General features: G+C 48.9%; 7 protein-coding genes, 2 long non-coding RNA genes and 1 pseudogene across 12 annotated transcripts; 4 read left to right on the top strand and 6 right to left on the bottom strand.

The window, feature by feature from the left end:
- The first annotated feature begins 450 nt into the window (after positions 1-450).
- fancd2 (FA complementation group D2) lies at positions 451-147334 on the top strand. 3 transcript variants are annotated; one of them, XM_072472966.1, is made up of 44 exons: positions 451-592; positions 9583-9723; positions 12462-12529; positions 15091-15194; positions 16175-16235; positions 16333-16385; positions 17298-17376; positions 17868-17992; positions 21230-21317; positions 22555-22659; positions 26252-26352; positions 27689-27797; positions 40368-40403; positions 42295-42441; positions 44000-44134; positions 52133-52264; positions 60538-60645; positions 60859-60968; positions 62334-62394; positions 65787-65906; positions 67753-67826; positions 69314-69460; positions 69577-69677; positions 78050-78165; positions 78429-78537; positions 80197-80298; positions 82954-83072; positions 88608-88748; positions 89272-89388; positions 91565-91693; positions 101308-101426; positions 118642-118752; positions 122499-122626; positions 123433-123532; positions 126044-126166; positions 127543-127636; positions 128886-128957; positions 129602-129640; positions 133504-133578; positions 136005-136079; positions 137358-137504; positions 139541-139627; positions 142756-142848; positions 146975-147334. In XM_072472966.1, the coding sequence occupies exons 1-43, from the start codon at positions 523-525 to the stop codon at positions 142846-142848; spliced, it is 4371 nt and encodes a 1456-aa protein (XP_072329067.1). In that variant the 5' UTR covers positions 451-522; the 3' UTR covers positions 146975-147334. The 3 variants fall into 3 exon arrangements, with proteins under 3 accessions (XP_072329067.1, XP_072329066.1, XP_072329068.1); XM_072472965.1 differs by lacking the exon at positions 146975-147334 and adding an exon at positions 144508-146805; XM_072472967.1 differs by lacking the exons at positions 133504-133578; positions 136005-136079; positions 137358-137504; ... (1 more) ...; positions 142756-142848; positions 146975-147334 and adding an exon at positions 130062-130154.
- On the bottom strand, positions 40588-41047 carry LOC140387758 (10 kDa heat shock protein, mitochondrial pseudogene; annotated as a pseudogene).
- Positions 147335-152123: 4789 nt separating the features above from the next.
- LOC140387759 (FANCD2 opposite strand protein-like) lies at positions 152124-166592 on the bottom strand. The gene is made up of 2 exons (XM_072470901.1): positions 166572-166592; positions 152124-153180 (listed from the first exon to the last, which is right to left on the bottom strand). Exon 2 carries the CDS (start codon positions 153178-153180, stop codon positions 152647-152649), a length of 534 nt encoding a protein of 177 aa, XP_072327002.1. The 5' UTR covers positions 166572-166592; the 3' UTR covers positions 152124-152646.
- A 6729-nt stretch (positions 166593-173321) lies between these two features.
- brk1 (BRICK1 subunit of SCAR/WAVE actin nucleating complex) lies at positions 173322-202397 on the top strand. The gene is made up of 3 exons (XM_072472969.1): positions 173322-173476; positions 198893-198975; positions 201765-202397. Exons 1-3 carry the CDS (start codon positions 173359-173361, stop codon positions 201789-201791), a joined length of 228 nt encoding a protein of 75 aa, XP_072329070.1. The 5' UTR covers positions 173322-173358; the 3' UTR covers positions 201792-202397.
- Positions 202398-212548: 10151 nt separating this feature from the next.
- LOC140388566 (ETS domain-containing protein Elk-1-like) lies at positions 212549-369106 on the top strand. 2 transcript variants are annotated; one of them, XM_072472972.1, is made up of 5 exons: positions 212549-212680; positions 349013-349223; positions 357962-358711; positions 365081-365182; positions 366670-369106. In XM_072472972.1, exons 2-5 carry the CDS (start codon positions 349020-349022, stop codon positions 366766-366768), a joined length of 1155 nt encoding a protein of 384 aa, XP_072329073.1. In that variant the 5' UTR covers positions 212549-212680; positions 349013-349019; the 3' UTR covers positions 366769-369106. The 2 variants fall into 2 exon arrangements, with proteins under 2 accessions (XP_072329073.1, XP_072329071.1); XM_072472970.1 differs by lacking the exon at positions 212549-212680 and adding an exon at positions 250370-250556.
- On the bottom strand, positions 230996-250212 carry LOC140388567 (uncharacterized). The gene is made up of 2 exons (XR_011934221.1): positions 249798-250212; positions 230996-231508 (listed from the first exon to the last, which is right to left on the bottom strand). It is a non-coding gene; the product is annotated as an uncharacterized lncRNA (long non-coding RNA).
- Positions 369107-375566: 6460 nt separating the features above from the next.
- tlr9 (toll-like receptor 9) lies at positions 375567-426603 on the bottom strand. Its single transcript, XM_072470836.1, has 3 exons — positions 426254-426603; positions 424984-425122; positions 375567-380019 (listed from the first exon to the last, which is right to left on the bottom strand). Exons 1-3 carry the CDS (start codon positions 426601-426603, stop codon positions 376873-376875), a joined length of 3636 nt encoding a protein of 1211 aa, XP_072326937.1. The 3' UTR covers positions 375567-376872.
- A 40205-nt stretch (positions 426604-466808) lies between these two features.
- Positions 466809-484000, bottom strand: LOC140388569 (protein rolling stone-like). The gene is made up of 3 exons (XM_072472974.1): positions 483622-484000; positions 474282-474537; positions 466809-470431 (listed from the first exon to the last, which is right to left on the bottom strand). Exons 1-3 carry the CDS (start codon positions 483715-483717, stop codon positions 469893-469895), a joined length of 891 nt encoding a protein of 296 aa, XP_072329075.1. The 5' UTR covers positions 483718-484000; the 3' UTR covers positions 466809-469892.
- A 27770-nt stretch (positions 484001-511770) lies between these two features.
- On the bottom strand, positions 511771-541574 carry LOC140388568 (protein rolling stone-like). The gene is made up of 3 exons (XM_072472973.1): positions 541323-541574; positions 521769-522027; positions 511771-516129 (listed from the first exon to the last, which is right to left on the bottom strand). Exons 1-3 carry the CDS (start codon positions 541416-541418, stop codon positions 515591-515593), a joined length of 894 nt encoding a protein of 297 aa, XP_072329074.1. The 5' UTR covers positions 541419-541574; the 3' UTR covers positions 511771-515590.
- A 13345-nt stretch (positions 541575-554919) lies between these two features.
- LOC140387760 (uncharacterized) lies at positions 554920-559827 on the top strand. The gene is made up of 2 exons (XR_011934005.1): positions 554920-555041; positions 559363-559827. It is a non-coding gene; the product is annotated as an uncharacterized lncRNA (long non-coding RNA).
- The last annotated feature ends 16889 nt before the right edge of the window (positions 559828-576716 follow it).

Raw genomic sequence — 576716 nt, forward strand, 5'->3', positions numbered from 1 at the left:
GAACCACAAAAGCAAATTATTGCAGATGCTGGATTCTGAAACAAAAAGAAAATATATTGGACAATCTCAGTAGGTCTGACAGCATCTGTGGAGAGAGAAGGGAGCTAAGGTTTGGAGTCTGGGTAACTTTTTATCAAAGCAAAGATGCGTTTTGACAACGAGCCATCCAGACTCTAAACGTTAGCTCCCTTTGCTTTCCACATATGCTGTGAGACCGACTGATAGTGTCCAGTTTTTCTATTTTGGAATCACAATAGGAAAGTTCAAATGGGAGAAAGAACTCCAAGTTCCATGATGCTTCCTGTCCTGTCCTCTGCGCAAGCGCGGTTGCCCTGCGACGACGCGTGCGCACTGCACACGCACGGACCGTACGGCCGTGGGGAATGGACCAGATGACGCATGCGTAGCGACCGCACGGCTGGCACGCCAACGCATGCGCAGTACCTGGGCTCCAGTGGCGGGCTGGATGAGTCTGGTTCAGTAACAGTGAGTGGAGGAGGGAGAAGGCCTGAGCTTCTTACAATGGTGGCAAAAAGAAGATTGTCCAAGTCCACCAATGAGCCCGATGAGATCACTACCAAAGACGTTGCAAGTAGCTAAATCCATGAACTTATTTTGAAGTATTTCATTTGTTTGTGTTTTGTTTTCACACAGAAGTAAAACCCTTTTCTCCTGTAGTGTAAATTGTTGTGAGCCTATGAAATTTGACATTTTTACGCTTGGCCTGATGAGTGCAATATGAAAAGCTTTAGCACTGTGCTAATTTTGGATTCTCCCATCATTGGGAACATTGGGTGGAATTCTCCCCCCCCCCCCCCTCGCGCCGGGTGGGAGAATCGCCGGGGCGCAGCGCGAGTCCTGCCACGCCGCCCGCACGCGAATCTCTCACACCTCCCAAACCGGAGTGGCGAGAATCACGGCTGGCCGCTGGGAGAATCGCCGTTTGCAACGGGCGAGCGGTGATTCTCCGGCCCGGATGGACCGAGCGGCCTGCCCAATACGACGGGTTCCCGCCGGTGCCGGCCACACCTGGTCGTTGCCGGTGGGAACAGCGCGGGAACGCTGGGGGAGGGGGGGTTCCTGCACCGGGGGGGGGGGGGGCGCAAATTGGGTCTGGCCCGTGATCGGTGCCCATCGATCGGCGGGCCGGCCTCTCTGAATGAGGACCTCCTTTCTTCCGCCGCCCCGCAAGATCCATCCCACATCTTCTTGCGGGGCGGCCTCGGGGAGGACAGCAACCGCGCATGCACGGGTGACTTTTACGCGGCTCCAAGGCCCGGCGTGCGTAAATGACGCAACGCCACTCCTAGCCTCCCGGGGGCGGGAGAATAGGGGGCTGGGAGCGGGCTCCGACGCCGGAGTGAAACACTCCGGTTTTCACTCCGGTGTCGGCACTTAGACTCCCGATGTGAGAATTGCGCCCATTCCCTTTGAATCTTCTCTGTCTAATTTTGTTAGAATTTTATAAGTCTCTATGAGATCCCACTCACTCTTCTGAACTCCAATGAATATAATCCTAACCGACTTAGTCTCTCCTCATATGACAGTCCTGCCACCCCAGGAATTAACCTGGTAAACCTTTGCTACACTTCCTCCACAGCAACAACATTCTTCCTCAGATAATGACACCAAAACTACATACAATACTCCAGGTGTGGCCTCACCAATGCCCTATAATATTGAAGTAAAACATCTCTATTCCTATACTCAAATCCTCTCGCTATGAAGGTCAACATACCATTTACTCTCTTTACTGCCTGTTGTACCTGCGCACTTAGTTTCAGTCACTGATGCATGAGGACACCAAGATCTCGCTGTGTATCCACCTCTCAATTTACACCCATCAAATAACAATCTGCCTTTCTATTTTTGCTAGCAAAGTGGATAAACTCACATTTACCCATGTTATACTGCATCTGCTATGCATATGCCCACTCACCCAGCTTGTCTAAATCCCGCTGAGGCATCTCTGCATCCTGCTCACATCCCACCCTTCCATCCAACTTTGTATCATCTGCAAATTTGGAAATACTACATTTAGTTCCCTTGTCCGCATCATTCATATATAATGTGAATAGTTGGGGTCCTAGCACAGATCCCTGTGGTACCCCACTAGTCACTGCCTGCCCATTTATTCAAAATTTTTGCTTCCTGTCTGCTAACCGGCTTTCTAGCCATCTGAAGACACTGCCCACAATCCCACACACTTTAACTTTTCATAGCAATCTGCTTTGTAAGACCTTGTTGAAAGCCTTCTGAAGGCCTAAAAAAAGTCACATCTTCCCTGGTCAACTCTACTAGTTACATCTTCAAAGCATTCCAGTAGATTTGTCAAGCATGATTTCCCTTTCATGAATCCAAGCTGACTCTGATTATACCACTACTTTCCAAATGCTATGCTATGAAATCCTTGATAATGGACTCTAGCAATTTCCCTACTACCGATGTTAGGCTCACTGGTCTATAGTTCCCTGTTTTGTCTCTACCTCCCATTTTGAATAGCTGGGCTATATTAGATACCTTCCAATTTGTAAGAACCATTCCAGAGTCGAAAGAATTTTGGAAAATGACCCACAATGGATCTACTATTTCTAGGGTTACTTCCTTAAGTACTCTGCGATGAAGATTATCAGGCCCTCAAGATGTATCCACCTTCAACCCATTAATTATCCTAAAACCATCTCTATACTAATGCTAATTTCCTTCAGTTCCTCACTAAAACTTATGTCTCTCCGAACCTCCGGTACATTATTCATGTTTTCCTTTGTGAAAATGGAAGCAAAGTACGATTTTCGTTCCTCAGCCATTTCTTTGTTCCTCGTTACGAATTCTGCCGTTTCTGATTGTAAGGGGCCTACATTCGTCTTTATCAATCTTTTTCCCTTTGGGTCCTGATGGAAACTTTTACAATCACTTTTACAGTCAGTCAGTTTTTAATGCTCTCCGCTCGTTTACTTTCATGTTGCATTTTCCCCTTCTTAATCAATCCGTTGGTCAGCTTTTGCTGAATTTTAAACTGTTCCCAATCCTCACGTTTATCGCTTTTTCTTGCTAATTTGTATGCCTCTTCTTTGAATCTAATACTATCTCTAATTTCCCTTCTACTCTTACACCAAATAAGAATAAACAACTTTTGGAGTTCACCCATTAGTTCCTTGAATACCTACCATTGCCTGTCCATTGTCCTTCCTTTCAGTAATGTCTCCCAGTCCATTATAGTTACCTTTATTGAGATTCAGGATTTTAGTCTTAGAATCAACTACCTCACTATTGTTGCTGATTTTCTCCTTGGTTCAATTGCTCTGTTTTATTACCTTTGCTCTCGAGTCGCCAGGTATCTTTATGATACCGCCACGAGGTTCAAGTCCGAGTAATGATCAATAACCCAATACACCGATTAGTAAGATTTAAATCAAAGAACATTTATTATACACAGTAATCGCTACTCATGCACAAATTCTACGTTTAAGCTACTTCTACAACTAACAGGCCTACACTTAACTTCGGACTGGCCCACCAGGTCAGGGGAACAAATGGCCTTTCGTTCGGGTTCTGAGTCTGCGGGATTCGAAGTTGGTACAGATTGGTAGCTAGGAGCGCCTATCTCGTAGCGAGCGTTGAATTAAGACTTACGGGCTTTTGGCGATCACTGCACCGGTCACGGTCAATGTTGGTTTGTGTTGCTGGGTGACCCGGGCAGGAAGAAGAGGTGAAGAGAGAGCGATTTGAACTTGGGGCTCAACTCTTATAGTCCCCAGGAGCTTCCTGCCTTTCGGGGCGGACCCTGTACCTGGTCCCAAGCGATTGGACTTTGTCGCAATCACTTGGTTCGATTTTCTCCAATACTGGAGCGGTTCCCTGATCGATGGGCGGTCTTGAGGTGCTCGTTCACCTCCTTTGTGTTGGCTCCTGCTGGCGCCGAGGAGTCTGGCTTTGCTTTGTGTGTCCAAAATGTTACTTATTGTTCTCAGGGATTGCTCATCAGTATGCAGATGGCTGCTACTTTGTTATGCTGATGGTCGCTGGTATCGATGTTGTCTGGCCTTTGCAGAGGTAAATACACAGCAAACCTGCAGCTGCTGGTTTCTGTCTATGTTGGCTAACTTTCCCATCAGCCTTTGCCGTTCGCCATTTTAAATCGGGAGTTGGCCAATTTAGGTGGCTACACTATAAACCATGATAAAGAATTCTAACATGTTATAGTCCCTTATCCCCAAAGGTTCTCTCACAACTAGGTTGCCAACTAATCCTTTCTGATTGCACAACACCCAGTCCAAGATGGCCTGTTCCCTTGTTGGTTCCTCAATGTATTGGTCCAGGAAACCAATCCCGTCCACACTCCAGAAATTCCTCCTCTATTGTACCGTGACTAATTTGACTCACCCAATCTATATGCAGATTAAAGTCACCCATAATCACAGATGTTCCTTTAAAGCATGCGTCGCTGATTTCCTGTCTAATGCTATTCCCAACATTACCACTACAGTTTGGTGGTCCAGGGAATTTTCACAGTAACTTCATTGCAGTGTTAATGTAAGCCTACTTGTGACATAAGAACATAAGAACTACAAGCAGGAGTAGGCCATCTGGCCCCTCGAGCCTGCTCCACCATTCAATGAGATCACGGCTGATCTTTTGTGGACTCAGCTCCACTTTCCGGCCCGAACACCAGAACCCTTAACCCCTTTATTCTTCAAAAACCTATCTACCTTTATCTTAAAAACATTTAATGAAGGAGCCTCTACTGTTTCACTGGGCAAGGAATTCCATAGATTCACAACCCTTTGGGTGAAGAAGTTCCTCCTAAACTCAGTCCTAAATCTACTTCCCCTTATTTTGAGGCTATGCCCCCTAGTTCTGCTTTCACCGTGTTGCTGGGTGACACTAAGAAAGATTATTATGTATGCCACCCCATGAATGTTTTTTGCTTTGTAACACTTAACTCAACCCATACAAATTCCACATCGTCTGTGCTAATATCTTTCCTCAATATTGTATCAATATTTTCTTTGAGAAACAATGCAAATCCGCCACTTTTTCCTTTCTGTCTGTCCTTCCTAAAAACTGAACAGCCCTCGATGTTTAGTTCCCATCCTTATTCAGCTTGGAGCCATGTTTCCGTAATCCCAACTATATCATATCCCTGAACATCGATCTGTGCAACTAACTCATCCATTATATTTTGAATGCTCCGTGCATTAAGGCTAGTCCTTTTAACGTTCCTTGGCCGATCCCTACTATTTTGTACAGTGTTCTTATCTGATAATGGCCCTTGGTTACTCTTGTCTATCACTTTTCTTATTCTCCTTGCTGTGTTTTTCTCTTGTTCTTGATTCTCCCTGCTTGGAAACATTACATAGGTCCCACCCCCCTGACATATGAGTTTAAACTCTCCCCAACCCCTCTAGCAAGTATCCCACCAAGAACATCAGTCCTGGCCTTGCCCAGGTGTAACCTGTCCAATTTGTACAAGTCCCACCTCTCCCAGAACAGATCTCAATCCCGCAGGAATCTTAAACCCTTCCCCTCACACCATCTCTTCAGCCACATATTCATCTGATATATCCTGCTATTTCTACTCTGACTAGCATGTGGCACTGGTAGTAATCCTGAGATTACTACCTGAGAGAAAGGAACTTTCTTCCTAACTCCCTATGTTCTGCTTTCAGGACCTCATCCCTTTTGTACCAATGTAAGGGGTGATCTGATCAAAGTCAGAATACAGGAGGGAGATAGAGAACCTAGTGGAGTGGTGCAGCGACAACAATCTCTCCCTCAATGCCAGCAAAACTAAAGAGCTGGTCATTGACTTCAGGAAGCAAAGTACTGTACACACCCCTGTCAGCATCAACAGGGCCGAGGTGGAGATGGTTAGCAATTTCAAATTCCTAGGGGTGCACATCTCTAAAAATCTGTCATGGTCCATCCACGTCAACGCTACCACCAAGAAAGCACAACGGCGCCTATACTTCCTCAGGAAACTAAGGAAATTTGGCATGCCCACATTAACCCTTACCAACTTTTACGGATGCACCATAGAAAACATCCTATCTGGCTGCATCACAGCCTGGTATGGCAACTGCTCGGCCCAGGACCGCAAGAACACTGCCCAGTCCATCACACGAACCTGCCTCCCATCCATTGACTCCATCTACACCTCCCGCTGCCTTGGTTAAGCGGGCAGCATAATCAAAGACCTCTCCCACCTGGCTTACTCACTGTTCCAACTTCTTCCATCGAGCAGGAGATACAGAAGTCTGAGAACACGCACGAACAGACTCAAAAACAGATTCTTCCCCGCTGTTACCTGACTCCTAAATGACCCTCTTATGGACTGACCTCATTAACACTACACCCTGTATGCTTCACCCGATGCCGGTGCTTATGTAGTTACATTATATACCTTGTGTTGCCCTATTATGTATTTTCTTTTATTCCCTTTTCTTCCCATGTACTTAATAATCTGTTGAGCTGATCGCAGAAAAATACTTTTCACTGTACCTAGGTACACGTGACAATAAACTAATCCAATCCAATCCAGTATTCAAGATATTAACAGGGAAAGGCAGAGTAGATAAAGATTAACTATTTCCACTGGTTGGAGATTCTAAAAATAGGGGGCATAGTTTTAAAAATTAGGGCTTGACCATTCAGGAGCATTCGGCCCATTAAATCATCACCGACCCTCTGAAAGAACGCCCTGTTGGGCGGCAAGATATCACCGTGGGTTGTTTCTTCACCGTGCCAGTGTCCCAGGTTGGATTCCCGGCTTGGGTCACTGTCTTGTGTGGAGTCTGCTCGTTCTCCCTGTGTCTGCGTGGGTTTCCTCCGGGTGCTCCAGTTTCCTCCCACAAGTCCTGAAAGACGGGCTGTCGGGTAATTTGGACATTCTGAATTCTCCCTCAGTGTACCCGAGCAGGTGCCGGAGTGTGGCGACTAGGGGTTTTTCACAGTAACTTCATTGCAGTGTTAATGTAAGCCTACTTGTGACAAAGATTATTATTATTATCCCCGTAACCCCACATAACCTCTACGTCCCTGGGCACAAAGGGGCAATTATATCATGGCCAATCCACTTACCCTGCACATTTTCACTCAAAGGGATGGAGGTTTGAAACCCTCTCCCACAAACAGCAGTAGAAGCTGGGACAGTTGTTAATTTTAAATCTGAGATAGATAAATTTTTGTTAAGCAAAGATATTAAGGGATATGGGCCAAAGGCAGGCATATGGAGTTAGGCCATAGATCAGCCATGATCTCATTAAATGGCAGGACAGGCTCAAGAGGCTGAATGACCTACTCCTGTTTCAGTATTCCTAATTTATTATTAACTGTAATTGTGTGCAAAACGAAGTTGGGACTGATGTCAAAAATGGAAAATTTCACTGGTCCGGTAGTGGATGTGCTTCTGAAGATTATGTTTGCACTGAATAGCCAGGGAAATGGGATGGGAGTTTTCGGAGATGGGAAGGGAGGAGAGGGGAGTTAGGGTATTAAAGGATTTGGTTTTGGGGAGCCGGTTTGCGAGGATGGAGAAGCTGGGGGAGAAAAATGGGTTGGAGCAGGGGGAGATGTTTAGATATATGCAGGTCCGAGATTTCGCTAGGAAGGAGGTACAGAGCTTTCTGGTAGGGCTGGCCCCCACACTGTTGCAAGAGGTACTGACAACAGGGGGACTGTAGAAGGGGGTGGTGTCGGCGATTTATGGGTTGATTATGGAGGAGGATAAGGTATCGCCCGAGGGGACGAAGGTGAAGTGGGGGGAAGAGTTGGGGGGAGGGTATGGAGGAGGGGCTGTGATAAGAGGTGCTCCAGAGGGTGAATGCCTCAACTTTGTGCGCGAGGTTGGGGCTGATACAGTTGAAGGTGGTGTATAGGGAGCACCTTACGAAGGCTAGGATGAGCCGACTCTTTGATGGGGTAGAAGATGTGTGAATGCTTGGGGTGGGGGGGGGGGGGGGGGGGTAAATCACGTTCATTTGGTTTGGTCCTGTCCAAAACTGGAAAGGTATTGGAGGGAGGTCTTCAGGGTAATCTCAAAGGTGGTTCACGTGAGACTCAAACCAGGTCCCCTTGAAGCCATATTCAGGGTGTCGGATCAGCCGGGGTTGGAAGCGGATGCAGACGCAGATGTCTTAGCCTTTGCCTTGCTGATCGCCCGAAGGCGGGTCCTGTTGGGGTGGAGGTCGTCTTCTCCGCCCTGTGCCTCGGCGTGGTGGGACGACCTGCTGGAGTTCATAACGCTAGAAAACGTGGCTTTCGAGCTGAGGGGAAGGATGAAACGATTCTACAACTCATGGATGTTATTTATCATGCATTTTCAAGAATTGGATGACATCGAAAATTGTGTGGGGGGGGGTATAAGTTATTGGTGATTATGTATGTGGATTCCTGATTCTTTTTCTTTTGTGTTTTGTATTTAAAATGTTGGGGCTGTTTTGGGGGTGGGTAGGATGGAAGGGATTGTTGGCCAGGGGATTGCCATTATATTTGTTATTGCTGATTATTCGGTGGTTGTAAATTTGCTGAAAATGTGAAAAAGAAAGAGAATTAAAATATTTTGAAAAAATTATTTGCGTTGGATTCTTAGCTTATTAACTATGAATGGGTGGAGGGCGGCACGGTGGTGCAGTAGTTAGCACTGCTGCCTCAAGGCACTGAGGTCACAGGTTCGATCCCGGGTCACTTCCGTGTGGAGTTTGCACATTCTCCCCGAGTCTGTGTGGGTCTCACTCCCACAACCTAAAGATATGCAGCATAGGTGGATTAGCCACTTAATTGGGAAATAAAAGAATTGGGTACTCTAAATTTATTTTCTTTAAACTATGAATGGATAGAGAAATCTAACTTATTTAAGTTCCAAGAAAGCAATTATATGTAGAGGAACTTGTAAATGTAAAGTCGCCATTGTCCCACATGACCACAGGCTGCTTTCCCCTTTGAGGGGGGAAGAGCTGACTGGTGGTGATTTAACCTGAGGATCACCTCACTTCAGGCAAGGGGCAAGGGTGAGAAGGCTGGCCTTCATTTGTTGGCCTGCTGGCATTGCTCTGCATCACAAACCAGCTGTCTAGCCAAGTGAACTAAACCGCCCCTTTTATACTCTTGCTAATTGATACACAGCAGGTGTACAGTGTTCACGCCAAGATCTTGTAACTTTAAAAATGAGGAATAATCAGATTTCTGACACTTGACCACAATGTCAGCTATTGTAATTTCAATTCGGTAACTATTAATCTTTTCCTACCTTGGTGGCAATAATGTTGCTGTGCTTGCGTGCTTAATGCTAATACTGGACAGCAAAACTGGAGGATACTTCAACCTCTGCAATGGCATTACATGACAAAAGGAATAATTCTAGAGCAGAAATATTGTCCAACCCTCATCTGTGTTTGAAACGTAGAAAACTGAAGCATGTCTGAACTGGACAAGAGCAAAGTTTCTGATGCCAGTGTCTCTGCATTCAGGTTATAAATTGCTGCTGAAGTGTGTTGTGTATATATTTTTTTAAAGTCCATAACTCACAAAGAGAACATAAAACATTAATTAATAAAGGGATTCCTTTTGTGCTGCTTTTCTCAGGAGCAAAGAAGAGGAAGATTGGTGGGAGGAAGCAAACTATATCTGCACAGGAAGGCGAGGTGGACGATGGTACAGTGTTTGTGCAGTCCCTAAAATCAGCTGGAGTGACTCTGAAATATGGAAATCAGCCAAATAAACTAAGTATGTTGTTGAAAAGAGGCTATCCAAAACCCCGTGTTGATGTTTGTTGGAATTTTTGCTGCTTTCCTGTTCGTTTACTGAAATGCCGATTCAGTAGTGGATACCCAGGAATACTACTGTGGCAATAGTCTCAATTGGACTTCAGATGGGATAAAAACAGAAAATGTTGGAAAAACACAGCAGGTGTTGGCAGCATCTGTGCAAAGGGAAACCAAGTTAATGTTTCAAGTCCAATATGACATCTAAAGGAAGATTCCTTGAGTCCTGCCTGTGTTTTTATTTTAGATTTCCAGCATCCGCAGCATTTTGCTTTTATCTTGTGGATGTCAGGTGGTCTATGTGCAGCATAGTTTGTTAGATGTGGGGCATGATTATATCCAAACATTCAGGTGACATCTCAAACTGTGTAACCTCCGTAGTTTAAACTATGAAATTGAAAACGTGGGATTTTAAAATGATTTTTTACAGTCATTAAATGTACTGTGGATATCCACCCTGAAGGCCTGGATTATGACATTTTTACTGGAACTGCATCGGGTGATGTTATACCACTTGATGTTATTACAAATGTTTAATTTTGGTGTGCTCATAAGTTTTCATTGCAAATTGTGGGAGAGGGTTCCAAATTTCCCACTCCACTTTGTGTGGGGAAAAAGTTCCCAGGCGCTGGTCTGAAGCTCTTTCCATGCTCAGCACTTGCCAAGTTAAAGTATCAGCCATCTGCATCTGATGAGCTGTATGGGGTACCAGAAATGTTGGAGAATGGAAGGTTTAGTGAGAGGGAAGGACTGAGGGAGATCAACATTTTAGAGAAATGGTGCTGAGAAAATTGATGGGATTGAAGGTGGATAAATCCACCGGGCTTGAGAATCCGCATCCCAGAGTGCTTACGGAGGTGGCTCTGGAAATAGTGGATGCATTGATGGTCATTTTCTGGGATTCTATAGACTCTGGGACTGTCCCTGCAGATTGAAGTGTAGCTTACGTCACTCTGATATTCAAAAAGGGAGGCAGAGAGAAAGCAGGGAATTATAGACCAGTAAGCCGAACATCGGTAGTGGGGAAAATGCTTGAATCCATTATCAAGGACTTTATAGCGGAACATTTAGAAAGCAGTGGCAGGATCAGTCAGAGTCAGCATGGATTTATGAAGGGAAAATCATGCTTGACAAATCTGTTGGAATTCTTTGAAGATGTAACCAGTACAGTTGACAAGGGGGAGCCAGTCGATGTGGTATACTTGGACTTTCAGAAGGTGTTTGACAAAGTCCCACATCAGAGATTATTGTGCAGAATTAAAATGCATGGGACTGGGGGAAATGTATTGAGGTGGACAAAAAACTTGTGGCAGAGAGGAAACAAAGAGTATGGATTAATCGGTCCTTTTCAAATTGGCAGACAGTAACCAGTGGGGTACCACGGATCGGTACTGCGACCCCAGCTATTCACAATATATATTAATGATTTGGATGAGGGAACAAAATGTAACATCTCAAAGTTTGCAGATGATGCCAAGTTAGGTGGGAGGGTGAATTATGACGAGGATCCAGGGATCCTACAGGATGATCTGGACAGGTTGGACGAGTGGGCAAATCAATGGCAGATGCAGTTTAATTTGGATAAGTGTGAGGTTATTCACTTTGGAAGCAAAAAGGAAGGCACATTACTACCTGAATGTTTGTAAATTGGGAGAGGGGAGTGTGCAGCGGGACCTGGGTGTCCTTGTGCACCATTCGCTGAAGATAAGCTTGCAGGTACAGCAGGTCTCCTTCTCTGAGGAAGGATGTCCTTGATCTCGAGGGAGTGCAGCGAAGATTTACCAGACTGATTCCAGGGATGGCGGGACTGTCGTATGAAGAGCGATTGACTAGGTTGGGATTGTTCTCTTGAGTTCAGAAGAATGATCTCATCGAGACTTATAACAGGACTAGACAGGGTAGATGCAGGGAAGATGTTGCCAATGATGGGTGTGTCCAGAACCAGGGGCACAGTCTGAGGATTCAGGGTAAACCATTTCGGACAGAGATAAGGAGACATTTCTTCACACAAAGATGGGGAGCCTGTGGAATTCATTGCCACAGGAAGTAGGTGATGCTAAAACTTTGAATATATTCAAGAGGCGGCTGGATTAGCACTTGGGGAGAATGGGATCAAAGGCTATGGGGAGAAAGCAGGATTAGGCTATTGAGTTGGATGATCAGCCATGATCGTGATGAATGGCGGAGTAGGCTCGAAGGGCAAAAGGCCTCCTCCTGCTCCTATCTTCTATGTATCTATGTATTACAGCCAACTCCGATTCTGCATTACTTTAAATTTGCTTGTGCATAAGAGGTCATGGTCTGATGGTGTTTTTGACCCTTAATGATGCTTCTTTCTAATTTTGGCACCAGGCTTTGAATCTTGCCCAGTCTGACTAAATAAAAGCCTTTCTTGAAGTATTGTTCGTTTTTATAAAATTAACTTGTGCATGCCCCCGAACCGAGTTTTTAAGTGGACACAAATCAGTTTGTTGTTTTAACATTGCCGCCAACAGCTTGTGTGATGTGTTGCAGTTGTGAAAGCGAGGGGGGAGAGAGAGTATGAGCAAGCATAAAAGGGCAGTAAAAAATATGGGGAATAATTGTTGGATCTAAAACCATAGAAAATACAGGAATTCTTTACTCATATTTGTCATATTCTGTGAGTGTTTAAACCATCCTTCAACTCAACCTTGTCCTGATTTTTTAAAAAAATTGTAGCTTTGGACCAAGCAGTTTTTCAGAAGAAGCTTTATCAAGCTTTACGGAAACATCCGCGTTATCCCAACGTAAGTATCTTTATCCTATTTATCTTGTTATAATTTGTTATTCTATTATAGTTGCTTGAGTTTGTGCTGGAACCTGTCAGTAATATCAGTTGATTGGTGAAATCCTTCTGATGTTACGTTCGCACCAGTCAATAACTTAATTCTAATGCAAGTTTAAATTATCCGGCTGGCTGGCTCCTTGTAGAATCTTTGGGTAAATCCTTTACCTGGTGGCGCACTAAAGCACATTAGCTGGACGATTCCTATTTCGTTCCCTGGTCGATACTGAGTTGTTTGGTCTCAGCTGGCAAATTGCCCCACTTAGACTTAACATTCCTGCACAAAGGAGGAGAAAAGTTGGCTGTGGTGCCTGCTGTTGATTGTAATTCAGTGACCTCTTGGGAGTGTGGATACATGTTGAAGTCACAATTGCACTCAGCTGTGAAAATGTAAATCAGGGGTGGGATCTTCCTGCCTCCCAACCGTGTGTTTCCCAGGAGCCGGGAAGGGGCACGCCGTTCGCTGGCGGCGGGATTCTCTGCTCCCAGCCACTGTCAAAAAAAGCCACCCCCGCTGCCGGGAAACCCGGAGTGGGAGTTGGGGGGGGGGGGGGGGGGGGGAGGAGAGGGAGAGAGTGCGCTGCCAGTGGGACCTGAGAATCCCACCGCCAGCCAGCAAATGGTTGGAGAATTCCGGCCCAGATTGCAGACAATTCACCGTCTGCTCTTATAGGGGAAGAACTGCACTGAAGCTGTACACGGTATCAGCACCTGGAGAAGAGGACAAGGATAGGAAATTGTCTGAAAAAAGCTTTTTGCTGTTCTTGTGCATTTTGTTGTGGTTAACTTTGAAAGCGGCATTCTCAGAAATTGGAGAGAGGTTAGCTCAGTGATGGGCATCTGAGGCAAGTGAGTGGCCCTCATGAGTGGCCCTCCAGCATCTCAGTGGGCTGTTAGATTGAAATCAGGCATGTTCGCTAAGATTGATTACATTTTAATACACGCCGAATATTTCAAAACTATATTTAGAAAATATTAATAGAACGGTCAACAACTTCAAATGGCAAAAACAAAAACAAAGAACAAAGAACAAAGAAATGTACAGCACAGGAACAGGCCCTTCGGCCCTCCAAGCCCGTGCCGACCATACTGCCCGACTAAACTACAATCTTCTACACTTTCTGGGTCCGTATCCTTCTATTCCCATCCTATTCATATATTTGTCAAGATGCCCCTTAAATGTCCCTATCGTCCCTGCTTCCACTACCTCCTCCGGTAGTGAGTTCCAGGCACCCACTACCCTCTGCGTAAAAAACTTGCCTCGTACATCTACTCTAAACTTTGCCCCTCTCACCTTAAACCTATGCCCCCTAGTAATTGACCCCTCTACCCTGGGGAAAAGCCTCTGACTATCCACTCTGTCTATGCCCCTCATAATTTTGTATACCTCTATCAGGTCGCCCCTCAACCTCCTTCGTTCCAGTGAGAACAAACCGAGTTTATTCAATCGCTCCTCATAGCTTATGCCCTCCATACCAGGCAACATTCTGGTAAATCTCTTCTGCACCCTCTCTAAAGCCTCCACATCCTTCTGGTAGTGTGGCGACCAGAATTGAACACTATACTCCAAGTGTGGCCTAACTAAGGTTCTATACAGCTGCAACATGACTTGCCAATTCTTATACTCAATGCCCCGGCCAATGAAGGCAAGCATGCCGTATGCCTTCTTGACTACCTTCTCCACCTGTGTTGCCCCTTTCAATGACCTGTGGACCTGTACTCCTAGATCTCTTTGACTTTCAATACTCTTGAGGGTTCTACCATTCACTGTATATTCCCTACCTGCATTAGCCCTTCCAAAATGCATTACCTCACATTTGTCCGGATTAAACTCCATCTGCCATCTCTCCGCCCAAGTCTCCAGACAATCTAAATCCTGCTGTATCCTCAGACAGTCCTCATCGCTATCCGCAATTCCACCAACCTTTGTGTCGTCTGCAAACTTACTAATCAGACCAGTTACATTTTCCTCCAAATCATTTATATATACTACAAAGAGCAAAGGTCCCAGCACTGATCCCTGTGGAACACCACTGGTCACAGCCCTCCATAGAAAAGCATCCCTCCATTGCTACCCTCTGCCTTCTATGGCCTAGCCAGTTCAGTATCCACCTTGCCAGTTCACCCCTGATCCCGTGTGACTTCAAAAGAAATGTTTACGCTTGATTGGACACCGAAGGAGCGCACGGCTCTCACAGTCAATGTTGTGTGCAATCAGCACGCACCTCACTTCATGTGCCCTTGCTTTACATGCGTATCACTTCAGTCATATTGGCAGGAGGAAAGCTACGTAGATGAAAACTGGAGTGTGGCAGCCCTGCGTGTGGGCAACGGTCAACAAAATGTCTTGTGACCGTACTCAGAACCCTGACGGGCAACATGTGGTCCCCCCGGGCCCCAGGTTGCCCAGCACTGGATTATCTGCTTCTCTTGTGTTTGGTTCTTGGGCACCATGCTACCTTTTGGGCTGCAGGATGATTTAATGCCTTTTGTTAAGATTAATGTGAGCTGTCTTGTTTGCAGGTTATACAAGAGTTTATCAGTGGTTTGGAGTCGCATATCGAGGACAGGGACAAGTTCAGAAACTGTCTCTTTCCCTGTGGGCAGTCCCAAGAAGGTGAATCCAGGTACATCACAATTCTATCAAAAAAAGCTTTGAAAGTGCTGTGCCTGTTGAGTTTAAAATGTTTCCGTATTTTTACAAAAGATCTTTATCTTGAAATGTTCTTTTTTTCTCATTGACCTTTTGGGCATTGCTTACCCTTTGGTATCTCACCCAGCTTGTCATCGTTTTATTGTGCATGTTGGTTGTTTAACTGCAATGCAGCCAAGCTTGTTGCTTGTCCTAAATGCAGCAAGGTTCACTGAAATGTGATTAGAAATGGGAGCTCAAGCTAATTTCCCCTTTGCTAACCCCAGGGATCTGAAAGCAATTGTAGACCAACATGGAAAACGGACATTGGCCTACCCTCTCCTCGAAGGAATCAGTGAGGAGAGATTGAGCACAATGGGCCTGTCTTGTCTCCAGCTCAGATAAATGATAGGTGATCTCATTAAAACACACAAAATTCTGAGAAGGCTTGACAGGGGAGATGATTAGACGCTTTTCCCCCTGGCTAGAGAGTCTAGAACTAGAGGACATCATTTCAGAATAAATACATGCAAGCATACCTACGGATTTGGAGCAGGAATAAGCCATTTAACCATTTCGGACTGAGGTTAGGGAAAATTTCTTCACTCCAATTTTATGAATCTTTGGAATTTTCTACCCAGAGGTCTGAGGGTGCCCAGTCGTTGATTCAGATCAACAGATTCTTGAGCATGAATAGTATCCAGAGATGTGGGGAATGAGTGGGAAAGTAGAGTCGAGTCAGAGGGTCAGCTATGATCTTCCTGAGTGACAGAGAAGGCTTGACGGACCAGTTGGCCTACTTCTGCTTCCGTTCCTTATGGTTTCTTGTCAGCGCTGTGGAGCTAAACGTTAGCAAAAGCTAGACATTTAAGAGAGAAAAAGAAAGAAGTTTTGCATTTCCATCTTCATTTTACAACGTTGCTGGCAATAGTTTCATTCATATTCTATGTGTAAATGTTCATTTATTTATTACAGTAACAGTGTGAGCTATCAGGAAAGTCTCATAAAGCTGCTGCTCGGGATCGAGATTCTGCAGGTAAAAGAATTGCAACATTCGTGTTAGCACAGTGAATAGCAAGTGCATGGTTCCTGTGGTTTACTCATGAATATATTTCTTTTTCTTTTTCTCATAGTCTCCTGTTATGAACACATTATTTGAAAAAATTCCTGAATTTATGTATGATGGGTAAGACTCACTTTTCTTTCTCAGCCTCGTTGACACAGTCTCCATAGCTTATGATGAGTATGCTAATGCAAGTTACCCACTATATAGGTTGGATGCTTTAAAGGGGTAGTGTTATTACTTGACAAGACCGTAGTAAATTACTATTGAAACCACACCTATCACCACACTGCTTAGAGGAAAGTTAATTATGCACGGTACGTCTCTTGTGTTTACCATCAGTCCTTCCACAACCATCAAAGACCACAAAGAGCTTTTCACAGTAACTTCATTGCAGTGTTAATGTAAGCCTGCTTGTGACAATAAAAATGTTTAAAACAAAAGACCAATTGGGCTGTCATTCATCACATTACTGCTGTGGAACCTGGTTCGACTTTTGCCTACATAATGCCAGTAACTGCCGTTCAAAAATAGTAATGAATTGGATGTGAAATCCTTTGGGATGTCTGAATGGTGTAACAATGTTCTGCCTGCAGTTCTCTCTTTATTACAGAGAAGAGGTCGAGATGTGAATAACAAACATCACCTATTAAATTGATGTATATTAAAAGCAAAATACTGCAGATGCTGGAGATCTGAAATAAAAATGGAAAGTGCTGAAAGTACTCCACATCATCTGTGGAGGGAGAGACAGAGTTAATGTTTTGAGTCTATTATGACTCCTCTTTGCAAATCTTTTCACAAAGCTGTTTTACCGTGGTCGCACCATTCGGTTTTCTGAGGGAGGTTGTTAGCCTACAAGGTGTAACCATAGAATAGCTCCTTGTAAATTGATGTTGATTTAGATTAGTGAAGAGCAGTGTGGGCACTGATTAGGTGAGTTATTGAACTACAATTAGAGTCTCAACTCGCTGATAACCAGCCAAGTACTTTTGTGAAAGTAGAATTCCTTCATGTCATTTTCTTCAATTTTAGTGTTCCAGAGGATGGAATTAACATGCCGCGACTCATCATCAATCAGTTTAAATGGTTGGGCAGGATCGTAGATAGTAAGGTAGGGATGTAAGATTTTATTTTTAATGTCTCTGTCTCCTTTTTCTCTCTCTCTCTTTCCCCCCACCCCCACAGCGATGCCCACATCCATGAAAAAATAAAGGGGGAAACAAAAAGGTTACTTCAGGTCGAATGGTCTCCCTCTAAACTGTAAACGTCTGTGATTTGGATGGATGCTTGTTGTGTTACCAGCTATTATTAAAGGACTTAAGTTTGGAATAAAACTATCACCACAAAATGCATAGAATGTTACGGGAATATTGGAAGTTAACATTCTAATTAATTATTGGAATCTCCCAATCTTTTAATCGCTCCCAGTTGTTTATTTTGCCGATTACTGCTGTATCCTTTTATTTAATTTAGTTTGCTTACTTTGGAGTTTGAGGATATATGAAATTCTTCATTGTATTTCTGTGTTGTTTATGGCTTTGAAGTGCTGAACTGTACATGGTGTAATCGTTCCTTAACTTGGCTGCATGGTTTTTGTTCCAGGATTTGACTAGTAAGATCATACAGCTTATTAGTGTTGCCCCTCTTGAAGTCCAGCGGCACATCATCACCAGCTTGCCGGAAATTCTGGAAGACGCTCAACACAGTGAAATTGCCAAAGAGCTAAAGTAAGCTCGATCTGGAATATTTGGTGCATGCTCTTTTAAATATTGCTGAGAGCTAAGCTTCTCTGGTGGCTAAGTATACTTCCCATTTTCGGACTGAAGCACTGGATTGGATTGGATTTGTTTATTGTCGCGTGTGTCATAGAATCATAGAATTTACAGTGCAGAAGGAGGCCATTTGGCCCATCGAGTCTGCTCCGGCCCTTACAAAGAGCACCCTACTGAAGCCCATGTATCTACCCTATCCCCGTAACCCAGCAACCCCCACTTAATATTTTTTGGACACTAAGGGCAACTTAGCATGGCCAATCCACTTAACCTGCACATCTTAACCTGCACATCTTTGGACCGTGGGAGGAAACCGGAGCACCCGGAGGAAACCCACGCAGACACGGGGACAACGTGCAGACTCCGCACAGACAGTGACCCAGCCGGGAATTGAACCTGGGACCCTGGAGCTGTGAAGCAACTGTGCTTAACCACTATGCTACCGTGCTGCCCACGCGTACCGAGGTACAGTGAAAAGTATTGTTCTGCGTATAGCTCAGACTGATCATTCCGTACATGAAAAGAAAATACATAGGGCAAACATAAAATACACATTGTAAATACATCGACACAGGCATCAGGTGAAGCATACAGGGGTGCAGTACTACTCAGTCGTGAAGATGTGTGAAGAGATCAGATCAGTCCGTAAGAGGGTCGTTTAGGAGGCTGGTAACAGCGGGGAAGAAGCTGTTTTTGGACTTGTTAGTGCGTGTTCTCAGACGTGTGTATCTCCTGCCCGATGGAAGACGTTGAAAGAGTGAATAAGCTGGATGGGAGGGATCTTTGATTATGCTGCCTGCTTTCCCAAGGCACAGGCCCAATCCATGATCCTAGTGATCAACCTGATCTCAGCAAGGGTGGAGTCAGGAGTTTTGCAATTGGTTCATTGTCTCGGGGCTAGAGAGTAAAACAAATTAACCTGGCACCCACTCCTGATAACTATCCATTTAACCTTGCTTCAAATTATATGTATGGGCAAGAACTGTGCTTCATTATGATCTCCCCGCCCCACCCCGTTCAGATTGGCTTCGGCTCCCAGAGAGCATCCAGCTCCCATGGAACTATATCCCAACACAGGCCAGCAGGGAACGGAAAATAAAGGTGACAAACAGTTAACAGGATTTTCCTTCTATGCGGTAAAGTAAATTTCATATTCACAGTGCAGGTTTTCTAGTTGTAGAAATTACTGTAATAGATGTGAGCTGAATAGTGACTTGGATCTTATAACAGCTTAACCTGACAAGAGGTTTTAATAATATGCAAAGAGTACAGATTTAAGTATCCATGAGATAATCTAACCTATAAAATAGTGACCAGATAAAACAAATCGAGTCGTACCTTTTGGCCCACCATGTCTATGCTGACCATCAAATACCAATCTATACTAATCCCATTTACCAGAACTTGCCGACTCTGCATTGGCAATTTAAGTGCTCGACCGCTCCTTCTTAAATGTTGCAAGACTACCTGCCTCCACCTCCGTCTCAGGCAGCGCGTTCCATATTTCCATCACCCTCTGGGTGAAGAAATGTTTCCTCAGCTCCCCTCTAAACTGCTTACTCCTCACCTTAAACCTATGCCCTCTGGTCTTAGACTCTTACCATCTCCAGGGAAAACAAACCCAATCTATCCAGTCTCTCCTCAAAGCTGAAACTTTCCATCCCAGGCAACATCCTAGTGCTTCTTCTCTGCATCCCCTAAAGTGCAATCGTGTCCTTCCGATATGGTGACCAGAGCTGCACACAATATTCAATACGAGGTCTAACCAATGCTTTCTGAAGTTGTATCAAGATCTCCCTGCTCCTCTATTCTATGCCCTGGCTAATGAAGTCAGGCATGCTATATACCTTCTTCAACAACCCATCTACCTGTGTTACCACCTTCAGGGATTCATGGACTTGAACACCAAGGTTCCTTTGTTCCTCAGTACTCCCTGGGGACCTACCGTTCATTGTGTATATCATACCTTTATTAAACATCCCAAAATCATCACCTCATACTGAGCAGGATTGAATTCCATCTGCCATTGCTCTGCCCAGTTTACCAGCTGATCAATATCGGTTTATGTAGGCTAAGACTATCAACAACACCACCAATTTTTGTGTCATCTGCAAACTTACTAATTATACTTTCTGCATTCCCATCCAAATTGTTAATGTATATAGACAGCCACGATCCCAGCACCGGTCCCTGTGGTACATCGCTGGTCACAGGCCTCCAATCACAAAAGCAACACTCCACCATCACCCTCTTCCTCCTGTTAACAAGCCTTTTTTGGATCCAATTTGCCAACTTGCCTTGGACCCCATAAGCTCTAACCTTTTGGACCAACCTTCTATGTGGGATCTTGTCAAAGCCCTTACTGAAGCCCATGTAAACCAAATCAATTGTGCTACCCATATCAATATATTTAGTTACCTTTTCAAAAAAACTCAATTAGATCAGTTAGACAGGATTTCCTGCAAATAAATCTGTGCTGACTATCCCTTTTCAATCCCTGCCTTTCCTGGTGTTGATTAATCCTGACCCTCAGAATTTTTGCCAATTATTTCCCTACCTCTGACGTTAGACTCACTGGCCTGTAATTACCTGGCTTATCCCGACTGCCCTTCATGAATAAAGGTACCACATTAGCTATCCTCCAGTCATCTGGCATTTCCCCTGTGGCCAGCGAAAATTTGAATATCTCGGTTTCAGCACCAACAATCTCCTCCCTTGCCTCCTATAGCAGCCTGGGTTACATCTCATCAGGCCATGGGGAAAAATGCACCTCTAAGGGGGGAAATAAATCTCCACACTCTGAGTAAGAGCTTATATGTTTCCTCCTTTTGTTTAGAAGAGCAATGTATTTTTTTTTTCCATCCAGTGTTTTAAATGTAATTGCACTAGTGCACAACCCTCCCCCTCCCTGTATAGTCAGGCCTATATATATATATATATATATATATACACAATATCTCATCATACCCTCTATACTTGCAGTGCACTGTTTTGCCTATCCACCCCACATGCTTTTTAATTGTTTTTCCATATTGTCTCAACATTGAAAGTGAAGTTTATGCTGTTATTCTCAAATGTCTTGAAATACAAATTATATTCAATTTATTATGCAACTGTTCTTCCAGTGTTTGTTTCATTTTTGAGTGAGCTCATACTTTCAGTCAGTCCCACTGTTTTCATTCTTTCTGACAGTTGCTTGTTGCAGCAGAACACTCAGTTGACGGTGCCCATCCTGGATGCTCTCTCTAGCCTCAATCTGTGCACTGAGCTATTGGTAGAGGTGAGGTTCTCTCTCTCTCTCTCTCTCTCTCTCTCTCCCCCTCTCTCTCCCCCACCCCCGATTATAATATAAAGTATGAAATTTTCTCACTCGCTCAGCTATAAAATGTGAAGACTGATAATTGTACTATGTCTTAGTTCTTATGTTCTTACATGTCCGAGGTGACAAAATAATTACATTATCTGGGACCCAGTCTTCTGCCCATACTGCTGTTGCCATTGCCTCCTCAAAGTGTAATGTGATGGAACTTTTTTCTTTAAACCACCTCTTTGGGAGGATGCATTTCTACACGTAGCATTAGTTATCGCAGTTCAATGGTTAGTTTTCATGTGAGAGTCTCAATAGTGGTTATCGCCTGGCACTTTGACTATGGGGAACTGTACTAGTCCCCACGTGGTATTTACACCTGTCCTTCCAGCACGGACAACTGGATCGAAATCTGAAGTCACAATCTTGGACTATTTTGGGCTATAATTATCATGTAACCTGCACCATGAACCAGGGAACTTTATGCAGTGAAGTGCTGGCAAAGGAGAGGATAAGTTTCAGATTTTGAAAGAGAAGTGGTGGGTGAAAAATTCATTTTGAGCTTGAGACCCCAGAGTTAGTTATTAACAGCTGACTCCAAATTCAACGACTGCACTGCTGTAGCTGACCTGTGATGCCACATTAAAAACACGCCGAAAGCCCTTGAGGCTGTCAGCATTCTGGTGCAGTACCTCCCAGGAGTATCCAGTGCTGAGTAAAACAAACATTTTGTTTTTATTGGCCTTTATGATGACCTACATGTACAAGGTTGGATTTTCCGTTTTCATAAAGATGAAGACGGCACAAAAGAACTGGCTGAAGCCTGCACCTAAAATGGGCATTGTCCTCTCCTCCTTTGAACCTGATTCAAGTGAGATCGTGAGGACCAATCGGGTTCCCCTTTTGCATTAAAGCTAAGCAAACGTAGTGTGTGTCGCAAAGGTCGGCCGTTTAGCAAAAGTGGATCCCGGGGAAAAAAGTTTGAAAAGCACTGGCTTAGAGTCACACCATATAGTGCATTTGCTCATTGTGAAATAAGAGATTATAGAAGTTAGTACTTTGAAAATGCTTGAGATTGAAGTATGGATTTAAGACAAGAAATTGACGACATTCTAATTGCATATTCTCAGACAGAAAAACTAGGGGATTTTCACATTAGGAAAATATTACAATTCATAGTTCATTTCTCTTTATTTTCGTTTGCTTGCAGGTACGTCACTCTGTCATGTCAACCTTGTCTGCAGTGAAACTTGACGATCTCCCTGTAGTTGTCAAGTTCATTCTTCATGCCATCACAGCAGCAGATGCTGTAGAGGTAAAACACATAAATATGCTTTTCTCTTCCAATTCCACAGCCAATGATAAACCATCGGCTTTCGTATGAACTGCTCGATGTACCGTGTTCCTGAGGAACATGAATGAGTATACAGTATCTTGGTTTAATATTTCTTCTGAAAGACTACAACACTAACAGTGAAACTCAGTGCACTGCACCGAAGTGCCAGCCTCAAATTGTCGGAGGCGAGTTTGTGGCCAACTAAGCCGAGCTATTGAGATGAGACAATTATGTACTTTCCCAGAATTGTATAGCAAGACTCCATTCATATTAATAATCAGATTGTAATTCTGATAATAGTTCTTGGCTGCATCATTCCTTGGGTTTAAGTGCAATTAGGCTTGTGTTTTTAATTAGTAAGTTACCCTTTGTTATGCTATTTTTGTTATTGTATTGTATGAGTAACTTAAGCAGTAGTCCCTCTCTCTTCAGGTGCCATGCCACTTTGATGTATGTTGGTCTATGATTATTCTTGGCAAAATACTGCTGTGGTTTGCCATTGCCTTCTGCAGTATGGCCGACCTTCGAGACTCTCCCACTCTCACTGCCTGCCATCAGGCATATTGGAAAGATTTATAGGGATAAAAATCAACCTGTTTGGCCACGTTGTGAACTCTCCTTCCGTGGCCCTCGGAACCTCTGGCTCAGAGACGGGGATGCTACCCATTGCGCCATAGAACCTTCCTCAACAGTCGTACAGAAGCAAAATATTGCAGATGCTGGAAATCTGAAATGAAAAGAGAAATGCTCAGCAGGTCGGGCAGCATCCGTGTTGAAAAAAAGAGTTAACGTTTCAGATCAATGACCCTTCATTAATAGTACTTTAGCAGTGGTACATTCCACTCCACTGGACCATATTCAAATAACATTTCCTTCAAGGTGTTCTTGGGACATGACTGGTTCATTGGGTACGTTTATTATCCATCACTCGATACTTGAGGAGCTGATGACAAGATTTCTCCTTGAGCCATTGCAGCCCCTGTGATGATGGTGCTTCCATAACGTTAGCCAGGCAATTCTGAGATAGTAACAATTAAAAGGAACTTGTGATGTATGCCCAAGCAGGCTGATGTGTAATTTGGAGGAAATGATTTCATGGCATTGGTACTCTGGCCTCCTGAATGGGAAGGGGTGGTAGTATGGCCAGCTCTAAGAGGAAGTGCTGTTGAAATAACCTTGGGAGAATTGTTGTTCTGCTTGTTGTCAATAGCACATACTGCAGTATGATGGTGATAAAGAGGAGGATATTAAATTTAGCATTAGGAGCATCGATGAAGTGAACTGCTCTGCCCTGGTGCTGTTTGCCCTCCTGAGTAAATTTGTTCTGTGCCCATCAATCCAAGTGGGAAGTATCCTGTTGACTTGGGCATTGTAGAATGTGGAGAGGTAACCCTGTCTGTAACTTCAGAAGTTGTACCTCATTCTAAGGTGTTCCCGATGCTGCTTCCGCCTTCCTACACTCCCTATTGAATAAAACAGGGTTGGTCCCCCATTTGGTAGTGGTCAAGGAGTAAGAGTTGGACAGGCCCGTGAAGTCACTGATTTTGGTGGTGTTCAGTTCTGCCGCTGATGGTCCATGCTGCGACATGAGTGCTTCTTGATTTTCCTTAGTCCGTCCCATTAGCACATTGATAATGCCACATCGCACGTTGGTGATGTCCGCGCACTGGCGGTGGGGATTTGTCTTGACAAGAATGTGGGGTTGCGCTGTGATCATTTTAGCTGATACCATCATGTATCCTACTGAGCCAATGTTAGCAGTTGACATTGATATCCCCATCAGATAAATTCTGTGCGCTTGCTTACTTTGAAGCTTTTGTCAGTGATATTTAACCTGTAGGAGCATTGATTCATCAGTTGTGCTATAGTGGGAGGGCCGATCCTACTCAATTATATACCACTGTGCCAGTGAGACAAGACATAGCTAGCAATAGTGATTTAGAAAGCTGGGAAGATGGCTGAGCGATATGTTGTGAGTATAACAATTTAAGGCTGTGGGATAATTGCCCCAGCATGTGCACCAGTCCCCAATGTTAGTGAGTGACTTTATACGATTGACTGCCTCGTGGCTTATGGATCGGACCAATTTTTATTTTGATCTTTAGTGATTTTTACCAATTGAATGGCTTGCTATGAAGCCAATTCGTTACAAAAGGCATTCAGAATTAATTTTGTTGTCTCCAACTGGGATTACATTTAATCTGGGTAGAAGCGCAAGCTTCCTTCCCTGAAGGACTTGTGAATCTGTTGAGTTTAATGAGCCTATCCACTTTTGTGGTTATTTTGCAAGATGTATTTGATTTGAACTCGATACCCCATAGTACCTGGGGTTACTTGGTATCGATTCATAGGGGCCAAATAAGAGGAATACAGAAACATGTTGTTTATTTTTAAATGTGCGCAGCCGTGACATCCTCGTTTGGCCTTAACTGTTTGGTCCCAAGGTGACCTGACCACATATCTGCACCATCACTCAGATTGCATACTTCCCGCTCTAATGTCACCCGACTCCACCTCTGTTGCTGAAACCCTCTTCCTGTATTTGTTGCCTCCAGATTTGACATTTCCAGTGCAATCCTCGTTGGCCTCTCACTTTGTACCCTTCGTGAAACTTGGCATCGTCCAAATCTTTGCTCATGTCTTAATTCGCATTGAGTCCCATCACCCATTATCCTTATTCTCGCCGATCTACATTGGTTCCTGGTTGAACAAAGCCTCAATTTTAAAATTCTTATCCTTGTTTACAAACCCCTCCATGGTCACGTCCCTCCCCATTTCTAATCCCCCCCAAAACCTCTTGAGATGTCTGAGCTTCTCTAATTCTGGTCGTCTTGAACATTCCTGAATTTAGTTGCTGAGCTGTGCCTTCAGCTTGCCTGAGCTCTAGGCTCTGGAGTCCGACCCCCCCCCCCCCCCACCAAAATCTCTCTCCGACTCTCTTTTAAACCCCCCCCCCAAATCTCTCTCCGACTCTCTTTTAAAATGTTCCTTAAAACCTACATCATTGACGAGCTTTTGGTCTCTTGCCCCAATATGTAACCAATGTCATATTTTGTTTTATAATGCTCATGTGAAGCGTCCCAGACGTTTTAATGCATTACAGGTTTTTGTACAATGCCAAGTATCGTATCCCCATTTCAATCTGAGAATTTTCCTTGCCAGCTTTGATGCAGTTGATGTCATGCTGTCAGGTGCTTTAAGCCCCATTCCATGTGTTTAGTGGGTCAGAAGTAAATTGCTGAACCTAGCAATGACTCAAAAATATAGGAGCCAATGCAAGTTTGTTTGAAATTATCGATTATGTTCCAGTTACTGTCAGCTGTACTCTTGTAATATAAAATCACCTTCAGCTGCTAAGTTTTTATTTGTGTCTCAGCCTGGCTATGTTGCATTTTGTTGCATAACTGGATTTCACAGTTGGAGATGTAACACAAAGTTGTGTAAGAGAAGTATGCCATTTCGCTCTGTCAGTTTTGAATTTTAATGTCGCTTTCATCAACGCGGCAAGGGCCGTTGTGAAGGAGCCTTCATTTGAATTTTGTTCGATACAAACTGCTGTTTTTCATTCTAGGTGATTACAGAACTGCGCAAGAATCTCGAATTGGAGTCATGTGTGCTTCCTTCGCAAATGCAGGCTAGCCAGGACAAGCGGAAGCAGAAGAGTGTGATGGGGTACAATGCCAAAACCGTAACGTTGAGCATAAATGGTCCAGCTGTAACTTTCAGTTCCTCCTGCAATGTTGTATGGAATTCCCTCGTTTTGTTGAGCAGAAGATAACATTCAAATGGTGGGATCGGGGGGGGGGGGGGGGGGGGGGGGGGGGAAGCCATATTAACATAGGCCCTTTCTCTAGAATAGAAACATCAAAATCTTTTTCTCTCTAAAGAAGAAACTTTAAAAAAAAATTTTTTTAAACCCTGTCTGCAAAAACTACTGGGACAGTTCACAATCAACTGCATGGAAACCTTGTGGAGATACAAACCCCTTGAAGCCATGTTGGGAGGCATGGTGGCACAGTAGTTAGCACTGCTGCCTCACACAGCCCGGGGCCCTGGTTCAATTCCGGCCTAGGGTGACTGTGCAGAGTCTGCACATTCTCCTTGTCTCTGCGTGGGTTTCCTCCAGGAGCTCCAGTTTCCTCCCACAGTCCAAAGATGTGCAGGTTAGGTGGATTGGCCATGCTGAATTGCCCCTTAGTGTCCAAAGGTTGGGTGGGGTTATGCACCGAGGGAGGGTGCTCTTTCAGAAGGCCCGGTGCAGGCTTGATGGGCCGAATGGCCTCCTTCTGCACTGTCGGGATTCTATGTCAACTGAAGCTCAGTTCGTAGCATTTTCGTCTGAGTCATAAGGCTGTGAGTTCAAGTCCAACTCGGGACCTGGACGCTAAGATTGAGGCACTCCTATGTACTACTGACGAGCAGTGGTGCAGCAGTGTTGGGGGTGCTACCTTTCAGATGAGGCCCTGTTGGCCCTCTCGGGTGGACGTTAAAAAACCCATCCCGCTCTCTTTTGAAGAAGTGGAGGAATTATTCCTCGTGTCCTGCCAAATATTTATCCTTCATCACAGAAAAAAAGGGTTATCTGGTCATTACCATATTGTTGTTTGTGGGAGCTTGCTGTGCACAAAATGGTTGCTCAGTTTCCTACATCACAACAGTGGCTATGCTTCACAATCACCTCATTGGCTATAAAGTATTTTAAGATATCAACTGGTTGTGAAAAGTGTTATACAAATGCAAGTCTTTCTTTCTCACTTGTAACCTGCCAATTCCCAGTTTCCAAAATTGTTTAACGGATTGATGATCCAGAACCTTGGTATTGCTCTACTATTAAGGTTGTATTGTTCTATTTTGTTGAAACCCACGAAGCATAAGAGAAAATGTGGTCACTGGCCGCTACAACCAGTCTACATCAGGAGTTTGTTTGATACATTGCAATGCTCACTCAGCAGACTAAGTTTTTTTTGATGATAACAGATGCTGATCAATGTTCTGTTTTTGATTTTAGGGCTTCAGTGAATCAGGTGAACAGTGGTCATGACTGCGTTGCGATTATGTTCAATGTTATCAAAGCTGCTGTACGATTTCAGAAAGCAACAGCTGAAGCCTGGATTAAGGTGGTTCCTCAGTGTTGTTGCATCATGTTGCAGAAGTCTTCAAGGTCAAAAATTGTAATGGGTTAGGGGAGTGAATTGCAAACATTTTAGTTTTGTGGACACCTGCAAAGCACATAGAATCATAGAATGTACAGTGCAGAAGGAGGCCTCTCGACCCCTCGAGTGCACCAGCCATTGGAAAGAACACCCTACCTAAGCCCACACCCCCACCCTATCCCTGTAACCCAGTAACCCCACCTAAACTGTTTGGACACTAAGGGCAATTTATCATCACCAATCCACCTAACCTGCACATCTTTGGACTGTGGGAGGAAACCAGAGCACCCGAAGAAAAGCCACGAAGACATGGGGAGAATGTGCAGACTCCACACAGACAGTGACCCAAGGTGGGAATCGAACCTGGGACCCTGGAGCTGTGAAGCAACTGTGCCAACCACTGTGCTACTGTGCCGCCCTCATGGACATTTCTTGTCCTGCACAGGCCTGTTATAAGACCATAAGATAAAGGAGCAGAATTAGGCCAATGGGCCATCGAGTCTGCTCCACCATTCGATCAGGCTGATATGTTCCTCATCCCCATTCTCCTGCTTTCTCCCCTTATTAATCAATAAATCCTCATCAATCAAGAACACCAGATTTGTGCTTGGGATGCTGTTACTTACAGGGCTATAGACCAAGAGCTGGAAGGTGGAATTATACAGAATAGTTATTTCTTAAAACATAAGAACTGGGAGCAGGAGTAGGCAGTTTAGCCTCTCAAGGCCTGCTCCACGTTTCTATATGATCATGGCTGATCTCATTATGGCCTCATCTCCACCATCCTGCCATTTCTCCGTAACCCTTCAACCCATTAGCAATTAAAAATCTGTCTTAACTCCTCAAATTTACTCACTGTCCCAGTATCCACCGCACTCTGGGGTAGAGAATTCCACAGATCCATGACCCTTCGGGAAAAGTAGTTTCTCCTCATCTGTTTTAAGTTTGCTACCCCTTATCCTGAGGCTGTGACCTCTCATTCTAGGATGTCCCATAGGAGGGAGTATCCACTCCACGTCTACTTTATCCATACCTTTTATCGTCTTATATAACTTAATTCGATCTCCCCTCATTCTTCTAAACTCTAGAGAGCAGAGGCCCAAACTGCTCAATCTCTCTTCATAAGACAAAGCCCTCATCTCTGGAATTAATCTAGTGAACCTCCTCTGAACTGCCTCCAATGTAACTACATCTTTCCTCAAATAAGGGGACCAAAACTGTGCACAATACTCTAGGTACAGTCTCACCAATGCCTTGTACAGTTGCAACAACACTTACTAATGGGTTGAAGGGTTACGGAGAAATGGCAGGAATGGTGGAGATGAGGCCATAATGAGATCAGCCAATGTTTGTATTGAAACGTGGAGCAGGCCTGGAGAGGCTAAATTGCCTACTCCTGCAACACTTCCTTACCTTTATACTCTATTCCTTTAGCTATAAATGCCAACATTCTATTTGCTTAATCTGCTGTACCTGCATGCTAGTTTTCTGTGACTCATGCACGAGGATACCCAGATCCCTCTGCACCGACCGGAGCACCCCAAAGTCTCTCCCCATTTAGATAATTTTCCGTTCCATTTTTCCGACCAAAATGGATGACCTCATACTTATCCAAGTTAAACTCCATCTGCCACATTTTGGGCCACTCACTTAGCCTATCTATATCCATTTCTAAGGTTCTTATAGAATTTACAGTGCAGAAGGAGACCATTCGGCCCATCGAGTCTGCACTGGCTCTTGGAAAGAGCACCCTACCCAAGCCCACACCACCCTATCCCCATAACCCAGTAACCCCAGTCACCCAACACTAAGGGCAATTTTTGGACACTAAGAGCAATTTAGCATGGCCAATCCACCTAACCGACACATCTTTGGACTGTGGGAGTAAACCGGAGCCCCCAGAGGAAACCCACGCACACGGGGAGAACGTGCAGACTCCGCACAGACAGTGACCCAGCCGGGAATCGAACCTGGGACCCTGGAGCTGTGAAGCAATTGCGCTAACCACTATGCTACCGTGCTGTATTTCTTCATTGCAACTTACTGCCCCATCTATTTTAGTGTCATCTGCAAATATAGCTATAGAACCTTTTTATCCTGTATGCAAGTCGTTAATATAGATTGTAAATAGTTGAAACCCAAGGACCGCATCCTGTGGCACCCCATTAGTTACATCTTGCCATTCCAGAAAAAGACCCATTTATCCCGACTCTCTGGTTCTGTCCATCAGCCAGTCTTCTATCCAAGCTAATAAATTCCCTTAACCTCATGTGATCTAACCTTATGTATTAACCTTCTGTGCGGCAACTTATTAAATATCTTCCAAAAGTCCAGATATACTAAATCTACAGGGTCCCCATTATCCACTTGGCTTGTTACATCTTCAAAGAACTGTTAACAAATTGGTGTTATGGGCCAGGGTTTAGAAAACTCCAAAGTATATCATGGAGTTAACCTGACCTACAACTGTTTATTGATTTTCGTTACGATGAGCACAAGAGCTTGCCTTTCAGGTGTTATTCAACAGAGCTCGTACGCACTTTTAATCAAAAAACAAGCTTTATTCTACGAATTTAGTTAACATTTTTATTAATACACACAGTAAACATTTTTATCAACTACAAACATTAATAACCAACACAGCTACAGTAATCTATGTATAACCCTTAATGAATTCCCCCTAACTGTTCCAATTTAATAACAAGATCCCATAAACCAGAAACCCCTTTTCAAAGGTGTGGCCCAGCACACATTACTCTTAAGAACAAAGAACAGTACTGCTCAGGAACAGGCCCTTCGGCCCTCCAAGCCCGTGCCGACCATGCTGCCCGACTAAACTACAATCTTCTACACTTCCTGGGTCCGTATCTCTCTATTCCCATCCTATTCATGTATTTGTCAAGATGCCCCTTAAATGTCACTCGTCCCTGCTTCCACCACCTCCTCTAGCAGCGAGTTCCAGGCACCCACTTGTTTCCTTTCCAGAACAGCAGATTTGAATTCCTTCTAGAAAACAGTTATTTCTTTTAAGTATCCAGTAGTCTGGAAACAGCTTTTAAACTGAAGATAGAGAGACAGGCCAAGACACTTCTCTGTCTGAGGACAGCAGCCAAATGTGAAAATGAAAGCAAAACCTCAGAGCCACAAACCAGCCCCAAACCAAAGTGAAAGTAAAACCAACTCCCACAGCCCAGATCCAACCACACGTTGAAATCACTGAAGCCATGTGATAAGACAAAAACATTTCTTGAAGGGACACTCACATAACATTGGTCAAAGATGATTTACCCTCCATCAAACCTGGCTGACTGTGATGGGTTGCGTTGTGACTTTCCACATGTCCTGATTTTACTTCCTTAATAATAGATTCTAACAATTTCCTAAAAACATAGTGGGGGGGGGGCGGGGGGGGGCACGGTAGCACAGTTGCTTCACAGCTCCACGGTCCTAGGTTTGATTCCCGGCTTGGGTCACTGTCTGCGGAGTTTACACTTTCTCCCTGCGTGGGTTTCCTCCGGATGCTCCGGTTTCCTCCCACAGTCCAAAGATGTGAAGGTTAGGTGGATTGGCCATGGTAAATTGCCCTTGGTGTCCAAAAAAGGTTAGGTGGGGTTAGGGGGATAGCGTGGAGGTGTGGGCTTAGGTAGGGTGCTCTTTTCAAGGGCCAGTGCAGACTTGATGGGCCGAATGGCCTTCTTCTGCACTATAAATTCTATGATCTATGTTGAACCATCTGGCCTGTAATTTCCTACACTGTGCCTCCCTCCCTTTTAATTTTTAAAAACAAATTTCCAATTAAGGGGCAATTTAGCGTGGCCAATCCACCCACCCTGCACATCTTTTGTTGTGGGGGTGAGAACCACGCAGACACTGGGAGAATGTACAAACTCCACACGAACGGTAACCTGCGGCTGGGATCGAACCCAGGTCCTCAGCACCACGATGCAGCAATGTTGACCATTGCGCCACCGTGCACCCCTCCTATCTTTTTGAATAAGGGTGTTACATTAGCATTTTTCCAATCCACTGGAACCTTTCCCGTGTCCAGGGAATTTGGGAATATTACAACCAGTTGGCACTTCCTTTAATAGCCTAGGATGTCGGCCCTGGAACCTTGTCTCCCTTCAATCCCAGTAGTTTGTTGAGTGCTGTTTCCCTATTGATGCTGATTGTTCTAAGTTCCACCCTTTCTGTTACCTCTGAATAACCCATTCCTGTAGGGATGGTACTAGTGTCCTCCACCATGAAAACTGAGGCAAAATATTGATTAAGCATACCCTCTATTTCTATGTTCCCCACTATTAACTCTCCAGTTTAATCTTCCAAGGTTCTAATGATCACTTGGAGACTCTTCTCTTTTATACACTTTTAGAAGCTTTTGCTATCCTTTTTGATACCTTGCGCTACTTTTCTTTTGTGATTTATCTTAGCTCTTTTTATTATTTTTTCAGTAACCCTTTTTTATGTTGTTTATCCCTTTCATCACCAGCAAAGCTACACCTCCTCCTTTTCCTTTAAGTCTATCATCCCAAAATACTGAGTACCCTTGGACGTTCAGTTCCCAGATCTGGTCTCCTTGTAATCATGTCTCAGTAATCACCACCAAACCATGTCCTTTTGTCTTTATTTGCACTTTAGCTCATTAATTTTGTTCCGAATGCTTTATACATTTAGATACAAAGGTTTTAAATTTATTCAATTGTCAAATTTCATCATTCTTTTCTAATTCCTTGTTGCAAAAAGACATTCACCCATTCTGGCCCTCACCTTTATTTTCTGGTAACCATCCGCCACATCACTAACCTGCACTCCTACCTCCTTTCGTTTCCTAATTTTCCCTGCAACTGAACCCCCCGCTCCCCGTATTCAGTTTAAAGCCCTATCTACAGCTATAGTTATGCGATTTGCCAGGACACTGGTCCCAGCATGATTCAGATGCTGATCGTCCCATTGGAGCAGGTCTCTCCTTCCCCAGCACTGGTGCCAATTTCCCATGAGTTCAAACCTATTTCTCCCACAACAATCTTTAAGCCACGTATTTACCTCCCTAATCTTATTGACCCTGTGTCAATTAGCTTGTGGCTCAGGTAGTAATCCAGAGATTATTACCTTTTTGGTTCTGCTTTTTAATTTAGCTCCTAGCTATTATTGTGGAATCAGACCAATATTGGCAGCTGTGACCATGGTTAGCAATCAGCCTCCCTACCTCTCTGGTTCACAGCAACACACTTCAAGTAAGCATGTGACATTTGACAGTGGCACAAAGGAAATGGGCTTTGTCAAAATGCAGCACAATAATTGACCAAACTGTATAATGATAGAGCAGCTTTTTGATTTCTGTACCTTTCAAGCTCTCTGAAGCACAATGAAAAGCATTCTCCTTTATAGATCACATAATCCCTACATCAAAGATACATGTCACACATAGGACATCATCATGTGTTTGTCTCCAAATCTTTTGAAGACAGTCTATTTATGTAAACAGTTGTGGTAGTTTACACCAAAGCTATTTCTTCAAACTCTTTAGAAAAATAAGCATCATTAACTATTACCTTCACATGCTGCAGTCAATGGATCATCCGACCTACATTTATTATCATAACCACTAAAGTTGCATCCTAATCACTCATGGCTGACATCATTACTGTCACTTATTTCACATGTAATATTTTTCATACATAATCTATAAATTGTAAAAGTAGAAACAAGCCATCCTGTTTATCTTGGAAAGTCTGTCGCTCCATTAGAGGTTTGACTGTTAACCCTCAACTCTCCAGGCTCTCCAACAAGAACCCGGCTTTTCTTTCCGCCGCAAACTACCTGACTCCATAACGTCTGCAGAAAGGAAGTAATAACATTTATCTAGAACTCGGAAATTGTACGGTCAGCTGTTTTTATAGCTGGATCAATGTACAAGGAAACATTTACCTACAAAATAATAGATGCCAAATAAAAAGCTTGCAAGTATGGTTTTCTTTTTGGAAAGGCATCTTAAGTCCAAAGTAAAGTAAGATTCACAATTTAATAATTACATGCATCTCTGCAGCATCTTGCCAGACCCGGTGTCTGTCAGATATTTCTCAGTGGTAGAATTGTTGATAGTAATACATCCCTCATAGCATAACGTGCAGCATTAGAGAGTTCTAGAAAAAAGATAATTTAAAAAGTAGAAATGGGGATTATTCTTTTTTTTTTCAATTTTAATTTTTCTTTTTTTTAAAAATATGTTTATTCAAATTTTCCAACAAAATTTTTAACAAACCCCACCCCCATAACAAAAAGAAAGAAACACAAACACAACAGTCAAAAATTATACAAAACTTATACATTGGGTTTCCCCCATATACAGTAACCCCCCCATGTGACATTCAAAGGTACCCATAGGGAAGCCACCCCCACCCACCCGAATTCCCCCCCCCGAAAGAGACCCCCCCCCCCCCCACCCCCCCACCCTTGGGTTGCTGCTGCTGCTGACCTCCTCCTAACGCTCCGCGAGATAGTCCAGGAACGGTTGCCACCGCCTGAAGAACCCCTGCACAGACCCTCGTAAGGCAAACTTTATCCTCTCCAGCTTAATGATCCCTGCCATGTCATTTATCCAGGCTTCCACACTGGGGGGCTTCGCGACCTTCCATAATAGCAAGATCCTCCGTCGGGCTACCAGGGACGCAAAGGCCAGGATACCGGCCTCTTTCGCCTCCTGCACTCCCGGCTCATCCATTACCCCAAATAGTGCCAACCCCCAACTCGGCTTGACCTGGACTTTCACCACCTTGGACATAGTCCTCGCGAAACCCCTCCAAAACCCATCCAGTGCCGGGCATGACCAGACATGTGGACGTGATTCGCTGGGCTTCCCGAGCACCTCCCACATCTGTCCTCCACCCCAAAGAACCTACTCAACCTTGCCCCTGTCATATGCGCTCTGTGAGTAACCTTGAATTGTATTAGGCTGAGCCTGGCGCAAGAGGAAGAAGAGTTAACTCTACTCAGGGCATCATCCCACAGACCCTCATCTATCTCCTCCCCAAGCTCCTCCTCCCACTTGCCCTTTAACTCCTCTACCGAGGCCTCCTCTTCTTTCAGCTCCTGGTAGATCGCCGAAACCCTGCCTTCTCCAACCCGTACACCCGAAATCACCCTATCCTGAGTCCCTGTGCCGGGAGCAGCGGGAATTCCCTCACCTGCCGCCTCACAAACGCCCTCACTTGCATATACCTGAAAGCAGTCCCCGGGGGTAACCCAAACTTCTCCAGCGCCCCTAGGCTCGCAAACGTCCCATCTATAAACAGGTCCCCCATTCTTCTAATCCCTGCCCGATGCCAGCTGCAAAACCCCCCATCCATCCTTCCCGGAACGAACCGATGGTTCTCCAGAATCGGGGACCAAACCGAGGCTGCCATCTCGCCCCTGTGTCGTCTCCACTGCCCCCAGATCTTCAACGTCGCCGCCACCACCGGACTCGTGGTGTACCTTGTCGGCGAGAGCGGCAGCGGTGCCGTCGCCAGTGCCCTCAGGCTCGTGCCCACACAGGACGCCATCTCCAACCTCTTCCACGCCGCCCTTTCTCCCTCCATTACCCACTTATGGATCATCGCCACATTGACAGCCCAATAATAGCCGCACAAATTCGGCAGAGCCAGCCCTCCCCTGTCCCTACTACGCTCCAGAAACACCCTCTTCACCCTCCGGGTCTTATTTGCCCACACGAAACCCATGATGCTCCTACCTACCCTTTTGAAAAAGGCCTTGGGACTCATAATGGGAAGGCACTGGAACACAAAGAAAAACCTCGGGAGGACCATCATTTTAACCGACTGCACCCTGCCCGCTAGCGAGAGTGGCAGCACATCCCAACTTTTGAAATCCTCCTCCATCTGCTCCACCAACCGCGTCAAATTGAGCTTGTGCAGGGCCCCCCAACTCCCAGCCACCTGGATCCCTAAGTACCGAAAGCTCCTTTCCGCCCTCTTCAACGGTAGGTCATCTATCCCCTTTCCCTGGTCCCCTGGATGCACCACAAAGAGCTTACTTTTCCCTACATTGAGCTTATACCCCGAGAAGTCCCCAAACTCCCTTAGGATCCGCATGACCTCTGCCATCCCCTCCACTGGATATGCCACATACAGCAACAGGTCGTCCGCATACAGCGACACCCGATGTTCCTCTCCCCCTTGGACCAGTCCCCTCCATTTCTTGGACTCCCTTAGTGCCATGGCCAGAGGCTCAATTGCTAATGCAAACAACAAGGAGAACAGGGGGCTCCACTGCCTCGTCCCTCGGTACAGCCGAAAGTACTCCGACCTCTGCTGATTCGTAGCCACACTCGCCACCGGGGCTCTATATAGCAACCTGACCCAGCTGATGAACCCCTCCCCAAACCCAAACCTCCTCGGCACTTCCCAAAGATACTCCCACTCCACCCGGTCAAAGGCCTTCTCCGCATCCATAGCTGCCACTACCTCCACTTCTCCCTCCACCAAGGGCATCGTAATCACATTGAGGAGCCTCCGCACATTGGTGTTTAGCTACCTGCCCTTTACAAATCCCGTCTGGTCCTCATGAATCACCCCCGGGACACAGTCCTCAATTCTCGTAGCCAGCACTTTTGCCAGCAACTTAACATCTACATTGAGGAGCGAGATCGGTCTATACGACCCACATTACAGTGGGTCCTTGTCCCGCTTCAGGATCAGAGAGATCAGCGCCCCGGACATTGTCGGGGGGCAAGTTCCCCCCCTCCCTTGCCTTATTGAAAGTCCTCACTAGCAACGGGCCTAGCAGGTCCCCGTATTTCCTGTAAAACTCGACCGGGAACCCATCTGGCCCCGGGGCCTACCCCGCCTGCATGCTCCCCAATCCTTTAACCAGCTCCTCCAGCCCAATTGGCGCCTCCAAACCAGCCACCTCCTCCTCCACCTTCGGGAACCTCAGCTGATCCAAAAATCGTCGCATCCCCTCTTCCCCCACTGGGGGCTCAGATCTGTACAGATCCCCATAGAAGTCCCTAAATACCTTGTTTATTCTCACCGCACTCCGCACCATATTCCCCCCGCTATCCTTAACTCCACCTATCTCCCTCGCTGCCTCCCTCTTACGAAGCTGGTGTGCCAGCATCCGACTCGCCTTCTCCCCATACTCATACGTCGGCCCCTGCGCTTTCCTCCACTGTGCCTCTGCTTTCCCTGTGGTCAACAGGTCGAACTCCGTCTGGAGGTTTCGCCGCTCCCTGAGTAGTCCCTCCTCGGGGGCCTCTGCATATCTCCTGTCCACCCTGAAGATCTCCCCCACCAACCTCCCCCTCTCCCTGCCCTCTCTCTTCTCCCTGTGGGCCCTGATGGAGATTAACTCTTCCCTGACTACCCCCACCTGCACCTCCCCGTTGTCATTGGCCTCCAGGCACCTTTCGATGCACCCTCCCACACACTTCCTCGTCTGCCAGCAGTCCCACATCCAACCGCCACAACGGGTGTTGGTCTCTCTCCTCCCCCAGCTCTAGCTCCACCCAATGCGGGGTGTGGTCTGAGATGGCTATGGCCGAATACTCCGTTCCCTCCACTTTCGGGATTAGCGCCCTACTCAAAATTTAAAAATCTATCCGGGAGTAGGCCCTATGGACGTGGGAAAAGAATGAAAATTCCCTGGCCAGGGGCCTGACAAACCTCCATGGATCCACTCTCCTCATCTGGTCCATAAACCCCCTAAGCACCTTGGCCGCAGCTGGCCTCTTACCCGTCTTCGACCTAGAGCGATCCAGTGCTGGGTCACCTCCAGGACTGGAATCCGACCCAGCATGCGTTTCATAAATCCGGCATCATCCCAGGTCGGGGCATATATGTTTACCAGTACCACCCACACCCCCTGCAACCTACCGCTCAACATCACATATCGACCTCCATTATCCAATACAATATTCATTGCCTCAAACGACACCCGCTTCCCCACCAGCATTGCAACCCCTCTGTTCTTCGCATCCAGCCCTGAATGGAATACCTGTCTTACCCATCCCTTTCTCAGCCTAACCTGATCTGCCACCTTCAAATGTGTCTCCTGGAGCATAACCACGTCTGCCTTCAGTCCCTTTAAGTGCGCAAACACCCGGGCTCTCTTGACCGGCCCGTACAGGCCCCTCACATTTCCAAGTTATCAGCCGGATTGGTGGGCTGCTCACCCCCGCCCCCATTCCCGAAACGTGATAAACACCATATACACAGTAAACATCCCCCCACAACAAACCCTCAATTTGAGACCAACTTTTCAGTCCGTATAAAGCTCCATGCCTCATCAGGCGTTTTGAAATAGTGGTGCCGATCCTGGAACGTGACCCACAATCGCGCTGGCTGCAGCATACCGAATTTCACCCCCTTCCGATGGAGCACCGCCTTAGCCCGATTGAAACCAACTCTCTTCTTAGCCACCTCTGCACTCCAGTCCTGGTAGATTCGGATCTCCGTGTTCTCCCACCTGCTGCTCCGCTCTTTCTTGGCTCATCTCAGGACACACTCTCTGTCCATAAAGCGGTGAAACCTCACCACTACAGCCCTTGGCGGCTCGTTGGCCTTGGGTCTCCTTGCTAGGATCCGGTAAGCCCCATCTAGCTCCAGGGGTCTTGGGAAGGCTCCCGCGCCCATCAGCGAATTGAGCACCGTGCTCACATATGCCCCGGCATCGGGCCCCTCCACTCCTTCAGGGAGACCCAGAATACGAAGATTCTTCCTCCTCGACCTATTCTCCAGGTCCTCAAATCTTTCCGCACACCTCTTGTGCAGCGCCTCGTGCGGCTCCACCTTCACCGCCAGGCCCAAGATCTCGTCCTCGTTCTCCGAGGCTTTTTGCCGCATCTCCCGGATCGCCGCCCCTTGGGCCTTCTGGGTCTCCACTAGCTTCTCGATCGCCGCCTTCATTGGCGCCAGCATTTCGGTTTTCAGCTCCTCAAAGCAGCGTTTAAGAAACCCCTGCTGCTCCTGCGACCACTGCGCCCATGCTGCTTGGTCTCCACCCACCGCCATCTTGTTTTTTTTCCCTCTCACTTTTCGCTGCTCCAAGATCACTTTTTTCACCGCTCCACTCCTGGTCCAATCCATATAATGTCGGGGGGACCTTGCTGTCACCTTGCCACACTGGAAGCCGTCGAACAATTGCCGTTGGGGCCCCTCCAGAGAGCCCAAAAGTCCGTTCCCGGCGGGAGCTGCTGAACGTGCGACCTCCCTAGGCATAGCCGCAACCGGAAGTCCCAATTTTAATTTTTCTAATTAGCTCCTGCCTTCCTAGATAAACTGGGCTGGATTCTCCAGTCCCCCAGCCGTGTAATGGTGGTGGGATTCAATGTTCCGCTGCTTGTCAGTGTAATTTTCCCATTAAAGACACCTGGCGCCACCGAGAAACCCGCAGGCGGGGGTACGCCCCTGGCGGGAACAGGGAATCTCCATGGCCGGAGAATTGCGGCCATTGGCTCTTCCCGGGGCACAATTGTAAGGATGTCAGCATCCTTCCTGCTTTCTTGGCCAAGTGGCTGCTCTTTGCACCCGAGCCTAAATCCTGAATGTTCTCAGGATATTAAAAAATGGGACGGAACGTAGACAGACACTGCCGCTGAGCTCAGTCGCCACCCTTGCAAGTGCTTTTCCAGTTTGACGGAGTGGAGTGTGATCAGCAGCAGAGATATAACTGATTTTACCCATGTTTTGAGAAGCCAAATGTGAAGAGGCCTGTATCAGTGCCCTTCCCGCTGCTGCAGCTGGGTTTGCATAACTCTGGGTGTCCTTAGATTAAATGTGAAACTTGCCAGTTCTTTATAGTTTGAGTATTGCACCACCTATAAAGGCAAACAGAATCTAGCCACTTATAAGGAAGACTTTTTTCCCTGCTTTAGTACTCAATGCCTCCATTTTTGAAGCCCAAGATCGCGTATACTTTGTCAACCACTCTTTCAATATATCCCTAGGCACGTGCACCCCCCCCCCCCCCCCCCCCCCCCAGATCCTTCTGTCCCTGTACACTCTTTAAAACTGTGCCACTGAGACTGTATTGCCTCGCCCTATCCCTTCTGCCAAAATCCATCACCTAACACTTCTAAGACTTGCATTAACATTGCAGGTTTTGAGACCTCAGAACGTCCCCAAATACATTCCAACTAATAAAGTACATTTGAAGTGTAATTAGGTCAATAATGTCGGAAGCGTGGCAGCGAATCTATGCACAGTAAGCTCCCAGAAACAGCAATGTGACAATGACCAGGTAATCTGTGTTTTTAGTGATGTTGCTTCAAAGATAAATATTGGCCAGGACACCGGAGAGATCTCCCATGCTTTTCTTTGCATGTTGCCATAGGATCTATTATGACCACTCGAAAGAGCAGGTGGAGCCTCAGTTAAATGCATCACCCAAAAGACAGCTTCGCAGAGAGTGCAGCCTTCCGTCAGTTTGCACTGGACTGTCAGCCAAGATTTTGTGGTCACGTCTCTGGAGTAGTGCTTGTGTCTAAGATAGCCATGTGAAAGAAAACATAAAAACTGATATAGCTTTCTCTTGCAGGCTATTGAAATTGCAGATTCTGCTGCTGAGCACAAGGTAACTATTTCCCACTGCTGTCTACGGTTTCTGGTAATTTTTGCAAAATTGCCTCATTTAAAAATAAATCATGTAGGTTAACTGTGTCGTATGTTGGTGTAAAGAACTAAAAGAGCAAGCACCTCCTTAGAGGCAAATAAGCTGTGTTTTTTTTTGGGGTTTAACAATGAATTTATTGTACCAAAGCTCAAAAAATGGTATTTACAGGCTGAAACAAATAGGTACTTCACGGAATCGTCAGTTTCTTAAAACTGAGAGCAACATTCAAAATTTATGCTGTGTATTTTCCAAGAATATCTCCATGTCTAAACAAGTAGTAATCCTTATCTTCCAAGACAACTTTAGTCCCTCCATATTCTGAGAGTAGAACTGTTTCACCAACTTGCACATTAACTGGGTGGACGTCACCATTCTTTACTCGGCTGCCAGGCCCAACTGCTACAACTGTTGCTTGAAGTACTTACCCCTGGGATTTTTCTGGAAGCGTGATGCCGCCTTTTGTTACCTTTTCTGCTGCAACCCTTTCCACCAAAACACGATCGAAGAGGGGTAGAAATCGTTTGAACGCCTGACCTGCCATGCCTGCTAGCGCCTGTAGAAAGTGCTGGAAATGAGGCGAGCTTCCTGCAGCAGAGAGAGAGACGGGCAGACGGCGGCCCCTCCACGTGAGCAAATACCTTCGAACCCGGCGGCGTGACCTCGAACGTCAGGAGAATGTTACATTCGGGGAAAGGCTCAGGCCTGCACTTTGCAAACTCTAAAACACAGCCCGTCGTCAGCTTCGTCTACGATCTAGCGACACGGGGGGGCTCGTGGCTTTTTAAATGCAATTTTTGGGAGTGAATGCAAAATATAAAATTATTGCACAAGCGCAGCGCGCACTTTCAATAAGCTGTGTTAACCTGCCAAGTATAGTCGATAGGGATCTTATTTCATCTGTTAAAAAAGATTATAAACGAAAGGGGGCTCATTGGCTTTGCTCTTTATGAAAGTGATGGGAAATTAATGGAATACAAAATTCTGACAAAGCATGGCGCATTTATTCAGTGCACAACCATGGCCATGGAAGGGGGGAATATTAATACAATTCCATCTCCAACTCTGGGAGGGATGGTGGCTTCACAGCTGATAGCATTATACAGCCCGGAAGTGCCCAGTAACTGTCTAAATGATTGCAAGACCATGTTACTGAATGCATTTTTTCCCCTTAATCAGTGATAGGTATGTGTCCTGATCATAGATTGAGGAGTTTGAAGTGAGTGCAAAATGTTGGTGATTATAAAGAGCAAACACAGGCACATTATCACTCACAGTCTTTCAAATTCCAGTATGAAAAACCTACTCCTCACAGTTGAAGCCGTTTGGATCATTTTCCATGTGCTGCTTCTTTGCCAGAGCTATCCAATTAATTTGACAAAGAGTCATCTGGACTTGAAACGTTAGCTCCGTTCTCTCTCCACAGGTGCTGTTGGACCAGCTAAGATTTTGTCCAGCATTTTCTTTTTTGTATCCAATTAGTTCCATTTCCTTGACACTTTCCCCCATCACTCTGCAATTTTGTTCCCTCCCAATAGTCATCCAATTCCATTTTGAAAATTATCTGATCTGCTTCACATTCCACTCCACAATAATTTTCTGTATATAAAAGCTTCACCTCAGCTTGCCTCCAATTCTTTTGCCAAATGCTTGACACCTACCGCTTCCTTTCTGGCACGATTTGCTGTAGTTTGAAACCTGGGATGCAAAGTGATTGTTTCTGTACTTAATAGATGATCGTACAGTGAAATGCTTCTTTCTGTGGCGAGCCAGGGGATGCAGAGATCTCCTACTCTTTTGCCGTTAAAGGTATTGAGCTGCTGACATTTTGTAATGTTTTTGTTTCCTTTGGAAGGTTATAGATCTGTTGGTTCTCCTGATCCTCCACACAACCAGCACAAGCAACGGCAAAAAACAAGTGGAGAAACTGTTTCGTAGCAAAATCCGTCTCAGCCATGTGGGGGATCAGCTTTTGCAGGTTGCATTCAGGAGTCATGCTCTGGTCAGTGCCACCAGTTCACTGTAGACATTATGTACTCTGCTGTTTGGGTGAGAAACCTCCTGCTGAAATCTGAGATGGTCACTGTTCCAGCAGCAGAAGTTATGTTCAAGCCAGGCCCAGCGTTCAATTTTTTTATTGTATGTCTGCATGAGCTTCTTACCTTTTCTCTTTGCGGCAACAAAGAAATTTATGGAGGTGCCCACACTCTGGATCCTTGTAAAACACAATGCGAGGTTTATTAAGAGATGTTGCTCACACAATCAAAGATGGTGAACTGCCGAAGCCTGCGCAAACTGCACATCACGTAACGCATAATCAGCAGGAATGCATTCCATAAAACCATAAGACATAGGAGCAGAATTAGGCCACTCGGCCCATCGAGTCCGCTCCACAATTCAATCAAAGCTGATATTTTGCTCATCCCCATTCTGCTGCCTTCTCCCCATAACCATTGATCCCCTTGTTAATCAAGAACCTATCTATCAATGTCTTAAAGACTCAGTGATTTGGCCTCCACAGCCATCTGCGTCAAAGAGTTGCACAGATTCACTACCCTCTTGCTGAAGAAATTCCTCCCCATCTCGGATTTGAAGGATCGTCCCTTTAGTCTGAGATTATGTCCTCTTGTTCGAGTTTTTACTACAATTGGAAAATCCTCTCCACGTCCACTCTTTCCAGGCCTCGCAGTATCCTGTAAGTTCCAATAAGATCCCCCCTCATCTTTCTAAACTCCCCCCGAGTACAGACCCAGAGTCCTCAACCGTTGCTCATACGACAAGATCTTCATTTCAAGGAATATGCTTGTGAACCTCCTCTGGACCAGCACATCCTTTCTTAGATACAGCAGCCAAAACTGCTCACAATACTCCAAATGGGGTCTGATCAGCACCTTTTACAGCCTCAGAGGTACATCCTGGTCTTGTATTCTAGCCCTTGACATGAATGCTAACATTGCATTTGCCTTCCTAACTGCTGACTGAACCGTTATGTTTATTAAATAAATTTAGAGTACCCAATTCATTTTTTACAATTCAGGGCATTTTGGTGTGGCCAATCCACCTACCCTGCACATCTTTGGGTTGTGGGGGCGAAACCCACGCAGACATTCTCCCCGAATGTGCAAACTCCACACGGACAGAACCAGGAGGTAACCTGGGACCTCTGCGTGAGGCAGCAATGCTAACCACTGCGCCACCGTGCTGCCCTAGTAACCATTATGTTTTAACGTTCTGATTCAATGCTTTAATATTAACGCTTAACAACTCTGGATGATTTAAAGCTGCCGCGTTTGGTAATTTTATCACCTTGGTAGCAAATTAGCTAAAACCAACAATCCTTCGAATAACCTAATAAAATAAAAACATCAGTGTGAGAGTGTGATTCTTCCTAACTGAAGTCTAATATCTATTTTGCAGCCCCACACTGACTGAGGCAATAAGTTTACTAAAAGCTTTGATTATTAGCACATTGTGGTATACACTATTATTTTGCTGCAGCTATTCCCTACTGTCAGAAATTAACCTATTCTTTGCTAAAATATCCCATGATTTATTTCCAGGTTGTCCGTGAGTACTTTCCCTCTGTGCTCTATTTGGCTCAGATCCTGTTGAGATCCCCAGATGGGAGTGTGGTGTCATTTGGCAGTCAGATGTATAAACATACCTTTATGACGTTTGACTCCTACTGTCAGCAGGTAAGAGAAGTGATTGTGAGTGTGTGTGTTTGTCCCCCCGCTTGTGAGCAGCTGACTTTTTCTGGAGCATGGTTTCATTGGCATCTTCGGATTTCTCACTCCGGCAGTCGATTTGTTATGTATGAACCTAAACAATGATTATAGTTGACTGTAAGAAGCATCATAGTCAAAATCTGTCCGTTGTCACATGCAGGGACTTCATTTTTCAAGCAGTGTTGTTTGTGGGAGATTGCTGTGTGCAGATTGCCTGCCATGTTTTCTACATTACAATGGTGACTAAACTTCAGAAGTGCTTGCTTTAGTATGTCCTGAGCTCCTGGAAGATGGTAGAAAATGCAAGTCCTACTTATTGGGTAGTGATTAGAAACAGGAGCACTTCTAGCTATTTGTTTTTTCTACCCATCTCTAACCTTGGGAGATAGACTAGATGTCACCCCACTCCTTTATGTATCTGCTAACTCCGAACAAATTATTGATTGAACCTGGAACCATCCTGGACTATGTAGATTAGTTGCATTTATTATCTGATCATTTGTACTGGCGGTGCTTAAGGGCATGGGAGTCAAATGTTGGTGTTACTGGTGTAAATCAGTTCTGCATTAGTAAGAAGTGGACCAAATCTTGTCACTCAATATTTCAAAGGTCACTGTTGTAAAATTATTCAAAATTCTCCGTGTACATGTGGGTAAATACAGGAAGCAGCCTGGTGCTGGGACCAGGGAATTGTGGTTCGGCGACACTTAAGGGATGTGTGCAATTAGGGAATGTGGCTGAATGGAGTGACCAAAACCATAGGATGAACTTGAAAGAATGAATCCTCTTCTGAAGACACTTAAATTAACTTCTCTGTAACACAGCACCTAATAGCTAAGTACTTACAGACATGATGATTTCTGACCATAATACATAGAACATAGAAAAATACAGCACAGAACAGCCCTTTCGGCCCACGATGTTGTGCCAAACTTTTGTCCTAGATTAAGAACAAATTATTCTACACCCCATCATTCTATTGTAAACCATGTACCTATCCAATAGACGCTTGAAGGTCCCTAATGTTTCCGACTCAACTACTTCCACAGGCAGTGCATTCCATGCCCCCACTACTCTCTGGATAAAGAACCTACCTCTGACATCCCCCCTGTATCTTCCACCATTCACCTGAAATCTATGTCCCCTTGTAATGGTTTGTTCTACCCGGGGAAAAAGTCTCTGACTGTCTACTCTATCTATCCCCCTGATCATCTTATAAACCTAAAATACATGATGGAATATTGGGAAATTGGGCACTTTAAATTAAATAATTATTTTAATTAATTATTATGAAAAATCATTATAATTATGAAGCACTGTCTGCATACAGGAATGCCCCAGCCCAGATTGTATTTTGCCAGGTAATCTGTGGCAATCTGGTAGAGCAGGTATCAGCTAAATTTCCCGAATCGTTATATCCCAGCTAGATAATTTTGGATGGTTCAATTGCAGCATGGACTCTGCTGTCTGCTTCTTGCTAATCTCCTGCAGTACTGGCCTCTTTTTAGTGAGCACAGAAAGAAGTCTTACAACACCAGGTTAAAGTCCAACGGGTTTCTTTGGAATCACTAGCTTTCGGAGCGTAGCTTCTTCATCAGGTGAGTAGCTCCTTCATCAGGACTCATCAGATGAAGGAGCTATGCTCCGAAAGCTAGTGATTCCAAAGAAACCTGTTGGACTTTAACCTGATGTTGTAAGAGCTTCTTACTGTGCCCACCCCAGTCCAATGCCAGCATCTCCACATCATGGCTATCATCCTTTAGTGAGGGCCATGAAGAATCCAGCATGGGGTTTGTAAAGTCAAACAGAACGTAACTATTTACAACAATATGTGCACAGGGCTAGTAGTTCACTACTGGTTCCTCACACTGGCCAGCTCTAAATATACAGCTGCACTGCTGCCCCCACCTCAATTGGGGGAGCTCATGTTACCCAAGAACACGAGGTAACCAATTGTCCCCAGCCAATAGGATCAGGGCAGGTTATAACACCTCTGAACTCTTGCATAGAATCCTTCTGAAATTGTGCTTGGACACATTCCCCTTCCTGTTGTCGCTAGACTATGACTGGTGTCCTTGATCAGATTATGGTAGTGTCAGCTACAACAAGGAGTATCTGAATAATACTACAGTATTACAGAGTTGGAGATGAAGAACTAAAGCTTAAGTTTAAAGTTTAAAGAACTAAAGTTTAAAAAATTTTTTTTAAAAAATTATTCAAATTTTCACAAAATATCAACAACGAAATACAGAAAGAAAAGGACAACCCCCCCCCCCCCCCCCGTATACATAAGTAATAAATTAACAGCCATCATCAACACAAAGGCAAATATACACGCCCACTCAAGAAAAACAAACCGAGCCCCCCCCCCCGCCCACCACCGCCGCCTGAAGAACCCTTGCACCGATCCCCATAAGGCAAATTTCACCTTCTCCAATTTAATGAACCCCGCCATATTGTTGATCCAGGATTCCACGCTTGGGGGCCTCACATCCTTCCATTGAAGAAGAATCCTTCGCCGGGCTACCAGGGACGCAAAGGCCAGAATACCGGTCTCTTTCGCCTCCTGCACTCCAGGCTCCTCTGCCACCCCAAATATTGTGAGCCCCCAGCCCGGCTTGACCCTGGAACCTGCCACCCTCGACACTGTCCTCGCTACACCCTTCCAAAAGTCCTCCAGCGTGGGCACGCCCAGAACATGTGGGTGTGGTTTGCTGGGCTCCCTGAGCACCTAACACACCTGTCCTCGCACCCAAAGAACCGGCTTATCCTTGCCCCGGTCATGTGAGCCCTATGCAGCACCTTAAATTGTATGAGGCTGAGCCTCGCGCAAGAGGAGGAAGAGTTCACTCTCCCCAGGGCATCCGCCCCTGTCCCCTCGTCAATCTCCTCACCCAACTCCTCCTCCCACTTACCCTTTAGCTTCTCCACCGAGGCCTCCTTCTCCTCCTGCATCACCTGATACGTTGCCGAGATCCTCCCCTCTCCAACCCACCCCCCCGACAGCACCCTGTCCTGGACCCTGCGTGGCGGCAACAGTGGGAACTCCACCACCTGCCGCCGAACAAACGCCCTTACCTGTATATATCTGAAGGTGTTCCCCGGAGGGAGCCCAAACTTCTCCTGCAGCTCACCCAGGCTCGCGAACGTCCCGTCCACAAACAGGTCCCCCATCCTTCTAATACCTGCCCTGTGCCAGCTCAGGAACCCTCTGTCCATCCTCCCCGGGACAAACCGGTGGTTCCCCCGTATCGGGGACCGCACCGAGGCCCCCACCTCCCCCTGTGACGTCTCCATTGCCCCCAAATGTTGAGGGTAGCCGCCACCACCGGGCTCGTGGTATACCTCGTTGGAGGAAGCGGCAGCGGCGCCGTCACCAGCGCCTCCAGGCTCGTGCCCACACAGGATGCCATCTCCAGCCTCTTCCATGCCGCCCCCTCCCCCTCCATCACCCACTTATGCACCATTGCCATGTTGGCAGCCCAATAATACCCACAGAGGTTGGGCAGCGCTAACCCCCCCCCATCCCTGCACCGCTCCAGGAACACCCTCAGGGTCTTCTGTGCCCACACAAACCCCATAATGCTCCTATTAAGCCGCCTGAAGAAGGCCTTGGGGATCAGGATGGGGAGGCACTGGAACAGGAACAAAAATCTCAGGAGCACTGTCATTTTAACTGACTGCACCCTACCCGCCAGGGAGAGTGGCAGCACGTCACACCTCATAAACTCCTCCTCCATTTGCTCCACCCGTCTCGTTAAGTTAAACTTATGCAGGGCCCCCCAACTCCTAGCCACCTGGACCCCCAGGCACCTGAAACTCCTCTCCGCCCTTTGTAGTGGTATCTCACAAATCCCCCTCGCCTGGTCCCCTGGGTGAACAACGAACAACTCGCTCTTCCCCATATTGAGCTTATACCCGGAGAAATCCCCAAACTCCCTGAGAATCCTCATCACCTCCGGCATTCTCCCCACTGGGTCCGCCACATATAACAGCAAATCGTCACCCGATGTTCCTCCCCACACCGCACCAGCCCCCTCCAATTCCTCAACTCCCTCAATGCCATGGCCAGAGGCTCAATCGCCAGCGCAAAGAGCAGGGGGGACGGGGGACACCCGTGCCTCGTCCCCCGGTGTAATCGAAAATATTCCGACCTTCTGTTCGTGGCCACGCTCACCACCGGGGCCTCATACAGCAACTTAACCCACCTGACAAACGCCTCCCCAAACCCAAACCTTTTCAGCTCCTCCCACAGGTACCCCCACTCTACCCTATCAAAGGCCTTCTCCACATCCATCGCCGTCACTATCTCCGCCTCCCCTTTCACCGCCGGGATCATTATAACATTCAATAGCCTCCGTACATTCGTATTCAGCTGTCTCCCTTTCACGAACCCCGTCTGATCCTCGTGAATGACCTGCGGCACACAGTCCTCTATCCTCGTGGCTAAAATCTTAGCCAACAACTTTGCATCTACATTTAGAAGTGAGATCCACCTGTATGACCCACATTGTAGGGGATCCTTGTCCCGCTTCAGGATCAAGGAGATCAGCGCCCAAGGCATCGTCGGGGGCAAAGCCCCTCCTTCCCTTGCCTCATTAAAGGTCCTTGCCAACAGAGGGCCCAGCAGGTCCGCATACTTCTTATAAAATTCGGCCAGGAACCCATCTGGCCCCGGTGTCTTCCCCGCCTGCATGCTTCCAATCCCTTTGACCAACTCCTCCAACCCAACCAACGTCCCCAACCCCGTCACCTGACCCCCCTCCACCCTCTGGAATCTCAACCGGTCCAGAAAGCGACCCATCCCTCCCTCCCTCCAGTGGGGGCTCGGACCGATACAGTTCCTCGTAGAAGTTCCTGAAGACCCCATTGATACCCACCCCACTTCACACCATGCTCCCTCCCCCATTCTTAACTCCCCCGATCTCCCTTGCTGCCTCTCGCTTCCGAAGCTGGTGTGCCAGCATCCGGCTCACCTTTTCTCCATATTCATATACCGCCCCCTGCGCCTTCCTCCACTGCGCCTCCGCCTTCCTGGTGGTCAACAAATCTAATTCGGCCTGGAGGCTGCGCCGCTCCCTAAACAATCCATCCTCCGGGACCTCCGCGTACATCCTGTCCACCCTCACCATCTCCCCCATCAGCCTCTCCCTCTCTTTCTTCTCCCTCCTCTCGTTATGGGCGCTAATGGAGATCAGCTCTCTCCTGACCACCGCCTTCAGCGCCTCCCAGACCACCCCCACTTGGACCTCCCGATTGTCATTCGCCTCCAGGTACCTCTCTATGCACCCTCGGACCCGCCTGCTCACCTCCTCGTCCGCCAGCAACCCCACCTCTAAGCGCCACAGCGGGAGCTGGTCCCTCTCCTCCCCCAGCTCGATGTCTACCCAATGCGGAGCGTGATCGGAAATGGCTATCGCCGAGTACTCCGTATCACTCTCGGGATCAGCGCCCTACTCATAACAAAGAAGTCAACCCGGGAATAGGCCTTGTGGACATGGGAGAAGAATGAGAATTCCCTGGCCTCGCAAAACTCTCTGGGTCCATCCCTCCCATCTGGCCCATGAACCCCCTCAGCACCTTGGCCGCCGCCGGCCTCTCCCCGTCCTAGACCTGGAACGATCTAGTGCCGGGTGCAGCACCATATTGAAATCCCCCCCCCCCCATTATCAGGCCCCCTGTCTCCAGGTCCGGAATCCGGCCCAACATGCGCCGCATGAAGCCCGCATAGTCCCAATTCGGGGCATATACATTGACCAATACCACCCGCTCCCCCTGCAGCTTGCCACTTACCATCACATACCTACCGCCATTGTCTACCACGATGCTCGACACCTCGAACGACACTCTCTTCCCCACCAAGATCGCCAACCCCCGATTTTTTTGCATTCAACCCCGAATGAAACACCTGGCCTACCCACCTCTTTCTCAACCTTACCTGATTCGCCACCCTCAGGTGCGTCTCCTGAAGCATGGCCACATCTGCCTTCAGCCCCTTCAGGTGCGCGAACACCCGGGCCCGTTTGACTGGCCTGTTCAGTCCCCTTACGTTCCAGGTTATCAGCCGGATCAGGGGGCTACCCGCTCTCCTCCCCCGCTGACTAGCCATATCCCATCCTAGGCCAGCCACGTGCCCGTGCCCCCCGCATGGCCCAGTCCCCACAGCAGCAGACCCCCGCCCCGACCTCCTCTAGCGACTCCCCCTTGGCCATTCCAGCAGCAACCTGGTCAGCTGACCCCGGCCACTCCCTCGACTCCTCCAGTGTGGAACATTCCCCCCCCCCCCGCCCCCATTGTCCACCAGCAGGCTCTCCCCTTCCCCCTTCCACTCCCAGCGTGGGAAAAAGCCCGCGTTTCCCAGCTCCGGCCCCGCCCCCTTCAGCCCTTAGCGGCGAAAATGCCTGCGCTTTCCACTCGCCCGGCCTCCTCCTCTGCCGCAGCTTCCATTTCAGGCCCGGTCCCCTTGCCCCCAACTCAGGCCTCCCCCCCTCCCCCGGGGCCCCATCCCGCCTGCCGGCCATCAACCCCCCAAGCCATTTACCTGCCCCCCTCCAAGAGCCCACCCGGCGGGCCCAACCAACCCTCGAAAAACAAAGAACCAACAATGAACAAGGAAACCCCCCCCCTCAAAATACAACACAACAACCCCCCAACCATCCCTTCACCGCGGCCCCCCCGCCCCTGACCCTCAGTCCGAGTCCAATTTTCCGGCCTGGACAAAGGCCCACGCCTCCTCCGGGGACTCAGAATAATGATGTCTGTCCTTATAGGTGACCCACAGACGTGCCGGCTGCAGCATGCTGAACTTCATCCCCCTCCTGTGCAGCACCGCCTTCGCCCGATTGTACCCGGCCCTCTTCTTCGCCACCTCCACGCTCCAATCTTGGTAGATCCGGACCTCCGCGTTCTCCCACCTGCTGCTCCGCTCCTTCTTGACCCACCTTGGCACGCACTCCCAATCAGCAAACCGGTGGAACCGCACCAGCACCGCCCGCGGCGGCTCGTTGGGCTTGGGCCTCCTCTTCAGCACTTGGTGGGCCCCCTCCAGCTCCAGGGGCCCCTGGAAGGACCCCACTCCCATCAGCGAATTCAGCATGGTGACCACGTAGGCCCCCACGTCCGACCCCTCCGGGAGGCCCAGGATCCGCAGATTCTTCCGCCTCGACCAGTTCTCCATCTCCTCGAACCTCTCCTGTCATTTTTTATGGTGCGCCGCCACCTTCACCGCTAGGCCTAGGATCTCATCTTCGTTCTCAGAGACCTTTTGCCGGACCTCCTGGATCGCCCCCCCTTGGGCCGTCTGGGTCTCCAGCAGCTTATCGATTGACGCCTTAATCGGCTCCAGCAGATCCGCTTTCAGCTCCTAAAGCAGCGCTGAAGAAACTCCTGCTGCTCCTGCGCCCACTGCATCCACGCTGCCTGGTCTCCACCCGCCGCCATCTTGGTCTTCCTCCCTCGCACTTCTTTTGCTTTACTGGCACTTTTTTGATCGCACCACTCCTGGTCCAAGCCATACACTATTGGGGGAATGTTGCTATCTCCTTCCCACACCGGGAAACGTCGAGCAAGCGCCGTTACGGGCTCTTAAAAGAGCCCAAAAGTCCGTTTCTAGCAGGAGCTGCCGAACGTGCGACTTAGCTCTGCATAGCCGCAACCGGAAGCCCTAAAGCAACAAAGTTAAAGCGCAGCTTTGTGTTTTAGCTGGCATTGTCATATTGAATTGCTAATTGGCAGGTGCTGTTGGGTCACTGGCTAAGAGTCCAGCACCTATTACAAAAGGCAATGGTCTACTGCATTTTGCTCTGAGGAGTTTTTAATATGTTTCTTGACATTTAATCATAATGCGAAGAAGTGTCATAACAAATGTCTTAAATTTGCTCAGTCCCTGGCACATTTGCCATTCAATTATCACACTTTGGGAAATCCAGAGAGCATTTTGATCCCTGTATCTGTATCTCTGTACAGGAGGTTGTTGGTGCACTGGTGACTCACGTGTGTAGTGGTTTCACTACAGAAGTGGATATCTCACTTGATGTGCTTATGGACTTGGTCTCCCAGAGTTTGTCGACAATGGCTGTTTATGCCATATTTGTCAAGGTAGGTGGAAGGAATTATGTTTTGCATTTTATTTTCAAGAGAAGCAGTTAAAATGTCGAGGAGTCTGGCTTAGCTAGAAAATATTCCAATTTCAATATACTGGTGTCATGTGCTGTAGAAATAAATAATATCCATTGTGCCTCACTCCCGTGAGTTTATAATTTGAGTTGTGTCTTTGCCACATGTAGCAAAATCTATGAATTAAAAACAGAAAATGCTGAAAAAACTCAGCTGGTCTGGCAGTATCCATGGAGATAATGTTTCCTGTCCATATGACCTCTTCAGAGCTAAAGAGAGGGAGAAATGTGATGGATTTTATATTGTTAACGACAGTGTTGAGGACCATAGAAGGTGCTGATAGCGGCTTAACGGTAAGATAGCAATGTGTTAATAGCAGAATAATCGCTTATTGTCACGAGTAGGCTTCAATGAAATTACTGTGAAAAGCCACATTCCGGCGCCTGTTCGAGAAGGCTGGTACGGGAATTGAACCCGCTCTGCTGGCATTGTTCTGTATTGCAAGCCAGCGATTTAGCCCACTGTGCTAAACCAGCCCCAGGTTGGTGCTCAGTGAAAGCAAAACTTGAGAACAAGTGACAGGTGGCCTGTTGGGGGGTGGGTGTGGGGTTGCACTGGGACGAAAAATACTTGTATTTTTTTTCAAAAGGTGAAGATAGAGGAGAAAGTTCACAGTCTAAAGTTGTTGAACGGGTTACATCTAAACTGGGGGGGCACCGATATCCTGGCTGGGAGGTTTGTTAGATTCACTCGGGAGGATTTAAACTAGTATTGCAGGGGGGTGGAAACCAGAATGTGAGCTTAGAAGGTGTAATAACTGAAGGGGAAACAAAGAACCAAAATAAAAGAATAACATCACTCTCAGGCAGAGCAAAAAAGATGGGAGGTGGCCAATGCAGGATTGACGGTGCTGTACCTAAATCCGCACAGTACAGAACAAGTTAAATGAGCTTGTTGCACACATTGAAATTGGCCGGTACGATGTTGTGGGCATCACAGAGATGTGACTGCTGGGATCTAAATATCCAAGGATATGTGTCCTATCAAAAGGACAGGCAGATGGGCAAAGGGGGCGGGGTTGCATTGTTAGTAAGGAATGAAGTTAAATCGATAACAAGGAGCGATATAGGATCAGAAGGCATAGAATCTCTGTGGGTAGAGTTGAGGAATCGCAAAGGTAAAAAGACTCTGATGGGAGTTATGTACAGGCCCCCTAGCAGTAGTCAGGATGTGGGGCAGAAAATAAATCAGGAGATAGAAAAGGCATGTAAAAAAGGTAATATTACAATAATCATGGGTCCTTCAATATGCAGGTGGACTGGGAAAATCAGATTGGTAGTGGATCACAAACAAATTTGTGGAATGTCTAAGAGATGTTTTTTTTGGAGCAGCTTGTGACAGAGCCAACTAGGGTACAGGCAATTCTGGATTTGGTGATGTGTAATGAGGCAGACCAGAGGACAACTAAAAAAGCAATAAGGGGGAGAAGATGAAGCATGAGTGTAAGCTAGATAGTTATATAAAGGAAGATATGATGTGGAGATGCCGGCATTGGACTGGGGTGAGCGCAGTAAGAAGTCTTACAACACCAGGTTAAAGTCCAACAGGTTTGTTTCAAATCACTAGCTTTTGGAGCACAGCTCCTTCCTCGGGTGAATCAGGTGAGCCTGAGGAAGGACCAGTGCTCCGAAAGCTAGTGATTTGAAACAAACCTGTTGGACTTTAACCTGGTGTTGTAAGATTTCTTACTGTGAAGGAAGATAGCAAGAGTTTTTTTCAATATATAAAAGGTAAGAGAGAGGCAAAAAAATAGACATTGGACCACTAGAAAATGTAGCTGGAGAAGTAATAATAGGAAACAAAGAAATGGCAGATGAACTGAATAGTTAGTTTGCATCAGTCTTCACGGTGGAAGACACCAGCGGGATGCCAGAGCTCCAGGAGAACCAGGGGGCAGAGGTGAGTGCAGTGACCATTACTAAGGAGAAGGTTCTGGGGAAACTGAAAGTTCTGAAGGTGGATAAATCTCCTGGACCGGAAGGACCACACCCCAGAGTTCTAAAAGAGATAGCTGAGGAAATTGTGGAGGCATTAGTGATGATCTTTCAGGAATCACTGGAGGCAGGAAGAGTCCCAGAGGACTGGAAAGTGGCTAATGTAACACTTCTGTTTAAGAAGGGGGGGGGGGGGAGGCAGAAGATGGGCAATTATAGGCTAGTTAGCCTGACTTTGGTCATTGGTAAGATTATAGAGTCCATTATTAAAAATGAGATTGCGGAGTACTTGGAAGTGCACGATAAAATAGGACTGAGTCAGCACGGCTTTGTCAAGGGAAGGTCATGTCTGACAAATCTGTTTGAGTTCTTTGAGGAAGTAACAATGAAGTTAGACAAAGGAGAACCAGTGGACGTGATTTATTTAGATTTCCAGAAGGCCTTTGACAAGGTGCTGCATAGGAGACTGTTAAATAAGTTAAGAGCCCATGGTGTTACGGGTAAGATCCTGACATGGATAAAGGATTGGCTGACTAGCAGAAGGCAGAGAGTGGGGATAAAGGGGTCTTTTTCAGGATGGCAGCCGGTGACTAGTGGTGTACCTCAGGGGTCGGTGCTGGGACCGCAACTTTTCACAATAAACATAAACGATCTGGAAGGAGGAACTGAAGGCACTGTTGCTAAGTTTGCAGATGATACAAAGATTGGTAGAAGGGCAGGTAGCATTGAGGAAGCAGGCGGGCTGCAGAAGGACTTGGACAAGCTAGGAGAGTGGGCAAAGAAGTGGCAGATGGAATACAATGTGGAAAAGTGTGAGGTTATGCACTTTGCAAGGAGAAATGGAGGCATAGACGCATTTCTAAATGGGAAGATGCTTAGGAAATCAGAAGCACAAAGGGATTTGGGAGTCCTTGTTCACGATTCTCTTAAGGTTAACGTGCAGGTTCAGTCGCCAGTTAGGAAGGCAAATGCAATGTTAGCATTCATGTCGAGAGGGCTAGAATACAAGACCAGGAATGTACTTCTGAGGCTATATAAGGCTCTGGTCAGACCCCATTTGGAGTATTCTGAGCAGTTTTGGGCCCCGTAGAACATAGAAAATACAGCACAGAACAGGCCCTTCGGCCCACGATGTTGTGCCGAACCTTTGTCCTAGATTAATCATAGATTATCATTGAATTTACAGTGCAGAAGGAGGCCATTCGGCACCTCGAGTCCGCACCGGCCCCCGGAAAGAGCACCCCACCCAAACCCAACACCTCCACCCAACACCAAGGGCAATTTGGACATTAAGGGCAATTTATCATTGGCCAATCCACCTAACCCGCACATCTTTGGACTGTGGGAGGAAACCGGAGCACCCGGAGGAAACCCGCGCAGACACGGGGAGGACGTGCAGACTCCGCACAGACAGTGACCCAAGCCGGAATCGAACCTGGGACCCTGGAGCTGCGAAGCAATTGTGCTATCCACAATGCTACCGTGCTGCCCTTGAGAACAAATAAATCTACACTATATCATTTTACCGTAATCCATGTACCTATCTGCTTGAAGGTCCCTAATGTTTCCGACTCAACTACTTCCACAGGCAGTGCATTCCATGCCCCCACTACTCTCTGGGTAAAGAACCTACCTCTGACATCCCTCCTATATCTTCCACCTTTCACCTTAAATTTATGTCCCCTTGTAATGGTTTGTTCCACCCGGGGAAAAAGTCTCTGACTGTCTACTCTATCTATTCCCCTGATCATCTTATAAACCTCTATCAAGTCGCCCCTCATCCTTCTCCGTTCTAATGAGAAAAGGCCTAGCACCCTCAACCTTTCCTCGTAAGACCTACTCTCCATTCCAGGCAACATCCTGGTAAATCTTCTTTGCACCTTTTCCAAAGCTTCCACATCCTTCCTAAAATGAGGCGACCAGAACTGTACACAGTACTCCAAATGTGGCCTTACCAAAGTTTTGTACAGCTGCATCATCACCTCACGGCTCTTAAATTCAATCCCTCTGTTAATGAACGCGAGCACACCATAGGCCTTCTTCACAGCTCTATCCACTTGAGTGGCAACTTTCAAAGATGTATGAACATAGACCCCAAGTTCTCTCTGCTCCTCCACATTGCCAAGAACACTACCGTTAACCCTGTATTCCGCATTCATATTTGTCCTTCCAAAATGGACAACCTCACACTTTTCAGGGTTAAACTCCATCTGCCACTTCTCAGCCCAGCTCTGCATCCTATCTATGTCTCTTTGCAGCCGACAACAGCCCTCCTTACTATCCACAACTCCACCAATCTTCGTATCGTCTGCAAATTTACTGACCCACCCTTCAACTCCCTCATCCAAGTCATTAATGAAAATCACAAACAGCAGAGGACCCAGAACTGATCCCTGCAGTACGCTACTGGTAACTGGGATCCAGGCTGAATATTTGCCATCCACCACCACTCTCTGACTTCTATCGGTTAGCCAGTTCGTTATCCAACTGGCCAAATTTCCCACTATCCCATGCCTCCTTACTTTCTGCAGAAGCCTACCATGGGGAACCTTATCAAATGCCTTACTAAAATCCATGTACACTACATCCACTGCTTTACCTTCATCCACATGCTTGGTCACCTCCTCAAAGAATTCAATAAGACTTGTAAGGCAAGACCTATCCCTCACAAATCCGTGCTGACTATCCCTAATCAAGCAGTGTCTTTCCAGATGCTCAGAAATCCTATCCTTCAGTACCCTTTCCATTACTTTGCCTACCACCGAAGTAAGACTAACTGGCCTGTAATTCCCAGGGTTATCCCTAGTCCCTTTTTTGAACAGGGGCACGACATTCGCCACTCTCCAATCCCCTGGTACCACCCCTGTTGACAGTGAGGACGAAAAGATCATTGTCAACGGCTCTGCAATTTCATCTCTTGCTTCCCATAGAATCCTTGGATATATCCCGTCAGGCCCGGGGGACTTGTCTATCCTCAAGTTTTTCAAAATGCCCAACACATCTTCCTTCCTAACAAGTATTTCCTCGAGCTTACCAATCTGTTTCACACTGTCCTCTCCAATAATATCGCCCCTCTCATTTGTAAATACAGAAGAAAAGTACTCGTTCAAGACCTCTCCTATCTCTTCAGACTCAATACACAATCTCCCGCTTCTGTCCTTGATCGGACCTACCCTCGCTCTAGTCATTCTCATATTTCTCACATATGTGTAAAAGGCCTTGGAGTTTTCCTTGATCCTACCCGCCAAAGATTGTTCATGCCCTCTCGTAGCTCTCCTAATCCCTTTCTTCAGTTCCCTCCTGGCTATCTTGTATCCCTCCAATGCCCTGTCTGAACCTTGTTTCCTCAGCCTTACATAAGTCACCTTTTTCCTCTTAACAAGACATTCAACCTCTCTTGTCAACCATGGTTCCCTCACTCGACCATCTCTTCCCTGCCTGACAGGGACATACATATCAAGGACATGTAGCACCTGTTCCTTGAACAAGTTCCACATTTCACTTGTGTCCTTCCCTGCCAGCCTATGTTCCCAACTTATGCACTTCAATTCTTGTCTGACAACATCGTATTTACCCTTCCCCCAATTGTAAACCTTGCCCTGTTGCACGTACCTATCCCTCTCCATTACTAAAGTGAAAGTCACAGAATTGTGGTCACTATCTCCAAAATGCTCCCCCACTAACAAATCTATCACTTGCCCTGGCTCATTACCCAGTACTAAATCCAATATTGCCCCTTCTCTGGTCGGACAATCTACATACTGTGTTAGAAAAGCTTCCTGGACACACTGCACAAACACCACCCCATCCAAACTATTTGATCTAAAGAGTTTCCATTCAATATTTGGGAAGTTAAAGTCGCCCATGACTACTACCCTATGACTTCTGCACCTTTCCAAAATCTGTTTCCCAATCTGTTCCTCCACATCTCTGCTACTATTGGGGGGCCTATAGAAAACTCCTAACAAGGTGACTGTTCCTTTCCTATTTCTGACTTCAACCCATACTACCTCAATAGGGTGATACTCCTCGAACTGCCTTTCTGCAGCTGTTATACTATCTCTAATTAATAATGCCACCCCCCCCACCTCTTTTACCACCCTCCCTAATCTTATTGAAACATCTATAACCAGGGACCTCCAACAACCATTTCTGCCCCTCTTCTATCTAAGTTTCCGTGATGGCCACCACATCGTAGTCCCAAGTACCGATCCATGCCTTAGGTTCACCCACCTTATTCCTGATGCTTCTTGCGTTGAAGTATACACACTTCAACCCATCTCCGTGCCTGCAAGTACTCTCCTTTGTCAGTGTTCCCTTCCCCGTACCTGAGGAAGGAAATGCTGGCCTTGGAAAGGGTCCAGAGGCGGTTCACAAGAATGATCCCTGGAATGAAGAGCTTGTATGAGGACCAGTTCAGGACTCTGGGTCTGTACTCGTTGGAGTTTAGAAGGATGAGGGGGGGGTCTGATTGAAACTTACAAGATACTGCAAGGCCTGGATAGAGTGGACGTGGAGAGGATGGTTCCACTTGTGGGAAAAATAAGAAGCAGAGAACACAATCTCGGACTAAAGGGACGATTCTTAAAACGGAGATGAGGAGGAATTTCTTCAGCCAGAGGGTGGTGAATCTGTGGAACTCTTTGCCGCAGAAGGCTGTGGAGGCCAAATCACTGAGTGCCTTTAAGTCAGAGATAGATCGGTTTTTGATCAATAAGGGAATCAGGTGTTATGGGGAGAAGGCAGGAGAATAGGGATGAGAAAAATATCAGCCATGATTGACTGGCGGAGCAGACTCGATGGCCTTATGGTCTTCTGGAGGAGACCCCATTGGGAGAAGCAAATAGAGTAAACCAAATTGAAGGAGGTGCAAGGGAAACGCTGCTTCACCTGAAAGAAATGTTTGGGGCCCTGGACAGTGAGGAGGTAAAGGGGTAGGTGTCGCATCCTCTGCAATTGCATGGGAAGGTGTCGTGGGAAGGGGATGAGGGGTTGGGGGTGAGGGAGGAGTGCATCAAAGTGTCACGGAGGGAGTGGTCACTGTGGGAGACTGATGGGTGTGGTGAGGGTGAGGTGTGTTTCTTGGTGGCATCGTGGTGGATTTGATGAAAATGGCGGAGGATGATCCTTTGAATGCGGAGGCTGGTGAAGTGAAAAGAGATGGGGTAAGGACTCTATTCTATTCTCTCAATTTCTCCACCTCCGTCACATCTATTCCAATGATGCCACCTTTGAAAACGGTGCATCTGACATGTCTGCCTTTTTCCTTAACCGAGCTTTCCCGCCAGAGTTTTAAAAATAAATTTGAGTACCCGATTCATTTTTTTCCAATTGAGGGGCAATTTAGCATGGCCAATCCATCTAGCCTGCACATCTTTGGGTTGTGGGGGTGAAACCCATGCAACACGGGGAGAATGTGCAAACTCCACACAGACTTTTCAACCCACCAGCCTCCGCATTCAAAGGAACATCTTGCATGTTTCCTCCAACTCCAGCATAATTCCACCACAAAACACATCTTCACCTCAACCCCTCTGTCAACGCTCGTAGGGACCGCCCCCTCTGTAACACCCTGATTCACTCTTCCAACATCCTAAATCCCTCGTTCCCTTCCCAGGTAACCTTCTCATGCAATTGCAGAAGGTGCACTACCCGCAGTTTAATGTATCCAACTTTATGAGGGTTTAATGCTCGGTAGGTTTGCAAGGTTCTAAATCAGATAAGGGATGGAGCTTGCAAATGTTTCTTTTTATGAATTACATTCTCATACACAGAAATGATGAGGGTAGCCCAGGCTTCTCCAATAATCTCTCCTGAGCTCTCACTGACCCCTGACCACCTATTCTGCTCCACACCCTTTCTTCAACTAAAACTCACCATATTCCTACCTCTATTCAGCTCTGACGAAGAGTCATACAGATTCAAAATGATAGTTCTGCCTCTCTCTCTCTCTCTCCACAGAAACTGCCAGAGCTGCTGAGATGTGCAGGTTATGTGGATTGACCATGCTAAAATTTTCCCTTAGTGCCCAACGATGTGCAGGTTAGGTGGGGTTACAGGGATAGGGTGGGAGAGTGGGCCTAGGTGAGGTGCTCTTTCAGAGGGTTGGGGCAGACCTCATAGGCTGAATGGCCGCCTTCTGCACTGTAGGTATTTTTCCAGCATTTTCAGTTTTTAGATCTCCAACAGCCCAAGTGCTTTAAAATAGTCATAGTGGCAACTGTTATTGTGTCATACTGAAATTTTTCTTTTAATTAACAGGGTATCTTGGATTACATGGACAACTTGTCTCCCCAGCAGATAAGGAAGTTGTTTTTTGTCCTGGGCACATTGGCTTTTAGTAGAGGCCAGGATGGCAGCCACATTCAGGTAAGGGAGAACATCTAAAAATCTCATAAGACTCTTCAGCTTCTCTTGCCTGTACCCCTGTGCTCTTTTGCATGTTTGGATCAACGGTTTGATTAAAATCTGCATTTGTGTCGGCATTGCAAGTTTTTTCTTTGCGCACATGGACTAGTCCCTGCAGTAATGTTTCATGTTAACCAGAGGGTTTGCTAATAGTTGCTTTGTCCTATTCCACAGGATGACATGCACATTGTTATCAGGAAACAACTGTCTAGTACACTGTCCAAATACAAGCGCATTGGGATCATTGGGGCAGTCATGATGGTGGGCTGCATGGCTTATGACAGGTATTATAATATACGTATCATCTAATGCTTAATGATTGTGGGGACCAAATATTGTGTCAAGGCTGTTGAACAAGTGAATGGGTGGCTCTTTTTCATTGTTACTGATTTTTGCCGACATTAGCTCCTAAAGTTAAATTCATCAGTGACCTTCTTGTGGGACATGCCTTCCTTAGCCAATACAACAGTCAGCAGTGTGTACCACAGGCATTGAATGTGCTTTGTCAGGTATGGATCAATGGGAGCACTCTATCTGAGTTGGCTGGACGGCTGGTTCGCGATTTGGAGTGACGCCAACAGCACGGGTTCAATTCCCGTACCGGTTGAGGTTATTCATGAAGGCCCCATCTTCTCAACCTTGTCCCTCGCCTGAGGTGTGGTGACCCCCAGGTTAAATCACCACCAGTCACCTCTCAAAGCGGAGAGCAGCATATGGTCCTCTGGGTGTGTGGTGACATTTACATGAGGGGGTGCTGCACTTCAAAGATGCCCAGAACTTTACATCATATTGTAGAAGCGCAGGGAACTGCTCCAAAGATTTATCTCTTAACCAATACCCTAAAACAGATAATCTTGTCATTATGTTATTGCTGCTTGTGGGACCGTGATGTGCACAAGTTTCTATTGCAGTGACTTCACTTCAAAAGTACTTCATTAGTTGTAAAGTGCTTGAAATGTCCTGGAGTTATATAGGTGCTATATAAATGAAAGTTCTTCCTTTCCTTGTTTCACTTGGATGTGGCAGAGACACTCTGCGTGAAAGTACAATATATCTGGCATGGTGTATATGTGTGAACAGAGTTGATGCCATTCGTAGCAAATTCTCAGTTTCTAAAAAAATTGTTTGTGGGATGTAGGCGTCGCTGGCAAGGCAAGCAGTTGTTACCCATCTCTAATTGCCCTTGGACAGAGTGATTTGCAGGCCATTTTCAGATGACCATTTGGAGTCAACCACATTGCTGTGGGTCTGGAGTCACGTCTGGGTCAGATCGCGATGGCAGAATTCCTGTCCTAAAGGGCATTGGTAGAGATGGGTTTTTAAACGATAATCGACGATAGTTGGCGTGGCCACCATTGCTGAGACTAACTTTATGTTCCAGGTTTTATTAAGCCATTGTCAGGAATGAAAAATAAGCGGTTTGTTCTGTATAAGTTTGTATTTTGTAGATTTGTTACTATACAATGCCCATTCATGATGTATATTTATGTGGCGCCAGTTGTAAAGCTCAGGAGGAATTATAACTGCGTAAACCAACTGCAACTGGATTCTGTATAGAATTTCAAAGCATAGTATGAAATTGTTAACCCTGTAGCTAGATTTAAACCCACGTGCCATAACTAAATTCCTGAACGTTGCTTCTTTTTCAGAAGTAAAATTGAACCCATATCGTCAGATTTGCCATCAATGAGCAAGGAGTCATTCAGACAGGTATGACCTTACTTCCTCTCTTCAGAATGGCAAAACGTTGCTTGACTGAGAACATTGGCAGCCTTGCTTTTCTCAGGTGTCTGCTCCTGGGTGCATGTGGCCAATCCAAAGTGACGTGACTTGCAGTGTTAAGTGAGATATTTTCCTCTTCCACTTTTTTCATTTATTTGCAACCATGATGTTTGTATTGAGCACTTGGTGTTTAAAATGTTTATGCTAAAAAATATTATGGAATCAAATATACTTGTCACTTTATGTCATAGAGTTTTACAGCACAGAAAGGGGCCCTTCGGCCCACCGAGTCTGCACAGCCACCCAGCACCAATCTAATCCCATTTTCCAACACTTGGTCCATAGCTTTGTATGCTGTGCCATGTCAAGTGCTCATCTAAATGCTTCTTAACTGTTGAAGGTTCCTGCCTCTACCACCCAGGCAGTGTGTTCCAGATTCCCACCACCCTCTCGGTGAAAAGATTTTTTTGTCAAATCCGTTTTAAATTTCCTGCCCCTCGCTAAATCTATTCCCCCTGGTTATTGATCCTTCCACTAAAGGAAAAGGTTTCTTCTTATCTACCCTATCTATGTTCTTCATAATTTTGAACACCTCAATTAGGTCCCCCCTCAACCTTCTCTGCTCTAAGGAAAACAACCCCAGCGAAACAAGCCTCTCTTCAAAGCTCAAATGCTCCAGCTCAGGCAATATCCTGGTGAATCTCCTCTGCACCCTTTCTGGTGCAATCATATCCTTCCTATAGTGTGGCAACCAGGGCTGCGCATGCTACTCCAGCTGTGGCCTAACCAACGTTTTATACAGCTACATCATAACCTCCCCGCTCTTTGATTCTATTCCTAGTCCGTGCAGCACGGTAGCACAAGTGGCTTCACAGCGCAAGGGTCCCAGGTTCGATTCCCCGCTGGGTCACAGTCTGTGTGGAGTCTGCACGTTCTCCCCGTGTCTGCGTGGGTTTCCTCCGGGTTCCTCCCACAGTCCAAAGACGTGCAAGTTAGGTGGATTGGCCATGATAAATTGCCCTTAGTGACCAAAAAAGGTTAGGAGGGGTTATTGGGTTATAGGGATAGGGTGGAAGTGAGAGCTTAAGTGGGTCGCTGCAGACTCGATGGGCCGAATGGCCTCCTACTGCACTGTTATGTTCTATTCTAATAAATTCCTTATCTACCCGTCCTGCTGCCTTCAGGGATCTTTGGACATGTCCATCTCTCTTCCCCCCCCGCCCCAAAGGTCCCCCTGGTCCTCTGTACTTCCTAGCGTCCTACTGTTTAACGTGTATGCCCTTGCATTACTAGTCCTCATAAAATGCATCACCTCACCCTTTTCAGGGTTAAAATTCCTTTTGCCACTGTTGTGCCCATCTGACCAACCCATCTATATTGCCCTGTAATCTAAGGTTTTCATCCTCGTTATTGACCACACCTCCAATTTTCTTGTAATCTGCGAACTTGCTGATCATACTTCCCACACTCAGGTCCAGATCATTTAAATTAAAAAAAATATGTACAGGAGGATGGGTAAAGGGGCTTTGGCAAAACTTTTATTTGAAGGAAGATGTCTATGAAATGCTTACCTTTTAACATTTTATGTTGCTTATTTTTCAGCAACTTTTTTTAAAATTTAGAGAGCCCAATTCTTTTTTTTCCAATTAAGGGGCAATTTAGTGTGGCCAGTCCACCTTCCCTGCATATCTTTGGGTTGTGGGGTGAGACCCACGCAAGCATGTTTTTTTTTCAGCAACATTATTACTGACACTCTGGTGTTCTGATTATTTCATAAGAGTTCAGCTATTAGGAAGAAAGAATTTGAATTTATAGTATGTTTTAGGATTACGCTCAGAAACATCCCAATACGCTTCACATTAAATAGATGGCTGTGAAATTTTCACTGTTATGAGTTGATGCTGACTGGGACACCGGGAGAACATAAGAAAATTAGGCAAATGATGTGCTCCAGTTCTAGGCTGTTAACTGTCTGTCTGTTCCAGTTTAAATTAAGTCTCGACTTTCTGAATCCTAGGTGGGAATGCTGCCCACTGAATCAACTGATATAATTTAAAAAAAATATTTGGTCAGAAAAATAGATTTTATTTCCAAAGCAGCAATGCAAGTTTACAATAAATCATTCCAAAGATAGAATCATAGAATCGCTACAGTGTAGAAGGAAAGCATTCGGCCTATTGAGCCAGCACTGACCCTCTGAAAGAGCTCCCCACCTAGGCCTGCAACCCTGTATCCCCACCTAACCTTTGGATACTAAGGGGCCATTTAGCATGGCCAATCCACCTAACCTGCACATCTTTGGACTGTGAGAGGAAAGCGGAGCACCCGTAGGAAACCCACACAGACACGGGAGAAGGTGCAAACTCCCAAGACTGGAATTGAACCCAGGTCCTTGGTGCTGTGGCTTAGCAGTGCTAACCAGATGCCACCGTGGCCTAATCTTTGACTGCAGTTGTACGCTAAGCCTAGCTAAGCTAACATTTATTGCCCATCCCTAATTCACCTTGAGAAGATGGTGGTGCGCTGCCTTTTTGAACAGCTGCAGTCCATGAGGTATAGATACCCCACATTTTTGTTCAGGAAGGTCCAGGATTTTGGCCCAGCAACAGTGAAGGAACAATGATACAATTTCAAGTCAGGATTGTGTGTGACTTGGAGGGGAAGTTACATGGGTGTTCCCATGCACCTGCTGCCCTTTGTTGTGATCCCAGCTGATTTTACATGGAAACTTATATAGAAAATAGAAGCAGGAGGAGGCCATTCGGCCCTTCGAGCCTGCTCCACCATTCATTATAAACGTGGCTGATCATCAAGCTCAATATCCTGATTCCCATTGCCTGTTGTAACAGTTTCTTGGGTGTGGTGCTTTCTTTGGGTCACCTTGTATCTCTGTGGGTCTCCTGTTGCTAGGCATCAGCCCAGTTTTTCTGCTTTGTTTTAACTTCCCTAAATCATTTTCAGAGTAGTAAAACCTCATTAGAAATGCATGTATACAAACAAAGTTTCAGATTTGCTGTCTCTCTCTCTCACAGTGAAAACTCTAAATGAAACTAGCCCCAGCTTTCACCTTATTACCCCATTAATAAGGGTTATAAATTGAATTTAAAGCTATATCTTACTCCGAACAGCCACAATGCAAACATAACTTAATTTCAAACTCTATTTCCTATCACCTTGTCCTTCCACAGTGATAGAGGTGGCGGATTTGAAAGGTGGTTTATAACTTTGTTCAGCGTTCTATCTTTAGAAGCAATTATTGTTGTGTTCTTGTTTTATTGTATCTTTTTATTTATGCTGCATGTGTTTCACTGAGACCAACAAGAAGATAGTTAATTTGGTTTTGACATTGCCCTAATTTCTGAAACAATTTATATATTAAGGCCACAGCCCTGCTTGAACTGGTGCGCACCTGCAGTGAGCATTCTGCAGAAGCTGCTGCTCTCTACTACGATGAATTGGCTAACTTGGTGCAGAAAGGAAACCTGGATCCACAAGTGCAGGTAACATCATTAATACTCGTTTACTGTTGGATACTCAGATCTGTCCTCCAATCTCTCTCCCGCTATCTTGACCGTCAAAATGTTTTGTATCTATACGGATTTAAGTTTTGGTGTCTGATTGGTCAGTGCTGAAGCAATCCGTTTGCACAACCAAATCTGGAAAGTGGTCATAAGAATTACAGCAATGCGTGCCTATGGAATACTGGGGTCAGGATTTTCCTGGAAATCGTCAAAGGCTGGTGTCAGGTGGGAAAAGCAGCGTTGACGCCGCTGACTGCAGTGGTGACTTTCTCTGCCATATCGTCTCTCCGCCATATAGCCTGGGACTTTAAAACTTTGTGACCGGTCCCATGACGTATTGCTGGCGGGACGGCCTCTGATTTGCACCCCCCCTGCCAGCCACTTAGCAACTCAAGGATCCATGGTGCCGTTTTTAAAGGCTGCCCCAGCACACAGCAAGCAAACCAATTGACCCTGGTGTGGTTCCCAACGTTCAACATTGTCTCTCCCTCCTCCTCCTCCTCCCCCCCCCCCCCCCCACCCCCCCAAAATCAGGTCCAATGCATTCAAGCTATCGTCAAACATGACTTTGTACTTCTCGTGATATTTTGCTCTCCTCTCGCTGAACCCGCCCAACGCGAAAATCCCAGCCCACATCTCTAATTTGGATGGCTACAACTTGGTTATGTAACCGGAAGCAACAGTGGAACAGCAGCATGAGTGTCAAGTACCAATCTTATAGCACGTCCATATGCGTAGTCTTTCATTTTAGAATACTGTTTGTAATGTGCCAACATTGGTTTCATAACCGAGTCAAATTGGATAATGGTTGAAGTATTAGCTGGCCAGGTCAGAGGCTTGATGCAATTTATTTATAGTTCATTGCTACGTGATACTTGTGGTCGTGAAATATATTTATCATTGGGCTGATAGACCAGTGATGCTCATGGGAATGGTTAAATATAAGATATTTTATCTGTTTCACATTAAAAACAGTTTTTAAATCATGCCTTTGTGTTAATGTTTCACAGGTATTGACTTAGAGAAATAAAAAGAGATGGGAGAAGGAAAAAAGTTTTTGTCGAGTGGTTGTGGACAGGGGAATATTAAATGAACCACAAAGCCAATTGGGCGGGATTCTCCGTCCCGCGGCGCGCCCCCGGGATTCTCCGTCTCGACAGTCAATCAATGGGGTTTCCCATTGTGGGCAACCCCATGCCGCCGGGAAACCCCCGAGCTGCCGGCGCAGCAGAGAATCCAGCCCAACCTCTCCCTCACCCAACCCTTATAACTACACTGTGGGGCCAGTGGCTGTCAAAAATGTGTAATAGTTTTCTTTTTCTGTGCATGCTGATCCTGGCTATTCTCAGTACACTAAATTCTTGAAAGATTTGCCTAAAAGGATGGGCTGCTTTGATTTCTCCTTGTTTCCGCGTGAATCCGATTCCGACTCCCCATTTTACATCCACTTCCTTTGAATCTGTTTTATGCGGAGCGGCCAAGTTGAGATCAGGCACGTTCTTACGACCAGAGAGAAGTCAACCTGGGCATTTGAGCTCAGCTCCAAGTGGCAGTTTTTGCGATCGAGGATGAAAATTGTGTGTCCTCAGTTGAGGATTGTAAATGGTTTTAGAAGACCAAGAGACAGGGAAAACAAGAATGTGTGTCTAATTACAGAGAATAGTGAAGTTGAAGGGAATTTGGAAAGTTGTGTTCTGCAACCTCGTGATTCAGCATCAATGAACTGTGCCACAATGTGTATGTCTGCATAATTCACCTTGTTAACAATAGATTTGCAACAAAGTTTAGTCAGCATCGAACCTTACTGTTTTTGTTCATCTTTTAGGAATTGATTGGAAGAAGTGTACTTGATGATTTTCAAGAGGACTTTGTTGTAGATCTGCTACCAGAAACAGATAGGTAAACGATGAAGAACATGTAGTGTTATTGCTATTGCAAGTGTGGCCAAAGTCAAATTTCAGTTCAGTGGGACAAGGTATATTCTCATTTATGAACGACCCCTGTGGGCATCAGTTAGAATAATTGATGATATATTAGTTGCAATGATGTGTCAGTTTGCTATAGCGACAGCACTCTGCTTTCTGAGTTTTGAGGTCGTGAGATGAAGCCCCACTCCCAAGACACCAGCAGCACACAGTCCACTCTGACACTGCAGTGCAGGAACTGCTGCATTCTTGCCATCTTTTAGCTTGGATATTAAACTTTTTTTGAAAGTATTATTATTCAACAAATTTTCAACAGTTTTACAATACAAAACAACCCCACAACCCCCCCCCCCCCAAACAATTGTAGAACCCATCACTCGTCCCCCTTAAAGCAAATTTCACCTTTTCCAGGGTCAAACTCCAGCAGGCCACCTTGCCACGCTGAGGCACAGTGTGGAGAAACTGACCTCCAAACCATCAAGACCCGCCTATGATCAGTCAGCGAACCCCTCCCCACCCACTGACAACACTGCCTCCAGCAATGAGGAGACAAGCGCTATTGGGAAGGTCGGGAAGACATTCCTGGCCAAGACCCGCACCTGCATTTCCTCAAGCTTTCGCCCTGCACCAGCCCAATCTTCTCGCCCAACACCTCCAAACTCGCAAACGGTTAGCAATGTTGCTTCACAGCTCCAGGGTCCCAGGTTCGATTCCTGGCTTGGGTCACTGTCTGTGTGGAGTCTGCACGTTCTCCCTCTGTCTGCGTGGGTTTCCTCCGGGTGCTCCGGTTTCCTCCCACAAGTCCCGAAAGACGTGCTGTTAGGTCATTTGGACATTCTGAATTCTCCCTGTGTACCCGAACAGGCGCCGGAGTGTGGCAACTAGGGGATTTTCACAGTAACTTCATTGCAGTGTTAATGTAAGCCTACTTGTGACAAAGATTATTATTATTAAAAACAGGTTCTTCATTTCCTTAATCCCCCTCCATTCCCATCCCTGAAACATTGCATCCATCCTCCCTGGCTCAAACCCTGATCGGCATCCCCCCTGACCCAGCTCCCAAACTAAAATGCTGCCTAAACTGTCTCCAGATCTTCAATGTGGCCACCACCACCGGGCTCACCGTGAACTGATCATTTATCTCATTGCTGTTTGTGGGACCTCGGTATGCAAGTTAGCTGTCCTCAAGTGACATCTTCTGGTTACTGCCCTGTCACACCTTCTCTCCAAAAGTAGTACTCCAAATTAATGCTGAATTAGGGGCATTTTTGGATTATGATCCATTGGAAGCTGGATTTAGACTGCCTATACTAAATTCACGTAAGTTCCTTACTGAAAGATCTACTGGTCAGGTCTGGGTTTGAACCTAGAAGTGAAAGGTCGGTGTTTAACCTGACACATTGTCTCTCCCATTGTGCCTCACTTGGCTGTTGTTGATTGATTCGTTGTTGATTCTTTCAGTAAATACCTGCTGCCATTGAAGTCCATGTACAACTTGGATGAAGAGGACACTGAAGGTGGGATAGTTATCAATCTTCTACCACTGCTATCCAATAGCATGACTAGCGCTGAGAGTGAAAATGTGGCTGGCAAGCAGGGGAATAAAAAGTAAGAATATTTCTTTTTATAGTCTTTAGTCATAATGTCGTCTTTGCTTGAGCAAGAATTTAATCAGAAAAGAATGACAACATGGATAACGATTTGCTTTTATTTGTCACCTTTAGGTGTATTTCCCCAGTGAGTCTTGCTTCCTTTTTCCGCCTACTGAGATTTTGCGAGGAGGTGCAGCACAGTGGGAACTTGGAGGAGATTGATGCTTTGTTAGGTATGCTTTGAGGTACTTAATGCTGTTGAATTTGAAAAAGTGAGATCTATGTGAAGAAAATCAGTGCTTGATTTTAGCTGAAATCGGTGTTTTACCCCATGTTTTTTTTATTTCGTCGGATGTGAACCTCACTGGCAAGGCCAGCATTTGTTACCCATCCTTGGAGAGAGTTGCGAGCTGCCTTCTTGAACTATTGCAGTCTGGTGTCTAGTAGCTTCTTGCAATATGGGGCGCAATTCTCCCATCGGGAGACTAGGTCCCAATGCCAGAGTGAAAACCGAGTGTTTCACTCCGGCGTCGGAGGCCGCTCCCAGCCCCCTATTCTCCCGCACCCGGGGGGCTAGTAGCAGCGGCACGTCATTTACGCGCGCGGACCTTGGCGCTGTGTAAATGGCGCAGCTGGCACCGCGTATATGACGTCAACCGCGCATGCGAGGGTTGGCTGGCGCTAACCCGCAGTTGCCGCCCTCCCCAAGGCCGCCCTGCAAGAAGATGTCGGATGGATCTTGCGGGGCGGCGGAAGAAAGGAGGTCCTCCTTCAGAGAGGCCGGCCCGCCGATTGGTGGGCACCGAATGCGGGCCAGACACCTTTTGAGGCCGCCCCCGGTGCAGGAATCCTCCCCCCCCCCTCCCCCCCCCGCACCCCACACACACACACACAGGCAGCCCCCCCCCCCAGCGTTCCCACGCTGTTCCCGCCGGCAGCGACCAGGTGTGGACGGTGCCGGCGGGAAGCCGTCGTGTTGTGCAGGCCGCTTGGCCCATCCGGGCCAGAGAATCGCCGCTCGGCTGTTACAAACGGCGAGCGGCGATCCTCCCAGCAGCCAGCCGTGATTCTCGCTGCGCTTGTTTGGGGGGGTGGGAGAATCGCGTGCGGGGGCGGCGTGGCGGGACTCGCACGGCGCCCCGGCGATTCTCCCACCTGGCGTGGGAGAATGGCATTCCACCCATGGTTTCTAGGCTAATTTTGCAATCAATGTGATTCAACTACATTTTAAGAAAAAGTTATTTAAACATGCATTTACGTGTAACAGGCTACTTACCAATATCACTCTCCAACTTTGGCTACTAGGAGGTATGTTAAAGTGATCCAGGCCAGTTTACTTCCCTCCCTCACATCCAAATTTGAATTGTTTTATCTCTTTCCTTGGTTACTGCCTGGTATCTATCTTGTGATATGCCACGGACAGTTGGAGACTCATTAAGACTTGCAGGTGTGGACTGATCTCCTGTCACTATGTCAATGCTCCATTATTCTGCGACATTATATAGGAAAGTGTATTAATTGCTGGGGCCTGCCAGTCACGGGTGACGACCTTTCTCTGAGACAAGAACACCTTGCCTGTATGTCATACCCTTCGAGTGCCTTTACAGTAAGGTTCGTATGGTTCACATGTTTGGGGAAGAGGGGGAATGAGAATATTGGAATGGGGAATTGGAGGCATGCTCAAAGAGGAGGATTTTGAGTTGAGGGAGGAAACTGGATAGAGAATTCCACAATGCAGGACCAGAATGAGGGGTAAAGTAAGGTGAAGCCTCAGGGGTGATAGGCATGTGCAAAATATAAGCCAGGAGGGGATTGAGTACTGCCTAGAGGGGGGAAAGAAAAGTTCTCTTTCCCTCCATTAAGATCCCGTTTCCTGTCCAGCACAAATTGTGTTCAAGCACCTGTTTGACAGTATTCCTTTCTTTCCTGGTTACTTCAAAATATTTGTGAAGAAAGGTCATCTGATGTGAAACTTGACAGAATTTCAGTGTGGCTCAAGAGGGTTCTCTAGTGGCAAAACCTATTACTGCAGCATTGTAGTGCTGATTTAAAATATTTAAATTTAGCTCAGTTGGCTAGACAGCTGGTTTTGTGATGCAGAACGAGGCTCGCAATGCGGGTTCAATTCCTGTACCAGCTGAGGCCCGCCTTCTCAATCTTTCCCCTCCTGAGGTGTGGTGATCTTCAGGTTGAATCACCACCAGTCAGCTCCTCCCCTCAAAGGCCTATGGTCATCTGGGACTATGGCAACTTTATGTTAACATCTTTCCACTCTGAAAAGGAGCCATTTATTCCAACTCTCTATTTTCTATGTGACAGCCAGTTTTCAACCCATGCGAACACACTTCCTCCAACACCATGGCCTAAATTTTACTTCATGCACCAGCCTCTTATGCGGCACCTTGTCAAATGCCTTTTGGAAATCTAAATATATTACATCTACATGTTCCGCTCTATCTACTCTCCCTATTACACCCTCAGAGCGTTTGAGTAAATTTGTCAAACATGACTTACCATGGTTGACTAGGTTTGATTATATTCAGCTTTCCTAAATGATTAGCTCTTTCCTCTTTGATTATCGACTCCAGCATCTTTCCATTAATAGATACCAAACTAATTGGTCTAAAGATCCCTGCCCTTCTGTCTTTCTCCCTTTTTGACAAGGGAGTCACATTGGCTGTTTTCCAATCTTTTGTTACCCTCCCGGAATTTAGCGAGTTACAGAAAATTTCAACCAATGAGTCCGCTATCTAGGCAACCACTTCCATTAAACCCCTAGTCAGCAGTTCATCGGGTCCTGGCGTCTTGTCTGCCTTTAGCCCCTTGAGTTTCTCAAATACTCTGTTCTTTGTGATTGGAATTATTATAAGTTCTACCATGTTGTTTGAAATCGGCCCATCTGATATAGAACATACAGTGCAGAAGGAGGCCATTTGGCCCATCGAGCCTGCACCGACACACTTAAGCCCTCACTTCCACCCTATCCCCATAAGCCAATAACCCCTCCTAACCTTTTTGGTCACTAAGGGCAATTTAGCATGGCCAATCCACCGAACCTGCTCGTCTTCTGGACAGTGGGAGGAAACTGCAGCATCCAGAGGAAACCCACGCAGACACGGGGAGAACGTGCAGAATCCGCACAGGCAGTGACCCAGCGGGGAATCGAACCTGGGACCCTGCCGCTGTGAAGCCACAGTGCTATCCACTTGTGCTACCATACTGCACAAATATCTTGTGGACATTTGCAATGTCTTCCACAGCGAAGACTGATGCAAAAAATGTATTTAGCAGATCACCAGCCTTGTTCAGTAGAGGTCCCACATTTGCTGCAGCGGCCCGATTCCCATTTATATATCCACAGAAACTCTTAATGTTTGTTTTTATACTGCATGCAAATTTTCTCTCAAAATTCATTTTCTCCCTTTTTCTGAACTTTTTAGCCTTTTGCCGCCTTACCCTAAAAACTTCCCAATCCTCTGGTCTACCACCATAACTTTCCACTTTGTCCATCCTATTTTTCAATTTCACATTACCATTGACCTCCTTTGTTAACCTTGGATTTTGCATTTTCTCGTGGAATCTCTCTTTTTGATTGGGATAAACTCCTGCTGAGCATTACGGATCAGCTGTTTGAATATCTGCCAATGCTCATCTACTGACGTATCTTAGCTTGTTTACCCAGTTCACCGTAGACATATCCTCCCTCATACCATTATAATTGCCCTTATTTAAGTTGAAGACACTGGTTATGGACCGATGGCGTTCACTCTGAAACTATATCTAGAATTCTATCATATTGTGGTCACTACCCCACAGAGGACCATTTACCACAAGATCCCTCATTAATCTTTCTTCAGAGCACGGTGGCACAGTGGATTAGCCCTGCTGCCTCATGGCGCCGAGGTCCCAGGTTCGGTCCCGGCTCTGGGTCACTGTCCGTGTGGAGTTTGCACATTTTCCCCGTGTTTGCGTGGGTTTCGTCCTCACAACCTAAAGATGTGCAGGGGAGGTGGATTGGCCACGCTAAATTGTCCGTTAATTGGAAAAAATGAATAGGGTACTCTAAATTTTTTTTAAAACTTGTATAAAGCCTTGCGTAATCGCAGGAAGCCCCGAGGTGTTTTATAGCCAATTAAGCACATTTGAAATTTAGCCATTGTTGTAGAGTAGGTAATGTGGTGACCAATTTGCACACAGCAAGCTTCCACAAACAGCAATGAAACAATGACTCAATAATCTGTTTTGATAATGTTGATTGAGGGTTAAATATCGGCTAAGATACTGCAAAGACTACCCGTGTTTCCCTTCAAAATAGTGTCATGGGATCTTTCACATCCTCCTGAGAGTTAGGACCTCGATGTAATACCTCATCTGAAAGAGTGTACCTCAAACTACGCAGAACGCTGTCAGAACTGCACACTCCTGTTTCTGCAGTGGGACTGTAACCCATAATCTTTTTGACTTGGAAATGAGAGTTCTGTCTTAGAGGCCAGGTTGACGCATAAATTCCGAGAGTTGACAAAGTCCCGACGGCGGAGTCAAAACCGGAGTGTTTCACTCCGAAGTCTGAGCCCGCTCCCAGCCCCCTATTCTCACGACCCCGGGGGGCTAGGAGCGGGGCCGTGTATTTTACGCCAGCGCCAACCCGCACATGCGCGGTTGCCGTCCTCCCCGAGGCCGCCCCGCAAGAAGATGGCAGATGGATCTTGCGGGGTGGCGGAGGAAAGGAGGTCCCCCTTTAGAGAGGTCGGCCCGCCGATCGGTGGGCCCCAATTGCGGGCCAGACCCCATCGGAGGCCCCCCCCCCCGGTGAAGTGAAACCCCACCCCCAGCGTTCCCGCACAGTTCCCGCTGGCAGCGACCAGGTGTGGACGGCGCCGGCAGGAACCTGTCGTGTCGGAGCAGCCGCTCGGCCCATCTGGGCCGGAGAATAGCGGGGGTACCGGAGAATCGCCGTTGTGAGTGTCTCGGGCGATTCTCCGGCTGGCACGGGGCAGAACTCGCCGGTTGGGAGAATGGCGGGACGGCGTCGGACCGGCATCGCGCGATATAATGGCCAGGCCGGCGATTCTCCCAACCGGCGCGGCCTCGGAGAATCGCGCCAGTTACATTTGAGGAGATGCTAGGTAAACAGGCAGGAGAAAAATAGAAGGTTATGATGTTAGATGAAGATGAATGGGAGGGGGTTCTTGGGGAGTATGAACTCTTGCATGAATCTGTGAGTTTGAATGTCTTGTTTCTGTGCTGTGAATAGTATTCAATTGTTCAGAATCTCTTCCAAGTGACCAACCTTCATGTGATTGCGGACATTGAGTATCAATGATCCAATCTTATTCCATGGAATTTGTGACAAAATCCAAACTTGGAGGCTGAGAACTCAAGTCCCATCAGTCTTCAGAGTTTCTCCGCATGTGCAGAGCTGCATCGTCAAGTTCTTTGCACCGAGGACTGGCCCAGTGCGCTTGTGCAGAAGAGAAATGGTGCAAAAGTCTAGGTTAGTTGACTTGGGAGTGCAGTGCTATGGAAGACTAGTGTCCCATGTAGGGAACCGAGCGAGGTCCCAAAAAGAAGTCCAAGATAGGGGATGGAAACTGATCCCAGTTAAGTTACGAGAAAGAGAGGAGCAGAGAAACAGACTCAGAATTAGAGAAATGCCTGCAAGGAGCAGACTGAAGTGAAGTGGGCTTGGGAGAAGCTCTGGTGATCGAAGAGGGCTCAGAAGAAGGCTTGAAGATCCTAGAAGGCAACCAAACATTGGTAACTCCATGCGGCAGGCCTTTGGGGCAAAGGTATCCCTTTGGAGCAGTAGTGTTCTGCTTGTCGCGACAGAAGAGCTTAAATTGTGCTCATAAGTTGATGTTTGAGAGTACTCGGAAACCCAGGGGAGTGGAATCTTGGACGGTGAGATTGAAACCTTGCAAGGTGGACCATTGTTGGAGCAACTTTTGACGAGACTTCCGAGGCGAGATCCTTGAAGGTGAAGATTGGAATCCCTCATAAGAAAGGCAGAGTTTCAGTGAAATAGCTTAATAATAATCTTTATTGGTGTCAATTGACTTTAGAACCAATTGACTCTGTGGAATCTGTTTTGGTCGCTTTTGGCATTCATGATGCGATGTGGTGTGTTCGACCGCAGTTTGGCTGTTAAGTCATATGTATCTCATATTGACCCTGAATGTTAGAGTGTGAGGTAAACATTGTAAATTGCTTTATCTTTCTGATCCAAAGTTTGTTTTTGTTTGTTCTAAACCCGTGGAATCTTGTGGCTTTATTCTATTCGCAAGCGCATTGAATTTCAAACTATGTCTACTTCAAACTAAATGTCATTGGTTTGCAAACCGGATCTCATTAACTAACAACTTGGGCATCTGGCCAAGGTTCGTAAAATCTACATCAAAATTAGAATTAGGCCATTCTGCCCAACCTGGTCGTAGTGCTGTTTATCCTCCACCTGAACGGTATTTCAGATCCTCAATTACAACAGAAGATGTTGGAAACAGTCAGCAGATCAGGCAGCACCTGCGGAGAGAAGCACCGAGTTAGCGTTTCAGGCTGATGCCTGTTCAGATAAACGGTCAACGAACTGAGATGTTGACTCTGTTTCCCTTTTCGAAGATGTTGTCTGACCTGCTGAGTGTTTTCCGGCATTTTCTGTATTTACTTCAGATTTTCAGCATCCGCAGTTATTCTGCTTTTTGTTTTCGTCCTAATCCTGTGTGCCGGCTCTGTCCTCGTGCCTCATTATTTGCCATTTCTTCAACCATCTCTTCCAGCAACTCATTGGGTCAGAGACCGGAAGCAGGCATCGGTTGGTTTTTTTTCCACCCTCTCCGTAGCCCAGCGTTCCTGAAGCCAATTGTGCTGCCTACTGATCTTCCGGTTGCAAGCAGGCATTTTAGGCTTAGGAACATACGAGCAGGAGACGGCCATTCAGTCCATCGTGCATGCTCCACCCTTCAGTTAGATTGTGGCTGATCGTCTACCTCAGCTGCACCTTCCTGTGCTATTCCCCCATGTCGAGTGATAGCTGGAGCACTGCTTAATTTAAACCCAGCAGCAGGAACCCAAGCTACTTTTGCTTTTCTACCACCAGGAGACATCAGCTGACCTAATAAGGCGATTGTGTCTGGGGTGGGGTTTGTACCATGCAGCTGTACACTGTCTTTACCTGATGCATCATCATGAAAGTTCTTTAAAAATAATCATCAGTCTTGTGGTAGTGTTGGGTTCCTCTGAGCTTCTTCAAACATGTACTGAAAAAGCACTTTGAGTTTTTGTGCACTTTCTATTTCTAAGATGAGTGTGGGGTAGCTGCTCTAAGTAAAACCACTCAAACAGGAGCAGGTTGGCCATTAAGCTTGCACCAAAATAGCCTTGGGTTTTCCGAAGAGGAAACTTCTGGCACAGATGGGCTGAATGGCCTCCTTCTGATCAGTACTGTCTTCTGATTCAGTTATGCTCTGTTGGGACTTTTATCTCCGTTTCTGCTCGGAACCATATTTTGTCACAAGAAACATAATCACAGTGTGATATATTTGTTTAGTTACATTGTACATTCATTAACCAATGCTCATAAACCACCTGTGATCGAGAGATGCTGCAGACCCTAGTACAAATTGTGGTGTTTGAGTTACAAATTCATATTTGTTAGAATCATTGAATTTATAGTGCTGAAGGAGGTCATTCGGCCCATCGATTCTACACCGGCCCCTGAAAGAGCACTCTACCTAAGCCCACACCTCCTCCCTATCCTCGTAACTCAGCAACCCCACCCAATCTTTGGACACTATGGGACAATTTTGCACGGCCAATCCACCCTAACCACATCTTTGGACTGTGGGAGGAAACCCGAGCGCCCGGAGGAAACCCACGCAGACACGGGGAGAACGTGCCGATTCCGCACAGATAGTGACCCAAGCCGGGAATCGAACCCGGGTCCCTGGCGCTGTGAAGCAACAGTGCTAACTAATGCTACCGTGCCGCCCCAGAAGGGCGAAACATTAATCCTGTCCTTGCACAAAGCCTGATTCCTTCAAACAGCGATTGCCATGCAGTGATTAAGACCAGGAATCTGGTCTTGCATCTTAATGTGTGTAACAATGTACTTTATGGCAGATTATATGGAGTAACAAGTATTGTGTAATAACACACAGTAACACGAATGGCACACTTGATAGAAAATACATTCTTTACGCAAAGAGTGGTGAGGCCGTGGAATGCCCTACCTGCAACAGTAGTGAACTCGCCAACGTTGAGGGCATTTAAAAGTTTATTGGATAAGCATATGGATGATAATGGCATAGTGTAGGTTAGATGGCTTTTGTTTTTTGACTTCCCATGTCGGTGCAACATCGTGGGCCGAAGGGCCTGTACTGCGCTGTATCGTTCTATGTTCTATGTTCTACATATGAATCGCATAGTCGCTGCTCTGATTATAGAGCAAATCATAAAAGATTAATCATTTTTAGAATGTCATAAAGCACAATACATAAGTGAATCTTGCTGTATGTTTGAAAAAGTGAACTGGTATTTATTCTGGATGACAGATCAATGCATGCACCATGATTGTTGGGACTCTGACTTTACTCAGCTATCTTTATTGCAGGTTGTCCACTTTACATGACCAACTTGGAGCTGGTGGAGAAGATAGCGTCGCTATCCAAACAGGAGCAGGAACTTTTATGCTCGCTGCTGTTTCACACCCTCAATTGGTTCAGAGAGGTAACAAAACAAGAAACTTAATGAGTGAGCTGGTCTGGTGTCAGTCCATGGTGAATTAAAAAACTTGTTTAACTCTTTGGAAAAACTGTGATAGCCATGCACAGAATTGATTGCAAATCAGAGTCCTTCAATTACAAAGTCTTAAGTCGGCAGGATGTGTGCACACTGCAGTCCAGTGTGGCTGACCAGCTAGGTGCACAGGATGATGGTTCTAGTTGTGGTGTTTTTAACCCTTGTGATTTATTTTTCTGTTTACTTTTCAGGTGGTAAATGCATTCTGTAAGCAGCAGGATACTGAGATGAAGGGAAAGGTGCTTCTCCGGTTGCAGAACATTACACATTTGCAGGTTCTATTGGAGAAGTGCCTAGCAGGTTTGGTATAGTTTATGCTCTTGTGTCTCTGCATGATTGGCCATTTTACCTGCATGCACTGTCGTGTGTACATTTTATTATAGACATGTTTTTGTACTGTTGAGATGTTTTCTGGGTGAATCTGTGTGGTGAAGATGTGTATTTATACAGTGGCTGGAAAGCCACATTTATAATTGACTTGCTAGGAATAGGTTAGCAATCTAGATTTTTTTACTGCTTTCTCCTTTTGATGTCACAGTGTCGCATTTCAGGTGAGACATGGTCATTGTTCTGGTTCCACCAGCTGAACTTCAGCATGCCATGTGATCTCAAACCAAAATTGCCAATTTAGTGTTGGCTATTTCCATATTGAGCACAGCAGGGTTGATTCTGATTTTATTGCATAAGACGCAGGTTGGGAGCATGGTTAATGAAAGCAGCTGGAGGGCCAAAATATTTATTTTCTGTTGGACCTTGGTACTATAGGTGTGGTGAGTTGCCAGTTATCAACTGGGGAGAGGAGAGGAATAGGAAATCTGGAAGCAGAGATGAGCCAAGCAAGTTAAGTTGAAGGTGGGTTAGGGTCTTGGGGCACAGACCACAGAGCGTCGGCAATTTAGCTCCTATTGACTCCGCAATGATTTTTTAAAAAACTACCTGTCCCCTTTATTCAGCAGTCTCTTTAATGGAACCTTATGTTAGGCTACTCTACATCGCATGCCAGCACACATTTTGCCCATTGGTGCTTAAATATTTGCATGGATTTTGAGGAACATGACTTTCCTCCGTTTGCACTGAGACTCCTGCCTGATTTCAGCTGGAGCCTTGACCACCTGTCTGAAGGGACCAAAGGTGTGATGGCAGTAACAGGATGCTGATTTTTGAACTTTGCATTCCAATAGCCAATAAAAAGGCAATGGAAATTAAAATCGGCCCCAGAGTGGCCGATGTGAAGTGAATTAAATCTGGAACATTTGTGAAGCTTGGAATGAAAGCCTCTTTTTGCTGGTTTAGATTTAGGTTTATTGCCATGTGTACCGAGGTACAATGAAAAGTATTGTTTTGCAGGCAGATCGTTTCATAGAACATATGATAAATACACAATGTAAGTACATAGACATCGGTTGAAGCATTTGGAGAGTAGTGCTACTCAGTAGAGAAGATGCATGGGGAGATCAGTTCAATCCATAAGGGGGTCATTCGGGAGTCCGGCAACAGCGGAGAAGAAGCGGTTTTTGAATCTGTTAGTGCGCGTGCTCAGACTTTTGTATCTTCTGCCCGATGGAAGAGGTTGGAAGAGAGAATAACCTAGGTGGGAGGGGTCTTTGATTATGCTGCCCGCTTTCCCAAGGCAACGGGAGGTGTAGACAGAGTCAGTGGATGAGAGGCGGGTTAGAGTGATGATGGACTGGGCTGTGTTCACAACTCTCTGTAGTTTCTTACGGTCTTGGGCCGAGCAGTTGCCCTACCAGGCTGTGATGCAGCCAGATGTTTGAACAGGACACCAGCTGTGTATTTTAGAACACTTTCTCCAAGGTTAGTCTGAAATGGTACAGGCAGAAACTTGTTTTCTGTTACTGCTATTACTTATTTTTTTATTTGGCTGCCCGGAATGCTGCTATTGTCTTTAATCTTAAATTTGAAGGTTCTAACCTGCTGTCATTCCCTTTAATGTCTCAGCAACACCTGGATATGTTCCGCCGCTGGCAAACTTTGATGTGGAGATCACTGAAGCTCCTCTGACCACAGCTCCTGCAGCACCAGCTAAAAAAGGAAAGAAAGGTGACCAAGGCTTGGGGGAAAATAGATTCTAATAGTTTGCGGAATGGGCAGGGAAATGGGATTAAACAGAAAGTTCTTTGAGAGCCAATGCAACAAGACCTCCCTTACTGATTGCAATTTTTTTGTTTCGAATCATAAAGCATCTGTGACCAAGCTGGTAATTCATGGTTTGGTCCCAGGGTTCAGGCAGTAGCACTTTACCAACTCCAGTGATGTGGTCTCCATGTTCCTCCTTTCCCTCCAATAATGTTCTGAGAGGGAGGGGATAACCAAGGCTTTGGATTAGTTCTGAAATATCTACTTAATTTAAAATAAAAAGCATGTTTCCTTGCTAGGCCAGCTAGTCTAACCAATGAACAGCTGAGCTTAACATAGCAGCAGGTTCTGAAGCTTCAGTCACAGGCTACAGTGAGTTAAACTATTTCAGCCAAGGTGGCACGAAAGAGGAATGTTTGACAGGTTTCCTGCTGCTGACTGCAATTCAATGATTATTGTGGAAAATAATGTGGATGTTGTTTGGTAAATGACCAGATCCTGCCGTGACTCCCCATTTCAGCTGAATGGCCTGCCAGTGCTTGTTACCTTGGCTTACAGATAAGCAATGGCCATTTGACCAGGGTACCATAGAATTCCTACAATGCAAAAGGAGGCCCATTCGGCCCATCTGCACCGACCCTCTGAAAGAACACCCTACCGGACTCCCCTGCCTTATCCCCGTAACACCGTAATCCCATCTAATCACATCCATGGACACGAAGGGGCAATGTTTATCATTGCCAATCCACCTAACCTGCACATCTTTGCACTGTAGCAGGAAACTGGAGCACCCAGAGGAAACACACGCAGACACAGGGAGAAAGTGCAAACTCCACACAAACAGTGACCCTAGGCTGGTCACGGTTGGTCAATTGAACCTGGGTCCCTGTCACTGAGACAGCAGTGTTAACCACTGTGCCACCGTGACGCCCTAAACCTACCAGTAGGTTTCTGGTATCCTTGGAACTTTAGTGAATGTCTTCAGTAGAGTAAGAGGGAGGAAATTAACAAAAAACAAAGTACCAATAAGACTCCTGGGTATAAGGATCTAATATCAATAAATTCAGGGCTGGTGGAAGTTATCCTGGATTTTCACAATGACAGAATCTCTCTCAGTGTAAAAATGGTGGAAGAGGCATAAAACTAGAAGTTCACCCCCAAACACAGTACCTACCATTTTCATGGAGCAGGTCATGTTTCGTGAGATTCAATGAGACAACTCATGGGCAGCACGGTAGCACAAGTGGTTAACACTGTGGCTTCACAGCGCCAAGGTCCCAGGTTCGATTCCCCGCTGGGTCACTGTCTGTGCGGAGTCTGCACGAGTCTGCCAATCCGCGTGGATTTCCTCTGGGTGTTCCGGTTTCCTCCCGCAGCCCAAAGATGTGCAGGTTAGGTGGATTGGCCATGATAAATTGCCCTTAGTGACCAAAAAGGTTAGGAGGGGTTGTTGAGTGAGTGCTTAAGTGGGTCGGTGCAGACTTGATGGGCCGAATGGTCTCCTTCTGTACTGTATGTTCTATATTCCCCATATAATCCAACAGCTGCCTCCACTCGTGTCTGATTTTGGTGACCATGATTAGACCTGGTAAAAGCAGATCGAAACTCTTCAGAGTAATTTGGAAAGGTCGGGTACCCTTTTGGGAGATAGTGTACCCCTTCAGATAGTGTGCTGGGACATTTTTGGGAGGCCAGGTGCCCTTTGGGATTACAAAAGGTAGACATGAATGTATGTAAAAAAATGCATTAACTCATTAGAACAGTTAAGGGACTGTCAAGTGTAACTGTCCAGAATAACTGTCAAAACTGTGTTTAAAAAATCATTGCTTGTTATTGCACTGTGATTGTTGATATAACCCTGGGGGACTATCATTACTGGATTTGAGCTGCATGGCTGATTTCACATCCTTCCATTATTCCAATGGAGTGCTTTCAATTTCCATTTCAAGATTTGATTGACAGGCCCAAGTGGGTATGGACTCTTTGAAGTGGGACTGTAAATTTCAATGCTTGTTTCTATAAGGGATTAAGCACTTGAATGAAATGTTTGTTCTAATACGGGATTATGTAGTTGAAGGAATGTAATTGTAGTGAATGGATTTTATGAATGTTTTGAAAATAAATTTGGCAGTAGACACTTGGAACTTTATTTAATCTCTGCATGGCTCCTGAGGTTTGCCCATGGTGGATACTGGGTGAGTTTGCATGGTAGATTTAAGGGCAAAGGGTGGTGGGACATGAGTTAGCATTAAGTTGGCATAGGGGCTATAACGGGCCCTGGGGTCAGATGGAGGGACACAAGCTGGCATGGATGAGGTGTGGAAATTGTGTGGGGGTTGAACAGGTGTGAGAGGTGAGGGCTTGAGGGCCGTTTTTGTTTTACTGCTTTGCAATAAATCTTTGACAAACTGCCGGTGCACTGAAGCAGACATTCCACTCAGCCCACCTTCACACTCTGCAACCTTCGCGTTCATTCTGGGGTCGCCCAGTCCAACTCCCAGAGAACCTCGTGGAGATTGAAAATCCCAACTTCCAGGGCACTTTCCCACGGATCGGATTTGCAGAGCCAACCTGAGAGCGAAATTTCTAGTTTTAATGTTTTGTTTCTTTTCTTTCAAGATCAAAAAAGTAAGAAGAAGCAGAAGTCTGAGGATAACAAGAATTCCTCTACAGACAGCTCTCAGACTGAAGATCCTGCAGAAGAAACTCAAGTGCAATCTGAGAATACACAAGGGAAGGTACAGTTAACAATGACAGGCAGGTGTTCGGCTTTGGGCTTCATTGGTGCTCTCTTTTGAAGCAATGACTCATTCTCCTTTTTTCTGTTTATCTCATTTTTCCTGTTGCCATAATGTGTGTTTCACTCAGCATCTCTTCACAGATGGGCAGATTAGCAGGTGGAGGATCTGCAGATATAAATCTTTGCTCCAATATCCCACGGTGTGAAGTATTGTTCATTCAGTGCTTGTCCTCACAAAATCAGTGCACCTTCTTCAAATTTTTCCTTTAAAAAAAATACCATTGTTACAGATTGTTATATTCGCTCTTAGAGGACGGCACGGTGGCGCAGTGGTTAGCACTGCTGCCTGCGGCGCTGAGGACCCTGGTCCGATCCCGTCTCTGGGTCACTGTCCGTATGGAATTTGCACATTCTCCCCGTGTCTGCGTGGGTCTCACCCACACAACCCAAAGATGTGCAGGTTAGGTGGATTGGCCACGCTAAATTGCCCTTTAATTGGAAAAAAAATAATTCGCTCTTAGGTCAGGGTAAGAGTGACTTTCTCGGCTAGTTAACTTAGTGGATGTTGATGGCAAATGCATTTGGTGTCATTGACGTCCACACTGGTTGCAATATTTTTTTTTTAATAAATGTTTTATGAATGTTTTACACAGTGTTTTTACATAACAAAAATAGAAATTCAGATAATAAAAAACAACAATCAACATATCCCAAAGCTTACAGTGAAACTACTTACACAACAGAAAAGTTTTTCCTTTTTTTTTAAACAACAAGATGGGTTTTGTCTCCATGCCCAACTCACATTATATCAACAGTACCCCCATCTGAACCCCCCCCCCCCCCAGGATGCTGCTGCTGCTGACACTTACTGCTCCCCTAGAAAGTCAACGAAAGTTTGCCACCGCCGGGAGAACCCCATCATGGACCCTCTCAAGGCAAACTTTATTGGCTCCAGGCTGAGGAACCCCGCCATATTGCTAACCCAGGTCTCCACACCCGGGGGTTTTGAGTCCCTCCACATTAGCAAGATCCCTCTCCGGGCTACCAGGGAGGCAAGGGCCAGTACCTCGGCCTCTTTCGCTTCCTGCACTCCCGGATCATCCGACAACCCAAATATCGCTACTGTTGGACTCGCCCGAGTGTCCAAAGTCCTAGACATCACCCTCGCAAACCCCTGCCAGAATTGTTTAAGTGCCGGGCGTGCCCAAAACATATGGGCATGGTTCGCCGGACTCGCTGCACATCTCGGGCACCTGTCCTCCACCCCAAAAAACTTACTCATTCTTGCCGCCGTTATATGCGCCCGATGCACCACCTTAAACTGAATTAAACTGGCACATGATGAGGAGGAGTTCACCCTGCCCAGGGCGTCGGCCCACAGGCCCTCATCTAGCTCCTCACCCAACTCCTCCTCCCACTTGCTCTTCAACTCCTCCACTGAGGCTTCCTCCACCTCCTGCAGCTCCTGATAAATGTCCAACACCTTCTCCTCCCCTACCCAGATGCCAGACACCACCCTGTCCTGGATCCTACGCGGGGGCAGCAGCGGAAATGCCCAACCTGTTTTCTAAGAAAGTCCCGAACCTGGAGGTACCTGAACGCATTCCCTGGGGGTAGGCTTAACCTCTCCTCCAGCGCCTGCATGCTAGGGAAAGTCCCATCTATAAACATGTCACCCATCCTCCTAATACCTGCCCTATACCAGCCTTGGTATCCCCCATCCAACCTACCCGGAGCAAATCTGTGGTTATTCCGTATCGGGGTCCACACCGAGGCCCCCTCCTCTCCCCTGTGTCTCCTCCACTGACCCCAGATCCTCAGTGCCGCCGTCACCACCGGACTAGTGGTGTATCGCGCTGAAAAAGAACTTGGGGATGAAAATGGGGAGGCACTGAAACACGGAAGAGGAACCTGGGGAGAACCGTCATCTTCACAGTCTGCACCCGTCCTGCCAAGGAGAGCGGTAGCATATCCCACCCTTTAAACTCTCCCTCCATCTGCTCCACTAGCCGGGTTAAGTTGAGCCTGTGCAGGACATCCCAGTTCCTGGCCACTTGTATCCCCAAGTACCGAAAGCTCCTCTCCACTATCCTGAGCAGGAGCTCCCTCAGTCTCTCCTCCTGGCCCCTACCGTGGACCACGAACAGCTCACTCTTCCCCACGTTCAACTTATACCCCGAGAACCTCCCGAAGTCCCCCAGGATCCGCATGACCTCCCCCATCCCCTCTAACGGGTCCGAAATATACAACAGCAGGTCATCCGCGTAGAGGGAGACCCGATGGTTCTCCCCTCCGCGCACCAGTCCCCTCCAATCCCCCGAAGTCCTGAGTGCAATGGCCAACGGCTCGATTGCCAGGGCAAACAGCAACGGGGACAGGGGACACCCCTGTCTTGTCCCCCGATGCAGCCTGAACTATTCCGAACTTAGCCGGTTTGTGGACACACTCGCTACAGGGGCCTGATACAGCAGCTTGACCCATTCTATAAATCCCTCCCCAAAATCCATGTTCAGGAGCGATATCGGCCTGTAGGACCCACACTGAAGCGGATCCTTCTCCTTCTTCAGGGTAAGCGAGATCGATGCCTGCGACATTGTCGGAGGGAGGATCCCTTTATCCTTTGCCTCATTGAAAGTTCTCATCAGGAGCGGGCTCAACAGCTCCGACAACTTCTTATAAAATTCTACGGGGAAACCGTCCGGGCCCGGGGCCTTGCCCGTCTGCATGCCTGTCAGCCCCCTGACTACCTCCTCCAACCCAATCGGGGCCCCCAGTCCCTGCACCCGCTCTGCCTCCACCCTTGGGAACCTCATCAGGTCCATGAACCGCCTCATCCCTTCCCCCTCACCGGGGGGTTCCGCCTTGTATAACCTTCGTAGAACTCCCTGAAGACTTCACTGACCCTCTCTGGGCTCAGCACCAGGTTGCCTTCCCTAACCGGCACTCCCCCAATCTCTCTGGCCGCCTCCCTCCTGCGCAGCTGATGCGCCAGCATCCTACTTGCCTTCACCCCATATTCATAAACTGCCCCCTTCGCTTTCCTCAGCTGCGCCTCCGCCTTCCCCGTGGACAGCAGGTCAAACTCCGCCTGTAATTTCCAGCACTCGTTCAACAGCCCCCCCTCTGGGGCCTCCGCGTACCTCCCACCTACCCTGAGTATCTCTCCCACCAGTCTCTCCCTTTCCGCCCTCTCCTTCTCTCTATGGGACCTAATGGAGATTAACTCTCCCCTAATGACCGCCTTCAGAGCCTCCCAAACCACTGCCACCGTCACCTCTCCTGTGTCATTCGCTCCCACATAATTCTCAATATTCCTCCTTATCCGCCCGCACACCTCTTCGTCCGCCAGCAGCCCCACATCCAGTCGCCAGAGAGGGCGCTGACCCCGTTCCGCCCCCAGTCGCAGGTCCACCCAGTGCAGGGCATGGTCCGAGACCGCAATGGCTGAGTATTCTACACCCCCACCCTCGGGATTAACTCCCTACTCAACACAAAGAAGTCTATTCGCGAATAGACTCTATGGACATGGGAGAAAAAGGAAAACTCCTTCGTCCTTGGCCGCGTAAACCTCCAGGGGTCCACTCCCCCCATCTGGCCCATGAACTCCCACAAGGCCCTGGCCGCCGCCGGCCTCTTTCCTGTTCTGGACTTGGAACGATCCAAGCTCGGATCCAAGACCGTATTAAAGTCCCCTCCCATAATCGGGTGACTTATCTCTAAGTCCGGGATCCTACCCAACACGCGCCTCATAAAGTCCGCATCGTCCCAGTTCGGGGCATATACATTCACTCACACCACCCGGGCCCCCTGCAGCTTGCCACTCACCATTTTATACCTGCCCCCCTTGTCCGCCACGATGCTCCCTGCCTCAAACGCCACTCGTTTACTGACCAAAATAGCCACTCCTCTGATCTTTGAGTCGAACCCCGAGTGAAACACCTGTCCCACCTATCCTTTCCTTAGCCTCGTCAGGTCTGCGAGCTTTAAGTGCGTCTCTTGCAACATGGCCATGTCCGCCTTCAACCCCTTTAAATGCGAGAACACGCGGGACCGCTTGACCGGCCCATTCAGGCCCCGCACGTTCCACGTGATCAGCCTGGTTGGGGGGGGGGGGTGCAAACACCCCCCTCCCCCCACATCCCGCCGACTCGCCAGCTCACTTTTTCGGCCAGCTGCGTGCCACCGCCTCCCTCCTCCAGCTCTCCCCCCGGCTGCCCCATTTGGGACCTCCCCGTGCGCCGGACAGCCTGTTCGGGCGTTTCCCACCCCCTAGCACCGAACACCTGGAGAACAAAACACCTGGAAAACAAGCAAAACAAACAACAGAACCCCCAACCAAACTAGGGCAGACATGCCCATAAACTTATGCTTTACCCGCCGTCCTCCCCTCGGTCCCTCCCCACCCGCACATTTCACCCCCATACAGCAGTCCCTTAGTTCAGGTCCAGCTCCTCCTGCCTGATGAACAACCACGCCTCGTCTGGGGTATCAAAATAGTGGTGCCTGTCCTGGTATGTTACCCACAGTCTCGCCGGGTGCAGGAGCCCAAACTTCACCCCTTTACTGTGGAGGACCACCTTCGCCCGTTTAAAACTTGCACGCCTCCTCGCCAGCTCAGCTCCCAGGTCTTGGTAAATTCGGATCTCGCCATTCTCCTACTTACTGCTCCGCTCTTTCTTCGCCCACCGCAGGACTCGCTCCCGGTCTGCCAAGCGCTGAAACCGTATCACCATCGCCCTCGGTGGCTCGTTTACCCTCGGCTTTCTGGCGAGAACCCTGTGCACCCCATCCAGCTCCAAGGGCCGCGGGAAGGCCTCCGCGCCCATCAGCGTCCCCAACATTGTGGCCCCCTCCGCTCCTTCAGGAAGGCCCAGGACCCGCAGATTGTGGCTCCGAGACCTGCACTTAAGGTCATCCAGCCTCTCCTGCCATCTCTTATGGAGCGCCTCGTCCGCCTCCACTTTCACCGCCAGGCCCAGGACCTCGTCCTCGTTCTCCGCCACCTTCCTCCTCACCTCCTTGATCTCCTTCTCCTGTGCCTCCTGGGTCACCACAATTCTCTCCATGGAGGCCAACATCTCCGTTTTCAGCTCCATGAAGCAGTTTTTCAGGAGCTCCTGCTGTTCTCTGGCCCACTGGGTCCACACCTCCCGATCCTCTCCGGCCGCTATTTTGTCCTCCCGAACCTTCTCGACCTTCTTCCCCGGGGTCGCGCGTCTGCCGGCTCCGCTTCTGATCCTCTCCATCCACCGGTGGGGGGTGGGGCTCTCCCACGTCTGTTCCCGCGCCGGTCCCTCCTGTTAACTGCCGCCGCCGCTCCTTTTAGCGGCCCGAAACACCGATCCTGGCGGGAGCTGCCGTTCGCGTGACCTAGCAGGTCATGGCTGCTACCTGAAGTCTTCACTGGTTGCAGTATAAAAGAGTGAAAGTTAATGAGTGAAGATGCATAATTCTCTTTTCGGAAATGTTGTTTGTCTGCGTGTTCTTTAAATATCCAGGTGATGTTTCATGCAATTAATTATGTATTCTGCAGGAAAACATTGAAGAAGGGAAGGTCTTGATTAATTTGAACAATTACAGAGCCTACTTTAGAGAGCTGGATACGGATGTATTTATTGTCCTACGGTGTGGTCTGGTAACCAAATCGGTGTTGGACACTGAGCTACACACCAAGGTCAGTGTTTGGATAGTCCTTACCTTGTTTGCCATCAAGAAAGCTGTCCTTAAAATTCACAAAGCAGTTAAAAAAAATATTCTATCCACTTTATTATATTGTATAATAATAAAACACTTCTACACAGCAAGAAAATATTACATTTATTTTTTTAAATAAATTTGGAGCATCCAATTATTTTTTTCCCAATTAAGGGGCTATTTAGCATGGCCAATCCACCTAACCTACATATTTTTGGATTGTGGGGAGAATGTGCAAACTCCATACAGACAGTGACCCGGGGGCCGTGATCGAACCCAGGCTCTCAGCACCGTATTGCTAACCACTGCGCCACAGTGCCGCCCCGAAAATATTACACTTTTAAACATCCAAATAGTTCAGTTCTGAGATAATGAATTATGCCATGTAACATTACTAATAGAGTTAAAATGCAAAGTAATGAGCTAAATTGACCAAAATTAGCTGCTAATTTCATGTCGACTCGTAGGTCAGTATCAATATTGAGGGTTGTTTTGTCTTGTAGGCAACTGAGGTGGTGCAGCTGTCATCACCAGAACTAGTATTTCTTCTGGAAGACCTGTATCACAAATTGGATTACATGTTGGTCACAACTGCTACTAATAAAATGCTCTTCTTAAAGGTATGCATGTCATCACAGTTGAAATACATTATGATACGGGTATTTTGACTTTTTAATACTAAGGTTAATTCTCTGGAATATGGAAACACAATGAAATAGTTCACGTGCTGTCACCTTTGGCTAGATAACAGCCGTAAACAATTTATAATACACAGACAGTATTCTGTACTCTTGCGCCCAGCTTTGTAAATCTTTTCCAAATGTTTCTTGTTCTATTTTTACTTGATACCCGAAGAAGACTGAAATCCTCTCATCGCTCATTTGTTGTTTCATTACGACTGAAGAACCGTTTGAATTTGACTTAATCTGTGTTGTGCTCACAGTTAAAGGTGACTCTGTGCCAAATCACATTGCTGTCCTAATGCCATGCATCTGTGAGAGATTAACGGTTCGTCCTAATATTTCCTGCACAATAACTTCCTCATCTCGGTCAAACTGTTGCTGAGGGACTGAAGGGAGGAGAGGCAGGGAGTGACGGTAATGACTGTTATGCAAGATGATTCCTGTCAGAATGAGACACTTAATCTTGGGGAGGCCAGAAAACCAGCAGTAGATGCAGCCAACTCAAACGACAATAACAATCATCCGGGCACATGATGCCTCCTTTTCCCAGTTGTGGAATTACATAATAACAGGGAAGAAAGTATAGCTAGCACCAACAGTAACTTTGAAAGTGGGATAAAGTAGAAAAACCGTAACATTGCAACAAAGAGGATCCTGAACATTCTCAGATATGGGTGGAATTCTCCCAAAAAATGTTTAAGTGTCATTAGGGGCAGGAAAACTGATGAGAATCCCACCGGCTGTTCCAGTGCGATTCCCATCACATTCCACACACTCTTCGAGCTTGGGGAAATTCTCACTTAATTTGCCCACACATCGAATTTTTTTGAAGTGAGGACCTAAAGACACCAGCAGTACCTGCTTCTCAGAGATCATGGGTGCCCTGATCTAGAGGCACCTCTATGGCCTATCCCCTCCTAATCACCGGCAGAGACCCTCCCCAACTCGCAGGCATCAGGCCCCCTGCCATCACTGGTACCACTGTTCTCTCACTCTCTCAATCTGGGACCGGCAACCCACTCCAGGGTCGCCGAAGGTACATGTGTACCCCCCCTCCCCTCCCATCATCATGGCCATGCACCCTCTCAGGCTGTCCCTTGGCACCCTGGCCACACCAGGGCACTGCCATGACCTCCCGTGGATCTCAGTGGCCTCCAAGCCCATGTTTGGTCTCAGTTTATGGAAACCAGTAGTGATTCGCACCAGCCTCAGGCAGCGGAGGCGGAGAACCCTGGAATCCAGTAGACCCTGACTTCGAACAAGTTGAGCATATTTATGTGTTTAAAGACTAATTTAAATGTGCTCGGCCCAGCGATGGCATGAACCAGATAGCGTTGGGTGCCACAGGCCAGGAGCATTGCACTCAGTTTGGCGCCTGGCGCGAGCCCCGTTTCGGGGTTCTCCCACCAGTCTCTGGGAATAGTGGGAAGTGCACCGGGCACAAGGACGATGGATGGGTAGAATCAAGTTCATAGTTGTTTCAGTCACTAATCCTTGATTCTTTGAAACTCTCCACCTAATTGGCCTTTGCTCATGACCTCTCCATTCAAAACCTAAACATCTCTTCAACCAGGAAAGAAGCCTCGATACATTCCCTTAAGTTAAGGGCGGATTATAAAAATGTCCACTGTACTCCTAAACACACCGTTGAGATTGGTGCAGTACTGAGGGAATGTGTCCAAAAATCTTTCAGTTGAGACATTAATGCGAGAAGACATTTGCTGTCTTGGATGGACATAAAAGATCCCATGGCAATACTCCAGAGAAGAACAAGGAAGTTCTCCCTGGTGTACTAAGCCAATATTTATCCCTCAAACTAATCACTAAAAAATACAGATCATCCGGTCATTATCACATGGCTGTTTGTGAAATCTTGTGTATAAATTGGCTGCCATATTTCCTACATGAGAAAAAGTCCTTCATTGATTGTAAAGCACTTTGGGGCATTCTAAGGTTTTTAAAGATGCTTTATAAATGCAAGCCTTTATTTCTTTCAATGTGCTTGTATGGTCTCTATCTTGTTTGCAGTGTGATTGGAACACTGTGAATAAATGAGGGTTAAATCTTGTATATTTTTGGAAGCCCATTGTCCTGTTTACTTCTCTTCACACAGGTTCAAGGAGATAGAGATGTTGGATTTTCACATTTGCGCCAAAAGACTCCTCAAGCACTTGCTCAATTTGCTGTAGAGTTGCTCAATCCCTTGTGCAACCATTTGGAAAATGCTCACAATTACTTTCAGGTAAAGGCTGGTGTCAGTGAAGTCATATAATTAGCCTGAGCAATGCAATGAGATTTCGAAATTTGTTAACTCAAGAGCCTTGAAGGCAGGATTCCACTTTTTTCTAAGTCAGGAGTTGTTTATGCCAAATCAGTAAGATATAGGATATATTTTCAGCACATAAACCCTTTAAATGAAACCTTTATTAAGATGTGAGTTTGCTTCTGTGATTTTCCTTTGTGATCTTTTGGTAAAGGACCTTTGAAGGCAAAGCCTCACAGAACAGGATGGAAAATGAAAGGGTTGGATGCCATAAGTTCCTCTTGTATGAATGACGGCATCTATTTATAAAAACCTCTGGCCAGAACACCAACGTGTATTTGTGGCTGGGAACAGGGAGGGACTTCAGGGAGGAAGAGCTTTTTAAAAGTTACACCTAAAAATACAGCTGATACAATACTCCATTCCACTAATATTGTTGGGTTGGGTATGCGCACCCATGGTACGGACTGAAATGTGCATTCCGAAAGGTCTCAGATTAATTTCTTACCCTGTGCTAAGCTATCTGATTGTAGCCTGGTGACAACACATGCACTTGATCTCAAGTCAGCTAGGCACATGAAAGATCAGACCGATTTCCAATCTTTTTTTTTAATATATTTTATTGAAATTTTTTTCCCTGAGCAACATTTTTCCCGCTTACAAAACAAGCGAAACGATAACAGTAACAAAACAGAAATTTTTAAACTTTTTAACAATAGTAATAATAGTAGTAATAATATACAAGTAACAAAACCTCGTACTCTATTGCCCTATACTCAACTGCCTCCCCCCCCCCCCCCCCCCCCCCCCCCCCCCCCCCCCCCTCCCCCCTGGGTTGCTGCTGCTGGTCATCCGTCTTCCCTCTAACGTTCCCCTAGGTAGTCGAGAAATGGCTGCCACCGCCTGGTGAACCCTTGAGCCGATCCTCTCAGGGCAAACTTTATCTGCTCCAGTTTAATAAACCCCGCCATATCGTTTACCCAGGCCTCCAGTCCGGGGGGGTTTCGCCTCCTTCCACATGAGTAGGATCCTGCACCGGGCTACGAGGGACGCAAAGGCCACGACATCGTCCTCTTTCGCCTCCTGCACTCCCGGCTCTTCCGCAACTCCAAATAGAGCTAACCCCCAGCCTGGTTTGACCCGGGCCTTCACCACCAGCGAAATCACTCCCGTCACTCCCTTCCAATACCCTTCCAGTGCCGGGCACGCCAAAACATATGTGCATGGTTTGCCGGGCTCCCACCACACCTCCCACATTTGTCCTCCACTCCAAAGAACCTGCTCAATCTTGCCCCCGTTATGTGTGCTCTATGCAGCACCTTAAATTGAATCAGGCTAAGCCTGGCGCATGAGGAAGAGGAATTTACCCTGCTTAGGGCATCAGCCCACATACCCTCCTCTATCTCCTCCCCTAATTCTTCTTCCCACTTTCTTTTTAGTTCGCCCACCGACTCCTCCCCCTCTTCCCTCATCTCTCTATAAATCTCTGACACCTCACCCTCTCCGACCCACACCCCTGAAAGCACCCTGTCCTGTATCCCCTGTGTCGGGAGCCGCGGAAATTCCCTCACCTGTTGTCTAGTAAACGCCCTCACCTGCATATATCTCAAGAAATTCCCCCGGGGTAACTTATACTTTTCCTCCAGTGCTCCCAAGCTCGCAAAAGTCGCATCTATGAATAAGTCTCCCACCTTCCTAATTCCCAACTGGTACCAACTCTGAAATCCTCCATCCATTCTTCCTGGGGCGAACCTATGGTTGTTCCTGATAGGGGACCCCACCAGGGCTCCCCGCACCCCTCTCTGTCGCCTCCACTGTCCCCATATGTTCAGTGTTGCCGCCACCACCAGGTTCGTGGTGTACTTTTTCGGTGAGAACGGTAGCGGCGCCGTCACCAGCGCCTCTAGACTCGTCCCTTTACAGGACCTTCTCTCCAGCCTTTTCCACGCCGCTCCCTCACCCTCCATCATCCATCTACGTATCATTGCCACATTGGCGGCCCAATAATAATCTCCCAAGTTCGGTAGTGCCAGTCCTCCTCTGTCCCTACTGCGCTGCAGGAACTCCCTCCTTACTCTCGGAACTTTCCCTGCCCACACAAAGCTCGTAATGCTCCTATCTATTTTATTAAAAAAGGTCCTGGTGATCTGAATCCCCAAGTATCGGAAGTTTCTTTCCACTTTCCTTAGCGATAAGCCTTCTATCTCTCTACTCTGGTCCCCTGGATGTATCACATATAATTCACTCTTCCCCATATTTAACCTATACCCCGAAAATTCCCCGAACCTCCTCAAGATTAGCATAACCTCTATCATCCCCCCCGCTGGGTCCGACACGTATAGCAATAGGTCATCCGCGTATAACGAGACTCTGTGTTCTTCTCCCCCTCTAGTCACCCCTCTCCATTTCCTGGAGTCTCTCAGCGCCATGGCCAGAGGTTCAATTGCCAGCGCAAACAACAATGGAGACAGCGGGCATCCCTGTCTTGTTCCCCTACATAATCGGAAATACTCCGATCTATGTCGACCTGTAACTACGCTTGCCGTTGGTGCCCCATAAAGTAGTCTAACCCAGCGAATAAATCCGTTCCCAAACCCAAATCTCCTTAACACTTCCCATAAATACTCCCACTCCACCCTATCAAATGCCTTCTCTGCGTCCATTGCCGCCACTATCTCTGCCTCCCCCTCCACTGAGGGCATCATTATCACCCCAATAGCCGTCGCATGTTAACATTCAATTGTCTCCCTTTTACGAACCCTGTCTGGTCTTCGTGCACCACCCCTGGGACACAGTCCTCTATCCTCGATGCCAGCACCTTTGCTAGCAGTTTGGCGTCCACGTTCAATAGTGAAATAGGTCTATAGGACCCACACTGCATCGGATCTTTGTCCCTCTTCAAAATTAGCGATATCGTCGCCTCCGACATTGTCAGGGGTAGTGTCCCCCCTTCCCTGGCCTCATTGAACATCCTCGCCAACAACGGGGCCAACAAGTCCCCATATTTTCTGTAGAATTCCACCGGGAACCCGTCTGGCCCCGGGGCCTTCCCTGCTTGCATGCTTCCCAGTCCCTTAATAACCTCGTCCACCTCAATCGGCGCCCCCCAGGCCTGCCACCGCCTGCTCCTCCACTTTTGGGAACCTCAACTGGTCCAGGAACTGCCGCATCCCCTCCTCTCCCTCTGGGGGCTGAGACCTATACAGTTCTTCATAAAAGGTCTTAAACACCTCATTTATCTTTCCTGCCCTTCGCACGGTGTCTCCCCTTTCATCCCTAATTCCTCCTATCTCCCTCGCTGCTGCCCTCTTTCGCAGTTGGTGCGCGAACAGGCGACTAGCCTTTTCCCCATATTCATACCTCCTCCCCTGTGCCTTCCTCCACAGTACCTCTGCCTTTCTGGTGGTCAGAAGGTCAAACTCGGTCTGGAGTCGTCTCCTCTCCCTGTACAGCTCCTCCTCACCGATTTCCAATCTTGATTACATTCCAGTGATTTTTTTTTTTAAATATGTTTTATTGAAATTTTTTTCCCAAACAACAATTTTTCCCCTCTTACAAAGCAAACGCAACAATAACAATACAGAAATTTTTAACAATACACAAGTAACAAAACCCCTTTATCTTTGACCTAAACTAAACTAAACCCCCCCCCACCCCCTGGGTTGCTGCTGCTGGTCATCTGTCTTCCCTCTAACGTTCCCCTAGGTAGTCGAGAAATGGCTGCCACCGCCTGGTGAACCCTTGAGCCGATCCTCTCAGGGCAAACTTTATCTGCTCCAGTTTAATGAACCCCGCCATATCATTTACCCAGGCCTCCAGTCCGGGGGGTTTCGCCTCCTTGCACATGAGTAGGATCCTGCGCCGGGCTACGAGGGACGCAAAGGCCACAACGTCGGCCTCTTTCTCCTGCACTCCCGGCTCTTCCGCAACTCCAAATAGAGCTAACCCCCAGCCTGGTTTGACCCGGGCCTACACCACCTGCGAAATCACTCCCGTCACTCCCTTCCAATACCCTTCCAGTGCCGGGCACGCCCAAAACAGATGTGCGTGGTTTGCCGGGCTCCCGCCACACCTCCCACATTTGTCCTCCACTCCAAAGAACCTGCTCAATCTTGCTCCTGTTATGTGTGCTCTATGTAGCACCTTAAATTGAATCAGGCTAAGCCTGGCGCATGAGGAAGAGGAATTTACCCTGCTTAGGGCATCAGCCCACATACCCTCCTCTATCTCCTCCCCTAGTTCTTCTTCCCACTTTCCTTTTAGTTCGCCCACCGACTCCTCCCCCTCTTCCCTCATCTCTCGGTAAATCTCTGACACCTTGCCCTCTCCGACCCACACCCCTGAAAGCACCCTGTCCTGTATCCCCTGTGTCGGGAGCAACGGAAATTCCCTCACCTGTTGTCTAGTAAACGTCCTCACCTGCATATATCTCAAGAAATTTCCCCGGGGCAACTTATACTTTTCCTCCAAAGCTCCCAAGCTCGCAAAAGTCCCATCTATAAATAAATCTCCCACCCTCCTAATTCCCAACTGGTACCAGCTCTGAAATCCTCCATCCATTCTTCCTGGGGCGAACCTATGGTTGTTCCTGATTGGGGACCCCACCAGGGCTCCCCGCACCCCTCTCTGTCGCCTCCACTGTCCCCAGATATTCAATGTTGCCGCCACCACCGGGTTCGTGGTAAACTTTTTAGGTGAGATCGGTAGCGGCGCCGTCACCAGCGCCTCTAAACTCGTCCCTTTACAGGACTTTCTCTCCAGTCTTTTCCACGCCGCTCCCTCACCCTCCATCATCCATTTACGTATCATTGCCACATTGGCGGCCCAATAGTAATCGCCCAAGTTCGGTAGTGCCAATCCTCCTCTGTCCCTACTATGCTGAAGGAACCCCCTCCTTACTCTCGGAACTTTCCCTGCCCACACGAAGCTCGTGATGCTCCTGTCTATTTTATTAAAAAAGGTCTTGGTGATTAGTATAGGGAGACATTGAAATACAAATAAGAACCTCGGGAGGACCATCATCTTAATTGCTTGCACCCTGCCCGCCAGCGATAGAGGCTGCATGTCCCACCTCTTGAAGTCCTCCTCCATTTGGTGATTTTTATTTTTGAAAATACACACGCATATGGATGTTAGCTTAGAATGAGATCCGACTGCTTATGAGGTCTCCGAGGTTAAACAGCCATCTGACAATCCGTCTCTGGGCTCACACGTAAAACCCGACTACTTGATCCAGACACTGAAGACTGGCAGCGGGGCCCAGCATGAATTATCACCCATCAAGATATGAAGAAGAAAACGTTCTCCCTGTGCCTGCGTGGGTTTCCTCCGGATGCTCCGGTTTCCTCCCACAATCCAAAGACGTGCAGGTTAGGTGGATTGGCCATGCTAAATTGCCCTTAGTGTCCAGAAAGGTTAGGAGGGGTTACTGGGTTACGGGGATAGGGTGGAAGTGAGGGCTTAATTGGGTCGGTGCAGACTTGATGGGCCGAATGGCCTCCTTCTGCACTGTACTATGTTCTAAGACTACTTCAGAACCAAGGAGGAATGGCTGCCTTGACCCACTCGATGCCACTTTCTAACCATGCAGGTGAAAAATGTATCAAAGTCCAGAGGTTGGAAAAAGCTGCTGCAAAGTGTGCAGATTTACCAAGTTAGAAATCACAAGATCATGGAACCAGTTCAGGTGGCATTTCAAACTTGGCGGGATGTCTAAAGAGGCCCCCATCTGCCACAGCCATAGGTTCACACCAGAGAGGATAGACAGCACATTTGGGACATGGAGGGAGGACAGAGGGGCACTGAGAGTGAAGGACATGTACGTGGACATTAGACTGGCCACCCTGGGAGAACTCTTGGTGAAATCCGCAAGGAGACAAAACATTCCCCCAGACATGCGTTTCTGGACACAATGGTAGGATGGCTGGACTGGCTAGCAGACGACAAATGGGGCGCCATCTATGGACGATTGATGGAAAAGGTCAGGACCCCACTGAACGCGACCAGCGGAGGAGCTGGGCATGGATATAGGGTGAAGACTCTGGATCGGGCACTGCAAGGACCAACTCCACCTCCTCTTGCACCGGGCTAAGCCTGGTGCAGCTCATGGTGATGCACAGAGCGTGCCTTACTAAGCCACGCATGACCAGGTTCTCCCGGAGGTGGAGGATAAGTTTGAGCGGTGTCAGGGGGGCCCGTCCAACCACACCCATATGTTCTTGTCCTGCCCCAGACTCGGAGTTCTGGGCGGCCTTTTTTGAGGCCATGTCCAGGGTGGTGGGGGTCGAGATGGAGACGTGCCCATCTGTGCCTCGAAGTGTCAGAGCATCCAGAGCTCTGGACAGGGAAAGGGGCGGACACCCTGCCCTTCGCCTCACTGATCGCCAGGCAGAGACTTCTGCTGGGCTGGAAATCGGCAGCGCCACCCAGGATCTCGGTGTGGCTCTCAGACCGGGCCGAAACCTTGCAACTAAAAAAATACAATTCTCGATGAGGGGATCTGAGGAGCGATTCCACGACACGTCGAAAAAGTTCACAAACATTTTCCAGACTGTTTGCAACCAGCAACAAATGGGGGGGGGAGGGAGATAGGAAGTGGGGTGGGTGAGCAGGGAACACCAACTGGATGAAAAGGTGCCCGCAGAGAGCAGAGAAGGAACAGGGCGGGAGGCCATTTACAGGAGGGGATGTAGATCCCTCTCATACTGGCCAAACCGGGAGAATGGACCTGCCTAACCCCCCCACCCACCCTGAGAACTCTGGAGGGGGAGGGTGGGGGTGGGGGGGGGGGGGGGGGGGGGGGGGCGGCAGAACAGGGGACAGGATTTCCCTCCCTAGCATAATTTATAGATAATGAACGATGTAAAGGGCCCAGACAATAGTTGTAAATGCATATGCAAAGTTGTGAGTAACTGGTATCACTAAATGTTAAGAGCCCCGACAAGAACATTTCTTTAAAAACCTATAAGATATACACTAATGTGAGTAGGGAAAAGATAGAACTGGGACCACTGTCACAGCCTCTGGTACCTATGTTGATGTTGTTACTGTATTATATTGTTGTCTCTAGTGTTGTCCAAAGTTTTGACATTAAGTGCAAAATGCCAATAAAAATATTTGTAAGAAAAATAAATCACAAGATGAAATCATCCCATTCAAGAATCGATGTTACCTGGAATTGATTTAATTTATGGGAAATTCAGTGAATACTTAAGAAAGGTGACTGCTTATTTTAATGTGGAGATGCCGGCGTTGGACTGGGGTGAGCACAGTAAAGAAGTCTTACAACACCAGGTTAAAGTCCAACAGGTTTGTTTCTATGTCACTAGCTTTCGGAGCACTGCTCCTTCCTCAGGTGAATGAAGAGGTATGTTCCAGAAACATATATATAGACAGATTCAAAGATGCCAAACAATGCTAGGAATGCGAGCATTAGCAGGTGATTAAATCTTTACAGATCCAGAGATGGGGTAACCCCAGGTTAAAGAGGTGTGAATTGTGTCAAGCCAGGACAGTTGGTAGGATTTCGCAGGCAGATGGTGGGGGATGAATGTAATGCGACATGAATCCCAGGTCCCGGTTGAGGCCGCACTCATGTGTGCGGAACTTGGCTATAAGCTTCTGCTCGGCGATTCTGTCCTGAAGGCCGCCTTGGAGAACGCTTATCCGGAGATCAGAGGCTGAATGCCCTTGACTGCTGAAGTGTTCCCCGACTGGAAGGGAACATTCCTGCCTGGTGATTGTCGCGCAATGTCTATTCATTCGTTGTCGCAGCGTCTGCATGGTCTCGCCAATGTACCACGCTTCGGGACATCCTTTCCTGCAGCGTATGAGGTAGACAACGTTGGCCGAGTCGCACGAGTACGTACCGCGTACCTGGTGGGTGGTGTTCTCACGTGTAATGGTGGTATCCATGTCGATGAACTGTCACGTCTTGCAGAGATTGCCATGGCAGGGTTGTGTGGTGTCGTGGTCACTGTTCTGAAGGCTGGGTAGTTTGCTGCAAACAATGGTTTGTTTGAGGTTGCGCGGTTGTTTGAAAGCAAGTAGTGGGGGTGTGGGGATGACCGTGGCAAGATGTTCATCTTCATCGATGACGTGTTGAAGGCTGTGAAGAAGATGTCGTAGTTTCTCCGCTCCGGGAAAGTACTGGACGACGAAGGGTATTCTGTCGGTTGTGTCCCATGTTTGTCTTCTGAGGAGGTCGGTGCGATTTTTTGCTGTGGCGCGTTGGAACTGTGAATCGATGAGTCGAGCGCCATATCCCGTTCGTACGAGGGCATTTTTCAACGTCTGTAGATTTCTGTTACGCTCCTCCTCGTCTGAGCAGATCCTGTGTATACGGATAGCTTGTCCATAGGGGATGGCTTCTTTAATGTGTTTAGGGTGGAAGCTGGAGAAGTGGAGCATCGTGAGGTTATCCGTGGGTTTGCGGTAAAGCGAAGTGCTGAGGTGACCGTCCTTGATGGAGACGAGTGTGTCCAAGAATGCAACTGATTTTGGAGAGTAGTCCATGGTGAGTCTGATGGTTGGATGGAACTTATTGATGTCATCATGTAGTCGTTTCAGTGATTCTTCGCCGTGGGTCCAAAGGAAAAAATATCATCGATGTATCTGGTGTATAACGTCGGTTGTAGGTCCTGTGCGGTGAGTAGGTCTTGTTCAAACTTGTGCATTAAGATGTTGGCGTATTGGGGTGCGAATTTGGTCCCCATGGCTGTTCCGTGCGTCTGGATGAAGAATTTGTCGAAGGTGAAGACGTTGTGATCCAGAATGAAACGGATGAGTTGCAGAATTGCGTCTGGAGATTGGCAGTTGTCAGTGTTGAGTACTGAGGCTGTTGCAGCAATGCCGTCGTCATGGGGGATGCTGGTATAGAGTGCCGAGACGTCCATTGTGACGAGGAATGTTCCTAGTTCAACTGGTCCATGGGTGCTGAGTTTTTGTAGGAAGTCCGTCGTGTCGCGACAGAAGCTGGGCGTACCTTGTACGATGGGTTTCAAGATGCCCTCGATGTAGCCAGAGAGGTCCTCACACAGGGTCCCATTGCCTGAAACGATAGGATGGCCTGGTGTGTTGGCCTTGTGTATTTTCGGGAGGCAGTAGAGATCTCCAATGCGGGGAGTACGTGGGATGAGAGCACGTAGGGTGCTCTGAAGATCTGGATCCAAGGTCTTGATCAGTCTGTTAAGTTGGCGGATGTGTTCCTTGGTCGGATCTGCGGGTAACTGTAGTGTTCTTGGTTGTTCAGTTGTCGGTATACTTCTTTGCAGTAGTCCGTTCTGTTCAGTATGACAGTGGCCCCTCCTTTGTCTGCTGGTTGATGACGATGCTGCGCTTGGTCTTGAGAGTGCGGATGGCATTGCGTTGTGCTTGGCATCTTTGAATCTGTCTATATATATGTTTCTGGAACATACCTCTTCATTCACCTGAGGAAGGAGCAGCGCTCCGAAAGCTAGTGACATCGAAACAAACCTGTTGGACTTTAACCTGGCGTTGTAAGACTTGTTACTGTGCTTAATTTAAGATTTGTGGAGTGTGTTAATGAAGACTGACCATATTCCTTTTAATTTGTTGCTGTTTTTGGTGTGCAGGTGCTGATAGCTGAGAACAATGGTGTGGTAGACGTTCGAGGTGCCGATGTGAAAGAGCAGCAGCAGATGGCTGCATGCTATCAGTTACTTCTTCAGATCCTGAACACACTCTTTGCTTGGTAGGTGCGGAGCCTGGGATAGTGGAGAATGGATAGATACTAATTGCAAGAAATTGATGGGTTGCACTGTGGAAGTGAAATAAATGGGTCTTTCAGAGATGTTTAGGAAAATTCAATCATGTAGTGGCTGATATTACTTTCAGCCTGTGTGCATTCACATTTGCATAAAAAGGTAGGTTATATATTAATGTTTAAAGTTGCCATCTTCATTGAGATCAGTGGTGCGGCGACTTAATTGCTGCAAGTGAGCCTAGGCTGCCTTTAGTAATCATCCCAGAATTTCGGGGGCTTTAGTTGCTGTGATTATGGCTGGCTTCCTTGGGTCTGGAGTTGAGGCGTGGATCTGTGATAAGCTGGGATTTCAGATATTAGATCAATGGTTCAAGCACAGCGGAACAACATAAACTCAATGGTCTTTTCCATTATATCAGATAATCAAGCTTCCACAGTATTTATCATCTCGCAAGTTACTTTGAACTATGATGACTTGGGTTACTGGCACACACAGGCAAATCCCTCCATACAGCAAAATACTTGCGTTCGATTGAGCAAGGAGTGTTTACCATTTGGGGTTTCCGGTCTATTACCTACCCCAGTCTTTATCCCAATGATATACATACTCCTACAACTCCCCACAAAGTCTCCGGCTTCACAGCGTTAGTCTCTGGTGCCTTTTTTTAAAATAAAATATTTTATTGAAAATTTTCGGTCAACCAACACAGTACATTGTGCATCCTTTACACAATATTATAACAACGCAAATAACAATGACCTATTTTATAAACAGAAAATGAATAAATAATAAATAACAAAAATGAAAACTAACCCTAATTGGCAACTGCCTTATCACAAGTAACACTCTCCAAAAATATAATTTAACAGTCCAATATATAATTATCTGTAGCAACGACCTATACATATTATACAGTATATATTAACAACCCTGAGAGTCCTTCTGGTCCCCCCCCGTCCCCCCCCCCCCCCCCCCCCCCCCCCGATCCTGGGCTGCTGCTGCTGCCTTCTTTTTTCCATTCCATCTATCTTTCTGCGAGGTATTCGACGAACGGTTGCCACCGCCTGGTGAACCCTTGAGCCGACCACCTTAGAACAAACTTAATCCGCTCTAGCTTTATAAACCCTGCCATGTCATTTATCCAGGTCTCCACCCCCGGGGGCTTGGCTTCTTTCCACATTAGCAATATCCTGCGCCGGGCTACTAGGGACGCAAAGGCCTCTCTCGCCTCCTGCACTCCCGGCATGACCAAAACATATGGGTATGATTCGCTGGGCTTCTCGAGCACCTCGCACACCTATCCTCCACCCCAAAAAATTTGCTGAGCCATGCTCCAGTCATATGCGCTCTGTGTAATACCTTAAACTGAATCAGGCTTAGCCTGGCACACGAGGACGACGAGTTTACCCTGCTTAGGGCATCTGCCCACAGCCCCTCCTCGATCTCCTCCCCCAGCTCTTCTTCCCATTTCCCTTTTAGTTCATCTACCATAGTCTCCCCTTCGTCCCTCATTTCCCTATATATATCTGACACCTTACCATCCCCCACCCATGTTTTTGAGATCACTCTGTCCTGCACCTCCTGTGTCGGTAGCTGCGGGAATTCCCTCAGCTGTTCCCTCGCAAAAGCCCTCAGTTGCATATACCTGAATGCATTCCCTTGGGGCAACCCATATTTCTCGGTCAGCGCTCCCAGACTCGCGAACTTCCCATCCACAAACAGATCTTTCAGTTGCGTTATTCCTGCTCTTTGCCACATTCCATATCCCCCATCCATTCCCCCCGGGGCAAACCTATGGTTGTTTCTTATTGGGGACCCCCCCAAGGCTCCAGTCTTTCCCCTATGCCGTCTCCACTGTCCCCAAATCTTCAGTGTAGCCACCACCACCGGGCTTGTGGTGTAGTTCCTCGGTGAGAACGGCAATGGGGCTGTCACCATAGCCTGTAGGCTAGTCCCCCTACAGGACGCCCTCTCTATCTCTTCCACGCCGCTCCCTCCTCCTCTCCCATCCACTTACTCACCATTGAAATATTAGCGGCCCAATAATACTCACTTAGGCTCGGTAGTACCAGCCCCCCCCTATCCCTGCTACGCTGTAAGAATCCCTTCCTCACTCTCGGGGTCTTCCTGGCCCACACAAAACCCATGATGCTCTTTTCAATCCTTTTAAAAAAAGCCTTCGTGATCACCACCGGGAGGCACTGAAACACAAAGAGGAATCTCGGGAGGACCACCATCTTAACCGCCTGCACCCTCCCTGCCAGTGACAGGGATACCATATCCCATCTCTTGAAATCCTCCTCCATTTGTTCCACCAACCGCGTTAAATTTAACCTATGCAATGTGCCCCAATTCTTGGCTTTCTGGATCCCCAGGTAACGAAAGTCCCTTGTTACCTTCCTCAACGGTAGGTCCTCTATTTCTCTACTCTGCTCCCCTGGATGCACCACAAACAACTCACTTTTCCCCATGTTCAATTTATACCCTGAAAAATCCCCAAACTCCCCAAGTATCCGCATTATTTCTGGCATCCCCTCCGCCGGGTCTGCCACATATAGTAACAAATCGTCCGCATACAAAGATACCCGGTGTTCTTCTCCTCCTCTAAGTACTCCCCTCCACTTCTTGGAACCCCTCAATGCTATCGCCAGGGGCTCAATCGCCAGTGCAAACAATGATGGGGACAGAGGGCATCCCTGCCTTGTCCCTCTATGGAGCCGAAAATATGCAGATCCCCGTCCATTCGTGACCATGCTCGCCATCGGGGCCCTATACAACAGCTGCACCCATCTAACATACCCCTCTCCAAAACCAAATCTCCTCAACACCTCCCACAAATAATCCCACTCCACTCTATCAAATGCTTTCTCGGCATCCATCGCCACTACTATCTCCGTTTCCCCCTCTGGTGGGGGCATCATCATTACCCCTAACAGCCTCCATATATTCGTGTTCAGCTGTCTCCCCTTCACAAACCCAGTTTGGTCCTCGTGGACCACCCCCTTGACACATTCCTCTATTCACATTGCCATTACCTTGGCCAGAATCTTGGCATCTACATTTAGGAGGGAAATAGGTCTATAGGACCCGCATTGTAGCGGGTCCTTTTCCTTCTTTAAGAGAAGCGATATCGTTGCTTCAGACATAGTCGGGGGCAGTTGTCCCCTTTCCTTTGCCTCATTAGAGGTCCTCGTCAATACCGGGGCGAGCAAGTCCACATATTTTCTATAGAATTCGACTGGGAATCCATCCGGTCCCGGGGCCTTTCCCGCCTGTATGCTCCTAATTCCTTTCACCACTTCTTCTACCTCGATCTGTGCTCCCAGTCCCACCCTTTCCTGCTCTTCCACCTTGGGAAATTCCAGCCGATCCAAAAAGCCCATCATTCTCTCCCTCCCATCCGGGGGTTGAGCTTCATATAATTTTTTATACAATGTCTTGAACACTCCATTCACTCTCTCCGCTCCCCGCACCATCTCTCCTTCCTCATCCTTCACTCCCCCTATTTCCCTCGCTGCTCCCCTTTTCCTCAATTGGTGTGCCAGCAACCTGCTCGCCTTCTCCCCATATTCGTACTGGACACCCTGTGCCTTCCTCCATTGTGCCTCTGCAGTGCCCGTAGTCAGCAAGTCAAATTCTACATGTAGCCTTTGCCTTTCCCTGTACAGTCCCTCCTCCGGTGCTTCCGCATATTGTCTGTCCACCCTCAAAAGTTCTTGCAGCAACCGCTCCCGTTCCTTACTCTCCTGCTTCCCTTTATGTGCCCTTATTGATATCAGCTCCCCTCTAACCACCGCCTTCAGCGCCTCCCAGACCACTCCCACCTGGAGCTCCCCATTATCATTGAGTTCCAAGTACTTTTCAATGCACCCCCTCACCCTTAGACACACCCCCTCATCTGCCATTAGTCCCATGTCCATTCTCCAGGGTGGGCGCCTTTTGTAAGGGCCCCGAAGAATCCAGCACGAGTTTTAAGGATACAAAATAATAAAGTTTATTTACTATAACAATATATACATAGCAGTAGCAGTAACTTCCCTTGCTACCTTCTCCTTCCTCTTGGTTCCTGGACTGGCCAGCTTATTTATAGTAGGAGTTTCTCCGCCCCCCTCATTGGGGAAGTTCATACTCCCATAGGATTGTGGGATAGTCATTAGTCCCCAGCCAATCGTCAGTAGGCAGGTTATAACAGCGCCCTCCTGTTTCCTCCCCTATCTCCAAGTCTACCCAGTGTGGAGCGTGATCCGAAATGGCTATAGCCGTATACTCCGTTCCCCTCACCTTCGGGATCAACGCCCTTCCCAGCACAAAAAAGTCTATTCGCGAGTAGGCTTTATGGACATAGGAGAAAAACGAGAACTCCTTACTCCTAGGTCTGCTAAATCTCCACGGGTCTACACCTCCCATCTGCTCCATAAAATCTTTAAGTACCTTGGCTGCTGCCGGCCTCCTTCCAGTCCTGGACTTCGACCTATCCAGCCCTGGTTCCAACACTGTATTAAAATCTCCCCCCATTATCAGCTTTCCCATCTCTAGATCCGGAATGCGTCCTAGCATCCGCCTCATAAAATTGGCATCATTCCAGTTCGGGGCATGTACGTTTACCAAAACCACCGTCTCCCCCTGTAGTTTGCCACTCACCATCACGTATCTGCCCCCTATAGTCTTTGCCTCGAACATTACCCGCTTCCCCACTAATATAGCCACCCCCCTGTTTTTCGCATCTAGCCCCGAATGGAACACCTGCCCCACCCATCCTTTGCGTAGCCTAACCTGGTCTATCAGTTTCAGGTGCGTTTCCTGTAACATAACCACATCTGCCTTAAGTTTCTTAAGGTGTGCGAGTACCCGTGCCCTCTTTATCGGCCCGTTCAGCCCTCTCACGTTCCACGTGATCAGCCGGGTTGGGTGCTTCCTACCCCCCCCCCCCCCCTTGTCGATTAGCCATCCCCTTTTTCCAGCTCCTCACCCGGTTCCCACACAGCTGTATCTCCCCCAGGCGGTGCCCCCCCCCCCCGCCCATCCCCTCCCATACCAGCTCCCCCCTCTCCCCAGCAGCAGCAACCCAGTAATTCCCCCCTCCCAACCCCCCCCCCCGCTCGATTCCCCGCTAGCGTAATTACTCCCCCCATGTTGCTCCCAGAAGTCAGCAAACTCTGGCCGACCTCGGCTTCCCCCCGTGACCTCGGCTCGCACCGTGCGACGCCCCCTCCTTCCTGCTTCTCTATTCCCGCCATGACTTCTCCCTTGGCCCCGCCCCTAATGGACAACGCCCCATCTCCTCCACCTCCCCTCCTCCCCCCATCACCACCTGTGGAAGAGAGAAAAGTTACCACATCGCAGGATTAGTACATAAAACTCCTCTTTTCCCCCCTTTTTAACCCCCCTCTTCACCCCCCACATTCGCCCCACCACTTTGTTCAAACGTTCTTTTTAATAATCCGCTCATTCCAGTTTTTCTTCCATAATAAAAGTCCACGCTTCATCCGCCGTCTCAAAGTAGTGGTGCCTCCCTCGATATGTGACCCACAGTCTTGCTGGTTGCAGCATTCCAAATTTTATCTTCTTTTTATGAAGCACCGCCTTGGCCCGATTAAAGCTCGTCCTCCTTCTCGCCACCTCCGCACTCCAGTCTTGATAAACGCGGATCACCGCGTTCTCCCATTTACTGCTCCGAGTTTTCTTTGCCCATCTAAGGACCATTTCTCTATCCTTAAAACGGAGAAATCTCACCACTATGGCTCTGGGAATTTCTCCTGCTCTCGGTCCTCGCGCCATCACTCGGTATGCTCCCTCCACCTCCAACGGACCCGCCGGGGCCTCCGCTCCCATTAACGAGTGCAGCATCGTGCTCACATATGCCCCGACGTCCGCTCCCTCCGCACCTTCAGGAAGACCAAGAATCCTCAAGTTGTTCCTCCTTGCGTTCTCCAGTGCCTCCAACCTTTCCACACATCGTTTCTGATGTGCCTCATGCATCTCTGTCTTCACCACCAGGCCCTGTATGTCGTCCTCATTCTCGGCTGCCTTTGCCTTCACGACCCGAAGCTCCCGCTCCTGGGTCTTTTGTTCCTCCTTTAGCCCTTCGATCGCCTGTAGTATCGGGGCCAACAGCTCTTTCTTCATTTCCTTTTTGAGCTCTTCCACACAGCATTTCAAGAACCCTTGTTGTTCAGGGCCCCATGTTAAACTGCCACCTTCCGACGCCATCTTAGTTTTTGCTTGCCTTCCTTGCCGCTGTTCTAAAGGATCCACTGCAATCCGGCCACTTTCTCTTCCTTTTTCCATCCGTATCCAGGGGGGATTCCCTTCTGGTTTACCGCACAGTGTTTTTAGCCGTCAAAATTGCCGTTGGGGCTCCTATCAAGAGCCCAAAAGTCCGTTTCACCGGGAGCTGCCGAAACGTGCGACTCAGCTGGTCATCGCCGCACCCGGAACCTAGTCTCTGGTGCCTTGACCAACCTCCCCGATCTGGTCCTGATTTTGTTTCAAGGTTGAGGATGAATTGCACTCTCTCATCGTTCGATAGGAGTGTCTTCCACCTGGATGGTTGTAAACTTTCGACTGTACCTGGTTTCTTTTTCCTCGTCTCCATCTGGATCTCTATAGTATGTCCAAGGTTCCATTGGTTTCCTACCCAATGACATCAAGGCGCTTCGGTTTTTTTCTGATATTGCCCTGGTTCGTCTAAATTCTATTAGATCTCAGTTGTGGAGCTCTTCCTGTTACTGTGCCTTCTTTCTGTTGATCTCATTCGCACTCTCTCCCCAGGCTGTCGAAATTTCAAGTCTGTTCCATACCTGTCGTTGAAATTACGAGCTTGACTGTCTTTTTGTTGCTCCCCGCCCATCCTAACTTTCTCACAATCATCTGAGGTATTTTTAAGTTGCAGTGTTTGTTGTAGAGCTTTTGAGCTATGTTCACGGCTGTCGTCCCATCAATAGCTCTGGATGGCAAGAACCTGTTTATTAGCGATGAGGTTCTGTAAGTTAAGAAGGGCCAAGTTAATGTCTTTGTTCCTACTCTTTTTGCTTCTCCATTCAACCAAGGATATCCAGGTGAACTAGTCACATGCATTAAAAAAAGCATTTGCACAGACACCTCGCTGGCAAACTGAGGACCATTATCCGACACCACAATGCCATCTACTCACTTCAAAACATCTGGAATAGTAGTCAGTGACAATGATAAACTTTGTCTTGAAACTCGAGTAAACCCATTCCTCGTCCTCCCACACCTCGTAGGAAAGGTGCAAGTGGTCGCTCTGCTGCTGGCTATGCACTGTGCACGTTAGGTAATTTGTGATTAACTCTTCAATGGAATGTCTGATGCCTGGCCTCCTTGATTTTCTGTAGCAAAAGTGTTTTGATAAAGCTAGCCTGCTTTTGGAAACCAAGAACTCATCAATATTTTTGAGAAGTTTTCTCTGTTTGGAGTATTGGTGAAGTGCAGGATTATTTGGCGTGTACTCTTGCCATTCGTTCTGGCAATACCTTTTTAATTTGATGCACTCGTCATCCTGTTGTAGTGCTTACTTATTCTCTTGCAGTCTTTTCTCAGTGCCTGTGAAGTGTTTATGAGCAAAATAAATGTTTCCACTTCCTCAAAGTTTTTCAGTTTGACTCCTTCCACTGGTATTCTTGACAATGCATCTGCTGTCATCTGGTACTTTCCTTAATGAACTCCGTAAATGAATAGCATCTCATGGGTCTTAGTCTAAAACTAGATGACATTTTTGCAATTCCCCTTTGCTCAAGAAGAGTAACCAACGGTTTGTGATCAGTTTCAACGTTCAACCTGACTCCCGTGACATAAATCAGAATCTCCCGCCGGCCCATGTGGCTGCTAATGCTTTTCTCAATGGTTGCATACCTTTTCTGTGTCAGTGAGAGATCTTGAGACGTAATAAACTGGTCGTCTGTGTCCAGCTTTGGAGATGATGCGCTCGCTGTTACATTTGTTGACAACTCAGGATCGAGATGAAATGTTTGACCTCGTCAAAAGCATTCTGGTCCACATTCCAGCACCACTGGTGACCTCATCTCAACTGCTGTCGTAAAAACTTGTTGATTTCTGCCATTTTTGGTAGGAACTTGCCTGTTTGATTGACCATGTGAAGAAATCTATGTCATTCTATGATATTCCGCAGGTTGTCCATAATTCCAAAATTTGCACAATATGCCCGAAGAATTTTATCATCGGTTTTGCAAATTCACATTTGTCGTTCAAAGTCAACCCTGCTTCTTTTCGGACTTGTAGGCCACGTCTTTTCTTTGATGAATTGTATCAGAATGTCGTCCATATGGCACATTAATCCCCCCTTGCCTTCCAGGATCTGAGACATCATTCTTTGGAATATCTCAGGCGCAGAAGCAATTCTGAATGGTAACTCAACAAGCAATGAACAGAAGGCCAGACATCATTAGAGTGAGCTATAGGCCAACTGTAGTTTCTATTCATAAACAAGGAAAGCTTTAATTGACTACTTGTCATTCATTTACTTGGCAGCACCTATGCTTTTCTGGATCCGATGTACACTTCTCCACAGTAGATCAGCATCAGTGATTTTTTTTTTTTGGCTTGTTTTCATAGTTTCTGTAAATATGTTTAAGAAAGCTTTTCAAAATTCTTTTCTGCTTCTGTCTCCCTTTGGGCTCTAAGTTCAGGTCCACTCCAGAAACTTGGGCATGGAAGTTGAGGCTGACGCTCCAGTGCAGTGCTGAGGGTGTGCTGTTTTGCACTGTTTTGAGGTGCTGTTATATGGTTATAGATTGATCTGAGGCATTGTTTACCTTATGGTGGACGTGACAGATCCCATGGTGCTGATTAGGGCAGGGTAAAGGACTGCCTCCCATGTCTTTGCCAACATTGTCCCTAGGGCAGCATTACATAGATTATCTGGTCATTACCAGTGTAGTAATCCAAGAGACACGAAGATAAAAGGTTAAACTAAAATTTATTTTAACTCAAAGAAATGCTGTAGCATAAACACTAGAGCGTCCCAGCCTGGGACTGGAACTCAAGTCTGGGTCTGGGACGGTATCTAAAAGACTCAATAACAAGTCCCAGCTGGATGGGAACTCTTACTCCACAAGCCCCACAGGGAGGTTAATTGAGAGATCCAGTCCAGATCCTCCCCCTCGTTCCCGTGACCATCAGGCCTCCATCGTCGCTTCGCAGACTGCCTTGAGTCCACCGTCAGTGGAGACAGATCTGGGGGCATAAAACAGACAGGTGATCGGCATTTCCTTGCGGAGGCTGAAGGGCTCCAAAATGGCATGCAGGTGTATTCATACAATCCCTTATGTGTGTTGGTGTCAAACATGGATGCCGTATAGAGCTGTAGCTGGAGGTACGCGATCCTCACGTCCAGCTTGCTACATGGCATTTAGTCTCTGCAAAGGCAGACCAACTTGTCGGGTTTTAATACTAGAACCACCAGCGCAGCCCATCCTACAAACTGTACTGGGCGTATTATGCCAAGGTGCTCCAGACCTCTAGGTTCGGCCTCTACGTTGATGAGTACGACACAGGAGACCAGTCGTGCCCTGAAATATTTAGGCAGGGCCTCTGGGTCCACTTAGATCTTTTCCCTTGCTCCTTTGATCTTGTCAAGGCTCTCCTGAAATACCTCGGGATATTTCCCAACGACTTCATATGGGCCCCTGGTTTGCATCCTGAAGATCTGCTGCCCGTCCAATTGGATGTTTTGCAGCCAGTCTCTGTCCCGAAAACTGTCTTGTTCCTTGCACGACTATTAGGGGATGTTGGACTGTTGCCCATGGGCAACCTGGGTCACGTTGGCTCTTACGAATCCTAGAGGCTTCCCTGTGTACGTGACCAACTTGGCCCTGGTGTCCTGCAGGCACAGGGTGTGATGCTGGCTCGGAGGCACCTGAAGGTCTGTCCCCCACAATGGAGATGGCAGCTCCCACATCCACTTCCATGCTCATTTCCAAGGGGTGACGGTTGACCCGAAGTTTTAATTGAGGCAACTTTGGGGTTATGCGGTTCAACTGCATTAGTCTGTCCTGTTCGGGCTAGTGGATTTGCAGGGCCCGTCCCTGAGGTGGATTTGGTGTCTGGCCTGGGCGGTACGCGAACTGATGATCTTGACAGCCTTGCCTTGGGCGTATCCTTTGGCCGCAGGTACAGCACTCTCTTGACTGCTCTGCGCAGTCTTGCGGTCGTCAATCCATGTCCTTGTGTGCCATGGTTGAGCAGTGACTAGGTAGTGGGAGGGGCGTGCAGGTGCTGTCCACACGGAGTCCGCATTTCTGATACCCGGGGACGTCCGACACGTATCGCGCTGCAGTCCATTGAACCGTGGCGTTCTTGGGCCTCTTTTCGGCATTTTCCAGGGACAGTGCCAGTTCTATGGCTCTTTAAGATCAAGGGTGGATTCTGCAAGCAGTTTTCTCTGTGTCTTGACGTTGTTTATTCCACATACCAGCTGGCCCTGTCATATATCTGGCAAGGATGGCCCATACTCGCAGTACCCAGGAATTCCATTACAGGCCTCCAGGGAACCTTCCTGCTCTGCTGAACCTGTAGCACTGGAAAATAACTGATGGTCTCAGGTTGTAGTGGTTTGCTACTACGTCTACCAGCTCAGTAAAGGTTTGAGCCTGGGGCCACCGGGTAAGTCGATGATGCTGAATGTCTGGGCTCCACAGGCAGTCAAAAGGATCTGTCGATCGTTACCCTCTGCCGTTCGCATAAAAGAAGAAGCGCATTCTTTTGGCCAATCCGCCACATCCACGTCATATAGTTTGAGTTTCCCAAATAACAGCATTTCCGGGTTCCTTTCGTACACTTCTTACCAGAGACGTTTATTTTGAGCAGGGCTGACCAGAATCCTGGTCTTGTTCCTTGTCGCCAGTGTAGTAATCCAGGAATTACGAAGATGAAAGTCAAACCAAAATTTATTTTAAATCAAATGAAGAGACACATTTGAGGCATGCAGCACGAGTGTTCCAGCTCGGGACTAAGAGGAACTCCCGGTCTGGGTAGGTAATTTAAAAGGCTCGACAATGAGTCCCAACTGGATGGGCCCCGCCCATTACCATGGGAACTCTTACTCCACAAGCCCCATAGCGAGGTCAGTGATCCTCTTGAGGGTTATCACAATCCGGTTCTGGACGGCATGGTGGCGCAGTGGTTAGCACTGCTGCCTATGGCGCTGAGGACCCGGGTTCGATCCCGGTCCCTGGGTCACTTGTCTGTGAGGAGTTTTCACATTCTCCCAGTGTCTGTGTGGGACTCACCCCCACAACCCAAAGATGTGCAGGGTAGGTGGATTGGCCACGTTAAATTGCCCCTTAATTGGAAAAGAATAATTGGGTACTCTTTTAAAAAATTAAAAATTTTTAAAATTTATTTTGTCAAAATGACAATGCGGTTCTCTTTATCGGAGTTTGCTGTATGCACATTGGCTGCCATATTCCCTATATTACTGACTAAGTTTTGGACTTTATTAAGGAAGTTTTAACTGCACCTAGAAAAGTATAGTATGATTAGAAAAAGTCAACATGGTTTTGCTAAGGGGAAAATCCTATTCAACAAATCTATTGAGGATTTTAAAGGGTGGAACTAGTAGGGTAGATACAGGGGAGCCCGTAGATACGTTATTTCCCCCCAAAAAAGCACCCTACGAGAAAGTAATAGGCAAGATAAGAGCTCATGTGTTAGGGAAGTATTTTAGCATGGGTCGAGGATTGGTTAACAGATGGAAGGCACTGACTGGGCATAAGTGGGACTTTTTCCAGTTGGTAGGCAGTGACTAGTGAAATGCCACAAGAATCTGTGCTGGGGCCTCTGCTGTTTACAACCCATATTAATAACTTGGACAAAGAGATAGAGAATAATGTATCAAAATTTGCTGATGATAGCAAGCTAGATGGGAAGGTCAGATGTTAGAAGGACAGAGAGGCTGCAAAAAAAAAAAAAGTATAAACAGGTTAAGTTAACGGACAAGAAGATGTCAGATGGAGTAAAACGTAGGGAAGTGTGAAGTTATTCACTTTGGTCATAAGAGTAAAAAAGCAAAAATTTTTTTTTTTTTTTAAGAGGTATGAAACCTCAATGTAGGTGTTCAAAGAATCTTGGGTGTGCTTGTACAAGGAGTGCAGAAAATTAGCATGCAAGTGCAGCAAACAATTAGGAAAGCAAATGGAATGTTAGCCTTAATTGCAAGTGGATTGGAATACGGGAATAAAATCCATAATTATGGTCTCAACAAAACCCTGTGCATGTGGAATACTGCGTGCAAATTGGGTCTCCACGTTTAAGAAAGGATATACTTGCATTGGAGGTGCTACAGCGATGGGTCACTAAATTGATCCATGGGATGAGAGAGTTGTCCTATGATGAGGGATGAAATAAATTTGGTTTATACTCTGGAATTAAATTCCAATCTCATTGAACAAAATTCTGAGGGGGCTAGATAGGGTGGACACAAAAAAAAGACTGTTTCTGCTGTTGGCGAGTCTAAAACACAGTGACACAGACTCGGGATAAGAGGTCAATTTTAGGAATGAGATGAGGTGAAATTGCTTCACTCAGAAAGAAGGGTTATGAATCTTTGGAATTCTCTACCCCCAGAGGGGTTTAAACACTCCCATCAGTGGGATGGGATTGAAGGCTGGGATAGCCGTATTTCTGGTCTCAGGGAATTAAACGACATGGTGGCACAGTGATTAGCACTCCTGTCCCACACACCAGGGAGCCAGGTGGCTGTCTGTGTACAGTTTGCACGTTCTCCCAGTGCCTGCTTGGGTTTCCTCCGGGTGCTTCAGTTTCCTCCCACAGTCCAATGATGTGTAAGTTAGGTGGATGGGCCATGCTAAATTAACCCTTAGTGTCCTGGTTCGATGGGGTTAGGTGCATAAGGCAGGGGAATGGGCCTACGTAGGGTGCTCTTTTGGAGGGTTGGTGCAGAGGCGATGGGCCAAATGGCCTCCTGCACTGTAGGGATAGAGCAGGAAAATGGAAGCCCAGAATTAGCCATGGTGGTATTGAATGGCAGGGCAGGCTCGACATGCTAATATGGTCTACTCTGCTCCTATTTATTGTGTTCTTGCAACCCGTTAAAACAATAATGACCAAATGTGGTGACAAAAGTAGGTAACAATCTGAATTCTTTGTCCAGAGGCAAGTGCCAAAGCTGCTGTTAGCATCCAGTTTTGTGAAGAGGGTGTTTATTTCTTGCTAATTTGGCAAGACTTTTATCCACTGATACCATCAGGTGTATCTCGTGCTCGACTGACTTGTTTAATTGAGTCATGTCTGGAACTTCCAGTGGCAGCCATTAGGTGAATGGTCGCACATCAGGTGGCTCCTGCTTGGGGATTTGGTTTTAGCCTGTTTAATGAGTGAGCTTAGGAGGAACTTCTTCACCCAAAGGGTTGTGAATCTTTGCAATTCCTTGCCCAGTGAAGCAGGGGCTTCTTCATTAAATGTTTTTAAGATAAAGATAGATAGTTTTTTGAAGAATAAAGGGATTAAGGGTTATGGTGTTCGGGCGGGAAAGTGGAGCTGAGTCCACAAAAGATCAGCCATGATCTCATTGAATGGCGGAGCAGGCTTGAGGGGCCAGATGGCCTACTCCTGCTCCTAGTTCTTATGTTCTTATGAGCGCTGTTCAGATGGAAAAGCGGTGTCGTTGGAGAGTTTGGGTTCCTCCTCTGGCGTGGGATGTCTGGAGATTATAACACTAGGACCAAGTCGAGTAAGGGGTCCTCGTCTGACTTGGATGTCCCTCGTGTTGCAGGAGGGGAGAAAATGGCAGAGGACTCTATGTCATCATTGCCCTCTTGAGATGCTGGTGGAATTCCTGGTGGAGGAGTTCAGGAAACCGAGGCAGGCAGTCGCGGACAATTTGACAAAGGTGATTGAGCCCATTTTGTGCAGCTCTCTGGACAGAGTGGAACAATGGTTGGAGGTACAGGGCTCGACAATTCGGAAGATAGAGGAGACAGTCACGGACCATGGTCACCAGATTGCCTCTTGGTGGCGGGGGGCAGAAGGCATTGAAGGCTCAAGTCGATGACCTGGAGATTTGCTCCAGACGTCAAAGTTTGAGGATCGTTGTGCTGCCGGACGGCATTGAAAGTGCCGACTCCACGGACTGTGTGACAAAGATGTTCAGGGAGCTGGTGGGGGTGGGAGTTTTGGCAAACCCTTTTGCAAACCCATCAGCCATTGTGACAGAAGCCCAGATCTGGGGAGCCACCGCGGGCAATCATAGTCTGCCTCCACAGGTATTTGGATAAAGGCATGATCCTGAGGTGGGCGAAGGACACTAGAGAATGTAGATGGGAGGGTTATCCCATCAGAATTTATCAGGATGTTCAAGCAGAACTGCCAAAAAGGCTTGTGGGGTTCACTAAGGCAAAGGAGACTCTTTACAAGAGAAAGGTGGAGTTTGGAGTGGTGAATTCAGAGACCGGGACCATTACTTCGACATGCTGACGGAAGCGAATTGTAACGAAATATGGACTGGGGGAAGACTGAGTGAAGTTGTTGGTTAAACCCGAGAGTTGTTTTTTTTGTCTCTGTTAATTATTTGTCTTTAATCCGGGTTACTGGTTTATGTTAATTATAGTGTTGTTGGAAACTGATGGATATGTTGGGGGTGAGGGAGTGGGTGTGGGGATGCATTTGTAGAATGCTCTATATTAAACGTGTTACTCTGTGACCATTCCAGAACAATTGGAAAGATAACCGCTTGCTTTCTTTGTCTGAGAAATGGTGATGGATCTTACTTGCTGTTAAGAAACCTAAGCCTATGTGATGTTCTTGTGTGCAGGTTCTTTCGCCTGAAAATTGGGAAATTCAGTCCTGAACATCTCACTGGACTGTTTACAGCAAATTGAAACTTGTAAATAAGCTTCAGTTGCAAACACTCTTTTCTGCTCAGTATTGATGACTCCTGATTCTTTATCACTTATAGGTGTTCCACAATTTCTTTATCCTTGTATTAATCCAGTGTTTTTCAACTATTTTTCCGGGGACCCATTTTTACCAACCGGCCAACCTTCGGGACCCAACCCGGCCGACCTTCGGGATCCACGCTGGCCGACCTTCGGGATCCACGCTGGCCGACCTTTGCGACCCACGCCGGCCGACCTTTGCGACCCACGCCGGCCGACCTTTGCGACCCACGCCGGCCGACCTTTGCGACCCACGCCAGCCAACCTTTGCGGTCCACGGCAGCCGACCTTCGCGGTCCACGTCAGCCGACCTTTGCGGCCTGCGCCGGCCGGCCTGCGCGACCCACCATTTTCTCTTACCTTGTTCATTGCTGATGAAAATGGAGGAAATGGTTTTGGGTCCCTTTGGCCCCAATGGTCCCTTTGTTCCTTTGCCCCCCCCCCCCCCCCCGAACCTGGGGGGAGGAAAAAGGCTGCAACCATATTTTTAAAAATGCGGCCATGCCGCCTGATCAGGCACGCACGCATGCGCAGTGCGGCCGAATGATTTTTATCTGTCACTGGCCATTTTGAAGGCCGCTTGCAGCCGGACGGCTCCGCCACCTGCCCGACACCTGCCCACGACCCACCCGTGGGTCGTGCCCCCGAGTTTGACAATGCCTGTATTAACCCACCTGTCCTTGCAACTTGATGGTGGATGACAAAGTGTCATATTAAGCCATTGTATTTAATCAGAATACTGAAATACATGTGCCAGTTTCGAGTTTGCATTCTGTGGGGTGACCATCAATGTCTAATGCAATGCTCCAATAATAATTTCTGTGCCGTTACCTAAGAAGATCATTTGTTTTTTCTGTGGCTCTTCCACTTCTTGGATTTGATTTAATTATTATCCCTCTCTTCTTGTGACCTTTAGATCACTGCTGCTATTCTTCCCACTTGTCAGGTTTTCCCACCATCTCAAAATGGGGGTTGGTGTGATTTTGCATCACTGAACTCACTTTTTCTTGTCCGTCATTGAATAGCTTCAATCTTTTCTCTCTTCTCTTTTCTTCAACAACCCCCCCCCGGGATATCATCTTTCCCCACAAACAACCGCTCTGTTTTGCTTCCTCGGTTTGGTCTGACGTGCTATTAGTATTGCCTTTGAGAGAGCTAACTCTTCCATCATTTGCAAAAGATCTGATGTGGTCTGGGTTTAGTCTAAGACCCCAACCACTGTATGATTGCATATTAATTCAACTGAGGATCCCATACTCAGTTCTCCACAAATTTGTACAGGTCATTATAAAGGAATCCATAGATTCACCTGGCTCTTGCCTCTTAAATTCTGCTCACTCAATGATCATATTTGTCTAACACCGAATGCCCGGATGGCTTATTAATGAGCTTGAAACTTCATCTTGTCTTGCAATGACATCGCCTACTCTGGCCCCTACTGTATAGAGTAGAGTACTGACCTGATTTTTCTGTGCCTCCTCATGCAAACCTGAAGCTACTCTGTATCTGGAGAATCTGTTCTTCCAATAGTCTTGGTGTTGAGCCTGTTTCAAACTTCCACAGCTTTAGAACGGCTCTGGGAGTGGCAATGCAGACTCCGTGCTTAACCCAAGCTCCGAATCTGTTGTTGCTTCAGGAATTTGGCTCGCAGATTATGATCTGTACTCACTTACCTGGACCTGTACACCTGTTCGCATCCTCAGCACCCACTGTGCTCTGTTCTCAGGTGAGTCTTCAATCTTTCCTCCTCTTGTCCTTTTTCCGAGGATTTGTCAGTCTTTCACGTCTGCCGGCGTTTTTCTGGATCTTTACGTTCTATCTGCTGACACCATGTTTCGTCTGGTGCACATGGCCAACATAACCACCAGCTGTCACCACGTTTAGATAGGGTTTGCCTGTCACCCTAAAAATGCTGCCATAGACGGTTATTTGTTAAAAAAGTTGTTTATTTACAGATCTTCATACATCTAGTAACTCTACTCAAGGTTGTACTTCTACTTCCCACCAGAACGGCCTTAGTCATGTGACATTGCATCACAGTGGCATCAGTATTGAGTGCTTCTGACAACCCTTTACATCCTCCCTGACTCTTTATTCCATCTATGCACACACTCCTGCAGAGAAGGGAAAATAGAGGTTCTACTATTAAGTAATTAAAAATTGGAACAATTTGATTACTGACTGGGATGAAATTGGAAACAGGAACCCTTTACTGGCTGGTACAATGGCACAGGTACAAAGTTGATTTATTGTTTCTTTGAATGTACAGGTGTGGATTTGCTCAGCATGGGAACCGTAAACTACTGAAGTTGGCCCTTGGTGTCCTGGCAAACAGACTGAAAGCTGGAGATGGTGAATTGGAACTGGAAGAGCTCGTCAGGTATCATGAGGAACTTTACAATGTTATGACCATAGTGCTGTTTGTGGATTTGGGCCCAAAATGATGATTAAAGCTCTGGAGTGCAAATGGAGGCTTTAAGACGAAAATAGTTCTTCCCGCCATCCTGTACCTCTGGATTTTACTTTTCATGGTCACTTTTGCATATTGTAGCAACGTCAACAACTTAAAGTTGACAGAGGCCTTTCATGTATAAAGATGATCAAAGGTGCTACTCAAAGGCACAACCAGGCAAAAATGGCTGGTGAGACTAAGCGGATGTCATTAGAAACGATGGCGGGTGATGGAAAGCATCCTTCAAGGATTGTCCAGAATGGCAGTTTACCTGGACGACGTATTAATCTCTGGAGCCACCAAGAAGGAACAGCTGTAAAATCTGGTGGACGTCTTATGACTATTCTTGACACAGGCGTCTGTCGACAAGGACGGCCTACACCCTGTAGAAGATGAGGTAAAGACCATAAAAGGAGCTCCGACAGCAAGAAACACAACGGAACTAGTTGATCCCAAGACTCATTATTATGGGAAATTTGCACCTAATCCAGCCACTTTGCTGGCACCCCCACATGCACTGTTGAAAAGAATCAGAATTGGTGGTACGTTATGACCTCTCAAGGTTACTCCTATTAATGTGTGACGCCGTTCATTACAGAATAGGAGCGGTACTATCTCACCGATGGGACAATGGTACCAAGCGGCCAATTGCGTCTGCACCCAGGACCCTCGCAGACGCAGAGGGGAAATATGCCCAGATTGCCTGTATCCGCGAAACAGATCCAGACATGAACCCATAAGGGCCCTACGCTGGCAAAGCAATGCCACGTCGTTCCAAGTGGTGGAATACAATACCCCGCAGAGGACTTAGTTCCTGGTGTTTTGTGAAGAAGGGTTTTAAGTATGGAAGACTGCATTATCCTGTGGAGAGTCCAAGTGATTGTCCCATGTCCAAGCCAGTGCTCGATATTACAGGAACTACATTCATAGATACATAGAAGTTAGGAGCAGGACGAGGCCCTTCGAGCCTGCTCCGCCATTTATCATGACCATGGCTGATCATCCAACTCAATAGCCTAAAGCTTTCTCCCTATAACTTTCATCCCATTCGCCTCAAGTGCTATATCTAGCCACCTCTTGAATATATTCAATGTTTTAGCATCAACTACTTCCTGTGGTAATGAATTCCACAGGCTCACCACTCTTTTGGTGAAGAAATGTCTTCTCATCTGTCCGAAATGGTTTACCCTGAATCCTCAGACTGTGACCCACTGGTTCCGGACCCATCCACCATCGGGAACATCTTCCCTGCATCTACATAGCGGCCCCCAGGAGCCTTAAAAAAAAAAAGAGATGCTTGCAAGGAGCTACATCTGGTGGCTTGGACTCTACGCAGACATTGAGAATAAGGTAAGACAATGCCTGCCCTGCCAAGAGAATCTGAAACTCCCACAGTCGGCCTTGCTGCATCCACAGGAATGGCCAGGGAGACCCTGGGTATAGGTGCAGACTTTGCCAGACCATTCACGGGATATAAGTTTCTAATCTTATATGACGCCCATTCCAAATGGATGGGAGTGCATCAGATGGCCTGCCACTACTTCCAGAGTCACCGTAGAGAGACACTCATCATTTAGCACCCACTGAATACTGCCGGTCCTCGTAATGGACAGAACCCTGTTCACCAGTAGGGAATTCCAGGCACTTAGGACTAATGGAGTGAAGTACATTCGTACGGCGCCATATCACCAATCCTCAACCAGCCTAGCTGAATGGGTAGTCCAAAACATTCAAGAGCAGGGAAACCACAGGCACTCTTGAGCACAATTCCATTCAATTGTAGGACCATGGCACACACAACAAAAGGAGTGGCGCCAGCGGAACTATTAGTGAGTTGGCACCTCTGGACCAGACTCAAATGTTCCCCAACTTAAACGGGAAGCTAGAGTTGAAGCAAGAGGCCCAGAAAAAACCCCACGACAGCCAGAGATTAGACAGGGTCTTTAGGCGGCAGACACCGTCCAAGTCTGTAACTTCAGAGACTGCCTCCTTGGAATCCGGGAGTTGTAAGAGAGAACACGGGGCGTGTAACGCAAGGTCAAACCCAGAGAAAAGACCTTAAGAAAGTATCTAGACCACCTCAGAAACCAGGAACCCTCAACGGCCTTCATACTGGCCGCCAGACAGGGGCTGCAGCCCACCATGGATCAGAGAGTCATTCAGCAAAAGGAACAGAATATCGCTCCGAAATGAAAGCAGAGATGACAGAGCCCTGGCCGGAAGTTAGCAAAGAAGAGCCCCCAATGGCAGCCCGTTGACGGAAAAGAATGTCCCCCATCGACTATATGCCCCCTGACCCAGTCCCACTGACGCTAGACACATACGAAGAGGCAGAGAAGGCCCCATAGTCATGGAAGCGAGGGGGAACATTTGGAGTGGGGGTGGGGGAGAGAATGTGATAACCCCCACAGGACCATAGTGGAGGGGATCACTAATAGATCTCCCTGTGGGGCGTGTGGAGTGTGATTTTCCCTGGTAATGGGCAGAGGCCTGCCCAGCTGGGACTCGTTAATTCAGCCTTTTAAAATGCCGGCCCGTACTTGGGCCGGCAGTTCTGGCCGTCCACGGCTGGGACTATTGTACACCACGGTAGCAGCTTTACTTTTAAAACAAAGTTAACCTTCTTACCCATGTCTCCTGGATCACTACTGTGACTGATTTACCTGCCTGCTGAACTGACCTACCAAGTCACTCCGTTGTGTCAGTGCAATTGTGTTGAAGAAGATGACCCACTACCAGCTGCTGAGGACAAATAAGGATGGGCAACCAGTGTCAGTCTTGCCAGCGACATTCACATCCCAAGAAAAAATATCTAAAAGAGCAAAAATTTACCTCTCTTTTCGTTTAAAATGTTGTTCCTCCTGCATTTTGTTTCTTAGAGTTTAATTTGCAAATGTGAACTTTCATGTTTAAATTTTGTTTACAGCAGCAGAGATTATTAATTTATCCCAACCTTTTATAATTTTGCACACCATTATCAAGTACCTCCTCAGTCCAGCCGGAAGAGTTAAGTTCCAGGGTAGCGAGTCTTCCCTTGTGTCACTCCCTTGCGTTCTTTGTTCATTTGTGCAGTGCTTCTCCAAATCCCCTCCTATAATGTTTCATTTTGAAGTAGAGAGAGCAGAGCTGTGCATGGTACTCCAAATGTGGGTCTCAGCAGTGCCAAATAAACACTTTTAAAACGACCTCTTAGGACTTGTACATTTTTCTATGCATCTCAACATTCTTTTTGTTCCTTTTAACATCTGAGAATTTGAGGGCATCTGGTAAATCCAGATTAAATCTAATAGAAAAGAACTACTGAAGGCTTTGAAAAACAGACTTGTTTTGAATGTAAGAGTTCGTTTTCACCTACCGCGCTCCACCAGATTTAAAAGCTTCTGTTAATCTGGCCGATTTGTTTTCACCTTCCAAGATATGTTCTCAACCTTTGAGCTTGCGCTTCGCCAGATTTAAAAGTTTCTGTTAATCTGGCAGCAAGGGAATGGATTAGAGATCGCTGACTCTCTTCTTTCTTTTAATTATATTTTTAAGCCTCGTTCACCAGACCAGATCTCCGATTTCACTTTCAAATTGAACGTTTTGCAGATAACAAAGCTAGCCAAATCTGTTATTAGTCCATTTAGGAAATTCATTCTTTTGTAGCTAACAAAGTATTCTCTCAATCCCTACAGGCAGACTTTTCGGTACCTGCAGAATTTCCATAGCAGCATTCCTCGCTGTGCCACTGCGGTGACCCTTACCCAGCTTCTGATTGTCATAGCCAAGAAATCTCTAGATAACCAGTACAAGGGGAAAATAGGTTTGTCTCAACTTTTCTGCCTTTGGTTTCATGTTTACAGTTTGGGTCGGGGGATGTGGGAGGGGATAAGATTGGATAAGAAAAGAATGAGAAAGCAGCTGGAACTTATTTGTCCTCCACGGACGATTTCTGAGAGCCATGTCACCCTGCCAATGTTGCTTTGAAATTATGAACCCACTCAGATGGGGGAAATGACGTTGCCTCAATTTGTTTTCATTAGTTTCTTCATGGTTGTTCATTTTGACTGATGCACGCAACACAAGCACTTCACAGTGCAATCGTAGCAACTTACATTTAACACAATAAAAGCTCTCACGGTATTCCACATGGAGGGAGAGGTTTGGGGATAGATTTCAAGAGCTTAAGGCCCAGAAAGCTGACAACACGACTGCCGATTGTTGAGGAAATAAAATTGGAATTGCGCAGAAATCTTGGAAGGCTGGAGTATGCTGGAGACTGGATGCTAATGTACAAACATTGCTTCTTCTGCCTCTTTAAGTACACTCACCTCCATGCAACTACGTATATCCTGCACTTTTGGGGTCTGTCAGTGTTATAAATGCACACCGACGATATAATTTACCCAGCATCCACATCTCAACATTCTCTTCTATCACTTTGATGTCTGTTCTGATCAGACCGTACATTCGTTTCATTGCATCTCTGTGATTGCTTATTAAAATATTCTTAACTTAAGTAGCCAATTTATATATATATATATATGGCAAGAGTAATTCTGTATTGTTGACATATATAAAAGAACAATTTCATGTGTTTAAATGGTTGTACTGATTATTTTCTTTCAGCATCAATAGCACGAGGCTTCTTGTGCCAATCTTGGGTTCTGCCCACTGGGGAAAAAGAGAAAGGAAATAAATATAATGAAGCTCTGGAAACCCTCCTATGGTAAGTGGAACCAGTATAATCAATTATCTTCTCTCCACCATGCAGCCAAAAGTGGGGATGTTTGCTGATTGGTGTTCAGTACCATTTGGGACATCTCAGATACTCTTCAACAGTCCATGTCCACATGCAGCAAGACCTGAACAATGTTCTGCTTGTGTTGATAAGTGGCAAGTAACATTTGGGCCACAAAAGTGCCAGGCATTGACCATCTCCAACACGAGAGAATCTAATCATCTCCCCATCATATTCAATGGCATAACCATCACTAAATCCACCATCATCGACATCCTGGGGGTTGACCGGAAATTTAATTGGACAAGAGCAGGTCAGATGCTACAAATTCTGAGATGAATAACTCCCCTCCTGATTCCCCAAGGCACAAGTCAGGAGCATGATGGAACATTCTTCCTTGGATGAGTGCAGGTCCAACAATACGCAACACCATCCAGGACAAAGTAGCCTGCTTTTGATTGGCATCCCTTCCACCACCTTAAGCTTTCACTCCCTCCACCACTAACGTACAATGGCAGGAGTGTATACCATTTACAAGATGTGCTGCAGCAACTCACCAAACTTCCTTCAACAGCACCTCCTGGTTGGTGCTATAGTAACACTGCTATCTGAGATCAGAAAATCGGTGTTCAACACTCTTAAGTAATAATTCAAATCCAACCAATCTACGGCATCTGTGGGCTTCAGTATATCAAAGCAGCTTGTTTTTTCCCCCCCAGCCAGTAAGAAATCCCAAATACTCATTTAATCCCCAAACCTTTTCTCTACCTTTTTCTTCTTTCATTTTAATAATCTTGCAGGGATTAGCAATTTAGCCAGGTAGAGCTACTTACAAGGCAGATCCACATTGTGTCACCCTTTACCTCAGCATATTTATATATCAGTGTATTAGAACATAAGAACTAGGAGAAGGAGTTGGTAATTCAGCCCCATGAGCCCGCACTGCCATTCAATGCGATCATGGCTGATCTCCTCCCGGCCTCAACTCCACTTTCCTGCCCGTTCTCCATAACCAAAATCCGACCTATCTCCTCCTCAAATTTACTCAACATCCCGGCTTAGTGAATTCCACAGATTTACGCCCCTTTCAGAGAAGTAATTTCTCCTCACCTCTATTTTAAATCTGCTACCCCTATCCTAAAATTGTGGGGCGGGATTCTTCGGAGACCGGCGGGGCGGGCAAATCCAGCGGGACGGAGTGGCGTGAACCACTCTGGCGACGGGCTGCTCCGAAGGTGCGGAATCCTCCGCGCCTTCAGGGGCTAGGCCGGCGCCGGAGTGGTTTGCGTAAGGGGCTTGCCGCCACGCCAACCGGTGCGGGAGCGGCAACGTTAACTGGCGTCATCCCAGCGCATGCGGGTGGGGGGGTTCATCTCTGCGCCGGCCATCGCAGACCGGTAAACCAGCCGGCGCGGAGGAATAGAGTGCCCCCGCGGCACAGGCCCGCCCGTAGATGGGTGGACCCCGATCGCGGGCCAGGCCACCATGGGGGCACCCCCCCCCCCCCCCCCCCCCCCCCCCCCCCGAGGACCCCGGAGGCCGCCCTCGGAACCAGACCCCGCCAGCAAATACCTGTCGTAACATACGCCGGCGGGCCCCTCTGAAAACGGGCGGCCACTCGGCCCATCGCGGACCGGAGAATCACCGGGGGGGTTGCTGCCGCCGACCAGCGCGGCGTGATTCCCGCCCCTGCCAAACCCCGGTGCCGGACAATTCATCAGCCGGCGGGGGTGGGATTCATGCTGCCGCCCCCCCCCCCCCCCCCCCCCCCCCCCCCCCGGGCGATTCTCCGACCCGACGGGGGGTCGGAGAGTCCCGCCCATGGCCACTCGTTCTAGATTTCCCCACGAGAAGAATCAACCGGTCTGTCTCTAGTTTGTCAATACCTTTTCCTCGAGAGAGTATAGGCCTAAGCTGCTCAATCTCTCTTCAGCTCCGGAATCAATCTGGCATACCTCCTCTGAACTGCTTCCAATACAACTACATCCCTCTGCAAACAAGGGACCAAAACTGTGCACAATGTTCCAGGTGTGGTCTCACCAATGCCTTGTACAGTTGCTGCAACACTTCCCTACTTTTATACTCTATGCCTTTAGCTATTGTGCCAGTGAGTCAGTGACTATTTAGTTTTGGGCCCATAGAATACATTGGGAGCAGTGAGTTAGTTTATTTATAGATACGTTTTCTATAAATTTACTTTTGGCTGAAGCATTCGTTGAAACTATGTTCAATGTGCTTTTTGTGATGTGTTGGCCATATATTTTCCAAAGCAAATAGAAGATTTGGACCCTGAATTACTCTATGCTACTCACTGATTTGCTTTTAAATAGCTGCATTAACAGGCCCAGAGAATGTTGTTTGCTTTTTCTCTTTTTCAAGGAAATGTTGTGTGGAGGGGAATGGAATAAAAGAGGTTTGTAAATGATGTGAACTATTGCTCTGTTGGGTGAACATTTGAGTAAACTGATGGCTAAATTTTGTTTTTTGCCATGTTTGCAGCATTTACCTGAAGCATGCTGATGATGTGTTGAAATCTGTGGAGGAAATCGCTGGTGTGGGCATTCCTGAGCTGTTGAATTCGACCAAGGACGGAAGCTCAAATACATTTCCAACACTGTCCAGGTGCGAATGGATTTTCAATTTTGCCAACATTTGCACTTTCGAAGCTATTGCGTCACCATTAGCTAATATCAGACGATTCATCTCCCTGATGTTGCAATAGCTGAAAACACTCTTATCGCCCTCTCTGCCTTCTCCTCCAACCACCTCTGCTTAGTTTGCAGTTCTTAATTGGGGGAGTTAATTGCCTGCTACAATTGATCTCCATGCTCAAGTATAGAGAGGGATGACAATTTTCTTGCTTCCGATCCATTGTACAGTGTTACCTGCTTCAGGGGTGGGATTCTCCCCTACCCGGCGGGGCGGGGGGTCCCGGCGGGACGGAGTGGCATGAACCACTCCAGCGTCGGGCCGCCCCAAAGGTGCGGAGCGCTAGGCCCGCCCCGGAGTGGTTTGCGCCCCGTCGGCCGGCGGGAAAGGGGCTTGGCGCCACGCCAGCCGGGGCTGAAGTGACTCCACCGGCCGGCGCAGGTCCGCGCATGCGCGGGAGCGTCAGCATCTGCTGACGTCATCCCCGCGCATGCGCACATGGAGTCACTTCCGCACTGGGAATGGCGGATGACCACGGCCTCCGGTGCGGAAGGAATAGAGTGCCCCCACGGCACAGGCCCGCCCGCGGATCGGTGGGCCCCGACCGCGGGCCAGGCCACCGTGGGGGCACATCCCGGGGCCAGATCCCCCCGCGTCACCCCAATAACCCCGGAGGCCGCCCGCGCTGCCAGGTCCCGCCGGTAAGGGACCAACTCCAATCTAAGCCGGCGGGACCGGCTACAGGCGGGCGGGACTTTGGCCCATCGCGTGCCGGAGAATTCGGGCGGCCCCGGGGTCCATTGAGTCGCGCCGGGCCCCGCCATTCTCCGAGGCGGGCGGCACGACTCACGCCACACCGGTTTCTGGGGGGTGGGAGAATTCGGAGGCCGGCGGGGGCGGGATTCACGCCGACCCCCGGCGATTCTCCGATTCGGTCAGCTTATTAACACTTGCTCTTTCCGGTCTCACCTGGGTGAAGTACCCAAGAGACAAAAGTGCCTTTAAAATTGAACCCCATTCTGAGTCAATGCTCGAAAATACGGGAGGGGAATATCAAAATCATACAAGCTAAGACGAAGCAACATGGTTTTGAGCAGAGGGATGGTAGAACTTAATCTTTCATTGCCTGTTGCCAGCACAATATCGTCCAATGCCGTGAATTATCTGTGGAATTGCTATGGGGAAAGTTTGATGACTGATGTGGAATGACCCAAGGAATATCTTGGCTGCCCTGAGGGATTAATGACCTGGGAAGTGGAGAAGATGACCAATCCAACGATATTAACTAAGAAATTAAAGTTAGGAAAACTTGGAACAACAGTGAAATTAACTGCTTAATTTCTCGATAGGCAAACGTTCCTGGTCTTCTACCGGGTGATGATGAGGGAATTGGACAAGTCAGTAAAGAGTATTTCAGCTGGCCTGCCGACCGATCCAACTGAGGTAATATTGATCTTTCGATATTCCACCATCTTGCAGCATTTCAGTTCTAATGTGGAAAACGACCTGTCACCAGTAGCAAAATGCAATCAATGAACGTCAGTAGATCGTCTTTTAATAATTTCAAGGATTTCTGATTGACTTGAAATTCATAATACAGTCCAGGAATAATGCATGTCCTGGAGAGGACATCAGGAAAGGGGGAAGAAACATTTTTAATTGTCAACTTTTTTGATGGGTACTTGATATCTTGGATTCTGGATGAGACGTGCCTGCCTCCTTTTTTTTTGGTCTGTCTTCACCAGGTAGATATTGACAACTGAATAATTACCCAACCTGGGGCGAAGTTCTCCGTAAACGGCGCGATGTCCGCCGACTGGCGCCCAAAACGGTGCAAATCAGTCGGGCATCGCGCCGCCCCAAAGGTGCGGCATGCTCCACATCTTTGGGGGTCGAGCCCCAACCTTAAGGGGCTAGGTCGGCGCCGGACGAATTTCCACCCCGCCAGCTGGCGGAAAAGGCCTTTGGTGCCCCGCCAGCTGGCGCGGAAATGACATCTCCAGGCGGCGCATGCGCGGGAACGTCAGCGGCCGCTGACAGCATTCCCACGCATGCGCAGTGGAGGGAGTCTCTTCTGCCTCCGCCATGGTGGAGACCGTGGCGGAGGCGGAAGGGTAAGAGTGCCCCCACGGCACAGGCCCGCCCGCGGATTGGTGGGCCTCGATCGTGGGCCAGGCCACCGTGGGGGCACCCCCCGGGGCCAGATCGCCCCGCGCCCCCCCAGGACCCCGGAGCCCGCCCGCGCCGCCTTGTCCCGCCGGTAAGGTAGGTGGTTTAATCTACGCCGGCGGGACAGGCATTTTAGCGGCGGGACTTCGGCCCATCCGGGCCGGAGAATCGCGCGGGGGGGGCCCGCCAATCGGCGGGATTCACCAGGTGAATATCTGGTGCCGGAGACTTCGGCAACCGGCGGGGGCGGGATTCACGCCAGCCCCCGGCGATTCTCCAACCCGGCGGGGGGTCGGAGAATCTCGCCCCTATTTCTACAAAGATTTGGAACAATGGGCAAGACTAGTTGCACTTAACATGTGCAACATAAAAACTGCATTGGTGAAGTTAGGAACTGCCATTGACGAGCAACGAGATATTATAACGCTGGCATGACATGGAATGGGGAAACAATTGTTGATGTTTTGATACATATTTATTTTTTTAATGCCTCCTATTTTAACTGACCTATATTTGTTTTCAGGTACAGACAGAGAAGCTGCTGCGATGGAATGTAGCTGTGCGGGATTTCCATATCCTAGTAAATCTCGTAAAGGTAACAAAGCGGTGTATTGTTTGATTACCCTTGCTTCGATCCCACTGTCCTTCTGATAGGAACACCGGGCAAGCAGTAGGCTGTTTCGCCTCTTGTGCCCGTTCTGTCATTCAGTGAGGGGTAATCAGTGACCCAACTCCTTTCACTTGCCCTTTTCCATATCCCTTAGTATGTTTGGTTCACAATTGTCTATCCCCCTCGGTTTTCAAAATTGCACTTGAGCTGGCTTTAAAGAGTTGCTTGCAGAAGGGAGTTCCAAACTTCTGCCACCCATCGTGTGTAGAACAGCTCCCTGACTTCACAGAGTAGTGTTGTGTCAAGACAGCACGTGGTTAAGCTCCTCCTTACCAGCGTCGCTGAACCACCTGTAAGGACATCCTTAAAAGATCTGAAGGATGTTCTCCCCTGTTTTTCTCTTTATGCTGTATTGCCTCCACCAGTCCAGGTGAGATCAAAGGCCTGAGGGAGTAGGAGATTGGAGCATTACTATGGTGCCACATGCTAATGCCTATAGCAGGTTGCATAACAGCTGTCTGTTTATGCAGCTTTATATTATGAACCCTTGTTTTAGTATATGTTGTTTGCATTGGTCATACTTCAAAGAACTCTGTTCTTACATTAATTAATGCTTTCTAACCATACAGGTGTTTGACAGCAGACCTGTCTTGGCTGTTTGTCTCAAGGTAATCAACTTAAAAAATTGTTTTTGTTTGGCAATGATGGTTTTAATTTTTCTACATAATGAAAAATACTTTGTATGGTACATTATTTCTTCGTTAAAACATCTCAAAGTGCTAATCCATTATAATGTAATCAATTTGTTCCTTGAAGTAGTACATTGTCTATCACGCAGGCAAAAGCAGTAGCTATTCCTCATCAGCAGCATCCTACAATATACGTTTAAGATACGTACACCTAAAGAGAATGTGCGTTATTAGGTGAGAGGAGACTGTTGACCAGGATACTGGAGAACTGTCGCTCTTCCTTGAATAGTGCCATTGTATTTTTAATATCTGCTTCAACAAATAGACAACACCTGAATTTAGCATTTCATGTGAACAATATGTGTCCGCCTTGGCTTAGAGGTAGCTGTTTTGCTCCCAGGTCTGAAGATTGGGGATTTAAATCGTACACAGAATTGAGCAGAAAATCTCGATGACGCTCTGTTGGAGAACCCAGGGAGTGCTGTGCTGTCAGAGCTGCCAATTTTTGGGTGAGATGCTAAATGGAGGCCTGTCTGCTCTCTCAGGTGGATGTAAACGATCCCATGGCACTATTCTTTTTTTAAAATAATATTTTATTGAGGTGTTTGCAAATTTTTATAACCGTATAAGAGTAACATAAACAATGACACCAACATGGTGAAATAAACATTTACCCCCCCCCCCCCCCCCAATCTTCACACACCTCAACCATATAACAACAATCCACCCCCCCCCCCCCCTCAACCATACAACAACAATCCCCCCCGCGTGGAATACTGCATCTGCTGACATTTAAATTTTCCTCGAGAAAGTCGACGAACAGTTGCCACCTCCGGGTGAACCCTAACATTGACCCTCTTAAGGCGAACTTTATTTTCTCGACACTGAGAAACCCAGCCATGTCACTAACCCAGGTCTCTACACTCGGGGGGCTTCAAGTCCCTCCACATTAACAAGATCCGTCTCTGGGCTACCAGGGAGGCAAAGGCCAAGACGTCGGCCTCTTTCGCCCCCTGAATCCCCGGATTCCGACACTCCAAAGATCGCTACCTCCAGACTCGGCACCACGCATGTTTTTAGTACCATGGACATTGCCTTAGCAAATTCCTGCCAAAACCCTCTAAGCTTGGGGCATGCCCAAAACATGTGGACATGATTTGCTGGGCTTCCCGCGCACCTCGCACACCTATCGTCAACCCCGAAGAACTTACTCATCCTAGCCACTGTTATGTGTCCCCGGTGGACTACCTTAAATTGTATCAGGCTAAGCCTGGCGCATGATGAGGAGGCATTAACCCTGCTTAGGGCATCCGCCCATAGCCCTACCTCTATCTCTCCTCCTAGCTCGTCCTCCCACATGCCCTTAAGCTCCTCCACCGGAGCTTCCTCCGCCTCCGAAAGCTCCTGGTAAATATCCGATACCTTCCCCTCTCCCACACAGGTACTGGAAGCATGGTAGCATTGTGGTTAACACAATTGCTTCATAGCTCCAGGGTCCCAGGTTCGATTCCTAGCTTGGGTCACTGCCTGTGCGGAGTCTGCACATTCTCCCTGTGACTGCGTGGGTTTCCTCCGGGTGCTCCTGTTTCCTTCCATAGTCCAAAGATGTGCAGGTTAGGTGGATTTGCCATGCTAAATTGCCCTTGGTGTCTAAAAAGGTTGGGTTGGGTTACTGGGTTACAGCGATGGGTCAAATGGCCTCCTTCTGCACTGTAAATTCTATGATTCTATGGAAACTACTCTATCCTGCATCCCCCGTGGCGGCAGCAGCGGAAATACGGTGCCTGTTTTCTCAGGAGGTCTCGCACCTGCAAATACCTAAAACCATTCCCTGCTGGCAATTTAAATTTATCCTCCAAAGCTTTCAAGCTGGGAAAGCTCCCGTCTATAAATAGATCCCCCGTCCTTCTAATTCCTGCCCTCTGCCAACTCCGGAACCCGCCATCTAGACTACCCGGTACAAACCTGTGGTTATTATAAATCGGGGTCCAAATCGATGCTCCCTCCCCTCTCTTATATCTCCTCCATTGCCCCCAGATCCTCAGAGCTGCAACTACCACCGGACGTGTGGAGTATCGGGCCGGCGAGAACGGCAGAGGAGCCATTACCAGTCCTCCCAAACTGGTGTCTTTACATGACGCCGCCTCCTCCATCCGCTCCCATGCCGGCTCCTCCCCCACTACTCACTTCCTAATCATGGCTATATTAGCCACCCGGTAGTAATTGCAGAATTCGGCAGTGCTAACCCACCCACCCCCCGACTGCGCTCCAGCAACACTTTCTTCACTCGTGGGGTTTTACTCGCCCACACAAAGCCCAAAATAATCTTATTCACCCACTTGAAAAAGGCCTTGGGGATGAAGATGGGGAGGCACTGAAAGACAAACCGAAATCTGGGGAGGACCGTCATTTTCCCATGGCACTATTGAATGAGGAGCAGGGGGATCTCGAGCTGAACAGCCCAAGATTTATCTCTCAAGCAACATCATTAAAACAAATAGTCTGGTCATTATCTGATTGCTGTCTGTGGGACACTGTGTGTCGATTGGCTTCCAAGTTTCCTACATCATTACTACAGTGACTGCAATTCAAATGTACTTCACTAGCTGTAAAGCACTTTGGGCTGTCCCCGAGTAATGCAAAATGCGATATAAATGCAAATCTTTCCTTGTGCCTCTTTAATAGAATCATTTCCGTGGTAATACACTGGTGTGTCAACCAGATTACAAGCTCATATCCATGACATTGAGATGCCTTTTGTCGTTCTGGTAAACACAAAACTCGCAGGTGATGAAATTCCGCAGTTTACAGAACGACAAACTTGCGGCTGTGATATTTAAAGCATAATCTCTTTCCAAAGTTTACAGCAGTGCCATTGATGCTGTTGAAACGACTCATAAGGAAGTGGCTAGGATTTTACCCTTCATTTAATGAAACACTCGAAGAGAATTGATCAACAAGAGTGTTGAGATATTTTGTGTTCTCTGCTGCCCTATAAATTAAAATGTAGTAGTTACTTTGCAAGGCCCCCACACGACGGGTTCAGATGGAAAGGGCCTGTTGTTCCACTTGATCTTATTTTTCCAGAAAATCAATTCTGTAATTCTTCAATGGCCCCTTTCACCTCAATCTGAACAGGGAACAAGGTTACAATTTAAGATTTTATCTGACCACACCCACACTGTCTACTATTCTGGAGTGTCAGCCTTGATCCTGTCTCAAAACCATAGCCACCTTTTTACTAAAGGTAAGCTTGCTGATAATTGTGCAATTGGGAGCACTAATAAATCTTTTTTGCCCGAAATGTAATGATCAAACTGGACATTGGGTGGTGGATGTGTTTAATACGAATGCCTCGCAGTAGTGACCCATGCTGCCAATAGTTCAAAAATAAAAGGAGAAAAGAAGTGAAGTATTCTAATTTTAACATCCAACAAATCAAGCTGTCTGAAACAAAAGATGAACAGGTGTTCTCTCACATCCCAGTGCTAGTATTGAACCTGTTTTTAGAATGATGTGCGGGCAGGATGCAATAACTGCTGTATCTTTCTATTATATAACCTGTCTTTCTGCAACCCACGGAGGATAGTGATTGCTGATTACCCCTCATTGTGTGTGACCAAGACTTTGATTGTAGGGATTATGAAATTGGAATGTCCTAACTGCTATTTGTAACATATTATACTGGAATGCCAAAGTATGCTGCCATCAGGATGTCATAGATAACATCAAATTAAAGTCTGACTTTGCACATAATGTACAGTTTTATAGAAATTATTTTAACAGAGATGGAATTGCTACAGTATTTTAGTCTAATGTGTGGTTATATTTTTGTGATGCAGCATGGACGCCTTTTCATTGAATCGTTTCTTAAGCAAGGCATGCCGCTCCTTGACAACAGCTTCAAGAAACACAGGGTATGAATTTCCAGACAAAATGCAAGGTTAATGGAAAATAAGTAGAAATGAAGAACAAAGCCGCAATCTAATCAATTGGTTTAGATGGTTGTGAATGTATTTTAATGGTGGACATTTTCAAAGAGGGTCAGAAGAGACCATGGGCGGGAATCACCGACCCCCCCCCGCCGGGTCGGAGAATCGCCGGGGGTCGGCGTGAATCCCGCCCCCGCCGGCCTCCGAATTCTCCCACCCCCCAAAAACCGGCGTGGCGTGAGTCGCGCCGCCCGCCTCGGAGAATGGCGGGGTCCGGCGCGACTCAATGGGCCCCGGGGCCGCCCGAATTCTCCGGCCCGCGATGGGCCGAAGTCCCAACCCGCCTGTCGCCAGTCCCGCCGGCGTAAATTGGAGTTGGTCCCTTACCGGCAGGACCTGGTGGTGCGGGCAGCCTCTGGAGTTATTGGGGGGTCGCGGGGGGATCTGGCCCCGGAATGTGCCCCCACGGCGGCCTGGCCCGCGGTCGGGGCCCACCAAGCCAAGGGTGGGCCTCTGCCGTGGGGGCACTCTATTCCTTCCGCACCGGAGGCCGTGGTCATCCGCCATTCCCGGTGCCGAAGTGACTCCATGCGCGGGGATGACGTCAGCAGACGCTGACGATCCCACGCATGTGCGGACCCGGGCCGGCCGGCGGAGGCCCTTCTGCCCCGGCTGGCGTGGCGCCAAGCCCCTTTCCTGCCGGCTGGTGGGGCGCAAACCACTCCGGGGCGGGCCTAGCCCCTGAAGGTGCAGAGGATTCCGCACCTTTGGGGAGGCCCGACGCCGGAGTGGTTCACGTCCCGCCGGGGCCCCGTCGGGTAGGGTAGAATCCCGCCCCATATGTCCAAGAGACCACAGTCCAAAGATGTGCAGGTTAGGTGAATGGGTCATGTTAAATTGCCCCTTAGTGTTCAGGGATGTGCAGGTTAGGTTACAGGGATAGGATAAGGTGGCTGGGGAGTGCTTTTCCACAGGGTTGGTGCAGAATCTATAAACCACGTGGCCTCCTCCTGCACTGTAGGATTCTATGAATAAACAGAAATAGAAGTAATGCAAATCTGCAGCTAATAAATTAGTTGCTGACTGAATTAAAGAAATAAAGGACATTAACTTATATAAAGCCTAGGGCAGCCCGGTGGCGCAGTGGTTAGCATTGCAGCCTCATGGCGCCGAGGTCCCAGGTTCGATCCCGGCTCTGGGTCACTGTCCGTGTGGAGTTTGCACATTCTCCCCGTGTTTGCGTGGGTTTCGTCCTCACAACCCAAAGATGTGCAGGAGAGGTGGATTGGCCACGCTAAATTGCCCCTTAATTGGAAAAAATGAATAGGGTACTCTAAATTTTTTTTTAAAACTTGTATAAAGCCTTGCGTAATCGCAGGAAGTCCCGAGGTGTTTTATAGCCAATTAAGTACATTTGAAATTTAGCCATTGTTGTAGAGTATGAAATGTGGTGACCAATTTGCACACAGCAAGCTTCCACAAACAGCAGTGAAACAATGACTCAATAATCTGTTTTGATGATGTTGATTGAGGGTTAAATATCGGCTAAGATACTGCAGAGACTACCTGTGTTTCCCTTCGAAATAGTGTCATAGGATCTTTCACATCCTCCTGAGAGTTAGGACCTCGATGTGATACCTCATCTGAAAGAGTGTACCTCAAACTACGCAGAACGCTGTCAGAACTGCACACTCCTGTTTCTGCAGTGGGACTGTAACCCATAATCTTTTTGACTTGGAAATGAGAGTTCTGTCTTAGAGGCCAGGTTGACGCATGAATTCCGAGAGTTGGAAGTAATGGAGATGGTGAGGATTGAATCTGGAGTTCATGCATGCAGTGGTCAATGCATATATGCCGAGGTTATTAATAGACAAAACTACGTGTTCATTTAGGTAATAAATAACCATCTCTACATCACATCAAAAAGTAGAATTGAAGAAATGTTTAGAGTGATGGTGTATTTCTATTTTACATCTCCACTGTTTCCATTTTTATGTACCATTCCCTCAGCCGGGAATCGGGCAAGGAAATTGCTTCAGGCGTCTGACAATGCTACTCTGTAGTGGTCTGCTTGGAGCAAAGTGGTGCAGATATCCTTGTGCCCCTGTCGGAAGTGCCTCTTATCTGGAGTTATGAACCATGTACAAACTCAGTTGAAGTGACTGTGTTGCCTCATTGTGCTGCTGTAGAACTTCTCTTGCATTTGGAATGACTAAAACGCCTCTTGGCCCGTATTTTGATTTTATGCAAGAGTTTTACCGTAGCATAAAGGTGAGGAGGTCGGGGAGTGATGCTACAAGTTCACTTTCAGAATGCCTTTTCTTTATTAAATTAGAACAACTTCGATTTTTTTTTTCTTGCCATAACTGTAGCTCGTGTACTGAAACTATTCTCTATTTTTCTCCTGGAAGGAGGATGCTCAGAGCCTGCTGAAAACCCTACAGCTGAGCACTCGTCAGTTGCACCATATGTGTGGACATACCAAGGTATGACTGTAACACCAAGATGGTTAAAGTTTGAAATAGACCATATCAATGAGCCGCCTTGTTACAAATTTGAGGTGCCAGATTGGCATTGCCAGGAGTCAAGGACCGCAGCTGCCTAGAAACACCTGCCAAATGCGCCCAACAGTGGACTTAGTTTTAAGTCCACTGAAGCGCATCTCTTCTCTATACCTCTGCATTTGGAATGCCAGAACCCATTTCATTGAGAATGCGTTTTGCCAGGGAAGACGAAGTCTACATCCAGTCATTCTGGATTGAAATTCAGCTCCATAGTGAAAGAAGTTTCCATATCAACTTTGACACATCCAGAGGCAGCACAGAAGTGCAGTGGTTAGCACTGCTGCCTCACACCGCTGAGGATCCGGGTTCGATCCCGGCCCCGGGTCACTGTCCTTGTGGAGTTTGCACATTCTCCCCGTGTCTGGGTGGTATCATTCTCACAACCCAAAGATGTGCAGAGTAGGTGGATTGGCCATGCTAAATTGCCCCCTAATTGAAAAGAAAATTATTGGGTACTCTAAATTTATTTTTTTTAAACTTTGCCACCACCACAGTGAAGTTATTGTAAACAGGTCACCTTTGGTGCTGGTTGGGACAGAGCTCAGTAAGGACCCATGATTGTCAAATTGTGGTCAATGAATAGATTTTCTGAAATGCAATTGAGAAATGCAAGTAATACATATTGATGGTGTTAACATAGTTGGTGTTGCATTATAATGAGTAAAAACATTTTTGTACCTATATAAAAAAAATGTTCTAGCAGACTAAATATTTGCTGTCACCATATTGGAAATTAGAATAGTATGGTGGATAAGCCACAAGTAAATTGTGGCCACATTAACCTCGATTTTCCAGTCAGTCTTTTTATGTCAGTGGTCATTTTTGAGTGAAGTTGTAACGTGCATCAGAAAGTCCAGTCTATTTGGAAGGGGTAATTTAATTAGGCATCTCATTTAGGAGGAGATCCATCTCGAGATAATGGTGAGAATCTAGTTGACATTTTCAAGAGGTGTGCAAGGATTGTACCTGAAAACACGAGGGCCTTATCATGAAGATACCCCAAAAATGGGAGTGTGAAATGAATTTGTAGGTTATAGAGACCGGCTGTCTAACATTAATGGGAAGTGAAAATGAGGTCATTTATACTGTCAGAGCTTTTAGATGCTTTTGACTGTAGTATCAATCAGGAGTGCATGGACTTGCTGGGCTTTGCTGTCAATTAAATATCTTTCTCCCCCTCCCTTCTGGATTGATTTGTAGCTCAACCAGGACACCAATCTGACCAATCATGTCCCACCATTGAAGAGGCTGTTGGAATTATTTGTGTGTCGAGTTAAAGCAATGTTAACCATCAACAAATGCCAGGAGGCATTCTGGCTGGGAAACCTGAAAAACAGGGACCTGCAGGTGACTATAAACATTTATGTTTGTACGTTTAACAGAGTGCAATGATGTACTGCTGCATTGTGTTACATGTTTATCAGTTTGTCTCAGATGCTCTTTGTTGCCATATTTTGGGCTTCAGAAATTGCAGGGTTTAGAGGGTTGGGCTCGGCTCGTTCCTCCTAAGCCATAACAATTCCCTCCTACGCAGCCCTCCCTCCTCCTGGATTCTGTTGAAATGCAGGAATGATCACATCCGCTGTGGTTCAGTTGGCAACAGTGTGAGTTAGAAGGTTGTAGGTCCAGGCCGCACTCCAGAGACTGATGCACAAAGATCTCGGCTGACACTGAGGGAATGCTGCACTACTGGAGGTGGTGTCTTTCAAATGAGAGGCCCAGTCTGTCCTCTGAGGTGGATATAAAGGATGCCATGGCATCGTCGAAGAAGAGCAGGGGGGTCATTCTTCGTGACCTGCGATATTTTATCCCTCAATACAAACAGATTATCATCACATTTCTGTCTGTGGGAATTGGCTGCAAAACACTTTGGGATGTCTTCTGTTCCAACTCATTATTTTCCAAGAGCTTCACAATTATGAATTCCTTACACCTTTCTATATTAATTTCCCCTATGTCTACAGGTTTTATTTAACATCTCGGGATCACATAACCTAGTTGCTAATGCCTCGCCTTTTGTTTTATTCTTTGCAGCCTTGATAGTTACTTATGTAATGAGCACTTCCAACCCCCCCCCCCCCCCCCAACTAATGATTGAAAATATCTTGTAATTAAAAACAGAAAATGCTGAGAAACCTCAGCAAGTCCGGCAGCATTTGTGGAGAGACAAACAGTTAACGTTTTGAGTCCAATATAACGATGTCGTGTGGAACTTGAAATATTAACTCTCTTTCCCTCGCCAAAGATGCCGCTGAGTGTTTTCCAGCATTTTCTGGCCATACTGGATAGTCAGAGGCTTTTCCCCAGGGTAGAGGGGTCAATTACTAGGGGGCATAGGTTTAAGGTGAGAGGGGCAAAGTTTAGAGTAGATGTACGAGGCAAGTTTTTTACGCAGAGGGTAGTGGGTGCCTGGAACTCACTACCGGAGGAGGTAGTGGAGGCAGGGACGATAGGGACATTTAAGGGGCATCTTGACAAATATATGAATAGGATGGGAATAGAAGGATACGGACCCAGGAAGTGTAGAAGATTGTAGTTTAGTCGGGCAGTATGGTCGGCACGGGCTTGGAGGGCCGAAGGGCCTGTTCCTGTGCTGTACATTTCTTTGTTCTTTGTTCTTTGTACTTCAGATTCCCAGCATCTGCAGTATTGTGAAAATGTCTTGTGCTGTGCATAGTCAGGCGAGGGGCTAAATTACCCCCACACCCCCAGTTATGGTGGTCCTTGGAACCCTTCAATATACTGTGCGAAGTAAAATTTTTATTAAAGCAGCTCGGTTAGTAGGACGTAGGCATGAAGTAACTGCTTGATGCTGGATGGGTGGAGGGGGCGGGTGCAGCGGGCATGACGTGGGGGAAGATGAAGCTGAATGTTTGCGTTTCACGTCAGAAATTCGCAGCAAATCTAGGAATGGGTGAAAGTGTGTTGCTTTCATACCTGTCCTGGTGACTTGTTACAGAGCAACAATCAGGCGGCACGGTAGCACAGTGGTTAGCACTGTGGCTTCACAGCAGCATGGACCCTGGTTCGATTCCCGCTTGGGTCTCTGTCTGTGCGGGGCCTGCACGTTCTCCTTGTGTCTGCGTGGGTTTCCTCTGGGTGCTCCGGTTTCCTCCCACAAGTCTAAAGACGTTCTGAATTCTCCCTCTGTGTACCCGAACAGGCGCCGGAATGAGGTGACGAGGGGCTTTTCACAGTAACTTCATTGCAGTGTTAATGTAAGCTTGCTTGTGACAATAAAGATTATTATTATACATTATCCTTATCAACTCAGTGGACATTGTGTGCATGTTTGTTTTGAGCAACGTTTCAGAGTGAAGTCTTCGCTGGAGCAGAGTGAATAATTCAGCAGTTCACTGATTTTGACTGTTGTTTTCACGCAGGGAGGAGAGATTCTGTCCCAGGCAGAATCCCAACAGGAAAGTGGTGATGATGAAGAATCTGAATTACCCGAAGATAATGCAGAAGAGGTAAGCTCTGCGGGAGTGTTGGTCACAGTAAAATTACTTGCTGTAACTGTAGAAGAAACTCCACTAACAACAACAACTTGCATCTATATAGCACCTTTAACATAATACCCCAGGATACTTTACCAGAACTTTAAAATTTGACACCAAGCCACATATGGTGCTATTAAGACAGCTGGGACATAACCTGAACAAAGAGATAGGTTTTAAGAAATGTCTTAAGGGGAAAAAAAAGAGAGATGGAGAGGTTTGGGGATGAAAATTCCAGAGCTTAACGCCAAGGCTTCCGAAGGGACAATTAAAATCAGGATGAGGAATTTGAAAACGAAGAGAAGAATTTTAAAATTGAGGCATTACTTAACCGGGAGCCAGTGTAGATCAGTGAGCACATGTGATGATAGGTGATTGGCACATGGTACATGTAACGACACAGGCACAATGTTTTGGATGATTTCAAGTTGCAGTGGGAAGAATTTGAGAGGCCTGTCAGTAATGTGTTGGAATAGTCCAGTCTCGAGGTAACAATAGCACAGGTGAGGGTTTCAGCAGCACAGAACGAGGCAGGGGTGGAGCAGTATCATGGAGATGGAAGTAGGCGATCTTGGTGATGGCTCACTTATGTGGTCAGGAGCTCATCTTCGGATCATTTGTGACTCCAAGGTTGCGAGCAGTCTGGATCAACCTCAGATTGTTGCCTGGGGGAAAGCTGGAATCGCTAGATTGGGAATGGGCTTTCAGAGCAAGGACAGAAGATCTTCTCAATTTTTAGTTGAGGTAAATTTCTGCTCATCCCGTAAGGAATGTCAGACAAACAATCGAGGGAGGTAGTGATGAGGTAGAGCTGGATGTCATCGGCGTACATGTGAAAACTAACATAATTGGGCAAAGAAGCCATTCAAGTGATCCCTCCGACTACGAATTTAAAAATACAACAGAACTAGGAGAGTTAAGTCCCACTCAACTAGACCGTGATGGAGAGCGCGTGCGGTCAACCTTTTCAAAGATCTAGAAGGATAAGGAGCAATAGTTTCACTTTATCACATCGAATGTCATTTGTTATTTTGGGAGCTATTTCGGTACTGTGGCAAGGGTATTGGAGGGATTCAAAGATGGAGCTCCAGGACAAGTGGTTATAGATCTGAAGTGAAAGAACTGTTAACATTATCAGCTCACAGGGAAGCATGGTGGCACAGTGGTTAGCACTGCTGCCTCACGGTGCCGAGGGCCTGGGTTCGATCCCGGCCCCGGGTCACTATCTGTGTGGAGTTTGCACATTCTCCATGTGTCTGTGTGGGACTCGCTCCCACAACCCAAAGATGTGCAGGGTAGGTGGATTGGCCACACTAAATTACCCTCTATTTGGGAAAAAAAGATTTGGGTATCCTGAATTTTGAAAAAAACATTATCAGCTAACGTGAGGACTAGGAAGGGAAGTTGGGTGGTTAGCAATTTAGTGGGAATAGGGTGAATGAAGCAGTAGGGTCTCGTGCTGTATTACACTCGTCCTATTCAAGTCATATATTGAATCAGATGACGGGAAAGAGTTCGAACCGATTAATACTTTGGCAATCAGATCGCAATTCAGTCAGTAGAGTCCAAAGATTTGTATTTGTGATCATGGATAGCAGGGAGCAAATTATAAAGGTTCTGGTAGTGCCTTAAACATATGAGAATGGGTCATATCAGCTAGCTGCTTCGTCCAAAAATAATGCTAAAAATTAACTCCCCCAATTGGTCTGTAGATAAATAAGCCCTATAATGAGATACTAAGCATTACAAGCCATGGTGACCTTGACCTTTGGTCATCATTTTAACTGCTCTCAACCAGGTAATGATGTGAACACTCTACTGGTTTCAGTCTTAACCCATGAGGAAGTAGAATGATGCAGGTTCTTGTCTATGATTTCCGTCAATATTTATGGTTCTCATCTCGACTATGCTTGGAAGGGAAGTGTCAAGGAGTGGCTATTTATTTACATGTAGAGAGGAAGGGACAATCACACCGGGGAATTATATATTCCAAAGAGCAACAGTCAGGAAAACACGGGGGCTGAAGTTTGGGTCTCAGTCCCTTTTATTTTGCCTGAATATTTCCAGGACTTTGCCTGAACTGCAGAGCTAATGAGACGGGAGGGGACATATCCTGCGTTCCATCTCAGCTTCCTGCACTAGCATCTATGAGATTATCTTTTCCAAAATAGGGGTAAAAGTAGGCCAATAGTCCCCTCGCGCCTGCTCCGCCATTCAATAAGATCATGGCTGATCTGTAGAGGTGTGAAGATAGGCTTGTTTGTGCCTAGCATTTCCTCAGAGGAGAAGCCAAAGAGAGAAGATCAAAAGTGGGTAGGATTCTCCTTCTTCGGCGACCACTAGTTTTTAGGGCCTTGGAACATCGTAGCAGTTGATTTCCAACAACAAACGGAAGGCCCTGAGACCAACAGTCAGCGCCACTGAACTTTACTCCCGTTTTCTGGCTTACAGCTCTGCTGACACGTGCCTGCACTGGGGCTGCAGTTGGGCCGTACCTCATCCTGGACAGCAGAATGACCGTCAGTGAGAGGAGATCAAGAAAATCAGAGAAAGGTGCCTTGGCCTTTTGTGTATCCGACTGTAGTGAAATAGTCTTGTGTTAGTAAAGCTTGCACCTGAATATTTGATGTTTCAATCAGGAAAAAAAATAAAGACATTCATTTATGTAGCGCCTTTCATGGTTTCAGAAGCCCTTTGCAGTTGATGAAGAGCTTTTGGCGTGCTGTTATGTAGGAAACATGGCAACTGATTTACACATCGCAAAGCCCAACAATTAGGAACAGAATAATGACTGGATAATCTTTGATTGAAGGATAGATATGAGACAGGAGACCACGAGATAACGCCCCTGTTCTTCAAAATAACCCCATGGGATCCATTTGAGATGGAAGACTTGGTTTAACGTCCCATCTGAAATTTGAGACACGTACAAAATCTCTGGAATGGGGCTTAAGCAATCGTCTGACTTGGAGGGAGTGTTACCCACTGAGCTCTTATCCAGAAATGACTTGTGATCTTTGTTTATTCCGAAACCTTGATTTTCTTTTGTATCCACCGTCGGGAGAGAGAAAGCTTTACAGAATATGTTTGTTTCCTTGTAGGAGAGTGAGGAGGATTTGGATGGAGGCGAATCAGATACAAGGAAAGCTACAAAGGATGATGAAGGAATTAGTGAAGACTCTGACAGTGATTAGGTCTGTATTTATTGTACACAGCGCTACTGCACAATGTAAGGGGAAGCTCCTTACAAATTCCGTTTTCAAAATGCACATGTATCACTTGGCACATGTCATCTGGTTGCTTCCTACTATCCAGCACATGAGGCTGGTTGGGCTGTGGGAGTGGTATCTTCTCTTCAGATTGAGGATTTTGAGTTTAACAGTTCTTTGACTTCTTCCCAACCACAGGCCTCCTGAGCCATATCTCGACAGCTACTCTGGGTCTCAGGTGACTTGCTTCCCATATCACATTGGATTGTATGCCCTCCACTGGGTGCCTTTCTACAGGGGGAGATCATAGTTATTGATCTAACCATGTGGTTGGCAGTCGAGCATGTCAGAGCACCATCAAGCTGTCCTGTAAATAATCTGACTTTAGTCTTCATGCCACATGTTGGTTTTTCATCTGATAAAATATATCACGTTATTAGTTTTTTCCTTCAGGTTAGGAGTTTAATATGTCTTTATATTGGACTGGCAACCCAGATATTGTGAATTCAGATTCCACCATGATAACGTGAGAAATTAATTCAATACATCTGGTAATCTGCAGCCTGGCATTGGAGGAAAAGATGGTAATTGTTGCTAATATCCTTCAGGGATGGAAACCTGCTACCCCCACCCAGTCTGACCTACATTTGCCTCCAGCCCCACATTCCATGGATTGACTCCTCCTGCCCTCTGGAGGTGTCCTAGCAAGCCACATAGATCGCTTTCTCAGGACAGGTAATAAATGGATCACCACCCTCGCTGTCCACATCAGAAGAGCAAATTTTCCCTTCTTTACCTCGAGTCACCCCGAGTCTCGCCTCCAACTACAGACATCGGGCTAGGAGCATTATGAGGTCTGCCTGGGGAAGCCCAGTGGTTTGGTTTATTCATGTACTGACAAGCAGGGTTTTTAGAACCCATCTTGGCAAGTGCCGGTCTCTGCCCATTCTGCTGGAGGCAGGCAAGGACAGAAGATGGAAGTCATTCCTGTGCACAGTGAAAAATCAGTAGCGGAGTTTCCCGTATATGCTCATAGCCTGCTGGTCAGTTGCGGAACAGTATAGCATCATGGTTCGGTAATGATGTGAATCCTAAGGAAGGCAATAACCCTGGAGTGAACAAAAATTATTAGGGCGAGAAAGTTGAAAGAGAACAGAAGAGACTGTTAACTTAAATTCCTCCTCTGGTATGAATAGAAATAAAAATACATTTTTATGTATTTAGGGCGGCACGGTGGCTCAGTGGTTAGCACTGCTGCCTCACAGGGCCTGGGACCCGGGTTCAGTTCCGGCCTTGGGTGACTGTCTGTTTGGAGTTTGCACGTTCTCCCCGTGTCTGCGTGGGCTTCCTCTGGGTGCTCCGGTTTCCTCCCACGGTCCAAAGGTGTGCGGGTTAGGTGGACTGGCCATAATCAATATGGGTAGAGTGCTCTTTCGGAGGGCCGGTACAGACTCGAAAGGCTGTATGACTGGCCATAATCAATATGGGTAGAGTGCTCTTTCGGAGGGCCGGTACAGACTCGAAAGGCTGTATGGCCTCCGTCGGCACTACAGGTATTTCTATGGGTTTCTCCTATCTGAGCCCCTGTTTCGAAGTTGCCAACAAGCTATCCTAATCCAGTTGTCTTCCTTTCCCTTATTCTAGGTCCGCATTGGTATCTCATCAAGTGTAACAGACTGAGTGAGGCCAAAGAGTTTCCAGCAGTATCTTTGATTTCTGTAATGCAATTCACGGTCTCCATGTAAATACACCAAAAAGGTCTGGTGGTGCCCAAGAAAAGAGAATTTGCCAAACCACTTCAGTAGAAAACAATGTGGCAAATTAATACAATTGTAAAATAATATAGTGCAGCATGAAAGGGGCTCCAATTCCAAATGTACCTTTTTATATTTATACTGCTATATTTCTGTTTTCTCTGCAGACTGGTAATTAGGATTTTTTTTCTTACACCTATGGTGAGAGCATTTTTCTTTGTTTTATCAGTTGCACCAGTGCCATCAATTTTGTGTTTGAAATTTGCATTTAACAACACAGTCCTTTGGGGCACTGTGACGAAGCGAGCAGAACACTGGCCGTGAGGAACAGAGTGCCGGTGCACTCTGATATGGAGAGCACAGCACCATGAAGTGGTAAAGTGTGTATTCCAGGCCACCTTCTCCAGAATTATTCTCAACTTTCATTTTAGGGACAATACCCCAGTGAATGTCGGGCATTCCCACAAAGTGAAGAATAATTGAAAGGGCAAGTCAACCCTTCTCTTTGTTCAGACACCACCAACCAGCTGTTCCCCTCGAGCGAGCGAGCAGGTATCTTGCCCGCCCTTTCCAACGTGGATGGTGAGGCAGTGTCCTTGAAAGAAATCTGATTCAGTCAGCGAATTCAATAACTTGTCATTTGTGTGCAAAGCCCATCTCCCAGGATCCCTTAAAACAACATATTACAAAATTGTTAATTCATCTCACTTTGAGGTGTGTAGAGTGCTGCTGGTCTGTCTCAGCTAGAGCGCCTTACTTGGCGCTAATGCTCAATGGCTTTGAACTGTGGAATGACCAGTCAAAGGTGGCTATTTTGTGACTTGAATAGCACACTTCATATTAATTGATACCGTTTGTGACCTAACCTCATGATTTCTAAGAAATATGAAGAAAAATCTGTAGACTTTTAGGCTGAGCCACTTGTGAGGTGTTTCCTGCACCCTGACCTGGATTTCATGAAGTAACATCCGCAGGGTTTTACACACGGTGCAGCCATTCTTACTGAGTTTCCACAAAAACAAAGTTATTGGGAGATCCAGGTTACCTAAGTACGATATGTATTGGCCGGAATTCTCCAGCCGTTGGCTGGCGGCGGGTTCTCTGGTCCTGCCGGCCTGCGGGTTTCCCTGTGGCGTGGGGGTGGTTTCAATGGGAAATCCCATTGACAACCGGTGGGAGCAGAGAATCCCGCTTCCATGAACGGCACGCCAAATCCTCTGTCAGCGGTAGCAGGACAGACACACAACAGAGAATCCTAGCCCTTGCACCCATTCATTTCTACTGTTAAGTTAGAGTCAGTCAATTTCTTTTTTTTTTAATTTAAAGTGCCCAATTTTTTTTTTCCAATTAAGGGGCGATTTAGCGTGGCCAATCCACTTACCCTGCACATCTTTGGGTTGTGGGGGTTTGACCCAACCAGACACGGGGAAAATGTGCAAACTCCTCACAGACAGTGACCCGGGGCCGGGATCAAACTCAGGTCCTCGGCGCCGTGAGGCAGCAGTGCTAACCACTGCGCCACCGTGCTGCCTCTAGAGTCAGTTCATTTCAAATTATCTAATTTAGTTCAAATTTTGACACCACATTCCACTTAAGCTGGTTTATTTACATTGCTTAATTCAAAATGATTGGGTAATTAGTATTTTCTGTGTGCACACAGTAGCAGTAGATTGTAAAGATAGAGTGATAACGTTTCTTTGGAGAAGTCCCATTGCTGTCACCTCATCATCAGACAGTGTATCTGATTTTGCTGTTGAGAGTTACTTTCCTAGAATTTAACACATTCACTTAATTTGAAGTGGGGATCAGAGGTCATATCAGGTAGATGTATTAACAGGGAGGATACTTATGGGAACCGGAATATATTTTTTAAAATGAGGGATTCCATGTCGTACATTGGCACTGTATTTACCAACACCAACTTGTTCTTCCTTGGGAGTTGGTTTAATTATGCATCTAGACAGAAATGGTGGTCAAAGTTCACTGCACGGCCCTCTAATACATCAGATGTGTCACTTAAATACAGAACAATTACTTTTGATAGATGCGGTCCTGCAGTCCCTTTTATGATGCTCATGCTGCAGTCCCTTTTATGATGTTTCTGATTGTTCGGGCATTACCATTGTAAACTAATATTTTTGTTAACATGTTATTCTGCTGTATAAAAATTAATAAAGTTATAATTTAATTGGTTTTTTTATTTGAGATTTTTTTTTATGGGACATCCCTGTTAAACAATTAGTGTGAGCATTATCCAATGTTCTTTACTGGAAAAATTGCTCTGCAAGAATAACTAAATCTGGCCATTGCCCAAGTCTTTTCAGTCATGAAGCAGTGTCACTTGTTATCTTCCCTAGGGAGTGCCTAGGTGATGAGATCAAAGAACAAAGAAATGTACAGCACAGGAACAGGCCCTTCGGCCCTCCAAGCCCGTGCCGACCATGCTGCCCGACTAAACTACAATCTTCTACACTTCCTGGGTCCGTATCCCTCTATTCCCATCCTATTCATGTATTTGTCAAGATGCCCCTTAAATGTCACTATCGTCCCTGCTTCCACCACCTCCTCCGGTAGCGAGTTCCAGCCACCCACTACCCTCTGCGTAAAAAACTTGCCTCGTACATCTACTCTAAACCTTGCCCCTCTCACCTTAAACCTATGCCCCCTAGTAATTGACCCCTCTACCCTGGGGAAAAGCCTCTGACTATCCACTCTGTCTATGCCCCTCATAATTTTGTATACCTCTATCAGGTCTCCCCTCAACCTCCTTCGTTCCAGTGAGAACAAACCGAGTTTATTCAACCGCTCCTCATAGCTAATGCCCTCCATACCAGGCAACATTCTGGTAAATCTCTTCTGCACCCTCTCTAAAGCCTCCACATCCTTCTGGTAGTGTGGCGACCAGAATTGAACACTATACTCCAAGTGTGGCCTAACTAAGATTGTATACAGCTGCAACATGACTTGCCAATTCTTATACTCAATGCCCCGGCCAATGAAGGCAAGCATGCCGTATGCCTTCTTGACTACCTTCTCCACCTGTGTTGCCCCTTTCAATGACCTGTGGACCTGTACTCCTAGATCTCCTTGACTTTCAATACTCTTGAGGGTTCTACCATTCACTGTATATTCCCTACCTGCATTAGACCTTCCAAAATGCATTACCTCACATTTGTCCGGATTAAACTCCGTCTGCCATCTCTCCGCCCAAGTCTCCAAACAATCTAAATCCTGCTGTATCCTCTGACAGTCCTCATCGCTATCCGCAATGCCGCCAACCTTTGTGTCGTCTGCAAACTTACTAATCAGACCAGTTACATTTTCCTCCAAATCATTTATATATACTACAAAGAGCAAAGGTCCCAGCACTGATCCCTGTGGAACACCACTGGTCACAGCCCTCCAATTAAAAAAGCATCCTTCCATTGCTACTCTCTGCCTTCTATGACCTAGCCAGTTCTGTATCCACCTTGCCAGCTCACCCCTGATCCCGTGTGACTTCACCTTTTGTACTAGTCTACCATGAGGGACCTTGTCAAAGGCCTTACTGAAGTCCATATAGACAACATCCACTGCCCTACCTGCATCAATCATCTTAGTGACCTCCTCGAAAAACTCTATCAAGTTAGTGAGACACGACCTTCCCTTCACAAAACCGTGCTGCCTCTCACTAATACGTCCATTTGCTTCCAAATGGGAGTAGATCCTGTCTCGAAAAATTCTCTCCAGTTCCCGGGATTATCCTTGCTACCCTTCTCAAACAGAGGAACAACATTGGCTATTCTCCAGTCCTCCGGGACATCCCCTGAAGACAGTGAGGATCCAAAGATTTCTGTCAAGGCCTCAGCAATTTCCTCTCCAGCCTCCTTCAGTATTCTGGGGTAGATCCCATCAGGCCCTGGGGACTTATCTACCTTAATATTTTTAAGACCCCCAACACCTCGTCTTTTTGGATCTCAATGTGACCCAGGCTATCTACACACCCTTCTCCAGACTCAACAGCAAAATTGACTTGCTTCCACTGCTGTTCAGAGATGGCTCATAAATCCAATGTGCAATCTGCAGACTTGCCACATGTGACAAATTGGAACCAGAGAAGCCCTACAGTGCAAAAGGAGGCCATTCGGCCCATTGTGTCTTCCCTGATCTTCTAAAAGAGCACCCTACCTAGGCCCACTCCCCACCCTATCCACGTAACCCCACCTAACCTGCATGTCCCTAGACAGGGACAATTTTTAAAAATCACAACCAATCCACCTAACTTGCACATCTTTGGGCTGTGGGAGGAAACCCACGCAGACACGGGGATAACGTGCAAACTCCACACAGACAGTCACCCAAGGTCGGAATTGAACCTGCCTCGATGGAGCTGTGAGGCAACAGTGCTAACCACTGCGCCACCCCGATTGTTTGGAGATTTGTATGCTCTCTCTGACACCTCGACTTCGACTCTGCACATTCCCAACAAAGTCTCGATGTGCTTGCTGCACGCCCGAATGACCTTCCTCCATTTTGATCAGTCACAAGCCAGGGCCTGTCATGAATTGGTGGAAACGTTTGACCCCTTCAGGGATGCTTTGAGGACATGCCTGAAGCATTTCCACTGTCCTGCTGAGACTTGAGTTCATGGTTCTGGTGTCAGATATACACATGACATGTCGTGTCCAACAGAGCTGCTTTTGAAGGATCAGCTTAGCATGTTGCCTTACTTACGTTGGACCGCCCTTCTTGCTTCCTGATTTGGAAGATCTTGCAGTGTTACTTAATTACCCAGGGGGCGAAAGGTTATCGGGGGTCGGCTGGAATGTGGAGTCGATGTTATGATCCAATCAGCCGTGACTATTGAATAAGGGCGCAGGCTCGAAGAGCTAAGTGGCCTCCTGTTCCTAGTTTTATGTACTTCACCAATGCTTTGAGGTGCATGCTGTAGGTTATCCATAGTCTCTGAAGCATATAGGAGCATGGGGGGCATTACTGTTCCATAAGCATTGACACATATACAGTGCAGGGATTGTTTGGGATTGATCTGCCCTTTCTCTCTCCCTCTCTCTTGCCCCCCCTCCTCCCCCATGCATATTGATAGGCCTGTCTGTACACGTGCCTGCACTCATGCCACCTTGCTGTATAATATTGACACAGCTAAATTCAAAACAGGTAGAAAATGCTATGAGGACATAATATCACAGGTCTTCCAAACAGCAAGTGATGGGGTGCTATTGAAACAGGCCGTTAATTATTATTGTTAGTGAAATTCTATGTGCAGTCGAACAATGACGAACTATCCATGTATCATACGAACATATGAGTTAAGAACAGGAGTGAGCCACTTGGCCCTTTGAGCCTGTCCCACCATCGAATAAGATCATGGCTGATCTAACTAACCTCCAACCTGCCCCGATAACCCTGCTGATTTTTGATTATGCTGCCTCAGGAAAGCGGGCAACATAATCAAAGACCCCTCCCACCTCGGTTATTCTCTCTTCCAACTTCTTCCATCGGGCAGAAGATACAAAAGTGTATCAGATTCAAATACAGTCCCCGCTGTTACCAGACTCCTGAATGACCCTCTTATCGACTGAACTAATCTCTTCACACATCTTCTGTACTGAGTAGTACTGCAATCCGTATGCTTCACCCAATGTCTTTACATTGTGATTCTATCGTATGTCCTCTGTTTTTTTTTCATGTATGGAACGATCTGCACTGTATAAAGAACAATACTTTTCACTGTACCTCGGTAAATGTGACAAACCCAAATCTAAATGGCACACCACTGGTCACATCCTGCCAACTACAAAAAGAACCATTTATGGCTACCCTCTGCTTCCTGTTAGCTAACCAGTCTTCTATCTGCCAGTATGTTATCCTCTACACCATGAGCTTTTATTTTCTGCAATAATCTTTGAAGTGGCACCTCATCAAATGCCTTCTGGAATATTGTTGTGTGGGGAATTGTACAGACTGACATTGGAGCTACAATTGCAAAGGCCCTCCTGTTGATTCCTTTATTTCCCTTTTAGTTTACTTTGTCGTCATCGTTTTGATCCATGGATATTTAATGAACATATCCCTTTTAAGTCGAGCAGACGAAATGAGTAACTCAAAAGCTGCATAATAGTGAACTGTGTTATTGAATTTGGCTTTTGAACAGAACTCGGACTTCCTGGCACCCGAGAGATCGAAGGACTTTGGTTGGCTGGTGGCCAATGAATTGGCCAAATGCTGTATTCTGTGCTTGTTAGTCTTGTGTGTTTATAGAGGAGGGTGTGGGTGAGCTAAAAGGGGGGGGGGGGGGGTGTCAGGGACTAGATAATAGTTACCAAGTTGAGTTTGCTGTCTATTTACTCATATGTATTGTTATTAATAAAACTTGTGTTTACATTTACAAATCTGGTGACTGCAGTTATTGGGCAGCTAAAGACTGGATATTTTCTAAGAATGAATTGTTAATTTCAATTGTGTTGGCTCTGGGTCAAGTGGGGCTGGAATTGACCCCCAGGGTGTCGTAACACATTGCACCGTAGGCCTTGGGCGTATATCCGATAATACATCAAAATGAGAGAAGGGTGTTAAATTGCAATGTACTGCCACGTGTGTTTTATCTGAATATGATTCTATTCGAACAGAATCAAACACCACTGCCTACATGTCAGTCCAAATCTCGGGACTTCCAGATCTCACGGACCTGTCCCTGACATCTCTTGCCGGTCGCCGCAGAGCTTGCTTGTGTGAAGTGGTGTGTTGGTTTTCCCTAGGTGCCGGACGTCATTTAATGTGGGTATGCCGTTGCACATCAGCAGACACAAGGGGCAGGATTCTTTCTCCCGTTGTAACTGTTTTCTGGTGCGGCGCGCCCCCACCGGCAGCGGGATCCTCTCTCCAGCCGGCCAATGGGATTTCCCATTGTGGGCACCCCCATGCCGTCGGGAAATCCGCAGGCGTGAGTGCACTGCCGGCGAAACAGAGGATCCCGCTGACGGAGAATCCAGCCCAAGGTTCTTGACGGAACAGCAGGTCTAGTTCCAGTGGCAAGGGAACCTTGACTGGAGTCCTACCTACTGCTACGACCTTCCTCCACCATCGCAGCCCATTTATACCATACGAGTATCTTCTGCCTGATCTGCCGTTGAGGACTTGTTTTGGATTGCGCTTTGTCTGGTTCCTCCCCTCGGATCTTACCATTGATCCTGCCAGGGGTTTAAGACTCCCGACCGCATCGTTCCCGGGTTCAACGGATCGCTCAAGCCCCTTCACCATGACATGTTGGCAATCCACAGGAAATAAATAGACAACAGCAGAACCTGTTATGCTTTCCTTTGCTCAGAGGAGCCTGGGCCCCAAACCTGGTAATTGCCCCCAGTGGAAGGAGATTGTGCTTGGCAATGTGGCCTCAGCAAAAGTGAATCATGCTTTCTTTTCAACTGTATCTACAGTTCAATGTCTTGGAATACTGTGTGAATAAACATAAAAACTGCTGGAAACAGCAAGTAATTAAAAAATGTCAGTTTTATTTTGGTCATTCCTAATCTCTGATTTCTCTAAAACTTGATTTAAAAAAAAAATAGTAGTCTCACGTACGTTGAATTTGACCGTGTTGTGTCCGAGAAAGGACACTTGTCATCACATCCGTTCATGGCTTACGGTCGATCAATTCTCAGCCGCAAGAGGAATGAATGAAATTCCACACTCCCATCGTGATATTCGTTCAGCTTTTCCTGAGTACACACAAAGCAGCAGGAATGGCAAAACTTAACGTTAAGTGATTTCTTGCCCAGTGCATGATTTTGTTTGAAGGAACATGCTTAAAAGGACATGGTTGCAACCTTTGTGATGCCTCCCAAGCTTGTACCCCTTAAGGGGAAAAAAAACAGCCACATCTACCCAGTGACAACAGCATTTGCGAAAACGTCCAGCGTTTACTCTGCTGACCTGGCTGAAGGCATCCGTAGAGAGGAGTAACGGGAATAAAAGAATACACAGTTTTAAGTTTTTTTAAAAAAGGTCTTTCAAGAAACAACTTTTGGAAGTATCAAATTTGTTGTTGTAACAGGTAAAAACATTTCTGGTAAGCTGTGTAAATCAAGGCGACGGCCCTTAACAATTGCCTGTAAATCATCATGATGAAGTTAATTTTATACTGTGCAGCTAATGAGGGCATGGGGGGACTGATGTTGATCTCGGTGAAAGCTGAACCTTCTGAAGCACAGAAGTCCCCCGCCCGCTTTGGTGCTTTGGTGGTGATGGCTCTTCCAAACACTGAATCAACAGAGCTGAGTTTGATGGGATGAGGTTTATGTATGACCACGGTGGTGTCGTACTCGGCTTCTGAAGCGTAACACCTCTCGGGAGTTACCTTTCCCGTTTCTCCAAGAAGGTCCAGGAGATTCAAGTCATCGGTTGCAACGTCGTCTTGCAGGTAGAGGGCCACCTCCTGGTCTGATGGTGAGGGCACCTGTATTGTCTCTGCTCCATCTAGTTGCCCAAAGGGATGTGTGCTGTATCTGACCCACTGAAAATTCTCATCAAACGGAGACCAAGGATCCCAGAGCTGAAATGCAGTCATCTTCGAATGTGAAGATCAGGTCCATGAAAAGAAGGGGGAAAAGTGTTGATTATCAGCGTTTCACTTTTATTGCTTGTGACGAGAAATAAATTCCAATTAAAAATCCAATTGGCTACATTTGAAAAATATTTTTAGTTTCAAGCTCTTTCAATTGATATGTAATATATGCATAGTGTATATTTAAAAACAGTTCAGCGTATTATATAATCACAAGTAGGCTTACATTGACACTGCAATGAAGTTACTGTGAAAAGCCCCTAATCGCCACATTCCGTCGCCAGTTCGGGTACACTGAGGGAGAATTCAGAATGTCTAAATTACCTAACAGCAAGTCTTTCGAGAATTGTGGGAGAAAACCGGAGCACCCGGAGGAAACCCACGCAGGCACGGGGAGAATGTGCACACTCCACACAGACAGTGACCCAAGCCGGGAATCGAACCCAGGTCCATGGCACTGTGAAGCAACAGTGCTAACCACTCTGCTACCGGATTATAATGTAAACCTTTTGTTAACCTTATAGTTCACTCCTACCATATGTCATGGTTGGAGGAATAGTGCACTCTTGGGCAGCCTATTATAATAAGCCTAAATGTTTTAAATTCTCATTCTTATTTACGAATCCCCCCATGGCCTTTCCCGTCCCTACCTCTGTAACCGCCTCCACAATCTCTGCAATTTATAACTCTGGCCTCGCTGGTAATCGCTCGGCTATTGGCGACTCTGCTTTCAGCTGCCTCGACCCTAAGCTCTGTAGTTCCCTCTCAAATCACCTCTAATTTTCTCTTCATTTTAAGACGCCCCTTAATATCTGCCTCTGTGAATGGGCTTTTGACCATCAGTCTTAAACCTTCCTTATGACACTTGCTGTCAAAATGTGTTTGATATCACTCACTCCTCAATTTTAGGACAGACATGTTTGAAAGTGTGGAAGTTTAACTTGAAGGCAGTTGAATAAAATAAATTGTGAAGGCATGAGGACAAATTTGAGTATAAAAATTGGCAAGTCATGGTGTAGCTGTATAGAATCTTAGTTAGGGCATACTTGGAATATAGCATTCAATTATCATTATTAATTCTGGTCTACCAGAAGGATGTGGAGGCTTTGGAGAAGTTACAGGAGAGGTTTACCAAGATGTTGCCTGGTATGGAGAGCATTAGCTATGAGGAGAGGCCTCACACACCAAGGACCCGGGTTCGATCCTGGCTCAGGTCACTGTCCGGAGTCTGCACATTCTCCCCGTGTCTACAATTGCAGAGTAGGTGGATTGGCCATGCTAAATTGCCCCTTAATTGGAAAAAAATGAATTGGGTACTCTAAATTTATAAAATGAGAAAAAAGCAATGAGGAGAGGTTGGATAAATTTGGTTTGTTCTCACTGGAACGACAGAGGTTGAGGGGCAACCTGATAAAAGTCTACAGAACTATGAGGGGCATGGACAGAGTGGATAGTCAAAAGCTTTTTCATGGAGTGGAAGAGTCAATTACTAGGGGGCATAGGTTTAAGGTGCGAGGAGCAAAGTTTAGAGGAGATGTGCAAGGAAAGTTTTTTACACAGAGGGTAGTGGGTGCCTGGAACTCGCTGCCGGAGGAGGTGGTCGAAGCAGATACGATAGTGACGTTTAAGGGGCGTCTTGACAAATACATGAATAGGATGGGAATAGAGGGATATGGACCCAGGAAGTACAGAAGGTTTTAGGTTAGACGGGTGTGGTGAACCACTATTAGGGGATGTAAGGTAGGACCTGCACGACAGGTTCGCTGGTAGCCCCTGCCGGCTGGCTCCGCCGACTAAGAACTGTATAAATATGCATGACCTCCATTGCCCTGCCATTTCACCAGCTACAGCAGGAGGCCACGCATCTGACTGCAATAAAGCCACAGTTGTACCCAATCTGCATCTTTGTGCAATTGATTGCGCATCAATTTATTGCAGTCAGATTTTCCACAGAATGGATATCAGAATCAAACCCGATCGCCTGCAGCTGGATCCGCACTCGCCTGACGCCAGACTCACTGGCTAGCATGTTTTGAGGCCTACATCAACGCTGCGGACCCCGTGCCAACGGAGGCTCAGAGGATAAACATCCTGTCCTCCAGACTGAGCTCCAGCGTGTTCCCGTTGATCCAAGACGCCACGAATTACGCGAAAGCAATGGAACTCCTTAAAGAACACTACGCGCAGAAGACGAACACGCTCTTCGCCAGGCATGTACTCGCCACCCGCTCGCAACTACCCGGTGAGTCCATCGAAGACTTCTGGCGCGCCCTAATTCCACTCGTCCGGGACTGGGACTGTCAGGCCGTTACGGCCGCTGAACACGCGAACCTCCTCATGCACGATGCTTTCGTGACGGGGATTGCGTCAGACCGCATCCGAGAACGATTACTGGAAGGGGCCCACGCTCGAACTGGCGGAGACGAAAACCTTGGCGCTCTCCATGACGGTCGCATCCCATAATGTACAATCTTACCCCTCTCGCCGCACTGCCCACCCTTCTACCCCTCCTGGACTCCGCTGACGACCTTCTCAGCTGGGGCCCTGCCTTCCCAATACGCCTGCGCCGCACGCCGATCCGCGCACCCCGGTGGTCCCCGCTGCTACTTCTGCGGTCAGCAGAAGCAACCCCGCCAAAACTGCCCGGCCCGCACTGCCGTTTGTAAATCCTGCAGTAAGAAGGGCCACTTCGCGGCTGTGTGCCAGGCCCGCACAGTTGCTGTGATCGCGCCCGCTATCGCCCCCTCCCCCACGCCAAACGCACAATGGGAGCCACCATCTTCCCCTCCTGGGGCCACGTGCGACCAATGGGGGCCGCCATCTTGTCCCCCTTCGGCCATGGGCGCCACCATCTTGTCCCAACCCCGCAATGTGCGCACCATGGGCGCTGCCATCTTGTCCCCCACAGGGTCTTCGGACAGCCAGAGATCGGAACTGCACATGCTCGCCATCCGAAGCATCCGATGACTACCCGCAGCTCGCTTCGATGACGCTGGACCAATCCCGCCCGCACAATCTGGCCACCGCGTCGACGACGGTGAAAATCAACGGCCAGGCGACCTCGTGCCTGCTGGACTCCGGGAGCACCGAAAGCTTTGTTCACCCAGATACAGTAAGGCGCTGCTCCCTCGCGGTCCATCCTGCCAATCAAAGGATCTCCCTCGCCTCCGGATCCCACTCCATCCCGATCCGAGGCTTCTGTACAGTCACCCTCACTGTCCAGGGTGTAGAATTTAGTAATTTCCGCCTCTATGTCCTTCCTAATCTCTGCGCTGCACTCCTGTTGGGCCTGGACTTCCAGTGCAACCTCCAGAGCCTCACAAATTCGGTGGCCCCTTACCGTTTGCTGCCTCGCGACACTCAATGTCGATCCCCCCTCCCTTTTTGCCAATCTAACCGCGGATTGCAAGCCCGTTGCCACCAGGAGCAGACGGTACAGCACCCAGGACAAGACCTTCATCAGGTCCGAAGTCCAGCAGAAGTTTAAGGAGGGTATAATCGAGGCCAGCAACAACCACTGGAGAGCCCAAGTGGTAGTGGTTAAAACTGGGGAGAAACACAGGATGGTCGTGGACTACAGCCAGACCATCAATCGGTACCCGCAGCTCAACGCGTACACCCCCCCCCCCCCACGCATCATAGACTATCATAGAATTTACAGTGCAGAAGGAGGCCATTCGGCCCATCGAGTCTGCACTGGCTCTTGGAAAGAGCACCCTACACAAGGTTAACACCTCCACCCTATTCCCATAACCCAGTAACCCTACCCAACACTAAGGGCAATTTTGGACACTAAGGGCAATTTATTATGGCCAATCCACCTAACCTGCACATCTTTGGACTATGGGAGGAAACCGGAGCACCCGGAAGAAACCCACGCACACACGGGGAGGATGTGCAGACTCCGCACAGACAGTGACCCAAGCCGGAATCGAACCTGGGACCCTTGAGCTGTGAAACAATTGTGCTATCCACAATGCTACCATATCTGATATGGTCAATCAGATTGCGCAGTACCGGGTCTTCTCAACAATTGACTTGAAATCCGCCTACCACCAGCTCCCCATCCGGAAGTCGGACCGTCCATACACTGCCTTCGAGGTGGACGATCGCCTCTACCACTTCCTTAGGGTCCCTTTCGGCATTACAAATGGGGTCTCGGTCTTCCAAAGGGAGGTGGACCGAATGGTCGACCAGTACGGTTTGCGGGCCACCTTTCTGGACTTAGATAATGTCACCATCTGCGGCCATGACCAACAGGACCACGATGCTAACCTCGATAAATTCCTTCGCACTGCCACTCTTCTCAACCTGACCTATAACAAAGAGAAGTGTGTGTTCAGCACGACCCGGTTAGCCATTCTCGGCTATGTAGTCCAAAACGGACTTCTTGGGCCCGACCCCGACCGCATGCACCCCCTCATGGAACTTCCCCTCCCCCACTGCCCCAAGGCCCTCAAACGCTGCCTGGGGTTCTTTTCCTACTACGCCCAGTGGGTCCCAAACTATGCGGACAAGACCCGCCCACTCATTCAGTCCACCCAATTCCCCCTTGCGGCCTAGGCACAACACGCTTTCGCCCGCATCAGAGCAGACATCGCCAAGGCCGGGATGCGTGCAGTGGACGAGTCACTGCCTTTTCAAGTAGAAAGTGATGCTTCAGACGTTGCCCTAGCTGCCACTCTAAACCAAGCAGGCAGACCCGTGGCATTCTTTTCCCACACCCTTCATGCCTCTGAAATTCGACACTCATCCATCGAAAAGGAGGCCCAAGCTATCATTGAAGCTGTGCGGCATTGGAGGCGTTACCTGGCCGGTAAGAGATTCACTCTCCTTACGGACCAACGGTCGGTAGCCTTCATGTTCAATAACAGACAAGATCAAACATGATAAAATCTTGCGGTGGAGAATCGAGCTCTCTCACCTATAATTACAAGATTTTGTATCGCCCCGGTAAACTCAACGAGCCCCCAGATGCCCTCTCCTGAGGTACATGTGCCGGCGCACAAGTGGACCAACTCCAGGCCCTACACGACAGCCTTTGTCACCCGGGGGTCACTCAATTGTACCATCTGGTCAAAGCTCGCAATCTGCCCTACTCCGTCAAGGAAGTAAGGACAGTCACCAGGGACTGCCAGGTCTGTGTGGAGTGCAAGCCGCACTTCTACCGGCCGGACCGTGTGCGCCTGGTGAAGGCTTCCCGCCCCTTTGAACGCCTCAGCGTGGATTTCAAAGGGCCCTCCCCTCAACCGACCATAACATGTACATTCTCAGTGTGTTCGATGAGTACTCCAGATTCTCCTTCGCCATCCCATGCCCCGATATGACGTCTGCCACCATCATCAAGGCCCTCAACATCATTTTCGCTCTGTTCGGTTTCCCCGCTTACATCCACAGTGACAGGGGATCCTCATTCATGAGCGATGAGCTGCGTCAGTTCCTGCTCAGCAGGGGTATAGCCTCCAGCAGGACGACCAGCTACAACCCCCGGGGAAACAGGCAACTAGAACGGGAGAATTGGACGGTTTGGAGGGTCGTCCAGCTGGCCCTACGGTTCAGGAACCTCCTAGCCTCTCGCTGGCAGGAGGTCCTCCCCGACTCTCTACACTCCATCCGGTCACTATTGTGCACCGCCACTAATACCACACCCCATGAACGTGTTTTTACCTTCCCCAGGAAGTCCACATCCGGGGTGTCAGCGATTTGGCTCGCTGCTCCAGGACCGGCCCTGCTCCGTAGGCACGTCCAACTCCACAAGGTGGACCCTTGGTGGACAGGGTTCACCTGCTCCACGCCAACCCTCAATATGCCTACGTGGAGTTTCCCGACGGCCGCCAAGATACTGTCTCACTCAGGGACCTGGCACCGTTAAGTTCCACCCCAACACACATCCCCACCAATGTGCCCCCCCACTTCCCACCGCGCCGCCAACACTGACCCCACCAGACCACCTCCCTTTCCGCACAAGAGGACGAAGAGGATTTTGGCACGCTCCGGAGTTCCCTGATGACTGGCCAGCATCAGCACCGCCACCACCGCCATCGGTGCCACCTCAACCACCGACTTCGCCGCCACCGTTACGCCGCTCCCAACCAAAGCACCGGATCGGCTGAACCTTCGACGGACTCCGGACCGTCAACATGGACCTTTTCTTTTTTTCTTCTTAACACGGTACATAATTGCACTACTTGTATATAGTTTCACATTACCCCCGCCGGACTCATTTTTAACAGGGGGTGAATGTGGCGAACCACTGTATTAGGGGATGTAAGGTAGGACCTGCACTGCAGGTTCGCCGGTTGCCCCTGCCGGCTGGCTCCACCCACTAAGAACTGTATAAGTATGCATGACCTCCAGTGCCCTGCCATTTCGCCAGCTGCAGCAGGAGGCCACACATCTGACTGCAATAAAGCCACAGTTGTACCAACTTTAGTCTTTGTGCAATTGAGTGCGCATCAACGGGCAGCATGGTCGGTGCAGACTTGGAGGGCCGCAGGGTCTGTCCCTGTGCTGTACCTTTCTTTGTTCTTTGTTCTAAATTGGCTGAGGTGGATTGGGTGAATACATTAAAAGATATGACTGAGCATCGGCAGTTGTTAATCTTCAAAGAGCTACTGCATAGCTTACAGCACCTTCAAGGTGCAAAAAAGCCTGTGGTTGACAGAGGACGTTACGAATTGTTGAAAATTAAAAACAAAAGTTTATAAAGTTGCCAGAAACAGCAGTAAACCTGGGGATTGGGAGATTTTTTACAATACAGCAAAGGAAGTCCATGAAGCTGATTAAGAAAGGAAGAACAGAATGTGAATGTGTGGTAGTACCAGGTATTGCGGTACCTAAGAGGCTGATGAGCATTGGTTAAACCCAGGAGTTTACCATTGGCTGTTGATACGTTGCTCCGCCCTGACAGGCGGAGTATAAGAAACGGTGCCGTCCCAGCAGCCTTCACTTTCTGTACTGAACCTGCTGGGGAACAAGTTCTAGTAGATTAAAGCCTTCAGTTATAAATCACTTCGTCTTGAGTGTAATTGATCGCGCATCAATTTAATCTACTAGACTTAAGCTGGAAGGATGGATCTCCGAATCAAACCGGAGTGCCTTCAACTCAGCCCCCACGCGGAGAACTCGGCTGCAATATTTAAACACTGGCTGGCGTGCTTTAAGGGCTTCCTCGAGACGGCCGGAGGCATCCCCTCAGAAGGACAGAAAATGCACCTCCTGTGCTCAAGGGTCAGCCCTGGGATCTACACCCTTATCGAGGAGGCGGAGGACTATGATGCCGCAATCGAACTGTTAAAAGGATATTATATCCACCCCGTAAATCAGGTCTACACATGTCACCTGCTTGCAACTAGATGGCAAAGCCCCGGGGAATCATTGGAGGATTTCTACCGGGCGCGACTGGTGCTGGGCTGAAACTGTGGCTGCCCGCAAGTTTCGGGGAGTGAGCACACGGAACTTTTAATCAGGGATGCTTTCGTAGTAGGTATGAGCTCCTCACATATCCGCCGAAGACTCCTAGAAAAGGATGTCCATGGACGTAGCCTACCAAAACGGGCAGTCCTATGCGCCCTGCCGCGCGGCCGCCCCCTTTGCTGCGTGGCACCCCGCAGCGGCAGCCCCACAGACCTTCCCCCTGACCCCGCAGGCCTGTGCTACGAGACTGCCCGCTAACGCCGCCGGGCCCCGCTGTTTCTTCTGCGGGCAGGTGAATCATCCCCGCCCGCGCTGCCCAGCCCGCACCGCCGCCTGCAGAGGGTGAGGCAAGAAGGGCCACTTTGTGGGGGTCTGCCAGGCCCGCGCCGTGGCCGCGGTCTCCAGCGACTCCGGACCACCGTGGCAACCCGCCCTTCAGGCCCCGACCGGCCAGTGCTCACTGCCACCCCCCTATCCTAGGGCCACGTGCGACCTACGGGCGTGGCCATCTTGCCCCCCGGACACCACGCTGGACGGGTGGGCGCCGCCATTTTGTCCAGCCCTGCCGCCATCTTGTACATTCCCGGACACCATGTGCGACCCATGGGTGACGCCATCTTGGATGGGGCCCCAGGCCCCCAGCACGGCCGACTACACGCTGCCCGATCAGAACTCGCTTCATCTGGCCTCGGTGACACTAGACCAAAGTCGACCACGGACACTCACAACAGCAACAACGACGGTCTTCATCAACGGCCACGAGACGTCTTGCCTGATTGACTCTGGGAGCACGGAAAGCTTTGTTCACCCCGACACGGTAAGGCTCTGTTCACTTGTTACCCACCCTGTAAACCAAAGGATCTCCCTGGCCTCCGGGTCACACTCGGTGGAGATAAAGGGGTTCTGCCTAGCGAACCTCACTGTCCAAGGCAGGAAATTCGACAATTTCTGCCTGTATGTCCTGCCGCACCTCTGCGCGGCTACCCTCCTGGGGCTGGACTTCCAATGCAATTTGCAAAGCCTGACCTTTAAATTTGGCGGCCCTATACCCCCCCTTACTGTCTGTGGCCTCGCGACCCTTAAGGTCGACCCGCATTCCCTGTTTGCGAACCTCACCCCGGATTGCAAACCCGTCGCCACCAGGAGCAGGCGGTACAGTGCCCAGGACCGGACCTTCATCAGGTCAGAGGTCCAAAGGCTGCTGAGGGAAGTGGTCATCGAAGCGAGCTACAGTCCCTGGAGAGCTCAAGTAGTGGTGGTAAAGACCGGGGAGAAACATAGGATGGTCATTGACTACAGCCAGACCATCAACAGGGTTACGCAGCTGGACGCGTACCCTCTCCCCCGTATAGCCGACCTGGTAAACAGGATCGCACAATACAAGGTCTTCTCCACGGTGTATCTCAAGTCCGCCTACCACCAGCTACCCCTTCGTAATAGTGGCCGCAAGTACACTGCCTTCGAAGCAGATGGGCGGCTCTATCAATTTTTGAGAGTTCCCTTTGGTGTCACTAATGGGGTCTCGGTCTTCCAGCGAGAGATGGACCGAATGGTTGACTGGTACGGCTTACGCGCAACGTTCCCGTATCTGGATAACGTCACCATCTGCGGCCATGACCAGCAGGACCACGACACCAACCTCCGCAAATTTCTCCAGACCGCGAAAATCCTTAACCTGACCTACAATAAGGATAAATGCGTATTTAGCACAGACAGTCTAGCCATTCTAGGCTACGTAGTGCGAAATGGAGTTATAGGCCCCGACCCTGAGCGCATGCGCCCCCTTATGGAGTTCCCCCTCCCTCACTGCCCCAAGGCCCTGAAGCGCTGCCTCGGGTTTTTCAGCTATTACGCCCAGTGGGTCCCCAACTACGCAGCCAAAGCCCGACCCCTAATCCAGTCCACAACCTATCCCCTGTCGTCGGAGGCCCGCCAGGCCTTCAGCCGCATCAAAGCAGACATTGCAAAGGCCACGATGTGCGCCATTGACGAGTCCCTCCCCTTCCAGGTCGAGAGCGATGCGTCCAATGTAGCTCTGGCGGCCACCCTCAACCAAACGGGCAGGCCCCTGGCTTTCTTCTCCCGTACCCTCCATGCTTCCGAAATTCGCCATTCCTCGGTGGAAAAAGAGGCACAACCATATTAGAAGCTGTGCGACATTGGCGGCATTACCTGGCCGGCAGGAGATTCACTCTCCTCACGGATCAACGGTCGGTTGCCTTCATGTTCGATAATGCACAACGGGGCAAGATTCAAAACGACAAGATCTTGCGGTGGAGGATAGAACTCTCCACCTTCAACTACGAGATCTTGTACCGTCCGGGGAAACTAAACGAGCCTCCTGATGCCCTGTCCCGCGGCACTTGGTGTCACTAATGGGGTCTCGGTCAGCATGGATTTCAAAGCTCCCTCCCCTCCACCGACAGCAACACGTATTTCCTGAACGTGATTGACGAGTACTCCCGGTTCCCATTCGCCATCCCCTGCCCAGACGTGACCACAACCAGCGTCATCAAGGCCCTCCAGGGTATCTTTACACTGTTCGGTTTCATAGAATTTACAGTGCAGAAGGAGGCCATTTGGCCCATCGAGTCTGCACCTGCTCTTTGAAAGAGCACCCTACCCAAGGCCACACTCTCTCCCCATAACCCAGTAACCCCACCCAACACTAAGGGCAATTTTGGACACTAAGGGCAATTTAGCGTGGCCAATCCACCTAACCTGCACATCTTTGGACAGTGGGAGGAAACCGGAGCACCCGGAGGAAACCCACGCACACACGGGGAGGATGTGCAGACTCCGCACAGACAGCGACCCAAGCCGGAATCAAACTTGCGACCCTGGAGCTGTGAAGCAATTGTGCTATCCACAATGCTACCGTGCTATTCCCCGCGTACATACACAGTGATAGGGGGTCCTCCTTTATGAGCGACGAACTGCGTCAATTCTTGCTCAGCAAGGGCATCGCCTCGAGCAGGACGACCAGTTACAACCCCCGGGGAAACGGACAGGTGGAGAGGGAGAACAGAACGGTCTGGAAGACCGTCCTGCTGGCCCTACGGTCCAGGAATCTCCCAGTCTCCCGCTGGCAAGAAGTCCTCCCGGTGGCCCTCCACGCCATCTGGTCACTGCTCTGTACAACCACAAATCAGACGCCTCATGAACGTCTCCTTGTTTTCCCCAGGAAGTCGTCCTCCGGGACCTCGCTCCCAACCTGGCTAGCGACACCCGGACCCATCCTGCTTCGGAAGCACGTGCGGGCACACAAGTCGGACCCGTTCGTCGAGAGGGTCCACCTGCTGCACGCTAACCCCCAGTACGCCTACGTGGCGTTCCCTGACGGCCGGCAAGATAGTTTCCCTTCGGGACCTGGTGCCCGCCGGAACCCCACACGCACCCGAACCATTACCCCAACCCCCACAGCACCTCACTGGAGGGTCAGTACTCCCACCGCTCCTTCCTAGGCCCGCCCACCCACCGACACCCCCTACAGGCGCCCCCCCCCCTCGTGTCAACCGTTTGCCCCACAGCACCGCCTAGGGGTGACGAAGCTGCCAGGGAGGCCGAAACCACGCTCCCGGAGTCGCAACCACCTGGAACCCCACCAGAATCACCACCGAAGCCCAGACGCTCCAGAAGGACGACCAGGCCACCCGATCGACTGATTGCTTCACTGTGACTTTAACCGTGAACGAACACTTTGTAAATATTCTCGACAGCACGGTACCCCCATACCTGATCAAACCATGTTACAGGCGACTGTTACCACTGGCCACCACCCCCGCCGGACTCTTTTTTAACAGGGGGTGAATGTGGTAGTACCAGGTATTGCGATACCTAAGAGGCTGATGATATTTGGTTAAACCCAGGAGTTTACCATTGGCTGTTGATACGTTGCTCCGCCCTGACAGGCGGAGTATAAGAAACGGTGCCGTCCCAGCAGCCTTCACTTTCTGTACCGAAGCTGCTGGGGAACAAGTTCTAGTAGATTAAAGCCTTCAATTATGAAATCACTTAATCTTGAGTGTAATTGATCGTGCATCAGAATGCAGTCGAGCAAAAGACACAAAAACAGACTGTATAAACCCCTATAAGTATGTAAAAAGGAAATATTTGGCTAAAACAAATGTGGGTCCGATACAGGCAGAATCAGGAGAATTCATAATGGGGAACAGAGAAATGACAGAGAAGTTGAATGATTACTTTATATCTGTTTCACTAAGGAAGATACAATAAATCGCCCAGGTGGAAAGATCCAAGGGACGCGAGGGATTGCAAAGTTGAAGGAAATTAGCATAAGTAAAAAGGTTGTACTGGAGAAATTAATGGAACTGAATGTTGTCAAGTCTGCTGCGACCTGATATTCTGCATCCCAGGGCATTGTAAGAGGTTGCTATAAACATAGTGGATGCACTAATGCTGATCTTCCAACATTCAATAGATTTTGGAATGGAATCCCTACAGTACAGAAGGAGGCCATTTAGCCCATCGAGTCTGCACCGAACCTCCGAAAGAGCACCCTACCTTGGCCCATGGCCTATCCCCGTAACCCCACCCAAACTTTTGAACACTAGGGGACAATTTAGCATGGCCAATCCACCTAACTTGCACATCTTTGGATTGTGGGAGGAAACCGGAGCACCCGGAGAAAACCCACGCAGACACGGGGAGAACGTGTAGACTCCGGACAGACAGTCACCCGAGGCTGGAATTGAACCCGGGACCCTGGAGCTGTGAGGCAGCAGTGCTAACCACTGTGCCACCGTGCCATGCCGAGACTGCATCACTGGAGTTGGTAAAGTGCTACTGCCTGAACCCTGGAGTAAGAATATACGTGCCATTGGTGACTGGTGGGGTACCGCAGCGATCAGTACTTGGAGCCCCAGCTATTCACAATATATTACAATGATTTGGATGTGGGGACCAGATGTAATATTCCAAGTTCACGGATGATACAAAACTAGGCAGGAATGTGTGGTGGAGGAAGATGTAAAGCGGCTACAGGAGGATTTGGCCAGACTTTGAGTGGACAACAATATGGCAGATGGAATATAATTTGGACAAATGTGAGGTAATCCACTTTGGAAGAAGGAATAGATGTGCAGAGTGTATCCTAAATGGTAACAAATTAGAAAGTGTAGATGTACAAAGGAACCTGGCTTTCCATGTCCTTAAGTCACTGACGGCTAACATGTAGTTGTGACAAGCTATTAGGATGGCTCGCAGAGTTTTAGCCTTGATCGTAAGAGGGTTTGCGTACAGAAGTAGTGAGGTCTTGCTTCAATTGTATAGGAGCTTGGTTAGATCGCACCTGGAGTAACTGTGTGCAGTTTTGGTCCCCTTACCTCAGAAAGGATAATATTACCATAGAGGCAGTGCAACGAAGGTTGACCAGACTTGTTCAGGGATGGCAGAACTGACTTATGAAGATAGATTGGGAAAACTGGGCCTGTATTCTTTCAAAGAAAGAGAGGTGACCTCATTGAAACCTACAAAATGCTTAAAGGAATAGACAGGGTTATTGCAGGTAAGATGTTTCTAGAACCAGGAGGCACAATTTCAAAATAAGTGGGAAGACTTAGGACCGAGATCAGGAGACATTTCTTTCCTCAGAGGGTTGTGAATCTTTGGAATTCTCTACATCGGAGGGCTGTGGAAGCTCAGCCATTGAGTGTGTTTAAAGCAGAGATTGATCAATTTCTGATCAACAATAATGTTGAGGGTGATGGTGATAGTGGGTATATATGGCATTGAAGTGTCTGGTCAGCCGTGATCGTATTGAATGGTGGGTATAGTTCGATGGGCTGAATGGCCTACTCCTGATCCTATGTCCTGTTTGGAATGTTGGTGTAGTGCGGGGGGGATAATGCTGTGCTGGGATTTTAATAATTTGTGGAGTACTAGAGGGTAGGGGTAGGTTTGGAGTTTGAGGGAGAATAGAGTTAGATATTGGGAGTGATCAGTCTTGAAACACTCACCTTTGCGATCCAAGGGTTGGGGATGAGAAACTATATTGCCAGAAGGTAGGGATATTTTTGAAATCCCACCTTCTAGGACTCTTGATCTGATTTGTGTGTTTGGGTGAGTCATGACAACTATGTTAGGTTGCTTAGCTACCTGAATGGAAGTGTGTCATATATTTAGCCATGTTACAATAATTGACCCCGACGTCACAATGGATGGAACTTTACCGGTTGAAACATTCTAGAATGTTCATTTTGGAAACTGAACTTTGAGAAGGACGGGGACCCCACGCCGAGTAAACAAAAGAATCATAGTTTTATTTACAACACGATTATATACACAGCCCCGTAGATCCCTACCGGGTTCCTGCTCTGGATGGGATCTTACTGGCCGATCTTTTATACAGAGGTTAATAGAGATGCCCCGGCCCTAGCGGGGGAGCTTGAATTCCACAAGGACACCAGGAAGATAATCATTCCCACCCTGTAAGCCCCATTCGGGGTATTGCCTTCCTTCCCCCCCCCTCAAAGTCCATAGACCCCCTTGACAACCGTGGAGGCGGAGAAGGAGGAGCAGGCGAAGGCCATCGGAATTCCTTTCGGCTGCGGCAAATTGTCATTGAGCTGATACGCCGGATCAGTCGGCTTATACCTTTCTGGTGAACGCCGTCTGCAGCAAGAACACCATGGCGGACGATCGGAGTCCGAGACCTCGGATGTCTGACTCTTCATTTCAAGAGCGAAAGACACAAAGTCGGTCATGTCGGCATCGAGAGAGACTGAAGGTGTCACAGCAGGCCTTCACACAGGAGGATCCAGGACTGGTTTCCTTCATGGAACCTGACGAGGGAGCAACCTCTGTGAGCGAATCTGATCCATATGCCGCCGCATCATTTGACCCCGGCCGCAAACATGGTAAGAGATTGATTTTCTTTGGCAGATGACAATTGCAGAGAGCCAGCGAGCACTGTCGTTGAACTTACAAACAGGTGCAAAGTGTCAAAAAGCTCGACATTGAACTCGGCAGTGCTCTTGCAAATCTTGGTTATGGCGCACCTTCGCGTCAATGTCTGGGATAATCAAACTCAGCTGTGTACGAAGCCTACAACCCATTAATATCTCAGCGGGGGCCACCCCAGCTACTGTGTGCAGCGTGATCCTGTACAAGAACAAAAGTCTTGCCAGCCGGGTGTCCATCGAGCTCAAAGTCTGTTTCTTGAGCCCCTGTTTAACCGTCTGCATGGCCCTCTCAGCTGAGCCATTTGATGCTGGATAGTACGGGGCAGAGCAGCTATGGAAAATCCCATTGCTTTTCTTAAAAGCGGCAACTCTTCACTCGTGAAAGAAGCTGTGGTGGTATGTATTAGGGGTAATGTGGTACCTGTGAAGCCGAGAGGCTATTGGCTGTGAAAGTGTACAAACTCACTAAAAGCATGATGGGAAAAATAGCCAACTTATGTAACCATGTATAAGAAAGCTGTGTCAGCTATTACCAAGACCAGACCCTGACAAACTAGACAAAGCTAAGAATCCACATAATCGCATCATACAAGGCCAGAAGAGAGAAAATAGTGCCTGACCTTAGTAAAACCTGATAACAAAGTCACGATCTAGGAATGTCCTAATAACACAACCTCCTCATGACCTAGGACCATCTGCGTCAAGGCATCATGAGGGCAGAGGTGAAAGCAAAATAGGACCACGTCTTAAACCCTCTAAAGACAAAATACTGCGAATAAGCCAAGTCAGGGTCTTTCCATGACAACATGTTTGTTCAGAAGTTATGACTGTATTGATTCCTTACTACTGATTCCTTACTACTGATTACATTTTTGAACAAGGTCTGTTTTTGTAAAATGATACAGCTTTTGTATAAATATTGAACGTTTTCTCCATGTCTTTGCGAGCTTGAGGAAGAATCAGCAGTTTTGCCTTAACTGCTCTCTCACTTCAAACTGTAGCCGTACTGCATGCAGACTTTGGTCAATAAAGACTAAGTTATTTTTATCGAAACAGAGTTGTAAAGTTGTTTTCTCCACAGTCTCGAAGTAGGAAGGGCCTCTGGGCCAATTCGACAGGCTGACAGGTCCCGGGTCCTGGTTGGATCTGCCGACTTCTGGCTCCGCCCTGAAGGCGGAGTATAAGAGCTCGAGCTTCTCCCCGCAGCATCATTCTGTTGCTGAGCTGCTGGGGACAAGTCTCGCTTAATAAATTGTAGCGCACAATGACTTACGCGAAACGAGAAGCGATGAAGTCTATCTAGGCTTTATTAAGCGAGACTTGTCCCCAGCAGCTCAGCAACAGAATGAGGTTGCGGGGAGAAGCTCGAGCTCTTATACTCCGCCTTCAGGGGGGAAGCCTTGTTATCTGTCACAAGGACCTCAGGGATTCTGTGGGTGGAAAAAGAAATGCGCAATTGCTCGAAGGTCGCCGGGGAGGTAATCGTCCCCATCTTGTGGACCTCCAGCCTCTTGGAATGGGCATCCACCAGGACGAGGAACATCAACCCCAGGAATATATCGGAGAAATCGCTTGCACGTGGGCCTCGGGGCTTCCTGGCCACTCTCAAGAGTATAGGGACGATGTCGCAGGTGGGGAGCTTCTGGTGTTCTTGACACATTGAGCACGTTGGGCCAATGTCTCGATATCCGTGTCCAAACCTGGGCCACCAGACGTAGCTTATCACCAGCATCTTCATTTTGGACACTCCGGGTTGCCTGTTGTGAAGGTCTTTCAACACGACCCCCACAGGAGGATACCACCTTCAATGGGCAGCTCTGAGAACATTGAGGAGAAAGCCTTCAATTCCCCTGGTAGCAGTCAATGCCATCCGCTGTAGGGCAGAAGATGCCGCACCTTGTCAAGGGTGAGGTCAGTCTGCGTCCAATCACGAATACACGATGCAGCGATGGGCAACGAGTCCACAAAATTCAGGACAGCGACTACTTTGTCTGCCGCATGGGGGTTTGCGGATTCGGTCTGCAGGGGAAGATGGCTCAATGCACCAGCATGCGCAATCTGGATCCCTGGGCGTTGCTCAAAAGTATTCGTAAGCAGCCAACAACAAGGCCCAGTGCTGAATCCTCACTTAATTCACGGGATCACCTGTTCTTCATGGAAGCGGCCCAGTAATGGCTTGTGATCCGTAACGATCAAGAAATGACGGCCATTGAAAGAAATGCCGGCCATAGACGTACTGATGAAACCGTTTTCCTCCAAATACGATCGCGAGGCCTTCCTTTTCTATTTGGGGGTATTTTCCCTCAGCCACAGCTCGCGTCCCAGAGGCAAGGATGATCGGACTTTAATGGCCAATGCTCATCCGGTCAGACAGGACTGCCCCAATCCCAGACGGAGAAGCATGGCATGTGATGTACAACAGTTTTGAAGGGTCGAAATGCGTCAACAACCCCAAAGAGGACAACCACCCTTTCCCCTCCTTAAATGCCTCATCCTGGGCCTTGCTGCATTCCCATGCCTGGTGCTGCTTGAGGAGCAAGTGAAGGAGAGCCAGGACGGTTGCCAGATTTGGACTAAATTGCCAAAAGTAATTTACTAGTCCAAGAAAAGAGCGAGGTTCGGTGGCGTCTCGCGGGACCGGGCCATTTTGATGGCACTCACTTTTGTGGTGACTGGGTGCAGGCCTTCCTGGTTCACCCGATACCCCAAATATACCACGTTCTTCGCGTGAAACTCGCACTTTACCCGGTGCAGGCAAACCGCAAACTCTGAAAAACGTTTCAACACCGCTTTGAGGTTCTGCAAATGTTCTTGTTCCGTGGTTCCTGTGACCAGCACGTTGTCTAAGTAAACCACAACGCAAGGCAATCCGCGCAGGATGTACTCCTTGAGGCACTGGAAAACGGCACACGCCAAGGAGACTCAGAAAGGATGCCGGGTGTATAGAGTCCCTGTGCATATTGATCGTGACGTACTGCCGTGATGATTCATCGAACTCCAGCTGTAAATACGTATTGCTCATGTCCAATTTGGTGAATGTACAGCCACCAGAAAGTGTTGCATACCGATCCTCGATACGTGGTAAAGGATAACTGTCTAACCTCGAAGCTTTATTCACTGTCGATTTATAATCTCCGCATATGCGGATTATCTTATCCAGCTTCATTTAGGGGGACAACCGGCGCTGCCCACTCGTCCAAAGCGCACAGGTCCAATTATGCCCAAACTCTCCAAACGAGGAAATTAGGTCTCGACTTTCTCCACTAAAGAGGAGAGAACTGGGCAAGCACAAAAAATATTGGGACTGGGCCTCTGGGTCCACCTGGATCTTGGCCACAGCCCCTTTAATTGTACCCAAGCCAGGCTGAAAAACCTCAGTGAACTTGCTCAGTACCACACACAGACCACCAGTTCCCATTTGAAGGATATGTTGCCAATCCAACTGCAGCTGGTGCAGGCGATCATGGCCCAACAGGCTAGGAGCGCTTCCTTGCACAACAATGAGGGGAAGCGAACTGATTGGCATCCATAAACTACCGGAGCAAGGGTGGACCCCACAATATTCAGTTGTTCCCCCGTATAAGTGGCCAAATGAGCCGCCAATCAGTCAAAGTCAAAGTATGCACATCCCGTTTAATAAGATGGTGCTCTGCGCCATCACAGCAATGGAAACTCCTGTATCCAACTCCATTTCGAGCATATGGCTATTCACCCGTATCGGAACACGAATAGAGCCACAAGGGGCGATGCCAAACAGTTCAGCTGCATCTCAGCCTCATTGTCTTCTGGATCATCCAGATGCAAGGCCCAGCCCCGGGGTAGACGCCTACCTCGACCGGGGTACCTACAGCGCTGGCCCTCCTGCTGCCTGCGAGTATGCCCTGACCGGTGCCCACACTTTGCACATGGGCCGGAGTTGCCTTCAGCCGAATCTGGTGACGTTGCATGTCCTGATGGCCAGCTCTTCACTCAGAGGCCGGAGTCGCTGTGGCGTTCAGTCCGGGCCGTGGGGGATACCACGTGACGGATGATGCTCCAATATGTTCACTTCCATCCCTTGTATCTCTTGGAAGCTGCGTTCTGTGCTTTCATGGGACAAGGAAATCTGCAGTGCCTGCTGAAAGGTCTGGTGGGGGTATCACAAAGAACAAAGATGTGTACAGCACAGGAACAGGCCCTTCGGCCCTCCAAGCCCTTGCTGACCATGCTGACCGACTAAACTACAATCTTCTACACTTCCTGGGTCCGTATCCCTCTATTCCCATCCTATTCATGTATTTGACAAGATGCCCCTTAAAGTTTATTCTGTGTTTACATATTGTTGATACCGCAGACCAAACGTTTGCAGAGCATATTGGATAAAGCAGTTCCATACTCACAAAACGCAGCTAACTTCCATAATACAAACTCAGTGACGGACTCATCGGGGGATCTCTCCGTTATATTAAAAGAATATCTTTGAACGATTACTCAAGAGGGTTGGGTTAAAGTGTAGCACTTGAAGTGACACGAGTTGGTCGAACGATTGCATGTCTGGTGCCGCCGGGTACGTGAGACTCCAGATCATCCCGAACATGTGCGCTCCGCAGGCCGCCAACAGTGTGACCGGCTGGCACTCATTCTCCGTGATGTTGTTGACTCGGAAGAAGTAGCGCATCCTGTCTGCGTACTGGCCCCAGTCTTCGACAGCGGCGTGAAATGCATCTAATAAGAGGCATGCCTAAGCAAGCAAACCCAAACCTGGGTCCAGAAAATCGGGGAGGCGGCTGAGCCGAGTAGGTCGCAGCGTCGACACCAAGCCAGTTCGGTCCTCGTCGCCAGTTTAATAAGGACACGGGGAGTCCCCACCGGGTAGAATAAAGAAACGTAATTTTATTTACAACATGATATGTACACTGCCCGGCAGATCGCTACCACGTTCCTGGTGTTGTCGGTGCATTACTGGTTGACATTTTATACAGAGGTTGCTAGAGATCGCCTGCCCCTAACGGGGGGGGCTCGTACTCGGCGAGCACCAGGGGAAGATAATCGTTCTCGCTCGGTGCGGGGTTTTACATGAACCCCCCAAATGGTCAATACCCCTGATGTGTTGGGTGTTCTGGATCACAAACAGGTCACCAACACTTGAAGTGGTGCAACTTTATTTTATTGTAAGGTTAACTATATTAACATATTTGAATTGTGGGTAAATGCAATACCAGCTTTAACTGTTGACCCTTGCATAGTCCTAACCAGATGATGCACTCAGTACATGGTGAATGTCTGTGTTGCAGGCTGTGAGCTCTGTGCTCTGAGCTGGCTGCTACTAGAATGAGTAGGAAATCGCCTGTCCCCTGTCTTTATAGTGTGTGTGCTCTCACTGGTGATTGGCTGCGGTGTTGTGTATGTTGATTGGTCCCACTGCATGTGTGTGTCTGCACCATAATATACTGGATATTATGATGCCTCCCCCCCCCCCCAATGACCTGCTTCAATCACAAAGCCCCATCCACCCTGACCCAGCCAACTGTCCTGGCCAATCACACCTCGCCGCTGCCTCGCCCGAGCCAATGGAAATGGAGACCTCACCCATTAGACAATCAGAGTCTCCCTTTCACCTTCAGCCAATGGGAACGCCTGTCCCATCCTCCCTGGCGACCAATCAGCATCTCTCCGCTCCCACTTCCGGGTGCGGCGCAGCCAATCCCCCTGTCGGACGCTTGGGGTTCCGGCGTCGGCCGTCCAATCAGCGCAGCAGCCCGGCGCGGGGGGCGGGGCCTGGTGCCGGGGGCGCGCGGGGCGGGGGCGCGCGGGGCGGGCCGGGGGCGCGCGGTGCGGGGCGGGGCTCATTTGCTGCGCGGCCATGGCGGGGCAGGGCGACCCGGTGCAGAGGGAGATCCACCAGGACTGGGCCAACAGGGAGTACATCGAGGTCATCACCAGCAGCATCAAAAAGATCGCCGACTTCCTCAATTCCTTCGGTAAGGAGCGGCTGGCGGCGGAGACAGCCCCCAGCACCGGCTTCCTCTTCAGCCCAGCTCGCCGGGCCGCGATTTAAAGGCCTGGCCCAGCGCACAACCCGCCTCAGCTGGTCCCTGACAGGAAGTGGAAAATAAAATTGTCGCTTGTCGTCTGAGAGACACTGGGATTGGGATGGGGAGAGTTGTAATGGGGATGGGAAGAGTTGTAATGGGGATGGGATAGTTGTAATGGGGATGGGATAGTTGTAATGGGGATGGGATAGTTGTTATTGTAATGGGGATGGGGAGAGTAGTTGTGATGGGGAGAGTAGCTGTTGTAATGCGGATGGGGTGAGTAGTTGTTGTAATGGGGATGGGGTGAGTAGTTGTAATGGGGATGGGGAGAGTAGTTGTAATGGGCCTGGGCAGAGTAGTTGTGATGGGGAGAGTAGTTGTTGCAATGGGGATGGGGTGAGTAGTTCTTGTAATGGGGATGGGGAGAGTAGTTGTAATGGGGATGGGGAGAGTAGTTGTAATGGGGATGGGGAGAGTAGTTGTTGGGATGGGGAGAGTAGTTGTTGTAATGGGGATGGGGAGAGTAGTTGTTGTAATGGGGATGGGGAGAGTAGTTGTTGTAATGGGGATGGGGAGAGTAGTTGTTGTAATGGGGATGGGGAGAGTAGTTGTTGTAATGGGGATGGGGAGAGTAGTTGTTGTAATGGGGATGGGGAGAGTAGTTGTTGTAATGGGGATGGGGAGAGTAGTTGTTGTAATGGGGATGGGGAGAGTAGTTGTTGTAATGGGGATGGGGAGAGTAGTTGTTGTAATGGGGATGGGGAGAGTAGTTGTTGTAATGGGGATGGGGAGAGTAGTTGTTGTAATGGGGATGGGGAGAGTAGTTGTTGTAATGGGGATGGGGAGAGTAGTTGTTGTAATGGGGATGGGGAGAGTAGTTGTTGTAATGGGGATGGGGAGAGTAGTTGTTGTAATGGGGATGGGGAGAGTAGTTGTTGTAATGGGGATGGGGAGAGTAGTTGTTGTAATGGGGATGGGGAGAGTAGTTGTTGTAATGGGGATGGGGAGAGTAGTTGTTGTAATGGGGATGGGGAGAGTAGTTGTTGTAATGGGGATGGGGAGAGTAGTTGTTGTAATGGGGATGGGGAGAGTAGTTGTTGTAATGGGGATGGGGAGAGTAGTTGTTGTAATGGGGATGGGGAGAGTAGTTGTAGTAATGGGGATGGGGAGAGTAGTTGTTGTAATGGGGATGGGGAGAGTAGTTGTTGCAATGGGGATGGGGTAGTAGTTGTTGTAATGGAGATGGGGAGAGTAGTTGTAATGGGGAGAGTTATGGGGAGAGTTGTGATGGGAAGAGCTGTTATGATGGGGAGAGTTATGGGGATGGGGAGAGTTATGGGGATGGGGAGAGTTATGGGGATGGGGAGAGTTATGGGGATGGGGAGAGTTGTAATGGGGAGAGTTGTAATGGGAATGGGGAGAGTTGTGATGGGGAGAGTTGTAATGGGGATGGGGAGAGTTGTTGTGATTGGGATGGGGAGAGTTGTTGTGAATGGGATGGGGAGAGATGTAATGGGGATGGGGAGAGTTGTTGAAAAGGGGATGGGGAGAGTTGCTGTAAAGGGGATGGGGATGGGGAGAGTTGTTGAAAAGGGGATGGGGAGAGTTGCTGTAAAGGGGATGGGGAAAGTTGCTGTAAAGGGGATGGGGAGAGTTGCTGTAAAGGGGATGGAGAGAGTTGCTGTAAAGGGGATGGGGAGAGTTGCTGTCAAGGGGATGGGGAGAGTTGCTGTCAAGGGGATGGGGAGAGTTGCTGTCAAGGGGATGGGGAGAGTTGCTGTCAAGGGGATGGGGAGAGTTGCTGTCAAGGGGATGGGGAGAGTTGCTGTCAAGGGGTTGGGGAGAGTTGCTGTCAAGGGGATGGGGAGAGTTGCTGTCAAGGGGATGGGGAGAGTTGCTGTAAAGTGGATGGGGAGAGTTGCTGTAAAGGGGATGGGGAGAGTTGCTGTAAAGGGGATGGGGAGAGTTGCTGTAAAGGGGATGGGGAGAGTTGCTGTAAAGGGGATGGGGAGAGTTGCTGTAAAGGGGATGGGGAGAGTTGCTGTAAAGTGGATGGGGACAGTTGCTGTAAAGGGGATGGGGAGAGTTGCTGTAAAGGGGATGGGGAGAGTTGCTGTAAAGGGGATGGGGAGAGTTATAATTGGGATGGGGGTGAGTTGTTGGGGTGGGGATGGGAACAGTTGGGGTGGGGGAGAGTTGTTGTGATGGGGAGGGGGGAGAGTTGTTGTGATGGGGAGGGGGGAGTTGTTGTTGTGATGGGGAGGGGGGAGAGTTGTTGTGATGGGGAGGGGGGAGTTGTTGTTGTGATGGGGAGGGGGGAGAGTTGTTGTGATGGGGAGGGGGGAGTTGTTGTTGTGATGGGGAGGGGGGAGAGTTGTTATGATGGGGAGGGGGGAGAGTTGTTATGATGGGGAGGGGGGAGAGTTGTTGTTGTGATGGGGAGGGAGGAGAGTTGTTGTGATGGGGAGGGAGGAGAGTTGTTGTGATGGGGAGGGGGGAGAGTTGTTGTGATGGGGAGGGGGGAGTTGTTGTTGTGATGGGGAGGGGGGAGAGTTGTTGTGATGGGGAGGGGGGAGTTGTTGTTGTGATGGGGAGGGGGAGAGGTGTTGTTGTGGTGGGGAGGGGGAGAGGTGTTGTGGTGGGGACGGGGAGAGTTGTTGTTGTGATGGGGAGGGGGGAGAGTTGTTGTGATGGGGAGGGGGGAGAGTTGTTGTGATGGGGACGGGGGAGAGTTGTTGTGATGGGGACGGGGGAGAGTTGTTGTTGTGATGGGGAGGGGGGTAGAGTTGTTGTTGTGATGGGGAGGGGGGTAGAGTTGTTGTTGTGATGGGGAGGGGGGAGAGTTGTTGTTGTGATGGGGAGGGGGGAGAGTTGTTGTGATGGGGAGGGGGGAGAGTTGTTGTGATGGGGAGGGGGGAGAGTTGTTGTTGTGATGGGGAAGGGGGAGAGTTGTTGTGATGGGGAGGGGGGAGAGTTGTTGTTGTGATGGGGAGGGGGAGAGTTGTTGTGATGGGGAGGGGGGAGAGTTGTTGTGATGGGGAGGGGGGAGAGTTGTTGTGATGGGGAGGGGGGAGAGTTGTTGTGATGGGGAGGGGGGAGAGTTGTTGTGATGGGGAGGGGGGAGAGTTGTTGTGATGGGGAGGGGGGAGAGTTGTTGTGATGGGGAGGGGGGAGAGTTGTTGTTGTGATGGGGAGGGGGAGAGTTGTTGTTGTGATGGGGAGGGGGGAGAGTTGTTGCTGTGATGGGGAGGGGGGAGAGTTGTTGCTGTGATGGGGAGGGGGGAGAGTTGTTGTGATGGGGAGGGGGGAGAGTTGTTGTGATGGGGAGGGGGGAGAGTTGTTGTTGTGATGGGGAGGGGGGAGAGTTGTTGTTGTGATGGGGAGGGGGGAGAGTTGTTGTTGTGATGGGGAGGGGGGAGAGTTGTTGTGATGGGGAGGGGGGAGTTGTTGTTGTGATGGGGAGGGGGGAGAGTTGTTGTGATGGGGAGGGGGGAGTTGTTGTTGTGATGGGGAGGGGGGAGAGTTGTTGTGATGGGGAGGGGGGAGTTGTTGTTGTGATGGGGAGGGGGGAGAGTTGTTGTGATGGGGACGGTGAGAGTTGTTGTGATGGGGAGGTGGGGGGGGAGAGTTGTTGTGATGGGGAGGGGGGAAGAGTTGTTGTGATGGCGAGGGGGAGAGTTGTTGTGATGGGGAGGGGGAGTTGTTGTTGTGATGGGGAGGGGGAGTTGTTGTTGTGATGGGGAGGGGGGAGAGTTGTTGTGATGGGGAGGGGGGAGAGTTGTTGTGATGGGGAGGGGGGAGTTGTTGTGATGGGGAGGGGGGAGTTGTTGTGATGGGGAGGTGGGGGGGGGAGTTGTGATGGGGAGGGGGGAGAGTTGTTGTGATGGGGAGGGGGGAGAGTTGTTGTGATGGGGAGGGGGGAGAGTTGTTGTGATGGGGAGGGGGGAGAGTTGTTGTGATGGGGAGGGGGGAGAGTTGTTGTGATGGGGAGGGGGGAGAGTTGTTGTGATGGGGAGGGGGGAGAGTTGTTGTGATGGGGAGGGGGGAGAGTTGTTGTGATGGGGAGGGGGGAGAGTTGTTGTGATGGGGAGGGGGGAGAGTTGTTGTGATGGGGAGGGGGGAGAGTTGTTGTGATGGGGAGGGGGGAGAGTTGTGATGGGGAGGGGGGAGAGTTGTTGTGATGGGGAGGGGGGAGTTGTTGTTGTGATGGGGAGGGGGGAGAGTTGTTGTGATGGGGAGGTGGGGGGGGGAGTTGTTGTGATGGGGAGGGGGGAGAGTTGTTGTGATGGGGAGGGGGGAGAGTTGTTGTGATGGGGAGGGGGGAAGAGTTGTGATGGGGAGGGGGAAGAGTTGTGATGGGGAGGGGGGAGAGTTGTGATGGGGAGGGGGGAGAGTTGTGATGGGGAGGGGGGAGAGTTGTGATGGGGAGGGGGGAGAGTTGTGATGGGGAGGGGGGAGAGTTGTGATGGGGAGGGGGGAGAGTTGTGATGGGGAGGGGGGAGAGTTGTGATGGGGAGGGGGGAGAGTTGTGATGGGGAGGGGGGAGAGGTGTGATGGGGAGGGGGGAGAGTTGTGATGGGGAGGGGGGAGAGTTGTGATGGGGAGGGGGGAGAGTTGTGATGGGGAGGGGGGAGAGTTGTGATGGGGAGGGGGGAGAGTTGCGATGGGGAGGGGGGAGAGTTGCGATGGGGAGGGGGAGAGTTGTTGTTGTGATGGGGAGGGGGGAGAGTTGTTGTTGTGATGGGGAGGGGGGAGAGTTGTTGTTGTGATGGGGAGGGGGGAGAGTTGTTGTTGTGATGGGGAGGGGGGAGAGTTGTGATGGGGAGGGGGGAGAGTTGCGATGGGGAGGGGGAGAGTTGTTGTTGTGATGGGGAGGGGGGAGAGTTGTTGTTGTGATGGGGAGGGGGGAGAGTTGTTGTTGTGATGGGGAGGGGGGAGAGTTGTGATGGGGAGGGGGAGAGTTGCGATGGGGGAGAGTTGTTGTGATAGGGAGGGGGGAGAGTTGTTGTGATGGGGAGGGGGGAGAGTTGTTGTGATGGGGAGGGGGGAGAGTTGTTGTGATGGGGAGGGGGGAGAGTTGTGATGGGGAGGGGGGAGAGTTGTGATGGGGAGGGGGGAGAGTTGTGATGGGGAGGGGGGAGAGTTGTGATGGGGAGGGGGGAGAGTTGTGATGGGGAGGGGGGAGAGTTGTGATGGGGGAGAGTTGTTGTTGTGATAGGGAGGGGGAGAGTTGTTGTGATGGGGAGGGGGGAGAGTTGTTGTGATGGGGAGGGGGGAGAGTTGTTGTGATGGGGAGGGGGGAGAGTTGTGATGGGGAGGGAGGAGAGTTGTTGTTGTGATGGGGAGGGGGAGAGTTGTTGTGATGGGGAGGGGGGAGAGTTGTGATGGGGAGGGGGGAGAGTTGTTGTTGTGATGGGGAGGGGGAGAGTTGTTGTTGTGATGGGGAGGGGGGAGAGTTGTGATGGGGAGGGGGGAGAGTTGTTGTTGTGATGGGGAGGGGGGAGAGTTGTTGTTGTGATGGGGAGAGTTGTTATGGGGATGGGGAGAGTTGTTATTGTGATGGGGTTGGGGAGAGTTGTTATGGGGATGGGGAGAGTTGTTGTCATGGGGTTGGAGAGAGTTGTTGTGATGGGGAGAGTTGTTGTGATGGGGCTGTGGGAGAGTCGTTGTTGTGATGGGGAGGGGGGAGAGTTGTTGTGATGGGGAGGGGGGAGAGTTGTTGTGATGGGGAGGGGGGAGAGTTGTTGTGATGGGGAGGGGGGAGAGTTGTTGTGATGGGGAGGGGGGAGAGTTGTTGTGATGGGGAGGGGGGAGAGTTGTTGTGATGGGGAGGGGGGAGAGTTGTGATGGGGAGGGGGGAGAGTTGTTGTGATGGGGAGGGGGGAGTTGTTGTTGTGATGGGGAGGGGGGAGAGTTGTTGTGATGGGGAGGTGGGGGGGGGGGAGTTGTTGTGATGGGGAGGGGGGAGAGTTGTTGTGATGGGGAGGGGGGAGAGTTGTTGTGATGGGGAGGGGGGAAGAGTTGTGATGGGGAGGGGGAAGAGTTGTGATGGGGAGGGGGGAGAGTTGTGATGGGGAGGGGGGAGAGTTGTGATGGGGAGGGGGGAGAGTTGTGATGGGGAGGGGGGAGAGTTGTGATGGGGAGGGGGGAGAGTTGTGATGGGGAGGGGGGAGAGTTGTGATGGGGAGGGGGGAGAGTTGTGATGGGGAGGGGGGAGAGTTGTGATGGGGAGGGGGGAGAGGTGTGATGGGGAGGGGGGAGAGTTGTGATGGGGAGGGGGGAGAGTTGTGATGGGGAGGGGGGAGAGTTGTGATGGGGAGGGGGGAGAGTTGTGATGGGGAGGGGGGAGAGTTGCGATGGGGAGGGGGAGAGTTGTTGTTGTGATGGGGAGGGGGGAGAGTTGTTGTTGTGATGGGGAGGGGGGAGAGTTGTTGTTGTGATGGGGAGGGGGGAGAGTTGTGATGGGGAGGGGGGAGAGTTGCGATGGGGAGGGGGAGAGTTGTTGTTGTGATGGGGAGGGGGGAGAGTTGTGATGGGGAGGGGGAGAGTTGCGATGGGGGAGAGTTGTTGTTGTGATAGGGAGGGGGGAGAGTTGTTGTGATGGGGAGGGGGGAGAGTTGTTGTGATGGGGAGGGGGGAGAGTTGTGATGGGGAGGGGGGAGAGTTGTGATGGGGAGGGGGGAGAGTTGTGATGGGGAGGGGGGAGAGTTGTGATGGGGAGGGGGGAGAGTTGTGATGGGGAGGGGGGAGAGTTGTGATGGGGAGGGGGGAGAGTTGTGATGGGGGAGAGTTGTTGTTGTGATAGGGAGGGGGAGAGTTGTTGTGATGGGGAGGGGGGAGAGTTGTTGTGATGGGGAGGGGGGAGAGTTGTTGTGATGGGGAGGGGGGAGAGTTGTGATGGGGAGGGAGGAGAGTTGTTGTTGTGATGGGGAGGGGGAGAGTTGTTGTTGTGATGGGGAGGGGGGAGAGTTGTGATGGGGAGGGGGGAGAGTTGTTGTTGTGATGGGGAGGGGGAGAGTTGTTGTTGTGATGGGGAGGGGGGAGAGTTGTGATGGGGAGGGGGGAGAGTTGTTGTTGTGATGGGGAGGGGGGAGAGTTGTTGTTGTGATGGGGAGAGTTGTTATGGGGATGGGGAGAGTTGTTATTGTGATGGGGTTGGGGAGAGTTGTTATGGGGATGGGGAGAGTTGTTGTCATGGGGTTGGAGAGAGTTGTTGTGATGGGGAGAGTTGTTGTGATGGGGCTGTGGGAGAGTCGTTGTTGTGATGGGGAGGGGAGGAGTTGTTTCCATGTGCTGACTTCCTGCACTGTTTCATGCTCCTTGGATACCAGTCACTCCCTGAAACCTCTCCCAGTTTTTCATGTGTTAAGCCAGCCACGGGTGTTTGACCGTGGCAGCAATAGAGGTTCTCAGCTGGTCTTCAGACAGTGGTTGCTAATCAGCCCAGCCATCAGGGCGAGAACATTTGTTGCGGTCTAGGCATTGAATGGGTTTTAACTTTGCGGAATAGACTTAATGGCTTTGTGCAGGTGTCAGGGGTGGTTTGTCCGTTTTATGAAGCACCTGTATCCGCTTTTCATTCTCCCTCCACCTCTGAATTAGCCATGTCGGATTCTTTTCCACTCACACCATCTGGGTCTCTTTTTGTTATTTGGGGGAAGGAGAGGTCGGGGGTGGTCTAATAAAGGTTTTTTGAAATGATGAGATGTTTGGATAGATTGGGTACAGAGAGAGAGAGGCTATAACGAGAGAACATCAATGTAAGATAGTTACCAAGAAACCCTGTGTGAGGTTCTGAACATGGAATTCACTATCACAGGGAGAGCACGAAGTGAATAGTGTACATTTAAGGGGATACTAGACAAGCATATGAGGGAGAAGGGGATAGAGGGTTAAGATGGTATATTTAGATGAGATGGCTCCCACGGCACGGTGGCACAGTGGTTAGCACTGCTGCCTCAAAGTGCCAGGGTCCCAGGTTCAATTCCAGCCGTTGGTGACTGTCTGAGTGGAGTTTGCACGTTCTCCCCGTGTCTGCATTGATTTCCTCCGGGTGTTCCCGCTTCCTCCCACAGTCCAAAGATGTGCAGATTAGGTGGATTGGCTGTGCTAAGTTACCCCTTCGTGTCGAGAGATGTGCAGGTTAGGCTGTGGCGTTATCTAGGTAGGGTGCTCTTTCAGAAGGTCAGTGCAGACTCAATGGGCCGAATGGCCTCCTGCACTCCAAGGATTCTATGTAGTATCAACTGATGTGAAATTGAGCATGCTTGTCAGGCTAATGGTGTAAATGCCTCAAATTCTGGATTCTATATTTGAACGGAAGTCTGATAGTTGTATGAAGGCAGATCTGCATAGGAAAAAATGCATTGCAAAGCACGCCTTGGAATAAGGTTAACTAAGGGCAGCATGGTGGTGCAGTGGTTAGCACTGCTGCCTCATGATGCAGAGGACCCGGGTTCAATCCTGGGTCACTATGTGAAGTTTGCACATTCTCCCCATATCTGCGTGGATCTCACTCCCACGCCCCAAAGATGTGCAGGATAGGTAGATTGGCCACAATAAATTTGGGGAAAAAAGAATTGGGTACTCTAAATTTGTTTTTAAAAAATAAGGTTAACTTTCTAGGTGTAATATTTCCTATCTAGTTGAGTTGTGTTAAGTCGTCTGCCCAAGCTTTTCTGAAACATGCTGTTTGGATATTTGTGAGAATCACTTATTACTGTCTGATTTCTAACTCTCCCTTGCCTCTCTCTCTTCCCCCTCACTACAAACATGGCTGGGGTGAGGAACCCGCTGAGCTATGAGGTGCGCTTATGTGGACCCACAGTTTGCCTGTCTGAACTCTTGACACATGTAAATAAGTGCTGTTTGCTCTGTGAGCAGAGAAAGGAGTGATTCCAGTCTAGCAATTCATTTTACTTTATCTCATAGACCGTTATGGGTCAGTTCCTCATAGTTGTGTTGAGGACTGACTCCGGAAAGCAGATGCAAATAAGGCCAAATTTGCAACCAGGGCGTAAATCCTGTTATTTTCACAGCACAATTCCGGTGTCTTTTTCAGTTCAGTATTGATGTCTTCATCTTGTTCCTACACACACACACACACACACACACACAGTTTTTAGGAGAGGTTCAATCAGACATCATAAGATAAGTTCAACTTTCAAATCTCCGATTCAAAATGTACTTTCTCAACTCCCTTGTAGCCCCAAAGAGTGGGGTCCAATCTTCCCCTGTCTCCCATTCTTACTCTTTCACTGCTCCCACCCACCACCTCAAACATTTAGTGTCTCCTGTGATTCTCCCTTTAGATTTTGATGTGAAAAATAACATCAGTGGCACACTGGTTTCTTTGCACCATGAAATGGTAGGACACTGAGGTTAACATTTATGATCAAATATTTGTGAGGGAGGTGCTGGAAGAAAGATGGGCACTCCGCAAAGTACCCTTGAGCTTCCCTTCAGTATAAAAAGGGCTATGGAATGGAACCAAATCATTGGGCCCAACTGGGCCACATCATGTGGATGTCCCAAATGATCACCATGGTCTTCAGTTCTCTGTCGTGAGGCAGGTCCAGCCCACTGCACTGCGACGTCCATTCCATATGTATAAGTGACTGGCATTTTCCCATATATTACCCCAGGTCTCCAATACTAACTGCGAAGTCTTTCTCCCAAGATCATAGTGTTTCTAATATACTCATACAAGATCTATAGCATATTGAGCCTTACAACTAGCTGATTAATTGCTTGGATTCCATAGAGATCAGGATTTTTTTCCACCGGAAGACAGACATTTCGATGCATAGTTCTTATTCAAGATAAAGTCTCTTGAGTTACAGATAATTAAAAAAGGGGTATCTCAGGACATCAAATTGTTGACACAGTTGCTTAAGAGATGACAAGGTGGAACCACTAAATATGTCGCCCAACCTTATAGGAAGGATGTGGAAGCATTGGAAAGGGTGTAGAGGAGATTTACCAGGATGTTGCCTGGTATGGAGGGAAGATCTTATGAGGAAAGGCTGAGGGACTTGAGGCTGTTTTCGTTAGAGAGAAGAAGTTTAGGAGGTGACTTAATTGAGGCATACAAGATGATCAGAGGATTGGATAGGGTCAACAGTGAGAGCCTTATTCCTCGGATGGTGATGTCTAGCACGAGGGGACATAGCTTTAAATTGAGGGGAGATAGATATAGGACAGATGTCAGAGGTAGGTTCTTTACTCAGAGAGTAGTAAGGGCGTGGAATGCACTGCCTGCAACAGTAGTCGACTCGCCAACATGAAGAGCATTCAAATGGTCATTGGATAGACATATGGACGATAAGGGAATAGTGGAGATGGGCTTTAGAGTGGTTTCACAGGTCGGCGCAACATCGAGAGCCGAAGGGCCTGTACTGCGCTGTAATGTTCTATGTTCTATGGTCCATAAGAGCTGGGGGAAATCTGGCTTGCCCTGAATTGGAGAGAGAGAGCACCCTCCATGCTCTTAGAATGTTAATAATTATAGGATTTTCGCACTTGACAGTCCCCGCCTTGAAATCCCTGGGAAACAGCAAGAGTATACAGACTGGTCTGTTTCAGTGAGGCAAATGGAGGCGGGTTCTTTCCCATTCCCTTATGCATCTAAGATGAGAGGCTGATAGAGAAATATTACTATTTGGCCCCCCTAATCCCCAACCCTGGAGCCAGGGTATTGCCGTTATGCCAATTACAAATTAGGTTTCTTTTTGTTCCACATAAACAAGCAAAGCATCCTATTGATTTCCTTCAGTGCCCTAACAGATCACAAAATTGGTAGAGGATACAATAACCTAGGCAACGCATTCATCTTAATCAGAGCTGCTCTGCGCAGCCACGATATTGTCAAGGAGGATCAACGGTGCAAGTCCCACTTAGTGGACGCGAGTAATGGGGGAGGTTTGTCCCATACAGATGTCTAAAGGGGACGGTAACCACATCACCCAAAAAAGTAAATTCCTAAGGGGACCACATAAACGGGAAATTAATAAACGGGGAGGTGTCCTTCTGAGCATTCCCAATGACATAGCCTCAGACTTTGGAAAATTGATTTTATAACCAGAGAAGAGGCTAAATCTACTCACCACATCAATAATAGCGAGATCAGAAACGTCTGGCTTAGATACAAATAGCAACACATCATCCGCATATAACGTAATCTTATGTTGCTTCCCTCCACTGCACAGCCCCAAAACTGAGGAATCTTGTCTAATTGCCTCCACTAGGAGCTCAATGGCTGTTGTGAGCTGTAACAAGGATAATGGGCGACCTGCCTAGTCCCTCGCTGGAGACAAAAGAACCTCAGACCTATAACTGCTCATAAGAACTGCCGCCACAGGGCTTTTATAAAGCACTTGTTTCCACTTGTCATGCTCCTCTCTCATCCCAAACTTCTGCAGCCTATAAAATAAATAATTCCATTGCACCTGGTCAAACATGCTCTACATCCAAAGAGATCACCACCACATCTAATGCCCGCTTTTGAAAAACCTTAATGACATTTGGGGAGCAATTCTCCCAAAATATTTTGATGTGAATTTGGCGAGTTCCCTACCTCTATTCAATGACACTTAGTCACTTTTTTGGGCCCTGGGGGAGTTTCTCGCCGGTTTAGCCCACACTTCGAATTTGTTTTAGCACTGGGGAGCTGAACTTGGAGATCAGGCCGCCATTTTGAAAAGGTGCCCCGGTCTCTAAGTGAGCTTGTGGGTCCCCCCACACCCCCACCCATGAACAATGTCACCCCTCACAGACATGGGCACTACCCCACACCCTCCCAAATGAGGACATCCAGCTATGGGGGGTCCCTGAGGGTCCCCCTCTTCAAGCCCCCTTACAGCACCCCCTCCCTTCTAGAACCCCCACCCAAGCTCCCGGAGGCCCCTTCTTGCCTGCCTGGCACTCCCCCACCATTCCAACCCCCTCCCATCCTCATTTCTTGGCCATGGCCCCCCTGGGCCCTTGGAAGTGCCACCCTGGCACTCTTGCGCTGGCACCCAGGCAGTGCATCTGCCAGCTTGCCAAGGTGCCCACGTTCCAGGGGGAGAGCCAGGTGGCCGCCCTGCATTTACCATGACTACCCAAAGTGGACTAGGCGATCTCCCGAGTATCGTTCCGTCTGGCCCATGTTTGTGTTGAACAATACTGATTGCCGCCTGGCTGCAGCCTCCCTGGGGAGGCCGAAGAATTGAGGGAGGCGGGTGGATCCCGCGAGGTAGGTCTTAAGTAGGCTTACGACCTACTTCCACGAGTGTCATTTGGCCCCGCCCCTTTTGGAGCGGGGCTCTGACTTCACCATCTTGCGGACTTCGGAGAATTCTGGGAGACACGGAGCCTGCCAGGAATACCTCTCCCGGTATTCTCAGGCGTTACGATCTCGTGAGAGCACAACACGGCCGGAGAATCCCGTCTTTAATCTCCTGACATTGTTACATAAATTACAGCCCTTTATGAACCCAGTTTGATCGTCCTGGATGATCATAGGGAGAATTTCTTCTAGGCGCCACGCCAACATTTTAGACAACTTTGAATCCACATTCCGAAGCGGAATTGGCTTATAGGATTCACATACTTTAGGATTCTTGCCTGCCTTTTGGATTAAGGAAATATCCAATTCTCTGTGTGTTTGCGGCAGCAGACTTGATTCAAATGAGTGACTATGGATGCCAATCAGCGGATCCATTAGCAAGTCTTTAAATTCCTTATAAAATTCATATCCAAAACCATTGAGTCCTGGTCCTTACCAGATTAAAGCTCCTTCAAGGCAAGAGCCACTTCTCCTTTATAAATCGGAGCATTCAGGATGAACCTTTGATCCTCAGAGATTGTTGGAATTTGGAGATTGTTGGGAGTGTAAGGGAGCAGCAGAAACGCTCCATAAGTGTGAATGCATCTGCAGACTGGTCTGTTTTACATAAATCGGCAAAAAACCTTTAAATGTCTTGTTGATATCCTCTGTTTTTGATCATTCTATTCCTCTTGGGGTCTAGCACAGAGGGAATAGCTCCAGAGCAGGAGTTTTCAAACTGCAAGTTGCAACCCGCGAATCCGTCGCGAGCAGGTGTTGGGAGAGTCATGGAGCGATCGGTCACGGCGTTCCTGATCATGGGAGAAGCATCCAACAGCTGCAACCAGCTTTTGAGTTCAGAATGCTGGCCCCGACCGACTTTTAAGTTGAAAATGATGCAGCCTTCCCGCCAGAAGTGGCGACATAGAGCAGGTCATGCGTCCGTACGTATACTGTACATCTGTGCTTTTGGCGCGAAATCACGGAGGAGAGATTTCTCAATTTCTAGCTGCCAGTAAGAAAGGCAATAGGACTGTGAAGAACTGAAGATCGATCCTTTTGTTATAAGGAAAAGAGGGCCAGAGACACAAACAGGCCAGGATCTCTCAACTGAATCTGCTGGAGAGAGCTGCACAGGAGAGTCCACGGCAGGATAAAGCACTGATAGTGTGAGCTGCTCAGGCGAGTCCATGGCAGGACAAAGCAGTGCTAGTGTGAGCTGCGCAGGAGAGTCCATGGCAGGACAAAGCAGTGCTAGTGTGAGCTGCACAGGAGAGTCCATGGCAGGACAAAGCAGCGCTAGTGTGAGCTGCACAGGAGAGTCCATGGCAGGACAAAGCAGTGCTAGTGTGAGCTGCTCAGGAGAGTTCATGGCAGGACAGAGCAGTGCTAGTGTGAGCTGCGCAGGAGAGTCCACGGCAGGACAAAGCAGCGCTAGTGTGAGCTGCTCAGGAAAGTTCATGGCAGGACAGAGCAGTGCTAATGTGTGCTGTGTGCAGAGTTTCATGGTCTCTGGTGAACAGTTTATTAAGAAGAATCTGAAATCAGCATAAAGATTTCTTGAGGTATGGCTTTGTTAATTTTACCAATGCAAATCAGCATGCCAAGCCCATGTATGTTATATGCGGGGGAGTACTGACAAATGAGAGTGGGATGTTAACTGTCTTACCTTGCAGTCATCTTTTCAATTTTAAATGAACTGAACCTCAGATTGCAAGGGAAGGATGATGGTGATTGCTTTCGGCCCTGTGAAGAAATAGATGCTTCCTAAAAGTAATTGGAAGTTTGGCAAGTGCGAAAACAAAGCCAAAACTACTGCATGTTCCCCACACTGCTATGAGACATCCTAAAAAACAGCGTTAGTAAGAGAATTGCCAGTGGATTGGCAAGCTATATTCGGTTGCATACGGCCGCGCTGATCAGTTTTTGTCTCCACTCTCCAGAGGCGAAGTTTCAGTATTTGAAAGATAAGTGGTAAGTGAAAGATCCCTTTGAGTTTGAGACGTTAAGAGTCAATTATTAACTTACAGTTGACTCCAAATGAAGAGATTAACTTCTGCGTCTCACCTGTGATATCACATTAAAAACATGCCACAAGTCCATGATGCTGTCACCATTCTGTAGTGTCTCCGAGGAATGTCCAGTGCTGAGTAAAACAAGCATTTAGTTGTTTATTGCCCTGCACAATGACCTACGTGTGAGGTTGGATTTTCCGTCCTCAAATATGAAGACGGCACAAAGGAATTGGCTGAACTCGACACCTGATATGCTCATTGTCCTCTCCTCCTGTGAACCGGATTAGAGTGAGTGAGATCACGCTGAGGACCAAGCAGGCTCACCTATCGCATGAAAGGTAAGCAAAAAGGTGTGTTGTGAAGGTTGGCTGTCGTGGGTCGCGAAGGTCAGTCGGTTGTTAAAAGTGGGTCCGAGGAAAAAAAGTTTGAAAACATTGCTCTAAGTCTGCCCTCCTACTTGTAAGAAAGGGCAGGTATCTACTCTTTTTTTTTTCCCAACTCCTATAACTTTTGTTTGGCAAACGTTAAACTCCTCTCAGCACTTTGAGTCAACAAGGACTCCAACGCCATTCGAATTGCATAACTTTCTTTTAAAAGGGCAGCATGGTGGTGCAGTGGTAGCACCGCAGTCTCACGGTGCCAAGGCCCCAGGTTCGATCCCGGCTCTGGGTCACTGTCCGTGTGGAGTTTGCACATTCTCCTTGTGTTTGCGTGGGTTTCACCCCCACAACCCAAAGATGTGCAGGCTAGGTGGATTGGTCAAGCTAAATTGCCCCTTAATTGGAAAAAATGAATTGGGTACTCTAAATTAATTACAACATTTAAAAATTTTTTTAAAATATTTTTATTCAGACATTTTTCATTGTACACAGCAACACTATAGCAACTGCCCAATCTCCCCTCACCCATTATGAGAGGGAAGAAAAAGGCCAACCCTTAAACAAAATACAGCGACAACCCCCCCCCCCCCCCCCCTAAACAGCTGATGGTAGCCAGCTCCTTGAAGAAGGAGTGTAGAACCTTTCCACCGACCCCCCCACGTGGTATACTTGGTCTTCTTCAGGTCCAAAAATTCCATCAGGTCTCCCAGCCACGCTGAGGCCTTGGGTGTTGCTGGGGACGCCCGTGCAGAACTCTCCTCCGGGCTATTGGCAAGGCAAATGCTAGGACACCTGCCCTCGCCCCATCTGCAGCACCCCCGAGTCCGAAACTCCACAAATGGCCACCAACCGCACGGCTCCAGCTGAGCGCCCAAAATCCCTGACATTGTATCAAAGAAGGAGAGCTCTCCAGAAGGTTTCTGGTTCACCGTGTGGTGTGTTCACTGGTCCCGTAGAGCACCACTCACACCTATCCTCCAACCCCGAGAAGAATCCATTCATACGCGCCCTGGTCAGGTGTGCCCTGTGCACCACCTTGGACTGAATCAGGCACAATCTCACATGAGGTGAAGTTGACCCTGTGAAAAGCCTCACTCCACACACGCCCCTCAAAGATCAAACCCAGCTCAGCCTCGCACATCCTCTCTACCTCTTCTAACCCTCCCCTAACCCGTTCAAGGACAGGACCCTGTCCGTAAGCGAAGACGACAGTACCAAGGGAAATGAAGGAAGTTCCTTGCGTAAAAAAGCACTCACCTGAATACGTTCCCTCTCAGGAGCTGGAACTTCTCTGATGACTTATCCAGACCGGCGAACCTACCTTTCAGAAACATGTACCTCAACCTCTCCACCCCCTCCCTCCCCCATGCCCTTAACAATGAATCTAAGCCAGAATGCACAAACCTAGAACCAGCAGTGACATAGAGCCCAGTTTAAAATGCTGCCTAAACTGATTCCAAACTCTCAGAAGTGGCTATCGCCACCAGGCTCAAAGAGAATCTAGCAGGGGAAAAGTGGAGTGGCACAATGACCAGTGCCCTAAGACTCTATCCAGTGCACAAAACCTCCTCCATCTGCCCCCATATATAGTCCAGATGCTCGAACCAGCCCCACATTTTACCGATATTTGCCGCTCAGCAGTGGAACAACAGATTGGATAGTGCCAAACCCCTCCGACTGCCTATCCCTTTGCAAAAATGTCCTACGAACCCAAGGAGTCTTACCAGCCCAAACAAAAGTAGACATCGATTTATTAACCCGGCAAAAGAAAGAATTGGGGAGAAAGACTGGGAGACACTGGAACAAAAACAACCTCCTGGAGAATATCCATCTTCACTGTCTGTACCCTTCCTGCTAAGGTCAGAGGGAGGGCACCCCACCTTTTCAAATTGGCCTTTACGCCCTTCACCTGTCTGTACCCTTCCTGCTAAGGTCAGAGGGAGGTACCCCACCTTTTCAAATTGGCCTTTACGCCCTTCACCAGACTAATCATGGGCCACCCGGATTCCTAGGTACCGAAAGCTAGCCTTGGCCGGAAAAAACCGCAGCCTCCCCAGATCAGCTCCCCTCCCCGGTGGGTGGGGTGGGGGACACCGAAAAATATTCACTCTTGCCCAGATTCAGCTTGTACCCCCGAAAAGGAGCCAAACTTCCTGAGCAACTCCATTACCTCCCCCATGTGGGAGAGTGGGTCCGTGACCTGTAGTAACAAATTGTCTGCATATAAAGATACCCTATGCTTCCTCCCCCTCCACCCGGTCAACGACCTCCGAGCAATGGCCAGCGGCTTAATTGCTCAGGCAAACAATAGCGGAGACGGCGGACACCCTGCCTTGTAACCCTGTTCAGTTGGAAATAACTCTAGCTCAGGGCATTAGTTAGCACACTCGCTGTGGGGGCCATGTACAAAAGCCTAAGCCATGAAATAAATTTTGGCCCAAAACCAAACCACCCCAGGATGAATCGCAGTTAAGGATTCCTGCCGAACTCCCTCTCTGTTTCAGCCAATTTTACTTCCAGCCAGTACTGTCGCTCCAGCACTTTATGCCTTTTGTTGGCCGTATAAGAAATGACTAGCATGCCCCCCACCGCTTTAGAAAAAGCATTAGGTTTCCCACAGGATAAGAGTGGCTTAACATCAGAGGGAATTGACTGAGTTTTGGCGTGAAGAAATAGTCGATTCTCATATGTTATTGATGGGGAGCAGAAAAGAAAGTGAACTCTTTATCAGTAGGATGCAGTGTTCTCCACACACTCAAATGCCCCACCTCCTCGCAGACCGATGCTAGCACCCTTGCCTGTTGGGTGGGGGGGATTTCTGATTATTGGGAATTTGTCCACCAAGGGGATACGGTGACTGTTGAATTCCCACCTATAAAGGAATTAACCGACACCAAATCAGAATCCGTGAAGACTTTAGTAACAAAATTTGGTGGCATCGAGACAAATTCCCCATATAAATGTCCCTTGACAATCGCTTACCTACTTCCCTTGTCCTTCATACAGTCCTCACATTTTATTAACTAACACTGCGACGTCCCGGCTACTGGTCGAGAACGAAACAGGAAACACTTGCCCCACCTAGTCCTGCTTCAACTTTAAGTACTCCTTGTTATCTAAATGAGAGCTTTGTTGCAAAAAACAATGTCAATTTTCTCTTTTTAAGGAAAGAGAAGACCTGTTTTACTCTTAATAGGATGATATACTCCCTGCACATTCCAGGAGTAAATTTTCAAAGTAGTTACTGCCATTGCTCAATCAGCCAAAGAAAATATAGGATCAGATTTACGTGTCCCGTTCAGGGGTGTATATAAACATGCCTCCACTGGAGACGGGGGAGGTACCAGTAACACATTATAATGTCTTCTTCTCAGAAAGGAGACTTGTCTGAACCATTGCTGGAGCCAGTTAATAATTCTTTAACCCAAAAAGGAAAAAAAAACACAGAACATTCGCGACAACATTAGTTCTAAAGTGACATTCCCCAACGCGTCTGAGGACCTGTAGAGCTATACCTACGACCTTTCCGTCATGGCACTCAAGAGAGGAGATGAGATATGCCAGAATAGGAATGGGTACTGAATGCCTTCTTTAATTCTGATCCCACCCATTAGGACATAAGCCACTCATGCGCACCCTATCCTTTTCCAGCAGTACTGCTGGTAATATTTATCATTATTAACGCAAGAAGACCTTAAAACATAGTCTACAATCAGACCATAAAACATAGTCTACCACCATAAACAAACGTCTGGATAAGAAGAAGAAAAGGTGGATATCTATCACACAGCTCTCGTACTATAACACCCCTTAACTAGGAAGGAGCATGCTGAAGGGTGTTTCATTCAAGATCATCATAGAATCCCTACAGTTCAGAAGGAGGCCATTCGGCCCATCGTGTCTGCACCGCCCCTACCTAAGCCCCCGCCCAATCCCTTGCAACCCCATAACCTCACCTAACCTGTACATCTTTGGGAGGAAACTGGAGCACCTGGAGGAAACCCACGCAGACACGTTGAAAGTGCAAATCTCACACAGACAATGACCCAAGGCCAGAATTGAACCCAGGTTCCTGCTGCTGTGCGGTAGCAGTACTAACCACTGTCACCCAAGATAAATGGAAGTCCCTGTGATTCTTGAGGATAAAACATTCATTACAGAGCTTGATTGCCAACACATCCCTGTTAACACGATATATAGCAACATAAGATCAGGCAGGAAGTATAATAACGAGGGATAGAGTCCGTGTTTTACAGTGGACTGCAGATTGTTACTCCAAATTATTGCTTTCCACGGAGTTCACAAAAGCCAGGACATTAGCAGGACTGATGAATGTCTTCATGGAGCTGTCGGATACCACTGTCGGTGCAGCGGGATCAAGCAGGGCATAATTCACTCCAACCGCCTTCATCAAAAAGAAAGAGACTGTTGCCCCTCAGAGAGCAAGGTCCCACCAGGCCTTATCGCTTCCAGTACTCTTTGGCAATCTCCGAAGTTATGAAAATGAATAATCATGGGGACGCTGATTGCCCCTAGGCCTCAAAGACAAGGTACGATGAGCCTTTTCTAATTTGATACGCCCAGCTTTCGTATCCAGTTTAAGAAAACGTGGCAGCCAGCTCCCAGATCATTTAATCTTACTCTCCGCTGACCTACCACGTGGCTGATTTTCCAAGGATTGCAAGCGGGCCTCAACTGAGGAAGTTCCAGTTTCAACAGTCCGGATTCTCTCCTATTGTTTCATCGAGCCTCTTAGTATTCTGCGGTTCAATCTCATGAGCACTGATATTCTGTGCCAGCAAGCCAAGTTTATCGTCAATGACTTTAACAATATGAGCAGTCATCAGCTGTATTACCTTCGAGAGCCCATTGAGGACCAATCCGCCACTAGGCAGAGCCGGCTCTACCCAGCTGCTTCTGGCTGCTCTCTTTTGTCGATGATTTTCTTCGGCATTTTGTCACCAACGCTCAGCCAGAAATCTTCCAGCGGACATAATATGGAGCATTCACTCCCAGATTGGGTAAGTATGGGCCATGTAAACACGTGAGAGGATTAAACTGAGTAGCACCAGAGTCCACGGAAACATTGCAATTCCGTGCTTGCATCAACCACCCCCAGGACTGGTTTTGAATTCCAGATTTCTTAATTGAATTTAATTTCCACCAGTTGCCATGGTGTCCCCAGAAAATTAGCCTGGGCCTGTGGATGCCTGGTCCAGTGATATTACTACTCTGCCACTATCTCTGCAAACGTATGCTAATCGTGCCCCATCTGTGTATATGTCCCAGAGGTTGATTTACTTGCCCTATTATTCTACAGGCTCTGATTTACTTGACATATCAAGCTGCATGCCTCTTCCCCCTTTCCGTGCCCTAACTAAGATCAGCTAATGCAGTCTAAATGAGCATTCAGTGTGACAACTTTCCAGGTGGCTTTACTAAATATTGTACCAAGTTCACGGAGTTAGAGGAGTTTCTTTTTAAGAAACTTAATTTTGTTTCCCCAGTAACTGCGCACAAAGCAAATCCAAAGCTTTTTAAAAAAAAAAAAAAAAAAATTGAGTATCAAAATTTTTTTTTTCCCAATTAAGGGGCAATTTACCGTGTCCAATCCACCTACCCTGCACATCTTTGGGTGGTGGGGGTGAAACCCACACCGACATGGTGAGAATGTGCAAACTCCACACGGACAGTGACCCAGGGCCGGGATTCAAACCCGGGTCCTCAGCGCTGCAGTCCCAGTGCTAACCACTGCACCACATGCCACCCCCAGGAAATCCAAAGCTTACCAGGGGATGCGCAGCAGTCAACTCTTCTTGAGGGCAATTCACAATGGGTAATGAATTGTTGGCCCAGCAAATGATGTCCCCATCCGCATCCCATGCAAGAATTTTTAAAAATGCAACTGGTCACAGCTTGTTCTGGGAGTAGGAACGCGAGTAGGCCCTTCAAACCTGGCTGTTAAATCATAGCTGGTCTACCAATCAACTGCAATTCCCTGCCTTTGCTCCATGTTCCTTGATACCTTCTTCGCCTGACAAAAATCTATCGCCCTCTGCCTTCCAAACTCTTAATTGCCCACAGCCTTTCAAGCAAGAGTGTTCTCCAAGAGAACTCGGTGAGAAGAAATAAGGTCAAAAATTGAAACAAAGTTTAAAAGTCACCTCTCTGTGGTTCTTTCCTGGAGGGAGACCAGACTAAATGTCATCTTCACACAGAGTTTAGCATTATTTGGACCGGCGTTCCAGTGTAATTTCATCCCTTGGGTTGTGGAGGTAAGGCCCTCGCAGACACTGGGAGAATGTGCAAACTCCACACAGACAGTGACCCAGAGCCAGGATCGAACCTGGGACCCCCCTGGATCTGTGATGCAGCAGTGCTAACCACTGTGCCTTTGTGCTGCCTCTAGGTTAATAATAGGTTACGGTTAGAGATTTGCGGATGGGTTTTGATTGATTATGTTGCTGAACACAAATGTATAGCTTATTGTAAGAAAAACATGCATAAATTTAAAGACAGCAAATTAATACAGTGAGGAAAGTTTTCTAAATAATATACACTAAAAGAGCCTTTGACAATGGCAAACCTCTCTCCCAAGAACATGTTTTCGCAAGTTTAATTTTAATGAGAGATTCCTATTGCTGTGCATGGGTTAACATAAAACTCTTATTTGATTTCACAAAATTAGAGACTTGGTTAGAGCAAGGAATGAGGAATCTGAATCTGCTAAATGTAATAAGCCCATGAAACAATTTGCATTTATATTGTGCCGTGAACAGAGTAAGTGCTTCACAGAAGATTATCAATCAAAATTTGTCTCTGAGCCACAAAACAAGAGATTGAGATAAGCAGAGCCTGGTCAAAGAGAGGTTTATTAAGGGGTGTCTTTAAGGAGGGATTTAGGGAGAGAATTCCTGAGCTTGGGGACCCAGGCAGCTGAAGAACGGCCACCGATGGCAGAATAATGAAAACCAGGCTGAGTAGGAATCTACAATTGGAAGAGCACAGAGATTTTGGAGGTGTGGAGGATTGGAGAGGGTTACAGAGACACGGAGGGGCAAGATGGATTGGAATAAAAATAATTTACTGTACAGTGGCTTTAGATAGCACTGCCATGTGCTGCGGATTCAGACGGTTAGAAGGGAAATGAAAGGTCATGGTGAACAGATTCATGTGCCTGATTGCACAGAGTGACTTTCTAGAGCACAGTTAAGATTAGAAAAAATACCAACGTTCGCAATCTGAATCAAAAACATAAAGTTGCCGGAGGTAAAGAACAGATTGGTTGCTTTCTAGAAAGCGAACAGATAGATTTAACATTCAACGGGATCGAACCCTGGTCTCAGGAACTCCCATTGGAATTTATTTTTCCATTTTAAATGTTCATGTTTCTGGTCCCTTGAGGTTGAACAGTGAACAGCGTTCAGAGGGATGAAGCGAATGTTGCTAAACTCAGATGCAGACCAGCCAGCGGTGTATTGGCTACATTTTGTTCACAGGCTCGGTTGCTGGTTAAAGGAATCTCAAACTATGAAAAGGGTGTATCATTAAATGATCAAGATGAATGGATTATTCTGGTACTTTCAAAGGATGGGGGGGAGTGGCATGAAGATTGAACTGTTATTAAACAGTACCAGAGTTTTTCAATTAAGGGGCAACTTAGCGTGGCCAATCCACCGACCCTGCACATCTTTGGGTCGTGGGGTGAGACACACTCTGATACGGAGAGCAGGTGCAAACTACACATGGACAGTGACCCGGGGCTGGGACCGAACGCAGGTCCTCGGCGCCATGAGCTGGCAGTGCTAACCACTGTGCCACAGTGCCGCCCTGTGTTCCAGACTTCTGAATGAAATGCAAACATTTATTTTTCTGTCTTTCAATTTTGCATGGAAAGGCCGGCCTGATCTTCCGTTCCCGCCGAAGTCAATGGAGTTTTGAACGGCTCGCTGCATTTTACGTCCCCGCCTCTGTGGTCGACACGATCATAAATTCCCACCCTGGACTATGCCGCTGTGGCTGCGCTGTCCAGCAGCAAGCAGCTGAGAGGTCTCCTTTGGCTCGACTGCCTACCCCTCTCCCACAGCTGTGTGTTTGTGTCTGTCTCTCGCTGTCCCTGGATAAGGGGATACACAGTGCCTGGGGAAAGCTTGATTAATGCAACTGGGGGATGGGTGGGGGCAGCGGAGGAGTTGAGTGCATTGCTAATTTCATAGAATTTACAGTGCAGAAGGAGGTCATTCGGCCCATCGAGTCTGCACTGGCTCTTGGAAAGAGCACCCTTCCCAACCCCACACTTCCACCCAATCCCCATAACCCAGTAACCCCACCCAACACAAGGCAATTTTGGACACTAAGGGCAATTTAGCATGGTCAATCCACCTAATCTGTACATCTTTGGACTGTGGGAGGAAACCGGAGCACCCGGACGAAACCCACGCAGACACGGGGAGAACATGCAGATTCTGCACAGACAGTGACCCAACCCGGGAATCGAACCTGGGACCCTGGAGCTGTGAAGCAATTGTGCGAACCACTATGCTACCGTGCTGCGCTAACACGAGGAACAAATTGTACTTTAATAAGTTTCCTTTTACTTACGATTTGCAGTTTATTATTTGTGCCCATTTGGAAAAAGTGGCCACTTTTGATGCTCGAGTCATCTTAATTGGTACTTTATAGGCACATGTTGCTATGCAACCAGCCACGAGAATGCTAAGGATGCACATGAATCATCCAAGGGATTCCCCCCCCCCCCATATTCCTGAATGGAGATTCTGGTATCTGCTCTTACAGTTCTCCTTGACAGCAACAGCCAGTGTTCATACAAAGTATATTTAGTACATCAGCACCAATACTCAGTAAGAAGAGTCATAACTGCGGGAACTGTGCCATGCAGCTTAAAATGTGATATTCTTCATCTCAAATTATCTTCCCCGCCACCCAGTCTTCGTTCTTTCACTGTGCAGGTGAACATTGCATGAAGATTTTATACACTCATCACTGCATTTAACTGAAATTCAAACCACATTACTGATTATTAATGTGCAAACGTTTTAGTAACCTATGCTGCATGTTTTGCCTGCCTTGTAACATGCGCACACACAGTCACAGTAGTGTGTGCAATGAGCCTGGGAGGGGAGCTGCAGTGTATTTAAACAAGCTGTATTTCTGTACTCACTGGCCTCTAGCTGTTTTTACAGTGCTCCAGAACTAGTGCTGGTTTCGCAATTAGAATTGCGGCACAAAATAAACTTGCTGGATTCTCTTTGTTCACTGTCAGTGGACCTGCCTTGTGGGCGAGTTGCCGAACTGAGGCCGCTCCTGCCCCCTCGGACAATGCCTTCTCTGAGTAGTGCGGCCGTGCAGCAACCCGAAGGTCCCAGCGGGGGTCATGCGCGCACAAGTTTAAAGGGGCCATTCACTTAACCAAATCGCCCGCCCTCTTTAATTTAACGGCTCGATCTAACCAAAAAGAAATCTGATCCGTTTTAGACGGGATTAGTAGGGTCGTTCCCGGCGCTACCCCGCTATCTAATGGCACTCTGGCCCCGGTGGGAACCCCCTCCCCCTACTCTGAGCTCCTTTGTGCAGGAAGAGATTGGGACGGTATTATTAAGATCTCTCTCGACACTGTGACGCCCCCCCCCCCCCTTCCGAACCCCTCCCCAATGTCCCAACTCATCTGTTAGGAGTGGGGTCTTCGAGCCCCACTATATACCGGCAGGGCAACCCTAGGTCCGATCCCCGGTGTGGGTGGAATGCCAGCTTGGCATCTTGACACTGCTACCCTGACAGTACCCCTGCTTGGCAGTGCCACCTTGGCACTCTAGCAATGCCAGAGTGGAACATCCGGAGTGGCAATGCCAGGGTGCCCAGGTGGCAGTGCCTGGGAGGCGCCAGAGTAGCCGGGGCCTCCGATTGCGTGGGAGAATCCCCTCCCCCGCCTCCAAGTGCAGGCACGGTGACCGGTATTATTCGGCGGTCTCCTCGAGTGGCCGCTGGGTGGCCGCTCCATCCGGTGTTAGCGCGGCTAAGCGAGTTTTTAAACTCAAGTGCAAGACCAATGGCTGGTTAGAACTCGTGAGGCGAAATGGCCATCGGGTAACCTGGCGGTGGCCTGTCCTGATTTTGGTGAGGCACGGCCGGTAGATCACACCCTAAAAGAAATTGGAGAGGACGTTACTGTCAGTGGGATGCAAAAGGTCCCACGGTCGTATTTCATACAAGATTAGAGCAGTTCTCCATGGTGCTGTAGCCAATAGCTTTTCCTCAACCAATATCTTTAACACAAATGAGCTAGTCGTTATCATCTTGTTTCTGGGAGCTTGCTGAATGCAAATGGCTTTGCATGTTTCTGTTATTACTACAGCAGCTATACTTCAGAAGTATTGGATTTGCTGTAAATGCTTTGTCTCATCCTAACATTGTGAAAGGCACCAGAAATCTTTGCTTCCTCGTACTGAAACCTCTTGCCCATTTGCTTTAAAGTATCCAACGCCTTTGCTGCAGTATTGCCTATGTATCTGGCACAAAATACAGTCAACTTGGGGGTTAGGGTTGGTGTTAATTCACAGCCTTGTGCTGTCAAAAGGAATACTACATGTCCACTGAAAGGTAAAGTGTGGCATTTTCTTTTTTTTTTTTTTTTTTTTTGCAGACATGTCCTGCCGTTCCCGGCTAGCTACACTGAATGAAAAACTGACAGCACTAGAACGGAGGATTGAATACATCGAAGCAAGGGTAAGAGGGACCCGGTTGAATTTATTGTGGATTGGAAAATTATAAAATTATATTGTGAGAAAATACTGAATTCTTTGGTTAATTACAGCTTTCAGCAGTTTTTCTCTTTTCCCCCTCCCCTCAATTTCACCAGTCGGGTATCTGTGGTTGGGTGAAATCTGTTCTGATAAACCAAGGACATTTGTGTGCAGCTGGGCAATTGGGACTAGCTTAGTGGTAAAAAAACTGGGCAGCATGGACAGGTTGGGCCGAAGGGCCTGTTTCCATGCTGTAAACCTCGATGACTCTTATGATGCTGTGGACATTTCATCATGATGTGTTAAGGAATTCAGGATATGGAGTTTGTGATTCAGTATAATTCCATACAAGTTTGTAATTCATTTTACCTTTTTAAAAAAACTCTTAACCTAAGAAATAGCAGGATGCTCTGTGGCCCTTTTGAGCCCACTGGAACATTCAATAAGATCATGGCTGATCTCCAAACTCAACTTCACTTTCCCACCTGGTCCCCAATTTCCTGATTCCCTAAAGAGTCCAAAAACTAATTTATCTTTGCTTTGAATATATTCAATGACTGACCAGCTAAAGCCCTCTGGACTGGGGAATTCCAAAGATTCACAACCCTCGGTGGGGGTAAGAAATAATTCTCCCCATCTCTATCTGAAATGGATCAGGGGCTGGTTTAGCACACTGGGCTAAATAGCTGGCTTTTAAAGCAGACCAAGGCAGGCCAGCAGCACGGTTCAATTCCCGTACCAGCCTCCCCGAACAGGCGCCGAAATGTGGCGACTAGGGGCTTTTCACAATGAAGCCTACTTGTGACAATAAGCGATTTTCATTTTCATTTTTTCATTCATGACTCCTGATCCTGTGGCTATGTCCCATGTACCCCCGTCCCGTCCTCAATTCTAGATTCTCCGGCCACTGACAACAGCCCGAGTATCTATCCTGTCTAGCCCTTGTGAATCTTCTAACCAGTTTTTCCTTGAAACTTGGACTCTGAAATGAAACCTTTCATATAGACAGCCGGCATCAGCGTCAGAACGCTTTCAGATAAAGTACAGCATCTGGAGCCCCAGCTATGTGTCTTGATTCCGCCCTCCAAAGAACGTCTCTCCTGCACCGTGTGGAATTCTCCATTTCCTGTGCTGGTTACCCCCTGTCAGCCTCCGACAGGACAGCTTTATGCATTCCCACTAACAGCTGCTCAGACCTCATTTCACAAAGGCTCCCTGATCTCCCAACAGACTGAAGAGCCTTTCAACTCTGCAGCCTGAGTCAGTCTCAAACTCCAATCCCAGAAGTGAAAGCATTTCATTTCAAAGAGCATCACTGCCGGTAAATGCTCAGCTTCAAGCTCGCTTTAACAGCCTGGAAACGTGATTGCCACTTGACACGGAGTATGTGAAACAGGGCCAATTTCATGAGCCTAGTTATACAATATTAGTGCACTTTATTCTGACAAATTGTTGAGTGATATCCTGCTGATAATGTACTGTCCAACGTAGGACTTGCCCAACAGGAAAAGTGCATTTAGTTCACCTATCCTGCTTGTTAAAAGTTATATTGATGATGGAGTAATTGGCTAATCGTAGTAAAGGTTTACTCAAGAACTATAGACTTGCAAATTTAAAGTTTGAGAGATATTGTGGCACATTTTAAACTTTTCACTTTATAGGTAAGTGTAACTTTCACCTGTTTTAACGTTCTGTGCACTTGAGGTTCAATATTACATTTTTGGACCTATCCACTCACTGCTTTATAATAGAAGCCCTGCAGTGCAGAAAGAGGCCATTCTGCCCATCAAGTCTGCACCGACCCTCTGAAAGAGCACCCTACTTGGGGCCATTCCCCCAACCTAGCCCCATAACCTAACCTGTACATTCCTGGACAATAAGGGGCAATTTAGCATGGCCAGTCCACCTCACCTGCACATCTTTCGGCTGTGGGAGGAAACCAGAGCACCCGGGGGAAATCCACGTCGACACTGGGAGGAAACGCAAACTCCACACAGTCACCCAAGCTGGAATTTAATCCGGATCCCTGGCGCTGTGAGGCAGCAGTGCTAATCACTGTGTCACCGTGCCGCCCATTAAGGAACATGCTATTCCTTAGCTCATTTCTCCATCTAATACTTCAAATGGTCCAGATTTGCCGAACCTCCAACAGTGATCATTTTACAGTCAGGATGTTGACCATTTATGGACGCCCAGTGCTCAAAAGGCTCTTGGATGAGACCCTTGCACCTGGAGGACGCAACAGGTACTTCCGAAGCTTGTCTCGACCGAAGCTGTTTCTATTTCAGTGTATAAACACAGGAAAAGTGTGCACTATTGGCTGCTGCCCCAAGCCCCAGAAAACCCCCACTGCCAAAACAAAAGGTAAAGGCTTCTATGGTAAATGGATTGTGTGCCACACAGCTCCTCAACTACCCAAGCAGCATGAGTGGTGTAACAGGGTCTGACATGTAGGTGTTGCAATAATGTGAACCCAGTGGCAGGAATGCTATTCTGTAGGGAAGTAATAATTTTTCTATGTGATTTTTTTTATTGTTGCATTGACAGAATAAGACGATTGGCTCTGTGGCTTTTTCAGTTCTGACTTTTTTTTTTTGGTTTTCTCCACCCCTACTCCACGTGAAGGTTTTACCTACTTCACCTTCATGATCATACTTTGGGTGTGATATGGAGAGTCCCTGAATGAACTGGGGGCAGCTTAAGCAGTTAAGTGATCTTGTTTGTGAGGAGGACTTGCCGCTAATGGTATACTCTCTTGGTTTTGTTTTGTAGGTAACCAAGGGGGAGACCCTGACTTAAACAAATGCATCCCAAGAACTGCTTGGAGTATGGACTTGATGTAATCATGTTAGTGATGAACAACAACCATCACCAAGTCAAGCCATCAAACTTCTGTCCCTTTCTACCTTAATTCTAATCATTCGAAGCTTTTTATGAGCAAATTTGAAATAATGAGGACTGCAAATTCAGAACTAACTTGGTAAACTCCCACATTTATAAGGAGGGAGCACTTAATAAACAATGAATGGGTAGGGTTGAGTGGGGGAAGGGGTATTGTGCCAACTGTATTTATGGTGAAGTATTTCATACCCAACCCCCCCACTCCCATTTGAGAATGCTCAAAGGTTTCTAGAACTGTGTTCTAACTGAAATGTAACATAAGTGGAGTCCTGCCTTTCCATTTTATTCTTGAAATAATGTCTTAACCATTTGTACTGTTCAGCCTGCTAGCTATCCAGCTAGTTCCTGGATGAGAGAATAACTACAGTGTTTCTTAGCATTACATACCTAACAACAATGTTTTGGGGGCTATTGGGTATCACACACATGTTATCATTCTGTGGTTTATTCTCATTGCTCCAGTGTGCTTCATTTGTATATTGAAAATAAATATGTGGAATGAAACCGTCTTTTTGGCGTCATTAAAGGAGTACATTGTACTTGAAGCATTTAATTAGGTTGGGATAGGGGATGAGAATGGCATTAATAAGAGTTCTCGTGCACCTCCAAACCTGTCTTAATGCACTTTCCCCTCAATCCGTTAGAATGCCCTGTTTTGTTACTACGTAGGTTTGTTTAGCAAGTAGGCCAGTTGCACAGCTGTAGTTTATTATACCCGCCTTAGTAGCCAACCCTGACTGGTTAGTCAGTATTGTACCCCTACCTTTGTAAAAAGTTGTATTCACTACACTTCATTTGGAAGTCAAACAGTAGTGCTAATGATTCCACAATGAATAAAGCTACTTTCCCAACTTCTGAACATCCCCAAAAAGCTTCAGAATCTATTTACAATTTGAAGCGCAGTAAATTGTTGTAATGTAGGAAATGCAGTAGTCAATTTGTGCACAGCAAGCTCCCACAAAGAGCAATGTGATAACGAGCCAGAATCTTTTTTTAGGTGTTGGCTGAGGGATAGATATTGGCCAGGTCATCGAGAGAACTCTCCTGTTCCTCGCAACACTGACTTGAGTTCATTTCTAAGCTATTTGTGATTACCTGGGATATTGCTGTACGGTGAGTCTCCATTCATTTCCACAGGGAAGAAAATAAGTCACTGGCCCTTGACTTAGCCAGCAGACCTAAACAGTTAACGGTAGCACAGGCCTTGCAACAGGCTGCTAGCCTAGGGATTGGGACGGAGCACAACGGAATGAAAGACTGGGAATATTGTGGCGAGGAGGGAATTCATCTCTTGGCTGTACTAATTTTGCAGGACCTCTTGCTCTGTATGTTACCACAAGGTAGTCCAGACTCTAGCTGCAGAAAGGGGAAGTTTAGATTTAACCACTGTACACTGATGTTAGGAAATATGTTAAACCGTGGAGTAGCAACAAGCTCAGGAGGAAACTGGGTAAGTAATTGACTTGAGCTAACCAGTGTGTAAGCAGTTGTGCAGGGTCACTTTCAGGCTCTCCATCTCACATTGCCTCTGCAGTCAATTTCTAGGTCCAATCCGCTGACAGAAAATTCCAACACCGACGATATTCAAAGTACAGTTTTTGGGTTTACTTTTAAACTTCCGGACCTTTTGAGAGCATATACAAACTACAGTGTGAAGAATGCACCCAGGAAGTGTTCTATTATGGAAAGAGAGAGACGAATATACAACTAATGCTCTTCCAACTGCATAAATAAGATTTCTCGCTGAATAGAAAGTAACTTGCGGCCTTGTTACCGCTCAGCAATTTGTTATAATAGCAAATGTTTCTGCTGTCGAACCGGGAAACGAGAGACAGCAGGCCTGAGGAAATAAATGAGGGAAATAGGGGTTTAAGACTGATGTGTTAGGTAGGCCGGTTCGGTGTGGACTCCACTTGATGCAGCGATGCGAGAAACAGACCTCTAACACTGTAGAAGATCCAACACGGTTTTATTAAACGATAGAACTAACATACATATTTAACTGTGGGTCGACACTACACTGAACTGACTGGAGACCTTGTACTAGCCTGACCAGACTTAATAGCTACCGCATGGTGTTTGCACTTGCCAGCTCGTGGACTCTGACTGTCTCTGTGGCTGGGTCCCGAGAGAATGGGAAACCTAGTGCCCTCTGGCTTTATAGTGGTGGTGTCCTGTCTGGTGATTGGCTGCACTGTGCTGTGTGTTTACTGGTCATCGTGTGTGTCAATCACTGCCTGTCTGCACTTCATTATATACATGCGTGGATATTATGACAAAGACCAGGACAAAGAAAAGGTTCACGATAGAGCAATTTGACAATGGAAGCAGGTGTCCTTTTGAACTTTCGCCCAATTTACTTAAATAGTCTCTTGAATCGAGGCTGCTTTCGAGAATTCCTGCTTCACATGTTAATTGATGAGGTGGCCTAGTGGAAAAGAGCTATAAAAATACTATTCATTTTCCCGTTGGTTTGAGAATGCTCAAAGGTGCTTATGCGTCCTGAGAAGAAATCCTGTGGCGACTGGGGGCTTTTCACAGTAACTTCATTGCAGTGTTAATGTAAGCCTACTTGTGACAATAATAAAGATTATTAAAATGCTGCAATGGATTATAGAAATAGCCAGTGGAATTTGTGTTATGCCGTTGATTGGCTTGGTTATTTGTGGTTTGTCGGCTGGAGATAGATTGCCTGTCAGAATGTTACTTGTCTTTAAATTAGGAAATACCCACATTTTTCACGCTGTTTCCTGTGAGTTTAGCAGCTACTCTGGTCGCCAACTGTGATTAAATGTATTCCTGGAGGATTCATCACATGACTTACACTCATGCTCCAGCCATTAGTCGGCCAACACATCACCCTTGCGACATGCTGCCTTCCTACACCAATTGGAAAGCAAAAGGACTAATTTGACTCTCCGCCAAACAGCCCCCACGCCCTGGCCCGCATTTTCAGTATTTTTATACCCGATAAAGAGGGATGTTCAAAGTCACGATGATGTTTCTCCAGGGTTGCACACAACAGTGTCCTGGACTTTGATCTTCGATTGCTGGAGATTCCAGGCTAAGTCTAGAGAGTTGGCAACCCTAACAGTTACAAAGGAGCACCCCCTAGTCCAGCTGCATTAATAATTGCTTTGGACACAAACCGTACTTCAGCCTATCGCAATACAAAGCAGCTGGTCGCCATTTTGCACCACAGTCCATTTTATTCATCCTTTCAATGCGCCAATGCCGTGGCAATGGACAATCACTGTGTTTAAAATGGGTAGATGCAAATAAACTTATTTTGTAATCAACGCAATTCCCATAAACTGAATCGATTTTAGTATGTTTGGTTAACAATTTCTCCTTTGCAAAGAACCATTATATCCTCTGATTTCATTAGCAAACTTTCCAAGTTGTACATTGGAAGGGCAAACCTAGTTCATTTGCATTTGTAAACGAATAGCGAACCCAATTAAATTGTGATCCACATTTGCATGATTTATGCTTCCTGAGTTTCACATGACAATTTTTAATTTAGTAAAAGCACCCAAAATACTCCAATATTAATAATCACTGATTAATGCTTGCCCAGTATTCCCCATTTGCAGCTAGTTACAGCTGGTCTTGATTCAAGAGGAATTTCTGTCCTCTAAAAGACTATCTGATGAATCCTCCAGGAATACGTTTAATCACAGTTGGCAACCAGAGTAGCTGCTAAACTCACAGAAAACAATGTGAAAAGTGTGGTATTTCCTAATTTAAAGGCCAATAACATTTGGACAGGCAACCCATCTCCAGCCTACAAACCACAAATAACCAAACCAATCAAAAGTTCATTGGGAATTCATGAATGTATGAGTTTCAGAAATTGTAGTTCGATTTGTGGCTGTTTCTCTTTATTTATAATGTGTTAAAAATGTTTTACACTGCAAATATCATGTGCTGTGCTCATGCATTGCAAGATCACCAGATGAAGAAGTCCCTTCAGCCCTCTTGTTCTTACAGCATCTGACTGTTTTGTAAATGAGTCCCAGCTTCAATCGTGTTTCCAGGAAATTCACTCCCAATGACGATCGCCTACAGTGTGAAGCGTTGCTACTTCACAAGTTTGAATTTTCGTTTGTGATCTCTCAGGCTTAATTTTTCCTCAACGCATGTCGGCTGACGACTTTAGATGTTTTTAAAAATTTGTTCTTGTGATGAAGACGTCGCTGGGCTGGGCCAGCATTTGTTGTCCATACCTATTTGCCCTTGAACTGAGTGGCTTACTAGACCATTTCAGTGGGGGGCAGTTAAGAGTCAACCGCATCGCTGTGTGGGTCTGCAGTCACATGTAGGCCAAACAGGGTAAGGGCAGCAGATTTCCAGGGTGGCACGGTGGTGGTTAGCACTGCTGCCTCACGGCGCTGAGGACCCGGCTCACTGTCCGGGTGGAGTTTGCACATTCTCCCCCTGTCTGTGTGGGTCTCACCCCCACAACCCATAAAGATGTGCAGGGTAAGTAGATTGGCCACGCTAAATTTCCCCTTGATTGGAAAAAAAATTATTGGGTACTCTTGGGCAGCAGATTTCCTTCCCTGAAGGACATTAGTGAACCAGGTGGGTTTTTACGACAATCGGCAATCGTTGCCAGATTTTAATTAATTCAAATTTCACCATCTGCCAAGGTGAACCTAGGACGCCAGAGCATTACCCTAGGTCGCTGAATTACTAGTCCAGTGAAAATTCCACTACGCCACTGCTTCCCCATGTTACAGGTGCCTTCCTGGAACAGGCATGGGCACCCTGCAACAGTGAGTTGGTGTACTCTTGCCCATGGTGGTGCCTGACCATAGTTGGGATCAGCAAATGGGTAGCATTTAGGTTCCATAAGCTTTGCAGAGTTGTCCTCGGACTTGACCAGGAGTCGGGTCAGTTTTTTTTTTAAAGTAAGAAAAGGTTTTAAAAGTTTAATTTCTGTGGAGCCTGGAGAAACGGAAGTGTTTCTCCTGGCTGCACAAACAGACGCTTCTTAGGCAGTCCCTCAGGATCGAGGATGACTTGCTTCTACTCCAGTTTGACAAGTTCTCAGATGGCTGATAAGTCGAATGTACAATTTGCAGACTCTGCTACTTGAGGGGGCAGGTGGTAGTTGAAGGGAAGAGTAGGTGGCTTATTAGGAGGTTGGTGCGCTCATTTCCCATGCCTGCATCTTCCTGCAAAGTCTCTCCATGCGCCTGGTGTCTTCCTTGGTGAGCCTTGTCCACTTGGTCACACACACGTATACCACAGGTCATTGCCAGCCTGTGCTTAGCCCCACTGTTTAAAACTCTCCCCAGCCCCTCCTCCCTCTCCCCTACAGCCGGCTTAACAGGCCAAAATTCCTATGCTCTCAATCGGGAAGCTGAATCGGAACACCAAGTTGGCATCTGTACCTTGCTCATTTCATTCCGGTGAGCTCCAAGTCCCTGGATCTCTCGTTGACGTCTTTGGGCATGTATTCTGATAGTGCCACCCTTTGTGGCATGTGAACAGTTGAATTTCTTCCTCTTCCACTTCTAACCCCAAGTCATCAAATTCATCCATTAAACATTTAATGACTACCAATTTTGTAATTTTAAAGTCCCATTCTCTGTAGATTTACCTGTCTTCAGACTCACCCCTCAAACTACCTTGAAATTCGCTTCCATTTCCTTAAAAAAAAAAATCACTTCATTTTTCTAAATCCATGCACTCGATATCCTCTTCCCATTCACTCTCTTTAAGTCTCGAGTGTCTCTGGCATCTCCCCTTCAATTTCTCCTCCCTCTGGTACCTCCCCTTTAACTCTGTTTGTGTACTCCCCCTTTAACTCTGAGCTCTGGCACCTTCCCTTTAACTGACCGTCTCTGACAGCTCTCCTTTAACTCTGACCGTCTCGGATTCATCTGGTATTTCCTTGACGTTTCGCAGTATTTATTTGACATTCTCCAAGATTCAGAAAAGTTGGGGAGTCATTTGATTAGTGATGAAAATATGTAGTGTTCACACCTTGCCCTTTCTGTCCCATAGCTCTCCCTGAAGCTTTGGTGTTAAAGGGACACCGTTTATCCAGGAATACAGCTGGAAAAACTCTGCCATGCTTCATCATTCTGCCATGTGGTGATGTAACCTGTGCCATAAATAGTCCTGTACCCACTGCCCCGCCCCCCCAAAAAAAAGCAAACTCAATTCTGTATACTGTACAGGCAACAAGGTGGGCTCATTGGCACCTCCTGGAATAAAATAATATACTCTTAGGAAGAATGGAGCACGTGTTTCTGAGGAGATTATCCCAAATGTCCTTAGATTTTCCCATAGCTGTGGACACCCTGGGGGAAGTGTTGTCAACAGCAGCTGGGCCATTTTCATGGGGGTTCCACCACTCTTAGTTACACTGAGCAAAGTAGTATAAAGGGTTCATCCAAATACATAAATGTATCATCAGTGATATATGATAAACAGTATGCTGAGAGAGAGTTTTATGTAGAGCCTCATGCTAAGTCGGAATTGTACATAGTGGAATATTCAGTAAGAGGTAGAGTTTGCCATCAGCCTTACTTCCAGCAGTATCTGCAAATGCAGAATATGGATATCTCTATCCACGATCCGCAATGCAGATAACGGAAATGATAGGGGGATTTCAAGTGGATATCTCTCCCCTTGGTGCCAGCTCCCTTTTGGCTTAGCTAGTGGCCATCACCTGAGGTGATACTCCGCTCTGTGTCACGGAAAGGTGCCTGCTTTGATAGCCGGGTCCGTGCTGAACTTCACAGTCTTCCGGCCCTAACTTTTGAGATTAACCAACTTTCACCCTGCCGAAAGCAGGAGCTGGTGATGGATGATGGCTGCCACACAGCCGTTCGAAGAGCATCTGTGTTGAGGGTGGAGTCTCCTCCATCTGAACATGGCCAATGGAGTACCAGCACCCTGGAGTCCACTTAACTTTGTTCATTCAATGGCCCCTTTCACCTGTTTACTTCCCTCCTGTCAGGTACTCTGCTGTAAACTTTTACATCTCTGAATCCAACTCCTATTCCAAGCCTGGCCTCATTATCATCTTCCTTTACCATGAACCATCATCCCTTTCACTTCTACCTTCCACTTCCATGTTTTAAAAAATATTTATTTGTGGAATGTGGGTGTGACTGGCTAGGCCAACATTTATTGCCTATCCCTAATTGACATTGAGAAGGTGGTGGTGGATGCAGGAGGAGGCCTCGGTGGGGGAAGCTGAAAGGTAAGTGGGAGGAGGAGATCGAGGAGGGGATGTGGGCAGATGCCCTAGGGAGGGTGAACTCTTCCTCTTCGTGTGCGAGGCTCAGCCTCATACAGTTTAAGGTGCTGCACAGGGCGCACATGACCGGGACAAGGATGAGCCGGTTTTTTGGGGGTGAGGACAGGTGTGTTAGGTGCTCAGGGAGCCCAGCAAACCACACCCATATGTTCTGGGCATGCCCAGCGCTGGAGGAATTTTGGAAGGGTGTAGCGAGGGCAGTGTCGAGGGTGGTAGGATCCAGGGTCAAACCGGGCTGGGGGCTCGCAATATTTGGGGTTGCAGAGGAGCCGGGAGTGCAGGAGGCGAAAGAGGCCGGTATTCTGGCCTTTGCGTCCCTGGTAGCCCGGCGAAGGATTCTTCTTCAGTGGAAAGATGCGAGGCCCCCAAGCGTGGAATCCTGGATCAACGATATGGCGGGGTTTGTTAAATAGGAGAGGGTGAAATTTGCCTTAAGGGGATCGGTGCAAGGGTTTTTCAGGCGGTGGCAACCGTTCTTAGACTTCCTGACAGAACGGTAGACAATGGTCAGCAGCAGCAGCAACCCGGGGGTGGGGGGCAGGGGGGGTTCTATTTATTTTTTTTGTCTATACTGGAGGATCTGAGGGGGATTTCAAGTGGATATCTCTCCCCTTGGTGTATATATTTGTTATGTTTGCTATGTGTTTCGGAGGATGTTAATTTATTATTTATGTATGGGGGGAGGAGGGCACTAGGTTGATTTGTTTTGCATTTAATTCTATTGGGTTCCTTTTACATTTTGTTGTTGATATTTTAATAAAAATTATTTTTTTTAAACGAGGAGGTGGTGGTGAGCTGCCTTCCTGAACCACTGCAGTCCATGTGGTGTAGGTACACCCTCAGTGCTGTTAGGGAGGGAGTTCTCGGATTTTGACCCAGCGACAGTGAAGGAACGACTCTGGTTGGAGTAATTGGAAGACGTGTAGTGCCGAGTTATGTCATAGAAAAGTAACACTGAAAGGAAAACTCGACATGACCAGCCATGGTGCAGGGACTTGAGCAACATCAAGAAGAGAAGAACAATGACATAGTACTAATAAATTGGGGGCGGCACAGTGGTTAGCACTGCTGCCTCACAGCGCCAGACACCCGGGTTCGATTCCAACCTTGGGCGACTGTCTGTGTGGAGTTTGCACTTTCTCCCCGTGTGTGCGTGGGTTTCCTCCGGGTGCTCTGGTTTCCTCCCACAGTCCAAAGATGTGCAGGTTAGGTAGATTGATCATGCTAAATTGCCCCTTCCTGTCCAAAAATTAGGTGGTGTCATGCGAGAGTGCCTTTAAGAACTGGATGTTTAAGCAATGTACCTTTCAGAAAACAGTGATGTCATAGAGTGGGTGGAGCTCAGCTCAGGTCAGCCATTTTGCAGGTTTTTAGTTTCAGTTTTAAAAGCAGTGTCTGTGTGTTTCCAGAGAGCTGCAAGTTTTGCAGTTTGGTTTTGCTGAGAGCAGCTAAAAAGTGCCTGGCTGGTTTTGCTGAGAGCAGTTTAAAAGTAGAAAGCCAGTTTGCGACAGTCTCTGAAAGGTGTTAAGTCTCTTGGAAGTTTGAAGGAACATTTTAAGGAATTATTTACTGTTGCAATATTTTCTGAGTTATCTTTGAAGTAAGGGGTGTTAAGAGATCCAATGTTTATTTAAGATGTTAAGTTGAGTTCGTGGAATAAAGTGTTTTGTGTTTAAAACCCCACGTGTCCATAATTGTAATCCCACGCCTAGGGAAAAATCCGTGTGCTCGGGAAAGCAAGAAATCCATTGAAGGGAGAGGTTGGTTGAACTCCATGATACATTTTGGGGTTCTGAAAAGCCTTGCCCATAACAGTGGGTATAGGGCGTGCGCGCCGGAGGGGGGGGGGGGGGGGGCTGGGTAGGGTGGTCTTTTGGAGGGTCGGCACAGATTCAATGGACCGAATTGCCTCCTTCTGCACTGTAGGGATTCTATGAATAAGATGCAGATGCTGGGATGGAAGCGTGGAGTACGGAAAAAGGTCAAAATCAGCAGTCAACACACATCGGGGGGGGGGGGGGGGGCAGTGGAGATTGTGGGAGCATTGAAGAAAGTGGCCAAGACGATTTTGAAGTGGTATGGTCATCTATTGTGGGTGGCGAGGTGAGTGACTGTAGAAGGGGAAGAGGAAGGCCCAAGGCCAGGTGCAAAAATGCAGTGGCGAGATACTTTAACGTAACGGGATTGGAGGAGTATTGGGTGACTCTCGGGAGGAGATGGAGAAAGGTGATCAACCAGCATTGAGACGACCCCAAGTAAAATGGGAGAAGCCAAGAGAAGAAGAAGAAAATGAGACAACGAACGATCAGCGATTATAGTTCCAAGTCAGGATGGTGTGTGCCTGGGAGAGGAACTTGCGGATGGTGGTGGCCCGAGGGCCTGCTGCCCTTATCCTTCTAAGTGGTTGTGGGTTTGGAAAGTGCTGTTGAAGAAGACTTGATGTTGCTGTCGCGCATTTTAGAGAGTATTTCCAGCATTTTCTGTTTTTATTTCAACGAGGGCCAAGGTGGATTTTTGTTCTTATAAATTTAGAGTACCCAATTATTTATTTTTGCCGAATTAAAGGGCAATTTAGTGTGGCCAATCCACCTACCCTGCACATCTTTGTGCAGACACGCGGACACGGGAAGAATGTGCAAACTCCACACGGACCGTGACCCAGGGCCGGGCTTCGAACCCAGGTTCCTCAGCGGCGTAGGAAGCTGTGCTAACCACTGTGCCGCGTACCGCCCTGGGCCAAGTTGGATTTGCTACGATTTTGTTCAGAGCCCCTCGGTTAGGGAAGGGGTGTTGGGTGGGGCGCTCTGTGATGAGGGGTGCAACTCAGCTCAAGATTTTGTTCCTAATTGCTTACCCCGCCACGCCTGTTGCAAAGCGTGGACATTGGGAAAAGCAAAGACTGTCTCAGCTGTGGTGCCTTTGTGGTTGAACAGCGCTCACTGTTGAGACCCACCTTTGGAAAGGTATCAAATGTGCTGCTGAACTTCACTTCAGCATGATTCGGGCCTTTGGGGGGGGGGGGAGTAAACAGAAACGAATGAAACCATGTCCCGGCCAAATGTTGTTTTGCACTTTTCATGACGAGCTCAAATTTCAATGCCTGACACATGACTTTTGTTAAGGACCCAAAGGATAATTCAGAAAGGATTTGCTCTTGTAAAATTATTTTCTTTAGAGACGTATTTGATAGGTTGTGTGGGACAATGGGGAGCTTTCTGTGTTTTCTCAGCAGCGTATTTCTGGAAACGTCTCTTCCTCCAGTAATTGCTCAAAATCCAGAAAGCAGTTTCACCCTGCCACTTTAAATCGCAATCTTGAAATGATTGTGAAATAAGAGCGAGGTGAAAGTGTAAACTGGAGAGCGGGAGAGAGAGGTCAGTACACACAGCAGCTGTTAGCGCAAATTATTCACTTCCTGGATATGGAGAAGATTATCTGTACCATTGAACACTGGCCTGATTGTGTGAGTCGCAGTGGTTTCCATTCATTGAGGACTTGAATTCTGGTAAGTTGGTTGCTCATCAACAACAAAAAAAACATTCTCAAGAAAACTCTGGGGTATTCTGTAGTTAGCCGACTAGCCATGGCTCATGTATGATAATAATTACATAAAATCCTTTTGTAGCTTATGTTTTGAGATGTTTCCTTTAAAGGCTGCCTGCTTTTAAATTGAGTGCTTCGAGCTGGAGAGACATGTCCGGTCTGAGACAGTGATCTGACTTTGATTGTTTAACCAAACTCTCTCTGTGATTTGATGTGACTTTATTTTCCCTCCTTGATTACCGCACCATTATGCTCATTTTTTAAGACCATCCTGATTTAGCACAGTGGGCTAAACAGCTGGCTTATAAAGCAGAACAAAGCCAGCAGCGCGGGTTCAATTCCCGTACCACCAGCCCCGAACAGGCGCCGGAATGTGGCAACTAGGGGCTTTTCACAGTAACTTCATTTGAAGCCTACTTGTGACAATAAGTGATTTACATTTAATTTTCATTTCCTCCTTTGCTTTGGCTTAATCGACCGTAATGCTTTAAAGTTCCTTATTATGGTATTGAAATGTTTCAAAGTGCTTCACATAGGTAAATACCAACAGTTAATCTGTGCCAGCAACATCTCATCAAATTAATAACTGGTTAATGTTTTATTTTTGGGGTTGAAGAAGGAACATTAGCTGGGGCACTGGAAAAGGTCTTTACCTTCTTAGAATAATACCGTGCAATCTTAATGTATTGCTGTCCAGGCAGAGTGAATCTTGGTCAAATTATTCACAGGGCAGACAATGCAGCACCCAGTACTGTATATTGGAGTATCATCCCAGATTAGTGGCGTATAATGACACTGTGAAGCTGGCGCAGGATGGGGATGATTGGGTAAAAGTTCCCCGTCAATCATGCCTGGAGGTTGCACTGTTGTAAGTGAGTAGGATTCAGGCGTCACGGTGGTGCAGTGGTTACCACTGTTGCCCCATAACGCTGAGACCAGGGTTCGATCCCAACTCCGGGTCACTGTCTGTGTGGAGTTTGCACATTCTCCCCGTGTCTGCCTGGGTATCACCCCCACAACCCAAAGAAGTACAGGGTAGGTGGATTGGCCACGATAAATTGCCCCTTAATTGAAAAAGAAGAATTGGGTTCTCTAAATTTATTTTTTAATAAGTAAGTGACTAGGATTGATTGGTGCACATAATTTGCATTATGTCGCTAACCTCCACTTATTGCATTTTGCTTTAGACATAGTCCTGCGTTTATTGGGAGGCTGTTGTACTTTAGATCATATGGTTGGAGAATCTGTAAATTAAAGCCACGAGTTTCGCCCCACCTAATTGACTGGCGCAGTGGTACTAATATTCATGCCCGCCTGGATTATGTCGCTTGTGCTTGATTGACCAAGATTTGTAGTTGATGAAAGCAAATTACTGCGGATGCTGGAATCTGAAACACAGAGAGAAAAGGTTGAACAATCTCAGCAGGTCTGACAGCATCTGTGGCGAGAGAAAGGAGCCAACGTTTCGAGTCTGGATGACTCTTTGTCAAAGATTTGCAGTTGGCTTGGTGGATATAAACATTTCACAAATTCATATCCATGATGATGCCAGAGATGTAACAATAATAATGGAGAGCGGTTTTGGTATTGAGGCTGTTTGCATTCAAAAGGATAAGAGACGATTTAGTAAGGGGTTTGAAAATTGTGGAAGATTTTGATGGACAGGGAAAATTCTACTTCCCCCACCCCCCCAACCCCCAGTTGGGTAATCAGTAACAAGTGATCATAAATTTAAACCTGTTACTGGGAAAGCAAGGTGAAAGCAGATAAATATATTTATAGGAATCTTATTAGATATTAGACAAGTCATCATAGAAACATAAAATGATACAGCACAGAAGGAGCCAATTGGCCCCTTATACCTATGCTAGCTGTTTGGCCGAGCTATCCATTAATCGCACACACTCGGTTGTTGCTCTATCACCGTGCAAATTCTTCACTTTGAATTATGAATCCAATTTCCGTCAGGAAGTTCTTACTGAATCTGTTTCCAACACCATTTCAGACAGCGCATTCCAGGTTGTAGTCATCTCTGAATGTTTTGCTAAGTACCAAAAACCTGTGCCCTCTGGTTACTGTGGTTACTGAACTCTTATTGTTATCAGGAATAGCCGAGGCTGGCATCATTGCTTGCTTTCGGAGAAGAGCGGACAGACAATAAAAGGTGATCGGGAGAATGCAAGGCAGTGGGATTTAATTTTGGAATACACGGGATTTAGGAGCAGGAGTAGAGTAGGCTATTCGGCCATGTGAACCTGCTCTGCCATTCGATAAAATCACGGTTGATCTGGCTGTGTTCTTAACTCCATGTTTTTGTCTGCAACCCCCCCCCCCCCCCACACCCCAGAAACCTTGACTAGCTTATATATCAAAACTCTCTCTAACTCAGCCTTGAGCATATTCAACGGCCCAGTAATTTTGCGTTCTAACAAATTACTGCCATTAGTTTGATGGGTCAAATGGCCTCCTTTTATATTTAAAAGCCAATGATTCTGCGTTTCATCATGTAACGAGTTCATGACGTCTGCCATACTTCCAGCATAAAGTGAAGGCTCGGTCATTTCCCCACAAGAAAGACCGGGAAGCTGTAGTGACTGGTGAACAGACACGTTTGAGAGGCACTAATAGGGGTGTCCTTGTGTTAAAAGTGGAACCTATACATAAAATGGAGAAAATCAGAGATTAATTTTTTAAAAATTGATTACAGCAGATTTCCAGAGAGAAAAATAATAAAATGAATGCACTTATAATTGAGGGGTATTTGTGGCAGAATCTAATATTATTAATTATTGTCACAAGTAGGTTTACATTAACACTGCAATGAAGTTACTGTGAAAATCCCCTAGTCGCCACACTTCGGTGCCTGTTCGGGTACACAGAGGGAGAATTCAGAATGTCCAATTCACCTAAAAAGCATGTCTTTCGGGACTTGTGGGAGGAAACCCACACAGACACGGGGAGAACGTGCATTCTCTGCACAGACAGTGACCCAAGCCCGGGTCTGTGGCGCTGTGAAGCAACAGTACTAACCACTGTGCTACTGTGCTGGCCATAGCTTGGATGAACAGACACCCAACAATTGAATTTACCTGTAAGCTGGACCTATTGGCATGTCTCCTCCTCTTGATCAACGCCCGTAGAATGTAGTTAGGTTTTTATAACCATCAGATAGCTTTCATGGCCACTTTACCAGTCTACATATTGCCAGATTGCAGTACCATAGCCTGCCACGACCCCTGGGATTAACTAGCCCAATGCCATAACCACCAAACTACTGTACTCATCGAGCTGCGCTGTTGTGTGTTTGCTATTTATAAGTAGGCGTACCAAAAATTAGCACTTGAACTTAACACACTCAAAATCTTCATCAAAAGTCAGCACATTTGCTCAAAGAAGGGCGAGGTATTCTCTGACTGCCAACTGGGAGTCTCAGCCAACAACCGTGCGCGTGTCACGATACTGAAGCCATCAATACTACAGTGCCTCTTTGAAGGAGCCAAAATGTTTCGACATGCTCATATTTTCATTGCAGTTAAATGTTGATCTACGTTCAGTATCATTCTGGATTGAGTTGTATGTATTCTTTTGTGATCTCATCACGATGAGCTGATTATAATTATCTCCAAGAAAACTGCTTTTAGATTGAAGTGGACGTGAATGTTGCAGAAGATGGCAAATATGACTCATTTGGAGTTTGACTTGCTGTGACACATGGAGAGTGTGAATTAAACTCAGTCAGATTTTGCTTATATACTTCATACCAAAGACTGTATTCACAAGTACAGTGTTACATTATGCCTTTTCTTTTTCATTTTTAGTGTATATGTTGTGCTTTTAAGGTAGGTGAGTGGGAAATGTTTTCACTCATCCTGTGCATCAGCACCTAATATATTCAGATCACACATGAACTGGGCTAAAGGTTCCCATGCTCCGTTCCAATCGTTTTTCGACCCCAACCTCAAAATAGGATGAATCCCTTTTATTTCCTGACTAGCCTCCCACATTTTACCCTCATCATTCAAAACTCTACCGCCCATGTCCTAGCTCGCACCAAGTCCTGTTCGCCCTTTGTTCCCCGACCTAGTTTGAGTCCTTGTCAAGCAATGCCTCAATTTTATTTCTCATCCTTGTTTTCAAATCCCTCAATGGCCTCGCCTCTTTGCATCTCTGTAGTTCCCTCAAGCCCCACAACACTCAAAGATATCTCTGCTCCTCTAAGTCTGGCCTCTTGAGCATCCCCAAGTTTAATCACTTTACAATTGGCGACCATGTCTTCAGCTGCCAGGTCCTATAAGCTATGGAATTCTGTCCCAAATCTTTCCACCTCTTTATCTCTTTTTCCCCCTTTGAGACCCTCCTTAAAACCTACCCCCTTGACCAAGATTGTCATTGTTGGGCCTAATTCCTCCTTATGTCGCTGGGTGCTATATTTCATTTTATAATGTTCCCATGGGGAGACAGTGACATAATCGTAATGTCCCTGGATAGGTAATCTAGAAACCTGGCTGAATTTATCAGGTGTGATGAATGAAATATATTGTCATATTTTATATTTTTTTGCAGTAATGTTATTAAAACCTGAGTTAAAGCTGCATATAGACAGTATGACTGCTAAAGTAGTGATTAAGGTGCCGTAAAAGTGAGATGTTGGAAATGGTGTTGGAAACAGATTCAGTAAGAACTTCCTGACGGAAATTGGATTCATAATTCAAAGTGAAGAATTTGCAGGTGAAGTGTTCAGCTAATATAATTTTAGAACCATTTATGTGTTTGCAGATAGCTAACTAATGGAATATTATTTAGGTTTGAAGTGCCCCTGGGGTGTAGATAATTTATGAGGGGTTTTGTGTTTGGTCCTGACTAAACAAGTCAAGGGACATCTTGTGAGAAGAGATAAAAGAATGCCTTATGCTTATGCATTTAATGGGAGGAGCCAGGTCTGTCTGAAGAGTCAGTCAGTACTAAAACTCTAATCTGAACAGAGGTGTTTCAGTTTGGTCCTGAAAGGTTCTCGCTCCAAAGATTCTGCACAGGGAAAAGCAAGTAAAACCCTGGTTGTTAACTTTATTCACGAGTTGTATATAATATATATTTGCTTAATTGGAATATAGTGTCAGGTTTAAGAAGTAAATTAAGGTTTCATCTTTTACTTAAGAACTGTTGTAACTGTTAACTGTAAATATATTTCTTTGTTGTTAATGTGGTTAATTCTGTGATTAAATTAAAGTTTGTTTTGACAGAAAAATACCTAATTGGTCAGTCAGTATTATCACTCCTGCGGTGCAGAAACATTTCCATAGTTTTACAAATTGCAAATAATTGGGTTCTCATTCAGGATCCGAACACTGAGGACATGGGTTCAAATCCCACCATGACAACTGGTGGAATTTAAATTCAATTAATTAAAACAATTCCCGTACCAGCCTCCCCGAACAGGCGCCGGAATGTGGCGACTAGGGGCTTTTCACAGTAACTTCATTGAAGCCTACTCATGACAATAAGCGATTTTCATTTCATTCATTTCATTTCAAACATCTGGAATCTCAGCAAGGGTGACCATGGCTGTTGTAAAACCCCATCTAGTTCACCAATGTCCTTTGTCTGGCCTACATGTGACTCCAGGTCCACATCAATGTGGTTGACCCTTAACTGCCCTCTGAAATGGCCTAGCCAGTCACTCAGTTTAAGGGCAATCAGGTTGGGCAACAAACTCCGGTTTTACCAGCAACACCCACATCCCATGAAAAAGTAAATTGAACAAAGTGCCTTGGGATATTAAGGGCTCTATATAAAAGCAAGTTGTTGTTGTAATGCCAGCATCTTCATTGTATTTTTTTGAAGTGAGTGTGCAACCTTACTCGCAACTAATGCAGAATATTGGGAGTGAAGGGAAATTGAATTTAAAAAACATGGGTTTAGGGTAACACAACTTCTTTCCCGCTATTACCAGACTCTTGAATGACCCTCTTATGGACTGAACTGATCTCTCCATCCATCTTCTCTACCGAGTAGCACTACACTCCGTATGCTTCACCCGATGTCTGCTATGTATTTACATTGTGTATTTATCGTATGACGCATGTTTTTCATGTATGGAACGATCTGCCTGGACTGTACACAGAACAATACCTTTCACTGTACCTCGGTACACGTGACAATAAATCTAAAATCTAAACTAGGCAGCCAATTTGCTAGCGTGTGTTTTACACCACTGACCAAAGCAAATTCATGGGTGGCACGGTGGCACAGTGGTTGTTAGCACTGCTACCTCACAGCTCCAGGGTCCTGGGTTCAATTCCGGCCTCGGGTGACTGTCTGTCTGGAGTTTGCACGTTCTCCCCGTGTCTGCGTGGGTTTCCTCCGGGTGCTCCGGTTTCCTTCCACAGTCCAAAGATGTGCAGGTTAGGTGGATTGGCCGTGCTAAATTGCTCCTTAGTGCCATTCCGAAGGGCAGGGTCTCACTTTAGGTATCTGGGGGTGCAGGTTCCCCGGGAGTGGGGGAGGCTTCGCAGGTACAACATCACTAGTTTGGTGGGGAGAGTGAAAGCCGATCTGGCAAGGTGGGATGGCCTTCCTCTGTTACTGGCGGGTCGGGTACAGGCGGTTAAAATGAACGTGTTGCCACGATTTCGGTTTATTTTTCAATGCATGCCGATTTTCCTGCCAAAGGCTTTTTTCAGAGAGATTGAGGGAAGGATTACCTCATTCATATGAGGAGGGAAGGTGGCCAGAGTAAGAAAGGTGCTATTACAGAGGGGAAGGCAGGCAGGGGGTTTGGGTCTCCTGAACTTGTTGTACTACTACTGGGCGGCGAATGTGGAGAAGGTGCGGAGCTGGGTCAGAGGGGTTGATTCTCAGTGGGTCAGAATGGAGGAGAGTTTGTGCAGGGGGTCGGGGCTGAAGGCACTTGCAACAGCGCCGCTCCCGATAGCTCCGGGGAAATACTCGGAGTCCGGTAATAATAGCTTCATTGAAAATCTGGAGGCAGTTTCGCCAACACTTCAGGTTGGGGGTAGGGTCAAGGGAAATGCCGATTTGGGGGAGACACAGATTTGAGCCAGGGAGGTGGGATGGAAGTTTTTGGAAATGGGAAGAGAGGGAGATTAAGACGCTAAAAGATTTATTTCTTCGGGGTCGGTTTGCAGGATTGAGGGAGCTGGAAGCGAAGTATGGGCTGGAGCAGGGAGAAGTGTTTAGGTACATGCAGGTTCGGGATTTTGCCAGGAAGGAGATACAGAGCTTCCCAGAGGAACCGGCCTCCACATTGTTGGAGCAGGTGCTGACGACAAGGGGACTGGAGAAGGGGGCAGTGTCAGCAGTGTACGGAGCTATTTTGGAAGAGGATAAGGCACCCCTGGAAGGGATCAAAGCAAAGTGGGAGGAAGAGCTGGGAGAGGTTATAGAGGAGGGGGTCTGGTGTGAGGTGCTCCGGAGAGTGAATGCCTCCACCTCATGTGCGAGGTTGGGGCTGATACAGCTGAAGGTGGTATATAGAGCGCACCTCACGAGGATGAGCCGATTTTTTGAGGGAGTAGAGGATGTGTGTGAGCATTGCCGGGGGGGGGGGGGGGGGCGCTAATCACGTTCATATGTTTTGGTCCTGTCCAAAGCTAGGGGAGTACTGGAAGGAGGTGTTTAGGGTAGTTTCCAAGGTGGTGCGTGTGAAACTGGACCCGGGTCCCAGGGAGGCCATATTCGGGGTGTCGGACCAGCCAGGGTTGGAAACAGGTGCGGAGGCAGATATCATAGCCTTCGACTTGTTGATCCCCGAAGGCGGATCCTGCTGGGATGGAGAGCAGCCTCTCCACCCAGTGCCCTGGCGTGGCGGGGGGACCTGTTGGAATACTTGACCCTTGAGAAGGTTAAGTTCGAACTGAGGGGAAGCTCGGAGGGGTTCTACAAGTCATGGGCACTATTTATTATGCACTTTCAAGAACTGGATAACATCGAACATTAGTTGGGGGGGGGGGGGGAGATGGGGGGGGGGGGAAGGGGGGGCTGTGTATATTAAGGGTGACTATGGGTAATCCTTGATTCCTTTTTGTCATTTGTTTATGTAAACATGTGGGCTGATGTTTGGGGGTTGGTGGGAGGATGGGATCGTTGTTATTATGGGGATTGACATATCTGTTGCTGATTATTGTTTATTGTTGATGGGTGTAAATGCGGGAGAAAATGTGAAAAAGGAGGAGAATAAAAATATTTTTAAAAAATAAAGAAAATTGCTCCTTAGTGTCCAAAAGGTTAGGTTGGGTTACAGGGATAGGGTGGATGTGTGGGCTTAAGTAGCGTGCTTTTTCCGAGGGCCAGTGCAAATTCGATGAGTCGAATGGCACCCTTCTGCAATAAATTCTATTCTATGATTCTACCACCATGAACAAAGGTGAACATAGGGCTTCCTTGTAGAGGTTTATACTATGCGGAACAGAAAAGAGAAATCTGGAAAACCTAATTTTGATGTTACACTATAACCGAGGGACATAAAAAACTGTTAAAAGAATATCAGAATGTACATAATGAGTGTGCAGCGTCTGGAATGGGCTTGGTCAGATGGTGGAGGGAAAGATAAACCCTCTGGAATCATTCAATGGGCAATGCACCAGATGGGCTAAATGGTCTCCCTTCTTTGGAAGCAGATGTTATATGAATTTAATTTAGGTTTCAGAGACATCTCTAAAACAAACTTGTCAGAAAATTATCAAAAAGATCTCAAAAGTGAAACTGCTCCCTGGAAGAATAATAAAAGGAGCCGGCATTTAAATCCCCCCAGATTTCTCTGGCATTTAATCAGATCATGGTTGATCTGCCCCAAACCCCGTATACCTACCTTAGCTTCTTATCCCTCTGTACTCTCACCTCACAAAAAAATATACAACCATCGCTTGAAAACTTTACAGCTTCGGGAGAAGAGAATTCCAGATTTCTATTACACTTTGTCTGCTAAAGTGCTTCCGGACTTCCTTCTGAAATGTCTTTCTCTGATTCTTAAAGTTATGTTTCTGTGATATTCCTGACAGATCAGTCTGTCTTCCAGTGTTGACGCCCTTCGTGGCACATTGCTTGTAAATTGTATGCTATTACTTCTGCGCTGTATCGATTTTGTGACATAAAGAATTGGCATTGTGCGGTCTGTACATAGAGTCAGCTGACAGATTGGAAAGCGAACGTCTGGATAAGGGACAGATTCATGAAGGTTAGAAACATTTCTTTTTTTGAAAAAAAAAAATAGTAACCGTTTCGCCACACAGCTTCCTGAACTGTTAAAAAGATGAACCTTTCTAATAGCAAACGCTGGAATGTACAGGTGGATCGAACATGGTCGTAAAAAAGAGAAAAGTCAAGATTACCCATTTTAGCTTGAGATGTTTCATTCGGATTGGGTTGTGAGAAAGGACCCGGGTCTGAAATAGGAGTCTGTCAGTCCCCTTTTCAGTGGTGGATAGATGTAAAGTGTTTTTCCAGCATTTCTTTCTGATTATTTTCGGCATTGGCTGTTTTCTTATAAATCTTTTTAACTTGATTGGCAGCCGGGAGGTTGCCTGCATTCAAAGACAGTCGTTTTGTACTTTGCAATGACTCACAAAGTCAAGCAAATGTCTGTGAAATAAAAAGAGGGGGACTGGGGGAGGGGGTGATAATTCACATTGTTGCATTATGAATAACTGACCGAAGTCTGACTCATGGGGCTCTATCGCTTCTAAATTGCAAGCTGTTACTGTCGACGAAAATGATTGGTACCAATCAAGCATTTCACTTAGAACCTGACCCTTCTTGACACCTGAGTATTTGAGCTGACAAAAAAAAACTTGTCAGTGAAAGGATAAATACAGAGATTTATCGTTTTAGTTTGACATTAACTAAAGCTCTTCCACTTGATTGCCAGATGCCAAACTCCAACTCTGGAAGAACATCGCTTATTGCATCATTGCATCGAAAAAAAAAATTAAATTAATTTATGGGATGTGGGTGTCGCTGGTTAGGCCAGTATTTATTGCCCATCCATAGTTACCCTTCAGAAGGTGCTGGTGAGTTGCCTTCCTGAACCGCTGCAGTCCTTGGTAGGTACACCCACAGTGCTGTTAGAGAGGGATTCCAGGATCTTGCCCCAGCGACAGTGATGGAACGGCGATGTATTTCCAAGTCGGTGTGGTGAGTGACTTGGAGGGGAACCTCCAGGTGATGGGGTTCCCAGGTATCTGCTGCTCTTGTCTTTCTAGATGGGAGTGGTCGTGGGTTTGGAAGGTGCTGCCTAAGGAACCTTGTGAGTTACTGCAGTGCATCTTGCAGATGGTACACACGGCTGCCACTGTTCATCAGTGGTGGAGGGTTTGAATGTTTGTGGAAGGGGGAGCAATCAAGCGGGCTGCTTTGTCCAGGATGGTGTCGAGCTTCTTGAGTGTTGTTGGAGCTGCACTCATCCAGGCAGGGGGAGAGTATTCCATTACACTCCTGACTTGTTACTTGTAGATGGTGGACAGGCTTTGAAGGGGGGGCGGTGTCAGGAGGTAAGTTACTCACCGTAGGATTCCTAGCCTTTGACCTGCCCTGGTAGCCACAGTATTAATATGGCTGGTCCAGTTCAGTTTCTGATCAATGGTAACTCCAAGGATGTTGATTGCAGGTGCGCATTGGTCTACTGTTTGGTTAGGGGTATCGCTTCTTTTCACCTGGAGAGTCTCTGTTTCCATTCTGTTTAACAACGTGGGGTTTCCTTTGCACCACATTTTTTTTTCTTCTCTTAATATGGACTATGTTGCACATGGGAGTTCAGACACAAAAATCTCGATAGATTTCTCAAGGGTTAGATCTTCCTTCGCTTTCAGCATGTCTGAGAACGCATTGTCTGCTACGCCTACAATTGTTCTGTCCCTGGTAAGTTCAGATTTTAAGATGTCTGTAGTCACAACCTTCAATCATTCTGCGGAGCTCATTAATGGAAGAGTCAACAGGTTCTCCTGGCTGCCAGGCACGTTTATTAAATTTAGCCCTTTCAAGAATTTTGTTGCTTCTTAGGTTAAAACGAGCATTAAAATAATTTTAGTAATCCTTCAAATTTAGCAGATAATTTGTTGATTCTTTGTCCAGCAATAATGTTGCCTATTATTGGGCCTACCGAACAGAGCAGTGTATTAACATGCTCAGCATCTTTTTCTTTTATGCAGACCTGAATAAATCCTCAGGAATCTTTTTCTCCAAACTCCTGCTCAATTATGCGATCGATCAGGGCCTTGGATATGTCCAAATTGATCTGGAAGAGTGGATTCCTGGTCCAATGTAGATTCAGCTTTAAGAAGTTGCTGAAATTCAAGATGGCACTGCTATTCGTTTGAAGACAAAAGGTTCCCCCGTGCTCGCCACTTTTGGTTGGCCTCTGCTGCAACGGCGCTCGCGCTCAGCGTTGAAAATGGCTGCTTGGATTGACTAGCTGCAGACTTCTTGTTTCAACGCTATGCTTCAGCCTCACAAAAGCATTGCATTCTGGCCTTTGCTGGTCTTTAAAGCTGATTTTTTTTTCATTCGCAATTTTTCCCAAATTAATTTATTTTTACTTCTCAGGGTGAGCTCTGTTCAGGCGCCAACTTGGGTGTTTTTTTCCCGCTGGGAGTTTTTTAACGGCAATTTCTGACCACTGAACTATTTAAAGGTTTCTCAGGACTTGCTTTATCCTGGAAGTTCAAAATTATAGACTGGGGCTTCAGGTGAACACGTGATGACGCAGTCACGTGGAGCGTCACGGGGATGGAGCTCGGCAGAGGTGGTTAATGAGAGTTTACATGTTTGGTTAATAAATCTCCCGTTAGCTGAAAGTCCCTTGTCCAGTCATTGCTTTAACGGGCCACGCTGTCCTACATGGTGTCAGGACAGGCAGCATGGCACAGGGACTTTAAAACATTGACCTACTTGTCCTCGATGAGAATGTGGCAGACAGTTGCGACAGATTCAAGCAGGAATAGATTATCTTCTGTGATGCTGCACTGTCTGTAAAAAAAACCGAAAAGCTACAAGCCTATACCCTGCTGAATTTATCAGGACCTGCAGCGTCGGCAAGTTTAGATCATTTAAATTTGATTCGGAAGAACATAAAGAGGACCCCGCAACTATCCTACAGAAATTCGACCAAATACACTCCCCACTTCAAAACATATTTTCAGACCACCACATATTCCATTATACTAATCAGAAACCGTTCAAATCAATCCAATATTATGTGGACACAGTAAAGGTCTTAATGGGGAAATGTGCATTCGGAGTCTTTACTGAAGAATTGGTTAGAGATCGGTTGGTAGGGGGGCACAGAAAACAATGTACTCCGAAAACAGGTACTGAAACAGAGGGGCCAGACTTTACAGTCTGCTTTAGAAATGTGCATTTTAAAACCAGCAGTCCGGGAGATCGAACAGAGAATTCAGGCGGGAAGCAGCACGGTTTAGGAGGGACACAGAAGTATGTGCTCTGTATACCACTGCAGCAGTCTGGGTGCACAATTGGTGAACAATCTGAAACATTACAAAAAGATTTTCGGTGGGAAAGGGCACCATTTTGGCAAAACACTGAAGTATTTTCAGTCCCGGAGGTGTCCTGCACCCACTACAGCGGCCAGCAGCCTCCAAACAGCGTTTCGCCTTTGGGAAAAGATGTAATCACTGGCAAGTGGAACCACTTCAAATGCTGCAGATCCAAGTTACAGTAGTGTCTCTTCTATGCCAGCAGTGACAGGCGTGTAACTCGGATCTCCGAGTCACAGTGTCATCTGAATGAAACAAGGGGCACGATTCTCCCAAAAGGGAACAAAGTCCCCTCGCAAGCGCGTTTAGCTCCGTATTTCCCGCCACTTTAGGGGACCGGTGGCGTAGGGGTCTTGTCGCTAGACTAGTAATCCAGAGACCAGGATAGTGATCTGGGGACCCGGGTTCGAATCCCACCACGGCAGGTGGTGGAATTTAAACTCAATAAAATATCTGGAATTAAAAGTCTAATGATGACCGTGAAATCATTGTCGGTTGTCATAAGAACCCAACTAGTTCATTAATGTGCTTTAGGGAAGGAAATCTGCCATCCTTAACTGGATGAGCAGTTATCACCATTCCTGGGTACGTCCTGTCTCACCGGCAGGACAGGCCCAGCGAAGGTGGGCGGCGGCACAGTGTTATACAATCGGGAAGGAGTTGCCCTGGGAGTCCTCAACATCGACCCTGGACGCCGTGAAGTCTAATGGCTTCAGGTTAAACGTGGGCAAGGAAACCTCCTGCTGATTACCACGTACCGGCTACCAGCTGATGAATCAGTGCTTCTCCATGGTGAACACTGCCAGGGGCATAATATGGACTTCTCACTCCTGGATTAGTTAAGCATGAGCTGTGTGCGGGCAATAAATCAGAGATTATAAGATGATTAGTGCCAGAGCTCATGGAAACACAGCTATTCCCATGGTTGCATCACGTGACCCCCCCCCCCAGTCCATATAGTTTCTGATGAAGATTTGCAGTGCAAAATTTTAGACTTTCTCTATCACCACGTTTAGAATTCTTTCATGAATTAGTCAGACACAGCACAACTTAATGCAGCTTTTAGGTTCTTATCCAGCAGTTGTGTTCTGACTTCAGTGGAGAGATTGCTAAGAATGCTGGCTTACTCACCCAACCGAGTTGAGGCAAATGTGGAATATATATGTTTTAAACATTTTCGGTTTCCAATCACTCATCACCCAATTTATGTGTCTGCTACCTTACAAAAGTGGTCGCTCTTCAAAAGTATTTTGAAAGCGCCTTAGGACATTCTGACTTTGCGAAAGACACTATATACATGCAAGTTCTTTATTCCTATTATTTGCAGAACAACTTTCGAAACATTTCTCACAGTGATTACCGTTCCGGGAAGCTTGAGAAAGTCACACAGTTTCTCAGTGGTGGTTCAGAAGTGAGGTCTGGTGCCGTTACATAAAGAGTTAAGTTGAGATGACTTTACAACCTCAGGTTGCCCAAAGTGCTTTGGAAACAATGGAATATTTTTCGACAGGCACTCACCGTTATAACGAATGAAACACAGGGCGGCAGGGGGGCGCAGTGGTTAGCACCACTACATCACGGCGCCGAGGACCCGGGTTCGATCCCAGCCCTGGGTCACTGTCCGTGTGGAGTTTGCACATTCTCCCCGTGTCTGCGTGGGTCTCACCCCCACAGCCCAAAGATGTACAGGCTGGATGGATTGGCCACGTTAAATTGCCCCTTAATTGAGAAAAAAAGAATTGGGTACTCTAAATTTATTTTTTTTAATTGTCTGAAACGCAGGGCAGCATGTGGCGCAGTGGATAGCACTGGGACTGCGGCGCTGAGGACCCGGGTTCGAATCCTGGCTCTGGGTCACTGTCCATGTGGAGTTTGCACATTCGCCCCATGTCTGCGTGGGTTTCACCCCCACAACCCAAAGATGTGCAGGTTAGGTGAATCGGCCACGCTAAATTGCCCCTTAATTGGAAAAAATGAATTGGGTACTCTAAATATGAATAAATAAAAAAATAAAAATAAAAAATGTCTGAAACACAGCAACCATTTTGTGCACAGCAAGCTTCCACAGCAGCTGTGAGTTAAAGGCCAGGAGAAACTGTTTTGGTGATCTTGGTTAAGGGATGAATATTGCTAGATTTAGTGCTCAAGTCGCTGAAGGGGATTTGGAACACAGTTTTTTGATGCTGTGGTGGGGACTCTTCACACTGAGCCAGGACCAACAGTAAAGCACTAAAAATAGCTTGGATGGGAAAAGGGAAAACTGTAATACAGAAATTGGGGAACATTATTTTGGGGATGGAGGTTAAGAAGCTGTGGTAGTATGTATTGGGGGTCATGTGGGACTGGAAGCCCTAATGTCATTGGCTGACAGATCCCGGGTCCTGGTTGGCCGTTGACCTCATACTCCGCCCTGAAGGCGAAGTATAAGAAGCCGGTGCCTTCCCCCGCATGCCAGTTTACTATCGGGCTGCTGGGGAACAGACACGCTTAATAAAGCCTCATCGACTTCACTCTGTTTGTCTCACGGAGTCTTTGTGCGCCACAATTTATTAAGCGTGTCTGTTCCCCAGCAGCCCGATAGTAAGCGCCACAGAAGCATTATTAGATCGGTGTATTCTTCACTTGCCAGTGCTTCCTGTTGATAGCTGGCGACCAAAGTGAAAAAGTATTTCAATTATAATCATTGACACAAAGTGGTGAGAATTCGAAGGACAGTCCTTCAGAGCGACCGACAGTCAGGGGGCCTGGCATTGCTGAGCTTGATATATATATATATATATATATATATTTTTATTAAGAATTTTTCAATAACAATATTTTCCACCTTACAAACAAACATAAAGAGTTAAGTTGAGATGACTTTACAACCTCAGGTTGCCCAAAGTGCTTTGGAAACAATGGAATATTTTTCGACAGGCACTCACCGTTATAACGAATGAAACACAGGGCGACAGGGGGGCGCAGTGGTTAGCACCACTACATCACGGCGCCGAGGACCCCCCCCCCGTAACAAAGAAAAGAAAAAGAATTCGCATGGCAAGACATGAACATGGCAAGTCAATAAAATACAGAACTTTGTACATTGGATTCTTCCCGTACATGTCAGTTTCTGGATCATTCATGTGCTTTCTTGCTCACATGCCCCCCACAGGAACCCCGCCCCCCCCCCCGACGAATGATGTCCCCCCCTCCCCCCCCCCACGGGTTGCTGCTGCTGCTGTCGGACCTTCATCTAACGCTTCATCTAACGAGATGGTCTAGGAACGGTTGCCACCGTCTGTAGAACCCCTGCGCAGACCCTCTCAAGGCAAACTTTATCCTTTCCAACTTGATAAACCCAGCCATATCATTTATCCAGACCTCCACGCTGGGGGGCTTCGCCTCCTTCCACATTAACAAGATCCTTTGCCGGGCTACTAGGGACGCAAAGGCCAGAATGCCGGCCTCTTTTAGCTTGATATTTTATTACTGGGCAGCAAATGCGGAGAAGGTGTTGGGGTGGTGTGTGGATCCAGAGGCTATATGTGTACGGATAGAGTCGGAATAATATAGGGGGTCAGGGTTGAGGGCACTAGCGACGGCCTCACTCCCGTTCTCACCGGTGAAATATTTGGCAAATCCGGTGGTGTCTTCAACCTGAAGATATGGAGGTAATTTCGGCAACGTTATAAGTTGCGGGCGGTGTCGAAGCTGGCACCGATCTGCGCAAATAATGGGCGGGATTCTCCACTTCTGAGACTAAGTGTTGACGCTGGTACAGAATTCGTGGACTTTCACGACAGCAAAACTGGCGCTGAACCTAGACCGATTCAGCAAATGGAGGGACTAGCACCAGCACCACGTGGAACACAATCGATTCGAATGAAAAACGGTGCGGGATTCGCCGGGTCCGTGATTGACACTCGGGAGGCTGACAAGCTGCAGCCGCACATACACACTTCACTCCCCACACACACTCATTCCAGCCAGAAAGATGGCTCTGGTTGTGCTGGAGCGTGCTAATACAGCTGAGGGGTTGGCTGGGGCCAGATGGCACCTAGGGAGGTGGCCTGGGGGGGGGGGGGGCGGAACACTTATACAACCTGTGGCCCTAGACTCACGGGCGTGTGCAGCTGCATGGCTGCCTTTCCGGCTGCGGCAATGGTGTTCCTTGCCCGTCCACACCGACCCCACAGCCCAGCTCCTGACCACCCCCCACAATTCCCCCCCTGCCTCGGCAGAAGCTCCTCAGCCAGCGGCACAACTGTCAGGAAACCGTGGTGATGTTGGACACTTTCAGTACCCCTTCTCTCTCCCTCAGCAGCCACGGTGACAGTTTCATGATTTTTAAAAGCACAAGTGAATCGTGCCGCCCGGAACTCAGTCCATCGTCGGCAGAGAATCGCCGAGGTCCCGGAGAATACCTGGAGGCCCTCTAATGATATGAGAACGGTTTTACTGTGCCTGCTTTTTGGACTGCATTGACGCTGCTGTCAAAGTGACAGAGAATTGCGATTTTGCGTCAAATCGGCGCCCGCCGCGATTTTGGCGAAGAAACCTATTCTCCGCCCAATCGAATTTCGACGTCAGCCGACGGAGAATTCCGCCCCATATGTTTGAGCCTGTGAGGTTGGATGCCACTTTCGGGGGGTGGGAAGAGAAGGGGGTGGAAGGAATGATGCATCTATTCTTGGGAGGGACGGTTTGCAGCTTTGGAAGAGTTGTCAGAGAAACTTAGGCTCTCGCGGTCTAACTTGTTCAGATCCCTACAAGTTCGCAATTTTGCAACGCGGATCTTTTCACCATTCCCTGTGGCACCGTCAATCTCGTTGATGGGGAGGGTTCTTTCACTTGCCGGGTTGGAGGAGGGAGCACTTTGGCTAACTATGGAAGGATTGTGGCTGAAGACGCAATATCGCTGGAGGGAGTTAATGCCAAGTGGGAGGAGGGGTTAGGGCTGGTGTTGGAGGATGGGGTGTGGAGTGAGGCCTCGTATGCAAGGCATGGCTTAATACAGCTCAAGGTAGTGCATAGGGCTCATTTGAATAGATCTAGGATGAGCAGGTTGTTTGCGGGAGTGGAGAACAAGTATGAGCGTTGTAGGGGAGGTCTGGCTAACCATGTGCACATGTTCTGGTCATGTTCTAGGTTCATGGGATTCTGCATCTCCTTCTTTAGCACCATGTTGGCGATTCTGAAAATTGAACTAGAGCCCTGTCCCTTACTGGCTATATTTGGGGTGTCAGACTTGCTGGAGCTGCAGATGGGGGTGGGGGCCGATGCCTCGCTGACTGCTCAAAGGAGAGTGTTGATGGGATTGAGGTTAGCTTCTCCACCCAATGCCTCAGTGTGGCTGGGGGGATCTGATGGAGTTTCTATACCTCAAAAAAGTCAAGTACACCGTGAAGGGAGCAATTGAGGGGTTCTACCGAATATGGCAACCGTTTATCTTGTACTTCAAAGAGCTGTTGACCGTTAGTTGCTAGTGGGGTAATGGGGGAGCTGGGGGTGGGGGAGAGATGGAATTTGGGAGTTAGTTCCTCTGTTTTTTTTCGAGGGAGGATTGTAATTGGGGGCGTTGTGTTGTTTTGGTGTTATGTGTAAAATTGAAAACATTTGAATAAAACTATTTAAAAAAAAATTATTAACAGACCTACACGCCGGACACAATAATAATAATAATCGCTTATTGTCACAAGTAGGCTTCAATGAAGTTACTGTGAAATAAAGAATTTAAAAAAACAATTGTTAGAAAGATCAAAAGTGAAAGGTTAAAAAAAGAGCGCTCTTAGTTCAGTCACTCAACTTTTTATTCCCGTCACACATTTAGCACTGAACACATTAAAATAACTTTGTATTATGCCTACATTCCAGGGAGAACTAATGCATTAAACTAGCTGTTGCAAGAGGCAATCAGCTACACATTTAATCTTTAATCTAATATGTTGTAACTAATTAAAGCCTATCCCAAAACATAACAGCAGTATTTTGTCTTGTTTGCTCTCCTTACACTGCTGAATGCAAATATCCCTGTGGGCAGCATGGTAGCACAGTGGTTAGCACTGTGGCTTCACGGGTCCCAGGTTCAATTCTCAGCTGGGTCACTGACTGTGCGGAGTCTGCACGTTCTCTCCGTGTCTGCGTGGCTTTCCTCCGGGTGCTCCGGTTTCCTCCCACAAGTCCCGAAAGACGTGCTGTTCGGTGAATTGGACATTCTGAGTTTTCCCTCCGTGTACCCGAACAGGCGCCGGAATGTGGCGACTCGTGGCTTTTCACAGTAACTTCATTGCTGTGTCAATGTAAGCCTACTTGTGACAATAAAGATTATTATTATTAAAGCTTTATTTTTCAAGAGAAAGGTACAGTATGCTAATTGGGTGAGGCTTGTTGTAATATCCCCCACCCATCCCAAACTCACTGCCCCCTTTCGGCCCTCCTGTCCTGAAGACATTGGGGGATGATCTTAATTTAGTGAGGTAGGATAACAGGGTGGATAGTGAGTCAGCAGCCCATCTCTCCTGCTTCTTATTTCCAGCGAAATCACTTGGGTTATGAGCTGTGTACACAATCGCACAAAGTCAGGATCTAACCCATTGATTCCGCTGTCTAGATCCTCTGCTACCCCATCAGAAAATGGGCATTCTTCGCACTGCTGCCGTGACAGTGGGTGTCTTTAAACTGTTGGACAATGAGGGACATCTCGACCGAGCCCAACCCAGCGCCCAGCACTGACACGTGCAACTTTGTGGCTGGGATTCGTGAATAGTGATCGCGAGTTGGAATCCCTGCCCTCCCACTAGTCCAGATGCACTCAGGACAACTGACTGTTGGTTCCCCACGTGCCTTCCAGTCCCAGCCACGAGGATGACACTCACACATATCCGAATGCCCGGTGGCAGGATTGTCACTTTCCACAGCTATCTCTGTGATTTGATGATTCCTGTGAATGATTAATCTGGCGTTTCTCCTCTTTTGGCCATTTGCAAACCAATAGGTAATGGCAACTTTCTCAACTAATTTATATGATTCAGTAGAAGGTGAGAGGCTAGTTTAGCTGCCATGTAGTAAAATGAACGTATTAATTAAAAAAGTCATTTTATCAATTAAAATTAATCACCAAATGTTATAACCTACCTTTTTGGCCAAGCATTTAATCCGCCACCTAATATCTATTTATGAAACTCGGTGTCAAATTTTATTTTATAATGTCTCTGCATGGCATCTTGGGATTTTTCAATATACTAAAGGCACAATAAGTTGTTTTTGTATGTTTGGTTCAGTTATGCTTGAAGGTACCTGGCGTCACCAAATCACGGAAACCAGTTATTAATCAACAGATGTTGTTCAAGGCAGATGCAATGTTGTATTTTGTGGTTTCTCGCATTGAGTAAATGTCAGGAAAGTCCAGAGCTGATTGATATTCTCTGGCTGCTTGTCGCTCGCCCTGTTTTTCTCTGTATTACTCTGACTCTGTGTTTGATGTGCCTGTGGTTTCTCACTCACACTGTCTGTATTCCACTCACTTCTGTTTTTCCTCTTTCCTCTATCTCTCACTCTCTCTCCATCTTGCTCTAAATTCTAAAAGACAAACATGCGTAGAATTTCCACTGCGTGTTTCTCCAAATTTCCCATTATCACTTTGGCGAATGATTGGCGGGATTCCTGGAGACACAACATTAGGTCCCGTTTGCACCCATTAGTTGGGGGGGGGGGGTATGTTTTCACCCAGTCCACTCTGGCAGCAAAGAGGAACCCTTTCCCCCAGTCAATCCCACTCCCTCGTCACTTTGGGGCTCAGACCTCATTTTCACACAGCAGGCAGGGTGCAAGGAAAGGCTTCCAAGACAGTTCACAAGACCAAAGCCTGAAAATTAGACCGGGACTGTCATCAATCACCATTTTTCCCATTGCTGCAGACATACTTACACCAAAGATTTTTCTCTGCACCTCCACATTCTCTTTCGTTTCTCTCTTTGATCCACCTGGATAATGTTTTTCTGATATCTGTAACTCCAGATTTGCTCAAGTGCTCTCTACTGTTCTGAAGCTACCCAGCTGTCCTTGTAGCTTGACAGCATTCACATTAATGATCAGGGAGAACCTGGTGTCAATTCTTCAAAATAGCAACAATTTGCCCGTAGGACCACATCACGCTTCGGGCACCAAGGCCTTAATAATGAGGCAGAGCGGTGGCGGAGAAGGAAAGAAATGGATGAAAGCAAATCCTTCGGAATCCACGACCTCATGGGACGCCCTGCCCCAGATGCCCAAAGGTCGGAATTGTCCTGTTCACTCACCTGAAGCACCAAGGCAGACACATTCGACCCTGATTAAACGTCATCCTCAAACCGCGGGACAGCCAGCGACTCCCGGAAACACCAGCAGGAGGTTCTCTCGTTAAGTATGTTTAAGGTTAAGATAGACAGATTTTTAATCAGTAAGAAATGCAAGGGTTACGGGGATAAGGCGGGAAAGTGGGGTTGAGGATTATCATCAGATCAGTCATGATCTCATTGAATGGCGGAGCAGACTCGATGGGCTGAACGGCCGCTAATCGTGGGCTGAAGGAGTGGGGACTGCACAAGAGGTGAGAGTTGGAGGAATGTACAGTTCTCAGAGATTTTGCCTGAGAGAATTCCTGTGAAATACAGGGGGATATTTTACAATGTTAAAAATTCTGTATAAAGGCATGTTGTTACCTGTCAGGCTCTAGGAGGTCACAGAGATAAGGAGACCGAATATCTCCTTTGGTTCAGTGTCAGTTTTTGTCTGATAACACCTCTGTGAAACACCTTGGGTCATTTCTCTACACCAAAGGCACTAAATAAATGCAAGTTGTTCTTCTTTGTTCGTTGTTGTCTGCTCTCAACGGTCTGTACATTCATACTTTCAGCTGAGGGGGTCACTGACCTGAAATGGGATTCCTTGCTCATGCCTCTCCTTGTTAATGAGGAGGGGGTCGCACCTTTAACAAACTTAAAAGCCTAGGGATTGGATGTGGTGTCTTCTGATTTGTTTGGCTTAATGTTTCATTTGCTGATGCTCTTACTCACTAGACGTGTAAGGGAAGTCTTTTTCAATGTACTATATTTGTGTTCAATTAGAGGTGGCCCTTCTAATTATAATTGTGCGATTTTACAGCACAGAAGGAGATCTTTTAGCTCATGATATCTTGTACTGGTCCTTTGCTCGAACAAGAAGTAATTGTACCTCCTTGTGCTTTTCCTGTGAAGGTAAGAATTGCATTCATATAGAACCCGTTACAACATCAGGATACCCTAACAGGCTTTACACTCAAGGAAGTATTTTTTTTTTAATGAAGTGCAGTCACTGTTGTAATGTAGAAAATGCAGCAGCCATTTTTGTCCACAGCAAGATCCCACAAACAGCAACGTGACAATAACTAGTTAGTCTTGATGTTGGCCGAGGAGAACATATTGGCTAGGACACTGGGGATAACCTCTCTGTCTTTCAAAATTATGGCGAGGGCTTATACACCATCAGACCATAAGACCCAGGTGCAGAAGTAGGCCATTCAGCCCATCGAGTCTGCTCCGCCATTCAATGAGATCATGACTGATCTGATGATAATCCTCAACCCCACTTTCCCGCCTTATCCCCGTAACCCTTGCATTTCTTACTGATTAAAAATCTGTCTATCTTAACCTTAAACATACTTAACGACCCAGCCGCTATAGCCCTCTGCGGTAAGGAATTCCAGATTTATGACCCTCTGAGAGAAGAAATGCTTCCACATCTCAATCTTAAATGGGTGACCACTTACTCTGAGATTATGCCTTCTGGTCCTAGGCTCTTCCACATGTAGAAACAACTCCTCAGCATCTACCCCGTCAAGGCCCCTGCGAATCCTATAAGTCTCAGATAAGGTTGCCTCTCCTTCTAAACTCCAATGAGTATCGACCCAACCTACTGAACCTCTCTTCATAAGAAAATCCATCCATACCGGGGATCAACCTTGTGAACCGTCTTTTTTATGTCCACCAGAGAGGGCAGACGTGGCGTTGGTTTTCATACCTCAGCAGAAAGGCAGCACCTCTAGCAATGTAGCAGACTCTTAATGTTGCACTGGGGCATCAAACCTCTTGGAGTGGGACAGATGAGAGCACAACCAGCTGAACCATAGATGACTCTATCATCTTCTGGCCTTCCATTTGCCTTATTTAAGGATGGTTACCTAGTTCTCTAGTGGTTATCTAGTATGGGCGGCATGGTAGCACAGTGGTTAGCATTGTCGCTTCGCAGCGCCAGGGTCCCAGGTTTGATTCCCGACTTGGGCCACTGTCTGTGCGGAGTCTGCACGTTCTCCCCGTGTCTGCATGGGTTTCCTCCGGGTGCTCCGGTTTCCTCCCACAAGTCCCGAAAGACGTGCTGTTAGGTGAATTGGACATTCTGTATTCTCCCTCAGTGTACCCAGACAGGCGGCATAGTGTTGAGACTAGGGGCTCTTCATAGCAGTGTTAATGTAAGCCTACTTGTGACACTAATAAAGATTATTATTATTCTCTTTAATGGTGACAGAAGCACTTTACTTCACTGGCTCCTAATGGTGAAGACCTCCCATGCACCTTGCCAAATGGCACAAAAACACATAAGATTGCAAAGGATATACGGCACGGAAACAGGCCATTCATTCCAACCAAACTCTAATGGCATTCATGTTCTACTCGAGCTTCCTCCCATCTAAATATATAATTGTAACTGTTATATATTCAGGTAACACTATAGGCTGGCGAATAGTCACGTGATACACAGTGACATCAGCAGAGTGTTTTGTGGGCTTTTGGAGTTCACCACCTCACCATAAATAACCATCCAAGAAGATTTGTAGACCTGAAGAAAACCACCATCGACACTCAGGCTGAAAATCATCGATGGGTTTGTGGCAAGTAAAAAAAAAAAAGTTCAGTTCGTAGAGAGGTGTCGGTGAGTCAATCGCCCGCGACAGCTACTAGTGCGGAATAAGGGTTTCGAAAATTAATCGGGACACAACTGTGAGTCGCTGGAGCATATCTTTTAAACAAAAGGATCAAAGTTTCAGGCATACTTACCGCTTGTACCAGGTAGAAGCTGCGGTGACTGCGCACGTGGCACTGTAAACAGGCTGCGGGAACAAGAACCTCGAAAGCTGCCAACTCTGCCCCCTAGTGCTCAGGATCCAATAGTCCAGGTGAGGGAAGAGCTGGTTTGCCTGCTGGCTTTCAGGAAATAAATGGAAGGGAGAAAAGCTGAAGGCTGAAGATGCACAGATCAGGGAACCGGGATCCAAAAAAGGGTGGGAAAAAGTGTCGCTATGGATGCATTTGACGAGGATTACGAGACATGGAATTCTTATGAGGAAGGGTTCCAATTGTATCTTGTGGAAAATCAGACACCGGAAAACCTGCATGCTGCGACTTTTCTCAGCTCGCTTAGGTGAAAAACCCCCCAGCTAAACAAGGAGAAACGACCTACAGTTAATGACAATCTTGGAAGGACATTTCTCTCCCTGCCCGCTGCTGATAGCTGAAAGATTCCGCTTCCATCGTCATGTGCAAGAGGAAGGAGGAAGCATTTCGCAATTCGTAGCAACACTATGCAATTTAGCCAACGACTGTGAATTTGGTCAACCACTTGATGATACACGCCCAGACAGACTGGTTTGTGGTCTCAGAAATGAAGCCATCCAAAGGAAACTGTTGACTGAAGGTGCCTTAACCCTAAAATCTGCTATGGAATAAGCTAATTCCATGGGATTTGCAGAAAAAGAGGCTTTGTTAATTGGTGTGTGAGAAAACGTTCAAAAGACGGAGACTATTATAAGCAGGACTGCAAAAAATGTCATTGCTGTACTCAAGAGGGATATTCAGCAGGAAAATGTTGAAGTAAGGAGAATAAATGCAAAAATGGTGGTAAAGAGGGCCACATCGCCAAGGCATGTTGGTCACGCCAACCTTCATCAGCATGAAGGAAATGTACCAAGAAAAACACAGCTAAGTCTGCTGGTCAAGTTTATCTAAAGGCTCATTAGGAGACAATATGTCAAGTCAGCTTAAAGAATTCAATCTTGGTGTCTCATCAGTTAAAGGAGATCAGAAACGCTTTTGGGTTGATGCAAAATGTAATGGAAACACTATCAAGATGGAAGTGGATATGGGTGCTACAGTATCATTCATACCTGAAACAATATACAGTCAGATATTAAAACATCTAACTTTATAACCATCAGATATTGTTCGGAGGACATACACTGAAGAGGTGGGACAACTGAAGAGATGCATCAAGATGAATGTGGAAGTTTGCGGTCAAAAAGCGGAGGTGCCTCTCCACGTTCTTCACGGAAACATTCCAGCATTAAATATAAGAAAAATTATTGCGGATGCTGGAATCTGAAACGAAAGAGAAAATGCTGGAAAATCTCAGCAGGTCTGGCAGCAGATGCTGCCAAACCTGCTGAGATTTTCCCGCATTTACTCTAACGTTCCAGCATTGTTTGGTAGCTCATGGTTGAGGAAGATGAAGTTCAACTGGGCTGTAGTGAACCAACTCATTAATTCTACAAATGATCTACAGCCACTTCTGAATAAGTAGGCAAAGATATTTTAAGAGTCACATGGATCCATGACTGGAGTGGAAGTGGCCAAGGTCAAGCAGACAGTGTGCCTAAGTGTTTTGAAGTGTGTACCCAGCCAGAGCCAAAGGTGGAAGAACTTGAGGGGTTAATTGAGACATGTGCCATTGAGCCTGTTACCATCAGTTATTGGGCGACACCAGTCGTTCTTGTGCTAAAGAGGGAAAGAGGGATGGTTTAGTAAGAATATGTTGGGATTTTAAAACCACAATTAACCCAGTATTGTGTGCTACCCATTATCTTCTACTGGTCATTGAATATTTGACTCTCAGGAGGCCAAATGTTTAGCAAAATAGATCTTTCTCAAGTATATCTACAGATGAATGTCTACAGATGCAGAATCACAACTGTTATTTACTATAATGACACATATAGGACTTCTACGTTATCAGAGACTTCCATTCAGTATAACGGCGGCACCTTCCATTTTTCAGAGATGCACGGATCAAATTCTGAGTGGGCTATCTGGTGTGCAATGTTACCTAGATGATATTCTTATTACAAGTTTAAATAATGAAGAATATGTTAGGAATTTGAAAGCTACTCTGGCACATTTGCAAAATCACAATCTTCGAGTCAAGAAAGAAAAGTGTGAACAGGGTCATATCATGGACAAAGATAGTTTACAGAAAGAACCAAAGAAGATGGCGGAGATCCTAGAAGTTCCATGTCCACAAATTGTGACGCAGTGGGGGTCATCTTTAGGATTGCTTAATTATTATGGCAAATTAGTTCCTAAATTAGCAATGAGGCTGAAGCAATTATACACTTTGGTTTTTGTCAAACACGCTTGGCACTGGACCAAAGAATGTGAAAATGCTGATCAAAAAGGCAAAAGAAGTTTTTAAGAAGTGGGAATTATTGGCCCATTACAATCCACAGCTGAAGTTACAGCTTGCTTGCGATGCATCACGCTATGGAGTTGGCACAGTTGTCTCTCACATAATGCCCTCAGGAGCGAAATGCTGCTATAATAACATTAGCTAGCGCTGAGTTGAACTATGTTCAACTAGAAAAAGTGTAAGAAGGTTCCACCATTAACTTTATGGAGGCAATTTTACACTTTTGACTCACCATCGACCCTCAACTACAATCTTTGGGCCGTATAAGGGTTTTCCTGCTTTAGCAGCTAGTTGATTGCAAAGATGATATAGTCGGCACATGATTATGACATCCAGTATTGCAAGTCAGAGCAGCTTGCAAATGCGGATGCTTTATTTAGACTGCCGCTACAAGTCAAACAAGATCAGGAAGTCAAACAAGAATCTAATGAAAATGTTGTAAATATCTTGGGCGTGATTCTCCGTTTCTGAGATTAAGTGTTGACGCCAACCCAGAATCCGTGGACGTTTACGACAGAAAAACTGGCGCCACACCTGGACTGATTCTGCTGGGGGGTGGCCAGGAGGTGGGCTGTGGGGTCAGGGTCGACGGGCACAGAACACCTTTGCGGCAGCCGGCAGGACAGCCTTGCAGCTGCGCAAACCGCTAACAGTCCACTACGAACCTTGAGGGGCTAGCACTGGTGCCGCCTGGAACACAATCGATACTACTGAAAAATGGTGCGGGATTCGCTGGGTCCGTGATTGACACTTGGGAGGCTGACAAGCTGCAGCCGCACATACACATTAAAATCCGCAGATACTTATCACAGTCAAAAAGATGGCACTGGCATCCATACAGCTGATGGGTTAGCTGGGCCAGAGGGTACCCAGGCGGGGGTCCTGGGGAGACACCTATGTGACCCATGGCACGAGGTTCATAGTGGACTGTTAGCGGTTTGTGCAGCTTGCTGGCTGCGGCATTGGTGTTCTGTCCCCGTCGACCCCGACCCCACAGCCCACCTCCTGGCCACCCCCAACTACTCCCCCTGGCCCTAGCAGAAGCCCTCCGGCCAGCGGCACAACTGTCAACAAACTATGGCGACGTTGGACACCTTCCTTACCCCCTCTCTCTCCCTCAGCAGATTTTTAAAAGCACAAGTGAACTGCGCCGTCGGGAACTCGGCCCATCGGAGGCAGCGAATCGGGGAGGTCCCGGAGAATACCGAGTCGGTCCCGCTAATGATATGCAAACGGTGTCTACTGTTCGTGAGTTCCGGAACGCATTGACGCCGCTGTCGAGGTGGAGTATTGCGATTTCGGCATTGGAACCGATTCTCCACCCAATCGCCTATCCTGATTTCGGCGACGGCTAATGGAGAATTCCGCCCATGATAGCTCTGTCATGTTGAAAACGTGCCAGTAACTTCATCTCAAGTACCGAAGTATACAAGAACCGATCCAGTGATGGGGAAGGCTATGGATATGATGCAAAAAGGCACTTATGGTGGCTGGGATTAGATGCCCAAATTGAGGAGAAGGTGGGGCTACACCAATCCTGCGCTCCACTAAGGAATACTCCATACCTGCAACCCTTGCATCTGTGGGAGTGGCCTGCACAGCCATGGCAGAGAATCCAATAGACTATGCTGGGTCAATTTAGGGGCATTAGTTCATAGTGATGGTTGACGTACACTCAAAATGGTCAGAAGTTGCAATCATGAAGTCCACAACAACCGGACAGACAATTGTGAGACCTAGATGAAGTATTCACAAGGTTTTGGAAGGCAGGAACAACTTGTGAATGATAATGGGACTCGGTTTACATCGACAGGGTTGGAAGATTACTCGAAGAGAATTAATAATCACCATATTAAATCGGCTTTGTATCACCCACTGGGTAGGCCGAACGATTTGTGCACTCGCTCAAACACGCAGTAAAGGCATCCAGAGATCAAGATTCTTTATCCAGACGTGTTAACAACTTTCTAATGTTGTGTAGAAATTCCGCGCATTCAGCAATGCAAAACTCACTGGCGATGTGACTATTCAAGAGGAAATTGAGAATGCAATTCAATCTCTTGACACACCTACAACATTGTAAATTGTCAGGCGACACCATCAAGCACAAATGGTTAGAAGAGGGCAAAACTCCAAGAGTACAGTCTTTTAAGCATTGGGAATATGTCCTAGCTAGAAATTATACCACGAGTGAAAAATGGACTCCCGCCACCATTCCGGCCAAGACAGGTCCGATATCTTACACGGTTCAAACAGATGAAGAACAAGTTTGACATTGGCTCGTTGGTCAGTTATTAGCTTCACAGACTGAATGTACAGAGTCTTCACCAGGAATATTCACATTGGAGTGTATGGACAGTGATAACAATAATAATAATCTTTATTAGTGTCACAAGCAGGCTTATATTAACACTGCAATGAGGTTACTGTGAAAATCCCCTAGTCACCCCGGCGCCTGTTCGGGTACACTGAGGGAGAATTCAGAATATCCAATTCACCGAACAAGCACATCTTTCGGGACTTGTGGGAGGAAACCGGAGCGCCTGGAGGAAACCCACTCAGGCACGGGGAGAAGGTGCAGACTTCGCACAGACAGTGACCCAAGCCAGGAATCGAACCCGGGTCTATGACGCTGTAAAGCAACAGTGCTAACCACTGTGCTACCATATGTCAGAACTCAGACCTACTACTGCAGATTTTACTGAACCTGTCACTACAGAATCATCAGTTCCAGCAGAGACAGATGCTGAAATACTTTCTCAAGACGTACCATCCAACAAGTGAACAGAACTTTGGTGATTTCAAATTCCTGAATGTCGGATATTACCTAAACGAGACAGGCGTCCTCCAAAGAGACTCTCACTTTTTTTTTGAGACTGTCTTACTGATGTATATGTGTATAAATATCATAATGGTGCAATGTAATGAATATTGGGTTGGATCTGTTGTTTAAGTGTTCAAAAGAAACGTTGTTGTCATTAAAGGAGTAAAGGGGGAGGGATGTTATGTATTCAAGTAACACTATTTGCTGGTGACATGTCAAGTGACATTTAATGACATCAGCGGGGCATTTTTGCGGGCTTTTGGGAGAGTTCACCATCTTACCCCGTAATAGCAACATCTCTTAATAAATCCTACACGATGCTTTCACACCTAGCGCATGGCACCTCTACTTCATTTTCTCTTTACAGCAACAACAAATATATAACAGTAATCCTCCATTCCCTTCTCCCTCGCATGTGTGTCAAGTTTCTCCTTGAATACAACTCTACTATTCACTTCAACCACTCCCTGTGGTAGTGAGTTTCACATTCTGGCCGTTCATTGGGTGAAGAACCTTCTTCTGAATTCCCTGTTAGGTTTCTGGCGACTGCCTTACATTGATGGCCTCCAGTTAAGTTCTTCCCCACCAGAGGAAACATTTTCTTTGTATCAAAATGTTTCATAATTTGAAAGACTTCTTTGAGGTCGCCCCTCCGCCTTCATTTTTAAGAGAGAAAATATCTCAGCCTGTCAACCTTTTCCTGATATGTATATCCATGCATTTCCAGTATTACCCTTGTCTTCACCCTCGCCAATGCCTCTGTCATGATATGCAAACATGCAGCTAATGAACACATAGAATAGGACACGACCAATGAGCAGTCAGGACACTCAGGGGTGGTATCTCACTATAAAAGGGATGAGGCACTCACACCCCGCCACTTTCAACAGACTAACATCTACAGAGTGAGACAGGGTGTGTCCTCAGCATCACACCCCAGCACGTGCCTTCGAGCAAGGCTGGTTCACTTAGACCGAGTTGCTACATTTAGATTAGCAGAGAGTCGCACTCATTGAGAACTGTGCTAATAGAACATAGAACATTACAGCGCAGTACAGGCCCTTCGGCGCTCGATGTTGCGCCGACCTGTGAAACCACTCTAAAGCCCATCCAAACTATTCCCTTATTGTCCATATCTATCCAATGACCATTTGAATGCCCTTAGTGTTGGCGAGTCCACTACTGTTGCAGGCAGGGCATTCCACGCCCTTACTACTCTCTGAGTAAAGAACCTACCTCTGACATCTGTCCTATATCTATCGCCCCTCAATTTAAAGCTATGTCCCCTCATGCTAGACATCACCATCCGAGGAAAAAGGCTCTCACTGTCCACCCTATCCAATCCTCTGATCATCTTGTATGCCTCAATTAAGTCACCTCTTAACCTTCTTCTCTCTAACGAAAACAGCCTCAAGTCCCTCAGCCTTTCCTCATAAGATCTTCCCTCCATGCCAGGCAACATTCTGGTAAATCTCTCCTGCACCCTTTCCAATGCTTCCACATTCTTCCTATAATGCGGCGACCAGAATTGCACGCAATACTCCAAATGTGGCCGCACCAGAGTTTTGTACAGCTGCAACATGACCTCATGGCTCCGAAACTCAGTCCCTCTACCAATAAAAGCTAACACACCGTACGCCTTCTTAACAACCTCTCAACCTGAGTGGCAACTTTCAGGGATCTATAAAACACATTGAACTCACTTCAAAGTCTGGAGCATCGTTTACTCAAAACTGCATCAAGTGGCAGCTTTTGTTATTCCAAATTACATAACACAACATGATACCAGGAGTCTGTTCAATCTAGTTAGTTCAACTCAGCAAGATCCGTGATGACCAGCGAATGTATACCGGCACAATGGAAAAGATTCAGGCTCCTCACCAGCTCAGGACCTCCGGCAATCTCAGTGCCAACTGGTGGACATTCAAGAAGAAATTTCAGCTTTACGTCGAAGCATCATACCTCAATGGTGCGTCTGATGCACGGAAGATAGCTCTTTTCCTCACCACAGCGGGTGATCACGCCTTGGAAATATTCAACTCCTTTCACTTCGCCGAAGACCAGGACAAGACAAAGTTTCAGACCATCCTGGACAAGTTTGACAGCCACTGTGAGGTGGCCACCAACAAAATCTTCGAGCGCTACATATTCAAGCAGCGATTGCAAGGTAAAGACGAATCCTTCAACTCATATTTAACTAACCTTAGGCTGCTGGCACAATCCTGCAACTTCGGTGATGCCACTGACTCCATGACGAGAGACCAAATCATTTTTGGAGTTCACTCTGATCCTCTGAGAGAGCAGTTACTGAAGATCAAGTATATGACCCTGCCAGTCGCGATTGAAACATACATGCACAGTGGGCAGCATGGTAGCATTGTGGATAGCACAATTGCTTCACAGGTCCAGGGTCCCAGGTTCGATTCCAACTTGGGCCACTGTCTGTGCGGAGTCTGCACATCCTCCCCGTGTCTGCGTCTGTTTCCTCCGGGTGCTCCGGTTTCCTCCCACAGTCCAAAGATGTGCAGGTTAGGTGGATTGGCCATGATAAATTGCCCTTAGTGTCCAAAATTGCCCTTAGTGTTGGGTGGAGTTACTGGGTTATGGGGATAGGGTGGAGGTGTTGACCTTGGGTAGGGTGCTCTTTCCAAGAGCCGGTGCAGACGCGATGGGCCGAATGGCCTCCTTCTGCACTGTAAATTCTGTGATGAGCACGCTGAGAATCGCTATTCCCAGTACAAAATGGCAGAAAATGATAGACTAGCCTCCCATGAGGCGGAGAGTGTGCAGGCCATCTCCAGGATGCAGCGCTTCAACATTGACGAAAGCGGCCATTTTGCGCGCTCTTCCCGGGGCCCGACGCATGCGCGATGCGATCGGGATAACGAAGCGGCCGAAACCCGCACTGCGCAGGTGCAGACGTCTGAGAACCGCACTGCGCATGTGCAATGACGCACGGACCGTCAGGACGCCGACGTCATGACGTGTTTGAACTGTGGCACCGCCATTTAAAGAAACACTGCCCTGCACGAGGCAGACGCTGTTTAAACTGTGGGAAGCCAGGCCACTATGCAGCCCTGTGCAGATCTGCACCACCAGCGCTCCCAATTCCGACGACGGCGCATCCGGAGTGTGCAACAATGCCTACAGGATTCTGATCCCGGCAGTGCAGAATGCCTGGACAACGCCTACCGTGTTGGCATTATTACAACATGTGAATATGCCACACCAGACACATCGCAAGTCCAATCAATCCTAGCTGCGGATTCCGAGGACAAATGGCGAGCAGTGATGAAGGTCAACTACTGCCCCATCCAGTTCAAGCTGGACACAGGTGCCTCTACCAACCTCCTCTCACCGGCAGACTTCAGACGCATTAAGAAGCCCCCCACGGTCCTCCCAGCTGCCTGCAAGCTCCTGGATTACAACGGGAATGCCATCACGGCACTGGGATCCTGCCATCTGCACGTATCCAACCGACACACACAAGCACGGTTACGCTTTGAAATTGTTCAGCCGGACAGGGCGTCCCTACTAAGTGCGCACGCCTGCAAGCCGCTGAACCTCATTCAAAGGGTTTACACCACAACATCCTCCCATGTGGACCTTCAGGCCAGCATCCACGACAACCTCGCCCAGTATCCAGATGTGTTCAATGGGATGGGCAGGCTGCTGTATCGATACAAGATTCTGCTACGACCTGATGCCAAGCCAGTGGTCCACGCACCACGATGAGTCCCTGCTCCACGGAGAGAGCGCCTGAAGGATCTTCAGCAAAAGGCATCATATCCAAGGTCACCGAACCGACTGACTGGGTCAGCTCGATGGTGTGCGTAAAGAAGCCTTTGGGACCTGCGCATCTGTATTGATCCCAAGGATCTCAATAAGAATATCATGCGGGAACACTACCCCATCCCGAAGCGGGAAGAACTCACGAGTGAGATGGCACACGCGCGCTTCTTCACCAAATTGGATGCATCACAGAGATTTTGGCAAATCCAGCTGGAAGAGTCCAGCAGAAGGCTCTGCACCTTTAACACGCCTTTTGGCAGATACTGTTACAATCGCATGCCATTTGGCATCATCTCGGCATTGGAGATATTCCATCGCATCATGGAGCAGATGATGCAAGGCATTGAAGGGGTTTGTGTGTACGTGGACGACATCACCATATGGTCCACGACCCCTAAGAACATGTGTCCCGTCTCCAGAAGGTATTCCGCCGTGTACATGCCAACGGCCTAAAGTTAAACAAGTCCAAATGTTGTTTTGGCACAGCGACGCTCAAGTTCCTAGGCGATCAAATCTCACAGCATGGTGTGCACCCGGACACAGACAAAATCAAGGCCATCGAGGCGATGAAGGTCCCCGAGGACAAAAAGGCGTTGCTGCGTTTCTTGGGTATGGTCAATCTTCTGGGCAAGTTCATTCCAAACATGGCCACACACACCACGGCCCTACGCAACCTGGTGAAAAAGTCGACTGCCTTTGAGTGGAAGGCGGCACACCAGACAGAGTGGCTGGAGCTGAAAGCCAAGCTCACCACTGCACCAGTCCTGGCATTCTTTGACCCGGACCGGGAGACAAAGATATCCACAGATGCGAGTCAGGATGGCATCGGTGCAGTGTTGCTTCAACGAGATGACACACCATCCTGGGCACCAGCAGCCTACGCATCAAGGGCGATGACACCCACTAAAACCAGATATGCACAGATTGAGAAGGAGTGCTTGGATCTTCTCACCGGCATCCTCAAATTTCATGATTATGTCTACGGCCTGCCAACATTCACTGTCGAGACGGACCATAGGCCTCTGGTCCACATCATCAACAAAGACCTGAACGACATGACACCTCGGTTGCAGAGAATCCTGCTTAAACTTAGGAGGTATGACTTAAACTTGGTGTACATACCTGGCAAGGAGCTCATCATCGCTGAAGCATTGTCCCGCTCCGTCGCCTTGCCCAGTGAGCCGCTGGAGATCATCCAGCACATCGAATCGCACTTGCAGCTGTGTGCTAGGACTCTCCCGGCGACAGAGAAGGTAGTTCTCATCCATGATGAGACAGCCAAGGACCTCCCCTTGCAGCGCATCATCCACAACCTCACCTATGGCTGGCAGTAAGGGCAGTGCCCACAATTTTACAATGTGAAGGACAACCTGACGGTGATTGATGGTATCCTCCTCAAACTGGACAGGATTGTCATTCCGCTCAGTCTCCAGAGCTTGGAGCTGCGCCAGATTCATGAGGGACACCTGGGCGTCGAGAAGTGCAGGCGCAGAGACCGACAAGCTGTCTACTGGCCCGGCATCAGCCAGGACATCACGAACATGGTCCTGAACTGTGCTACCTGTCAGCGGTTCCAGCCAGCGCAGAGCAAGGGGATCCTCCAACAGCATGACATAGTGACCTTTCCGTGGTCCAAGGTTGGCATCGACCTCTTTCATGCGAATGGTCGCGACTACGTATTGATCATCGACTATTTCTCGAATTCCCTAAGATGCTGAAGCTCCCGGACCTCCCCTCTCGGACCGTCATCAAAGCCTGTAAGAGACCTTCTCAAGGCATGGCATCCCAATCACCATCATGAGCGACAATGGCCCGTGCTTTACCAGTCGAGAATGGTCCACGATTGCAAGGTCATACAATTTCCAGTATGTCAACTCCAGTCCGCACTATCTGCAGTCCAATGGAAAAGTTGAGAAAGGGGTGCACATTGTGAAACAGCTCTTCTGCAAGGCCGCGGACTCTGCTTCCGACATACACCTTGCACTGCTCGCGTACAGGGCAACTCCATTGTCCATTGGCATGTCGCCGGCTCAACTCCTGATGAACAGGAACCTGCGGACGACGCTTCCAGCCATACACCTGCCCAACCTGGATCACCTCCCGGTGCTGCAGAAGATGCAGCAGCTCAGAGACCGTCAAAAGCAGGGCTATGATGCCCATGTCACCGATCTGGCCGTGCTATCCCCAGCAGACACTGTCAGGATCAAGATACCGGATGGTGGGTGGTCTGCCCCGGCTGTCGTTGTTCGCAGGCCGCGCCCCGCTCTTATGTTGTACGTATGGCTGATGGCTCCATCGTGTGAAGGAATCAACGGGCACTGCGCAAATGTTGCCTGCCTGCAACCACTTTCTCCTCCATTTCCATATGTTGAATTGCCACCTCCTGATACCTCTCGCACCACGGGGCTACCAGTCAGGCTTCCATCCCGCCTGTCAAGGCGCCGTCGTCCCCTCCACCACCTCTCCGGCGGTCAACCAGGATCAGACGAAAGCCTCAGAGACTGGACTTGTGAACGTTTGTTTTGTTTGCTCTGTTCTGTTGTCCTCTGTCAGTCACGTTAGACAGGCTCATTCACAAGTAAATACATTCACATACGCCAACAAAACATTTTAAAAAAGGGGAGATGTCATGATATGCAAACATGCAGCTAATGAACACATAGAATAGGACACAACCAATGAGCAGTCAGGACATTCAGGGGTGGTATCTCACAATAAAAGGGATGAGGCACTCACACCCCACCTCTTTCCACAGACCAACATCTACAGAGTGAGACAGGGTGTATCCTCAGCATCACACCCCAGCACGGGGCTTAGAGCAAGGCTGGTTCACCTAGACTGAGTTACTACATTTAAATTAGCAGAGTTGAACTCATTGAGAACTGTGCGAATAGTTCAATAAAACACAATGAACTCACTTCAAAGTCTGGAGCATCTTTTACTCAAAACTGCATCAAGTGGCAGCTTGTGTTATTTCAAATTACATAACACAACAGCCTCTATGCCCTTTTAAAAAATATGGTGATCAGGAAAACATGCGGTAAGTGCGGGCTAACCAAGGTTCAATGTAGATTTAGTATAACTTCCATACTTTTTAATTCTATCCCTCTAGAATTAAACCAGAGTGCTTTACTTGGGTTTTAAATTATTTTTGCTATCTGTGGTACAACATTTATTGATGAATGTATCTGTACTCTGAGATCCCTTTGTTCCTCGAACCCGTGTTGCGGAGAAAAACCAGGCGAAGACTCTTGGTGTAAAAAAAAGCTAGTCCTTTCTGACAAGCATTCCAAATTAGGATGCCAGAGAGCCCCTGCTATAGCTTGTAATAAAGGACTAGTTTTTTTACTACAAGAATCTTTGTCTGGTTCCTCGTGAGTGGAAGAGTGAAGTACACCAAAGTCGAATAGTTGTGCTTTTCTCCACAACACCTCACCTAGACTTGCACTTCCAAGTTCTAACGTACTGCAGAACCTCATGGTTATGTGTTCAATTTAATTTGCCAATTACTTGTCTATTTTGCAAGTTTATTAATGCCTTCCTATGATTTCTTGCAGTCCTCCTCAGTGTGGACTATATCTTGTTGGCTGACATTTTGAGATGGTTTGATCTTTGTGTAAAGGAGTGCTTGGCAACTTATGTTGATTTGTGTATTAGGGGAAAAAACCCAGAAGAAAAAAAATGAAATAAAAATGAAAAGTATGGTAAATATCCAGCAGGTACATCAGTTTCTGAAAGAGACAGGTTAATGTTTGAGTGTTGGTTCTGTCAGAATCGTCCATCATTTTCAACGAAACATTCTCCTACAAGTGACAATATAAATGGCTTTGATAATCACCCCTGTCGACTATGCTGTTAAGGCTGCCTAATGCATTCGACTGAAATCCCTCTCTGGCTGTTATAATGGAGGGAGGAGGTCTTGCGGCTCAGTGGGAAGTGGCCAGAAGCCCTGGGTTCAACTCCTACCCCAGGATTCGTTGGTCATGGAGGGCGTGTTCATAAAGTGGTCAAACAGATTGATAATCAACTTGTACACCCTTCCCATATGCCTGTGGCAGGCAGCAACGGTGGAAGATTATCCATGCTTGATATGGGGTGATATAATTTCTGGCAACAGTCTCGGAAAAAACTAGCCACAGTAAGACATGTGCTTTGAATGCCACAGACATGGGAAAACCTCCAAATTCTAGTGGAAACTTAAGTTGTGAATGAATTAAGGTTCGTTCAAATCAAAATCATGGGCACGGGAATTTTAGACCAATGTGCTATTGGTAGATTCGCATCCCTCTGCATAATTTCAAAGGTCCATTTATTTCAAAGCAATTTCACTACACAAAAGTGGCATGCTACCAATACTGGAATCTGAAATTGAATATGTTCATACAGGGAGTGGTTGGGGTCTGGAATGCACTGTCTGAGAGGGAGGGTGGGTGGATGGAGGAGGACGGGGGGAGGGGGAGGGGGGCGCAGATTTGATCGAAGCATTCAAAAGGAAATTAGACTGTTACCTGACAAGGAAGAATGTGCAGAGTTGGAGAATGAAACTAATGGTGAGTTTGGATGTCACTGGCCGAATGGTCTCCTTCGGAGCTGCAACAAACACACACAGATGGACGGCGTATCCATTAAATATTGAATTGTGGAGCCCCGACTACTGTTACAAACCAACAGCCCGGATCAGGAACTCCCAATTCCGGGCGTATTAAAATGTTGTAACGCGACACTCGTGGTTTTAATCTCCTCTTCCATAACACGAGATAGAACCCACTTTGTACTGGCTGTCCCCGAATATAACTCGCCCCCAAAAAAGTTCTGGGGAGTGGAGTAAAGTTTGATACACTGGGGGAATGGAGTGAAACGGATTGTTACACTTGATCGTGTCCAGTGGAGATGGCGCCTCTTGTGCTGCTTGTGTTATTGCTCTCTAGAAGTCATTGAAGACTTTTTTTTTGGGTTGCTGGCAGGAGAAGAAAGAGGCGTGTCAGAGAGTCTGAAGTCTCACACACACACCAGGAATAATAACTGGGGGGAGGAGGAGTTGCGAGTTGCCTTTTTTGTTAATTGCAGTCCGACCAGTTGAAAGACGACAGACGGGTTGAGCTCACGTCGCTGGGATTTGAGCCCACATGTGTCAGAATCGACAATTCTTTCCTCGTCGGCTTTTTTTTTTAAAAAGAGAGGCAGGAGAGGGGAGCTGGCGAACTTCTGGCTGTCATGTGCACTTAGGGGGGAGGGAAAGTCTGCACTCGCCACCACCAGCTATCGAGGTAACAAACACACAGTAGCAATTTCTTCTTAACTGTAGCAGAACCACAGTGTTCTTTCCAGACAAGTTTATTTTGTGTGGGGGTTGGGGGTTGGGTTGGGTTGGGGGGGATGAAATATGCTAAATATTGCCAGGAAGATATTCATATTCTAGATTGCCATCATGTTACCTTTGTTTTTATTTCTGGAAAAAAAAGGTGTGCCTTTGAGAGGAGGGTGAAGATTGTGTTTGGTGACAATTTAAAACAAACCACACTTTTGGGGGACTAATGTGCCGCTCACCTCGCACCGAACTAGAAACGCTTCCGTCTTCAGCTCTTGTTCCCACCCTTGTTTTCGCCCTTGGCATTTATCCCGGGATTTGTCCAACTTGTGAATGTGTGTGTAATCAGTGACATCAAAAACATTTGTATTTTATGTCAACACTCCCCAAGGACGAGCAGAGTAACTGAGATAGACAGATAGATATTCAGAGCCCTGGAGTGTGGGGGACACTTCAACACTGGCTCCCTCCCCTCAGCACTTGCCCCATGGCAATTCGGCTGCTGCTCCCTGGGATTTATTTGAAGTGATTCCCCAGTCTTGATCAAGGGTGGCTGACCATGAAATGAAAATCGCTTATTGTCACAAGTAGGCTTCAAATGAAGTTACTGTGAAAAGCCCCTAGTCGCCACATTCCGGCGCCTGTTCGGGGAGGCTGGTACGGGAATCGAACCGTGCTGCTGGCCTGCCTTGGTCTGCTTTCAAAGCCATCAGGTGAAATGGACTTCTAGTAGATGAGTAGTCAAGACAAAAACTCGGCAATCATTTAAGAAACAATTGGCCCTATTCTGATGCATCAAAACGGGTGCAAGTGAGTTGCCTGCAATATCATCAGACAAGCATCTTGAACTTGATGTTAATTATTTCCTATGACTGGACTGGGGCTAAATATTTTGACATATGGTAAGTCTAATGGCACCAGTGATTAAATTAAAAAATCAAACTAAAAGATGCCAAAATAAGGCGCAAAGTCTTAGCAACACCAAAAAGGAAAAGGAACCATACCAATTGAATGTTAATTTTTCCTTACTCCTGTGGCACCCATTGGTAACCAAGGCCTCGCATGTTTTGGTGGACTCCTCATATTTCCTTTCCTGGGCCATGCAACAGAATAATAATAATAACTTAGTCACAAGTAGGCTTCAATGAAGTTATGTGAAAAGCCCTTCGTCACCACATTCTGGCGCCTGTTCAGGGAGGCCGGTACAGGAATTGAACCCATGCTGCTGTCATTGTTCTGCATTGCAAGCCAGTGGTTTAGCCCTCTGTGCTAAACTGAAGACAGGGTGATGGAGCACTGTACAGGTGAATCAAAGGGTTGAATTGATGATTTCAGAGTAATCTTTGCTTACACCGTACTCCCATGTAGCCACTATTATGGTAGATATAAAACCTCTGAACACCTCGATTAGATCCCAGCATGTTACTCACTTCCAGCTATTATTGAATATATTATACATTGTCTAAACCCCTTGATTAAATTCCACCCTGTAGCTTGCTTCCAGGTGTCCATTATTACAAACCTAAACCACCTGAAATAATAATAATAATCGCTTATTGTCGCAAGCAAGCTTCAATGAAGTTACTGTGAAAAGCCCCTAGTCAACAAAGAACAAAGAAATGTACAGCCCAGGAACAGGCCCTTCGGCCCTCCAAGCCCGTGCCGACCATGCTGCCCGACTAAACTACAATCTTCTACACAAAGATCGCCACATTCCGGCGCCTGTTCGGGGAGGCCAGTACGGGAACTAAATTAGATTCAAGCCTCTAACTCTTTGCCAGGTATCTATTATTTAGTGTACAGTATACTGTCTGAACTCCTCGATTAGAATCCAATTTGTAACTCATTGCTAGCTGTTTATTATTTAACATAATTTATTGTCTGATTCAGTTGACTAGATTCCAGACTGCAATTAATTCCAGGTATTCACTATGACTTTGTAGATAGATTGTCCTTGATTAGCTTCCAGCTTCTAGTTCACTCCCAGGTATCTATTATTTAATATATTAACATAACAAAACAAAATAAGAGCAGGAGGAGGCCCTTCAAGCCTGCTCTGCCATTCATTATGATCATGGTTGATCACCCATCTCAATAATCTAATCCCGCGTTCCCCAATATCCTTTGATCCCCTTCGCCCTAAGTGCTATAGCTAACTGCTTCTTGAAACCATACAATGTTTTGGGCTGAACTATTTCCTGTGGTAATGAATTCCCCAGGCTCACCACTCTCTGGGTAAGAAATTTCTCCTCCTCTCTGTCCTAAATGGCCTATCCTGTATCCTGGGACTGTGCCCCCTGGTTCTGGACAACCCACCATTGGGAACATCTTTCATCTACCCTGTCCAGTCCTGTTAGAATTTCATAGGTTTCTATGAGATCCCCCCTCATTCTTCTGAACTCCAGAGAATACAATCCTAACCGATTCAATCTATCCTCGTAAGTCTGTCCCGCCATCCCAGGAATCAGTCTGCTAAACCTTCGCTGCACCCCCTTCCCGTACCGGCCTCCCTGAACAGGCGCCGGAATGTGGCGACTAGGGGCTTTTCACAGTAACTTCATTGAAGCCTACTGTGACAATAAGCGATCATTTAAAAAAAACATCCTTCCTCAGATCAGGAGACTAAAACTGCACACAATATTCCAGATGTGGCCTCACCGAGGCCCTGTATAATTGCAGCAACACATCCCTGCTCCTGTACTCGAACCGTCTCGCTATGAAGGCCAGCATACCATTTGCCTTCTTTACTGCCTGCTGTACTTGCATTGTTACCTTCAGTGATTAGTGTACAAGGCCACCCAGGTCTCGTTGAACGTTCCCCTCTCCTAATTTATGACCATTCAGATAATAGTCTGCTTTCTTGTTTTTGCTACCAAAGTGGATAACCTCACATTTAACCAAATTATATAACATCTGCCATTCATTTGCCCACTCACTCAACTTGTCCAAATGACACTGAGGGATCTCTGCATCCTCCTCACAGCTTACCCTCCCACCCAACTTGGTGTCATCTGCAAATTTGGAGATGTGACATTTTGTTCCCTCGTCTAAATCATTAATATATGTTGTGAGTAGCTGGGGTCCTAGCACCGATCCCTGTGGTTCCCCACGAGTCACTTGCTGACAATTTGAAAAATACCCTACTCTTTGTTTCCTGTCTGCCAACCAGTTTTCTATCCATCTCAATACACTACACCCAATCCCATCCGCTTTAATTTTACAAGCTAATCTTTTATACGGGACATTGGCAAAAGCCTTCTGAAAGTCCAAATACACCACATCCAAAGGCTCCCCTTCATCAATTCTACGAGTTACATCCTCAAAGAATTCCAGTAGATTTGTGAAGCATGATTTTCCCTTCATAAATCCATGCTGACTCTGTCCGATTCTGCCACTGTTTTCCAAGTACTCTGCTATAAAATCTTTGATAACGGATTCTAGAATTTTCCCCACTACTGATGTCAGGCTTACTGGTCTATAATTCCCTGCTTTCTCTTCACCTTCCTTTTTAAATAGTGGCGTTACATTAGCCACCCTCCAATCTGCAGGAACTGTTCCATAGTGCATATAATCCTGGAAGATGACCACCAATGCATCCACTATTTCTAAGGCCACCTCCTTCAATACAGCACGGTAGCATAGTGGTTAGCACAATTGCTTCACAGCTCCAGGGTCCCAGGTTCGATTCCAGCTTGGATCGCTGTCTGTGCAGAGTCTGCATGTTCTCCCTGGTGTGCGTGAGTTTCCTCCGGGTGCTCCGGTTTCCTCCCACAGTCCAAAGATGTGCAGGTTAGGCAGATTGGCCATGCTAAATTGCCCTGAGTGTCCAAAATTGCCCTTAGTGTTGGGTGGGGTTACTGGGTAATGGGGATAGGGGGAGGTGTGGGCTTGGGTAGGGTACTCTTTCCAAGAGCCGGTACAGACTCGATGGGCCGAATGACCTCCTTCTGCACTGTAAATTCTATGATTCTATAATACCCTTGGATGTAGATTATCAGACTCTGGGGATTTATCAGGTTTCAATCCCATCAATTTCCCCAACACCATTTCGCTACTAATATTGATTACCTTCAGTTCTTCTCTCTCACTAAACCTTGCGTTCCCCAACATTTCTTGTATTTTATTTGTGTCCTCATTTGTGAAGACAGAACCAAAGTATGTATTTAGTTGCTCAGCCATTTCTTTGGCCCCAATAATAAATTCCCCTGTTTCTGACTGTGAGGGACCTACATTTATCTTCAACAATCTTTTTCTCTTCACATACCTATAGAAACATTTACAGTCAATTTGCATGTTCCCTGCAAGCTTACTTTTGTACTGTATTTTCCCCTTCTTAATCAATGCCTTGGTCCTTCTTTGCTGAATTCTAAACAGCTCCCAATCCTCTGACCTGTTGCTTTTCTTGGCCAATGTATTTGCTACTTCCTTGGATCGAATAATATCCCTAATTTCCCTTGTAAGCCATGGATTGACCACCTTTCCTGTTTTACTTTTGTGCCAGACAGGAGTAAACAATTGTTGCAGTTCCTCCATGCACTCTTTGAATGTTTGCCATTGCCTATCCACTGTCATCCCTTGAAGTAACACTCCCCAATCGATCATAGCGAACTCGCGCCTCATTTTATCGTAGTTTCCTTTGTTAAGATTCAGGGCCCTAGTCTCAGAATCAACGACTTCACTCTCCAGTTTGATGAAAAATTCTATCATGTTATGGTCGCTCATCCCCAAGGGGTCTCGCACAACTAGATTGCCAATGATTCCATTCTCATTACACAGTACCCAATCTAGGATGGCCTGTTCTGTAGTTGGCTCCTCAACATATTGGTCCAGAAAACCACCCCGAGTACACTCCAGGAATTCCTCCTCAACTGTCTGAATCTGATTGATTGGATTCTAGCTTGTAATTCACTCCCAGCTACTGGTTATGTTTGTGTAAATATCAAACCCCTCGATTAGGTTCCAACTAGAACTCACTGCCAGGAATTGGCTGTTTTATTATATTGTGGAGGGTTTCTGTGGCTGTTGAGTAGCACCTCTGCTAACCCTTGTCTCAGACTGCTATTGGGTGTCTCTCTTGTACAGTGTTGCAGTACGTTTAAAGGTACTAAATAGGGACAAGACATCGCTTGTTCATGATATATTTTGGTTTTAGAGTTGGCACGCTTTTCTTGGTTACAATACGTTTGTTCACTGACTTATAGCCAATTTGCATGATGTTAGTGTGCGTGTCATTAATGTTTATCCCAGTCAATCAAGCGTGTCACAAATTACTGGCGGATCTAGGCAACAGAGGCTCACAACTGCACCATGGCTTTCATTTAACACTATCCATCTGTGAATATGGGATATATTGGGAGGAGACACCAGGCCAGGATTCCTTGCAGCCAGACTCAAGAATCCTAACAATGTCTGTATCCTGAGAAATCTGTTAATTGTTTTTCATTGCCCGGTATTGCTATGAAAGAAGTCACTTGTATTTATACAGTGTCCTCTAAGTGTGGTCTCTGGTGGGAAACGGGGTGTGATCCCGATTGCAATCCACTGACACTTGGACATTTGTTTGGAGCTTGGGATGATTTGCACCGTGAGTGAGTTGTGTGGGACCTAAATACGCAGGCCGGATCCTCAGAGATCCGGAATCTCAGAATAACCCTACAGCCCTTCCCACTTCTCAGTGGCAAAGGTGCACCAATCACCGTATCAGGGCTGGTACCAGTGATCCCTCCCCCACGTTGAGCGACACTCCACTATAGGGTTGCCAGAGACACTCCCCCCTTCAGGACCCCTTCAGACCATGCCCCCAGCAGTGCCAACATGCCATTGCCATCTGACACCATGGCAGTGCCAACCTGACACTGCCCTGCCAGACACTGTCTTGCCATGCCCCTGACCACCTGGGGGCTACAATGGCCTATGGGCCTCCTGCTGTGGTCACCATGTCTGGTTTCTGTTTTTGGAGACCAGTAGAGGTTCCTGCCAGCTTCACATTGTACCAAAGGGTGGGAGAATTACAAGAGCTGGGTGAATTCGGCTTAAAGTGGATTCTGCATATTTAAATGATAATTTAAATGCACTAACCTGGTTCATGTCCAGCGATGGCATGAACCAGATATGTTGCTGGGCGGGGAGAATCTCAAAATTAGACCTGCCCGTTGCAAATCCCGTTGTGGCCCCAGTCGTGAGAGTCTCTGGCCACAACGGGATTTTGTGCTTGCAAGACTAGGACTTGAGAAACGCCACCTCCTCCCATGTCTTTCGGGATGAGACATTAAACCGAGCCTCATCGGCTCACGTAGGTGGGGGGTAAAAGATCCCAGAGCCAACATATCAAAGAAGAATGGGGGAGTTCTTCCCAGTGTTTTATCCCTCAACCAACAGCACTAAAAATGGATTATCTGGTAATTGTCACATTGCTGTTGGTCCTTGCTACGCACAAATTGGCTGCAATATTTTCTATGTTACAACAGTGACTACATTTCAAAAGTACTTCGTCAGCTCCAAAGCTCATCTTGAGTTTTTGATTGGTGCAATATAAATGCAAGTCTTTCTTTCTTTCATATTATCGGATTACATTTGACAAAAGATGTACAGGCATCTTTTTATTACCTTCAACCTATGGTTATTATTAGTTCTAGACTGGAGGAGTTGGCAACCTAGATCCATTATTGTGGACCTACGAAAATGCTATGAGGTTAAAAGAAACCTTTGTCATGAAACTGAATGTGGGGTGTCAGCTTCCCACATTGCCAATGATTCAGTGATCAGTCTCAATCGCACCTGACTGTAAGTAGAGAGAAAAAAGTGTTGCCTCGAGGTTGCCCCCTCCTAAGGTACCTGTATGATATTCGGTGGTTTGCACTGGCCAGAAACCACAAGAGAACTTTCTTTTACTGATCTGTAAATGCTGCATCAAAATGAATCAGGCTGTTAACCCCATTAGAAAAGATGTTTCAAAACTGAAGACAAGTAATAATGCAAAATAGACTGGTGACTCAGATAAATGATGACACCAACAGCAAACCTCAAAGCCAGTCATGTTCTGATATTACACATGTTCTGCTCTTCTGCACAATATGACAGTCAGGTCCCATGTTTTTATGAGACTGTTACTGCACAGCCAGAATGTTTAAGTACAAATCATCTTAAACTACATCAAATAACAGCAAACTTCAAATTATATACTGCATGCAATTGTGTGCCAGCCTGACTCAGTTGGTATCTGTTTTGAGATGAGTCAGGAGTTTGTAGATTTAAATGCTACTGCAGAATTTGAGCATAGCGACCAAGCTGCTGCCCCTGTGCACTACTGAGAGAAGGCTGCATTGTTGGAAGTGCTCAGTGAGACACTAAATCAAGAACTAGCTGGGTGCTTTTGGTTTGATAGTTTGATATCTCCACAAACATTTTAACTCTCCCTCTTTGGTGCAATAACGGAAAGAGTCGGAAGGATTAGCAGGCCTATTATCAGGCTGTTTGAACCATATCACCAGCACTCTTTTCCATGGCCGGCAAGTCCTGGAGTGGGACTTGAACCCAGGGCTACTGGCTCAGAGGCAGGTGGCACTTCCGAGCAAACCGTAAGATCTCCTTATGGCACTTCCTGTGAGGATTGGGATCCTGTTCCTATTCTAAGAGGGAACAGGAAATTCTCATGGCCAACATTACTTCCTCAGGAGAATGAGAAACAGATTGATTGGTGATCCATCTGTCTCATGACTGTTTGTGCAATCTTGCTGTGTATAGGACGACTGTTTGCCTGCGTGACAGTCACTGTAATTCATTTGTATGTGGAAGGTTGGCGAGAGGTGTGTTCAGGATGTTAAAACACCTCCCCAAATATATGTATGTATATATATTTTTTATCGGACCACTCTGCCCTCTTCAATTGAAGGGAAAAATAATTGATTGGGGTGTTTACTGGGTGGCCAATCCACTCTGGTCTGTTTGTCCTACATGCCTGGGACCTCAGTGCCGTGAGACAGCAGTGCTAACCATTGCGCCACAGTGCTGCCCTGTAATGTATTTTTTAACGTCACCTGTAATGCACCAAGCGAGCCATGATACACAGCAGGAAGGATCAAATTGTTGATGAAATGTCTGTCATTAGTGGTGACTGTCAATGATTAATCAGTCTCTGAATTCCAGTGTATCTTATCATTTCCTATTCCCACCCTCTTCGAGGGAAATCTGAGAACAGATTTATGTCATTGATGTTAATTAAGAGCATATACAGTGTAGAGGGTGCCATCTCTGCTACTCCACTACTGGGCCGATATCTGGGGTTTGAGTATCTGTGTGTGTCTCTCTCCAGCTGGCACTGAAACTTCAGAGGCCAGGGGATGCCGCACTGGGACACCTCCACGGAAGAGAGCACTGAATCAAGCCTGCCGTTTATCCCTAACCGGAAGCCTGAGGCTTATATCACACAGATATCCAGACCCCTACCAATGCCCAGGTGATTCTCTCTCTTGCCGGTGGTGCAACACCCATCCGGTTCCTACTTCGCTGGAGTAGCTTTCCCAAGAGAGAGAATAGGACACTGCTGTTTATTACCTAACCAGCAGCCTGTCCTGAGTGAATCGCTCAAGATGACCCTAGATTCTTGAACCCGGAATTAAGGTGAGGAATATTTTAACAATGACTTGGTCAGAGATCGCTAGTGAGAGATTGAAGAATTTACGACTCCAATTATCAGCAAATCAAGGTTTATTGCAAAACCCAGGTCAAAATCATCAAACAGAAGAAATTATAATAAAATCTTAAACTCTAACACAAACTAAGTCTATTCAGAAAGTACTATAACGGACACAACGAAAAATCTTATTGTTACACAGTTTTAGCAATGACACAGAACACAAATCAAGTCCCCTTCCCCAAAGCCTCAACCACTATCAAGGTCAAGGGAGTTTCGCAAGCTGCTGCAGGGTACTTACAGTCACAGGCTGCAGAGGTCAAGTCAAAGGTGGAGAGGTCGAGCCAAGAGACCCTCAATCGAAACACAGCCCCTTTTATATCCGTTTTACCTGGCTTTTTCCTGTGTTCGGCCAGCCCCTTTTGCATTGAATCCATAAGGTTTAAAGTTCCCGCTGGTCCTGCCCCCTTTGAGCCTGTCAGACCTGTCAAGATAGGAGTACCTCCCCTAGGTCCGCCTCCAGTCTGCTTTTTGAGATAACGAGGTTGAGCTCCCTTGTGAAGATTTTCAAAGTCTTCCATCTGCTCTGGAGATCGCTGCTATGTTGATGGGGTGTTGATTGGATTCTGCTCTGGTGGAGGCAAAGTCATTTACATCTGCATGGGGCTATGACCATCCCATTGTCCTGCTTGCAGGCAGGCCCCTTACAGCATTACCATGCCCCTTTGTCTCTGTGTTTAATCTTATCTAGTTGTCTGGCTCCTTCTTCCTTGTAGCTCCTGGGGGGGGTTTGTAAATACCTATGCCCCTACTCAGCTCAGCGGACCAAGCCTGCTGGGAAATCTGGTTACGTTCTTTTGGCTGACAAATGTCCAGTTTACAGTCTCTGGGTTTTATTCTTGGGCAGTCCAAAAAGGGCTGAATTGCCCGAAAACCTTACAGATGCCCCTTCGATACGTCCCTACCTGCTTGGACCGTATCGACACAGGTGAAGGGCAATCATTTCCTTTTGTGTGGACCGTAGGCCCCCCCTCAACAACATGCGAAACTACAAGTCCCAAGACAGTTCCCTTAATCTAGGCTACCCCTGATTTCATTGAAAGGGAAAGACAAGACCATACTTAATTCAAACACACAGTAACATACACACATTTCACCGGAACCCCAAACGTAAGGGTCCCTGTACATATATCACAATCAAGTAACTGAAACCCGCGAATCCATACAACTATTTACATTTGAATCTCTTTATTTCACTAAGGATCCTCTTTTCTGGGCTGCACTTCGCTTCTTCCCGTTGAAGGCTCTTCATTTTTCCTCCGTCGTCGATACCTGCAGCTGAGAGCCTTGCAAAAGGGCTAAAATTTTACTTACCTCGATGGTTTCCGGGGCAGCTGCTCCTGCCGCCGGGGTCTGACTCTCTACTGCGGGAGCCCTCTCCTGCTTGCTAGGGTTTTTACATTCCCTCTTGAAATGCCCGGCCTTCCCACACCCGTAGCATACCGGTCTCTTGTCGGAGGTCCGGGAGCCCTCATGCTTCCACTCGCTCTTAGGGGGTGCTGGTGTGATTCCATGCACCTGACCCTTATGGGGCTTTTCCTCTCTCCTCTCCCCGTTGCGATATGCAAGGGTGAGTTTTCTAAGGACCTCTGCCTCATTAAGGTCCGGACTCTGCGGGTCGAACCAGTGTTCGGCCTTTGCCCTAACGTGAGGGAGACAGTTAGCTACGAGGGTCTTCAGCCAGTGGGCTGTTCTCTCATCTAAATTCTGCCTATCCGCGGGAGTCCCACACGCCTCCACATAGACAGTCCACAGCCTGTCTGCGAACATATTTGGCGATTCCCCTAGCTGCTGCTTGGTTTCCCCCACCCTCATGAAAGGGCTACCCAGATTCAAGCCCATTGCCTCCAGAACAGCAGTCCGTGCTGCCACCCATGTGTCAGGTCGTCCCCCATTCCCGGAGGTCACTGCCCTGCATAGTTGGGGATCTAGGGTCATCAGGAGCATCCTTATTTGCTCCCCCTCGTCGCAGTCATTAATGCTGGCTGCCTGCTCCACCTCCATAAAATGAAGCGACGGATCCCCTTTTGGAGTTAGCCTGGGAACGTGGGCCACCATCCCCCTGAGCGCGGATGCCCCATGAGGAACGACAATGTCGCCCTCAACCAGTCCCCTATCTGCCAGCCCCGCCGGGGGACCATATCTTCTCTGCCTGACAGGGCACATCTGCCCTACCTGGGGTTCCTGCTCCTCCTCCCCACTGTCCAGCTCTCCTGCCCCGTTGGGTAGCCTCCCTGTCCCCGGGCTAACTACCCATATAGGAGACGCCGCTATCTGGGGATACACCACTGACCCCCCTTGGACCTGCCCCTGACCGGGCGGTCCAAACCCTACCTGCTGACCCGGCCCCATCACCGGCATCCCAGGCAGCGGTCTGTCCCCATCCCATGGGGACCCACATACGAAACCAGGCGGACACGCCGCCAGCTGGGGGTACCCTGCCGACCCCCCTTGGACTTGCCCCTGAACGTGCAGTCCGATCCCCCCCTGCCGACCCGGACACAATCCCGGTGCCTCAGGAGGCGGTCTATTCCCCTTGGCCTTTGGGGAATCATCCGCTGCGAGGAACACCTTGCCCCTAGGGAACCCCCCTGGACCTACCAGGTGTACCTGTCCCCTGACCTTGGACAAGGTCTCCTCCAACTCCGTGATTCGTGCCTGGCACGGCCCATGAGCACAGTCCCCTACTTCCTCGCGGGCCACTCGGTACGCTGCCTGGATGTCTCGGAACTTCCCCTCCAGCTTCCTACACTGCTCTGTACTCCGAGCATAGAGTTCCTGGAGCCTCCTTCCTTTTCTTTACCCTCCACTATCTGGCAGTGGAGATAGTCCTTCTCGCACCGGTTAGACTCGCTTTCCTGTAGGCTGCCCCGTTTAATTTCTGCCAATTCCTCCCGCAGTCGTTCCGCTGCGCTAGCGCTGTCCCGTGCGCTGGCCCTCACTTCTCCCAACTCCTGCTCTAATTCTTCGACCCTTCGCTCTGTTTTGACTACCTGCTGGGACAGGCAGACCAGCCAAACTGCCTTCTCCAAGTGCCTTTTGTGCGCCTTACTTTCTGTCCATGCAGCCGCTGCCATTACCGGTTGCTCCGCATTGATTAGTTCTGAGACCCAAGGTTTGGTGAGGTTGACCTTTTGCCACATATACGAGAAGATTCTCTCCTCCATTTTACTTCGTTCCCTCACCCCCTCTGCCAAGTCACATACTCCAAACCACCGGGGTCCTGCCGCGGTCGCCATTGTAGAGGGTGCCATCTCTGCTACTCCACTACTGGGCCGATATCTGGGGTTTGAGTATCTGTGTGTGTCTCTCTCCAGCTGGCACTGAAACTTCAGAGGCCAGGGGATGCCGCACTGGGACACCTCCACGGAAGAGAGCACTGAATCAAGCCTGCCGTTTATCCCTAACCGGAAGCCTGAGGCTTATATCACACAGATATCCAGACCCCTACCAATGCCCAGGTGATTCTCTCTCTTGCCGGTGGTGCAACACCCACCCGGTTCCTACTTCGCTGGAGTAGCTTTCCCAAGAGAGAGAATAGGACACTGCTGTTTATTACCTAACCAGCAGCCTGTCCTGAGTGAATCGCTCAAGATGACCCTAGATTCTTGAACCCGGAATTAAGGTGAGGAATATTTTAACAATGACTTGGTCAGAGATCGCTAGTGAGAGATTGAAGAATTTACGACTCCAATTATCAGCAAATCAAGGTTTATTGCAAAACCCAGGTCAAAATCATCAAACAGAAGAAATTATAATAAAATCTTAAACTCTAACACAAACTAAGTCTATTCAGAAAGTACTATAACGGACACAACGAAAAATCTTATTGTTACACAGTTTTAGCAATGACACAGAACACAAATCAAGTCCCCTTCCCCAAAGCCTCAACCACTATCAAGGTCAAGGGAGTTTCGCAAGCTGCTGCAGGGTACTTACAGTCACAGGCTGCAGGAGGTCAAGTCAAAGGTGGAGAGGTCAAGCCAAGAGACCCTCAATCGAAACACAGCCCCTTTTATATCCGTTTTACCTGGCTTTTTCCTGTGTTCGGCCAGCCCCTTTTGCATTGAATCCATAAGGTTTAAAGTTCCCGCTGGTCCTGCCCCCTTTGAGCCTGTCAGACCTGTCAAGATAGGAGTACCTCCCCTAGGTCCGCCTCCAGTCTGCTTTTTGAGATAACGAGGTTGAGCTCCCTTGTGAAGATTTTCAAAGTCTTCCATCTGCTCTGGAGATCGCTGCTATGTTGATGGGGTGTTGATTGGATTCTGCTCTGGTGGAGGCAAAATCATTTACATCTGCATGGGGCTATGACCATCCCATTGTCCTGCTTGCAGGCAGGCCCCTTACAGCATTACCATGCCCCTTTGTCTCTGTGTTTAATCTTATCTAGTTGTCTGGCTCCTTCTTCCTTGTAGCTCCTGGGGGGGGTTTGTAAATACCTATGCCCCTACTCAGCTCAGCGGACCAAGCCTGCTGGGAAATCTGGTTACGTTCTTTTGGCTGACAAATGTCCAGTTTACAGTCTCTGGGTTTTATTCTTGGGCAGTCCAAAAAGGGCCGAATTGCCCGAAAACCTTACAACAGTAACCAGATACAGGTAGAGCCTGATCTGTGCATAACCCTTAAGCATTTCTTTGAAAATAATATTGGACAATGCTCTGCTTATGTGGATGCTTAGTTTGGGTGATTTTTCAGTTCAAGATATCAGGGTTGGGGAGTAATATGTTTAATTATTTTCATAGGAGCACAGGGCTTAGGAACAGGTTTAGGCCATTCGGCCCTTCGAGCCTGCCCCGCCATTCCGTAAGATCATGCCTGATCTGTTTATGATCTCAATTGCTCTTTCCTGCCTGCGCTCCCCCCCAAAAAAAAACCTTGGCCCCACTTGACTATCAAAATCTGTCTAATTCGGCATTGAATACATTCAATGACCCCACGGCTCTGTGGGGGTGAGAATTCCACACAGTAACCACCCTTTGAGAGAGAGAGCAACGTTCTCCTCAGTCGTAACAGGGAGTCTTTTTAAACCGTGTCCTCCACAGGTCTAGCCTTCTCCACAGGGGTAAACGTCTTCTCTAGGTATCCAGCCTAGCAAGTCCTGGTCAGAGTTAGAGAAAAGGTCCCTGCATTGAGACAGTTAGATTCAGTGAAAGGAAAGGAAAAGGGATTCGGGACTTGCCATGGCTCCGACCTCAGGTGTACTGAACATTCCATGTTGGTTTTATTAAGAATTTCGAGAGCACGAGACTTCCGGGTGCGGCGATGACCAGCTAAGTCGCACGTTTCGGCAGCTCCCGGTGGAAAGGACTTTTGGGCTCTTAATAGGAGCCCCAACGGCAATTTTAACGGCTAAAAACACTGTGCGGTAAACCAGAAGGGAATCCCCCCTGGACACGGATGGGAAAAGGAGAGGAAAGTGGGCGGATTGCGGTGGATCCTCTAGAGCAGCGGCCAGGAAGGCAGGCACAAAGCAAGATGGCGTCGGAAGGAGGCAGTTTAATATGGGGCCCTGACCAACAAGAGTTCCTGCGGCGTTGCGTGGAAGAACTTAAAAAGGAAATGAAGAAGGAGCTGTTGGCCCCGTTATTACAGGCGATTGAAGGGCTAAAGGAGGAGCAAAAGACCCAGGAGCAGGAGCTTCAGGTCGTGAAGGCAAAGGCTGCTGAGAATGAGGACGACATACAGGGCCTGGTGGTGAAGACAGAGATGCACGAGGCACAACACAAAAGGTGTGTGGAAAGGCTGGAGGTGCTGGAGAATAATGCGAAGAGGAAGAATTTAAGGATTCTTGGTCTTCCCGAAGGTGCAGAAGGGGCGGACGTCGGGGCATATGTGAGCACGATGCTTCACTCGTTAATGGGATCGGAGGCCCCGACGGGCCCGTTGGAGGTGGAGGGAGCCTATCGAGTTATGGCGCGAAGACCGAGGGTTGGAGAAATTCCTCGAGCCATAGTGGTGAGATTTGTCCGATATAAGGACAGAGAGATGGTCCTCAGATGGGCAAAGAAAACTCGGAGCAGTAGGTGGGAGAACGCGGTGATCCGCGTATATCAAGATTGGAGTGCGGAGGTGCAAGGAGGACAAGCTTTAATCGGGCCAAGGCTGTGCTGCACAAAAGGAAGGTTAAATTTGGAATGCTGCAGCCGGCAAGACTGTGGGTCACACATCGAGGGAAACACCACTACTTTGAAACGGCAGAAGAGGCGTGGACATTTATTGTCGAGGAGAAACTGGAATAAGCGGGCTAGAAAAAGAACGTTTGGGACAAAGTGGTGGGGCGAATATGTGGGGTGAAGAGGGGGAAAAGGGGGAAGAGATGATTTCCCAAGTTGTTAATCCTGCGACCCTGTAACTTTTCTCTCTTCCCCATGTCGTGGGGGAGGGGGGGAGGGAGAATGAGGAGCTGGGGGCGCCGGCCATTGGGGGCGGGGCCAAATGGGAAGCGCGGGCTTTGTTCCTGCGCTATGGTAATCATGGCGGGAACAGGGAAGCAGGAAGGAGGGGGCCTCGCACAGTGGGAGCCGAGGTCATGGGGGGAAGCCAAGGTCGGCCAGAGTTTGCTGACTTCTGGGAGCAACATGGGGGGTGCAATTACGCTAGTGAGGGATCTAGCGGGGGGGGGGGGGGGGTGGGGGGGTTAACTGGGTTGCTGCTGCTGGGGAGAAGGGGGAGCTGGTATGGGGTGGGGTGGTCGGGGCGGGAGGGCGCCGTTGGGGGAGATACGGCTACGTGGGAACCGGGTGAGGAGCTGGACTGAAAAAGGAGATGGCTAGTCGACAAGCGGGGGGGGGGGGGGGGGGGGGGTAGTAAAGAGCCCCCCAACCCGGCTGATCACGTGGAATGTGAGAGGGCTGAACGGGCCGATAAAGAGGGCACGGGTACTCGCACACCTAAAGAAACTTAAGGCAGATGTGGTTATGCTGCAGGAGACGCATCTGAAATTGATAGACCAGGTCAGACTACGCAAAGGATGGGTGGGGCAGGTGTTTCATTCGGGGCTAGACGCAAAAAACAGGGGGGTGGCTATACTAGTGGGGAAGCGGGTAATGTTTGAGGCAAAGACCATAGTGGCGGATAGTGGGGGCAGATACTTGATGGTGAGTGGCAAATTGCAAGGGGAGGCGGTGGTCTTAGTGAACGTATATGCCCCGAACTGGGATGATGCCAACTTTATGAGGCGTATGTTAGGACGTATCCTGGACCTAGAGGTGGGGAAGTTGGTAATGGGTGGAGATTTTAATACGGTGCTGGACCCAGGGCTGGACAGATCGAGGTCCAGGACCGGAAGGAGGCTGGCTGCAGCTAGGGTGTTTAAGGACTTTATGGAGCAGATGGGAGGAGTAGACCCCTGGTGATTTAGTAGACCTAGGAGTAAGGAGTTTTCGTTTTTCTCCTATGTCCACAAAGTTTATTCACGGATAGACTTTTTTGTTTTGGGAAGGGCACTGATCCCGAAGGTGACGGGGACGGAGTACACGGCTATAGCTATTTCGGATCACGCTCCACATTGGGTGGACCTGGAGATAGGGGAGGAAAAAGAACAGCGTCCACCCTGGAGAATGGACATGGGATTCTTGGCAGATGAGGGCGTGTGTTTAAGGGTGAGGGGGTGTATTGAAAGGTACTTGGAACTCAATGATAATGGGGAGGTTCAGGTGGGAGTGGTCTGGGAGGCACTGAAGGCAGTGGTTAGAGGGGAGCTGATATCTATTAGGGCACATAAAGGAAAGCAGGAGGGTAGGGAAAGGGAGCGGTTGTTGAAAGAACTTCTGAAGGTGGACAGACAATATGCGGAGGCACCGGAGGAGGGACTGTACAGGGAAAGGCAAAGGCTACATGTAGAATTTGACTTGTTGACTACGGGTAATGCAGAGGCACAATGGAGGAAGGCACAGGGTGTACCGTACGAATATGGGGAGAAGGCGAGCAGGTTGCTGGCCCACCAACTGAGGAAAAGAGGAGCAGCGAGGGTGAAATGGGGGGTGAGAGATGAGGAGGGAGAGATGGAGCGGGGAGCGGAGAGAGTGAATGGAGTGTTCAAGGCATTTTATGAAAGATTATATGAAGCTCAGCCCCCGGAAGGGAAGGAGAGAATGATGTGCTTTCTGGATCAGCTGGAATTTCCTAAGGTGGAGGAGCAGGAGAGTGCGGGACTGGGAGCACAGATTGAGACGGAGGAAGTAGTGAAAGGGATTGGGAGCATGCAGGCGGGGAAGGCCCCGGGACCAGACGGATTCCCAGTTGAATTCTATAGGAAATATATGGACTTGCTGGCCCCGCTACTGATGAGAACCTTTAATGAGGCGAGGGAAAGGGGGCAGCTGCCCCCGACTATGTCAGAGGCAACGATATCGCTCCTCCTAAAGAAGGAAAAAGACCCGCTGCAATGCGGGTCCTATAGGCCTATTTCCCTCCTGAATGTGGACGCTAAGATTCTGGCCAAGGTAATGGCAACGAGGATAGAGGATTGTGTCCCGGGGATGGTTCATGAGGACCAAACTGGGTTTGTGAAGGGGAGACAGCTGAATACAAATATACGGAGGCTGCTAGGGGTAATGATGATGCCCCCACCAGAGGGGGAAGCGGAGATAGTGGTGGCGATGGATGCCAAGAAAGCATTTGATAGAGTGGAGTGGGATTATTTGTGGGAAGTGCTGAGGAGATTTGGCTTTGGAGATGGGTATATCAGATGGGTACAGTTGCTGTATAGGGCCCCGATGGCGAGCGTGGTCACGAATGGACGGGGGTCTGATTATTTTCGGCTCCATAGAGGGACGAGGCAGGGATGTCCTCTGTCCCCATTATTGTTTGTACTGGCGATTGAGCCCCTGGCCATAGCATTGAGGGGTTCCAGGAAGTGGAGGGGAGTACTCAGGGGAGGAGAAGAACACCGGGTATCTCTGTATGCGGATGATTTGTTGCTATATGTGGCGGACCCGGCGGAGGGGATGCCAGAGGTAATGCGGATACTTGGGGAGTTTGGGGATTTTTCAGGGTATAAATTGAACATGGGGAAAAGTGAGTTGTTTGTGGTGCATCCAGGGGAGCAGAGCAGAGAAATAGAGGATTTACCGTTGAGTAAGGTAACAAGGGACTTTCGGTACTTGGGGATCCAGATAGCCAAGAATTGGGGTACATTACATAGGCTTAATTTAACGCGGTTGGTGGAACAGATGGAGGAGGACTTTAAGAGATGGGACATGGTGTCCCTGTCACTGGCAGGTAGGGTGCAGGCGGTTAAAATGGTGGTCCTCCCGAGATTCCTTTTTGTGTTTCAGTGCCTCCCGGTGGTGGTCACGAAGGCTTTTTCAAAATAATCGAGAAGAGTATTATGAGTTTTGTGTGGGCCGGGAAGACCCCGAGAGTGAGGAGGGGATTTTTGCAGCGTAGTAGGGACAGGGGGGGGGGGGGGCGGCGGCTGGCACTACCGAGCCTAAGTGAGTACTACTGGGCCGCCAATATTTCAATGGTGTGTAAGTGGATGGGAGAAGAGGAGGGAGCGGCGTGGAAGAGATTGGAGAGGGCGTCCTGCAGGGGGACTAGCCTACAAGCTATGGTGACGGCGCCGTTGCCGTTCTCACCGAAGAAATACACCACAAGCCCGGTGGTGGTGGCTACATTGAAAATTTGGGGGCAGTGGAGACGGCATAGGGGAAAGACGGGAGCTTCGGTGCGGTCCCCGATAAGAAATAACCATAGGTTTGTTCCGGGGAGAATGGATGGGGGATTTAGAGCATGGCAAAGAGCAGGGGTAGCACAATTGAGAGATCTGTTCGTAGATGGGACATTTGCGAGTCTGGGAGCGCTGACGGAAAAATATGGGTTGCCCCAAGGGAATGCATTTCGGTATATGCAACTGAGGGCTTTTGCGAGGCAACAGGTGAGGGAATTCCCGCAGCTCCCGACGCAGGAGGTGCAGGATAGAGTGATCTCAGAGACATGGGTGGGGGATGGCAAGGTGTCGGACATATATAGGGAAATGAGGGACGAGGGGGAGATCATGGTAGATGAGCTGAAAGGGAAATGGGAAGAAGAGCTGGGGGAGGAGATTGAGGAGGGGCTGTGGGCTGATGCCCTACGTAGGGTAAACTCATCGTCCTCGTGTGCCAGGCTAAGCCTGATACAATTTAAGGTGTTACACAGGGCGCATATGACTGGAGCACGGCTCAGTAAATTTTTTGGGGTAGAGGATAGGTGTGCGCGATGTTCGAGAAGCCCAGCGAATCACACCCACATGTTCTGGTCATGCCCGGCACTACAGGGGTTTTGGGTGGGGGTGGCAAAGGTGCTTTCGAAGGTGGTGGGGGTCCAGGTCGAACCAAGCTGGGGGTTGGCTATATTTGGGGTTGCAGAAGAACCGGGAGTGCAGGAGGCGAGAGAGGCTGATGTTTTGGCCTTTGCGTCCCTAGTAGCCCGGCGCAGGATATTGCTAATGTGGAAAGAAGCCAAGCCCCCGGGTGTGGAGACCTGGCTAAACGACATGGCAGGGTTTATAAAGTTAGAACGGATTAAGTTTGTACTAAGGGGTTCGGCTCAAGGGTTCACCAGGCGGTGGCAACCGTTCGTCGACTACCTCACAGAAAGATAGAGGGAATGGAAAAGAAGAAGACAACAGCAGCAACCCAGGGGGGAGGAATCGGACGGACTCTCAGGGATGTTATTGTATATGTATAGGCACTTGTTTTAGGTAATGTATATTGGACTGTATCTTTGGAGAGTATTTATTTTTGACCAGGCAGTTGCCATTTAGTTTGGTTTTTGTTTCTGTTCATATATTATTTATTTATTTGTTTAAAACTGGCCACTGTTATTTATATTGCTTTAGTGTTGTTTAAAAGAAACACTACGTACTGTTATGTTTGGCCAAAAAATCTTGAATAAAATATATTTAAAAAAAAAAGAATTTCGAGAGCACATAACATTTTTTTTTAAATTTAGAGTGCCCAATTCATTTTTTTTCCAATTAAGGGGCAATTTAGCGTGGCTAATCTACGTAGCTTGCACATCTTTTTGGTTATGGGGGTGAAACCCATGCAAACACGGAAAATGTGCAAACTCCACACGGACAGTGACCCAGAGCCGGGATTGAATCTGGGATCTTGGCGCCACGAGGCCGCAGTGCTAACCCACTGCGCCACCGTGCTGCCCTGAGAGCACATAAAATTGATTTGGGGGTGGCAATGGATTGAAACATGTCTTAAAGGGGATATGAAGGCTCTATAATTCTTTCCTGTTGGGAGGGGGGACAAATGGTGAATTTGTTTTGAACAGATGAAAGGGCCGCCAGTTTCTCTGTCTCTTGACATGGTCTGTTAACATAGAACATACAGTGCAGAAGGAGGCCATTCGGCCCATGGAGTCTGCACCGACCCACTTAAGCCCTCACTTCCACCCTATCCCCGTAATATAATAACCCCTCCTAACCTTTTTGGACACTAAGGGCAATTTAGCATGGCCAATCCACCTAACCTGCACTTCTTTGGACTGTGGGAGGAAACCGGAGCTGCACCCGGAGGAAACCCACGCAGACACGGGGAGAACGTGCAGACTCCGCACAGACAGTGACCCAGCGGGGAATCGAACCTGGGACCCTGGCGCTGTGAAGCCACAGTGCTATCCACTTGTGCTACCGTGCTGCCCACAATTAATCTTACCACAATTTACATATGGGTCACAATGAAAGAAGAATTGTGCGGTGTTATATACGGCTTGCAGCTCTGTTAATGTTGGCCAATGTCTCAATTTCCAAATCAATCCAGACCCAAATTAGCACTTTCTAATATATAAGATTATTTTCCTCCTATCAATGTCGCACCGGACTTAATTATTCCCTCCATCCGCTTTGTTGAAGGAAGTACCAGGCACTTTCACAGCATCTTTATTATGTCCAAGAGGTCCCAGATATGTCCAATGATCAATTTTGCCACAATCAAAAGCTGGAAATCTGAAACAAAAACACACGATAATTCAGCAGGTCGGGCAGCACCCGTGGAGAGAGAAACAAGAGTTTTAAAAAACATTTAGAGTACTCAATTCATTTTTTTTCCAATTCAGGGGCAATTTAGCGTGACCAATCCACCTACCCTGCACATCTTTGGGTTGTGGGGGCGAAACCCACGCAAACACGGGGAGAATGTGGAAACTCCACACGACATGGACAGTGACCCAGGACCGGGATTGAACCTGGGACCTCGGGACCATGGGGCAGCTGTGCTAACCACTGCACCACCATGATGCCCCGAGAGAAACGAGTTAACGTTCCAGGTCAATGATCTTACAGGCTCACAGCCCTGAAAAAAATGAGGGTGAATCTCCAGCCACTTTGCACCCGGTGCACATCCCGCCGTGCGGGAGAATAGCGGGTGTGTCTCTGAACGGGCCCTGTGCCGGGCACCGAACAGAGCGCGATGCTCCCGACCTGCTGCCCAGAGAACATTGCAGCCTCCGAGCGGTTGGGAACAGGACCCTGGCACGTGGCACTGCCAAGGGTGCCAGGGGACAGTGCCAGATTGGCACTGTCAAGGGGGAGGGGTCTGAAAAGGAGGCCGGACCTACTGGGTACTGGCGATTAGGGGGAGCCTGATGCCGGTGAGATGGGGTGGCATCGACTGGAGACCCATCAGCCCCAATGCTGGCCATGTTGGAGGGGGTGGGGGCTTTGGTCCGGCCCCTCTTAGTGCCGGTGTAAAACCTGCCCCTCCTAAGTGTGGGTGGATTGTGATCTGGATCACGCCCAACCACCTGGCGGGAATCAGTCCTTATTTCCCACTGGATACCACACTTAAAAAGATTTAGGGAGAGTTCTGCTCATTAACTCCATCTCTGTTGTCATGTAGATAAACACCAATTAATTTGTGCCAGATCTCTCAAACAACAAATGACTATTTAATTTGCTCTTTAAGGGTGTTGGTTTCAGAAAAATGTTGGACAGGATATTGTGAGACTCGCCCCTACCCCCCAAGTACTTGTTTTCTAATAGTGCCCTTGGATTTCATATAACCATTCTGACAAGCGCTTGGGGCCACTTGATTTAACATCGCATTCAAAAAAACAACACCCGTCTGCTACTAATGGCCCCATGAATAGCCCATTTGTTTCATGTCCATGGCATATTTGTCAATCTCTTCTTAGCTCCGATCTGTCACTGACTTTCCTCCTGCCCCACCTCCTCTCCAAGTATATAATTCATCACATTTCTATCCCATCTCAGTTCTAGAAGGGTCACAAGGACTCAAAATGTCAACTGTGTTTCTTTCTCCACAGATGCTGCCAGACCTGCTGAGTTTATCAGCATTTTCTCTTTTTATTTCAGATTTCTAGCATCTGCAGTATTTTGCTTTGATTTGATGTTTATTTCGCTGTTTGTTTTTACCACCACATTGATAACAATGCGCCAACGCAAATGTTGTTAAATGTGTGTCAAGCATTGGCACACATTGCTAAAATGCTGGAATAGTCTTTTCATAGAAATCATAGAATTTACAGTGCAGAAGGAGGCCATTCGGCCCATCGAGTCTGCACCGGCTCTTGGAAAGAGCGCCCTACCCAAGGTCCACACCTCCACCCTATCCCCATAACCCAGTAACCCCACCCAACACTAAGGCCAATTTTGGACACTAAGGGCAATTTAGCATGGCCAATCCACCTAACCTGCACATCTTTGGACTATGGGAGGAAACCGGAGCACCCAGAGGAAACCCACGCACACACTGGAAGGGTGTGCAGACTCCGCACAGACAGTGACCCAAGCCGGAATCGAACCTGGGACCCTGGAGCTGTGAAGCAATTGTGCTATCCACAATCCTACCGTGCGTAGTACACAACTTAAATATTGCTGAAGGAAAGCCATTTTGCCGGAGCTCTTCACCTTGAGTGCTGATGATAGCAAGATGCAAAACTTCGACAACATTTCTCGTTTTTCAGCAAAATACTGAAATCTTAACTTTCGAAAGACCGTGTCAGAGCCTCCCCCCAAAAAACAGCAGCAAGTGTTTTTTATAGGTGCATGAAAGGGATGTCTAAGGCTGGTCTAACCAGCGATGTCCACATGCCAGGAATGAATGGGAAAAAAATGACATGTCTTTCAATTGTGACTTAATTGACGAGTGGTATATATCGAGCTCATATTCTTTGCTGCATGAGGTAGGGTACAATGGGTGTTAGCAAATGGCTGCCTATTTTATTTCCATTGAAGCCATCCACTTTATTATTGCAAAAAGTCAAAATTACCACCCTTGTTCCTATTTATAAAACCTACGAACCTCCAGGCATTTAATTACCTGGAGGGCCTGGGGGCTGATTGTTTGAAAAGCTATGCATTAATAGAACTCTTTCTCTTTTTCATTTGTACACTCGATTCAGATCCATTTTCTTGATTTTCCTGATTGATTTCCATGCATGCTGGTCATTATACAAACTTTCCAGAGATATTATTTACTTTTATCATCATTCAGCTGATTTTACTGCCTCGGATCATTGCCGCATTAGGGACAGTTGTGTGCATTAACAATTGAACTGAGACATCCATTTCACACGTAACGCTTCAATCCAGCAGATAGACTGGGGGAGACTTTAATTCCATCCTGAATTGGGGTTCAACCCAGGTTCCTGAAGTGAAAGACCAACGTCTCACTCATTGCTCCACCTAATTACATTGGTGTGCCTATAACATTTACTTTTTGCGAAGGCTTTGATTAAAACAAAACTTGTATGTTTAGAAGTCATAAGACGAGGTGACAAGGCCTATAGATTGCAGTTTGTGTCATGACCAGCACATGACCCCCAGGGGTCATGTGGCGTGAGATTAATAATAATATTATAATAATCTTTATTAGTGTCACAAGTAGGCTTACATTAACACTGCAGTGAAGTTACTGTGAAAATCCCCTGATCGTCACATTCCGGCGCCTGTTCGTGTACACAGGGAGAATTCAGAATGTCCAATTCACCGAACAGCACGTCTTTCGGGACTTGTGGGAAGAAACCGGAGCACCCGGAGGAAACTCACGCAGACACGGGGAGAACGTGCAGACTCCACGCAGATAGTGATAGTGACTCAAGCCGGGAATCAAACCTAGGTCCCTGGTGCTGTGAAGCAACAGTGCTAACCACTGTGCTACCGTGCCACCCTAAGACCATAAGACATGGGACCAGAATTAGGCCATTCAGCCCATCAGGTCTGCTCCACCATTCAATCAAGGCTGATATATTTCTTATCCCCATTCGTTGTCCTTCTCCCCATAAACCCCTTATCTCCTTATTAATCAATTATCTATCTGTCTTAAAGACACTGACTGACTTTGGAACGCTGAGAAACACCCCGCTATCAAACGTCAATCTGGGTAGATCAAGGACCTCAGCGGGGAACTCCCCGTCGAGAACATAGAACATTACAGCGCAGTACAGGCCCTTCGGCCCTCGATGTTGCGCCGACCTGTGAAACCACTCTAAAACCCATCTACACTATTGCCATATCGTCCATATGTCTATCCAATGACCATTTGAATGCCCTTAGTGTTGGCGAGTCCACTACTGTTGCAGGCAGGGCATTCCACGCCCTTACTACTCTCTGAGTGAAGAACCTACCTCTGACATCTGTCCTATACCTATGATATGAAAGGATGATCCTTTAAAACAGAGATGAGGAGGGGGTGAATCTGTGGAACTCGTTGCCACAGAAGGTTCTGGAGGCCAAGTTAGTGAGTGTCTTTAAGATGGAGATAGATAGGTTCTTGATTAATAAGAGGATCAGGGGTTATGGGGAGAAGGCCGGGCAATGGGGATGAGAAACATATCAGCCATGATTGAATGGCGGAGCAGACCCGATGGGCCGAATGGCCTAATTCTGCTCCTATGTGAGCCGCCAAGGCCTGTAGTGGTGAGGTTCCACCGCTTTATGGACAGAGAGTGTGTCCTGAGATGGGCCAAAAAAGAACGGAGCAGCAGGTGGGAGAACGCTGAGATCCGAATTTACCAGGACTGGAGTGCGGAGGTGGCTAAGAAGAGGGCTGGTTTCAACTGGGCTAAGGCGGTGCTCCATCGGAAGGGGGTGAAGTTCGGGATGCTGCAGCCAGCGGGATTGTGGGTCACGTTCCAAGATCGGCACCACTATTTTGAACACCTGATGAGGCTTGGAGCTTTATACAGACTGAAAAGTTGGACTCAAATTGAGGGTTTGTCGTGGGGGGATGTTTACTGCGTTTGGGGAATGTTCTTTTTGTTTGAGTGCTGGGTGGGGATGGGTGAATGGATTTGATGTGGGGGCTGTGGGAGAGTGTGGGCGGCGGTGTTGGAGGGGCAGGGCCCCACGGAGGAAGAGGGGGGGGGGGGTCCGGGGAAGGGGAGTTGGGGTAAGGCCGCAAAAAGGAGCTGCGCCAGAGGGGGCGGGGCCGGCTCAGGAAAGCGCGGGCTTTTTCCCGCGTTAGGGAAGGATGGAGGCGGGGCCGGGGGGGAAAGGTGGTGCTGGAGAGGAGCACATACTGATTGCCAAGGGGTGGGGGGATTCTCACACTGGGGGATCGATGGAATGGCGGTAGAGGCCGGGGTCAGCAGTAGTCAGCTGACTTACGGGAGTGTCATGGCGGGAGCAAAATGGCTAGATGAGGATCTAGCGGGGGGGAGGGGGGGAACGGTGTTGCTGCTGCATTGGCCAAAGGGGAGCTGGAAGTAGGAGAGGTAGTCGGGGTGGGGGTGGGGGGGTGGGGGGTGGGGGGGGGTGGGGGGTGGGGGGGGGTGGAGAATAGCCCCCCCCCGATCCGGCTGATAACTTGGAATGTGAGGGGCCTGAACGGGCCGGTCAAGAGGGCCCGGGTGTTCGCACACTTAAAAGGACTGAAAGCAGACGTGGTTATGCTCCAGGAGACACATCTGAAGGTGGCAGATCAGGTTAGGCTGAGAAAGGGATGGGTAGGGCAGGTCTTTCATTCAGGGCTGGATGCGAAGAACAGAGGGGTTGCAATACTGGTGGGGAAGCGGGTGTCGTTTGAGGCAATGAATATTGTAGTGGATAATGGAGGTCGATATGTGATGGTGAGTGGTAGGTTGCTGGGGGTGCGGGTGGTACTGGTGAACGTATATGCCCCGAATTGGGATGATGCCTGATTTATGAAATGCATGCTGGGTCGGATTCCGGATCTGGAGGTAGGAAGCTTGATAATGGGGGCGGACTTCAACACAGTGCTGGACCCAGCACTGGACCGCTCTAGGTCCAGGACGGGTAAGAGGCTGGCTGCGGCCAAGGTGCTCAGGGGGTATATGGGCCAGGTGGGGGGAGTGGATCCATGGAGGTTTGCCAGGGAATTTTCCTTATTTTCCCACGTCCTTAGAGCCTACTCCTGGATAGATTTTTAAATTTTGAGTAGGGCGCTAATCCCGAAAGTGGAGGGAACGGAATATTCGGCCATAGCCATCTCAGACCACGCCCTGCATTGGGTGGAGCTGGAGTTGGGGGAGGGGAGGGACCAGCGCCCGCTGCGGCGCCTTGATGTGGGACTGTTGGCGGATGAGCGGGCGGGTGCGGGGGTGTATTAAAAGATATTTGGAGGTCAACGACAACGGGGAGGTGCAGGTGGGGGTAGTCTGGGAGGCGATGGTCAGGGGAGAGCCAATCTCCATTAGGGCCCACAGGGAGAAGAGAGGAGAGGGAGAGGTTGGTGGGGGATATTTTAAGGGTGGACAGGAGTTATGCAGAGGCCCCCGAGGAGGGTCTACTTAGGGTGCGACGGAACCTCCAGGCGGAATTCGACCTGTTGATCCCGGGGAAAGCAGAGGCACAGTGGAGGAAAGCATAGGGGGCGACGTATGAGTATGGGGAGAAGGCGAGTCGGATGCTGGCACATCAGCTTCGTAAGAGGGAGGCAGCGAGGGAGATTGGTGTAGTTAAGGATAGAGGGGGGAATACGGTGCGGAGTGCAGTGAGAATAAACGAGGTATTTAGCGACTTCTGTGGGATTTGTACAGGTCTGAGTCCCAGCGGGGGAGGGGGGGATGCGACGATTCCTAGATCAGCTGAGGTTCCCGAGGGTGGAGGAGGAGAAGGTGGCTGGTTTGGGGGCACCGATTGGGCTGGAGGAGCCGGTTAAAGGATTGGGGAGCATGCAGGTGGGGAAGGCCCCGGGGCCGGATGGGTTCCCGGTTGAATTCTACAGGAAATACGTGGACCTGCTGGGCCCGTTGCTAGTGAGGACTTTTAATAAGGCGAGGGAGGGGAGGACCTTGCCCCCGACAATGTCCAGGGCGCTGATTTCTTTGACCTTGAAGCGGGACAAGGATCCATTTCAATGTGGGTCGTATAGACCGATCTCTCTCCTCAATGTTGACGCTAAATTGCTGGCAAAGGTGCTGGCTACGAGAATTGAGGACTGTGTCCCGGGGGTGATTCATGAGGACCAGACGGGATTTGTGACGGGTAGGCAGCTAAATACAAATGTGCGGAGGCTCCTCAATGTGATTATGATGCCCTCGGTGGAGGGAGGAGCGGAGGTAGTGGCAGCTATGGACGTGGAGAAGGCCTTTGATCGGGTGGAGTGGGAGTATCTTTGGGAAGTGTTGCGGAGGTTTGGGTTCAGGGAGGGGTTCATCAGTTGGGTCAGGCTGCTATATAGAGCCCCTGTGGCGAGTGTGGCTACGAACCGGCGGAGGTCGGAGTACTTTCGGCTGTACCGGGGGACGAGGCAGGGGTGCCCCTTGTCCCCCTTGTTGTTTGCACTGGCAATTGAACCGCTGGCCATGGCACTGAGGGAGTCCAGGAAATGGAGGGGACTGGTCCGGGGGGGGGAGAGGAACACCGGGTGTCGTTGTATGCCGACGACCTGTTGTTGTATGTGGCGGATCCAGTGGAGGGATGGCAGAGGTCATGCGGATCCTTAGGGAGTTTGGGGACTTTTCGGGGTATAAACTCAATGTAGGGAAGAGTGAGCTCTTTGTGGTGCATTCAGGGGACCAGGGAAGATCGACGAGCTTGCGCTGAAGAGGGCGGAAAGGAGCTTTCGGTACCTAGGGATCCAAGTAGCGAGGAGTTGGGGAGCCCTGCACAAGCTCAATTTGACGCGGTTGGTGGAGCAGATGGAGGAGGATTTTAAAAGATGGGATATGCTGCCACTCTCACTAGCGGGTAGGGTGCAGTCGGTCAAAATTACGGTCCTCTTTGTGTTCCAGTGCCTTCCCATTATGATCCCCAAGGCCTTTTTCAAACGGGTAAGCAGGAGCATCATGGGATTTGTGTGGGCGAATAAGACCCCGAGGGTGAAGAGAGTGTTTCTGGAGCGTAGCAGGGACAGGGGTGGGCTGGCGCTGCCAAATCTGTGTGGCTATTATTGGGCAGCCAAAGTGGCGATGATCCGTAAGTGGGTAATGGAGGGAGAGGGGGTGGCGTGGAAGAGGCTAGAGATGGCATCCTGTGTGGGCACGAGCCTGAGGGCGCTGGTGACGGCACCGCTGCCGCTCTGGCCGACAAGGTACACCACGAGTCCGGTGGTGGTGGCGACACTGAAGATCTGGGGGCAGTGGATGCGACACAGGGGCGAGGTGGGAGCCTTGGTTTGGTCCCCGATTCGGGAGAATCATCGGTTCGTCCCGGGAAGGATGGATGGGGGGTTTCGGAGCTGGCATCGGGCAGGGATTAGGAGAATGGGGGGACCTGTTCATCGATGGGACGTTTGCGAGCTAGGGGCGCTGGAGGAGAAGTTTGGGTTACCCCCCGGGAAATGCTTTCAGGTACATGCAAGTGAGGGCGTTTGTGAGGCGGCAGGTGAGGGAATTCCCGCTGCTTCCAGCACATGGGATTCAGGACAGGGTGATTTCGGGTGTATGGGTTGGAGAAGGCAAGGTTTCGGCGATTTACCAGGAGCTGAAGGAAGAGGAGGAGGCCTCGGTGGAGGAGTTAAAGGGCAAGTGGGAGGAGGAGCTTGGGGAGGAGATAGATGAGGGTCTGTGGGCTGATGCCCTGAGTAGGGTTAATTCTTCCTCCTCTTGCGCCAGGCTCAGCCTAATACAGTTCAAAGTTACTCACAGAGCGCATATGACAGGGGCGAGGTTGAGTAGGTTCTTTGGGGTGGAAGTCAGATGTGGGAGGTGCTCGGGAAGCCCGGCAAACCACGTCCATATGTTCTGGTCGTGCCCGGCGCTGGATGGGTTTTGGAGTGGTTTTGCGAGGACTATGTCCAAGCTGGTGAACGCCCGGGTCAAGCCGAGCTGGGGATTAGCATTATTTGGGGTATCGGACGAGCCGGGAGTGCAGGAGGCGAAAGAGGCCGGTATTCTGGCCTTTGCGTCGCTGGTAGCCCGGCGGAGGATTTTGCTACTGTGGAAAGATGCAAAGCCCCCTAGTTTGGAAGCCTGGATCAATGACATGGCAGGAGTCATTAAGCTGGAGAAGATAAAGTTTGCCTTGCGAGGGTCTGTGCAAGGGTTCCTCAGGCGGTGGCAACCGTTCGTAGACGATCTCGCGGAACGTTAGGAGGAGACCAGCAGCAGCAGCCCGGGGGGGGGGGGGTTTCTTTTGGGGTGGCGTTTGGGTGAAGGTGTTTTTTTTTTCCTATTTGTGTTTCTAAATGTTATATGGGGGGTTATTGTATATGGGGGAAATCCAATGTATAATTTCTGATTGTTGTGTTCTTGTTTCTTTCTTTTTGTTGGGGGGGGGGGGGTGGCGGGGTGGGGGGTTTGTTGAAAATTTGTTGAAAAATTTGAATAAATATATTGTATTAAAAATAAAGTTACTTTTCCTTGAAAAATGTCAGATGAATGCTGGCCTTGTGGCAAAGGAGGATGGGCGTATGTGTTGGGGGTGTGGAGAGTTGGGGGGGGTGGGTGGTGTGGGGAGGCAGTGTGTGGTGGGGGGGATCCAAGATCTCAAAGTGTTGGAGAGAAAAAACCCAAATTCAATCCTTTCACTTTTTACTCTCACTTGCCTTGTTCTTGTATAAAGGCTGTACTGTATACAGTAAAACATTGTTTTTGGAACACAATTGTCTTTTTATCTCTGTGTAAGCCTCAAAGGACGCTTTGTCAGCCAGGCCTATTCTATTGATTCCTGCTGCTGTACAGTCAATCAATGCAGGACCCGCTGGATCTGCTTTGCTGGTGTTTGGAAGAGATTCTTTTCCAAACCCTAAACTGGAGTCATTTTGCTCACAGGGCCGCCTTTGACGTATTGGGCCTGGGAATTAGCAAACCAAGGATAACAAAGTTTCATTTCCCAATAGTGCAAACACGGAAGGAGTTTGGACTTTGGACAGTGCACGTGGGAGGGGTTAGGCCAGCGGCCAGGATTATTTTGTTCTTACTTTCTGTTGGCACAATGCTGAAAATGGGTCAGTTGGTTTTACATCAGCTGCAGCATAACAACGCAAACCTTTTTTTCCCTGAATAGGTGTATTCCACATGGAAGCTTTTTTTCCAACAGAGTCCGAGGGAAAAATTGATCCCGCTGGCGGGTAGGGTCGCCAACCCTCCAGGATTGGCCTGGAGCCTCCAGGAATTGAAGATCAATTCGGGGCGGCACGGTAGCACAGTGGTTAGCACTGTTACTTCACAGCAACAGGGACCCTGGTTCGATTACCGGCTTGGGCCGCTGTCTGTGCAGAGTCTGCACGTTGTCCCTGTGTCACCCAGTTCCTCCGGGTGCTCCGGTTTCCTCCCATAATCCAAAGATGTGCGGTGGATTGGTCATGCTAAATTGCCCCGTAGTGTCCAAAAGTTGGGTGGGGTTGCTGCGTCACTGGGATAGGGTGGAGGTGTGGGCTTAGGCAGGGTGCTCTTTCAGGGGCCGGTGTAGACTCGATGGGCCGAATGGCCTCCTTGTGCACTGTAAATTCTATGAATCTCCAGGACACTGCTGTGTGCGACCCTGGAGAAAAATCATTGGGACATTAAAAAAAATGTTTTTTGTCATTTCCTTTGAACATTTCCCTTTACCAGTTATAACATTTTTGAAAATGGGGGTGGGGGTGGGGAAAGGCTGTTCAGCTGACTGTCAAGCATCATCCAATTGGACAGTGAGTCTTTGTGCTTTCCAGTTGGTGTAGAGAGGCAGCGCGTCGCAAGGATGGATGTGTTATCTGGTGTGTGGGGCAAGGTCATGTGATGAAACCTCCAGGAATGCATTTAATCAAAGTTGGCAACCATACTGGATTGGTAGCAAAGGCAACGGAACACAGGTTTTAGATAATTACCAAAAATGGCAGGCGGGTAATTTTCGGAATTGGATGTGTACTTATTGTACCCATTGTATTGGAAATGGGTCGGAGAGTAAGAACAGAGGATTGGGACTCATTGTTAGCTCAAGTCAACAGATGTACGGTGGGCCGAATGGCCTCCTTCTGTTCTGTGTGATTCTCTGAATAGGGTCGGTTAGCTCAGTTGACTGGACGGTTAGTTCGTGATACGGAGTGACGCCAGCAGCGCAGGTTCAATCCCCGTATGGGCCAAGGTGTATCCTTGAAGGGCCCCGCTTTCTCAACCTCGCCCCTCGCCTGAGATGTGGCGACCCTCAGGTTAAACCACCACCAACCCTCTCTCTCTCTCTCTCTCCAAAGGGGAGAACAGCCATTGGGACTGTGGCGATTTTCATTTCATAATCCTCTGCTTGCGTGGCAATTTTAAAATTTGATTTTTGAGACCTGAGTTTGCCAACACTTAGTGCGAAAATGGCAAATGAGCCGACTTCCTGAACCGCCGCAGGCCGTGCGGGTGTATCTATGGAGTAAGACCCCTTGTTCTTAGATTTTGTTTCCTTCCTCCATCTGACCAGGAACCTCTGTAGCTGAAAGGGTGGGAGCCATGGCCTGGCCTCGGATTGACGAAAGACAATCCTTGTCATTGGTATCTCCGACAGTTAGGCTTCCTCTGCCCCCAAGAATATAACACAGCATGGTTCAACGTAATGGGGTCTATTGAGTCTGTGGCATTGAGCACTATAATGCAGATAAACAGCCCCGAATAACACAACATGGCAAGAGCAGATTGTACGGGTGGGCCATTGTGTCTCCTTGGAAATAAAGACGCCTCAATTAAAATCTAAATGGGGAAAAAGTTATCCCTTGCAGTAAAATGAAAATGTTGATGTTTACCTTTCCCAGGCTGGTTCAAGAATGTGCAACATCATCGGAGTTTGATGTATCTAATTCAGCACATCCCAAAGCACTTTAAGACCAATGGAGCACTTTTGAAGTGTTGTCCATGTTGTAATCTGCATGGATCAGTTAATTGACTGTATAAGAGATGTACTGGCTACTTATGGAATCCACTTTTGTGTTGCTATGGCCAGTATGGAGCAGGATAGGCGACAGCACTGAACAATGACTGGGTGTTTTTAAAACAAAAGTAGACATCTTTACTGGTGAGAGAACCAGAAGAAGCAAGATAAGTGATAGAGCCTGCAAGAGACGTTCACTGCAATTGTACAGCACATATCTAGTCCATGCAGCCTGCAAAAGCACAGCTGCAGTACTGTGCACTTCAAACACACGTACAGGTTGCAGGTGTCATTTGTTTCCAACACTCTTTGATCTCGTTCAGCGTTGAATGGAATCTGTGGTCGGAGCACAGGGAGATAGTCACCATCATTTTCCGTTGCGTATCGACCACATCCTATTTTTACCTCACTCGTGGTTCACGATGGTGATGTTGACGTGTCAGTCTATTGATGGCGTGGGGAGCAATGCCGAACGTGCTAGTGTTTGGAGGAAGACTACACCTTTGCTCGAGGTCATTCGAGCAATTGTTATATCCTTTTTAACCTTCAATTTCCCTGCCTAGCCTCCTGAAGGTGTTGATTCCTCTCCGATGAGTATCGTGTCCCAATCATGCATCATGTGAGTCAAACCGTCACCATTTGTGAGGATGTTGCCTGGACTGGAGAATTGTAGCCAAGAGGAAAAGAATAGATAGGCTGGGGCTGTTTCCTTTGGAACAGAGTAGGCTGAGGGGAGACTTAATTCAAGTGTATAAAATAATAAGGGGTCTAAATAGAGGGAGAAGAAAGGCCCTTTTCCCCATGGCTGACATAATAGGAGGTTCAGAGGGGATTTGAGAGGAACTCCTTTCACCCAAAGGGCTTTGGGGATCTGGACTCATTGCCTGAAAGGGTGGTAGAGGCAGAAAGCCTGGTAACTATACCACAACCTGGGGAGCAAGAGCTGGATGGTGGAACTAGGTTGATGGCTCATTGTTGGCCAGCATTGGCATGATGGACCAAATGGCCTCATTCTGTGCCAGAAATTTCTATGATTCAATGTTTTCTATTCGGCTCAACTAAAGACACGCCAAAGCACTTTCTAGCCAATGAAATACTTCTGAGGATTAATGCCTCTTGTACTGTCTATGAATAGCATTGGATAAATACTGATTACTCATGGAACATATTTCTTTATGAAATATGATGGAACTGAGAAATAATAGGGCATCTTATCTCATGTACATTTTAAAGTAAGTGTCCTTATTGCTGAAAAGGCAGAGCCGTGCAATGTGACTTGGTATTTAAGCTTCAGACTCCCACTCTGATTCACACTACCCTATCAGTGTAACCTGCTCCTTTCGCTGTGTTCATTCTTGGAATTGTGGGCAATGCTAGCCTTTATTGACCATCTCAAATTTCCCACATGTACCTCATTGAGCGCCCCCTAAAATGCAGCTCGAAGCCTAGATTTTCTGATCGCTGGTCAATTTACAATGATCAAACCCAACCCTTTGTTCGCCCAACTGTGGGACCACTGAGGGGCCAACAGGAACCACTCCATAGCTCAGGGGCAGGTGAAACGAACTGTACAGCCTGCACTATTGTTGAGGTCAGCTGCTTAAAATGAGTCGGGGAGTCCTGGCCAACTTGCATCCCTCAACCAGAGAGAGATTAACCAATCTTATATTCGTTCTTTAAGGGAAAGCTTGCTGTGTGTAAATTGGCTGTAGCATTTGCCAACATAACAGCGGTGATTGTGTTTCAGTAATAACTAATTGGAAATTAAATGCTTTGGAATATCCCCAAGATGGGATAAGATGCTTTCTTCCTTGCCCAGTCAACGTCTGCTAAACTAAACGTCACTGCTGTCTGTGCACCATCATATACTTGATCATTTGACAAGACGGACCTGGGACGAGATTCTCCGACCCCCGCCGGGTTACGCTGGCGTGAATCCCGCCCCCGCCGGTTGCCGAAGTCTCCGGCACCAGAGATTCGGCGGGGGCGGGAATCACACCGCGCCGGTTGGCGGGCCCCCCCGCGCGATTCTCCGGCCCGGATGGGCCGAAGTCCCGCTGCTAAAATGCCTGTCCCGCCGGCGTAAATTAAACCACCTACCTTACCGGCGGGACAAGGTGGCGCGGGCGGGCTCCGGGGTCCTGGGGGGGGACGCTGGGCGATCTGGCCCCGGGGGGTGCCCCCACGGTGGCCTGGCCCGTGATCGGGGCCCGCCGATCCGCGGGCGGGCCTGTGCCGTGGGGGCACTCTTTCCCTTCCGCCTCCGCCACGGTCTCCACCATGGCGGAGGCAGAAGAGACTCCCTCCACTGTGCATGCGTGGGAAGCTGTCAGCTGCCGCTACCGCTCCCGCGCATGCGCCGCCCGGAGATGTCATTTCCGCGCCAGCTGGCGGGGCACCAAAGGCCTTTTCCGCCAGCTGGCGGGGCGGAAATTCCTCCGGCGTCGACCTAGCCCCTTAAGGTTGGGGCTCGGTCCCCAAAGATGCGGAGCATTCCGCACCTTTGGGGCGGCGCGATGCCCGTCTGATTTGCGCCGTTTTGGGCGCCAGTCGGCGGACATCGCGCCGTTTCCGGAGAATTTCGCCCAAGTTACCTGATTTTTTGGGATAATCTTCTGAGGCGATTCTCCTGCTCTGCCCTCATAGCTTTGGTGGGTAACCCTTGGAAACAATGGGAAAACACTTCGTGCTCCAGCTCAAAAAGTCTCCTGTCAGAAAACACAAATAAAACTCTTGGAATTTCTGCCTTTGAGCACTTTTATAAACAGCTGGACTGTGTTGTTATAAAGATAAACTCATCTCGAGCTTGAGATAATACAGTACTGATGAAGCTCAAGTGGTTTCAAATTGATGTGATATCCTTAATCTGCTGTGTGTCATGTCCTGAACTACGTCAGACTTATCAGTCTCATCTGAAATGTAACCTGTTTGTAACATGCACAGGCAATGTGCGATCAAATGTCAAATAGGAAAATTGAAGCCCATGGAATAAAAGAGGCAGTAGCAACACTGAGGTCTTGTGATGCAGTGGGTAGTCTCCTTGAAGCTCTGCATTCAAGTCCCACGTCAGGACCTGATGGCCACGGAAGGTGCATTCATTACTCGGCCAAACAGCTTGATTGTCAGCCTGTAAGCTCTTCCAATACGCCTGCTGGCAGGTGGCAAAGTGCGAGAGAGTTCCCTGGTCAGCCAAACTGCAGAAGGCAACAGCAGACCACTGCAGTACTTTGCCAAGAATAATCATGGAGCAATCCCTTGGAAATCCACGGTCGCCAATGCCACCTGGAGGAGGAGGTGGAGTAAGAGCACAGATACACCATTGGCTCAGGGATCGAAAAGAGTGAGTGGTGGTGAATGGCTGTTTTGCAGACAGGCGGGAGGTGTATGGTGCAGTTCCCAAGATTCCAGACTAGAACCACTGTCTTTTGTTTGATATATATTAATGGCTTGGATTTGAGGCAGAGAACACAGTTTTGAGATTTGGATGAAACTTAGATGTGCAGTGAAGAGAAGGATTCAAAGTCAGGCTGGTGGGATGTTAACGTGACAGATGAAAGTCAATAAAAGCGTGCGATGGTGCATTTTGGTGGGAAAATGAGGAGAGGCTAAATGGTACGATTTTAAAATGGGGGCAAGAAGATCGTGGGCTGTAGTTGCACAAATATTTGAAGGTGTCAGGACAAGATAACAAATCAGTCAATGAAGCCTGTGGAATCCTGGGCTTAATAAATAGAGTACAAAAGCCAGGAAGTTATGCTCAACTGTGATTGCCCATCTCCAGTTGTTGACAGGGCCTGTCATAATATACACACAAGTATATGATGGTGCACAGACAGACCGTGAGTGACACAAAGGATGACCAATGAACATACAGAACACAGCAGCCAATCACCAGACAGGACACGGCCACTATATAACCAGGGGGCACTAGTTTTCCCGCTCTCTTGGGATCCAGCCTCTGAGACAGTCAGAGCCTGTGAGCAACAACTGGAACATCCACCATGTGGTAGTAAGATAGTCTGGTCAGGTTAGCCTCAGGTCTCCAGTCAACTCCGCATAGTGTCAACCCACAGCTCAAGCATGTTTAAGTAGTTAAGAGTTTAATAAAATAGAGTTGCATTTCCTCAAGTGTTGGAAGCCTGTCTCTCTCTCTCTGCTACGGTAAACGCAGTCCTCGCAGACCCAGCTTACCCAACACATCAGGGCCCTCAACAGTGTGCGGCCCATCTCCCACGCCACTACCCTTGCCCCCTCCCCTCCCTCCCAGAACAAGGATAGAGTCCCCCTTGTTCTCATATTTAACCCCATGCAAAGCATAATCCTCCGCCATTTTCGCCAACTGCAGCGTGATGCCACCACCAAACACGTTTTCCCATCACTCCGTCAGCATTCCGCAGAGACCGTTCCCCCCCGAGATAATCTAGTCCCCTCCTCCACCACACACAACGCCTCTCCCATCACCCATGGCACCTTCCCATGCAATCGCAGAAGGTGCAACACCTGCCCCTTTACCTCTTCGATGCTTAACATCCCAGACCCGAAACTCTCATTCCAGGTAGCCCGTTTCTCTCCCTACCGATGCTGCCAGACCTGTTGAGATTTTCCAGCATTTTCTCCTAGGTAACACTAAGTTCGTCCCCAGTTTTTAAACATTTGTTTGGTCAAATGTGGGCGTTGCTGGCTGGCCCAGCATTTGTTGCCCATCCCTAATAGGCCCTTGAACGGAGTGGCTTGCTAGGCCATTTCAGAGGGGGGCAGTTAAGAGTCAATCACATTGCTGTGTGGGTCTGGAGTCACATGTAGGCCACACCGGGTAAGGACGGCTGATTTGATAGAGTGTTTAAAGTCACCAAGGGTTTAGATGAGGTAAAACAAGGGAACATGTTTCCAATGACTGAAAGTTTGATAACTGGAGAGCTGAGATTTGAGGGTGATTGGCAAAAGAACCCGAGGAAACGTGAGGAAAAACCTCTTTATGCGACGAGAATTTGGAAAGTGCTGTCTGGTCCGGTCCTCGAAACAGATTCAACACCCATCAAAAAGGAACTCCGTAGATATTTGAAGGAAAACAGTTGCTGGGATAGAGAGAGAGAGTGGAGCAGTAAGTCTAACTGGAATGGTCTTCACAAATGGTGGTGCAGTTTCGTGGGTCGGATTGCCCCCTCCCTATACTTTGATTCTATGCTCTATCTATGGGCTGCTGTATGTCTTCAGCACGGTAGCACAAGTGGCTTCACAGCGCCAGGGTCCCAGGTTCGATTCCCTGCTGGGTCACTGTCTGTGCGGAGTCTGCACGTTCTCCCCGTGTGTGCGTGCGTTTCCTCCGGGTGCTCCGGTTTCCTCCCACAGTCCAAAGACGTGCAGGTTAGGTGGATTGGCCATGATAAATTGCCCTTGGTGACTGGGTTACGGGGATAGGGTGGGTGTGGGGGCTTAAGTGGCCCGCTGCAGACTCGATGGGCTGAATGGCCTCCTTATGTTGTCCAGTAGATGTTGTCTATATGGACTTCAGTAAGGCCTTTGACAAGGTCCCTCATGGTAGACTAGTACAAAAGGTGAAGTCACACGGGATCAGGGGTGAACTGGCAAGGTGGATACAGAACTGGCTAGGCCATAGAAGGCAGAGGGTAGCAATGGAGGGATGCTTTTCTAATTGGAGGGCTGTGACCAGTGGTGTTCCACAGGGATCAGTGCTGGGACCTTTGCTCTTTGTAGTATATATAAATGATTTGGAGGAAAATGTAACTGGTCTGATTAGTAAGTTTGCAGACGACACAAAGGTTGGTGGAATTGCGGATAGCGATGAGGACTGTCTGAGGATACAGCAGGATTTAGATTGTCTGGAGACTTGGGCGGAGAGATGGCAGATGGAGTTTAACCTGGACAAATGTGAGGTAATGCATTTTGGAAGGGCTAATGCAGGTAGGGAATATACAGTGAATGGTAGAACCCTCAAGAGTATTGAAAGTCAAAGAGATCTAGGAGTACAGGTCCACAGATCACTGAAAGGGGCTACACAGGTGGAGAAGGTAGTCAAGAAGGCATACGGCATGCTTGCCTTCATTGGCCGGGGCATTGAGTATAAGAATTGGCAAGTCATGTTGCAGCTGTATAGAACCTTAGTTAGGCCACACTTGGAGTATAGTGTTCAATTCTGGTCGCCACACTACCAGAAGGATGTGGAGGCTTTAGAGAGGGTGCAGAAGAGATTTACCAGAATGTTGCCTGGTATGGAGGGCATAAGCTATGAGGAGCGATTGAATAAACTCGGTTTGTTCTCACTGGAACGAAGGAGGTTGAGGGGCGACCTGATAGAGGTATACAAAATTATGAGGGGCATAGACAGAGTGGATAGTCAGAGGCTTTTCCCCAGGGTAGAGGGGTCAATTACTAGGGGGCATAGGTTTAAGGTGAGAGGGGCAAAGTTTAGAGTAGATGTACGAGGCAAGTTTTTTACGCAGAGGGTAGTGGGTGCCTGGAACTCACTACCGGAGGAGGTAGTGGAGGCAGGGACGATAGGGACATTTAAGGGGCATCTTGACAAATATATGAATAGGATGGGAATAGAAGGATACGGACCCAGGAAGGGTAGAAGATTGTAGCTTAGTCGGGCAGTATGGTCGGCACGGGCTTGGAGGGCCGAAGGGCCTGTTCCTGTGCTGTACATTTCTTTGTTCTTTGTTCTTTGTTCTGCACTGTATGTTCTATGTTCACATACATGTACCTGTAAGACAAACACAAGTCATTGGGGATCAGTTTAACTGTACAGTAGTGTTAAATGCCCCCCTCCCCCACCCCCATTTTACATCTCCCCTAGTTGTAAACCATAGATTATAGAATTTACAGTGCAGAAGGAGGCCATTTGGCCCATCGGGTCTGCACCGGCTCTCGGAAAGAGCACCCCACTTAAGCCCTCACCTCCACCCTATCCCTGTAAACCAGTAACCCCCCCCTAACCTAAGGGCATTCAGCATGGCCCATCCACCTAACCTGCACATCTTTGGACTGTGGGAGGAAACGGGAGCACCCGGAGGAAACCCACGCGCACACGGGGAGAATGTGCAGACTCCGCACAGCCCATAAGAAATAGGTACAGGAGTAGTACATTCGGCCCCTCCTGACTCACACTGGGCTTAATAGCTGGCTTTGAAAGCAGACCAAGGCAGGCCAGCAGCACGGTTCAATTCCCGTACCAGCCTCCTCGAACAGGCGCCGGAACGTGGCGACTAGGGCCTTTTCACAGTAACTTCATTTGAAGCCTACTTGTGACAATAAGCGATTTTCATTTTCAAACATCCTCTCAGCATTTACCCTGTCAAACCCTTTAAGACTCCTCTATGTTTCAATGTGATCACCTCTCATTCTTCTAAATTCCAATGAGTAGAGTCTCAACCCCTTTAACCTTTGCTCATAAGGCAGACAATCCCTCCATGCCGGGGATCATCCGAGTGAACCTTTTCTGAATTACATCCAATGAAATAATATCTTTCCTTAAATCAGTTTCATTAACATTTTATTTGACGAAGTTAACAGAGAGCCCTGTTATATTTTACAGCAAATAAGGTGGCTGTATTCCTATTACATCTATAGGTAGGTTGCTGCTCTGAAAGTGTTGTCCACTTAGGCTAAATACCCTCCCATTCCCCCAGACCGTATTTATTTTTTTCCCACTTACTTTTTAAAAGCTAAATGGATTCTACTTCCATCACAGTGTGTGCTAGGACCATTCCACTGACTCCTCTGAGCACTGAAACTTTTCCTTATTTACCTTCTTCATTTTGAGCACCTCTATTGAAACTCCTCTTAATCTTCTCGGTTCTGGTGAAAGAGGTCCTGGGTGGGGATTCCCTGGCCTCCCAGCTGCATGCTTCTTGGAGGCAGCGGTTCGCTAGCGGCAGGATTCCCTGCTCCCGCGAGTCACCCCACACCCGCCGGGAAACCTGCGGGCGGGGTGCGCTGCCGGCGGGGCCAGAGAACCTCGCTGCTGGCGAATGGCAGGAGAACCCCGGCCCTGATGATGCTTTGACCTGTGTTTTCAGTCTGCTTCTCTGATCCCATGTTGTGGTTGAACCAAGAATTCTCTCCAACTGAACGTCGAGTCCAGACGACTCGCAGTTAAAATCCTGAATGGGGGAGAAATTCATCTGTGCCTGAAATTGGCACATGGTGAATGGGCCCAATTTTCCTTAACTTCCGTGCAAAACCAAACCCAGAGGAGTAGACCAAGAACTGCGACCACGCTACCACTCCAGTTGATCGCTTTATCCTTTTCCTCAACTTTAGCTGCTTTCCTCTTGGATTGAACCAGGTGACACATGAATCAGTTGTATTGATCCTGAGTTTCAAACCACAAACATCGCAAACTTTCACATTTTCTTATTTGTTCAGAGAAACATAGGGGCAGGGACAGGCCATTCAGCCCATCGAGCCTGCTCCGCCATTCAATTAGATCATGGCTGCTCACTGCTATTTCCCCGAGCTGTCCCCCCCAGAAATCTATCGGTTCTGTCTTCAACGTGCTCAATGACTGAGCTTCCATAGCCCACTGGAGGAGAGAATTCCAAAGATTCACTACTCCCTGAGTGAAGAGATTTCTCCTCCTCGCAGCCCTAACTGGCTTTCCTCTTATCCTGAGACTGTGCCCCCTGATTCTCGACACATGGGCGGGATTCTCCGAGCCCGCGCGGGGTCGGAGAATCGGCATTTGTCACGCTTCTCCGGCGCCGGGCCGCCGATTCCCCGGCGGCCCCCGTGGCAATTCTACACGCTCAACGGGCCGAGTGCCCATCGAGATCCGTCGAGTCCCGCCGGCGTCGTTTGCGTATGGTCCTACCCGGCGGGACCTCGGCTTTCTGGCTGCGGGTGCCGACCTGGTGGGGGCCGATTCCGGGGGGGGGGGGGGGGGGACCCTCCAAGGTGGCCAGGCCCGCGATTGGCGGGCGCGCTAGTTCCGGGGGGGGGGGCTATGTTCCTTCGCGCCGGGCCCCTATAGAGCACCGCCATGTTGCCCGCGGGCCGGCGCGGAGACGGCCGCGGCGCGCATGCGGGACCCGCACAGGCCGTGGCGTGCATGCACTGACCCGCGCCGGATGTGTCGGGCCGGCTTTCGGCGCCAGAGCAGCGCACAGCACTCCGCCGCTGTTCTACCCCCCCCCCGAGGACGGGGAGAATAACTGAGCCTGGAGGCCCGTTGACGGCGCCGTTGCCCGCGCCGGTTTTGACGCCGGCGTCAGCACTTGGCCGGGATTTCGGAGAATCCCGGCCATGATCCCCACACTGCCCCCCGTCATCAGCCAGGGAAAACAGCCTTTCTGCATCCACCCTGTTGCGTCCCTTAACAATTTTCTAAGTTTAAATGAGATCACCCCTCAATCTTTTAAACACGAGAGAATATAGGCCCAGTTTCCTCAATCTCTCCTCATTGGACGGTCCCACCATCCCAGGAAATAGTTTGGTAAACTTCAGTTACATTTCCTCTATGGCCAGTATATCCTTCCTTCGGTAAGGAGACCAAAACCAGAAGCAGTCTCCAGGTGCAATCTAACACTAGGTTTTAAACAATTGAAGCAAGATGTTGCATTCCCGCACTCAAATCCACTTGCGACGAAGGCCACAATACTATTTGCCATCCATTCGCACCTGCATGCTAGCTTTCAATGATTTATGAACAAGGACGCCTAGGTCCTTATGGATGCCAACACTTCCCAAACTCCCAGTGTTTAAGAAATACCTTGCACCACTGTTCCTCCTGCCAGTGGATAACCTCATTATATTCCATTTGCTATGTTCTTTCTCACTGAGCCTGTCCAATTCCCCCGAAGCCCCTTCGGATCAGCTGCACATCACAAATTCTCAACTAGTTTTATGTCATCCATAACCTTGGAGATATTACATTTGGCCCATGGCATGTAGTATATAGTTGGGCCAGCATTTGTTGCCCAGCCCTGATTGCTCTTGAGAAGGTGCCTTCTTGAACCGCTGCAGCCCACGTGATGTAGGAATACCCCCTGTGCTGTTAGGGAGGGAGTTCCAGGATTTTGACCCAGTGACCATGAAGGAACGGTGATGTAGTTTCAAGTCGAAATGGTGTATGACTTGGAAGGGAGCTTGCAGATGGTGGTGTTCCCATGTGCCTGCTGCCTTGGTGGGAGAGACTGGGGGCTTGGAATGTGCTGACTAACGACGTCTGCAATACTGCCTCCTACCTGCGTCCACCTCTAATGCAGTTCCAGCGAAACTCCCATTCACATGTTCATTAATTCAAGAGTTAAGTTTTCCATCACTCCGCTGAACCAGCCTTGTGATTTCCAGCCGACATAAGTTCCAATTCATCTGAACTTCTACTTATCTGCTGGGGGTTGGTTTAGCACAGTGGGCTAAACAGCTAGCTTGTAATGCAGATCAAGGCCAGCAACGCAGGTTCAATTCCCGTACCGGCCTCCCTGAGCGGAATGTGGCAACTAGGGGCTTTTCACAGTAACTTCATTGAAATCTACTTGTGACAATAAGCTATTATTATTACTTGACCATAACTTCATCCTTGCTGATTGCCAATGTCCCCCAACACAGAAAGTTCAATATCTTTGTCCAGGCATCCTTTCCCTATCTTAACCCTGTAACCGCCTCCAACCCAAGCAACTAGCTGGTACGCTACAGTGTGCTGGCCTCTTCTGCACCTCTCTCCTTCAGATGCTCTGCTCAGTGGCAGCGCTGTTGTCACCAGCCTGCTCTGTAGAACTCCCATCTTAGCCACTGCTTCTATCTTGCTCTTGCCTTCACTGCCTGCAAAAGCCTCATCAAGGAGGGAGGCATTTGGCCAACCATTCGAGCCCTGGAGCTGCTGCTTGCCGCGATTTGAATCGCTAAGGCTCACAGCCGAGCTTGATATTTTTCGCTGACGAGACAATGTCATCGTGCCTTTTGTGGTGGGATGAAATCACTGTATTCTTAAACTGTGGTAATTCTGCCTCGCTTTCATTCCGTTTCTGATTTGTGCTATATTACACCTTTCAGAGTTGCACTACCTTTTAAATCATTGGCTTTTCGATCGATTGTCTTGGTAAGGACAGGAGGAATCCCTGAACGGTTTTCCAAAAATTGGCCACAACATTTTCCCCTTCGCTTCTCCCCCCTCCCAATCACCTTACACCAATTGGAGAGGGTGATGCATGTGGTCCAATAGAATGAGTTTTCTTTATCTTCCTGGTACATATCTATTAGGTGAGACTTCCATAAAAAAGAGACTTGAATTTATAGCGCCTTTCACAACTAGAGGGGATTTAATGCATTTTACAGTCAAATAAGTACTTTTGAAGCCTACTGCCTGATGGAACGTAGGAACGTGGCAGCCCATTTGCACATGGTAAGGTCCCACATACAGGAATGTAGTGAGCAGATAATCTATTTTTGTGATGTTGATTGAGTGACCATGAATATCTCCCCTGCTGTTCTTCGAAATGGTGTTCATAGGATTGTTTACTGTCCATCGGAGTTGGCAGACAGCTGGGCCTCAGTCCAATATTGATCTGAAAGTGCAGCAAACCCACAGTATGCTGGAACAACAGCCTTCATTCTGGTGCTGAAGGTGTGGAGTAATTCTTGAATCCACATATGTCTAACTCCCAAGGCTAAGGAAGCCACAATTGCTAATGATGCCAGTTTAAAGTCCTTTAGACCGGAGCATGGGTCAGAGCTAGGAAGCCAGTATTGTAGGCTGACGAGGTGACACACTGGCCGGATTCTCCGCTCCGGAATCTAGGGCCGGGATTCTTCAAAAGGGCAGCTAAGAGTTGACGCCGGTGGGATTCGTGGCCCACAGGGGGCCAACATGGCGCTAGAGTGCTCCACGCAGCTGCCGATACGTGGCCCTGCACTTCTGGCCGCGGGTCCGCTCATGTGCGCAGCGGCCGCTTCTGTGCCAGCCCCGCGCGACATGGCGGACCCACACAGCGGGCCAGCACGGAAGAAGGCACGCCCCCCCAGATCGCGCCCGCCCGCCGATCGTTGGCCCCTGATCGTGGGCCTGGCCGTCGTGGAGGGCCCCCCCCCCAGAGACTGATTTCCCCCCCCCCCCCCCCGCCCACCACTAGGACGGCCACCGCAGCCACGACGCCGAGCTCCCACCGGGTAGAACCATTCGTGAACCACGCCGCCGGGAACTCGGCCGGTCAACCGCGGAGAATCTCCGCGGGGGCCTCTTTCAACAGCCTCCGACCGGTGCCGCGTCGACCGCGTGCATGTGACTGGCGCCGATTCACCAGTCGGCAGAGGTTCAACGTCCTCACGTTGGACCCGGTTGCGGGTTTGACGCCGCATTCTCCGCCCCTGCGCCGAGCGTGATTTTGGTGCGGAGGCTCGGAGAATCCCGACCCTCATTTCTCGGACAAGTCCTGCACCTCTGCGATTGGAGCGCCATTTTTAAAGGAGGCTCCAATCTCCATCAGTTGCTGCAGCAGCCCCCCCCTCCACCCACCCCAGACCGCAGGCAGGGCACCGCCTCAACCTAATCACTGGCAGGGTCACCTCCCTCAGAACTATCCTTCAGCCCCCGAAGGCTCCAATTTGGTCCCCCTTCACTCCGAGACCGCTCCTTCAGCCCTTCCTCGTTCCCCCCTCCAGAATCCACAGTTGTACAGGGTTGTACTGAGACCACACCTGGAATACTGTGCCTAGTTTTGGGGCGCAATCTAACCAAATGAGAACAGAGTCCCACAGCGAGCGCTTTTAGCCGCGTGTTTCCCAGTGTTCGCAGCGCTGTGAAAACCCCCGCTATCTAATGCCCTTCCAGTTAGATACGGGGTCTCAGCAGAGAATGGACCCTCGAGGCCCCACTCAGCTCCATTTTATGCACTGAGGAGCATCTCCCGAGTTCCCGACGCGACCCCCAATCTCCTCCTCTTTCCCCCCCCCCCAAAGCCCCAACGCATTATAAGGGGGTCCACAGACTGTCCCCACACTCCACCACACCCACAGTGCAATCGCCCCGGCCCAATCGCCGCTGCGTGAAATTGCCAGCTTGGCACCCTGGCACTGCCAGCTTGGCACTGCCACCTGGGAACCTTGGCAGTGACATGCTGGCACCCAGGTGGCTCTGCCAGGTTGGCACAGTCAGGGTGCCCAGGTGACAGCAGCAGGTGTCACCAGGGTGCCACCCTGCCCAGAGGGCAAGCACCTGGAGGTCTCCAATCCGCTGGGAGACCCCCAAGAGTGCTGTTCCATCTGGCCACCATTTGTGGAGGCCACAAGGTCTCCGAGGTGAAGGGGATAAATCCCAACGCCTTGGTTACCTTAGTGAACTGCATATTAGTGAGAGACAAGCTGGGTCGCTCTAAAATGCAGATTTGTGAAAATGTGATTCCGCCCACAATGGGCACGGGCTTCACATCGTGATGTCTTGCGAGCTCGCGTTAGAACCTCCAGGTGTAGTGAGCTGGGTAGATCCCGGGGGCGGTGTCTCCTGTCGTTTACAGGCCATGGTGTGCCGTGGCATGCTGCTTTTCAGGCACAGCGTGGCCAGTAGATCGCGCCATTGGCCTCCACATTTAAGGAAAAAGATACTTGCACTGGAGGCGATACAGCGAAGGTTCACTCAATTGAGGTTGTCCTACGATGTGAGACTAAATGAATTGGTCTTGTATTCTCTGGAATTAAGAATGAGAGGTGATCTCATTGAACAAAATGCTGAAGGGGCTTGATAGGATGGACACGGAAATTGTTTCTGCTAGTTGGGGAATCTAAACCACAGCGGCTGTCTGAGGATAAGGAGCCGATCATTTTGTACTGGGATGAGGAGAAATTTCTTAACTCAAAGGGTTGTGAAGCTTAGGAATTCCCTATCCCAGAGAGTTGTGGATGCTCCATTGTGGACATTCACGGCTGGAATAGACAGATCTTTGGCCTCTCGGGGAATCCGGGATATGCGGAGTGTCCCTTTCTTCACACCTTGGCCCCTTCCTTTGAACCTTTAATACCTTCTTCAAATCACTTCATGTACTATCCCCCATTGCTGCCAATGTGCCTGAGGTAAACATTTGTTTGCAGTGTTGGTCACCTGGTCAACCTATAAAAAGCACTAGTTCCATTAACGTAGCCAAGCAGTCCCTGCCTTAAGCAACCTACATTTTCCCATAAGTTTTTAAACAGAAAATATTCAAATTTCTTGGATTACCCTGATATTTTCAGGTCACCACTATTTTCCTGGCAATATATCACGGGACTAGTAATCCAGAGCTAATGTTTCGGCGATCTTGGGTTCAGATCCCACCGTGTGTCCATAAGACCATAAGACATAGGAGCGGAAGTAAGGCCATTCGGCCCATCGAGTCCACTCCACCATTCAATCATGGCTGATTTCAACTCCATTTACCCGCTCTCTCTCCATAGCCCTTAATTCCTCGAGAAATCAAGAATTTATCAACTTCTGTCTTAAAGACACTCAACGTCCTGGCCTCCACCGCTCTCTGTGGCAATGAATTCCACAGACCCACTACTCTCTGGCTGAAGAAATTTCTCCTCATCTCTGTTCTAAAGTGACTCCCTTTTATTCTAAGGCTGTGCCCCCGGGTCCTAGTCTCCCCTGCTAATGGAAACAACTTCCCTACGTCCACCCTATCTAAGCCATTCATTATCTTGTAAGTTTCTATTAGATCTCCCCTCAACCTCCTAAACTCCAATGAATATAATCCCAGGATCCTCAGACGTTCATCGTATGTTAGGCATACCATTCCTGGGATCATTCGTGTGAATCTCCGCTGGACCCGCTCCAGTGCCAGTATGTCCTTCCTGAGGTGTGGGGCCCAAAATTGCTCACAGTATTCTAAATGGGGCCTAACTAATGCTTTATAAAGCTTCAGAAGTACATCCCTGCTTTTATATTCCAAGCCTCTTGAGATGAATGACAACATTGCATTTGCTTTCTTAATTACGGACTCAACCTGCAAGTTTACCTTTAGAGAATCCTGGACTAGGACTCCCAAGTCCCTTTGCACTTCAGCATTCTGAATTTTGTCACCGTTTAGAAAATAGTCCATGCCTCTATTCTTTTTTCCAAAGTGCAAGAAATTTAATTAATTCAACCAAGAATTTGAAGCTGGTTTCGGTAATGGCGGCCAGCTATCAATGATTGTTATAAAAATCCAACCGGTTCAGTAATGGGGGAGGAAAGCTGCCATCCTCACCCTACCTGTGACTCCAGTAATGCAGATGACTCCTCCTCACGGCACTCCGAAATAGCTTCGCAAGCCAGGCAATTCACATGAAAAATAAATTAGTGAAAAAGACGGGCTGAAAAATTCAGTCCGGTCCATTCAGGCTCTGCTGCGGTTGAGTGAGCAGTTCTCCCCAGCAGCCACAGCCTCGCTTAGGTGAGGCGATTGGGGGGGGGGGGGGGCGGGGTGCGTGAGAAATCTGTGAAGTTCCTCTCTGATTTCCAAACATAATCCTAAACAAATTTCGGGTGATAAATATGACAATGAGTCACATCACCACTCATCCCTCCATTAAGCTCCTTGCTAACTGAAAGGTTACATGGGTGAATTCTCCTGCATTGCACTTGACTATGACCAGTAGGAGGCATCTGAGAACGATGCGCCCATCTGCCTTCTCCCATACGCTCCTAATTTGAGGAATCCTCTTGTGTGTCGGTGTATCCCGCGCGCACCTTGTTCGTTCGATAAATAGGCTCCCCAAAGTCTGCCCGCCAACTACAAGGTACTAGTCAGGAATGTGATGGAATACTCCCCATTTGCCTGGATGGGTGGAGCTTCAGCAACATTCAAGGAGCTTGACGCTGGAGTTCAACATCTTGTGGAACAATCCGTTTGATTGGACCTTATCTACAACCTTAAACATCCCCACCCTCCAAAACTGGCACACAGTGGCAGCAGTGTGTACCATATACAAGATGCACTGCAGTAATCTGTTAGCACCTTCCAAACCAGTGACCATCTAGAAGGACAAGGGCAGCAGACGCATGGGAACGCCACCACCTTAAAGTTCTCCTCCGGGTTGCACACCATCCTGACTTGGAATGATATAGACAGGGGCTGGTTTAGCACAGGGCTAAATCGCTGGCTTTTAAAGCAGACCAAGGCAGGCCAGCAGCACGGTTCAATTCCCGTACCAGCCTCCCCAAACAGGCACCGGAGTTTTGGCAACTAGGGGCTTTTCACAGTAACTTCATTTGAAGTCTGCTTGTGACAATAAGTGGTTTTCATTTCATTTCATTCATTTTTTCATTTATTGTCGTTCCTTCGCTGTCACTGGCTCAAAATTCTGGAATTCCATTCCTATGAGTGTTGTAGGTGTTCTACACCACATGGACTATTCAGGATGCAGGTAACGGCCACCTTCTCAAGGGAAATTAGAGACCGTTAATAAATACTGGCCTTGCAAGCGATGTCCACATCCCAAAAATGAATTGAAACTAATCCGGTCTCAGGCCAGTGTCAGTGATTCCCCTGTTGAGGTAGTAAGCTGGGAGGTAAATGTGAGTGGGGTAGTGAAATGGGCCTTAAAATGCTCTTTTCCTCCAACTGGAGAAGGAGTAGGTCTTTCATTCTTGGTGGCCTCGATCCGAATTTGCAAGCAGGTGATCACACATCATGTTACCCAGTTTTCTTTTATCTGACAGCAAATCAGCAACTTTTGAAAACATTTTTTTATATTGGCAAATAAGTATACTAATTATTTTCAGTATCTCATATTTTGACAAAAATGGTGTTAGACTACATTTAACCTTGTAATTAGATGACTGGATGTGGGAAATATAAGACCATAAGACATAGGAGAGAATTAGACCACTCGGCCCATTGAGTCTGCTCCGGCAATCAATCATGGCTGATAATTTTCTCATCCCCATTCTCCTGCCTTTTCCCATATTAATCAAGAACCTATCTACCTCTGTCTTTAACACACTTAGTGATTTGGCCTCCACAGCTTTCTGTGACAAAGAGTTCCACAGATTCACCACCCTCTGGCTGAAGAAATTCCACCTCATCTGTGTTTTAAAGGATCGTCCCTTTAGTCTGAGATGGTGTCCTCTGGTTCTAGTTTTTCCTACTAGTGGAAACATCCTCTCCACGTCCACTCTATCCAGGCCTCGCAGTATCCTGTAAGTTTTTCTGAGATTTCTGTTTAGTACGGATTATTGAAAAAGTGCAGCAGCTTGATTGTAATGGAGTCTGTATTACGATCCCTGTTGAAACCCCAACAGTGGCTGGGGTACTTGACCGAAACCCCAATATTTTCCAGTCGCCACAACTCCCCTTTAAAAGAAAATGAACGAGCAGTGTAAACCGATGGCTTAATTTTTAGATTTCATCAGCACTGATGCAGTGTTTAACACAGTCTTCAGATTATCGAATGCCTCCTGACGTTCTGCCATCCACTGACATTTTTTGTGTTTTTTTTTAGAAGTTCAGTCAGGGGAGCAACTACACTGCTGAAATTTGGCATTAATTTCCAGTAGAAACCACGCATGCCCAGAAACCTCAGTACTTCCCTCCCAGTTGATGACATTGGAAATTCTCCAATAGCTTTCGTCTTCACATTCCGTTGAGCCAGCTGACCGTGTCCATTTGTGTGGCCTAAGAAGGTGACTTGAGCTTTTGCAAATTCACTCTTAGCCAAATTTACCACCAATCCAGCTTCCTTTAATCGATCAAATAATTTAAAAAAATGTTCCAAATGCAACTTCCATGTTTCACTGACCACCAGCAAATCGTCAGCGTACACTGCACAATTGTTTTGACCCAAGATGACCTTGTTGGTTAATCTTTGGAATGTTGCTGGCGCATTCTTAATTCCAAATGGCATTACCTTAAGTTGATACAGACCATTTGGCGTCACAAAAGCCGAAACTTCCTTCGCCCTATTTGATAACGATACTTGCCAATATCCTTTCAGTAAGTCAAGTTTGGTAATGAAATGTTCTTGTCCCACCTTTTCAACAGTCATCCAAACGGGGATAGGGTACGAATCTGACATCGTAATGGCCTTTCTATAGTCCGCACACAATTGTTGTGTTCCATCTGGTTTTGGTACCATGACAATTAATGAGCTCAAATCACTGCAACTCACTTTGATAATATCATCCTTAAGCATGTTGTCGATCTCCATTTATACTGTGCTAACTTAAGTGAATGGAGCTGGTATGGATGTTGTTCAATGGGAATAGCATTTCCTATATTTCCAGCATGCATAATTACTTTCGTACTTCCCAATTTATTCCCACATACAGCTCCATGTGACTGCAATAACTCGTTTCTAGCTCATTTTGATTTTCCTCCAGATGACAACTCAATAATTTATCCCAATTTTTTAGTACTTTCTCATTATTCAATTTAATTTGAGGAGTGTCAAATGCAGAATCATCTGTATTTATCTCTTTTCCCTGAGTTACAGCGACTAATACTTGCTCCTTCTATCCTTCTCTATCAAAATATCTTTCGAGCGGCGCGCGCGTTGTGTCAGTGTGACGGTTAAACAGTGGATATCGTGCGCTGGGTCAGAGTGACGGTTAAAAAGGGGATATCGTGCGCTGGGTCAGAGTGACGGTTAAACAGTGGATATCGCGCGCTGGGTCAGGATGGCGGTTAAAAAGGGGATATCGCGCGCTGGGTCAGAGAGACGGTTAAACAGTGGATATCGCGCGCTGGGTCAGGATGGCGGTTAAAAAGGGGATATCGCGCGCTGGGTCAGAGAGACGGTTAAACAGTGGATATCGCGCGCTGGGTCAGAGTGACGGTTAAACAGTGGATATCGTGCGCTGGGTCAGGATGGCGGTTAAAAAAGGGATATCGCGCGCTGGGTCAGAGAGATGGTTAAAAAGGGGATATCGCGCGCTGGGTCAGGATGGCGGTTAAAAAGGGGATATCGCGCGCTGGGTCAGAGTGACGGTTAAAAAGGGGATATCGCGCGCTGGGTCAGAGTGACGGTTACAAGGGGATATCGCGTGCTGGGTCAGAGTGACGGTTAAAAAGGGGATATCGCGCGCTGGGTCAGGATGGCGGTTAAAAAGGGGATATCGCGCGCTGGGTCAGGGTGACGGTTACAAGGGGAAAGAAAAATAAAAAAAAATCTTTCGAGCATATCAACATGTCACACTCTGAGTTCTACTTCAGTCTGGCATTCTTATCAAATAATTCACCTCACTCAAATTTTTTTCAATTTGATGAGGCCCACTAAACCTTCCTTTTAATTGTTCACCTATTATTTGAAACAATACTTTCTCCCCACTAACAAAACTACAAATTTTTGATTTTTAATCTGCCTCCTTTTTCATCGCATGTTGTGACAATTTTAAATGTTTCTTAGCCAATTCAAAGGCCTAGTTAATCTCGCCCTAAAGTTTGACACATAGTTCAATAACGTAGTCTCCGACCGCTGACTCGCCAGTTTCTCTTTGATCAATTTAGGTGGTCCTCTCATGACCAAAAATCAATTTGAATGGACTGCATTTGGTTGATTTGTTAGGTGCATCTCTAATCTCTAATAGGGGCTGTTTAGCACTGGGCTAAATCGCTGGCTTTGAAAGCAGACCAAGGCAGGCCAGCAGCACGGTTCAATTCCCATTACAGCCTCCCTGAACAGGAGCCGGAATGTGGCGACTAGGGGCTTTTCACAGTAACTTCATTGAAGCCTACTTGTGACAATAAGCGATTTTCATTTCATTTCAATTGCAAATAGTGCAAATGGAATTCCTTTATCCCAATCCTCAGGATGGTCCTGACTATAGACCCTCAACATGGTCATGGATCATGAGCTATGGCTTGTATTATCTCTACCCTCCTCACCCCTTTTGATACGGTTAACTGCAGCTTCTCTTTAAAACCCAAATGTTTTGCTTTAACCTCCCTTTATAAACCACCCCGGATAATCGCTTCGACACCCAGGAAAATGTTTGCAACTGAAAGAGCCATCCCCTATTTAAATTTCAAGCCCTGGAAGAATGCAATTGTTCCACACACACTCACTGTCATTAAGTTCAATAACCCCAAGCCAAAGGAGGAATTATACTTAAGAATACCAGTGAAGAGCCCCCAATTTTATCCCAGACCAGAACGCAACAGTGACTAGGATACCGGACCAAAACCCCAATATTCTTAAGTCTTCCAGTCATCACATCTGTCTAAGGGAGGTATCGTCAAATAATGGAGAGATAAAATGCATAAAACCTCCAGAAATTGTATCAACGAGACATTGAGTGATTGATGGAGGAAACCACAGGCCTGTACTGCCTTTGAGGTAGCTTTTGGAGCAGCTGCTTTAAGCCCTTAAATGTGACAGTCATCCCATTCACAACCATGGTGCGGTTTATTCACAACGCTGTGGGTGAATTCATTAAATGTGCAACGTTACGTTCCACCCACCAGCTGTACCTGGAGTTAGGCAAGTCACCCAGCTTCCTTCCTCATAAAACAATTGGGAGACTGGCTCCTTGAAAAAGCAGCGGAAATGTTTGGTGTGCTTGGCCACAACTGATCCCCCCCCCCCCCCCCCCCCCCCCCACCCAAACCCCCGCCTGTCTCCTGCACATTACTGACTCTCACACGTTCTCACATATGCTCCAAGAGGAGGGCCTCTTACCCCCATTCTTCAGTACCGGTAGAATTGCATCGTTGCCTTATTTTGTTTTCCAATTTCCAGTCCTCTCCCAAAGATGCTGCAAATGTACAGATCCAGAACCCACTGGTGCCAGTGTCCGGATCCAGAACCCACTGGTGCCAGTGTACGAATCCACTGGTGCCAGTGTATGGTGTCAGCACCCACTGGTGCCAGTGTACGGTGTCAGCACCCACTGGTGCCAGTGTATGGTGTCAGCATCCACTGGTGCCAGTGTACAAATCCAGACCCCACTGATGCCAGTGTACAGAGCCAGCACCCACTAATGCCACTGTACTGGTCCAGAACCCATTAATGACAGTGTACTGGTCCAGAAACCACTGGTGCCAGTGTACAGAGTCAGAATCAACTTGTGCCAGTGTACAATATCCAGAACCCACTAGTGCCAATGTACAGAACCAACACTCACTAATGCCAGTGTACTGGTCAAGAACCCACTAGTGCCAGTGTGCAGAGCCAGTGCCAAGATCCACTCCCACCATTGCCAATGTATAGTGCCAGTATGAACTGGTGCCAGTGTACAAAGCCAGCATTCACTGGTGCCAGTGTACACATTCAGAACCCTCTGGTCCCAATATACAGTGTCAACACACACCTGGTGCCAGTGTATAGTGCCAGCCTGTACTGGTACCAGTTGTACAGAGCCAGACCTATTAGTGCCAGTGTACACATTCAGAACCAACTGGTCCCAATATACAGTGTCAACACACACCTGGTGCCAGTGTATAGTGCCAGCCTGTACTGGTACCAGTTGTACAGAGCCAGACCTATTAGTGCCAGTGTACACATTCAGAACCAACTGGTCCCAATGTACAATGTCAGCACAGACTGGTGCCAGTTGTCATGTGAGAGTACCTTTAAAAAATGGGTGTTTATAAATGGGTGTGTATATAAATATCTGTAGTGAGAGTACCCTTAAGAAATGGGTGTTTACTACTGCAGTGATGTTAGAGTGGGTGGAACTGGACTGTCTGTCAGCTTTTTACTTTTGTTTTAGGCTGTTTGCTGCAGGGTGTGTTTTAGTTTTGTTTTCAGAGCTGGATAACTGCAGTCACAGCCAGAAGGTGTATGAGTCTCTTTCTCTGTAATCTAAAGACTGTAAATCGATCCTTTGGTGATTTAAAACTAATAACTGCTCTCAGTAGTGACTTTAACCCGATGTGCTTCTGTTCAAAGTTTTTTAAAAAGTCTTATGGATGTTAAAAGGACAGCTTAAGGATTACTTAGTGTTGTATTCTTTGGGGGTTATATTTGAATTGATGGTTGCTAAGATGTTCACTGTATGTTTTAAAAAGATTAACTTGAGTTCATAGAATAAACATTGTTTTGCTTTAAAAAATACTTTTCCATTTCTGCTGTACCACACCTGTAGAGTGGGCCGTGTGCTCCCCATACCACGATCTATTAAAAGTTGTGGGTCAGGTGAACTCCATGATACACTTTGGGGTTCTCTAAACTCTGGCGTATAACAAATTGGGGGCTCGAGGGGGATAAAAGTCTATCTGTTGGATTGGCTTAGTGAACCTAAAGACAGTGAGGGGTGAGCATATTGTGGTTGCTTTTCAGGTGTGGTATTTTAGTTTAAGTGGGGAGTGTGTTGTGAACAATGGCTCTTTCAGAGGCTCTGAAGTTTTTGGGGGTGGAGACGGTCACACGCAGTACCTTACGGACAGACTAAAAGCAGACTGTTAGATTTGGCAAAAACATTGCAGTTAACTTTACCTGACAAAATGCGAAAAGACAAGGTAATTATGGCGGTGGCTAAGCATTTAAAGTTGCCTGAGATACAGTTTGACTCATTGGAAATGGCAAAAATTCAGTTACAAATTAAACAAATGGAACATGAGACAGAATTAAAGCAGCTTGAATATGAAAGAGAGGAAAAAGGAAGAGAGAGAGCAGAATAAGGAAGAGAGAGAGAGGAATAAGGAAGAGAGAGAGAGGAAAAAGAAAGAGAGAGAGAGGAAAAAGAAAAGGAGAGAGAAGAAAGGAGAAAAGAAAGAATAGCCCTAGCAGAACAAAAGGAAAGAGAAAGGGAGATACAGATCAGGGAAAAAGAGAAAGAGTTTGAACTTCAGAAAATGGCCATGAAACATGACAGTCAGTTAAAATTGGCAGACATAAAGGGAAACGTACAGTTGGATGACAGTGATGAGGGTAGTGAGAAAGAGCGCCAAAGTCGAAGGCTTGGTGGGAATCTATTTAAATATGTCCAAGCATTGTCAAGGTTTGACGAGGAGGAGGTAGAAGCCTTTTTCATTTCATTTGAGAAGGTAGCGAAACAAATGAAATGGCCACAGGACATGTGGGTATTACTGATTCAAACAAAGCTGATAGGTAGGGCGAGTGAAGTGTTTGCATCACCACTGGAGGATGTATCTGGGACATATGAAAAGGTGAAAAAATCCATCTTAGGTGCATGTTAACTAGTGCCTGAAGCCTACAGACAAAGGTTTAGAAATTTAAGGAAAAAATTTGGTCAAACATACCTAGAGTTTGAAAGGCTCAAACAGAGTAATTTTGATAGGTGGATAAGGGCTTTGAAAATAGACCAAACGTATGAAGCTCTCAGAGAAATTATACTTCTGGAGGAGTTTAAAAATTCAATTCCTGATGTAGTAAGAACTCATGTGGAAGTGCTGAGGGTTAAAACTGCGAGATTAGCAACAGAAATGGCAGATGATTATGAATTAGTTCATAAATCAAAGCTTGGTTTCCGACATCAGTTTCAGCCTGTGAGGGCTCAAGTGGTAAAGATAAAGGTGATCGAATGGGAGATAATAAGGAGAGTGTACCTCAGACTAAAAAAGAAATCCAGGACGGTGGAAAAGAAATGAAAAGTTTCAAATGTTTTCACAGTAATAAACTAGACCATGTAAAGTCACAGTGTTGGTGGTTGAAGAAAAGCACTGGGAAGGCTGATGTGATAAAACAGGATAAGACAGTGGGGTTTGTGAAAGTGGTAAAGGAAAGCCCAAGGAGGTGCAAAAGATTGTACAGCCTGATCAAGAAGTGATTGATAAGAAGGTGCCAGATCTCTTTAAAGAATTTATTTGTGTGGGTAAAGTTTACTCCTGTGTATCAGGAGGAGCAGGTAAAGAAGTCACAATTTTAAGAGATACGGAGCTAGTCAATCTTTAATTGGATTGGATTGGATTGGATTTGTTTATTGTCACGTATACCGAGGTACAGTGAAAAGTATTTTTTTGCGAGCAGCTCAACAGATCATTAAGTACATGAGAAGAAAAGGGAATAAAAGAAAATACATAATAGGGCAACACAACATATACAATGTAACTACATAAGCACTGACATCGAATGAAGCATACAGGGTGTCGTGTTAATGAAGTCAGTCCATAAGAGGGTCATTTATGAGTCTGGTGACAGTGGGGAAGAAACTGTTTTTGATTCTGTTTGTGCGTGTTCTCAGACTTCTGTATCTCCTGCCCGATGGAAGAAGTTGGAAGAGTGAGTAAGCCGGGTGGGAGGGATCTTTGATTATACTGCCCGCTTTCCCCAGGCAGCGGGAGGTGTAGATGGAGTCAATGGATGGGAGGCAGGTTCGTGTGATGGACTGGGCGGTGTTCACGACTCTCTGATGTTTCTTGCGGTCCTAGGCCGAGCAGTTGCCATACCAGGCTGTGATGCAGCCTGATAGGATGCTTTCTAAGAGATGAGGAGTTATGTAGTTTGGGAAGAATGTTGCCAGAAAAGGTGGTAATATGTGGAATTCAGGGTGAGAGGAATAGTGTTCCATTATATAAGGTAAGGTTGGAAAGTCCAGTGAAGAGTGGTGAAGTGGTAGTAGGAGTAATAGAGAAACTATCTTGTCCAGGAATACAGTTTATCTTGGGTAATGATACTGCTGGATCATAGGTGGGAGTGATGCCTACTGTGGTTGATACGCCAGTGGAAAATCAGACAACTGAAGTGTTGAAGGACGAATATCCTGGGATGTTTCCGGATTGTGTAGTAACAAGGTTGCAAAGTCACAGGTTAAGACGAGGAGAAATCAAAGAGTGAAGATGAAGTTGAAGTGCAATTATCAGAAACGATTTTTGATCAGATGGTTGAAAAAGAACAAGAACAGGCGGAGGATGAGGCAGATATTTTTAGTTCAGGAAATTTGGCGGAGTTACAACAGAAAGATGGAGAAATAAAACGGATGTATCAGAAAGCATACACGGAAGAGGAATCTGAGTGTATGCCAGAGTGTTATTACCGTAAAAGTAATGTCTTGATGAGAAAATGGAGACCTTTACATGTGCAGGCGGATGAAAAGTGGGCAGAGTTCATCAAGTAGTATTGCCGGTAGGGTATAGAAATAAGGTATTGAGAGTTGCACATGAGGTACCAGTGGGAGGTCATTTGGGAATAAGGAAAACTCAAGCTAAAATCCAGAAACATTTTTATTGGCCTGGACTGCATAAAGATGTAGTTAAATTTTGTCAATCATGTCTCACATGTCAAGTGATAGGGAAACCTCAAGCAGTGATAAAACCAGCACCCTTAATACCCATTCCAGCATTTGAGGAACCTTTTACAAGGGTCCTAATTGATTGCGTAGGACTGCTTCCTAAAGTGGGAATCAATATCTTTTGACTATAATGGATGTGTCCACTAGGTTTCCAGTGGCCTTTCCAGTACGTAATATTACAGCTAAAAAGATTGTGGAGGAGTTACTTAAATTCTTTACTCGATATGGATTAACCACAGAAATACAATCGGATCAAAAATCAAATTTTACCTCCAGGTTATTCAAAGAAGTTATGGATAGCTTAGGAATAACACAATTTAAATCAACTGCGTACCATCCAGAATCGCAGGGAGCATTAGAAAGGTGGCATCAGACATTAAAGACAATGTTGGGGGGTTATTGTCACGATTATCCAGAGGATTGGGATAAAGGAATTCCATTCGTACTGTTTGCAATTAGGGATGCACCTAATGAGTCAACCAAATTTAGTCCTTTTGAACTAATTTTTGTTCATGAGGTAAGAGGACCACTTAAATTGATTAAGGAAAAATTGGTGAGTGAGAAATCAGAACTTACATTATTGGATTACATGTCAAATTTTAGAGAATGACTAAATAGAGCAGGTGAATTGGCTAGACAACATTAGAAAGTTGCACAAAATGTGATGAAACGGGTCGCGGACAAGAAATCCAACGTTCGTAGTTTTACCAGTGGAGATAAAGTTTTAGTGTTGTTACCAGTGGTAGGTAAGCCTTTAAAAGCTAGGTTTTGTGGACCTTATCAGATTGAAAGGAAATTAAGTGAGGTGAATTATGTGGTAACAACACCAGATAGAAGGAAGACTCACCGAGTGTGTCATGTGAATATGCTTAAAAGGTACTTTGAAAGGGAAGGAGAGAAAAAGGAGGAGGTTTTAATGATTCTAACTCAGTGACAAAACAAATCCAGATGACTGTGAATTTGACATACCTCAAATTAAATTGGAAAATGAGGATGTTCTTAAAAATTGGGATAGATTGTTGAGTTACCTTCCAAAGGCAAAACAAACTGACCTGAAAGAGTTATTGATATCACATGGGCAAGTTTGTAGAGATAAATTGGGAAGTACTCAAATGGCTATACATAAGAACATAAGAACTAGGAGCAGGGGTAGGCTATCTGGCCCCTCAAGCCTGCTCCGACATTCAATGAGATCATGGCTGATCTTTTGTGGACTCAGCTCCACTTTCCGGCCCGAACACCATAACCCTTAATCCCTTTTTTCTTCAAAAAGCTATCTATCTTTATCTTAAAAAACATTTAATGAAGGAGCCTCAAATGCTTCACTGGGCTGTGCAAGGAATTCCATAGATTCACAACCCTTTGGGTGAAGAAGTTCCTCCTAAACTCAATCCTAAATCTACTTCCCCTTATTTTATGCCCCCTAGTTCTGCTTTCACCCACCAGTGGAAACAACCTGCCCGCATCTATCCTACCTATTCCCTTCATAATTTTATATGTTTCTATAAGATCCCCCCGCATCCTTCTAAATTCCGATGAGTACAGTCCCAGTCTACTCAACCTCTCCTCATAATCCAACCCCCTCAACTCTGGGATTAACCTAGTGAATCTCCTCTGTGCACCCTCCAGCGTCCTTTCTCAGGTAAGGAGACCAAAACTGAACACAATACTCCAGGTGCGGCCTCACTAACACCTTATACAATTGCAGCATAACCTCCCTAGTCTTAAACTCCATCCCTTTAGCAATGAAGGACAAAACTCCATTTGCCTTCTTAATCATCTGTTGCACCTGTAAACCAACTTTTTGCGAATCATGCACTAGCGCACCCAGGTCTCTCTGCACAGCAGCATGTTTTAATATTTTATCATTTAAATAATAATCCCGTTTGCTGTTATTCCTACCAAAATGGATAACCTCACATTTGTCAACATAGTATTCCATCTGCCAGACCCTAGCCCATTCACTTAACCTATCCAAATCCCTCTGCAGACTTCCAGTTTCCTCTGCACTTTTTGCTTTACCACTCATCTTAGTGCCGTCTGCAGACTTGGACGCATTGCACTTGATCCCCAACTCCAAATCATCTATGGAAATTGTGAACAATTGTGAGCCCAACACTGATCCCTGAGGGACACCGCTAGCTACTGATTGCCAACCAGAGAAACACCCATTAATCCCCACTCTTTGCTTTCTATTAATTAACCAATCCTCTATCTATGCTACTACTTTCCCCTTAATGCCATGCATCTTATGCAGTAACCTTTTGTGTGGCACCTTGTCAAAAGCTTTCTGGAAATCCAGATATACCACATCCATTGGCTCCTCGTTATCTACCGCACTGGTAATATCCTAAAAAAATTCCACTAAATTAGTTAAGCATGACCTGCCCTTTATGAACCCATGCTGCGTCTGCCCAATGGGACAATTTCAATCCAGATGCCTCGCTATTTCTTCCTTGATGATAGATTCGAGCATCTTCCCTACTACCGAAGTTAAGATAACTGGCCTATAATTACCCACTTTCTGCTTATCTTCTTTTTTAATCAGTGGTGTCACGTTTGCTAATTTCCAATCCGCCGGGACCACCCCAGAGTCTAGTGAATTTTGGTAAATTATCACTAGTGCATTTGTAATTTCCCTAGCCATCTCTTTTAGCACTCTGGGATGCATTCCATAAGGGACAGGAGACTTGTCTACCTTTAGCCCCATTAGCTTGCCCATCACTACCTCCTGAGTGATAACAATCATCTCAAGGTCCTCACCTGTCATAGCCTCATTTCCATCAGTCACTGGCATGTTATTTGTGTTTTCCACTGTGAAGACCAACCCAAAAAACTTGTTCAGTTCCTCAGCCATTTCCTCATCTCCCATTATTAAATCTCCCTTCTCATCCTCTAAAGGACCAATATTTACCTTAGCCACTCTTTTTGTTTATATATTTGTAGAAACTTTTACTATCTGTTTTTATATTCTGAGCAAGTTTACTCTCATAATCTATCTTATTCTTCTTTATAGTTTTTTTTAGTAGCTTTCTGTTGCCCCCTAAAGATTTCCCAGTCCTCTAGTCTCCCACTAATTTTGCCACTTTGTATGTCTTTTCGTTCAATTTGATACTCTCCCTTATTTCCTTAGATATCCATGGTCGATTTTCCCTCTTTCTACCGTCCTTCCTTTTTGTTGGTATAAATCTTTGCTGAGCACAGTGAAAAATTGCTTGGAAGCTTCTCCACTGGTCCTCAACTGTTTCACCATAAAGTATTTGCTCCCAGTCTACCTTAGCAAGCTCTTCGCTCATCCCATTGTAATCTCCTTTGCTTAAGTACAAAATACTAGTGTTTGATTTTACCTTCTGGCCCTCCATCTGTATTTTAAATTCCACCATATTGTGATTGCTCCTTCCGAGAGGATCCCTAACTATGAGATCATTAATCAATCCTGTCTCATTACACAGGACCAGATCTAGGACCGCTTGTTCCCTCGTAGGTTCCATTACATACTGTTCGCGGATACATTCTATAAACTCCTCTTCAAGGCTGCCTTAACCGACCTGGTTAAACCAATCGACATGTAGATTAAAATCCCCCATGATAACTGCTGTACCATTTCTACATGCATCAGTTATTTCTTTGTTTATTGCCTGCCCCACCATAATGTTACTATTTGCTGGCCTATAGACTATCAGTGACTTTTTCGCTTTACTATTCTTGATTTCCACCCAAATCGATTCAACCTTATCCTCCATAGCACCGATGTCATCCCTTACTATTGCCCGGATGTCATCCTTAAATAATAGAGCTACACCACCTCTCTCACCATCCACTCTGTCCTTCCGTATAGTTTGATACCCTTGGATATTTAACTCCCAGTCGTGACCATCCTTTAACCATGTTTCAGTAATGGCCACTAAATCATAGTCATTCACGATGTTTTGCGCCATCAACTCATTTACCTCATTCCAAATACTACGAGTATTCAGGTAAAGTGCACTTATGTTGGCATGATGTAGGTGTGGGAAATGCTGTTCCAATCAAACAACATCCATACAGACTTAACCCTTTAAAATTGGCACAGGTTAACAAAGAGATTGAGAGTATGCTTAAAAATGGCATAATTGAAGTGGGTTGCAGCCAATGGAGCTCATCCGTCGTGATGGTACCTAAACCAGATGGTACCCAACGGTTGTGTGTGGACTATAGAAAGGTTAATGCAGTTACAAGAACGGACTCTTATCTTGTCCCACATTTTGAGGATTGCATTGAGAAAGTGGGACAATCAGCTTTTATTTCCAAACTGGATTTACTTAAAGGTTACCTTTATCTGAAAGGGCGAAGGAGATTTCAGCTTTTGTGACTCCAGATGGTATATACCAATTCAAAGTTATGCCATTTGGCATGAAAAGCGCCCCAACCACATTTCAACGGTTAATTAACACAGTCGTTTCAGGATTACCCAATTGTGCGGTATACATCGACGATCTGGTAATTTTCAGCCAGACATGGAAAGAACATTTAAAAAATCTGATGGAGTTATTCGATCTACTTCAGGAGGCGGGTTTGGTGATAAACCTAGCCAAAAGTGAATTTGAAAAAGCTCGTCACTTTCCTTGGCCATACAATCAGACAGGGTCGAATGGTCACACGGGATGTGAAACCAACAGTTATTGAGGAGTTTCTGATATCCTCAAGACGAAGGGAAATAATGCGATTTCTTGGCTTGAGTGGATTTGATCGAACATTTGTGAAAAATATTTGTAGCGTGGTTGCTCCACTGATAGACTTGCTGAAGAAATGTCAAAAAGTTCAGTGGACTTTCAACAGGCATTTGACTGCCTGAATGCTGTGATAACCAATGCTCCTGTGTTGGAGAAATACAAGGGACTCTGTGATCAGATTGAACTTTAATCTGACTTTAAAGAGAAATGCCGAGGCGTAGAGAAATGGACGGATCGTTCAGAGACCTTCTTGTTCAAAGAGACTGTCAGTCGAGAAGGATTCCAGTTGGAGGAAAAACAAAAAATGGACTATATTGTTGTACCTGTTTGTGTGTGTGTTTTTTTTTTTAAACAAAAAAGTATATTTACTGTGTGCATTTCTTAAAGGATAGTGAAAAGATGAAAAACGAAACCATCTTGACGTTGAGGGTTTTTCTTTCTTGGGGGGAGGTGTCATGTGAGTGTACCTTTAAGAAATGGGTGTCTATAAATGGATATGTCCATACATATCTGTAGTGAGGGTACCTTTAATACATGGGTGTTTACTACTGCAGTGATGTCAGAGAGCGGGTGGAGCTGGGCTGTCTGTCAGCTTTTTACTTTCGTTTTAGGCTGTTTTCTGCAGGGTGTGTTTTAGTTTCGTTTTCAGAGCTGGATAGCTGCAGTCACAGCCAGAAGGTGTATGAGTCTCTCTCTCTCTCTCTCTCTCTCCAATTAATGACTGTAAATTGATCCTTTGGTGATTTAAAACTAATAACTGCTCTTTAACCTGATAACTGACTTTAACCCAATAACTGACTTTAACCCGATGTGCTTCTGTTTAAAGGTTTTTTTAAAGTCTTATGGATGTTAAAAGGACAACTTAAGGATTACTTAGTGTTGTATTCTTTGGGGGCTATATTTGAATTTATGGTTGCTAAGATGTTCACAGTATGTTTTAAAAAGGTTAACTTAAGTTCATAGAATAAACATTGTTTTGCTTTAAAAAAAATACTTTTCCATTTATGCTGTCCCACACCTGTAGAATGGGCCGTGTGCTCCCCATACCACAATCTATTAAAAGTTGTGAGTCAGGTGAACTCCACGATACACTTTGGGGTTCTCTAAACCCTGGCTTATAACACAGTGTACAGAGCCAGCACTGACTGGTGCCAGCGTATAGAGGCAGCACTCACAGCCTGTGTACATTGCCAGTATGCACTGGAACAGTGTACCCATGCCAGCATCCACCACCAGTGTTGCCAGTGGACACTGCAAGCATGCACCAGTGCCAATGTACAATCCCAGCATCCACCCCACTGGTGCTAATGTGGAGAGCTAACACTCGCTGGTTCCAATGTACAGAACCAGCACTCGCTTGTGCCAATGTATTGTGCCAGCATGCACTGCTGCCAATTGTACAGTGCCAGCATCCACCCCCACCATTGCCAGTGTACAGTGCCAGCACTTACTGATACATTGCTCAACCCTTCCTATGCTTGCATAGTCAGCATGTGTCAACAAATTATTCAGCTCTTACAGCTCAGCCTGATCTGTCGAATTCAACACTCCCACACATACGTTTTCCATTACAAACCACTGGAAAGTAATCTTAAAGTAAACCTATTTGGCGCCTTCTGCTCCCCCAGTAACCCAGCTGTCTTGTTCAGAACGACCTCTGGTTGAGGTCAGGTATTTAGCACTTCACCTCTGGGAATTCCTTCCCATGTTCTATATCCCCATGTCCACCCGGGAATAGTAAGAAGTCTGACAACACCAGGTTAAAGTCCAACAGGTTTGTTTCAAATCACTAGCTTTCGGAGCACTGCTTCCTTGGGTGACCTAAGGAAGGAGCTGCGCTCCAAAAGCTAGTGATTTGAAACAAACCTGTTGGACTTTAACCTGGTGTTGTAAAACTTCTTACTCTGCTCACCCCAGTCCAACGCCGGCATTTCCACATTGTGGCTACCCGGGAATAGCCCAATGAGCTAAGAGAGTGGTCGGTTGAGGAAACCCCCGACCCACATACTTTGAAGGGTAGTGCCTTTGTCGTGTCGGTATCTGCTGCACCTACGTTGTGCACAGAATGATTCCAGCGACGGCAATGAAGTGTGCGACCAGTTAATTCAGCTTTGGTTAGGTTGGTCGGTGGGGAGATTCTGACCAAGTTTACCTGCTTTGCTTTTAATATCGTAATGGGGCAGGGGGTGGGTGGCCTTTAATGGCCACCTAAACCATTTGAATCAGTAAGCGGGACCTCAGTTTAACTGCAACCACACAGCACTTTGTCCATGTTGAACTGGAATGTAAAGTCTTAGTTATGAGCTCATATCCTGTCTTCAATTTGTAAGCTTGTGATTCAGAAGTGAGAGTACTTCGATTCAGCTAAGTTGGCACTGGAGAAGAAAAGTCCCATGAGCTCCATTGTGCTGACTAAAGCCCATATTTCTAGGCCTGTGACCACTTTGCATTCTAGGTTTGCATGTTCACCTGAAACGTGGATGTCCTGACTTTTCTCTGGTACCACCCAAACCTCTGTGGGTTCCCAGCAGCTCCTGTTCAGTTCCCATTTTAGCGTGTGGCTCTATTGCTGCTGGATCAGACGTTGTAGGCCTGACTCCCAATCTAGAGATGTGAGTCTATAATCTGGGCTGAGGCTCCCCGTGCGGGACTGCTGCACTGTCTGGGGCTGCCCTCTTTTGGATGTGACGTTAAAGAGAGGCTTCGTCAGTCCCCTCTCAGGATCAAAAGCGTCCGCGGGACTGTTCAAGGAAGGGCCCGGGCTAACATTTATCCCACAACCAACACTACTAAAACTGATCATCTCTTCATTTATCTCAGTGTTGTTTCAGGGATCTTGCCCTGCACCGATCCGTCACCATGCTTTTCACAATGACCATATTCGAAGAGTACTTCATTGTCCATGGAGCATCTGGGAAAGTGCGGAGGTTGTGAAATCAAGAATCATACAATCTGTATAGTGCAGAAGGAGGCCAGTCGGCCCATTGAATCTCCACTGACCCTTGGAAAATGCACCCTACATGGGCCACGCCCGACCCTATCTTCATAACTCCGTAACCCCACCTAACTATTTTTGACACAAAAAGGGGCAATTTAGCGTGGCCAATCCACCAAACCTGCACACCTTTGCACTGTGGGAGGAAACCGGAGCACCCGGAGGAAACCCACGCAGACACGGGGGAAAATGTGCAAACTCAACACAGACAGGCATTCATCCGAGGGCGGAATTGAACCCGGGTCCCTGGTGCTGCAAGGCAGCAGTGCTAACCACTGTGCCTCCGTGCCGCCCCAGACACGAGAAAGAGACCCCAGGAAGAGGCTGTATAAATGCAAGTGCTTTAGCTCTGCATAACATGGCCCCATTTGAGCCTGGCTTTCCACCTTGGGCATAAGTATTTGCTCCTAATTGACAGTAGCACTTTGGTGGAGATATGGCTGATGTGGTGAGGCCATGGTAATGGAATATCTGCTTCTAATCAGTTATTGGTGAGATTGGATCGATGACGACTCCGTCACCAGTCTGTCCACACTCCCTCGCATCTTTGCTAAAGCGTACGGTATTTGTTTAGCATTTGTAGTCCGTAGGTGCGTTTGACATTTCTCCACTGGGTTAATCATGATTACAACAAGGGTGAATGAGTTTGGAGAATTACTTAAAGTGTTAACCAAATCTCACTTCTCTCTGGGCAAGTGTACAGTGGGAATGACTCACAGCTCGCAAATGTGACCTGGACTAGTCTGAAAATTAATACTTGAGTGGAGCTGTAAGAGGTGGGGACTTTCACTGGGGATTTCCAGATCTTAGTTTATGGCCACTATTGAACCAAAACAAGTGAATGTGAAAATCCAATTTTGATCAAATGAGCTGTTAAGAAAACATAGTTAAAACCTCATGCCCAGCATGCGATGGTTTGAACCACAACACTGACTGAAGATCTGAAACCTCCAGGTACATTCGTGGACATAACGTTTAGGATTACGGAGGTTATCTGGTGCTGAAACTGGCCCTTCGGCCCAACCAGTCCATGCTGGTGTTTATGCCCAACTCCAGTCTCATCCCATCTTTCCTCATCCAAATCTACCATTGCTACCCTCTATCCCCTTCTCTCTTATATCCGTGTCTAGCTTCCCCTTAAACACGTCTATACCGGGCGGTACGGTGGCACAGTGGTTAGCACTGCTGCCTCACGGCATTGAGAACCCGGGTTTGATCCCGATCCCAGGGTCACTGTCCTTGTGGAGTTTGCACATTCTCCCTGTGTCCGCGTGGGTCTCACCGCCACAAACCGAAGATGTGCAGGGTAGATGGATTGGCCACACTAAATTGCCTCTTAATTGGAAACATTTAAAGAAATTAAATACATCTGTACTATTCACTCCAACCAATCCCTGCGGTAGCGAATCCACATTCTTACCATTCTCTGGGTAAAGAAGCTGCTTCTGAATTTCCAGTTGGGTTTCTTGGTGACCGTCTTACACCTGATGCTCTCCAGCTATGCTCCTGCTATAAAGAGGAAAACATTCTGCCCCGTATCCTCTGTTTTGTCAAAACCTTTCATCATTGTAAAGATCTCTATCAGGTCACCCCTCAGCTTTCTTGTTTTTAGCAGGGAAGAGACCCAGCCGGTCGATCATTCCCTGAGGAGTGGGACAGATGACGGGGTATTGGAAAATCGGGCTGGGATCCATCCTCATGAGTACGGATGACTTTTGCATCGAGTGTGACCTCCTCTTGGAGCTTTACAACTCGGCCGCACTGATATTGTAGAAAATGAAGCAGAGCCTCATTTCACTATTGCTAAGCAGTTAAACGAGAAACCTGCCTTTATATAGCACCTTTCTCAACCACCGGGTGCTCAAAAGGCTTCCGGCCCCTGCCGCCACAGGGACCTTCCAGTCCCGCCAAAGTCAATGGAATTTTGAACGGCTCGCCGCGTTTTCGGGGCCGCCCGGTGAAATTCCACCCAAAGTGGTTGCAAGCAATGAAACGCAGTCACTGTTACGATGTGACCGGTGGTTAATTTGTGCACAGCAAGCGCCCACAAACAGCGATGTAGTAATGACCCGGTAATGTTTTTGGGATGTTGGCCGAGGGATATGTGTCGGCCAGGGCACTGGGAATAGCTCCCCGGCTCTTGCTTGAGGAGAATTGTGGGATCTTTCACCTCTGCCTGAGAGACGGGGCCTTCTTTTAGCCTCTGAAAATGAAAATCGCTTATTGTCACAAGTAGGCTTCAAATGAAGTTACTGTGAAAAGCCCCTAGTCGCCACATTCCGGCGCCTGTTCGGGGAGGCTGGTACGGGAAGACAGCCCGAAAGGCAGCACCTCGGCCCTCCATCACTACGGTACCAGAGTCAGCCTTGATTCCTGGCCTTAAATTCCGGAGCAGGGCGGAATCCGCAACCTACTGCTTTAGTGTTGAAAGTGCCACCATCAGTGCCAGGACTAACAAACACTTGGAGCAGCTGAATTAAGCGTCCTTTAACCTTTCTCCGAAATAGGATGCCACTGGCCTAGGGTCTCTCCCTGCTCATCGGGGGTGGGCCCTAGGCCGATGGTGCTCCCAGAGGGTAAAAAGTTTCTTTATTTTCCAGTTGTTGAATACTTTTTAACACTGGATATTGGTATTATGTTTCTGTTGCAGTTTGGATGGGAAAAAAAAATCATCTCTATTTAAATAGTTTTCTAAGTACTTATTCTGGTGAAGCAAAATACAGGAACCTAAAATAGGTGCAAATTTACTGGAAATCAGACTGTAATTGAAGACCGGAACGGATGTGGGCTAAGTTGGCAGGGCTGCCTGTAACCCTTAGTTAACCCTGAGGTGGAGGTGGTGGTGGGCCTTCTGAAAGGATTGTTTGTACGGCTGAGTGACCAGGCCATTTTAAAGGGGGGGGGGTTTTCAGAAATCAAAAGAGAACCCTCGCATACCAAATGTTAAAGCCACGAGTACCACCACAGTGAAAGGCAGTAGGAAGGGTAGATTGAGGGAGTTACCTGATCTACGCCCACAGATTTTGACATCTCCTGCAAGGCCACGAACCTCTCTGCTGATAATATTTTCGAGCCCGGCGCTTCCACAACATGAGAGCCAAGGAGATGTGGACTCCTTGGCTCCTTATTGCTACCAGGGGAGGCTCGGCCATGTTGGAAAGGGGCCAAGGGCATGAGAAAGTAGTTAACTGAACCAGTGAGGCTAACAGTTGACGTCATACCACCGAGCACATCTGCACAGCACGGGCCAACCTTTGCACAATGCATTTCAAACATTCCGCAACCTTTAGAAAAGCTGAAGCAGTTTGTGGGCCGCCCGTTTGCAGTTGAATGGCTGTGTCTCTCCCTCAACCTTTCAAGAGGTGGTCAGGTAAACCGTTTCCTGTCCTCCACTTGTGTGTGCGACACGCAGCACCACCAGGCCTAATGCGGGCCTGGGCCTCGCGGGAAGTGAGTATTTCAGGAAAGCCCCTGCAAGCTCGGCCAGTATTATATCATCGCGCAATAACTTCTGTAAATCACGGCGACTTCCGGTGGCGGCCATGAGTGAGCGAGCCGCACATTCGGGGGCTCTCACTCCGGCGGGAGTTGAGGACCTGGTTCCCCGGTTTTGCGGGACTGCGGAGCGCTGGAAATACAGCCTCGGAGGTGCTGAGGAACAGGCAGAGCTGCATGGAACTGCGGGAGAGCAGAAAGCAGCGAAAACGGGAGAGGAAGGGACAAAGGCAAAGTGCAGGGGAAGCTGACCCGGGAGCAAAGATGGCGGACCTACGGACCTCGGACCCGGCGATCCAGCAGGCGCTGGAAAATATGCCACAGGTGATAAAAAGCAGTTTTGAATCGTTGAAGCGGGATAACTTGGACCCACTTCAGAAGGCAGTGGATCAATTGAACCAGAGATTAGATGCCCAGGACAAAAAAGTTTTACGAGCTGGGGGAGGCGGTGGAGGGGCAGGCGGACGCGCAGACGATGACTGCGCTAGAAGTCGATGGGTTGAAGGAGAGACGGAGAAGAATGCTGGACAGATTAGAGGAGCTGGAAAATAGAGGCCGCAGGCAAAATCTGAGGATCATCGGCCTCCCGGAGGGGGCTGAGGGAGCAGGTGCCACAACGTTTGTGGCTGACCTGTTGCTGCAGCTGGTGGGGGCTGACGCCTTTCCGCGACCGCCGGAGCTGGAACATAGAGGACAGGCGAGGCAGATGCGTCCGGGGAATCCCCCCGTCAGATGGTGATCAGGTTCCACAGGTTTGTGGAGAAGGAGCGGGTGCTGCAGTGGGCAAAGAGCGCTAAGAGCAGCACGTGGAATAACCGTGTCCTTCGCATTTATCAGGACCTAAGCCAGGAGGTGGCCAGGCGGCGAGCAGCCTTTAAACAAGTTAAGGAGGTGTTATTTAAAAAGGATGTTGTCGTGTTGGGTGTTCTGGTCTACAAACAGGTCAACACGGCTGGAGATGGTGTAACTCTATTTTATTAACAACTCAACTGTAATAACATACTGTAAGCTTGGGTACGTGCATTACCAGCTTATCTGTGAACCCTGTCCTATCACTATCTAGGTGAGGCACTCAGCACATGGTGAATGTCTGTGTTGCAGGCTGTGAGCTCTGTGCTCGGAGCTGGCTGCTGCTAGAATGAGCGGGAACTCTGGTGTCCCCTGTCTTTATAGTGCGTGTGCTCTCACTGGTGATTGGCTGCGATGTTGTGTATGCTGGTTGGTCCTACTGTATGTCCATCAGTGTGTCAGTGTGCGTGTGATTGCACCATGATATGCTTATGTATATCATGACACATGTGAGGTTTGGTCTGCTCTTCCCGGCTCGTCTTTGGGTCACGCATTAGGGCCAACACCACTACTTCTCCGAGCCCGAAGAAGCGATGGACTTTGCGAGGGATCAGGGGCTAGTCTCGAAAAAAGGACCCACGGACGCAAGCTAGGGTCCGAGAGTTATCTTTTGGGGGAATACCTACTGTGCCTGAACTGACGGTCGACCGTTTACTGCTTTAAAGGTTCCTTGTGTTGTATTTTTGGGCAGCTTTTGCCTGCGGGGTGGGGGGGAGGGATCCTCCTCTCGTATGCTCTTTTTTTTTTCTTTCTGCTGACGTGGGAGGGATCTGCAGTAGGTAATGGAGAGGAGGTTGAGGGTGGAGGCGGCCAAGAGGGCGAGCCAAGAGCGGCGCGGCGCTTGGGCCGGGCCCAGGAAAGGTTATGGCTGACCGGGGGCGGGGCGCGCTCCCCAACCAGGCTGATCACCTGGAATGTCAGAGGACTAAATGGGCCAGTCAAAAGGGCACGTGTGTGTTCGCGCACTTGCGGGCTCTAAAGGCGGACGTAATTATGTTGCAGGAGACACATTTGAAAGTGTCTGACCAGACTAGGCTAAGGAAGGGCTGGATCAGCTGGGTCTTCCACTCGGGCTTGGACTCTATGTCCAGGGGGGTAGCAATTATGATCAATAAGCGGGTTCAATTTGAGGCGGAGGGCGTAGTCGCAGACGGCGGGGGCAGATTCCTTATGGTAAGGGGCAAGCTGTAGGGGAGGAGAGTGGTGCTGGTGAACATATATGCTCCGAACTGGGACAACGCTGACTTTATTAAAAGAGTGCTGGGAAAGATCCCAGACCTAGACTCATGTAAGTTGATGATGGGGGGAGACTTTAATACGGGCCTCGACCCGGGGCTAGACTGGTCATGTCCCAGAACGGGGTAGGCTCCCAGCAATGGCAAAGGAGCTTAAAGGGTTCATGGAGCAAATGGGGGCAGAGGACCCATGGAGAGCCAGACAGCCGACGGGAAGGGGCTACTCGTTCTACTCGCATGTTCATAAAGTATACTCTAGGATAGATTTCTTTATCTTGAGCAGGGACTGTGTCGGGGAGGTAAAGAATACGGAATACTCGGCAATCACTATTTTGGACCATGCCCCACATTGGGAGGACCTGCAGGTCGGTGGGGCGAATTACCAACACCTGCAATGGAGGTTAGACGTAGGATTGTTGTTGGAGGAGGTGATATGTGAGAGACTGCGGAAGTGTATGCAAAATTACTTGCAGGTGAATGATACGGGGGAGGTTTCGGCAGCGACCCTGTGGGAGGCGCTGAAGGCAGTAGTGAGGGGGGAGCTGATTTCAATTCGGGATCACAGGGATAGAGCGGACAGAGCAGAAATGGATAGATTGGTTAAGGAGATTCACCGGATAGATGAGCATCCGGGGGAGGACCTACTCAGCGAAAGACGAAGACTGCAGGCGGAACTGGGGGTGCTATCCACGAGTAGGGCCGTGGAGCAACTTAGGAAGGCGAGGGGAGTGCTGTATGAGCATGGGGAGCAGGCCAGTAGATTGCTAGCGCAGCAACTCAGGAAGAGGGAGGCGGCCAGGGAAATAAGTAGAGTGGTGGACGGGAAGGGGAGCAGAGTGGAGGACCCGTCAGGACTGAATAAGGTATTTCGGGACTTCTATAGTAAGCTTTACACTTCAGAACCCCCGGAGGTGATTAAATGGCTCCTGGACGGACTAACCTTCCCAAAAGTAGGTGGGGGACTAGTGGATGGGCTGGGGGCCCCGATTAGAGCAGAGGAGGTACTGGAGGGGCCAAAAGGCCATGCAGTCGGGGAAAGCCCGGGACCGGATGGATACCCAGTAGAGTTTTACAAAAAGTTCTCGGAGATAGTGGGGCCGGTCCTGATTAGGGTTTTAAATGAGGCGAGGGAGAGAGGGACCCAGCCTCCGACCATGTCGCAAGCCACCATCTCGCTGATATTGACGCGGGACAAGGACCCGGAATCCTGCGGGTCGTACAGGCCAATCTCCCTGATCAATGTGGACGCCAAGCTCCTGGCCAAGGTCCTGGCGATTGGAGATTAGAATTGAGGACTGCATACCGGAGGTGGTTGGAGACGACCAAACAGGGTTTGTAAAAGGCAGGCAGCTGACAGCCAACTTGAGAAGATTACTTAATGTGATCATGATGTCCCCGACGGGCAAGGAGGTGGAGGTAGTGGTGGAAATGGACGCTGAGAAGGCCTTCGACCGGGTGGAGTGGGACTATTTGTGGGAGGTACTCAGACGGTTTGGGTTTGGGGAGGGACTGGTTAATTGGGTCAGACTATTGTACCAGGCCCCAAAAGCTAGCGTAAGGACGAACAGGATAATGTCAGATTACTTCAGACTACATCGCGGGACCAGACAGGGATGCCCACTCTCCCCGTTGCTGTTCGCGCTGGCCATAGAACCGTTGCCGATTGCGCTGAGAGCTGCAAAGGGGTGGAAGGGAATGACTGGGTGGGGGGGGGTGCACAGGGTCCCACTCTATGTGGACAACCTGCTCCTGAACGTGTCGGACCCACTGGCCGGGATGGAAAATATACTGGAAACATTGAGGAAGTTTGGCCGGTTCTCAGGGTACAAATTAAATATGGCCAAGAGTGAGATGTTTGTGGTGCAGGCAAGGGGCCAGGAGAATAGGCTGAAGGAGCTGCCATTTAGGTACTTGGGGATACAGGTGGCACGAGACTGCGGCAGGTTGTATAAGTTACATTTGACTAGGGTGGTGGAACAAATGAAGAGGGAGTTTCGGAGATGGGATGCTCTCCCGCTGTCACTTGCGGGGAGGGTGCAGACGGTAAAGGTGACAATCCTCCCTAGATTCCTGTTCATCTTCCAGTGCTTCCCGATCTTTATCCCACGATCCTTCTTCAAAAGGACCGGCAAAATCATCATGAGCTTTGTCTGGGCCGGAAAATCCCCGTGGGTGAGGAAGGCGATGCTTGAAAGGAGCCGCAGCGAGGGGGGACTGGCATTGCCGAGTCTGATCACTACTGGGTGGCTAACATAGCCATGATAAGGAAGTGGATGGTGGGTACGGGGTCTATCTGGGAGAGGGTGGAGGCAGCTTCGTGCAGGGGCACCAGTTTGGCAGCCATGGTCACGGCTCCCCGACCGCTTGCGCCGGCCAGGTACGCCACCAGACCGGTAGTGGGGGCGGCCCTGTGGATTTGGGGCCAGTGGAGAATGCATGCAGGGGAGGTGGGTGCGTCGGTCTGGGCTCCAATTTGTGATGACCATTGATTCGCCCCCAGGAACATGGATGGAGAGCTTCGAGCATGATGGCGGACGGGGGTGAGGAGTGTGGGCGATATGTTCCTGGAGGGGAACTTTGCGAGTTTGATGGCGTTGGAGGAGAAAGCTGGGCTGGAAAGGGGAAATGACTTTAGGTACTTACAGGTGTGGGACTTTGTACGCAGACAAGTCCCATCCTTCCCACACCTCCCGCCAATAGGGATCCAGGACAGAATAGTCTCTAGAGGAGAAGGAGGAGAGGGTAGAGTCTGGGATATTTACAAGGTGCTCATGAAGGGAGAAGAGTCCCAGACAGAGGAACTGAAACTCAAATGGGAGGAGGAGCTCGGCGGGGAGATGGAGTACGGGGTATGGGCGGAAGCCCTGAGTAGGGTAAACTCAACCGCAACATGTGCCAGGCTCGGCCTGATTCAGTTTAAGGTTGTTCACCGGGCCCACATGACGGTAGCTCAGATGAGCAAATTCTTTGGGGTTGAGGACAAGTGCGCTAGATGCGCGGGAGGACCAGCGAACCACGTTCACATGTTTTGGGCATGTCCTAAGCTGAGGGGGTGCTGGGAGGGATTTGCGAGAGTCATGTCCCGGGTGCTGAAAACAAGGGTGGTGATGAGTCCAGGGGTGGCAATTTTCGGGGTTTCGGAAGACCCGGGAGTCCAGGGGGAGAAAGAGGCCGATGTTCTGGCCTTTGCTTCCCTGATAGCCCGGCGGCGAATACTGCTGGCATGGAGGGACTCAAAACCCCCGAAGACCGAACTATGGCTTTTGGACATGTCAAGTTTTCTGGGTATGGAAAAAATTAAGTTTGCCTTGAGGGGATCTGTACTGGGGTTCGCCCGAAGGTGGCAACCATTCATCGACTTCTTCGCGGGAGAGTGAACGTCAGCAGGGGGGAGATTAGAGTAGAGTAGGAGGGATAAATAGGCGGGTAGTGTCTAGGGGAGAGGAGCGGGCAGGTGCAGTATGGTTTGATTGAAGTAGTGGTTTTATATTGATGTTTGCACATTTCTGTTATCTGTAACTGTTTACAATGCCAAAACATACCTCAATAAAATTGTTTGTTTAAAAAAAAATCGCTGCCCCTATCTGAAGATTCACCTGATGGGGAATTTCAGCTCTTCGGCGACAGAAAACAAGGAATAAGCTGAGAATAATTCATGGAATTGAGGATGTTATCAGAAGGACAGGGAGAGGCAGGGACAGGACCCAATGCGCCACAAGATCTCAAAACATGTAACACACGTGTAAACTAGTGTCATCTCTGCATAGCTCTGAGGCAAACCAAAATGCAACACTCATCTGAAACGCCTGAGGACATTGTGCGATAAACATGCAATTTGTGAGATTCCCATTAGATCTGGGACTGTTTGCAGGCCTGAATAATACATAGCCTGTTTACAGAGGGATAGGGTAACAGATGTATAGCACTCCAGGTGCTTTATCAGTTAGAATCTCTGTTAGTTCGGTTGCCAGCTTTTATTTACAGTGCAGAGTTTATTTTGGAGCCTTGTTGCTGGGAGTTTGAATGCAGTTTTCTTGCAAACTAATCACTAAGCTACAGACAATAAATGTTGCGTTGCGTGCCGGAAGTTTCAAACTGACCACCGTCAGCTTGCTGTGGCTTCAAAACAAAATAACACAATGAGCGAGTGATGTGCGCTCGGCCCAACGGCAGGTGCTTGGCCCGTTGTTTGTTGCTGCTTCAGCCTGAACCACTTTTCTTGGCTGTTTTGACTCGCGGCGCCATTGCCCTTCATTCTCGGAGATGGGGTGAGGGGCCTAGCTCAGCCAGAACAGGAATGCAACTCACACAGTCGGCCTTGTGCTGAACCACATAATAATAATCTTTATTATTGTCACAAGTAGGCTTACATTAACACTACACTGAAGTTACTGTGTAGGCCATGACTAGGGACTGCCAAGTCTGTGCGGAGTGCAAGCCGCAATTCTACAAGCCAGACAAGGCGCACCTAATCAAGGCTACCCGCCCCTTTGAACGTCTCAGCATTGACTTCAAAGGGCCCCTCCCCACCCACAACCGCAACACGTACTTCCTCAACGTCATCGACGAGTACTCGCGGTTCCCCTTCGCCATTCCCTGCCCCGACACGACCTCCGCCACCGTCATCAAAGCGTTGCACGACCTCTTCATGCTGTTCGGTTACCCCAATTACGTTCACAGTGACCGGGGCTCTTCCTTCATGAGCGAGGAGCTGCGTCGGTACCTGCTCGCCAGGGGCGTTGCCTCGAGCAGGACGACCAGCTACAACCCCCGGGGGAACGGACAGGTCGAGAGGGAGAACGCGACTGTTTGGAAGGCCGTGCTGCTAGCCCTCAAGTCCAAAGGCCTACCAGTCTCCCGTTGGCATGAGGCCCTCCCGGCCGCACTCCACTCCATCCGGTCTCTTTTGTGTACTGCAACAAATGCTACCCCTCATGAGCGGATGTTTCTCTTCTCCAGGAGATCGGCATCCGTGACATCGCTTCCATCCTGGCTCCTGTCCCCGGGAGACGTCCTGCTCCGCAAGCACGTGTGGACCTCTAAGGCGGAGCCCCTGGTGGAGAGAGTCCATCTCCTCCACGCCAACCCACAGTACGCGTACATAGCGTACCCCGACGGGCGTGAGGAAACCGTCTCCATCAAGGACCTGGCCCCCTCTGGGGCCCCTGCCGCCCCCGCCCCGCAGCCTCCACCCCACTCCCTCTCTGCTCCCGTTGATCCCTCGGTCTGTTACTACTCCGTGCCAGCCGCTGTCATCCCGCAGTTTCGCCTCGAGCCAGCCGAAGCGGTGGGGGACGTCATGCCGCCTCGCGACCCAGCACCACCGACCGCACGGATACCACCGGACACTACCTCAGCGCCGCAGCTCCGACGTTCAAAGAGATCGACCAAACCCATCGTTCGTCTCGACCTCTGACGACACGGAACCTCCTGATGGACTCTGTTCACTGCTCCAAATTTTCACCCCGGACTTCCTTCTAAACAAGGGGTGAATGTGGTGATACACCACTGTACCTCCCTACCATTGTACATAGTATATAATAGTTGTGCGTAACGTGGCCCTGTAATACTGTGTATTGTACTGTAACTCTGCAGAGGTTCGGTCACTGGTAGGTAACCCGACCTGGCCACGGAGAGCTCCGCCTTAGCCACTCCCCCGGGAGTCAGTATAAGAACCCTCTTCTGGGACAGGCCCCATTCTGTCTGGGGTCGTCTGTGTCGGGTAAGCCTCCCATGTAGTATATTAAAGCCTGAGTTAAAGTCTCACATGTCTTTGTGGTTCTTGACGCTTAGCGCATCACTGTGAAAAGCCCCTAGCCGCCACACGCCGGCGCCTGTTCGGGTACACAGAGGGAGAATTCAGAATGTCCAATTCGCCTAACATCACGTCTTTCGGGATTTATTGGAGGAAACCGGAGCACCCGGAGAAAACCCACGCAGACACGGGGAGAACATGCAGACCCTGCACAGAACTGGCCCCCGACAATAACCTCCCATTAATATGGTGGTACAGTCAGGCTGCCAACTCTGGTTGGGTGTATTCCTGGAGGTTTCATCACATGACCTCCCACCTCATACTGTCCCAACCACCCCTCAACGTCCCGCCATTGGTCCAGTCTCTGGGTGCTTTCCCTTCCCATAACCAATTGGAAGAGGAATACACTCTGTTACCCAATTGGGTTAATCTTGACTCTGGGTCAAATAGCTCATCCGCACACTCTCCCTCCGCCCCAGTGTGAACATTTTCATAACTTCATTCGTTTCCGCATGCTCTGCCCAAAGGAGTGTCCTCTGATGCTTCATCCTGACCTGTTTTCTTGTCCGGGGTGGTTTATCAGGGGTGGTTTGCCTTCCACTCTCGGGGGCAGGGCGAGGAGGCACGTCCCAATGTCTACCTCGGTGTTGGAACGGGATTTGAAGATGCACTGTTGGAGCTATTTTGAACCACATGCTCACCATCTAACTCGCTGAGTAAGCTACCCCGCCCCCCCCTTCGCTTTTACAACTAATAAATGTAAATCTTCAAAGAAAATGTTTAAATGAGAATTTCTGCGCCCCTCCCCCTGCCCCGTGACTTTTCTGTAGGATTGGCTCACCCCAGCATCCTGGGGATGAAAATCCAATAGCGGGACACCAGGGCAACACCAGAGGGTTGACAACACCATGGTTCAGTGTTTTCGAAACTGGGTGCAAGGAGCCTTCAACTAAATTGGGCCATCCTTCCGGTGGGATCTTCCAGTCCTCCCAAATGCAAACCCCTCATGGTGGGGTCCCAGGCGGTGGTGGGTGGGGGGCAAAAAAACCCCACCCATTGTTTCCGGCTTTACAGATGGAAGTGACCTAGATCTTTATAAAATGTCTACCATTGCCGTTGACCTTAAGATACTGATTGCCTGCTGGTGTACAATTACAGAATCTAACATGAGATACCCTCAACGCCTCATATCCTGTGAGTTTCCTGCTCGGCCAGTTAGGTTTGAATTGCCCTTAATATGTGTCATTTTATTGCTGAAAAGAAAGGTATGTTTGCTGAAGCTTTTCATTTTGCACGCATCAGGACAAATTCAAGAATGCCAAATTGTGACAATTTATGCGACAGGAGAAAAGGGTGTTGATTGGTTGGCAAGATGACTTTGATTGGCTGTGCGTTGCTATGGAGAAAGCAACAGGGCACTCTAGGTTCCTCAAACTCCCGGATAATTAATGAAAGACTCAAGACTTGAACAATGTTCTTTTGTTTGCAGTGAACAGCCGCGCCATGCCCTACCCGGGACACGACGAGGCCGGTAAATCTCACAAGAGGCCTCTCGTGAGATTTACGGACCTTGTCACTGTTGCTCTCTTTGGTTGGCTCTGAATAGGGACTGGTTTAGCACACTGGGCTAAATAGCTGGCTTTTAAAGCAGACCAAGGCAGGCCAGCAGCACGGTTCAATTCCCGTACCAGCCTCCCCGAACAGGCCCGGAATGTGGCGACTAGGGGCTTTTCACAGTAACTTCATTGAAGCCTACTTGTGACAATAAGCGATTTTCATTTTCATTTTTTCATATGGCGGTCAATATGGTCGCCTTCCTTAATTCTAATTACGTTTTGCTCTAGAGTCGCCAGGTATCTTTTGATACCGCCACAAGTTCAAACCCGAATACTGATCAAAGAGTCGGTACACCAGTTAGTTAGTTCAAAGTCAATACTATTTATTTACACACACAGTAATATCTACTCATGCACAAAATACTACAGACTAAACTATCACTACTGCTAAAGCCTATACTTAGCTTCGGGCGCCCACTCGTCAGAGGAACAATGGCCGTTGTTCGGATCTGAGGCTGCTGGGGTCGAAGTGATAGAGGGGAAACGGCTAAGGTCGTCCATCTGGTAGCGAGCGTTGACCTTGGGCTTACTTGCTTCTGGTGCAGCTGGTGGACGGGTCTCTCCGCTGTGAGAGCCGATTCCAAGAGAGCGATTCTCTCTTGGGGCCTTCTTCTTATACCCGAAGGGGGCTTCGCGCGCTCTTGGGCGGGCCTTGAACTTGGCCCCAATCAATTGGGCCATTTCTTGATCATCCGCATTGATCCTGACCAATAACGGGGTGGGTGCCCTGATGGCTGGGCGTGTCCCTGTTGGCCGTTGGCCTGTTTTGTTTTCTGCTTTCGGTTTGGGGAACTGGCGCCGTGAGGTCTGGAGCCAGATTGGTTACTTTAGTATCTTCCTTTGTTCCCGGAGATGGGCCACCCATACGCTAACGGACCTACAATTTCAGTCTTGTCTGGGAGCTGCGGCTCCAATATGCAGACAGGCTCTGTGCCGGCTTGCTTTCTTAACTTTGTCCATTTTTCCCTGCAATCTTTGCAAATGTCCATTTTGTATTCTGGAAGTGGCCATCCCAGATGGCTACATCACATCTCGCAAGATCTAATGAAATCTCGCGAGGCATTGTGATCTGGATCCTGTACATTGAGGTCAGGATCCCGAGCATCCGGGATCAAACGGCTCGCCTCAGACAGCCCGAGCGGGCACTGTTCAGCACATGTTTCCACAATGTGGACCAGGAGTACCGCCACTTGCGGGGGTGGGGGTGGGGGGGGGGAGTTCTCCAAGGTGATCAGGGTCCCCTGGGTGGTCGGACTCTGGGCAGAGTGGTACCCTGGCACCCTGCTGCCACCTGGGCACCCTGGCAGTTCCACCTGGGTGCCACCCTGGCAGTGTTATGGTGCCTAGGTGGCACTGTCAGGGTGGCAGGGGCACTACCAGAATGCCAGCTTGGTAGTGCCATGGTGCCCAGGTGACATCTTACCCATGCCAGAGATCGAGCCTGGGGGATGCCCTGCCCATATGAGGTGGGGTGTGGGGGCTGAATGGCTGCCATATTGTTGAGTTGAGGCATTGGGGGGTCCAGAGGCCGTGGTAGTCTGCCGATCGGGGCGGCATTTAAAAATGGTGCCCATATGTCTTTCTGCATTGGCAAGCGGAGCTCGTTAGTGCTGGAAATGGGGCTAAGTGCGGCCTCGGTGGGACGTTCCTCGGCGAGGCCCCGAAATGAAGCAGAGCTCCTGAAAATAGCGGGGTCGTTCTCAGCGATGCCAGTGTCGGGAAACACCCGGCTAAGTGCGCCCGACACGGGAATCTGTTTCATTTCCGTTAAATCGGGCCCCAGGTCTCTCTGCATGAATTACATGTCGCTCCTAGCAAATGTAAATGCACCACATTATGAATTCAACTGATTGTGCTAAGTTGTTGTTAGTATATTTATTAGCGCACTCAAAATAATTCAGTAAGTGCTGCCCAGTTGCCGAATCACCTCTAACCATGGTCGTAAACAATTCGTAATGGCAGAGTTTAGTAACTAAACTTGTATTGATCAAAGCTACAATTCTAAGAACATTTAGAAATAGAAATATGTTGACTCGAGTTTTTTATAAAATAAAGAGTACCCAATTATTGTTTTTCCAATTAAGGGGCAATTTAGCATGGCCAATCCACCTACCCTGCACAACTTTGGGTTGTGGGGGTGAAACTCACGCAGACAATGTGCAAACTCCACACGGACAGTGACGCAGGGCCTGGATTCGAACCTGGGTCCTCAGCGCCGTAGTCCCAGTGCTAACCACTGTGCCACCGTGCTGCCCTATTGACTAGGGTTAATGATGGAGCAGGATTTCAACAATAGACACACCTTTCATTATTTGTGCAATGAGAATGGTACTAAACATGACCACTTTAAAGATGACAGAACACGTGAAACACAACGCAGAAAGTGACATGATATTGTGATCATTCAGAACACTAATGAGCAGACCCACAACATGTCAGAAAGCTGGCACCATCTCCATACCATCCTGGTTGGTATATTACTGGGAAGCAGGCAGGATTCTCCCCATAGATTGGTATGAAGGGGTCAAATAAAGCAAGTTGTATTTTTCCCATGGCCATTTGGAAAGTGAGAATGATAAGAGATGTCCGCAGATGGGTTGAGAATGGGGTTACCTCAGCCCTCGAGCCTCTCATTTCGTCACTGCCGGCACTGCAGCTACTTTGGGACACAATGTAAGTTAGGGACCAGTAACAGGACTACTTATAATAAGGCCTAATCTTTGTTCAGTTGAGGGGGACTGGGAGATTAGCAGGTACTCATAAATGTCTGAAACAGGATGAGAGGCCTGTTGGCTGAAATGTCTGCATTTCTCTTTCGGACACTTTTTCAAGTTCACATCCTGGATGGTAACTTAACTCCCTGGGACCATTTGCAAAAAGCAATCCTGTTACCTCTCCAAAAGGGTATTCTAGCCCAGTGAGTTTAGACCTTCTCCTACCATGTCTAATGTGCATATGTTTTATTTCTCATTCTCTCCATGTGAAAATTAGACCTGTTCCATCACCCGGGCAACTGGTGGGGACCACAGGGGGGCTTCCGGTTTTGGCTTATGCCACAGTTTTCACTCAGGTGGAATACCAGTCTTGCCCTTGAGGTAGGCGTCTAGATGTGGATCCAAAATTTAGGCTGGCAGCTCAGGTGCAATAATGGTGGAGTATCTACATTGTTGGAGGTGTTTTCATTTGGATCCGTAGTTTTAAAACAAATCCATGGCACTGTGCAAAGATTAGAGTTCAAACCAACAAGCCTCCCTCTTGATGATAATTGATTGGCTCCTCATCTCATTTTTCATTCGTTCATGGACTGTGGGTGCCTCTGATTGGCCAGCATTTATTACCCATCCCTAATCGTCCCTTGAGCTCCTGCCATGAATGCAACTAAGTGGCTTGGTACACCATTCCAGACAGCAGTTAGGGGCCGGATTTTATGGCCCTGCGCCGGGCATGTTTTCGGCTGTGGTGGGAGGTGCATACAATGGCATCGCTTTTCCATCAACCCTCACCTGGTCCCCATAAAATGGGAGGTGGGTAAGGTGCCCACTAGCCCACCCACCTCTTGGCATATTGAGCCCCTTAAGTGGCCAATTATTTTTTTTTTTAACTCATTTACGGGATGTGGGAGTCCCTGGCTGAGCCAGCAATTATTGCCCATCCCTAGTTGCCCTTCAGAAGGTAGTGGTGAGTTGCCTTCTTGAACCGCTGCAGTCCTTGAGGTGTAGGTACACCCACCGTGCTGTTAGGGAGAGAGTTACAGGATGATGCCCCAGCGATAGTGAGGGAGCGATGATATATTTCCAAGTCGGGGTGGTGCGTGACTTGGAGGGGAACCTTCAGGTGGTGGTGTCCCCAGGTGTCTGCTGCTTTTGTCCTTCTAGATGGTAGTGGCCATGGGTTTGGAAGGTGTTGTCTAAGGAACCTTGCCTAAGTTACTGCAGTTCATCTTGTAGTAGGTACACACAGCTGCCACTGTTCGCCGGTAGTGGAGGGTTTGAATGCTTGTGGAAGGGGGAGCAATCAAGCGGGGCTGCTCTGTCCTGGCTGGTGTTGAGCTTCTTGAGTGTTGTTGGAGCTGAACTCATCCAGGCAAGTGGAGAGTATTCCATTACACTCCTGACTTGTGCCTTGTAGATGGTGGACAGGCGTTGGGGGGTCAGGAGGTGAGTTACTCGCTGGAGGATTCCTAGCCATTGACCTGCCCTGGTAGCCACAGTATTAATATGGCTAGTCCAGTTCAGTTTCTGATCAATGGTAACCCCGAGGATGTTGATTGTGGGGTATTCGGTGATGGTAATGCCATTGAATATCAAGGGGAGGTGGTTAGATCCTCTCTTGTAAGAGATGCCCTCATAAGACCTCCGATCTGTCTCTAATGTCATAATATGGTGGGCAGTGGCAGGCGGATGAAGTAAGAAGGTTGCTTTTTTAAAACCCAAGCTGGTGGAAGAGTGGGAAGGGAGGGAGGGGAGGGGGGGGGGGGGGCTGCTGGGGGGGGTGGTTACATCCTTTGAAGGGTGCCTGTGTGCATCAGGGACACTCCCGCTCCCCCTCCACCCTGACAAGATTGTACCTGCCCTTTGTGCCTTTCTGTTCCCCCTCCCAGATTACTGATCCCTCCCCACCCTAAAGGATAGGGATTCTCCTGTGTCCAGACGCCGTGATCTTCCCAAGCACTGCCTGTAGGTCACGGTAGAGTCCGCCACTGAGTAATAGTGCTGCTCGGACTGCAACAGCTGCCGGCCAATCAGATTGATTGGCAGCTCTCAAGGGCTTGGTACTAACTTTTCTTCCTGAATGTTTGTTTTTTGGTGGGGAAGGGGGGGGGGGGGGGCGGTGTTATTGGTGAGTAGATTCCCCCTTGCTAAATGCAGCTTGAATTATTACATTACAGTGTCATATTAGGCGACCCGGTAGCACATTGGTTAGCACTGTGGCTTTACAGCGCAGGGTCCCAGGTTCGATTCCCGGCTTGGGTCACTGTCTGTGCGGAGTCTGCACCTTCTCCACGTGTCTGCGTGGGTTTCCTCCGGGTGCTCCGGTTTCCTCCCACAAGTCCCGAAAGACGTGCTTGTTAGGTAATTTGGACATTCTGAATTCTCCCTCTGTGTACCCGAACAGGCGCCGGGGTGTGGCGACTAGGGGCTTTTCACAGTAACTTCATTGCAATGTTAATGCAAGCCTGCTTGTGACAATAAAGATTATTATTATATTGGCGAGACTGAGTCAGGCCAGCAGCGTCTTCCCCCTGAAGGACATTAGTCAACCAGGTGGGTTTTTAATCAGGAGCTTAATGGCCGCTGTGGCCAATGACAACTTTTCAATTCCAGATTTATTTACTTAACTGAATTTAAGTTCCCTGGCTGCCATGGTGGGAGTTGAACCCACATCTCCAGATTATTAGTGTAGGCCCATAGTTTGCTGGTCGGGTAGAATTGTCCCTTCCGCCGCCACACCCTGTGCTGGCTGTAGGTTTAGCGTGTGACATACCTTCAATTCACCGAGAGGCAGAGAGAGCGAGTGAACATTAGGCTTTATTAATCATGAACTTGCCTAGCCAGAGTCGGTTGTACAGATGAATGCCGCCCACAGGCGGCCGGTCTATATATGGCCCCGGTGAGGGTGGAGCCAGAGGCGGAGCCCACCCGGGGTTACAGTACAGTACCTGGAAGCTGCTCGTATCACCACTTCCAGGTCATAGGTCATAGGTTACAGTATCATACATGCATTAGGTGAATACACTCACCACATTCACCCCCTGTTAAAAAAATCCAGCGGGGGTGACGTGGCATCATTTACATATTCAGTCTATCTGGAGGCTGGATCGTTCTCTTTGACCCCCTCAGCTCTGGCGGTGCGGCGGGCACGGTTGTTGCAGGTGGTGACTCCAGGGGCGTTGTGTCTGGAGCTTGAGCCTCATTCCGGCGTGTCGGAGACGGTTGGGGTGTGGGGGTAGGCATGGGGGTGATGGGTGGCGGCAGTGTCGGCGCGGGACAATTACAGTAGACCCAGGGGGGTGTACGGGGCGCTGGAGGTGGCAGCGGGGAGGGGGGCATGTTGGCAGGGAAACCAGCTGGCGCCAGGTCCCGTAGGGAGACCGTATCTTGCCGTCCGTCCTGGTGCGCGATGTAGGCGTACTGGGGGTTGGCGTGGAGCAGCTGGCCCCTCTCGACCAGGGTGTCGGTCTTATGGCTCCTCATGTGCCTCCGGAGAAGGACTGGTCCTGGAGTTGTCAGCCAAGATGGAAGTGAGACCCCGGAGGACTTCCTGGGGAAGATAAACAAACGATCGTGAGGGGTCTCGTTCGTGGCTGTGTAGAGGAGTGCTCTGATGGAGTGGAGGGCGTCGGGGAGGACCTCCTGCCAGTGGGGAATCGGGAGACTTCCAGACCTGAGGGCCAGAGAAATGCCTTCCATACTGTCGCGTTCTCCCTCTCCACCTGCCTGTTTCCCTGCGGGTTATAGCTCTTAGTCCTGCTCGAGGCGATGCCTTTGCTGAGCAGGTACTGACGTAGCTCATCGCTCATGAACGATGAGCCCCGGTCGCCGTGGACGTAGGCAGGGAAACCGAACAGTGTGAAGATGCTGTGCAGTGCCTTTATAACAGTGGCCGAGGTCATGTCGGGGCAGGGGACAGCGAAGGGGAAGCGGGAGTACTCATCGATGACGGTGAGGAAGTATATATTATGTTTGGTGGAGGGGAGGGGCCCTTTGAAGTCAATGCCTAGGCGCTCAAAGGGCCGGGAGGTCTTTACCAGGGTCCTACAGAAGAATGCTACTGCCCGCCTGGTTGAGTGTGGCGTGCATTGCGGCCTTGGTGATATCGGCCTTGATGCGGCTGAAGGCCGAGCGGGCCTCATCCGTCAGGGGGAAACTGGTGGTTTGAATAAGTGAGCGGGCTTTGTCCGCATAGTTGGGGACCCACTGGGCGGAGTTTGAGAACAGCCCCAGGCATCGTTTTAAGGCCTTGAGGCTGTGGGGAGGGGGGAGTTCTGTGAGGGGGCGCATACGGTCGGGGTCGGGCCCTAGGACTCCGTTCTCCACGACGTAGCCGAGGATGGCTAGTCGGGTAGTACGGAAGACGCCCCTTTCTTTGTTGTATGTGAGATTGAGGGATTGGGTGGCCTGGAGGAACCTCTGAAGGTTGGTGTCATGGTCCTGCTGATCATGGCCGCAGATGGTCACATTGTCCAAGTATGGGTATGTAGCCCGCAAACCGTACTAGTCCACCATTCGGTCCATCGTTCTCTGAAAGACCGAGACCCCGTTAGTGACGCCGGAGGAGACTCTGAGGAAGTGGAAGAGTCGGCCGGCTGCTTGAAAGGCAGTGTAGTGGCGCTCTTCCGTGCGGATTGGGAGCTGGTGGTAGGCCGACTTCAGATCGACTGTTGAGAACACACGGTACTGTGCGATCTGGTTGACCATCTCCGCTATGTGGGGGAGTGGGTACGCATCCAGTTGCGTGAACCGGTTAATTGTCTGGCTGTAGTCCACAACCATCCGATTCTTTTCCCCGGTCTGGACGACCACCACTTGTGCTCTCCAGGGGCTGTTGCTGGCCTCGATGATCCCTTCACTCAACAGTCGCTGGACCTCCGACTTGATAAACGTCATGTCCAGCGAACTGTACCGCCTGCTCCTGGTGGCGATGGGCTTACAGTCAGGAGTGAGGTTCGCAAAGAGTGAAGGGGGAGAGACCTTGAGGGTCGCGAGGCTGCACACCGTGAGGGGGGGGCAAGGGTCTGCCGAACTGTAAGGTCAGGCTTTGATGATTACATTGAAAGTCCAATCCGAGCAGTAGGGGGATGCAGAGGTGGGGGAGGACGTAGAGCTTAAAACGAGCGTACTCTGGGCCCTGCATCGCGAGATTGGTGATACAGTATCCCCGGATCTGAACCGAATGGGACCCGGAGGTAAGGGAGATTGTTTGGGAGGCGCGGTAGATGTTGGGGGAGCAGCGCCTTACCGTGTCGGGGTGGACAAAGCTCTCCGTGCTCCCGGAGTCAAAAAGACAGGGGGTCACGTGCCCGTTGACCCGGACGACCATCATGGAGTTCTTCAGCTGTTTTGGCTGCGACTGGTCGAGAGTGACTGCGCCCAGCTGCGGGTAGCCTGTGTGGTCGGTGGAATCACAAGATGGCGGCCCCCATGAGTCACACGTGTCGGGCTGGGGTGAAGATGGCAACCAAGATGGCCGGCCCCATCGGTCGCACGTGTTGGTCGGTGCCGAAGGTGTCGGTCGGTGTTGGGGCTGGCGACTAAGATGGCGGCCCCCACGAGTCGCACGATGCTGATGATGCATCTGACGGGGCGTTCCGGGCAGGCACGCAGCCACATTGTGGGGTCTGTGGGGCTGCGAGTCCATGGGTTGGGCCTGGTGCGTTTTCGATTTCTGAGCCTTGGGTCGGCCCAGACAGACTCTAGCGAAGTGCCCCTTTTCCCCACAGTCGCTGCACGTCGCTGTGCGGGCTGGGCAATGCTGCCGGGGGTGTTGGACCTGCCCGCAGAAGTAGCACTGCGGTTCCCCGGGCTGGGCTGGCAGACGCGCGGCGCAGGCCTGTGACGTAGTCGGGTCTGACGGGGGCCGCGATGAGGGTGTCCACGAGGGGTTCACCAGGCCTGCGGGGAATGCACTGAGGCTCTGGTAGGCCACCTCTAGCGAGGTAGCTAGCTTTACCGTGTCCCGCAGGTCGGAGGTCCCGTTTTCCAGCAGGCGCTGCCTGATGTAGTGCGAGCGGACCCCTGCCACGTAGGTGTCCCGGATCTGTGAGTTCATGTGTTCCTCCGCAGTCACATCTCGATAGCTGCAGTTCCTCGCGAGTAGAGTCAGGGCTTCCAGATACTCATCCAGCGATTCTCCGGCGCGTTGACGGCAAATAGTGAGGAGGTGTCTGGCGAACACCTAATTTACGGGCTTCACAAAGTGTGCCTTGAGGGTTGCGACTGTGTGGTGGTAGGTATTAGGGGTAATACGGTACACCATGAATGCCGCGGAGCTATTGGAGTCCTGGGTCCCGATTCGCAGGCACTCCGGGGCGATCCGGTGCTCCATATTCCTTTTTAAGTTTGCTCAATAAATTGTAGCACCATCGATCACACACTAGGCGAGACGTAGAGAACTTCAATCGAGGCTTTATTGAGCAGACTTGTTCAGACTTGTTCCCCAGCAGCTCAGTCACAGAATGCAGCTGCGGGGAGTAAACCGGGTTCTTATACCCCGCCTATCTGGGTGGAGCCCAGTAGGCGGTAGATCCAATCCGGACCCAGCATCTGTCCTCCAATAGCTCCTCGGCATTCATGGTGTACCGTATTACCCCTAATACATACCACCACAGACTGCCTCCTTGTACGTGGCCGCTTTCTCGATCATTACTGAGATTCGATGGCTCAGCCGAGCGTGGAGGAGTCGTAGCTTGAGGGTCTCCGTGGGAGGCGTTGTGGAGGAGTCGAGGTAGGCCTCGAAGCATCAAAGCCAATGTTCGAATATCTCCTTGGGTTCGGACGCGTGGGTGTCGGGTTCGAGCCTGTCAGCTTTAGAGCGGCTTCCATAGCGCTGTCTATGATTAATAAATTGATATACCTTCAATTCACCGAGAGGCAGAGAGAGCGAGTGAACATTAGGCTTTATTAATCATGAACTTGCCTGGCCAGAGTCGGTTGTACAGATGAATGCCGCCCACAGGCGGCCGGTCTATATATGGCCCCGGTGAGGGCGGGGCCCACCGGGATACAGTACAGTACCTGGAAGCAGCTCGTATCACCACTTCCAGGTCATAGGTCATAGGTTACAGTATCATACATGCATTAGGTGAATACATTCACCACAGTGTGGCTGTTTATATAATCCGTACTGCAGTAGAAAAAAACCATTCTGGGATGTGTGTCGAAAATGTGATAGGGTGCAGCCCGAGGACATGTTCAGAATTGTATTCTGCATGCTGTTGATTCACGGTGACCTTCACACACTGACTGGTTAGAGTGACATTGTTAGGGCTTTGCTGGGGAAGCAATAAGTAACCGACGATTGGGCAATGTACCAATCTGGGCTTTACCAGGGTGAAGCTAAATAGTGAAACTTCACTGGGACGGACAATCGAAAACCTGTGCACTCGGCAGTGTTTTGAGTGTTTCTACAATAAATGTACAATGAGCCTCAAGGGCTTCCTGTTGTGGGAACAGTTAATAAAGGGCAAATTTTGTTTACACCTCTCCACTTGCATGCAGCCTTTTGCGCAGTTGCACATCTCGTCTGCCAAGCTGAAGGTTCACGGTGCAGAGCTGGACAAAGAAAACTGGCTGGGCTCCCTTTTTTATGTCTCTGCGCGTTAGCAGGCCACAGTAACCACAACACGACTAGCCAAGAGTCCTCGGTGAGGTCAGCCCACTGAATCTTTCCCTGTGGTGTCTCGTAAAACATAAAACCCAAATAATTGTTCCCGCCTGCTGGAGGAGAGGTGGTGCGTGTGACTGTACAGAGTGAGCTGCCAGCATTGAAGGTAGCCTGTGCTGATAAGCTGACCTTGAACTTGGACGTAGTAAGATAGAATTGGCCACTGACGAGTCTCTACCCGCGCGGGGGAATGAAATTAATCAGAGGGTGCAATGCAGATTAGCCAGAATGATACTGTGGCCAAAAGTGTTAAATTGTGAAGATAAATTGCATAGGCCAGGCATGTATCCTCTCAAATATAGATTAATGAGGTAATCTGAATAAGGTGTTTAGAGGATGAATAAGAACGTAAGAACTAGGATCAGGTGTAGGCCACCTGGCCCTTCGAGCCTGCTCCGCCATTCAATGAGATCATGGCTAATCTTGAATAACATGAATGAATGATCTACTCCTGTACCTTAGAATCCCTACAGTGCAGAAGAAGGCCATTCAGCCCATCGAGTCTGCACCGATCCTTCGAAAGGGCACCCCACCTAGGTACGGTGCTCTGCCCTATCCCCATAGCCCCACTCATTGATCATGGCCAATCCACCTCCACACCTTTGGACTGTGGGAGGAAACCGGAGCACCCGGAGGAAACCCACACAGACACGGAGAGAAAGTGCAAACTCCAAACAGACAGTCACCCAAGGCCAGAATCTAACCCGGGACCCAGGCGCTGTGAGGCAGCAGTGCTAACCACTGTGCCACTGTGCTACTCGATGGTTGATTGGGATGCTTCACTATGTTAAAGGTGCTGTATTAATACCAGTTGTTGTTCTTGTTCTGTATCCTCACTCTCCAGGTCTTACAAGCGGCATTGATTCTGTAGCCAAACAGCTGGCGTTCCACCTGAACCAGTAGTGTTGCCAACTGTGATTAAATGTTCACTGGAGGTTTCATCACCTGACTTGTCCCCACGCTGCAGCCATTAGTCGGCCGACAGATCTATCCTTGTGACTGAAGTTCTGCAGACGAGTCATACGGACCCGAAGCATTAACTCTGGGTGCGTTTGTCCCACTGCGTTGCGCCAGGCACCGGTCCCGTTGCGCTCGGAGCATCAAGGGAGAGGCCCAAGATGGGCTTCTCACTGGGTGCAAAACCACGTGTGGGTCACCTGATGTGCGGCGCCCGGCGCGATCTGGACCAGGCCATCGCTGGGTGTGATCCAGGTCATGAGACATCATCTAAAGGTGGGTTGGGTTGAGGGCCCATTCTCCCGGCTCCTGGAAGTCATTGGCTGCACCGGCAAGGCCTCGCCCTGCACCGGTTAGTACGTTGCGCCCGTCGCGGGTCTGGGCATTCTGGGTGTATGGCGGGATTGGGCAAAATTGAGATTTGCAACATTTTGCAATTTACTCAGCTCGCTCCCGATGGCAAATCCTGGATCTCGCCCCAAAAAGTTGAGAATATCATTAGCCCTAATTTACATTCATTTCAATCTCATTAACGAGATTGAAATCTAATGCAGTGGCCCCCTTGCGGACATGGCACCTGTGGAGGAGGGGGACACCCGCTCCCGGTGGCCGTGAAGGTCACTGTAGCACTAAACATCTACACCACTGGGTCATATTAGTGCTCGGGGGTGGGGGGGGGAGCTGTGCGGCATCTCCCAATCTCCCACCCACAGGGGCATCCGGGAGGTGGACCACTTGGAGCCCTTCTGAATCTCACGGCTCTGGCCAATCACCTGCATTAGCTCAGGGAGAACCTTGTCCAGGGGTTCAACATCTGGCTGGGGCCCAGCTGAGTCCTGGGATCCAGCAAACCTCTGACGGCTGTCTCCTTTGGATGTTCCTGACTCCCCCTGATGCTCATAGCAGCTGAGTGATGCTCACCAGATTATGCCCCAGAAGCCTGTCCACAGAGGTGTGTGTCTCTGAGCTGGTGGATGGTGCTTGTCATAGCTGTGACACATCGCCAGTGTTATCGTCAGAACTCTCTCCGAGGTGGTCTCCTGGGGAGCGGGGGACGACTACAGATGGCCTGGCCTCACCAGATGGAGACCCTGCAAGACAGTGGACATGTGGTTAGTCAGAGGGAAGGATAATTTGGCCTGACATGAACAACTCATTTGAGATAGGTCATCGAGGTGAAGGGGCAGTAAATCCTCACCTCTTTGACACAGGCCGACCTCGCGTTCGGTCACTACTCTCTTCTCGGGCAACCCCGCGATTTCCACAGGCCCGTTCCTCATAGCTGGTGAGAACTCGAATCTCCCCCGTCTTGGCCCTTTCCATTTATTATGGGCTATCTTCTGCGGGGACAAAGCGGGGGCATTGTGAGCCGCACAATTGATGGATCAGGGTGGGTTTATAGCAGGTGGCATGGGTGGGCACCGCAGCTGAACATGGAGGGGGTTGTGCTGGTGGGTGCCAGAAGGTTCTGAGGTACAAGCTTGAAGAACACGTGTTGGGGGGTGCGAGGTGCCAGCCAGTGGATTGTTGGGGGGAGGGTTGGGAATTTGAGGGGTGGCAGGCTGGACTGATGCCAGGAGAGGTGGTAACTTACCCTTGCAGCTCGTTGGAGGTCATTCGTCTTCTCCCGACATTGGATGGTGGTCTTCCTGGTCATGCTGCCCGCACTGACAACCTCTGCCACTGCCTCCCAGGAGGCATTGCTGATCCTGCTGCTGGTTCTTTGTGTTCCTCTCCGGGAACAGCGTGCCCCACCTCTCATCCACAACGTCAAGAAGCCTGATGAGATTGGCATCGCCAAAGCAAGGGGCATGTCTGCCGCTGCCATACTTGTGTGTTGACTGGGAGTGAGTGGTTAGGGGGCGTTTAAAAGCAGCTTCTCCCTTAGGGGCGAGCAGCTGATGCGCAGGTCGGGCCAATGAGATGGCGAGGGAGTTAATAATGTTGAAATTCTCATGGGGGTTCATTTTTGGCACTAAGTGCCGTCGAATATGGGCCGTGTTCTCGCCAGCACGGCCGGCGCGAAACAGGCCACCAAAGACGCCCAAAAGCAGACTTTAACTTTTGTTTGCTGAATCACGCCCCTGGTCTCCACAGGTACAGACCAGGCGTGATGGCCATTCCGGGGGTCTCAGAGGCCATTGGAGTCCCCAGGTGTTCGGGGACAGGGCAGGGTATCTCCTGGCACTGCCCCTGGCACCCTGGCAATGCCAACTGGCGCCCTGGTAGCGCCAACTGGGCACCCTGGCAGTGCCAACTGAGCACTGTCGGGGACAGTGCTCTGGTGTCAGGTGGGCAATGCCAGGGAACGGGGTCTAAGGGGGGGTGAGAGGGGTACGAAGGGGCGTACAAAAGGGGTTTGGACAGGGTAAATAGGAAGCAGCTGTTCTGTTGATTGAGGGATCAGTCACAAGGGGCATAACTTTAGGGTGAAGGGCAGGAGATTCCGAGGGGATTTGTGAAAACAAAAATTCACTCCGGGGGTGGTGAGAATCTGGAATGCGCGGCCTGAGAAGGTAGTGGTGGCTGGAAACCTCACAACCGTTAAAAAGCCCTTGGAGAAGCACCTGAAACACCATCACATTCGAGGCTATGGGACAAGTGCTGGTAAATGGGATTAGCGTGAGATTAGGGGTAGTTATTGTTGGTGGACACGTGCTGGGCCGAAGGGCTTTTTCTGCCCTGTACGGCTCTATGACTCCAGACCATACGGTCCCTCAAGTTTGCTTCATCATTCAGTACGATCGTGACTGACTTGCTTTAGTTTCACTTCCCCAACTTGTTGTTGATGTCTAGGGACCCACTCAGGGTTGACTAGTTCAGTCAAGGGGCACAATGACTACTCCGACACATGCATGTGAGCGCCCTGCCTTGACTGCTTGGTGAACCTGTCAAATTCTCTACCACAAAAGTCTATGAAAGCCAAGTCACTGAATATATTTACGAAGGAAGTAGAGACAGCACGGAGGCGCAGTGGGTTAGCACTGCTGCCTCACGGCACCCAGGTCCCAGGTTCGATCCCGGCTCTGGGTCACTGTCCGTGTGGAGTTTGCACATTCTCCCCGTGTTTATGTGGGTTTTGCCCCCACAACCCAAAGATGTGCAGGTTAGGTGGATTGGCCACGCTAAATTGCCCCTTAATTGGAAAAATGAATTGGGTGCATTAAATTTTAAACAAAAATAAGGAAATAGATTGATTTCTGTACTCATGCCAAGGGATATCGGGGGAGCGTTGGAATATTGTATTGAGACAGAGGATCAACCGTGATCACAATGAATGGCGGAGCACGCCCAAAGGGCTGAATGTCCTCCTCCTCCTCATATTTTCTGTGTTTGTATGTTCCTGGAGCCATTGCTGTTGATGTTGTCTCAGCAACAAAGTGATTGACAGTCCTCATCCTGTCAGATTAGCGAGTGGCACTATGTTTGGATTGCTTCTGCAGTTCCCCAGATTGTGAGTGTCAGGTGGTGCTCCAGTAAATCCTTAAACATAGACACATAGCAAATAGGAGCAGGCCTTTGAGCCTGTTCCACCATTCATTATGATCATGGCTGATCATCCAGCTCACTATCCTAATCCCCCCCCCCCCCCACCATACCCTTTGATCCCTTCGCCCCCAAGTACCCTCCCAAGTGGAAAGATAGTGAATGGATCTTTACTAGGCATGTGTTGCTTTACGAAAATCTTCGGTTTATACCCAAAGTGAAAACATACAATGATTTGGCTCAACTACTTTCTGTGGTACCAAATTGCACAGGCCGACACTCTCTAGGTGAAGAAATTTCTCTTCATCTTAGTCCGAAATGGTCTACCCCGCATCTTCAGATTGCGATCCCTGGATCTGGATACCCCCGCCATTGGGAACATCCTTCTTGCATCTACCCTGTCCAGTCCTGGTAGAATTTTATAGGTTTCTATGAGATCCCCCCTCATTCTTCTGAACTCCAGCGAGAACAATCCTAACCGATTCAATCTCTCATGTCCATTCTGCCATCCCAGGAGTCAGTCTGCCAAACCTTTTCTGCACTCCCTGTAGAGCAAGAACATCCTTCCTCAGACAAGGAGACCAAGACAGCACACAATATTATTGCGTGGCCTCAGCAAGACCCCGCATAATGTGGATGAAGGTAAAGCAGTGGATGTAGTGTACATGGATTTTAGTAAGGCATTTGATAAAGTTCCCCATGGTAGGCTTCTGCACAAAGTAAGGAGGCATGGGATAGTGGGAAATTTGGCCAGTTGGATAACGAACTGGCTAACCGATAGAAGTCAGAGAGTGGTGGTGGATGGCAAATATTCAGCCTGGATCCCAGTTACCAGTGGTGTACCGCAGGGATCAGTTCTGGGTCCTCTGCTGTTTGTGATTTTCATTAATGACTTGGATGAGGGAGTTGAAGGGTGGGTCAGTAAATTTGCAGACGATACGAAGATTGGTGGAGTTGTGGATAGTAAGGAGGGCTGTTGTCGGCTGCAAAGAGACATAGATAGGATGCAGAGCTGGGCTGAGAAGTGGCAGATGGAGTTTAACCCTGAAAAGTGTGAGGTTGTCCATTTTGGAAGGACAAATATGAATGCGGAATACAGGGTTAACGGTAGAGTTCTTGGCATTGTGGAGGAGCAGAGAGACCTTGGGGTCTATGTTCATACATCTTTGAAAGTTGCCACTCAAGTGGATAGAGCTGTGAAGAAGGCCTATGGTGTGCTCGCGTTCATTAACAGAGGGATTGAATTTAAGAGCCGTGAGGTGATGATGCAGCTGTACAAAACTTTGGTAAGGCCACATTTGGAGTACTGTGTACAGTTCTGGTCGCCTCATTTTAGGAAGGATGTGGAAGCTCTGGAAAAGGTGCAAAGAAGATTTACCAGGATGTTGCCTGGAATGGAGAGTAGGTCTTACGAGGAAAGGTTGAGGGTGCTAGGCCTTTTCTCATTAGAGCGGAGAAGGATGAGGGGCGACTTGATAGAGGTTTATAAGATGATCAGGGGAATAGATAGAGTAGACAGTCAGAGACTTTTTCCCCAGGTGGAACACACCATTACAAGGGGACATAAATTTAAGGTGAAAGGTGGAAGATATAGGAGGGATATCAGAGGTAGGTTCTTTACCCAGAGAGTAGTGGGGGCATGGAATGCACTGCCTGTGGAAGTAGTTGAGTCGGAAACATTAGGGACCTTCAAGCAGCTGTTGGATAGGTACATGGATTACGGGAAAATGATATAGTGTAGATTTATTTGTTCTTAAGGGCAGCACGGTAGCATTGTGGATAGCACAATTGCTTCACAGATCCATGGTCCCAGGTTCGATTCCGGCTTGGGTCATTGTCTGTGCGGAGTCTGCACGTCCTCCCCGTGTCTGCGTGGGTTTCCTCCGGGTGCTCCGGTTTCCTCCCACAGTCCAAAGATGTGCGGGTTAGGTGAATTGGCCAATGATAAATTGCCCTTAATGTCCAAATTGCCCTTGGTGTTGGGTGGAGGTGTTGAGTTTGGGTAGGGTGCTCTTTCCAAGAGCTGGTGCAGACTCGGGGGGCCGAATGGCCTCCTTCTGCACTGTAAATTCAATGATGATCTATGATTAATCTAGGACAAAGGTTCGGCACAACATCGTGGGCCGAAGGGCCTGTTCTGTGCTGTATTTTCTATGTTCTATGTTCTATAATTGCAGCAAGGCAAGCCTGCCCCTGTACTCAAATCCTCTCGCGATGAAGGCCAACTGACCATTTGCCTTCTTTACCGCCTGCTGCATCTGAATGCTTGCCTTCAGTGACTGGTGTAGGAAGACGCCCTGGTCTCGTTGCACATTCCCCACTCCTAATTTATTTTATTTATTTCTTTTAAAAATAAGTTTAGAATACCTAATTCATTTTTCCAATTCAGGGGCAATTTAGCGTGGCCAATCCACCTAACCTGCACATCTTTGGGTTGTGGGGGCGAAACCCACGCAAACACGGGGAGAATGTGCAAACTCCACACGGACAGTGACCCAGAGCCGGGATCGAACCTGGGACCTTGGCGCCGTGAGACTGCAGTGCTAACCCACTGCGCCACTGTGCTGCCCCCTCTCCTAATTTATGGCCATTCAGACAATTTGTGTTCCTGTTTTTGCTATTGAAGTGGATAACCTCGCATTTATCCAAATTATATTGCATCTGCCATTTATTTGTCCACTCACTCAAATTGTCCAAATCACACTGAAGGATCTCTGCATCCTCCTCACAGTTCACCCTCCCACACAGCATGTTAAGGAATGGGTAAAGAGACATTACAATTAGATGTCTCATTGATGTTAAGTATCCAATAATTGACACTGATATGTAAAGAGGTTGCAGGTGGTTGTGGGCGGCATGGTCGCACTCTGTTGTTTCACTGAGCCAGGGTCCAGGTTCGATTCCCAGCTTGGGTCGCTGTCTGTGCGGGGTCTGCACGTTCTTCCCGTGTCTACGTGGGTTTCCACCGGGTGCTCCGGTTTCCTCCCACAAGTCCCAAAAGACGTGCTGTTAGGTAATTTGGATATTCTGAATTCTCCCTCTGTGTACACGAACAGGTGCCGGAATGTGGTGGCTAGGGGCTTGTCACAGTAACTGCATTGCAGTGTTAATGTAAGGCTACTTGTGACAATAAAGATTATTATTATTTTTGTTGGATGTGATGTGGTGATGGAGTTTTATACAATGTGTTCAAGGAAAATAAAGGTGTCTTGGGAAAGGAGAAGAACTCTTGACTCTTTACTGAACAGCAGCCAAAAGCTAACCCAGCACTCACTCTCTCCATCTCTCCAAACGTATCCGAGCTGGCTCTACGGAGCATGTTCGTGGAGCTCTGTTATCATTCATTGACTAACACCAAATAGAACTCTGCTCTTTCATCACCAGCAGAGGCCTGTTTGGGTTTTCTTGTCATTACAGTGACCTCCCGTTAGGTGGCGTGACCCTGCCGCTGGTGGACCTGAGCTGGCACAAGCGAAACATGTTGAAATGTGAAATTGCAACAAGCTGCAGCTTCACAGCGAGAGAAAATATTTTAGTCGATATCGCCCCAATTTGCCACCAGGCTGTCTGGGAATGTTCACAGTGTGGGGGCTGGGGAGGGAGAGGTCTAAATGCAAAAATAAATGACTCGAGCATAGCTGGTGGAAAGATAGTGAATGCATCTTTACTGGGCATGTGTTGCTTTACGAAAATATTCGGTTTCCACGCAAAGTGGGTGTATCGTGATCAGTGATGGTCCTGATGGTCACTTGACTGGTTACCACTGTCCCAAATGAGTATCTTTTTCACATGCCTTAACCAGCGGTTCAAGAAAACTGCCTCCTCAAGGACAGTTGGGGATGGGCATTAAATGCTGACCTCGCCAACGGTGTCCAGATCCTAACAATGGATAAAGTAAAGTGACGGGCAGTACGGTAGCACAGTGGTTAGCACAGTTGTTTCACAGCTCCAGGGTCCCAGTTTAGATTCCCAGCTTTGGTCACTGTGCGCAGTCTGTACGTTCTCCCCGTGTCTGCGTGGGTTTCCTCCGGGTGCTCCGGTTTCCTCCCACAGTCCAAAGATGTGCAGGTTCGGTGGATTGGCCGTGCTAAATTGCCCTTAAGGTTGGGTGGGGTTACGGGGAGGGTGGAGGTGTGGGCTTGGGTAGGGTGTTCTTTCCAAGGGCCAGTGTAGACTTGATGGGCCGAATGGCCTCCTTCTGCACTGTAAAGTCTATCATTCTCTCTCCCAACGGCACATAGTGGCAGCGGTGTGTACCATCTAGCGGGTGCACTGCAATGACTCACCAAGGCTCCTTTGACAGCACCTTCCAAATGCGCAACCTCTAACTTCACACAAAGACAGACAGCTTGCACAATGCTAACACCTAGAAGGACAAGGGGGGGTGGGGGAAGAGACATCACCATGGGAACACCACCACCTCTACATTCCTCTTCAGGTCTCACACCTTTTTGACTTGGAACTATATTGTCATTCCTTCACTGCCGCGGGGTTTATATTTTGGAACCCTCCCTCCCCAACAGCACTGTGGACGTTCATACAGCGCACGGACTGTGCAGCTGATGAAGAAGGCGGATGACCGAAAGGGAAATTAGGAACAGGCAACAATAAGGGCCTTGTCTGAGATGCCAAATTCACGGGAATGAATATGCATTTGTGCAGTGAAGGAGGCGGTTGTGAGGTTGGGGTGGGGAGGAGGGCCGGGGTGGGGGTGGGGGGGGGGGGGGGGGGGCGGGCTGCGAGAGGGGTGAGAAAATACATTATAAATGGGAGAATGATGCGAAGGCTCCTGATGGGTAAAAATCAGACGGCTTGCACAATGCTCATTTTTAAAACATTGACAAATCTAACTCGGACACTAACACAATTGTTACATCAATACCAGCTTCAATAATGTAATGGAGTATCACCATCATATCAGTATGATGATAACCCCTTGGACAGGTGAAGCCTGACCAACCACCCCAACCTCTTTGAGGTAGTGACATTTCAATGAAAACAACTTATAATGTGGTGAATCTTGACTTTCAAAAGCCATTTGACAAGAGTTCTGTCCAAAAGGCCACATTGTGGAGGCTGAAGGGGTAACATTTAGGAATGGATAAGAAACTAGTTAAGCAAAGGAATGAATTTGGTAAAAGAATTAAGTTGAAAATGTCTTGCATTTATGTAGTGCATTTCACAACCAGAAGACATCCTTGTACAGCCAGCTCAGTGTTTTTTGAAGAATAGTCATTGTTGTAATTTACAAAACACGGTAGTTAAATTATGTGCAGCAAGCTCCCACAAACAACAATGTGACAATGACCCTGATTCATCTGTTTTTGTGATAATTAAGGGATAAAGACTGCCCAAGAGGTAGCTACCCTACTGTTCATCGAAACGGTGCCATGGGATCTTGTATATCCGCCTGAGAGGGCAGATTAGGACTCATAATCTGACCTCTTGCCTGAAAGACGGCACCTCCAACAGTGCAGCACTCCCTCAGTTAGATACCAGACAAGTCAGCCTCGCTCAAGGCCGGCAGTGGGACTTGACCCGAAAACCTTCTGCCTCAGAAGGTGAGAGCGTTACCAACTCGACATCAGCTGCCAAAGCTGGGGCAAATGCTGAGTGTGAGCTGCCCCAGGGATTCGATTCCTACCATTCCTTTGCTTAACTAGTTTCTTATCCATTCCCAAATGTTACCCCTTCAGCCTCCACAATGTGGCTTTTTGTAAATTGCAAATTTATAAACGAGGAAAGGAAAAATTGAACCGCCGTTTTGCATTTCTGTGGGTGAACGAGCAGGACCGTGATATGTTTACACGGGAATTTCCTTTCCTAATGTAGGCAGAGGGGTTTATAATGGGAAAAAATTGTCACAAAGTGTGCCAACAGGAAGAGAGGTAGTAGACACCGATGTCATTCCCTTGCTCCTATTTATTTGATTGGTTCTCTTCTGCAGCTCGGTGATGGACAACTCGATAACTTTGTGGCAGTTTCTACGGCAACTCTTGGACGAGAACAAGAACGACCTCATTTGCTGGACGTCCAAGGACGGGGAGTTCAAACTACGTAATGCGGAGGAGGTGGCGCGACTGTGGGGCATGCGCAAGAATAAAACCAACATGAACTACGATAAGTTGAGCCGGGCGCTTAGATATTACTATGACAAGGTAAGAACAATCTGCATTTAGAAATGGCTTCCCTTAAACCAGTCCTGGGCGGAGCAGGGCAACCTGAGAATCAGCCAACATTTCAGAACAAAGGCAGCAAGACTCGAGAGACATTTTGCATGCATTTTTCCCCATGTTTTCTATTCAAAGTTCATCCTCAGAGATGTGGACACCTCTGGCAATTTTTGTATTTACTGCCCCTCTTCAGCTGCCCTTGAGAAGGTGGTGGTGAGCCACCTTCCATGGTACTCCCACAGTGCTGGTAGATAGGAAGCTCTAGGATTCTGACCAAGGGGCATTGAAGAATTGCCCAATATATTTTCCAGTCGGGCTGGTGTGTGGCTTGAAGGTGGTGGAGCTCCACTGTGTGTTTGCTGTATTCGTTCCTCCCGGAGGCCAAGGGTTTGGAAGGTGCTGTCGCAGGAGCCCATGAGAGATGCTGCAGTGCCTCTTCTATATGGCTCCCACTGCTGCCACTGTACGGCGGTGGTGGAGGCCGTGAATGTTAAAGGTGGTGAATAGGTTTAGAAAAAGTGGGTTGCTTCGCCCTGGATTGCGTCGCGCTTTCTTTCTTTTTTTTTTATTGGATTTTCTAAATGTTTTTATTGGATTTGCATATCTTATATTTAACACTCCACAAGTTAAACATTACAAAACCGTCCCAAAAAGGAAAAAAAGAATAACAGAAACCAACACATATATTTGCAGGTAATTGTGGGCAGCACGGTGGTGCAGTGGTTAGCACTGCTGCCTCACGGCACCGAGATCCCAGGTTCGATCCCGGCTCTGGGTCACTGTCCGTGTGGAGTTTGCACATTCCCCCCGTGCCTGCGTGGGTCTCACCCCCACAACCCAAAGATGTGCAGGCTAGGTGGATTGGCCACGCTAATTTGCCCCATCATTGGGAAACAAAGAATTGGGTACTCTAAATCTATAAAAGGAAAAAAAACACATATATTTACAGGCAATTGGCTTCCCTCCCGCTGTGGCCGTGACCCCCCCCCCCCCCCCCCCCCCCCCCTCATTCACCTCATTCACCTCATTCAATGTCTCCCAGAACGTGGAGGGTGAGACCTCCGTGTTCTGGTTGCCAGTAACCTACCCCTGGAAGCATCGCTTTCCCACTACAAAAATGTTGATCCTGGTGTATACCCTGTGTACCTGGGAGAAGAAGGAGAACTCCTTCTCCCTGGATGTGGCGTTGAACTTCCTGAGCTGCATTCTTGCAGGCAGGTGTGTTATGTGCCTGTGTGCCATTGTGATGTAAAGACCCTCAGCAGAGCAAGGGACTGGAGAATAGCACTTCCCACAGTATGATACATAGCGCCGCATGGTAATAGATTGAGAAAACAGCCCAGAGAGAGCACTCTAGAAGTTGCCTACCTGCATGGTGAGCAGCAGAGTAAGACAGTTGGGATCTGTAAATGGTGAAAGACTAACAATAAACAGTTCATGTTTAAATCTACATGTCTCAAAATCCCCACATTGAGGCATCTAAAGAACCCATATACAACATAGTCGAGAGTTTGCATCACACATACTGACTTGATCACATGAGCTACCAAGATTAATCCCATTTTTGTTGTGTAGTCCAGAAGTGTGATTGTCACACCTTAGCCAAGAAATGCGACTTCTGCAGTGGACTCTTGCACTTAGTGTTGGCTGGTCTGATCCATACAGAGGACACTTGCTCTATTTCATTCTCAGTATATATTGGCTTACTTGATATTATCCTTCCAGCAAATTGACCAATCTCCACCTTCCTGCGCGTCTCTGTCTCATCCGTCACCCCACCCCCTCCCCTGCTCCCAGTTCACAGGGATTTACACTCCCCCTCCGTTGATTTGATTGCTCTACAGAGAGCCCCAGCATGGACTCGATGGGCCGAATGGCCTCGTACTCTGCTGTTATTTCCCCGCGTGTCCCACATTGATTTAGATAAAGGTGAAGAGAGCCACTTGCTGAGATGACAGACAATCAGGGCACCTGGAACAGTCCCACAGCAAGGTTCCTGTGAAATTCCAGAATTCGGGCACCTCCTGTGCTTCAGCCAGTAAATGTGCCCCCGAGCATGAAGCAGGGGCACTGGAGCAGAGGAAGGTCCCAAGATTTGATTCCGGAAATGTGCTGGGTTGGCGGATCTCAGCCAAGGCAGCTTGCTCCGACGTTAAAATTGACCGCAGCCAATTAGGAAATTGGAGAAAGTCTGGGATCCCACCGCCTGATCATTACGGAATCAGCTTTGTTGCCGCTGAGGAATCATTGAGTGGGGAGTCGGGTGAGCATGGTATCTTTTTAAAAAAATATATATATTTTTATTAAGAATTTTTCAATAACAGTATTTTCCACCTTACAAACAAACCCCCCCCGTAACAAAGAAAAGAAAGAGAACTCGCGTGGCAAGACATGAACATGGCAAGTCAATAAAATACAGAACTTTGTACATTGGATTCTTCCCGTACCTGTCAGTTTCCGGATCATTCATGTGCTTTCTTGCTCACACGCCCCCCCCCCCCCCCACACGAACGATGTGTCCCCCCCCACCCCCCCTGGGTTGCTGCTGCTGCTGTCCGACCTTCATCTAACGCTCCGTAAGATGGTCTAGGAACGGTTGCCACCGCCTGTTAGAACCCCTGCGCAGACCCTCTCAAGGCAAACTTTATCCTTTCCAACTTGATAAACCCAGCCATATTATTTATCCAGGCCTCCACGCTGGGGGGCTTCGCCTCCTTCCACATTAACAAGATCCTTCGCCGGGCTACGAGGGACGCAAAGGCCAGAATGCCGGCCTCTTTTGCCTCCTGCACTCCCGGCTCGTCCACTACTCCAAATAGTGCTAGCCCCCAACTTGGCTTGACCCGGACTTTCACCACCTTAGATACTGTTCCTGCAACTCCCCTCCAGAACCCCTCCAGTGCCGGACATGACCAAAACATATGGACATGGTTTGCCGGACTTCCTGAGCACCTCCCCCATCTGTCCTCCACCCCAAAGAACCTACTCCGCCTCGCCCCCGTCATATGCGCTCTATGAACCACCTTAAATTGTATCAGGCTAAGCCTGGCACACGAGGAAGAGGAATTAACCCTACTTAGGGCATCAGCCCATAGCCCCTCCTCAATCTCCTCCGCCAACTCCTCTTCCCATTTACCCTTCAGCTCCTCTACCAAAGCCTCCCCCTCTTCTTTCATCTCCTGGTATATCGCCGACACCTTGCCCTCTCCGACCCATACGCCCGAAATCACCCTATCTTGAATCCCCTGTGCCGGGAGTAGCGGAAATTCCCTCACCTGCCGCCTCACAAACGCCCTCACTTTCATGTACCTGAAAGGGTTTCCCGGGGGTAGCCCAAACTTATACTCCAGCGCCCCTAAGCTCACGAACGTCCCGTCAATGAACAGGTCCCCCATTCTTCTAATCCCTACCCGATGCCAGCTCTGAAACCCCCCGTCCATCCTACCTGGGACAAACCGATGGTTGTCTCTGATCGGGGACCACACCGAGGCTCCCGTCGCACCCCTGTGCCGTCTCGACTGCCCCCAGATCTTTAGCGTTGCCGCCACCACCGGGCTCGTGGTATACCTTGTCGGCGAGAACGGCAGCGGTGCCGTCACCAGCGCCCCCAGGCTCGTTCCTTTGCAGGACGCCATCTCCAACCTCTTCCACGCCACCCCCTCTCCCTCCATCACCCACTTACGGATCATTGCCACGTTGGCTGCCCAATAATAACCACCCAGATTCGTCAATGCCAACCCTCCTCTATTTCTGCTACGCTCCAAGAACCCCCTCCTTACCCGCGGGGTCTTGCTCGCCCACACAAATCCCGTAATGCTCCTGCTTACCCTCTTAAAAAAAGGCCTTAGTGATCACAATTGGGAGGCATTGGAATACAAAAAGAAATCTCGGGAGGACCACCATTTTTACCGACTGTACCCTACCCGCCAGCGAGAGTGGCAACATGTCCCACCTTTTAAAATCCTCCTCCATCTGTTTCACCAACCGCGTCAAATTAAGTTTGTGCAGTGCCCCCCAACTCCTAGCTACCTGAATCCCCAAATATCGAAAGATCCTTTCCGCGCTCCTCAACGGTAGGTCCTCTATCCCTCTTCCCTGGTCCCCCGGATGGATCACAAAGAGCTCACTCTTTCCCACGTTGAGCTTATAGCCCGAAAAATCTCCAAACTCCCGTAGGATCTGCATTACCTCAACCATCCCCTCCACTGGATCCGTCACATACAGCAACAGGTCGTCTGCATACAGCGACACTCGATGTTCCTCTCCCCCTCGAACCACCCCCTTCCATTTCCCCGACTCCCTTAACGCCATGGCCAAAGGTTCAATTGCTAATGCGAACAGCAGAGGGGACAGGGGGCACCCCTGCCTCGTCCCTCGATACAGCCGGAAATACTCCGACCTCCGCCGGTTCGTGACCACACCCGCCACCGGGGCTTTAGACAGGAGCTTAACCCAACTAATAAACCCTCCCCCGAACCCAAACCTCCTCAACACTTCCCAGAGATACTCCCACTCTACCCGATCAAAGGCCTTCTCCGCGTCCATGGCTGTCACTATCTCCGCTTCTCCCTCCACCGATGGCATCATTATCACATTTAAGAGCCTTCGCACATTAGTGTTTAACTGCCTACCCTTTACGAATCCCGTCTGGTCCTCGTGAATCACCCCCGGGACACAGTCCTCAATCCTCATGGCCAACATTTTTGCCAGCAACTTAGCATCTACATTAAGGAGCGAGATCGGTCTATATGACCCACATTGCAGTGGGTCCTTATCCCGCTTCAAGATCAAAGAGATCGTCGCCTCCGACATTGTCGGGGGCAGGGTCCCCCCCTTCCTTGATTCATTGAAGGTCCTTACCAGCAACGGGGCTAACAGGTCAACATACTTCCTATAGAATTCCACCGGGAACCCATCCGGCCCCGGGGCCTTCCCTGCCTGCATGCTCCCCAGTCCTTTAACCAGCTCCTCCACCCCAATTGGCGCCCCCAGACCCGCCACCTCCTGCACCTCCACCCTTGGGAACCTCAACTGATCCAAGAATCGCCGCATCCCCTCTTTTCCCCCTGGGGGCTGGGACCTATACAGTTCCTCGTAAAAGGCCTTAAAAGCCTCATTCACTTTCCCTGCGCTCCGCACCGTAGTTCCCCTGCCATCTTTGACTCCACCTATTTCCCTCGCTGCCATCCTCTTACGGAGCTGGTGTGCCAGCATCCGGCTCGCCTTCTCCCCACATTCATATATCGCCCCCTGTGCCTTCCTCCACTGTGCCTCTGCCTTCCCTGTGGTCAACAGGTCGAACTCTGTCTGGAGACTTCGTCTTTCCCTGAGTAGTCCCTCATCTGGAGTCTCTGCATAGCTCCTGTCCACCCTTAAAATCTCCCCCACTAACCTCTCCCTTTCCCTGCCCTCTCTCTTCACCCTGTGAGCCCTGATGGAGATTAACTCTCCCCTGACCACCGCCTTCAGCGCCTCCCATACTACTCCCACCTGCACCTCCCCGTTGTCGTTAGCCTCCAGATATCTTTCAATACACCCACGCACCCTCCCGCACACTTCCTCGTCTGCCAGCAGTCCCACATCCAACCTCCACAGCGGGCGTTGGTCCCTCTCCTCCCCCAGCTCCAGCTCCACCCAGTGCGGGGCATGGTCTGAAATGGCTTATGGCCGAATACTCCGTTCCCTCCACTTTCGGGATCAGTGCCCTGCCCAAAACAAAAAATCTATCCGGGAGTAGGCCTTATGTACGTGGGAGAAAAAAGAAAATTCTCTGGCCAAAGGTCTGGCAAATCTCCATGGATCTACTCCCCCCATCTGATCCATAAACCCCCTAAGCACCTTGGCTGCAGCTGGCCTCCTCCCCGTCCTTGATCTGGAGCGATCTAATGCTGGGTCCAGCACCGTGTTAAAATCCCCTCCCATTATCAAGCTCCCTACCTCCAGGTCCGGAATACGCCCCAACATCCGTTTCATGAATCCAGCACCGTCCCAGTTCGGGGCATATACATTCACCAGTACCACCTCCGTCCCCGCAACCTACCACTCACCGTCACGTATCGGCCTCCCTTGTCCGCTACTATGTTCTTGGCCTCAAACAACACCCACTTCCCCACCAGTATTGCCACCCCTCTATTCTTCGCATCCAGCCCTGAATGGAACACCTGTCCCACCCACCCCTTCCTTAACCTGACCTGATCTGCCACCTTCAGATGTGTCTCCTGAAGCATGGCCACGTCGGCCTTCAGTCCCTTTAGGTGCGCGAACACTCGGGCCCTCTTAACCCGTGCTCACGCCTCCCGCACCCTCCAGTCCCCCAGGCGGGGAACCCCCGCCCCGACCACCTCTTCCATTTTCAGTTCCCCCTCGGACAGTGCAGCAGCAACCCTAGAATCCCCCCCCCTCTCTCTTCCCCCCCCCATTACTTCCGTGAGTCAGCTGACCTCTGCTGACCCCGGCTTCCCCCGCCTTCCCGTTGATCTCCCCGTGTGGGAGTCTCTCCTCCTCCTTACCTTCCTCCATCCCCCCCCCCTTTTGGCGCGGGAAAAAAGCCCACACTTTCCTGAACCAGCCCCGCCCCCTGTGGCGCAGCTCCTGTTGCGGCCATCATCCCAGTTCCCTCCTTCCCGAGTCTCACCTCCCTCCAGGACCGACACCCACATTCCCCATCATCATCATCTCGTCTACAGAAAAGAAAAAAGGAAATTTTAGGAATTTTAACCAGAACTCTACCCACATCCCCATCCATCATCCCACCCGCAAAATATTCTTTACCCATATTTACAACCCCATATACAACCACATACCCTCAGTTCGTGTCCAGTTTTTCCGTCTGTATAAAGGTCCAAGCCTCTTCTGGCGTTTCAAAATAATGGTGTCGGTCCTGATAAGTGACCCACAGTCGCGCAGGCTGCAGCATGCCGAACCTGACTCTTTTTTATGCAGCACCGCCTTGGCCCGGTTGAAGTCAGCTCTCCTCTTTGCCACCTCCGCGCTCCAATCCTGGTAAACTCGGATCACCGCGTTCTCCCATCTGCTGCTCCGCACCTTCTTGGCCCATCTCAGCACACTTTCTTTGTCCACGAAGCGATGGAACCTCGCCGCTATCGCCCTTGGCGGCTCATCTGCCTTGGGTCTCCTCGTCAGGACCCGGTGAGCCCCTTCCAGCTCCAGGGGGGTCGGAGAGGCCTCCGCACCCATCAGCGAAGTGAGCATCGTGCTCACGTACGCCCCGGCATCAGCTCCCTCCACTCCTTCAGGGAGACCCAGAATCCGGAGGTTCTTCCTCCTCGACCTGTTTTCCAGGACCTCAATTCTCTCGGCCCACCTCCTGTGCACCGCCTCGTGCGCCTCCACTTTTACCGCCAGGCCCAGGATATCGTCCTCGTTGGTGTTCACTTTATCGTTCACCTCACGAAGCTCCACCGCCTGGGTCTTCTGGGTCTCCTTCAGCCCCTCGATCGCCAACAACATCGGCGCCAGCACCTCCTTTTTCAGCACCTCCACACATCTCATGAGGAACTCCTGCTGGTCTGGCCCCCACGCTGCTCGCTCTCCACCCTCCGCCATCTTGCCTTCTTCCCCTCGTTTTGATCTCTGCTCCATGGCCTCTTTCCTCGTTGCTCCACTGCTGCTCCCTGCCAAATATTGTAGGGGGGGACCTCACTGCTCCTTCCCACACGGGATTAATCTGAAAAAAGCTCAGTTGGGGCTCCTCTGGAGAACCCGAAAGTCCGTTTTCGCGGGAGCTGCCGAAACGCGCGGCTTAGCTCCGCATCGCCGCAACCGGAAGTCGAGCACGGTATCTTTAAGCTGTGGTTAGGCCACAGCTAGAGTGTTGTGTCTGGTCCTGGGCAGCACACTCTTTGAGGGATGGGAAGGATCTTGAGAGGGTCCAGAGGAGATTTACCAGAATGTTTCCAGGGACGAGGGATTTGAGCTCCAAGATTAGGAAACTGGGATCGTTCACCGTTAAAATCGAGAGGAGACTTAGTTGGGCAAAGAGAAGTTCTTCCCAGCAGCTGATGGTACAAGGCCAAGCGGACGTAGATTTAAGGTTTTTGGCAAGAGGTGCAGGGGGGTGGGGGGGGGGGGGGGGGGGGAAATGCGAGGAAGAACCTTTTCCACGGCGAGTGGTAAATACCTGGAACTCGCTGCCTGTGAGGGTCTTGGAAGGAGAGACGATGAATGATTTCAAAAGGGATTAGGAACTTGAGGAACATGAATCTGTAGGGCTGGGTGGGGGAGGGGGTAGAGTGGGGGGGGGGGGGTGTGACTGATTGGATTGCTCTACAGAGAGCCCCAGCATGGACCTGATGGGCCGAATGGCCTCTTACTGTGCTGTCATTTCCCTGTGCGTCCCACATTGTTTTTGCTTTAGGTAACGGTGGAGAGAGCCCCTTGATGAAATAACACAATCAGTGCACCTGGAACTGTTCCGCATCAAGGTTCAGAGCCCTCGGGAAGGAAGAAAACGAGGGAATTAAAAACTACCTTTAAAGCAACAAGTTGGGGGTGGGGGGGGGGGGGGGGAGTGTTTGGGGTGCAATTGTGACTTTGTGTGAAACAAGCAATCTCGAATCAAGGCCCCACCCCCTCCGTTCCATCTGTCCTAAAAAGACAAACAATGTCAAACATGCTTCCAATTCGTTGTTGCTCAAAGTCAAGGTCAATACCCCCTCTGTCTCTCGCGATTTTATTCTGTCACTAAATCCTTTGTTTTCCAGAACATCATCAAGAAAGTGAATGGGCAGAAGTTTGTTTATAAGTTTGTGTCCGTGCCGGACAGCCTGGCAATAGAGTCGGAGAAAGACGATGCTGGCGAGAGCAAATGGGCGATCAACAGGCCGAAGGACCAAGGCCTTTCCTTGCAAAGGCAGCTGAAGTCCACCACCAGGAACTCGTCCCGCAACGAGTACATGCGCTCCGGCCTTTACTCGACTTTCACGATCCAGTCCCTGCAAAGCGGCAACCACCGGCCCCGTGAGGCCTGCGACTCTCCCCCGGGAACCACGGAAAGGCCAAGCCTGGAGGGGAAAGTCCAGGTGCTCCAGAGGCTTCCCGGGGAGCCTGAGGCCAAATACCGGGAGGAGGAGGAGGGGGAGGAGGAGGAGGAGGAGGAGGAACAGCAGCAGCAGGCTGGCGGGGAATTGGAATTGTGCAGCGAGGGTCTCCACCAGGGAGACTTCAAGGTGAAAATGGAGGCCATTGAAGAGTTGGAATGCGTCATCCTTGATGCCAAACCCGCCGATGATTATTCACTTCGGGCGCCAAGTCCCAAAGAGGAGAGGCTAGAAAACAGTAGCAGCCTTCAGCCACCAAAGCCCAAGAAGCCAAAGGATCTGGAGCTGCCAGCCACGATACTGATTGCTCGAAATAGTCCCCCTCCAGATAAAAGTAACTCTGGCGTTCTCAACACGGTGGTCCTTCCTCCGACCAGTGCAGCCACCCCGACACTGATTGCCCAGCATGTTCAGGTATATAACCTCAATTTAACAACATTCAAAGATGAATACAGATTGGAGATATGATTGTCCCACCTTAACTCACCCCCCCCCCCCCGCCCCTCCCCTTGCCAAGAGGAAATGTACAACTCCTTATCATCCCATCTAGGTGGATCTGCAACGAGTTTAAAAGATGCTTTTAAAACGGTGCTGGGCGTGTCTCGGTTGTCAGGGCACTTGCTTTAGCGTATAGAGAAGGTCGTGGGGGGGGGGGGGGGGTGGGGTGGTGGAGAGAGGAGGGGGGTAGTGAAGATGTTATGGTGGGGTTACAGCTTTGAAGATGGTGAGAGGTAGATAAAATTTGCTTCATTAAAAATAGAAGATCTTCCCAGGATCCTTGTCTTTGCACAAGGGCGTTACGGTGGTTAGCACTGCTGCCTCACAGCGCCGGGGACCCGGGTTCGATTCCGACCTCGGGTGACTGTGCGGCGTCTGCACGTTCCCCCCGTGTCTGCGTGGGTTTCCTCCGGATGCTCCGGTTTCTTCCCACAGTCCAAAGGTGAGCAGGTTGGGCAGATGGCCGTGCTAAATTGCCCGTTACTGTCCAAAGTTTCGATGGGTCTCCGGGATAGGACAGTGCGCGTGGGCCTGGGTAAGATGTTCTTTCGGAGGGTTGGTGCAGACCTGATGGGCCGAATGGCCTCCTCCTGCACTGTAGTGATTCTATGAACTGGAGGAATTGAATACAACAGCGTGGAACGAAGATTGGGTCCAATTCTGTCTGCTATACTTTAGGAAAATGGTGACAAAGCTTTGGAGAGGGTGCGTTTAATCAGAAGAGGGGGAGTCCACACAGAGTAAAAATAAGAACAAAGTTTTATTTACAAACTATTATGTATATAATATATATATATATATATATACACTCCCCGGTAGACCCCTATCGGGTTCCTTTCTGGTCAGTTCTTACTGTCCGACATTAAATACACTGGGTAATTGAGATACCTCGCCCCCTGGTGGGGGAGCTCGTACTCCACAAGAAGCACGGGAAAGACGAGCATTCCTGCCCCGTAGGTCCCGCCTGGGATATTACAGTGCAGAGGAGATTTAGTGCAATGGTTGCAAGGCGTGAGGAACTTCAGTTATGTGGATGGACTAGAGTTGCCGATATGTCTTACATCAAAGGGGATATTTCATCCAAATTTAGGAAGCCCTTTGGTCGAGTTTCCAACACCAGACCTGGCGGTAACCGCAGAGGACACCAGAAATGTAAGATCATTGGGAAAAGAATCAGTAAACCTGAAGGGTGCGCAATGATTTCTGATCTGGAATGTACTCCGTCGCTAAAAGGTGGAGGATGCAAATTCGATAGTAGCTTCCAGAAGAGAATTGGATGAATTCTCGAGGGATGTGTTGTGTTATGTAATTTGGAATAACACAAGCTGCCAGAACACAGAACATACAGTGCAGAAGGAGGCCATTCGGCCCATCGAGTCTGCACCGACCCACTTAAACCCTCACTTCCACCCTATCCCCATAACCCAGTAACCCCACCCAACACGAAGGGCAGTTTTGGACACTAAGGGCAATTTAGCATGACCAATCCACCTAACCTGCACGTCTTTGGACTGTGGGAGGAAACCGGAGCACCCGGAGGAAACCCACGCATACACGGGGAGAACGTGCAGACTCTGCACACACAGTGACACAGCCGGGAATTGAACCTGGGACTCTGGCACTGTGAAGCCACAGTGCTATCCACGTGTGCTACCGTGCTGCCCCACACTGCCACTTGATGCAGTTTTGAGTAAAAGATGCTCCAGACTTTGAAGTGAGTTCAATGTGTTTTATTGAACTATTAGCACAGTTCTCAATGAGTTTGACTCTCTGCTAATCTAAATGTAGGAACTCAGTCTAACTGAACCAGCCTTGCTCTAAGCCACGTGCTGGGATGTGATGCTGAGGATACACCCTGTCTCACTCTGTAGATGTTGGTCTGTGGAAAGAGGCAGGGTGTGAGTGCCTCATCCCTTTTATAGTGAGATACCACCCCTGAGTGTCCTGACTGCTCATTGTGGATAGCACAATTGCTTCACAGCTCCAGGGTCCCAGGTTCGATTCCCGGCTTGGGTCACTGTCTGTGCGGAGTCTGCACATCCTCCCCGTGTGTGCGTGGGTTTCCTCCGGGTGCTCCGGTTTCCTCCCACAGTCCAAAGATGTGCGGGTTAGGTGGATTGGCAGTGCTAAATTGCCCATAGTGTCCAAAATTGCCCTTAGTGTTGGGTGGGGTTACTGGGTTATGGGGATTAGGTTGGGTTACTGGGTTATGGGAATAGGGTGGAGGTGTGGACCTTGAGTAGGATGCTCTTTCCAAGAGCCGGTGCAAACTCGATGGGCCGAATGGCCTCCTTCTCACTGTAAATTCTATGTAATCTATGTAATCATTGGTCGTGTCCTATTCTATGTGTTCATTAGCTGCATGTTTGCATATCATGACAGGGTGGATGGGAATAATCCCAGGACTATGGGGAAAGGGCAGGGGGTAATCAAAATAATTAAACAGGCATTTCCAATGGCCAATACAGGCATGATGGGCTGACTTACCTCCTTTTGTTTTGTATAATTCCGCTCAATTGGTTAAAATCATTGCAGGGCCTTTTGATGAATGATGGCTGCAGTTATTATGTTCCCCACCAGGTGGCAATAGAACTATTTTAATGGGAATGTTTCCGACACGATCAAAGGGCAGGTGGGATCGTCACAAGTCAGATTTTTTTGCCACTAATCAGTGAATAGTTTTCCACTAATAAATCCCAGACTTTTCTGGATGAGTGGATTGATCAATGGCAATTTCTCCCTTGAATTTTTGGATTGTTTCATGAGTAGAAGCAGATTGGGAGGTGCACGTGTACCGTTTTGAATGTATCATTGGGACATTGGGAAATGTGTGCCGTTTCTGTGATATCAATACTACTCCAGTGGGCCAGAGCTTTACGTTGCTCGGGCGGGCATCTGCCCCACCCAGCAGCAGGTGAAATGGTGGACGACTGCGTCGGGCGCATGTCCCGATGTCATCGCACACTCTTGCAATATTTCGGACTGCGGGCACACTTGCGAGTCGGAAGCGTGCCCGCTGATAATCGATCAGGCAATTTTTCACATCAAGGGGCCGAACTAAAGTGATTTTCCGCGGCCCGTCTGCTGTCCTGATTAGCGGGCAGGCCGATTGGTCAGGTGGCCTTTGCGTTTTAGCTGCAACCACGACTCCGGGCGGGGTGAACGGTCCAGGCTGGAATAAAATGAACAAGGTGTGTCTGGGGACTGAGGTTTGTGTGTGATTGTGTTGCCTGGACACTCGCTGCACAGCTTTTCCATCACAATTTATTTCCTACAGGTCAGCAGCTCCCTGAGACATCTCCTTTTGGCAACTCTTTCATTCCTTGTTAGTTAGTGAGGGGCTGGTTTAGCACAGGGCTAAATCGCTGGCTTTTAAAGCAGACCAAGGCAGGCCAGCAGCACGGTTCGATTCCCGTAACAGCCTCCCTGAACAGGCGCCGGAATGTGGCGACTAGGGGCTTTTCACAGTAACTTCATTTGAAGCCTACTTGTGACAATAAGCGATTTTCATTTCATTTCATTATGAATGCATTTAGGATGCCCCGAAATGTTTGACAGCCAGTACAATCGCTCTGAAGTGCAGCCACTATGGTAAGGCAGAAATGCAGCAGACGATCTGCGTGCAACAAGCTTCCCCACCCTCCACAACTAGCAGTGCAATGAGAACCAGATCATCAGTTTTGGTCAAATTGGTTAAGTGACTAAGGCCAGTGAGGACACTGGGGAGAACTGCCCTGCTTTTCTTTGCAACAGTGAAATGGAATCCATTACCCGAGGGCAGATAGACTCTCAGTTCAACATCTCACCTGGCAGACAGCGCCTCGGGACAGTGCAGCACTCCCTCTGTACTGCCCTGGGGTGACAGCCTGGATTTTACCTTCAAGTTGTTCAAATGGGGTTCCAATTCACAAATGTTCTGACTCAGAATTGAGTGTTTGACCAACCAAACCCCAGCTAAGGGGCAAGGTGAAGGACAGCAATGGACTGTGACAGTCACCCCACTTTTGGGCGGCATGGTGGTACAGTGGTTAGCACTGCTGCCTCACAGCTCCAGGGACCCTGGTTCGATTCTGGTCTCAGGTGACTGTCTGTGTGGAGTTTGCATCTTCTCCTATGTCTGCGTGAGTTTCCACCGGGTGCTCCGGTTTCCTCCCACAGTCCAAAGATGCGCAGGTTAGGTGGATTGGCCATGCTAAATTGCCCTTAGTGTCCAAAAAGGTTAGGTAGGGGTTACTAGGTTACAGGGTTAGGGTGAAGATTGAAGTAAAAAACTCACCACTATTCTTAGAATTGCCCCTATACCAAAAAGGATCAATAAGACATTCTAAATGGTGAACAGGGATTCTCACTCCCTGACTCCTATGCAGACTTAGGTGGGTCCTATTCGGGTCAAACTATATTTTCCAAGTTATCCCCCGGTATAACCCATATCTTCATAGAAGAATTTTATCTACTTGCTACTTAGTAGCATCGACCCTGGGTCCCGCATTGCTAAGTAAATAAAGTAGACTTTGTAATAACCACTGTTTCAGGTTAAAACTTTAAGTTATTTTCTTATTATATATTTTTTCTTTTAAAAGATGCAATCACTGTCTTTACAGAAAAGTAAAGAGATCTTGGTTCTGGATTCTCCTGGTTGGTTTAAAAGACCTTCAGGTCCACCTTGACAATCTCTTTTCTTTAGTTTTTGGTCTTCCTCAGATGGATTCGCCGTTCTGCTCGGTTGCTATGTTCTATCCGTCCCATGTACCGAGCTATAAGAGCTGACTCTGCTGGCTGTCCCCTTTTTTAGGGTTTATATTCCCCTTCTAGCAGTTATTAAGTTTATATGACATTATCGTAAAGTAACTTTATTTTACTCTTGATTGTACAAGGTACCTTTAATCTGAATTGTTTCTAACACGACTATGTATTCATATTGAGCATAACTTCAGCTCATCGAACTCTGATTACATTGTTTCCCTTGTGATGTTCAAAAGTGCTTTGATCCCCGAGGGGTGTTACATCTGGTTTCTGTCATTTCTAAAGTTGCTTTATTACCAAATAGTGCCCCCAGCTCAGAACTCTGACTCCGATTTGGGGCTAACGTGTGTCCCCGTTGTCACGTTGTCGCCAGCTTCCCATATTCACCTGGTGTCAGCAGAATTTCACACCTAAACATTTGTCACCCAATTCAACTGAAGATCCTAGCAATTCTTTTTTGGCTGCTTACTAAAATAATTAACTACAAAGAAGGTGTGAAATATTGCTTTTTTCCATATAACTCAAAGTTCAATTTGCTGTGACTTACAAGACATACATTAGTTTTACAGCTTGAATAGTCGCAAGCTGTTTTCTTAATGCCTGTTTGATAAAGGCTATCTGCATTTCAAAACCTTCCTTTGCAGCTGCTGTTAACCCTTCGTGGGATTTTTCCCTACATTCTCTCATGTAGCCTTATCCAGGTATTGCCAGACTTCCATGTTTCAAATGACATATTTTCCCATTTTTACTTTGACAAGATGTAGGTTTGTGTAGGGTGCTCTTTCCAAGGGCTGGTGCAGACTCGATGGGCTGAATGGTCTCCATCTGCACTGTAGCAATTCTATGATTCTAAGACCCTCTGACAATTGATGTCTACAAACAAACGTAACTCAATTTGCACAGCACGGCCACGAAAAGCAAGAGCACATCCACCCCCACGGTATAACTTTGAGATGATCAATAGATTTAACAAGAAGTTAGAAAGAAGCTATTTTAACTGCAGAGCAAGAGTGATATAACCTCAAAATAAGGGCTAGGTAATTTGGGGGCGGGACAGAAAACACCTCTTCACAGGTGTGGTGGAATTGGAGGGGGGGGGGTGGGGGGTGTCAACTGATCATTTCAATGCTGAGATAGATAAATTCAAGATTGCTGAGTGTTACGGAACCAAGGTGGTAGATGGAGATAAGATACAATTTGGCCATGATCTAATTAAATGGCGGAGCAGATTTGAGGGACCAATTGTCCTGTCCCTACGTCCCAACACTTATTTAACTCATCCCAACAGCATTGGGGCAAGTAGGAAATAAACTCAGAAGAACTAAATTGGTGGCGAGTGCATGGGATGGCTGGTTTGTGAAAGGTTTGTGTAATGCTATCCGAGAGTTACGGTGTCTCTTTTGGGACCAAGCAGAGGTGCTTAATTCTGCATCTGGCCTACCCTAGACCTGACGTAGGGACGTTAGATGCCGACACTGGTGCCATAGCATCGTGACAACTGTTTTTAATTTGACCAAATGCTCTTTATTCTCTGTTTGACAGACTCCAATAATACTGACGCCAAATGCTTTGCCATCTGCCATTCACTTCTGGAGCACACTTAGTCCGATAGCGCCAATGAGTCCCGCCAAACTCTCATTTCAGGTAAGGCTGAACACTGAACTCTTATCGGGTAGAGTTTCAAACAGGAATTTGGGAATATCTCCGGTGTAAGATTGGTGGAAAATCGGAGAAACTGTTCCAATGGCCATTTTTCCTGTTCCTCCTCAGTTTCGGTCAAAGGTACAACTGGGAGACCAAGAGAATCCCTGTAGTGATTCTTCTTTCATGGGATCTGGGAGGGCAAGGCCAGCATTTGTTGCCTGTCCCTAATTGCCCCTTGACACGTCCCTAATTGCCCCTTGACACAAGTGTCTTGCTCGGCCATTTCAGAGGGGCAGTTAAGAGTCAGCCACATTGCTGTGGGTCTGGAGTCACGTGTAGGCCGGACCGGCAAAGGGCGGCAGATTTCCTTCCCTAAATTTGGGGCAGCACGGTAGCCTTGTGGATAGCACAATTGTTTCACAGCTCCAGGGTCCCAGGTTCGATTCCGGCTTGGGTCACTGTCTGTGCGGAGTCTGCACGTTCTCCCCGTGTGTGCGTGGGTTTCCTCCGGGTGCTCCGGTTTCCTCCCACAGTCCAAAGATGTGCAGGTTAGGTGGATTGGCCATGATAAATTGCCCTTAGTGTCCAAAATTGCCCTTAGTGTTGGGTGGGGTTACTGGGTTATGGGGATAGGGTGGAGGTGTTGACCTTGAGTAGGGTGCTCTTTCCAAGAGCCGGTGCAGACTTGATGGGTCGAATGGCCTCCTTCTGCACTGTAAATTCTATGATAATCTATGATAATCTAAAGGGGCATTAGTGAACCAGATGGAGTTTTGCAACAATCGATGATAGTTGTCATGGTCACCATTACTGTGACGACAGCTTTATAATCCCAGATTCATTAATTTAGTTTAAACTCCACCAGATGCTGTGGTGGGATATGAACCCATGTCCTCAGAGCTGGGCCTCTGGATTATGAGAGCGATGACACTGCGGCTATACCACTGTGTCCCCGTGGTGTTGGCCCTGCCTCAGTCCCTGTGGGCACACATTGGCGCAGCGTGTAACAGCGCAGTTTAATCACCCAGCAAAGGGAAGACAGTAAATTTGGCCTTTAACCTCCAAGAATGGAGGAAAATTGATGGGCGTCTCTTCCCGGGGTAGTTCCGTGCACCACTTGATCTTCCAGCTCACTGATAGGTGGCCAAGAGGCGGCCAGTTGATAGCTCTCTCTCTTTCTCGGCCATTTATTGATATGAGGAGTGGGGGTTGAGGGTTAGGAAGCGAACGTGTTCACGAAAAATAGCATGGCAATCAATAGACGTTTGCAATTTAAAACTTTAAAAAAATATATAAATTTAGAGTACCCAATTCATTGTTCACAATTTTTAACTTGCGCAAACCGAGGGTTATGGAACCCAAGGCAGGTGGGTGGAGTTAAGAGACCGGCCAGCCATGGTTTCACTTGAGTGATAGAGCAGAGTTGAGGGGCTGAATGGCCTCCTCCTGCGTTGATAATGACTAATAAATGCCTTCTTCTCTTTCAGTTCCCCTCAGCAGGAAGCACACAGATCCACATCCCCGTCGCCTCCATGGACGGATTGTCGACACCAGTCCTTTCATCAGCGATGCTGCAGAAACCATGAGACCAGCTCCAAGAGAAGCCGCCAAAATACTTACGACTGTCAGTCACCGGCCAGGACTGGACGCATTGGAATCAAATGGGCCTGGGGGTCGGGGAGGAGGACGGATTGAATGGCCCGACCTTCCAGACCCCGTTCCTCCTCGGCACAAACCTCTCCACACGGGATTCACTGACCAAGAGACGTGACCTATCCTGTTGCCGAGAGGTGCCGCCAGCACGAGGTGGTCTGGCCCGGGGGTTACATTGGGATACATTTGCTGGGCAGCTATTCCGATCTCAGTCTCGCAGCAGATCGGAAGCTCTGCCTGTTCATGCCCCCTTGCCGGTGTTGGCACCGCCAGCGATCGTGCGCTGCCAAAGCGCTTCACAGAGTGAGTGTGAGATTTGATCCCCAGCTGCCACTGGCGCCCCGTGTACACCCCAGGATGGGGAGAACTGCACATAGTGTTGGAGCTGCGGCGAATGGCGTTACGGAAGGGTTTGAATTCAAGCTCCCGACACCTATGATGGTCACGGGGAGTATGCAGCCCCCATCTCAAATGTGCGCTGTGCACATGGACATGCGACTTGTGCAATGGATATGTGTGCGCGGATAGAGACCGCTCTGAGAGCTCCTACACAGTTGTTCCCAGACGTGTATGCACATCCGCTGAAAATATCCATTCCAAAAAATTCTGCTCTTCGGGGAGGAAATACAAATGTTAGAAAACCAGACAAGGCCTCAAAGAGGGGGTTAAAATAAATAAATTCCTTTACCCGTACCGAGGTTAGAATGTTGAATTAGTCTGTGGCTGATGCAGGCGAAAATTAGTAAAAAGTAAATTGGAAAGATGTTTGTAAAAGAGAAATATCGGATGCCATGATTAGTGAGCAGGACATGTAGTGGGGGTAGGCTGATTGGAGGAGCAATGTAGGTATAGACTGAATGGGCTGAATGGCCAGCTCCTGTGTTGTAACACTTTATGACTGTAAATTACAGGACTCTACTTTTCCAATGCATGTTTGATATGTATAGAACGAGTGACATTTCAATGCACTGGGTGTGGAAGAGGAATCTATTTATATAATGGAGGATCGCCAGTAGCTGGCGTTACCAGTGACTGCCACAGCACAAGTTTGGTAGTGCTGATGTTTGTGGTTATGTAGACAAGTGCATAGAACAAGGACCAAAGGGTGGAGAAAGCCATCAAAGCCTGCCCCTCCAAACATTCAAGTTAACCAACCTTGTAGCCAGCCGCCTAGTGGCTGCCCCCAATGCCTTTGACTCCACTATTTGACTTGGAAAGCGACTACCTAAATAATCTGAGTAAGAATTGTGTTTCCTGATATGCATTTGCTTCAAGTTTATTAATCACAGAATCGTTACGGGGCAGAAGGAGGCCATTTGGCCCATCGAGTCTTCACTGGCTTCCCAGCAGCATTCCCCTGCCTTTTCCCTCTACCCCTGCGCTTTGTTTCTATTCAAGTAATGATCCAATGCCCTCTTGACTGCTTCGGCTGATCACTCATTTAAATATTGGCCATTGACTGACATTCAGTGCTCACTTTATCAATGCTATTTAATACTTTATAGATGCTCTTGTGAGGGACCCATTTAACCTTCTTCCAGCTAGACTTTGAAGGAGCAATTTTAACCAGGCAGTGAAAATCACCTGTGGGATTTCACTATACTGACGGTGCTCTCATCCAGATTTCTCCCAGCTCTCCTGAGCCATGTCTCCTTATTCATTCAGGCGATGCAGGCATCCCTGACCCTTATTTTTTAAATTATTTCATGGATGTGGACGTCGCTGGCCAGACCAGCATTTGTTACCCCATCCCTACCTGCCCCTTGATCTGGTTGGCTTGCCAGGCCATTTCAGGGGTCAATTAGGAGTCAACCACATTGCTGTGGACCTGGAGTCACATGTAGGCCAGACCAGGTCGGGGCGGCAGATTTCCTTCCCTAAAGGGCATCAGTGAATCAGATGGGTTTTTATTACGACCGATGATGGTTTCTTGGTCATCACGACTGAGGCTAGTTTTCTTGAATGAATTGATCTGCCAGGGTGGGTTGACCTTGAGAAGGCGAGGATCAGCTTCCTCCTTGAACCACTACAGTCTATGTGGTGCAGGTAGGGTGAGAGTGAAGGAATAGCAAAGAGGGGTACTCAAACACGGAGGTGCTCCCATAGGCTTGAGGGTCTTCTTTGTCCAGGCGGTAGATGTCGCAGGTGTGGGAGGTGCTGTTGTGCTCGGGTAAGAAGGATACCTGGCAAAAATCAGTGGGGGCTCCTTTAAATATGCATCCCAGCTCTGATGACATCACCGAGGCCTGATTTCCCCTTGGGGGAGGAGTAGTGGGGGGTGGGGCGGTTGGGGCGGTTGGGGGGGGGGGGGGGGTGGGAAGCAAGGAACGGTGGGGAAGAAATGGTGTGGTCCCCACCAATCCAAACCAGCCAGGACCAGGTGAGCAATACTGGACTACCCGGTCAGCAGCGAGGCACGGTGACATTTTCCAGACCTGAACTCTCATTGTGAAGCAACCCCCTAATTGGTCTAGCTGGATTGGATGTAATATTGTGCTTAGGAAGTTTTGTTATGTTAAAAGGTGCTATATAAATGCAAACTTCTTGTTTTCCAGTCCAAGGCCAAGAGGGGACAGGGTGGTGAGGGTATTTAAGCAGAGGGGGCAGCAAAGAAATTGGGTCAGAATTTGGCGGGGAGGGTGCGTGAGGGTAAAACGTCTCAGATGGCCTTCCCACTGGGCTCCCAACCTTGCCGCAATTATACACATTTACCTGTTCCTGAACTTCTGGCACTTGGACTCTGGGAGCTGCCTGCTGCAGTCCCAGTCCTGTCCACCGCAGCATTCTGGCGCTGTCGGGTCTACTGGAGAGCGACTGGACAATCCGATTGGCCAGCAGCTGCCTGAGGGCGGCTCTTCCTCCTGAGTGACGGATTTCCGCCATCCTAAAAATTGCTGGCCCTTGCAGCATTATTTGTGTGGAGTCTCTGGAGGCAGCGCTCCCGCCTCTGGCCCTCATAGACCTGATTTTAATCCTACTCTCTCCTATCGGGCCTGATTTGATGTGCTGTTGGCAAAACCGGTCAGAAGCATGCACGGCTCAAACATTGCTCGTTGCCATCCTAAAGTGGCAATGTGTGTCCCTTGTACATCTGAGGAGCTCGAGTGGCAAATGAAAAGGCCCCGTCACCTCTGACAGGTGGATGCTTTGATGCTTATAGGTGGCTGCAGGTGGGGCCAGCAAACCAATGGGGAATACACTGCCCAACAGCCTGGTGGAAGCAGATTTAATTGTGGCCTTCAAAAGGGAATTTGATAGTTATCTGAAGAGAATAAAACTGCAGGGTTATGGGGAGAAGGCAGGCACATGAAAATCAGATAGATTGAACTGTCGAAATGAGGAACGCACACTGATTTCTTAAATATGGCCTCTGCCCATGATGTTGAGTTACTCTACTGCTGTATGAATAGACCTTTCAGTAACTCTTTCAATATGTTCCAGACAGAAAAAGAATGATCTTTATGAAAATAGATTTTTTTTTTTTTACAGTGCTTTTTCACGGTCCTGCAATCAAACGGAGCAAATTGATTAGCTGCTGCAGAGGTCCATTAGATATGAGGGTCTGTCCATCAATGCCTTGTTCATATGGAGACTTGTCAATGTATGTCCATTTATTATATGTTAATGAAATGAGGTTATGCATCTTATAAAATCACACATCAAACCAGGTCCATCAACCATGATCTAATTGGTGGGAATAGCAAGTTCGAGGGGCCGAATTGCATGTTCCTATGTTGCTGTGCAAGTGTTTGGCTGCTATGACCATTCTGAGACAGGCACTTCATGAAAGCCGGCACCGCGCTCCACAGAATTAATACAGCACGATTGGGGGAAACAGGGTGGAGTGTTTTGTTTCTCATTCTGTGGTTTCATTATCGTTCGTTTATTTTCCATTCTCCCCTCCCGTCCCCTCCATGAACATTTCCCCCCCCCCCACGTATTTCACTCCCCAGTTGTCAGGGTGGTCGAGTTCCTCCGCTTCCGGATGTCCGCCATTGCCAGCCTTTAACCAGAAGCTACGAGGATGGCCTGGGACTAATGGTCCATTTCCTCCCCCGTCGTCTCCACCTCCACACGCTGTTAGATCAGGAACTTCCTCTGTGAGGAGCTGCTAATTGTCCTTGAGATGTGACATATGGTCAGTGTGGTGCGTTTTGGAGGAACTATGGTGGTTTTCCTTGAATCTTGTCTCGGTCTGCTGTGGAGCAATTGATGTATCGGTTACTATGACTAGTGAACAACTTCATTAACACTGCGTCATGCAACGGCCAGAATTGTAGAAGCCAAACTAGATGGATCTTGGTGGCTTTTTTTCCCCTGAAATCATTGTATTATCTGTGGTGTCAATACACACCGCTAAACCAACACACTACTGCCTTAATCATGTCAATCAGCGTCACTTCTAAACGCAAAGATAATGCTACCATCAAATGAGATGCTTAGTTCCACATTCTTTTTTAAAATAAATTTAGAGTACCCAATTATTTTTTCCAATTAAGGGGCAATTTAGCGTGGCCAATCCATCTATCCTGCACACCTTTTGGGTTGTGGGGGCGAAACCCACGCAGACACGGGGAGAATGTGCAAACTCCACACGGACAGTGACCCAGGGCCGGGATTCGAACCCGGGTCCTCAGCGCCGTGAGGCAGCAATGCTAACCACTGTGCCACCGTGCTGCCCAAGTTCCACATTCTTGAAGGTGTGACAGAACAGTGATGATAATGCACTCTGAAGTTGATTGGAGTTGAGGAAAGAACATTAAACTGGAAGATTTGACTTAAGGTCTGGCCTGCCCACCTGTAACTCCTTTCACAATTCTCAGGCCTTATTAAGTGAGTATTTGCCATGTAAAGCAGTGGCTGCCAGACACGACTGACACTGGAATAAAAACAGAAAATGCTGGAAATGCTCAGCAGGTCAGGCAGCATCTGTGGAGAGGGCAGTTAACGGCTGGGATTTTCCGGTCCCGCTAGCCGGGAATTCCCACCTGAAATCAACAAAGGTTTTCCGTCCCTTCGGCGACGATTCCCGCAGCAGGCAGAACCGCCCAAACGTTTTGGGTCGATGACCTTTCATCAGAATAAGCTGACCAGGGATTTTGTAGCAACTTTACCACCGTTGATGCAAAATCCTCAGTGTGGACTGTTATGTGAACCCTGAACGTGCTCCGTTTACGTTGTGAGCCCTTCATTGTAGAACCATGAAGCCAGCTGTTTCAAATGGAGTAACGCCTCCATTAAATCAGGGGAGGCTGTGGCGTAGTGGTATTGTCGCTGGAATAGTAATCCAGAGACCCAGAGTCAGGCTGTGGCGACCCGGGTTCGAATCCCTCCAGGGCAGATGGTGAAATTCAAATTCAGTTTTTACAAATCTAGAATCAAAAGTTTAACGGTGAGCATGAAACCATTGTCGATTGTCATAAAAACCCCACTTGGTTCACTAATGTTCTTTAGGGAAGGAAATCTGTCGTCCGTACCTACATGTGACTTCAGCAATACGGTTGACTCTTAAATGCCCTCGGGGATGGGCAATAAACGCCAGCCCAGCCATCAACGCCCGCATCCCATGAACACATTTAAAAAAAAGTTGGTAAAGGTATTTGACAGGCGTTTAAGTCTCTGCACCTTACCATTAGACAAAGCAATTCCTAGACCCATGATGAAACAGAGATGGCGGTGCCACAGGAAGAGGAGGAAATGAAATGAAATTAAAAGTTACTGTGAAAAGCCACTAGTCGCCACATTCCGGCTCCTGTTCGGGGAGGCTGGTACGGGAATTGAACCGTGCTGCTGGCCTGCCTTGGTCTGCTTTCAAAGCCAGCGATTTAGCCCAGTGTGCTAAACCAGCCCCAGAATTTTGTACTTGATTCTGAATTTTGTTAAAATCTGTCTTTGTATCCATTTGGTATTGGTTCAATACCACATGTCAATTCTGTCAAATTTCTGGTTTTGAAGTTTAAAGTATTTGATTATTTTGCCTTGTCTTAATTCACAACTAAAATAAAATATATTTTTTTGTAAATCTATTGTTCTCGTGGGTCTGTTGAAGTAATCATCATCCTTGACAGCAGAATGTAGGACTAGAATCAAGAGACTGGAACCGTGACGTTCACTGGGGTAGTCCCCCATCTCGACTGCAATCCCCAGATGTACTTTTGTGCTCCGAGGGCAGATGGTTTCAACTCGAGGGACCCCAAAAAAGAAAGGTGCATGGAAACATGTGGGTTGAATTTCCACAGAGGTTCTCACGAACCAACTTCAGTAACACTCACGCTCCTCCAATTAAGGCCTCTTAGCCACCCTGGTTTTCTTACCTTTGGTGTCCCCATGCCGTCGGCTGCCTTGACTCCATAGTTCTGGAATTCCCTCCCTTAACCTCGCACCCTCATTTTTTTTCTCTCTCTCGCTCTCTATCTGTCTCTCATTTTCCTCCTTTAAGATGCTCCAAGACCTACATCTCTAACAAACTTCTGATCACCTGCCCTCATATCTCCTTAAAGGCCCGGTGTCAAATTTTGTTTGATAATGTTCCTGCCAAGTGCCTTTGGAAGTTTTAATGCTTTAAAGGGATTTATATAAATGCAGTTGTTGTTGCTGATCTACTGAAAACCTGCAAAGATGAATCAAATGTTGCAGCTCGGGGGTTTCTGTAGTTCTGGTGTATAGGATTCTGAAATCCCAATTTAACTTTAATTGTATGACTCAGGGTCCAGCTAAGTATAAGGCTACTCCAGGTACAAGTGTTCAAATAAAATTCACCAATGTAGTGAGCTATCAAAATGACAGCAGAAATTACACTTAACCAGATAGTAGACACAGCCCCTCCATGCGCCTTATTGAATATCAATGCAATATTGAATATCAGTCCGCCAGGGCGTTCTCTCTCTGAAATTCTTCTTTCTTCTAACTTCTATCTTCTTTCTGTGCCTGCTATCACTGGCGAGCAGGCCTAATTAACCCTTTCCAAATCACCGCCACAGCCTGACCAGTGGCATCCTTATGATCGATCCATGTAGTGTATGATTAATTTCTGGTTAGCTAGGTGAGACATGAATGGTGCATGGTCATCTCCTGATGACAACTCTTCCAGGATAGGAAGCATGATTAGCTCATTGACTCAGACTTTGCATCCATAATGTGAATTTGTAATTAAATCAGACACTTAACTTACAGGGCGAGATTCTCCAAAACGGGGGCGGCGTGCTCCCGCCCACAGCAGGGCCCTCCGTCTCTCCAGCCGGCCAATGGGGTTTCCCATTGTGGGCACCCCCATGCCGTCGGGAAATCCGTGGGCGTGAGTGCGCTGCCGGCGAAGCGGAGGATCCCGCCGGCGGAGAATCCAGTGCATAATATCTGCAAGTGTTGTTAATTAGATCAGTTTTTAAATGTCTGCTTTTTGGAAAATCTGTTGGTGATATATTTTACTGTGGCTTATGTGTTTTGAGCAGTTATTTGACCTTTAGGACAGATTGCGAAGCTATGTATAATTTTAAACAAAGCAATATCAGCACAATGCAGAAGACTACACAGTGGGTAACACTTAAAAATCTATGCAAAGTGTGTGTAACATAAGTGGATGACAATCATGAGCATTTAACAGGTGGGCTGGGTAAAATATCGTACACATTCAGTTAAGGCTGGTGCAATCACAGTGGTTGGATAGTTCGAAATCTTTTTAAAAATAAATTTAGAATGCCCAATTCACTTTTTCCAATTAAGGGGCAATTTAGCGTGGCCAATTCACCTACCCTGCATATCTTTGGGTTGTGGGGGCGAAACCCACACAAACACGGGGAGAATGTGCAAACTCCACACGGACAGTGACCCAGAGCCGGGATCGAACCTGGGACTTCGGCGCCATGAGACAGCAGGGCTAACCCACTGCGCCACCGTGCTGCCTGGATAGTTTGAAATCTATTCATCCACTGACAGATGTTAAATCTCATACGAAGTACATGTAGGTCCTATGATTCTGTATTATAACTAAGTCAAAGTGCTAACTCCCAGAGGTAAATGGTCGGATCGGGAAAGCTTCCGGGAATATTCAATCCCAGAGCATTTTATATGAGGTCTATCACAATTTTGATAGCTTCCTTTCTTCCTTCCCCGTACATATTTATTTATCTAACCATTCTGCTTGAAATATCGGGGCATCTTCCTTTTAAAAGCTAATATGAATGCTGTTTCCACCATTGTTTCTGGTAGAGCAGTCCATGTCCTACCCAAAGTCTTCACACTTGCACATAACTTCGGCACATGTTTTTTGTGACCTGCCTTCGTTTCAACCCAATCCAGGCAATGAAAATCCAGCTCTAGTTTCTCTGAACTCTTGTCACCTCTAAACAACTTCATTATGTCATTGATGAACCACATGGAGTGTTTAAAATGATTAAAGCATTTGATAGGGTAGATATGGAGTGAGACCATTTTCGGTGGGGATGGGGAGTCCGCTACAAGGGGGGCAGACCCTTAAAATTAGAGCTGGGACATTCAAGGGTGATGTTTGGATGTTAGCAATGATCCAATTGAATGACAGAACAGGCTTGAGGGGATAGATGGCCTCTTATTCCTACGATCTTTACTGATATGAGTCTGGCAAAAACAGCGAGATTGCAGTTTGTGACTGGGTTGCTGTAATCAATCTTGCAGCTTGACATGTTGATGAGATGGTAGAAAATCCACTTGGCGGACAGGGCATTGCACAGAAAGAAATAGAGAGATCAGGCAGGGATTTAACTCTGTTCATTTAATTTTACATATCCTCAAAGGAGTACAAAAATGATGAAAAGACGGCTGATGATAACCACCTTTGAATATATAAACGCAGCTAAGCAACAGCGACACAAAAACAATCTATATAAAAATAAATCTGTGATTACATTCCACGTCGGATTGTGACTTGGATTCCTATAGGGTACCCATGCACCATTGTCTCAATTATGGTGATTGATCTGTGAATTTCTCACACTTGTGAAAACGCAAATCAGGAACTAGTCACATTTTATGATGTCCATTCCAAGTAGCCTTTACTCGGACCTTGGGTTCGGACTTTCATTCAACAAGAATAGTGTATATTTAAAATCCAATGCAGCTGAATGCAGCAAGCGATGAACCTGTAATATTGGTAACACCTCCCCCCACGACCCCTCTCTTTAGCAATGCCTTTAAGGACAATTTGCTGCTGCAAGGTTCTGGGATAATAACAGAACCTAAAGTCAAGCCGACACAGGAATTAAAAGCAACCAGAGAGATGATAAAATAAATTACAGAACAATGAATTCAAACGCTTTTTCTAGGGCAGCTCAGGATGTACTGTGGGGGGATAAGGCCAGCACTTCTGAATGAGTTCTCTATCTCATCTGGGCTGTCTATAGAAGGTGTTAGTCAGAGAAAATGTAGGCGGCCATTTTGACTTGGGGTGATGGTGTGAAACGGGCAATATTAATTTAGCCTCCCATTCTACACCTCTCCTGATACTTCCTTACCATTGATTCCAATGAAACGATCGCCCAAAGTCAAAATTCCCCCTACAGATCTTTCAGGAGTAATTTGAAAATTTCAACGACAAACCAATAATTGTAAACACAGCATGAAAGTAACACATTTTAGGCTGTATTTTTCATCAAGTCTTTTGTTCTTCTTCAGATTTTCTCCTTTTCCTTCATCACTCTCTTAGTTTTGCTACTGTAATAGTAGTTCTGACAAGATTCCTTTCAATATTTCAATAACTCTATGCATCCCTCAGGGCTCTACGGGTGGTGAATTATTGACTGGCATCACCTTGGTAAGTGTGCAGCCAGCAATGCCTGGCGACGTAGTTCCATTAACTCCGACAATACTGAAAGAATAAGCTTATGGAGAGTTTTGTTATCCCATTGTTTCAAGAGAAAAATTCAGAGAGTGTTTTGGGAAGGTGACACATGGTTTTATAGGCAACCAGCGAAGTAACTCATTGCTTTGGTCTAGAATTTCTAGATTTGCTGCACTGTTGCTGGGGTTGATGTTGCCACCATGTTCTGCCCTTTATGTTCCTCAAGTTAAGTTTTTTGCCACAAGACGCTTTGTAAATTATATTCAAAGGGTAAAAAACTCTCGCTGAAATTTGGATCATATTGCAAGCTGTTGCCTCTGGTCAATACTTTCTGCAGTTTGAGCCAGAAGTAGGGTTCTGCACGAGGATTGTGGGGCCACCTTAGGACAGAGGCCTTGCATAACCTCTTGCGCAACTGCAGGTACTTTGAATTCCTCAAGGATTGATCTAAAAGGACCAAGAGAATGACATCCGCCTTCTCATCCAATAGCCGCTGATGTGCAAAAAAGAAGGCCTGCCTTAATTGTCCGCTTACAAAATAAGAGTTTGTCAGTATAAAGATTGTTTTCCTACTTTGGTAAATGGCGTCATACAAGTTCTCTATTGATGACTTGCCGGGAATCCAATCTCTCTCCTCAAGGCACAGCTTGAAACTGTGTGGCCCTTTGCTCTCGAGATTGACTACAAGCTCTTGGTAGACCCAGTCAGCTACTGCTTTGCACGTGGTGTCGAAAACTATAAAAGCGTCATACTGCAGGCTCTCTGACTCAATTGTTGAACTGCCTTTTAATTTGGCAGCGCAGATGTAGAAAGTGTACCAGAAATCCCAACCAAACAGCTTATTTAATATCGGTAGGGCTGTGAAAATGACTGTTACCAGGAAAGACAAAACAAAGCTGCTACTTCCATACGCCTTCTGGCAAGAAAGGGGATCTGTCGAAATGAAGATTTTCCCCTGTTCAGACTCTGGAAACTCACATTTCCACCTCGTGGCGAGATGTGGCAGGGTCACATTGGTGTCTGCGATGAAGTGGATGAACCAGTCAGCATCGCAGGTACAACTAAAAGGGTTGTTGCTCAGAGCTAGCACTTTCAAATTACCCAGCAACTGAGAGGGAAAACTGTTCTCGTGTATGGTTTTTATACTATTGTAGCTTAAATCAAGATAACGCATTGCTTTGATTTTAGAGAAAAATGCACTGTGAAGTGTTGTTATCTTATTGTTCCGCAGGACAAGTTCGGAAAATGCCTTGTGAAAGTGACATGGTTCTTTGGGCAACGAATGGAGCAAATTGTGGCTCAAGTCCAGATGTTCCAGGTTCACCAGCAGTGTTAGGTTGTCCCAGTTGAAAAAGTCAATCTGATTGTTGTTGACGTAAAGTATTTTCAGACTCGGCGGGAATCGGACCAGGGCTTCAGCAGGCACGGTCTTCAACATATTGTTCGAGATGTCCAGGAACGTTAAGTTTTTCAGGTTGTAGAAAAAATTCAAGTATGTGTTTGTTCCACTTTCCCACATCAGGTTCAAGTTGTTTCCCATAAAGTTTAACACGTTCAGAGAGCTGCTGTGTAACTCGCTTGATATCCGCATTGCTATTTGGTTATGTGCTAGACTCAAGTGCCGAAGAGAAGTGAGCTTCTCGATGAAGTTGAAGCTATGGCCCATACCGTTCATTTCAAAAGTGTAACTATTGTAACTGAGATCTAATACCTCCAGCATCGGCAACTCAGTAAATGCTGTGTCATAGTAAAAATCTATTCTATTGTGAGCAAGGTCCAGATACTTCAGTTTTTTCAATCTGTTGAACTGTGAGCCGTTTAGAGTCTGTGTCATATAATTGCAGGACAACAATAGACATTCAATGTCTTCCAGTCCTTCAAAATTCTCTGGTTTAATATCTGCAACGTTATTGGATGACAAATCAAATGTCTTCACGAAGAAGGAACAATTTTGGAAAGAAAAGACCTGGGAAGGCTTAACTACTTCGGGCCTAGTCTCGTCGACATACTCACCTCTTCTTTCTGGGATTTGGTGCTGCAGATAGCTGGTGGAACGGGCGTTGGCTCCGCTATCTTCGCCATCACGTTGGTTGGAGTTACACAGCGAAAAAGTGATTTCATTCTCAGACAGCCCAATGTATTTCAACGTCTTGACATTTTCAAAGAGTCTTAAGTCAATCTCCTTTATAAAATTCATTCGGAAGTTGACAGACGTAAGGTTAGGAAGTTTGAGCAGGGAATGTATACCGTCTTTGTCTAACTTGCGAAAGAAATAACCATCGATTTGAAACTTTCTTAAGGACGTCAGATTCTCAAAAGAAGGAGGTAGGAGCAGCCTATCAAAGGTTCTCCGACTTTCATAGTTAAACATTAAGTTGAGGTCTTGCAACATGTGCAAGCTTGCAAAAAATGTGGCGTTTTGAATTTCACGGGCAAGAAAGTTGTCTGATAGATCAAGTTTCTTCAAGCTTCCTAGAGATTGGAACAACATGTCATCTAGGTGCATAAGAGAGTTGCCTCTGAGAATTAGCACCTTTAGCTTTCGAAGATGGAGGAAGGCTTCAGGATCCAGCTGAATAGATTTGTTGCCTTTGCAAGGGAAACAGGGTTGTGCAGCATGATCACATCGTTGGCAGTTCCACGCCAGAGAAAGCACTTCCAGCTGAGTGAGGTCTTTGAAATCCTCTGATGAAATGTGCGAGATTTTATTCTCCGAGAGGCTCAGGTTTATCAAGGAAGGTGGCAGGCCCCTGGGCACGACTATCATGTTATTGAAGTCCATGACCAGTATGCGTAGCCTGTGCATGCCCTCAAAGGTGCCCTCCGCGATGGCCAATGAGGTATTACAGGGATTTCGGTAAAAACAGTTCTGGCTGACATTCAGAAACTCCAGGTTCACTGGCTTGGAGACATTGCTAAACTGCAGGTTGACGATATTGTTGAGAGCCAGGCTCAAGTCGGTGAGGGTGGCAGGCAAAGGCGGGATTGTGGTCAGGCTGTTTCCTGTGAGCTTAATTATTTTTAATCTGTGAAGGTGAAGGAAGGCTCTGGATTCGATGGTCAATGTGCATACTTGACCAGGCGTGCGGAGTTTCCCAGGATAACAGTTGTTACTCAGGTCGAGGGTCTCGAGGTTTGGGACGCCAGAGAATGCTCGGTTCTTAATCTCTTGAAGGGAATTTGAATTCAGCAGCAGGGTAGTTGCATTTTCAGATTTGATTATTGGCACTGACTTTAAGCCCCTGTTGCTGCAGTCAATCGTTCTGGACAGCCCAGCACCATCGCAAGGCAGGTAACTCGGAAAGCGACACCAAACATGGATGCAATTGAAGAAGACAAGCAATATTGCAATCCAGCAATTCTTGCAAACATCCTATCGTAAAGTAAAATGGGAATTAAATTTTTGTCATCCTTATCTTGTGAAACATCATTTCTGTGTAGTGCGCCTCCCTGTGCCAATAATAGCTCAGTCAATTGTACATTTAATTTTGAATTAGAAGATTGCGCGTTCAAGTCATTTTCAAGGGTTTTCAGCCACTAATGGTGGCACTACAGTGCAGTGCTGTGGGAATGCTGCACTGTTTAGGTTGATGTCTCTTGGTTGAGATATTGGGTGCGATTCTCCAGCCGCGTTGTGCTCTCACTTGAGCACTGGAGAATGCCAGGAGAATGCCAGGAGAAGCCTCCAGCAGGCCTCTCGACAGGCTCCGAGCCTCCTGGGATTCTCCAAAGTCCCCTGAGACGTCGGAGTCGGACCCCGTCCCAAATGGATGACCCACTCACACGGGATCCACCCACCTCCTTCGATTCTTCGGCCTCCCCAGGGAGGCTGCAGCCGGGCGCCAATCAGTGCTGGTCCACACAAACGTGGAACAGGTGGAACAGCACCCGGAGGGGTCTCCTGGTCCATCGGAGACCCCAGGGTGGTCAGGGTAAATGCAGGGGTAGCCCCCTAGCGCTTCCCCCTGGAACGCGGGCACCTTGGCACTGTCCATCTGGTGCCTTGGCACTGCCAAGGTGTCCGGATGGCACTGCCAAGCAAGCAGGAGCGCTGCCTGAATGCCAGTGGTGGCACTGCCAATGGTCGGGGCCGGGAGGGGGGGGGGACCATACCCATGAAATGAGTGGGGATGGGGTAGTTTGAAGGGTGGGAGAGCACAGGGCAGGTAAGTAGGGACCTCTGGGAGGTTGGAGGGGTGATGGGTGAGGGTCCTGGAAGGGAGGGGATGCTGTAAAGGGCATTGGGGGGCCTGAAGAGGGGGGACCCCCCAGGTACCCTATAGCAGGGGGTCCTCACTTGGGGGGTGTGGAGTAATGTCCATGTGTGTGAGGGGTGACATTGCCCATGCGTGGGGGGCGTAGGGAGGCGCACAGACTCACTTAGAGATCGAGGCACCCTTTCGAGGCGGCCTGGTCTCTGAGTTCAGCTCCCCAGTGCTAAAAAAAAATTCTAAGTGTGTGCTAAACCGGTGAGGATCTCCCCAGGGCCCCCAGCAGGAGGGAACTCGCCAGCAGAGCGAAACGCCCTGAAAAACAGGCCACAGATTAACTTAGAAATGTTTTGGGAGAATCGCACCCCTTAAACTGAAGAAGTACAGGGGAGTTTTCCCCTGGTGTCCTGGACATAGAAACATAACAAATAGAAACAGGAGGAGGCCATTCGGCCCTTTGAGCCTGCTCCCCCATTCATTATGATCGTGGCTGATCATCAAGTTCAATACCCTGACCCTGCCTTCCCCCCATATCCCTTGATCCCTTCAGCCCCAAGAGTTGTATCTAATTCCTTCTTGAAATGACACAATGTTTTGGCATTAACTACTTTCTATGGGAGTGAATTCCACAGACTCACCACTCTCCGGGTGAAGAGATTTCTCCTCACCTCAGCCCTAAAAGGTTTACCCCTTATCCTCAAACTATGACCCCTAGTTCTGGACTCCCCCACCAAGGGGAACATTCTTCCTGAATCTACCCTGTCTGATCCTGTTAGAATTTTGTAAGTTTCTATGAGATCCCCTCTCACCCTCCTAAACTCCAATGAATATAACCCTGACCGACTTAGTCTCTCTCCCTATGACAGTCCCGCCATCCCAGGAATCAGCCTGGTAATCCTTCGCTGCGCTCCCTCAAATATATATATATATATTATATATATCTATATTTCTCACCCAATATCACTTAAAAAACAGATCATATAATGATGGATTATTTGTCCTGAGGAGGAGTATAGAATAAAGTGGTGCAGATTAATTGGTTGATGTTTCACAAATGGTGGAAGGGTGTCCTGCAACAAGGGCGGCGTAACTGGCCCTGCTTTCAATGATGCTCTGTGTGGAAGAGGAACCATTCAGGGACCTGGATATCATTGGGGGCTTCAGAGGTAAAGATATGGGAGCAGGAAAATATACTATGTCTGAACAGGTAAGAATATAACTGTACAAGTCCACTCCCATTGAATTGGACAGCGGAGAAGACGTGCTTGAGGAAGTTGGTGTGGTTAAGCGTGTCTAATCTGCTACACATAGCTGTTTAGGCAGCTAACTGCAGATAATGCAGTCCACCAGGGTTCTGAAATATGAAGTGATGCATTTCAGGAAGAATACAGAGTGGAGTCTGTGCACTAAAATTTACAAATAGTTAGAGGAGCAGAAAGATGTGTGTTTAGATACCCTCAATACCCCCCCCCCCCCAACTCTTGAATGTCCAAACTCTAGTTGTAAGTTTTGTCCCCCTCCGTCTGATCAACTCCACCAATGGAAATCTATAATAATCTTTATTGTCACAAGTAGGCTTTCATTCACACTGCAATGAAGTTACTGTGACAAGCCCCTAGTCGCCACACTCCGGCACCTGTCCGGGGACACGGAGAGAGAATTCAGAATGTCCAAATGACCTAACAGCACGTCTTTCGGGACTGTGGGAGGAAAGCGGAGCACCCGGAGGAAACCCACGCAGACATGGGGAGAACGTGCAGGCTCCGCACAGACAGTGACCCAAACCGGGAATCAAACCTGGGACCCTGGCGCTGTGAAGCAACAGTGCTAACCACTGTGCTACCGTGCTATGGCAGCCTTCTGTCTCCTAAGATGATGGTTTGCAACATGGCGGGTGACTCTGTGTCAAACGTCGCCTGGCGTGCCTCAGGAACCCCATTCTGGCATCGCAGACTCTGCTGCATTAACTGCAGAGGACGTCTCTGGGCTGGGAAGGTGCACAGTTCACTTGGTTCTGTTTTCTCTGTGCCCTCTGATATCCAGCTGAGGTTTTTGCTTCTGCTCCCTTATTCCCCAATGCCGTTCCAAACAGTGGCCTGCAGAGATCACGACCACTTCTGCCTCCCGAAAGGAAGCACTTTCTCTCTATGTATCATAGAATCTACAGAACAGAAGGAGGTCATTTGGCCCATCGAGTCTGCACCGGCCCTTGGAAAGAGCACCCCAGCTGAGCCCACACTTACCACCCGATCCCAGTAACCCTACCCACCCCTTTTGGACACTAAGGGCAATTTAGCACGGCCAATCCACCTAACCTGCACGTCTTTGGACTGTGGGTGGAAACCGGAGCACCCGCAGGAAACCCACACAGACACGGGAAGAACGTGCAGACTCCGCACAGACAATCACCCAAGATGGGAATCGAACCTGGGACCCTGGAGCTGTCCAGCAACAGTGCTAACCACTGTGCTACCGTGCTGCCTAAGATCCGTGCAATTGATTGTCATTTAAAATTAAATGCTGCCCCCCTCTACTTTCAAAGTCAACATAGTACCATTTATCCAGGGCACACTGTAATACATAGGATAGATTGGAGATGGTGATGTAAACTAGCATGTGTTAATGTGTAGCTTATTGAAACAGAGTATAGCATGGAGTGATGGGGGGAGGGGGAGTTGTAAAAGACCCCCTAACGTTGTGCAGGATGGGAGGCTGGAAGAGAGCCCAGTTTAGCAGCATCCGAGTGCACCCGTCAGGCAGGGCGTGGCTGTACAAGGCAGAGGTCTTACTTGAAATAGCTCGAAGGAAAGGGGAGAGAATGCACGGTAAAATAAATACATGAACTTATTTCACTTTAGAAGTTTGGGTTTGATCTTTTTGAAGCTAAGTCAAAGCTGGAGAGCTATTTTCCCCATTTCGTCTGCAAGTGGAACTTTCCCGGGACGTGGCGAATAAGCTTACTTGACCCCAGCTGGGCGAGGAGCTACCATCATCATGAAATGGTAAATACACTTACCATCTTATCTGTGTCTTCTACAAATCCAAAACCGTCGATCGTGAAAGCTCTCCCGTTTTGAGTTGCCGAGTTACTGAAATCGCTGGACTTCTTCTGAACTCGATGCAATTATTTGATCGGGTGAGATCAAATACAGCCAGCTCGATTTCCTTTGTGGAACTGACTGCGAATTGTAGCTTGTTTCTGTAGTTTCATTTCTCCTCTGCTTTTAGAAATAGTCAGAACATTGTCGGTAACCCCTTGTTGTTGCAGCAGTTCCTTTTTAGAGCTGGCAGCTGAACTCCCGAAGCATTTCTCACTCAGAACGGAGGGAAAAAAACCACAGCTCTCCAGAATGGCCGGAACAGTCACTGGCCGGGAATCCGGTTAGTTGTCCACAGTGGATCCAAGTTGCCACCAGCTGGGTCTTTTCCAGCCCGAAACAGTTGCTACAGATTGTCGCTGCCGTGAAGCCTAGTTTACGCAGCACGGTAGCACAAGTGGACAGCACTGTGGCGTCACAGCTCCAGGGTCCCAGGTTTGATCCCCCGCTGGGTCACTGTCTGAGCGGAGTCTGCACGTTCTCCCCGTGTCTGCGTGGGTTTCCTCCGGGTGCTCCGGTTTCCCCCCACAGTCCAACAACGTGCAGATTAGGTGGATTGGCGATGATAAATTGCCCTTAGTGAACAAAACGGTTAGGAGGGGTTTTTGGGTTGCGGGGATTGGGTGGAAGTGAGGGCTTGAGTGGGTCGGTGCAGACTCGATGGGCCGAATGGCTCCCTTCTGCACCGTATGTTCTATGTATGCAAAGATAATAGAGTGAAGTCACCCAATACGTCCATACGGGAGCACCTGACTATTCAGTTTGAAGATGTGTGCTCAATTGTGGAGAAGTATTGACATAACTGAAAGGGATATTGACTGTAGCTGTATATTTTAAACCTTCAAACTGACCTCCTGACTCCCCAAAGCCTGTCCCACCTCTATCTCTCCGGAGTGCGATGGCATACTCTCCACTCGCCTGGGTGAGTGCAGCTCCAGCAACACTCAAGAAGCTTGATACTATCCAGGACAAAGCAGCCCATCCACTCCCGTTAAACATTCACTCCCTCCACCACCGGCGCATAGTGTGAACCAGCTATGCACGGCAGTGACTCACCAAGGCTCCTTTGACAGCTACTTCCTAATCTGCAATCTCTATCACCTAGAAGAACAAGGGCAGCAGACGCACAATAACACCACCAACCAAGTTCCTCTCCAAGCCACTCACCACCCTGACTTGGAACTATATTAGATCATGCAGTGCAGAAGGAGGCCGTTCAAACCATCAAATCTGCACATCTTTGGACTGTGGGAGGAAACCGGAGCACCCGGAGAAAACGCACGCAGAGACGGGAAGAACATGCAAACTCCACACAGCCAGTCACCGAGGTCAGAATCGAACCCACGTCCCTGGTGCTGTGAAGCAGCAGTGCCACCGTGCCACCAAATTGTCATTCCTTCACTGCCACTGGGTCAAAGCCCTGGAACTCCCTCCCTAACAGCACTGTTGGTACATAGTGAAATCTACCCGTGGTTAAGTGCAGTCTTGTATACACCTAACTAAGTAGACATTTGCACTACATATCTCGGATGCGAAATGAAATCTTTATTGGGTCTATTGATTATAATTGAAAGTTTGAAATCTTCTTGTGGTTACAAATCAAATGTTCTCAAGAAAGCCCTTGCAGAAGGCTTCAAGAGATATAATTAAACTTAGTAGCTTACAACCAAATTGAACTTTCAAAATACAGTATGGTTTCTTGCTCAAAGCAAAGCAGCTTACGCAGACTTAGAGTTTAGAGTGGAAATATCAAAATATGAAATAAGATAGTAGATAGTCAAGCATATAGTATAGAGTGATCCCGGAATGGAAAATGGCTGCCCGGACCTCTATTTTTAAGGAAAATGTTATCAATCTGAATCCATCTGTTCCTACCCTTGTAATGTGCTGATTGGCTTGGATGAGTTTCAAATGCATTTGTTGGATGGTTAGTTGTCAATCATCAATGTGCAACATAGATATGACCATGTTGCATCTTTGGGTGTTTCCTGTGTGTTGGAATGTAAACTTGCACTTATTAACAGGTCTGGTATTTGCTGACTGCTATACTATTCACATTTTGGACAATGGTAGATTCATGTTAACTCTGGTGCTCATTTTGACCTTCAGTAGAAATTGTTGCATTTGATTCTGGTTAGGCTGCAAATGTTTTGAAACCCATGCTTTTATTATTGCAAGTTATGCGCTTTTATAATCTGAGGTTGTGTTTGCAGTCTTATGATGGGATCCATTTTCAAAATGAATTTTGAACTGGGCTTTAGTATTTACATCAAAATGGCTAAATCAATGATCCTTTTATCAGAAATAGCTGGTTTCCTTCAGTACACCTACACCACATGCAGCGGTTCAAAAAGCTGGCTGACCGCCACCTTGCCATGAGTGGTTAGGGACGGACAATAAATGCTGGCTTAGTTCTCATTCAGATAATTCACAGGAACAACAAATATTAAGAACAAAGAACAAAGAAAAGTACAGCACAGGAACAGGCCCTTCGGCCCTCCAAGCCCGTGCCGGCCATGCTGCCCGACGAAACTACAATCTTCTACACTTCCTGGGTCCGTAACCCTCTATTCCCATCCTATTCATGTATTTGTCAAGATGCCCCTTAAATGTCACTATCGTCCCTGCTTCCACCACCTCCTCCGGCAGCGAGTTCCAGGCACCCACTACCCTCTGTATAAAAAACTTTCCTCGTACATCTACTCTAAACCTTGCCCCTCGCACCTTAAACCTATGCCCCCTAGTAATTGACCCCTCTACCCTGGGGAAAAGCCTCTGACTATCCACTCTGTCTATGCCCCTCATAATTTTGTAGACCTCTATCAGGTCACCCCTCAACCTCCGTCGTTCCAGTGAGAACAAACCGAGTTTATTCAACCGCTCCTCATAGCTAATGCCCTCCATACCAGGCAACATTCTAGTAAATCTCTTCTGCACCCTCTCTAAGGTGCAGCTTTAGAGAGGGTGCAGAAGAGATTTACCAGAATGTTGCCTGGTATGGAGGGCATTAGCTATGAGGAGCGGTTGAATAAACTCGGTTTGTTCTGGTAGTACATCCTTCTGGTAGTGTGGCGACCAGAATTGAACACTATACTCCAAGTGTGGCCTAACTAAGGTTCTATACAGCTGCAACATGACTTGCCAATTCTTATACTCAATGCCCCGGCCAATGAAGGCAAGCATGCCGTATGCCTTCTTGACTACCTTCTCCACCTGTGTTGCCCCTTTCAGTGACCTGTGGACCTGTACACCTAGATCTCTCTGACTTTCAATACTCTTGAGGGTTCTACCATTCACTGTATATTCCCTACCTGCATTAGACCTTCCAAAATGCATTACCTCACATTTGTCCGGATTAAACTCCATCTGCCATCTCTCCGCCCAAGTCTCCAAACAATCTAAATCCTGCTGTATCCTCTGACAGTCCTCATCGCTATCCGCAATTCCACCAACCTTTGTGCCGTCTGCAAACTTACTAATCAGACCAGTTGCATTTTCCTCCAAATCATTTATATATACTACAAATAGCAAAGGTCCCAGCACTGATCCCTGCGGAACACCACTAGTCACAGCCCTCCAATTAGAAAAGCATCCTTCCATTGCTACTCACTGCCTTCTATAGCCAGTTCTGTATCCACCTTGCCAGCTCACCCCTGATCCCGTGTGACATCACCTTTTGTAGTAGTCTACCATAAGGGACTTTGTCAAAGGCCTTACTGAAGTCCATATAGACAACATCCACTGCCCTACCTGCATGAATCATCTTCGTGACCTCTTTGAAAAACTCTATCAAGTTAGTGAGACACGACCTCCCCTTCACAATACCATGCTGCCTCTCACTAATACGTCCATTTGCTTCCAAATGGGAGTAGATCCTGTCTCGAAGAATTCTCTCCAGTAATTTCCCTACCACTGACGTAAGGCTCACCGGCCTGTAGTTCCTGGATTATCCTTGCTACCCTTCTTAAACAGAGGAACAACATTGGCTATTCTCTAGCCCTCCGGGACATCACCTGAAGACAGTGAGGATCCAAAGATTTCTGTCAAGGCCTCAGCAATTTCCTCCCTAGCCCCCTTCAGTATTCTGGGGTAGATCCCATCAGGCCCTGGGGACTTATCTACCTTAATATTTTTCAAGACGCCCAACACCTCGTCTTTTTGGATCTCAATGTGACCCAGGCTATCTACACACACTTCTCCAGACTCAACATCCACCAATTCCTTCTCTTTGGTGAATACTGATGCAATGTATTAATTTAGTACCTCGCCCATTTCCTCTGGCTCCACACATAGATTCCCTTGCCTATCCTTCAGTGGGCCCACCCTTTCCCTGGCTACCCTCTTGCTTTTTATGTATGCGTAAATAGCCTTGGGATTTTCCTTAACCCTATTTGCCAATGACTTTTCGTGACCCCTTTTACCCCTCCTGACTCCTTGCTTAAATTCCTTCCTACTTTCCTTATATTCCACACAGGCTTCATCTGTTCCCAGCCTTTTAGCCCTGACAAATGCCTCCCTTTTCTTTTTGACGAGGCCTACAATATCTCTCGCTATCCAAGGTTCCCGAAAATTGTCGTATTTATCCTTCTTCCTCACAGGAACATGCCGATCCTGAATTCCTTTCAACTGACACTTGAAAGCCTCCCACATGTCAAATGTTGATTTACCCTCAAACATCCTCCCCCAATCTAGGTTCTTCAGTTCCCGCCTAATATTGTTATAATTAGCCTTCCCCCAATTTAGCACATTCACCCTAGGACCACTCTTATCCTTGTCCACCAGCACTTTAAAAAGTTACTGAATTGTGGTCACTGTTCCCGAAATGCTCACTTACTGAAACTTCTACCACCTGGCCGGGCTCATTCCCCAATACCAGGTCCAGTACAGCCCCTTCCCTAGTTGGACTGTCTACATATTGTTTTAAGAAGCCCTCCTGGATGCTCCTTACAAACTCTGCCCTGTCTAAGTCCCTGGCACGAAGTGAGTCCCAGTCAATATTGGGGAAGTTGAAGTAGTGTCCCATCACAACAACCCTGTTGTTTTTACTCTTTTCCAAAATCTGTCTACCTATCTGCTCCTCTATCTCCCGCTTGCTGTTATTCCTGATCTCTACCCATATAGCCTGACTGCCCTCTGAGGTGTCCTCCCGTAGTACAGCTGTGATATCCTCCCCAACCAGTAGCGCAACTCTGCCACCCCTTTTACATCCCCCTCTATCCCGCCTGAAACATCTAAATCCTGGAACGTTTAGCTGCCAATCCTGCCCTTCCCTCAACCAGGTCTCTGTAATGGCAACAACATCATAGTTCCAAGTACTAATCCAAGCTCTAAGCTCATCTGCCTTACCCGTAATACTTCTTGCATTAAAACACATGCACTTCAGGCCACCAGACCTTCTGTGTTCAGCAACTTCTCCCTGTCTGCTCTGCCTCAGAGCCATACTGTCCCTATTCCCTAGTTCTCCCTCAATGCTCTCACCTTCTGACCTATTGCTCCCGTGCCCACCCCTCTGCCATACTAGTTTAAACCCTCCCGTGTGACACTAGCAAACCTCGTGGCCAGGATATTTATGCCTCTCCAGTTTAGATGCAACCCGTCCTTACATAGGTCACACCTGCCCCGGAAGAGCTCCCAGTGGTCCAGATAACGGAAACCCTCCCTCCTACACCAGCTGTTTAGCCACATGTTTAGCTGCTCTATTTCCTATTTCGAGCCTCACTGGCATGTGGCACCCTAGAGGTCCTGTCTTTCAACATTCTGCCTAGCTCCCTGAACTCCTGCTGCAGGACCTCATGCCCCTTCCTGCCTATGTCGTTAGTACCAATATGTACAACGACCTCTGCCTGTTTGCCCTCCCCCTTCAGGATGCCCTCTACCCGTTCGGAGACATCCTGGACCCTGGCACCAGGGAGGCAACATACCATCCTGGAGTCTCTTTCACGTCCACAGAAGCGCCTATCTGTGCCCCTGACTATAGAGTCCCCTATGACTATTGCTCTTCTGCGCTTTGACCCTCACTTCTTAACATCAGAGCCAGCCGTGGTGCCATGCTCTGGCTGCTGCTGTTTTCCCCTGATAGGCTATCCCCCGCCGACAGTATCCAAAGGGGTATACCTGTTCGAGAGGGGGACAACCACAGGGGGATTCCTGCACTGACTGCCTGCCCTTTCTGGTGGTCACCCATTTCTCTGCCTGCACCTTGGGTGTGACCACATTTATATAACTGCTATCGATGACGCTTTCAGCCACCTGCATGCTCCTAAGTGCATCCAACTGCTGCTCCAACTGAACCATGCGGTCTGTGAGGAGCTCCAGTTGGGTGCACTTTGTGCAGATGAAGCCATCTGGGATGCTGGAAGCCTCCCGGACCTGCCACATCTCACAGTCGGAGCATTGCACCCCTCTAATTGACATTGCGTCAATTAATTAGTGAATTAAATTTAAAAGTTAAAAAAAAAGTTACTGTTAATTATATGTTTCCTAGCACTAGATTTCTACTATAAATGTGAAAGCTAAATACAGTACTCTCCGATCTCTGGCTTAGATACCCTTCTAAATTATAATTAAGTAATTATGTTTAATTAGTTTACCAATGCTTAAGTTTTTTAATTTAGTGTATATTCCCAACCAGCCAATCAGGTCACAGCTTTTCTGTGATGTCACTTCAGTCCGTTACTGAGTTCGCTTTCTGTCTGTCTTTTATACAGGCTTCAGCTGACCAGGGTGACTCACACTACTTAAATTTCAAAGAGAAGAATACAATGTGCACCTTTGTGCCCCTAAACAGGCCTCAGGTGACTGACAGATAACTGCCTCTCAGCAAGGGAACAACAATTTATACTGCACGAGAAGAGAGTGCTTTTTGGTTGGCAAGTTGACTCTGATCAGTAGATGTGTTGCCATGGAGACCAGTTGAACCACAAAAGTGATCAGTTGGGTTCACAGCATGGTTAATTTAAGCGTGCCAAACGCTTTCGGTACACAGGGGACCTGGTGTTTTGCAGACAGAAATAACATGCATATATACATTGCATCCTTTTCAACTAAACAAATTATGAACAGGTTTTTTGGGTGGGTCTTCACAGTGGAAAACACAAATAACATGCCAGTGACTGATGGAAATGAGGCTATGACAGGTGAGGACCTTGAGAGGATTGTTATCACCAAGGAGGTAGTGATGGGCAAGCTAATGGGGCTAAAGGTAGACAAGTCTCCTGGACCTGATGGAATGCATCCCAGAGTGCTAAAAGAGATGGCTAGGGAAATTGCAAATGCACTAGTGATAATTTACCAAAATTCACTCGACTCTGGGGTGGTCCCGGCGGATTGGAAATTAGCAAACATGACACCACTGTTTAAAAAAGGAGGTAGGCAGAAAGCGGGTAATTATAGGCCAGTGAGCTTAACTTAGGTAGTAGGGAAGATGCTGGAATCTATCATCAAGGAAGAAATAGCGAGGCATCTGAATGGAAATTGTCCCATTGGGCAGACGCAGCATGGGTTCATAAAGGGCAGGTCGTGCCTAACTAATTTAGTGGAATTTTTTGAGGACATTAACAGTGCGGTAGATAACGGGGAGCCAATGGATGTGGTATATCTGGATTTCCAGAAAGCCTTTGACAAGGTGCCACACAAAAGGTTGTTGCATAAGATAAAGATGCATGGCATTAAGGGGAAAGTAGTAGCATGGATAGAGGATTGATTAATTAATAGAAAGCAAAGAGTGGGGATTAGTGGGTGTTTCTCTGGTTGGCAATCAGTAGCTAGTGGTGTCCCTCGGGGATCAGTGTTGGGCCCACAACTGTTCACAATTTACATAGATGATTTGGAGTTGGGGACCAATGTGTCCAAGTTTGCGGACGACAGTAAGATAAGTGGTAAAGCAAAAAGTGCAGAGGATACTGGAAGTCTGCAGAGCGATTTGGATAGGCTAGGTGAATGGGCTAGGGTCTGGCAGATGGAATACAATGTTGACAAATGTGAGGTTATCCATTTTGGTAGGAATAACAGCAAAAGGGATTATTATTTAAATGATAAAATATTAAAACATGCTGCTGTGCAGAGAGACCTGGGTGTGCTAGTGCATGAGTCGCAAAACGTTGGTTTTCAGGTGCAACAGGTGATTAAGAAGGCAAATGGAATTTTGTCCTTCATTGCTAGAGGGATGGAGTTTAAGACTAGGGAGGTTCTGCTGCAATTGTATAAGGTGTTAGTGAGGCCACACCTAGGGTAATGTGTTCAGTTTTGGTCTCCTAACTTGAGAAAGGACATACTGGCACTGGAGGGTGTGCAGAGGAGATTCACTAGGTTAATCCCAGAGCTGAAGGGGTTGGATTACGAGGAGAGGTTGAGTAGACGTTGGAATTTAGAAGGATGAGGGGGGGATCTTATAGAAACATTTAAGATTATGAAGGGAATAGATCGGATAGATGCGGGCAGGTTGTTTCCACTGGTGGGTGAAAGCAGAACTAGGGGGCATAGCCTCAAAATAAGAGGAAGTAGATTTAGGACTGAGTTTAGGAGGAACTTCTTCACCCAAAGGGTTGTGAATCTATGAAATTCCTTCCCCAGTGAAGCAGTCGAGGCTCCTTCATCAAATGTTTTTCAGATAAAGATAGATAGTTTTTTGAAGAATAAAGGGATTAAGGGTTATGGTGTTCGGGCCGGAAAGTGGAGCTGAGTCCACAAAAGATCAGCCATGATCTCATTGAATGGTGGAGCAGGCTCGAGGGGCCAGATGGCCTACTCCTGCTCCTAGTTCTTATGTTCTAACAACCACTCTCCGGTTCATTTCAGCGTGAAATGCCTTGACCAACCAGAGTCAACCTGCCAGATTAAATTTAAATATTATGCACTTAAATTATGTCACTTCACAAAATTGACGCCTTTTCTGCCAAGTTCATCTTGATCAGGGAATTATTGCTTTTAAACAAGGAGGGGAAGAGAGGGATCTTGGCCGGGGGAGGGGGGGGGGGGGGGGCGGGGGGAGAGAGAGAAACAACTTGGTGAGAAAAAGGGAGAAAGAACTGAGGGAGAGTTGGAAAAGTTACATTCAAAATAAAAGATTACCTGTTTCCTGTTAAAAGCAAGTCGTTTTTTTTAAAAATGGTTAAAAATCATTGAAGTAATCCAGCAGCCAACCTCTGGATAAATCTGAAGTACAAAATTAGAAGCTTACACGTGAACGTGCATACGGGTTAGGAACAGGAGTGGGCCATTCGCCGCCTCGAGTCTGCTCCGCCATTCAATACGATCGTGGCTCACCTGACTGTAACGCCAACCCCACATTCCTGCCTACCAGCGGTAACATTTCACCCCCTTGTTAATCGAGACTGTAGCATTTTAAGTCCGTGTTCTGGAGCACATTTGTTAGGAGCCTCATGGCCGTGTTTGGAATGAGGGGGTTGGACTCAATTTGGACCATTGTTGTACACACCAGGGTCAGTTAGAGTGTACTTGCTGTGCAAAGATTTATAGATGGTAGGTCCACATTCTTAGGGATGGAGCAGATTATGAATGCACAAACCTTTAAAAAAAAATTAATTTACGGGATGTTGGCGTCGCTGGTTGGGCCAGTATTTATTGCCCATCCCTAGTTGCCTTCAGAAGGTGGCGGCGAGTTGCCTTCTTGAACCGCCGCAGTCCCTGCAGTGGTTTGCACTTTCCTTCAGCCTCAGGAGCAGAGGTTAGGCCATTCGAACCACGGAGTCTCACCCATGCATCCTCATCACTTCAAATGTTTCTTGATGACCGCCTGTAACATTCCCACATGGAATGAGAACTGAAGCATGTTCTGGGCCTGTTCGAGAAGTGGGGTGCTGGGCAATGACTGCAGAATGAAGCTGCGGGGAAGATGGAAGTTTGGAAAAAAGATGAGCAGACGTTGAGAAAGGACTAACAATAATAATCTTTATCCTCACAAGTCGGCTTACATTCACACTGCAATGAAGTTACTGAGAAAATCCCCTCGTCATCACATTCCGGCGCCTGTTTGGGTACACAGAGGGAGAATTCAGAATGTCTAATTCACCTGACAAGCACGTCTTTTGGGATTAGATCATGGTGAACAAGCTTTAGAACTGGTTGTGCCGGCATTAGACAAGCTAGGGAACAATCTCTGCAAACTAGGCCAGGAAGGAAAAGAGTGATCCTGAGTATTAAAGAAAGACTGAATACAAAGATTCAAAGGTACTTTAAAGAAAGAAAGGCTTGAATTTATATTATATATTCTTGACTAGGTGGCATGGTGGCACAGTAGTTAGCATTGCCGCCTCACTACTGTGTGGAGTTTGTACCTTCTCCCCGCGTCTGCGTGGGCTTCCTCCGGGTGCTCCGGTTTCCTCCCACATTCCAAAGGTGTGCAGATTAGGTGGATTGGCCAAGCTAAACTGTACCTTCGGGTCCAAAGGTTAGGTGGGGTTCCAGGGATACGGTGGAGGATTGGGTGCTCCTTCGGAGGTCGGTGCCGAGTCAATGGGCCGAATGGCCTCCTTCTGCACTGTAGGGTTTCCATGATTCATTTAAGTGTTGTACATAATAAGTGCCTCATAACCATTTGAATACTTTCTTTTTACAAATGGAGGCATTGTTATAATATAAGAAATGCAACAGCCATTTTGCGCACTTTAAGGTGTCACGACCAGCAGTGTGATAACGATCAGATAAACTATTTTATTTGGGGCCATGTTGTCTGTGGGATAAATGGTGTCTAGAATACAGTGGGGTGGGGGGGCGGAATTCTCCAGCATTTCCTCAAAAAGGTGCCACGGAATAACTTATGTACATTTCAGAAGGCAGAGATTTTAACATTTCATTCAAAATGAAACACCCTCAACAATGGTGTGTTGCATTAGGTCTGTGCTAGACTTGCCAGGAGTGGGACTTGAACCCACAACCTTGCACTTCTGAGGCAAACATACTATCAACTGACCAGTGACTGACATGGCACATTATGAAAATTTGAGGATACTAAAAGAGGGCGGGGGGGAGGGATTGGAGGGTTTGGTCCTTTCTACCTTACAAAGGAATCTGCTAAACACTTTGACTTGTCCAAACCAGAATCTTTTATCGAGTCTCGTGTGGTAAGATAGCAATCTGTTACAGAGCACGTTATCATGGAGTCTTTTTGTACTCCTCTGGAAACTGCACCTAGCACTGACCATTCACCTGTATGTCTGATTACCCTGTCAATCTTCTTCTGAAGATGGCCGGATGTGTCTCCCCTGATATGGGAGTCACTGGTCACATGACCTTGGTCTCGAGACTGCATGATGGATCTGCACCACCAGCTGGTTGGAGGTCGCACACCTTCCATCGATGATATAGCCCATAGGCATATCACCACAGGGGGTGGTAATGCTCCGTAAAACATTTGTGCTCATGCCTAAGATTAATGCCAGATCGGTAGGAGGACAAGTTATAGAGGTAGAGAGATAGACAGATATAAATATAAGACCATAAGACATAGGAGCAGAATTAGGTCACTCGGTTCATCGGATCTGCTCCGCCATTCAATCATGGCTGATATTTTTCTGATCCTCATTCTCCCGCCTTCTACCTATAACCCCTGATCCCCTTATTGATCAAGAACCTATCTATCTCTGTATTAAAGACACTCAGTGATTTGAACACCACAGCCTTCAGCGGCCAAGAGTTCCACAGATTCACCGCCCGCTGGCTGAAGAAATTGCTCCTCATCTCTGTTGTAAAAGGATCGTCCCTTTAGTCTGAGGCTGTGCCCTCTGCTTCTAGTTTTTCCGACAAGTGGAAACATCCACTCCACGTCCACTCTATCCAGGCCTCGCAGCATCCTGTAAGTTTCAATAAGATCCCCCCTCATTCTTCTAAACTCCAACGAGTACAGACCCAGAGTCCTCAACCGTTCCTCGTACAACAAGCTCTTCATTCCAGGGATCTTTCTTGTGAACCTCCTCTGGACCCTTTCCAAGGCCAGCACATCCTTCCTTAGATATGGGGCCCAAAACTGCTCACAATACTCCAAATGGGGTCTGCCAAGAGCCTTATGTAGCCTCAGAAGTACACCCCATGTCTTGTATTCTAGCCCTCTCTACATGAATACGAACATTGCATTTGCCTTCCTAACTGCGGACTGAACCTGCAGATTAACCTTAAGAGAATTAAGAACAAAGAACAAAGAAAAGTACAGCACAGGAACAGGCCCTTCGGCCCTCCAAGCCTGCGCCGACCATGCTGCCCGACTAAACTAAAATCTTCTGCACTTCCGGGGTCCGTATCCCTGTATTCCTGTCCTAGTCATGTATTTGTCAAGATGCCCCTTAAACGTCACTATCATCCCTGCTTCCACCACCTCCTCCGGCAGCGAGTTCCAGGCACCCACTACTTTCTGTGTAAAAAACTTGCCTCGTACATCTCCTCTAAACCTTGCCCCTCCCACCTTAAACCTATGCCACCGAGTAATTGACCCCTCTACCCTGGGAAAAAGTTTCTGATTATCCACGCTGTCTATGCCCCTCATAATTTTGTCGACCTCTATCAGGTCACCCCTCAACCTCCTTCGTTCCAGTGAGAACAAATCGAGTTTATTCAACCTCTCCTCATAGCTAATTACCTCCATACCAGGCAACATCCTGGTAAATTGCTTCTGCACCCTCTCTAAAGCCTCCACATCCTTCTGTTAGTGTGGCGACCAGTATTGAACACTATACTCCAAGTGTGGCCTAACTAAGGTTCTATACAGCTGCAACATGACCTGCCAATTTTTATACTCAATGCCCCGGCCAATGAAGACAAGCATGCTGTATGCCGTCTTGACTACCTTCTCCATCCGTGTTGCCCCTTTCAGTGACCTGTGGACCTGTACACCCAGAGCTCTCTGACTGTCAATACTCTTGAGGGTTCTACCATTCACTGTATATTCCCCACCTGTATTAGACTTTCCAAAATGCATTACCTCACATTTGTCCAGATTAAACTCCATCTGCCATCTCTCCGCCCAAGTATCCAAACAATCTAAATCCTGCTGTATCCTCTGACAGTCCTCATCGCTATCCGCAATTCCACCAACCTTTGTGTCGTCCGCAAACTTACTAATCAAACCAGTTACATTTTCCTCCAAATCATTTATATATACTACAAACAGCAAAGGTCCCAGCACTGATCCCTGCCGAACACCAATAGTCACAGCCCTCCAATCAGAAAAGCACCCTTCCATTGCTACTCCCTGCATTTTATGGCCTAGCCAGTTCTATATCCACCTTGCCAGCTCACCTCTGATCCCATGTGACTCCACCTTTTGTACCAGTCTGCCATGAGGGACCTTGTCAAAGGCCTTACTGAAGTCCATATAGACAACATCCGCTGCCCTACCTGCATCAATCATCTTTGTGACCTCCTCGAAAAATTCTATTAAGTTAGTGAGACACGACCACCCTTCGCAAAACCGTGCTGCCTCTCGAATACTTCCAAACAAAGGAACAACATTGGCTATTCTCCAGTCCTCCGGGACATCACCTGAAGACAGTGAGGATCCAAAGATTTCTGTCAAGGCCTCAACAATTTCCTCTCTTGCCTCCTTCAGTATTCTGGGGTAGATCCCATCAGGCACTGGGGATTTATCCACCTTAATATTTTTCAAGCCACTCAACACCTGGTCTTTTTGGATCTCAATGTGAGCCAGGCTATCTACACACCCTTCTCCAGACTCAACATCCACCAATTCCTTCTCTTTGGTGAATACTGATGCAAAGTATTAATTTAATACCTCGCCCATTTCCTCTGGCTCCACACATAGATTCCCTCCCCTGTCTTCAGTGGGCCAACCCTTTTCCTGGCTACCCTCTTGGTTTTTATGTACATGTTAAAAGCCTTGGGATTTCCCTTAACCCTATTTGCCAATGACTTTTCGTGACCCCTTTTAGCCCTCCTGACTCCTTGCTTAAATTCCTTCCTACTTTCCTGATATTCCACACAGGCTTTGTCTGTTCCCAGCTTTCTAGCCCTGACAAATTTGCCATATTTACCCTTCTTCCTCACAGGAACATGCCGGTCCTGAATTCCTTTCAACTGACATTTGAAAGCCTCCCACATGTCAGATGTTGATTTATCCGCAAACATCTGCCCCCAATCTAGGTTCTTCAGTTCCCGCCTAATATTATTATCAATAGCCTTCTCCCAATTTAGCACATTCACCCTAGGTCCACTCTTATACTTGTCCACCAGCACTTTAAAACTTACTGAATTGTGGTCACTGTTCCCGAAGTGCTCCCCTTCTGGCACTTCTACCACCTGGCCGGGCTCATTCCCCAATACCAGGTCCAGTATAGCCCCTTCCCTAGTTGGACAATCTACATATTGTTTTAAGAAGACCTCCTGGATGCTCCTTACAAACTCTGCCCCGTCCAAGCCCCTAGCACTAAGTGAGTCCCAGTCAATATTGGGGAACTAAAGTCTCCCATCACAACAACCCTGTTGCTTTTACTCCTTTCCAAAATCTGTCTACCTATCTGCTCATCTATCTCCTGCTGGCTGTTGGGAGGCCTGTAGTAAACCCCCAACATTGCGACTGCACCCTTCTTATTCCTGATCTCTACCCTTATAGCCTCGCTGCCCTCTGAAGTGTTCTCCCGCAGTATAGCTGTGATATTCTCCCTCACCAGTAGCGCAACTCCTCCATCCCTTTTTCATCCCCCTCTATCCCGCCTGAAACATCTAAATCCTGGAACGTTTAGCTGCCAATCCTGTCCTTCCCTCAACCAGGTCTCTGTAATGACAACAACATCATAGTTCCAAGTACTAATCCAATCTCTAAGTTCATCTGACTTACCTGTTATACTTCTTGCACTAAAACATATGCACTTCAGGCCACCAGTCCCGGTGTTTTCAGCAACATCCCCCTGTCTGCTCTTCCTCTGAGCCATACTGGCCCTATTCCCTAGTTCTCTCTCAATTTTTTTCACCTTCTGACCTATTGCTCCAGTACCCACCCCCCTGCCATACTAGTTTAAACCCTCCCGTGAGACACTAGCAAACCTCGCGGCCAGGATATTTATGCCTTGTGAACAAGGACTCCCAAGTCCCTTTGTGCTTCTGATTTCCTAAGCATTTCCCCATTTAGAAAATAGTCTATGCCTCCATTTCTCCTTCCAAAGTGCATAACCCCACACTTTTCCACATTGTATTCCATCTGCCACTTCTTTGCCCACTCTCCTAGCCTGTCCAAGTCCTTCTGCAGCCCGCCTGCTTCCTCAATACTACCTGTCCCTCTGCATATCTTCGTATCATTTGCAAACTTAGCAATAGTGCCTTCAGTTCCTTCTTCCAGATCGTTAATGTATATTGTGAAAAGTTGTGGTCCCAGCACTGACCCCTGAGGCACACCACGAATCACTGGCTGCCATTCTGAAATATGGCTGGTAAGCAGTTCAAATTCCTGTAATCAGTTCTTAGTCCAGTTGTGGTGCAATAGATTGTTTTGGCTGCTTTTGTCGCATGGTTAATTTTTATTTATTGTTGCATTGTGCAGGGTTTCAAGGTTGACTACACATTTTCTGGCCAGCATTTCTATAACAAGACAGTGAATCCCATGAGGTCTATTGGCTGCTTCCGCAAAATGTATTTTTATTTGTGTCATCTGACAACAGAGCACACAACAGTGGTACACAAAATGTAACGTGGACTACCTTACCCGCCCCCCCCCCTCCCCCCGCCAAACCCCTCCTCCCCCCAGACTCAATTACATGCATTAAGTCAGACGCATGCATTCTGGCTGAGGTTCTTGTTGCAATAATTTATATACCATCATAATAATGTTCTTATCTGGGGCTCAATCCAGCACAAAAACACTAATGAAAAAAAAAAATGCTTTTATTCAAACAACAGTTTCATTATTCCAAACGCAACAACAATACAACAAATCCCAACCCCATATAACTCCCGAAATGCACGCACCCCCTCACAACGAAAACAGAACCTTAATCAGACCAAGAAAAAGACAACCCACCCCCCCCTCCAAAACAGCTGCATGGGTTTCCTCCGGGTGCTCCGGTTTCCTCCCACAAGTCCCGAAAGACGGGCTTGTTAGGTGAATTCTCCCTCTGTGTACCTGAACAGGCGCCGGAATGTGGCGACTAGGGGATTTTCACAGTAACTTCATTGCAGTGTTAATGTAAGCCTACTTGTGACAATAATATAGATTATTATTATTACATGATCTTCTCCGGGTGCAAAAATTCCATAAGGTCCCCCAACCAAGCCGAGACCTTAGGTGGCAACAGGGTCCTCCACCAAAGCAAAGCACGCCTCCGGGCTATTAGCGAGGTGAATGCCCGGACATTTGCTCTCATCCCCGGCGACAGCACGGCAAGTCCGAAACTCCACAAACGGCCACCAACGGGCACGGCTCCAGCTGAACGCCCCAAATCCCTGACATTGTATCAAAAAAAAGGAGAGCCAGAACCGAATGAGATTTAGGCAAGACCAAAACGTGTGCAGGTGGTTAGCTGCCTCCCTAGAGCACCGGTCACACCTATCCTCCACCCGCGGGAAGAATCCACTCACACACGCCCTGGCCAAGTGCACCTCCTTGAACTGGATCATGCTTAACCTGGCGTGAGAATGTGTGAAGTTGGTCATGCAAAAGAAGACCACTAATATTTTTTTTCTTTTAAATTTAGAATACCCAACTCTTTTTTCCAATTAAGGGGCAATTCAGCGTGGCCAATCCATCTACCCTGCACATCTTTGGGTTGTGGGGGCGAATTCACGCAGACACGGGGAGAATGTGTAAACTCCACACGGACCGTGACCTGGGGCTGGGATTGAACCCAGGTCCTCAGCGCCGTGCTAACCACTGCGCAGTTGTGCTGCCCCAGAAGTACACTAATTTTTAAGGAAACATATTGGCCGGGATTCTCCGACGGCGGGATTCTCCGCTTTGCCGGCGCCCAGGGGTTTCCCGACGGCGAGGGGCTGCCCCAGAATGGGAAACCCATTTGACCGACTGGCGGGACGGAGAATCCCGCCGGCCGGTCGGGGCAGAAATGTGACGCGGCGGAGAAACCCGGCCATGTTCTTGCCATGAAAGCAATTTCTTTTAGTCCCCATGTGTTTTTTAAACTAAAGAACAAAGAAATGTACAGCACAGGAACAGGCCCTTCGGCCCTCCAAGCCCGTGCCGACCATGCTGCCCGTCTAAACTAAAATCTTCTACACTTCCTGGATCCGTATCCCTCTATGCCCATCCTATTCATATATTTGTCAAGATGCCCCTTAAATGTCCCTATCGTCCCTGCTTCCACCACCTCCTCCGGCAGCGAGTTCCAGGCACCAACTACCCTCTGCGTAAAAAACTTGCCTCGTACATCTCCTCTAAACGTTGCCCCTCGCACCTTAAACCTATGTCCCCTAGTAATTGACCCCTCTACCCTGGGGAAAAGCCTCTGACTATCCACTCTATCTATGCCCCTCATAATTTTGTAGACCTCTATCAGGTCGCCCCTCAACCTCTGTCGTTCCAGTGAGAACAAACCGAGTTTATTCAACCTCTCCTCATAGCTAATGCTCTCCATGCCAGGCAACATCCTAGTAAATCTCTTCTGCACGCTCTCTAAAGCCTCCACATCCTTCTGGTAGTGTGGCGACCAGAATTGAACACTATACTGCAAGTGTGGCCTAACTAAGGTTCCATACAGCTGCAACATGACTTGCCAATTTTTATACTCAATGCCCCGGCCAATGAAGGCAAGCATGCCGTATGCCTTCTTGACGACCTTCTCCACCTGTGTTGCCTCTTTCAGTGACCTGTGGACCTGTACACCGAGATCTCTCTGACTGTCAATACTCTTGAGGATTCTACCATTCACTGCATATTCCCTACCTGCATTAGACCTTCCAAAGTGCATTACCTCACATTTGTCCAGATTAAACTCCATCTGCCATCTCTCCACCCAGGTCTCCAAACAATCTAAATCCTGCTGTATCCTCTGACAGTCCTCATCGCTGTCCGCAATTCCACCAACCTTTGTGTCGTCTGCAAACTTACTAATCAGACCAGTTACATTTTCCTCCAAATCATTTATATATACTACAAACAGCAAAGGTCCCAGCACTGATCCCTGCCGAACACCACTAGTCACAGCCCTCCAATCAGAAAAGCACCCTTCCATTGCTACTCCCTGCATTTTATGGCCTAGCCAGTTCTATATCCACCTTGCCCGCTCACCTCTGATCCCGTGTGACTTCACCTTTTGTACCAGTCTGCCATGAGGGACCTTGTCAAAGGCCTTTCTGAAATCCATATAGACAACATCCACTGCCCTACCTGCATCAATCATCTTTGTGACCTCCTCGAAAAATTCTATTAAGTTAGTGAGACACCCTTCACAAAACCGTGCTGCCTCTCGAATACTTCCAAACAAAGGAACAACATTGGCTATTCTCCAGTCCTCCGGGACATCACCTGAAGACAGTGAGGATCCAAAGATGTCTGTCAAGGCCTCAGCAATTTCCTCTTTAGCCTCCTTCAGTATTCTGGGGTAGATCCCATCAGGCCCTGGGGGCATATCTACCTTAATATTTTTTGAGATGCCCAACACCAGGGGCGAAATTCTCCGTTATCGGCGGAAAGTCCGCCGATCGGCGCAAAAAACGGCGCGAATCCGACTTGCGTCACATCGGAAAAATGGGTCGATAGTCTCCGGCCCGAAATGGGCTAGCAGCGACGTTACGGGATCCGCGCTTGCGCAGTGGTTCACGCCGTGCAGCGTCATACGCGCCGCACGGCGTGACAGCTCATAAGGCCGCGCTGCTCCCCCACACCCGACCGGAACACCCGACCGCAACACCCGACTGGATGGCTGGCCGTCGCTCAGCCCTGAGGTTCGAGTCACGTGATGTGGAGGCGCTCCTGGACGTGGTGGAGCAGAGGAGGGACGCCCTGTATCCCGGGCACGGCCGCAGAGTTGCCCCACGCCACAGCCAGCGTCTGTGGAGGGAAGTGGCAGAGGCCGTCACCGCTGTGGCCCTGACACCACGGACAGGCACCCAGTGCCACAAGAAGGTGAACGACCTCGTCAGAGCAGGCAGGGTGATCCTCCCCCATATCCCACCTCCCCCATATCCTCCCCTCCCCCATATCCCCCCTCCCCCATATCCCCCCTCCCCCATATCCCCCATATCCCCCCTCCCCCATATCCCCCCTCCCCCATATCCCCCCTCCCCCATATCCCCCCTCCCCCATATCCCCATATCCTCCCTCATCCATATCCCCCCTCCCCCATATCCCCACTCCCCCATATCCCCCATATCCCCCTCCCCATATCCCCCTCCCCCATATCCCCCCTCCCCCATATCCCCCCTCCCCATATCCCCCTCCCCCATATCCCCCATATCCCCGCCTCCCCCATATCCCCCCTCCCCATATCCCCCATATCCCCCTCCCCATATCCCCCTCCCCATATCCCCCCTCCCCCATATCCCCCCTCCCCCATATCCCCCCTCCCCCATATCCCCCTCCTCCATATCCCCCATATCCCCCTCCCCATATCCTCCCTCCCCCATATCCCCCATATCCCCCTCCCCCATATACCCCCCTCCCCCATATACCCCATATCCCACCTCCCCCATATCCCCCCTCCCCATATCCCCCCTCCCCCATATCCCCCATATCCCCCCCATATCCCACCTCCCCATATCCCCCTCCCCCATATCCCCCCTCCCCCATATACCCCCTCCCCCATTTCCCCCATATCCCCTATATCCCCCTCCCCATATCCCCCTCCCCCATATCCCCCATATCCCCACCCCCCCATATCCCGCCCTCCCCCATATCCCCCCTCCCCATATCCCCCTCCCCAATATCCCCCCTCCCCCATATCCCCCATATCATCCCTCCCCCATATTCCCCCCTCCCCATATCCCCCCTCCCCATATCCCCCATATCCCCCCTCCCCATATCCCCCCTCCCCATATCCCCCCTCCCCATATCCCCCATATCCCCCCTCCCCATATGCCCCATATCCCCACTCCCCCATATCCCCCCTCCCCCATAACCCCCCTCCCCCATATCCCCCTCCCCCATATCCCCCATATCCCCCCTCCCCCATATCCCCCTCCCCCATATCCCCATATCCCCCCTCCCCATATCCCCCCTCCGCCATATCCCCATATCCCCCCTCCCCCATATCCCCCCTCCCCCATATCCCCCATATCCCCCCTCCCCATATCCCCCCTCCCCCATATCCCCCCTCCCCCATATCCCCCCTCCCCCATATCCCCCCTCCCCCATATCCCCCCTCCCCCATTTTCCCCCTCCCCCATTTCCCCCCCCCTCACCATATCCCCCCCCATATCCCCCTCCCCCATATCCCCCCTCCCCCATATCCCCCTCCCCATATCCCCCATATCCCCCTCCCCATATCCCCCCTCCCCCATAGCCCCCATATCCCCCCTCCCCCATATCCCCCCATCCCCCATGTCCCCCATATCCCCCTCCCCCATATCCCCCCTCCCCATATCCCCCCTCCTCCATATCCCCCCTCCCCCATATCCCCCCTCCCCCATATCTCCCATATCCCCCCTCCCCCATATCCCCCCTCCCCCATATCCCCCCTCCACCATATCCCCCTCCCCATATCCCCCATATCCTCCCTCCCCATATCCCCCCTCCCCATATCCTCCTCCCCATATCCCCCCTCCCCCATATCCCCCTCCCCATATCCCCCCTCCCCCATATCCCCCTCCCCATATCCCCCTTCCCAATATCCCCCCCCCGTCCCATATCCCCCTCTCCCATATCCCCATATCCCCCCTCCCCATATCCCCCTCCCCATATCCCCCCTCCCCCATATCCCCCTCCCCCATATCCCCCTCCCCCATATCCCCCATATCCCCCTCCCCATATCCCCCCTCCCCCATATCCGCCTCCCCATATCCCCCTCCCCCATATCCCCCCTCCCCATATCCCCCCTCCCCATATCCCCCTTTCCCCCATATCCCCCCTCCCCCATATCCCCCCTCCCCCATATCCCCCCTCCCCCATATCCCCCCTCCCCATATCCCCCATATCCCCCCTCCCCATATCCCCCCTCCCCCATATCCCCCTCCCCATATCCCCCTCCCCATATCCCCCCTCCCCCATATCCCTCCCTCCCCCATATCCCCCCTCCCCCATATCCTCCCCATATCCCCCATATCCCCCATAGCCCCCTCCCCCATATCCCCCTCCCCATATCCCCCCTCCCCATATCCCCCCTCCCCCATATCCCCCATATCTCCCCCTCCCCCATATCCCCCCCTCCCCCATATCCCCCTCCCCATATCCCCCCTCCCCCATATCCCCCATATCCCCCCTCCCCCATATCCCCCCTCCCCCATATCCCCCATATCCCCCCTCCCCCATATCCCCAAGTGAATCCAGCCCTAACCTCTGCAATGCACGCGCAACCGATGGCGTGCATTCATATACCTGCCTAACACTGTTGCCTTTTACCCCTGCCCCCCCCCCCCACAGGAAAAGCGCACACACAACAATAGGGAGCATGTGAGGACTGGAGGAGGGCCCGCTGATGAGAGGCCCCTGACCGTACACGAGGAAAGGGCCCTGGAACTGGCTGGCGGTCCTGAGGACCGGGAGGTTGCTGATGCAGAGGTCGGGGGCATACTAGCGAGTGAGCCACCGACAACCCGTCCCCATATCCCCCCTCCCCTATATCCCCCTCCCCCGTATCACCTGATCACTGCCTGATGTCTAACCATGCATGCTTCATTGTGTATCGCAGGACCAAACGTCCAGGCACCCATCCCCGCAGATGCAGACCGCCCGCAGGATGCCCCTCGGAGACCACAGGAGACGGAGAGACCCGCACCCTCTAGCATGCGACGCCCGCAGGATGCCCCTCTGAGACCATGGGAGACGGAGAGACCCGGACCCTCCAGCATGCGACGCCCGCAGGATGCCCCTCGCACACCACGGGAGACGGAGAGACCTGGAGCAACAGGGAGACGACACCCCCGTCACGTGCGGGAGCGACAACCCAGCGACGAGGGGGGCAGCCACAGGCCCCCGTCACATCCAAGCCAGGACACCACTACCCAGGACACCACTACCCAGGACACCACTACCCAGGACACCACTACCCAGGACACCCCTACCCGGGACAGCACTACCCAGGAAGACGAAATACCGGACAGTGACTCAGAGTGGATGGGTGGAGACGAACCCCCACCCCAAAGTGCCATGGACTCAGAGTGGGACGAAGAGCACGACACAACGCCACTGCTGTCACCAACACCCTCCACCATCGCAGAAACACTCACCACGGTTGGGCACTTTAGTGATGAGGCGTCGGGTACACTCACTGGTGCGCATAACACAGCCGTCCCGGTACAGCAGGTGGAGGTAGGAGCAGCAGAGGGACCGGGCGGTCGGAGGGCAGCCCAGGCCAAGCGAACATCTGCCGCCCAGATGGATCCCGGGTTCCTGCAGTTACGACACCCACACATAGATCCGATGCAACCACCGACCCGGAGACGAGCGAAGAGGGTGACGGGCGGCTTGCGGCGGCTGCGGTCGCAGGTGGAGGAGTCCACCCGCGTCCAGGAGCTGGGAGTGGTGCCGGTCATGCATGCCACCCAGGCTGACACCGCACGGGTGGCGTCCGCGGTGGAGGCAATGGATGCGACGGTGTCAGACATGGGGAACGGTTTGCGAGGCCTGGGGCCTTCCGTGCAGGCGGCGTCTGTGGCCCAGGACATGGCTGCCCTCTCACAGGAGGCCATGAGCCAGTGCCAGCGCCAGATGGCAGAGGCGCTCAACGCCATAGCCCAGTCTCTGCAGGCCATGGCCCAGTCTCAGCAGGCCATGGCCCAGTCTCTGCAGGCCATCGCTGAGGGCATCGGCGCCAGTGGCCATGTGCGAGCCGGCGTCGCACTGTCACAGACAGGGTTTGCCAACCCCTTGGGCTCCATGGCTGCAAACCTGCAGACCCCTGTCGATACCAGCACGGGCCTCCAGGACTGGCAGCGCCAGATGTCAGGGGGGCGTCGGATGGCCAGTCCGTTCGCATCCCCCACCCATGTAGAGGCCTGGGGGCCATCGGGCACCCCGAGGGAGGATGAGGTGGTGTGGTCTGTCCCGGCTCCCTCTGTAGGGGAGGTCCCGGTACACCGCGACACCTCGGACTCCCCCCCCTTCCGTCCCAGGTGCATCGGGTGGGCAACAGGCAGGACAGGCTGGCAGCTCGCCATCCCAGTCGCCCGGGCCGCAGCCTGGCCCATCTAGGCCAGGACGCCCCAGGAAACGGCCGCCAAAGGGATCCAGTGTCAGAGGGCAGGAATCACAGGAGTCCACCTCCAGTTCTGCTGTACCGTCTGGGGAACCACGTAGACGTAGTCAAAGGGCCCGTAAGGCCAAACAATTAGACACTGAGTAAGTTGGCACGGGTGCAGGGCACAGATGAGTTTTAGGGGCTAGGGCACGTGCATGAACTCCTTTGGTTATTAAAGTCAATGTTACACCTACCGAAGCTGCCTTTGTGCTCTGTCCAAAGTGTGCGGGGGTGTCATGTACGTTGAGCGCAAGTGTGTGTGTGAGGGGTGGTCTTACCTCAGCCCCAGGTGAGTCTGCCCCCTTCCCCCTGGGCCGCCATCAACATCCCCCGGGCAGAGGACGGGACCGTGCGCTGCAGTGTCACAGCCGCATGCAGGGATGGTCCGGGTGGATGGTGGTACTGTGGCCATGGGTCAGACATAGTCCAACGATGTAGAGCCAGGAGCTCATCGCAGGGCGGGTTGTCATCATCCTCCATGGCCTGCGATAGACACGCGTCCACCCGCAACTGTGTGAGCCCGGCCCGTTGTGCCGCCGGTGGATCGGCAATGGGGGGGGGGGGGGGGGGGGGGGGGGGTGGTGTGCATGCGGGTGGGGTGGGTGGGGTTGGGGAGGGGGGTGAGGGTGCTGGGTGGGTGGATGGGTGGGGGGTGTGGGTGGTCGGCTGTTGCCATGGTGTGCGGTCTGTGGCCATACTACCCGATTCCCACGCCCATCTAGTCAGTGAAGCGGGCGTCTATCAGTCTGTCCCGTGACCGTTGGGCCAGCCGGTAACGGTGGACAGCCACCCGCCTGTGTCTACCCCGTCTGCCCTGACCATTGCCCCCATCCCCCTCATCTGGGGAGGACTGGGCCTCTTCCTGCTGCTCCTCCACTCCGCCCTCCTCTGCCTGCGGCACATCGCCCCTCTGCTGGGCTATGTTGTGCAGGACGCAGCACACCACAATGATGCGGCCGACCCTATCTGACCGATACTGGAGGGCGCCCCCAGAGAGGTCCAGGCACCTGAAACGCATCTTCAGCACACCAAAGCACCTCTCTATCACTCCCCTTGTCGCTACATGGGCATCATTGTAGCGGTTCTCCGCCTCATTGCGTGGCCTCCGTATAGGCGTCATCAGCCACGATCGCAATGGGTAGCCCCTGTCACCCAGCAACCAGCCCCTCAGCCGGGGATGGCGTCCCTCGTACATGCCGGGGATGGATGACCGCGACAACACGAATGAGTCGTGTACACTGCCTGGGTGACGGGCGCAGACGTGCAGGATCATCATGTGGTGGTCGCAGACCACCTGTATGTTCATCGAATAGGTCCCCTTCCTATTAGTGAACACGGCCCTGTTATCTGCAGGTGGCCGCACGGCGACGTGCATCCCATCGATCGCGCCCTGGACCATGGGGAACCCGGCAACGGCAGAGAAGCCCACGGCCCAGGCATCTTGGCTGGCCCGGTCCATGGGGAAGCGGATGTAGCGGTGCGCCATGGCATATAGGGCATCTGTCACTGCCCGGATGCACCGGTGCACCGATGTCTGCGATATGCCGGACAGGTCCCCACTCGGTGCCTGGAATGACCCCGTTGCATAAAAGTTCAGGGCCACCGTAACCTTGACGGACACGGGGAGAGGGTGTCTCCCGCCAGTGCCACGCGGTGACAGGTGTGCCAGCAGGTGGCAGATGTGTGCCACGGTTTCCCGGCTCATCCGGAGTCTCCTCCTGCATTCCCGGTCCGTGAGGTCCTGGTATGACTGCCGGGGCCGGTACACACGGGGCACCCTCGGGTGCCTCCGTTGCCGTGGGGCCGCGACGTCCTCCTCCTCCTCCTCGTCCTGTCGGTCAGGTGTCCCTCCAGCCTGGGCGGCTGCCACCTGCATGAAGTTCTCTACGTCTCGCCTCGTGTGTGATCGATGGTGCTATAATTTATTGAGCAGACTTAAAAAGGAATATGGAGCTACGGATCGCCCTGGAGTGCCTGCGAATCGGCCCCCAAGCAGCTAACGCAACATCGGCGTTTAAACACTGGCTGGCGTGCTTTGAGGGGTACCTCCGAACGGCCCCCGGCAGACCAACGGAAGACCAGAAGATGCAGATCTTGCCTTCCAGAGTCATCGAGGACGCGGAATAATTCCCAGCGGCGATCAACTTGCTGAAACAGACCTACATTAGGCCCGTCAACCAGGTCTACGCACGAGACGACAAATCCCCGGGGAATCGCTGGATGAATTCTTCAATGCACTGACGATCCTGGGAAGGAACTGCGACTGCCCAGCGGTAACGGCGAATGAACATACAGACCTCCTGATCAGAGACGCTTACGTAGCAGGTTTGGCATCGTCGCAAATTCACCAGAGACTTTTAGAGAAAGACTCTCCCGGACTCACAGAGGCACGGGCCCTTGCAGCCTCCCTCGACGTGGCCTCCCAAAACGCCCACTACAGCCCCTTGGGCTCCGTGGACCCCCGCCACGACCGACCCCCCGGCACCGCCCACCCCTCCGCAAGCGTGCGCGGCCAGAATCCCAGACCCCCCGGGGGGGCCCCGATGCTTCTTTTGCGGGCAGTCGAAACACCCCTGCCAGCACTGCCTGGCCCGCTCGGCCACCTGTAAAAGCTGCGGCAAAAAGGGGCACTACGCAGTGGTGTGCCAGTCCTGTGGGGTCGCCGCTATCTCCGGGGAAGAAACGGGACCACGGGCTCAACCCCCCCCAGCGACCCACGGGCGGCCAACGGGCGCCGCCATTTTGGACCCCGGACACCACGAGGGTGGGACGGGCGCCGCCATCTTCCTACCCACGGGCCGCGTGCGATCCATGGGAGCGGCCATTTTGTCCACCCCCGGCCACGTGCGACCCATGGGAACGGCCATTTTGTCCACCCCCGGCAGCGTGCGATCCATGGACACCACCATCTTAGCTGACAGGCAAGGACCCCAGCGTGGACGGCTCCACACTGCCTGAAGACAACGATCTGATGCACCAACCACGTTTGGCATCGGTGACCCTCGACCAGTCACGGCCCCGGACGCTCCAGACGACAACGACAAAGGTATTGGTGAACGGGCACGAGACGCCGTGTTTGATCGACTCGGGGAGCACGGAGAGTTTTATTCATCCGGACACGGTAAGATGCTGTTCCCTTGTAATTCGGCCAAGCACGCAAAAATTTTTCCTGCCGGCGGGGTCCCACTCCGTTGCAATCAAAGGGTTCTGCATCGCAAACCTAACGGTGCAGGGGAGAGAGTTCAAAAATTACCGGCTGTATGTTCTCCCCCATCTCTGCGCTCCCACTCTCCTGGGGTTGGACTTCCAATGCAACCTCCAGAGCTTAATATTTAAATTTGGCTGCCCTATACCCCCACTGACTATCTGTGGCCTCGCGACACTCAAGGTCGAACAGCCCTCCTTGTTTGCGAACCTCACCCCGGATTGCAAACCCGTCGCCGCGAGGAGCAGATGGTACAGCGCCTAGGACCGGACGTTTATCAGGTCTGAAGTCCAGCGGCTGCTGAAGGAAGGCATAATCCAGGCCAGCAATAGTCCCTGGAGAGCTCAGGTGGTAGTAGTGAAGACAGGGGAGAAGCAGAGGATGGTCGTAGACTACAGTCAGACCATCAACAGGTACACGCAGCTAGATGCGTACCCTCTTCCCCGCATATCCGACATGTTCAATCGGATTGCACAGTACAAGGTCTTCTCCACCGTGGACCTTAAGTCCGCCTACCACCAGCTCCCCATTCGCCCCGATGACCGCAAGTACACTGCCTTCGAAGCAGACGGGCGGCTGTACCACTTCTTAAGGGTTCCATTCGGCGTCACGAACGGAGTCTCGGTCTTCCAACGGGAGATGGACCGAATGGTTGACCAGCACGGTTTAAGGGCCACGTTTCCGTACCTCGACAACATCGCCATCTGCGGCCACGACCAGCAGGACCACGACGCCAACCTCCGCAAATTCCTCCAGACCGCTAACGCCCTCAACCTCACCTACAATGAGGAAAAATGCGTGTTTAGCACCGACTGTCTAGCCATCTTGGGCTACGTAGTGCGTAATGGAGTGATAGGCCCCGACCCTGAACGCATGCGCCCCCTCATGGAGTTCCCTCTTCCCCACTGTGCCAAAGCCCTGAAATGCTGCCTGGGCTTCTTTTCTTATTACGCCCAGTGGGTCCCCCAGTACGCAGACAAGGCCCGCCCACTAATCCAGTCCACTACTTTTCCCCTGTCGACAGAGGCCCGCCAGGCCTTCAGCCGCATCAAAGCGGATATCGCAAAGGCCACGATGCGCGCCATCGACGAGTCCCTCCCCTTCCAAGTCGAGAGCGACGCATCCGACGTAGCTCTGGCGGCCACTCTCAACCAAGCGGGCAGACCCGTGGCCTTTTTCTCCCGGACCCTCCACGCTTCAGAAATTCGCCACTCCTCAGTAGAAAAGTAGGCCCAAGCCATAGTGGAAGCTGTGCGACATTGGAGGCATTACCTGGCAGGTAGGAGATTCACTCTCCTCACTGACCAACGGTCGGTAGCCTTCATGTTCGATAATGCACAGCGGGGCAAGATAAAGAACGACAAGATCCTGCGGTGGAGGATCGAACTCTCCACCTACAATTATGAGATCTTGTACCGTCCCGGAAAGCTGAACGAGTCGTCGGATGCCCTATCTCGCGGCACATGTGCCAACGCACAAGTGGACCGCCTCCAAGCCCTCCACGAGGACCTCTGCCACCCGGGGGTCACTCGCTTCTACCACTTTATAAAGGCCCGCAACCTCCCATACTCCATCGAGGAGGTCCGAACAGTCACCAGGAACTGCCAAATCTGCGCAGAATGCAAACCGCATTTTTTCAGGCCAGATAGAGCGCACCTGATAAAGGCTTCCCGTCCCTTTGAACGCCTCAGTCTGGATTTCAAAGGCCCCTTCCTCTCCACCGATCGCAACACGTAGTTTCTTAACGTCGTTGACGAATACTTCCGTTTCCCCTTCGCCATCCCCTGCCCCGACATGAGCGTGGCCACGGTCATTAAAGCCCTCTGCACCATCTTTACCCTGTTCGGTTTCCCTGCCTACATCCATAGCGATAGGGTGTCCTCCTTCATGAGTGACGAGCTGCGTCAATTCCTGCTCAGCAAGGGCATAGCCTCGAGCAGGACGACCAGCTACAACCCCCGGGGGAACGGGCAGGTAGAGAGGGAGAACGGAACGGTCTGGAAGACCGTCCTACTGGCCCTACGGTCTAGGAGTCTCCCAACTTCCCGCTGGCAGGAAGTCCTCCCGGATGCCCTTCATTCTATCCGGTCCCTGCTGAGCACCACCACGAACCAAACGCCTCACGAGCGCCTCCTTGTCTTCCCTAGGAAGTCCGCTTCTGGGACGTCACTTCCGACCTGGCTGGCAGCCCCGGAACCCATCCTGCTCCGGAAACATGTGCGGGCACACAAATCAGACCCACTGGTGGAAAAGGTACACCTACTCCACGCCAACCCGCAGTACGCCTACGTGGCGTTCCCAGACGGCCGACAGGACACGGTCTCTCTGCAGGACCTGGCGCCCGCCGGAGCTTCCCACACTCCCCCAACACCAATCACCACCCCCTCACTCCCGCCGGTGCACCCCACAGCCACCCCCTTCCCGGGGGGATCGGTTCTCCTCCCAGGCCCGCCCAGGAGTAAGGAAACAGAGAGGGACAGCGCGATGCTCCCAGAGTCGACCGGACCCGAGCCAGCACCACCACCACCACCACCCGGGCTGAGATGATCGGAGAGGGCGACCAGAGCACCATCTCGACTCATCGAGTCGACTTAAGATGTATATAATTCAGTGGCCCAGTAAAGCGGCATTGTTGTGAATAGTTAACGCTGCTAATCGGGTAAAATGTGAATAATTCGGGGGCCCAGTAAAAGCGGCATTGTTGTATATAGTTCAATGGTTAAGGCACCGACCCTGTAAACCCCTACCACCCACCACCCACCACCCCGCCGGGTTCTTTTTTAACAAGGGGAGAATGTGGTGGTATGTATTAGGGGTAATACGGTACACCATGAATGCCGAGGGGCTATTGGAGGACAGATGCTGGGTCCCGATTGGATCTGCCGCCTACTGGGCTCCACCCAGATAGGCGGGGTATAAGAACCCGGGTTACTTTCCGCAGCTGCATTCTGTGACTGAGCTGCTGGGGAACAAGTCTGAACAAGTCTGCTCAATAAAGCCTCGATTGAAGTTCTCTACGTCTCGCCTTGTGTGTGATCGATGGTGCTACAATAGGTTACCCAGATCAGCTCAAGGGTCAGTCAGTTTTAATCGGAGAGAGAGTCAGGAGCTGGAGAAGAATGCAGCCAAAGTGCTGCTGTTAGCTCCGAGGAGCCAGGTTGGCAGGTTCACAGCAGTGAGGACTTGGGAGTGGTCCGAGAGAGCTAAAAAAGCAGAAAAACATTTGTGATTCTGTGCTGCCGGCTGTTGGGGCAAAGGTAGCCCTTTGGATCGGTGGTGCTTTGCTTGGCATGGCTGAAGAGCTGAAGTGGTGCCTCTGAGTTGGCCCCGGAGAGCAGGCTTGGGAATCCAGGGGAGCGCAATCTCAGGAGATGTGACGGATACCCTGGGAAGTGAAAGTTGTTGAGGCAGTTCGAATCAGAGTGTCTTTTGGAGGAAAAATCTGAGGCTAGATCTTCGAAAGGGAAGAGTGAAGACTTGCAATCCCTCATAAGGGAGACGGAGTTTTAACAAGGTTGCGTAGCTCACATTGAACACTGATGTCTGGGCGGTTTGCTGAGACACCTGTGGTGTCTGTTTTGGTTGCATTTGCTATTTATTGCGCAGTGTGGGTGTCAGACCACAGTTTGGCTGTTCATTCACATTTGTCTCATGTTAATCCTGCAGCGCCGAGGAAGATCCCGCTATTTAATGGCACTTTGCCATTTTTTTGGCCTCAGCGAGGAACTTCCCATTGAGGTCACGCTTTAAGTCACTTTCTGCACTGACAAGCTCAGCTTACCTCTTCCAGGGTCCTGGAGCCCTCCCTCACCCCTAATTTTGCACACAAAGCCCGGACCTGACCCCAGGCATGAGCAACTTGGAACCTGGGTACCTTGGCATTACTGGCCTGGCAATGCCCCTATTAGCTTGGCAGCACTACCCAGGCTGTGCCCTGGTGACACTGCCATGATGCCTGGCTGTCAAGGTGTCAAAGTGCCAGGGAGAGTACCACGTTGCCCTGTCCTTGTCGGCTCAGGGGTCTCCAATGGGAGAACCCCCAGGTGTCGTTACAACTGGTCCACATTTGTGTGGACCTGTAAGAAACGATGCCTCGGCGAGGTCTTCCGGGCGGGGCCGCGAACCCTGGAGCCCAGGTCAATCCGGCCAACGCATATTTAAATGAGCCTAATGGTTCATTTAAATATCCAGATCTGGATCTTGCCCAGTGAGAGCGAGGTCCAGAACGCGACGCCTCGCAAGATCTTTTTGCGAGGCCTCCGCGAGATTCAAGGCTTCAACCCGACACCAAATCGGCGTGACGAGGCCGCTTCATCCCGCCCTTCGTAAATTATTTTATGTTTCTGATCTTGTATATGACAGTTAACTTTGTTTGTTCAGAAACCATGAAATCTTATGGCTTTACTTTCTTCGTGATACCTGGGATCTTATACTTGTCTGCTTTGAATATAAAGTTACTGGAACCTGACTGGATCGTGCCAGAAACCTGGAGGCCTGATCCATGTTGATAACGTTCTCCCTGCCCATCTCCCTCTTCCCCCCTCACTTACAAACTGGTTAATTGGGGAAGCAGGAAATGTCTTTTAGAAAGCCACTCTAGCTCATACAACCAGGAGGTTAATCAAAGTGGCCCTCAGTGACCTCCCCCCCACCTCCTCCCACCGCACTTATCCTTTGTTCCTAAGCTCTACATGGGTGTGGTAAACCACTGTTGCACCTATATTAGGTGATGTAAGGTAGGACCTGTACTACAGGTTCGCCCGTAGCCCCTGCCTGCTGGCTCCACCCAGTAGGCGGAGTATAAATATGAGTGTCCTCCATTCAGCAACCATTTCACCAGCTGCTGTGGGAGGCCACACATCTTACTGCAATAAAGCCACAGTTGTATCCAAACTGAGTCTTTGTACAATTGATCGTGCATATCTGCCACCGTCATCAAGGCCCTCAACACAATCTTCGCTCTGTTCGGCTTCCCCGCCTACATCCACAGTGACAGGGGATCCTTATTCATGAGTGATGAGCTGCGTCAGTTCCTGCTCAGCAGGGGTATAGCCTCCAGCAGGACGACCAGTTATAACCCCCGGGGAAACGGGCAGGCAGAGAGGGAGAACGGGAAGGTTTGGAGGGCCGTCCAACTGGCCCTACGGTCCTTGAACCTCCCAGCCTCTCGCTGGCAGGAGGTCCTCCCTGATGCACTCCACTCCATTCGGTCACGACTGTGCACCGCTACGAATAACACACCCCATAAACGCCTTTTTGCCTTCCCCAGGAAGTCCACATCCGGGGTGTCGCTCCCGACTTGGCTCGCAGCTCCAGGACCGGTCCTGCTCCGTAGGCACGTCCGACTCCACAAGGCGGACCCGTTGGTGGATAGGGTGCACTTGCTCCACGCCAACCCCCAGTATGCCTATGTGGCGTACCCCGACGGCTGCCAAGATGCTGTCTCCCTCAGGGACCTGGCACCACCAGGTTCTCTCCGGCCCGGCACCACTCTCCCCTCCCCCGGCGCTCCCACCATTAACCCCACCAGGACCATCCCTCCTTCTCCTGCCCACGCCCGAGGATGAAGAGGATTTCGGCACGCTCCCGGGGTCACCCGACATCAGGCCAGCACCGACGTCGCCAGCATCGACATCGCCGCCACCGCTATGTCGCTCCCAGCGGAACGTCAAGGCACCAGACCGGTTGAATCTCTAACTGGTACTGGACTTTCAAAAGACATTTTTTTTGTCTTCTAATAAAACACTGTACATAAATTCACTACTGTATATAGTTCTCCACCACCCCCGCCGGACTCATTTTTAACAGGGGGTGAATGTGGTAAACCACTGTTGCACCTATATTAGGTGATGTAAGGTAGGACCTGTACTACAGATTCACCGGTAGCCCCTGCCTGCTGGCTCTGCCCAGTAGGAGTATAAATATGCATGTCCTCTATTCAGCAGCCATTTCGCCAGCTGCTGTGGGAGGCCACACATCTTACTGCAAAAAACCACAGTTGTATCCAAACTGAGTCTTTATACAATTGACCGTGCATCAATGGGAGCTTCCAGAACCAAGGGGCAGGATTTAAAGGGACCAAACTTGGGGATGGACAGGATGGAGGAAAGAATCGGCTATGGCTACCCAATGCCTCACTGAAGTGCAGCAAGATGCTCGGCCATAAGGGAGGTGCAGGTGAGCTAAGAGAGGAGACGAATGGAGAAAGGGCATGTGGGACTTTTCTTGTTGCTTCCGTTTGTCATGAACAGAAGTTACCTGTTACAAAGAACAAAGAACAAAGAAATGTACAGCACAGGAACAGGCCCTTCGGCCCTCCAAGCCCGTGCCGACCATACTGCCCGACTAAACTACAATCTTCTACCCTTCCTGGGTCCGTATCCTTCTATTCCCATCCTATTCATATATTTGTCAAGATGCCCCTTAAATGTCCCTATCGTCCCTGCTTCCACTACCTCCTCCGGTAGCGAGTTCCAGGTACCCACTACCCTCTGCGTAAAAAACTTGCCTCGTACATCTACTCTAAACCTTGCCCCTCTCACCTTAAACCTATGCCCCCTAGTAATTGACCCCTCTACCCTGGGGAAAAGCCTCTGACTATCCACTCTGTCTATGCCCCTCATAATTTTGTATACCTCTATCAGGTCGCCCCTCAACCTCCTTCGTTCCAGTGAGAACAAACCGAGTTTATTCAACCGCTCCTCATAGCTTATGCCCTCCATACCAGGCAACATTCTGGTAAATCTCTTCTGCACCCTCTCTAAAGCCTCCACATCCTTCTGGTAGTGTGGCGACCAGAATTGAACACTATTCCTATACCTTGAACACTATACCTTGAACAGTATGCTTATTTGTAAGAGCTGAGTGCTTTCTTACCTTCGGCGTGAGAGTCCCCATTGAATAATTTCAGCCGCAAATGTTTTTGAGAGTTTAAAAATAAAGAAGGTTACTAATCTCACGCACTTACTCCGAGTTAAATGTGATGCCAGTCACACACAAAGATTAGGTGCAGATGGGGGAAATGTACTGAAACAGCTTATAATTATCTCAGTCTCTGATTTATGATCTGGCCCAGCTCCCATGTGGCAGGCCTGTAGTTCCTTGGATGATTTCAATGTTTTAAAGGGAGAGGGTCTTGTAAAGGGAAGGATTCTCAGCAGTTGTGAGGTTTCTTGGCATTGAATTTGTAGGATATTGGTGAATTTTAATTGGAACAGGTTGGGGAGTCTTTTTCCAGTGGGACCACCCACTTTTCAAAGTATTGCTGTTTACGACTTTGGCTCCTTGGATGACATATGGCAAGTTATTTTACTGGAGTTCTGTCTACAAGCAGCCTCTCCTTGATTTAAAAGCAGTCGGCAAACATGGTTTCCTCATCATGTGGCTTCCACAAGTTGAGAATTATTTTTCCAAGCTAAGGGTGGCATGCTGATTAGACGTCCTGTGTTGCTGTTTGCCATCTTGTGAGTTTGAGACAGCCAGCGTCTTTGTGTTTGAATGACCCATTCAACTTGATAATACCTTTTTTAATTCGTTTCAGGACAAGGTGTTGATTTACCGTCAGTCTGGAATGCGCCTTCGGTTCCCCCTGGAGACGGGGGAGTGGTTCTAAATCCACACAAGGAGTCAGCCGACCCTTGGGCAACCAACTTTGGCAGCCTTTTGTTCATGAGGGTTTTATAGTATAAACATTAGTTTGAAATTCAGAATGTGCTGTGACATGAAGCACTTCTCACCCCCCTGTCCTGCACCACCCTCAGAACCCCAGAAACGGAGTTTGTCCTCGCACAGATGCAGACGGGACAGTCTTTGGTGAGGCCCTCAAGAGGCACTCAGAACCTGTGGGCATCTGAGCTATCGGGGTAAGAGAGTGAGCAGCCTGCCTTGGTGCTCTGCTGGACCTCAGGAGGCTTCACGGAAGAAACAGAAGGCCGCAGTTGACTTCACAGTTACGCAGGTGATTCACCTGGATGTTTATCGCAGCATGCTGCTGTTGAGCGACTGTGGTGCGGTGGTACCGTTACTGCACCAGTAAGCCGCCATCTTAACTGACTACGAGGACGCCGGTTCAAAACCCACCTTGGCAGCTGGTGGAATTTAAATTCAGTTAATAAAATCTGGAGGTGACATCTAGACTCAGTAATGGTGACTAAGCAAAACTAGCATCGATTACGGTAAAAACCCATCTGGTTCACTAATGTCCTTTAGGGAAGGAAGTTTGCCACCTGGTCTGGCCTACATGTGACTCCAGATCCACAACAATGCAGTCAACTCTTAAATACCCTCTGCAATGGCCTAGCAAACCACTCAGTTCATGTGCAATTAGGGATGGCAGCACCTTGTCAGTAATGCCCACATCCCACGAAAGGATACATTTTAAAGTAATGTCATTTTGTATATGAATATTTCAGTGAATTGTTGGCACGGATCTTCCTGTCTCTGCAGGCACATACCCCAGAGGTACCCTGGAAGATGTGCTGGAAGTCCCCAGGCAAGGACTACATCGGAATTGCCTGGGACGTTTCAATTTCTGTTAGTCCATTGCCCTGTGTCTGGAACCCTCGAACCTTCAATTTAAAGGCAGACATTTTGGATGGTTTCCACTCAATTAATCGAATAGTTACCCAGGAGAAGTTAGAAGGATTAAAACAAGTTCTAAATCCTGGGTAACTGATCTTCACTGGACCCCGGGGGCAAGCCTGCCCCCCCCCCCCCCCCCCCCCCCCGAGCACCTGACTACACCCTCCAGCCCTGGCTACTATCCCTCAACCCCCCCACCCCCCCATCTCCAATATCACCAACACGCCCCCACCCCCCACCTTGGCCTCCAACTACTCCCTGAACCCTCGGTTACTCCCCCGACACCCCCAACTACTTCCTACTACCCCAAACACTTCCAACACTCAATTACCCCTATTCCTGACAATTCTCCCACTCCTGACTAACCCCGTAAACCCCTCCCACTCGCCATTTTGGTGGACTCCTTGGGAAACAAAACATCAGTAACCTGGGAGACACACTTGTGCACAAGACTGTTGCTCAGCCATTTCAAGAATGATCCTCTGCCTGTATACCCTGTGTGCAGGGTATACTGTATACCCTGTATAACCCTCTGCGAGTGCGAGCTCTGAGCCAACCCCCCCTCACTGTCCTGTGGCTGCTCCTGCTGCGGATGCTGGGGTCCATGGTGCTACCTAATGTGCACCTCATCAGAGGTCCATTGTTGGGCTGCATAAGCCACCCCCATGCGGCAGTCAAAGCCGGGAAATGACGGTCAAAGTGGGCAAAGTCCAAAGTAGATAAAATGAACACCAAAGAGTTGGAAATCACCTGCAAAGCAGCGAAATCACGCTGTTGGCACAAGTCCTGTGACCACAATCCTTTCACATAGGCAAGGAAACAGCTACGCAGTTGTACTGCTTCAAGGCTTTCCAGCCTGTCAGTTTCAATTGAGTAGGATGATATTGAGTTTCTGACATGCTGGCAAATCTTTGGGGATTTAAACCCCTGCCCAATTTGAACTTACCCCCCCCCCCCATTGGCAGTTAAAATTCTGCCCGAGATCTGTGAGACATCCAAGGACTTCAGAATGTGGCCAGGCAGGTGCAATATTGCCCTGACCTGCCCCCTCTAATAGCCAAAACCATCATTGCCCTCAACTCTTACCACTTGCTTTTCACCGCAACTGCCTTTTGGCGGGTGTACTGCTCATTAGTCATCAAATTGCAGAAGTAAAATCAACTTCGAGGCAAATAGTAATGACTTGGGTTTGCTGGAGGTTGGGGAGTGGGAATCTTTACAGATTCATGCTAATGATGATGATCGCTTGCAGTTTCATTTCATCTTGGTTTTTACGATTGAGGAAGTTTGTGTCTAAAGCCTGTAGTACGGGTCATTAACGTTATGCATAAGGCTCTACGGTGCTGTCAGGTGGGAGAGCAGGAGGACAGCTTGTGTCCTGCCATTCCGCGCCCCAAAACACGGGTTAGACCTCCGCTTGAGCATTGCATTCAGTCACGAGTGAAACGCTTCCCGAAGGGCGCCAAGCTCTCAGGGCTGGTGGATAACAGATTCACTCGAACGGTACTGGAGAGGAGGCATCACAGTTTTGTTGAGAAACTGAAGATGCTGGGAGTTGACAGAAGTGTTCAAAGTGATGAGGGGGTTTTGAGAGGGTTGTAGAAAGAGAAAATGTTTCCACCGGCAGGTAACCAAAAACCACGGGTTCCAAAGGTGACTGGAAATAGAACCAGGCGCAACTTGGGGGAAGGTTTTTGAACGCAGAAGTTGTGGTGATCTGGAACATGTGCCTGAAAGGTTGGCGAGAGCAGGTTGCGTTAGAAAGGGAATTGAATAAATATGTGAGGGGGGAGAAAACTGCGGGGCGATGGGGAAAAAGCAGGGAGGTCAGATTAATTCCATAGCTCGACCAGAAAGCAGGCACAGAAGCAGAGGGCTGAATGGCATCCTTTCTGCTGTATCAATCACAGTTCTGTGATTAGGAAAAACCCTCTTTATTTAAGTCACTGTGGAAAAATAAGGGGGGCGCGAATCTCCGATCGCGGGACAGAGTGTTTGCGCCATCGTCAACGCCGTCGGGTTTCACGATGGCACGAAACGGGCGCGGGCACTAGCATTTCTGGCCCGCGTAGGGGGGTCAGCACGGCGCTGGAGCGGTTCACGCCGCTTTTGCCTCACTTCCAGGTGCACACTGGGGGCGGCGCCAACCTGCACATGCGCGGTGGCTTTACGGAGCGCGCCGGCCGCGACGCAACATGGCGCGGGGGTTCTGGGGCCGGACGTGCAACAAAGTAGGCCCAGCAGGGAGAGGCCGGCCCGCCGATCGGTGGGCCCCGATCGCAGGCCAGACCCCACCGGAGGCCGCCCCCCCCGGGGACGGAGAGCCCCCTCCACCACCCCACAGGCCGCACCCCGACCCTTCGCGCTGAGTTCCCGCCGGCAGCGACCAGGTGTGGCCGGCGCCGGCGGGACACTGCTTTTTCCGCGCGGCAGCTCGGCCCATTAGGGCCGGAGAATCGGCGGCCCTGCCTCATACAGCGGCTCGCGACCAGCGCTGCGCCAGACGCGCCGGCGCAAATGGCGCCGATTCTCCGCACCTCGGAGAATCGCGCGCAGGCGTCGGGGCGGCGTGGCGCGGTTTGGCGATTCTGTGGCCCGGCGCGGGGCTGGGAGAATCGCGCCCGGGGTCTCTCATTTAAGTCAAAAATGTGGATTTTTATTCTCTCAGAAGGTTATGAGTCTCTGGAAAACTCACTTCCTCAAAAGGCTGTGGAAGCAGCGACTTTGAATATTTTTAAGGTAGAGCTAGAGAGATTATTGATTAACAAGGGTGCGAAACGTTATCGGGGGTCGGCAGGAATGTAGGGTTGAGGTTATGATCAGATCAGCCACGATCTTATTGAATGGTGGACAGGTTCGAGGGGCCGAGTGGCCCACTACTGCTCCCAATTCATGTGTTTGTATGTGTGCATGTTGGTATTAGGATCACTCCAGGTTGAAGCACCTGTACGCAACCCTGAAGTGTCATCCTCGACTGTGATGGTCATATCGCCTACCTCATGGTCCTATAGACTGCCAACAATCTCTTTGACTAAGCTGGCAAATTGACCTCTGCTGGAGATACCAAAGGGTATCCGTAACCCGTCATGACTCAATAACCGAGAGTACGCAGAGTTCGCAAAGCTGTTCACTTATCATGAGACTTTTGGGACACCAGGCATTCAATTTTGATTTTATTTTATTGCTTTCAATCAAGTTGGCGTCAACCAAATTCTCCCAGTGCCCCTGGGCCAATGTTTATCACAAAAGACATTGGGCGAAATTCTCTGGTATCGGCGCGATGTCTGCCGACTGGCGCCCAAAATGGCGCAAATCAGTCGGGCATCGCGCCGCCCCAAAGGTGTGGAATGCTCCGCATCTTTGGGGGCCGAGCCCCAACCTTAAGGGGCTAGGCCCGCGCCGGTCGAATTTCCGCCCCGCCAGCTGGCGGAAAAGGCCTTTGGTGCCCCGCCAGCTGGCGCGGAAATGACATCACCAGGCGGCGCATGCGCGGGAGCGTTAGCGGCCGCTGACGGCATTCCCGCGCATGCGCAGTGGAAGGAGTCTCTTCCGCCTCCGCCATGTTGGAGACCGTGCGAAGGCGGAAGGGAAAGAGTGCCCCCACGGCACAGGCCCGCCCGCGGATCGGTGGGCCCCGATCGCGGGCCAGGCCACCGTGGGGGCCCCCCCGGGGCCAGATCGCCCACGCCCCCCCCCCCCCAGGACCCCGGAGCCTGCTCGCGCCGCCTTGTCCCACTGGTAAGGTAGGTGGTTTAATCTACGCCGGCGGGACAGGCATTTTAGCGGCGGGACTTCGGCCTGTCCGGGCCGGAGAATCGCGGGGGGGGGGGGGGGGGGGGGGGGCGGCCCGCCAACCGGCGCGGCGCGATTCCCGCCCCCGCCGAATATCCGGTGCCGGAGAATTCGGCAACCGGCGGGGGCGGGATTCACGCCAGCCCCCGGCGTATTCTCCGACCCAGCAGGGGGGTCGGAGAATCTCACCCCTCATCTGGTCATTATCACATTGCTGTTGTGGGAGCTTTCTATGCATGAATAACTCCTGAATTTTCCCCATTACAGCAGTTTCAAAATACTTCCACGGCTGTGAAGTGCAATGGGGACATCTCGAGGCTATGAAAGGTGCTGTAGAATCTTTTATTTTATTCGTTCATGGGATGTAGGTGTCGCTGGCTGGGCCAGCATTTATTGCCCATCCCCGAGGGCATTTAAGAGTCAATCACATTGCTGTGGACCTGGAGTTACATGTGGGCCAGACCAGGTGAGGACGACAGATTTCCTTCCCTAAAGGACATTAGTGAACCAAATGTTTTTTTTTTTTACAACAATCAACATTGATTTCATGGTCACCTTTAGGCTTTTTAAATTACAGAGTTTTATTGAATTCAAATTTCATTATCTGCTCTGGTGGGATTTGAACCCAGGTCCCCAGAGCATGGCGCTTGGTTTCTGGATTGCTAGCTCAGCGATAATACCACTACGCCATTGCCTCCACAATTTATTCTTAAAGCAGATCAATGAGGCTTATGGGGAAAGCTGTTTTGACCAATAAAATCTTTAACTGGGAGACTGACCTCCTAGCCACTCCAGGCAATGTGTGGACCAAATTTAAATCATAATAATTCACTTAGTACCTGGATTGGATATTAAATATGTAGATACGCATGTACATAATGTGTGCCTGTATATAAGTGACAGAAAATTAAGGGTTGAAGTCAGTAGGGCACGGTACTGCCAAGGAACCTTGCCCACAGAGTTAGAAATGGAAATATCATTGGCATGTGCTATCTACGATTTACTATTCATTCAAATCAGTGGATGGAGGTTCGTTGGTCATCGATTCATAGATTCATAGTGGTCCACAGCACAGAAACGGCTCTTTGGGCCATCGTGACCGCACTGACCAAAAACAACCACCTGACTATTATAATCCCATTTTCCAGCACTTGGCTCATAGCCTTGTCTGCCTTGGCATCGCAAGTGCACATCAAATACTTCTTAAACGTTACGAGGGTCTCTGCCCTCCAACACCCTTTCAGGCAAGCGGGTTCCAGACTCCCACCACCCTCCGAGTGAAAACGTTTCCCCTCACATCCCCTCTAAACCTCCTGCCTCTTGCCGTAAATCTATACCCCCCTGTTCATCGATCATTCCATCAAGGGGGAAAAGTTTCTTCATGTCTTTCTTTCTTTGCGAGGTGGTAATCCCTGTTGACGGAATAAACTTGAAAAATGGCGTGAACTCTGGATTCCTTCCCTAAACCTCTGACTTTCATCTGTGTTTTTCTCCTTTAAAATCTACTCATTTCTCTTTATTTAGCTCAGCACCTGATTTGTGTGTGGATAATTTGTAAAGATAATATAAATGCAAGTTGTTCTTTTCCAAACCTCCTGGCTGACCGAGCTGTCCCCACGTCTGTTTCTTGGGCTCAGTGTCGCTGTCCCTGTCTAATTATACTCCTGTAAAGTGGCTTGGGACATTTTTGAAGAAAATATATAAATGCAAATTGTTGCTGTACAAATGCGGGGACGGTATGTTGACGGGGCTAAGCTAAACGGAATACAGTTAGAATGATTTTGCTCAGGGCGGCACGGTGGCACAGTGGTTAGCACTGCTGCCTCATGGCGCCGAGTGCCCAGGTTCGATCCTGGCCCCGGGCCACTGTCCGTGTGGAGTTTGCACATTTTCCCCGAGTCTGTGTGGGTCTCACCCCCACAACCCAAAAATGTTAGATGGGTTGCCCCTTATTTGGAAAAAAACTGAACTGGGTACTCTCAATTTATATTTTAAAAAAGTAATGATTTTGCTTGTCCTAACATCCTGCTATGCCTGAGAAGCATTTCTACGTGTGGTTCATGGAATTTTGAGGCCTCTCCTATCTCTGGCCCATTGCAAACTGTCCCAGTGCTCTTCCTCCCCAATTCTGCCATTGGAGTTCCTTACAGAACTCCCAGGCCTCTGTTTCTCTCTCTCTTTCTCTTTCTCTCTCTCGCTCTTGTGTTTTTTGACCCTTTTAATCTGCAGCAACTTGCGAATTGACATAACTTCAGCTGATTTAGGAGTCCAGGCCCAACTCTGTGCCCTGCAATCCATGAGAAAAACACACTTTTGTTCTGGGAACCAACTATGAAAATTGTGTTCTGCTGCATGCTGGTTACACGTGCCTAAGGAAGAGGTTCAGAGTCATAGGATCAGAACAGTAACTACTTAAAGTAAAATGTAACTATTTACAGATATACAAGAGAGTCGGCTCCTTCAGCCCAAACCATGAGCTACATCCATTTACACTACGACATATGACTCCCTTTACATCATCACATGGGCGGAACTGTTTCCCCTGTCCCACATTAACCCTTTCATTCCTATTGCAACACCCCTCCACCTGCCCTCCCCAAGTCTTTATCCAATCTACTTACATTTGCATTTACCTGCCAGCCCCTCCCCCCTCAAGTCACTGACTCCACAGTTTATAAAGCCTGGAGGTTTCGTGTCTCCCCCTGATGGTGTCCTTTTGAAGTTTAGAGGATTCGTAGCCTCAATTTTGGTCTCTTTGTTCAGATTTGGCTGTTTTCGGATAGAATCACAGAATCCCTACAGTGCAGAAGGAGGCCATTCAGCCCATCGAGTCGGCACAGGCCCTTCGAAAGGCCACCCTATCTAGGCTCAATCCCCTACCTTGTCACTGTAATCCCACCCAACCTTCGGACACTGAGGGACAATTCACCATGGCCGCCTAACCTACTCATCTTTGGACGGTGGGAGGAAACCGGAGCACCCGGAGGAAACGCCCCAGACACGGGGAGAAAGTGCCATCCCCACAAGTGGCAAAGGCCGGAAGCGAACCCGGGTCCCTGGCGTTGTGAGGCAGCAGTGCGAACCATGTGCTACCGTGCCTCCATGGAAGCTGCAGTATTTGGTGTTTTGTTTGTTTGAGATACAACTCTCTTTTTCTTCCTCTTCTTGCTGTTGTACCTTTCCATATAAATAGTTTCCTTTTCATGGTCAGATGTCAGGGGTAAATCCCTTTATTTATGTTCCCTATCCTTGTTCATTGAATTGATGATGGTTTTGTTTAACAATATTGTCTGCCATGCCTTTAGAGCGATGACTCCATGTAGCCCCTGGTTCCTGAAGCTCTGAGGAACCCTGGACTGTGGTCTGAGGCGAGGAAGGTGTTTGATTAGCATCATGCTGTTTCATCAATGGTAGTCACCCAAATGCAATGGGGAGGTCAATATCCTCGGACGTGGATATCATCTGATTTGGTTCGGTTTCTAATTCTGAAGCTCTTTGATCTTTTGCACCGTGGGTCACAAGTTCTGGCGGATGCACATTGACCGATGAACGCGGGATTGTACCAGCATCGCCTTTCACCCGGGATTTGACTTCAATCCTCTCTGACAATTCGTTGAGTGATGAAGGGTCATGGTTTATCCAGCTAGTCACTTTCATCTCCAGGATGAGGAAGGTTGCCGTCTTCTGGTTGGGAAGGAGTAAAGAGTATCGGAAATTCTGCACGAAAGTCCCAGTCAAGGTCATCAGCGCTGTTGGACAGTTTGACATATTCCGCTGATATGATGACGCTGAGGCCAACAGAGGGGCTCAGGAGGGAAAATTACTGATAGTGAATCACTAATAGTGGCCGCGGGTTAATGGAATAAGTTGTAACTCCAGGCGGGGCTTCCTGGGTGTTTCTCGACATCTGAGCTGGCTGGATCGCAGTCCATATTTAACCAATATGGAGAACCCCACTCTGCACACTAGCCCCGAGCCACAGCAGGAGCAACTGCACCCCAGACTCCAGACCTCTGCTGTGCTCAGGGGCCCTCCCCGGATCTACACCCTCACCCTCTGGTTGCGGGAATATCCCCAGTGCTGAAGCCCAGCTCTCCTGAGTGTTTGATTGCTGGCTGCTGCCTCTGTGGTGTTGCCGCCTCCAGCGGTCAGGCAAAGTGTCCAGGCCTCGCCGTTTGATTAGAATGCTAGGTAATAATCATCATCTGAGACATGGCACATGCACCCACGAGAATGCACTTGGGAGCTGTGAAGTGCTCACATAACTAACAATGCCAATTCCTTATTAGCTGTGCAGCTAGAGGCTGCTCACAGTCAAAGGGAGTTAAAGTGATCTTCAACATACAACCAAGAACTGGGCTCTGTCCTGGAAGTGATTGGTAAGACAGACAGGCAGCAGCTATAGTTGCCCCTGTTACAGGTGTACACAATATCAGAGATTGGCTTGTCAGCCCAGCCGACGCAACACCCCTCAGCCCCCAGCCAAGCAGCGACCCCCGGCCTATGACACCCAGCCCCCCACCCGGGCCCATCCACCTCGTGTGGGTCCCCCGAGCAGTGTGGAGCAGCAGCTCCAGTGCCTCATGACTGCATCCCGGGGAATGGAAATGGCTACTCACCTCCTCAGCTTCCCTCAGCATCCACTGCACCAGCTTCACGTTTTTAAAAAGGAGTGCTAAGGAGTGCTAAACAACGCAGGCGTGATCCCTCACTGGGGAGCCGGTTAGTTCCCGGCAGGCCGTTAGTTTGGACTTATATCTCACTGATGTGATGGAGATTGATCTTAATTGGTGTCAATTGATCTGGAACATGCCTCCGGGTGCCGGTTAAATCGCGAACTGATTCACGCCCGGAACGGATCCCGATCTCCCGCTATTTAACTGGCACGCCAGGATCCATGGCAGGCACAATGCAGCCGTTAAACCGCACCCAGTGTCTTCAGTATCTGCTTGTTCCCATACTCGAGCAGTTAGAGAAGCTTGTTTGTAGCCGGTAGACTGCTTCCAAACATCCAAGCTGTGCTGGCTCTGCTCATAGGCAAAAGTGAAACTGAGACTGGATCGTATGACCCTTCCCTTCTAGTGGTGTCATGCTGCTACCCCCTAAAGAGATGTTACAGCATGTTATACAGACTCGAATCACCCGGTGAAATAGAATTGTATGTGTAGGAAACTTTTAGAGTTCTGTACTTTTTAATGATATGCCTTGCCTTGTACAGTGCTTTTACTTTTAAGGAATGTCATTGATAACGTTTAGCTTCCGAGATGGTGGTTACTTAAAAACACAATTTCAAAGTTATTTTGCATTGTGTTTTGGATTCAGCGCCTGCTTCTTAATTGAACAATTAAGGCAGCAACCGCCATAAAGGTCTGAGATTTATTGATGCAGACAGTTGTTCTTTGAGGCGCACACTATCTATTAGCTGAGCTTTTGACAATTTTTTTTTGTCTCAATTGCTCCCTGGGAGTTAATCCAGGACAGATTGACTCACTGTACTGAATCTACCACAATTCCTGAATGGGTTGCTAACTTTGAGATAATTTCGAAATTTCAATTCGGGAATTTAACTTTTCTGCCCCCCGCCAGTCCCCCCCCCCCCCCCTCCCTTCTTGTAATTCTTCCCAAATGTGGCCTGGTGATTCCATGCGCAGGTTTTTGGCAGGGCCACAAGGATTGTGCAGGGGAATCTGACAGGCCCGTCCCTTAAACAGTCTGACGTGGCAATTCCTTCAGCTATTATAAGCTTCCAGTAAAAAAAACGAAATTCCCATCCATGCCAAATATTAAACATATGTCTTTCTTGAACACAGAATGGAGCGAGAAAGACTTGCATTTGTATAGCACCATTTGTGGCCCAGAACCCCCCCCCCCCCCACACACACACACAAAGCATAATTACAGCCAATTCCGTACTTTTGAGTGTAATTGCTGCTGTTAGGAGCGCAGCAACCAATCTGCCCGCAGCTACGTTCCACAAACATGTGTGTGGTAATAGCTATAAGGGCAGGGATTCCCCGTTTGGAAGATAAAGGGCTGGATTCTTCCAGTTGAAGACCAAGTGCTGACACCGGCGTGGGACAGTGGCATTTTACGCCTGAAAAAAGCTGTGCCGATGCTCCGTCTGCTGCGGGGGTGGGGTGGGGGGTGTAGCAGACACGCTACGTAAATCCCCCGGCTTTACCTGTGGCCACAGCTGGAGAATTGCCGGGTCCTTGGCTGCGCATGCACACTGCGGCGACCTGCAGCGTGGCGTGCAACGTGATGTCGGCCGAGTGCGAACACAGCCTGCCAAAAATCAGCCTCGCCACCCCCGGAACACCCCCCCACCAGTGCCCCCAGCTCCCGCCAAAGCCCCCCCCCGCCCGTGGAACGGCTCCCCCCCCCCCCCGACTGTGGCGTCGGAACCTATTCTCCACCCAACCGCGTTTCGTGATTTCGGCATCAGCCAACGGAGAACACCACCCTGCGTTTCCCACACTGCAGCACTCCTTCAGTCCTGCACAGGAATATCAGCTTAGATTTAGATTCATGTCTCTGAAGCTGGACCTGCCTTGAACCTATCCATGATGAGATTCCCCCTTGTCCTCACTTTCCCCCCAACAGCCACTATATTCGAAGGATCATCCTCTGCCATTGGCACCAACTCCAGCATGATGCTACCACAAAACACATCTTCCCCTCATTCCCTCCCCAATCAGCATTTCGCAGGGATTGCTCCCTCTGTGACAGCCTGATCCATTCCTCCATCACCCCTGACTCCTCATCCCATTCCCATGGCACCTTCTCATGCAATTACAGACTGTGAAATACCTTCTCCCTCCTCGTTGTTCAAGGCCCCAAACACTCCTTTCAGGTGAAGCAGTGCTTCCCTAGCACCTCCTTCAATTTGGTCTACTGTATTTGCTGCTCCCAATGGGGTCTCCTCTACATTGGGGTGACTAATCGCAGACTGGGTGACAGTTTTGTGGAACATGTTTGCTCAGCCTGCAAGCATGACCCCAGACCTTCCTGTCGCTTGCCGTTTCAACTGACCATCTTGCCCTCATGCCCCTGTCCATCCTGGGCCTGCTGCAATGGCCCACTGAAGCCCGGTGAAAACTGGAGGAGCAGCACCTCATCTTCCGATTAGGCACTTCACAGTCTCCTGGGTTCAACAATGAGTATAACACCTTCGGACTGTGAACTTTCTGCTTCTTGACCCCTTTTTATAAATGCAAATTGTCCCAACACAGTCCCCTTCCACAGGGCCATCTGCCACTTGTTCTTGTGTTTTGCTTTTACCGAGTGTGGTGTTATGTATTAGGGGCCATGTGGGACTGGGAAGCCGTGATGCTATTGGCTGACAGATCCCGGGTCCTGGTTGGCTGTTTGACCCCTGGCTCCGCCCTGAAGGCGGACTATAAGAACCCGTGCTTCTCCCCGCAGCTCCATTCTGTTGCTGAACTGCTGGGAACAAGTCACGCTTAATAAAGCCTCATCGACTTCATCTCTACTCGTCTCTCTCGTAAGTCATTGTGCGCTACAATTTATTAAGCGTGCTTAAAGGACTATGGAGCTCCGGATCGCCCCGGAATGCCTGCGGATCAGCCCCCACGCAGTGAACTCGGCAGCAGTCTTTAAACACTGGCAAGCTTGTTTCGAAGGCTACCTCCGAACGGCCCCCGGCCGGATCACAGAAGACCAGAAACTGCAGGTCCTGCACTCAAGGGTAAGCCCGGAAATTTACCCCCTCACAGAAGACGCAGAGGATTTCCCGACGGCGCTCGCAGCACTGAAGAGCATATACGTTCGCCCCGTGAACCAGGTCTACGCACGCTACCAACTCGCAACGAGACGGCAAAGTCCCGGAGAATCGTTAGAGGAGTTCTACGCCGTGCTGCTAATTTTGGGACGGGGCTGCGGCTGCCCGCCGGTAAACGCGACTGAACACACGGACATGTTAATTCGCGATGCGTTTGTGCCAGGTATGAACTCTCCCCAAATCCGCCAAAGACTTTTAGAAAAAGAGTCGCTAGGACTCTCAGAGGCACTGGCCATTGCAGCCTCCCTAGATGTGGCCCCGCAAAACGCCCGCGCCTACGGCCCCGACCGCGCGGCAGCCCCTTGGGCTCCGTGGACCCCCGTCGCGTCAAACCCCCCCTCCCTCACAGGCTTGCGCGGTTAAAGCGCCGGATCATCCCGGGGGGGCCCGCTGCTATTTCTGCGGGCAAGCGAAACACCCCCGGCAGCGCTGCCCGGCCCGCGCAGCGATTTGCAAGAGCTGCGGCAAAAAGGGCCATTTCGCGGAAGTGTGCCGGTCCCGGGGGGTCGCCGCGATCCCCGGAGAAGTACGAGCCCAGCGCATCCCAAACGCTCCCCAACCCCCCCAGTGCCCCATGTGCGACCCGCGGGCGCCGCCATTTTGGGTCCCGGCCACCACGAGGGGAGGATGGGCGCCGCCATCTTGTGACTCCCCAGTCACGTGCGATGCATGGGGGTGGCCATTTTGTCCACCCCCGACCACGTGCGATCCATGGGGGCGGCCATTTTGTCCACCCCCGGCCGCGTGCGATTCATGGACGCCGCCATCTTGGATGACAACAAAGGACCCCAGCATCGACGGCTCCACGGGGTCCGAAGAAGACGCTGAGACACTACGACCTCGACTGGCCTCGGTGACGCAAGATCAATCACGGCCCCGGACGCTCCAGACGACAACAACAACGGTGCTGATCAACGGACACGAGACACCATGCCTGATCGACTCCGGGAGCACCGAAAGTTTCATCCACCCCGACACGGTAAGACGCTGTTTTTTGACCATCCATCCAAGTACGCAAAAGATTTCCCTAGCTGCAGGATCCCACTCCGTGGAGATCAAAGTGTTCTGCATCGCGAACCTAACGGTGCAAGGGAGGGAGTTTAAAAACTACAGGCTCTACGTCCTTCCCCAACTCTGCGCGCCCACATTACTGGGATTAGATTTCCAGTGCCACCTGCAGAGCCTAACGTTTCAATTCGGCGGCCCAATACCCCCACTCACTATCTGCTGCCTCGCAACTCTCAAAGTTGAACCGCCGTCCTTGTTTGCAAACCTCACCCCGGATTGCAAACCCGTCGCCACTAGGAGCAGACGGTACAGCGCCCAGGACCAGATATTTATTCGGTCTGAAGCCCAGCGGTTGCTGAAGGAAGGCATAATCCAGGCCAGCAATAGTCCCTGGAGAGCACAGGTGGTAGTAGTAAAGACCGGGGAGAAGCAAAGGATGGTCATAGACTATAGCCAGACCATCAACAGGTACACACAGCTGGATGTGTACCCTCTCCCCCGCATATCCGACATGGTAAATCGGATCGCCCAATATAAGGTTTTCTCCACCGTGGACCTCAAGTCCGCCTACCACCAGCACCCCATCCGCCCAGGTGACCGCAAGTACACAGCCTTCGAGGCAGACGGGTGTCTATACCACTTCCTAAGGGTCCCATTTGGTGTCACGAACGGGGTCTCGGTCTTCCAACGGGAGATGGACCGAATGGTTGACCAACATGGGTTGCAGGCCACGTTTCCGTATCTCGACAACGTAACCATCTGCTGCCATGATCAGCAGGACCACGACGCCAACCTCCAAAAATTCCTCCAGACCGCAAACGCCTTGAACCTCACATACAAAGTGCGTTTTTAGCACAAACCGGCTGGCCATCCTGGGATACGTAGTGCGCAATGGGATAATAGGCCCCGACCCCGAACGCATGCGCCCCCTTATGGAATTTCCCCTCCCCCACTGCTCCAAAACCCTGAAACGTTGCCTGGGGTTCTTTTCATATTACGCCCAGTGGGTCCCCCAGTATGCAGACAAGGTCCGCCCGCTAATACAGACTACTACCTTCCCCCTGTCGACAGAGGCTCGCCAGGCCTTCAGCCGCATCAAAGCGGATATCGCAAAGGCCACGATGCGCACTATCGACGAGTCCCTCCCCTTCCAGGTCGAGAGCGACGCATCCGACGTAGCTCTGGCGGCCACCCTTAACCAAGCGGGCAGACCCGTGGCCTTTTCTCCCGAACCCTCCACGCCTCAGAAATCCGCCACTCCTCAGTGGAAAAGGAAGCCCAAGCCATAGTGGAAGCCGTGCGACACTGGAGGCATTACCTGGCCGGCAGGAGATTCACTCCCCTCACTGACCAACGGTCGGTAGCCTTCATGTTCGATAATGCACAGCGGGGCAAAATTAAAAATGACAAGATCTTAAGGTGGAGGATCGAGCTCTCCACGTTCAACTACGAGATCTTGTACCGTCGCGGAAAGCTGAACGAGCCGTCCGATGCCCTATCCCGCGGCACATGTGCCAACGCACAAATAGACCGTCTCCAAGCCCTCCACGAGGACCTCTGCCACCCGGGGGTCACTCGGTTCTACCATTTTATAAAGTCCCGCAACCTCCCCTACTCTGTGGAGGAGGTCCGTACAGTCACCAGGAACCGTCACATCTGCGCAGAGTGCAAACCGCACTTTTTCAGGCCGGATAGAGAGCACCTGATCAAGGCTTCCTGCCCCTTTGAACGCCTCAGTTTGGATTTCAAAGGGCCCCTCCCCTCCACTGACCGGAAAGCATACTTCCTGAACGTAGTGGATGCGTACTCCCGTTTCCCCTTCGCCATCCCCTGCGCCGACATGACAGCGGCCAGTCATCAAAGCCCTTAGCACCATATTCACACTGTTCGGTTGCCCCGCATATATCCATAGCGACAGGGGGTCCTCCTTCATGAGTGACAAGCTGCGTCAGTTCCTGCTCAGCAAGGGTATAGCCTCGAGCAGGACGACCAGCTGCAACCCCCGGGGCAACGGGCAAGTAGAGAGGGAGAACGGCACGGTCTGGAAAACCGTCCTACTGGCCCTACGGTCCAGGGATCTCCCAGTGTCCCGGTGGCAGGAGGTCCTCCTGGACGCTCTCCACTCCATCCGGTCGCTACTGTGTACCACCACTAACCAAACGCCTCATGAGCGCCTCCTTGTCTTCCCCAGGAAGTCCTACTCCGGAACGTCGCTGCCGACCTGGCTGGCGGCCCCAGGACCCATCTTGCTCCGAAAACATGTGCGGGCGCACAAGTCGGACCCGTTGGTCGAGAAGGTTCACCTCCTCCACACGAGACAGGACACGGTCTCCCTGCGAGACCTGGCGCCCGCCGGCAACACACACACACCCCCGACACCGATCATCCCCTCCCTGCCACCAGCGCACCCCGCGACCGCCCCCTTCCCGGGAGGATCGGTCCTCCTCCCGTGTCCGACCAGGAGTGAAACAGAGACAAACAACAAAACGCTCCCGGAGACGACAACGCGGGAACAAGCACCTGCACCACCACCGGGGCTGAGGCGATCGGCGAGGAAGACCAGACCGCCCGCTCGACTCGTGGCATCGGTGTGACATCAAGAATGTTGTTGGGACTGTAACGAAAATGTTCTTTTCTCTTACGAATATTGTAAATAAGTTCACAAACCTTGTACATAGCCCAGTGAAGGGCTAAAATTGTAACGACATACCCAAAATTTTCCTCCCAGGACCAGCCTTGTAAACCCCTACCACCATGCGAACCACCACCCCGCCGGGTTCATTTTTAACAAGGGGTGAATGTGGTGGTATGTATTAGGGGTCATGTGGGACTGTGAAGCCGTGATGCTATTGGCTGACAGATCCTGGGTCCTGGTTGGCTGTTGACCCCTGGCTCCGCCCTGAAGGCGGAGTATAAGAACCCGTGTTCTCCCCGCAGCTCCATTCTGTTGCTGAAGTGCTGGGAACAAGTCACGCTTAATAAAGCCTCATCGACTTCATCTCTACTCGTCTCTTTCGTAAGTGATTGTGCGCTACGCCGAGCACTGACCTTTGTTTTGCTATTAACCCATTCTGTCTAAACAGTGCCATTGACACTTCCTTTGTCTTGTCTCCACTCCTGCAGAGCTCACACCTTTCTGAGACCTTCTATTTTGCTGCACCCTCTTCATAATAGCATAAAATACATCACAGGGCTGGATTCTCTGATCCTGGGGCTCTGTCCCCACGCCGGTGTGGGAACGGTGGCGTTTTACGCCAGAACAAATGTCGTAAAACAATTCCCTGTGTTGCTGGGGGCTCACAGGAAGGCAGCATAGAGCACCCGGCTCTAGCTGCCGACACGGCCCAGAGATTTGCCGGGTCCGTGGCCGCGCATTCGTACGGCGACGGCCTGCAGTGGCCGTGCCGTGCAACATGGCGGCGGCCGCAAAATAGTCCCCACTCCTTCGGCCGGCTGACGCGCCCCGGACCCCCCCCCCCCTCCCCTGCAGTGCCCCCAGCCCCTGAGGAAGTCTCTCCTGCTCGCGAACTGCCCTCCCCTGACTGTGGCAGCGCTGGACTGAGTCCGCAGCCGCCACTCCGAGTTCCTGACGGATGCGACCACTAAGCCGTCGGGAACTAGGCCGGTCGGGGGCGGGATATCGGGGGGGGGCGGGCCTCAGGCAATGTCCTTTGGAGAGGACAGAGCATTGGGAAAGCGGCGTTGCCCCTGATTTGGTCGGGAACTTTGATTCTCCGGCCGATTGCCGAACGCGATTTTGGCGTCGGCGACCGAAGAATGCAGCCATATTTCTCGCTCGCTTTAGTTCTGAAGAAGAGGCACACAGTCTTGTAATGGTAACTCTGATAATCTCTCCACCTGCTGAGTTTTCCCAGCATTTTTCTGTTTTTTCTTCAGGTTTCTGGCACCTGCAGGATTTTGCTTTTGTTATATTGGTTTGAACTCTGACCCGCAGTGACTCAGAGGCAAGAGCGCCCCCAACTGAATCGCAGCTGAGACTTCCAATGGACACATTATAGCCGGTAAAGGAGTGTGGCTGATCGCGATTTAATGCACTGTGTGCCTGGTCCATTGGCATATCTTGGCAATCCATGATGAGGTGGTGGAGAGCAGCTACAAGGGCTTTGCACCCCCCCCCCCCCCCACCTTGCTTTGGGTCATCCCTGATTCCCACACAGTGGAACTATGGAGATTAGTAAATGACCTTGGTGACTGGGAAGGTGGGTGTGGGGAAGACCGTGACACATACAGAATTCCAAACATTTCATGGCACAAATCCATTGGAGGTGCAGAATATGTTTTCAATGTGCTAAACTGAAATGTTATCACCGTTTTAAAGACGACTAGTGGGCTATATTGAACACCGCTATCTGACATTCACATGCCACAGAGGCCTTTGGTCAATATGCGACATGTTCACTGTCCTATACTTAGACTTCCCCATCTCAATCAGAATACTTGCTATTTATTGCTCTCAGTATTATCAAAAGTGGGACTGAAATATAGTTTCTCTTTCCATTTTTAAAAATGTCATAATGTTTCAGCATGTTCCACATTTCTTTTTATAGTTTAGTGGGTGGAGGCGGAGGTGTGCGTTACATCCTGAGGAAAAAGGAAAGAATTAATCTGGAAAAAGGGAGGTGGAGGTGGGTGCCCAACATGACCAGGATGAATGAAAGAGACATTTCCATGCCCTTCAAATGGAAGCGAATGGACAGGAGGTTAATGAGGAGGCCTTTCTTGAGCTGGAGAAACATGGTTGTACCTGTGCAAATTAAATTGGCCAGACCGCCCAGGACTCAAAGCATTTGTTTTCTTCGGTTCTGAGACGGGAGCATCGCAAGCTAGGCCAGCAATTGCTGCCCACCCCTAATCACCCTTGAGAAGGTGGTTTATGTATTTCGCAAATGCAAATCCGTGAAGCCGCCTCAATTGCTAAGTTTAAGGTTATTAGGGCGGCACGTGGCACAGTGGTTAGCATTGCTGCCTCATGGCGCTGAGGACCCGGGTTCGAATCCCGGCCCTGGGTCCGAATCCCGGTCCTGGGTCCGAATCCTGGCCCTGGGTCATTGTCCGTGTGGAGTTTCCACATTCTCCCCGTGTCTGCGTGGGTTTCGCCCCCACAACCCAAAGATGTGCAGGTTAGGTGAATTGGCCACGCTAAATTGCCCCTTAATTGGGAAAAAAAAATAATGGGGTACTCTAAATTTGTAAAAAAGTTTTTAAGGTTACTAGTCCGACACTGAAGAGGGGTCACTCCCGGGTTATGTGCAGCACTGTTTGTGTCTTTTCACAAGCGCATAATAGGCCGTACTGAGGCCTCACGGTGGAGATTGGCTGCACAGGGGCCCTGTCCTGTCCTGAACCTACTTTGCAAGAACAACAAGGATCTTGTCCAGGGTGCAGAAGAATGGAGCTTGGGTGGCACAACAGATGTCATCGGCACAGATAAACTTGCAGGACAGGTTGTTGGCGGGCGGGTCATTGGATATATGGTTTTTTTTAAATTTGAAGGACCCGATTCTTTTTTTTCCCCAATTAAGGGGTAATTTAGCGTGGCCAATCCACCCACCCTGCACATCTTTTTGGGGGTGAGACCCACGCAGACACGGAGAGAATGTGCAAACTCCACGTGGACAGTGACCCATGGCCGGGATCGAACCGGGGGTCCTCGGCGCCGTGAGGAAGCTGTGCTAACCACTGCGCCACTGTGCCGCTTTTCATTTGGAAATATGTTGAACAGGTTTGGGGCTACCATTAGCCTGTCTTCTCCATGCACTCGCCTCCAATGCCCAAGGTAGACTCTGATTCATCTGTTGCTAAGGATTGTTTCAACAACTGTCCCAACCCGGATTGGAAGCCCGTCAATGGCTCGCTAAGTCTCCTCCAACAGCACCTTTCAAACTTGCAACCTCTACCACCTAGAAGGACATGAGCAGCAGGCGCATGGGAACACCACCATGTACAAAATCCCTTCCAGGTCACAGATGATCCTGACTTGGAATGGTATCACCTTTCCTTCATGGTTGCTGGGTCCAAATCCTGGAACTCTCCCCCTAACAGCACTATGGATATACCTACACATGGACTGCAGCGGTCAAGAAGGTAACTCACCAAGTGCAGTTAGGGATGGGTAATCAATGCAGGCCTTGCCAGAGATACTCACAAGCGTAATAACAAATATAAAAGTCTTTGGCCCCTATCAATAATTCTGTATCCTTTTTTATTCATTCAGGGGTTCATTCAAGAGTTGTGGGCTTCGCTGGCTAGGTCAGCATTCATTGCCCATCCCTAATTGCCCTTGAGAAGGTGGTGGTGAGCTGCGTTCTTGAACCGCTGCAGTCCACGTAGTGTAGGTACACTCACAGTGCCGTTACGGAGGGAGTTCCAAGATTTTGACCCAGAGATAGTGAACGAACGGCGATATATTTCCAAGTGAGGATGGTGACTGACTGGAGGGGAAACTCCAGGTGTGAGGTTCCCAGGTATCAGCTGCTCTTTCTAGATGGTAGTGGTTGTGGCTTTGGATGCTGCTGCCTGATAGCCTTGGCAAGTTCCTGTAGTACATCTTGTACATGGTACACATGCTGCCACAGTTTATCGGTGGTGGGGGAGTGAATTTTTGTGGAAGGGGTAGCAATCAAGTGGGGCTGCTTTGTCCTGGAATGGTGTCCAGTGTTTTGAGTGTTGTTGGAGCTGCACTCATCCAGGCAAGTGGAGAGTATTCCATCATACTCCTGACTTGTTCCTTGTAATAATAATAATAATCTTTATTATTGTCACAAGTAGGCTTACCTTAACACTGCACTGAAGTTACTGTGAAAATACCCTAGTCGCCACACTCCGGCGCCTGTTCGGGTACACAGAGGGAGAATTCAGAGTGTCCAATTCACCTAACACGCACGTCCTTCGGGACTTGTGGGAGGAAACCGGAGCGCCCGGAGGAAACCCACGCAGACACAGGGAGAGTGTGCAGACTCCGCACAGACAGTGACCCAAGCCAGAATCGAACCTGGGACCCTGGCGCTGTGAAGCAACAGTACTAACCACTGTGCTACCTGCGGACAAGCTTTGGGAGTCAGGTGGTGAGTTACTCACAGCAGGATTCCTAGTCTCGGACCTGCTTTTGTAGCCACAGTATTTATATGGCTAGTCCAGTTAGATTTATGGTCAACGGTAACTCCAGGATGTTTATATAATAACATAATAATCTTTATTGTCACAAGTAGGCTTACATTAACACTGCAATGAAATTACTGTGCAAAGCCCCTAGTCGCCACACTCCGGCGCCTGTTTGGGTACACGGAGGGAGAATTCAGAATGTCCAATTCACCTAACAAGCATGTCTTTCGGGACTTGTGGGAGGAAACCGGAGCACCCGGAGGAAACCAGACACAGGGAGTACGTGCAGACTCCGCACAGACAGTGGGTCACTGTCTCTGACAAGCCGGGAATCGAACCTGGCCATGTGAAGCAACGGTGCTGACCACCGTGCTACCGTGCCACCCTGGGTGGGGGATTCAGTGATGGGGCGCCACTCCACATCAAGCATGGCTGACCAGGGCTCTCTCCCATTCTTACTGCCTGCCAATTGACGTGTTGGGAAGATCTTGCAGGTTGGCACTCAACCAGTTTGGCCGCGTTACGAATGCACCTTCCGTGGTCATCGAGTCCTGGGGTGGGACTCAAACCTGGAGCTTCTGCCTCAGAGGCAGGGGTGCTACCCACTGCGCCACAAGCCCTCCAGCTTTGATGGCCCCACTCGTGCCTCTTTCTGTATAACACTGTGAGAACGCTGCAATCTTCCAACTCTGGCTTGTGGATATTTTTATGGATGATGTGATAGTTCTGCAGGAAGAAACAAGAGGAGGTATGGCCGATTAGTTAGTCATGATGCACGGTTCTGTTTGAAATTTATTTTACTGACCTGTTTGCATAAAATGTTGCCTCGCATGGGAAAGTTATGTTGGCCTATTTTTGCTTTTTTGAAACGGGAAGTATTGACAGGAAGCAGCATTTTGGGCTTCTGTTTGCTCGTCTACGTACTGGTGACCACGATAACTACCATTGATGGTTGTAAAATCTCATCTGGTTCACCAATGCCCTTGAGGGAAGGAAATCTGCCGTCCTCACCTGGCCTGGCCTACACGTGACTCCAGACCCACAGCAATGTAGCTCACTTTTCAATGACCCAGAAGGCCAAAGGTCAACAAACACTGGTGCAGAGGTGCTCACATCCCGTGGAAAAAAACGTCATCCTGAGTTGGAGAGTTTTCCTTGAAAATGAACAATTTCCCAGCAATCGGTGTGAGACCTTGTAGCCAATCATGCCCAATTGCAGGATCTTTGCCGGATTCTCCGTGCCCCCTGCCACGTCATCTGTGGTGGCAGAAACGACCTGCTGTTGGTCGGCAGCGGAATCTTCCGGTCCCGCCTCTGCCAACAGAGTTTCCCGTTGTTCACATCCTCCTCCGCCGGGCAGCCTGCGGTGAGGGGTCGCCGTCGGCTGGAGTGGAAGATCCCCCCCCCCCCGGGGGGAAAGGCCAGAGAATCCTGCCCTAAGGCTTGATAATTGGTTTAATGGTCCCATTATGTGTGAGGAGAGGGTGGGAAAGAGGCTTTCGCAGTCAGGAAACCCAGAAATAGAGAACCAGCTTTGAAAAAAACCAAGCTCGTTTCATGGCCACAGCCAGCCAGGTTACAAGGCTGCATGCTGGGCAGTGTTAGACCACCCTCATAGAATTTACAGTGTAGAAAGAGGCCATTCACCCCATCGAGTTTGCAACGGCCCTTGGAAAGAGCATCCCTATCCCCGTAACCCAATAATCCCACCTAATCTTTTGGACATTAAGGGACAATTTAGCATGGCCCATCCACCTAACCTGCAAAACGTTGGACTATGGGAGGAAATGGGAGCACCCGGGGGAAACCCATGCAGACCCGGGGAGAACGTGTAAACTCCAGACAGTCACGCGAGGCCGGAATTGAACCCGGGACCCTGGAGCTGTGAATTTGCAGTGCTAACCACTGTGATACCGCGCCCACCCGGTAGTAGCCAGGGAGCAGAGTGGAAGGAGAGGGGGAGGGAGGGAGTGATCATGGGTCAGACACGGGTGTGTGTGTGTGTACGCGATCATGAGCGAGACTTGAGGGGAGGTTGTGATCATAGTGGGGATAGGTGTGGGGTGGGGGGGGGGAGGGGGGGGGCGGGAGAAACGTGGAGAAGGGGGACCAATTGGTCCAAATTTGAGGACGGAAGCAATGCTGAAAATCCACTTCGCTGTTCCACCCATTCATTTTCACCTCTCATTAACAACTGGGCTTCCGTGAGGTCCGGGATCCTGTCCAAACAGAGGTTAATTTACAGAAGAATAAAAATTGGAGACATGCAGTCTCATTGAAATATTTAGATTTGGGATCCGTCGCTGGGGAACATCAGCCCGATTCAATTAAAACAGATTGGCAGTGTTGGAAGTCGGTCTCCGATTTTAAAACCTTAACCCCTCTTCACCCCTGACCCTGACTTTGGGAGAAGAAGGCAGTTAAAATTATCCCCCATGTATCTATTAATATGTAATCTTGATCGCTGGCATCTGTTTAGACCATCTGGAGGAGGTGGGTGGAAGTTCCAGCTGGCTGGCACCAGTCTCTCAGGCCACCCATCTCATTGTTTACTGTTATTCGCCAAATAAAGTCTTCAGAGAAATTACTTTTATCTTCAAAAGACAAAGCATTCTCGAGAGACAAAATGGCGGATGTTTGTCTCCGATGGAGGCAGCAATTGGGTCGCGAAATTCAGGGTAACCCCTGTGCAGACCAGGGGCTGGTTTAGCACACTGGGCTAAATAGCTGGCTTTATATTGCAGAACAAGGCAGCAGCGCGGGTTCAATTCCTGGACCGGCCTCCCCGAGCAGGTGCCGGAATGTGGCAACTAGGGGCTTTTCACAGTAACTTCATCGAAGCCTACTCGTGACAATAAGCGATTATTATTATTATTTCACCGGCGAGATCGCTTTCCCCAATTTTCCAGGCACCTCCAGTCACATCAGGCTGCGTACTTAGCCCCCTACTCTACTCTATTCCCTGTACACACACTCCCTGGATCCCAGCCTCTTGAGGGCTGAAGACCCTCACACAGGAGTGCAGACAGAACGAGCCCTCACACTCAGGCTGCACTTTGAAGCCTGAGGCATGAGCTACCTGGAAGGTCAAGGCCACTGGTGATCGAGGCCGCCTGTCAGGGATTAGTGTCTGGGTGGCTGGCTGCTCAAGTTGGAAGGTTCATTTAATCCCCAGCCCTCATGGGGGAATGAAGGTGCCATCTAAGGATGAAGTTGATGGCAAATTGCAGTCACCACATGCATCAGATGTGCCTCGTCTGCCACAAGGAGAAGCCAGTTGCTGAATCAGCTCCATGACCTTCCTCAATACGTTAGTTGTGCCAAATTAGTCAGCATTGCCATACATGAGTGTGCGACTGATTGGCAACCACTTTTTAACCCTTAAAGGCTCAAACCCATGTCTCCATAACAGAGAGGTAACACAGATGTGGCTCCCAATGCAAGTCGACATGGTGAAGGCGCACATCAGCCGCCCCGTGTCGGAGATGACGGGTGGTAGCGTCTCATTCTCCCGTCAGGTTACAACACAGTTTCACTGAATGCACGCAACTGCTCTCACTCCTCACCCTTGGGGGAGTTTCATGGCCACTGAGGCTCTCAAGGATCTAAGCACTTCATTCGAGTGGAGTTGAGAAGGGACAAATGTGGGGAAGTAGCTATTGTGTGACAGGGGAGGGAGTGAGGCTCATTGGAAAGGTGCTCACGTAGGGGGGATGTGAATGGGTGGATGTCCCTGATCCTGAGAGGGCTGTGGGTCAGAGTGTCCACATCGCTTACTTTGATGTTCTCTTCCTTTCCGTCTTTGATTCAAGAGAATCGTGGAGCCAGTTGAGCTGACAATTCTTTTAATTGTGATCGAGCAGCGATATCGACATCGACGTGCCACTGTACGCGGCCAGGACCAGCGCCCTGCAGAGGAGGGGGAGGCAGGGCCCATTGATCTTTTTGGAGCTGGGCCACAGATGGCGGATCCTCAGTGGAGACACTACCAGCCAGGGGTACACCGCCTTAGACTTTCCTACCTCCAGATATCAGTGGTCCAGTGCTGGAGATGATTGCGTCTGTCCCGGGCGACGGTGAACCACCTGAGCCAGGTGATGCAAGAGTTGGCACCACATGGACTGAGAGATCACCCATTGCCTGTAGCCCTGGAAGTCACTGTTGCTCTGAACCTCTATGCCAGCGATTCTTTTCAGAGCTGCACGAGTGGCCTGTGCCGCATCTCCAAGTGAGCAGAGCACAGGTGCATAAAGGGGTCACAGATGCATTATTTGTGAAGGTTCACATGTACATCAACTTGGAACGGGATCAGGTGAGTCAGGACACCCGGGCCATGGGCTTCGCCCACATAGCATGCATTCCCAGGTGCAGGGTGTCATCGACTGCACCCACGTGCCTTTGCGTTCCCCATGGCGACATGTGGCACCATTCATGAACCACAAGGATTGCCACTCCCTCAATGTCCAGATCGCCTGCGACCACATGATGCACATCATGCAGGTATGTGCACATTTCCTGGGAAGCGTCTATGATAATTACATGTTGGACGCTCGGAGACCCCCGTCGTTTTCAAGGGTGATCAGCGGTTGGAGGGATGGCTCCTTGGGGACAAAGGGTACCCACTCAGGAGGTGGCTGATGGCGCCAGTGGGAAGGCCGCAAACACCTGCTGAGACTCGCTACCATGCGGCTCATGCGTCAACGCATGTCCTGGTCAAGCAGTGATTGTCTTGCTCAAGATGCGGTTCCAGTGCCTGGGCCAGTCGGGGGGGGGGGGGGGGGGGGGGGGGGGCGGGGGGAGCCTCCAATACCCCAGAGGGTGTCCAGCATCATCGTGGTCTGCTGCACTCTTCGCAGCCAGAGCAGCAGGAGGAGATGGAGGAACGCCTACTGTCCTCGGATAAGGGGGATGTCGAGGATGATGGCAAAGGTCAAAACATGAAGGAGGAGGAAGGATTTCAGACGTTGTCCAGGGCCCGCACGGGGCGCAGAGCTAGGGAAGACTCTTGGTTTGAGGACGGTCAGGACTAAGGCATCAAGACCACTCCCACCATGGAATCTGACAGTCTCTCACTACTGTAGTGCCTTCACGAGGTCATTGTGATGGTGGTTACTAACATGGGCAGAGTGAACTGACCGGACGCTGCAGGAGAATGATGATGACTCGCAGTGAGGACAGTGAGATGCTGCTCTTATCCTCTGTGAAATGTCTGACTCCTGCCTGACAGAGAGCTGAGTGCGTCCTGCCAATGAAGGGGCGATCCCGGGGCCCAGTGAGGCGGACTGACACATCTCAGCTACCACTGCCTCCTCCGAGGTCAGGGGTCCCGGTACTTTTGAGGGTCTCGGCCTACTTTCAGGCTGCACGGGTGTTGCAGCTCTGCCCTCCTCGGTGTCCGGGGCTGGGGATGTGTCGCTCACAGGGAGGGGCGGGTCAGATGGGCTGGACATCCTGGGGTCTCCCTCACCCTCCCATCTCACCCTCTGCACAGGTGTGGCCCTCTGCTCACGGGCCAGCTCAAGGACTCTCTCTTCATAAAGTATTAGTGTTTTCAGCTCGGGTGTGACCCCGGGCTGCTGTGCCACTCACGCTGGGGTGCCCATCTCAATGGGGATGGAATATGGAAGGTCCAGTGATGCAAATTGTGACGCCATCTTTGGCTGTGAGTTTAAGTCACTGCAGCATGTTCCTGAGCCTTTTAAAAAAGGTCAATTTAGGTTTCCAGCTGGTATTTTGAAAAAGCATAATTGATATAAAGCCTGTTTTGTAACACAATAGATAAAACTAATCATAACAATTCCAGAGATTTTCTCATGTTAGCGAACAAATTCCCACGCCTCCAGAAAACAATACCCAGCGAATACAAGATGTTTACATGGAAAACAATGCTGAGAAACAGCCTGTCTCCACAATGTCATCAAAATAAAAGGAATGAATAAGATCAGGATTTATGACTGGGAGATATCGCTCAGACAATAGCTCATTCATGATAAAAACGTTGTGCGATCGAGCCATGGAGGCTAGGAAAATATCAAACCTATCCCTGGGGCTGGATTTTTGCGTCCAGAGGTGGTAACAGCGAAAATATATTAATGGAGGAATATGAGCTGTGCAGGGGGAATGGATTTGGATACTTACAGGTCCGGGACTTTGCGAGGAAGCAGGTGCCGTCCTTTCCCAGTTTGCCTCCCTTGGGATTGCAGGATAAGGTGCTATCGAGGGAGGGAGTGGGAGAGGGCAAGGTGTCCGAGATTTATAAGGGACTAATGGACTGGGAGGGAGCCCCGATCGGGGAAGTCAAATGGAAATGGGTGGGGGGGGGGGGGGGGCGGGCGGTGGAGAATGGAGGGCAGGATGTGGGAGGGGGCCCTGAGGAGGGTGAACGCATCCTCGTTGTGTGTGAGGCTCAGCCTTATCCGGTTCAAGGTGTGGTAGTCACCACTAGTAGTATATTACATGTATTACGGCACTGCCCGTATAGTAGAGGTACATTGGTAAATCCCTGCCTGCTGGCTCCACCCAGCAGATGGTGTATAAAAGTGAGTGCTCGTCGGTGCTGCAGCCATTCTGGTTCCAGCTACAGGAGGCACCAGATCTTTGCTCAATAAAGCCTCGATTATTCCACCATTCTCGTCTTTGCGGTAATTGATAGTGTATCACAAGGTAGTTCATAAGGCGCACATGACGGTGGCTAGGATGCGTAGGTTTTTTGAGGGAGTAGAGGCCAGATGTGGACAATGTGCTGGGAGGCATGTTTTGGCTGAAACTGAAAGGGTTCTGGCAGGGGTTTGCGGACATAATGTGCGAGATGTTGAGGGTGAAGGTGGTCCCGAGTCTGGAAGTGGCGATACTTGGAGTGTCGTAAGAGCCGGGAGTCCGGCTGGGGGGGGGGGCGGGGTGAGAGAGGCCGATGTCCTGGCCTTTGCCGCCCTGATACGGATTTTGTTTGGGTGGAGGGATCCGGATCCACCAAAACGGGTGGGGGGGGGGCGGGGGTGCACGGGTGAGTGACCTGGCGGAGTTCCGAAGGTTGGAGAAAGTCACGTTCATCTCGAGATGGTCGGTCGATGGGTTTGCCCGGAGATGGAAGCCGTTCATCAACTTCTTTAGGGATGATTGAGGTGTCAGCCGGGGGGGGGGGGGGGGGGGGGATTAAAACAGCAAAGGCAGGGCGGGAGGAGGAGAAGGACAGGGTAGTTGGGGCGTTGACTAGCTAGCTATTTATTATGATGTTCCTGTTTGTTCTTGCTCTTGTTTTTGTATTTACTGTTTATAAAAATATAAAAAAGAGAAAATATGGAAACATAGAAAACAGGAGTTGAAGTAGGCCATTCGGCCCATTGAGCCTGCTGCACCATTCAATATAATCATAGCTGATCCTTGCTTTCAATGTCGTATACCCGCTGTCTCCCCGTAAACCTTACTTCCATTCAAATCCTTTTTAAAAATCTATCTCGTTCTGGCTGGAGCCAGGTTTTCAGGTGATAAATCCCCCACTAGGGGGCAGCACAGTGGAGCAGTGGTGAGCACTGCTGCCTAACGGCGCTGAGGTTCCAGGTTCGATCCCGGCTCTGGGTCACTGTCTGTGTGGAGTTTTCACATTCTCCCCGTGTTTGAGTGGGTTTCGCCCCCACAACCCAAAGGAGCAGGGTAGGTGGATTGGCCACGCCAAATTGCCCCTTAATTGGAATAAATGAATTGGGTGCTCTAAATTAAAAAAAAAAAAAATCTCCCACTGGGGAAAACCGATTAAAGATCAGCAGCGGAATTTTCCATCGGCGGGATCCTTCGACCGCTGGGAGCGCACCCACGCACCATTGGCCGGCTGTGGGAATCCGGTTGCCAAAGGGGGGGGGGTTGTCGCGCAGAAAAACACGGTTGGCGGACTGGAGAATCCCGCCCAAGACTTTCAAGAGGGTAAGCCCATAATTGGCCAGAGACATGGGTTTTCTACCCAATTAAAATCTGTGGACAGACTGTCAAGGTTGGAGGGTCAATCAGCGGACTTGTCGCCTCAGAAGGGCTCTTGGCTTCAATACCAGGTAAGAAAGTGAAGGGGCCCCGCAACAAGAACTTGCTGTTTTAGCCACTGTTCAAAAGAAAATACAAAAATACTTCAAGAATCCAGGCCACCACTGTGAGTGAGATGGTAGCCCCTTTGCAGGGTAGCATTTAGCTGTACTCCATCCAGGCTGCTGGGGGGGGGGGGGGGAATTGGGGGGGGGGGGGCGGGGGTGAGGTGCGGGGTTGCCTGTAGGCTTGTTAGGCATGTTGCCCCTCCCCGACTGCCAACCTGGCACTTGGTGCCCATCTCCAATCGTCCCCCTATTGCCTTGGGACACTGGAGACTGACTGGAAAATATCAGTCAGCCCCCAAAACTCTCCTTTTCTCAAGGCTCTTAATCTCTTCCAATAGATGCCCAATGCAAGGAATGGGAATCAGTAACCCCCCCCCCCCCCCCCCCCCCGCCCCGGCCTCCCTGCTTCCATTCCTGCCTTGGGAAAGGTTCTGACGATTCAGCCCTTGGTCTGAATTGAGTTAGGAGACCTCACCCCAACCAATGGCGTGGGCACGAAAATTATTCTGCGTCCTCCTGAGTCAGCAAGGGAGAAAATAATCTGATTTCCCACTATTGTCCAAGTAGGCGAAAGAAAGTCTGAAAATAAGGGCAGTTGAAGACTCCATTGGGAGTTGTGCTGACACTGTTAATGGTTGTGCCATCAGCTATTTGATCCCTTAACTCTGCAATTTCTGGCTAGCTCTCCCAAACCTACAATTCTACCACTGGGCGGCGACGGCCGAGCAAATAAGGGGATGGATCAAGGAGCCAGAAGCCGAGTGGGTGCGCGCGGAAGAGGCCTCCTGCATGGGGACCTCCCTCCGGGCCCTCGCCACGGCAGCACTCCCAATCCCACCCAAAAAACACTCCAGCAGCCCGGTGGTGATAGCCACCCTTTAGCCCTGGAACCAACTACAGCAGCAAATTTGGCCTGACCAAAATGTCGGACAAAGCTCCCATCTGCAACAACCATAGCTTCACACCAGCGCTGACTGACGCCACCTTCAAAAAGTGGGGACAGGACCGAGGGGCACTGACAGTCAGGGACCTATACACAGACGGCAGGATCGTAACACTGGACGAACTGACAGAGAAATTCCAGCTAGCCAGGGGGAACGAGCTAAGGTACCTGCAACTCAAAAACTTCCTACGAAAGGAGACAAGGACGTACCCACAACCGCCACGACAGACATTACTGGAAGAGTTATTAGACGCAAGCATACTAGGTAAAGGAAACTGTAGCGACATGTATGACCGACTGGTAGAGAGGGCTGACACCGTACTGGACGCAACAAGAAAGAAATGGGAGAAGGACCTGGGGATTGAAATAGGGTGGGGACTCTGGAGCGAAGCGCTGCATAGGGTCAACTCCACCTTCACGTGCGCAAGGCTCAGCCTGGCGCACCTAAAAGTGGTACATAGAGCCCACTTAACAAGAACCCGTATGAGTAGGTTCTTCCCGGAGGTGGAGGATAGATGTCAAGGTGCCAAGGAGGCCCGGCCAACCACGCCCACATGTTCTGGTCTTGCCCCAGACTTGCAGGGTACTGGACAGCCTTCTTCGAGGCAATATCCAAAGTGGTGGGGATGAGGGTGGAGCTATGCCCGAAAGTGGCGGTCTTCAGGGTATCAGACCAGCCAGATCTATTCCTGGGGAGGAGGGCGGACGCCCTTGCCTTTGCCTCCCTGATCGCCCGCCGGAGAATCCTGTTCGGCTGGCGGTCGGCAGCACCACCCAAAGCTGCAGACTGGCTGTCCGACCTCTCAGCATCTCTCCAAATGGAGAAAATCAAATTCGCCATCCGAGGGTCAGACGACGGCTTCCACAGAACGTGGGAGCCATTCACCCAATTGTTCCGAGACCTGTTTGTGGCCAATGAACAAGTAGAAGAATAGCCAGGTAACCAAGAATCAGGGGAAAGTAGCCAAAGCATGAGAGGGAGAGATAGACCGGGAGAGGAGGGGGACGACGATAGCTAAACCTAAGAGGAAAGAAAGGCGAACCACAGGAGGGGGGGAGGGGCAGAAGCGGGGGGGGGGGGGGGGGAGAGGGAAGAGACAGGGAACAATAGAGAAGAACTAGGGAGGTGGGGGGGGGGGGGGGAGGCAGGGAAATGACAGCAGGAAGGAGGGCACGGGAAACAATAACAAACTTGGCATCTACAGGAACAGAGAGCAAGGAGAATCCAGGCGAAAGATGGGACGAACGGCTGAAGCAGAGGTGAGCGCGAGACGACAACGGCAGCGAAACCCGTCCAGGAGAAGCAAGTGACAACACCAACACCCGGCCCATTCGAGTATTGCCCACTGTAATTCTTTCTCCAGCACCTAAATGTATATCTACCTCCCCAGTCTCCCCGCCCCCCCCTCCCCACTCCCCTCAAACAGGCGCCTACTTATGTGTTGTAAATAATATTGCTAATTGTACAGAATTGCTGCTGGTAATACCTTACCAGTTACTTTATTTTATTTTTTATTTCGTATTTATTATTACTTATTCTTTTGGTATGTTTGTGTGGGCCCTTCCCTTCTGTATATATATCTTATTCTGTGCACATATGGATGATTCTGTCGTAAGAGATTCTGTCATTTCAGCAGATGTAGTCCTCAAGTCTGGCATGTCACAGTCCATACTCTCTGTGGTAGAAACATCTGGTACAGATTCTGTACTCTCACTACATGCAGACATGCAGCGTGCTGACGCCAAATTCGTTCATCGTCAAATTGTAGAGTGTATGAAATTGGACCCGTTTTGGCTGGAGTCCATTTTTGACCTGAGGTGTAATTTCTCACAAGAACACATTCCCCACGGTCAAAGACTGTGCTTTCAGAATGTTGTTCCCTTCTAGCCACTTGCGTCTGATCTTGTTGCCTTGCTTTCTCTGAAGTTGAAGGAGTCAAAAGGCTGAACTGTGTGCATAGTTTCCTTTTCAACATCAGTGTAGCCGGTGAGCTTTGTGTTGTTGAATGCACAGTCTTTCTGTACGTCATTAGAAAGCTATTGACACGTTTATGTAGAGAGTCTTTATCCCTCAGCCTTCACTGCATTCTTAAGCGATTGTACAAAATGTTCAGCTAAGCTGTTGGTAGCTGGATGTTCGGGGGCAAATTTCATATGGCGGATGCCACACCCCTTCAGGTAGTCCTCGAATTCGGCTGATGTGAACTGAGTACCGTTATCATTCATGAGTGGTTCAGGTCGCCCGAATCTTGCAAATACCTCATCAAGCCTTTCTATGGTCTGTTCTGTAGTTGTCGATTTCATGATAGCAACTCTGGCCACTTTGAACATGCGTCAACCATGACCAAAAACATATGACCTTCGACTGGTCCTGCATAATTGACATGGATCCTTTGTCATGGCCTGGTCGGCCATTCCCATGGATACAAAGGTTGTATTGGAGGGACATTTCTCAATGCAGCACAGGATTGGCATAACCCCATCTTCCCCTCTATTTGGGCATCCAACCCAGACCACCAGAAGTTGCTTCTTAATTCTAACTACACTGGGATGGCCCTCGTGCAGCTGTTCCCAGATTCTACTTCACCGACACAGCAGAATGATTACTATAATATCCCATAACAATACTCCATTTTGTACTGTCAACTCATGATGCCTGGGAATATAGAGTTTGAGGTCTGGAATATTTCTGTGCTCCTGTACCTTTGTGAATCATGTTCAACACCTTCCCCATCGCCACATCTGTTTGGGCAAATTTTCACAATGAAAAGACATTACCGGAACATTTTCCACATGAGACAGATAGAATATGTTGTTGGAGTGTTCATCAGATTCGTGCTTATCTTTTTAGTCTTGTTAATCTTACAGCGGCAGTCCAGAAAAAGTGTCCGTGTTTGCGTGCTGTTCAGACCTACGATATTCAATGACCTAATCTTGCGTTGACAGGAGTAATTAATGCCCAACATTGTCATCGCCCAGCAGCAGCCCAACAATTATTGTTAAGGGACAATGGTCGGTCAATAGAATAAATTGACAGCCAAATAAATAATGGTAGAACCTTCGAATACCAAAAATAATGCTGAGAGCTCCTTTCTCATGCTGAGCATTGTTGGACTCGGAGCTAGTCAATGTCCTGTGAGTAAATGCAATTGGTCGCTCTTCGCCTGAAGGTTTTATATGCGAGGCAACTGCTCCAACCCCACAGGCTGGTGCGTCACAAGCCAGCTGCAGCTTCAGTTTTGGGTTATAATGGACCAACAACCCAGATTCCTGTAGTTCCTTTTGACATTTTGGTAAGCATCCTCACAATCGTCCATCCATTGTTTGTTACAAAGCAACGTGTGTAAAGGCTTCAGTTTTGTTGCAAAGGGCAGTACGAACTTTCCATAGTAACTTAATAATACTAGAAACGACCTTAACTGAGTCATATTCTGTGGTTGTGGAGCATCCAGGATCTCTGACATTTTCTTAGGTTCTTTGTGAAGACCGTCTTGACCGATGATGTGTCCAACATAGTGAATAGAAGATTAAAAAAATTTACATGTCTCCTTCTTGACTCTGAGATTGTCCAGCTGCAGCCTTGCAAGGGTAACTTCTAGGTTCTTTACATAGAATCATAGAAATGTTACATCACAGAAGGAGACCATTCGGCCCAATTTGTCTAATGCAGCCCGAGGACACCCAGGTTCCCTTTCTAATCCCACCTTCCTGCACATGCTTTACATTGTTCAAACCTGTAACCAAAATGCCGTCCAGGTAGCATTGCACACCTGATAGCCCACTCAAGATCTGATCCATAGATTGTTGGAAGAGAACCGGTGCTGATGTTATCCTGAACGGAAGCCTCCAATACTAAAACAGACCCTTGTGTGTTACTCTCGTCAGTAACGGTTGAGACTCAATAGCTACGTTCATTTGCAGGTAAGATTGGGAGAGATCAAATTTACTAAATGTTTGGCTGCCTGAAAGGCCTGTAAGAAGATCTTTAATAAATGATAGAGGATTTGATCAGCATTTAATACAGAGTTGATAGTCATTTTTAATCTTCCTGATCTGAGCTATTCAGCTTTCAGCCTGTCTTACCTGCCGTTTGTTTTCTTTCGGTAATGCAGACAAACTCGCAGCGCACAAGCAGACTGACTGTTTCTGTGCCTGACTGTCATGTTTCATGGCCATTTTCTGAAGTTCAAACTCTCTCTCTTTATCTTTTTCCCTGATCTGTATCTCCCTTTCTCTTTCTTTTTGTTCTGCTAGGGCTATCCTTTCTTTCCTACTTTCTTCTCTCTCCTTTTCTTTTTCGCCTCTCTCTCTCTTTCTTTTTCCTCTCTCTCGCTTTCTTTTTCCACTCTATCTCTTTCTCTCTCTCTTTCTTTTTCCTCTCTCTCTCTTTCTTTTTCCTCTCTATCTCTTTCTCTCTCTCTTTCTCTTTCCTCTCTCTCGTATTCAAGCTGCTTTAATTCTTTCTCATGTTCCATTTGTTTAATTTGTAATTGAATTTTTGCCATTTCCAATGAGTCAAACTCAGGCAACTTTAAATGCTTAGCCACCGCCATAATTACCTCATCTTTCCGCATTTTGTCAGGTAATGTTAACTGCAATGTTTTTGCCAAATCTAACAGTCTGCTTTTAGTCTCTGTCCGTAAGGTACTGCGTGTGATCGTCTCCACCCCCAAAAACTTCTGAGCCTCCACAACACACTCCCTAATTAAACTAGTTTACCACACCTGAAAAGCAACCACAATATGCTCACCCCACACTGTCTTTAAGTTCACTAAGCTAATCTAATAGATAGACTTTTATCCCAGATGAGCCCCCAATTTGTTATGGGCCAGGGTTTAGAGAACCCCAAAGTGTATCATGGAGTTCAACTGACTCACGACTTTTAATAGATTGTGGTTATGGGGAGCACACAGTCCACTCTACAGGTATGGGCCAAACAGAGCTTTACAATACTTTTAAATTAAAACACTGTTTATTCTATGTACTCAGGTTCACCTTTTAAAAACAGTGAACATCTTAGCAACCTCAATTCAAATACAACCCCCAAAGAATACAACACTAAGTAATCCTTAATAACTTCCCAAACAACATCCAGACAAAAGAAACACCTTTTTACATTCACTACTGAGAACATTTATAATTCTGAATTCACCAAATGATCAAGAGCTAGTCTTTTCATGGCAGAGAGATCAACAGTACACCTGCTCTGTCTGGCTTCAGCTCCAACACTGAAAACAAAACTAAAACACACCCTGCAGCAAAGAGCCTAAAACAAAAGTAGAAAGCTGACAGACAGCCCAGCTCCACCCACTCTCTGACATCACTGCAGTAGTAAACACCCATTTCTTAAAAGTACATTTCTGAAGCACCCATTTCTTAAAGGTGAGAGACATGACACTGACAAAATTGGCTTCGAAAGTTGTTTTTCTCCTTTTTTTTCATGGCCCAGATCTTGTCACCAGTTTCTCTTTACGTGATTTTAGTAACGAAATGGTGCAAAATTACTTTTTCTATTCAGAGGAGTTCAAACAATTATTGGTGGATGGTACAAATATTGAGGGAACCAATGCCCTCACCCAAAGCTACGATTGCATTCTGATTTGATCCAAAAACAAGGGTTAAATGGGATTTTTTCCAATGATCGATGATCGAAGATGATTCCATTCCAGAGTCTTAACAATTCTACTCCTTTAATGGACAACAAGGCCTTTTGTTAACTGACAGAAATGTAAATTTATTATTGAAATGGGGAGAACAAACAACTTGACATTCATTATAAAAATAGGAATAGGACACCGTGTAAATCTTGTAATTAGACTGGTGGAAATATATTTTAATTAAGTATAATGTCATGAATGTTGCCAACTCTGATTGAATGTAATCCTGGAGGCTTCATCACATGACTTCCCATCTTCAACGAACCCATCCTCACACACCCACCATTGGCTATCCATATTCATGCCCCTCCCCCTTTCCATGTCCAATTGGAAAGCAAATGGATTCTTCATTACTTGATTGGGTATATCTTGCCTGACTATTAAACAACCTCTTTCTCCCATCCTTGATGTTCTTGTAACTAGTAAACAAAAGTGTTCAAAGAATATGAAAAGAAAGACTTTGAAATTCCCAGTGAATTTGCTGCCTGGATGCTTGCTACAGGGTTCTGAAGATTAATCTTCAATTCCTGAATGAAATGAAATGAAAATCGCTTATTGTCACAAGTAGGCTTCAATGAAGTTACTGTGAAAAGCCCCTAGTTGCCACCTTCCGGCGCCTGTTCGGGGAGGCTGGTACGGGAATTGAACCGTGCTGCTGGCCTGCCTTGGTCTGCTTTAAAAGCCAGCGATTTAGCCGAGTGTGCTTCAGGTGGGCGGCACGGTGGCACAGTGGTTAGCACTGCTGCTTCACAGTGCCAGGGACCCAACGTTCGATTCCGGCATTGGGGTCACAGTCTGTGTGGAGTCTGCACATTCTCCCTGTGTCTGCATGGGTTTCCTCCGGTTTCCTCCCACAGTCCAAAGAAAAGCCTCAGAATTTGTCGGGCTTGCTGTGGGGGCAATGGCGGGGAACAATTTGGTGCCAAGTCTGTGGACTCGGGGTGTACTTGGGGATCGGGGTGGCCTGGTTCAGAGCTCCATTGCTGCAGTATATGTTTTAAACATACCCCTCTTGCGCTCCTTACAGGCTCCTGGCTACTCACACTGCTGACTGCTCACTGTATTCTGTGAATGCTCAGAGAGACTTTGGTCATCTGGGAACCCTCCCAGGCCGCCACTAAGGACACCCACATGCCCCAGCTGTATCATCAAGAGGATGGGTGTGTCCAGGCTCAGTCAGGGGCTCACCAAATGTTGGTAGTCCTCAGACGTGCTGAGGAACCGGAACATGACTTCGGAGTCTGTGTCGGGCACAAAAAGGATTTTTCCCAGTTCGAGCGATTCTCTGCCCAATCACCATTCTCGCTTCCGATATTGCAAAGCGGAGAATCCAGCCCATGATAAAATGTTGTTTCAGTACTGTGGTGGTATGTATTAGGGGTAATATGATACCTGTGAAGCCGAGAGGCTATTGGCTGACAGGTCCTGGGTCCTGGTTGGATCTGCCGACTTCTGGCTCTGCCCTGAAGGCGGAGTATAAGAGCTCGAGTTCTCCCAGCAGCCGCATTCTGTAACTGAGCTGCTGGGGAACAAGTCTTGCTTAATAAAGCCTCGATAGACTTCATCACTTCTCGACTTGTGTAAGTCATTGCGCGCTACAAGTACAAATCGTATAGAAATCCTACAGTGCAGTGGGCGGTCTGTTTGGCCCATCGAGTCTGCACCGACTCCAGGTGCTGTTCAGGAGGGCGATCATGAGTCTGTGGCCCAGCCTGGGGAAGGGGGTGTCCCTCCTCTCCTCACTGGCATGGAGCTGTGAGTCCACCTGATAGAGGTCTACAAAATTATGAGGGGCATCGACAGACTGGATAGTCAGAGGCTTTTTCCAAGGGTAGAGGGGTCAATTACTAGGGGGCACAGGTTCAAGATGCGAGGGGCAAGGTTTAGAGGAGATGTACGAGGCAAGTTTTTTACACAGAGGGTAGTGGGTGCCTGGAACTCACTGCCGGAGGAGGTGGCGGAAGCAGGGACGATAGTGACGTTTAAGGGGCATCTTGACAAATACATGAATAGGATGGGAATAGAGGGATATGGACCCTGGAAGTGCAGAAGATTTTAATTTAGTCGGGCAGCATGGTCGGTGCAGGCTTGGAGGGCTGAAGGGCCTGTTCCTGTGCTGTACGTTTCTTTGTTCACCTCCGACCACCGGGTTCATGGGGCCTGGTCTTCTCTGAGCCACCTTCTTGGCTGCAGTGAGTGTGTGGTAAGTAGAGCTCTGAAAACAGCTCCACCTGATAGTTTCTTTGGCTCGAATTCTGGCCCCAGTGGTTACAATGACCTCTGGACCGGGGCTTGCTCTCAATTCATGCTGGCACGTCCTGACCCGCTTACCGAATCGCGCCCCCAATGATAACGCAAATCACACGCTATTCAAACCTGGTGGGAACACTTAGGGTGTGATTTTGCCACCCTCTTGCATCCGTAGCCAATCCCATTGCACTGGGAGCATCGCAGAATAGTCTCAAATCGAACTTTGCACCGGGCCCAAAACCGGCCCACATGTCTTCGAAACGCTTCAAAATGCTTTGCATAGAACAAGTTACTCTGACGGACAGTGATTATCAACTCAACAGTCATTCTGTGTGCAACATGACAAGCCTTGAGAGATGGGTTAACGCGTCATCGAGTCATGATGGCATACAAAGAGTCAATTTGACCTATCAATCCCATCCTGTCCCTCTGGAGATCAAACATATCAGTCCCATTGACCCACTCTTCAAATCTATTTCCCTAAAGTATCCATCCAATGTCCTTTTGGAATCATTCATCACCTTGCCTTCCCTCACCCTTGTAAACGAGTTCCAGGGCGTCACCACTTGCTGTTTATAAACATTCTTCCTCACATTCCTCTTGCATTTGAAAGTCAGTTTTTCTGTTGAGCGATGGAGATTTTATTGGGATCTTCCACACCCAATGGAACTGACAATATTGTCAATGTCTTATCTGCTCCAATAAAGCTCAGTGCTGCACCAGTTGGCCGTATCTACATAATCAAGTATTAACCTCATAGCCTTCTCAAGGGCAATTGGAGATGGGTAGCAAGTGCTGGCCCAGCAAATGATTCCCACATTACATGAAAGAATAGATAAAAAGCATTGTTTAATAAAAACCAAACTGGTACTGCTCATGGTTAACACAAACAGGCAGATTATATCAGGGTTTGTTTATTTAAAGAGGAGTCTATTGATGTAAATAAAACAAATTAAATAATGATGTCAATCTGAAATACAAACAAAAAGTTCAGGAATAACAGAGCTTATCAGTAAGCATCTATAAAGAGAAAAGTTGGTTATAATGTTTCAGATGGTGATCCTCTCATCAGAAGGATGAGGGTTTAATCACTCTGATTGTGAACCTTTGTTTTCTCTTTACACCTTCTCTCTGTCCTGTAATGTATTTGTAGCATTTGTGTGGTAAGCTATTTACCAGAAACATGTGCTTGCTTCTCCCAGGGCTGGCCACTTGCACGAACTGTAGATTTAGAACTTCTCTCTCCCGTTGCTTCCCTGGCCTCTCCTCGGGCTGACGTTTTCAACTATTTTCATCTGAAACCTTGGCAGCAGTGTGCTTCTGCAAAAGTGTTCACGTTTCCCATTGAGAAGCAGCACATTGCTATTTGGTCAATGGAGAATCCAGCCTTGCAGGTTGTGGTGATATGCCTGTGCACAGTTCTGCATAGTTAGCAATGCAACCTCCAACCAGCTGGTGCCGCCAGACATCCTTCACGTGACTTGAGATACCCGCCGGTTGGATACGGGAGGATATGAAATGAAAATCGCTTATTGTCACAAGTAGGCTTCAATGAAGTTACTGTGAAAAGCCCCTAGTCTCCACATTCCAGCGCCTGTTCAGGGAGGCTGGTACGGGAATTGAACCGTGCTGCTGGCCTGCACAGTCTGCTTTAAAAGTCAGCTATTTAGCCCAGTGTGCTAAACCAGCCCCTTCACACTCAGAGTATTCCAGGAGAATTTGCTGAATTAATTTAGTGACCTTCATCTGTATTATAGTTCCTCTATTATCTTTGTTATACAGACCACGTGTCTGTTAATGAATCACCTTTCTAGTTAATCAACTATGGTGTTCTGTGCACATCATTACAACGGCCGTATCACAGAACACAACACAGGTGAACACAGACACTGACAGCCTATAGCGTATAGCGAGGAGAGAACTACTTTCCAACAATGCACAGGGTAATGCACAGCATTTCCACTGACTTTATTTTAAGGCAATGTGCAGTGTTAGGGCAATAGGTTTTCCTGCATATAATGAATATAATGCTGTGCCCTCTCTCCTGCCCTAGCCTAACACTGTGGCTCAGATTTAACACACTGCATTGGACAACTTGTGAGCCCATGCAATGTGCTATCGCTCTGAATACCTTTGACAGGAAGCTGGACTAGGGCATGGCAGCATGTGTGTGGATGGGGAAACGGAAAACTATTTGTATAAAAATGATATAGTTAATACAAGCATGATTAATGTAGTTCCCCAGATGGAGTATGACTGACTGAAGATGTCGGAGATTGGTTTCACAAGTTTATATTTTTACATCTACCCTGTGACTCAATTGTTTGCGTGCTTGCCTTGGAATCATGGGATTCTGGGTTCAAAACGTCCATCGAATCCCTACAGTGCAGAAAGAGGCAATTCGACCCATCGAGTCTGCACCGACCCTCCGAAAGAGCACCCTGCCTCGGCCCTTTCCCCCGCATTATCCCTGTTACCTAACCTGTACATCCCTAGACACTATGGGGCAATTTAGCATGGCCTATCCACCTGACCTGCACATCTTTGGACCATGGGAGAAAACTGCAGCACCCGGACGAAACCCACGCAGACCCGGGGAGAAAGTGCAAACTCCACACAGACGGCCACCCGAGGCTGGAATTGAACCCGGGTCCCTGGCACTATGAGGCAGCAGTGCTAACCACTGTGCCACCGTGCTGCCCCTCGATCAACATCAGAAAATAGAAATGATCTGGGCATTTTCACATTGCTGTTTTTGGGGGTGTTGCTGTGCATTTCCTGCATTACAACAATGACCACACTTGAAAATGAAAATCGCTTATTGTCACGAGTAGGCTTCAATGAAGTTACTGTGAAAAGCCCCTAGTCGCCACATTCCGGCGCCTGTTCAGGGAGGCTGGTACGGGAATTGAACCATGCTGCTGGCCTGCTTGGTCTGCTTTAAAAGCCAGCGATTTAGCCCAGTGTGCTAAACTTCATTGCCTGCGAAGGGCTTTGAAATATTTGGTGGTCATTTCGGCGCATATAAACGCAAGCGGTCCAAAGCAACGGTGGGGTTGTGGGAACGGGGTGGGAAGTGGGCCTGGGTGGGGTGCTCGTTCGGAGGGTCAGTGCAGACTCAATGGGCTGAATGGCCTCCTTCTGCACTGTAGGGATTCAAAGGTTAGATTTTCTTTTTCTTTATAACTCTGTTTTTCTTTCTTCTGTTTGTATGTCTCTCCAGGGAAATTGCATGGTAGCGTGGGGGCATGGGGCTCGGGGTGGGAGGGAGGGTCAGACCTGTTGGGAGAAGCGGGTGTCTTCCTGTCTGTAGCACCATCGATCACACACGAGGCGAGACGTAGAGAACTTCAATCGAGGCTTTATTGAGCAGACTTGTTCAGACTTGTTCCCCAGCAGCTCAGTCACAGAATGCAGCTGCGGAAAATAACCCGGGTTCTTATACCCCGCCTATCTGGGTGGAGCCCAGTAGGCGGCAGATCCAATCGGGACCCAGCATCTGCTCCTCGGCATTCATGGTGTACCGTATTACCCCTAATACATACCACCACATTCTCCCCTTGTTAAAAAGGAACCCGGCGGGGTGGTGGGTGGTGGGTGGTAGGGGTTTACAGGGTCAGTGCCTTAACCATTGAACTATATACAACAATGCCGCTTTTACTGGGCCCCCGAATTATTCACATTTTACCCGATTAGCAGCGTTAACTATTTACAACAATGCCGCTTTACTGGGCCACTGAATTATATACATCTTAAGTCGATTCGATGTGTCGAGATGGTGCTCTGGTCGCCCTTTCCGATCGTCTCAGCCCGGGTGGTGGTGGTGGTGCTGGCTCGGGTCCGGTCGACTCTGGGAGCATCGCGCTGTCCCCCTCTGTTTCCTTACTCCTGGGTGGGCCTGGGAGGAGAACCGATCCCCCTGGGAAGGGGTAGCTGTGGGGTGCACCGGCGGGAGTGAGGGGGTGGTGATTGGTGTTGGGGGGGTGTGGGGAGCTCCGGCGGGCGCCAGGTCCTGCAGAGAGACCGTGTCCTGTCGGCCGTCTGGGTACGCCACGTAGACGTACTGCGGGTTGGCGTGGAGTAGGTGTACCTTTTCCACCAGTGTGTCTGATTTGTGCTCCCGCACATGTTTCCGGAGCAGGATGGGTCCCGGGGCTGCCAGCCAGGTCAGAAGTGACAGAAGCGGACTTCCTAGGGAAGACAAGGAGATGCTCGTGCGGCGTTTGGTTCGTGGTGGTGCACAGCAGGGACCGGATAGAATGAAGGGCATCCGGGAGGACTTCCTGCAGCGGGAAGTTGGGAGACTCCTCGACCGTAGGGCCAGTAGGACGGTCTTCCAGACCGTTCCGTTCTCCCTCTCTACCTGCCCATTCCCCCGGGGGTTGTAGCTGGTCGTCCTTGGCTATGCCCTTGCTGAGCAGGAATTGACGCAGCTCGTCACTCATGAAGGAGGACCCCCTATCGCTATGGATGTAAGCGGGGAAACCGAACAGGGTAAAGATGGTGCAGAGGGCTTTAATGACCGTGGCCGCGGTCATGTCGGGGCAGGGGATGGCGAAGGGGAAACGGGAGTATTCGTCAACGACGTTAAGAAACTACGTGTTGCGATCGGTGGAGGGGAAGGGGCCTTTGAAATCCAGACTGAGGCGTTCAAAGGGACGGGAAGCCTTTATCAGGTGCGCTCTATTTGGCCTGAAAAAATGCGGTTTGCATTCTGCGCAGATTTGGCAGTTCCTGGTGACTGCTCGGACCTCCTCGATGGAGTACGGGAGGTTGCGGGCCTTTATAAAGTGGTAGGAGCGTGTGACCCCCGGGTGGCAGAGGTCCTCATGGAGGGCTCGGAGGCGGTCCACTTGTGCGTTGGCACATGTGCCGCGAGATAGGGCATTGGACGGCTCGTTCAGCTTTCCGGGACAGTACAAGATCTCATAATTGTAGGTGGAGAGTTCGATCCTCCACCGCAGGATCTTGTCGTTCTTTATCTTGTCCCGCTGTGCATTATCGAACATGAAGGCTACCGACCGTTGGTCAGTGAGGAGAATGAATCTCCTACCGGCCAGGTAATGCCTCCAATGTCGCACAGCTTCCACTATGGCTTGGGCCTCCTTTTCTACTGAGGAGTGGCGAATTTCTGAAGCGTGGAGGGTCCGGGAGAAAAAGGCCACGGGTCTGCCCGCTTGGTTGAGAGTGGCCGCCAGAGCTACGTCAGATGCGTCGCTCTCGACTTGGCTTTTGCGATATCCGCTTTGATGTGGCTGAAGGCCTGGCGGGCCTCTGTCGACAGGGGAAAAGTAGTGGACTGGATTAGTGGGCAGGCCTTGTCTGTGTACTGGGGGACCCACTGGGCGTAATATGAAAAGAAGCCCAGGCAGCGTTTCAGGGCTTTGGCACAGTGGGGAAGAGGGAACTCCATGAGGGGGCGCATGCGTTCAGGGTCGGGGCCTGTCACTCCATTACGCACTACGTAGCCCAAGATGGCTAGACGGTCGGTGCTAAACACGCATTTTTCCTCGCTGTAGGTGAGGTTGAGGGCGTTAGCGGTCTGGAGGAATTTACGGAGGTTGGCGTCGTGGTCCTGCTGGTCGTGGCCGCAGATGGTGATGTTGTCGAGGTACGGGAACGTGGCCCGTAAACCGTGCTGGTCAACCATTCGGTCCATCTCCCGTTGGAAGACCGAGACTCCGTTCGTGACGCCGAATGGAACCCTTAAGAAGTGGTACAGCCGCCCGTCTGCTTCGAAGGAAGTGTACTTGCGGTCATCGGGGCGAATGGGGACTGGTGGTAGGCGGACTTAAGGTCCACGGTGGAGAAGACCTTGTACTGTGCAATCCGATTGACCATGTCGGATATGCGGGGAACAGGGTACGCATCTAGCTGCGTGTACCTGTTGATGGATCTACGACCATCCTCTGCTTCTCCCCTGTCTTCACTACTACCACCTGAGCTCTCCAGGGACTATTGCTGGCCTGGATTATGCCTTCCTTCAGCAGCCGCTGGACTTCAGACCTGATAAACGTCCGGTCCTGGGTGCTGTACCGTCTGCTCCTAGTGGCGACGGGTTTGCAATCCGGGGTGAGGTTCGCAAACAAGGAGGGCGGTTCGACCTTGAGTGTCGCGAGGCCGCAGATAGTCAGTGGGGGTATAGGGCCGCCAAATTTAAATGTTAAGCTCTGGAGGTTGCATTGGAAGTCCAACCCCAGGAGAGTGGGAGTGCAGAGATGGGGGAGAACATACAGCCGGTAATTTTTGAACTCTCTCCCCTGCACCGTTAGGTTTGCGCTGCAGAACCCTTTGATTGCAACGGAGTGGGACCCCGCCGCCAGGAAAATGTTTTGGGTGCTTGGCCGAATTACCAGGGAACAGCGTCTTACCGTGTCCGGGTGAATAAAACTCTCCGTGCTCCCCATAAGACCATAAGACCATAAGACATAGGAGTGGAAGTAAGGCCATTCGGCCCATCGAGTCCACTCCGCCATTCAATCATGGCTGATTTCAACTCCATTTATCCGCTCTCTCTCCATAGCCCTTAATTCCTCGAGAAATCAAGAATTTATCAACTTCTGACTTAAAGACACTCAACGTCCCGGCCTCCACCGCCCTCTGTGGCAATGAATTCCACAGACCCACCACTCTCTGGCTGAAGAAATTTCTCCTCATCTCTGTTCTAAAGTGACTCCCTTTTATTCTAAGGCTGTGCCCCCGGGTCCTAGTCTCCCCTGTTAATGGAAACAACTTCCCTACATCCACCCTATCTAAGCCATTCATTGTCTTGTAAGTTTCTATTAGATCTCCCCTCAACCTCCTAAATTCCAATGAATATAATCCCAGGATCCTCAGACGTTCATCGTATGTTAGGCCTACCATTCCTGGGATCATCCGTGTGAATCTCCGCTGGACCCGCTGCAGTGCCATTATGTCCTTCCTGAGGTGTGGGGCCCAAAATTGCTCACAGTATTCTAAATGGGGCCTAACTAATGCTTTATAAAGTCAATCAAACACGGCGTCTCGTGCCCGTTCACCAGCACCTTTGTCATTGTCGTCTGGAGTGTCTGGGGCCGCAACTGGTCGAGGGTGATCGATGCCAAACGTGGTTGATGCATCAGATCGTTGTCTTCAGGCAGTGTGGAGCCGTCCACGCTGGGGTCCTTGCCTGTCAGCCAAGCTGGCGGCATCCATGGATCGCACGCTGCCGGGGGTGGACAAAATGGCCGCTCCCATGGGTCGCACGCGGCCGGGGGTGGACAAAATGGCTGCTCCCATGGATCGCACGCGGCCCGTGGGTAGGAAGATGGCGGCGCTCGTCCCCCCCTCGTGGTGTCCGGGGTCCATGATAAATTGCCCTTAGTGTACAAAAGGTTGGGTGGGGTCACTTGGTTATGGGGATAGGGTGCAGGCGTGGGCTTCAGTAGGGTGCTCTTTCAGTCGGTCGGTGCAGACCTGATGAGCTGAATGGCCTTCTTCTGCACTGCAAATTCTGTGATTCTATGTATCCTCTTCGAGGCACTATTACCTAGGTATAAGTCCTCAGGATGACTTCTGCTGCTTTTAATGGCAGGTTATTCAATTTTTGCTCATAGGTGGTCTCGGGAATTAGGGAGATGGCAGCCCCAGTATCTAACCTCCATTTTTATGGACTGTCTTTAATTTTGTAACTGCCCAGAACTGATGTAATTCGCCTTGAACTGAAAGTACTTTTAACTTCAATTCTTTGTCACATTGACGTGCTGTGTCTTCGTGGTTCGTTTTATTTTTCTCTTCCACCCTGTAAATTCTTTTGGTGAAATTCATTTTCTTTTTCCCTTTAGGTGTTCATAGTTCATAGAGTTCATAGAATTTACAGTGCAGAAGGAGGCCATTCGGCCCATCGAGTCTGCACCGGCCCCCTGAAAGAGCGCCCTACCCAAGCCCATCCCCACAACCCAGCAACCCCACCTAACACCAAGGGCAATTTTAGACACTTAAGGGCAATTTATCATGGCCAATCCACCTAACCTGCACATCTTTGGACTGTGGGAGGAAACCGGAGCACCCGGAGGAAACCCACGCATACACAGGGAGAACGTGCAGACTCCGCACAGACAGTGACCCAAGCGGGAATTGAACCTGGGACCCTGGAGCTGTGAAGCAATTGTGCTAACCACCATCCTACCGTGCTGCCCAGTGTGTCTTGTTTCTTTCTTTGGACATTCTTTTCTGGAGCAAACGGTTTACATCACAATTTATGCATTGGCAAACGGTTTACATCACAATTTATGCATTGGCTATCGTTGCTCCAGCAATCAGCCCTGTGAATGGCCTGTTTTTGCACATCGATGACATGCCTGTTGCTGGGTAGTCGGCCATTCTCTGGGCGATGGCCATTTCATGGATCCTTGTGCCTGCTCGAGCTGAGAAGCCTTCTTAGCAGAAAGCTCTGTCAAAAAGGCTATCTCTAAGGTGTTTTAAGACTTAAATTTTGTTTAGTTAGCAATCTCTGCTGGATGACCTCATTCCTTAGCCCACAAACCAGATGGTCTCTAACTGTATCATCCAGCGAGGCATCAAATTCACAATACACCGTTAAGGCACCTTAGCGTCGCAACAAACTGTGTTATATTCTCTCCTTCCAGTTGATTTCTTCTGTGAAACCCCAAACACTCCACAATTATTATTAGTTCGTGAATAACGCTCCTCCAGTACTTTTTTTGGAAAATATTTTTATTCACGTTTTTAAGATTTAACATTTTAAATACACAACATAACAAAACAAAAACGACACACACCACAAAACACACCACCTTCCACCCCCATAACCTAAAACAAAAAGCCCACTTTACCCCGCCCCTCCCCAGTGCTGTCGATAACCAGCTCTTTAAAATATAATACAAACAATTTCCATCTCTTATCTCACTCAAAACAAATTTTACCTTCTCCAAATACAGGAACTCCAAGATCCTCCAGCCATACCGAGGCACAGGAAGGAGAAGTTGACTACCACCGCAACAGGATCCACCTGCGAGCCATCAGCGAGGCGAAGGCGAAAAGATATTTCCCCCCGCTCCCGTCTGCAGCTCCTGCAAGTCCGACACCCCAAATATGGCCCCCAAGGGACTGCGCTCCAAATCCACGTGCGACTTGGTGCTGAAAAACGACCTCCAAAATTTCCCCAACTTCAGGCAGGACCAGAACATATGTACGTGATTGGCCGGGTCCCTCCTGCACCGTTCACAAATGTCCTCCACCCCCTCAAACAACCAGCTTATCCTCGACTTTGTCAGGTGTGCCCTGCATACCACCTATAGCTGCATCAACCCCAGCCTCGCACACAAAGTTGAGGCATTCGCCCTCCGCAACACCTCACACCACAACCCCTCCTCAAATGCTATCCCCAGCTCCTCCTCCTACCTGACCTTAACTCCCTCCTATCCTCCTCCAAAATCCTCCCGTAGATGTCTGAGATGAACCCCCCTCCAGCCCATCACTGACGGCACCAACTCCAACAATGATGGAAAAGTCAGCAAAACCCTCTTTGCGAAATCCCACCCTGCATATACCTAAAGACCTCCCACTGCGGGTTCCCAAAAGTCTCCCCTAACTCCTCCAAACTCGCAAACTGCCCATCTTGAAACAAGTCCTTCATTTCCCTCACCCCTCACTCCTCCCATCCCCGAAACGTAGCATCCAACCTCGCTGGCTCAAACCCATGATTCCCTTGGATCGGCATCAACGTCGACCCTGTCACTAGCCTAAAGTGCTGCTGAAATTGCCTCCATATCTTCAACGTGGCCACCCCCACCGGACTCCCTGAACATTTCCCTTGAGCAGACGGTAGCGGCGCTGTCGCCAGCGCCCACAATCCCGACCCCTTACAAGACCCTGCCTCCATCTTCACCCACAAACCCTCTGACTCCCCTGCTCCAGCCCCACACCTTCTCCACGTTCACCGCCCAATAATCGCACAACAGGTTTGGAAGGGCCAGGCCCCCTAAATGCCATCCTCTCTGAAGCACTGTTCTCCTAATCCTTGCTACCTTACATGCCCACACCAACGACGAGATCATCCATTCCACCTCCTTAAAAACTGTTTTCGGCAAAAAGACCGGCAGGCACTGAAATAGAAATAAAAACCGCGACAAAATATCTGTCCTCCAGTATCTTAATTAAGTCTGAATATGTTATTGAACGGGTTTCTTAGGCTGGACTAGACTTCGGTATAGATTAAAAGTTTTACTGCCAATGTTATTAAGGAATTTAGGGGCTATGATATCCTCGGAAATCATGTTAGCTAAGATATAATGAAACCCTTCAATTTTCGGATTCTTCCACAAATGGGTCAATGGTACCTTCTGTCCTGCCTATTTATAGTGATACCGGGATCTGCTTGCAATTGTCCATCAGGAGTTTACTTTAATATAAATGGTCCAGTTTACATTGTAATATGAGCCAATTGTAATAGCTTATCTTGGACTTAATGCTATGCAAGAAATCTCTCTGGCTTACTCTACCGCTGCACTTTAATTTAACTGCACACATTGTGAGCTCTGTGGCCTGAATTCCTGCGATGTTGGCTTTAATTTTAATTTTAGGCATGGGTCATTTAAAAATAATTCTGCCCCAGAACCATACTGATCCGATGCCAGGCCTAAGGAGCTGGCTTTTAAAGCAGACCAAGGCAGGCCAGCAGCACGGTTCAATTCCCGTACCAGCCTCCTCGAACAGGCGCCGGAATGTGGCGACTAGGGGCTTTCCACAGTAACTTCATTTGAAGCCTACCTGTGACAATAAGCGGTTTTCATTTCATTTCAGGTGTAATCGGCTGACCCTGCTGTTGATTCTGCCTCAACGTCAAAAGCTTTGGTTTTCTTTTCTTGCTTGAAAAGAATTCTCCCTCATCGCCAATATTCTTTATACCCTGATATGTTCTGCACTCTCAGGACAAAAGAACAGGAAGCTGTAGCACATGGGGTTGAACGCAAATAGCAACGCAGGTTAATTGAATAGCTGTTAGCTCTACAAAGGCTTGACCTAGGCTGAAGCAAAGCCCACAAAGCTGTCAATGACATCACAAACAATACATGTGACTAGACTCTTAAAGTGTCCACACATATCAACAATCCCCAATAAAAAACATCAAGTATTAGAATAATAATCTTTATTAGTGTCACAAGTAGGCTTACATTAACACTGCAATGAAGTTACTGCGAAAATCCCCCAGCCGCCACATTCCGGCGCCTGTTCGGGTACACTGAGGCAGAATTCAGAATGTCCAATTCATCTAACAAGCACGTCTTTCGGGACTTGGAGCATCCGGCGGAAACCCACGCAGACACAGGGAGAACACGCAGACTCCGCACAGACAGTGACCCAAGCTGGGAATCGAACATGCACCCCTGGCGCTGTGAAGCAACAGTGCTAACCACTGTGCTACCTTGCCGCCTGGATTAAAACAGGGATTAAAACAGAGGTGCTAATTTATCCAATGGACTTTGATTCTCCGTTCCTTCACGCCGGCTGGATTCTCCATTCCCGCTGCAGTGATTGGCGATTTGGCTCAGTGCCAAATTCTCTGTCCTCGCTGGCAGTGGTAGCGGAACAGAATCCTGCCCAAGGTCTGAACAATGAGATTTTTCTTTTGAAGTACACAGAATAGATAGATTGTATTATTGTAATGTACATTACAGGATAGCTGACCCTCACACAGGTATATGACATGGTATGTATCACTTAAAATGCTTGAATATACAATTGTATATTAATATACAATATATAATATGCTCAAAGAACCAGGTATTAATATTGCCACTAGAATAAAGGAGGCTCCTGGCCAGTATACAATGCGTTGTTTGAGAAGCGTATCTCCCTCTCCACTTGAGTTCTCTCTATGTCGCGCTTTTAGTTTCTTTCCATTCTGTTTCATGAGTTTTCGTTCTATGAATCTTCGGGTCAGTGAGAAAAGCTTCCAGTTAGGGTCTCATTGCATTTAATCCAGAATTATGATGTTGTGTTTATGGCTCCTATATTTTATACACTTTAGGCCTTACTGAATATTAGGATAAACATACATGTAGGGGAGCCTGGTCACTCTGGCTGCTTGTACTCGATGCAACAATAAACTGGATGTATATTAAAAGGAACATCTGCATTTGTCTTTGGATGTGCTTCCCTTCACCAACATCAACTTGTGTTTTTACAGCATCTTTAACATAACAAAATGTCCCAATGAACTATTGATGAATATTGATGATATTAATGAATTATTAAACAAAAATTACCCCAAGTCACAAAAAAAGATATTAAGAGAGATGATCAAAGGTTCGACCAGCGGGGTTATAAGGAGCAACGTAAAGGAGGGAAGAGATGTCGAGAGCTGGGAAGGTTAAGGAGGGAATTCCAGAGGGTCAAGCTCAGTCAACTGAAAGCAATGTAGGAGTTCTTCAAATCTGGCTTGATGAGGAGATCAGAACTAGACCAGCGCAGGGAACTTGAATGGTTGTAAGGCTGCAGGAGATGACAGAGATAGGGAGGGGCAAGGCCAAGGAGCAATTTGAAGACAAGGATGAGAAGTTTAAAATGGTGGCTTTGCTCCACTGGGTGCCAATGTAGATCAGTGACAACAGGGAATAATGGTGAGTGGGACTTGGTGCAAGTGAGGGAATGGGCAGCAGAGGTTTGGATGACCTCACGTTTCCAGAGGATAAACACGGGAGGCTGGTCAGACATGTGTTGGACGAGTCAAATTGAGAGGTGACATGTTTGTGCATTATGGTCTCACAACAGAGGAGCTGCAGCAGGGGGGAATTTGGGTGATGATATGGAGGTGAAAATATGCAGTTGCCATAACCCCCACCAGTGAAACCATTGCCAACCTCCCCGTGGGACTGGTGGAGTAGGAGCTTTGCAGGTAGGGGACGAAGGCCACCCAGATGGAGCTCATTGAAGACTACACATAAAAGCTGGCCCGAGCAGGGCCTGGGGTTGTTGATTGTCCCAACAAGGACCGGATTGGGAGAGAGTTACTGCCGTGGGCAGATTATTGGGCATTATCCAACAATCCTTGTCCGGCTCCCGCTGGCTTCCTCAAGTTACAAAACCAGTCTTATTAATGGTGAAAATATGTGGTCAGAAGCTCACCTTGGGGTTAAATATGACACCAAATTAGCGAGCAGTCTTACTAATCTTCAGACAGATGTCAGGCAGATGGATGAGTCGGTGACTCTGGGACAGAATTTGTTGTGGGGTTGAAGACAACAGCTTTGGTTTGACCAATATATAGTTGGAGTAAATTTCAGTGAATCTTTTACAGTCTATCAAAAATCAGTCAGACAATGTAGAGACAGTGGTGAAGTCAAGGGAGTAGTGTTGAAGCTGAATTCTGGGCTGGTGGTGCACATAATGGAAACTGATGCCGCGTTTCCAGATGATGTTCCTTGTAGACGAGATATAAAAGGGGGCAGAGGAAATGTTCCTTGCAGGAGGTTCGCAGGTTGGAAATGTCCAGCATAATTTAGTTGTGATGTTTTTCATTGTCTGATAAATTTATTGAGTCTGCCAAGGACTAAGCGTTTACTCTGACAGTATGTCTATCAATGACCAAGGAGCTGGTGGTAGCCCCTCACATATAGGTCATTTCTTGGTGAACTGGTCTCTCAGGGGGAAATGGATTGGCCTTGCTGGCTGTGAAATGTTTCTACAAAACCAGAACGTGCTTCAGCTTGCCAAAGTGAAATGTCCCTGAGCAGCAGACTGTCTCTTGCTAACTGCCTTCTTCAGACAAGCTCCACTGAGTCGAAAGAAAGTCTGAATTTTGTAAGCGAGGCTGGAGGAAACGAAGCTCAGCTGCCCATCATGTCCACGAACGTCATTGTCGCCTTTTAGGGAAATATTCACCAGTTTGTAGCTTGCTCAGCGTGGCTTCTTCTTGCATCTCTCTTTGGTACGAACAATGACACCAAATCGTTTGGGGAATGCCCCAACAACAGAATATCTTTGTACATGTCCAATTGGAGGGATGGCTCAGTGGCAAAATGGGTAACCCAACAATGTAAAAGAAAAGAAGAACTTATGATGTGGGCCAACCCCCCAAAATAAAATACGTTGGTCCCCTATTCTGTCCATTGATGCTTGATGTGGACATGGCTTCCCTTTTCTGGTTCATTCCCACCTTTGCCACTGTACTTTGAAATTCCCCTGCACCGAAATGAGGAAAATCCACAGAGAGATTAACAATGAGGCACCTCACCATCCTTCCTGTTGCACTTGAGGTACAGGTGACGTCTGAGCAAGTGGAGGTTCCACACCAGGAACTGAAGGAGTGGTATGGCGACACAAGTGCCCAGGAAGATGTATCCTGTGGCCTGTCCGGGATGCTCTCCGTAATTTAGTGACCTGTAGATGTATGACTTTCCCCTGAGGTTAGTGCCTCCAGCAGCCCAGTAAATGACAGTAAAGATGATGTACATCACGTAATAGATAGAAGTGTAAATTAAATGGATGAGGTGAATGGGAGCTGCCGTCACAAACAGCTCCACCAGTACAAGCAGTACGTTGATCCCATGCATGTTGATGTGAACAGGGTTAATGGGTCTCCCTGGTTTGTAGACAAATATCCAGAAGGCAACAGTGACCAAAATGGCAAACACACAGTTGAGGTTGAGCAGGAACCACTGAATGTAAATTGAGGGATACAGTGCACGAGGGGTTGAATAAGATTCCGTGCGCAACCTCCGAGCTGGGGTCTCATCTTCAGTTTTTGGAATTGCTTATAACAAAGGAAACACAAAGACATAATCAAAAGTACATCTTGAACTGCTGTTTGACATTTGATAACATATGGGAATCAAAGAAATCCTTTCACTTTCACCTAAACATTTTGTGTTTAACTGGAGATATTGAGCAGTGCGCACGTAAGGGGGAAATGAGGAAGGCATTGTTTTGTTACCTGTGTGGCAGGTAACATGTGCTACTCAATTCAGTTACAGCAAAGGCTTTCGGAAGAAGGCTCAAAGTCGTCCAGAAGTTTTACATAAAGTTTATTGAGTAACACAACTTAAATAACTGCGTGAGCTCTTATTTTAAGAACTGTACTAGTAGATAGGTTACAACTTTTCTATACACTACAACTAGGCCTGACCACTCTAGCAGCCCTGAGCTAAATCTCTGCCTTTGTTCTCCTTACAGTCTAATCAGCCAAAGAGCCTTGAGGGCTGCTTGCTTCCCCCTTTATACCCGCCAGTGCTGCCCCCTAGTGGTCATTCCATTTCCCATCAGCCCCTTCTGTACATACCCATGTAAAGATCACTACAGGCATGCCATCTCCAAAGGGAGATAGGAAAAGAGACAGACGAAGAAAAGACAGGAGATATTTTGTGATGTACCATTAATAGTCTGTTAACTATTACGTTTCTGAATTGTTATGAAGGCTTTGGAGTTGAGAGCAGTAATATTGAGGAAGACAAATTCATAGAGGCACCATGTAAAACTTTGCTCTCGAAAGAACAGTTGTTACCTCAAAAGATTTACTTAGAAGAGCAGATAAACTTTATTATTTGGGGTAGTGCAATGTGCCCATTACCTGTAGCAATAACTGGAATAGGTGAGAGGTAGTGATATATAACGGAGGGTGGAAATCTGGGTTTTGCAGATCACAAATGATTCCAAACCGCGACGGTTAAAGAAAACTTGGTTTATTACAACTCACAAGTATTTACAACATACGTCAGATGCCAGCCCGGTATGCCTGTCATTACCATACCTGGCCGACTTGAAACAGAACTTAACCGTGGATGATTTTGGGCTCCTCGCCCCCTTAGCGAGGGAGCTTGGCTTCTGCGAGAGTCACGGGGTGATTGATTGCTCCAACCCTGTAGGTCCTACGGGTTATAACACTGGGTGGGATTGTACTGGTCATCGGTCAAACTATTGTGTTTATGATAGGTTAGTTCATGTTAATATTCTTGTGGCTGATTGGTGAACTGTGCAGAGTGTGTGGGAGTGGTTTCCTTGAGTAAGGGCAGTCAGATGTCATTGATGAAAAGGCTGCTGTCTTTGGGGGACAGTGTGGTGTTGGCGGATCTCCACAGCCTCTCGACAGTCCTTGTATCCCTATGTATGGCAGATGAGATAAGTTCAGAGTTGGACCATTGGATGTAGCGATTATTAAGCTGAGTCTGTTTGACAATGGCTGACTTGTCTGAAATTCCATGGATTGCCATCAATTCCTGCTGTATTATAAATGGAGTTTTGTCATTGTGGGTATGGACAATGGAGTGGAGCTTCTGAGATGATTTCTCTTTGATATCTGCTGGTTTATAGCAATAGTAATCTGGGCGAGGTGGAACCGATGTATGGGAAGCTGACTATATTCTGAATGCTGAATTGCCAGCAGCAAGAATGTTAGCATGACCAAACACAGTAGCCTGCCGAATCAGGAGTAAGATCCCAGCCATAATCCCAATCCTTCATTGTTTATCGATACCTCTTTCACCTCTGCCATTCCTCCAGTAAATGGGAAGAATATGCTGCTTGAAACATTGAAGCCTATCCCTTTCAATGAACTCTTTTATGTTAGCAACTGCTCTTTTCAGAGTAAAGGCTTTGCATGATGTTTGCATGGTAAATTTATCTTCCTCAATTATATGAGATTCCTGTCATTTCAAAACGGGTGTGTTGCTGGCTGTCTAAAACAGGACATGGAATTACAAAGAAAACAGGCTCCAAAATGTCCATCAACCTGTTGATGCTCCACATGAACCATCTACCACTCTATCAACCTTTCCTTCTCTTCCTTTCTCCCTCGTGTGTTAATCTAGCTTCCCTTAAATGTGACTCTGCCAGTTGTTGAATTGTTGTATAAGATACCAGGAAAGGCCTTGAACACTGCAGACCGAATAGACTAAAGAGGGAATTAGGTGTGTTCTGGAGAGAAGTGAATATGGGATGCAGTATGAAGGGGAGGACTGGGCTGTGAAAAGGGAACATTTTGAGGCCTGGAATGGATTTAACTTTGCTTTAAGGCACTTTCTGGAGGCACAGTTTTTGCAGGAGATGCACTGGATACATTGGACCAGGTAAGAATGGAACCAAACAAGAGGAGTAAAGGAGAAATTGTACGATAATAATTGTTAAAACCTGTATCGAAAATAGCTTCAAAATTTATACAGCAATGTTTTTACACCACTAAAGCTGTCAACAACTTCTGGAGTTGGCACATGTGTAGTTAAATGTGGAAATCAATAATTTTCTCTCAGTTCTACCCTTCTCCATAGGGTGCACTGTTGAAATTCCTCAAGCTGCAATGAATTCAAAATCACTGAACTGATGAAAATGTGTTCTTTTACACTATTAGTTTCTCTGTAAAGAAAATCTTCAACAAAGTCATTTTTCATTGAATGAAGTATGACTAGGTATTTAATGGCATACTAAGTTCATTAAGTATTAATGAACAGCATTTCTGACCCTAAGAAAGTAATTTCATTTGTGGTATGCCAAATTTCTCCACTGTGATATAAAGATCAGGGGCTGGATTATCTGCACTCTGATGCCGAAATCACGTTCGGCGACGGGCGGAGAATCCGTTTTGGCGCACGTAATCGATACCAGCGCTGGTTTTTCAATTTTCTGCCCCCTTAAAATTGCCGTATCCGTGGGAGTACACCGCGCCGAGTATCCACTGCCTCAGGCCATTCCTGCTCCATTGCCGACCGGCCAAATTCCCAACGGTGTGGTTCTAACATGGTCCCACCGTCCGTGATCCCCATGTGGCAGCTGCAGACTCAGCCCAGAGCTGCCGCAGTCGGGGGAGGGCTGATCGGCTCATTCGGGACTGGGGGCACTGTGTGTGGGTGGTCCGGGGTGCGCGAGCGGCCGATGCGGGGCACTATTTTGCCGGTCCAGGTTTGCAGGACGCCGCCACCATGCGCATGCCTGGCCTATGACTCGGCACTGCGGGGGGCCGTACCGGCAGCTGGAGCTGTTAGCTCCATGATAGCTGCCTGCTAGTCCCCTGCAAGACTGTGAATCTGTGGCCTTTTGACGCCAGTTTTTCTGGCGTGAAAGACCACAGTTTTCACGACGGCGTGGGGACAAAGTCCCTGCAACGGAGGATCCAGCCCCACATTAAAAAAATATTGGGCTGCATCTCCGTTCGGGAGACTAAGTCCCCACGCTGACGTGAAAACGGTGGTGGCTTACGCCAGGAAAACTGGCGCAAAATGGCCACCGATTCCCTGCTCCACCGATTTTGGTGTCATTGGTGATTCTCTGCCCCGTTGCCGAACGCGATTTCGGCGTCAGGGATCGTAGAATCCAGCCCATTGTCTTTAAAATGTTTAAAATATATTTCAGATTCTATCTTAATTCCATGTGTATGTTCCAATCATTACTTTCACTCTGTACAGTGTTAATTAATAATGGAAAATTGGAGTGCATTTTACTTTATTGTCGGTGAGAATATTTCAATGTGATTGGATCTGCAAGGCACCAGATTCAAACTGACATCACGAAAGGGGGAATTCAGGATATGTTCATCCCTTTGTGGGCAGCTCTCTTCGAGGTAAGAGGCAAGCATCATCCCTTCGTCGCTAACCACGACTTTCGGGTCAATGTCTTACCTGGGCTGCAGCTGGAAATCGCCTCCAACGAGGCTGCCCTGATGTTCTGTTCTGACTTCTTCCGCCCGAGTACCATGTAGCATATCAAATTTACCAATGCCAAGATGAAGTAAATGGTTAGGATGGCATAGCTTTGAATTGTCAGGTAGATCAACCATTTTGGGCTGTTGACCCGCACTGCACTATCAATGAGCCAGTACAGGGTGTATATCACGGTGGCGATTCGATAACATAAAATAACTGGGTGGAACCCCCACTGAAAGAGAGGGAAGTAAACATTCAGTCAACATGAACCAAGATCTTCCTTAGGAGGTGAACTCGCGCCGTCAGGAAGGTGGATTGTCACAATCTGGGTAATAATTGTATAAATACTGCCAAATAATGGAAAGCAAGGATAGTCAGGGCGTATAACGGACATGCCTCCACACCCACTTGTTTTCCGCACACACCCCTCTCTCTACATAAGTTAAAGTTACTCTTTGTTTCAATTATCCACTTTCTTCTGGAAGTGCTGACTCACAATGGGATACAGCCCTATTAAACTACATTGCCAATGTTGCATTTCTTGTGTTAGTCTTAGACAGTAATGTGGGTAGGTTATTTTACATCGGACTATGAAGGACATGCATCACAGGAATGAGCCATTTGGCTCAACCAGTGTTTTCTGGGTGTTTATGCCTCAATCACATTTCCTCTCATCTTTCCTCATCTAAATCTATCACAGTAATTCTCTGTTCCCCTCTCCCTCATTTGCCTGTCTAGCTCCCTGTTAAATGCATCTATACTATTCGCTTCGACTAATCTCTGCAGTAGTGAATTCCACAATCTCACCACTCTTTGGGTAAATACATTTGTTCCGGTTTCCTCGGACAAGAAGATGCCGCCGGCAGGAATGGCTGGAAAACCCCAGCCCGATATCTTTCCCTGATCACTCCTTTGTTCTCTACTCTGTAGACTTCTCTGGCTGGGGTTGAGTCAGTGAGCAACCGATATGGCAAGTATCATTCCCAATAACATTTCTTCTTTTACAATAAAATCTGTATTAGTTGCATACGCACGCACTAATCCCTTGAGTTGGCAACCGGTTCTGTTGGGCTCATTTATAAGGCAAACAATTATTGATGGGGATGTGGAGATTTGAGCATTGGCGAGGTTTAGCGGTGCTATTGCTGCGACATGACATTTGAAGATGCATTCACTGACCTTTACCACTCGTGTGAGGTCATAGAGCTTCTTGTGGCACTTCATCCAGGGCCTCCTGGCTTTACTGCTGGAAAAAGGCTTCATGGCTATCTGGGCCCATTGCCATGACTGTGCTGGAGGGTATCCCCCCCCCTCCACCTCAATGAGAACAGCACTCGCCCTTTCCACCTTTTCCCTTTAGATCTCCAGTTCAGTGTCTGCAAGCTTGGAACCCACTCTCTCCCATGTTGGTCCATTCTCCACTGTTTGCAGCTCAGATTCACTTTCTGCGCAACTGTTTCAACCACAGTGCATCTCCTCTTTACGGGGACTGGGCTGGAATTAAACAGCGCAGGCTGGCTTTATGTTGTGTGAGCACATTACCATATTTGACTCCCCCTGTACTGATGTGAGTGACCAATAAACAGTGTGGTAATTACTTAACTGAGAGGCGAGCTCGGAGTCAGTGCACTGCCTGCATTACATTGAATGGGCTCAGGTTAATCGCGAATTGTGACCATCGCGCCTGTTTTCAGGGGCTATCCAGTTGACCTCTCCGTGTGTCTCTGTAGGGCGTGATTCTCAGGCCCCATTACGCTCTCGCCCGAGCGAAACGAGGCCGGTGAATAGCGGGAGAGGCCGAAAACGAGAACCGCACCAGGCGCCAAAGCGTTTGTGATGAAATCGGCCCGCTCCCGTAGGTGAAATCGGGATCCTACGGCCTCCTGTCATTCAGCGGCCTCCCCAGCAAGTGGTCGCACTGGAGCCGATTAGAACTCCTTTTGAAAAACGTGAACCTGGCGGAAGGGCTGCTGCGGGGAGCCGAGGACATGAGTAGCCATCTTTGCCCACAGGCAAAGAGCCCGGGGGCACTGGGCTTGCTGCCCCTGTACTCGGCGGCGGGTAGGGGACCCTCTGCTGGGAGATCCTCTGCAGGGACGGGTGGCCATGGGAAGGGGGGGAGGTGATGGAGGGGGACAACCAGTGGGGGCGACCCTTGCGCCTGTCCGTCTGCCCCACTGATCACCCATAGCCCCACCGACTGCCGAGGCCTCTGGCCGTGCAGCTGAAAGCTATCGCTAATAAGGAATTGGCAATCGTAGTTAAGTGAGCACTTCACACAACCCAAGTCACGGATGCCTTGTTTGCCCGCAAGGAAAACTACATCGTCTTTGACATGGACCAAGCCCAGCAAGATGCCCGGGCGGCAGGTTTCTCCGCCATCGCCGGGATGCCCCATGTCCAGCGGGTAGTGGATGGCACGCATGTTGCCCTGGGCCATCTGGGAGTTCCCTACATTAACAGAACGGGGTTCCATTCCCTGAACGTACAACTCATGTGCAGCCACCAGATGAAGATAATGTACGTGTGTGCACGCTTCCCGGGGAGTGTCCATGGCAGCTACATCCTGCGGCAGTTGGTCATCCCCAGCCGCTTCGACGACCAACCCAGGTTGGACGGCTAGCTCTTGGCGGATAAGGGGTGCCCGATGAGGACCTGGCTAATGACTCCAGTACGGAGACCAGAGATCGATGCCGGAGACCCGGTACAATGAGGCCCATGTGGCCACCCGGGTTGTGATTGAGCGGTGCATCGGACTCCTCAAGATGCGATTGCGATGTTTTGACCGCTCCATTGGTGCACTCCAGTACACCACCCGGCGGATCGCCTGTGTTGTGGTGGTTTGCTGTGCCCTCCACCACCTCGCTCAGCAATGGGGCAAAGAGCTGCAGGTTGGCGATGAGGAACATGTGGCCACCTCCAAGAGGAGGAGGAGAACGGCAAGGATGATGAGCTGCGCCGGACCAACAGGGGCTGGAGGACAAGGCTGGGGAGGAACCTGAGGATCTGCCGGAGGCTGCAGGACAAGGGGCAGCAGTGAGGGCTTGGCAAGCCTGGAGGAACAGGGAGGCCCTTATACTTGCCCGATTCACTTAGGATGTGGCCTGGTCCGTCACCCCCCACTCCCATTTCCCACCCTCCCAGTGTATGTGTCACATCACTCCAGTGTGCCGCGACTGTGTTGGTACTGTCAGCAGGTCACTGTCGAGGGCAGGGGTGCGATGCCTGGAGAGATGGGCCAAAGGTTCGGAGATTTGCCGCATTGCTGAAGAAAGTATACTGGTTGTGCACAAGGGTGTTTAATTTGTAATACAATTCTCTCGATAGTGCACAGTCGTGCCGCCCGGTCCCATGTGCTCGCTGTGAGATGCGCCCTTAACAGTGGGGTGGAACCCAGGGGAGTTGATGGTTGATGCACGATCAATTAAACTCAAAGACGAGGTTGTGACATAATTGAAGGCTTTAATCGACTAGAACTGTTCCCCAGCAGCTTTGGTACAGAAAGTGAGGGCTGCTGGGACGGCACCAGTTCTTAGACCCCACCCGTCAAGGCGGAGCTACGTACCAACAGCCAATGGTAAACTCCTAGGTTTAACCAATGGTCTTCAGCCTCTCGGGTACTGTAATACCTGATAATACCACATTCACCCCTGTTAAAAAAGAGTCCAGCGGGGGTGGTGGCCAGTGGTTATAATTGTATCTAACATGGTATGATCAGATATGGAGGTACCGTGATACCTCTTTACAGAGTTGTCGAGAATATTTTACAAGCGTGGAAGATATATACACTCAGTGTTCATTTACAGTTACAGTGAAACAATCAGTCGGTCGGGTGGCCTGGTCATCCTCCTGGATCGTCTGGGCTTCGGTGGTGATTCTGGTGGGGTTCCGGACGTTTGCGACTCCGGGAGCGTGGCGTCGGTCTCCATGGCAGCTTCGTCACCCCTAGACGGCGCTGGTGAGGCCAACGGTTGGACCGAGAGGGGGGTGCCTGTAGGGGGCGTCGGTGGGAGGGATGGCCTAGGTAGGAGTGACGGGAGGACTGACCCTCCAGTGAGGTGCTGTGGGGGGGGGGGGGGGCGTGTGGGGGGGGGGAGTAATGGTTCGGGTACGCGTGGGGTTCAAGCGGGCGCCAGGTCCCGGAGGGAGACTGTATCTTGCCGGCCGTCAGGGAACGCCACGTAGGCGTACTGGGGGTTAGCGTGCAGCAGGTGGACCCTCTCGACCAACGGGTCCGACTTGTGCGCCCGCACGTGCTTCAGAAGCAGGATGGGTCCAGGTGTCGCTAGCCAGGTTGGGAGCGAGGTCCCGGAGGAGGACTTCCTGGGGAAGACAAGGAGACGTTCATGAGGTGTCTGATTGGTAGTTGTACAGAGCAGCGACCGGATGGCGTGGAGGGCCTCCGGGAGGACTTCTTACCAGCGGGAGACGGGGAGATTCCTGGACCGTAGGGCCAGTAGAACGGTCTTCCAGACCATTCCGTTCTCCCTCTCTACCCGCCCGTTTCCCTGGGGATTATAACTGGTCATCCTGCTTGAGGCGATGCCCTTGCTGAGCAGGAATTGACGCAGTTCGGCGCTCATAAAGGAGGACCCCCTATCACCGCGTGTGTACGCGGGGAACCCGAACAGTGTAAAGATACCCTGGAGGGCCTTGATGACGGTGTTTGCGGTCATGTCGGGGCAGGGGATGGCGAATGGGAACCAGGAGTACTCGTCAATCACGTTCAGGAAATACGTATTGCGGTCGGTGGAGGGGAGGGGGCCTTTGAAGTCCATGCTGAGGCGTTCAAAGGGACTGGAAGCCTTTATCAGATGCGCCCTCTCTGGCCGGTAGAAGTGCGGTTTGCACTCCGCGCAGATTTGGCAGTCCCTGGTGACTGTCCTGACCTCCTCGATGGAGTAGGGCAGGTTGCGGGTCTTAATGAAGTGGAAAAAACAAGGGACCCCCGGGTGGCAGAGGTCCTCGTGGAGGGCTCAGAGGCGGTCCACTTGTGTGGTGGCACACGTGCTGCGGGACAGGGCATCGGAAGGCTCGTTTAGCTTCCCAGGACGGTACAAGATCTTGTAGTTGTAGGTGGAGAGTTCTATCGTCCACCGTAAGATCTTGTCGTTCTTTATCTTGCCCCGCTGTGCATTATCAAACATGAACGCCACCGACCGTTGGTCAGTGAGGAGAGTGAATCTCCTGCCGGCCAGGTAATGCCGCCAATGTCGCACAGCTTCTACTATGGCTTGCGTCTCTTTTTTGACCGAGGAATGGTGAATTTCTGAAGCATGGAGGGTACGGGAGAAGAAGGCCACAGGTCTGCCCGCTTGGTTGAGGGTGGCGGCCAGAGCTACGTCGGACGCATCGCTCTCGACCTGGAAGGGGAGGGACTTGTCGATGGCGCGCATCGTGGCATTTGCAATGTCTGCTTTGATGCGGCAGAAGACCTGGCGGGCCTCCGTCGACAGGGGGAAGGTTGTGGACTGGATTAGGGGTCGGGCTTTGTCTGCGTAGTTGGGGACCCACTGTGCGTAATAACTGAAAAACCCGAGGCAGCGCTTCAGGGCCTTGGGGCAGTGAGGGAGGGGGAACTCCATAAGGGGGCGCATGCGTTCAGGGTGGGGGCCTATAACTCCATTTCGCACTACGTAGCCGAGGATGGCTAGGCGGTCGGTGCTAAATACGCATTTATCCTTATTATACGTTAAGTTAAGGATTTTCGCGGTCTGGAGAAATTTGCGGAGGTTGGTGTCGTGGTCCTGCTGGTCATGGCCGCAGATGGTGACGTTATCCTGATACGGGAACTTTGCGCGTAAGCCGTACCGGTCAACCATTCGGTCCATCTCGTGTTGGAAGACCGAGAGCCCATTAATGACACCAAAGGGAACCCTTAAAAATTGGTAGAGCCGCCCATCTGCTTTGAAGGCAGTGTATTTGCGGTCACTTGTGCGGAGGAGTAGCTGATGGTAAGCGGACTTGAGATCCACCGTGGAGAAGACCTTGTATTGCGCGATCCTGTTCACCAGGTCGGATATGCGGGGGAGAGGGTACACATCCAGCTGCGTAAACCTGTTGATGGTCTGACTGTAGTCAATGACCATCCTATGTTTCTCCCTGGTCTTTACCACCACTACTTGGGCTCTCCAGGGACTGTTGCTCGCTTCGATGACCCCTTCCCCCAGCAGCCTTTGGACCTCTGACCTGATGAAGGTCCGGTCCTGGGCACTGTACCGCCTGCTCCTGGTGGCGACGGGTTTGCAATCCGGGGTGAGGTTCGTAAACAGGGAAGGTGGGTCGACCTTAAGGGTCGCGAGGCCGCAGACAGTCAGGGGGGTATAGGGCCGCCGAATTTAAAGGTCAGGCTTTGCAAGTTACATTGGAAGTCCAACCCCAGGAGTGTAGCCGCGCAGAGGTGCGGCAGGACATAAAGGCGGAAATTGTTGAATTTCCTGCCTTGGACAGTGAGGTTCGCTAGGCAGAACCCCTTTATCTCCACTGAGTGTGACCCGGAGGCCAGGGAGATTCTTTGGTTTACAGGGTGGGTAACAAGTCAACAGCGCCTTACCGTGTCGGGTGTATAAAGCTCTCCGTGCTCCCAGAGTCGATCAGGCAAAACGTCTCGTGGCCGTTGATGAACACCGTCGTTGTTGCAGTCGCGAGTGTCCGACATCGATTTTGGTCCAGCGTCACCGAGGCCAGATGGAGCACTTGCGGGTTGTGATCGGGCAGCGTGTAGTCAGCCGTGCTGGGGGCCTGCGGCCCCATCCAAGATGGCATCTCCCATGGATCGCACATGGTGGCCGGGGATGGACAAAATGGCGGCTGGGATGGACAAAATGGCGGCGCCCATCCGTCCAGCGTGGCATCCGAGGGGCGAGATGGCCGCGCCCGTTGGTCGGACATGGCCCTAGGATAGGGGTGTGGCGGTGAGTGCTGGCCGCCTGGGGCCCGACGGGAAGATTGCCGCGGTGGTCTGGAGTCGCTGGAGACCGCGGCCACGTCTCGTGCTTGGCAGACCCCCACAAAATGGCCCTTCTTGCCGCACCCTTTGCAGGTGGAGGTGCGGGCCGGGCAGCGTGTGCGGGGATGTTTCGCCTGCCCGCAGAAGAAACAGCGGGTCCCGACGGAGTTAGCGGGCTGTCTTACAGCGCAGGCCAGCGGGGACACGGGGAAGGTCAGTGGGGCTGCCGCTGCGGGATGCCACGCAGCCCAGGGGACCGCCGCGCGGTTGGGCGCATAGGACTGCGCGTTTCTGGAGGCAACAGGGCCAGGGCCCGTGCCTCTCTCAGTCCCAGTGCGTCCTTTTCTAAGAGTCTTTGGCGGATCTCTGAGGAGCTCATACCTGCTACGAAGGCATCCCGGATTAGAAGTTCCGTGTGCTCGCTGCCCGAAACTTGCGGGCAGCCACAGTTTCTGCCCAGCACCAGTAGCGCACGGTAGAAGTCCTCCAGTGATTCCCCAGGGCTTTGCCGTCTAGTTGCGAGCAGGTGACGTGCGTAGACCTGGTTTACAGGACGGATATAATGTCCTTTTAACAGTTTGATCGCAGCATCGTAGTCCTCCGCCTCCTCGATGAGGGTGAAGATTCCAGGGCTTACTCTCGAGTGCAGGAGATGCAGTTTCTGTTCTCCTGAGGGGGTGCCTCCGGCCGTCTCGAGGTAGCCTTTAAAGCATGCCAGCCAGTGCTTAAATATCGCTGCCGAGTTCTCCGCGTGGGGGCGGAGTTGTAGACACTCCGGCTTGATTCGGAGATCCATTCTTTCAGCTTTAGTGTAGTCGATTAAATTGATGCACGATCAATTAAACTCAAAGACGAGGTTGTAACAGAACTGAAGGCTTGAATCGACTAGAACTGTTGCCCAGCAGCTTCGGTACAGAAAGTGAGGGCTGCTGGGACGGCACCGGTTCTTATACCCCGCCCGTCAAGGCGGAGCTATGTACCAACTGCCAATGGTAAACTCCTAGGTTTAACCAATGGTCTTCAGCCTCTTGTGTACTGTAATACCTGATAATACCACAATGGTCATCAACCTTATTCCATGGGATGGGTCCGGGTTATCGCCTCCCGCTTGGTGCCCACAGGGCCCTGAGGTGCACTTTGGGATGGAGGGGCAACTAATTTGAGCCCCAGCTGCCCCTGCATCATCTGGCTCTGACGGCCACAGCAGTTCCCCATGGTCTGCACCATCGTGTCGATGCCCTCGGCGATGCTTCTCAGTGACTGGGAAATCTCTGCAGCACCTTGACCATGCCCATCTGAGAGCGGGACATGACCCGCAGAATCTCATCAAGGTCAGCCTGGTACAGGGTGCCATCCCCCAGCGAGGCGGACATTCTGTTGAGACCCTCAGCCATGGCCGTCACCGACTGTGCCATGCCTTGAACACCTTCACTCATGTTGCTGACGTCGTGCACCAGGCTGTCCACTGCGGTTGCCACCCTAGCAGTACTGGCCGCGGTGCCACGCATTGCCGGCGACATGTCGTGCGCCCGAGCCTCTGGTATTCCTACGGAGCAGCTTGAGTGTCGCTGACACCTCGCTCTGAATGTCTCGGCCGCTCCCTATCGTCCCCATCAGCTTCGGGTGACCCTATGCCACAGGCTCAGCATCAGGCTGGGACCCAGCTGGGTCCTGGGCCCAGCAGACCTCCGACTGCTGTCTCGCCTGGGGGTTCCTGCCTCCACCTGATGTGCATCATCAGCAGCAGCGCGGTGCTCACCAGATTGTGCCCCAGGGGCCTGACCACTAACATGTCCCACCGAGGTGCGTGTATCTGCGCTGGCGGAGGGTGGGATTGACAGCTGTGCTGCGACTATTATGGTGGCATCCTCGGAGCTCTCCTCTGAGGTGTTCTCCTTGGAGTGAGGAGAGGGTGCTGCCTGGGATGGGCCGGCGCTCGACCTTGTTAGCGGGGCGGGGGGGGGGGTGCTGGCTATTGCGGTGCTGGCCAATCGGCTGACGAGCCTTCACTTGTGGCGAGATGTCCGTGAGGCCTCGTTACATGGACCAATTAACGTTGGAGAGCTTTGCCGGCCTCACTGGGAAGCGCCGGGAAGCTCGTGGAAAATCCTGCTCGCTGGCGCACTTAGAAATCTTTCCGGAGAAACGCGCCTGAGCTTGAAAGCTGATTAATGCAAAACTGCACAGCCACTGTGGCCTGCTTTTAGATTTGCAGATATTTTTTAATTCATTTCTGTGATGTGGGCATCGCTGGTTAGGCCTGCCTCCCTCGCTGCTCTTCAGTTAATTACAATCCACAGATGAGTCATATCCTGACTTATTTAACATATCACTGTTAAAATGACAGAAATATCACTTCCATCCTACCTGCGACCGAAGAAATAATTGTGGGTTTCGGGCCTTCAGAGAACACTGGCCCAGAGTGAACTCCTTCTTAAAGTGCTTGATCCAAGAAGCTCCCATTTCTTTTTACTTCAACGCTGTCGGTCTGCCCTTTATTTCTGGAGAGGTATTCGATTCTGGAAGTTGGAACTTGTTAAGAATGGCTCGACTTTCACTCCAGGAAGTTGTATGATGTTTTCCTCACCCTCCCTGCTAACCTTCCCAGAAAAAACAAAACAGCTTTCAGTTTCAAGCTGAATGTGAAGTGGCAGCGACTCTGAAACAGCAGCAACTTTTCCAGATTGTGTATCGTGGACTTTGGGATCTCACTGAACAGGTTTCTCTGTCTCGCCTTATATTACTAATGTTAGGAACCGATGCCAAAATCCTTTGATTGCACAATCGTGGACGTCCTGCTTTGCCTGCCCAACAATCCAGCAGCCATTTGTTATGAAGAGACTGCTTGAGTGGTGAACTTTGTTCCAATTGGACTGCACTACATAGAACATAGAAGATAGAACTGTACAGCACAGTACAGGCCCTTCGGCCCACGATGTTGTGCCGAACTAGTCTGAAACTAAGATCAAATCAACCTACTCCCAATCATTCTAGTGCACTCCATCTGCCTATCCAATAACCGCTTGAAAGTTCCTAAAGTGTCCGACTCCACTACCAGAGCTGGGAGTGCGTTCCACGCCCCAACCACGCTCTGAGTAACGAACCTACCTCTGACACCCCTCCTATATCTTCCACCATGGACCTTATAGTTATGCCCCCTTGTAACAGCTACATCCACCCGAGGAAAAAGTCGCTGAACGTCCACTCTATTTATCCCTCTCGTCATCTTATACAACTCAATTATGTCACCTCGCATCCTCCTTCGCTCCAATGAGAAAAGCCTTTGCTCCCTCAAACTTTCCTCATAAGATAAAAGCAAATTACTGCGGATGCTGGAATCTGAAACGAAAGACAAAATGCTGGGAAATCTCAGCAAGTCTGGCAGCATCTGTAGGGAGAGAAAAGAGCTGTTTCGAGACCGATGATTCTTTGTCAAAGCTTTAGCTCTTTTCTCTCCCTACAGATGCTGCCAGACTTGCTGAGATTTTCCAGCATTTTGTCTTTCCTTTCCTCATAAGACCTATCCTCCAATCCAGGCAGCATCCTGGTAAATCTCCTTTGCACCCTTTCCAATGCTTCCACATCCTTCCTATAATGAGGTGACCAAAACTGCACACAATACTCCAAATGTGGTTTAACCAAGGTCTTGTACAGTTGCAGCATAACCTCACGGCTCCTGAACTCAATCCCCCTGTCAATAAATGCTAACACACTATAGGCTTTCTTCACGGCTCTATCCACTTGGGTGGCAACTTTCAGAGATCTATGGACATGAACTCCGAGATCTCTCTGCTCCTCCACATTGTTCAGAACCCTGCCGTTAACCCTGTAATCCGCATTCAAATTTGTCCTACCAAAATGAATCACCTCACACTTATCAGGGTTAAACTCCATCTGCCAATTTTCAGCTCTGCATCCTATCAATGTCTCTTTGCAGCCTACAACAGCCCTCCACATTATCCACTACTCCACCAATCTTGGTGACATCAGCAAATTTATTAACCCAACCTTCAACTCCATCATCCAAGTCATTGATAAAAATCACAAATAGCAGAGGACCCAGCACTGATCCCTGTGGTACACCGCTGGTGACTGGACTCCAGGATGAAAATTTACCATCTTCCACCACCCTCTGTCTTCTATGTGATAGCCAGTTACTGATCCAATCGGCCAAATTTCCCGCTATGCCATGCCTCCTTACTTTCTGCATGAGCCGACCATGGGGCACCTTATCAAACGCCTTTCTAAAATCCATGTATACAACATCAACTGCTCTACCTTCATCTATGTACTTAGTTGCCTCCTCAAAGAATACAATCAAACTTGTGAGGCAAGACTTACCCCTCACAAATCCGTGCTGACTATTCTGGATTAAGCTGTATCTTTCCAAATGATCATAAATCCTATCCGTCAGGACCCTTTCCAATAATTTACCTATGACCGAAGTGAGACTAACCGGCCTATAATTCCCAGGGTTATACCTATTCCCTTTCATGAACAAACGGACAACATTCACCTCTCTCCAGTCTTCTGGCACTATTCCTGTAGACAGTGAGGACATAAAGATCAAAGCCAAAGGCTCTGCAATCTCATCCCTTGCCTCCCAAAGAATCCTAGGATATATCCCATCAGGCCCAGGGGACTTATCTATCCTCAGGCTTCTCAAAATTTCTAACACATCTTCCTCCCGAATATCTATCTCCTCCAGCCTACCAGCCTACCAGCCTGTATCACACTATCCTCCTTAACAACATGGCCCCTCTCCTTTGTGAACACTGAAGAAAAGTATTCATTTAGGGCCTCTCCTATATCTTCAGACTCCATGCACACTTTCCCACTACTGTCCTTGACCGGCCCTAACTTCACCTTGGTCATTCTTTTATTCCTCACATCCTTGATCCTACCCGCCAAGGACTTCCCATGCCCCCTCCTAGCTCTCGTAAGCCCTTCCTTGAGCTCCTTCCTAGCTATCTTGTATCCCTCAAGTACCCTAACTGAACCTTGTTTTCTCATCCTTACATAAGCCCCCTTCTTCCTCTTAACAAGACATTCAACCTCTTTTGTAAACCATGGTTCCCTCGCTCGACCATTTCCTCCCTGCCTGACAGGGACATACATACCAAGGACACGCAGTATTTGCTCCTTGAACAAGCTCCACATCTCAATTGTGCCTATCTCTGACAGTTTCTGTTTCTATCTTATGCTCCCCAATTCTTGCCTAATCGCATCGTAATTACCCTTCCCCCAGTTATAAACCTTGCCCTGCCGCCTGTTCCTATCCCTCTCCATTGCTATAGTGAAAGTCACCGAATTGTGGCCACTATCTCCAAAGTGCTCTCCCACAACCAAATCTAACACTTGGCCCGGTTCATTACCCAGTACCAAATCCAATGTGGCCCCGCCTCTTGTCGGTCTATCCACATATTGTGTGAGGAACCCCTCCTGCATACACTGGATAAAAACAACCCCATCCAAACTATTCGAATTATAGTGGTTCCAATCAATATTTGGAAAGTTAAAGTCACCGATGACAACTACCCTGTGACTACCGCACCTATCCAAAATCTGCATTGCAATCTTTTCTTCCACATCTCTGTTACTGTTTGGGGGCCTATAGAAAACTCCTAACAAAGTGACCGCTCCTTTCCTATTTCTAACTTCAGTAGACAAATCCTCCACAAACTGCCTTTCTGCAGCCATTATATTATTCTTGATTAACAATTCTACTCCTCCACCTCTTTTACCACCTTCCCTAATCTTACTGAAACATCTAAACCCCGGAACCTCCAACAACCATTCCTGCCCCTGCTCTATCCACGTCTCTGTAATGGCCACAACATCGTAGTCCCAGGTACCAATCCATGCCTCAAGCTCACCAACCTTATTCCTGATGCTCCTCGCATTGAGGTAGACACACTTCAAACCACCTTCATGCCTGCAGGTCCACTCTTGTGGCCGTGGTACCTTCCTCAGTACTGCACTACCCTCAACATCCTGAACTCCAGCAGTGCTATCACCTGGACTACAAATCAGTTTCCCATCCCCCTGCCAAATTAGTTTAAACCCCCCCGGAAGAGCTGTAGCAAATTTCCCTCCCAGGATATTGCTGCCCCTCTGGTTCAAGTGTAACCCGTCCTGTTTGTACAGGTCGCACCTCCCCCAGAATGTGCTCCAATTATCCAAGTAACTGAAACCCTCCCTCCTACACCATCCCTGTAGCCACGTGTTTAACTGCACTCTGTCCCTGTTCCTCACCTCGCTAGCACGTGGCACTGGCAGCAAACCAGAGATGACAACACGGTCTGTCCTGGCTCTCAGCTTCCACCCTAGCTCCCTGAATTCCTGTTTTAAATCCCCGTCCCTTTTCCTACCTATGTCGTTGGTACCGATGTGTACCATGACTTGTGGCTGCTTCCCCTTAAGGATCCTGAAAACACAATCAGAGACGTCACGTGCCTTGGCACGCGGGAGGCAACACACCAACCGTGAGCCTCTATCGTTGCCACAGAACCGCCTATCTGTACCTCCAACTATAGAGTCTCCAATAACTAATGCTCCCCCGCTCTCCACCCTTCCCTTCTGGGCCACAGGGACAGACTCAGTGCCAGAGACCTGGTCACCGTGGCTTACCTCTGGTAGGTCCCCCGTTCCCCCCCCAACAGTATCCAAAAAACTGTTAAAATGTGTGCCAGTGTCTGAAAACGCAACAGCATTAATGAATAAAAAGCAGTGGACTTGCCTGCCAGGCTTGCATTTATGATGCAAAATGGAGTCTATGCTGCCAGAATATTCTTCTTCTTTGAACGTACAAATTAGGAGCAGTAGGCCACTCGGCCCTTTCAACCTGCTCCGCCATTGAATAAGATCGGGGCTGGCCTGATTTTAGCCTCAGCTACACATTTCCGCCTACCCCCTCATCACCTTAAACCCCTTTCCTTGTCAAGAATCTATCCCCCTCCGCCTTAAAAATATTCAAAGAACCTAGGCGGGATTTACCGGTGGGAAATTCCGGTCCCACTCTGGCGCACGGGTTTCCCAGCTACGAGGGGTGCTGGCAACGAGAAATCCCCCGCCGATAAACACACGGCGGGGTGGCCGCTAAATCCCACCCTCTGCTCCCACTGCCTTCTGCGGGGAGAGAGATCCAAAGACCCTCGACTCTCTGCGAGAGATATTCCTCCTCATCTCTGCCTTAAATTTTTAAACAGTGACCCCTTGTTCTGGATACTCCCCCAAAAGGGATTTGGCTAGGTTAAGTGAATGGGCTAGGGTCTGGCAGATGGAATACAATGTTGACAAATGTGAGGTCATCCATTTTGGTAGGAATAACAGCAAAAGGGATTATTATTTAAATGATAAAATATTAAAACATGCTGCTGTGCAGAGAGACCTGGGAGTGCTAGTGCATGAGTCGCAAAAAGTTGGTTTACAGGTGCAACAGGTGATTAAGAAGGCAAATGGAGTTATGTCCTTCATTGCTGGAGGTGTGGAGTTTAAGACTAGGGAGGTTATGTTGCAATTGTATAAGGTGTTAGTGAGGCCGCACCTGGAGTATTGTGTTCAGCTTTGGTCTACTTACCTGAGAAAGGACGTACTGGTGCTGGAGGGTGTGCAGAGGAGATTCACTAGGTTAATCGTAGAGTTGAGGTGGTTGGATTACGAGGAGAAGTTGAGTAGACTGGGACTGTACTCGTTGGAATTTAGAAGGATGTGGGGGGATATTATAGAAACATATAAAATTATGAAGGGACTAGATAGGATAGATGCGGGCAGGTTGTTTCCACTGGCGGGTGAAAGCAGAACTAGGGGGCATAGCCTCAAAATTAGGGGAAGTAGATTTAGGACTGAGCTTAGGAGGAACTTCTTCACCCAAAGGGTTGTGAATCTAAGGAATTCCCTGCCCAGTGAAGCAGTTGAGGCTCCTTCATTAAATATTTTCAAGATAAAGATAGATATTTTTTAAAGGATAAAGGGATTAAGGGTTATGGTGTTCGGGCCAGAAAGTGGAGCTGAGTCCACAAAAGATCAGCCATGATCTCATTGAATGGCGGACCAGGCTCGAAGGGCCAGATGGCCTACTCCTGCTCCTCGTTCTTATGTTGTTATTATATTTTTATGAAACATCCTCTCCACGTTCACCCTAGTCGAGACCCCTCAGGATCTTATACGTTTCAAACAAAACACCGCTTATTCTTTCTAAACTCCAGTGGTAACCGGCCTGACCTGTCCAACCTTTCCTCATAAGACAACCCTCCCATTCCTGGTATTAGTCTAGTAAACCTTCTCTGAACTGCTGCCAATGCATCAACATCTTTCCTGAAGTAAGGAAACCAATCCTGTACACAATACTCCAGATGTGGTCTAACTAATGCCCTGTACAAATGAAGCACAACCTTCCTACTTCTGTAATCAATCCCCCTCATAATAAATGATAACATACTACTATCTTTCCTAATTACTTGCTGTGCCTGCCTTTTGTGGCACCTGGACTAGGCCACCCAGATCCCTCTGCATCTCTGGACTCTACAATCTCTTTGTTAATCTTCCACATTTTCCCACATTATACTCCATTTGCCAGATCTTTGCCCACTCACTTAACCTATCTATAGATTCTTGTAGCCTCCTTATAGCCTCTTCACAATTTACTTTTCACTTTGTGTCATCAGCAATCATACCTCCAGTCCCTTCATTGCCGCCATTTATATAAATTGTAAAAGGTTGAGGCCCCAGCACTTCTTTCCCTAAAGCTGAAAATCAGGGCCCTTTTTAAATTGGTTGCAACAGGATTTACTTTCAAAGGGTGGGTCTTGACTAGGAGTCTTTTTCGGATGACCAAGGAAAATACTTTAGTAGCGAACAGGCAGATGGAGTATTGACCAATGGCAAGTGGTAAGAGCGGGAGAGATTCCTGATCGACTACGTGATGGAAAGAAAGTTAGATATCCACCATATTTGCCAGAGCTCCAGACTATAACATGCATGAAACAAGTGCATGTCGCCACAGCAACGTGGACCCCTTGAGTGAGCTGTAACACCACCACCATTTTGTTGGTAGTGCTCCTGGCTCTTATCTAAATCCGCGCAGTATACGGAACAAGGTAAATGAGCTTGGTGCTCACGTTGAAATTGGCCGGTGCGATGTTGTGGGCATCACAAAGACGTGGCTGCAAGGGGATCAGGGCTGGGATCTAAATATACAAGGATATGTGTCCTATCGAAATGACAGGCAGATGGACAAAGAGGGCAGGGTTGCATTGTGAGTAAGGAATGCAGTTAAATCGATAGTAAGGAGCGATATAGGATCAGAAGGCATAGAGGCCGGGATTCTCTGAGCCCGTGCCGGGTCGGAGAATCACAGGTAACGCTGGAAATTCCCGCCGCGCCGCTCCGACGCCGGGACGCGATTCTCCGGCGACTGGAGAATCGGCGGCAGTTGCGTGTGCACGGTCGACGTGGCGCCGGTCGGGAGCCGATTCCCGCGGTCGACCGGCCGAGTTCCCGCCGCCGTGGTTCCAATCTGGTACCACCCGGTGGGAGCTCGGACCCGCGGCCGCGGTGGCCGTCCTGGTGGGGAGGCGGGGGGGTGGGAAATCAGACTCCGGGGGGGGGCCTGCACGACAACCCGGCCTGCGATCGGGGGCTAGCGATTGGTGGGAACGGCGATCTGGAGGGGGCCTACCTCCTTCCGCGCGGGCCCGCTGTGTGCCAAGAGGCCCGTTGACGCCGGCGTGAATCACTCCTGTTTATTTAGCCAGGATTTTGGAGAATCCGACCCGAATGTCTGTGGGTAGAGTTGAGGAATTGCAAAGGTAAAAAGATCCTGATGGGAGTTATGTACAGGCTTCCGAGCAGTCGTCAGGATATGGAGCAGAAAATAAATCAGGAGATAGAAAAGGAAGAGAAAAAAGGCAATATTACAATAATCATGGGGTACTTCAATCTGGCCTAACCAAAATATCCACCATGGCCCCATCTGTAAGAACCACAGAGAAGAAGGGGGAGGGGGTCTCTGGTGCTACATAGGGCGAACTCCATCTCCACGTGCTCAGGGCTGAGCCTAACGCAGCTAAACGTGGTGCACAGAGCGCGCCTAACCAGAACCCGAATGAACAGGTTCATCTCGGAGGTGGAGGACAAGTGAAAATGGTGCCAGGGAGGCCCGGCCAACCACACCCAGATGTTCTGGACCTGCCCCAGACTTGTCGGGTTCTGGACAATGTTTCAGGCAATGTCTAAGGTTGTGGGAGTGAGCTTGGAGCCAAGCCCAAAAGTGGCAGTCTTTGGGGTATCAGATCAGCATGGGGTGGGGGGCCGACGCCCTGGCCTTTACCTCCCTAATCACCCCCCCCCCCCCGAGAACCCTGCTTGGCTGGCGATCGGCAGCACCACCCACAGCTGCAGACTGGCTGCCCGACCTGTCGGAAATCCTCCAACTGGAGAAGATAAAATTTGCCGTCTTTGGGTCGGAATAGGCCTTCCCCGGGACGTGAAAGCCGTTCACCAACTTGCTCTATGACCTGTTCGCAGCCAACAACCAATAGAAGGGAGGGGGAGGGGAAAAGAAGGGCACAGACGAGCCACAGATCGTAAAGGAAAGGGGAGGGGGGAGGAGGGGGGAAGGGAAGAGGGCCGGGGGCAAAAGGCTATAAAAAAGGCCGCAGGACACAAGGGGCAAACCCACAGGATTTGGGCCCGAGGGCAAGCAGAGAAACAGAGGGAGCAGCAATACGCGGGTAATACACACTAGGCAGGGCAACTGAGGGGGCAGAACATGAAGATGTAAATATGTACAGTGATCATCGTTTGTTTGTGTTTTGTTATTCTTGTTCCTAGGTCTATCTCTCTTCTGTAATTTTAATTTTGCCTTGGTTGCTTTTGTTTGATATTATGCATGATTAGGGCAGTTATAATTTAATGTGCGAACTGAAATGTGAAAACCAATAAAAACTTTTCTAAAAGAAAAATCACAAAATCAGATAATCTGGTCATGAGCATATTGCTAATGTGGGATCTTGCTGTGCGAACATTGGCTGCTGTGTTTCTGATGTAACAATGCTTCAAAAGTAGCTGATTGGCCAGAGAGGGCTTTGGAAGGGGTGTCTGATGGCCGTGAGAGGTGCTCTATAAATGCAAGTCTTTCCTTCCTTCCTGTAAAAAGATTAATGAGAATGTTCCGGACTTGCAATGACCCGAAAGCACCGGCTGTCAAAAAGACTGGGTTAAGGCAGCCTCCGAAAAGGAGCATTCCAAAAATGAGAAAAGATGGTGTGTAACTCGGAAAACATCTTGGCAAGCTCACAGAATTCCGCAAGGGTGGGGGGAGGGGGCTCACAGAACTCCGCAAGGGGGGGTCTCACAACAAAAGTCTCGGAAGAATGGGAAAAGCTGAACAGTTGTCAATGCCAAACATACTGACTCTAAGTTTTAGTCTAATTGGACGCAGGTCCCCTTGTGGCAAATTGTGCTTTTATCTAAATGAATGATATGTCACATTCTCCTGAGTCCAACCACATGTCGTGCTTAGGATGACACAGATGTTTCAGTTTTACATAGAACTTACAGTGCAGAAGGAGGCCATTCGGCCCATCGAGTCTGCACCGGCCCTTGGCAAGAGCACCCCATTTAAGCCCACACCCCCACCCTATCCCTGTAGCCCCATAACCCAGTAACCCTACCCAACCTTTTTCGACACTGAGGGCAATTTATCATGGCCAATCCACCTAACCTGCATATCATTGGACTGTGGGAGGAAACCGGAGCACCCGGAGGGAAACCCACGCAGACACGGGGAGAACGTGCAGACTCTGCACAGACAGTGGCCCAAGCCGGGAATCGAACCTGGGACCCTGGAGCTGTGAAGCAACTGTGCTAACCACTGTGCTACTGTACAGTTGTTGGTATGACTCAACACATGTACTGAGACTTCAGTTCCTGGAGCAGGCCACAGGCTGCAGGGTTGCTGGGAGAGGTGAGTGCATATTTAAAAGAGACTTCAGTTCCTGGAGCAGGCCACAGGCTACAGGGTTGCTGGGAGAGGTGAGTGCATATTTAAAAGAGACTTCAGTTCCTGGAGCAGCCCACAGGCTGCAGGGTTGCTGGGAGAGGTGAGTGCATATTTAAAAGAGACTTCAGTTCCTGGAGCAGGCCACAGGCTACAGGGTTGCTGGGAGAGGTGAGTGCATATTTAAAAGAGACTTCAGTTCCTGGAGCAGACCACAGGCTGCTGGGTTGCTGGGAGAGGTGAGTGCATATTTAAAAGTGCTTAGTTTACAGGTCGAGTGGCAGTTGGAGACTTCAGTTCCTGGAGCGGGCCTATTGGCTCATTGGAAATCAGGCAGGGTACAAAAGGTGTGGCAGGAGTGCCTTTAGACACGGAGTGCTGATTGGAACAGTGCATCTGAGTTTAGGTGAGTGACTGAGTGCTGATTGGAACAGAGTGCATCTGAGTTTAGGTGAGTGACTGAGTGCTGATTGGAACAGAGTGCATCTGAGTTTAGGTGAGTGACTGAGTGCTGATTGGAACAGAGTGCATCTGAGTTTAGGTGAGTGACTGAGTGCTGATTGGAACAGAGTGCATCTGAGTTTAGGTGAGTGACTGAGTTCGGGTGAGTGGAGAGACAGTGCTGTGTTTTTGTTGGTGTTCGGGTTTATCCTTGAGGGTCTATAAAAAAATTTTTAAAAAATTATTTAAATTAATTAACTAGTTGAATATGGCTGGACAGGTGATGTGCTGTTGCTGTATGATGATGGAATTGGTGGATCCCATTGGGACCGTCAGTGACCACATCTGCAGCAAGTGTTGGCTGCTTGAGGAACTTCGGCTCAGAATTGATGAGCTGGAGACCGAGCTGCACACACTGCGGCACATCAGGGAGGGGGAAAATTACCTGGTCGCTTTGTTTCAGGAGGCAGTCACACCTGGTAGAATAAGTACTGTTAATTCGGTCAGTGGTCAGGGACAGAGTGGTGTGACTGCAAGGGAGGCAGGTAGGGGGATCCTGAGTTTAGGAGTTGAGGAGCCTCAGCCCTTGACCTTGTCCAACAGGTATGAGGTACTTGCCCCCTGTGTGGATGAGGAAGAGGGCTGTAGGGAAGATACGTTGACTGACCACTGCACCGTGGTACAGGAAGCCATTCAAGAGGGGGGAGCAAAAAGACAAGTGGTAATTGTAGGGGATTCTATAATTAGGGGGATTGATGGCATCCTTTGTAAGCCAGATCGTGAGTCCCGCATGGTATGTTGCCTGCCCGGTGCCAGGGTGAGGGACATCTCTGATCGGCTTGAAAGGATTTTGGAGAGGGACGGGGAGGATTCAGTTGTTGTGGTCCACGTTGGGACTAACAACATAGGTAAGACTAGGAAAGAGGACCTGTTTGGGGATTATCAAACACTAGGGACTAAATTAAAGAACAGGTCCTCCAGGGTTATAATCTCTGGATTACTACCCGGGCCACGTGCCAATTGGCATAGGGTTGAAAAAATTAGGGAAGTTAGCACGTGGCTAAAGGAGTGGTGCGGGAAAGAGGGATTCCATTTCATGGGGCATTGGCATCAGTACTGGGGCAGGAGGGACCTGTACCGTTGGGACGGTCTTCACCTGAACCATTCTGGGACCAGTGTTCTAGCGAATAGGATAAATAGGTTGGTCGCAAGGACTTTAAACTAGCAGGTTGGGGGGAAGGGAAGGGTAAAGCTATGGACAGTATAATGGTTAATGGAGAGCAAGGCAGCAGGTTACGTGACAGGTTATTATGTAGAGATATGGGCTCAAAGACAAGGAAAATTAGGAGAAAGGGTAAGAGGAAAAATAATTTGTGAAATCAAGGTGTTAGGATTCATAACAAAGACATAAAAAACAGCATAAGTGTACTTTACCTGAATGCTCGTATACGGAATAAGGTGAATGAGTTGATGGCGCAAATCATCGTGAATGACTATGATTTAGTGGCCATTACTGAAACATGGTTAAAAGATGGTCACGACTGGAAGTTAAATATCCAAGGGTATCAGACTATACGAAAGGATAGAATGGACGGTAAGGGCGGTGGTGTAGCTTTGTTGTTTAAAGATGGCATCCGGGCAATAGTAAGGGATGATATTGGTGCTATGGAGGACATGGTTGAATCAATTTGGGTGGAAATCAGGAATAGTAAGGCGAAAAGGTCACTGATAGGAGTAGTCTATAGGCCACCAAAGAGTAACAGGATGGTAGGGCAGGCAATAAGCAAAGAAATAACGGATGCATGTAGAAATGGTACAGCGGTTATCATGGGAGATTTTAATCTGCATGTCGATTGGTTTAACCAGGTTGGTAAAGGCAGCCTTGAGGAGGAGTTTATTGAATGTGTCCGGGATAATTTCCTGGAACAATATGTAATGGAACCTACAAGGGAACAAGCGGTCCTAGATCTGGTCCGGTGTAATGAGGCAGGATTGATTAATGATCTCATAGTTTGGGATCCTCTTGGAAGGAGCGACCACAATATGGTGGAATTTAAAATACAGTTGGAGGATGACAAGGTAAAATCAAACACTAGTGTTTTGTGCTTAAACAAAGGCGATTACAATGGGATGAGAGAAGAACTAGCTAAGGTAGATTGGGAGCAAAGACATCAGGGTGAAGCAGTTGAGGAACAGTGGAGAACTTTCCGAGCGATCTTTCACAGTGTTCAGGAAAGGTTCATACCGACAAAAAAGAAAGACGGTAGAAAGGGGAAAAATCGACTGTGGATATCTAAGGAGGCGAGGGAGAGTATCAAATTGAAGGAAAAAACAGACAAAGTGGCAAAAATTAGTGGGAGACTGGGAAGTCTTTAGGGGACAACAAAAAGCTACTAAAAAAGCTATAAAGAAGAGTAAGGTAGACTATGAAAGCAAACTTGCTCAGAACATAAAAGCAGATAGTAAAAGCTTCTACAAATATATAAGACAAAAAAGAGTGGCTAAGGTAAATATTGGTCCTTTGGAAGATGAGAAGGGAGATTTAATAATAGGAGACGGGGAAATGGCTGAGGAGCTGAACAGGTTTTTTGGGTCAGTCTTCACAGTGGAAGACACAAATAACATGCCAGTGACTGATGGAAATAAAGATATGATAGGTGAGGACCTTGAGATGATTGTAATCACTAAGGAGGCAGTATTGGGCAAGCTAATGGGGCTAAAGGTAGACAAGTCTCCTGGCCCTGATGGGATGCATCCCAGAGTGTTAAAAGAGATGGCTAGGGAAATTGTAAACGCACTAGTGATAATTTATCAAAATTCACTAGACTCTGGGGTGGTCCCAGAGGATTGGAAAGTAGCAAACGTGACACCACTGTTTAAAAAAGGAGGTCGGCAGAAAGCGGGTAATTATAGGCCGGTAAGCTTAACTTCGGTTGTAGGGAAAATGCTGGAATCTATCATTAAGGAGGAAATAGCGGGGCACCTGGAGGGAAATTGTACCATTGGGCAGACGCAGCATGGGTTCATGAAGGGTAGATCGTGTCTGACTAATTTGGTAGAATTTTTTGAGGACGTTACCAGTGCAGTAGATCATGGGGAGCCAATGGATGTGGTATATCTGGATTTCCAGAAAGCTTTTGACAAGGTGTCACACAAAAGGTTGCTGCATAAACTAAAGATGCATGGCATTGAGCGTAAAGTGGTAGCATGGGTAGAGGATTGGTTAACTAACAGAAAGCAGAGAGTGGGGATAAATGGGTGTTTCTCTGGTTGGCAACCTGTAACTAGTGGGGTCCCTCAAGGATCAGTGTTGGGCCCACAGTTGTTCACAATTTACATAGATGATTTGGAGTTGGGGACCCAAGTGCAATGTGGCAAAGTTTGCAGACGACACTAAGATGAGTGGTAAAGCAAAAAGTGCAGAGGATACCGGAAGTCTGCAGAATGATTTGGATAGGTTAGGTGAATGGGCTAGGGTCTGGCAGATGGAATTCAATGTTGCCAAGTGTGAGGCTATCCATTTTGGGAGGAATAACAGCAGAATGGATTATTATTTAAACGGTAAGATGTTAAAACATGCTGCTGTGCAGAGGGACCTGGGTGTGCTGGTGCACGAGTCGCAAAAAGTTAGTGTGCAGGTGCAACAGGTGATTAAGAAAGCTAATCGAGTTTTGTCTTTCATTGCTAGAGGGTTGGAGTTCAAGACTAGGGAGGTTATGCTGCAATTGTATAGGGTGTTGGTGAGGCCGCATCTGGAGTATTGTGTTCAGTTTTGGTCTTCTTACCTGAGAAAGGACATATTGGCACTGGAGGGAGTGCAGAGGAGATTCACTAGGTTGATCCCAGAGTTGAGGGGATTAGATTATGACGAGAGGTTGAGTAGACTGGTACTGTACTCATTGGAGTTTAGAAGGATGCGGGGGGATCATCTCAAAACATATAAAATTATGAAGGGAATAGATAGGATAGATGCGGGCAGGTTGTTTCCACTGGTCGGGGAAAGCAGAACTAGGGGGCATAGCCTCAAAATAAGGGGAAGTAGATTTAGGACCGAGTTTCGGAGGAACTTCTTCACCCAAAGGGTTGTGAATCTCTGGAATTCCTTGCCCAGTGAAGCAGTTGAGGCTCCTTCTTTAAATGTTTTTAAGAAAAAGATAGATACCTTTCTAAAGAATAAAGGGATTCGGGGATATGGTGTACGGGCCGGAGAATGGAGCTGAGTCCACAAAGATCAGCCATGATCTCATTGAATGGCGGAGCAGGATCGAGGGGCCAGATGGCCTACTCCTGCTCCTAGTTCTTATGTTCTTATGTACTGAACGCAAAGAGCTAAAGCTCAGCTTGTAGATTATATTTATTCCAGTGAATGCAATTTTATTCATCATAATTATAATGATTCTTCAAATGAATTGAATATAATTTAAAGAGATCATTATCTGCTCATAAAATCCTTCTGTCATTGCATTATACTGAAAGTTACAAGCAGCAGTCTAAATTATACTGAAACGGGATGTGTGGTGGATGTTATGACCAGGCAGCGAATCATGTCGGAAGTGTCAAAGATTGCTTCATGTCTGTTCAAACATATTGCACAGTGAAAGTGAAGACAAAATGTTTCTGTATTTCCGCTCGCAGCTGGATCAACTTGCTAACTGTTTTATTTTGGAATTTTAATCTGGATTCAATAGAAGGTGGAAAGTCCGAACCTGTGCACCAAGTTCCACCACACCCAATTAAATGTTATGACTATTAAGCAACATTATTCCGAACAGAGAGATGGAAAGTCTGCAACTGCACAATACCACAGATGCCGGAAATGTGAATTAAAAGCAAGAACGCTGTCCTTTATTATGAGAGGAATTAAACATCAAAGTAAGGAGGTTCTGCTTCATGGGGGGCATTATCATGGAATCATAGAATCCCTATGGTGAAGAAGGAGGCCATTCGGCCCATTGAGTTTGTCCCAACCCTTCGAACGAGCACTCTACCCACATTCACTCACCCAATCACCCTTCTCTACCCCATGTAACCCCATACCCTAACCTGCACATCCTTGGACAGTAAGGGGCAATTTAGCATGGCCAATCCGCCTAACCTGTACATCTTTGGACTGTGGGAGGAAACCCATGTAAACACGGGGAGAACGTGCAACCTCCACACAGACAGTGACCCGAGGCCAGGATTGAACCCATGTCCCTGGCGTTGTGAGGCATCAGTGCTAGCCACTGTGCCACCATGCCACCCACATCTTGTGGAAGCATTAGTGAGGCCACATTGCGAATACCGCGCGCAGTTTTGGTCTCCTTGTTTAAATCAGGATGTGAACGGGTTGGAGGTGGCTCAGAGGATGTTTGCCAGATTGATACCCATGAGCGAGTTGTCTTATGGGGATAGGCTGGACATGCTGGGCCTGTTTCCACTTGAGGTTGGGGGAGTGAGGGGTACTCGACTGAGGATCCTGGGGGGAGTTTCTCTCGCCTCCCCGTGGCGTCTTTCTCGGCGGCCGGAGGCGGCCTGATGTTGGCCGATGGTGGGATCTTCTGCCCCGCGCCTGTCAATGTAATTTCCCATGGAATCCACCCCTTGCCACCAGGGAGCTTGTGGCAGGGGGCGCAGCGTCGGTGGGACCAGAAGATCCCATCGCCGTTAACAGCCGGACGATCTCGCCCCCTGACTGGTTTTGACAAGGTGGATGTTGAAATGATGTGGGTGTGAACTGAACGAGGAGGCACCGTTTTAAAATTAGGGGTCGCCATTTTAGGACAGCGATGAGGAGGAATATTTTCTCTCAGGAGGTTGGGAGACTTTGGAATTCATCTCAGAAGCTGGTGGAAGCAGGGTCATTGAATATTTCTAAGACAGAAGCATATAGGTGCTTGTTAGTCATGGGTTAGTGGGGGTGGATGGGAATGTAGAATTCAAAACACAACAAAATCAGCCATAATTTTATTGAATAGCTCGAGGGGCTCAATGGTCTACCTCTGCTCTATTCCGGATGTTCTTAAATGCCGGATATAGCCAGTGGGCCCGCAGGAACTGTGTTGAAAAAAAATGCTGGAATGTTGTCAAGCTGACGGGGTCCTGTCAATAGTTGGAGAACTAGACTTCCGGTTGCGGCGATGCGGAGCTAAGCCGCACGATTCGGCAGCTCCCGCTATTGCGGACTTTCGGGCTCTTTAGAGGAGCCCCAACGGGAATTTTTTGAAGACGTTCCGTGTGGGAAGGGAAGAGTGAGGTCCCCCTTCACCTTTTATGGACCGGACCAGAAGCGAAACGGCCAAAAAAAGCAGCATTAGAGCAGCGGGAGAAGCGGGGGAAGAAAAACAAAATGGCGGCGGCCGGGGATAAAGTGGAATGCGGGCCGGAGCTGCAAGAGTTCACCAAGCGCTGCTTCGAGGAGCTGCGGAAGGAGATGCTGGCGCCTATGCTGTCGGCGATTGAAGGACTAGAGATGACCCAGAAGGCCCACGAGGTAAAGATCCAGGAGGTGCAGAAAAAAGTCAATGAGAACGAGGACGAGATCTTGGGCCTGGCGGTGAGAGTGGAGAAGCACGAGGCGCTGCACAAGAGGTGGGCGGGAAGATTCGAAGACCTGGAGAAATGGTCGAGGAGAAAGAATCTGCGGATCCTGGGTCTCCCTGAGGGAGTGGAGGGGGCCGATGCCGGGGCATATGCGAGCACGATGCTCGGGGCGATGATGGGCGCGGAGGCCCCTTCGAGGCCTTTGGAGCTGGATGGGGCACACCGGGTGCTGGCGAGGAGGCCCAAGGTTAACGAGCCGCCAAGGGCGATTGTGGTGAGATTTCATCGTTTCACGGACAGAGAGTGGGTCTTGAAATGGGCCAAGAAGGAGTGGAGCAGCAGGTGGGACAATGCAGAGATCCGAATATACCCGGACTGGAGCACGGAGGTTGCAAAGAGGAGAGCGGGTTTCAACCGGGCCAAGGCGGTGCTGCACCGGAAAGGAGTGAGATTCGGAATGCTGCAGCCAGCGCGATTGTGGGTCACATACAAGGATCAACACTATTCTTCGAAACGCCTGAAGAGGCGTGGACCTTTATTCAAACCGAAAAGTTGGACTCAAACTGAGGGTTTGTGAGGGTGGGGGGGATGTTTGATGTTTGATGGTTGTTGTATATATGGTGTTAATCACGCGCAGGAACTGTTACACGGGCTGGGGGGGAGAGGGGGATGGCGATGGGAGAAAAGAGACAAGGCCGCGACAGGAACTGCACCAGAGGGGGCGGGGTAGGCTTAGGAAAGCGCGGGTTTTTTTCCCGCGCTAGGGAAGAAAGGTGGGAGGGGGAATAGAGGAACGCACACGGATTGGGAGATTCCCACACGGGTGGTCAACGGGACGGCGGGGGAAGCCGGGGTCAGCAGGTGTCAGCTGACTTACGGGAGTGTTATGGGGGGAGCAAGAAAGCTAGACACGGGTCTAGCGGGGGGAGAGGGGGGGAAGGCGGGGAAAAATGGGTTGCTGCTGCACTGGCTGAAGGGGAATGGGACACAGAAGAGGTGGTCGGGGCGGGGGTCTCCCGGCTGGGGGACTGGAGGGTGAGGGCGGTGCGGACACGGGCCTGGCCTAGAAAAGGAGATGGCTAGTCGGGGGGGCGGGGGGGAGCCCCCCTCCAATCTGAGGGGAGCCCCCAATCCGGGGCCCCCCAATCCGGCTGATAACGTGGAATGTGAGGGGCCTGAATGGGCCGGTAAAGAGGGCCCGAGTGTTCGCGCACTTAAAGGGACTGAAGGCAGACGTGGTCATGCTCCAAGAGACACATCTGAAGGTGGCGGACCAGGTTAGGTTAAGAAAGGGGTGGGTAGGACAGGTATTCCATTCGGGGCTGGACGCGAAGAACCGAGGGGTGGCAATATTGGTGGGGAAGCGGGTGTCGTTTGAGGCCAAGAATATTGTAGTGGACAACGGAGGGCGATATGTGATGGTGAGCGGTAAGTTGCAGGGGACGTGGGTGGTATTGGTAAATGTATACGCCCCGAACTGGGATGATGCCGGATTCATGAAGCGCATGTTGGGGCGCATTCCGGACCTGGAGGTAGGAAGCCTGATAATAGGTGGGGATTTTAATACGGTGTTGGACCCAGCACTGGATCGCTCCAGATCTAGGACCGGAAAGAGGCCGGCGGCGGCCAAGGTGCTTAGGGGGTTTATGGATCAGATGGGGGGAGTGGACCCATGGAGGTTTGCCAGGCCGCAGGCCAGGGAATCTTCTTTTTTCTCCCACGTGCACAAAGCCTACTCCCGGATAGATTTTTTTGTTCTGGGCAGGGCGCTGATCCCGAAAGTGGAGGGAACGGAGTATTCGGCCATAGCCATTTCAGATCACGCCCCGCACTGGGTGGAACTGGAGTTGGGAGAAGAGAGGGACCAACGCCCGCTGTGGCGGCTGGATGTGGGACTGCTGGCAGATGAGGTGGTGTGTGGGAAGGTGAGGGGGTGCATCGAAAGGTACTTGGAGGTCAACGACAACGTGGAGGTGCGGGTGGGGGTGGTATGGGAGGCGCTGAAGGCGGTGATCAGGGGAGAGCTAATCTCCATCAGGGCTCATAGGGAGAAGATAGAGGGCATGGAAAGGGAGAGGTTAGTGGGGGAGATTTTAAGAGTGGACAGGAGATACGCAGAGGCCCCTGAGGAGGGATTACTTGGGGAAAGGCAACGTCTCCAGACGGAGTTTGATCTGTTGACCACGGGGAAGGCAGAGGCACAGTGGAGGAAAGCGCAGGGGGCGACTTACGAGTATGGGGAAAAGGCGAGTCGGATGCTGGCACACCAGCTCCGTAAGAGGATGGCAGCGAGGGAAATAGGTGGAGTCAAGGATGGAAGGGGAGCTACGGTGCAGAGTGCGCCGAAAATAAATGAGGCATTCAAGGCCTTCTATGAGGAGCTGTACAGATCCCAGCCCCCACCGGGGGAAGAGGGGATGAGACGATTCCTAGACTAACTGAGATTCCCGAGGGTGGAGGAGCAAGAGGTGGCTGGTTTGGGGGCACCAATTGGAATGGAGGAGCTGAGCAAGGGTTTGGGGAGTATGCAGGCAGGGAAGGCCCCGGGACCGGACGGGTTCCCGGTGGAGTTCTACAGGAAGTACGTGGACTTGTTGAGTATGGGGAGAAGGCGAGTCAGATGCTGGCACACCAGACTTGTTAAGACTTGTTGCTGCTAGTGAGGACCTTTAATGAGGCAAGGGAGGGAGGGACCCTGCCCCCGACAATGTCGGAGGCGACGATTTCTTTGATCCTAAAGCGGGACAAGGACCCACTGCAATGTGGATCGTACAGGCCGATCTCGCTCCTCAACGTGGATGCCAAGTTGCTGGTAAAAGTGCTGGCTACGAGGATCGAGGACTGTGTCCCGGGGGTGATTCACGAGGACCAGACGGGATTTGTAAAGGGCAGGCAACTAAGCACCAATGTGCGGCGGCTCCTAAACGTGATAATGATGCCATCGGTGCAGGGAGAGGCGGAGATAGTGGCAGCTATGGACGCGGAGAAGGCCTTTGACCGAGTAGAGTGGGAGTACCTCTGGGAAGTGCTGCGTAGGTTTGGGTTCGGGGGAGGGTTTATTAGCTGGGTTAAGCTCCTTTACAGAGCCCCGGTGGCCAGTGTGGTTACGAATCGGCGGAGGTCGGAGTATTTTCGACTGTACCGTGGGACAAGGCAGGGGTGCTCCCTGTCCCCACTGTTGTTTGCATTGGCGATTGAACCCTTGGCCATATCATTGAGGGAGTCCAGGAAATGGAGGGGGGTGGTCCGAGGGGGAGAGGAGCATCGAGTGTCGCTTTATGCGGATGATCTGTTGCTGTATGTGGCGGATGCAGTGGAGGGGATGGTGGAGGTCATGCAGACTCTAAGGGAGTTTGGGGATTTTTCGGGCTATAAGCTTAATGTCGGGAAGAGTGAGCTTTTTGTAGTACAGGCAGGGGACCAAGAAAGGGGTATAGGCAATCTACCGCTGAGGAGGGCGGAGGGGAGCTTTCGGTACCTGGGGATCCAGATAGCCAGGAGTTGGGGGGCCCTACATAAACTGAATCTGACGAGACTGGTGGAGCAGATGGAGGAAGACTTCAAAAGATGTGACATGTTACCGCTCTCGCTAGCGGGTAGAGTGCAGTCGGTCAAAATGGTGGTCCTTCCGAGGTTTCTCTTTGTGTTTCAGTGCCTTCCCATCGTGATCACCAAGGCCCTTTTTAAGAGGGTAGGCAGGAGCATTATGGGGTTTGTGTGGGCGAATAAGACCCCGAGGGTAAGGAGAGGGTTTTTGGAGCGCAGTAGGGACCGAGGAGGGTTGGCGCTGCCGAATCTAGGGAGCTACTACTCGGCAGCAAATGTGGCGATGATCCGTAAGTGGGTGATGGAGGGAGAGGGAGCGGCATGGAAGAGGTTGGAGATGGCGTCCTGCAAAGGAACGAGCCTGGGAGCGCTGGTGACGGCACCGCTGCCGCTCTCGCCGACAAGGTACACCACGAGCCCGGTGGTGGAGGCAACACTAAAGATCTGGGGCCAGTGGAGACGGCACAGGGGTGCAATGGGAGCCTCGGTGTGGTCCCCGATCAGGGGTAACCACCGGTTTGTCCCGGGGAGGATGGACGGGGGCTTTCAGAGCTGGCATCGGGCGGGGATTAGAAGAATGGGGGACCTGTTCATTGATGGGACGTTTGCGAGCCTAGGGGCACTAGAGGAGAAGTTTGGGATACCCCCGGGAAATGCTTTCAGATACATGCAGGTGAGGGCGTTTGTGAGGCGGCAGGTGAGGGAATTCCCGTTGCTCCCGGCACAGGAAATTCAAGACAGGGTGATTTCGGGTGTATGGGTCGGGGAGGGCAAGGTTTCGGCAATATACCAGGAGATGAAAGAAGAGGGGGAGGCGTTGGTAGAGGAGCTGAAGGGTAAATGGGAGGAGGAGCTGGGGGAGGAGATTGAGGAGGGGCTATGGGCTGATGCCCTAGGTAGGGTTAATTCCTCCACCTCGTGTGCCAGGCTCAGCCTGATACAATTTAAGGTGGTTCACAGAGCGCACTTGACGGGGGTGAGGTTGAGTAGGTTCTTTGGGGTAGAGGACAGATGTGGGAGGTGCTCAGGAAGTCCGGCGAACCATGTCCATATGTTTTGGTCATGCCCAGCACTGGAGGGGTTCTGGAGGGGAGTGGCGGGAACAATATCCAAGGTGGTGGAAGTCCGGGTCAAGCCAAGCTGGGGGCTAGCAATATTCAGAGTAGTGGACGAACCGGGAGTGCAGGAGGCGAAAGAGGCCGGCATTCTGGCCTTTGCGTCCCTAGTAGCCCGGCGAAGGATCTTGCTAATGTGGAAGGAGGCGAAGCCCCCTAGCGTGGAGGCCTGGACAAACGACATGCCTGGGTTCATTAAGCTGGAGAGGATCAAGTTTGCCTTGAGAGGGTCTGCGCAGGGGTTCTACAGGCGGTGGCAACCGTTCCTAGACTATCTCGCGGAGCGTTAGATGAAGGTCGGTCAGCAGCAGCAGCAACCCAGGGGGGGGGGGGGATGTCTTGTGAAGGGGGGGTGGGGAGGGAGGGAGGGGGGAAGGGGGTCTGCCTAGGGGTATTTAAGCAAGAGAACACATGAAAGAACTGGAAAACTGGCATGTACGGGAGGAATCCAGTGTGCAAAGCTCTGTAACATATCGTTTTACCATGTTTATATCTTGCTATGTGCGTTTTCTTTCTATTTTGTTATGAGGGGGGGTGGGGTTTGTTTGTAAGGGTGAAAAATTGTGTTAAAAAACTTTAATAAATATATATTTTTTTTTAAAATAGTTGGAGAACTAGCGGGAAGTAGTGGGGGAGCTCAATGGAATCCATTCCCCTTCAGGCTACTGTCGCACCTTCTCCATGATTGAGGTCCCCGGCTGCAGAACTCCCACCAGTTGAGAGTTGCCAGTCAGTCAAAGGTGGGTAAAGTTGGAGGGGATTCAGAGGCAGGATGTGGCTTTCAGATGTCCCATGAAAGGGTGCAGAGCGCCCTGACTATGAGGCCGGAGGCTGGGAGGCCTCCAAAGGACAAGGGAAGGCCATGCAGCCTCCATTTAATCCCTAAATCAGGGCTAAATTGTGGTGGCTCAGGGGTAATGGGTGCACATTGCCTCATTAATGAGACTAATTGACATGACGTCAGCACCTTTTCTCCCCCAAAGTAGTCGGGGGTTATTTGTTCAAGTGTGGGAGACTGAAGCACGGTGTTTTCCACAATTAGGTGGGCCCCCCAGCCACCATGTTTCCTGCTGTGATTGGCTGGATTAAATGCATGCGAATGTTTCAGGCTAATGTCCTTTCATCCGAAAAGATGGCAAAATTGGTTCCTTTAGAAATATTTTAACATTTTTTTTTAATACATTCAAAGTAAACAATTCATTTTTTTTTTCCAATTAAGGGACAATTTAGCGTGGCCAATCCACCTACCCTGCACATCTTTGAGTTGTGGGGGTGAGACCCATGCAGACACGGGGAGAATGTGCAAACTCCACACGGACAGTGACCCGGGGCTGGGATCAAACCTGGGTCTTTGGCGCCGTGAGACAGCAGTGCTAACCACTGCGCTACCGTGCCGCCCTAAGAAATATTTTTTACTGATTAATTCAAGGGAAGTGGGTGTTGTTGACTTGGCTGTCATTGATTGATCTTCCCTAACTATAATAATAATCTTTATTGCCACAAGTAGGCTTACATTAACACTGCAATGAAGTTACTGTGAAAATCACCTAGTCACCACACTCCGGCACCTGTTCGGGTACACAGAGGGAGAATTCAGAATGTCCAAATGATCTAACAGCACACCTTTCGGGACTTGTGGGAGGAAACCGGAGCACCCGGAGGAAACCCACGTAGACACAGGGAGAACATGCAGGCCCAAGCCAGAATCGAACCTGGGATCCTGGTGCCGTGAAGCAACAGTGCTAACCACTTTGCTACCATGCTGCCCTTGAGAATGTGGTGGTGCGATGCCTTCTTTAACTGCTGCATTATTTGAGCTGTAGATGAAATGAAATGAAAATCGCTTACTGTCACAAGTAGGCTTCAAATGAAGTTACTGTGAAAAGCCCCTAGTCACCACATTCCGGCGCCTGTTCGGGGAGGCTGTTACGGGAATCGAACCGTGCTGCTGGCCTGCCTTGGTCTGCTTTCAAAGCCAGCGATTTAGCCCTGTGCTAAACAGCCCACACTACACCCACAATGCTGATAGGATGAGATTTCCAGGATTTTGACCCAGCGAAAGTGAAAGAACGGGGTTATATTTCCAAGTCAGGATGATGAATGGCTTGGAAGGGAACCTCCAGGTGGTGGTGTTCCCACATATCTGTTGCTCTTGTCCTTCTAGATGGTAATGGCCGTGGGTTTGGAAGGTTTTGCCGAAGAAACGTTGTTGAGTTCATCTTGTGCATCTTGTAGCTGGTACACACGGCTGTAACTGTATTCCGATGGTGGAGGGAGTGAATGTTTGTGGAAGGGATACCAATCAAGTGGGCCACTTCGTCCTGGATGGTGTTGTTAGCGGGAAAGGAACCTTGGAAGAATCACTCCACACTTGGGTCTGTTCCAAATATCAAAAGGTTTATTGATTACACCAGCGGGGAGTAAACCTTTGGCCAAAGCCAGACTTCTCTCCACTGAAGAAAAGAAAACATCATCCTTTATACATTTTCAAATAGTAACAGCCCATCTCGGCTGGGCATGAGCCAATCATTGCGATTATAGATGACATACATTGACTATTGGATCCAATGAAAGTTGTTATTAGGCAGCATGGGACTACGTGATCAGCTCATGGACAGTTGGGAACTCGTGCATGGTCATCTGACACTTTCCAGACCCCCTTATCTACTCTCCTTGTTTCTTTCAGTCCCCCCATCCTAACTTTGTTCCTGACTGGAACCATTGTCCGTATTCATAGCGCTGTCTGCGGACTGCTGATAAGGAATGTTTGTGGGTGTTTCTGTGCGTTTCTGTGTGAATCTGCCTTCCTGAAGAATGTGGCCACGTTAGCTGGCTCGTCCCATTATGCCTCGCGAACGTTTCACTGTTAACAAAGATTTGTTTGCTACATTACTGTTGCGCTTTAAAAATACACGTTGAATTGTCAGTACTTGCTGCAGATGCCTCTGCCCAGGGGATACACTTGACCAGTGTCAAGACTCTTGAGTGTTGGAGCTGCACTCATCCAGGCAAGTGGAGAATATTTCATCACAATCCTGACTTGTGCCTTCAGGAATTTATATTAAAGGAAAACATATTAACGTTTCAGCCCTGGTTTCCAAAATCCCAAAAGTGTTGGACGCAAGGAAAGTGTTTAAATTCTTGGATCTTGTGTCCGGGTTCAATATTCAATAGGTTAATTTTAGCATACGTCAGCAGCAATCATGTCTTTCACGCTCCCGCTGTTGTCTATTGAGTTTGATATTTTCTTTCCCTCTTCAAACAAATAATTATGGAGACATGACCATCAATTTATAATTTGACTCCTTCTATACGTCAATCCTTTAAGAGACAGTGAATTTAGACTCTGCGTATCAGCAATTATATTCTTGTGGCTCCTGCTGGGGCAGCTGCCTGCCTTAGGCTTTGAATCTCAGGGTCATCCAAAACCAAAATGAAAAAATTAAACGAGCTTCTGGAACGCGGTGCAGACCCCTCAGTTACAAAGGCTTCCACAGGAGAAGCTTCTCCATGACTATAGATCTCTGACAATGCTCCCATTTCCTCTCAGTATTCTCATAAGAATTTACAGTGCAGAAGGAGGCCATTTGGCCCATCGGGTCTGCACCGGCTCTTGGAAAGAGCACCCTACCCAAGCCCACACCCCCACCCTACCCCCATAACCCAGTAACCCCACCCAACACTAAGGGCAATTTTGGACAGTAAGGGCAATTTAGCTTGGCCAATCCACCTAAACTGCACATCTTTGGACTGTGGGAGGAAACCGGAGCACCCGGAGGGAACCCACGCACACACGGGGAGAACGTGCAGACTCCACACAGGTAGTGACCCAAGCCGGGAATCGAGCCTGGGACCCTGGATCCGTGAAGAAGTTGTGCTAACCACTATGCTACCGTGCTGCCTACTTATTCCTCCTCTGCATCCACCTTCTGTTTATATACTTGACCCATTCTCATCTTTGTTTTTTGCTTTGCACCATTGACGTTTTTTCCACTCCCCTCCTCTCTAATCCTGACCTTTCACCTTTTGTACCTTCCCTGCCCAATCCACCTTTCCCCCGGCTCCGTGCTCGTTTAAAAGATGTTCATCGCTAACACCTCCCGGTGCTGATGAGAGGTGAGCGACCTGATACGATAATTCTGTCTCGCTCCCTGCAAATGCTGCTTGATCGACGGGGGATTTCCCAGCACGATCTGTTTACAACAAACTTCTTCTTGCACCAGGACTGCAGTCAAGGTGCAAAGGCCTGTGGTCAGGGCCGGATCTGACACCAGCTGCAAGCAGAATAAGACGTTCCGAGTTATCACTCCTCTTTACTGAAGCTTAGCAATAAACTCACCCGGTAGATATTTACAGCTGTTTCAGAGATTTAGAGTTTAAATAAACCCTAACGTTCTTCCCAGCCTCTAGATGACCTATTTGAAACACTTCAGCACTGCTGGGGTTCCTTGGTTAAGTCTGTCAATTGAGAGAATGAGCTGGCTTTTCCAGGGAGGTTTGAGCCCAGCATTGGGGTTAAAAATTGAAGCTGAACCCATTTTATGGTGGGCGTCAGGGCCATGGGTTGGGGAAGGGAGGGGCGTGCGCTGCATATTGACAATAGTGGCTGGTTAGCAGAACATCACTGGGACACCATCCAATTGAGCAAGGTGGCCCCCAGTTCCCCCCCACTCACACTTTCTAAAGCAGTGAGTCATAGAATTTACAGTGCAGAAAGAGGCCATTCGGCCCATCGAGACTGCACCGGTCCTTGGAAAGAGCACTCTACTTAAGCCCGCACCTCCACCCTATCCCCGTAACCCAGTAACCCCACACAAGCCTTTTTGGACACTAAGGGCAATTTAGCATGGCCAATCCACCTAACCTGCACATCTTTGGACTGTGGGACGAAACCGGAACACCCGGAGGAAACCCACACAGACACGGGGAGAACGTGCAGACTGTCATGGGCATGTCACTTTAAGAAATGTTTGTCTGCTCAAGTGGCTTAAGTGATGTCAGAGTGTGGGTGGAGCTGAGTTCTGGCTCTGCTTTTTAGTTTCGCTTTGAGGAAAAGCTTGGGTGTGTCTGTGTTTTTTGGTTTCGTTTTAGTGTTGGAGCTGAAGTTAGCCAAAGAAGATGTAATGTCGATCTCTCTGGCATCTAAAGACTATCTCTAGATCATTTGGTGAAATCAGAGTAATAACTGTTCTCAGTAGAGAATTTAAACCTGATGTGCTTCTGTAAGAAGGACTTTTGTCTTATGGATGTTAAAAGGAAAGTTTAAGGATTGCTTGGAGTGTTATATTCTTTGGGGGTGTATTTAAATTGATGGTTGCTAAGGTGTTCACTGTATGTTTTAAAAAGGTTAACTGAGTTCATAGAATAAACATTGTTTTGCTTTATAAATTACTGCTGCACCACACCTGTAGAGTGGGCCGTGTGCTCCCCATACTACAATCTAGTGAAAGTCGTGGGTCAGGTGAACTCCATGATACACTTTGGGGTTCTCTGAACCCTGGTCCATAGCAAGACTCAGCACAGCCAGTGACCCAAGCCGGGAATCAAACCTGGGACCCTGGAGCAGTAACAGTGCTAAGCACTGTGCTACCATGCTGCCCCTAATCTGTGGGCCCAATCTATGGGCTGGCAGCTCAGCAGCTTCAACACCACCACAGCTAGTGGTGGCCACCAGGGAGAGGCTGCTGTAAAGCCTGGGCCGCTTGAAGAAAGTTATGTTTGGTTGATGGAAGCTGATGCCCTGGTAATCACAGCGGGGCGAAGGTTGAGGTGAACTGGGCTGCTTGGTTTGTGGAGCATCAGCATGTTAAGGTTCCCACTGCTGTCAAATACCAGATGATAGGAAGATGTTGGGCTCCCCTCTTTCTCATATTGCCAACCCTCGCAACCCATCTCCAGGATCCCAGCCTCTTCGACTGAGATCAGCTATGCCAATCGGTGCTTGTGCGTGATATTGTTTGGACTGATAAACCTAAAGGAGGTGTTGTGGCTTAATATCTGCCACCCTTGTCTGTGACCAGAAGATCTGGGTTCAAGTCTGACTCCAAGAGGTGCTAGTTTACTCGGTGTTCATGATGAACATGGCCTTCCCGATACGCCTTGGAGACTCTGACAATGGTTGAGGGGCCAACAGCAGCCATGGCCTTAACACAGGCCTCAGCTGTGATATTGGCGTGCGTGTAGCTTTGTATCACAATCTTTTTTGTTAGGAGGCGAAAGGGCGACTGGGCCACAGGAGCAGCAGAAGTGGCTGCTTCCAGATGGGTCTTATCAGACCCTGTCACAGGCGAGTTTGGAGTTGTTGCCACTATCTTGGGGCTGAGCTGCACAAACCCCACGTTTGGTGTAAAGAAATGTTATCTTGTGCGAGACAGACAAATGGAGGCGTGGTTCTCCCTCAGTCTTTATCAGTAATTGTTTTTCAAAGTGAGAGGGAGACAGAGACGGGCAAGGGCAAAATGAAAGGGCACAGGTGCGGGTGTTACAAGTGTTGGATGCGAGGGAACCTCTTGATTGCACTGATCTTCTTGCGGTCTTTCAGCAGAGGGGCGGCACGGTGGCACAGTGGTTAGCACTGCTGCCTCACAGGGCCACGGACCTGGGTTCAATTCTGACCTTCCGTGACTGTGTGGGTTTTGCGCATTCTCCCCATGCCTGCGTGGGTTTCCTCCGGGTGCTCCGGTTTCCTCCTACAGTGCAAAGATGCGCAGGTTAGGTGGGGTTACAAGGATAAGGCGGGGAATTGTGCCTAGGGAGGGTATTCTTTAAAAGGGTCAGTGCAGACTTGATGGGCCGAATGGCCTCCTTCTGCACTGTAGGATTTCTATGATTCTTCACCCAGGCAACTGGCATAGCCCTGCAAACAGGGGTGTTGGTCCAAATTACTCAGTCCTTCTGGGCAGCTGCAGGTTTAAAGCTAATGAGGGAGGACGGGGTCTTCAATCAGATTTTGCTCACAGCCCTCTCCCCTTAACTTCTTCTGACTCCTTCTCCCTCCCCCTGCAATCACAGATTTTCCAGGCATCCACCTCTGGCTTGGTGTTTAGGAACAGTCCAGTTGTAGCACTCCCTCTCCCCTAGGTGTTGCTTTGGTCTTCTCTTCCTATTCCTCTCCACCCAACTCCCAGGCCTTTAGGCCCCCTAGGCCTCAGGCCGTAGGCCACATCTTGCAGCAGCAGCAAGAACAACCACTGGCAGCCAGGAGCAACAGCAGCAGCAGCAGGAACAACTACATGAAACAACAGCAGACAGTCTTAGTAGGAATTAATAGTATTTATTTTTCTTTCTCCTTTAACATCAGCTTCCTCCAAGCATAGTAGTGGCATAAATATATACATGCGTTTTCCACCAGTCAGAGTGCAGCAGGCGGCTGCTTCCTACATTTCTTTGTTTTTGGTTATTAACTTAAATTTCTTTATTCTTTTATGGAATGTTGGTGTCTCTGGAAAGAACGGTGCAGGCATGATGGGCAGAATGGTCTCCCTTTGCACCGTAACAATTCTGTCATTATTGTCACAAGTAGGCTTACATTAACACTGCAATGAAATTACTGTGAAAATCCCCTAGTCGCCACATTCCGGCGCCTGTTCGGGTACACTGAGGGAGAATTCAGAACGTCCAATTCTCCGAACAAGCACGTCTTTTGGGACTTGTGGGAGGAAACCGGAGCGCCCGGAGGAAACCCACGCAGACATGGGGAGAACGTGCAGGCTCCGCAGACGGTGACCCAAGCCGGGAATCGAACCCGGGTCCCTGGCGCTGTGAAGCCATAGTGCTGACCACTGTGCTACCATGCCGCCCTATACTAATCAATGAGAAAATACCATCAAACTCAAAAGGGACAAGCAAATGAATAAGAAATAGAAATGGAAATGGGGTTAAGATACCTTGGCCTTGATGGTTTCAGGTTCAGCGTTCCCATGGGGAAAAGGCCACAAATTGGACCCACCACTTGGTTTATAAGATACCCCCCTGTCGCCTCCTGTCAAGGCTGAAGGTCCGTGGGTCGCAATTGTTTTGTATCATTAGGTCTGGATGGGCTTCTAATTTCTTAACCATCCTTCACATACATGGGGTTCAATGCCTGTTTGGCTTCAGTGGTTTCAGGAACTGCTCCCTTGCCTATCTATGGTGGAGGTCACTGTAGTATGTGTCGGACATCCCTGTGAGGAGAGAAATGAAGATGAAGGTTCAAGAAACCTGCTAATTAAGGGTGTTTGTTTTTGACATTGAAATAAATGCAGAGATGGGTGGGAGGGGGTTTAGTGGGGTTGTAAATTTTTGTTGATGATATTCATGTACTGTACCTGGATATATTTTTGGCTAGTGTTGATTTATTTTGCAGTGAAAACAATTTATTTTTTGCAATAATAATATTAAAAAATAAGTACCTCCTGGTGATATGAGTGGGCAGCACTTAATGCAGTCAAATGTCATTTGTTAATGGATGCGCTATCTGTATATTTTCAATGATGGACACCTCTACACAAAGAGAAAACAGAGCTAATATCATAGATAGTAAATTCTAACGTCATATGTATTAAAACAAAGGAAATTATTTGCACATTCCAAAACCCATTGTCCAGTCTGGAGTCTCTGGACAATGTGATATTTATTTTGAAGTAAATATATAAGATTAGAATACAGTAATGTATGTGACAGGATGGATGGGCTTCACACAGATCTGTGACTTGATATGTATAACTTTAATAACCGTGAATATACAATTGTATATTAATATGCAATATATTATATATTAAAAGGTATTTGAACCAGGCATTAATATTGCCCATGGAGTATGGGGAGGCTTCTGGCCAGAAGACAATGTGTTGTTTGAGAAGCGTATCTCCCTCTCCACTTGAGTTCTCTCTATGTCGCACTTTTAGTTTCTTTCAACTTTGTTTCATGAGTTTTCGTTCTATGAATCCTCGGGTCAGTGAGAGAAGCTTCCAGTTGGGATCTCATTGCATTTAATCCAGAATTATGATATTGTGTTCATGGCTCCGATATTTTGTACACTTTAGGCCTTACTGAATATTAGGATAAACATACATGTAGGAGAGCATGGTCACTCTGGCTGCTTGTACTAGACGCAACAATAAACTTGTATATTAAAAGGAACATCTGCATTTCATTTTGGATGTGCTTCCCTTCACCAACATTAACTTGGTGTTTTTACAGCATCTTTAACATAACAAAATATCCCAATGAACTTAACTGGAACATTATTAAATAAAAATTACACCAAGTCACAAAAGGAGATATTAGGAGAGATGACCAAAGGTTCGGCCAAACAGGTTATAAAGAGCAACTTAAGGAGGAAAACGAAGGGGGGCACGGTGGTGCAGTGGTTAGCCTCACAACGCCATTGACCTGGGTTTAATTCCAGCCTTGGGTGACTGTGTGGAGTTTGCATTTTCGTCCCGTGTCTGCGTGGGTTTCCTCCGGGTGCTCCGGTTTCCTCCCACAGTCCAAAGATGTGCAGGTTAGGTGGGGATAGGGCACAGGAGTGGGGCCTAGGTGGAGTCCTCTTTAAAGGGTCGGTGCGGGCATGATGGGCCGATTGGCCTCCTTCTGCACTGTCAGGATTCTATGATCCCATATCAAGAGTGGGAAGTATAAAGAGGCATACCAGAGCACAGGGAACTTGAATTGTTGCGGGGCTGGAGGAGATGACAGAGATAGAGAGGGAAGAGGCCATGGAGTGATTTGCACGGAAGAATAAGCCAATGTAGATCAGCGACAACAGGGATAATTGCTGAATGGGACTTGGTGCAAGTGAGGACAAGGGCAGCATGGCACAGAGCATAATCATGGGAGGCTGGTCAGACATATGCTGGACTAGTCAAATTAAGAGGCACAATTGGGAGGTGCACAAAATGGAAACTGATGCCGAGAAATAGGAGGGGGCAGAGGTTAGATTCTTTGGAAATCTTCTTGCATATTTCCCCTCAACCCAGGAGGTTCACCAGTTGGAAATGTCCAGCATAATTTAGCTCTGATGTGTTTCTGTGTGTGAATGACTGATTGACTTATTGAGTCTGCCAAGGACTAAGCGTTTACTCTGACAGTATGTCTATCAATGACCGAGCATCTGGTGGTAGCCCCTCGGACAGGCCATTTCTTGGTGAACTGGTCTCTCAGGGGGAAATGGATTGGCCTTGCTGGCTGTGAAATGTTTCGACAGAACCAGAACGTGCTTCAGCTTGCCAAAGTGAAATGTCCCTGAGCAGCAGACTGTCTCTTGCTAACTGCCTTCTTCGGAGAAGCTCCACTGAGTCGAAAGAAAGTCTGAATTTTGTAAGCGAGGCTGGAGGAAACGCAGCTCAGCTGCCCATCATGTCCACGAACGTCATTGTCGCCTTTTAGGGAAATATTCACCAGTTTGTAGCTTGCTCAGCGTGGCTTCTTCTTGCATCTCTCTTTGGTACGAACAATGACACCAAATCGTTTGGGGAATGCCCCAACAACAGAATATCTTTGTACATGTCCAATTGGAGGGATGGCTCAGTGGCAAAATGGGTAACCCAACAATGTAAAAGAAAAGAAGAACTTATGATGTGGGCCAACCCCCCAAATTAAAATACGTTGGTCCCCTATTCTGTCCATTGATGCTTGATGTGGACATGGCTTCCCTTTCTGGTTCATTTCCATCTTTGCCACCTTATTTTGAAATTCCTCTGCACCGAAATGAGGAAAATCCACGGAGAGATTAACAGTGTGACACCTCACCATCCTTCCTGCTGTACTTGAGGTACAGGTGACGTCTGAGAAAGTGGAGGTTCCACACCAGGAACTGAAGGAGTGGTATGAGGATACAAATGCTCATGATGATGCAGCCCACAGCAGGCCCTGGTTTCTCCTCATAGTTTAGTGATGTGTAGATGTACGGTTTTCCCCTGAGGTTGGTGCCTCCTGCAGCCCAGTAGATGACAGTAAAGACAATAAACGTCAGGCAATAGGTCAAAGTGTAAACGAAATGGGCGAGGTGAATGGGGGCTGCCGTCACACTCAGCTCCAGCAGTACAAGCACTGAGTTGATCACATGCATATTGATGTTCGTGAAGTCAATTAATCTCCCTGGAATATATTCAAAGCTCCAGAAGGCAACTGTGACAAAAAGGGCGGTCACACAGGTTAAGTTGTGCAGAACCCACTGTATGCAGATGGTGGGAAACAGCAAAGTAGAGGGTGCGTAGTACTCATTCCGCAATGACTGAGAAGGGATCCCATCTTCAATTTCTGGAATTGCTTTTAACAACAAAAAAAAAAACAATGACATTATTAAAAGTACATCCTCAACAGTTGTTTAATATTTGCTAAGATATCTGCCCGGTGGCACAATGGTTGGCATTGCAGCCTCACACGCCAGGGATCCGGGTTCAATTCCAACCTTGGGGGACTGTCTGTGTAGAGTTTGCACGTTCTTCCCGTGTCTGCGGGGGTTTCCTCCGGGTGCTCCCGTTTCCTCCCATGGTCCAAAGATGTGCAGTTTAAGTGGATTTAGCATGCTAAATTGTCCCTTAGTGTCCAAAAAGGATAGGTGGGGTTACTGGATTACGGGAGAGGGTGGGGGCGTGGGTCTTGGTAGGATGTTCTTTCAGAGGTCGGTGCAGATTCAATGGGCTGAATGGCCTCCTTCTGCCTTGTAGAGATTCTATGATTCTGCGTTTAACTGACGTTAATGACCTGTGTGCACATGAAGAAGAAATGAGGATGGTTTGTGCTTTCCAAAGAAAGATAGGAAGCGAGATATATAAAGAAAGATAAACAGAGAGACCCGAGACAGAGAGAGAGGACAGTGAGTCTCAGGCAGAGATAAGAGAGAAAGAGAGATAGGCAATGGGCGCAATTCAGCAAAAGCATTTCTGTGTATGTCATTTTGGGCGGGTTTGGTGGGGTGTTTTCTGCTGGCTTTTTGGGTGAGGTCCAGGACTGGATTCACTCACACAGTCATTTTTTGGGGCCTTGGGGAGTTTCTCCCAGGTCTGTCCACTGGGAAGCTGAACGCGCCGGCAAAATCGGCTCCTCAGAGATCGGGTGGCCATTTTAAAAGGGTGCCCGGTCTCTAAGTGAGCTTGAGGTTTCTCCCCCCCCCCCGCCCATCCACCCTCCTCCCCCCACTCATGGGCAATGTCAACCCTGTATGCATGGGCACAACCCCCCTCCCAAGTGAGGACACCCCACTATGGGGTAGCTGAGAGTCCCCCACTTTTCAGGCACTCCCACACCCCTTTCTTGCCTCCACCCCATTCAGGGTCCTCTTTCACCCTCCCAACCTTAATGAGGACCCTTCATACCCCCCTCAGCCCCTCTTTCATGGACATGTCCCCCCTCAGGCCCCTACCCTTGGCAGTGTCACCAGGGCACCCAGGGCTCACTGGCACTGGTAAGTTGGCACCTGGGAAGTGTCCCTGGCATCTGAGACCCCTGAATGTTATCATGACTGGTCTGCACTTGTGGAAACCAGTACTAACTGGCACCCGGTTGAGGCCTTGCCAATGCAGTCGGTGAATCCTGGGTGCTGAGTGAATGCGGCATCAGCGTATAGTAAGGGTGGGATCCAGATCTCGCTAAGCCCGATTTCGGCCTCTCCTGGGATTCACTCATCACAGCCAGCTCCGTGCCGGGCGCAACGTGTTGGCCGAACCACGCCAACAATAAAATTTTGGTGTCCTATTTCTGTTAACTTTCATTTCTTAAACATTAAGCTTGTTTTCAAGGTGAACGCAGTAACATTGAGGAAGACAAATTTACAGAGGCACCATGTAAAACATTGCTCTCGAAATCAGTTGTTACCTCAAAAGATTTAACTTAGAACAGCAGATAAACTTTATTGTTTCGGGTCGTGTAATCTGCACATTACCTGTAGCAATAACTGGAATAGGCGAGAGGTAGTGATATATAACGGAGGGTGGAAATCTGGGTGGGATTGTCATGGAATCATAGAATTACAGTGCAGAAGGAGGCCATTCGCCCCATCGAGTCTGCAGCGGCTCCTGGAAAGAGCACCCTACCCAAGCCCACATCTCCACCCTATCCCCATAACCCAGTAACCTCACCCAACACTATGGGCAATTGTGGGCACTAAGAGCAATTAAGCACAGCCAACCCACCTAACCTGCGGGAGGAAACCGGAGCACCCGGAGGAAACCCACGCACAGACGCAGAGACAGTGACCCAAGCCAGGAATCGAACCTGGGACCCTGGAGCTGTGAAGTAATTGTGCTAACCACTATGCTACCATGCTGCCCTCAGTTCACCGGTCAAGCTATTGTGTTTCTAATAGGGCAGTTAATGTTAATATTCTTGTGGCTGATTGGTGAACTGTGCAGAGTGGGTAGGAGTGGTTTCCTTGAGTAAGGGCAGTCAGATGTCACTGTGAGAAGGCTGCTGTCTTTGGGGGACAGTGTGGTTTTGGCGGATCTCCACAGCCTCTCGACAGTCCTTGTATCTCTATGTATGGCAGGTGAGATAAGTTCAGAGTTGGACCATTGGATGTAGCGATTATTAAGCTGAGTCTGTTTGACAATGGCTGACTTGTCTGAAATTCCATGGATTGCCATCAATTCCTGCTGTATTATAGATGGAGTTTTGTCATTGTGGGTATGGACAATGGGGAGCTAACACGTGCCTGAATGAAAGTAATTGTTATTGAGTGAGTAACTGGTGGATGAGCATTAATACTGCAAATAGGGAATCCACTGAGTTGATCTGTAGACTTAATACAGTGATGTGGATGTTTTTTGTCACTGGTGGAGTAGGGTCTACAATTGAACACATTGGAAAATGTTTGCAGGGTGAATGGACGATGGAATGATCAGTTGTTGAAGCACGTGTCAGAATGAGTTGGCTTATGGTCAACTTAATATCAAGTGCCACCATGGACTTGCTGATGAGAACTTTGAGGCATGGTATGCTAAATTGTTGTTCTGTCTCCATGGTAAAATTAACATTTGAATGTTGATTGTGAAGATGTAAAGCTCTAAAGTTGTCTCCTACCATGTTACCATATGAAGAAAATGTTCTTGGCATTCTGTGTTCCGAGTTTAGATTTAAGACCAACTAATTGAAATACTACCCGTTTAAACTCTTCCATTGAGATATTGGGTTTCTATGACAGAGAAAGAAACCCACCACTATATATTTTAAAACTTTATCCTTCTTGCTATGTGTTTTTATTTAAAAAACGGTCCTTTTCTGATGAACAAAAAAAATTAAGATGGCTGCTACAAGTCATGTGATGATAGCGTCGGCCCTCTGTCTTGGAACCTATCTAGCTGGTGGTGCCAGTGCGTCTTCTGTGATAATAGCTTGCCAATCAGCAGACCGTCAACATGGATGGCACCCCTTTCAATAACTAATGACTGAGACATTATCAATTGAGAAACCAAAGCCAATTATAATAATAATGATCTTTATTGTCACAAGTAGGCTTACATTGACACTGCAATGAAGTTACGGTGAAAAGCCCCAAGTCGCCACATTTCGGTGCCTGTTCCGGTACATGGAGGGAGAATTCAGAATGGCCAGTACATCTTTCGGGACTTGTGGGAGGAAACCGGAGCGCCCGGTTGTTATGGGCCAGGATTTAGAGAACCCCAAAGTGTATCATGGAGTTTACCTGACCCACAACTTTTAATAGATTGTGGTATGGGGAGCACACGGCCCACTCTACAGGTGTGATACAGCAGAAATGGAAAAGTATTTTTTAAAGCAAAACAATGTTTATTCTATGAACTCAAGTTAACCTTTTTAAAACATACAGTGAACATCTTAGCGACCAGTAAATCAAATACACCCCCCAAATAATACAACACTAAGTAATTCTTAAGCTGTCCTTTTAACATCCATAAGACTTAAAACACCTTTTACCAGAAGCACATCAGGTTAAAGTCACTACTGTTATTAATTTTAAATCACCAGAATCGATTTACAGTCTTTAGATTACAGAGAGAGACTCTAATACACCTTCTGGCTGTGACTGCAGGTATCCAGCTCGGAAAACGAAACTTAAAAACACCCTGCAGAAAACAGCCAAAAATTAAAGTAAAAAGCTGACAGACAGCCCAGCTCCACCCACTCTCTAACATCACTGCAGTAATAAACACCCATATCTTAAAGGTACTCTCACAACAGATATTTATATACACACCCATTTATAAACACCCATTTCTTAAAGGTACTCTCACATGACACGGTGGAAACCCACGCAGACACGGTGAGACGTGCAGGCTCCACACAGACAGTGACCCAAGTCGGGAATTGAACTTGGGGCCCTGGCGATGTGAAGCAACAATGCTAACCACTGTGCGACCACCATCCATTTTGAAGTCACTGTGGAGAAAGAAAGTCGAATGATACAAGCCTCTGGCCTTTTTGGACAGTTTAAGATGAAATCTCTGGGGCTGGATTTACCGTCGGCGGGATCCTCCGTTTCGCCGGCAGCGCACTCACACCCGTGGATTTCTCGACGCTGTGGAGGTGCCCACAATGGGAAACCCCACTGGTCGGCTGCCGGGACGGAGAATCCCGCTGCTGGTGGTGGCGCGCCAAACCAGAAAATGGGTGCGGCGGGACGGAGAATGCTGCCCCTGGTCTTCACAGGAAGACTGCTGTTTAAACATGAACTTGACAAAACTCCAGCAGCCAGGCTAGGTAAGCTCGCAACTCCACAAAGGCTGCTCGATGCCAAAAGCTCTGATCAACACCTGGCAAGTGGACTAAGCATCGAAAAGCTCACAATGCAGCAGTATAATTTGTTCCAAGTATTTTAGTATTGTTGAACACAGCAGAATGGAACACCACAACAATGAAAACATCCTCTGGAATCTGGGGCGGTATTCTCCCGGGGACTAAGTCCCCACCCCGGCGGTAAAATCGGCGCCAACCATTCCCGCGTCAACAGCCCCTGGAAGAGAGGAATTCTCCGCATTTTCGGGGGCTTGGTGGACGCTGGAGGGGTTGGCGCTGCTCCAGCTGGCGCCAAAGGGCCAGCGTGAGTTCGCGCATGCGCAGAATGGGCGGCGTGATCTCGCGCATGCGCGGACCGGCCGGCGTATTTCTGCGCATGCGCGGGCGTTCTCTTCTCCGCACCGGCCCCCGGGCAATATGGCAGCGCCCTACAGGGGCCCGGCGTGGAGGACAGAAGTGCCCCCATGGAACAAGCCCGCCTGCAGATTGGTAGGCCCCGATCGTGGTCCAGGCCACCGAGGACTGCCCCCGCATACTCACCTGCCAGGTCCCGCCAGTGCGTGTGGTGAGTGATTCACGGCGGCGGGACTGGGCAAAACTGGATGGCCGCTTGGCTCATCGGGGCTTGGGGAATCACGGAGTGGGGGGGGGGGGGGGGGGGGTGGGGGTGGGGGGGGCCTCTGTCAACGGCCCCCGACCGGCGTGGCGGGAATCCCGCCGCCTGATAAAAGGTGCCGGAGAATAGGGCATCCGGCGTCAGGCCGGCGGGGTGGGATTTGCGGGGGGGTCGGAGAATCCCGGCCCTGATTGTGGACTCAGGAACTAACGTGTACTAATATTTCCTTTGTGGTCTTCATACTATAAGATTTTTTGTCTGCAATCACATTTTTTCCCAAGTTTTGTTTTTGATATTTTAGCTTCTATATTAATTCCAAATGCATGTTCCAATCATTTATTTAATTCTCTAAAATCTAAATTATAAATGGAAACTTTCAGTGCATTTTATTTTCTGATTTGCTGGCCACGCTAATACTTCAATGTGATTGGATCCCTTAGACTTGGCACCAGATTCAAACTGACATCAGCAAAAGGGGGAATTTACGTTATGTTGCTGTCTTTGTGGGCAGCTCTCTTCGAGGTAAGAGGCAAGCATCATCGCTTCGTCGCGAACCACGACATTCGGGTCAATGTCTTACCTGGGCTGCAGCTGGAAATCTCCTCCAACGAGGCTGCCCTGATGTTCTGTTCTGACCTCTTCCGCCCGAGTACCATGTAGCATATCAAATTTACCAATGCCAAGATGAAGTAAATGGTTAGGATGATATAAGTTATGTGTGTCAGGAAGATGAACCATTTTGGGCTGTTGGTCTGAACTCCACTTGCAATGCACCAAATCAGGCTGTATATCATGGTGACGATTCGATAAAATAACCAGAGAACCGGGTGGACACCCCACTGGAAGAGAGGAAAGAGACACGTTCAGTCAACACGAACCTAGAGTTTCAGGTGGATTGTCCCAATCCGGGTGATAATTGGATAGTTACTGCCAAAGAATGGAAAGGAATGTTGGTCAGGGCGCATAATGGACATTCCGTCTGCACCCATCCCTGGCACACGCCCATTGATTTTGTGTACCCCCCCCCCCCCCCATGCATAAATTAAAGTTATTTGAGAACTTTTATTTCAATTTCCTTTCTTCTTCCGAAAGTACTGATTCACACTGAGGTACAGCATCATTGGGGTATGTTGCCAAAGTTGCATTTCTTGTGTTGGCCGAGACAGTAGGTGTGAGCAGGCTATTTTACAGAGGGCTCCATAGTGTAGACAGAGTGGCCACGTGATGATGTGATGACGCGGCTACTTAAAGAGTCACGTGTCAGGGGCGTCGGATTTCTCCAGGAGCGTGGGCAGGAAGCGTGTTGGAGCTGCTCAGAGTACTGAATGAATTATTGCTGTTATAAGTCTTTGATCGCCATTGGAACCCAGCACATCTACACATGGTATAAAAATCACAGAATCAGGCCATTTGGTTGCATCAGAGATTTAAGAGGCAATTTTCCCAAAATGAAACAAAGTCCCCTAGCGAGCGGGTTTAGACTCATGTTTCCCGGCACCCGCCGTGCCGAGAAACATATGACTTTTTAACGCGACTTGCGTTCAATCAGGGGCCTTAACGTGAATGCACGGCTGAGGCCACACATAGCCCCATTTTTTACATTGTGAGCTCCGCTCGCCAGAACTCCTCAGTGTAGCGAGAGATCGCGACGCTATTTTTAAATGGCGTCCCAATCTTAGAGGCCCCCGAAACAATCCCCCATAGCCTGAACGTAATATCGAAGGGTCCCCGGTGACTAGCCTGTCACCCACGCCAGGCAACCCCGACCCGATCTCAAAAATGCCAACCTGGCACCTTGGAAGTACCAACCTGGCACCCTGCCTGTACCACCTGGGCACCTTGGCAGTGCCAGGCTAGCACCTAAGTGGCACTGCCAGGGTACCCAGGTAGCACCAGCAGTGCCAAGGCATCACCCTATCCAAAGGGCATTAGGCTGGGAGCCACCGAACCCCTTGGAGACCCCACCGAGTGTCAGCTGCTTGAGTCGCAGCTTGTCCTCCTGGGACCAAGCCCAGGTTTTACGACCACCATCTTGGTTGAGCGAGTGGACAATGGGGGAGGGGGAAACACAGGTTAAGCACCGCCCCTCGTTCATTCTGATTGGCGGCGAACCAGCCGTCCTGCAGCCCCGCCCCTCATTCACTCTGATTGGCTGGAGGACTAGTCCCGCCCCTCATTCGCTGTGATTCGCTGGGGAATGAGCCGTCCTACAGCCCCGCCCATCATTCATTCCGATTGGCTGGAAAACCAGCCGTCCTACAGTCACGCCCGTCATTCACTGTGATTGGCTGGAGAACCCCATCCTGCAGCACCGCCCCTGGATCCTATTGGTTTATTTGGGGAAGAGGAATAATCAACCCGGCATCCCCCCCCCCCCCCCCCCCCCCGATTCACTCTGATTGGCTGGAGGACCATTAGCCTGGCTCAGTCCTCCAGCCCCAAATGGTCCTCCAGTCCTGCCCCCTGTCCCCAGTGTTCTGGATTGGGGGGAGGGGGCAATAATCAGAGGTTCCAGTTTGGGCTCAATGAGGATTCTGAGCTCTGAGAAGCAAGGCAATTTGGATTGGCCATGATAAATTGCCCTTAGTGTCCAAAATTGCCCTTAGTGTTGGGTGGGGTTACTGGGTTATGGGGATAGGGTGAAGGTGCTGACCTTGGGTAGGGTGCTCTTTCCAAGAGCCGGTGCAGACTTGATGGGCCGAATGGCCTCCTTCTGCACTGAAAATTCTATGATAATCTATGATTAATCTAGGACAAAGGTTAGGCACAACATCGTGGGCCGAAGGGCCTGTTCTGTGCTGTATTTTTCTATGTTCTACTATGCCTGGGCCCTGTTTGTGGAGACCCGTGCAGAACAACGCTCACCTGAGGTCTCTGAGGGAAAGGGGTTGAATCCCAAAGCCTCAGATACCTCAGGAACCTGCACATTACCGTAAGCAGATACGGTAATGCCTCGCTCTAATATGCAGATTTGCTAAAACGTGAGGCGCCCATTGTGGGCGGGATTCACATCGCAACCTCTTGCGAGATTGCATTGAATCTCGCGCAGTGCTGCGAGTCGGGTAGATCCTGGGAGCGGGATTTCCCGGCCTTCACTGACCATGCGGTGCTGTGGCGAGCTGCTTTTCCGGTGTAGCGTGGCCGAGGATCGTGCCCGTAACGTTATTATTCTTGTGTTTAAATGTAATCAATCTTGTCCCACCCTATATTCGTTAACCTTTCCCATGCTGACAACTTTCTCTTCCCTGTATCATCCATTCTTCATTCTTCTGACTCCAGCTCTGTGCCTCCATCTTCCACTTGCTCCACTATTGTCAGCCAGACGGCGGCCTTAAGTTACTTTGTCCCACAGCTACAGCATATATATCAGCTCAGTGTGAGGATGTGGGCGACAGTGGGAAGGTCACATTTGCCGCTCATTCCTAATTGCACAGTGGCAGTGGTGGAGTGTTGTGGTTTGATACAAATGTATGGCTTGCGAGGCCAGGTCACGGGCATTGAAGAGTCAACCGCATTATCATGTGACTGGAGTCTTATTTTTAAGACTTGAACTGGAATTATTACTCCAGAAGTATAGAAATTTACAAACTATTTGCAGGAGTTGGCCACTCGGCCCCTCGAGCCTGCTCTGCCACTCAATAAGATCTAGGCTGATCTGAGTGTATCCTCAGACTCACATTCCCGCCTACCTCTGATAATCTTTCGCCCCCCCTTGTTAATCAAGAATCTATCAGCTCGACCATAAAAATATTCAAAGGCTCTCCTTTCACTTCCTTCCAGGGACTCTCAACCTTCTGAAAGAATTTGGAATCGTGAGATTCTGGGTTCAAAACTTCCATAGAACCCCTACAGTGCAGAAAGAGTCCATTTGGCCCATCAAGTCTGCACCGACCCTCTGAAAGAGGACCCTACCGAGGCCAACTCCCCCACAACCCCACCTCACCTTTAGACCTAAGGGGCAATTTGCCATGGCCAATCTACCTAACCTGCACACCTTTGGACTGTGGGAGGAAACCGGAGCACCCGGAGGAAACCCACGCAGACACAGGGAGACCGTGTAAACTCCGCACAGACAGTGACCCGAAGCTGGAATTGAACCCCGGTCCCTAGCACTGTGAGACAGCAGTGCTAACCACTGTGCCAGCGTGCCGCCCTCATCTCTGTCTTAAATGAGTCCCACCTGATAATTAAACAGTGACTCCCTAGTTCTAGATTCTCCGAAAAGAGGAAGCATCCTCTCCACATTCACTGCGTTAGCACCTCTCAGGAAATTAAAGCTTGTGATCAAGCCACCTCTTACTCTTCTGAATTCCAGAAGGTACACGTCTAGCCCGTCCAACCTTTCCTCATAAGACAACTTGCCCATTTCTGTTATTAGTCTAGTAAACCTCTGAACTGCTTCTAATGCATTTACATCTTTCCTTTAATAAGGAGACCAGCACTGTTCACGGCAGCCCAGATATGGGGCGGGGCTCTCCGACTCGCCAACCGGCAAATGGGGTTTCCCATTGTGGGCAGCCCCACGCCTTCGGGAAATCCCCGGGCTGCCGCCGCAACGGAGAATCCCAACAGCAGACAATACAGCCCATGGTTTCACCAATGCCCTATACAACTCAAGCACATCCTCCATACTTTTGCAATCAATTCCCCTCACAATAAATGATAACATTCTGTTGGAGGGATTCTCTGGGGCTGCCAGCCCGATGGCCCAGTGAATCGGGCGGGAGGCAGAAAACGGGTTTCACGCTGGGCTTCAAACCTGTTGCGAGTCTCCCCCCCTCCCCGACCGGCTCCGAAGACGTTCCCCACTTCCTCCCTTCTAGACCTGGCGAGGTCATGCAAATACCTGATTAACCTTAATTTGATTATCATATCGTGCAGGATGTTCGATTCACTGGCCTCCTGGATGCTCCACCCCTACCAGCCGTCAGTCCTGCTGGTGTGAATTGGTGCAAGTTCTGAGAAACAGAGAGCTGGCGGCTTGCACTCAGAGGGGATCAAGGCGTAAGTACTCTCCCTACACTTGCCTCCAGGGAGCTGAGGGGGCCCTTCATAGGATCTGCGTGTTGGGGATGCACTTCTGCTGGGCTGGAGGGGCTCAGGTTGGGGGTCTTTAATGGGATGGGGGTCATTTGGCTGGTCTTCCCAGCTGCAGCCTTGAAACCCATTAAACTATCTGTCAGTATATGAAGTTCAAAGAGATGAAGGCAAAGGTATTCCCTTTAATGTGGTGGAAACCTTTGAGGCGTTTTTACAAACTCAATTTCATTGCCCTTTAGCTTATTGAAGCCTCTCTGCAAGTTTAGAAGCCTAAAAGCTTTGAACTGCATCGTTCACATTCAATTTCACCGACAATTGCCTTTTAAAAGCCTGGCAGGTCCCAGCAGTTTCAAAGGAAAGATTACTGTGGTTTATTTACATAGCTCTACAGAGGTCCATTAACTCTCAAGTATTTCCTCTTTTGAACAACTGTTTTTCCTTTTTTATAAATGTAGAGTAACCAATTCTTTATCCAATTAAGGGGCAATTTAGCATGGCCAATCCATCTATCCTGCAAATCGTTTTGGGTTGTGGTGGTGAGCCCCATGCAGAATGTGCAAACTCCAGGTCGGGGAGCAGCTGTTTTTCTAACCGTAGATTTTCTAACAAAGATGTCTCTTTGTTTGCACAAATCTTCTAGAAAGAGCAGGTGCTTTGTCTGAGTGCTTGCCCCGCACAGTTTAAAGTGCTGAGAGCACGCTTGCCAGCGATTAAGGGGGAGGGGGGTTTGCCACTGATCGGGCGCGGGGGGTGGGTGTTGGGTGGGGATGGCTGCAACAGTGTACTTGTGACTGGGACGCCCTTTAAAAAAGGTGAGAATAAGCCCCGCCCCTCTCAGGTCCAGCAAAATCTCCGATGTGCCATTGAAGGCACAAAAACACCGATCCTGGTTTTAAAAATTTCTAAGTACCATTGAACGGCACATCACCTGCACTCCGGTTTTTATGCTGGCAGGAGTACTTAGTCTTCAAACGGAAGATTAACGGGCATTAGCTTTCCTAATTACTTGCTGTACCTGAATACAAGTTCTTTTGTGATTCATGCACTAGGACACCCTGATCCCTCTGCATCTCAGAGTTGTGCAGTCTGTCACCATTAAGCGTCTTTTAAACTTCCTGCTAAAATGGAGCATTGCACATTTGCCCACAGTGTACTCCATTTGCCAAATCTTTGCCAACTCACTTAATATATCTATATCCCTTTGTAGCCTCCTCGTGTCCTCTTCACAATTTACTTGCCTACTATCATTGTGTCAGTAAAGGTTTACCACCATACCTTTGGTGCAAGCTATTTATACAAATTGTGAACAGTTGAGGTCCCAACAATGATCCCTGTGACACACCCACTCATCACATCCTGCCAACCAGAAAAAGGACCCATCTATTTAAACTCTTTGTTTCCCTTTATCTAGCCAATCTTGTGTCCTTGCCAATATAATACCCCAATATCATATTAGGGGTCATGTGGGACTGTGAAGCCGTGATGTCATTGGCTGACAGATCCCGGGTCCTGGTTGGCTGTTGACCTCTAGCTCCACCCTGAAGGCGGAGTATAAGAACCAGGAGTTCTCCCCCGCAGGCCAGTCTGTTACTGAACTGTGGGGAACAAGTCACGCTTAATAAAGCCTCATCGACTTCATCTCTATTCGTCTCTCGTGAGTCTTTGTGCGCTACGATTTATTAAGCGTGCTTAAAGGACTATGGAGCTCAGGATCATCCCGGAATGCCTGAGGATCAGCCCACACGCAGTGAACTCAGCAGCAGTTTTTAAACACTGGCAGACTTGTTTCGAAGCATACCTCCGAACGGCCCCCGGCCGGGTCACAGAAGACCAGAAACTACAGGTCCTGCACTCGAGGGTAAGCCCGGAAATTTTCCCTCTCATAGAAGACGCAGAGGATTTCCAGACGGCGTTCGCAGCACTAAAAAGCATCTATGTTCGCCCAGTGAACCAGATCTACGCACGCTACCAACTCGCAACGAGACGGCGAAGTCCCGGAGAATCGCTAGACGAATTCTACGCCGCGCTGCTAATTTTGGGACGGGCCTGCAGCTGCCCGCCGGTAAACGCGATTGAACTCACGGACATGTTAATTCGCGATGCGTTTGTGGCTGGTATGAACTCTCCCCAAATCCGCCAAAGACTTTTAGAAAAAGAGTCGCTAGGACTCTCAGAGGCACGGGCCCTTGCAGCCTCACTAGATGTGGCCGCGCGAAATGCCCGCGCGTACGGCCCCGACCGCGCGGCAGCCCCTTGGGCTCCATGGACCCCCGTCGCGACAAACCCCCGCCCCCACCCCACAGGCTTGCGCGGTTCAGACGCCAAGTCGTCCCGGGGGAGCCCGCTGCTATTTCTGCGGCCAGGCGAAACACCCCCGGCAGCGCTGCCCGGCCCGCACAGCGATTTGCAAGAGCTGCGGGAAAAAGGGCCATTTCGCGGCTGTGTGCCGGTCCCGGGAGGTCGCCGCTGTCCCCGGAGAACAAGGAGTCCTGCGCGTTTCTAACGCTCCCAAACCCCCCCAGCGCCCCATGTACGACCCGTAGGCGCAACCATTTTGGGTCCCGGCCACCGCTGTCCCCGGAGAACAAGTAGTCCTGCGCGTTTCTAATGCTCCCCAACCCCCCCAGCGCCCCATGTGCGACCCGCAGGCGCCGCCATTTTGGGTCCCGGCCACCACGAGGGGAGGAGGGGCGCCACCATCTTGGGACCCCCCAGACCTGTGCGACGCATGGGGGCAGCCATTTTGTCCACCCCCGGCACCATCTTGTGACCCCCAGCCATGTGCGATGCATGGGGGTGGCCATTTTGATCGGTCCTCCTCCCAGGTCCGACCAGAAGTGAAGCTGAAGCAGAAACCGTAAAGCTCCCGGAGACGACAACACTGGAACAAGCACCACCACCACCGGAGCTGAGGCGATCGACAAGGACGACCAGACCGCCCGACCGACTTGTGGCATCAGTGTAACACCAGAATGTTGTGGACTTTAACGAGAATTGTTTTTCACTTTTTCCCTCTTACGAATACTGTAAATAGTTAAAAAAAAACAAAAACCCTGTACATACTGTGATGACATGCAAAAGTTTTTCCTCCCAGGACCAGCCTTGTAAACCCCTACCACCATGCGAAGCACCACCCCGCCGGGTTCATTTTTTAACAAGGGGTGAATGTGGTAGTATGCATTAGGGGTCACGTGGGACTGTGAAGCCGTGATGTCATTGGCTGACAGATCCCGGGTCCTGGTTGGCTGTTGACCTCTAGCTCCGCCCTGAAGGTGGAGTATAAGAACCAGGAGTTCTCCCCCGCAGGCCAGTCTGTTACTGAACTGCGGGGAAACAAGCCACGCTTAATAAAGCCTCATCGACTTCATCTCTATTCGTCTCTCGTGAGTCTTTGTGCGCTACAATCATGAACTTTTATTTTCTGCAATAACCTTTGATGTGGTACGCTGTCAAATACCTTCTGGAAATCTAAGTACAGTACATCCACCGGTTCCCCTTTATCTACACCACATGTGACTCCTTGAAAGAATTTCAACAAATTGGTTAAACATGATTTCCATTGGACAAAACCACTGCACTAACGATATTGAGCACTCCAGCTACTCACTCATGGAACAGTGGAATTATAGGTCTCCATCGCAAGTTACCACATGCTGGGCTGCCCAGTGCCTTTCTCTTAGTTGCCATGTGACTCTCTAACTTTGTCAGATGTCATCTTGGTAAAAGCAGTTGAGTCAGTGCGGTGGACAACCATCGGAAACAACATAACAAGGAGATGCGAATCAGTGTACAATGTTCATTTTAAACCACTGAACACACCTCACTCTAGCTAAGCCCTGGCTTAAACGTGCACAGTTGAACAAAATGTTAAACCCAACGAAGAATGCCCACACCTCCTCCCTTCCACAGGCTCAGACTCCACAGGCAGGAAAGGAATGGGTGACACAGACAGAGCAAGAGAGGTGGGCTGGCAGTGCAGGAATCTCCTGGAGCCATTCCCCTGCAAAAACAGATGTCCCATTATGGAGGTCTGGCAGCATCTGTAGGGAGAGAAAAGAGCTACCTTTTGACAAAGAGCCATTGGACTTGAAACGTCAGCTCTTTTCTCTCCCTACAGATGCTGCCAGATCTGATAAGATTTTCCAGCATTTTCTCTTTCGTTTCAGATTCCAGCATCCGCAGTAATTTGCTGTAGTACCATTTGGGATACTGTTGAGGGGAATGATGTCTCAGGGGAAAGCAGCAACAGCCACATTTGTTACACCACGGTTGGTTCTGCTGCAGAGGGGAGGAGTAAAAAGTGTGGGAATGCAATAGTTAGAGGGGATTTGATTGCAAGAGGAATAGATAGATGTTTCTGTGGCTGCAAACAAGACTCCAGGATGATATGTTGCCTCCCTTGTGGTCGGGTCAAGGATGTCTTGGAGCAGTTACAGGACATTCTGGAGAAGCCAATGGTTGTGGTGCACATCGGTACCAATGCCACAGGTAAAAAAAAGGGTGAGGTCCTGAAAGCAGAATATAGGGAGTTAGGAAGAAAGTTGAGAAATCGGTTCTCAAAGGGAGTGATCTCATGATTATTACCAGTGCCACATGCTAGTCAGAGTAGAAATAGGGGGCGGGATTCTCCACTCCCGCGCCGAAGTGGCCGCGCCGTCGTGAATGCCATCGAGTTTCACGGCGGTGCGAAACGGCCCCGATCCCGACCGATTCAGGCCCTGACAATGGGCCAGGATCGGGGCCGCGTCATCTACACGCGCCACGCCTTGTCACCCGCGTAAAGGCGGCGCCGCATAAATGACGTGGCCAGTGCCGCATAACGGGCGTCATCCGTGCATGCGCTTGTTGGCCGGCGCCAACCCGCGCATGCGTGGTTGCCGTCCTCTCTAAGTCCGCCCCGCAAGAAGATGTCTGACGGATCTTGCGGGGCCGCGGAAGGAAGGAGGTCCTCCTTCAGAGAGGACGGCCCGACGATCGGTGGGCACCGATCGCGGGACACCCCACATTTGAGGTACCCCCCGGTGCAGGATCCCCCCTCGCCCCCCCCCCGCAGGCCGCCCCCCCAGCGTTCACGCACCGCTCACGATGGCAGCGACCAGGTGTGGACGGCGCCGGGGGGGGAACCCGCCGTTTTGGCCTGGCTGCTCGGCCCATCCGGGCCTGAGAATAGCGGGGGTGCCGGAGAATCGCCATTTTGGGTGTCTCCGGCGATTCTCCGGCCCGCGGCCCGCGAAACCCGACGGGGCCGTTCCAGCCGTTTGGGAGAATCGTGGGAGGGCGTCGGACTGGCGGCCCGGGAAATTTTGGCGGCCCAGGCGATTCTCCCAACCGGCGTGGGAGTGGAGAATCGCGCCCAGGATGTTTCGGATGAATAGGTGGCTGAAGAGATGGTGTGAATGGAAGAGTTTCAGATTCCTGGGGCATTGCGACCGGTTCTGGGGGAGATGGGACTGTACAAATTGGGCGGGTTTCAGTTGGACAGGACCGGGACTGATGTCCTTGTGTGGGTATTTGCTGGTGAGGTTGGGGAGGGTTTAAACTAATATGGCAGGGGGGTGGTAACATATGTAAGGATTCAGAGCAGGAGGAATCAAGAACAAGAGAAAAAGACAGAAAGGAGAATAAGAAAAGTGATAGGCAGAGAAATCAAGAGCCTGTGTCAGATAATAACACTAAAAAATAGTAGGGACCGGACAAGGTACGTTAAAAGGATTGCCTTAAGGTTTTGTATCTGAACGCTTGGAGCATTCAAAATAAAATGGATGAATTAGTTGCGCAGATAGATGTAAAGGGATATGATACAGTTGGGATTACGGAGACAAGGCTCCAAGGTGACCAAGGATGGGAACTAAACATTGAGGGCTATTCAGTTTTTAGGCAGGACAAACAGAAAGGAAAATGTGGTGGAGTTGCATTGTCGATTAAAGAAGATATTGATACAATATTGAGGAACGATATTAGTACAGATGACGCGGGATCTATCTAGGTCGAGTTAAGAAACATCAAGTGGCAAAAAGCATTCGTAGGGGTGGAATACAGACCACCAAACTGCAGTGGTAATGTTGGGAATAGCATTAGAAAGGAAATCAGAGATGCATGTGTTAAAGGAACATCTGTGATTATGGGTGACTTTAATCTGCATATAGATTGGGTAACTCAAATTAGTCATAGTACAATAGAGGAGGAATTTCGTTAGTGTGTATGGGATGGTTTTCTGGACCAGTATGTTGAGGAACCAACAAGGGAACATGTCCATCTTGGACTGGGTGTTGTGCAATGAGAAAGTATTGGTTGGCAACCTAGTTATGAGAGAACCCTTGGGGATGAGTGACCATAATGTGGCAGAGTTCTTTAGCAAGGTGAATGGTGAGGTCATTGATTCTGAGACCAAGGTCTTGAACTTTAATAAAGGTAACTATGATGGTATGAGGCATGGAGCTGGTAATGATGGACTGGGAAACATTACTGAAAGGAAGGACAGCGGACAGGCAATGGCAGATATTCAAGGAATTAATAGGTGAACTCCAAAAGTTATTGATTCCTATTTGGTGCAAATGTAGAAAGGAACTGTGGCCAAATCATGGCTACAAGGAAATTAGAGGTAGTATTAGATCCAAAGAAGAGGCATACAGATTAGCAAGAAAAAGCAATGGACCTGAGAATTGGGACAGTTTAAAATTCAACAAAGGCAGACCAAGGGATTGATTAAGAAGGGGAAAATACAATCTCCCACCCTCCCGAAAACAGCGCCGCGCGAATCGCGGCGGGCCGCTCGGAGAATCGCCGCAAACGGCGAGCGGCGATTCTCCGGCACGGATGGGCCAAGCGGCCGTGCGGAAACGGCCTAGTTCCGCCGGCGCCGGCCACACCTGGTCGCTGCCGGCGGGTACTCGTTGCGCAGGCTTGGGGGGTGGTGGCCTGTGGGGGGGAGGGGGGCTCCGTTCCCGGGGGGGGGCCTCCGATGGGGTTTGGCCCGCGATCGGGGCTCACTGATCGGCAGGCCGGCCTCCCCCCCCCGAGCCTACTTCCTTGCGCGGCCAGCCCCAGAACCCCAGCGCCATGTTAGTGAGGGGCCGGAGCGCTCCTCGAGGTTACCGCGCATGCGTCGGTTGGCACTGGCGCCACTGCACATGCGCTAGATGGCGCCGGCCCAAGGCGCCGGGTCTCTGATGCCGCGCCGAGGCCCCGCCCCTGTAAATCGCGCGACGCCCCTGTTAGCCCCACGGAGGGTGGAGAATAGGGGTCTGGGAACGTGCGTCGACAACGGAGCAAAACACTCCGGTTTTTACTTCGGCGTCGGCACTTAGACTCCATTTGGGAGAATCCCGTCCATGATATTAATGATTTGGATGAGGGAACTAAATGTATTCTCTCCAAATTTGCAGATGATAGAAAGTTGCATAGGAAGGTGAGCTGTGAGGAGGATGCAGAGCTGCTTCAGCAGGACTTGGACAGGCTGAGTGAATGGGCACATGCATGGCAAATGCGGTAGAATGTGGATAAATGTGAGGTTATCCGTGTCGGTAGCAAAAATAGGAAGGCAGGTTATTATTTGAATGGGTGTAAATTGAGAGAGGTGAATACTTAGTGAGACCTTGGTGTCCTCGTGCTTCAGTCGCTGAAAGTAAGCGTGCAGGTACAGCAGGCAGCAAAGAAGGCAAATGGTATGTTGGCCTTCATAGCGAGAGGATTTGTGTATAGGTATACAGATGTTTTACTACAATTGTATCGGGCATGGGTGAGGCCACACCTGGAGTATTGTGTGCAGTTTTGGGGTCCTTATCTGTCGAAGGATGTTCTTGCGATTGAGGGAGTGCAGTGAAGGTTTACCAGACTGATTCCTGGGATGGGGGGACTATCATATGAGGAGAGACTAAATCGTTTAGGATTATATTCATTGGAGTTTAGGAGAGTCAGAGGGGATCTCATAGAAACTTACAAAATTCCAACAGGATTAGACAGGGTGGATTCAGAAAAAATGTTCCCGATGGTGGGGGAGTCCAGAACTGGGGGCCATAGTTTGAGGATAAGGGGTAAACCTTTTAGGACTGAGGTGAGGAGAATTATTTTCACCCGGAGAGTGGGGAATCTGTGGAATTCACTCCCACAGAAAGTAGTTGATGCCAAAACATTGTGTAATTTCAAGACGGAATTAGATATTGCTCTTAGGGCTAAAGGAATCAAGGGATATGGGGGGGAGGCAGGGTCAGGGTATTGAACGTGATGATCAGCCATGATCATAATGAATAGCGGAGCAGGCCCGAAGGTCCGAATGGCCTCCTCCTGCTTCTATTTTCTATGTTTATAGGTTTCCCCAAACCTACACTATTTACAGGGATAATGAAGTATTTCCATGTTGGTTGCTGGATTATTTCTTCTGACTGTTGGTGAAATCACTCTAATTTTGAAGGTTTTCTGTACCTGGTTAAAGTTTAAACATACAACATGTCCTGCTCGTCCTGGAGAACTTTAGGGTCAAATAGAACATTATGCTGAAAGTTACTTCGGGATCTTAATGCTCTGGTCGGGCTTCCTCTGTGAACTGAACATGGCCAGGAGCCATGCCGAGCAGGACAAGTTGCTCGAAGGAGGAGGAGGAGGAGGATGGGTAAAGGACAACATTTGGCAAGAGGCCAAATCAATGAAGAGTCTTCAAAGAGCACTTCTGCTACCTGAACGGTAGTGAGGACACAGATGCGAACCACCCGCAGTTCAGTAAGGGCACCTTCATTTAAATCTGTCACCTACAAGCTCAGAGCAGGGAAAGGCCAGCATTGCCAGTGGTAGCGAAGGGGGCCATTCTGATAAACGTACATGTCTAGTCCCTTTCAGGCCGCAGATGGAGAGATTCACAACATCTCGCAGTTTACCATCCGCTGTCACATAAGGAAGATTACTGAGGTTCATATTTCAATAAGAGTTGACTACATTTCACCCTCTCTGCACTGCAAGGATCCCTCAGGTCACAGTTGGTCCCTCTGGAAAATCCTGAAGGGAAGCAAAATGACTTTAAGGTTCGCTCTGAATGAACTGAAGAACCAGTTGGCAGAGAAGACTCAGTAATGTTCAATATTCCGGGAGGAAGCCAAGAGGTAGAAGAAAGAGACTGAAGGGAAAACAGGAGGGATTGAAAGGAAAAGTCGTGGAACTTTTCCGAGCTGCGATCGGAAAATGAAACCATGGGTAGCACGATTACAGAACTGAAACAAGTTAAGACTTTGCCGGAGAGAGACCTGGACAACCAAAATGAAAGGTGGGGGACAAGGTTTTGGTGAAATAAAAAAGACAAATAATATTGGACAATTAAATCTGATTCTGAAGGAACTAGACGGAAAAACACTGGACGCCTCAAACTTCCTGAGAACCACTGAGCTGTTGAAAAATGACATGGCTGAAACGAAACTCAAGAGCCAAGAATGTCAAGGTGACAACCCTCATGAGGATCATGTGGGGCTCGAGGAGTACGGGATCCCATGATAACAGGTTGAGGTTAGCCTGTTCAGCTGGGAATCGTTACTGAGCCTTTTAAATACCGTCCCAGGCCCGGACTGGGAGTCCCTGTTAGTCCCGGGCTAGGGCACCGGTGCTTTATTTTTGTGTTAAAATAAATTTGGTTCACCCTTTATCTTCGTGACTCCTGGATTACTAAACTCAAGGGAAAGTTGAGCAGTTACAAGTGAAAGCAGAATTTGTCACAGAGTAAATGAAGGATCTCAGAAACAAGCAGCAGAAATATAATTGAAAGGTGTGAGCTTGAAGGAGAGCAGAGAGGAATTGGGCTCTGCTCAGGAATGACTGCTCATCGGCGAGAACCAACTTCAGGTCAGCAAGATGTGTTTGTTGATGAAGAATTGGAACTGGGTGAACTTCAAGTACAGGAATTATCTATTAAAGATGGCGAAAATTGCCTGGAACAGAACAAGTACATAGAACATAGAACATACAGTGCAGAAGGAGGCCATTCGGCCCATCGAGTCTGCACCGACCCATTTAAGCCCTCACTTCCACCCTAGCCCTGTAACCCAATAACCCCTCCTTTTTGGTCACTAAGGGCAATTTGTCATGGCCAATCCACCTAACCTGCACATCTTTGGACTGTGGGAGGAAACCGGAGCACCCGGAGGAAACCCACGCAGACACGGGGAGTACGTGCAGACTCCGCACAGACAGTGACCCAGCAGGGAATCGAACCTGGGACCTTGGCGCTGTGAAGCCACAGCGCTAGCCACTTGTGCTAATGTGCTGCCCTCAAGTAATTGCGGGTGACTCAGAACATTCGTTCAAATGCAGAATTTTTTATTTTACTTTTAGAAATTTAGAGTACCCAATTATTTTTTTCCAATTAAGGGACAATTTAGCGTGTCCAATCCACCTACCCTGCACATCTTTCGGTTTGTGGGGGGTGAGACCCACGCAGACACGGGGAGAATGTGCAAACTCCACACGGATCGTGACCTGGGGCCGGGATCTAACCCAGGTCCTCGGCACCGTGAGGCAGCAGTGCTAACCACCCTTGTTGAATGCAGAATTAACAACCAAAACTGAGGAAATGTTGGAACTTCATTGTGAAAAGAGCGATGAAATTAACAAACTTCAATCTAATCCGAAGAATATGAAAGGTGGGGTGCACAGTCTGGAAGAGCAAATCCAGACTTTCAAAGCTGGAAAGGAAAATTCCAAAAACAGGCTGACGATCTGACGAGTGAATTCAAAGAGTCTAAAGAGCTGTCAGTGGCTGTGGGAGAAAGACCTTGAAAAGAAATGAATGCCCACGCGAAGTTGTGAGGCTTGTATAAGGATTCCGCTGATAACTCTGAAACAAAGGCACCGGAACTCATCAGAGCCATTACTGAGCTGAATGTAAACCTTCGTCAGCTTGAACAAGGATTGGAAAAGAAGAGTGTTAAATACTTGGGGTGAAGTTGTGAAACAGGTGGAAATGAAGTTTATCTTTTTGAAATGTCAATGACCGACAAGCTCATGGTGGACACCATGGGAAAAGAAAATTCGAGTCAACTCTAGGAATGAATGGAGTGACCGTTCCCTCTGGAAGGAACGGGATAGATCTATGGGGTCCGCACAAAGCAAGCGGGTTTTCGATAAAGAGAAACGCAACTCAAAGGAGCACAAAAAACACATCAAACGGAGGCAGCTGGGTGTCCAAAACACAGAATACTACAATTCTAACTTCAAACTGATAAAGTTAACCCAAGATTGTCAAGCCTCCAGATCGTCTGAATTTATAATATCAGAGTCTTAGCAGGGTGGGGGGTAAGGGGTAGGGTGGGGTGGTGGGGGGTGGTGGAGTAGAGGGGGGAAGGAGCAGCAATTAAAGATTGTATTGTAAATATATTTGGGTAAAGACTTGGGGGAGAGGTGTCATATAAGGGTGCCTGGCAGAACAAGGGTTAATGGGGGGCTGGGGAAACGGCCCACATACTGCTGTCGAGTCACATGATGGCTGACTGTACACAGAGGGGTCTTGGAGAAACTAGTATGGATCCAGCACAAGAACAAAGAAAATTACAGCACAGGAACAGGCCCTTCGGCCCTCCCAGCCTGCGCCCATCCTTTATCTAAACCTGTCGCCTATTTTCCAAGGATCTACTTCCCTCTGTTCCCTGCCCGTTCATATATCTGTCTAGATGCATCTTGTAAGGTTTTCGGGCAATTCGGCCCTTTTGGAACTGCCCAAGCATAAAAACTCAGAGACTGTAAACTGACTTTTCAGCCAAGAGAACAGAACCAGTTTTCCCAGCAGGCTTGGTCCGCTGAGCTGAGTAGGGACATAAGTACATAAATATTTACAAACACCCCCCTAGGAGCTACAAGGAAGAAGGAGCCAGACAACAAGATAACATCAAAACACAGACAAAGGGGCACGGGAATACACAGGAGGCCTGCCTGCAAGCAGGACAATGGGATGGTCATAGCCCCATGCAAATGTAAATGACCTGGCCTCCACCAGAGCAGAATCCAATTAACACCCCATCAACATAGCGAGGTGAGAATAGCAGCCATCTCCGGAGCAGCTGGAAGACACTGAAATTCTCCACAAGAGAGCCTAACCTCGTTATCCTAGAAAACAGACTGTCTGGGTTCAGCATATTGCGCTGGAAAAACCCCATGAAGATAAGCGGTAGAAAAAACCAAGTTGGAGGCGGACCTGGGGGAGGTACTCCAATCTTGACAGAAGCTGCCGGCAGAAACTCACTGGAAGGAGGGGGCGGAGCTAGCGCCAAATTCAAATCGCGCAGGTCTGCCTAGCTGGAAGGGGCGGACCTGCGAGGAATACCCGGAAACATACAGCTCTGACCGGCTCAAAGGGGGCGGGACCAGCGGGAACTTTAAATCTTACCTTTTTCAATGCAAAAGGGGCTGGCCGATCACAGAACAAAGCCAGGTAAAACAATATAAAAGGGGCTGTGTTTTCGATTGGGGGGCTCTTCGTTCTTGGCTCGACCTCTGCACCCCTGACTTGACCTCTGCAGCCTGTGACCGTAAGTACCCTGCAGCAGCTTGCGAAACTCCCTTGACTTTAATAGTGGTTGAGGCTTTGGGGAAGGGAACTTGTTTGTGCATTGTGCTATTGCTAAAAACTGTGTAATCATAAGAATTTTCGTTGTGTCCGCTATATTACTTTTGAATAGACTTAGTTTGTATTAGAGCATAAGATTTTATTGTGTTTCTTCTGTTGATGATTTTGACCTGGGTTTTGCAATAAACCTTGATTTGATGATAATTGGAGTCGTTTAAATTCTTCAATCTTTCACCAGCGATCTCTGACCAAGTCATTGTTAAAATACTCCTCACCTTAATTCCGGGTTCAAGAATCGAGGGTCATCTTGAGCGATTCACTCAGGACAGACTGTTGGTTAGGAAATAAACAGCAGTGTCCTATTCTCTCTCTTGGGAAAGCTACTCTAGTGGAGTAGGAACCGGGTGGGTGTTGCACCACCGGCAAGAGAGAGAGTCACCTGGGTGTTGGTAGGGGTTTGGAGATCTGTGTGATATAAGTCTCAGGCTGTCGGTTAGGAATAAACGGCAGGCTTGAATGAGTGCTCTCTTCAGTGGAAGTGTCCCAGTGTGACATCCCCTGGCCTCTGAAGTTTCAGTGCCAGCTGGAGAGAGACACACACAGATATTCAAACCCCAGATATCGGCCCAGTAGTGGAGTAGCGGAGATGGCACCCTCTACAATCTTGAACGACGCTATCGTGCCCGCCTCTACCACCTCCGCTGGCAAAGCGTTCCAGGCACCCACCACCCTCTGCGTAAAAAACTTTCCACGCACATCTCCCTTAAACTTTCCCCCTCTCACCTTGAAATTGTGACCCCTTGTAATTGACACCCCCACTCTTGGAAAGAGCATATATTTATGGTTTACCAATAAATGGTTTGTGTTTAGCCATACAAGCCTTCGGGTCCCTCAGTGCGACACCATCGCTGGTCACCGCAATAATGGCCAGCCCTAACTCCACACTGGGGGTTAGGACACGTGGGTTTCCCTCCTGTCAACACCTGCTATCTCTGGTTGTATGCCATCTTTCCTGGCAAGAGAGAGGGAACTGTGTTAGTGAGGGTTGCGCCGTCAGTCTTGTCGATGTTACCGTCATGGTTGAATAACTGGCGCTACATGTGTGCAAGCTGTGAGGTGTGGGTGTGAGATTGCAGCGGTGCTAAGTCTGTCAATGACGTGAAGCACATAAATGTGAGGTATGAGTCTTGGTCGCTAGAGTTACTTAGTCGGTGAGTGAGGGGGGGGGGGTGATGTGGTGATTTGAACAATGGCCAAGTTCAGTGGTGCAGTCGGTGGGACATGGCTTTTGAAGATGCATGCTTTCACTGACCTTTACCACTCATGTGACACTATTAAACATCTTGTGACACAACATCCAGGTCCCCGGTGCTTTACCCCTGGTAAAAGGCTTCATGGCTAACTGGTCCCATTGCCTTGTGACTGTGGGTGGTGGGGGGAATCCTGCCCCCCCCCCCGCCCCATCCTCCTCCAGATTGAGAACAGAACTCCCCTTTCCACCTACTCCCGTTAGATCTCCAGTTTAGCCTCCACAACCCTTGGAACCCACTTTCTCCCATGTTGGTCCATTCTCCGCTGTTTGGATTTGATTGGATTGGATTTGTTTATTGTCACATGTACCGAGGTACAGTGAAAAGTATTTTTCTGCAAGCAGCTCAACAGATCATTAAGTCCATGGGCAGAAAAGGGAATAAAAGAAAATACATAATAGGGCAACACAACAGATACAATGTAACTACATAAGCACCGGCATCGGATGAAGCATACAGGGTGTAGTGTTAATGAAATCAGTCCACAAGAGGGTCATTTAAGAGTCTGGTGACAGCGGGGAAGAAGCTGTTTTTGAGTCTGTTCGTGCGTGTTCTCAGACTTCTGTATCTCCTGCCCGATGGAAGAAGTTGGAAGAGTGAGTAAGCCGGGTGGGAGAGATCTTTGATTATGCTGCCCGCTTTCCCCAGGCAGCGGGAGGTGTAGATGGAGTCAATGGATGGGAGGCAGGTTCGTGTGATGGACTGGGCGGTGTTCACGACTCTCTGAAATTTCTTGCGGTCCTGGGCCGAACAGTTGCCGTACCAGGCTGTGATGCAGCCTGATAGGATGCTTTCTATGGTTTGCAGCTCAGACTCACTTTCTGTGCAACTGTTTCAACCACAGTGCATCTCCTCTTTACAGGGATCGGGCTGGTATTCAACAGCGCAGGCTGGCTTTAAGTTGTGTGAGCACGTTACCATATTTGGCTCCCCCTGTACTGATGTGAGCGACCAATATACAGTGTGGTAATTACTTAACTGAGAGGCGAGCTCGGAGTCAGTGCACTGCCTGCATTACATTGAATGGGCTCAGGTTAATCGCGAATTGTGACCATCGCGCCTGTTTTCAGGGGCTATCCAGTTGATCTCTCCGTGTGTCCCTGCAGACGAGTTTAAAAGCTGATCAGTTCGTAACTGCACAGCCACTCTAGTCGGCTTTTAGATTTGCAGATAATTACAATCCCCAGAGGAATCACATCCTGGGCTACTTACTGCTAAAATGACAGAAATATCACTTTCATCCTACCTGCGACCGAAGAATTAATTCTGGATCTCTGGCCTTCAGAGAACGCTTTTCCAGAGCAAACTCCTGCTTAAAGTGCTTGATCCAAGAAGCTCCCATTTTTTTTAAAAGTCTGTATATACTTCAACGCACTGACTGAGTCCTGGCATCGACTGGCCTGTATTTATACAGAGGCATTTGGTTCTGGTAGTTGGAACTGACTTTGAATGACTCAGTGCTGATATCACAGTAAGTTGTGTTGGCAATTGCACAGCTCTTCTCTTCCCCTCACCCGCCCCTTCCCACCCCCCTCCCATCACCCCCCCCCCCCCCCCCCCCCACCAACTTTCTCATCGAAAACACAACAGCTTTCAATTTCAAGCTGTATGTGAAAAAGCTGCGACTCTGAAACAACAGGAACTTCTCCAGATTGTGTATCGGGGACTTTGGGTCATCCGTAAACAGATTTCTCCATCCTGTCCCGTGTTACTAATCTTGGGAACCGACGCCAAAATCATCTGATTGCGCAAATATTGCCATCCGACCATTTTCCCCCTCCACCCCAGCCCCCAACAACCCTGCCGCCATTTGGCATAAAGAAGCCACAAGAGTGGAGGACTTTTGTCTTAATTGGACTGCAGTGTTGAAATGTGTGCCAGTGTCTGAAAAACCGGCGGGACAAACTAACCCCAGTACAGGGCTTCACCGCCAACCTTGCATTTATGATGCAGAATGGAGGAAATGCTGCCAGAATATTCTTTTCTGTCTTAAAGCTGAAGATTTCACAGTCAGGCCCCCTTTTAAAGAGGGATTGGTTGCAGAAGGATTTATTTTCAAAGGGTGGGCTCGAGCCCACTGTGTCTTTTTCGAAAACAAAAAATCTTACCGTGAAGATGCCTTTAGAAATATTAACCATTTGCAAGAAATTCTGAATAAACCTTATTGTCTCTTATTTTTGTGTCTACTATTGTTTTTTCACCCTCCGTGTGGGTTTTAATGATAACGATAATAATAATCTTTATTGTCACAAGTAGGCTTACATTAACACTGCAATGAAGTGACTGCGAAAATCCCCTCGTCGCCACAGTCCGACGCCTGTTCGGGTGCACTGTGGGAGAATTCAGAATGTCCAATTCACCTAACAAACATCTTTCGGGACGAGTGGGAGGAAACCGGAGCACCCGGAGGAAACCCACGCAGACACAGGGAGAACGTGCAAACTCCACACAGACAGTGACCCAAGCCGGGAATCTAACCTGGGACCGGTAGCTCTGTGAAGAAACCATTGTGCTACTGTGCCGCCCATAAAGAAAACGAACAGTCAATCTTAAAGCAGCAGGAATGATCCCACCTGATTGTGTGGACTTGTGGCGCAGTGGCTAGCATCGCTGCCCCTGAATCAGAAATTCTGGGTTCGGGTTCCAGCTCAGGACTTGATGGTCAAGGAAAATACATTCGTAGCAAGTAAGCAGATTGAGTATCGACCTCTGAACTCTTCCAATACTTGGCAAGTGATAAGAGCGGGAGAGACTCCTGATCGACTATGCGTTAGAAAGAAGGTTGGAGATCTACCATATTATCCAGAGTGGCCACACTTTAACATGCAAGTGCATGTTGCCACAGCAACGTGGACCCCCCTGGGTGAAATCTAACACCACCACTCTGTGATTTTGTTGGTAACACTCTTGAAGATAGGAAAGTGTGGGTTCAAATCCCACTTGAGCACAATATTCTCAGCTGACGAGGGGCTGGTTTAGCACAGTGGGCTAAATAGCTGGCTTGCAATGCAGAACAGTGCCAGCAGCGCGGGATCAATTCCCGTACCGGCCTCCCCGAACAGGCACCGGAATGTGGTGACTAGGGGTGTTTCACAGTAACTTCATTGAAGCCTACTTGTGACAATAAGCGATTATTATTGTTATTATAGTGCCATAGAGTCATGGAGTTTTACAGTACTGAATGTGGCCCATTGCGCCTGTGCTGGCCATCAATCACCTATCTATTCCAATCCCATTTGACACCACCTGGTCCATAGACTTGTATGCTTTGGTGTTTCAAATGCTCATCTAAAGGCTTCTTAAATGTTGTGAGGGTTCCGGCCTCTACCACCCTTTCCGACAGCGAGTTCCAGATTCCCACCACCTTCGGGATTATTTTTTTTTTAAAATTTAGAGTACCTAATTCATTTTTTTTCCAATTAAGGGGCAATTTAGCGTGGCCAATCCACCTACCCTGCACGTATTTGGGTTGTGGGGGCGAAACCCACGCAGACACGGGGAGAATGTGCAAACTCCACACGGACAGTGACCCAGAGCCGGGATCGAACCTGGGACCTCGGGGCCGTGAGGCATCAGGGCTAACCCACTGCGCCACCGTGCTGCCCACCTTCTGGATTTAAAAAAATGAATTTATGGATTGTGGAGGTCGCTGGCTAGGCCATCAGAGCACTGCCCTGTTGAAGCTGTGCCTTTTTTTAGATGAGATGTTTAAGGTGATGATCTGCCACAGGTGAATTCCAGGGAATGATTTTAAACGAGATTAGGAGGGATTATTCCCAGTGACCTGAGCAATATTGAAACCTCAATCAACATCACATAATAAGATAATCTGGTCATTAGCATATTGCTAAGGTGGGAGCTTGCTGTGCATGATGTGCCATCAATTAACACAAGAGGAGTAGTGAACGAAACTGTGGCTTTAATAAGCTAAACAGAAAGCCTCCTGGCGACTGATCCCGAACTGGGGCAGGGCCGGAATCAGCCACCTTTATACAGCGCCCGAGGGGAGGAGCCACAGGCAGAGCCATCAGGCAGTGGTTTACCACAATACATGTAGTACAGTAACATTTTACCACAATACATATAATACACTAACAGTGCTTTACCACAGTGCGAACATTGGCTGCTGTGTTTCTGATGTAACAACACTTCAAAAAGCAGCTGATTGACCATAAAGGGCGTTGGGACGTCTGGTGGCTGAGGGAGGTGCTATATAAATGCAAGTCTTTCCTTCCTTCCTGCAAAAATGAATGAGAAGGTTCCAGATTTGGGACGACCCGAAGTCACCGGCTGTCAAAAAGACTGGGTTAAGAAAAGGAGCATTCCAAAATGAGAAAAGATGGTGTGTAACTGGGAAAACATCTTGGCAAGCTCACAGAATTCCGCAAGGTGACTCACGATAAACGTCTGGGAAGAATGGGAAAAGCTGAATAATTGTCAGTGCCAAACACACTGGCCTGGATTCTCCAGTAAGTGTTGACACCCGACGCAGGATTCGTGAACTTTCACGACAGCAAGACTGCCGCTGAACCTGGATCGATTCAATGACTGTCAAGGGGCGAGCAGCGGTGCCACGTGGAACACAATCGAGTCCAAGGAAAAACGGTGCGGGATTCACCGGGTCCGTGATTAACACTCGGGTGGCTGCCAAGCTACAGCTGCATGTACACATTACAATCCCCAGACACACTTATCCCAGGCAACAAGATGGCACTGGTTGCATTGCCCATACAGCTGATGGGTCGGCTGGGGCCAGAGGGCACTTCGGGCGGAGGCCGGGGGGGGGAAGACCCATACAATCCAAGGCCTTACATTCACAGTGCACAGTCAGCGGCGTGCGCAGCTGCATGGGTGCCTTGCGGGCTGTAAAAATGGTGCCCTGTGCCCGCCCACCCCGACCCCACAACCCACCTCCTGGCCATCCCCCCCCCCCCCCGCTACTCCCCCGGTCCTGGCAGAAGCCCCCTGGCCAGCGATACAACTGTCAGCAAAAAAGGTGATGTTGGACACTTTCCGTATCCCCCCCCGCCCCGCCCCTCCCACCCACACCCACCCCTCCTCTCCCTCAGCAGCCACGGTGACAGTTTCATGATTCTTAAAAGCACAAGTGGACCGTGCCGTCAGGAGCTCGGCCCATCCGAGGTGTAGCATCGCGGAGGCCCTGGAGAATACCGGGACGGGTCCGCGAATGAAGTGCAAACGGTGTGTACTTTACATGCATTCAGAATTGCAATGATGCCACTGTCCAGGCGATGGAGAATTGCGATTTGATATCAAATCAGTGCCAGCCACAATTTTGGCGTCAGAACCTATTCTCTGCATGTGGTAGTCTGTATTAGGGGTATTACGGTACCTAGGTTGGAGGTACCTGATACTGTAAGATCACTGGTGTTGGAGGTACCTGATACTGTAAGATCATTGGTGGAGCCTGCCTGATGATTCCTCCCAGAAAGGCGGAGTATAAGAGTCTGTGTTTCCCTAGCTGCTGCATTCTGTACCTGCGCTGCTGGGGGAAACATCTAGTTCAATAAAGCCTTCAATTGTCCTACAATCTCGCTTCGGGAGTTATTGATCGTGCATCACTGCATTAATCTGCACCTGGAGAGGCAGGGATTAATCAAGAACAGTCAGCATGGTTTTGTTAAGGAGAGGTCATGTCTGACCAGCTTGTTCAATTTTACGAAGAGGTGGCCAGGTGTATAAATGAGGGCAATGCATTTGATGTAGTCTACTTGGACTTCAGCAAGCTGCAGATACGCATCAGTCATGTCCAGTTTTGTAAACGAGCGCCCATCTGCCAGTTTAGCATATGGGTCCTCGATGCGAGGCATGGGGTAGTGGTCAAGACGCGAAGCGGTATTAACCTTCAATTTGTAATTCCCGCAGAGGCAGGCTGTCCCGTCTTGTTTACGGAAAGGGATCACCTATGCCACCCAGTTGGCAAAACGTACGGGCCGAATAATAACTCTCCAACCGGCTGAGCTTGGCTTCCACCATTTCCACCAAGGTGTAGGTAACTGGACGCGCAGACGAGGTTCACTCCTCGTCGCCAGTTTTATGAGGAATGGTAAGATGGGGGTCGGAGTGGTGTCAAAGGGGAGAGGGTACGTCAAGCAAGTGGTGGCTCTGAGGTAGCCTTCAAAGCAGGCCAGCCAGTGCTGCAACGGGTGTGGGAAGAAGGGGCACTTGGTTTCCGTTTGCCAGGCCCGGTCGGTCGCTGCTGTTTCCAGGCCCGGCATTGCTACACCTCTCACGTGCGATCCAGGGGCGCCGCCATCTTCTCCACCGCAAGCCACGTGCGGCCCGTGGGCGCCGCCATCTTTGATGCCACTCGCCATGTGCGCCGCCATCTTCGGCGCCATTTTGGACCGCGCCTCAGGACCCCTGCTCGTCTGGCCGGTCGCTGCCTACTGATACCACCGCCCTGTACTGTGTGGTAAACACCACTAGTGATATATTGTATGTATTACGGCACTGCCTGTGTAATAAAGGTACTACGGTAAATCCCTGCCTGCTGGCTCCTCCCAGCAGGCGGCGTATAAAAGTGTAAGCTCTCCTGCGCTGCATCCATTCTGGTTCCAGCTGCAGGAGGCACAACATCTTGTTCAATAAAGCCTCAATTGTTCCACCATTCACATCTCGTGGTAATTGACGGTACATCAATTTATTGCACAAGATTTTAAACGATGGACTTCCTAATCAAGCCTAATTGCCTGCAGCTGAGCCCTCACACAGCCAACGCCACATCCGCCTTAGAGCACTGGCTGGCCTGCTTGTGGTAGTAGAGGTATTCCGGTACCTGATAGGCTGGAGTACCATTGGTGGAAACTGTATGCTTTCTATTGGTTAAGATGTATGGTAGCCCATGCCGCCCCAGCAGCCTTCATTCTGTACCTGAGCTGCTGGGGGAAACATCTAGCTTATTAAAGCCTTCAGTTGGACTTCAACCTCACTTTATTGTGAGCGTGCATCAATTTAAAATAAACTATTTTTTTTTTGTTTAAAAAAGGATGGAGCTCCGAATCAAGCCGGAGTGTCTGCAACTCAGCCCCCATGCGGCAAACTCAGCGGCAATCTTCAAGCACTGGCTGGCGTGCTTCAAAGGGTATCTCAGGCCGAAAACACACCCACGGGAGAGCGGAAGATGCAAGTCCTGCAATCAAGGGTGAGCCCGGAGATTTACACCCTCATTGAGGAAGCGGAAGACTTCGATGCAGCAATAGAGCTGCTAAAAGGACATTATATTTGCCCGGTAAACCAGGTCTACGCCCGCCATCTGCTTGCAACAAGGCGACAAACTCCTGGGGAATCGCTGGAAGAATTCTACCGTGCACTCCTGGTGTTGGGGAGAAACTGCAGTTGCCCGCAAGTTTCGGCGAGCGAACACACTGAACTCTTGGTCCGGGACGCTTTCGTGGCAGGTATGCTGTCCTCACAAATTCGCCAGCGACTGCTAGAAAAAGACACTCTGGGTCTCAAGGAGGCACGGGCCATTGCAGGCTCTCTGGACGTGGCCTCCAGCAACGCCCGCGCTTACGTTCCCGACCGTGCGGCAGCCCCCTGGGCAGCGTGGAACCCCTTCGCAGCCGACCCCGAGACAGCCCCCATCCCCCCACAAGCCTGCACTGCAAGGCGGCCTGGCAACCCCGGGCGGCCCCGCTGCTACTTTTGCGGGCAGGCCAAGCACCCCCGCAAGCGCTGCCCGGCCCGCGCATCCACCTGCAAGGGATGCGGTAAAAAGGGCCATTTCGTGGGGGTATGTCAGGCCCGTGCGGTCGCCGCGGTCTCCGGCGGCGAATGCGGACCACCACCACAAACCTCTCCACGGTCCCCGTGCGGCCAGCGAGTGCCGTCATCTTCCTACTCCAGGGCCACGTGCGGACCCCGGGAGCTGCCACCTTGTCCCTCGGACGCCACGTTAGAGGGATGGGCGCCGCCATTTTGTGCACCCCCAGCCATGTGCGACCAATGGGAGCTGCCATCTTGGATGAACCCCCAGGAACCCAGCTTGGCTGACCACGCACTGCCCGAAGAGAACTCTCAACTGCTGCGATTAGCCTCGGTGACCCTGGATCAGTCCAGGCCTAGAACACTTTCAACTGCTACAACGATTGGGTTCAACAACGGGCACGAGACGACCTGCCTAATCGACTCTGGGAGCACGGAGAGCTTCATACACCCCGACACGGAAGTCCTCCTCTGGGACCTCGTTCCCGACCTGGCTGGCAGCACCCGGACCCATCCTGCTCCAAAAACACGTGCGGACGCACAAGTCGGACTCGTTGGTCGAGAGGGTCCATCTGCTCCATGCTAACCCCCAGTACACCTTCGTGGCGTACCCCGAAGGCCGACAAGGTACGGTCTCCCTACGAGACCTGGCGCCCGCCGGGGCCCCACGCACACCCCAGCCACCAGTCCCACCCTCCCCTCCACCGGGGCACCTTACAGCAGGATCGGTCCTTCCGCCAGCCCCATCTAGGCCCCCCCCCCCCCACCCACCGACACACCCCGCAGATGCTCCCTTCCCAGGTCAACCGTTTTCCCCACCAGCGCTGTCTAGGGGTGCTGAAGCTGCCATGGAGATCGAAGCCATGCTCCCGGAGTCACAGACACCCGAGCCTCCACCAGAGTCACCACTGAAGCTCCGACGATCACAGAGGATGACCAGGGCCCCTGATCGACTGATTGCTTCATTTTAAATTGTAAACTGTAAACTGTAAATTTAAATCATCAATTGTAAATAGCTATCAGAATTGTAAATAGTTACAAAACACTGTACGGAGGTATTACGGTACCTCCATAACTAATTCTACCACGTTGCCATGTTTGTAGTATCAGGCACCACCCCCGCCGGACTCCTTTTTAACAGGGGGTGAATGTGGTAGTAGAGGTATTACGGTACCTGATAGGCTGGAGCACCGTTGGTGGAAACTGTATGCTTTCTATTGGCTAAGATGCATGGTAGCTCTGCCCTGCTAGGCGGGGTATAAGAGCCCGTGCCGCCCCAGCAGCCGGCATTCTGTACCTGAGCTGCTGGGGGAAACATCTAGCTTATTAAAGCCTTCAGTTGGACTACAACCTCGCTTTAGTGGTCATTGATCATGCATCACTGCTTTGAAGGCTACCTCAGAGCAGCCACTGAAGAACTCCCGGACCCACAGAAGCTCCAAGTCCTCTACTCACGGGTGAGCCTTGAAATCTTTCGCCTCATCCGGGACGCGCCCACCTACACAGAAGCGATGGCGCTACTGAAAGGACATTACGTTAAGTCAGTGAATCAAGTGTACGCCAGGCACCTCCTGGCCACGAGACAGCAACTCTCAGGGAAGACTCTGGACGATTTCTTGCGGGCCCTACAGATTCTCGGTAGAACTGTGACTGCCAGGCAGTTTTGGCAGTCCAACACACTGAACTTTTAATCAGAGACGCTTATGTCACGGGCATGAAGTCTACGTACGTTCGCCAGCGACTATTGGAAGGGGGTAAGCTCGATCTTGCGGAGACCATGCAGCTTGCCAATTCACTAAAAGTGGCCTCCCGTAATCTGGAGGCCTACACCCCGACTGCGCGGCACCCTCGTGGGCATCGTGGGCCCCACCAGCTGCCGACTCCAGCTCACCGCAAGCCTGCGCTGCGCGGCAGCCAGCCACCTCCGGGGGGCCCAAGTGTTATTTCTGTGGACAGAATAAACACCCCAGGCAGCGCTGCCCGGCGCGGAGCGTTACCTGCAATGGGTGTGGGAAGAAGGGACACTTTGTTTCCGTTTGCCAGGCCCGGTCGGTCGCCGCTGTTTCCAGGCCCGGCATTACTACACCCCCCACGTGCGATCCAGGGGCGCCGCCATCTTCTCCAGCGCAAACCATGTGTGGCCCGTGGGCGCCGCCATCTTTGATGCCCGCCCGCCATGTGCGCCGTGGGCGCCGCCATCTTCGCCGCCATTTTGGATCGCGCCTCAGGACCTCTGCTCGTCTGGCTGTTCGCTGCCTACTGACACCTCCGCCACTGCTGATCAGCCCGGGACCACCCAGCATCTTCCGCAGCTCGCCTCCGTCACCCTGGATCAGTCTCGGCCCCGCAACCTCGCGACCGCTACGACGACGGTGAAGATCAACGGGCACGAGACGACCTGCCTCTTTGATTCCGGGAGCACAGAGAGTTTCATCCACCCTGCTACGGTAAGGCGCTGCTCCCTCACGGTACACCTTGCCACCCAGAAAATCTCCTTGGCGTCCGGATCCCATTCCTTTGAAATCCGCGGGTACTGTGCCGCGACTCTCACCGTTCAGGGCGTAGAGTTCAGCAACTTCAGGCTCTACGTCCTCCCCCACCTCTGCGCTGCCCTGCTACTAGGCCTTGATTTCCAATGCTACCTGCAAAGCCTTACTTTGAAATTCGGTGGACCCCTGCCCCCCCCTCACCGTCTGCAGCCTCACGACCCTTAAGGTCGATCCACCCTCGCTGTTTGCGTACCTCACCCCGGACTGCAAGCCCGTCACCACTAGGAGCAGATGGTACAGTGCGCAGGACAGGACCTTCATCAGGTCGGAGATCCAACAGCTCCTGCAGGAGGGGATCATTGAGGCCAGCAACAGCCCCTGGGGAGCTCAAGTGGTGGTAGTGAAGACTGGGGAGAAGCACAGGATGGTCATTGACTACAGCCAGACCATCAATCGGTATACGCAGCTCGATGCGTACCCGCTCCCACATATATCTGACATGGTCAATTAGATTGCGCAGCATCGAGTCTTCTCCACAGTAGACTTGAAGTCCGCCTACCACCACCTCCCCATCCGCCTGGAGGACCGCCAATACACTGCGTTCGAAGCAGATGGCCGCCTCTATCATTTCCTCAGAGTTCCCTTCGGCGTCACTAATGGGGTCTTGGTCTTCCAGCGAGAGATGGTTGACCGGTACGGGCTGCGGGCCACCTTCCCGTACCTAGATAACATCACCATCTGCGGCCACGATCAGCAGGACCACGACGCAAACCTCCAAAAATTCCTCCATACCGCCAAACCCCTTAACCTCACATACAATAAGGAAAAATGCGTGTTCCGCACCAACCGCTTAGCCACCCTTGGCTATGTGGTGGAAAATGGAGTCCTAGGGCCCGACCCCGACCGCATGCGCCCCCTCCTGGAACTCCCTCTCCCTCACTGCCCCAAGCCCCTGAAACGATCCCTGGGTTTTTTCTCCTACTACGCCCAGTGGGTCCCAAATTATGCGGACAAGGCCCGCCCACTTATCAAGTCCACAGTTTTTCCCCTGACGGCTGAGGCCCGCCAGGCCTTCAACCGCATCAAGGCGGACATCGCCAGGGCCATGATGCACGCGGTCGACGAGTCCCTCCCCTTTCAGGTGGAGAGCGATGCATCGGACGTGGCTCTGGCCGCCACCCTCAACCAGGCGGGCAGGCCCGTGGCCTTCTTTTCCCACACCCTCCATGCCTCCGAAATTTGGCACTCCTCTGTCGAAAAGGAGGCCCAGGCCATTGTGGAAGCTGTGCGACATTGGAGGCATTACCTGGCCGGCAGGAGATTCACTCTCCTCACTGACCAACGGTCGGTTGCCTTTATGTTTAATAATACACAGCGGGGCAAGATCAAAAATGACAAGATCTTGAGGTGGAGGATCGAGCTCTCCACCTATAACTATGAGATCTTGTATCGCCCGGGGAAGCTCAATGAGCCCCCTGATGCCCTATCCCGCGGTACATGTGCCGGTGCACAAGTGGACCGACTCCGGGCTCTCCACTATGACCTCTGCCACCCGGGGGTCACCCGGTTCTTCCATTTTGTCAAGGCCCGCAACCTGCCCTACTCCATTAAGGAGGTCAGGATCGTCACCAGAGACTGCCAAGTCTGCGCAGAGTGCAAGCCGCATTTCTACCGGCCAGATCGAGCGCACCTGGTGAAGGCCTCCCGCCCCTTTGAACGCCTCAGCGTGGACTTCAAAGGGCCCCTCCCCTCCACCGACTGCAACGTGTACTTCCTCAACGTAATTGATGAGTACTCCCGGTTCCCCTTCGCCATCCCATGCCCTGATATGAATTCTGCCACAGGAATCAAAGCCCTGCACAGCATCTTCACTCTGTTCGATTTCCCCACCTATATCCACAGCGATCGGGGATCCTCTTTCATGAGCGATGAGCTGCGTCAGTTCCTGCTCAGCAAGGGCATCGCCTCGAACAGGACGACCAACTACAACCTCCGGGGAAACGGGCAGGTGGAGAGGGAGAACGGGACGGTCAGGAAGGCCTTCATGCTGGCCCTGCGGTCTAAAAATCTCCCGGTCTCCCGCTGGCAGGATGTCCTCCCCGACGCGCTCCACTCCATCCTGTCTCTCCTCTGCACCGCCACTGAGAACCCTCACGAGCGTGTGTTTGCCTTCCCCAGGAAGTCCACCTCCGGGGTCTCGCTCCCAACATGGCTGACAGTTCCTGGACCCGTCCTCCTCCGGATGCTTGTGCGGAGCCATAAATTGGACCCCTTGGTCGAGAAAGTCCACCTCTTACATGCCAACCCACAGTACGCCTACGTGGCACACCCCGACGGGCGCCAGGACACAGTCTCCCTCCGGGACCTGGCACCCGCTGGGTCCCCACCCACGACCCCCGACCTGACACACCTCCCCCCCCCCACCCTCCCGGTTGCCTCATTCACCCCTGCGCCACCAACCCTCCCTACAGCGCACCTCACCGCAGCCCCCACTCCAGCAGGATCCGTCCTCCCACTGGATCCACTCAGGGGTGACGAAGATGAGGACAACACGCTCCCGGAGTAGCAGGTGACCACATCGGTGCCCACACCACCACCAGTACTGAGGCGATCGCAGCAGAGGGTCAAAGCCCCCGACAGACTCTTAATCTGTAATGTTGTTCTTCACCCACGCTGGACTCTCTTTTAAACAGGGGGTGAATGTGGTAAACACCACCAGTGATATATTGCATGTATTGCGGCACTGCCTTTGCATTAAATGTACAATGGTAAATCCCAGCCTGCTGGCTCCTCCCAGCAGGCGATGTATAAAAGTGTAAGCTCTCCTGCGCTGCTCCCATTCTGGTTCCAGCTGCAGGAGGCACAACATCTTGTGCAATAAAGCCTCGATTGTTTCACCATTCTCATCTCGTGGTAATTGACGGTGCATCTTACTGTGTATCACACAATGCAGGTACAGCATGCCCGACGACAAGGGACCCAGCTCCCACTCCGACAAGAGGCTGAAGGCTAGGCGGCCCCTCAAGGGCATGGGAGAGCCGTGCGATTTTCATTTAATCCCTGAACCAACGCTAAATTGAGGTGGCCTCAGGGATAATGGGTAGCCATCCCACTGCCTGTGGCTGGGAACCCCGAGTCAACTCATTTTACCCTTTGACTTAATTGGGGATTATTTTTGCCCCCTCTGGGAGGCTGAAGGGCAGGCACTCCCAGAATTAGGTGGGCCCAACTAGCATACTTCCTGCCACAACAGGTTGGATTAAATCCATACCAAGGTTCAGGAAAAATGGCAAAACAGGCCATGGGCGGGATTCTGTGTTGCGCGACGCCGATATCGTAATTGGCGATCGGGCGGAGTATCGACTCTGACGCCCAAATTGGGGCCAGCGCCGGTTTGACGCTGGTCAGCCATGCTCTGCCCACCTCGGAAATGGTGTAATCGCGTTACGCGCCGCATTCCGTTGCAACGGCATTGGCGTGTCATCGCCAGGCCCTCCTGCGATGCTCCGCCCCCGAAGGGCTGAGTTCCCCACGGCGCGGGGCACATGTGGTCTCAGCAGTCGGGACCCCGGCGTGCTGGCCGTGGACTGTATCCAGCGCCGCCACACTCAGCCGGGACCCGTGCTGCTGGGAGGGCTCCCGCGAGGGTTGGGGGGACCGGTGGGGGGGGGGGGGGGGGGGGTGGCCAGGGGGGTCGGGTCCTCGCATGGCCAGTGCCATGTTGTTCAGCGCGACCGCTGAAAGTCGTCAGCCGTGCGCATGCGCGGTCAGGGACCCGGACATTCTCCGGCCGTTTTCAGCGCGGGAGCCGTGAGTTTCACCCAGCACCCCTGCTAGCCCCTCACCACTCCCAGAATCGGTGAGGGGTCGGGGCTGACTTTTTTGGTCGTAAACCTCCCGCAAATACTCCGTTCGAGCCGGCACTTAGCCGCTGCAATGGAGAATCCAACCCAGCGTATTTATACTGAAGGAAAATGTAAAAACATTTTAGCCCTGGCTGCACAAAATCAGAAGTGTTGGACGTTGGACAGAAGACAAATATTTTCATTCTTGGATCTTGTGCCTGGGTTAAACATTGCAAGGTTAATTTTAGCATACGTCAGCAGCAATCATGTCTTTTTCACTCCTGCTGTCGTGTATTGAGTTTGGTGCCCAGCCATCCCCCCCCCCCCCCAGTTCTTCAAACAAATAATTACGGAGCCACGACCATCAGTTTATAATTTCTATACGTCAATCCTTTAAGAGAGAGTGAATTTAGACTCTGCGTATCAGCAATTATATCCTTGTGGCTCCTGCTGGGGCAGCTGCCTGCCTTAGGCTTTGAAACTCAGTGTCGTCCAAAACCAAAATGAAAAAATTAAGTGAGTTGTGGTCCCCCCTCAGTTACAAATGTCTCCACAGGCGAAGCTTCTCGACGAAGATAGATCCCGGATAATGCCCCCATTTCCTCTCGGTATTCTGTCACCGCTTATTCCTCCTCTGCACCCATCTTCTGTTGTCCCCACTCTCATCTTTATGTTTTGCTTTGCCCCATTGGTGCTTTTTCCACTCCCCTCCTCTCTAATCCTGACCTTTAACCTCTTGTACTTTGCCTGCCCAATCCACCTGTTTGCCAGCTCTGAGCTTGTGTTAAAGACGTTCATCACTAACACCTCGAACAGTGGTTTGGTGGTGGTTTGTGTAACGCCAGCCCACTGCTGGTGCTGGGCTGCTCCCTTGATGTCTTCCTCCACCAGGAGGAATGTGAGGTAATGCACTTTGGAAGGTCTAATGCAGGTAGTGAATATACAGTGAATGGTAGAACCCTCAAGTGTATTGAAAGTCAGAGAGATCTAGGTGTACAGGTCCACAGGTCACTGAAAGGGGCAACACAGGTGGAGAAGGTAGTCAAGAAGGCATACGGCATGCTTGCCTTCATTGGCCGGGGCATTGAGTATAAGAATTGGCAAGTCATGTTGCAGCTGAAAAGAGCCTTAGTTAGGCCACACCTGGAGTATAGTGTTCAATTCTGGTTGCCACACTACCGGAAGGATGTGGAGGCTTTAGAGAGGTTGCAGAAGAGATTTACCAGAATGTTGCCTGGTATGGAGGGCATTAGCTATGAGGAGCGGTTGAATAAACTCGGTTTGTTCTCACTGGAACGACAGAGGTTGAGGGGCGACCTGATTGACGTCTACAAAATTATGAGGGGCATAGACAGAGTGGATAGTCAGAGGCTTTTCCCCAGGGTAGAGGGGTCAATTACTAGGGGGCATAGGTTTAAGGTGAGAGGGGCAAGGTTTAGAGGAGAGGTAGGAGGCACGTTTTTTACACAGAGGGTAGTGGGTGCCTGGAACTCGCTACCGGAGGAGGTGGTGGAAGCAGGGACGATAGTGACATTTAAGGGGCATCTTGACAAATACATGAATAGGATGGGAATAGAGGGATACGGACCCAGGAAGTGTAGAAGATTGTAGTTTAGTCGGGCAGCATGGTCGGCACGGGCTTGGAGGGCCGAAGGGCCTGTTCCTGTGCTGTACATTTCTTTGTTCTTTGTTCATATTGCCAACCCTCCCTCCGCCCAGCCCACCTCCAGGGTCCCAGGGTTTTTTTTGGTCAGGTTCTCAGCTTGTGGATGGTATTGGTTGGAAGTCTTGGGTCTTAATGTCTGAAACCCAGCTCAAAGGGTTGTTGGCCACGATAGGGCCGCTCGTGGCGTGGTTCAAACGGGTGGACAATCAGCCTGCTTTTCCTTCCAACACCACCTCATTATTCCCCAAAAGGGAAAGAAAGTGTGTGTGAAGAAAAGAAGCAAAGTTACCAAGCTTGAGATGGGTGTTGACTCTTCTTTGAACCGGGCTCTGAGCAACCCAACTGAACTCAAATAGTTATGAACAAATTCACAAAGCAGTGATTTATCAGTGACCAAATGCTGCCTCAGGAGCAAGGTTCTGTCAAAATTATCCTATTTATTTTTTACCATTCTTCCGAAGGAGCTGGCTACTATAGGGCTGAATCTCATGGGTCCCTCTGTAGTCTTGCCCTCGTTACCCTTCTTAAATGTATCCAAAGGCACATGTGGTGAAGAATGAAACTAAACGCTAATTCTTTATTTTTGATCATAGGATGCAGCATTACACATGTTTGCCGTCTACCTACAGTGTCCCAGCAGTCTCACTATACTCCTTAGAGCACAACATTAAACTAACTGGCAAATTAGGGACTAAAATAGGGGCTGGTTTAGCACAGGGCTAAATCGCTGGCTTTTAAAGCAGACCAAGGCAGGCCAGCAACACGGTTCAATTCCCGCACCAGCCTCCCTGAACAGGTGCTAGAAAGTTGGGCCTCGGGGCTTTTCACAGTAACTTCATTTGAAGCTGACTTGTGTACTCTTTTGAATAACCTATAAAAATGCACCTTAGAGGCATTGCAATCAAAGATAAAACTTTCAAGGAGCCTGGTAAAATTGCTGGGGCTTGGTGGGACCAAAGGAAGAATTAATTAATTACTGATAGCCCCTTACCGGGCAATGGAATAAAAGAACAAAACTTTGAGGGTAATTTGTCAAACTAAATCAAAAAGACATTGTGGGGACTGGTGAAGACCATCTCTCTTTCTCTTCCTTCTGTGAAATTAACCAGACTAATATATCAAATTAATTAAATTAACCCCCTCAAAAGGGCAGTCTCTCTCTCTATACTTTTGTGAGTACAGCATTTAATTCCAAACAAATGGGATGTAGTCTCTTTTTTGAGTGCAACAAATGTAACAACTTAACCAATTAAATCAATTGATTTCTCCAAAGGGATACTGTGACTCAAGACTTTGAGGCCATGTGTTGGCATCTCAATTTCTATCCTGACTCAGCTGACTCATGCAGGTCAGTGCTTCGACATGGTTCAGTTACCAGCATTTAGGGAAATGGCAGGACACTTCGGCGTTTGCAATTGGATGAGGCTGCCTGGTCCCTGCTGAAATCTCTGAGCTTGGAGCTTTGTGCTAGCCATGACTCAATTGGCCGCATACTTGCCTCTGAGTCAGAACGTCTTGGGTCCATAGTCCCACTCCAGGACTTGGAGCTCAAAAGAAATCAAGCCTGACGCTTTGGGGCATCAACGAGGGAGTGCTGCACAGTCGGTGGTGCCAAGTTTCAAGTGAGATGTTAAGGACAGGCCCTGTCTCCCCCCCACCCCCCTCAGGTGGATGTAAGTGTTCCCATGATTTTGAAGAAGGGCAGTTATTCCTTGTGCACTGGTCGATATTTATCCATCAATCAACAAAATAACGACTGGTTACCTGTTTTTTAAAAAATAATAACCTTTATTGTCACAAGTAGGCTTACATTAATACTGCAATGAAGTTACTGTGAAAAGCCCCTAGTCGCCACATTCCGGCACCTGTTCGGGTACACAGAGGGAGAATTCAGAATGCCCAAATTACCTAACAAGCACGTCTTTCGGGACTTATGGGAGGAAACCGGAGCACCCGGAGGAAACCCACGCAGGCACGGGGAAAATGTGCAGACGCCGCACAGACAGTGACCCAAGCCGGGAATCGAACCTGGGACCCTGGCGCTGTGAAGCAACAGTGCAAACTGCTGTGCTACTGTGCCGCCCCTTCATCGTCATGTTTCTGTGTGAAAATTGGTTGCCATATTTTCTACATTAAAAAAGTGACGGCAGGGGCAGCACGGCGGCGCAGTGGTTAGCACTGCTGCCTCACGGTGCCGAGGACCCGGGTTCGATCCCGTTCCTGGGTCACTGTCCATGTGGAGTTTGCAGATTCTCCCCCTGTTTGCGTGGGTCTCACCCCCACAACCTAAAGATGTGCAGGGTAGATGGATTGCCCACTCTAAATTGCCACTTAATTGGGGAAAAAAAAGAATTGGGTACTTTAAATTTTCTTTTAAAGTGACAACATTCTAAAAAGTTCTTCATGGCTGTAAAGCACTTTGGGTAATCCCTGTGATCATGAAATTTTAAATTTGATTTGATTTGATTTATTATTGTCACATGTATTAGTATACAGTGAAAAGTATTGTTTCCTGCATGCTGTACAAACAATGCACCGTACATAGGGAAGGAAGGAGAGACTGCAGAATATAATGTTACAGTTATAGCAAGGTGGAGAGAAAAGATCAACTTAATACGAGGTAGGTCCATTCAGAAGTCTGGTGGCAGTAGGGAAGAAGCTGTTCTTGAGTTGGTTGGTACATGACCTCAAACTTTGGTATCTTTTCCTGACGGAAGAAGGTGGAAGAGAGTACGTCCGGGGTGCGTGGGGTCCTTAATTATGCTGGCTGCCTTTCCAAGGCAGCGGGAATTGTAGACAGAGTCGATGGATGGGAGGCTGGTTTGCGTGATGGACTGGGCTACATTCACAACCTTTTGTAGTTTCCTGCGGTCTTGGGCAGAGCAGGCTCCATACCAAGCTGTAATACAACCAGAAAGAATGCTTTCTGTGGTGCATCTGTAGAAGTTGGTGAGGATCGTAGCTGACATGCCAAATTTCCTCAGTCTTTTGAGAAAGTAGAGTTGTTGGTGGGCTTTCTTAACTATAGTGTCGGCATGGGGGGACCAGGGCAGGCTGTTGGTGATCTGTACACCTAAAAACTTGAAGCTCTCGACCCTTTCTACTTCGTTCCCATTGATGTAGAGAGGGGCATGTTCTCCACTACGCTTCCTGAAGTCGACAACAATCTCCTTCGTTTTGTTGACATTGAGGGAGAGATTATTGTCGTCGCACCAGTTCACCAGATTCCCTATCTCATACTCTGTCTCATCATTGTTTGAAATCCAACCACTACTAAACAGGGGCTGGTTTAGCACAGGGCTAAATCGCTGGCTTTAAAAGCAGACCAAGGCAGGCCAGCAGCACGGTTCCATTCCCGTAACAGCCTCCCCGAACAGGCACCGGAATGTGGTGACTAGGGGCTTTTCACAGTAACTTCATTTGAAGCCTACTTGTGACAATAAGCGATTTTCCTTCATTTCCTTCATAAGGTGCTATATAAATGCAAATCCTTCTTTATTGTATCTTTTCAAACTTAATTGCACTGGGACTTCCTCACTCAATGTCTCCCTTTAACAGGATTGCCAACTCACGTGTTATGAGAATGGCCTTCAATGTCACTCTTGCCAAGATTAGGAATTGGCCTCCTGATGGAATCGTTGACAAGAACTTCCTTCGATCTGGATCCACATGGCAAAGCGGACTTGCTTACTTTCCTTCCTGTTTTCCCAGAAATCAATATTAGTTACACGGAAAGGGTCTCTAGTTTTAAAGTTGGAATTGACTCAAGGGTCACGTTATAACAACAACTTAATTCTGGCTGTAAGGCTTATTGGAAAATGGAAGAGGAGAAAAACAATTCCTCTCTGACGAGCTTCAAGTGTTATTCTTGGATAAAGGCCATATCTGCCTGGTACTTGCCAGTCACTTGAAAGTTAAGTTAAGGTCTAATGTGTATTAGCTTATAGATCAACATGCATGTGGGTGATTGATTAACAATAACAGTTGTCTGATAGTGAATAAATATTGACTGGTTATATGAAAGAGACTTGTGGTCATTTGTCCATTGTATACGGGTTAAAGACACATTGTGGTTTAGGCACAACATCCAGGACTTGCTGTGTATGCAAATGGACTGCTTTGGGGATTTTCTTGGCAATGCTGGCCAATAAATAGCAGCATCATCTCCCCCAAGGGCCCAGTAGGTACAAATGTTCGAGCCCTCAGCTGCTGCTCCGAAGCTGTTTCCTTCTGTGAACCAGTTTATTCTGCAAGAAAGAAGGAAGAGTGCCAGTGAGTGTGTTGCAATGGATAATGCGCCTGCCACAGCATTTTTAATACTCGTTCAAGGAATGTATGTGCCAGCCTGGCCCCGGCGATATGCATTCAGTGCTTGCAGTCCTTTTGGGATTGGGATACAGTCCTACTTCGATGGGGACCGCAGTCTCGCCCCAAGGTAATTAACATCCTAATGGGCGTTATATCACTACAGGACCACATGGCTGGGCAGGAGAGAAGGAATATGCACTGGCCTTTGTTCAGGCAGAGATTCGAGATCCACCTGGTAGCGTCCGACCTAGATGGCGTGGCGGATGCAGAAAAAAGAAAGCTTCTACTTACCATCGCGGGTCCAGAAGCAGCTGAAATCTTCCAGACCTTCAAATACTCAAAGGGGCAAAACAAGAGCGACTTCCAGGCAGTCCTGGACAAATTCCAAGAATTCTGCGAGGAACATAAAGAAGAAAAGGTAAAAGAGGCGCCAAAGCTCACCGCGAGGTAGGCTTGCAGCAACGAACGGCAGTTTTGAATTGCAGCCATCTTGGAAATGGTGCTGCACATACGCAGTTGCGCGAAGAGCGCACAGAACCTGAAGGACCATTTGCGCATGCGCGAGAAGCCGCGCATGCGCAATTGCAAAAAAGGCCCCAAGTAAAGGACCAGCGATCTGCGCATGCGCAATCGCTTCCTACGCTCTACGTCACAAGCATCATGACGTCAGAGGCCCCGGACCACGGCCACTTAAAGGGGAAATGTCCCAAAACACGGAAAAAAATTTTAAAGCCGTAAAACCCGATTCTTTCACCTGGAACGACTGCACAATGCCTGAAATTCGACCAGTAGCTGAAAGTAACCTCACAGCACCCTGCAACAAGCAGTTAGCACTGCCCAAAGAGATGATACAGTCCTTGAAGACTGTGACTCAGACCTTGAATTCTTCTTTGGACATCGCAAGCCCAATGCCAGCTCCGACACTAAACGTGATGATATGGTCCTAGAAGACAACGACTCAGGCGAACATTTCACCTTGGTTGGCTACCCCAGTACCAAATCCGAACTGCAACTAGACGTGTTGTACATTGACGACCCCGACGATGAGTTCTTCGGATTGGGGAATCTTCAGCCCAGCATATACGACATCCTGACTCGTGAGTGCAGGATGATGCTGCGGCCTGACACCAAGAGACAGAGAGCGGTACAAGCCCACAGAGAGCGGCCTGCTGCCACACAGAGAGTGGTCCATGCACCGCGAAGGGTCCCCGACTCCACACAGAGAGTGGTCCACGCACCACGAAGGGTCCAAGCCTCCACAGCGAGCTCGTGGACAGACTCCACGATAGAAGCAACTCAAGACTCCACAGCGCAGTCCTTGCATGAACAAGAAGTGACTCGAGTGACACAAGCCTCCACAGAGAGCTCGTGGACAGACTCCACGATAGAAGCAACGCAAGACTCCATAGCGCAGTCCTTGCATCAACAAAAAGTGATGACAGTCTCCACAGAGAGACCAATGCACGATTCCACACAAGGAACGCTGCAAGACTCCACAGAGGGAGTGACACAAGCCTCCACAGCGAGCTCGTGGACAGCCTCCACGATAGAAGCAATGCAAGACTCCATAGCGCAGTCCTTGCATCAACAAAAAGTGATGACAGTCTCCACAGAGAGACCAATGCACGATTCCACACAAGGAACGCTGCAAGACTCCACAGAGGGAGTGACACAAGCCTCCACAGCGAGCTCGTGGACAGCCTCCACGATAGAAGCAATGCAAGACTCCAAAGCGCAGTCCTTGCATGAACAAGACCATGAGGGTCTAGAAACCTCCTCTGAGCAACCAGCAGCAGACGATGCAAGTCTGCCACGCTCAAGTGAACAACAGAAAGACTATGACAGTCTGCCATGCTCAAGTGTACACCAAGCAGACTATGACAGTCTACCACGCTCCAGTGAACAAGAAGAAGACTCTGACAGTCAACCCAGCTCAAGTGAAAGACAAGAAGACACTGAGGCTCTACCCACTGTATGTGCAACAAGTGATGACAGCATCCCACTTCCCATACCAGATGTGCAACGTGACAGACCTCAGCTAGTGTGTACAGGGGCACTCGACAATCACAGTGAGACTACTGGTGACTCCGGTGACACCACCTTACTTCAAACCTCATTTGCTCGAGCCTCTCCGCAAGCGAATGCATTCCTGACTGTTTTGACCCCAGATGGAGAGCATCAAGAAACCTCAGAAGATGCAAGTGAACCTGCAGTGACTCCGGACGGGGAGCACAAAGAAACCAAAGCTGATTCAGGTGAACCAGAAAGGGCTCCAGACGGGGAGCATCGACAAACCAAAACTGACTCAGGTGAAACAGCCCAGACTCCAGACGGGGAGCATCGACAAGCCAAAGCTGATTCAAGTAAGCCAGACATGACTCCAGACGGGAGCGCCGCAAACTCAGTGACGGCACGCTCACGGAGACAGCAGATGCCACAAAGCACGCTGACACGAGTAACTGTGTGAAGGACTCGTATTATACACAGAGTGTGGTCCTTGAGCGCAGCAAACATGGCAACAAAACCAACCAACACAACATCAAAGACAATAGCAAGAAGCGTACCAAAGGCAACAGCGTCCACAACAAGCACGACAAAAACAACACCTATGGAACTACGACTGGTGCGACATGGTACAACTCTGCAAATGAGGGACACTGTTACTGCTCAGCTCAGTACAATGGCAGGACGATGCATCTTACCAATTCACGTTTGCTGCACTACCAACAGGCAACCTGGCTTTCAGGACAGATGCCATCAAGAATTACCACCACAAGCATCGAAAGAAAAAAAAAGAGTCCAAATCCGACAACGAAGTGATTTGACCACTTCTTGGTTCCTTCAGCACAGGGACACTGATGGCGTTTACAATGCAATGCCACCATCAACATCACCAACTCACCAACCAAACAAGAAAGCCACTCGACCATAATAATTAATGAACTTTGGACTCATGCATATGATTTGGACTTATTGTTTAATGAACACTGTTATCATAACTTGGACAGAGTATCACTCATCTACCTAGTTTGTTCAATTTTCTTTAACAGTGTACAGAAAATATGTAACATGAAAAAGGGGGGGATGTGGTGATATACATCACTGTAAGTACACAAAGGTTTAATGTACATACACTACACCTAGCTAGACACTAGAGGGAGCACCAGAAACATGACACACAGACATTCAACCAATAGGTCAGTAAGGTACGACCAATGGGCATTCACGATACACACAGAGGTGACACTACCGCAGGGGGGGCATTATACCAACCCATATATAAGGACACAGCACACATGATCTTCCACTTTCCAGTGGAGATACTCAGTGAGTACAGACACAGGGTTGATTGAACATCACACCCACCACGTGGATTGTAGCAGACTGGTTCGTCAGTCTGAGTAGCGATAGAAGGATTAACAGTAGAGTCGAATCCAAGTAGGAGATTTGTTAATAGTTTAATAAACGTGTTAAAGCTATCTCCAAGTCTGAACCATCCTGTGTCAGAATGCACATCAAGGAAGCAGCTTATGCTACGTCAAGAGCATAACAAAACAATGGGGACCAGACGGAATTGGACTTCTGTGGGTCTCCAAGGGGATCGGAGGCCCCCGAATGCATGCCCTTTGGACAGGGTGGTGCCCTGGAACTTCTGGTGCCACCTGGGTACCCTGGAAGTGCCACCTGGGTGCCAGCCTGGCAGTGCCAAGGTGCCCAGATGGCAGTGCCAGTTGGCATGGGCACTGCCAGATTGGCACTGCCAAGTTGTCATTTCTTGCACGCACGCAATTGGGCTGGCATTGCCAAATGTGTGTTTTGGGGACGGGGGGGGGGGGGGGGGGGGGGCGGATGGGGCAGGGACCCTCCCATATTGCTTTTGGACTGGGAGAAGGCCGGGGATTGTTTCGGGGGCCTCAGAGATTGGGGTGCCATTTAGAAATGGTATTCTGATCTCTCACTACATTGGGGAGTTCTGCCGAGCCGAGGTCCCCGCTGCACAAAATGGGGTTATGTACGGCCTTGACCGCCCGCTCCCTGTTCAGGCCTCTTATTCAATGCGAATAGGCACAGTGAGACCCGGGGAACACACGGCTAAACACGCTCGCTAGGGGATTTTATTCCCTTTTGGGAAAACCGTGCCGTATTATTCTATTAGTGCGATCTAACGTGAAAAAAACAGTGTTGTTTTAGGCATGCTTAGTGGGTGGCTTCTTGGCGCTGCAGGAGAGTTGGAAAGAGCAGGACGAGCTCAGCTCGTCAGTGCAGCAAGAAATGGGGGCACTATTGTTAAACACCATCCCGATCTCTGGACCTCACCATGCGGTCTACAGACCCCTCCAAACACCCTAACCTACCTACTAGGGGGTCCTCGAGCCCTCTTCACCCCTCACCTCACCCTGACAGCTGTGCACCTTGCCACTGCCAGCCTGGGTGGCAGTGGCAGGTGCCAGGCTGGCCCTGCCAAGGTGCCCAGGTGGCAGCAGGAGTGCCAGGGTACCACTCTGCCCAGAGCCCAACACCCAAGGGCTTCCAATGGCCTGGGAGACCCCCCTAGGTGCCATTATGCCTGGTTCACATGTGGACAAGTACCGAATGGGCTCACGGCGAGGTCTCTCAGTCACGGGCGTTCGTTCCCGGGACATGGGGGGTCTCCGGTACTGAGATATTTAAGTGAATAAAAATGCAAGTCTGGACCCCGCCCAGTGAGGGCAAAATGCAGATCGCGACGTCTCGTGAGATCTCGTTAGAGACCTCTCCCGAGATTCAACGGTCTCGCCCCGTCTTGAGCTGGATCTGACGAGGCCATTCGATCGGACCTATATCTTCAGAAATTGCTGAAAGTACTCCACAGATCATGCAGTATCTGCGGAGATAGAAACACAGCTAATTGAGGTTGATGGCTTTCCAGTAGAACTGCCAGAGATTAAAATACTTAGCTAAGATCCAGGTACCTCCCAAAACCTTTCTAATAGTGTAGATGGGCTTTAGAGTGGTTTCACAGGTCGGCGCAACATCGAGGGCCGAAGGGCCTGTACTGCGCTGTAATGTTCTATGTTCTATGTTCTTCCCCTAATTTCATTTTGCCCTCATTGTTTTCCAAAGTGAGTTAGCAGTGTTCGATTTGATTGTTTTCTTCGAATGTTGCACATTTTGTGCCTTTTCTGGGCTACTGGCAATCTCAGTATTGCTTTCTACCACTCTCTATCGAAACCTATCAATTGAACATTAAAAGGAAAATCCATGTTTCGACTTGACTCTGCTGGTTTCTCCCCCACCCCTCGCCAAACCTCATTCCAAGACCAGAACACAGGATATTGTTATACTGTTTGAGCGATCCCCTGAATATGCTCCTGAGAGAGAGAGACAAATGCCTCTGGCCAATATCAGAGAGCGGGGAAGAACTTTTTGTTCCTTGGCTCAACCTCTGGAGAGACTTGCACCACAAATTACTTTAATACTTTCCATATTCTACCAGCTTTCTTGCACTCTTGAACAGGGTCCGAGATGGTTTGGCATCAGATAGCAGAACTTTCTCTCACTTGCACTAATCAATTTTTATGAGGCAAAGGCAAGGGATGTGGAAGCAAACCTGGTGGGCTGAGTTAAGGTACAGATCAGTTCTGATCTAATTGAATGGCAGAACATGCTTGATGGGCTGAATGGCCTATTATTGATTCTACATCTAGCCAGGCCTTTTTCTCTCTGTTATGGACTTTATTTTTTTCAGAATGACAGTGGAATGATTCACGTGCGTTTTAACTTTCTCTTTTGCTTTTAAAACCCCTAACGAGATACAGTCAACTCCCGCCTCTCACAGGGGTTTTGGTCTCACAAGATCCTGCCAAGTGTGATATCGTGAACGGCGATCTTCCTCATGCACAGAGTCGGCACATACGCAGTGCATACTTTCTACATGGGGACAACATGGGAAAGGTGAAAGTTTAACATTCTAAATCGTTTCGGGGCTGTGAACCGCGACTACCCTCGCACGGGAAAACACGTTCACGATAGAGGAGGGTCGCGAACGACTGACGTTGACTGTACCTTGTATGATCTTTCCACACCTCAAATCCACATTGTGTTAATATCAAGTCATATTGCACTGGCTCCGACACTAATGTTTGTTTCCAAGGCCTCGAGAGGTGTAGAAACCTTTGTATCTCATCGTTTTGACTTCCTCTTCCTCTCACAATCATAGGGCCTAGAACACCTAATGTAAGCCGTTTGGAGCTCCCCACTTCCAACCTGGATAATAATAATAATCTTTATTAGTGACACAATGTGGTAAACGGTTACTGTATTACTGTACCGTTATCATCATGTGAGGTGATGTCCCCTTTAAGACCGGGCTTGGAATCCTGGGGGACACCGCCTCTGGCTCCGCCCACCTGGGAGCCGTATATAAGGGGCCGCCTTGTGGGCGGCACCCAGTAAGCACCCGTCTCGTCACCAGGCTAGTTCTTAGCTTATTAAAGCCTTCTTTACCGTTTACTCTCTAAGCGTCGTTATTGAGGGTACAACACACAAGTAAGCTTACATTAACACTGCAATGAAGTTACTGTGAAAACCCCCTAGTCGCCACACTCCGGCGCCTGTTCGGGTACACGGAGGGAAAATTCAGAATGTCCAATTCACCTAACGAGCACGTCTCTCAGGACTTGTGGGAGGAAACCGGAGCACCCGGAGGAAACCCGTGCAGACACAGGGGAGAACATGCAGACTCCGCACAGACAGTGGCCCAATCCGGGAATCGAACCCGGGTCCCTGGCGCTATGAAGCAACAGTGCTAACCTCTGTGCTACCGTGCTGGTAGAATACATTACTTTTCACTCAACTATTCCCGAGTCTCAGTCGACCTTCGCCATGCCATTTCACACTTTTCACTCAACTTTTCCAAAAAGTGATGAATTACCTCACTCTGTAATGAAAATGAAAATCGCTTATTGTCACAAGTAGGCTTGTGAACCATGTAGAAAATTGGGATTGAGATGAGAAAATACAAAATAGGAAAACAAATCTAGTCTTGGCTTGGCCTGAGAAATTTTGAAGTGGGATTTTCTTTTGCCGCTGCTCATTTAGACTATTTTTTAGGGTATCTTTGATAGAAACACCCTTGCACAAGGGTGTAAGAAGGTTTTTTTTGTTTCTTGGTCTTACCTCATATCAATATGGCTGTCTAGAAAATTGGGCGTGTACATTCAAGGCTCATGGGGGCTGCAGAACTCAACCCTCATGCTCGAAAGTTGAGGCCTAAAGATGCATCTAACCAGTCGTTAGCCAGAATAACTGGCGTGCACCGAGAACAACTGGAACAACTGGAAAATCCAACAGGAAACCAGTTGAAACCTGATCTTGTCAGCTAACATTGGCTGTGGCCAGTTGGGATTTTCTGGGGACAGTTGACTTAACTGGGAACTGACGGACTGAGGTCCAGCAACTGTTATCCTCTGGTGCTGCCGCACTGTATTGGGTGTGTCACACACGTCTGATCAGGCTTGTGTCCCCCATTCTCGTGTATTACCATATTGGACAGAGTTTGTATACCCTTGCCAATGTGCTGTTTATCGAATTTTGTCAGGTAGCAGACACTTTCCCGAGCCTTGACCCAGGGTGGCTAACTGTCCTGTATTTTACGGGATTGCCCGGAATTACCATTGCTGTCTCGTGTCCTGCACGAGCTGTGGAGGGGGGGGGATCTGATGGACCCGAGGGTGCAGGGTGTCATGCACATAATGAGGCAGTGACAGACACCCAGGACAGAACACAACCAATCACCAGGCAGAACACTAGAAGGTGGTCTCCCACTATAAAACACACGAGGCACCAACACTCTGCCTCTTTCCACTGGTGACAACTGTAGTGACAGTCAGGGTGTATATATCAGTTAGCACCTTCTACACGTGGCTCAGAGCTAGTCTGGTCGAGTTAGTTATAGTTAGCATGCTTCGATTAGTAGAGTGTCAAACCCACAGCGAACTGTGTGCACTGCTTAACAAGTTCAATGAAGCGTATTGAACCAACACCAAAGTTTGGAGTCTACTTTCAAATATAACTGCATCCAGTTGCAGTCTGTGTTACCCCAGGGTGATTAACACGACATGGTACCAGTAGTCTACTATCTTTAAGTGGTTTACCTCGAGTGATTCCGTGACGACCAGCGAGTACCTTCCAGCGGCATGGAGACGATCCAGGCTCCTCCACAGCTACGGATCTCCGGCAATCTCGGCGCCAACTGGCGGGTCTTCAAGCAGAGGTTCCTTTTCTACATTGAGGCCACAGGCCTCGAGGATGTGTCCGATGCCAGAAACATCGCGCTGCTCCTATCAACTGCGGAGGACCAAGCCATCCAGATTTTAAACTCGCTTAATTTTACCGACGGCCAGGACACGACTAAATTCAAGACCGTTTTGGAGAAGTTCGACAGTCACTGTGAAGTCGAAACAAACGGGACCTTTGAGCGCTATATCTTCCAGCAACGCCTTCAGGGTAAGGATGAACCTTTCTAACTCATCTCCGTATATTAGCGCAGTCCTGCAATTATGGTGCAACCGCTGATTCCATGACCAGGGATCAGATCGTGTTTGGGGTCCACTCCGATTCCTTGCGGGAGCAACTCCTCAAAATTAAGCACCTGACCCTGCCAGTCGCAATCGAGACGTGTAAAGTGCAAGAACAGGCGAGAAATCGTACTCCCGTTTCAAATCGGCAGAATATGAAAAACTTGCCTCCCACGAGGCAGAGAGTGTACAGGCCGTCGCCCGGATGCAGCGCCTCAGTATCGATGAAAGCGGCCATTTTGCGCTCTTTTCCCGGGGCCCCACGAACGGGAGAACGAAGCGGCCGAAAACCAAACTGCGTAGGTGCGAAAGGCGGCTGACCACACTCCGCATGTGCGACGACGCACGGAGCGTAACGACGTCAACGTCATGACGTGCCCGAACTGCGGCACCGTCCACTTAAAGTGGCAATGCCCTGCAAAAGGCAGGCGATGTTTAAATTGTGGGAAGCCTGGACATTATGCAGCCTTGTGCAGGTCTGCACGACCAGTGAAGGGCCAGCGAACCCAATTCCAACACAAACGCGTTCGATGTGTACAGCAAGGTTTACTGGATTCTGATCCTGGTAGCACTACGGATCCAGAGGACGACTGCCTGGCGTCCCCATATCGTGTGGGCATCATCACTACATGTGAATATGCCTCCTCAAATTCAGCAAGACGCCTATCTATCCTCAATGTGGATTACGCGGACGAATGGCGTGCTGTCATACAAGTTAACCAATGCAGCATCCAGTTCAAGCTGGACACTGGTGCTTCTGCCAATCTCATCTCTCAAGCTGATTTTGATCGCATTAAAAAGCAACCCAAAATTCTTCCGCCAGCCTGCCAGCTCCTCGATTATAATGGCAATGCCATAACTGCACTAGGAGCTTGTCATCTATTCATCTCCAACAAGACCATCAATATCACACTGCAATTCGAAATCGTCAAGCCTGATAAGGCATCCCTGCTCGGTGCCGATGCATGCAAGCTCAACCTCACACAGCGAGTCCATGCCATGTCTTCTTCCAATGTGGATCTTCAGGCTGACATTGATGACATCCTTGCTCAATATCCAGATGTGTTTGATGGAATGGGCACTCTGCCATACTGGTACAAGATCCTACTCAGGCCTGATGCCACGCCTGTAATCCATGCACCACGCCGGGTGCCGGCTCCTCTAAAGGAACGTTTAAAGGCAAGCTATAGGAGCTCCAAGACCAGGGCATCGTCTCCAAAGTGATGGAACCGGCTGACTGGGTCAGCTCGATGGTCTGTGTAAAGAAGCCCTCAGGAGAGTTGCGGATATGCTTAGATCCCAAAGATCTTAACCGGAACATAATGAGGGAACACTATCCGATGCCGAAGCGCGAGGAACTGACCAGTGAGATGGCACATGCCAAATTCTTCACAAAGCTAGATGCATCGCGTGGTTTCTGGCAGATACAACTGGACGAGTCCAGCAGGAAGCTCTGCACGTTCAACACACCATTTGGCAGGTACCGTTATAACCGTATGCCGTTCGGCATTGTCTCAGCCTCTGAAATCTTCCACAGGATCATGGGGCAGATGATGGAGGGCATTGAGGATGTGCGTGTCTACCTAGATGATGTAATCATATGGTCCACGACCCCCGAGGAACACATATCTCGTCTCAAACAAGTCTTTCGACGTGTCCATGCAAACGGCCTCAAGTTGAACAAGGCCAGGTGCTCCTTTGGCATGTCAACCATTAAGTTCTTGGGCGACCAGATATCCCAGCAGGGTGTGCGACCAGATTCGGACAAGGTCAAGGCCATTAACGCCATGAAGACTCCAGAAGAAAAGAAGGCGGTACTACGCTTCCTCGGAATGGTGAACTTCTTGGGAAAATTCATTCCCAACTTGGCCTCACACACCACGGCTCTCAGGCATCTGGTGAAGAAGTCCACTGCATTCCAGTGGCTACCCACACATCAAGCAGAGTGGCTCGAGTTAAAGGCAAAGCTCATCACTCCTCCGGTTCTAGCGTTTTTTGACCCGGACAGGGAGACAAAAGTCTCCACGGACACAAACGAGGACAGCATTGGTGCGGTGCTCCTCCAGAGGGATGACTCCTTGTCCTGGGCTCCAGTTGCTTATGCGTCAAGGGCCATGACTCCTACTGAACAGAGGTACGCCCAAATAGAAAAACAGTGCCTGGGCCTCCTAACCGGCATTGTAAAGTTCCATGACTGCGTCTACGGTCTACCTACATTCACAGTGGAGACTGACCACAGACCCTTGGTCTATATCATTCATAAGGACTTGAATGACATGACGCCCAGGCTTCAGCGCATTCTCCTTCGATTCCGAAGGTACGATTTTGAGTTAGTATACACACCAGGCAAGGAGCAGATAATTGCGGATGCCCTGTCCCGCTCCATCACCTCGCCCTGTGAACAGGCTGACTTCATCCACCAGATTGAGGCACAGGTGCAGCTGTGTGCCAGCAACCTCCCGGCCTCAGATGAAAGAGTGATCAACATTCGTGACCTGGGATGCGGAGAGTCTGGGGGTGGTGGTGGGGTCCTGGCAAGCCATGCGGATGCGGGGGTCCGGTAGGTCCAGTGGAGGGGCGAAGGGGGTGGCTGCAGGGTGTCTGACAGGCCCAGAGGAGCCGGGAATCAGCCGGTTCTCCAAAGGCCCCGGCCAATCCCAGTCACTCATGTCAGCAGCAACAACACCCCTCTCCCGCCACCCCCCCACCCCCCCCTCCTCCCCGACAAAATATCCCTTACTTATTTCCAGCAGAGTTGACCTGTCTCCACCTTTAATCCACCTAATTCAATTGCCTGAGCTCAACCGCAGCAATAGCTGAGGGAGGGAGGTGGGGGGGGGGGGGGGGAACTCAAGTCCCCATGAGGCTGTGCATCTCATGGATGAAATGCATGACCACACCCCATTTCCCACAATGCACCGGTTTTCCTTTCCTTCTGCCATTGGAATCACTTGCCATTGGAGTCGCAACCAGGTGGGGTCAGAGGTGAAACCCTGCCCTGTCCAACTCTCCATTCAATTAAGCATTTGGATCCAGAGGTGGCGATTTCCGGAGTGTTGGCGGACCCCGGAGTCCAGGGGGCGAGAGAGGCCGACGTCTTGGCCTTTGCCTCCCTGGTAGCCCGGCGACGCGGGGGGGGGGGGGGGGGGGGGTAAAACTGGTGCTGCTCGACATACAGATCCTAATTTGAATAAATTATTCTAGTTTTTAAGTGTCACAGGTTTCTGCCGTCAACTCATCTCCTCACATATCAATGCCATCGCTCATTGACAGTTAACCTTTCGGATCCAAGCAAGATCACTCAGATCTTCCAGATTTAGTGCAAAGTATTTTGTTCAGCTTCTTATTTTCATACAGCTTTCATGGAGATTTAAAAACTAAGGGAGGAGGTCATTCAGCCCATCTCACTCAGCGTCCGTAGAAACCTCCAGCCTCTTCCTGCACTGCCGCCAGAGCTTCGGGCTGCCCTTTGACTCATGCTGAAGGCTGTAGTCAGAGGGTCAGCTCACCCGTCTCTGTTTATTTGAAATAAGAAAAGACAATGCTGGAAATGTGCAGCAGCTCAGTCAACGTCCGTGGAGAAAGAACCAGAGTTGTCGGCTGAATTTATTGGCCATGGTGGTGGCCGGATCCACTGGCTGGGTAGCCGGCGGCAACCTCATTGCGGCCATTTCCAGGAGTAAGGCCTGCATGCCGTTGCAGTTGCCTGGAGCATCAAAATGAGGATTCTGCCTCCAGGAGCTGTTCTTCAGACCCACTTGCGCCACTGGGTGTGGTGGCCACTGCTGGGACTGCAAGAGGGCCCAGTACGAGGGGCAGACATGGAGGCCTCGATAGCCCAGTAAGTTGGATGGCCTTGCTGCGGCCAGTCAGGCAAGCCCCGGTGAGGTAGGGGTGAGGGTGGGCAGGGCGGTGGGCAGGCGGGTAATTCTCCCGTGGGGGCAGCTCTAAATGCTGGGTGGTGCCTTCGCACCTGAGGGCCCCCTCCACCCCAAGGTGGCAGCCCGCGTATACCTGATGACTTTGCCACATAGTGCGGCCACCTCCTGCCACTGGTAGAAATGAAGTCTTCAATTGGCCCTCAATTGCCAGGCAAGGATCTCAATTGGCCGAGAGGCAGGACGGACCTCCTGGATATTTCCCGATCTGATTTAACCGGGGGGAGAGGTGGGAAGTGGACAGGAGCTCCACCCCATGCCTTTCCATTTCCCATTTCCCAGGCTGCTCACAAGAGATGTTGGCGGGAGGGGAGCAGGGCAGTCTCAGGCCTTGGACCAGTTCAGATGAGGGGCTGCTCTCCGCAGAATCTACTGTTTCCAGGGTTTTCTGATTTTATTTCCGATATCCAGAATTCTCAGGATTTTGCTTCTGTGCAAAACAGATGGTGGGTGGGACATGGGTTGAAATGATGAAACTTCCCAGTGAAAGCGATTGAGTAGTTTTCCTTTTAAGTGACCTTATACTTTGCTGCTTTTACAGTACAAAACCTGCTTTATGTCATCCTTTCTCTCATTAACGAGATCCATGCCAAACTGGCTTAGAGAAGCTGGAAGATCATCAAAAGAGTTGACAATGGGCTGTTTCACTGGGAGCTGTGGTCATCTAATGTTGATTCTCCAATTACACATAGCAACAGTACGTGTGCCTTCATTATCATTCCTTACATTTTATATTCATTCATTCATTCATTCATGGGGTGTGGCCATTGGCTAGGCCAGCATTCATTGCCCAGCCCTAATTGCCCTTGAGAAGGTGGTGGTGAACCATCTTCTTGAACCGCTGCAGTCCATGTGGTTTAAGTGCACCCACAGTGCTGTTAGGGAGAGCACAGTGACACAGTGGTTAGCACTGCTGCCTAACAGCGCCAGGAACCTGGGTTTGATTCCAGCCTTGGGTGACTGTCTGTGTGGAGTTTGCACGTTCTCCTCCTGTCTTCCAGCCCCCGTGCCGTCCCTGATTGCATCAGCCCCACATATTCCGTTATCTCCTGCAACTCTAATGGTGCCCCCAATCCCTGTCTCTTCCCATTCTCCGGAAACACCAACCCATCCAAAAAATTCCCCGTATAATAATAATAATAATCTTTATTATTGTCACAATGGAGGCTTTAGAGAAGGTGCAGAAGAGATTTACCAGGATGATGCCTGGTATGGAGGGCATTATCTCTGAGGAGCGGTTGAATAAACTCGGTTTGTTCTCACTGGAACGACGGAGGTTGAGGGGCGACCTGATAGAGGTCTACAAAAGTAAGAGGGGCATAGACAGAGTGGATAGTCAGAGGCTTTTCCCCAGGGTAGAGGAGTCAATTACTAGGGGGCATAGATTTAAGGTGAGAGGGGCCAGGTTTAGAGTAGATGTACGAGGCAAGTTTTTTACACAGAGGGTAGTGGGTGCCTGGAACTCGCTACCGGAGGAGGTGGTGGAAGCAGGGACGGTAGTGACATTTAAGGGGCATCTTGACAAATACATGAATAGGATGGGAATAGAGGGATACGGACCCAGGAAGTGTAGAAGATTGTAGTTTAGTCGGGCAGCATGGTCGGCATGGGCTTGGAGGGCCGAAGGGCCTGTTCCTGTGCTGTACATTTCTTTGTTCTTTGTTCTTTGTTCAAATAGGCTTACATTAACACTGCAATGAAGTTACTGTGAAAATCTCCTAGTCTCTGTGCACACTCCGGCGCCTGTTCGGGTACACTGAGGGAGAATTTAGAATGTCCAATTCACCTCACAGCACGTCTTTCGGGACTTGTGGGAGGAAACCGGAGCACCCGGAGGAAACCCACGCAGAAGGGGCTGTTTAGCACAGGGCTAAATCGCTGGCTTTGAAAACAGACCAAAGCAGGCCGGCAGCACGGTTCAATTCCCGTACCAGCCTCCCCGAAAAGGCGCCGGAATGTGGCGACTAGGGGCTTTTCACAGTAACTTCATTTGAAGCCTACTTGTGACAATAAGCGATTTTCAATTTTTCAATTTCAATTTCAGACACATGGAGGACGTGTAGACTCCACACAGAAAGTGACTCAAGCCGGGAATCGAACCTGGGACCCTGGCGCTGTGAAACAACAGTGCTAACCACTGTGCTACCATGAACAGCGTCTTCTTCCCGGGGCTCAGATCTATACAGCCCCTCATAGAAGGCCTCAAATGCCTTAGTGATCTTTTACGGCTTCATCACCAACCACCTCCTGCCTCCCTCACTTGCACAATCTCCCGTGCAGCTGTCTGCCACCTCAGCCGATGGGTTAACAGCCAACAGGCCTTCTCCCCATGCTCATACTGAACCCGCTCGAGCACCTTCCCTGTGGTCACTAGGTCAAACTGCCCCTGCAGTTTCTTCTGTTCAGCCAGCAGCTCCTAGTCGGGGCCACCAAGTGCCGCCGATCCACCTCTACAATAGCACCCACCAACCTCTGCCTCTCCTCCCTCTCAACTTTGTCCATGTGGGCCTTATAAGATCTAACCTCACCCTCCAGTCCACCGCCTTCAATGCCTCCAGAACCTGGAGGATGGGACCTCCCCGTTCTGATTAAGCTCCACGTAGTTCTTCTTCATCAAGGCAACCTTCTCGCAGAACCTTTCATCTGCCAGGAGCGTTGAATCAATCCTCCATCCTAGTCTCCGCACCAGGCCTGTTTCAAACCTGACGTCCATATGATGCAGCATGTGGTCCGACATCACTATCCCGGCGGACTCCGCCCCCACGAACCCCGACAGCACCGACTTCCCCACCACGGAAAAATCAATGCGGGAGTATACCCGATGTACATGGGAGAAGGAGTACTCTTCTCTCCCGGATGCCTAAACATCCATGGGTCCAACTACCATTCAGACCTCACACGTTCCACATTACTACCCTCCCCTCCCCGGGGGTTTCTGATGCCCCTCTGTGCCAAGTTCCGCCATCCCCACCAGGTCCCACCCAACGATCCGGCCCCCTCCAATCCATGCTCCTGGACGAAGTCCTTCTCCTCCGGTGTAAAAAAGTAATGTTCTCCACCCGCGAAAGTCACCCAATGTTTGGCCAGGTGCAGCACCCCAAACCGGACCTTGCTCCAAAAGAGTGCCCCCTTGGCCTTCTTAAACCCTGCCCGCTGTTTGGCCAGGTCGGCCCAATGACTTGTTAGAAATGGATTGATTCCCCTCCCAGCTACCATCTCAAGTTGCCTTTGCCCACCTCAGAATCCTCTCCTTCTCCTGGAACTTGAGCATACGCACAATCATTGCCCGCGGTGCCTCCCCAGCTCTCGGCCTCTGTTGTAATGACCGGTGGGCACGATCTGGTGCAGCCTAAAACATTTAATGTAGACATGGTCCATGGATTCCATAAGACCGTAAAAAGGCAGGTATCTTGCGAGTCCGTGAACCAGTGTAAACGATGGTTGCATGGTACTGCTGATGCAACGCCCTCCACCCCAGGTCCCCAAGAATGAGGGGGAGGACTCCTCCGTAGAGAGACCTCTGGGTGGGAACCTCTACCGCTGGATGGCAACAAGGCATGCCAAGGCTTGTCTGGGCAATGGACAAGGGCAAGGAGGTGAAATGTGTGCTGCAACAGCCCTTACAGGAAACTCCTGCGTGCAGTGAGATAGGGCATGGAGGGCATTTCCCTGAGGCGGCTAGGATTGTGGGGCTCTGGTGAAATTCCATCCGAGCAGTGGTCCACTCAGACGGGAGTCTACCCCACACCTGCACGTCCTCAAGACTGTGAGTGTCGTTGGGTCCAAGCACGACCGTTTTGAGGTCATGGAGGGAATCGGCCGCTCTCCTTGGCTTTGAGAATGTGGGTAGAGTGGCGTTGTCAAGGCTCAACTCATGATGGTCAATTAGTTTGAGGAGCACAACCCTCAGGAATTGTGCCTCAGAGGACACAATTACTCAGTGGCTGAGATAGGCAACAGTGATAGGCACCGTTCATAATCAGGCTGTGACATCCTGAGAGCTCTTTGCTGTCATGCCTTTGCACTTAAGGCTCCTGGGCAGCCACTGCTTTATCTCTAAGTGATTGCCCAGCGTGCCTCCAGAACCATTCAGGGCGGTGAACACTTT

This window comes from Scyliorhinus torazame, chromosome 13, assembly GCF_047496885.1.
Source record: "Scyliorhinus torazame isolate Kashiwa2021f chromosome 13, sScyTor2.1, whole genome shotgun sequence".
NCBI classification, from domain to species: Eukaryota; Metazoa; Chordata; class Chondrichthyes; order Carcharhiniformes; family Scyliorhinidae; genus Scyliorhinus; species Scyliorhinus torazame.

Bases quoted from the DNA above. Each gene is read 5' to 3' on its own strand.
- brk1 (XM_072472969.1), top strand. From the start codon at position 173,359: ATGGCGGGGCAGGGCGACCCGGTGCAGAGGGAGATCCACCAGGACTGG. The intron at 173,477-198,892 runs GTAAGGAGCGGC...TTTTTTTTGCAG, and splicing joins CGACTTCCTCAATTCCTTCG to ACATGTCCTGCCGTTCCCGG. The intron at 198,976-201,764 runs GTAAGAGGGACC...TTTGTTTTGTAG, and splicing joins TTGAATACATCGAAGCAAGG to GTAACCAAGGGGGAGACCCT.
- LOC140388568 (XM_072472973.1), bottom strand. From the start codon at position 541,418: ATGGGAGCTTCTTGGATCAAGCACTTTAAGCAGGAGTTTGCTCTGGAA. The intron at 522,028-541,322 runs GTAGGATGAAAG...CCTCTCTTCCAG, and splicing joins AATTAATTCTTCGGTCGCAG to TGGGGTGTCCACCCGGTTCT. The intron at 516,130-521,768 runs GTAAGACATTGA...TGTTGTTAAAAG, and splicing joins GATTTCCAGCTGCAGCCCAG to CAATTCCAGAAATTGAAGAT.
- LOC140388569 (XM_072472974.1), bottom strand. From the start codon at position 483,717: ATGGGAGCTTCTTGGATCAAGCACTTTAAGAAGGAGTTCACTCTGGGC. The intron at 474,538-483,621 runs GTAGGATGGAAG...CCTCTCTTTCAG, and splicing joins AATTATTTCTTCGGTCGCAG to TGGGGGTTCCACCCAGTTAT. The intron at 470,432-474,281 runs GTAAGACATTGA...CTTTGTTATAAG, and splicing joins GATTTCCAGCTGCAGCCCAG to CAATTCCAAAAACTGAAGAT.
- tlr9 (XM_072470836.1), bottom strand. From the start codon at position 426,603: ATGTCAAACTGTCCAACAGCGCTGATGACCTTGACTGGGACTTTCGTG. The intron at 425,123-426,253 runs GTGACTACCATT...CATGGATTGCAG, and splicing joins GACCTCCCCATTGCATTTGG to GGCACAGAGTTGGGCCTGGA. The intron at 380,020-424,983 runs GTAAGGAACTCC...ACTTTACGATAG, and splicing joins AACAGAGGCCTGGGAGTTCT to GATGTTTGCAAGAATTGCTG.
- LOC140388566 (XM_072472972.1), top strand. From the start codon at position 349,020: ATGGACAACTCGATAACTTTGTGGCAGTTTCTACGGCAACTCTTGGAC. The intron at 349,224-357,961 runs GTAAGAACAATC...TTTGTTTTCCAG, and splicing joins TTAGATATTACTATGACAAG to AACATCATCAAGAAAGTGAA. The intron at 358,712-365,080 runs GTATATAACCTC...TCTGTTTGACAG, and splicing joins TGATTGCCCAGCATGTTCAG to ACTCCAATAATACTGACGCC.
- fancd2 (XM_072472966.1), top strand. From the start codon at position 523: ATGGTGGCAAAAAGAAGATTGTCCAAGTCCACCAATGAGCCCGATGAG. The intron at 62,395-65,786 runs GTATGACCTTAC...TTATATATTAAG, and splicing joins GCAAGGAGTCATTCAGACAG to GCCACAGCCCTGCTTGAACT. The intron at 89,389-91,564 runs GTATGCATGTCA...CTCTTCACACAG, and splicing joins ATAAAATGCTCTTCTTAAAG to GTTCAAGGAGATAGAGATGT.
- LOC140387759 (XM_072470901.1), bottom strand. From the start codon at position 153,180: ATGACTGCATTTCAGCTCTGGGATCCTTGGTCTCCGTTTGATGAGAAT.